This window comes from Strix aluco, chromosome 13 (genome assembly GCF_031877795.1).
Source record: "Strix aluco isolate bStrAlu1 chromosome 13, bStrAlu1.hap1, whole genome shotgun sequence".
NCBI lineage: Eukaryota > Metazoa > Chordata > Aves > Strigiformes > Strigidae > Strix > Strix aluco.
In genome coordinates, this window is record NC_133943.1 from 9333553 (window position 1) to 9910268 (window position 576716).

The 576716-nt window shown below is 42.0% G+C and overlaps 8 protein-coding genes across 20 annotated transcripts; 1 reads left to right on the top strand and 7 right to left on the bottom strand.

Moving 5' to 3' along the window:
• Nucleotides 1-94463: 94463 nt before the first annotated feature.
• On the bottom strand, nucleotides 94464-377765 carry EBF1 (EBF transcription factor 1). Of its 6 annotated transcripts, none has more exons than XM_074838591.1 (17): nucleotides 376812-377765; nucleotides 375254-375410; nucleotides 374840-374903; nucleotides 374536-374591; nucleotides 365315-365388; nucleotides 358198-358266; nucleotides 199863-199944; nucleotides 191829-191946; nucleotides 169346-169476; nucleotides 161460-161586; nucleotides 128314-128402; nucleotides 109328-109393; nucleotides 108555-108732; nucleotides 106817-106996; nucleotides 103146-103340; nucleotides 102706-102774; nucleotides 94464-97645 (listed from the first exon to the last, which is right to left on the bottom strand). In XM_074838591.1, the coding sequence occupies exons 1-16, from the start codon at nucleotides 376943-376945 to the stop codon at nucleotides 102707-102709; spliced, it is 1788 nt and encodes a 595-aa protein (XP_074694692.1). In that variant the 5' UTR covers nucleotides 376946-377765; the 3' UTR covers nucleotides 94464-97645; nucleotide 102706. The 6 variants fall into 6 exon arrangements, with proteins under 6 accessions (XP_074694692.1, XP_074694690.1, XP_074694689.1 ...); XM_074838589.1 differs by having other exon boundaries at nucleotides 191805-191946; XM_074838588.1 differs by having other exon boundaries at nucleotides 169346-169479; nucleotides 191805-191946.
• A 16885-nt stretch (nucleotides 377766-394650) lies between these two features.
• On the bottom strand, nucleotides 394651-440864 carry RNF145 (ring finger protein 145). Its single transcript, XM_074838232.1, has 11 exons — nucleotides 440633-440864; nucleotides 431511-431724; nucleotides 420505-420613; nucleotides 414728-414819; nucleotides 409649-409884; nucleotides 406069-406244; nucleotides 402106-402246; nucleotides 400539-400721; nucleotides 398501-398648; nucleotides 397464-397820; nucleotides 394651-396295 (listed from the first exon to the last, which is right to left on the bottom strand). The coding sequence occupies exons 2-11, from the start codon at nucleotides 431692-431694 to the stop codon at nucleotides 395852-395854; spliced, it is 2070 nt and encodes a 689-aa protein (XP_074694333.1). The 5' UTR covers nucleotides 431695-431724; nucleotides 440633-440864; the 3' UTR covers nucleotides 394651-395851.
• A 6932-nt stretch (nucleotides 440865-447796) lies between these two features.
• UBLCP1 (ubiquitin like domain containing CTD phosphatase 1) lies at nucleotides 447797-460658 on the top strand. 7 transcript variants are annotated; one of them, XM_074838485.1, is made up of 13 exons: nucleotides 447820-447864; nucleotides 448775-448914; nucleotides 450425-450618; nucleotides 451023-451114; nucleotides 451524-451609; nucleotides 451694-451809; nucleotides 452912-453010; nucleotides 453953-453990; nucleotides 456138-456236; nucleotides 456671-456787; nucleotides 458145-458272; nucleotides 459087-459141; nucleotides 459642-460658. In XM_074838485.1, exons 3-13 carry the CDS (start codon nucleotides 450465-450467, stop codon nucleotides 459708-459710), a joined length of 1053 nt encoding a protein of 350 aa, XP_074694586.1. In that variant the 5' UTR covers nucleotides 447820-447864; nucleotides 448775-448914; nucleotides 450425-450464; the 3' UTR covers nucleotides 459711-460658. The 7 variants fall into 7 exon arrangements, with proteins under 7 accessions (XP_074694585.1, XP_074694586.1, XP_074694587.1 ...); XM_074838486.1 differs by having other exon boundaries at nucleotides 450428-450618; XM_074838484.1 differs by lacking the exon at nucleotides 448775-448914 and having other exon boundaries at nucleotides 447797-447864; nucleotides 450428-450618.
• A 15610-nt stretch (nucleotides 460659-476268) lies between these two features.
• LOC141929437 (serine protease inhibitor Kazal-type 6-like) lies at nucleotides 476269-480308 on the bottom strand. The gene is made up of 4 exons (XM_074838857.1): nucleotides 480251-480308; nucleotides 478074-478099; nucleotides 477094-477206; nucleotides 476269-476314 (listed from the first exon to the last, which is right to left on the bottom strand). Exons 1-4 carry the CDS (start codon nucleotides 480306-480308, stop codon nucleotides 476269-476271), a joined length of 243 nt encoding a protein of 80 aa, XP_074694958.1.
• A 3330-nt stretch (nucleotides 480309-483638) lies between these two features.
• On the bottom strand, nucleotides 483639-488166 carry LOC141929322 (double-headed protease inhibitor, submandibular gland-like). Its single transcript, XM_074838614.1, has 8 exons — nucleotides 487863-488166; nucleotides 487356-487378; nucleotides 486667-486791; nucleotides 486366-486411; nucleotides 485322-485449; nucleotides 485138-485183; nucleotides 484307-484425; nucleotides 483639-483818 (listed from the first exon to the last, which is right to left on the bottom strand). The coding sequence occupies exons 1-8, from the start codon at nucleotides 487918-487920 to the stop codon at nucleotides 483773-483775; spliced, it is 591 nt and encodes a 196-aa protein (XP_074694715.1). The 5' UTR covers nucleotides 487921-488166; the 3' UTR covers nucleotides 483639-483772.
• Nucleotides 488167-497366: 9200 nt separating this feature from the next.
• LOC141929326 (ovomucoid-like) lies at nucleotides 497367-502613 on the bottom strand. Of its 2 annotated transcripts, none has more exons than XM_074838622.1 (8): nucleotides 502559-502613; nucleotides 501540-501559; nucleotides 500638-500774; nucleotides 500078-500135; nucleotides 499654-499790; nucleotides 499026-499086; nucleotides 497891-498000; nucleotides 497367-497412 (listed from the first exon to the last, which is right to left on the bottom strand). In XM_074838622.1, exons 1-8 carry the CDS (start codon nucleotides 502611-502613, stop codon nucleotides 497367-497369), a joined length of 624 nt encoding a protein of 207 aa, XP_074694723.1. The 2 variants fall into 2 exon arrangements, with proteins under 2 accessions (XP_074694723.1, XP_074694722.1); XM_074838621.1 differs by having other exon boundaries at nucleotides 497891-498017; nucleotides 499013-499086.
• Nucleotides 502614-515699: 13086 nt separating this feature from the next.
• Nucleotides 515700-527254, bottom strand: LOC141929423 (ovoinhibitor-like). Its single transcript, XM_074838831.1, has 16 exons — nucleotides 527144-527254; nucleotides 526312-526331; nucleotides 525322-525458; nucleotides 525077-525137; nucleotides 524429-524562; nucleotides 523938-523992; nucleotides 522776-522912; nucleotides 522284-522344; nucleotides 521363-521499; nucleotides 520851-520911; nucleotides 518791-518924; nucleotides 518655-518715; nucleotides 517272-517408; nucleotides 516824-516884; nucleotides 516364-516479; nucleotides 515700-515866 (listed from the first exon to the last, which is right to left on the bottom strand). Exons 1-16 carry the CDS (start codon nucleotides 527196-527198, stop codon nucleotides 515812-515814), a joined length of 1422 nt encoding a protein of 473 aa, XP_074694932.1. The 5' UTR covers nucleotides 527199-527254; the 3' UTR covers nucleotides 515700-515811.
• Nucleotides 527255-532993: 5739 nt separating this feature from the next.
• On the bottom strand, nucleotides 532994-547554 carry LOC141929409 (serine protease inhibitor Kazal-type 5-like). Its single transcript, XM_074838806.1, has 12 exons — nucleotides 547428-547554; nucleotides 546850-546916; nucleotides 545052-545179; nucleotides 544828-544879; nucleotides 542389-542519; nucleotides 541708-541789; nucleotides 541146-541213; nucleotides 540181-540274; nucleotides 537600-537727; nucleotides 537170-537233; nucleotides 533981-534033; nucleotides 532994-533533 (listed from the first exon to the last, which is right to left on the bottom strand). Exons 1-11 carry the CDS (start codon nucleotides 547544-547546, stop codon nucleotides 534028-534030), a joined length of 939 nt encoding a protein of 312 aa, XP_074694907.1. The 5' UTR covers nucleotides 547547-547554; the 3' UTR covers nucleotides 532994-533533; nucleotides 533981-534027.
• Between the last annotated feature and the right edge of the window lie 29162 nt (nucleotides 547555-576716).

Below are 576716 nucleotides of genomic sequence, written 5' to 3' on the forward strand. Positions count from 1 at the left end.
TGGAAACTAAACATGTTCTGGCAATATTATGTCTCCAGTTTTGACTTATCTGGCAAGTAGGCTTTTCTAGAGACTATTTAAGAAAATGAATGCTAGGATTTTATCGCTAGTTTACTTTTGCCATCTGATAATGACAATGGTGTTTGGTTATGGGGAACAAAAGTCAGATGAAATAAGACATCCTTGTAATAGCATATGCTGTTCTTCATGGTACTTAAGACACACATGAACAACAATAAAACAACTTTAGGTGAAGGGCCAGTGAATGAGAACACTAGGCTTCATTCTTTTTCCTTCAGAATAAATTCCCCTCTGTCTGCAAGCATCTCATTTGCTGTTTGTACAGAAAGTCCTTTGTTAGTCATTTCTCATTACAGCTATTGATAAGGCTTGTCCAAAAACATGCCAAAGTGCTTTTGTAAGTTAGATATTTTACATCAAGTACCAACAGCTAGTAATCATACAGTGGGTCTCTCTTAAAAACTTTTTCACTGTTGCCTTTTTATTTAGATAACATTGCTGTGATACTTACAGCAAGGGAATAGTATGAATACTTCAGTATGGTGTTTGGTCAGAAAAGCAACCGAGAATGCTTTAACTGTTAGGAAGGAAACTTCACTTTAATTAACATGATTTCAAATATTACTACTTGTATGATATGAATGTCTTGTATTATAAGGACATTTGTTTCAATGAAAATGGTATTGAAGACAGGAACACCTTTTTTCTGTGTTCCTAATATACGGTCACAGTAAAAAAATATGATGAGTGAATAAAATATTTTTTCACATTTATACAGCTTTAAGAAATATGCATGAAAATATTAATAGTTCATTTATATATGTATCATATATATATGCAAAGTAACTTCCCTTCCCCTCTAAGTCTGATCTTTATTGCAAACCTTTGCACATTTGTTTGCAATTTGCAATTTCAGTACTTTCCAGTATTGTCTATCCATTGCTAGTCTAAAATAAGCAGTGATACGGAAAAATGATTGTTGGGAATGGTTATTAGCTATTTCTCATAACGCTAAAGAGTACCAAATGAAATGATTGCACAACAGGCTGTAAACAAACAAAATCTACTTTTTCGCACAATGCATAATTAAATTGTGGAACTCATTGCCATAGGATGTTTTAGATATCTAAAGTTCAAGAAGCAACTAAGCAAGTGAATGGAAGCAAAGGTCTCTAAAGGGCTATTAAATGAGATGACGCAGATGTAGGCTACAGCTCAGGAAGTCCTTAAACCACAAATTGCTTGAAATGGAGAAGATATGGAGAATTTCATACTTACATCATTTCTTATATGCTTTCTCCTAAATGCCCATTACTAGCCATTTCCAAAGACAGGATGTTGCGTTGGATGGGCCTTTGGCATGACCTGGTCCAACCTTTCTTGTATGTGCCTGTGTCCCCTGGGGAGCACAAGAAGGCACATCCTTGAGCTCAGGGAGAGCAGCAGGGTTTTTCATTCAGGTTAGACACAAAGATAATTTTTTCAGGTGTTGATAGTCTAAAAAAATTTCCTTTTAGGCATATAAGAAATCTGTGAGTCTCCCAACTGTCAAGTATGTCAGGCTCTTCTAATTACTTTAAGCTTGACTCTTTGGGGAGAGAAAAATAGAGGATGTTATATATCAGGCTGGAAAACGTCTGCCTTCTTGGGAAAAGCCTCCAACAGTAGTGCGTGTGAACCACGAGTCGAGAAATGTGGTGAGCTGTGCTGTGCTAAGAACAGGAGGAGATGGTGACAACCCAGCTAAATTACTCATTATCTCTGCTCTGGTGGCCATGCTGTGGCATGGAGTCCTTCAGGTCCCAACTAAAGTCAAGTCCCATTTACTCCAAGAGCACATCTGTCTCTAAAAGGTTTCCTTACTTAGAAAAGCTAACCATAGGCTGAAGAAAGAGGTGAGGAAATATGTGATCCTTTTCCTTGCTTTAGAATTTCATTCTGAGGCCCAGAGAAATGAAGTGACTTTAAGGAGTATTGGATTTTTTTGATTTTTCTTAGTTTTTAGGGAACATGAGACATTTTCTTTGGCAGTAGTTGTGATGTAGAGTAATGGAGATGGTATTTGCTTTTATTTTAAAGTAAGACCACATATCTCACTTGAAGAACCAAGATAGGTCTATCAGCCTCCATCTAGTCTATTCTATATTGACTTTAAGGAGATCAGTTGTGGAAAACAAAAAACTTACTCTCCTGAAAATAAAAGTTAAACTTCCCTCATTGGATACAAAGCAAAACAGTTACATTTTCAGCCTCCAGCTGCCAAGGACACCTATGAGCATTTTCCTACCACAGACATTTTGCAGGCAATGTGGAAAACGTGTCACATGCCAAAGGCATTAAAAGAAGGAGCCAATCATGAATAATTCGTTTGGAATTCACTATAATGACATTAGTCATAATGAAACCTAAGCTGGTATTAACATGTGGGTAATAGGTACAGCACTTCCTGAGGAATCACTCTTTATTAGGAGGGAGTATTAAGAAGAGCTTGGAAAAGGGATACTGTTTCTACCATCATGATGCCCTGGTCTAGGGACAGTGGTGTCTGATTGTCTCCAGGAAAATATACAAGCTATGTTGGCTATGATCAGTTATGAGCTCCTCAGCCTTCTGGTTTAAGAAGCAATTGCTTACAAAATGACTATATGGCAGCTGCTTAGACCAGCAGTAGATGTGCCAGTAGAAGCGTTGGTTCAAAAGAATGAGTGATCAGATCATATTTTGATCATATTTCTGTTCCTTTTTTGTTCTTCCAACAAGCTTCCATGCAAATGAGGTGGTTTTGTGTTTGCTTCACAGCTGCTGAGGGAACAGAGGAGCCTGCTGCTGTGTGAGGAGAAAAGAGGGTTGGGTGTTTTGGGCTGGTCTTTGTCTTGGCTGGTCTGCAGGAGGGTAGAGCCTGGGGTCCCCAAAGGGAGGTGAGATGCTGCTCTGGCATGCTGGGTGTTCGCATGCAGTCATTGACAGTGTGAATAATTCACCAGGGAAGGAAAAACCTGTACTGTGTAACTTCAGTAATGAGGTGATCCAGAATCAGTCAAGCCTTTAAGGATGTGCTTATGCTCTGTTGAAAGCCTGTGATGATCAGGTTTGGGTTTTTCCCTAGACTTTGAAATAACTGAGCAGTAGGTGTGTGTTTGGAGTTGAGTGCTCTTGAACAGGGACTGTATAAGGTGTAATCAAAGGCAGAGTCAAAGTAAATAGTTTGCAGGACACTCTAGTTGAAATATGTTTGCATAAAGTTGTTATCAGAGTCAATCCACAGAACAAGATGTGAATGATTCAGAAACAGGTGTAAGGGCTAAGCCATTTAGGTTAAATAATTTGATTTGCTTTAGCCAAGACCATTCTAAATCTCAGCTTTGTCCAGTCATGTTAGACCAGCATGAGCTCTTAGTCCACTGAGAGGGCAGGCTTACAGTAAAATTTTCATCATCCCTTCCTTTGCTGCAATCTGCATACAGTGACCACAGAGCCCTTGCTAGAGATGCCCTGAACTGAGAAAGAAATCTGCTCAGCTAATGAACATCCTGAAAAGTGTAATTATGAGACCTTTGCCTCATGAGGTGGAACTAATTAACCAAAACACTAAAATCACAGTAAAAGTTAAGAATAGTTACCTAATACAATCAACCCCCACAAGGTGTGCAGTTACAATATCACATGTGTAATCATCAGGTGCACCAATGCACATGCTCAGTGGACAAGGCCAGGAGGATGCCACAATGATATGTTGGAGCCTTCTCTGCTGCATATTATTATTTGCGCTTACTGTACACCAAGCAATACAGCTCTATTTCTTCAGTGTAAGAGCTTGCAAAATAAAGGATGGAGGAAAGGGTATTGTTCGTCTTTCCTTTATTTTCTGACACCAGAACTACAGGTCTGAAAAAAACAAAGGGCTTGACATTTACCATTCATAAATTCTGCAGAAACAGAGATCCAGGCTCTGAAGCTGCAGGAGTGAAAGAATACAAAGTTCATCACCTGCTGACACTTGTCTTGAAAGGAGAGTGTCAGAGACAAATCCTGCGGGTTAGGACTGAGTGCCCAAGAGAAGTGTCAGGTTCCAGATCTTTTGCGGCATGAATAAGATAGGTCTTCTATTGTGAGCCTGCAGAGGTGCCGGGACCTGCACATGTCTGGACACAAAAGGGAAAAAGCCTTTTTTTCCTCCTTGAAGATTAAGACTCAGCTGGGCTTGGTAAGGACCCTGCAGTCATCACAAGGCTGTCCCTCAATCCACCCTGTTCAACACATACCCAAGGGCCATCAGCATGAAAGTTAAGCAGGTTTGGGTTTGTTTTATTACGATTTTTTTTTTTTTCTGAAGAGGATCCCATGCTATGGTACCTGTCAGGAGACTGACATCTCCAAGAAGATGATTCTGAGCACTTTGGTGAGATGCCTGCTCTAAATTGCCCACAGATGAGTTTATCCCTGTTTGTTAATCATAGTGGCAACCTAGAGAGACAAGTCTCTTTGAGGTAAGCTATATGTTTTAGGTCTCTAATGACTTCTCCTGATTGACTTTCTATTCACATCAGGAAACTGAACTTGTTTGGAGGTAACAGACACATTCTGGGTGGATTTCCCACTGCTGATGAGACTGAGTGTGTGTGTTCAAGGAACACCCTGACTTCATGCTTGAGGGCTCTCTGTATCAGTAGTACTGATGCTCAGGGGTGGCCAGTGGCTGCTTCCTTCCATGCATCTGCGCAAACACAGAATTTTCCAAGGAGAGCAGAAGAAAATATGTGTATCACTTTTTATCCTAAGCATTGGCCTATGAGCTATGTCAGGCAAACACAGGTGCTTCAGGGAATTCTAGTTCAGGTTATTATGAAGTACTGAGTAATTGCCTATGTTTTACTTTCCTCACCTTCTCAGTTAATGATACAACCTATCTCCTGGGGATTTAAACCTATCAGTGTCAGTAAATCCAGGTAATTCCGATAATGATTTAAAACTTCTGTCTTTCTTTGCATTGTCAGAGTTATGGTATAATCTTTTACTAGATGGTTGTATGATATGGGCAGGGTGTGCTTTGGAAGATGCAGAACCTGGGTGGGGTTTGTTATGGAGTAAGGGCAAATGGGGATTTGGATTTCCTTTCTTCTGAATGCAAAATCATATTTTCATTCCCATGGGAATCTGCTAGAACGTACTCTCTGGTACGTTATTTTGGTTAGCTCAGATTGGACTAAAATGCTCGAGATCCTTACTTATCCATGTAGTTGAAACCTACTACTGATTACAAAAATCATATGTAGCTGAAAACATCTTTAATTTCAGTAACTTTAAACAAATAATTAGTGGTTTAACTGAGCTTCACAACAACTTTTTTAAAATAGGAATGACTTTCCCAATTTTACAGATGTTAATTTGTGGTGTACAGATTATGTGATTTACTGATGGTGACATAGTGAATGTGTAGTAAAGCCAGAAAATGGTTCCAAGACTCCAATGAGGACATGAGCAAGCTGTCTCAGCAGAGAAATATTTGCACCAAAAATAGAGCTCAACCAAACATTATTTTGGTGTTGGTAGGAGATTGTGTTTTATTATATTTGTCACTTTATGGGGAAAACTGTAAGAAAAAGCAACCAAGAACATTATTTTAAAGTCAGATTTTCATTTTGAATTTTGAGAATGCTTATGTTAATATCTTCCCATTTATTCCAGTGATTTTCACCAGTGATTGTTAGAATGAATTTTACTTTGAAAGTTGGAATCTTGTTTTCTTTCTTTCATGCCCGTGATTTCCAGAGACTACACTATTTGTATTTGTTTCTTGTTCAAAATTGCTGCATGCTTTCCTCTGTGTGCTTCAAGAGCTACTGTGTGTCTCCCTGTGACAGATGTTAAAAAAGGTAATTTTAACGTTCTATTAAAGTTCTTCAAATGAAATGTGGTATCTGAAGATAGTGTGGTATACATTTAAGACTAGATACTGTTGAATACCTTTAAGTTTGTGAAAATGGCAGTACAAGCTAGTGTTCTGCGTAGAATATTTCCTCTACACTGGTAGTATTCAGGCTGTCTCCTGCTCCCTTCTAATGCTGTGCTAAACTTCTGGTCTTTTTGGTCCTGGAGATCTGAATTTTGAGATAAGGCAATAGTTAGGGGTTGGCTGTTTGGATTTACTGGGCACTTCAGAGATGGGCTTCCTCCTGTCCTGAGGAAATGCATTAGATGACCCAATTTTTTGTTTTCATTCCCAACTTTCAAGACACTGTCCTTCTGTGTAGTTCAATACATCAGGCAGGTAAAAATTCGGAACTTTCATTCAAATGCATACAAAGTAACCCCTTTTAAGAAAAGTTACTTTGCTAATAAAGAATGTGACAAATCCATGAGGCAATGGCTAGTCATTTTGGGAAGAAAAATTCAGGAGACTCACTCCCCTAAAACGGAGGGATTTCTATTTGTGGAGTGTTACTGTTACTTTTTTAGTGTACCTCTTAAAAGGTGTTTTTTATATTAAGTTGTATATATTGCAGTTGATGCCCTGTAGAATATCTTTTTTTTTTTTTGGTACAATGGTGTATGCTAAGGAGCTGTGCCTTGTAATGCAGCATGGAGTACAAGAATGTATATATCACTTTATACATGTACTTTGGACATCCTCATTTTATTTATACATATCCTTAGAAAAATGACACTTCTGGTGCTGCCAGCTAAGAACTGTTGGATTCCCATACTGAGATTTGAGGAAAAGTACTAAATTATGTAGACACTGCTGAATCCTAGTAGAATTAATAGTGCAAATTCACATGATTTGCATGAGCATGATTAATTTTTCAGTTAATCATCCTGCTTGTTATGCTTACAGATTCCACATGTGCTTTGTATACACCACACAAGCAAACAAAATATACATACGGGAGTGCTACAAAAGCATACATATATGCAGTATGTTTAGGTCTTTGAATGTAATTCCTGAGAAATTTGCTTCAGTGGAAATATCATGGGCAAATACAAAATGTGTGCAGGGGCTGGCTCTAAGCTAATGTGGTCCCAGGTAACTTGTCAACTGCAAGGCAGAACAGTAAAGTTACAAACTTCAGAAGCCATCTTAGGAACTGATAACCATGTGGCAAAGCTGCATTCTTTGGAATATTACCAGAAACAGAGAAAAGTGTGTAAGCATAATCAAGTATTTCCTCTGCTGTGTATTGTATGTTTAATGGACCACACAAGATTTTACCAGAAAATCTTATTTCACAAATGTTTTAAATCCACAAATGCATGGTGATGACATAGCCATAAAATACAGCTTTTAAAAAATCCTCCATCAAGGGGATAGGTTCTCTGATGCGTTATATCAGCAACATTGATTTAAACAATGAAGAATTGATTATAAAATTGGATTCCAAATTGAACTCTGTGAGTAAATCCAGATCTGTGCTCAAACCTCAGTCTGAGCTGAAAGATCTGGGCTGTGTTTGGTTTGGGAAACAGAACCTCTGGTTCTTCGGTGAGGTCCTGCTGCCACTGTTAGAGATGCTGTTTACATAAACTCTGCCTGGATTCATTTTCATTTAATTTTATGAGAAACCAAGTTTGACTGCCTGGTGTGTACAGGATATAGGTATCCTGCCAACACTTAACCATCTTTTGTAACACAAGTAAGTGTTTGTAACACCTTGATGTGGATTTAACTGCTAAATTTAGAAAAATAAATTTCTGTATCAGTGGAGAATGACAGCTCTGAAAGCTTTACATATCTGCTGTTGCAGATACCTTCCCTCTCAGCATTTGCCTTGACAGACCACAGCAAGGGAAGGCATGAAAAGGTCAGAGATGAAAAGACAAAACTACGATGTGCCGATAGCACGTTGCTTTCCAGAGCCGTGGGCTGTCTTGCAGGTGGTAAAATTCCACCAAAACCCAGAGCTTCCTGGCTTCCACTCTTAAGACCACGGCATGTGTGTTTATTGCACAAGTAGTAGCCTGACTTCAGCTCTGGTTCTTGCACTGTTTCTGAAGAAGCTCCTCTCAAAGGTAAAGTCATCAATGTGATTCTCAGGTTCCTCCTGAGCCATGAGCTCCTCCTGTAACCTGTCATCTTTAGATGCAGAGTGCTTCGCCTGTGACAGCTGGCTGCATCAAAACTGCTTGGTGTGACATTTTGCTGCATGAATCAAGTCTCTTAACACTTGGCAGGTGGTGTTTGGTCGCAGTTATGTTTGTTGCACAACTTTTAGTTCACTACATTTAAAATGCCTTCCCTCTTTTCTTTGGGCCAGTGTATTCCCAGCTCCTCTGTGCCTGCCTCTGTTCAAAGAGAAAAGGTAGGAAGTCCTTCAGCTAACATGGTTTGTAGTCATGACCATGATCCCACACTTTGGGTGGGAAACCATTGTTTTGTAGCACTACTAAGGCACAAGTTGCCTTTCTTGGTATCTCAGGGATGACCAGAGGTTGTAGAAATTGGCTTGCCCTATTAGAAAGGGTGGCTCTACTCTTGTGGGGAGCTGTAGGAGGGAGTCTGATCCTGCCAGCCCCTCACTTCAGTGCCTCTCCAATGGGTGCAAGTGACCTTGGCAACCCAGATGAAAATCTAGTAATAAAAAAGTTTTTATTTGCCTCTGCTGGGCTCTGGACCAGTTGGCACGAAGCTCCCCAGAGATCTGCTGTGGTGTGGTATAACCAGTCCTGTGGCAGCCTGGGAAAATCTACCCTTCTGCCTGGGAAGCAGACCAACCCAGTGGAACTTCTGGACTTCTGTGCATCTCCAGGTGTGTGCTGTCACTGCTCTGCCATGCATAGTGCTTTGGTAGCAGTACAAGGCCCTGTCAGTGGTGAAAGGCAGGAATTCATTCCTGACCCCATGAGTCACCCTCCTATGTCATGGAGCATGCGGTTTCATCACCCTTGCCATTATTTTACCTTTCAGCTGAGTAGTTACAGGTACCATTAATCTATAAAATAGATGTAGGCAGACAGGAGGACGTCATGTAAAGTCTGCAGAGACACAGAACCAACAGACACAAAGAAAAAAGAAAAGCCAGCTTGAAAACATGACCCCAACTTTTTACTGTCGTGTGTTCCAGGAAAATGATTTATTGTTGGCATGTACCCATGTCACACTGATACTCAGGACAAAGTAAAAGTCACAGTAGTCACTCAGGCCCTTGCTTCTGTCATTGTATTTTCAGATATTTCAAGGAATGAGGTAATGACTTTAAGATCAAGGTCATTTTCAGCTGCATCAATTATTTCACTTTCTCCTGGCAAAAGCATCTGCATACCTCTGCACAATGCTAACTATCAGGCGAACATTTCACTGGAAAAACCTGCCTGTTCTCAGCCATACAGAGTGCCTGGTTCATACATTAAATTGGTTTAATCATTTAAACTTTTACTATGTAACTTAGAAACTGGTATGCAGCAACACTGCATGTTACCAATTTAATGCACTTAAAACAAATTTAAGTGGGTTCCAATGTACTTAGTCACTGCTATACAAAGGAGAGACCCCATATTTCAAATAACAAGGCTTCAGCAGAGATGACGTTAGTGGTGGGTAATAAGCTGAACTATCTATCAAGATATCAAGTATGAAACAGATGGTGAGAAAAAAAGGTCCAGATACATTTACAAGCCTTTTAACATGCTCACCCATTTAATTCACCGCAAGGTCACAACTTGATGTCTTAGACATGCAATCTCCTCTTCAGCTAGAAACGAAAACAGGGTTTTAAAAAAAGGACTGTTACAGAAGACTTTGTGGGGTTTAGCCAGCATTTCTGGGAAGGGAAAATGGCCCATCGTCAAGCCTTACAGATCTTTGCTTGCCAGCGCTGAGTCTTGAATACATGATTTGTAGACCTGCATCCATTGATTCTTCCAGTGGTTCAGTACATTAGGAGTGATTTGCTGTAATGATTCAGCTCTGAAAAATGCATTCCCTTCCTTTAGGACAATAATTTGGGGGGTTGGGAATATTCTCGGTTGTATCTCTTGTGTTTTTGTGTTCATAAAGGTTTGGGGTTAATCAGTCAAATATTCCTATCTTCTTCCTAATCTGTTAAATGAGTGTAACTCAGTCATGTATCTGAGTGCTTATCAGCTGACCACGAAGGCCATCTCTCTCTTTGATTTGTGGGGTTATCTCTCTTACACCCCATTCTTGAATTCTGACACAATATAACCTGACTATGTACCTACTTTCTCACAGCATAGATTAAAATGTTAAAGAACCTCTAGTAAAAGTTATACTTTTAGTTAAAGCCTTGTTTCTAGTAGCTGGGGAATTGATGTCAGATGGAAAATGATTTCCCAATGGTTTGGTTTTGTAGCAAAAGTCTTCAACTTTTATGTAGATAGTCTTTGAAGTTAGAAATTGTTGTTAGACTATCAAATATTGTTTGAGGTGTCACTCATTTTTTTTTTTTTCCTCTCTTTCTATTATGGGAATGGGATCTTAGCAAAGAATTATTGTGGTAGAAAATTAATGTATGACTGACACTGGAAAGAAAGGTGTTTATGGGACACATTCAAGGGGAATTTTGTGGAACCTAGACCTGTCAATATAATCTCGGTTAAATCTCCAAGTATCTGGTTTCTCACTCAAAGAAGGCAGGGTTAAATCTCCAAAGACATAATACTTGAATATGTCATCCGTGGTGTGGAATATTTTCTAAAATATCTTTCTGCTGGTGTAATTTCATATTGCTGGTTTATCTGAGTCACACCCGTAGTTTGAAACAGGGGGTGTGGCTGCCTTTTGGGCTGCTGTTGGCTCCACCTGCCTAGAAAAATACACTTCCTTTCCCTGTTTTCTGGACAGCTTTGCTGTATGCAATATCTGGCCTCTCACCTCCTGTTTTCTGGCCCTGTACAACTCTTCCACCACCGTTTTTGTCAGAAAGAGAACTGAGCATGGGTCGGACCAATAGGTGGCACACAGGGAGCTCTTAAGTAGGCTGAAAAAAATTATACAAAGAGAAAATGAAAATAATAATAATCCAAATACCATAGAAAAAAATTCAGTTCTGGGTTAGTTGGGTGTTTTCCCATCCTCTGGCTTTGTATTTTTCCTTTGCTTTTGAAATTTCAACCAGGTCTGGCTATCCAAATGAGTCATTAACACTATACTGCCTGTCCAAAAGTGAATATGATCCTTCTGTGCAAATATCTACATGACACAGCTCGTGCCTTAAGTACTTCTCTGTCATGTGCATTGCTTTAGTGTCTCAGGCCAGACACCAAAATCCTGCTCTGCTAGCAAAATCCTCCTGTCCTAAAGAGCTCACCAGGAAAGTATGAAATGAGAAATCAGATGGTACAGGCAGGTGGGAACAGTACAGGGAAAAACTGAGACAGCGGTAATCACCATGGTAGGCCTTAACAGTATTTGGTTTAAACAAGAACAACAACAAAGAACCCTCAAAACTGAGTTTTAGGGGGTTATAAATTACCCTATTGCAGCAAACAGTTGAAGATTTGCAAGCTCTAGGGAACGTCCAGTCACCCTGAAGTCCTACAGAGAATGGTGGTTTGGATTTTTACCAGTGTTTCAAAATATCTTCAACATCTGCAGCCTTCCTAAATAGAGCTGGAGTTTAAAGCAGCACCTCCAGGAACAGAGGGTTCAACGACCTTTTCTTTGACTCCTGTTGGACTCAGATGGCCAGTAAAAAAATGCACAAGCCACTCAGTTACATAAAGGAGATGCAAAAGCCTAAATTCAGACAGGTTAAGTCACGATGGTGAGATATAGAAGCTCTATTAAATATGAAAGAAAATCTGGGTCCAGGTAATACCATCCCCATAGAACCTGAACCACAGATCTTCAAGAGCACTGCTGGAGTTTTCATGCCAGCCTCAGTGAGCCTTCTTGGGAAGGAGTGCAGTCAGGCTCTGTGTATTTTCACATCTCTAAAAGCACAGGAGACAGTCAATAAAAAAGGGATGGCTGTCTTGAGATTACCCCCCCTCCTCTATGTTCTGAAGGCGACAGAACGGAGTGGATAGCGAGCAACCTGCTTGCCTTGGGTGCAGATGGCTTTAATTGTCATTCCCAGATGTTCTGCCTCTTGAAGGTCAAATTCACCTTGTATAAATCGGGCTGGAACCATCCAGAGAAAGCACAGACATTTTATTTGAAAAAATGTAATAAAAGAATGTCCTTCTTTCTTGTTATTTCCTTCCTTGTAAATTTAAAGGGAACAGATTGAGAGGGAGGCCTATCTGGCACAGGTCATGGTAATGGGATATAGAAGCTTTTGTCTGGAAGATGTGTGTTCAAATTCAGCTCTATATCACTGTGGTTAAAATATTGTTATATTTTGGCTGGTGTAGCTCAGCTGTAGGTATTAGTTCAGGATTCTCACTGCCACGTTTGACAGCGTCACATTTTAAACATGGCAATACAAAAGCCATGCTCAAAAAAGAATTGCTAGATGAAGCATTCACTGTATCAGGAAAGTACCTGTGTCATTAAGGCCAGACGTGCAAGGGAACCAATGATGCTTTTGCATAGTCTCTACTTGTTCTGCAGTGGTGTAGGTCACTTTGGTCTCCAAACTGGCATGTTGTGCATCTCTCACAAATGTACCAATCTCCATCCTAAAACTACTTTTGTTGTTCATTTCTCCTTTCTCTCCTACTCCTGTAGGAAGTCTAGTTCATCAACTCACTCCATTGGGCTTGGAAATGTTTTTCTTTTGTCCAGTGTAATTTATTAGCAGACAGACATATATGCACTTGGTTTTGTGTCAATAATGCACAGTGTATTTTTTAAGTGTACTGTAATTAGGTGGAAACATACTGTTATGTCAGACATCACCAGACAGGGCTTTTACACATAGTCTACAAAGCTTTTTTTTTTTTTCTTCAGCGCATGTGTAAGCTTTGACTCTGGGGAGGATGTACTGCAGAGTTATTTTCAGTTATTTAGGCATCTGTAGAGGCAGCTTTGGAAGAAAGACTGTTGAGTGAGCATTAAGATGTTATTTTTCTTGAGCTTGGATTAGAATCAGTTATTGAGACAGGAACCAAACTTAAGATTTAGATGTCCTCAGATGTCTCAAACAACACCAAGAAGGCAGCCAGAATTACTAGATATCTTTTAAATCTCACACAAAACCTATATTTTTCCAAGATGACTGTGTATTCCCATATCGTCTTACTGCAGATACAAAAGAAATGAATTTTTAGGATTGCAGCCTTATCCTTTGATGGTTTCTTTGGGCAATTTTGAAAGAAAGGAATGAAGATTATACCTGTGATATATGTGGATTTTAATGGAGAAACAGCTAGAAGTTCTAAAGGTGATTAATTAAAGGAAAATTAAGATGCCATTAAGCAACTGTTCAGGGCAATTTCACACTGGAAAATTTACAGATTCAAACACAGCACTTTGTAAATATAAGCCATGAGATGAATAGAGAATTTTTATATGTGACATTTATTCCCTTACTTTTCTTGTGGACTGAGATATTTTGCCTCTGTGATCTTAGAAGTTCTGAAATTCCAAATATCTTTGATTCATATTCCCATATTTTATGTTGCAAGCAGAGAGCATTGGAACAAGACATTTGGTGGATAATTCAAGATACTGAGAAAATATATCAAAGATCTCTTGTGCACACCAGGTCCCGTACCGCAAGTGGTGTTCAGGCCCAGAGTAGACATTGTTTGCTGCGTACCAGATCCTAGAGTGCTGCCTGAACCCCGGACTGGGAGAGTAGCATGAAAAGCAATGCAAGTAAATGTTGAAAATCTGGAAGAGACACCAATCTGCAGAAAAAGGGGTTTTATGCAATTTAATGTGCATAGAGATATCTGTATGGAAGTGTAACTGAAACTGGAGCCAAGGTGAGAGTTTAGAGAGACACCTTTGGATGTCTAGCAACTAGGAAAATTGGGGTTTGTTGTTCAAGTACTTGCTGCTTATCCATGTTCCACCCTTGGTCTATTGATTGTGTTGGTGAATGAATATTTGTGTAAGTTATTTGCTGGAAGAGGATGGTTTAGATACTGTTGAAGGTCTAAGTCATGGGTCTGTGCAGTGCGGTGGATACTTGTGAGTGGGGTGAGTGTAGATGTGATTTAGATTAGGGGTTTGGGAAGAAAAAAATGAAAGAAACCCAACTGCTGCCTTACTGCTCTTTTATGCATTCATGAGGTAAACTCTAATTCTTGGGTGGAAGTTCTTGTTCATGCCAGTTTGCCCTCAGAGTAGAGCATTCATCATGGACCCTAGGTTCCTTTTCTCCCTGATCCTTAAATCATATCAGGCAGGCTATGGTCCCCCAGCCTTTATCTGGAGAGATGGTATAAGTAGAAACGTGAGCACATATGGTAATACAGGAGCACTGGGGACTACCTAAATCAGAGTCAGGCAGTCAGTGAGCAGCCACTGCACACCATGGCTCTTGTATTCACTAACACTTTGCAGAGTTGCGCAGGGGACAGGTTTATTCTTAACGCTGCTTGGGTATGTTAATGTCTGTGCTAAGCTTTCATTTCTTTTACGTGTGCTTTCAAACTGCACTGAAAATGAACTTGCAACTTTGAAAATTTTTAAACCACAACCAAACAGACTAGCACAGTAGTCCTGAACATCAACAGATTGGAGTTCACCTTTTTTGCATGGTTCCCATTCCAGGTTAATGTTAGTCCCTAAAGTTCCCCAACATCTTGGCACAATAATGGTGAAGCCACCATGTGGATACTTTAAACAAATACAGAGGAAAAACCAGGATAGAAGGAACTAATAAGTACACAACAAAACTGTTCTGCTCTGCAGTGTGTTTGAGGGGGAGAAAAAAAAAGATATAAAAAATAAAAAACCCAGAAGAAACAGATGTATCTGCCAGAAGTTAAATACACATCTGTTAAGGATGCTCTTCTCATATTTGGGGTCAGAAAAATATGTACAAATGTAGCACCTTGCTGATTGACAGAAAATCCTCAGTTCTGGCACTGAGAATCTTGTTTTCTTGACAGCACTTTGTTTTAAGGCTAGAGGCAGAAAAATGTCTTATGCTTGTCCTTAAACTGGAAGGCCCTTTGTTCAGGATACTTATACCATTTGCAGATAATGATGTGCATTGCAGTTTCAGCTGTCTGCATATGCATTTTTATGTTTTTTTATGACAGCTCTGCGTACTGAACTAAAAGGCCATTTAGAGCTGTCAGGAAGTGACAAGCATTACCCTTTACATTTACAATTCTGTTAGCATGCGTTGTCAGGTGGGCTCACCATTCCACAGACATACGATTTTCTTTGAAACCTATGTATGACTTTAATTTAATACAGCAGTCTCCAAAAAAATAGGAAAAGAAAAAAGAACCTTATTAAGATTTCCTTTTCTATTTATCTACTTTCTTCTTTCATGTAGTTCTTTTTTCCACTCTTCCTTTCTTTTTTACCTTTTTCTTAAGCAAGAAACAAGGAAAGACAAAAGTAGCTGTCTAGCCTGGAATACTGCAGCAAGCTCCTCCATTCCAGCGTGTGATGTTACATAGAAAAGAGTTGATTTTTAGTCCATTGACTTAGGAAAAAAAATGCTACCAGCATATGCTAAATATTGAACTAACTTATGAAAGTAGAAAGATCAGAACGCCTGTAACTTACAATCTTGACATGAACTACAATAAATGTATATAATTTTTTTCTTAGCAATTTAACAATCCAGCTGAGAGCAGTTTCCATGCCTATGGGTTAATTTTGAACACACTCAAAATGAGTTGTCCCCCAGTCTATTTTCTGTTGGTTCACATGCTTTCTAGTAGCTGCAGTATAGCTAACTTTCAAAGATCCTCTCTAGCTTCCAAAAAGTCACTGTCCCCCAACTGCATTTTGAGCAGGAACTGGTTTATTAATAGACTTAACAAGATTCCACCTGAGAAAGGTCCACTCTTGGAAGCACCAACCGTCAGAGCCAGTCTCTCCTTTGCTGAGCGTGCAGTCCAAGTAGATGCACACCCAAAGTAAGGGAGGGAAATAGGGGCACAGAGCTATGAGGAAGGTTCAGCTTTATTCTCAGCTGGAGAGAAAGTGGTTAGGAGCAACCAAATGACAATTAATGCAACAATCTTCGTGTGAACAGATTTTTGGCTGTATTTTTTATATGGTGATGATATGGATATATTATTAAACTGCTGACAGTATGTTCAGTTTCTCACAAGCCCCAGGAGAAGATGCATCCCCAAAGAACTTGTAGTCCAGGCATCAGAAACTCTCTAAATCTCATTCCCTAGATTGCACAGATTGGTGTGATGGGTATTGAGGATTGTGTTTGACTGACTCATACGACTTCAGATCGAGTCATCAGTATTGTGTGGCTGGAAGGACTGGATAATATCAAAAATAACACAAGTATTTTTCACACTAGGGTTTCAGTTTGCCTGAGGGATTTGTCCTGAAGGTTTTTTTGGATGTTATATACAGGCCAACACAAACGGCAGGGTCATTAGCTAAACAAACCCATTTGTTATTGGTAGGTAGTGTGGAGAGACCTGTATGGATGGTTTTGTAGTTCAGGAAGGCATCATTAGAATTAAGGATCAGAGCACAGTGTGCTTTGGAGTAAAATAACACATCTGGCTAAATGCTCAGGCAACTTTGACACTGAATTCCTTTCCTGTCATTGCATAAAGGCAAACCCTAAACATTATTTTTAAGCAGCTGTTTTTATGCATACTAGCTGACACATCTGAATCCATGTTTCTATACTTCCTAAGCTCTTCATCTGTCTTGAATATATGCTACTGACATGTTGCATACCTGGGCAGACACAGACTCACTGAAGTCATCTCTGAATGTAAGCCATCCTCCATTTCTTCTGAGGACCCTCACTTACAATCCCCTAAGGTATTTCATCCTCTTGTAGTTTGTGAGCATGCACATTTATTTGGGAAGTTTAGGTAGGCAACTTGATTCTGATTCACCTGAAGTCAGTGACAGTATCTAAACTTCAGTGGAAGAAATCCAGATCCTTCAGGCTTGGAGAAGGAAAATGACAATAAATATCCAACAGCCTAATTGAGCTAGAGATTGGTGATGTAATATACTGAAAGAAACATTCTGAAGGGGCTGGCATAGAGTGAGAACTGTTATTTTACAATACATCCTCAAAGACACAGGGTCGCAATCTGAACTTCTGCAACACCCTGGAACTGTTGTGCAATTCCCATAGACCTGCAATGAGATCTCCACATGATCTCCTTTGAATGCAGGAGGAAAGAAAGTAGTCCTTTAAAATTTCCTACTCTTATTTTGGTCCCTGCTTGGAAGAAGAGGCAAGAACTCCCTGCACCAGCCTCCCCTGCCTCTGCCTGGGCTGAGACTTGCTGTTCTTAAGAAAAAGGGGAAAATTCCCATGTATTCATTCCATCTCCTCCTTTGTCACTATCTAACATTTTGCCCTAACCTGCAATACTCTGCAGGGACCAATTACATTATTCCAACATAGACATTTTCCATTAACTGCCTTTACAAGGTTTTCTTATTCTCTTCATCGACATTCTGACTTTATATCAAATTTCAGGTCCTTGCAAGTAAAGACGTAGCGTCTGTATGTGCACATAATCCCGTGTCTGCATATAAATGCGTATATTGTAGGCAAATATCTTTACAAGGTATCCTTGAATATGGACCAGATTCCTTCTTTGCAGGTGTCCATTCCTAGAGGCCATGAAGCACTTAATGTTTTTCTTCCTCCTATATTTTCCTGTACATATTCCTACAGCTAATTCTTATACTTTATTTATTGCTTTTCAAGAAGTACTTAGCCTGATCCTTAGCAAAGTTCTGAAGTCATTAAATCTTGACTGTATTCACTACTTTTTACTTTGGAGACTGGAGATTCCCTATTGGTCCTTCCTCTACACACAGTTCTCCAAAACTAGCTCAGAAGTGTGACCTCGAGACACATTTTCAGAAGTACTCCAGTGCCATTCTCCCCTTTCAGTAGAAGCTCCAAGCTTCAGAATAACTTTTTTAATTGTCTCAAGCTTTTGTATCTCAGAAGCAGTTTGGAGTTAAAACATTCCTCCAATACTTTAGTGGATATTTTAATAAGATCTTGAAGATGTGAGCAACTATCATGCAACAGGTCACAGAGGAGTGCGTGAGGCACTGAGCAGCTCCCTCTCTCTCTCTACATGAATATGTATGTGGGGAAGGAAAGGGAAAAGGGGACTGTGAGAATAGCTCTGACATGAGAAGACTCATAAAACCATTATCAGGTTAAGCTGGCTGCAAACTCCAAATGGTTCAGCTCCTTAGGAGTACTGAGGTGCTTAGGCATAACTCAGTAAGTTGTCATATTTTCTTTCCTGTAAGGCGCTTGCATGGTCTAGAGTTGAGAACACCATAGGAGACCCATGATATTTGGACTATAGCAAAGACTCCCTTCACAGAAATGAGAGGAACAAAAGTCTGGTTCAGTGTTGGTGAACTTCACTGCAGCCTCTCTGAAGGTATGACAGGCCCAGGGGGATGTCTACAGATATTTGAACAGTTTCTGATTAGTTTGGATTGCCAAAACCACTTGAGAATAAAGCAGTATTCATCCTGCTTTTGTATGAACCTGCAGAAGTAGGAGGTTCATGTCCTCAGAGGCTTCACAGACTATCAAAGGATAGGGAGAGCGGAAACCCAGGCACAGAGAGCAGATGTGACTTGTCTATAGCTATGCGAGCAGTCAGTAGTAAGGCTAGAAGCAGAGCCTACATCTTGAAACTTCAAGTGCCAAGCCGTTACTCCCTCTTGTCACTCCTGCATATCTATACAACCTTGGGAGACAGACCAGTCATGTGTGTTCATATATTTATCCCCCAAATAGGTGGGATCATATAGTAGAGGTCCTAGAACAAGTTGCATGAGAGCCATCCTGGGGCTGGAAGCAGAGTAACTCCATTCAAAGTGTACTTCAGGCAAGCAGGAGAGCTTGCTCACTTAGATACAGCCCCACATGAGGCTGGTTGTGCCACTTGTGCAGCTGTGGGCTATGTCAAAAGGTGCTCTGGGATACCTAACACTTATGGGGCTCCAGTGACATGGGGATCTCCACTGCCCAGTGTGGACAGGCCTCCTGAGAGCCAGCTGTTTCTTAGATAAGGCTCAGGAGTGAGAGATGCTCCTAGAAGGCTTCACTCAGACCAAACTGAAGTCCCAGAGAGAAAGCCCCAAACTGAAGAGGATCCCCCTCAGTGCTTCCCTTCTTGATTCTTCCTGCTGACACTGCAGCCTGGTGTAGTCCTATGTGTGTGTTTTGCAAGGATGAGGACATCTTCCAAGTAGGAACAAGACTGAAATAATTAACATTTTATGCAAGTTCACTAAAAGCCAGGGTTGTCTTTTATTGCTGACCCACCAAAGAGTCTGGTTAAGGCTTTCTTCAACTGGGCCCTCTGTGACATCTAAACCTATTAAAGATAAGCTGTAATTTTAATTACGTCTCATTTTAACACCCTGTTCAGGGAGGCACCCATAAACTGTCAAATACACACGGAAATAGTGATGATGGCAGTTATAAAGAGGTTATATGATCTTTTCTTTTGGAGACACCAGTTAACTTGCATGAAGTGTGGGGGATTTTTTGCAGCAAATCTGAATTATTCATAGCATCTCTGTGGGATCATAAGAATTGCCACGGTGGATCAGATTGCTTGTCCGTCTAGTTCAGTATCCTGTCTCTCACAGTGAAGAGTACAAGACAAGACATTTCAGAGGAGGATCCAAGAAACCTCAGGGACAGCAGCCATGGGATGACCTGCCTATGGGGAAAATTTCTCCCTCCCTACCTTCCCCTCAGGCAGCTGGTGGGTTGGATATGCCCTGCGGCATGATGGTTTATATCACGTATTCAGATTTAATCCCATTATTTTTATTTGTTATTTGGATTGCAGTAGTTTCTAGAGGAAGTCACCTGGGTCAGGTCCCCTGATTGTAGGCACTGTACAAACACAGGGAAAATGACAGTCCTTGCATAATGCCATTGTAGATGCTCTCATTACCCATATTGCCATCTCTACATATTCATCATTTAAGCTTCCTCTGAAGTTGCTTCAGCAGTTCAGAGAAATTCATCTTGTTATTTCTCTAGGACTCTGTAAGTCCTGAAGTAGTTTGTTAGTTAACTATTCTGATTACAGATTTCCTTATAGAAGTTTGAACAGAAGCAGCAGAGCACCAGTGGTGGAAGTGCATCAGCGTTTCCCAAAGTTTATTAGTCTGAATTAAAGGAGGAGGAGAACACCCGACCTCAAATCCTGTGATGACATTCACTCTGTTCAGGAGCCTCTTTTCTTCTCTCTGTGTGCTGAATTCTAAAGCTGAAGTGATATTTGCTACAGTACTGCCCCTGCCCCCCAGCTCTCCGCTCTCGAGGCAGCGGGATTGTGTTAAGGCATTGAGCTTTGCACTCAATCTTGTTGTTGTTTTGTTTCTCCAACTCCTTTTGCACAAAACTTACAACCTTGTTGTAAAACTACAATTTGACATTTTAACACCATTGTCTAGGAAAAGATAGTTTAGCTTCATTTTAGCTACAGGCGTTGTCCAAGTATTCTGCAAAAGAATCCTAATGGGGGCTCTGAAAATCCGTTAGTAAACTGTCTACAGGTAAAGCTTTCTGAGAAGGCAGCAGCTATACTGCACTGCCAGTTTCTTAAAAGAAAATCACAGTGCAGCACCTTTCCTAAGGGTATGAGCATCTGCTTCCAGAATAGGGATTGAAGTGGACTTTGATCAGATTAATTTTTCTAGTTGGGTTTTGGGGATTTTTTTTTTTTTTTCAATTTACCCAAATACTTCACTTTAATGTAAGACCAAACCACAGAAGCTGAAGTAAACCTGGCTAAACAAAACCCAAAGGACTTGCTCCACTTGGGTTTTTAGCTTTTCAATTAGCTGAAATGCAATTTTTTTAAAAAGGAAGAAACAAACCCTTCATATTTAAGAAATATTGTTTCAAAACCACTAGAAGTTTTTTTAGCAGCTTTCAACCCCTTCTATCTGCAGGTATTTTGCTGGGATTTCTTTTTCAGGGCACTTATTTCTCAAGTGTTTCATCCTGCAGATTTTGGCATTACAGATTTCTGTTTGCTTCCTGTTGCCTCCGTTCAAAGTTATGCAGTTATAAGAGGACGGGATTTTTAAGTTCTGTTGCTTAAATGATATTAGTGCAGAGAGCTGGTGAAGAAATCTCCAGCCTCCTGCCTTCTCACTGTCATTACCTGTCTTGTAAAGGGTGAGTATTTGCAGCCCTTTATTCCATACCTGAATTTCAACTTGGCTATCAAAAGAAAGAAAATAAACTTGAAATTTCAAATCAGAACAAGTAGAAACAAGACACAAAATATTTTAGATATAATCTGTACAGGGAGGGAGGGGGATAGAAAATAGTGATGGACACTTGAAGTCTGAGATGTGAACTCCTACAGTAGCTGTAAAATTTCCTTTCAGAAAAAAAAGGGGAAATGAAAAAATCATTCCTTCAAGCCCAGTGGAGCTTTTTCCCACGTGAAATTTCAGCAGATTCTGAGCATCAAGCGCACAGGCAGCAAATTATTATTTTATAGGTTTACACTTAAATGATGTGTATTTCCACAGCTTGTCAGAGCAATTAGAGTAACAGATAAGATGGCTGAAGACCCCTTGATGTTAAAACAAAAGGTTGGCATGGTGCTCAGAGAGCAACTTTGGAGTGTCTCCTGAGGGACTCTCTTCAGGAGTGTACACGGATGCTCAGGATTGCAGCGCTGGGGCACGGCTTCCCGGGGATAATGTGGTCACGGGAACATGCACTTCTGCTCAATTACTACTCTTTAGGTCAACCTGAATTTAGGCAGAATAATGGCTCAACCTTATTGCACAAAGTGATTATGTCCAGACTCAATTACATGTCATGGCAGCTGGGGCAGCAGGGTAGAGGAAGAATTTGGATTGCCTGATGGGTCTGGTACACTCCGTTTGGGGACAAATATAGTAAAAGCTTTATTTGCTTTAGAAGACTTGCTCCCTGTTTGCATTTATTTCATTTCTGCCTGCTCATTTTCAGGCACTGTTCTATTTATATCCACATCTTTTGGGAAGCAGAAAATTGCTTTACTTGGACCTTTCAATCATGATCTTTTCCATATGGGTTGATCTTTGCAATTTTCCAAGTGCAGGTAACTCCTCCTGCAACAGCCAGAATTTCTGTCTGATGGCATTTTGTTGTAAGGAGAGATCTGAAGGTCTGCTGCAAACAGTGGCCAAGTACGGGCTTCAGTAGTCTCTCTTCTGGTCCTCTGGAAAAACTGATTGGCACACTAAATTTATTATATGGGGTGTTCCTAATGAGTCCCATGATCACAGATTGTCTGGCTGATGTAGAACAGAAATTTCTAAACCGTGATCTAAGAATTAGCACTATTTGTTTGTATGCTGCAGCAGCCTTAGCCCCGGGCTAAATTCAAGGTCCTACTGTGATAAGGGCCAGGCAAACACACTCTGTCAGCCTGATTTGCCCCAAGGATCTGCAGCCTAACAGGAGAAGATGGAGTCAGGGCTGGAGGAAGGTTTGCTGGTGGTCTCGAGAGCACTTGCTGGAGTTCCTCAAAGCTGATTGATCACTTGGTGCTGGCAGGCCTCCTCCTTTCCAGCTGGTAAATGTCATTAAAAGACAGCTATAAATACATTAAATACTTTCCTAATATTACTTTTCCATGTGATCCGCTGCTGCTGTTGCCACAGGGAAGCTGATCAAGAATGTGAGAGGAGGTGATCTCTGCAGCTCTGGAAACGAGGAGAGGGCTGTGCAGCCCAGCCTCTCCATTAAGACGTGATCCACGCGGCACAATAACCTGCGAAGGCAGGAGAGAATTAGTGAAGGAACATTTGTCTGTTGGTTACTACTCATTGATTACTTAAGACAAAAAAAGCTTGGCTCTGGGTCTTTGCTCAGCAAATTATGTCATTCTTGTTCACAAAAGGGAGAGCTTACAGTACAGTTTCTAAATTAAAGCTGGTGTTTCAAAATTAAAAGCAGACAGGGCAGATGTGCCTAGGAGAAATTTATATCCATATCTTTTGGGAATCAGCTAATCGCTCTGCCAGGACTTCAAATCAGCCTTTCCTGTGTAGGACTCAATTGCACCACACCTATACAAGCCACATTGAATAACATGGAATTAAAATGTTACCAGATATTTCCTTAACTTTGCCATGTGAAAAATGAGGGCAAATGTTGATGAAACCCAGAAATTCCAGGGCTCCAACAACATGATTTAATATTACTCAAGATGATTTTACAAAGAAAGAGAGAGTTAAGAGTCCAAGTGATCATCTCTAGCTTAATAGGCAGACATGTAAGATACTAAAAGATTGATTAGAACCATCTGAAACTGGAACATATAGTATTACTGATAATTCCTGCAGAGATATTGCAAGACAGACACATTTATTTTGGATCCCAGGTACATTATAGTCATGCTATATTGTTTTACAGTAAAACTTGGCCAGAGCAGGTCAAAGAAAAAAATCATTCTTTCTTCCCCCAAAACAGCCATTTTATGGAAGGTGCTAAAAATGAGAATCTGTTATCAATTTGCAGAGTTCAGAATGGACTCATTTGCTGTTTCAGTTATTTTTCCCATATTTTCCCCTTTAAGAATAGCCTAATCAAATTCAGAGTTCATTAGTGAATTGGGATATAAGCATGATAAAAATATTAATAAAAAAATCTGAAACATTCACTAAAATAGAACTTTTTAATAAGGTCAAATATATTTGGAAAATGTTTCACTTTCTATAAATGACATGCTATATTCTAAGAAAAAACTGATTTTCTCAAAATCTTACCAAGACCCTTGTCTGAGATGCATTATATATCAATGTATAAGCATGTAAATAAATGTACAGTAAATATCACATAGGTATGCATTTGTTGACTTCTGATGTTAAAATCCTCCTTACTGTAGGTGGCTGCTGGTTGGAAATGGTGGGGGTCTGGACTACCTCATTAGTAGCCTTCGTTACAGAACACAGCATGTCTGATCTGCAACTCCCTGGCAAAGGATGAGGCTTTGCCCCTCTTTTTGAGCATGTACTGCATATACACCCTATGCTAGATTGAAGCACACTTCAGAAATGTTTTAATTTTGTAAAGTATTTTTATTTTTTTTAATATTTTAAAAATTATTCTGACTGTTTTTAAAATCCCTCCTTAAAAGTTGTAGGGTCTTAGCCTCTCTGTTAGGGTGCAAATGACAAAGAAAAGCAGTAATGCATTTTAAACACATCTGAAAGACAGCATAAAATAGATTCTTTATACAGTAAAGATATCCCAGCTTTAAAGGCATTTAGCTCAGATCCTTTCTGGGAATCTCTTCTTTCCAATAATATAAAGTTTGATGAAGTTTCTAGCTCTGCTGTTTCATTAGAATTTGAATTGTAAATCTGTTCCTGCTTCAGGAGTCAGACTAAATAATCCAGCCATGGGCCCCAGGCCAGTGTTAGTGCTGGGAGGGGAAATGTTACTGTTAGCGGATGAAAAAAAGGAACTATTTCTCCTGTGGGCTTTTTTTATTATTTTTATTTTATTTTATTTTTAAATAGCAGCTGTGTGAATCTGCTGATGGGTTTGGAAAGTTGGAAGTGGCCCTTGGGGAATGGGTTTTGTGGGCAGCGTGCAGGTGGAGGGTGGGGGGGTGTGGAGCCATGTGCACTCCCAGCACCCAAAATCACAGGCTGCCATGTAGATGCCATGTTGCTACGCATGCCCCTCTCTGTCACCTCCATCCCTAGATCTGCACTGAGATTTTTGGTACACATGCTCCTTCCTCCAACCCCTGTGCTACCATAGAGCAAGCGGCTGTAATTGAGCTGCCTGGGCCTGGTTACGGCTTCTGGCAGCACATGGTGCCCCAGATGGGGCTTTTCTTGGCAGGGTGAGATCTGGCCCTGCTCCTATTTCTTCTGGGTTGTGCAGCTTCCCCTGAGCAGCCCAGCCTGTACGGAAGCCCCTGCCATCTTTTCAAGGGGTTTGAAAGCACAGGGTGCTGGACCATGCTGGTGATGGTGTGTGTTCAGAGCTGGGACAGCAACCCAGCATGGTTTGTGCTCTTTGGGATGTTGCACACCAGCAGCTCCAGTGTAAGAAGTGTCCGTGCTCCCTTGCAAAAGGTCTCAGGGTGCTGCAGGCAGCGTCACTGGGCTAGTGGAAAGGCAGGGGAAGAACAGGCTCCCTGCTCACTGTGGCCTCAGTGGAGACAGCATGCGGATGTGCTTACGGCATGGGTCACAGGCAGCCTGATCCCACTAGCAGGTGGACCTGCACTTCACTGGCAGCATAGGGAGGTCCATACCAGTGAAGATGCCCAAAAGTCCAGGTCTTCAATCCCAGCAACAGCTCTTCTGTAGGATCAATCTGCTGGTGTTGCTGAAGTATATTCACAGATCGGCAGCTGGTTTGTGTTTGGTTTTGGTTTGTTTTTAAGGGCTTTTCATCACCAGGAGAACTGTCAGTAGGGCTGCTGTGAATGCAGGAGAAGCGCAGTCACCCAGCTTTACAGCGTGAGCTCTGACTGCTTGTGCTGGCAGCAAGACAGGCTTCAGAAGCCACAGCATGCAAACCCCGGGGCTCTGCACCTCCTGTTCCATCCTTTAGTCTAGGAGAGTAGAAACGTCCGACTGAAGTCTGACGGGAAGAATGCACATGCCCTTTGAGCGGGCAACAAAACCCTGCCAAGCCTTGCGGACTTGAGAGGATGCGGGTACAACACAGACAGTGGAGGGGAAAAAAAACCAACTAACACTTCCCAAGCCTCAGTGTGTCTGGAGCACACGAGTGAAACTATGTGGCCAAACTCAACAGGCAGTTTATGTGCTGGTGAGCATGGCGTTGCAAGTTACACTATGGCCCCTCGGCTCTTCCAGTGGCATAGAGTGCTGTCCAGGCAAGGCTGGCTGGGGATACCCAGGGCAGAGCAAATGCCCCTGCCTGAGAGTGCTGTGCCAGCCTGCTCTTGACCTCCACCCTCCAGGAAGATCAGGTGTGACAGTGGTTGGTCACAGCCTGCTCATTCATTACCTGGCAGGCCCGAGGCATGACATAAATCAAAGCAGCCCTGAGGGACCCGTAACTTACATTGGGACTATGGATGTCCCTTGCATGGGCCAAGATGTAGGGAGTTTATAGGCAGTTCAGAGTTTCGTGATCATGTCCTCCATCTCTCAGGGGTTGTGTCCAGAAAGTCGGGTTTGGACAGCAGAAGGGTGATTTTAGACAAGAAAGTCTTCTCCAAGCTCGTAGGACCCTGCTGTTTTCCTAGTCATGTTAGTTGTTTTCTGATAACAATATTATTTGCCATTGGTCTTCTGGGAGTGCCACTGACATCATTAATCAAAACCCCACGCTGCTTACCGGTACCAAAGTATCCATACTGCATCATCAATCATAAATGCAGCGAAGGGTGCACTCTGGATTCTAAAAAGAACGAGCAATAACATAGTGGGGTGAGGGGAGGGAAAGGAAAGAGGCTTAATTATCCAGTGGTCTTTGGTCCATCGCTCACATTGGAAACATCTCTACAGCTCTATTTTGGCTGTATCTCCCTTTTAAATCCTTGTAAACAGCAGTTAAGATAGAAAGCTTCATTCTGCTGCACAGGGTACCCCACTGCTTCTCAAGCTATTATTTTAATAAGGCCTATTTTACAATTAAGGCACCATGGGCCTTAAATTACATATAAAATAAAATGTGGAAATTGAAGCATTAAGCGTGCGGCTGCCGTCGGAGGCTCAGCAGCCTTGCATTAAGCGGCTGCCTGTTCTTAAACAGAGCGACAGAAGGTAGAGGGTTTGTGCTACGAAAGGAGATGAACAATAACAGCCCCTTGCCTCTGGGGAAGGCACTGCCATGGGTTTCGCTCGGGGCTGTGCTTCCCTCCGAACTGGGCTGGGTGGGGTGACCGCAGTGGTGGGTGCTGGCTGGGGACCCTGCAGAGGTGGTTTTTCCCTTTGCCCTTCTCCTCCAGCTCTAAATGAGGTGCCTGGCACAGCCTCATAAAGCCCGACGGTTTCGGTTACGCTTGTTGCCATTGCTGCGGTCCGCTGTGATATGAGGAGCAACTCTCACTCCAGATGGTTGTAAAGGTTAACGAGGAATTTATGCAGAGCTATATACAAATCAGACTGAATCTTCTGGCTGGGAACAACGAGCCACCGACATAAATTCAGTTTTCTGAACATATGTAGCTTGGTCACTAAGGGAAACTGGAGAATGGCAAGCTGCTCTGCAGAACATCACCTCTCGCTGCCGCTGGCGGCAGGGAGGGGACAGCACAGCCCACAGCACAGGAGGGGTCCTGGGGCTTCGGGGCTGCTGCAAAATAGTCATCTCACCTGGAGCCTCGGGACTCGGCCCCAGGTGTGAGAGGCACAGGGACCAGGGGACATGTGGCTTATGTTCCCAGGACCAAAGGAGAGGTTGGTGTTTCATGTGTACCCCTCCACGTGGCGCTGCTCTTGAATCAAAGGAGCCTCTTTCCTCAGGGCAGGATGTGGCCCTTGCATGAAGGGGGAAGGAGCTGGGTCTATGGTTCAGAGCATGAGCTACAGCCATCCACCCCTTACTGATAAAAGGCTCTGGCATCTCCTGCGAGGGAAAGAGAACACAGGAGCCACTTTCTCTTTCTGTGTATGCACAGACCCGTTAGAAAGGTAGCAGCTAGTTGTGCAAAGATAAAATTTTAAAACTTGAAGAGTTTAAATTTCCAGTGAGCACCCAGGAAATGCTGTGTTAATGTTCAGATCTGTGGCAGGTGGGCAAGCCATATCCCCCTGCCAGTCCTTACAAACTGTATCTGCCTCTCCATATACAGAGTGCACAGATGTGCCTGTGCCAGAGGCTCAGGGAACCTCCCTCTGATACCTCTGTAAGGTGGCCCAGGTCCCACATGTCTCTTCTGACCATTTTTTACATTTGCTTCATTAAGTACTTTAGCTTGGGGCATTTGTCTGCTGTTCCACTGTGCCAAAAGCTCTCTCGCTTCTCCCAGAAACAGTGGTCACAATGGCATGGGACTTATGTTTTCATTTATTTGTCTATTTTTGAAGATATAAACAGACCAAAGCAGAATGCAGCAGAGGCAGCTAAAGTTTCCCTGTTGGCTTGTTGCGTTCAGGAGCTGATGAGTTCCTCTGATGAGCTGATGGCATTGGGGACAGGGAAGCCAGCTGGAATTTAACCTCAGGATGGTGTCTCCTCTGTAAGAGCAGGGAAAGGAGAGAGAAGGCTCCTGCTTTGCCTCTTTAGGATTCACCCATGTCATAAAGGTTTTGGCAAACAATCTTCCACTGGATTGATGCACCTCGTGATATGTAATAGGAGATAGTGATGCTTTTTTGTGAATGTTTCTCAAATTTAGTGGAGTATAATTCTTAGTTTTTCTGGGCATTGTAACCCCTTGTCTCAAGTGCTTTATTGTATTAATCTCTTTGCTTACTTAGTCTTAAGGATCTTCTATTTACAATTCTCGCCCTTGCCTTGCATGCAACAGAATGGGGCTGTAAGTACTTTCTTGTGTGGGTCTTTCTGGGGGCACAGGGTATTGGCTTGTTGCTGGCTGGGTCTGCAGGACAGATTGAAACGTGAATTGTTGCTGCTCCGTGCCAGTGGGATGATGGCTGGTGGCTTTACTTATAACTCAGAAGCAATGAAAACATTGAGTGCAAGATTGCCTTCCTGATCTGTTTTGCCTCATGCCATAATATGTATAAGCAGGAATACTCTGAGCCAGTTTTCAAGCCCATGTTCCCAAAACACTGACCTTCTTCACTCACCTTTGGGCTTTTTCAACCTCTCTGCAGTTCCCTGCCAGCTCTTCCTATGCAGCGTTTCTTCCTGCCATACAGTCACCTTGGCATCAAACATCACTGACATGATTATAGATCCAGCGCTGACCATCAGCACAGGAAATAATTTCAATCCCTATGTCTGAGACTGGGAAAAGCCTCCCACGACCACACAAGCTGCTTATTATTGTACAATGCTCTGGGCCACAAACCAGATTCATTAAAGAGCCCAGCTCCACCCTGTCTGGGCTCACAAGGCTTTTTTGGCAGCATCTCTGTCATTTGAAGATGGGCTAGGGGCAGCCTGGAGAAGACTTCCCGCTCTCAGCGAAGCACCTCCAGTGGGAGTCTCTCTCCGAGGAGTCAATGGCTCTGCTCCACAGGTAGCTCTGCTCCCACTTTCTCTGCCACTTTTCTTCTTTTGTATCCAAAGGAAACAACAGACTCCATAAAATATCTGAGAGCCCTGGCTCCCTCCCTTGGAGTGGTAAGCCCAGGCAGATTTCCAGTGACCAGCATTTTCAAGCATACTCCAGTTTACCAGGCTTGAGGCTTGTCACCCAAACAAGACTGAGGCTCTCCTTCTGTAATATTAAAAAAGCAAAAAAATAATCATAAATCCTCCTGGCACTGCTGGCTCACACCACTAAGCTATTCCATGCCAGTCCTATTGTTAAACAGTAAGCATAAGCTTCAATACTGTAATAAAATAGTGCATTTGAAATTTTACAGTTCCCCATTAACCTCCTTTCTCCCTCTCTCCCCCACCTATTACATCATCCCTCTCTCTTCTCCAGCCTGACATTGCTCTGACATAAAACTTGAATCTTCCCCACCTTTCACTTTTCCATTCTTCCCCTTTTTCAGAGCCTTTAGCTGTCACTTGTGCAATAGAATAGCTGAGCTAAAGCAATAAAATGCTGCATACAGTCCCCGAACAGCCTGGGCGATTTTTTAAGACATCCACGCCAAATACCACTGCTCCCCTCGCTTGCGCACACACGTACCCCATCTTGTCCCCAGCCTTGATTCTACCCAGTACATTTATGTGAAAACCAGATTTTTCTCTTTGTGCGTGCACTGTCAGTGAGTCTGAAAACAACCCTGCTTTCACAACTTTTCCTGCCAGGGGAGTGTTTTGTTGTTCTTTCTATTTAGTTGTTCTTTCTGCATGAACTGACAGGCCTTTACTTAGGAATAGGCACCAGACTTTTTATTCCCAAGGACACCCTGTCTGAGGATGCCTTGTGGTCCCTCAGGACCTGGGCAAATGGCAGCTTCATCAAGTGCCATCCAAGTCCATCAGCATGTTGTGCACCAGTTCTCTCCATCCTGCAGTATTCTTCCTCAACACAAAGGTAACCTCCCTGAAATCAGTGAAGGCACCATAGCAGAGGACCTAGGCCAGTATCTGATGGCTGTGATCTCCATGAATTATCTTGTTCCACATGTTCTCTCCTTCTCCCCACTCCTTTAATTTGTCTAATATGAGCCTGGTGTAAGGGTAGGCAGGAGGTAGCACTGAAGCACTGAGCCAAGAGAAGACTTCTCCAGTCCCAGCATAATGATCCAATTGGCCAAACTGAGTGGAAATGTTGCCACTGACTTTGCTGGTCTTTGTGTGATGGGAGTCTTCTTTGCAGTTTCGGCAGCTGAGAAATCTGGGGGAAATAATAGAAATGGGCTATGAGGAACAAAAGTGGTTTTGATTGAATGATGGTCAAGTGGCATTTTTGTGTTCAGAGAACCGTGTGGATGTTCACTGTTTGCAGCTAACAGTACCGCAGGATGGCCCACCTGCATGGCTCAGTTCCACCCTTTTCTTACAGACACAGGACCTGGGATGGTATGGGGAGCAGTTTGCCTTGGGTGCAGGAGTGTGTAATGGGGCAAGGGTGCCCGTGCTGAGCTGCTCCACCGCGAGCTGCCATCAGCCTCCTGCCCTCCTCAGTCAGCCTGGCTACTGTTTCCATGTTATAAAATAAACTCAAACCCTAAAACCAACCTTAGAGTATGTTCTGACACTAACAACAATGAAGAGCTCGTGAAAGTGCTGAAATGAGTCTTTTTCTATTTTGGGGGGGGAGTTGGGGGTTTTGAAGGTTTTGTTTTGTCTTTAACTGTAGTTCTGCTTGGTTGTCTTCTATTTTTTTTGTCAAATAAGAAGAAATTTTTAAACTGCTGCTATTTGAGATTTTTTTGACCTGCATAATAATGTGATTTTCTGATGGTTTTTTGCTTGGAGCTGGGAATATCGAAGACTGGCTGTATTGTGAGCTCTCCCTATTCCTGCTTTTCATACATACACACAGAATCTCACTGATCCTCCAGTGATCTCAAGCCTACCTAGACGGACCGCTCTCTCTAGGGATGTGTCTGCTGCATCCGCCTCAGGCTTTTCCTGAAGAGAGACAACTAATTGGGAAAAATTATGTTGCATTACATGTGGTGGCTCTGTGATGTGGACTCTTGTCTGAGGCCTCCCAAACTCACTGCAAGCTTACAACTCAGTAACACTGTGAGGGCTTGCAAAGCATGGAGCACTGGGGCTCATGTTTGTACTTTCCATCCTGAGGTGGAGGATGTAAAGATTTGGACTGATGGTTCCAATTCTGTTTCAAGATTAATTAATGAATGAGCCCAGTATGTGGGCAAAACTGTTAACACTAGGTCTGACAACGGACATCCAGGCTTTTCAAATGCTCTAGTTGATAGGTTTACTTTTAGAGGCTCAAGGGTCTTATTTACCTTTCAGAGTTTCAGTCTACACACTGTTTTTATTTTGGGTGGAAAAAAGTGCTTTGACATATAGGGTGAACTTAGCTACCTGCATGTTTGTGTTTAGTTTGCTTTCCTTCTGAACCTCCCCAAGGGTGCAGAAAAGAGAGGGGGAGAAGATGGAGGCAGTGACTATCAGATTAATTACAGATGCTGGGTTAACTGCAAAAAATAGCAGAGGAGGAGGAAGTGGGGGAATAAAGTCTGACCTCATCCACTCTTTTCTCTAAAAGAAATCAGCAGGTAGACTGTCACAGAGAGTCTGTGAGCGAGACCCCAGCACTGCTCTGCTGATTTCAGCGGAGGATGCCAGTTCACATGAGCTGAGATTTAACCCACCGTGGTTTCATAGCCTGTAAATATAATTTAAGATGATGGGGGAAGAACCATATGTTTGGGATAGGGGAGAGCTTCCCCCAAACAAACAAATCCTGCGACTATTCTAAAAATAGCAAAACAGGTTACGTGACTCCCCAGTTGCTCTCAATTACATGCCAGGATGATATTTGTCCTCACGTGGAACTTGTCCCACGTCTCTGACCGGTTGTGGCTGAACGAGGGGACATTTCAGTATTTATTTTCTTTCTGTTGATTTCAACCAGATTGCCCATGCTCTGCTTAATGTAGTGCCTGCTGTAGAAGTGGGACGAATATTCAGTCACATTAAAAATAAATCCAGAAATAGCAGCTTATAAATTTGGATTTTTCTCCTATTATTATTTATGGGTGAATCCTGTCAGATGCATAAATGCAATATCTTTGTAGGCCGATGCTGGGATTTATATCAAAGGAGTTCTAACATATACTTCATGTACTCAGCTGCAACTATTATAAGCTATTTCATGTACAGCTAGAGACAAATGATCTCTCCCATGTTTGTCTTAACTTAAAATGCAGTTGGGTTGCTTGAATTCACTTCCAAACCTCCTGTATGGGGGAGGAGGCAGGAGATTTATGCCCCTTTAATATAATCAATTCTAAACATATCTTTAGACAAATAATGTAGAAATCTATGCATCAAAAAACACCTCTATTAATTTCAGGATACACTGTTTTATGCATTTTTTTATATGCATTAAAAAAGGGACTAAATTTTTTAAAAATAAAAGCCCTTACTATGTTAAGAAAGCAAATTCTAACAAGAACATTTTGAAATAAAATCCCAGAAGGCAACAATCCCTCCAACAATTAAACTGGGAGAAGGTCCCCTGAGGGCAGACCAACAAAATTTAGTAAAAATAATTGCTGTGCTGGGTCCTTGCTCTATTTTAGCTGAGTATAAGCAGACACACAAAAAATAACCTACTGAGAGCAAGAACATTCCTACATGAAACAGGCTAACAACAGAGCCATGTAACTACCTGGCCACACCACTCGGCTTTTGCTGGCATGCAGCACAGATTTTTATACTTCAGCCAATATAAAATAACAATCAGGCTATTTACAAGGCTCTGCCAAATATTAACCTTATATCCAATTCTCTTCAAACCTTTCAAAGTCTCTAATGTGAACCATGCAAGTTCCTCGTTACTTGATAATATTCTGTAACTATGATGTTATGAGCTAGTTATATTTTTTAAAAGATGGTGTGTTTATGCAAAGATAATGATGCGGTGCATTTAATGCTGAAAAACTCAACAATTAATTAATTTATAATACCCCTTATTCTTCACCCCCCTCCTCAAAAAAGAATAAAATAAAAGATTAATTTGCTGAAGAAAACAGGTTCATGTTTGCCCTTAAGAGAGAGGACAAAATTACTTTAGCATGTGTACCGTGGTTAAAACAAGTTAGATGCATGCACGTTCACAACCAGGTGAGAGCTTTTGTAAAAGGGAGTTTTGAATGAAGAAAGCACAGAGCTAGCTCTTAAAAACGGAAGGTTACCTCCACAAAACAACATCGGGCATGCAAGGAGCTATCAGGGTTACTAACTGTGAGACAAAGGCTTTGTCTCTGGCTGTGGGTAGCACCATGTAGGAAAAGGAGCACTAGCAGAAGGGCAATGAGAGGAGGTGGAGGCATGGAGCGATCCTTTAGACCTCTCTTCTGTGTCAGACACATGTCCCTGGATTTTTTTTTTGAACCCTTTAATTATTTAAGGTGACTGTTTGTGGGTAGAAATGGGAGAGCAGGGCCATGGGAGACACTTGCCCATCCACTGCAGGGCAGAGTGCTCAGAGGTGATGGGGATGGTGCATGACCTCAGCTGGCCGCACGCTGCCCCAGCAGCTGAAACGCCAGTGCTAGAGCCACGCAGGTGCCCACGCAGCCACCCTGGCCCACCGTGGCCACTCGTGGGCTGATACTGTGCCCTCCCTGTGCTGTCCAAAATGGGGACCCATCACCCTGCAGAGGAAGTGCTTCTTCCCACAGCTCAGAGAGATCTTTCTAATTGGGCTCTTCTTTTCTCTCTAAACATCTGTGAATATCATTTTGGAAATAGGCTGTATTGAATATTAGGTTTCTTATTTTAAAGGGAGCCTTTAAGTCTATTTTTTTTAGACACGTTTTTACCAGCAGTACTTTTAACAATAGGTTACCAGATCCATCACACAATCTGACTAAAAGCCCGTATTTATTTCCCTAATTTTATAAACATTTAATAGGTCCTTATTAAACACATCAGCCAGCATGATTTAATAACACAATCAGTCTAGAAGTTTAAGAAAATTGAAAACAGGATTTGAATGTAATACAGCCACAATTACCGGAGATTATAGGCAATCATTTCCATATGTCTGCAATGGGGAGCTGCTAATCTCTGTTTGCGTGGAGGTGATTTCCTCTGGAACACTTCCCAGCCTTCAACAGCGCTAGTGCTGAACAAATTAGATTTGAAAGTCCCCAATTTTATGACTAAGGTAATATACTCTGTGTATTTAGAGAAACACTGATTTCCTATTTTAACTGGCTTCCAAATGCTGGACAGAGACCTCAGCTTCATTTAGTTTGGCTCTGTCAGGTATATGGTAAAAGAATTTTTTTTAAAGGGTCAGCACATGTATTTTTGGGTGTCTCAGAGATACACCACAAATTCCCTCCATCCATAGGAGGGAAAGAGTTAGCATCATGATTCAGTGACATCATGGCTGAGGAATGCACAGCAATTAGCCCTGCAGTGCTGCTGGCAGCCTATGGCCAGGGGACAAGCAGCTCCCTCCTGCTAAACTTTAGGAGTCCTAACACCTTATTCCCTGACCTACCGCTTATGAGATCCTGAATAGCGTCACTTGTGTTTTGTGGGAATTCATCTGGTAAACTAGGCTTTTTGTGCATGGCCTTGGCTCGGCTTTGGCAGTTACTGTTGAAAATAGGACTGCTGTTGGGAAAGATTTCCTGTGTGGAGCAGCCAGGAGCTGGGCTGGTTTCAACAGGAGCCAGTGACTAGTGGAGATGGGAGAGCTGCAGGGATCTTCTCAGCTGTGAACATGCCAGCCCTTTCGGGCGACATCGGGGTGCCGCCTGACCTGATGGCGTCCAAGGCATTTTTAGAATTTGTTTTGTCACATGATTCAAGTTTATGAAATGTTTATGGCAGATTCATTCATTCAGAACCCAAATAAGAGAGTGAGACAGAAAGGAGATCTGTGCTACCTGGTAACAAGGGAAGAGCAAAGGAACAGCGGATTCCCTGTGGGCATGCACGCATTTGCAAATGGCATCACTCCTTTCACCTTCCAGTTGCTGGACCAAGGCATTGGTGAGCTCCTTGGAGCTTCAATAGAGAGACAGAGACAGGCTGTGCCAGGGAGGGAAGGAAAGGTGCACAGGCAGCTGAATATCTGGTGTTCTTACCTTTTGAGTGTGTATATTTGTGAAGCTTGTGGCATTCTTGTGCTATTACAAAGAGGCTTTCTTCGTGGGATCTGGCCCTGCAGACTGAGAATGTCCCTCCACTATTTCACTAAATCAGAAAGCTGATATTTGTGCGATGGACTAGGAAATGATAAAGCAGATGCCTCCTCTGGAAAGGCTCATTTGTGGCTAGATGATCTCCTTTCTCAACTGAAGGAGGGAAAAGTGGCCCTTAACAGCCCCAAGTCAGGACTTCAGCATATGCTTAACTCCATCATTGTTTAAGAAAGCACTTAAGCACATATCTGATTTAAAACACATGCTTAATTCACCTTGACTTCAATTCATTCAAGGTGCAGAACAACACATGATGTCTGGACACTGACTTTACTAAAAATGACACATGGTCTTTCAGTCGCGCATGTGATTAAGGACTTTCTGAATCAGAGCCCTAATTTGAAAGTTAGGATTTTATTTTACTGGTTTGGATCTTAGCAAGAGTTAGTACACTTGGACTGAAAATCTGAAAAGTTAAAGAAAGACTGTATCTCTGACGCTATTCTTGCTAAAAAACCACAAACCAAAAGACCAACGAAAAACCCACCCAGAATAAAACAACTCATGGTATGGAAATGCACTTTGATTAGGAGTTGGCTTGTGGCAATCGTGAGCAAACTTTTAAGGTGGCCAGAGCTAGCACTGCTCAACTGCAGTGACACTAGGGAAGTAACCAAAGTGAATTTTGCTACCTGTTGTCCCAATATAGCTGCAATGGAAGTTATGAATGCTGAGGTATCAGGGTGACGTATGGCAATAAAACCTGCCATAGACCGACCTTGGACATAACAGCTGACCCAGACTGAAATTCTATATAATGATTTAAAAAAACAGTGACAGGATTAAGTAGATAAAGATATTAGGTGTGTTCTTTTCATTTCCAGATGGCACAGAACAAATGTGAACATATACCATAGTATTCATTTGCAAAGCTTGCTTCTATGATCTGTCTTCAGCTTGGTTAGACCAAAAGGAAAAGAACACATTGGTTCTTGTAATAAAATAAATGTACAATCCCTGCACATTACTGCCTTTGTAGTTGCTTTTACCCTAAAAAAGCCCAGCTCTAGTGCACAGTATATTTTTCATCATAAACTTGCTCGTGTATGCATTCCAGATGGCGTGAAGAAGGGGTTCAGGAATTCTAGTGGCAACCGCTAGTATTACGAAAATAAAGGTAGGGCCCAGTTTTATGATGAACCTTGATCTTAAGGAGTTTATAACTAGACTGGCTCCAAGTTATACTTGGAATACATGGATACATTTATTACATCAGTGGATTCCTTCACCCACTTAAAAAAAATCTGCCTTGTTCTTTTTTGAGTGAAGAGGTTGCTTGAAGTTTTAAGATGTTTCGTGGCCTTCATTCCATGTAAAATAGGAGTTGATTAAAAGGAAGTTGGCAAGACAACAACCCCCAGTATATTGTAATCATTCTCCATTTGGAAACAAAACATTCTCCAACATTCCAACTATCTAGGTTGATTAACTTTGCAAAGCATTATGGTGTACAACCATGCTAACTCATTTTGCTATGTATTTTTGATATGAAATATAACCTTTTTCTTAAAAAGGTCCATTAATAAGAATTTGCATCAATACATAAAAATGTGGCAATTAAGGATGCTAGAGTGGTCTATTAAGTTTAACTTTTATGGGAAAGTTTTTTCCTTTTTTTTGTTTTTAAGTTCTTGCCAACAAGAAATATGAGCTCAACCGAAATAGGTTTTAGGAAGAGGGAGGCAATAGGCCCCCGTTCAGGAAAGGCTTTCAGCACATGCTTATGTTCCATTGCTTTCACTGGGATTTAAGCACATTCTTAATTTATTTGTGAACAGAGTTGAGTTTTTTATGAGGAAATCTTTACAGTGGACACTTTTTTATGATAACATGTTTGAGGCTACAGCCTTGTAAACTGGAATAAGAGTGGCATGGTGTGAGGCAGGAACCTAACCTGGGAGAAAGAAACAGGGACATGAGGCTGGGCATGCCAGAAAACAACACAGGGATGGACTGTCCATCGGGAGTGAAATTGGGCATGTGGCTAGGAGCAAGGACCACCGTGGGTGCAAGTCAACTGTGTTACAGAGGCACTGAAGGTAGAAGTAATTTCTTGTAGCTTTCACTAAAGAAAGTCTACTACAGTTGTCTAGACTATGTATAATCCAGAGGGAACTCGCCCCACCTGAAGGCGATCATGTCACCTTTCTAAGAGGCACTTCAGTTACAACAGGTTGTTTCAGGATATGCTGTTCTCTTTTTCATGATGAAGGGGGAGCCCAGGTGATGGCTCCAGCTGGATGAATCCCATCCCAGGTCTCTGACTTCATGGCTCTTCTGTTTTCATGAAAAAAGGAATCCGTAAAAAAAGTTTATTTACTCCTCCAGCAGTAACTGGAACAGGGTAAGGAATGGCTTTATTTAGTTAATTATTTTTTGTTAAATAATTAAGTACATTATCTTGAACCAACTCCTAACATACCCATGCTACTTAGCACAAAGAAACTAGGAGCTGGTCTGTCTGTCTGCAAAGCTTCCTTGATTTCTGATTTGTCTTCTGGGCTGTGGCTTAAAGACTCAAGCACATCTTGGAGTAAGACACAAGCGGGTGAGCTAAACATGAGGCAGAAGTTTTTTCAGTAAATATCCTGGCTTGTGTTATTTTTTTGCTCTTTGAACTCTAAAAGCAGTTATTTGTCATTTATTTGATATCCCTTGACAATAAACATGATGTCTGTGAAGAACTAGTTACTGATAAGCTATCCAATAAGGTCAAAACATGCAAACAAATGACAGCAACAATAATATAGATGTTAACCACTGCATCCTTCTTTTTTTTTCATAACTTTTTTAGATTGCGTACTACTGTATTTTTGTTGGAAGCATGTGGTACTATTGCTTCTGCAATAATTCATCTTCATGCACAGCAAACAGAAAGGATTTCAGGCATTTTATTTCCTTGTCATCTTCAATAAATGCAAAACGATTTACCTAAAAGAGCAAAATATGAGTACCAAATTTTTAAAAGCTTTTTTTTTTTGTTGTTGTTGTCATTCACAAAGCAAACTGTAACTTTATAAGCAGACAAACAAAAAAAGTTTTTTTCTGCATAACTTATAAGCTCATTTCCTTTGATTCCTGCAAGTGATGTCATGGAGCCCAGCTGTTGTGTTTCTGCAATGATTTCCCTTACTCATGTTTCACCCAGTCATTCCAGGCCCTAATGGAATTACTTTGAGTGAAACCTGTTTTTTTCATGGTTCACCTCCCACATCAGCTGATACCAGGAACTCTTCTCTGGGATGCATGGAGAGTAGGTACATGCAATTAAGTAGATTTTAAAAGAATGTTCTTCTGTTTTGTTTATAATCAACCCCTCACCCCAGTGCAGATCAGCACACTGTGGGTATGAGGGCCAATAAGGGATGGAGACATAAAAATTTGATGCTGTCTGGTTTTTGTATGCTTGGTTTCTCAGTGGAGTCCAGCAGCCTGGACATGCGTGTTGGCTCCCCAGCTGATGCTGGGGAGAGTTAGGTCCCTCCTGTTGATATTTCATGTGATGTAGGGAATTTTAATAACTAGTTTTGACCAGTTTTATTTGCTATTCTTTGCTAATGAAAAACACTATGCACAGGGCTGCTTCTTTATTCCTGCCACCCAGGCACCTCTTTGGACTTTGGGATAGCACTTCCCTTCTGACACAGAGACTTTTCAGCTGGCAAATGTTTTCTTTTTTTAAAAAATGGGCAATGTAGCTATTACCCTTCCATACCACCACCTAAAGGTGACAGCACTCCCTGAGTTAGGGGGAATAACAGTTCAGTGCCCTTTCAGAGTAATTCAGATCCACATGTCTCCTCTCCCAGGAGACTGTCCGGTGCACTCAGGTGCAGAGTTGTCTGATCCAGGGCGTAGCAGATAGGTAGCAAATAACAGGATTATCTGCAGGTAACAGATAACAGGATTAGGGACCTGCAGAGCTGTTGTAGACTTAGTGGTTTTGGAGCTTGAGACATCATTCATGGAAAAATTAGGGTTCTCTGAAATATATAAGCTATGTGTGCTTTTCATGGACCAGTTGCCTGAGCAATACCTAGATTAAATGATTGCGTCCTTTATGTCTTCCATGTCTATCTCTGGCTGATCTGGAGCATGGGCTGTGTGGACTTCTAAGAGCTTAAATTTGTAACATCTTTAGTGTCTTCATGGAGCCATTTTAGATACAACATTCAATTTTGTATGAGGACATGTGTCTGTATAAATATATATGGGAAAGTACCTCATTTTCTTTGCAGTTAGGTTTTTTTAGGCTTTTTACTATTGCTGTTATTCTTTACCTGCTGCTGAGATGTTTTTATTTTGTCATTATTTGTATTCCCATATTGATTGGAGCTGTCAGTGAGGACTGACCTAACACGCCAAAGTGAAGAGACAAAGAGCATGAAGGGCACCACTGGCATGGGGAGATGCAGTGGTAAACCAGCAAGTACAGAAAACCACTTGTGCTTTACCTGTGGTGCCTGTATTGAGGACACAGTTATGTTGTGGTTCCTGCAAAGTCAGGAGGGAGACTGGCAGCTCCAGAGTGACTTAGCCCCATCAAAGACCTGAACTGGAGATGCTTCTCTTTCACCCCATTAGCAACTGTAGTGATTGAGTCTGACCTATGGAGCTCAACCTGCTTTAACATGCTCTTCCATCAACCATTATTCAGTGTGGACCCTTTCAGCCTGCCTTCCTCCCCATTTACTGTGGGGCCTCTGCCCTCCTGCCCTGTTTTGCAAAAAAAAAAAAAATAAAAAAAAATTACTATTAGAAAAAGATGGAGCATGAAGAATTCCAGCCTGAGAGGGGAATGTAAGTGAATTAATCTCTCCTGGTGAGGAGGAAATTATTTTTGTTACTAGCAAAGGTTGTTTTTTCATTGGAATCTTTCTCCCAAAGCTTTCAGGAATCCATCAAAAACCCAACAGCTTAATTTCTGTAGATACAATGTTTCACTTTTTAGTTGCCAAATAACCTCATATATTTAATTTTCCAGATTTTTTAGATGCTTTCAGGAAGTTGTCACAAGAGACCCTCCCTGGATAAATTTCCTCTTCCAAGAAAGCCACTTTAAAAAAAAAAAAATCAGAACAAAGATATTTCAAACAGTTTTGTGCTACGCAGAAACAATGCTGCAGCTAAGCTTTGACTGCCTTTTATTAAACTCAGTCAGAATCTTTCTGGCCCTTTTCATGTGCCGAGGGTGGGGGCCATTGAGCTGCTCTGCTTCAGCTACAGCCTGGCAGCCTGGCCTGGCCTGAGCAGGGACCCAAACTCACCGCTTTTTCAGCTGTGCCTGTCCTCTTCTCCCCCTTTCTTTTTTGTTAAATGGAAGTTGACGTAACAGAAGAGAGGAGCCTGCCAGGAGGGTGTCAGAGTCAGCAATGATCACAATCAGACATTGCAATCAGATTGCTCTACCAACTCCTAGGAAGAAATAACCATCTGTTTCAATGGTTACGGGGGAGGGGGGGAAAGAAAAGGGAAAAAAAAGACAGAGCCACATCCAGGATTTTGCATTGCAAACAGTGCCTCACTGCCTGTCAGGCAGTGTTGAAATAGGATTTGATAGCAGTGCAAGTTCAGGACCTTTTGCACCAGAGGCAAACATCCAGCACTCAGCTAATGTGCAGTAAAATCGGATATGGTGTATATGACAGTTTAAGTAGTTCCATTTTCCTTCTGGGACCCAAGTTGGACAGTAGCCTGGGACATCTATGGAGTGGCCTTAGCCAATCTGGCCAGTGGATTTCCACCCCTTTTTTTGTTCCAAAATATACTGAGAGAAGTCTGTTGCCATAATTGGGACTGGTGTGGTCTGCTGGGGTCAGTGGGGGTCTGCAGTCCCCCCCCCACCTGTCCCCATGCTGCACAATGTGCCTGGCAGTGCCCGCACATTGGCCTCACTGTATGACGTCCTCCAAGCCCAGTAAATATTCCAGGCCACAGAGTGCTACCGTGCATGCAACAAAGGCAAAATTCATTTATTCACTCAAGCAGGTGATGGATAGTCTGTCAATGTTTATACAGTAGACACAAGCCTAATTTTCAGGTATTAGTTGATTAACACTTGAGTCATAGTGTGTGTCCTGTGTCCAGTAATGTGGAACATCAAATGTGTGAAAAAGATTAATAGTGTGCACAGATGTTACTCAGAGGATCAATTTGTCTGGGGTTTGAAGAGGTGGTACCCTGCAGATCAATAGGAAAGGAGAAGATTAGAGTAATATGTTGAAAGAAATCACAGCAGAGTCTATGCATGGCTGGGTTATCTGCTCCAAATACTCAGCTTCTTGTAAAGACTTTCAAAGACTGCAACAAAATGTTAAGCACATTCTCCTGTAAATTTTTTTTGTTTCTTACAGACCTACAGCTTCCCCAAATGGCAAGCCCTTAGCAAGGGACACAAAGCAGCCCTTGTGCGATGGGCTGAGCAGCCCAGGAAAACTTTTCACTGGCATTTTGTATGAAAAACGCTTCCCTATATTATAAATAGCATCAGGCAGGAGGGCAATAGAAATAAATGTTGCTCTGTAAATAAGGGAACTGAAATTGGACAGCAGAAGGGCTCTTTCTGGACAAGCTCAACTTTTCCTAAGTTTTAATGGAGAAATGTTATGGTACCTCTTTTCCCTGCTGTCTCCAAGAGCTGCCCAACAGGAGCTGCATTGCAGCAGAGTATCAGAAGGGCTGGAGCAGGTTCAGGCACTCACACCCCCTGGGCTTCCCACCCCCTGACCTGCCTGCACAGAGAGGCTATAAGCATCAAACATGCTCAGACCAACTTATAGAGAACTCTTTTCTGCAGTGGCAGAACAGTGTCTCTTGAATTTAATATTAATTTTCCATAGCAAAGTGCTCTCACCCCTTCACTCCATGCAGCAGAGGGTTACAAAGCGTCCCAAGTGTGTCACAGCCCCATTTCCCATCACTATGTTACCCAGCCTCTTAGATGAGAGCGCTTTGAGGTCTAGGAGTCTGTGAAAAGTTCCCTGACAGGAGAGGGACAGATCCCTGTTATCTTAAATATCTAAACCATGGCTGGGCAAAGCTCTGGAGAGGACACTCCACCAGACAGCCCCACATCTGCAGGCAGAAGGACACAGTGGCCCCCTTTGTTCTCTCCTCTGTCTTCCTCACCACAGTTGCAAGTGATGTGAAGCTGTAAAGGTCTGAAAGGAGGGAGAAATCGTTTGGGGTTGGTTAACCTGCAGGCAGTGCCAGCCCCATCCCCTGCCCAGCTCGTGCAAGGTGCAGAGGCTGCATCTCCCTTCCGTGGCGTGACGGGATAGCTGCCGAGCGAAGAGCCGCCTGCCTGCGGCTGACTTGTGTGTACTACCAAATAATAGTGCAGAGGTTCTACATATCTGTTTATCTCTGTTATTCAGAAATGGTTCCTTGCCACTGAGATAGAAAGCAGCTTTGGTCAGAAATTTCAGCATATGATGGGAATGTCAGCAGTGTTATGCTCTTTCATATTTTTTTTAAAGTCTGGCTTTCTGCAAACTGACATATTTACATGCTTGCTTTATAACATTGGCATGGGATTTATGAAATCTCCTTAAAATTAATGTCTATTTCTAACAAATTTAAATTAAAAATGACCATACCCACATGAGGAATAGCATAGGAAATTTAATTTAAGGGAAAGCTGGGAATGTGTATATTTCTGTTGCGTATATTTCAGACTATTTCTGTTGCAACCTAATAGCATGTGTGAATGAGTGCCTGATCCTTCAAACACAACCTATGGAGGACTGTACTTATACAAGAAGTTGCTTTGTGAAATTAGCAAGGAAGCTCAGAAAGTAAGAATTACGTTTAATAGCAGATTTTTGCAGGAATCCAAATTCATTTGCCTGGGGGCCCACTCACCCAAAACAGGAGTAAGGAGGGAGGAAAGGAGGGCGAAGAGAGGGACTGAGGGAGGAGGCAAGTGCTGGGCTGCAGACACCAGGAAGAAAGGCAGGCTTAACAACAGGCTGGACAGAAATGCCTTTTTCCTTCCCTGCACCAGGTCCAGGCCAGCCACTTCATGTAATTAGGAGCCCTTCATATATACCCCTGCTTCAAGGAACAACCACAGCTTCCTTGCTGAGGATCGGTGTTAAACTGTTCTGAACCATCATAAAAATAGTATATTCTCATTTTCTCAGCACAGGCAGTAGCAGCTGAGCTTACATGCCCCAGACCAAAGTCCAGAAGCCAGGCTTGGCGATATGTTTCCTGCACAATATATTTATATAGACAGCTAACCCGTCGCTAGTCTGCTGGCAGTTCTGCATTTTCCTTGTAAACTGTTCTTATGTGCTACAACACATCTGGGCATTCTTAATTCTGCCTCTCACTTCATTACCTTTCATAGGAGACTCTGGGTTTACAGCAAAAGAATCAATAGTTTGAAAGTTTTAAAAAGTGCAATATTAAAAATTTAAAAGAAACCAGGAAATCATAGTCTCCATTCAGAGCTGAAAAAAAAACCCAACACAAAAACTTTTTCTTTGAGTAAGGATCAGGGCTCACAATTAATTATCTTTGTACATAGCAGTTTGGGATTTCTTCAGATATTTTACTAAATCTATGTGTGAGCATGCTTGTCTTCTGGAATCCACATTAAGTATACTAAAAGAGTTTAGACACGGCATGGGTTGTTGGCACCATTCATGCGAAGTGGACTCCAGCAATCTGTTGCTATTTACAAGACTGAAAAGAAGGGTTTTGGAGTGGGGGGAGGCAGGGGGTCTGCGGGGCACATCCTGCTGCCCAGCTCTGCCTGTGCAGGCAGGAGCCCCAGCCCAGTGAGGCTGACTTCAGCGGAGGATCAATTCCCTGCTGCAGTATTTCTTTCCCTTGAGCAGATCTAATTGAAATCAGATCTTTGTGCTGCGTTAGGATTCCTCTGGCAGAGCTGGTCTTGGCATTGTTTTCTTTACCATTTTTCCTATTACTGTTAGTACCAATCACCAGAACAAGGCAGCAAGGAACAGAAGAGAAAAGCAACATGCTGTGAAATTGTTGAAATAATTCAAAGGTTTCCACAGGAAACATCATCTCCAAATGCTTGAACACAGCCTCCCAGATATAAATATAGAGCAGGGAAAGAGAGGGAGGGGGTGAAAAGGGAAGAGAGAAAGAGTTTTAGTGATATTAAGAGGCTAAAGCAATCAGAGCAATTTGTAAATTATACAGGCGGTCGTGTTCCCCGTGTAATGCGCTTCGTGTAGTGTCGGAGAAAGAAGCAGATGTCTCGACAGTGCTGAACAGCCTGTTTTAACCTGGGTCTGTGGTCTGCAGCACCCTCCTTGCTTTGTTTTAAGGGGCATCATTAGGCTCTTTCTGTTTTTTTCTTGCAAAGATGAAAGTTTGAAAAATAAAAGTTGATTACTGAATAAAAACATGTTCACTTCAAAGATGACCCTTCAGCACGTGCTGAGAACAGCATCAATAATATCCGTGTATTTATTGATTGATATCTTTCAATCATTCAAGGAAACATTTTGGTTTTAGCAGATGGCATTCTTTCACTATAATCCATTCAAGCTGATAGTAGCTGTATCACTTTGCTATTTATAACACTAAAATATGCTATGTTTTGATATTTTAAAATGAAAAGTCAATTCAATTATTTTAAGAAAAAAAAATCATATTATTTTCTAAGCCTGAATAGGTAGGTTAGATTTCCAAATTAATATTTTGGTTCCTAGATGTAATATGTTTTATTTGTAGAAGTGTATGTTTCAGGAATGGTTAAATAATTCTACATTAAAACGTATTTAATGGAAAATAACTATTCAGTTAATCAGAATTTCTTAGAATCAATGGTTATGCTTTTTGGAGAAAATTTGGGGTTTTTAGAAGAAATGGAACAGCTTTCTGGTTTTGAAACAATCATTATGGAGTTTTTGTAGTTTGGTTGAACAAGAAAGATAAATTCTACACAGGAACATTTTCATGAAAATAATTTTTATTTCATTTTGGCTTCGGTTTTATAATGAGAGGGAGGGGACCTTTCTGTAGCTTAGTGCTTCTGAGAAGCCAAAAATCCCCATGCCATCCGTGGGACTAGTTTACACTTTGGAAATTAGTATTTAGGTCTTTGATGGTAGACATCCAGGTTTGAAGCATTTGCCTTAGGAAGTTGCCTTACAAGAGTAGAAAATCCATCTCTCCCATTGTCTTCTGGAGCTCAGCAATTTCTGGGAGCTCTCAGCACCCCCTCCACAGGCTCTCTTTGTCTGTAAACAAACTTCAGCTCGACTCCCCGCCTCCAGCTCTCTAATCCTTTGCACGAAATCATTACCAGCTACTTGCAATGAACATGCCATTCTTTAGCTCACAATTATTGTTGTCAGCTTCACATAACAGTTCATCTCTTTTCTGCTTAATCAGAAGCATTAGATTTCAGGTATTCATGGAAATGGAGAAGAGTTCTGAGGTTTCCAAATACTTCTTTTAATGAATCTTGTGATATTTTTAACAAAGAGGTCAGAAATACATATTTTCTTCTTTTCTAAATGTTAACAAAATACAGAAAAAGAAAGAAAGAAGGGGTGGGGGGAAGCAAGTTTCCAATGATTTTAGTTTGGTGACTGGATGCCCTTTGTGCATCTGTTCAAGTATTTTGTGGTTTGCATTTACGTCTGTATTTGCCCAATTTACAGCTTAAAAAAAAATCAATAGTAATGTTATATTTTCATGAAACCAGCATTTTTTAACTGAGATCTCATGAGTAAATTAAATTTCATCCAAGCTGGATTACATCCAAGTTGGATTACATTTGCAGGCGATGATCCTGCAAATGCTTATGCACATGAGTATTCCTGCTTAGTTTATGCCTTGGGCTGGGACTAGAGAGACCTGGAACCTAGTTCTAGGTTTGCTACAGCCTCCCTCTTCCCCAAGTCCCTTATTTGCTCTGAATCTCAGTTTCTACTATTTACTAAAAAAAATAAACAAACTGAAAAGATGTGCTAATATTGACAGTTGACTTAATGTTGATGTTGCATATATTTTTCATATATAGTTATGAAATATCACTTGCTTTGGTCATATATGAGCTATGAAATCATAAAATATATCAAATATTACAGTAAAATGGGCCTTATTAGCTACGCTCATCCCAGACTCTCCTGAAAACTAGTCTGTGACAAAAAACCTCCTATTGAGGATTCACTGATTTTCCTCTTATTCTTCAATATCCTGTTGTTTCCACATCCTCCTGCTCCTGGCATAGGCAGACAAATTAAAGTAAACAAGAGCATGGCTAAATCCTTCCATGTGGGGACCCTCTTTTTAGTCTGTACTTCTTTAGGGCTGACAAAATGGAGCTGCCATATTACAAACAAATACTAATAATAGGAATAAATTCCAATGCAAAGCTTTAGAGAAGCAAATGTTATGTCAAAAAAAGAGAACCACTGCAGCAGGTGGACACTACGTACAGAACAAAATTGCCCATGCAGTTGAAAGACGATCTTTGCTGTAGGCAGTTCTCTAGGCTACAACTTAAAGTAGTACCTGAATTAAAAGAGGATCCTAAGCCTTGGAGACATTAAATGTGACTTAATATATTTTTGCGTGTCAGCTGAGCTACTGTAACTGCCTGTGTATCAACTCTGCCTCGACACCTTTCATGCCAGGCTCGGGGAAGTCATACCACCCTGTAACTGCCGTGAGGGGTAAGAGGTCATATACACTGACTGTTGCCATAGCTCAGGTGAGGTATCACAGTTTGTTCTGCCACAGTAATTTGGGCTTGTTCCTGGAACCCTTGTGATCTGTGAAGGTCTCAGAAGTAGCTTGAGGGAAAATGGGGAGAAGGAGGAGATTTACCCATTTGTTTCTTTACAGAAAAATAAAATAGCAGCCTGCCAAGCTATCCTTAAAAAAATGTTGGTGTGTCTGAACGACAAAAATGTCTTAAGAATGATGTTTTTACTTTTTACCTTAGTGTAGGTGATACCACTTGTGGAGCAAGTGAGAAGGGGACCCACTGCAATAGACCCTGTGCAGGCAGGGTAGTAAAAATCCAAATCCCTGAAGAGTTCACAGTCAGCAATGATTAACCAGCCCAAGGGCCTGGAAAGAAGGAATGAAACACGATGCTTAACCCTTCACTGGTCTGGCAACCAGTGTAGTGTGTGGCATGCACCAAATTTCTTTTGAATGTTCATTAAGGTTAGCATGTTCCTTTGCAGTTTGTAATTTTTATTGTGGGTATCTGTGATGCAGCAAACCCTGATCACTTTGCCCCAAAGTGGAATTGAAGTTCATCTGATCAAGCCCAAGTGCTAGGAAGTGAATATAGCAAACAAATAAATAAATACATGCAAAACAGAGACAATGAGATTAATTTTTCTGTTCTTCCCAAATGTCTTATAATATTGCTGTCTTTATGAGAATCAGCTCTGTGAGGTAATACAGTTTATCAGATATCGAACGTTAAGAATACCAAATTATATGCATATATTCCTCACTATAACACCACACATATATATATCTATATAAAATAACTTCTTTTCTATACAAAGCCTCTGCATCCAGTGCATCTTTTTTCAGTGCATTAGATTACTCTTCCTCCTCCCCAAACATCAATGACTTCAAGAAACAGACCTCCCTTCCAATCAATGTATGCACATCCCCTCCTTGAAAGAAGACCATTATCCTATGGTATTTAGGTGAAAAAGCACACGATAGGATCTTAGAGTGGCTGTGGCAAAAAAGATCCACTGTGATTTATGCGAGGTGCATTGGGAGCTGTCTGATGTGAAGTCAGCAGCTGAAGGGCAATGAATAATTCAGCACTATGATCCGTCACATCATCTCTCTTCCCATGTTATTGCTGGTTTTACGTAATTGCAAAGTGAAAAATAAATTGATGTCATAAAGAAAGCTGCATCATTTGTCTGGAAATACACATAAGTTATAGGTACATTTCTGCTGCTTTGTGAGCCCTGTATGATCTTAATGTGTGCAAAATTAAAAATGTGTCTTTATTAACACCTTCTCTAGGGTTAGACGGGTGATCCATGCAGCATGACATCTTTTACGTTGGTGTTAGTAGCCTGCACTGATAGAGAGTGATGTCTCTGAATTGCTTCCTTCAAGCACTCCAGTGTCATCGCCCTTGCTCTGTGCTTCCCTAGCAAAGCTTTAATGTAGACCTGGAACTGAGGCATCTGCCTGTGTCATATGGGAAATTTTGTTTGTCGAACTGCAGACAAAAATAAAGCCGGGTGGAAGGGTTCACCTGCCTCAGGGGGAGATGTGGAAAGAGAAGCTGTATACAACGTTGTATTTTTTTACTCTGTAAATCGGCAATAAAGAACCCAAAAAAAGATAGGATCTGGTCAGTGGGCTCGCTGATTCTGTACAATCCAGCTCAGCTGGTTGGCTAGATATATATACACAGAGATACACATATACACATACATGTCGTGCTTTCATAGTGTTCTTAGTGTTCTTAGGAATTGGTGAACAGAAGAGCCAGTTCAAGGGATGCTTTCCTTGCCTGTAGAGTGGGCTGACATTTTGTGCTGACTTACAAGGTTTAGGTTGTTTGAGAACCTGGAATGCCCCAAAATTCTTGCTTTTGGGGCTGGAAGTTTGGGGTTTGCCCCTTTCAGAGGTAGGTCTGAAAAAAAGTTCAGATCAGGGCCAAAGAGATTGGGACACAGGCTGGGAAAAGATCTGACTTGTTTACAGTTTACTGTGAAGAGTGCATTATCCATCATTGTGTTTAAGTGTGATTTGTGCTCTATGCCTTTCTTGCTGTTATTATTTCATGACTGGAAGAAAAAAACCCAACTTCGATGTATTTCTGCCTTTTAAACTAAATTGTTCCAAAAGATGTCATAACCAGCTCCAGTCTCTGACTCTCCTGTCTCCCTTATAAAGCACAGTCCCTCCTCTGTTCTTGACTTTGTCCTTGCCTTGCTAACGTGTGGCTGATGTGAGCAAATGCTTTTTCTTAGGAAAGTTCTGACTCAACAATGTAAGCTTTTCAAAGGAGAATGAATGCAATCTGTGAACTGAATTGGCAATGCAGGCAGATTAGAAGAAATGCTATGCAATACCCAGATCATGCCATTTTAATATCTAAAGATGATTGCTTTTAGGAAGGAGACAATAGGTTTAGCCTAGAGGTGACAAAACATATTCTTTTTGCCTTTCCTCTTGGTAAACAAACTTCTTTCAGAAATGAAATGAAGCTGTGTTATACAACAGTGATGGAAAGGGGAAGATGTGGCATGGGGGCCATCCTTCAGCTGGTAAGATAATAGGTATTTGCCAACAGGAGCCAGTGGGCTGCAGGGACGTTTTGACACCTTTTGACTTGCAGGGCTTCACATTCTTTAGGTTGTCAAAACTGAAGAACTGTGTAGTTTTGTTTTCATTTGTATTAGTTGTTTTTCTCAAAGGCCAGGTTGGCTGAAAAAATCTTCAGTTTTAGTGTCAAGCATCCCTCAGAAGCAGGTTTTAATAGAGGGCTGGTGAGCAAGAACAGCAGAAGAGGGATGCTGAAACAAGGAAGAGACCTAGAGTAAAGCAGTGTGAGAGGCGATACAGGTTGAAAGAAAATTATTCTGTTAACAGACAAGATCTGCAATTCTTAGCAGTTAGGCAAAACACCTAGTCTGCAAAAGACTAATTTTGAGTTCTCAGCATTTCCAGCAGATCCTGTGAGATCAGACTTTTCCCCAAACCTTCTGTAATTTGTCTCTGTTGTTGTCTTCCAGCCCTGCCTTGGAAAGCAGAGGTTGGTATATCAGACTTGGCTTTCTCACCATTCATACTGATGTTATTCCATCAGTAAAGAAAGAAATGACTCTATTGTATACTCTGTTTTCCACCATCTGAAGTAATGGAGGGCTGGGATAGGCTGATAATGGGAAAATGGGGATAATATAGTTATTATTACTTCTGGATGCTGGGGAAAAAGTCTTGACAGAAGAATTAAGAAAGGGGAGTGTAAAGATCACCAGCTGGACAGTGTAGTAGAGTTTTCTTGTTTAACAAATCCTCAGCATCATATGTGACTACTTGTGATGATCTACAGTATCACCAACCTACATGAACTCATTGTTAACCCAGTTAAAAACCCATGAGACTTGATTAATGTTCACAGGTTTATTATTACTAAAAAACATTCCAATTCTTTGGTTTTGCTTATGGGTTCCAGACCATAAGCACATGCATTTTTAAACCTTTCTCAACCACAGTGACACTGTGAAACATCCTGCACTTCCTTTTTTTTTAAAAAAAAAAAAAAGAAAACCCACAACGAAACCTAATTCATCACAAAGTTATTTAAGTCAAAGAACTGAAGCTCTTTTAGGAAGTGAAAGTTTGCCAGGCTTTCAGTAACATGGTGAAGTTTGGCAGCACTGCAGGAATTTTAGACTTAGTAATTTCTTACCAGAGATAAAATAGGACAGAAAAAGAAAAAGTAGAATTTTACAAGTTCCTTTTTCTCTTATTGCTACTACATCTGGTTTGGCGGCGGGGGGGGGGGGGTGTCCCCCTTGGTTTTTTTCTTTTTTTTTCCTGCTGAGCCTATTATTTTAATGCTGCAGGTGTAGCCCTCCCCACCAGATGATTTTCCCTCTTGTTGAGCCTTAGCCCAAACTCTGCTTCATCCAGTGATCTCAGATCTCTCTTGTGTTTTCATTCTCTCTATGGTCCTTCTGACAGTATTAGCAGGGGACCCTCTTCTAGGTCTTGCACCAATCCCTTCTGACTGCAAAGGCAGCTCTGTCCCACCTTCCCTTGTTGCCTCCTACTTCTAGCCAGTATATCTCCCACTGAAGGACAAAAGGTAAGTGACCACCTTTATTTTCACTGTCTTCAATTACCCTGCACCAAAGCAGTTTTGTTCCTTAACTCCCCCTATGACATAACAAATTGCAGGTCCAAGGCAGAGGTTACTACAGTGGTAAGTAACAGGAATTACTTTCCTAGCTCAAGCAAGAAATTTTTTTTTCCTGGACTCCTGGAAACTTACTGGTAATCAAAGCAAAAACTTGTCCATCTGAGCAACCCTACAATATTTTTCCATGGAAATAAAGAATTGACAAAGCTGTGAAGTAAGAAAAGTTTGTAGCCAGCTTCCAAAGACACTTTTTAAAAATGTAATATTAAAAAAAAAAAAAACAAGTAGCAAAAAACCCACGTACCGGAACATACCCTTTATAATCTCTTTTTAGAAAAAGTACTTTGCTTTTTTGAAAATAAAATCTCAAGCAAATAACAACCTCCTGCTCGCCCCCATACGAGCAATCTTGAGTATTTCAGGGATTGTAAATAATGAGGACTCAGTTATCTTTATGGAGACAATGATGTTGTTCTTGAAAACACTTAACTGGGGTCTTGGTTTTAAGGAGAAATATTCCTCAGTGCATTATTGCTGTGAATTGTAAGTGCTGAGTTTCCAAGTATTTCCAAGCACATGCTTCACATTAAAATGTACGGTTTTCTTCTAATTTCTCATCCATTAATGGATAAACTCTACTGGGGTTTTGAATGCAAAGACATCAGAAAAACACATGGATAATTTATTTTAGTTTATAAGCAAAGTTTTCCTAAAGTCACTTGCATGTACTGTCTTGTAGCTGGTCAGAGAAGGAGTAAATCAGAACTGACACCTGAATTCTATTTTATTATATGTAACTTTAACACTAAGGAACTGTATAATCCAATATGGGACGTAGGTGAGAAGAGTCTAATCCAAACCAGTAGTTGATGTTGTATTCCTTTTTCTGAAGCTTAATTTCTAGCAGTTCCATGAAAAGCTTTGTAGACCCTTTCCTGATGTGGATAATAAGGTCATTTCAAGTGCATGTTACCTAGACTGTGCTCTCTTGGATCTGTTTGGGATGGTGAAAAAAATTTACTTCTATCTGATACTAGAATTGTTTTGCATAAAATATATAGGAGGAGAAAAACCCACAACAATTCAGCAATTGTGTTCTTGCGAGTTTAATTTGGAAAGCAATCATATGTTTCTTATAAAGCCTGTTATAGCTGTTTGGGGAGGGGACTGGGTAAAGGGTCTTGTTTGGTTTTATGCCCAGTTTAGTTTCAGAGAAACACTTTCCTTTCCATTTGGACAAATAACTGCAACACAGAATTGCTGAAACCAGAACACCAGTGAGCTTACCTGGCCTACTGCTTCCAGTTTGGTGTGAGTCACAGGGATAAATAAATACAATTGCAATAATGACAAGTTCAGTATGCCCAGAAAAATCTACCAGCACCAACCATCACTGAATCGGAGCTGGAGGAACGTAGCCTTTCTGCTTTGACAGCATCTGACTGAAGCAGGAACAACAGGAGTTTGGAGTGGAGGCTTTAAGCTGTGACTTTATTGCTTCTGTTGCTGTTAAAATATAGTATTACCACAAATTGTGCAGTCCAGGTTGCTAGCTTTGAGGCTCCAGTCTCAGTCTCCATGTACAGCATTTTCATTGATCCTTATCTAGACAAGCAACTTGTTTTGCTGCTAGGATTATAATCTTCTTTAAGAGAGTGATCAGCACAACCCATGTTCTTTCCTCCAGCGCAAAAATACACGCTAATTAAAAATGTTTCTAGGCAGCTGGCACTGGTGTGTGAGACTAAAAGAAGTTCAGCACTTCTGTGGAGAGGAAAGGGAATCTCAGTAACAGAAGAGTTTATAGTCAATTATTTAAGGTCAACATGAATGCTGCAAGGTTTGGGATTTTTTGTTCAAGTTTCTAATAAGAATCATTTAGAATATGACTCATTCAAGCAAATTCTCTTCCCAGAAAACACAAACCAAATGAAACTGGAGCATTTAATTCAAGCCTGTAATGTGGCATACTAATTAGTCTAGAAAAATTAATTAGTATAAAGAAGAGTAGCATACTGTGGACCAAATTCTTTGGTGACTTCAATTGGAGAAGTGCCTGTATACCTGAGGGCAGTGTTTAGATTGCCCTTTGATCTTAACTTCTGGAGCTCAAGTGCCAAACTTTATTAAAGATTAATTCTTAGAGCCCATTTTTAAAATATGGACAGCCATTCCCAGAGGCAGATGCATCCAGCCTGTGGCTGGGGGAAAGGTGACACTACAGACCTTGCAGAAAGCAGCTTCATAAGGCTGGGGACCTCGGCAGTGCTAAAATGTAGCTCCAGACTCTTTAACCCCTCTTCTTCCAGCAAATAGGCACCTGATTTCTGTTTTCACGAGATGACTAAATGGTGCTGCCCCTTTGTACGTTAAGAAAAAAAGGCAAATCTTGTAAAGGGTTGCCATGTCTTATGTCAGTCATTGCGGACATTTATAGTTAAAGAAAATAGAAGAACATCCCACTGCATACGGGCAACTTCAATATGGCTCTTCAACAGGGATTTGTTAATTGATTTTTTTTTTTTTTTAGTCTCTGTAATTGTTTTACTTTTTTTCCTATTGTTCTAAGATAATATTTTTCTCTCCTCTCCAGCCCCTACATCTCACACCCATCCCTACACCAGGGGCTGCTGACACCCACATGTGACAAATGCAGAATCAGCAGTTTGTGTGGCAGTGCCTTCATGGGGGCAAGAGGCTGTGGTATGGCAGAGTAACTGATAATTTTTTAACCCAGTTTCCTTTCAGACTAATTCTCAGTTGGGTTTGCGGGTTTTAAATCTCTGATATCAGGTAACTGCCTCCCTTCCCTCAAATGCTGCAATAGGCTATTATTTTTTGCTGAATATCAGAAAGAATTATAAATTTGGATATTTATGTCGTGATAAAAATATTTCACTGTATCATTGGCAGAGTATTAAATATAGCCTGGAAATATTTGATGTACATGCTGTCATCACTCTCTGGGTAGTGCTGTTATTCCTGGTTTTCAGATGACAGGTCAGGGAAGCCCACAAACTCACACAGAAATCAGGGGTCAGATGCCTAAGCATTTTACTGGCTCCCTGTCTATATCACTTGTCTACAGGGATGTGGGAAAAGGAGGACTGGTTCCCGGCTGAGAAGGTTTCTCAGTACTTGTCCTGGTGTCTGCTCCCTTGTGCTGGGAGCCCCGTCCCAAGGAAAGCTCTTTGTCATGATCTCAGGGACTTGTGTCCAAGCAACTCTGCTACAGGTGGAGGGCAAAGTTTCTCCTACAATAGGTAGAAAATGATCCATTACCATTTGGTGTGTCTGGCATGGAGATGTCACGTGGCTGAGGCATATGTGAAAATAAATATATTTGGAAATCAAAATAGAGTTTCTCAAGGATTGTATCTGAGTGAATAATGACATTAGTATTGTCTGTGAATAGATGTTTCACTAATGTAAGAGAGTTCCCTTTTTGACCATACGATTTTCTGGTATAAGTATTTTATGTATTTAATAAAGGGAGCTTTATTTGCTTACTTTAGGGATAATGTAATTTGAGCTCATGACTCTTCCCTCTCCAAACAGTGTCAGGTCGAAGTGTTCTGGGTGTTGGTCACCGAGTCCCAGCAGAGTCATGGTTCAAGGGCTTCCCTCTTCTTTTTTGGCAGATAGAGTATTGGATGCTGATCCAACATCGTAGGAGAATGATCCTTTTCTTCCTTCGCATATCTCCTCAGCTGCTGAGCAGCTGAAGAGCTGACAGAATTAAATTACATTGCTGCTGCTGCTATTAACAAAGAGTAAAGAGAAACTGTTACATCTGGCTCCACTTCTTTGCCAGAGTCTTCATTTAATTGTTTTCTAATTTGAAGAAAACCACAAATGACAAGATGAAACTGCTAGAAATGTAAATACAAGAGTCAAATTGCTCTTGTCAGATTTCTAGTTCACAAACCACGGTAATGTGATTCTGCATATCTGACCAATAAATAAGGCTTACAGCAAGTGGATGCTGTTGATTTCTCTTTCCAAATTTGCAGTCCCCGTACTCACACTCACAAAAATGCTTTCATTTGAACAAACATTGAACATGCTGAATCTGAGGATCCAGCCTGACAGCTGCAGACTTCTTCAGTGCATGCTCCAGGACAGCGTTCCTCCTTGGCAGTAAAAGGGGAATCCTGATTGAGCTGGCTGGAAAAGGTTTCATTACTTATTCTCTGCCTGTTTTACAATTATTTCCTCCCTGCCCCCCCCCCCCCCCCCCCTTTTATTCAGGTAATGATGAAATATATTTGAAGAATACAGAAAGTTTCACAGACTGTGGTATGCAGGGTCATCCAATTTCTAAATGCATGATCAAAATTCAGTAGTTATGCTCTTTCCTGAAAAATACAAACAAAATGGTATCACCAGTCAAAGATTTTTCTCTAATAAATTTGCAAAAAATTTGACCCTCAGATAAGAAATTTAGAGTAAAGTATTCCTGAACAGATTGTAGGTGAAGAATAAGGTTGATCATTTGGAAAATCCCTATGAATGGTAAAGTCCAAGTTTACAAATTATTTGTTAGTCAAAAATAAGAAGTTGACAGTTAAAATACAAAAATGCAAACAAAATCTGCAAGCTAATGTTTCTTTTCAAAATGATGTCTGACACTTAGAAACTTACAGTCGTGGTCCTGAGCTCCACTGGACACGTTTACGCAGTCATATAATGAAATCAATCACCACTAAGGGATTCCCTGGCTGAAAGAAATTCCCAGGTAACGTGAGGACCCTTTATTCCTTTACAAATACATTGCAGCCTATCAGCGCTGGCAGTGTCTGGCAGATAGCTGACCCTTTTGTGAGATGTCCCCACTGCAGCTTTGAATGACACAGTTGGCCAAGTTGCTGAAACTCATATATTTCCTTTGAAGCTGCCCCATTGTAGAGGCTAACAACCTTACTGGATTGATCCCTATCTGCAGCACGGGTCAGCTAGCAGGTCGGTTTGAAGGACAGCTCGTTGGGGCTGCAATGTCATGTATGGAGTGTTATCAAAATGCTGCTTTTCCAATCTGTTTGAGTTTGGTTTGTTTGCTGTGGAGTTCTTGCAGCAAAGCTAAACATTACTCGCGACGTGACTTAAACACAGAGCTGCAAGAGAGGAGCAGAGCCCTTGGGGGGGCAGAGAGGAGCGCAGCCAACAAGCACCAGTAGAAAGTGCAGCTGTCACAGAAGAGAGAGAAGTTAAAAAGGGAAGGGGAAAAAAACCCCTTGACTGTCCCTTAGGGGCAGGGGCTGCTGTCGTTCCAAATGCCGACAGCTTTCCAAACCTAAACCAAAGCTATAAAATATGAAATATAATGAACAAAAGTTGGCACCCACCCATGTGTAGCTGTCAACCTAATAAAAACAAAACTATCTGGCAGCTGGCACTTAGGTGCTGGGAGATGCCAGCTCTGGACTCCTGCAGAACAGGTCTTGCCTTTGCTTTCTACTTCTGGGTGTTAGCTATATTTTAAAATGTGCATCAAAAAAAAAAAAAAGACATTATTTTACTAGACCATCTAAGAATCAATCAGAAGTGGGATTCGTGGGGGAAAGGGTGTGACCAGTCTCCCCCTATATCTGTGTTGGGGTAAGTGTAAATTCTTTCTATATTAATAATTAATTCTGGACAATTAAAGGGATGAGTAGGTCAAAGCAGCTGATGATGCCACCCCTACATCTCCATGTAGAGAGTCGGGCTTTACTCTGGATTAAATTTAAACTGAATTGGGTGCCCTCGTGTCCTCATATCCGTGTGGTTTGAAGAGGTCTGAAGGACCAGGCACTGGTTTGGACTTCATGTTCCACAAAAAGTTGGGGCACATTTGGTATTCACCTGGACTAGAGCATGTCATGTAGTTTCCTCCAAAAGGGATCCCATTCATGTGTGGAGGAATTACTCTGTGACTGAAAGCAATGCATGGTATATGGGGATGAGCAACGGATTCACTTCAGAGCTGCACTGCTGCACCAAGCTGACACACTAACATAGACACAATCAGCGTACTGCACAATGCTTTAAGCAAAGAACATTTTTAAGAGCAGAATGTATCATCCGGGAAGCAGTCAGGTTGTGATGCTCTGTTTTTTTAGCCTGTGCTCACTGGGGAGTCTGGTTCCCCAGCTCTGGCTGAGAGGCAGACTGCTTTCCAAGTGAACACTAGCAGAGTAAGGTATCAAGTGTGGGAGGAATCGTGGCAAACCCAGGCCTTTAATTCAAATTTAATCCTAAAATATTACACCTGCTTTGTGCCCCCACACTTCAGGAATAAATAGTTACCTGCAATTGCATTGCAGGCATATTTTTTTTACATTTTCTCTGAAAACTGCTCCTCATTACAAAAGAATTTACCTTGAGTGTGTCTCACTTCTCACAGACAAATTGCTCAGTGGAATCTCCTGTGAATCTCCCCCTCTGTAGGTTAGAAAGTATTTGTTCTTTTTTATGAAGGGCAGCCTCTTGATATTTAGTGCAAACAAACCATCCCTCAGGCACCTGACACTCATGGCAAACAGACAAGTCTTTTGGTAAATGACAGTGCCCCTGTAGAGTGAAGAAAGCTGTTGGTTACAGACATTCAAGGGCAGAGAGTGAAGATTTCCATTGCAGGGATAACACGTTTATGGCTGGGTACAGCCTCCTTTGCTTGTCTGCCAGCAGACTTGACCATACTTTAAGGCTCTGGGACTTTCTCCAGTTTTTAACAAAATAGGTTCCTCCTTAGCTGCTGTGAATTTGTCAGCCATCCCCTCCCAACTTTCACTGGCACTGAACCAATCTATAGCATTAATCTCACTGGCTCATGGAGTTTGATGGTGATAGAGGCAACCTGCTTCCCATAAGAAAGGTTGACTTAATACTGTGTGCTTCAGTTGTATAGATCATCACAATAAAAATAAAACCAATTCTCTATTGAGAGAATTTGAAAGGATCTCCTGTTTCATTGTGTACTACAATATTTGCATTAAAGGCTTCCCAGTTTAAGGGAATTCTGAGAACAGGCACTTACAAATGTAGTGCTCCTCTCTCAGATCTGAAGTGAATGTGGAACCCAAAGAATGGCCATGAATGGTCCTCTCTCCTCTGAAACGCATCCACCATGTGCACATACATACAAGCATATGCATACATGTAATCCTATACAGCTGTTTAGGGGCATTGGCATGGGCTCAGAGGTTTTCATGGCTGAAAGGAAATTTTCATTCAAAATAACCTATGTGAAGACATCATCTGTCATAACCAACCTACTAATGGTTAGTTGCAATGCACATAAATAGGTGTGCTATGTATTGCTTATCTGGCTTTTATGTGTAATTAAGGTTGTTGTAGAAAGATTTGCTTCCAATTCACTTTGCCTGTGGGTCTGCCTAATGTCTGCTGAGATCCCTGCTTTATGTCACTCATTGCAACGGGGAGGCTATTGGAGTTTACTCTTATATATCAATATGCTCTTGTGTCAAGATAATAAAAAAGCAGAAATGGAAGTGTTTGTATAGCGAACATGAAGATCCAAGGGAAGCTATAAGGCCAGCTAATCTGGGTTTAAACAATGGATCTTTTTCACTTACTGGAGTTTTAAATGGTAGACATGTAATTCCTTTTTTCTGACACTAAATATTACCTTAATTTTTCACACAAGGTATGCTGCAAACCCTAGAGAAGGGAATTTAGGCATGGATATCAGATATGAAATGTTGTCAGTGATGGTGACCCACAGCTGGAACCTGTTTCCATGAGATGTGGGAAGCTCTGGTCTCATTTTAGCCATTTAAAAAATTTAAAAATTTAAAATTTAAAAATTTGTGTTCATACTAAGCTAGTTGTCCATTATTCCACAAAGGTTAGCACTGAGAAATGCAACTTCAGAGTCAGTCCAGGCAATCTGTCCTGAGATATGTTGAAATCCTTGCAGAGGTACCTGCTTTTCTCCATGGATTGCTGAAGGAGACTTAATGAGTAATTTAGACTAGATAGTTAACTTCCAGAGCGAAGAATTTAGATTATGTCAGGTTAGTCCTGCCCATAGAGGCTTTCCAAGACATGCTTTCACTGAACCCCTGGCTTCCTGGTTAAGATGCCTGGATCACTGACTGCAAACTGTGGGATGTGCAATACAGGACATCAGGCTGGATAACAGCTTGGATAATAATAATGGTCCCTTCCTTCCTTAAAAATCTCAGATTTGACGGTAGAGCCAGGACTGCAACATGCAGTTTGCATATTCCATTGAAAAAGCCAGAACTGAGCAAGAAGTATGATCCACAGAGGTGCTGTCTGAAGCTGCAGATGCTTTTCCAGATAGGAGATCTGCATATGGGGAGAGCCTGAACAATGGACCATTCAGGATGGTCTCTCTGGGACAGCATGCGGGTTGTTTTGGCTGCAGAAAGAATCTCTTTTGGAGAAGATATTCTTTCCTCACTCTTGACAGAGGAAGACAGACTAATGTCACTAAAACAATGCCTCGGAAAGACCTTCTAGGGAGGTTTCCCTTTAGTCTCATTTGAAATGCTAGAAGACCAGATTTTTTTGTGTTTTTGTTTTAATGATACATTCTTGTAAGGATTCAGTCTGTCATCAGAGGGTGTATGAAATTCCCTCTGACAATTATGGGGGTTCCACCCATAGATCAAAAATGAAAAAAGAAAAAAGAAAAAGAAAGAAAGAAAAGAGGAAGAAAGAAAAGCTCCCTGGCTATCAGCAGCCCAAGCCCCACAGTTGCACTATGCCAAAGGCTGCACAGCATGTAAGTTGTTGTGATCATTCCCATCAGAAAGCAAAATTGTTAGCTAGGAACAACTCAAAAGATTTCGCATGGGTAGCGCTTGCACTCACCCAAATTAGTAGCAGGTGTTCTAGCCTATTGTATGTTAGTTTTGTGGTGGAAAGAAAGTACTGCCAGGTCAGCGATAGAAGGGGTTCATGCCTCCTTCTCACCCCCCCTCCATTCTTCAGCTTCCAATCCACACGGATCCCTGGCTTGGCCATCCTGCATGCTTTCTTGTCATCAGCACCATCAGTAATGGTTTCCTTGCCTCGGGTATGAGTCGGGTTGTGCTCCGTGCCAGAATGCTTTGGAAGGAAATCATTCCAAGTCAGCCTAATGCCATAACAAGCTCTGCAACAGCTGCAGCAGTGATATGCTGGCAAGCTGTGTTGACCTTTTAAAATGAATAAAGAATGACTATTTCCACAGTACATATAACTCTTGTCCCAAACCCTATCTGTGTGCCCAGACAGCACAGGCATGCTGCTGAATTTGCAAGGAAGCATTTTTTATTTTTGCTTTTTTTTAATGTCAAATTTTATCAAAGCATGTAAAATTATTTTACAAAGGTTAATCCTCCGAAGTTTAAAGTCAAAATATCCCATTCTAGAGGGTGTCAAACAGTATCTGAGAGGTTAAGGAATGTTGTAATGATCATACAGTGCACTTGTAACAGGCACAAGAATAAAACCTGGGAACTTTTAGGTCTCAGTTCCCTGTTAATCCAAGCTTTATCCTTTAAAGAAATATGTAATTGAAGAAACAGGGTGTGTATACAGTGATTTTTTTCAGCAGTCTGCAATCTAGAGATTTCCCAAGCCAGAGAATCTGAAACCCAAATCTTGTTTACTAGCCACTTAAAAATTTCCTCCACAGGTTTGCCTTACATCCAACACCTATTGCTGTCCTATAAGCCAGGATGGTGGTCAAATGTTTGGAGATCTTCACTCTAGGTGGTTATCTGGCACGTTCCCTTGGAGAAGAAAGACTGTACTGAAAAACTCCAATTAAAAAAGGTTGTATCATAATTTAGTGGAGACTGACTGGTTTCACAAAGCTCCTGGTTACCTGTCAGCTCACCTAGAGAGATTTCCAAGCCCTACAGCACCCCATCAGGGAGACTGCCCTAGTGTTCAGGTCCATGGGGTACACAGGTTTCATTGCCCTGCAGCAGTCCTTCAGGCTGGGATGCAATATGTCCTTCCACATTTTTAATTTTGAAATTTTGGGAGCTTCCTTTCCAATTAAAAAAAAAAAAAAAGCCAACTACCAAGCTAGCCTTATCATCAGTGAGCTCTCATCAATGATAGCAACCTGAAAGCCCTCCTTCCCACACCACCGGCACTGATTCAGAAATCTGGAAACCCAGCCACTATTTTCTGTTCAATCAGAAGCTTCCTGTATGACCCAAAGAAAAACACATATTTGTGTGCCTCAGTTATCCTTGGCAAAAAAGAGACAACAGCACTTAAGTTCACCAAATCGTGGCAATGAAGATAGTGGGGCACTCCAATTCTAGAGCTGTGTAGAGTTGGACAAATGGCCTAGGTTTGTATGAATTTTAGCCATTTCAGTGATGTTGTAGGAAAAATCATTCTATTAACCCAAAGCATAAGAGACACCAAGCTTATGGGAAAGAAATATGTTTCCGTTAGGGTGCTTTCATATTCCATCTATGTTCAAAAAATGTTGATGAAATATTTACAACTGTATTGTCAGGAATGTGGACTTACTGAAACTGCTATTTTCTTACTGGAAAGAGGGTTAGTTTAACAGTTTTCATCACTAGACAGTTTTTTAAATGTTCCAAATTATCAGAATGCTTTCTTCCAATATTTTCCAAATTAAAAAATAATTTTTTTCTGACTTTTTGAAACAAAAAGTCACTCAATGCCTACAAAAATAGTAATAATTAAATTAAATATTTTAAAACTATTTGAGACAAAATATTTCACTTGGCCTGAACTGCATCTCCCACTCGCAGCAATTGTCATATTAGACTTTCATCTCAATTCAGCATACAACTTTTTTTCTAAACTGTGACAATCTTCATGGACGAAAAAAGTTTTCCCACTCAATGTTAATGTCCTCATAAGAGCACAAAAGCTATTTTTTTATGAAGATGCACTAAAATCAAAGCTGTTGTCAATGAATGATGAAAGTGGGGTTGCTTGTTGAGGTTTCCATAATTCTCTAGGAAAACTCTTATTTTCTACCTCACTCTGTACAGGCAAACAATGTACGCTGGAGACATTGTGGTCCATATGGAGAGGAATGTTGAACCCAAGCCAGATGTTTGTAAACCTTAACTTTGAAATGTGGCACAATACCACAAGCTGTCAAGTTGTGTAAAAGCTTAAGCAAAGACAAAAACAGAACGTAATATTTACCAGATGAGATTTCTCTGTAATCTTGTTGGAATTTTGGGAGTATCCAACTTTCATGGATTTTGAAATGAGCCCTGTATCATTTCTTTTTCTTTTCTCTCTCTCTCTGTCATGAAGAGGGATAAGGAAAAAACCCATGCTAATAAAAAGGAAACATTTTACATGGGCAAACAATGGACTTAGAATGTCCCTGGGCAATTTCAGATGGGTATATATTTCCTTGAAGACTGAATCCCATGGAAGATGCACATTTTTGGCATCATATTTAAAGACTTTTCCTGAAAAAAATAATCTATTTCTGGAACAGTTTACTAAATTGGTAGTAAGTAGGACAATACCATAGTATTAACAACATTTTTCATAATGCCTGAAGTATTGCAGTAACATATGTTAAAACAGCGCAGAGCTATCCAACATATTTTACATCTTTTGCCAAAAATAATTTAATTCATCCATATAAAAAGATGAGTAAAATGTTTCACTACTTGAATCAAAGACATATGACTCAATCCAGAAATGAAATACTAACTCAAGGAGTCTAAGGTGACATTTTTTGCTCTCTGCTGAGAAACTTCTTATCCTTAGTAGTTTTCTGCTTTTAATTTTTGTGAGCCCCCAGTATCTCCAAGGTGCTGTTCTCTACAGCACCAGGCTGGTATCCTATTAGACCTCTTCCCCCGCTAATTAAAAACTAAAGGCCTGTCTCTAGATGTGATCCCAGGGCTTTTTACACTGATCACCTAGCCCAAGAGAAGCTGGACTCTGGCTAACAAGAAGTTGCTGAGACCTCACCTGAAAGCAAGGAATGGGTATATGATGACAGCATTCCCTACCCTACAGAGACATTATTGTCTCTGAGCCTCAAATTAATAGTGTCTGGAGGGGGGGAGCAACCAGTTTCTGCCATGGCTCAGCTGGCAGAAGACCAAGGAGGGATTCTGTCCAGCTGGCATAATTTATTGCAGCCACTGGGCTGTTCAATATCACCCTGGATAGGATTGGCAGGGACTGTGCTGTAGATTCTGGGATTTCTCCAGTGGTTTGACACACCTCCCCGGTACTTACGTTTGCTGTAAGAGACATACATAGCATATATGTTGTGGTGGTGAAGAAAACATTTGTTGAAGGAGTGATTGAATTGGCGCCAGCAGTTCTGTCTTTTTCAAAATATCCTTAAGATCCAAAAATAGCAAATGCACAAATCTGCAAAGAATGATGGGCTATTTTGAGGGTTATGTTGGATCTGGTTCCCAGCATCAAGGAAACAAGAGCAGTGCATTCTGTTGAATCTCTGCTAAAACATAACTGAGAACAGTGATTTGTATCGCTTTATACTCACCAGAGTCATAGAGATTGTTGTTTGTGTTGCTTTGTTTTGCTGTTTGTGCCAACAGCAATTGAATTTAAGGACTTCATTTTCCAGGAAGTCTCCATCCAGCTACTGAATCGGTGTGCGCATCATTTGCATGCTCAAGCAATAGAATGTGAATATACAAGTAGTATTTGTGTGCACAAATCAAGTCATTAGCATGTTGGTTAATCTGCATTGCAAATTGAGCACCAGACTTTCAATATTTGGCTCTCATTAAGGCTATAAGATAGAGGAAAAGAAAGAAATACAGAAATCTTGAGTCTTTCTTTACTGAACATTGTAAAACACAATTATTGACATCTATCCAAGTGTATTTAGTTGCATGGAAAATACAGTTTATGGGTATATATTCATACTAATCTACTTCAGTCAGGCAGAGACCAAAGTTAGATGGCAAAGTTACTTTTAAAGTAAATACAGAAACAAACGTGTCTCCAGGTTGTTTATTCAAAGTACATAAATTAGATACCTGAAATAGCCAGAAATATATGATATGATGACTTGTTTGCTCACCACTGTGTTGAACCAATACTGAACTACAAAAAGCTTGTCAGCTCCCTCCCCCTGCCCCCATCTCCTAGAGCATCAGGATGCTGTAAGATCAACTAACAGCTAAGTAGTTTTTTCAGTACATGACTGTGGGCACAAAGATCTCCCTCATTCTGAGTAAACAGTAGCTTCCATTTTCCCCAGTAGTTGCTGGTTTGAGATTGTAATGAGAGTTCCCACACAGCAACCCCCCAAGTTCCTGGGTAAGATTTCAACTGGAATAGTTTCCTCCTAATGGAGCACAGTCCTTTATTTGAATGTTATTCACTTGATTCCTTTCCTAAAGACCTCACCCAGTGGGACTTCCACAAACAAAATTCTTGCAGGACTGCAGCTTGTGTTTTGCCTGGAAAAATGAGTATTTGCTAAATGATTAGTAAGTCATATGTGATCAACAGGCAGCTCACTTCCTGTATTTTCAGTAAAAACAACTCCTGGAAACTCTCTAATTCTAGGAAAGGATTAGGATCTTCTTTTCTGGTTGTGCTTGATGAACAGATAGGAATTGTCAGATTGGATCAAGGTCACGTACTACCCACTTCAATACCCAGAATCCCAGATATTTTCAGAGGGAACTGAGGAATCCCTGATGTCTGCAGGTGCTGTCCATTTTCTACTGGTGACATCTAAATATCCAGGAGTTAGAAATGGGCATAAAACCCAAACCAAGAACTTCAGCATCCCTTCTGGAAGCTGTGTATTTTAAAAGTGCTTTGTTAGCACTCGTTACCCATTCTTGCTGATGTATGGGTGGAAGTGTCTTTCTTATTAATGAGGAGCCAGAGATAAAGGTCCAAAATTTCTACATTTTGAAAGTGGGCATGCTGCTTTGTATCACTGCTATAGATATGAAGGTGGGAGAGAAATGTTCGAGATCAGTGAGGACTTGAGTGTGATTTACCTTTGAATAAAGGGTTTCATTCATCTCAAGGTGAGCTAATATGGCTTGCGCTTAAAGGATATATAGGACACTGCGGATGGAGAGTGAGGTGGAAGGAATGCTGTACTAATGCCTTTAAAATCACTTTCTAGAAAGTAGATTGTTAATTTAGACTTGTTTTCTTAGCTGCTATTTTTTTAATAGAAGACTGAGACAGAAGAGGCATGAGATGTAATAATTACCCATCAAGACTTGACTTAAAAAAAAAAAGGAAAAACAACAACCTGAAAACAGAAATAGAAGTTGTGAGGAAAGGGGGGAAAATAGGAAATGTAATTCATTTATTCAGTGCTGGTATTAAGGGAAAACCAAGGTTAAAAAGGGAAAAAAAAGTATGTCTTTGCAAAACTCTAATAGATATGCCAGATCCTCTCTTTTGCTTTCAGCAATTGTGGTGCATATTGTTGGCAGTGGTTCAAAGAAATGAAGTGTTCGTTCCCTGGGAATTGTCTTTCACACAAAAAAAGTAATTAGGGGAATAAAAGAATATGATGTATTAGAAAATGGGAACCATAACAAACTACCAAGTAAGCTGCCATGGCTAATTCTTCTTAACATTCTTTTAACCGCTCTCAAACTTGTAACTGCATCCCAAACATTTCACATTTTCTATCTCGTTGAAAAATTCTGTATGGCCCATCTGATGAGGGCAGAGATGTCAAACATCTAAGTGTGTATTGTGTGTCCTAGTGACAAATATGTTCCCTTGGTGTAGGAAAAGGGCCAGAAGGTACAAAGGGAGAGAGAGTAATCTATTTATAACTTTTACAATGCCTTGTAAGAGGAGATCTTGGGAACTCTTCTCCTGGGGTGGCTGATTGTGCTCTCTCTGATGTGGACTCTGCTAAGTATGGGTAGGAATCCTATTACTGACCACTACAAAGGACTGTGTGGTTTAGTTCAGAATATAAAATTCATATTATGAATGCTGTATGGGGGTGGAGGAGGGGAGGGAAGTAATATTAGCCTTCTGAAGAAGAGGAGACTGTCATGAATAATGCAACAGTGGCTCTCCGGGAGTAACACAAATGGATCGGATTTAAGATTCCTTTCCCAGTGATAAGGTCATCCATAGGGATGCTTTACATTTCTGCAGCACTTCCCAGGTACAGGTCTCAAAGCACTATGAAGCCCATAAAGGACTACGATTTCACAGAACCTGAGAGGCTGGCAAGTGTTAATTCACCCCAGGTTCCAATGTGGGAAAAGGGCAGAAGGGCAAAAAGGCAGAGCTGACCACTAAGTTGGCACAGATGGAACCAGCACAGCCCAGCTCTGACCCCTGGTTTGTGCTGTGTTTGGTCTGAGGGTTGTTTGCCCAGCCCTTGTCTCAGTACCAACACAATAGTCTGTGAGGGGCAGATGGAAGTCCATGTCAGTGACTGTCCCACAATAGGGTTTTTGAAAAACTCGAGGACAATTTGATATCTAAAATCAGCCACTGGGTCCTCAGGGGCTATCAGTGCCATTACCAATGATTTTGCATGGCACTGTACAGAGGAGAGCAAAGCTGGATCCTGATGGCATCATCCCAGCCATTTTCAGCATGTACCTGACAGCCCATAGCACTCCTTCCAACAGCCGGTGTTGTACCTACACAGCCAAAGGCCTCCCGGGACAGCCAAGATGTGTCAACCGAGGCATGTGGGCACATTGGGCACAGCCCTGGCTGTGGCCCCAGGACCAGGGCTGAGGAAGACAGGCCACCCCTCCTGAGGGACGAGCACGCTGGGGTGAAGCTGCCCGTCGACCACCGAGCCAGGTTTGGGCACACCTCCTAGTGATGTTATCCTGTATTCCATATCCATTCAGGGTGGATAAAGTAGAAATATCAGACAGAGTCTGTGCACTGCTTCACTGGTATGTGACTTCCACTGCTACCAACACCTTAGAAGTCAATACTGGATAGAGAAAGGACGACTCCCTGGGAGAAACATAACCCCACAGCTCAGAGTCCCATCAGCTGTGTGCCAGTACTGTGGCAGTTGCATGCTGAAGCGCTATTTCTGTGTTTTGGGTAGAGAATAAATTTTTGTTGCTGTTTTTTTCTTTAAACTTGAATTAACAGCAGCAATAATGAAGTAGGAACATATCTTTAGGTTAAAAAATATCCTTGATAATCTCTGCTAATGCCATCTGCAGTAGTTCATAACTTAATGTGAACAAATAGAAGGATATTATCTTCAGACAAGGTTATAACTCGCTTTTTCTTGTGGAGCTGAGTCTATAAGAAGCAAGGCCATTTTACTAAGAATAAGCATTTGACCCAGGAGAGAATTGTAAGTAAACACCGGTAATACAATGTGCTTTAGAAAAACCAGTATTTTTCTGCCCCTTGATCTCACTCAGGCTTAAGCCAATTTTGGCAGGTCCTGCTGTATTAAGTGGTCAGTACCCCATAGTGGTCACACACTGTTTTACTGGAGGTCTGACAGCAGCTATAGGAGAGATAAAATTAACCCTTTGGCATCAATGGCTACAATGGATCTTATTGCCCACAACAGGGAATGCATCAAGAATTTCTAGCTCTCGGCCTCATGGGGTTAATGGCAATCTGTTGCTGATTTCCCTGGACAATCAGAGTAGCAAACACTGGGCTTTTTAATGAGCCCCAGAGGACAATGCTGGCACACAAGGCTGTGAAGATCTGGACAAACCAAGGAAAAGTAAAATGAAAACAAACATGGACGTTTATTTTCCTAACTCACCAGTTGCAAACAAAATTTCATTTAATAAACCATGAAATGATTCACAGAGTTTCTGTATATTATTGTAAGAGCAGCTGGGTAATGTAAAAGTTACTTTCCCTCCTCTTTGTTATGCCGTCCCATATCCAGTTCTCATCCAAACAAAGCTGTATTTATTTATGTGTTAATATATTTATCATCTTACTCTTTACCATGCTTTTCTGAAATTAGGCTAGTTGTGACTTAAGTCATCATCATGTGTAGGATATCCAACACAGAGAAAAAGCAGGGAATCACTGAGGTTGGAAGGGACATCTGGAGGTCTCTGGTCCAGCCCCCCTCTCCCCCTGCTCAAAGCAGAGCCAACTTGGAAATTGCATTAGGTTGCTCATAATAGAGCATGAAGGAAAAGCTTTTTCTGGTCATGGGATGGGGCAGATTTTCTGGTGAACTGATGAGAGAAAACAGTTATCTGAGTTTTAGTTTGCTTTTTTCCCCCATATCTGAAAGAAACTGGAATTTACATAAATGTTTGTCAATTATCCTAAGGGAGAAAAATCAGCATGTATTTCCTATATCAGGAAATTATCCCTACTCAGGGGAACACATAAAAAAGTGCTGAATCTGAGCATGTACTTGAGTCCCACTGTGGTAAACGAGCACATGCTTTGAGTTAATCTCCTACTGAAGTACTTTCCTGATTCAGGATGACATACTGCTTGTGAACAATTTTTCTTGTACACATCCTTGATGCATACATAATGCTTGGTACCTGATTTTTTACTGATGTCCCCTGTTTTGTTTTTGTTCCTTGATTGGATGAATGTAAACTAGTGGAAAGGGCAATAAATCAAGAGAGATTTCAAGATGGCAGAGAAAACTCTGTCACTGTAAATCTGTGAACTAACATGAGATATCTGCAAGACTTTTCTGCCTTTCAGTGAACCAAAAATTCTGTTACATGAATTCAGGGGTTTCACTTGTTCATATGTTAACAGAAGTCATAGCATTTGGTTAAAGCTAGTTTGTAACAAGCTGCTGTCCAGAATGAGTGAATGTCGGCTTTGTCTCACAAGTTTTATAAGGTTGCATTGAATTATGGTAGAACAATTAGTTGCATTCCAGCACGATGAGGTTCTTATTTCTTTCAAAACTTCCTTCACTGCCAAATATGCAAGCACATCCACTTACAACAATACAATTACTATTGCAATTGCTATTAGATTTTTAAAAAATAATTTCTAGACTCTTTCAGCCAGTATCTCCAAAACTTCCCTGTAGGAGAAGATCAATGGGTACATTTGTAACAGCTCTGTGTGCTTGAGAATATGATACTGATCTAATGGTGTGGTGTTACTGAAACCCATTTCTACACATCTGGGCACATGAGATAGAACATGAGATAGTCCTGTACTCCCTTTTTAAACACACGCTGATCCCACTGGACTGAGAAATGAAGCAGAAGGGAATTGGTGCTATGTGGCAAATTCAGATAAGCATCGTGAAGGCAATAACACCTGCAATTTCATGCACAATGGCAAATGAATGACCAATTAGCAAGAGGGACAGTGTAATGTGGCACTATAATTATGCTCATTAATGGCACTGCAGGATTATATCTGCACTCAGTGGTTTCTACCTTTTGGAAGGGAGTAGAACACAGCTGAAATGCACCAACTGAAGAGGATTTTAGTAAGGGTAAAGATAAAAGCAAACTCGGTAGTGGTTTTCAACTTGTAGTCAGTAAACTGATGGAGCTTCATGGACTAAAGACTGGTGAAAGGCAACTGTTATCAGTACGTATGAGCTGCTAGTGGTCTGCAACTCAGAAAAGGGTAGAAGGCTCTTAGCTACTCCATGGACATGGACAAAAGCAGCAGCAAAGGACTTGGCTCCTGTGTGCCAAGTGTTGGATGTGGTGATGCCAGAGCTGGCTCGGCGTGGGTCCAGCCCCAACTCTGGCAGCACAAATAGGTTTCTTTTTAACCAAACAGTTAACAGTCACTTTTGCTACCTCCCTTTGAAACACCTGAGCAAACTCACCAGGCAGGGAGGACCAGATGGACTGGTAGTTTAATCCAGTTTTATACACCTGCAGGAGCTGACTCACAAAAGGCTCTTACCTAATCTTTCTATTTGGCATCACAGCTCACGTTGCTGTTTTAGTGGGAAATAGTGCTGTTCGGCAATGAGAGACCTAATCTGCCTGATGGACAGGGATCAAATGGTGGGCTGGTGACTCCAAAGACTCTCAAGTCTGTGAAGGAGAAGCAGTAACCTTCACAATTCTCAGTCAGCCCAAATGAGAGCAAGAAAAGTTTTCTGGCTCTCCATGTTCACCTTTAATTTAATTTTTAAACATTTAGTAAACACAATTGTAGGGCTTCTCATTAACTTTGGAATCTTATAGTCATAATTTTTGATACACAACATTACTTACCAATTAGCTTGTCTTGTTCGTTTAAATTTCTTCGCTCATATTTTAATGGGAGCTAATGATGCCTTTGTTGACTTATTTAATGTTATGTAAATGTGGCTATAAACTGTGAAGGGTTTAAAGAGCAGCTCTTTTTTTGCTTACTCGTCAGTTTTCAGAGAATGTTTGGCATTCTCACAATCTGCACACATCACCCTGACGAATAGTAGTAACTAAGAAGGCAAATAATAATAATTTTGTAAGATAAGCAGTGAAAAGTATTCAGTGTAAAATTTGATTTCTTCTCTTTACTGATGATTACTCTTCCTTTTTTCTTTTTTGCTTTTTTTTAATGGAGCCTAAGGGGACTTGTGGCAGCTAATCTACTTTATCATGATATTAAGAAACTGTTAAACATAGGTGGATGTTTAGATTCTGCCACGCTCAGGTTGCCAGCTCATGAGGACACCTTGTTTAATTTTGCTTCACAGAACAGAGCCTCTCATGTGTGGTTGTCAGGGAGTTGTAATTCAATGTACACTTCCTGTTAAACTGGGATATGAACACATACATATAGGTAGGTGTATATGGAAAATACACACAAACATATATGGCATACACACACACATTTGTGCAATAGATAAATTTAGTTACCTCTACCAAAAATATATCGTTATTAAAAAAAGCGCTGACTTTTGCACATATCTCTGACATTTAGCCCTCTGGAGAAAGCAATGCAGCTTATTCAATATCTCCTTTCTTCTCTACAACTCAGGACTGCTTCCTTTTGTCTCCTTTCCACCGTGCTTTACTGGCTACCAAAGGTCAGCCAAAGGGGATTCTTAGAAACTGAGAGAGAAGCAGCCAGTGCAGCCTGTATTTGGTTACAATTACACTATTGCATGTAAAAGCTATTCTGATTGCTAATGAGTAGAAGGTGGGGAGCAAGGAGGCTTGTGAAACTCTACAGCGAGGAGTTTGTAACCAATTGAGTACTGGTTTCTCAAATCCGATGATAATGCTTTGAAAGTGTGCTTCAAACATATCGTAGAAAATTTAAATATTTAAATATTCATTTATTCTAATTTCCCTTTTGATAGGTACCAACCACTAGGCATACATTTCAGCAACTATGAAGATCTACAGCACACTGTCTATCAATGTGGATTTTTAGCACAATTCACTGTAAATTAGGGAACGATTTTCAGCTTCTTACCAATGTTTCAGGAACTCCTTTAGTTCGATATTTAGCAATTGGGGGCTGAGAAGGAACACTTCAAACAATGAATGGACAGGTTTTACCTCCTGTTACTGTATAGAACTGTTCTAAAGGTTGGTGAGCATGTGGTTGTTTTTCTCTAGAACAGATGCTATTTTTACCAGTGCGGATTTACACTAACAGGTATAAAAGTACGTTCATCATAAACGCTTAAAAATTTTTCAAGGGATTTGACTTAAAAAAAATGAAAGTTAGCAGATATGACATTCAAATGATCTATACATTTTATATGATACATACAACATCAAAATGCAGTTGAGTTGTGCCCCGCACTATGTTGTCAAGAGTTAAATGTTTCTTACCCTAGTAGTCATCTAATAATGAAAGTAATATTAACATATTGAATTTGGCATGTCATAACTGCTAGAGAAACAAGTTTAGTGCAGGAGATGTCAGTGATATTATAATAATGTTATCTTTGATTACCAGTAAATTGTTTCTTGGATTTTTGCTTTTTTATGACAATTGTCATAAGAATTTTATATGCATTTTCAAACTTCCACACTGCTTTTTGTTAAGGATGTTGTTCTGCTGAGCATTGAAAACATACATCACTTTTTGACTTCCTATGGCAAACAACAAATACATCTGCATATTTTAATAACAGGAATGTGGAAATACATATATGCATTCTTCTCTTTCATTAATTGTCTGGTGCTAGATGAGTTCAAAAGCTCATGTCAAATGCACGGTGGTGCTATTAGTTTCACTGGTATGAAGTTTAACAGCATCCATTTGCAGAAGACACATCACTGGTAGGCTTTGATGCTGAATCCTTTATATGATACCCCAGTGCTATCCATACCAAACATGTTGCAAATTCTAAAATCCTCTCTGGCATAACGAAACTTTCTAAGATGTGTTGTTCTGTTCAAGTTTCTCATGAAAGCAGTAGGAGCTGTGCTGCTATGAAGTTCAGTTCTGTAATTACTGGGAACTATTATCTTGTACCATTCATTGTCTTTTATTTGTATAACGCAGACACAGTGCCAATTGCTGTATGTCATGTGTCTATAGCATAATTCCACTTTCACTTCCTTATAAACCCATTGCTTTCTGGGGTGGCTTTTGTGACTACATCATCAGTGTAAAGTTCTTCAAGGTGTGCAAAAATATCTGAGCAGACTAATGCAGACTGCAAAATGTGAGTGCCTTCTAAAAGGGATGCAATTACAATGAACCATCTATAATTGACATTTCAAACATATTTCTCTCTCTCCTCATTTGTTGTATAATCCAGAAGTTGCTGAGTGTGTGAAGAGTTTTCTTCATAAAACATCTTTCATAATAAGCAGATAATAAATTCTATGGAGGTTAATATTATGATTTCTTGGTCTGAAATCTCATTGAGAAAGGTGAAAGAAGGTATTCTTAGGTATTAGTTCTTGAGGCATATTTATTAATCCCTATGTTTACTGGCAGAAGATATTAGAATTACTGTTTCTTGCTCTCAGATTAAATTCATTCTGCTAGTCTCAGCTGTCCATCAGTCCCTGGCAGAACATTATATAGTTTTGGAAAAAAATGGAGTCCCAGTGCATGGTGAGGGGAAGTCAAGCTTATTTAGCCCACAGTTAAATGGAAAATTATTGGGTCTGTGACTGAACATGCAGATTTCACAAGGTCCCAGAAGTTCACATAAATCCAGATCAGTCCCCAGGCTTTTCAAGCTCGATCTAAAGTGTCTTAATCTCAGGGGTTTTCAAAGTAGAGCAGAAAAACCTTATGAAAACACGGTTCTGTTATCAGACTACTACTAGCTGCTCCTGCTGGGGTTGAAAGTTAGGAAATAACAGATTCATCTGGAATCTTGGTTGGGAGACTAGTATCACTGTATCAAGCTTCTCTTCAAAGAGATGGGTGAATGAGTGCGCAGACAAGGAGTCTGATGACCAAGAAGATGCACACAGATCATAACAAATAGAGATATTGCAGCCTATTTAGGTTACTCACTGGCACTAACCATGCCTTTTGTGCTGAGATCACCTTGTGTGTGCTGTGTAGGTATACCAGCAGTCAGGGAGAGGGAGGGAGAATGTTGTATTTTCTTGCAGGCAGGTAGAGGTGAGGGTAATTTGTAATCACACCCTCAAAGGACAGAGACAGATAAAAAGACTAAAAAAATCCAAAAATTCTGCTGTCAGTACTGAATGAAGCCCTCTTACCATAGCCTCCTTCTTTACTTTTTCCTTCCTTTGTTTATTATACTTCAACACAGAATTCAGTTGTGTAACAATTTACATGAATTAAATTGTGCAAGGATTAGGCACTTGTGCCTTACCAGAGCTAGAAACACCCTGTGGTTTTAAAACGAGTTGTGTTCAGAACATACTAAAAAGCCACTATTCAATCTTACTTCTAATACAGCAAAATGCAGCTGAGATCTGCAACAGGCCAGTACGCTTCAGACCCAGCCCTGCTTAGCCCACTCCATCTGCAGTTGCTGGCAAGTGAAACCAGAGGCCATTAAGAAAGCTAATGTTTAGCCATTTTTGTTGATGGATTCAGCACTAGAACAATATTTTGCAGGGAAGCTGGACAAAAATGCTGTTAGTTCTCATTAGAGATGGAAGAACTTTGTGAAGCTAGAGGTTTTTGCAAATCAATCATATTGCTTTTTAGGTACGCAAACTGAGTCTGACTTCACAAACCATTTTTTTTTCCTGTCATTGAATTCTCAGGGGGCTTCCCCCTCCCCACACCACCGATGATTAATAAAAAGGAAAAAAAAATCCAAATGTTTTTCTAGCTCAGGGGAAACCTATTCCTTGTGTTAGCAACAGTAATGCTCACCCTTTAAAAAAGTAGAACTTGCAGAAAATAGGATCGGCTCTCTCACTGTTTTTTTTTACATCTGTTTTTCTCAATTATGTTTTTAATTCTCTTTCTTTTCTCTTGTGATCACCCTCTGTTCCCAGTTGTGTGCTAGCCCAGCCCTCTCCTTTGCACCCATGCTTTCCTCACTCATAAATAAATTTCCCATTGAGGTTTCCATTTGAGTCCAATTTCTAGTTCCATTTTTTCATACAAAATGAGTTTGTGTGTTTACTAAATCTTATGGGTCGTTAAGTGCCATTGTAATAAGACCTCCGTGGATAATGTACATATTTTCTAGAAGCCCATCATGCTGTTATTATAGCTGAGTACCCAAGCCTCCAGTAAGAGGAAACTCAAGATGCAGGAGAGGGAAGGGGTAAACACCAGACAGATTTACTAGGGGGCTAACAGGCCTTTAGAGCCCATAATACTCCTCATCGTTGCAGTGCTGGCAGCCCCGTACTCCCAGCAGCTTCTCTCTGGCTGCTCAGACCCATCAGCTAAATGCAGCTGACTGGCCCGTGACCAATACATCTGGCACAGAAGTTGCTGGAGCAGAGAAATTGCAGAAAATGCCTCTTTTTCTCCTCTCTCTGGACCCTCCCCTCTAACTTGGCTAAGCATTTCTCCCAGGAGGGAAGCATGCCTGCCCCTAGCATATCATAGGCTGGCTTCATGCCATCCTCTTGGCATGAGCTCTGCATACCTGACCCAAAAGATGAGCGTGTGGGCAGGCTGGAGAGGTGGAGAGGAGTGGACATGCTCTTTCATGATGTGGCAGGATCGTGGCCATGCAGACGAACAGGCCCTTATCTGCTTCCATCAGGGAATAACTCTGTCCACCTTATCACACAAATCTCATATATTCTGCAGTAACCCTTACGCATGGTTGCTCCTGGCATACTGATGCGATAATCATCCTGCGCCATGATGGCATCGAGCACAAATCATCGGATGGGGGGGTTAGAACATGCTTCAGCTTTGCAAAACATGCCGTTAAATATTTATTCTAAGTGTATCTGTACCATTGTGTGATTAAACCTTCTCCATTATTCACAGCAATAGATCCGCTTATCATAATGACGTGCTGTCTTTTGAGTATTAAATAACATCTCCAAGTTACTGTTTGAGTTTTTTTCTCCCTCTTTTAAAAAGTACTGAGCTATAACAGTCTGTTTCTTACTGAATGTGTTGCTGCTCATAAGTGAGCAATCAACATTATCTAAATAAATGAAATATTCTTTGGGGCTCAACAAAACGCTTGTTAGGTTGAAACTAATCTGTAGGAAATGAATGGTGTTTGTTAGTCTTTGAGAACACAGAAGAGATTCAGTTCACGTTAGTATTTCCAATAGTGCCAACATAAATGTGCAAGTCTCTAAGATACAGAGCTTGTTATTGTTATCAGATGAGGGGTGGAAAGGAATGTGGCGTTATGTAATTCAGACTTATTATTTAACATGGAAATCGACAGGCTGCAGGATGCACTCAGAAAATCTAGTTAAAATGTACAGTGGATGCTCTTTAGTGGCAGAAAAAACAACCCTGGACACTGGGGGCTCCCAGGATGCTGCAAACCCAAATTGTTCCACTAAAGTCTGTGGAAGCCACTTGGACTCAGCACCCTTGAAAAATCAGTCCAAAATGTGATTTACTGAGTGGCTGTTCTGTTTCATGTTGTATGTTTTTCATTATTGTTCTTGCAAGTGAAGGCAGGCTGATAGGAGTCACTCTCTTGAGAACCATGAAGAGAGTGTTCTTTGATAGCAAAGCTGGCCTGCACTGCCATGGCCCCAAAACTTTGAGAAAGCTGCACCACTTTCAAACCTCATAATTTTCCAGAGACCACCATGCAGCTTTATCCTAAAACTTTTGATTGAAAACATACAACATCTTTCACACTGCTCCACAGCCCATCTTTGTCCTTTTAAATGCAGCTTGGATCACCACTCACCCACAAAATGCTGTTCTGAAACAGGCAGTGAACCTGCTGGCTTCACTCTCACCTTCCTTCCACCAGTGTGGTGGTTTCTACATTGCTTCATATTTCATGTTCTGTGTTTCTTTTTATGTCCAAAATACCTTAAGACTAACAGGAGACTGTATTTTTGGCCATTCAGAGACCAGATTCCCTGCTAGACTTTTCAAGCAGTAGTGAGAAGAGATGGTCCAGTTCTATGAGTCAGGGGATTGTCTTGCTCGAGAAGAGTCTCCTGTGGGACCTTGGCAAGTCACTTAGCCTGAAATATAAGTATTGGGGAATGTGAGCCAGGTGAGATGCCCTTTGGAGCTGTTGCTTGCCAAGCAGCTAGCAAAGAAGCTGCTTAAATCAGATGTTTAAAGTTAGACTTCTGGAGATGAATCCCACCTTCAGTAGGTGATGGCAGTTGGAGACCTGGACGGGTTTCTGACTGTCTGCTGGGGTGAAAGGATCCATTTTTCATCATCAGCCCCTATGCAGCTCTGAGCTAAGATATTTCGGCTATAAACTTTTAGGTACAAAAGCAATTTGCAACTTAGAGGGGAAAAGACCTGACATTTTAAAGGCAAACTATCAACTAAAATAAAGTGAAAGGATTATTATGTGCATATGAAGGATGGGGAATAAATGAGATATTTGTAAGTGACATATACAGATTGTTCACGGAAAAATGATTGCTATGAGTAACATGAAAATTAGTGTCGTACTGCACTTTGGCATGCTCATGCTTTTGCTTCTATCTTTAGAGCTTGCTTTTATAGTATGACCATCTCAGTAGTGCCTGAAGTTTCTCCTTCTGTTTTTGAGGATACTTCTTTTGGACTTTGACATCATTAAGTTATGCTAGGTAGCATAATTCCTGATACAGAAATCTCAGAACCGACCTGAAACCTTAAAAAGGTTTCTGTTGTTGTGACAAGCCTTAAAATTCAGTTGGCAGAATTTCCTGATGACCAAACAGATCATCATGGACCAAGGCTCCCTTCTTTGGTCCCAGATCTATAATGCTTTAAAATGAACACCGATGTCCAAGCCTGTGCCTTCAAAGCTCTGCAGTATGTGCTCAACATTTAGCAAGGTCTTATTTACCATCAAAGCCAAACTGAAGCATGTCCATGCACACTTTGTAGGGCAAAAAGCCTTCAGGGGTGTCATTACAATCCCAGACTAACAGCTCTCTCATTCCTAGACCATCAGTCTGTCCCTCAAAATAAACATGTAGCATGTTTCTTAAACAGGAGGACCATGCTGGAAAGAGGATGAAAAACCTCAGAGGAGGGCTGTGTGAAAAAGTACAGTTATTAAGAGGACAAAGTCAAAGAAAAATAGAGCTGCATCGTCTCCGAACAGCATGTTTGTGCTAAGAACTTCTAGCACTGTTTAGTTGTGTTTTGCTATCTGCCATTGACTGTCACATTTCACAAGTTAAGAAACATGTTATTTCTTTGTTTACTTTGTCAGTCTTAGATAGTCTCTGGAGGGAAATTATATCACTGTTTCAGTGGAATAGATTTAATTTGTTTGTGTCTTGTTGTCTATAGCATCTATCTAACTACTTATCTCTGAAGTTACCTCTCAGTCAAAGGTTTTCTGTTTTGTTCACATTTTAACAGGAGGGAATTTGCACTTGATTGCTTTGAACACTTTCTAAGTTTGGTCAGCTATCTATGTATTTATTTTTCTGTTCTAGTGAGAGAAAATGGGAATTTAAAATGTATGGAGCCAGCAGAGGTTTAGCTGCGATTTGTTTCTAATGTAGAGGAAAATTGCCCAAGTAATCTTATCCCATTCATACAACTAATATGGCTATGAGGCTCTGATGTGTTGAACAGTAAACACCATGCAACATACCCTTAAGAACTGTGGCTTAAAAGATTTCTTATTTTCCATCACACGGTTCTAGTTTTCGATGAATAAATATCAGGCCCTTGCTTGCATTAATGTCCATGAGAGTTTTCATGGGTTTAAATGGGAGTAATATAAGTTCCTAGTTTATAAGCATATTTTATAAAAATGATAGTTATAATGCATTATGGAGTTAAATGGTACCACCAGGTAGCTATGTGAGGAAAAATATTTCTGATGCAAGCAGGCTACAAAGTGAAACACAGCCAGTTCAGATTGAGAATATATAAACCCACTATCAACATTTGGGCAAGGGATGTCATGCATTCTCCAACAGATGAAGGCTTGAAATCCAGAATAAATTTTTACTATATTCTCCAAAACCCAAAAATTGAGATACCTGTGCAGGGAAATGCTCTGACCTCTGCGATACAGAAGATATTTTAGATTAATATGGCAATTTGTTTGGGTTTAATGTCTATGGGTCAGCTCACTCACACCTTTACCAAGCAACATGATCTTGGAACAAATTTATATATATGTGCATATATATATGGATGCATCAAAATCCCGGGACTAAGATTGGAGAAGATGTAGGAAAACATGGAGGAAAAAAGCATTATATGTTCCATACCAAATCACAGGAAGTCAAATTTTGTCCCATTATCATCATTACTGTAGTTTTCATCTGCTACAGGCTTAAACATTTTAATCTCTTTAATCAAAGTCAGTGTGAAGTACATAAGCTAGGTTTGAATCCAGACTTTGCACAATTTTAGTGTCTCTCTCCTAATCTTCTTTCTTTATCAAAATATCTTGTGACATTTGGCTACCTGACACCAAGCACATTGTTAAGTGGCAATTTAAAACATTGTCTTGCAGGACTGCTATGGATCAAAACTCATACACTGCCTCATTCTTTTGCAATGGTGCAAGAAATTAGTAGTTGGCTAACCTGGGGATTTTTAGGAGGGGTGGTTTTAAGCACTATCCCCACCCTATTTTACAACTATCTTCTGTAAAATTATTCCCTGAATATACAAAATATTAAATGTTGCTCATTCATCTGATGAAATCTACACACTGTTTGACTACAATTCTATTTCTTATATGCCACCTCCCTCCTTTGCCACATCCCCACTGTTCCTTTGAATCTTCTCCAGATCCAGTGGTTGTTGAATTTACATTCTTCTCTGGGCTGTTAATGAGTATATTGATTAATACTGGCTCTGGTATCAATCCCTGTGGGAGACCAATTGATACTTCTCTCTCTTTTGACATAAAACCGTTGATGATAACTCATTGGTTCCTAGCTGTTGGATAGATTTTTGTCTGCCTTATTGTATTATTATGCAGGCTACGCAACTGCAGCTTTCCTACTGAGTTCATGTGTAGCACTAAACTAACAATTTACTAAAAATCCAACTATGTCATGTCTGTCTTAATTAATTAAATTCTCAGTCTAAATGGGCCTGAGCTTCCATTCACAGACCTGTATCACCTATTACATGGTTCCACATAGTCTTCACCATTTCTACCATGCTTCACTTCCACAGAATCACGGGATAATTTATGTTGGAAGGGACCATAAAGGTCATCTGGTCCAAGCCCCTGCTCAAAGTTCTATTAGATCATGTTGATCAGGACTATGTTCAGTCAAGTCTTGAGCACCTCCAGTGGTGAGGATTGCACAAGCTCTCTGGGCACCCTGTTCCCATATTTGATCACTTTCATGGTTAAAAAAAACACCCTTCCTTGTATTTGATATTCCTTCTATTGTTCCACCTTGTGTCCATTGCCTCTTGTCTTATTGCTGTGCACCTCCAAGAGGCATCTGACTCTGTCTTCTCTGTATCAGGCAATTGCAGGCAGCAATACAGGTCCCTCTTCATCTTAAGCACTTGTCTGGGAAAAGACAGCATGGATTCACCAAGTGCAAATCATGCTTGACAAACCTGATCACCTTCTATGACAAAGTAACCTGCTCGGTTGATGTGGGGGGAGCAGTGGACATTGTCTACCTATATTTCCCCAAGTCTTTTGATACAGTTAATTCCCCACAGCCTCATCCTAGAGAAACTGGTGTGTTACGGTCTACACAAGGGGTCCATGCAGTGGATGGGGAAATGGCTGAGAGGCCACACCCAGAGGGTGGTGGTAAATAGCTCTTTTTCAAACCGGCAACCTCTCACAAGTGGGATCCCCCAGGGATCAATATTATGCCCAATGCTGTTTAATATATTCATAAGTGATCTGGATGATGGGATCAAGTGTACCCTGATGAAGTTTGCTGATGATACCAAACTTAGTGGGGAAGTGGACACTCTGGAAGGGAGACCCACACTGCAGGGAGACCTGGATAGGCTGGAAGAGTGGGTTGCCAAGAGCATTATGAAGTTCAGCAAGGACAAGTGTAAGGTTTTGCACCTGGGAAAACATAATCCAGGAGTGCAGCACAGGCTGGGATCTACCTGGCTGGGAAGCAGCTCTGTGGAAAGGGACCTGGGGGTTCTGGTGGGCAACAAACTCAATGTGAGTGAACAGTGTGCTGCAGCAGCAAAGAAAGCCAGTGGGGTACTGGGCTGCATCAACAAGGGCATCTCCAGCAGAGATAAAGAAGTCATTATCCCACTCTACTCAGCACTTGTCAGGCCACACCTGGAATACTGTGTTCAGTTTTGGTCCCCCCTATATAAAAAAGGTGTGGACAGAATGGAGAGAGTCCAGAGGAGGGCCACAAAGATATCAAGGGACTAGGAAGCCTGCCATGTGAGGAAAGGCTGAGAATACTGGATTTGTTCAAACTTGAGAAGAGAAGGCTTAGGGGAGACCTTATCACCATGTTCCATTTAAAGGGTGGCTACAAAGAAGATGGAGACTCCCTTTTTACAAGGAGTCACTTGGAAAAGATGAGGCACAATGGGTACAAGTTAATCCTGGGGAGATTCCAACTGGACACAAGAGGAAAATTTTTCACAATGGAAACAGGATCCACAATCAGCCACTGGAATAATCTCCACAGGGAAGTGGCAGATTCCCTAACATTGGAGACTTTTAAGATTCACCTGGACAGGGTGCTGGGCCATCTTGTCTAGACCCTGCTTTTGCCAGAAAGGTTGAACCAGATGATCCTTGAGGTCCCTTCCAACCTGGCATTCTATGATTCTATGATTCTATTCTCCGGGCTGAGTAAGTTCAGCTCCCTCAGTATCTCAGCTCCAGCACTCAACCAAACTTGGGGCCTCTCTGGGATTTGCTCCAGTATGTCCATGTCTCTGTTATAACTGGCAATCCCAGACTGGACTCAGCACTACAGGTATGGTCTCACAAGTGCCAAACAGAGGGGAGTACATCCCTAGACCTGCTGCCTGCTTTCTTGATAATACAGCCCAGGATGAGGTTGACTTTCTTTGCTACTTCCTAGAGAATTAGCCTGCAGTCTGTATTGTTGCATGAGGCTATTTCATCCCAGATATCAAGACTTTGCATTTGGTTTTGCTGAACTTCATAAGGTTTCTGCTATCTCATTTCTCCAGCCTGTCCAGGTCCCTCTGATGGTCAGTCCTGCCATCTGGCATATCGACCGCTCCCCCCACTCTTTGGTGTCATCTACAAACTTGCTGAGAGTGCATTCCATCCCATCATCAGGTTGTCAATGAAGACATTAAGCAGTATTGGTCCCAGTATTGATCCCTGAGGGATGCTGCTACTTACTGACCATTTTGTCTAGAAGCATGGTAGCTAATTTACCTCTCATGGTGGTAAGAACTAAATGGTATGAGCCAGGCACAGTGGAAGGAGATCCTGCCTCACTGGAAAAAGCCAGGTATTTCAGGGGAGACAAAACTAATGCTCTTTGAAGGGCAGATTCAATATCCAAACAATTTAGTGAATCTGCGATTCTTTAGATTTGGTATTTCATGGCATTATCACATACCAGTTCCATCTCCCAAATTGATGGGCAACAGATACAGCAGAGGCTGTTGCCATTTGTCAAAGGCAGCGTGGACACAGCCCTGGGTTGTCCATGCTAGGGACAAACTTCATATTTCAAGTTTTATGTGGATCCACACACATGAGGACAGTGGGATGGACCCACCAGATCAAAGGACTACCCAAGACATCCACCTTTCCACTGCAAGTGCAAGCTTCCCTCCTGGACCGGTTGCCATATCAAGTACACTCAGCACAGCCTGTGTAAATATTTGCTCACTTTGGAGACTGCGATGTTACTCCTTATCCAACTGTCTTTCTAAGCTATGAGGATGTGGGAAAAGAGCCTTTTCTTAATACCTCTGACACAATAAACATTCATCTCCAGTAACTGAGGCCCTGATTCAGTAGGAACCCTTACTGGGGAGGAGTGCTTAAGCAAATTATATCTCAACGGAATCAATAGGACTTTGGCACATGCTGAATGTTTAAGCACGTGCTGAAGTGTTTACTATTCAGCCCCTCATTTAGTTCCCATTTAATTAAACAGGATCAGATTCTCAACAGAAGTAAATCACTAGAGTTTCTCCCAAAGGAGTTTTCCCAGTTTGCAATAATTGAAGAGTTGATCTAATATCCCAACTCTACTTCTTTTTTTAAACATCTAGGTATCTATCTGTCTGTCTGTCTATCTGCCTAATCTACATTATTTTTACCTCCTAAGTAATAAACTATTCAAAGGAGCGATGCTGTCAGAAGCAGCCCAGAGGGACACAGGTCTCATTAGTTACAAACGAAGTTCTGAGCCTCTGATAAATGAAATTAAACTTTTCTGATATTGTTGTTCAAGTCTAAGTTGATATAAGCATCTCTGCTTCTCCTAATACAGGCAAGGATTTCTTTGGAAGTTTAGTGTTTCCACTCCAGATAAAAGCAAGTCATTTGCTTCTTTCATCATGTCACTACTAATTTCCAAACAGTCAAAGCTGCTGCTAATTTATTTACTGAACACTGAAGCCCTGTTAGCAGGGGCTGCTACTGAAACTGCTTTCTGGCCTTCGGCTTTTGTTTGTTGACAGCCTGATTTCCCAGTAGGCCATTTCCACCTGTGTTTCTGTTGTTTTTAGTGCATGTCTTTCTTTCTTCTTCCCAGTGACTGTCTCCCAAATGGCTCCTGAAGGCTTTTCTCATCTTCCCTCGCTCTCTCATCCCCTTCTCCCTCCCAGCTGCAAGGACTCTCAGCTCTGCTTTCAGTCATTCTGCAGTTAGTGGTTGTCTACACTGCTGAGCTCCCATGGGGCACTAATTTTTGTTTCAAGGACAAGATTCAAAAGAGTTTGCTACACACAGGTTGCAGGGTGCACCTTCAGATGTGCCTTCAAATAGACTTTGGAGATTTGAATATATGAGCTCCTGAAAATCAGTTTTTAAATTGCAAGGGAGGCCTATTAAGTGCTGTAAAAAAATTTTTTTTTGCTTTTCTATTTTAAAAGCTGCATTAAAAAAGTGATTTTTTTTCGTTCCTCTCTCCCATGACATTGGGTGGAAATAGAAATTAGGAGATTGCCATTTCCCTTTAACTTCATGCATATCAAAGGAAGAGAGATGACAGGATAAAATGATCTGGAGACTGGCCAGCATACTCTGTATCTGAAGAAGCTAGTGAAGAAAGATATTGAGATGTTGCAATGGTTTCTTTGCAACAATTCAGTGTGCCAGGAGCTTTAAGTGTGCAAGAAGTGTTCTAAGATGATTTCCATGAACTGAAAAATTTGGAGCCTGCACAGCTTTAAGGATTTATTTATTAAGATATTGTTTTAAATTTGCTACTTAAAATTATCTAGCCTCCTTGTGAGGAGTGAGTGTGTGTACATTTCTTGATATGCACTTCACGTCATATGTAACTTTGGGTTTACACTTACTTTCTCTCAACCCCAGCAACCTGTGTAAATCTTTCTGAGGTCCATTATGAGAGGACTAACAACTAACGTCTGGTATACTCGGCTTCCAAAAATCTCCTTTGCTTGCATGCTAAGTTCAGGTGGGATTTTACAACTTCAGTTTTGCCTGAAGACTTGGTTTCTAATGAGTCCATAAAACTCAAGACACAACTACTTGTCTTCTGACTTAAACTGTAGCTTGGTGTGGATCTTCTGGTTACAATTGCTGCGCCCTTGATTTCTCAAACCAGATGTTTACATCTAGTGGGTCCTTTGGATTCTTTTTCCTCTTTGCCTCAGTTTCTCATTTGCAAAACAGAGGTGGGAAGACTATCCAACCCCAAACAGGCACGGTGAAATTGTTCAGAAACAAATATGTATGGGAAAATTTTCAAAACAGTACTCAAAGCGAAGTTTGAGGAGTGCATAGTAAACCTCCAATGTCCAAAGAAAATCATGTGCTTTGCGAGGAGGTCATGCCTGCAGACAGAACTAGAAGCTAGGCATCCAAGCTATCTGACCTTGAGTAAGTCTCTTAGCTGCTGTGTCTCGCCATTTCCCAATAATATTGCAATAAGACTAATATTTACTTACCTCACAGTCACATAGTCAGAATGAATTAATGTTTATAAAGTACTTGGAAGTCCTTGGATGAATGGTCTCACAGAAGTGCTAAGCAGAGCATGCATTGTAATTTCCTTGTAGATAAATACATATCATTTACATGCATGTACAGAGCTGTTCACACAAGCTTATGCAATGTCTCATCTCAGTGCACTCAGGTTAGCACAGGATATAAGAACAAACCCAACAGTCCTTGACAATTCATGTCATTTTGCTTTGAAATGAGTATATTTTCTTTGAGAACAGAGCTTATCATGTAATCTCCAATGAAAGTTATGTTCTGCCTTTTTAGAGTTGCCATGATGCGAATGTCATTTGTACTCTCCTTCTTTATGAAAGTTAACAGTTATTTAAGAGATCAAAGTTAATTATCACTAAGGAGATCATTTTTACCTATCAACCCACTTTTGTAACCCCACTATCACAAGTAGAAGCTTTATGCTAATCAGTTTTCTAATTTCCATAAATTACTGATAGAATTACTTTTTTTTTCAGCATGAAAGTAGATCTGTTGTTGAAAGCTCTTGAGAGGTAAAGAGACAGAGAGAAAATGAGGTAAGGTGTATTTTCAAGAGTTCACCAGCTGAATGTGGTACCAAGAAAATAAAATCCAAATCATTAGTTTCATCGCATCACAAAACTTGTAGATGCTACAGCTTCCCTGCACTGCAGAAACCTGATGCACACACATTGTTTCAATTTAACATGGTGATAGGAATGGAATTGAACGTGAGGATCACTGTGTGACCCTATTACATGTGAAGTGTCTCTATTAGAGCTGCAAAGACAGCATGCCAGAGGAGCTGAAATGTGTTGATAGAAACAAACAGATATACCTTTTTAAAAGCAGCAGTCAGAACTCTGCAGTGTGATCCAAGCGTGTTCTGCTGGAGAGGGCAAGATAGTCTATCCTAGGGGAAGATGATATTGAGAAAGAAACCCCTTCCACTCCATCACAGCACTTTCTGTATAGTGAGCTTGCCAAATGGAAGCTGCTACTGTGGAAGTTGTTACTGCTATGACTGACAGCTGCTGTAAAATAACCTCAGCTACAGCATGGAAGGAACAATAAGAAATCAAAATGAAACAGATGCGGATATTTTGGGTATCCCCTTGGTCTAAAAGTTGAGTAAAATAATTGCTTAGTAATTAACAAGCTTGTTGCTATGCTGCTCCAGCCTTTTAGACTGATGCTGATGAATTCCAGCATAAATTAAATCATCTCAAATACAGACTCTACAACCTAGAGCTAAAGTTGTATCCATGCATCACTTGAACCACACCATACTTTTGGAGCTTCATGTTGACTTGACAACAGAGCAGTTTATCTTCCAGAGGGTGTCAGCAGATTTCTGCTTGACCACTGCTCTCTAGAGTAAGGAGGGATCTGGGTTGTCCTTTTGATCATACTGAAGTCCCAGTGTCTCTGTCTTTGCCCCTGTATCTGTGGCATTTTCTATGGCATCCCTCTTCAGCTGACTGAAGAGCTCAGCTGTTGGTTTGTCAAGTGCCCGAAGCACTTCCCCTTTCCCCAGCTCCAGGAAGAGACCATCAATGAGGCAAAGCCCAGAGCAACCACGCTCAGTGCCACATCCCCTCTCTCTGTCAGAGGCATCCCGTATCCCTCAGAGCACTCTCTGAGCAGACCTGCAACCCAGATGGGCCTCCAGAGCAGTAAGGGGCACCTGAAAGCACCCCAGGAACAGGAAGGCACAAAGGAAACTAGAAGGACCTTAGCTTCCCACTGGCTGTGAGTTTTTCTGTCACTGCTTAGAGAAAAGCAACACAAAATTATATTCTCTCTTGTTTTTTTATTCTTCCACTTTCACCTCTCCTGCACGCATGCACCTATTTCTCTTCAAACGCATGAGCCACCCCATTGATGTCAGCAGGATTCTTCCGGTGCTTCACGCAAAACTTGCATATGCCTGGATCAACTTGATATTTACAGAAGGCTCCTTTTGAATTGGCTTTTGATTATACACCTGTGTCAGAGAGTTGTTTCTTATTGCATCTGTGGACACCAAGGATCAGCGTGACTTGTTTCCATGTGAGAAAGATGGCAGAAGATTGTAAATATAACCTTTAACTTTACAGACCTTTTTTAACTGTCATGTACTGCATTGAACTGTGTATTTGTGGTTGAAAGGGAACATAAACTATGATGCAGAACACTAAAGGATTTAGAAAACGTAACCTTTGTGCATATGGTTTGGGTTTTATCATCCCATTTATTTATTCTGCTAGATATCTGTAGGATAATATGATCAATGAGTTGGAATCCTTCTTGTTTCTACCAACAACAAATCAAACCATTAATAGGCCAATAAAACCCTGGGATTTGGAGAGAGGGGAGGAGGGGAAGTAATTGCATTGTTCTGATGTTAACGAGGCACATCTATCTTGAAATAACTGATTAAAGCTGGTGTTGACACAAGGCCTTTGCACAGAAAAGCATGGTGCTAACGTACAAACTGTAGTATGGGACCATGAAGTTGCAGTGGCAGCACTGTGTTTGCTTCATGCTCTGTACAAGTGGGATGTGGGAAGCACCTCTGTCAGGGGGGATTTCATCCTTCTTAACCCTTTCTGTACACCACGGTGACAGGCTCACAGCACAGTGGGTCAGGAGCACACAGGGTTCATGGGGCACGTTGTGCAGCTGATAAATAGTTCCAGAGATGCATGATTGCATAATGATAGCCACATTCATTCACCTGCCTATCAAAAGCGATGCATTAAAGTTTGAGCTCTCTTCCCCTGGGTCCACGAAGAGACGTTTGAGTGTTAGCTTATAGTCTTTAACATTCCTCCTAACAGTGGGCTAAGTGCAGTGGGGTTAAACAGAGTCCCTTTTGCTTAGTAATCCATTAGCTAATGGGTGTGTAAGCCCATCAATTTTCTGTTTATTCCCTAACCCCATTAGGGTACACCTGCTGTGCATAAAAAATACACCTGACAAATCAGAGTGATAGTTGAAATAAAATAAATATCAAGTGTTGTTATAGCTGATCCATAGTGTTTAAAGCAGAAAGGGCATAACAGTGATTTGTGAGGGTGGAACAAAATAGCACGTGCTGGCTCACGGTAGCTCAAGCAGGTTGATATAAATCTCCTGTGATCTTGCCAGTTCACCTGTAGACTCCAGCTCCTCTTTCCCCAGCCCCACAAGCCCCTCTGAAGGGCTGGAATTCACCTTCAAACACCATCTCCAAGCGCCTTCCAGAGAGCCACAGCACTGCTAAGTGATAAATTAATTATTTGGGGGAGGGAGGGTGAGAGCTTGCAGGCTGCTCTCCCATGAAGGCAGCCAGAAGCTTCAAATCTGTCTCCGATACCAGGCCATTTGTTTTGTCACTTCATAGGCTTTATTTATTTATTTATCTTACAGCTCGCCTTGTGATTAAAACTGTTGAAACAGCTGTTAGCTGGTAGCAACTTTCGTTGTGCTATTTCCTGATGTCAATCAGGCGACCGTGGGGCTGCAGCGGCGATGGGAGCTGCCCCACGCTGCTCTGCCAGGGCTGGGTGAGAGGCAGCAGCATCCCGGCTGTCCTCGGCCCCGCGAGGGCCCACGGGGGCTGCCCACATCGGGCAGTAACAGTTGCACCAGCCACACACCCCATTGCACAAGTAGAAAATAAGGGAATAACAGCAATGAACCTGTGTGTGCTGGTCTTGGCTGGGAGAGAGTTAATTTTCTTCATAGTAGCTGGTATGGGGCCGTGTTTTGGATTTGTGCAGGAAAGGTGTTGGTAATAGAGGGATGTTTTAGTTATCGCTGAGCTGTGCTTACACAGAGCCAAGGCCTTTTCTGCCTCTCACCCCACCCCACCAGCGAGGGGGCCGGGAGTGCACAGGGAGTTGGGAGGGGGCACAGCCGGGACAGCTGACCCCAACTGACCCAAGGGATATCCCAGCCCACATGGTGTCATGCTCAGCACATAAAGCTGGGGGAAGAAGAAGAAAAGGGGGGACATTCAAGGTGATGGCATTTGTCTTCCCAAGTCACTGTTATGTGTGATGGAGCCCTGATGTCCTGGGGATGGCTGAGCACCTGCCTGCCGATGGGAAGTGGTGAATGAATTCCTTGTTTTGCTTTGCTTGTGTGTGTGGATTTTGTTTTACTTATTAAATTGCCTTTATCTCAACCCACAAGCTGGCTCAGTTTTATTGTTATGATTCTCTCCCCCATCCCACCGGTGGTGGAGTGAGCAAGTGGCCATGTGGGGCTTAGTTGCCAGGTGGGGTTAAACCACAGCACTGTGGAACTCCTTGCCAAAAGCTGTTACTTAAATTAAGAGGCTATCAGAAAATTGCATAAAATGGGGTCTTTATGTTTAAAAAAAGAAAAAAAGCACCATCACCACAGACTGGGGAGGCTGATGACAAGATGAGCAAGGCACTTGGTTCATGGTGTGGAAAACTCCCTGGTGCAAATGAATGGGCTTTGACCAAGCCAGTCTTGGGATTTATGGAGAGGAGTTGGATGCCCTCTGCCATAAAGGTGCTGAGCAGCAGGGTGAGGGTGCTGAACAGCCGGCCTAGGGAGGGCAGATGGAGAACAACATGGGCAGAGGGTGACTAGCAACTGGGATAGCAGAGGATGGAGAAGCCTTGCAGTCTCCATGGTTGGGGAAATGGGCATGGAAAGCCTCTCAAGCTGAGGAAAGCTTAGGACCAGGTTTCTTCTGTTAGGGGCACACAGTCCAACCTCAGGTGTGAAGGAGACCATGACCACAAACATTGCTACTCCTTTGCTGTTGAAGAAAAGAAATGCTGTGCAGGCTTTCTGCAATCACATCAGGCACCTCAGGGCTGGGGGTGCTGGCTGTGACAGGCCTGCTCACGGCTGCTAAATCCACAGTTGAGCAAGCTGAAGAGCTCAGCTTGCATTAAAAAAAAAAAAGAAAAAAAAAAGAGAGAGACAGAGTGAGAAAGAGAGACCAGGTGAACCCATCCTGCAGTGGAGCCAGTGAATTGCCAAAACCCTCAGTTTGGGTAAGGTGGTGGAGGGAGAGTTTGGGAATCTGTCCTGGATTGCCCGAACTCTGTAGATGGCAAGTGCTGCTGATGGGATAAGGAGCAGTGATAAAATGAACAAAACAGATCATTGCTATTGGGTTGTGTTATCCACAGGCTTTGGCATTTTCCAGCCAGATGCTCTCCTCTTCTTCATTCCTGGCCCACTGCTGCTATTATTTTTACAGCATGACTGTTGAGGAGTGTATCATTCATAACATACCTATCACAGAGAGATTCCTTTTTAAATGCGTAGGGAGATAGAGGGCTACAAACCCTGGGAAATCAGCTATGCCTAATATATTATGTAGAAGTTCTGTAATCATTATTGAACTAAAGTGCATTGAGTAAGTGGATAAAATCAGTCCCACTGTAGCATAAGTCTCCAGAGAGCACAGATAAAAATGCCTCGCACTTAAGTAGAAAAAGGTAACAAAATATTTCTAGTCCCAGCAACTGCATTTTCCCCTCTATATAAATAGGGAACCCTCAGGAGAAGGCAATGATGCAGCAGAGGTTGAAGGCAAAGTTAATGGTGGCGAGGTGGGGGAGCGAGGCAGTGCCTGGGGCAGGCTGACGGTGAGCAATGCTCCGTGGAAATGAGGCTGAAGGCAGAGCCCTTCGTGGCAGGGGCAGTGGGCAGGGAGGCAGCAGCGCAGAGGGCAGGACCTGTGCAAAGCTGGAGGGGAGGGTGTGGGTCTGGGAGGGAGCAGAGATGAAAGCTGCAGCACAACAGCCCTCCAGATGAGCCTCTGTTTGTGCTCCCCTTTCCTCTAAAAACTGCAGAAAAGTGAACTTTTATGACAGGGTTCATCCTGGGCCTTGCTTCCCAGAGCTTGTCATGGCTCTCACACAGTTTCCTACCTCAACACACACGCAGGTACACAGACACAGACACAGACACACACACACACACACACACACACACACATCTGCATTTTTGTGCCTCCTGAGCAAAGCTCTGAGCTGAGCTGTCACCTTCTTACAGGGAGCAACTGAGGCATCCTCACTGGCAAATTTATCTTGAGGTTTTTCTCAACCAGATAACTTGTGCCCCTTCAGAGACCACTTGTACATAGCTACAGCCATAATCAGTCCTTGCCTTTCTCATGTGCATGGTCAAGAGCTGCCAGACTGCAGTGAATCAACATGACATGGTGAGTCCCTCTTGTATACCAGCTGCAAACCCACTGAAACCCTTGTAAGGGCTTACAGTATAAGACACATTTTGATATGAATAAATGTGGGAAAATTAGGGACTCATATACTTTACTAACAAAGAAAGAAGTGAACAATTTCATCCCCCTTATACAAAACAGAGTTTGGCTGGACTGGGACATTTAGGACAGAGTTTGCCGTATATTTCAAGAAAGTGTTAGGTGAGCATCTAAATAATATTTTTGGTGGCTATCTTCAAATGTGTATCCACACTAGTGATGAAGTTTGGGTCATTCATTGAAAATAAGGAGAAAAATGAGTGTTAGAGCACTGTATTTGCTGCTCCTGTTGTAGGCCTACACAAAAAAGCCACCTAGAATTGCAGTCCCTGCTGTTAGGCTGTGACCTGGGTAGTCATTGGCATTCGTGTCCTGGAATGACTGTATTGAAGTTTTCTAAGAAGTGTGCTCTTTCACATGACCTGCCAATCATGTTGGAGCAGTGCCATAAGCTCTGTCTAGTTGTATCCTCAAGGGCACCAAGGAGAGGAAGAGAGAACAGGGTTGTGGAGTTGGAGCTATTACTTATTTATCTAAAGTATTGACCTGACCTCCCCTACTGAAATACCAGCATTAGGTGCTGGGGAAAAGGGATGCCAGAACCAGCTCCTTCTGGGAAAGAGAGGAACTGGAGATGTCAAATGAGGCCCAAATCAGGCAGCATCCCAATGAGATAATGGGGGGGGGGGGGCAAGCAGGGAGGTGTCAATGACATGAAGGAGTACAACTGGTGGGTGGGCAAGGAGGCAGCAACCAAATTGACCGACTATCTTGCTGAAGCTCTATGTCAGGCTGCTTCACATCTCTGGGATGTGGCCTTATTGTATGGAGTGGACTTTGAATGTTCACTGGTAGGTTTTTGCACATTTTTATTAGTACAATGGTAATGAAGTGTGTTTGTGAAGGGAGAAATAAAGCAGTGAGTAGAAAGTGATGCTTCTGTAATGTTGCTGTGGATGGAACTAAGCAAGTAAGACAGTCACAGCTCTGAGATGATGAGATGAACAGTCCTCACAGACTCCCCATCTCTCTGAGATATGCAGAAAAGTACAAAGTGAAATGGAATTGGAAAAAAAAAAAAAAAGCCACGGGAATTCTCCATGAAAAGGAGGACAACTTAAATATGACACTAGAAGAGCTTGGATTGCTTAGCACAGCTACATATTTAACAGGAGAGCTAACACAGGTAAGAAGAAATTCAAAAGCACGGTGCTGGTGCAGGACAAAACTGTATGTTTTCTCTGCACTAGAGGAATGGGCTCCAGTCAACCTCCCTAAAAGGGTAATGAGGGCAACTAAACTAAGATGCATTTTTGAAAAAGCTTGGGCAATGTGGCATTTGCTAAAGCTCTTCCAAAAAACTTCTATCCCATGAAACTGTCCCATGAGTCTGGAGCTGAGTTGGGGGCCAGGGACTCTGTGGGAGGCCTCCAACCCATCTTTAGTACAGCAGTGCAGTGTGAATATTTATGAGCGGACTGGAGAACAGGGGGCAGTAAACAGGAAGGAGTTGAGGAAATCAAGTGTGTAACATGAAATATGTCTTCAGCTAACCCATTAAATGGCAGAAGATACACGGGCTATGATGCTAGGCAGAGTTATGTAAATGTTACATGAAGCAGCTGTGGCAAGAGCCTGTGGAGACAGACTGTAAAGGGAATAAGCAAACACACAGACAAGGCCAGGGAATGAACAGTGAAGGTAGCTCATTTTGCCGAGGTTTCTTTAAACTAAATAAAAAAATTAGAGGCACAAGCATACAAAAATACAATCAATCCCACTGCCAGACACAAACTATTCCATCAAAACAACTACTACAGTTGCTGAAAAAATTAAAGAAGCCTCCAGGTTAGAGGGCAGCAATAAGCTATGCCGTTACACACCTCACCCTAAGCCCTCAGGTGTACGTGTGCTCTGTGACAGAAGACACTTCTCTCCCTTTTAGTGTATGAGCCATCATGGGATACGTGTCTCACTGCAGCCGTACCTGAATGAGCACCCTGCAACTGGTCCTCACATGGTTTGGGCTTTGGAGGGTTTTCTTCTGGCATCAAAAAAGCAATTCATCTATTACAGCACTGCCACCCAAGTGACCTCAGCTGATGAACATCACTGGAGCTGACTAGCAGACTCTTCTTCAGCATCCATCTGAACTAGATGCCTGATGGTTCATGCTATCTTACCTGCCCTCAGCTGCGGTGAGAGCTGCCAACAGTCACACCATTTGAAAGAGAACCAGGAGAATTACCTCAGACAGAAGAAACAGATCTTTTGTGCTGACAGAGTAAACACGTTTGGGGTCTGACTTAGCCACCAGCTCTCTTTTCTCTGACAACTACTGGAGTGGATCTGTTAAGAGACATCAAACATTTTACATTGCAAGAAGCCAATTCCAGCTGCTTATGTTTTTAGCAAATCTAATTTTTTCAAGTAAATTTTAATTTAAATTAAACTGCAACCCTGACATCCCTATTCCTATACTGGAAATGCTTGGAGCCTTGTACTAGGTGTGGTGTTTAAAGGTTTTTGATTGTCCCCATACAGGTCTTCTGTATGGCAGCCACTCTTCAGGCCCAGTTAAGTGCCATTATGTCACCCTTCCACATGCCAGAAGTACAGCTCATTATAGTCCTCTCGTGCCAGAGATGTACAGAACGAAATGAAACACCTAGAACCAATTTAGCAGCTGATGATTTGTCATTTAGGAAGGGTAGCAGAATGGAAACCCTTCATAGGAGCCTCCTTCACAGTCAAGTCAAGGGGCTAGTTACAGCTCAACATACTTTGATGCAGTTCCTGGAGCTGGCCTGGAGCAGGTCACTTAAGACCTAGTCCTGGAAGTGTTGCCATTGACTTAAATAATACCAAGATAAAAACTTAGATTTCCCCGGCTCTCTGGCACTGGATCTAATATGCCTTTGCCTTGTACTTTATGATCACTGTATTTAGAGAGACAGCTCTTTGCAACTATGTACCTAAAGCTAGATACGCTCCTGAAATCTGCTAGAAAAATACATTGGCTCTTTAGGCAATCAGTAGACTAAACCACTGGAAATAATAACGATAACAGGATGAACATTCATCATTATGAGTGAGGATCGACTGAAATCCATTAGTGACAGAGGAAGAGGAGTTTTGGTGCACCAGCATTCGCCATGTTTCACTGTGTAATTCCATGAATTTCTGCTTCTCCTTAATTTCAGAAAGACAATTCAGTAGCCTCTGGCTTCTGTATTTTATTTTTTCTCATCTACTAGCTAGCAGAAGCAGAAGAATAAAAACGCAACTAGGAGCTGTATTCACAGACAGGAAGTAACTTTAATTAAATATTGTGAAAGTTGAAAAGTTTTTACAGCTTGAATTTCTGCAAAAAAATTATAACAATCTCTACAGTAGTTAGTTTCTCTAACAATAGAACTGTACAGTGTGTGTGTCTATTCAAAAAGATTTAGATAAGAAGGTGAAAGGTTAGTAGTTTCAGAGATGACTTCATTTTAGCTGCATTCTAGTACAACTGTGAGGAAATAGGCATACTTTATGCAATCCAGTCATTGTGAAGCTTCACCTTGTTAAAACTGAAATCTGAATGTTTCCACTTAAAGCCATATTCTGTAAACAGCTGCATCTTTTACTTTGTAAAAGATAAGTGTGGTGCGGGGGAGATTTTTATAAATTCCCATTCATCAGATCACTGTAAATAGCTGCAACAAAACAAAATTATGCACATTGTCAAAGGATCTTTGGACACTGGCATAGAAGACTACAAACATCGATGGCTAACATTGGTGTCAAAACCGCTATGACTTTGAGTGGAGCTCTACAAGAATAATTGATGGTGTCACTGGACAAAATATGGCTTTAAATTTGATTACATTGTCGTGCTGTTGCTTACTATGTGAATTAGAATAATTGCTTGGAATACAGAGAAGCAATAAACTGATGTCTCTCACATTTTCCAGTTTTCTCTTCTTTTATTTTCTCACCATGAAAAAAAAAAATCCTGTTTTCTTCCCTTCCCCCCAAAGATCACACTGTGACATTCTAGTGAAAACCATTGCAAAATTCATACAGGAAGCATGCACAGTTGCAGCATCGTTGTAAATGATTTCTTGCTCAACTAGAAAAAAGTTATATTGTTTTAAGGTAACAAAACAGTTCTTTTGTGCTTTTCAATTCCTTTTTTTTTTTCTTAGAATGTTAGTGATGATTGACAGTTCTGGTGCACAGTACAATGTACAAGTGAAATGAATATGATTTGCATTGTTAAGGCATCCAATCTGCTGGTTTATATTTATGTGAAAGACAGAGAAATATACAAGCAGACTTAAGAAAGAAAGTATTTTCATTGAGTTCTATGAAGTTTCTCCCCATATTTAATGCACAAAAATGCGTCACTCCAAAGAGGAGAAATCCCATGCATATTAATAGAGTAAAACAGCATTAGTTTTTGTTAAGCCTCAAAAGCAAAGGATACATTTTTTTTAAAATCTACATAACTAAATGCTACAAGAATAATATGCTACTTTTTGCCATATATTGGAAAAAACTTCTTAACTTACAAATAATACAAAAATAGACAATGGCTTTTGGGTGGAAATTAAAAAAAAATGGAAGCATGGTTTTAAACAATACTAAAAAAAACCCTATAAATGAAATGTTTTAAAATCACATTTAAACAGCTAATACAACGGTGAATGACCAAACAAATCAGCACTTTTCACATAGCAAACATACACAATAAAATAAACTTGGTAGGGGACAAAAGCAATGTACAAATTCCAAAGATAAATACATTATTTATATGGATATTTTACAAAATCCCCTTTAAAACAAACAAACAAAAAAACAGAAACAAAAAGCTTTTTTTTTCTTTAATTAATTTTGCAAGTATGTGCAAGCTAAAGGTAGTGAGCTCTTTTTGCAAAATATGCAGTAAAATTCTTTTTTTGTGATATTGAAAAACTGTCTTAAGACATTAAAATGTATAAATAGAACAACAACTTTGGCAAAAAATCACAAAAAATCTACAGTATTTATAACTACATACAAAACACAACAGCAAAGAAAAAATATCAGGTAATGCATCTTCAGAGCTTTGCTGCCTCTTTGACTAATGTTTTTAAGAACACTTCCCAGATAATGATAGCAAAATTTTTGTAAAACAGAAGCTATGGTTTTGATTTGAAACCTTCCTAACAGCCCCACCACCCACCCCCAAAACTCATGTTTTCATTTACTATTCAAAAGCAGTTACCTGTTGCTTAATATATTATGATACAAATTGAGAGGGTCGACTGATATAGGAACAATCCTAGTGGGAGGCTGACGGAAACATGTGCTTTTAGATTGTGAGGATGCAGAACCACAGCTGAGTCTGTTCTCATTCTGCCCCATAAAAACAAATAGGTCAAGGGGAGAGGGGCTACGCTGAAAACACCCCACGCGTGATGGCCGCAGTCGGTGTCATTGGATGGCCACGCGAAATCCAAATGGCATTTTATGCCCAGCTCAGGTGACACTAAACTTCAAGAAGGCCACTCGTTTGGAAGGAGTCTGATGTATAAGCTAAAGAGAGCGCCATGCTCATCACCGCTTCTGCAGTTTTAGCATTCTATCTAGAGGCACTGGATTTTCAGTTCAAGAGGAAATGTGTTTGTTATTTGCATCCTTACCTTCCCTTTCACCAACTTTTCTTGTTGCATTATTTACACAATTATTTAGCCTGAAATTAAAGACAGAGGTTACTAATCCCACCCCTCATCCCGCCCTCATCATCCAAAAATATCAGCTTTCTAGGGAGTGATATCTATTTAATTAGAACATTAAAAATGCATCATATTAGCAAGTCACCACTGGATAAGCAACCTCTATGAGCCGACCCTTAATTAAATGGCCATAATTCTTCTACGAAAAACTAACTGGCACTTCTATTCTGTCCCATACAGACTTGTATGTAAATGACACCACTTCATTTTTCTTTACACAGCTTTACAAAAAAAATATCATAAATTAAAAATGTGGAGTTCCATCTCTAGTGTCCCTTGTGTGATTGTATGATTTATAAAAGACAAATGGTGTTGAGTTAAATCAAGCCTTAAAAAAACACAAAAAACAGAAGGAAATAAAAGCAAGCCCCCACTCCCGCAAAAAAAAAAAAAAAAAAAAAAAAGTGGATTTTTTTATCAACATACAATAAATATATCTCCCAGGTATTTGGGATGGACAACTTGAATCAACACCTTGCAATCGTAGATTGTTAATTTCAGTATTTGCAAGGATGGTGATTTTTGTTTTGTTTAAAAATCCGCAGTTATTGTAAGATTCTTCTTTATTTCTTTTTTATTTTTAAAAAGGCCTGAGTAAAAAGTTCCACTCTGGGACTTGTATCAGATTCTCTCTGAAGCAGAATTCAACCTCTTCATTAGTAAAATTCTTCAAGGCAATTCTTTCACATGGGGGGAACAATCATGCCAGATATAGCTGTCAGAAGGAAAGGGGAGGGGGGTGGGAGAGAGAGAAAGAGAGGGAAAAAAAGTTACTTTTGTGCATTATCAAACAACTTCTTAAATCCTTGGAGTTTTTAAACATTTACTAGCAATGTACTCAGCTGTACTATGAATTAAATTTATATATAAGTATCATCCAGTAGAGACAACCACGTACACAGTAATCATGGGAAGCCTCATTCTGATCAGAAAGTGGTTTGAATTGCAAGTGACTCTGCTGAAATTAGTGATTTTCTTGCAGAAAAAGTGCACTTTCCCTGATATCAGAATCAGACCCCAACTGAATTTTCTGACTTTAGTTTCAAAAATCTCAAAATGCTCAGGAGGCTTAAACCTGACCCAGCCATTGCCACACATTCTATTACGCTTTAAAAAGCAAAGAAGATACTTGCTCCACATATAAGAAAATGGCTGGAGTCCCATAGGCCACCAATGTCACAGACCTGGTAGGGTGTTCGTTGCATTAGGCACACTAACAGTGGTTTGTTCTCCTGTGCCAGTTTTCTCTTATGAGTCCAGGTATTCATAAAAGGACTTAAACTCTCAAATCCAGTTTTCAAGTTGAAATATGTCCTTAACTGGCGGTTTAGCAGACCAGCATCTCATGGTTTTATTACACTTGTAGCAGACATCACCAGCTACACTGAGTTGTATGTTAATGTTAATTTAGAATGTCTTCTCTTTTGTGCTAAGTTGAATCGTCAGTATTTCTTTATTATGCTTCCTAACCTCATTTTCTATGAAACCACCACCTCTCTTAAAGAGGAGACTTTAATTAAAAGTCAACAGGTACAGTCTTCCACCTAGCTTGACTTCCAGCTTGGTCTCCCTCTATTTACCAGGGAGTCTATGCAGATCAGACAAACCAAGTGTCCAAGTGATATACTGTGAGCAAGCACATCATTACAGGAGGTAGTCATGCAAGTTTATGATAAAAACTGTAACAACAACAATGCATTTAGAATACCAGTTGTACGGTTATTTGCCAAAAGGTAGAAAACAGATTCGCCTTCAGGTTGGCGGCACTTCATGGGCACATTATTTAAATGCTAGAACTGCCTGCCATCTCAGACATCTGGACATGTAATTTCTTAAGGAAGAACTCAACCCTGTGACTGGTGCTGATTCATTGTGCTTTAATTACAGCTGCAATTATTTGATAAGAACAGAGCCAAAGTAAAAGACTCACAGATTTGGGGTTGGAGGGGGAGAGGAGGGAAATGTTTTCTCCACAAACACCACCATATGTGCAAGAATTACAAGTCTAATCAGCAAGGGGAGAACAGCTCGAGTAAACTGCACTGATTAAATGAAATAAAATGAGAGGAGAAGGCGAGAATGCAAAACACATCCACATGTTTGGAACAGGCCATCCTCAGAGGTGACATGTTGCAACTATACAGCAGCATTTCAATTCTTGGAATTTATCATTCAGCAATGGTTTTATGTGGAATCACTGTACTGATTGTTTTCGCTCCACATAAGGGCTCTTCAAGGAGCTGAGGATGAGGATAAAAAAGCTAGAAACATGAGTTAAGTTGCTTTAAGCCCTACAGGAAGACTCAAGTGAGTAGCATAGAGGACACCACTGTGTCTTAGATGTTCCTTGCTGAGGTATTTCCTGTCATGGGCTTTTCTGGCTTCACCATGGAGATAATCTGAGGATGCATTTTCATATTATCTCCACAGCTATACCATCTCAAATCATAGGATGAATTCAATATTGTAATTTTTTTTTTAGAATCCTTGCCGATTTAATCAACACTGGGTAAAACAACAGCAGCTTTGTTTAAAAAATATTCTCGAAGGGTTTTATTTCAGCAGTGTCTTAAATAACAAGTTCTGAATCCTCACAATTGGGCTGTCCCCTTGGTACACGTGACTGAAAATGAAGCAAACCCAAGCCAAGCAATGCTCTCACTGTTGTGGTTGCTCCCTACTCTGCTCTTGGGATCCTTACATGCGGGCCAGGGTATGAACCACAGACCTCTATGGCTTCAATAAAATAGATATTGACAGCGATGGATACAGTCAGCCAGACTGTAATTCTTCTGTGGCAGCCCTACAAGGCAGCCACCTGCAGCTAAGGGTGACAGCATAATTTTCCTCATCTGAGTAGATGAAAGGCTCGTGTGGGCATGGACCCGAGACACACGTTTTGTCCCAATTCTCCTTCTAGCTCATTGTATTACATCAAGCAATTTGATTTGTTTCTGTTTCTTACCTGTGAATAACAATTTTTATCCCTATTAGTAAAGCACTTGGAGATTTCTGGATGGCAGTTATTTAGCAGAATATAGGGGTGGGACTGCAGTGCTTGGACATCAGTGTCACACATTACAGTGCAGAGAAAAGCAATACTGACAACAGTGCTCCCTCCTTTACTGTTCAGATAAGCAAGGAGTTGAGCAGATGGGAATGGGTAGATTCTTCCTACATGTGATGAGTGCAACTGAGCAGAGTCAGATGGATAATTAATCCTCTGTGCATACTACTTCAACCTTTTTTGTTCTTTTCAGCCCTTTTGCTTGAAAGATATTACCTATACTTCAAAAAATGTCAAAGTATTATTCTAACAAAAAATTCTCAAGCTAAAAGATTCATCAAAACCAAATATTTCACCAAAAAGTGGTCAAGAATTGCCTCTTTCTTGGAACAGCACAGCTGCCTACCCTGGGTAAGAGCCCAAACAAAGGTGACATAATTGCAGCTCCTCCCTTCATGGCTTAGACATTTCCCTGTAGTTACGTATCAGCCATGCACCTTTTGCCATTGGAAACAAATGGTACAGATGCAGATCTTAGCTCATTTTTTTCAAAGCATTATTGTTTTTGAAGAGCTCTGAAATTCTGAATTAAATTACAAGGCAAATGGCAAATGATATCTTTTCTGCCTAAAAGCTTTGATATTTCCATTCTTTCCAAGTCTTCATTTGTATCACTCTACTTTTATTCTCTAAGTGCTACATCTAGTCATGCAAATTCTCTCAGCTGTAGCATGTTATTGATCATGAAAACAGAGATATCAGTGGGAAACAGTGTAGGTATGAGATCACACCACCTCCAAAAAGGGAGGGCAGAGAGTAGAAAAACTCCCACCACTGGGCATTATTTCTTCTATCATATACTAATTTGTATTTGCTGCTAGCAAATTACAGAAATAATGTATTTTGAGTTTTACAAAATTGCATGGCAAAGAGAACAACAGATAAGCCTCGCTGTTGTTTTAGTGAGTTCTGCTGATATCTAAGCTACAGAAGGAAAGCTTGATTGCTTTCTGATGTATCCAGAAGCCCAAGAGAGATAAGACAGCCTCCTTATACATGGTTGTTTATTTAAGCAATAAGGCACAACAGGCAGTGCATTTCTGAGTGATTATTACAAGCCTCAGGTGGTGTCAGAAGGCATGGGACTAAAAGCTGTGTGTCTTTAACTCACCAAGAAGTTCTGTGACAACCTAGAAATGAACCATCTCTTGGTGTCTCGTTCCTATTATGAAAACTGAATTGCTAAATAAAAATTAGGGGAAACACTCAGATCTGTGTGGTTTCTGGGCATTACAGATCTGGATGTGACATAATGAGGAGGCAATCAGCAAGCCGCAGTTGTGTCCGGTGCTCTCAGCTTGTTCCATAATTGCTTTTCATAACTGAGTATGTGGAATCTGAGAATTCCGTGTCTTGTGAAAGGAAAAACAGTGCCTGAAAAAGCTTTCTCCTGTTACTTGCTTTTTCTCTCCACTTGAAACAGCAAGTTGGGACAAGGTGAAGAGAAGAAAAAAAATTAACATGTTCAAAAGCTTCTAGCAGTCAACTCTTAGCTCCTTTTTTATTTTTTTAATTTGGAGGTGAAACATTTTTAGGTGCTGCTTTTAAAATTTGTGGCATGTTGGCAGTGCCAAATTTTTAAAACACGCAAAGATCAATGTCCTACACACTACAGCTCGTCTGAAAATTTTGTTGTGTTTTATTCCTGACACAGTCTGTATTTATAACAAAGTCCTGACCGAAGGTACCCAAGTTCTGCTTATACGTTCCTAGTACTTTCACAATTTCTGTGTGCATGCGTGTACATCTGCAAGGATTCTTCCTTCCAATTCACCAGTGTAAAATGCGCTGAGGACAATGCTTTCCTTCAGTCACAATAGATCTCAGCTTTTATGAATGAATTCCTTCCACTCTGCCTGCATATAGATTTTTTCTGGCTGTTAATGGTGCCATCAGCATTACGCCTGCAAGCCCGGCGTTTCTCTTTCCAGAGGCCGTAGAGTGACAGGTGGAGTCTGTGGAACTATCCTCCCCCTGCTCTGCACAGCTCCTTCTGAACATGGCTTTAAAAATGACAGATTTTATTCCCTGCTCGATGCTCTTTGGATAATTTGCACAGACACGTGGAAAGGAAAACAGACCTCAGGTCTGGGAGAAGCACAACGCATACCGCAAAATCTTTCCCACCTCTGGCACAGTTGGAGGCAGCTGGCTGCATCTGCTTATGGAAACTCTTCGGTCTAAGCGAGCATGAAAATGTCTCTCTCAGCACACTAATGCGTAGTGAGGTAATTACACAGGAAGGTTTAGGCACAGTGTTGTAAAACAGGCTGAATCAAACAATGAAATGGGCAGTGCTGGTCTTTGCAGCATCCTCAGTTTGACAAGCTTTTGTCTGTCACTCCCTCAGCTTGCATCAATGCTTCAAAATGTATTTAGGTGCTAATGCTGGAATACTTGTAATGAGAGGGGAAGGGATGCAGAAAAGGAGCAGCCCCTTGATACCAACAGTTGAAGAGGCTTTCAAAAAGGCCCTGCGCCATCTATGGAATTAATTGGCACAGAAGTACATTAATCAGTGGAAACTAATGTTTGCCCTGGTATGAGTTAAACTGAAAAATGCTGCTGTTAGTTTGTAATGTGTCTTCTGTTTATGAAAGGCAAAGGTTTGTGCCAAGCTCTGTAACGGTCTATTTGCTCTCAGTAGGATTTCTGCACAAGTGTACTATGACAAAGGAAAAAAAGGAAGGGAAGATTGAGTGACGTACTTCAGGAGAAGGCCAGCCCCTGGAGAGACCCTGCAGTGGAGTACTTGCTAGAGTCCACAAAAGACTGGTCTGATAAAGGACGACAACAGGGAATAAGAGAGGAAAGAAAGAAAAAGGATGGTATTAGTAAGCTGAAATATTACTCGTTTTTATCATAACAGTAGGTCTGTGCTTTAAAAGACACAGCCTCTCAATTCAGCAGTATTAGACGAGTTAGAGATAGGGTGGTTGCCAAACACCTGCATGGTACAAGGTGGGCTGGTGGTGGAGTCCAGTTATGCTTTACAGGAGAAAACTTTAGGACAGAGACCACCAGGGATCCCCCATTGTCCTCTATCCCCTTTGGCATGACAACTCAGTGTCACTTAGAGCCTCTCAAGGCACCGGGAACTCACGGTTTTGAGAGCAGCCATCTGTGCTCCAGACTTGGTTTCACTTACCTTGCAGGCTATTGCCATTGGTGCTGGTGCAGGTGGGAGGAGGAGAAGTTTGCGGTCTCACGACAGGCGCAAAAGCACTCTTCTGTTTCACCGCTGAGACCATGTTGGCTGGTGAGAAGGAGAAAATCCCAGAGGAACTGCTACAGTTTGAGGGGAGGCTAGTGGAGGAGGCCATTGTCGGACTTGATGGCACAACTAGAGGAAAAAAAGACCCCCCAAAAGGCATTCCTTAGTATTAGATAATAAGAAGGCTGCAGAAACAAGAGAATTCTGCTTCCTGGATGCACTGTGTCTAATTTCAAATGGCCAACGTCTTTACTACAGTTAGATTTCTGGTTGTTCACAAACAATCACCATCAATCACCACAGGAAACCCACTTGTTTTGTTTTGTTTTGCAGGTGTTCAGGAGCAGTAATTCTAGGAGCTCTTAAACACTCACTTAATTCTCTGTTACTGCAACTCTTTATTCTTTTTAACTTGGAAAGGTTTGAGTTTTGAACTGGCCTCCAAAACTAGCATTTTAAGCCATGTTTTCCTTGTAGCAAGATGACTCCAGAAAGACCTGTAGGGTTTCAAGAAAACTTGCAGAAGGTGGAGAGTTCTTAGTGGTGACCCAGACAACCTGCTTGTCAAAAGTCAGCAAAAATGGTTGTGTTTCTTTCCTCTCTCAAACCCTGCAAGAACTAGGCTTTAAAAGGAGTTATCCCAAAACCTGCGAATACACACACACACTCACAATCAATCACTCACTCACTCACGGAGGCTGCCCAGCATGAATCAACCAGTGAGGTGGCCACTCTGACAGTTTTTTACTCCTTTGGTCTCCTGGCACTAGTGTTTTCAGTGTCTTTGCACAAAAAAAATGTGTGGATAACTGACAGATATCATGCTTTTTTTTTTATCTCACAGTGGGAGAAACTAATAAATCTTTCTCACAATGGCCACAGACACTTTCCGTGTTATAGCTACTACTACCAAGTCAGTCTCCAGCTTCCCTGTATCCATCAGCTTTGGAAAGCTTCTGCTGTGGGGACTTCCCAGGAATTCTCAGTGACATGAAAAGCAGTCATATGTCTCACAGGACCATTTTATTTATGCACAGGAATGGAATTGACATTTCATATCTCACACGAGATGGATAATTTTGAAAATGAAAGTCTATTTTATAATGGTCAAGACAAATAATTCTCCCAGAGGATCTATGACCAGCGTCTGAACAGTCAATACAGCATTCTCATTCAGAGCCATCGACTGGAATCTCAGCTGGAATAGCTAAGCAATGAAGCCATTCTGGTACACATCAGATGAAGATCTGGCTTTAACTACAAGACTGAATAAAATGAGTCTTCAGTTTTTCTGAATAAGTGTAGACATGAGGCTCTCCTTTTTTTTTTTTTAGGGACTGAACCGATTGTACAAAATGCAAACTTGATACATAGGAGGTTCAGTTTTTAAATAAATATATCTTTAAGCCATTATTTAACTATATAGTGGGATAAATATCTTTGGTTCATATATTTATCATTGAGGTTTAAAGTGAATTTATTTTCACAAAAATAAAGCCAACTATTTTTATATTCAGACAGTACTGCCAGCTTCTCCTCTTATCCAACAAAAACAAGGAAAGGACCAGTAGTAAGATCCCATACTTTCATTCTTGCCCTGTTTAGAAACTGCTTATATACATGAGGGGGCTATGAATAATTACATATTATAGAGTAAAATTCCTATCATCTGGGCTTTGAATTATTATTTTATTTGCATTTATGTAGATAAAAATCACTCTATTTAAGTTCTTATTTGAGAATCTGATATCATATTTGTTAACACTGAGGAAATCAATTAATGGAAATTAAATGTTCAAAGTTTCACAGTCTGACAGATACAATCTTAGTCTGAAGTCACTCTATGTCTGGAAGTACTTGCTAAGGGAGAGCAATCAAAGCACCTAAATTGAATTGCTACTATACAGCAATTAGTTTATTGATTTAATTAAGAATGCCACCTTTTAATTTTCAGGTCATGATTGAAGCATTTTCTGATTCAATGGATTAGGCATTAGCAGAATGACAGATCTACCAAGAAAACCTCCCAAAATATAACTAGAACAGAGAATCAGGGCTGGAAAGTGAAGTGCTATTCTAAAGAGGACTTCGTTCATAAATATGAAATAATATGCTGCTAGGGTATTTTAAATGCATTACTGGCATCTGCTTCCAAAAAGAGATGTCTCATCAATCATGTTATATTATGAATTCAGAGTGCGCAGATTCTGTGACAGTAAATTCAACTTAATAAGTAAGGTACTTTGTAACATTACATGTTACATTATTATTAGAGTACAAAAATAATAACTGGTTAGCAATTCCCAGGTTATAAGTACTAGTTATGTGGGTAAATATTTTCTTCTAAATTTGCAGCAGCTAAGAAGCCTTGGAGGTAATTTTTAAAATCAGAGTTACTATCCCCTTTTTAATTCTGAACTTTAGCAATGCAATTCAAAATAATTCATTACTGATGTTACACCACTAAACATAAGATTTGCTGCGTAAACCTTGTTATGTTCAGCAGTCTGTTCGTCCTGTCCATGCTAGGGTCTCAGACTATAAACCTATTTATGTGACAAGACCTTCTGGCCTGATTTTGCTAGCAGCTTTCTACAAATGTCAGTGGAATCCTTTATGCCACATGAGTAATGTCCGAGGAATTGGGCAGGTCCTATTCATTTAATTTTCTCATGTGAATAGGGACTACTGAGCTGTGTGAGCAGCTGCAGTAGAGGTTCATAGGCCTTTACCAATAGAAATGTATTTATATTTAAACAGGTTACTAAACCTTTCATATCAAAATGCAGAAAGTTAGTCCTACACATAAATATTTCCATAACTGGGACTGTAGACCATAAGCTCTTTACGCCATGGAATATATGATTTGTATGACTTACATCTTTGTGGCAGTCACCATACAGACACTAAAACACAAACTCTAAGAGACATTGTCACATTTTACTGACTAATACTAATCTCTCAGGGAAGTCAATACCTGCTTACAAAGCAAATGGAGTATAAGCAATCAAGATTAGGCCCAATAGTAATTCATAATTTCTATAAAGGTTATGAACATATTATTTACTCAAGGGTCTTGGAAACATCATCATGCAGCTTATGGAAATGTCAGTGTTATTAGAGTAAACTTTTCTGCCCTTCATATCTTACAGCTAGAAAAAACTTTTTCCTGCAGCAAATACCCTTAGCTTCCTTTCATACCCACTGCAGCAAAAAGTTGTGTACTGACACTGACTTCTGAGCCACTCCAATGGACATTAAGTCACTTGTGCCATCCTTGATTTCTAGCAACGTTGAGGACGCCATTTCTTATTTACCAAGTATAAGGTAAGTTATGAAAGTATCAGCCCAAATCATGAGACACATTATTCTTTTTAAGCTCTTGTGAGACTCAATAATTATAATAATAAACAACAGAGAAGAGCATTGCTGGCAATACTAATGTCTTCAAAGTGCTTCAAAGGTCAGTGCCTTGGAGAGGAGAGAAAGGACCAAGCTTTGTTTCAAGTGCTCAAAATAGAAACTAAATATTGAGTATCACAGAAAAGTCACCATCTCCTTCCAATGAAAATGTGCAAAAGACAGAAAAGCCATATAATACTCACTGGCATAGGGAGAATTGGCAGCAGATCCATTCAGGAAGGTTGGAGAACCGCCTAAATTTGACATTCCAGCATTCCCATAGCCATTCATGCTTGTTGTGACAGAGTTATAATTTGTCTGCTGAGGGGTGGTGCTTGGCACATAGCCATGAGGTGACACGCTGCTTGAGTTGCGAGTAAAACCTTTTGTGGGGAGGGAATACATTTAGAAATTGGTATTAGCCTGAGAACAGTTTTCTTACACAAACAGCTACAAGCAAGTAACTGGGCTACCAAGCCAGCAGCCTAGTCCAGCCATGGTGTGCACAGGGAGGGCCAGGACTGACCACCACTACCACCAGGTAACCCAAATTGTGAACCCTCACTGCCTAGGACATTGCTGATGGGACCACAAAGCGGGAAGAGGGAGGCTACAGCCTTCACAGCTCCTCAGGCAACCCCTGCCCTCAAGCAAAGATTACCATTGGGTATGATAGAAACACGCACTCTAAAAGAGCTGTTTGTAGGAAATGGAGTAAACATGACCTACATTTTCAAAGTGGAGTACATACCGACTTAAGGTATGTTAAAAGCATGTGATTGTTACCTCTCTTCTGATGTCGCTCTCACTTAACGCATCTCAGATTAGATGCTCACTGCACACATTGGAAAATGTAGGGTGTATTTCTCAAAGTAGTGGGATATCCTTAGTCTTTTGGCCCTGGTCTGTTCATTATGTTGGTAGAAAATGAGTATCAAATTTGGCACGAGCTAAAATTTGAATCTCTACCTAAATCTGGAAACAACATTTCCAGAAACTCATATCCAAATATCAAAAAATGAAGATTTGTTTCTAGAAGCACAGAAATAGAAAATGCATCTTCACTCCTAGAAGAAAAAAATGCCAAATTTTCTTCCTCCACACAGTACATCTATAAAATATTTTAATCTAAAAATAATTTCTTTTTTTTTTTAGTGTAATGCAAAAGAATTTTGTCTGCCCCTATAGAAAACAGTCTCATTCTAATACTTTCTCATTAAACTGAATTTTTAAATTGGATAATACATAGAGCTGAGCAAAGGAGAGGGGAAAATGCAAAGGGTTTTTACAAAAATGTTCATCACATTTTTTTATTTTTAACTGTAGGAATTAAACCAATATTGATTTTATACAAAGTGAAAAGCACTTTATTTGAAAAATCAGAGAAGCTCTGAAAATGTCTTTGTAAATATTTCTATTTTTTGCTAGTTTCAAAATTTAGGAAAGTCTCAAAGTCTGAAAAAAAATCAGTGCCAATATTATGTCTCTTGAAAAACCAAACCAAACCAAACAGACAAATATTTGAGGGATACTTTTGTGTTATAAAGAAATGCTACACAGGGCCTAGACAGAGAGATCACCGATGTTCAGGAAAATATATAAGCAAGTACTTAACATTAAGTACATGCTCAAGTCGATAGAAATCCTTTTAAAATTAGTGGGATTTAAACACAAATACAAGTGTTATTCTGAGCAGAAGCAAAAGCTATTCAGACGTATACAGAAGCGCTTTTCCCGAATTGAGGGAAAAGTCACTAAAGAAAGCCAAATCTCATGACAGTATTGTGTCATTCAAAGGTTGTGTATGTGTGTGGGATGGAGTCTGTCTAGGCGTGCTCCTAGCCTTCAGTTTTGAACCATCACTCTTTCACTGCTCGGCACGTTTCCCTGACTTTTATCAGAAAAGGTTCATAGAGAGAGGAAGACGAGTCTTCTCCTGACCCTGATTGGTGGCTTGTGAGGCTTCAGAAACATTGACAGCTAGTTGACCACTAAAGGAATTCACTCCCATCATTCCTGCATGGACTGACGTGTTAGCAAGGGCGGGCAGCTGGTTGTGATTGCGGGGAACACTGTAGAGTGCTTCTGCGATGTCTGCTGCTCTTTTCAGGATTATTTCCTAGAGGATAAGAAGAGGAAAAAAGAATAAAAGAGTTAGCAATATGACTCTGACAAACCTTTTCTTACATGCTAAAATGAAACATTTCCCTGACCAAAGGCAAAAACTAGATGCTATTCTTTCTAAACCAGTTGGCTGACTGATAGCTAATGCTCATAAGATTTGCTGCCTTCGTGATACATCCTGACATCTGTGTAAGAGAGTTGGAAGTTTCAGCCCCAGCAGCCACGCTTCTGTATAACAAGACCAACTGGCAGAATGGGGCTGGAGCCCAGGCTTACTCCTCCTTAAAGCTATCTTTAGGGTAAGGTTGAAAAATCACAGGTGGCAAGACACAATGCATATCATTGCCCATATTATGTGCGATTACCTGGTGAGAGTGGGCAAATGCCTCCAGGGTTAATAACATGTTGCTTTTATGAGCACTAAATTCACACCCTTTAAAAAAGAAAACAAGCAAACAAACCCCCAATCCAGATATGACATTGCCCTCTATATTTAGTCTTGTCTCACATTGTACACCTTTAGCCCCTGATCTATCTATACATCTATGAAATAGCCATGTTTTAGAATTGCTGAAGTAGAATGCATTTACCTGGTTATTATGTGGCATACCATAGAGTGCTTCTACTAAATCAGCAGCCCTCTTAAGTATTACTTCCTGTCAATATAAAAACAGATGCATTCCTCTGAGTTCAATAAACTCCTTGTGGGGAAAAACAAATATTAGAATCTTTTATACTCTTCTATTAGTTGCACCATGTTTTCTGTTGGGTTTTTTTTTTTCCTCCCACCAGGTACACCTTAATTGTAACAACTCTCAGCAACCACTGACTGGTGTTAAATCACTAGTTCATCCTATTCACACACACACGCTTAATCAAGTCAAAAGGTGAGAATCATTGGTGCTGCAAAATAAAATACATCACTCAATTGTCTCTACCATCTGCACTATAAACCACTCATCAGTTTATTGCAGAATACAATCCTGAGGTCATTTACTAGATTACTGCAATCAATGTCATTCAGAGCATGTTATGAATCCCTTCAATGTGTTTATTTTTTTCTTAATTGGATACTGCAGGAATTGTGACCTTACCCAGCAGGCCACATTCAAAAGATATCCAATCAGTCCTATGCTACTGGTAATGTAACCTTTCAACTTCTTTAGTTTGTACCCCAATATGGGTCAGGGTAGGATCCATGTACATAAAATGATGCACAAGAAGTAAACACATGTCCCAGTACAGTGCAGTGTTTCCTGGAAAAATTCCCTGCATGGACAGAAGAATTTAAAACAGTCTGGGATTTAGTTCTCCATCTGGGGCAAATTTTCTTTTCTACATTTTCTTATTTGTTCCTTTTCACTTAATATTCCTTAGAGTATTTTAAATTGGCAGTCAAGTAATAATAGCATTTCCTGTGTTCTTACATTTTACAGTGTGGAAAAATCTCTATGAACAATCCTGATAGAAAATGTAAAAATGCATTGCAGAATTAACCCAGAAGACTTTTTTTCTCTTATTCTTTCAAAGCATCTAGCAGATTCCCGATTGCCTGATCAAAACCAGTTGAGACTGTCTGTTGAGTAAAACAACATATTTTTGTAATTCCCAGTCCGTAAGTATTGCTCTAATATACTAACATGATGCTATTCACCACGGCATATTACTGCAGGTAGCTTACAAAAATAGTACAGTTCTAAGGTTTTTACAGTTTTCTACAAAGTTAAACTTTTAAACTTAAAATATTTTACACAATAGCCATATTTTATACCAAAAAGAAACAGTAATGCTCAATTTTCATATACTGTAGACTCTGATCAGAAAATAGAGATATAATTGCATTCATTTTGCTGTCACCATAACCTCTTCAAAAATCCTTGAACAACTCTTCAAATGACAAGCTTTTAGATGCATATTAGCATTTTTTTCAATTTTAAATTCTCTATAATATAAGATAAAATAGTTGTCATACTGCAGTAACTACTTATGACATATATAATGTCCTAAATTTAAAAATGAGATGGAGGATTTTTGTACTCCCAGTAAACATTTAGGCTTGCTTTCTGCTGCACACACCCCTCTCTCAGAACACACATTTAAATTATTTTGCACATATGAAGTGAGATGTAATATATAATTGATGGATTTTTAAATCACTGCATTTGAAACAGATTCAGAGGAGTTAAGTTGCTACAGCCTTCTTCTGGTGTTTTGGTTTGGTTTTTTTCTGTTGTGGCTGTTGTTTTGGGGGTTTTTTTTGTGTAGCTTGACCACAACAGTTAGCAGTATAATCATGAACAGACAGACTACAAATAACATCCAGGTACAATCAATCCTTGTTGCTTTACCAGAATCATCAGAACACTGAGCTGCCCTTTTCGTCTCATACTGAAGACACAAACTAGAGAAGAACAGATATGTTACTGAAAAATGTTATCTTTTTCAAGCCATGATTTTAGGTGGAAAATTACTGCACAGGTGTTTGACTCTGCAAACTATGATTTATTTCACTTCAGTAGAAATTGTTTGCACTATGTATTTCACTGATGGAAAATTAGAATGTGATACAGAGCCCACAAACTGCTTTAGAATATTGTTAACCTAAGCTGTCATTATGCCAAATTACTAAAAAAAGAGAAAGTTTAAATAGTCATTTCTACTCTACCTGACTACTCATAGTTATTTATGTAATGCTGAGCTAAAAACCTTAGAATGCATCTAAAAAGAGATTGAAGACCATGTTAAAAAATGAGGTAATTACATGGACTCTTACAGCCACTCTACCTAATATCAAATACAATCCAGTTCTTAAACATTGGCAGTTCTTTGATACTATATCATTTTGCATGTAAATAAAGCTAATTATCATGATGGTTTATTGAAATATGCTTGACAAGTAGCATTCAATTTTCCTAGCTAGTCAATGGTTATATATTTTTCAACATTTTCAGAGTCTGTAAATTTGAGTTTCAAACTTTCTCTAACAGTATTTTCACACAATAAAAGCATTTTTTGTTTATGACATTTTCAGATCATACAAAGTAGATGTTACACAAAAACTCCTGTGTTGAATAGTGGTATCTTCTACTCCAGAGCTGACGGTAGCTCCTACAGACACAAACTAGCTTTAAAAATGCACAATAAAATGCTACTACAGACATGCTCAAGACATTAACTTCTTGTTTTCTGAATGCATCTTAAACCCTTCGCAGCTCTGCTTAAATTACCATAGAAGCTACTGTTACAACTCCACATACAAAGGAGCCCCAAAAGTCCTCTATAAGTTAGAGCAACAGACCTTGCAAGGTGCTTGGATTGCGGTGACCAGAAAATTGTTCTCACCTCCATGTCATTACGCGCACAGTGAAGCAGCCCCCGAGCATGTTTGTGTTCGGGATCTAATATATTGCCTTTCAATCAGAGCTGAGAGCCACTGAACACATAGACAGAACATGACGAGCAGGTCAGGAAAGCAATAAAGATTTTACAGAGCTGTCCAAGGTGCTAAATTTACTCAATAATGGGTTTGGCACCATAGTGTTAACCTCTCATTTACTACCAGTTTGAGGGACTAAATTGAAGTAGCTGACTTCATTTACCTTGAAATGTATATTTTATGACATTATGTAAGTAGATTGAAAGGGCACTGCAGTTTTAACAATTTAAAGGCTAGAGCATGTTTAAGATGAAGCTCAAATATTTATTGTATATTGCACTTAAACTATATTGTATATTAAAATGCATTGATTAAATTTGTAAAAGGTATTATAAAAAAGGACAGCTAATATAAAAGATCTATGTCTTTTAAAATCCAATTGATACTGCATGCTACCACTGCAATGGTGATAGATAAACAGATAGACAGGTGGACAGAGCAGCAGACAGACATATCAAAAAGTGAATGAAACTCACATTGTATAAAAAGAACTCTCTGCATAAACTCAAGGTCTGTTATTCCAGATATTCTTTTGTTCACAGAAATTTTTCTTTGCCTTCATCTCAGATGCCTAGATTTTCATAGCAGTAAGTGGGCATCATGTAAGGTCCTTCCAATTGAATATGCAAGTGGAAATATTTCCTGAGAGAGACAGAGTTTGACTAAAGCTAATATCTAATTTATGGGGGCATTTGTCAAGAAAGATCCACTCTTCTATTAATGCTAAAAGTATGACAGCTTTTGGTTTAGAATAAAGGACTTTGCAGCATTTAGTTAGAGGTAAAGTAAGCCTTTTTAATTTTATTTTAAAGGAACATCATTTTATTTCTATAAAAATAACAATTGAGCAAATATTGAAAAGAGAAAAGATTACTTTAGTGATTAGATATGATGCATCAGAACTCTGCCCTCCATGCAGCTACACACCACAGATTCAGAGTCTGTTTTTATTCCAAACTGAAGCTGATTTCCTACTGAGGGACTTTTACTTTTTTAATTTTTGAAACAGGAATGCACTTAAACATTTTAATCAAATTTTCCTCCTGAAAATACTAAGGGATGTTTAGATAAGCAAAAGAGGAGGCTGGGTAGTGGACTGCTACAACTTTGCATATTCCAAAATTACTGTAGGAAAGATTATATAAATCATACTGGAATGACCGTGCTTTTGAAGCACAAACACTGAAATGCAGACTGAATCCACTTCTGACAGAACATACCTTGAACCAACATTACAGCAACTTTCCATGTTTTGTTTGTGGCATGCATTCACCTCAGAAGGAATTCATTAAGATCATGAAACTTGCATTTCAAGTTTTATCATGTCAGAAACATTTTGTGTCAAGTTTTATCACAATAAACACATTTTGTGCCAGCTTTAAAAAAGATGGGGTATTTCTTCTGTTGACATCTGCTTATTTGTTATTCAGCAACTAGTGAAAAAAATCCACCCTGTGTCCCAAAAGGGCTGTGAGTGTAGTCAGATAAAGGGTATCTAGAGTTACACTGACTTATTCGGCTTAAGTAACTAAATTAGATAATGTTCAAGGTACTTGTTAAATCTAAATGAATTTTGTCAAGAAGCAGCTGACCACAATATATAATACTCATCAGCCACATATTGTATTATCGAGACCACCAAAGGATTTATGTACTTGTGGAGGGCGTGGGGGGGAAGCTGTTCTAGCACACTCTGAGGCATTTATCTTATGTGTTGTCTAGATATCATATCACCTTCTAATGCTCTTTAGCATTGTAATACAAGAGAGAGCTCATTCATCTTCTGAGAGGGTACTTAGGGATGATGATGTCATTCATACTTCCTTGACTCTTATGTCTGACCTCCTGGCTCTGCCTTCTAACTTCCTACTCTCATGGCTACTTGCAAGAAAAAACCTCTTCTGCAGAGTCAAAATGCTGAACATTAGACTCCAGTTCCCTTCTTCACCTTGGAAAGGTCACATTCTGAAATTTCAATAGTCAAAAATTACAATAATTTGTGTTCAAACTTTTCCTTTGTTTTTCAATGGGTGAATTTATAAATGCGCTAATTAAGGATATGTGTTAGAACTAAGTTTTAAACTTACACTTAAAATTTGTGTATGCATTATATTTTAAAAGATAAAGACAAAATTATGAACACCTGATTCAAGTGTAAAGGCAAAACCAACGTTTTGGTAGAGGGCCATTTAGAAGGATGCCACAGATCTAAAATGTCAGCCATCTAGCTTGGTATACAAGCATTTCAGCCTGTCCAGAACCTGCCATCTCTCCACATCTACACTGAGCACTGCATTATTGTATCATTTTCAGCAACTATAGTTTTATAAAGACTCATAAAAGCCATTCAAAATGTAAAGATTCTCCATTTACTGTAAAACTGAGGGAACTATGCCAGCCTAATGGGGAGTATAAAATAACAGGGCCATTTCACAAAAAAGATATTTGTACTCACACAGAGATGAAAACTTCTCTAGCAAACAAACAACTGAATTGTTTCCATATATTATAATTGAATCATACTGAAGAAGGAAACACCATATAGATATTAGAAAGACAGGAAGGCAAAATGAGAGAGAAAGACAACATACTTCACTTGAGGGATAAAAAAAAGCTTCTGCTTACTGCTGCTTGTAGGATGGAAGTGCACTGAATTCCTGTCACTGAATTTCAATGGCAGTTTCCAGAAAATAAGTCTACAGTGGGAGCTAGAACCTTAGCTTTTCCAAGCCATTGTAGTCTCAATCAGCCTCCACCCAAACTGAAAATCACAGCCTAAATCTACAGCACTAAAAACAGTCATGCATGACCTTACCACCTGCTCCACAATGAGCCAACCTTATAAATAAAATATAGAAAGCCTATATGAGGCAGAAGAAAGAACAAACACTGAAGTGCAAATGCGAGCAGGCATCTAGCCATAAACATTGAGAATTGATGATTAAAACACCTCTTAACCACAAAGGTGATAAATACCTAGTAATAGGGAAAACACACCCTATTCAAAAGTCTGCATTGCAAATACTGCTGACAAAAGAAGGAACAAAATTATGGTGATCACCTGTAAGTCTGTCCTTGCAAGTCTCCCATCTTACCCCTCTTATCCTCCTGTTAATATGGTGTATTTAGATACTAAAAAAAGGTATCAGCCTCCTTTTTTTAATCCACTTCACTCATGCTGCTGGTCTTTATTTCCATAAATGATGGGGACATAACAATGGCAACAGAATTAGTAGCTAGCACAGATGTGTACTTCATCTAGATACAGAGTAGCATGGAATAAACTAGCATTAATATAGCTGCATTGGAATAACTCTTTGAATAAACTGACATTTGAGAGTCTGGATGCTCCCACCGTATTATCATCAACTGAAGCATCTGGCAAGTAATTTGGATGGTTTTGTTGCTAAAAGCTCTGGAGTTCTCTGCTAATGTTAGGTCTTTAAGTCAAAGGGAGAAGAGTGTGTATGTGAAAGCAGATATGCAGAACTGAAATCACTCTGCCAGTGTTTAAATCACCTCTTTTAGGGACTTTATCCAACAGTGATTACATGATCACATTTATGTCCCTTAGATAGCTGTACAACTTTGATTCTCCTAAGTATGTTTACAGTATGTCTTGCCCCAGACCCCTAAGTTTACCAGAAAAAAAACATTTATAGCTACCTGCAGCAACCCTTTAGAGTTGTCAGATTTTAACTCATGAAGCCCATCTACCTTCCATGCACACAGTGCAGGGCTGGCAGGCATGGCTACATTGTACCTTCACATCTATTCTCATCCTACAACACATCAACTGGTAGCTGGTAGAGGTCAGACATATTTGGGACTGACTAGCACTGTCATTAAGAAATAGACGCTATGGTAATTATCTGGCATCTTCTACAGCATTTCCCACAGGTTATCTTGCAAACTCACACTGTGAGGATCTAAGGACAGATCCCCTCAGTTTGAAACAAAGCGAGATCACGAAAGGAAACACATTTTTCATGCTGTATAAAAGGCTGCAGGATTTATCCCAGCATGTAAAGACCAGTTCTTCCGCACATATTTTTCCTTAGTTATGCAATCCCATCTTTCATACTATGATCAGTTTGTCAGAGCCAGTGATTCATTAGAAGACAAAATAAATGAGTTACAAAGTAGATCATGAATGGGTAATTCCACATAAACTCAATGGCTAACAAAAAATTATTCACTGACTTCCTTTACAGAAATTCCTCCATCCCACCAGTTTACAGTGACTCATATAACTCCCATCTATCTAGACAACAAAAAGATTATTCCTGATTTATCCATGAACATACGACCAAATAAACAATAACATTAGATTCTTTTCCTCTATCTGACCTCAAAGGTTTGCCACAATGACCTAAAAGCACATTTTGTACTCTAAATTTTCCGTATGTGCCACAGCTACCTTCAGTCCCTGGGTAAAATATACAGAGACATGCACAAAGCAATCTCAGATAGGAATCTCAGGCATTTCTTTTTGAAAATTTACCCCAAACTATTTGTACCAGCATCTACAGAAGTTTGAAGTAGATGTTCATTATTGAGATTAATGAGCTTTTAGATTTGGGGTTGTTTTTTTGGTTTTGCATATGTCAGATTTTCTGATAGTTCTTCCTCTGCTCTTCATAGTATTAACATTCCTGTTTCTTGAAAAACAGCTGCAGATGAGAGTTGCAAGAAAAAGAAAAAAAAAAAAGGAAAAAAAAAAAAGAGTTATTACTCAAAGTCTTCTCCTGCCCATTTTATACCCATATATTTTTGGAAAACTGTCAAAGTCCCCTTATGGAGAAAGAAGAATGTTTTGAATTATTTGAAGGGTCTGGACTTAAGTAAACTTAAAAAGAATTTGGAAAAATGAACAGAGACACTAAATTCTGAGACCGTCGTTCAAAGATACTGCACAGGCTGTTTTAGAAGCTTTTTTCTGCAGATCATATTATTGTGTCCATTAGAAAAATTCCCTGGAATACTGGGGATTAAAAAAAGACTAAATGTGGCTTGTGATTTTGTGTGTGGCACAATGTAGATATCCAATTATGTATCTGTAAGAGTGAAAAACTTTACTTGGCAAATACACAGGCTGATATCTATTTTCTATCATTTGTATACATAAAGACTTTCCAAAGATAAGTCAAGCTGTATCACTTTTAAATTGTTCTCCCATTAGGTCAAATCTAGAATGTATTGGGTGGCATAATTCACTTGACTGCATTTAAATTTATAGAGATATATGATTATGTCTGGTATTGCAAAGCAAGAATGTCTGCTGAGTTAAATCGGCAGAGTTATCTAGCAATTAAAGTGGAAATTGTACATATGTGTTTTGTCCATTTAATTTTCAGACTTGGTCTTTATTAATGCATTTACCCATACAAATATCTAAGTATGCCAAACTAGCTATTTTCTGTAAAAAACAAGTGTTCACCTATATGCAATTAAAGATCCACTTGCATTTTCTTTTAATGAAGGGGGAAAAAAAACAACAAACCAAACAAAAAAACTCAAACAGCATATCATTAAGATCTGTGAAACTGTCACTTTTCTGGATTGTATGATTCAGGTGGGTAGTAGTTAGAAATTGAGAGTTCAGGTTACTTTTAATAGCAGGAAGAAAACTGAAAAATAAGATGCATTGAAATTCTGACCTACAATGATAGTCCACTACGTTCTGTGGAGAGTGAGTGCATAAAAATGTTGAAATAGAGACTGGAATAACGTTGGTAGATTTTAGTATTACAGTTAAAACACTGCTCAGTCATAACCCCTACAAATGACTACTTTCACTTACATTTTATCATCGGTATAATTAAAAGAAGTCTCTTGAAAGGGGCATTCTCATTACAAAGAAGGACCACTTCAGACCCAATTGAAATGAAAAGACAGACCATAGATTAGGTGTAGATACCAAGTGGTAATTTCTAGGGAAGCATAAAATGCCAAATGTGTAACAACTATATTTTATAACTGTGTTCAAAGGACTTACAGTATTTTATTGTACAAAGAGGCTTTGGCTCAGAAAAACTACTTCAATGAACTGCCTCGTAGCATATATTCTAAAAAATTTTCAACTTTCTTATCAGAAACAAAAGACATTTTGCTCCTGATACTATTCTTTTTAATTTAAAGCCTTAAAAATTCAGCTGAAATTATCCAAAGCAAGTATAAATATTGAATAACCATGTATTTAAGAAATCAAATTTATCCAACTTTTCACAGAGGTAACACTATCTTCCTCTGTAGACCTCCACAATGTAAAATCAGGCACACCATTTTACACAATCTAGGGCTCCTTTTTCAGTGGTGAGTGGAAAGGTTACCATTGTCACTACACCAACATATTTTATGGAAGTGTTTCAAAATTCACCACTGATTTTCCACAATGCATCAATATTTCAGTAACATTTTTGATCATCAAAAACTCTTAGCTCTCATGCTAGTTTAAAGCTGAAAAAATGAAAGAAAATTCAGATTATCAAAATATTGGTATTATTTCTTTCCTATTTATTAAAAAATACTTTTACACACGTTATATTTGTCAGAAGCTTACATTTGGAAAAATTAAGCACCTCTAATCTGTAAATGTTAGGACTTCAAGAGACAAGATGTTATGTCCAGATGAAATTATGACTATAGCATTATTAGTAAAGACACTTAGGACATCCTAAAGAGCAAAATTAACGGAGACAAATTCCAAAATTTCTGCATCTTAGATCTCCCATAATATGTGATCAAAAAATGCGTTACATATATGTGGCACTGCTTTAAAAAATGTTTGTGTTATGTTTTCATTCTCCTCTCAGCAAGCATATAATTTGTCATCTATAGTCACAAATATATCCAAAAAAATTATTTAAAATAAATCCAAAACACATATCTGTGTTTATACAAGTAGCATGAGATTGTATGCTATTGTACTTAGAGGATATTTCAGTCCAGTTGAGTTATATCAACATAAGTTACATGATTGACTTTTATAACAGAAGGAAAAGGTTGTACTCAAACAACTGTTATTGCCTCAATGGAAAAAAAAATCAATGAAAGTAAAATGAACAAGAGATTTTGTCTGAGTTGCAGTTAATACTACTGAAGAGCTATGGATATTAAAAGGTCAACAAATAAATTAGGCCAAGTGTTATGAAATGAATGATTTGGCTTATAATTGTATTGAGTGCAAATTGTTCACTGCCTATTAGACCAGGTAATTTTTAACCATGGTGCCTCAATTACTGTTCCATAAGCAATAATATAGTTGTAAGAGCCACTGGTTCGATCGAGTGACCTATGAGACGCGCCAGGACAGCTGACTTTGCTATGATGGATCACTGAGCCTGATCTCCAAATGGTGCCAAACCTTCCCTTCCCGTGAGGAGATCTCATAAAAGAAACATTACTGCTTGATTCATTTTACCAAAATGTTTGAGTTTTCAAGTGTCAGCAGTTGAGTATAGATTGTGAAGCTCTGTATTTCTTAGAAGAATTACGACAACAGGCATCCTATTGCTTCCAGCACTCTCTGCTAAATGGGATCATGATGATTAGGAGGATGCTTTTTCTGCTACTCAATTGGACTGTGTTGTGAGAAATACACGGCAATCATATTTTACATCACCACGTAAACCACTGCATAACACCTAAAACTAGGCTAGAAATGGAAACTGTAGGTGAGATTATAGACATTACTTCACACTTCTGCAATGCCCTGCATTCAAAGATCTCAAAGCACCATTTTAATGGGAACAAATTAAACTTCACAACATACTTTCTAGGAAAATATTCTCTCTCCCCCATCTTCATCAGAGAGAGCCTTAAAGCATAGCTGTTTGGCGGAAGTCACAATGGTCTATGGTTACAACCAAGGCAAGTTTTGTAGGGTGAGGTAATATCTTTTATTAGACCCACTGATACAGGCAAGAAAAGGTACAGTCAGCACACAGGAAGCAAGGCTTGGGCACCCAAAAGCTTGTCTGGTTTTTTTCCAGTTATATCTGTTAGTCTAATATAAGATATTACCACTCCCTACAAATCCTGCTAGCCTTAAACAGAGAAAAGAAGATAATCTGATATTGCTTTCATGCTATGAGGTAACATACATGGTGCTTCACAAGGAGGAAAGGCAGCAGCTGCGTCTCCCCATTGCTCCTAAGGGCATGCTGTTCCCTGGGAGCCAGGGCTTGAAATACGGCAATAAAGGTCTCACCACACTTCCCACAGGACTGGGCCTTAAAGGCCTGTAACTACGCATATCTGCTCTCTGCCCATATATAAAACAAACTGAAGATGTAAATGCAAATCCTGAATTATCGAGTAATCTGTGCAGAAATGTAAGCCAAAATGTCTTGCTAACAATTTTTTTTTTCTCTTCTGCAATCTTAAAAGCCTAATTAGAATAGATTGTACCACATACAACCAAATCCTGTTTATATTGTCACTCTGCTATATTTTTGATAAATCACTACATTCAAACAGTCTACTGGGAGGGTGATTTTCCATTTCATCTCTCCATTGAGCAAAAAAGCGCCACGTGACTGGAGTCTGAATTTCAATTTCACCAGCATACAGTTGAACTGAATATTATTTGGCACAATACAGTATACAACTGAGCCACTAAATGGCTGATTTACTAAATTATTATTAGATGAGCTCTTGCTGTTCCAAGTGAAAGTGCAGTCACTGTCTCTCTTCATGGTGTGTTCAAATTGTTCTGTGTTTAAATATTCAGCATGAGGCTAATGTGAACTGATGAACTGAGACTACAAACATTCACTTTCAATACAGACAGAGAGACAGAGATGCAACATATCATGTGGCCTGTGGAGGTGAAAATGATTTATATTTAAGGATGCTGCTGCCTACTTCCATTATATAAGATATTCTTAATTAGCTTGGTGTTTGATTCAGGAGTTTGAAAAAGTAGCTAAAAACCAGCTCCAAAACAACTAGTTGTGTGGCTATGGAGGCTTCAGAATCCCAGTGAAGTGGTACTTGAGCCTGGATCTCTGTCAATAAAGTGCATGAGCTGCCACCACAGTTTCATACTTTACTACCTTTTGTATTTGAGTTGCAACTTAAAAGCATCACCTGCAATTCCGACCTCAGCATCAGAAATCCTAGGAAATGCAGAGGACTGACCACAGTGTGTAATTCTATGACTTTCTGAGGTGGGGGAGATGGGAAAAAAAGAATTTTTTTTTTTAAAAAAAGGTTAAAAAAAAAAGAAACAATTTCTTTACTGCCACCTGCTGGAGTTGACAATAACCCTTTGTCATACTAAAAGAACAAGTATCTTCACTTAGAGGACAGTTACGGCAAGCATTTAAAATACTGTGATCCCAGACACTTACAGTAGATTAGAATTTTTTATTGGTGCTGTGTTGCCATAACAACATAAAGACAGCAGATGACTTAAGCTAAGCTTGCAAAGCAAAAGGCTGCTCATCTGGCAGTTAAAATGAATACAGTTCACTTCACAAGTTCCCCATATGGACCCTTAGTGTATGGTAATGAGGATACCATATGGTGGGAGAAAATGCACAGAGAACAATTGTGCTCTACTGGATGAGTGAAGTGAGCAGGAAGTTATGAGGAAACGCAGGAGAGAGATTTGTGCGTGTGCTCTCTAACTCAAGGGTTTCTTTCAGAGGGGGGGTTCTCTCTCTTCTTAATCTTCTTCTTAATATATACATGCATAGAAATGACAAGGAAACATATTGTACATTTTGCAACATCATTCATCATAAACTGTCAGCTGTGTTTGTAAATCAGCTTGGTAAGATCTTATAAATTTGTAATTCTTAAAAGGTAAAAGTGCTAAGTTTTTAGACAAAGTGCAGGAAAATTTAAGCACTTCTGACAAGTAGAAACATTAGTGGTAATCATTTTAAAAATGTTTGCATCTTTCTTGCCTGCATGTTTAGCTGTAAATAATGCTGCAATGAATAAAAGCTTTAAAAAGGGGAGGGGAGGATGAAATGGAATAAATATTTTTTATTTTATTTCATTTCCAAAAGGATAAAAAGTAATACTTGATCAGAACCATACGCATGCAGGATTTTGCTGTAAATGTACATATGCTATACAGTACGCTGTACTAACCAGATCCTAAACCTGGTAAGACAGCTTGCTAAAGGCTGCAAAGTCAATTTTGTACTACACATGCTTCATAAAAGATGAATATAAATGCATTAGTTAGACACGGTGAGCTAAATTAGAAGGTCAGGCAGGGCTGGAAGGGCTGAAATATCACACAACCAATGACTGTAATTACTCTTTTTTTAAGTCTATTAAGTGGTGTTGTTCTATCAAGGCTCAGGGGTATAGGACATGAAGTACAAGATAAAGTAATGTGTATTTATTACTCCCACGGGATCAATTTACTAGATATTTTCAGCTCCATGGAGCAAAATACACAAATGCAGCCTTTGTTACTTTCTTCAAACTGTGGCTTTTTCCTTCGGAGGCTCTGCTCCTCGAAGGGACTGTGTTTACCTGTTTGGTATCTTCCTGCACCCTCAGTTAATTGTATTTTAAAACGATAACAATAATGATACAGGAATAGAGAAATGCAGGGAACCCTGTTACAGGATGTTCAAACAAGTGGTTCAAGTTGCTCAGATGGAATGTGCAGACTAGAAAATCCAATCCCAGTCATGATTTTTACCCCAAGGCAAAGCAGAAATCAGGAATGGAGAAAAGAAGAGAGCTCCTTGTCATCATGTTAGCCTTGATCTATTAAAAGTTTTGTCATAGATTCTAAATTACACCATCTGCTCTAATCATTTGCTGAGTAAATGCTGACCCACTTATAAAGAAAACTCACTGAAATGTGTATGCACACTGTTGACCTTCAGAAAGGAAAGGGCTCCTTGCCAGCCATTTGTATGTGGCTCTGCCCTTCAGCGAGCAGTGTGGCTCTGTCTCTTAGCTCTCTCTCATTTCAGACTCTTTGCATATTCCCAGACATGCCTCTGACATGCACCACCCCATAAGGGTGATACTTTCATAGTATCCTCAGGCATCTTGGTCGTTGTCTTCTCAATAGCTTTGAAACTCTCTCCCTGAATATTTTCAATTGGATAAATTGAAAACCAAACCCAAAAAACCCAACCAAGCCCCTCAACCAACTAAATGTCCAAATTGTTACTAAATGAAAAAAACCCAACTGTTAAGGGTTCAACACCCACCTTAACTCTGATCTCACATTTCTATAAATTTTACAGTACTCTGTAGAAACCACCAAGCACATCCTTGCTATACAGATGAACTGCAGCAGCAACTCTTCCCATGCTCCCCCTTCCTGCCCATACTTAGTATAAAAGTTTTCTAACAACCCTCTTGTTACGCTGGGTGGAAAAAAACCCCAACAAAATATGTGTTTTCTTAGCTGAAAATGACTAACTTCAGTTAAAATACAGTTAGCAGATGGAGATCCATTCTGGAATCTCCATTGGGTCTGTCTGAAGCAGCAAACCTGAGCTGCCTTGTCTTCATTGCTATTTTAACCTGGGCCAACCCACCCGCATTTAGAGACAACCTTTATTTGCAATATAAACAATACCCATGTCACAATGGATAAAGGGCAGATCTGTGGGATTTCATATGGGAAAAGACAACTGCTTTTGCCAGCCGCTGGTTCCTAATAACCACCTGTCTTCTATTAGTGTCCTAAACGAGGAGGTGGGATATGGCTGGGGGGGGTCTAATGACTGACCAGAGAAAAGGAGCTGAAGGGAAGGTGGAGCCTGGTTACGTGAGCTCTCTGCTCAGCAGGGAGGCCCCTGTGTGCTAGAGACAGAGGGAGGCTCCACTCTTTCATCTACATGAAGAGAAACCAGAAGTAAAGGTCCCTTTCAGGAGGGATAAGGGGTCTCCTAGAGAGAGCATTTAAGCAACAGATTGGGAGGGAGAGGACATCAGAACACGGAGGGGGTCAATGCGATGACTTGCTTCTCAAACACAGTGAACAATCTTGCGCTTAATTTAAATACAAGTGATGAGTTGTAAGAGTGCTGAAAATGGCAAATAAATTCTAGGAAATTGCATATAAAGAGGAATCGTTGTTATTAAATCATTTAAGATGGATGTGTTTCAAATCTAGCTCACAGTTGAAACTGTTTTACAGCTGTAGCTGTGGAGTTTTAACAAAATTGCAGAATTGCAACGTATGTGCCAGGGATTTATTTTAAAGATTGTAGGGTAGTTACATCAATGAACCTCAATAGACTCAACGTGTTGTTGTGATCTGAAATCTTTAGTGATTTCCACTGCAGTTACGTACGCAAGAACCAACAGCATGTGTGTATTTGTGTGCACATATGCAAACACATGAGACAGGGAAATGGCACACACACGTGCAGGCTTATTCCCCAGCTCCACAGGCAGGCTTTCTACAGGCTGCTCCTACAGGACAACGATACGATTTCTTAACATTAGCATCATGGTATTTCTTTTCACTTCTCCCCAGAGGTCTCTTGTTTCCTCTGATCTGCCTCCTGCCTGTATTAGAAAGGAAAGACTATACTGCCCAGCACACTCCTGGTACTTGATCTCACTCCAAGCTTTGGGTGCTAATCCCACCACCTCTGTACCACCTGTCTCTCCTCTTGGTGCATGTGTTTTTGCATGTGTGTGTATGTACAGACATGCACATCTGCTAGTGACAACCCTACGCTGGCTGCTTTCCCCAACCTGCTCTGTACAAGAAGGGAACAGGACTCTGGCCCATAGCTGGCTTCATAGCCCAGCTGCCAACATCAGCTCCCACTTTTTTTCTCCAGAAACTATATATTGCATTTCTACTTTAAACACATCTCTACAATAATGGTCAGTCTAACAGTTCAAACACCCTAGTTCCCAGGTGCTCCTGTTCTCCTCACTATGGGAGAACTTTCTCCACTGGAATTTGGCTACTGAAGCACTGGGAGATGGAAAAAAAATCAAAATATGGCTTTTTTCTTTGCCTGCTTCCAGCAGATAGCTGGAACATTTCAAAAAATTAATCCCAAGCATAAACAAAGACCACTTCTGAAAATACTGGTTCTAATCTAGTGGCGATCAAACTTCTCAGATAGCCTCGATGGTTTTAGAAATGCTTGCTGACACAGATGTGGCTCTTAAATCCTCAGCTCTGGAGGGTAGAGCATGTGCTAACACTCACTTGATGGCCTCAACAATTCTCCTTGACTTTGGGGATAAGTCACACAGCAGAATGCTCTTGTTGGTCCATGGGAAGGACTGCATGCCGTTATGAACACAAAAATTATAAACATTTCTGTTTCTCAAAAGATCTCCAATTCTTCAGTAATGTTTCAATGGAATAATGGCCACAAACCCTAGCAGCAATTACAGAAATGTGTTTTGTATTATTTATTTAATGCATAAGCACAAGCTTTTTAATGAACAGAAAGTGATGATGCACTGGCAGGACAACAGGGAAAATGAAGGAAAGGATATTGAAAGCTTTGAGCACTGCTCTCCTCTCTGCTATCTCGCTCTCTGTCTTTCTCACACATTTGCCCTCTCTGCCCACGGTTCCACCGTGGAAGCCATATGGCTTCCAACTCTTCTAAGTAGCCACTGAGAATTGTCTATGGTGGAATACTGCCAAAGTCCTTCCTGGCTTAATGACATGGGGAAGAGCACTGTGCAGTGCTCACCCAGCACAGAGACTCACTGCGTCCTTGATTATGATTCTGGAGCCAGCAAGTGATGCTGGGAATTGAACCATCAGTGCCTCAAATACAGAAGTCGACATGTGCCAACCCCTGCTGCATTCAGCCTCTGTGCATGGCATATTAATGAGTCTTGAACTTGAGGTCCAACCTTCAAGCTTGCACAGAAGGAATTACCCAAAGACAAAAAAAAAAAAAAAAAAAAGAGGTCCCCTTTGTCCTGTTTCTCTCTAACCTTGCATAGTGACACTAGTTTCTTCACTGAGTTTGTTCAGTTCTTAAGCAGCGACTTTTTTTTTTAGGCCATCACATCATACCTCTGCATATGTAACCACAATCTCCCTTGATTTAAACATTTGAAAAAATAGCTTGAAAAGATACTCAGAACAAACACATTAAGCCAAGAGGGTATATGAAGGGACAGATGACTCAGTACTAACCCTTGTTCTCATATCCTATCCATAAATACCTGGTAAATGTTGGAATCAGGATACGGAGCTGGATGCAGCTTTCTTCTGCCTGTTTTTATGTCCCATGACACTAGATAGCAAGAATAATGTTGTTATCTGTGTGATAACAGTCTCATTCTAAATGGGAAAGAGGAGGTTGCTCAGCCTGATGGCTGCATTCCCATGCCAGCACAAAAGAGCATTGCTGGGGACCCCCTCAGTGCCATGGGTGTCAGAAAGGGAGTCCAATGCCTGTGGAATTTGGTGATGCACTACAACCCCCAGCTGCATAACCCAGTTTAGAATTGCTCAGTCTTATTTTACTTGAATTTTCTGATTTAGAGGTAAGCCATGTCCATCTACTAGTCAGCTGGAACACTGGGTTCAGGGAAGTTTTGCAGCGTTTCTTTTGGGCCTCACAAATGCCTGGTGCATAGCGAAGGCTGGTCTCTTATTTTCTGAGAAACAACTTTTTTCCACAAGCACATCTGGCAGCAGAGGCACGATACAGATGAAAGAGCTCCTACAGAAGGATGCTCTCTTTCTTTGGAAAGGGTTGCACCTCTGGAGGGAAATTTGACAGCCTATGAAAGCTGTGTCCTGCTGCAAATCTGTCCAAAAGTCAGAGAAAGGGACAGCTTGTAGAGGGTGAACAGAGCCAATGTAAAATGTAACTCTGCAGGAGAGCATGTTTCTCTGGTGGTAAGCGAGAAGGACAACATATCATCGACCCCAAAACCACAGTCTACAGCCTTCCTAGGCAAAGATAAAAGACTTAACAAGCCTGTAAAAAAATCACATACTGCATTTTATTTCTGCCAAGAAATAAACCAAAGCAAGTTACGGTGTTCTCAGCTTTGAAATGCTTTAGAAATTTAACTAATCAAAGCCTGCAACAATCCCCGATGAAAGCCTACTGACAGCTCAGGAAGCTACAGAAGAAAGGTCACAAGATTTACCCAGTCACAAAGGCTAAGCTGGATGTGCATTATTTGAGGGATCTGGTCTAAGGCATCAAAGCCCAATTTGTTCTATGTCTCAGGTCTGCAAATTCACATCTTCCTTTCCATAAGTCAAAGGCGTTGTTCTTCAAGTACACACACTTTGCCTATTTGACTCCTCCACTCACCCACTAGCAGCTATGATGCTAGAACAGACAAAACACATGGTGGCAACTGGTCACATACAGTGACTCCAGCTCATGCATGCTCAGTGTTCCTGTGGCAAAGAGCAACATTTTTTCAAATACCTCACCTTCTCCAGTATATCACAAAACTCACCACACATTCTCACCGGAGAAAGTACAGTATGGCAAGGTAGCAAGAACAGATGTGAGCGCAGACCCACAGCATTTTCACAGTACAAGACAGAAGTACTAAACACCTATGTGAACTACTCTGTTTCTTCCTCAATTCTTACTTGACAGAAATCAACAAAAAAACCTCCCACTAATTTTGATGGGTGGGAGAAGAATGAACATCAAATTACTTCACAACACATTGCTCTAATTATTTGAGCAATCCTAAAATAAAGCAGTATATAATTATTATTATTTCAAACCAAGACATGGTGCAGCAGCAGTGGACACACATTCCCTGAAGATCCAAGTAACTCGATTTTATCAATGGTGAAGTTCTCAAAATTATAATGACAAGTACTACTGTGATACCAAAATCAAGAAGTGTCATTCTTCTGTGAATAAGCTGCTCAGGTTCCAAAATACCAACCAAAAATGTGTTCTTTGTTAAGTATTTCAGAACACAGAGTAAGATTTGCTTTTAAGAAAGGCAAGAGCTGTTTGAGTTAGCTGTGGCTCAGAAAGTCACAGAAGTCTCATAAGCCTACAAGAAAGTTGCTGATTGGTCTTTATTGGTCATGCCTCTGTTTCAGCTTATCTGGGTTGGGTACCGAACCAGGACCATCACATTTACAGAGTCTTGCCCTTTCAGACAAAAACATGCAGCAACCAGCTTTACCATATTTAATAAAACAATAAACTTTGTGCTGACCTTTGGCAAGCGTTCAGGGTCACCAGGGTGCCGGGGGATAACCTTCTGTAACCTTTGGAAACCATAGTCAATGGTGGGTTCGTTCAGAGCTGAAACAACAACAAACAACATGGTGATGTGATAAATGCATAGCAAGCAGGCTCTGTTGCACTGTAACAATTGGTAATGCATTGCAAGACCAAGGAAGGATCACAGCAAAATCCCCTTTTACTGAAATCAGCACTGACTATGAAGTCTTGGTTCAAATGCTATTTGTGGTTGGGTTTGAGTCTTTGGTTCAAACAGCAATACAAATCTTCCCACCTGAGTTCATAAAACAAGGTTTCTGGAAAATTTGGGGATGTTACATACATCTTTCAAATAGGAAGCAGTTATTATCTCTGAAAGCTGCAATGAAATTAATTTGGTAAATACTTTACACCCCATGTTTCATGTTGTTTTTCCTGCTTTCGTATTATGAGGAAGGACCTTTGTGATTGGAAGCAAAAGAAGTAACTATTAGGCAGTCTCTCTTTTTCCAGATTCTATTGTACGTTTAATATGCTCCATGTGCAATGATCACATATAAGTTTTTTGTGAACTACAGGCATTTGTCTTGGCAGAGGCTTTATTTTTTACTCATCGACACTGACTTCAGTAGCCCGGCTCAGGCTCCAATCAGCACTAAACTGATCCAAAAGACTTAATGAATTTAAAAAAACAAAATCATCTATGCTTTTAGTTCATCTTTCGCCAGTCGTTGTCCAATAAAATGGAGGAGAGAAATAGGGAAGTGGAACACTTTAATCTTCATGAAAATGCTGGTCTGCCTGCATTAATCGAACCTCTGATTGTGCCAAGCCTTTAAGCACATGCTTATATGTAAGCACATACTTAAACTCATTTGCTTTCAGGAAAGCAAATTTGAGCATATTATGTTTTTTGTATGATTGCCTATAATTACAGGGGACTGTACTGAATGACCTTCTAGCTACATTTCCAGTCATATGATCACTTTAAAACTCAGATGTTAGCGAGACTTCAACATGTGCTTAAAATTTCCTAAGTGCTTTGGTGAACTGGAACAACAGTCAAGCATTCTCAAGCATCTCTAAACAACAGCACATCTTGACTCGCCTATGCCAACAGAAATGATGAAATTTTGCACAGCAATTTGCTAGCAATTTTTTTGAGTTGAATGAAAACAAAAATTTCCAATACGGATTTTTATATTTTCAGCCTCTTTTTTTTGGTGGGAAGGAAATCTAATTTTTTTTTTTTTTTCCATTTTGGGTCACTTGAAAGTTTTTCTTATTTTGCCTTAGCTTATTAATAGCAAAATAATTATTTCTCGCACAAGGTCTGCCTACTAAATTATGAATATATCATGCACCTTGATGATGGTTTTATTGTGAACCTTATTATGTGGCTAGAATGATGCTATCTGATTCTTGGAAAGAGATTTAATGTCAAACTATATCTCCCAGTCTCACTTGTGTGAGCGCTCTCATGTGGCTCACTGATGCTTATCCCACAGCAAGTTAAACAGCTCCATCAGTCTGATCAACATGGCACAGTTTGTCCATACTTCCACCTTTTAAGTGAAGAGAACATTTTTTCATAATCCTAATGTCAAAGATCTTTAGCCAGACCACATAATTATCATGAAAGTAACATCTAATCCCTGGTTTGTTTTTAATTAATTGCTGTTCCATAAACAATCACACAAAACAGTCAGTTTTTAAAGAAACTGTTCCATTGAAATTATTATTTTCAAACCACATTTCTACAGCAGATGGTCCTACTGGCAACCAAAGGGTCAGATTTTTATATCCTCCTGGACATTCAGTACATTTAACTCCATAAGTAGGCCCAGTGATGCTACTGCAAATTGAGGCAGAAGGAAGGTGGTGTAGGGGAATCCAGATCTACCCAACAGCAGTGAAACAGAAGTGTGGGGCTGATGGGGGCTGGCCGGAGAGGCACACAGTCCTACAGAAGCTCAACATTTCTCTAATATCAGAAAGGAATCTTCTGAGCATATCCTTAAATTACTGTTACAGTATTATGGTAACACCAGACTAGAAATCTTTCAGGATTTTACTTTCTGGGCTATTGTCAGAAGTTTTTTATTGCCCCAGAGATCATGGCATCCCTCTAGTCTCCTTTGGTTTTTTCATGTATTCCCCTTTGTCAGGAATATCTGAATTCAATCTTTTATTTATATTCAGGTAATTGTATGGAAAGAGTGAGAATAAGGCTATTCCCCTGCTTGTGTCACTTTTGGTTGTTGGATGGTTGGGCCTTTTTTCCACGTTTCCTTTCACACCCTGGCCACATGCTGTCCACTCTGTTGGGTACTTTTGCAGAAAATAACACAGTACCTGGCTTCGTAACCCCCTGGTTTCATTACCTTTGAGTTTCCTTATATGGCTTCTTATCATGGACCCATTTAGTTTAGACCTTCTTCAAATTTTACAGTAAATTAATTTACTGCTATTTATATTTATTATCAAAAATAGCTGTTCTCTGAGAACATTAAAAAAACCCACCTTACAGTTCTGATTTACATTTCTTTTGCAAATATGTTAGAAGATTTTAGCATGGTTCTGTCAAATGTGTTTCTTCTCTAATTCAGTCTAGTTTATGGCCATTTTCCCTTTACATCCTTTGGGAAAGTAGTTACTAAATTCTGCAATATTATAAATGGAGGCCAGTTCTGAAATCCCCCTAGAGATAGCAGTCATTTTCTCATATCTTCCCACACATTCAACACATTTGAAATCCACAGAGTATTTCCTGTGAGTATTTTCTGAACTAAATGACCAAAAAAAAATGTTAATTTTATGGTCCAATCTCACAAGGCATCAAGCATCCTCTGAGAGATAGTGAAAACTTTCTGCTTCAAATAGCTTCAGCTTTACTTTAGTGGTGGGGAGAGGCTGCACACAGCAATTTGCATGATTGGGTCCTAAACTGTAGTTGTCAAATATCACTCATTAGTCTATAACTATTGAACCCTTTCAATCTTAGATAAAATGGAAAAAAGAAATCTTTAGCTGCCTGAACATCTAACCACAGATTGGACAATATCAGCCCTCCATTCTTCAGTGTATTCATAATCCAAGTCAAATGTAATTAGTCATATCTCAAAGAAAAAGCCCTGTTTAAATATTTACCCCCCCTTCAGTGTTAAGGCCACACCAGTTTCTGGGTCAGTAGCTGGCAAAACTCCAAAGAAAAGGTGATATTCTGATCTCCAAGTATTGCAGAAGAGCCAGTGCTCAGGCCACTGTTAGTACAACGTACAAGGTCTGCTATCAGCTTCACGCAAGGTTTTGCCTCTGTCCCCAGTATGTGCGAGCCTGGTCTCTGCCTTCGAAGTCCATTCACAATAATGCATTTCCCAGTGCTCTAATTCAAAGAACATTTTTTTCCCCATGATCGGGGAAAAAAGAATCAATAAGAAATACAAACTCTCTATTTGTGTTCTTGACATCCATACATTAAAAACAAGCTAACACACACTGTACTTAAAATGCATTCCCATTACCCTAAATTTTAAAAGTACTATTGAAAGTACTACTAACTTTAAAAAACTGTACTAAATTCAAATAGGTCCCAAGGCTAATGGAAGCAATTTGTATACCAACCCAAACTGACTGGCCCACTTTTCAAAATACAGGTATGATAATCTTGCGGTTTTAAAAGGACATTTAAATTGAAAGACTGTGAATTTAGTACATAATTATACCAATAGAACCCTTTAACTTGTCAACTTGTAAATCTAAAAGGCTATCAATCATTTCTAAAGAGGAAATAAACCTTAAAATTCTTTGATTGACAGTGCTTACTTTTTATGTGGAAAAAAAAAGGAGTAAAGTGGCCAGAAATCCATTTACAAAAGTACATTGTTTTACATAGGTGAGTAAAAAGCCAATAATTACACCTCCAAAAGACATATAAATCAAAGTAAGTACTTCTCCCTCACTTACATATTTTAAGTTGCAGTAAACTTCAGGTAACTTTTTATTAAAATACTTTTCCAAATGCAAAGCTTATTGAAGCCATTAATAGAGTAGCATTTTCATTTAAGCTAATATAATCATTTTTGCAAATACAAGATTTAAGCCATTTTTCTCCTTCCAAACAATAAACTTTCAGCCTGTCTCTTGTGTGAATTAACTAAAATTACACCCAGGTGTACAAAATCTGTCTATCTATCCTAGTGTATGAGTTAAGGCACAATATTTATTATTCTTACCATTTTATGAATTACTTCTTAAACCCTTGAGGAAGAACTTTCTTTCAAATTAGACTCTAACAGAATAAGCCATGAAGCTCTTTATGCAGCAAGTCTAAAGCCATAACTCATAAAATCTAAGGCTTTTAATCAAGAAAATGCACAATGTCTATGGAAATAAGGATGCGTACATTATATTCATCTTTTCAAAGTCTAACTTATTTTTCAACAGAAATGCTGCTTATGCCTTTGAGAAAAATGTTTCTACCATACATATAATTTCAAATTCTGCACGAATAATTTTAATAACTACATGTAGATAATCCACCATCTTTAAACATCTCTTTCTCTTTTTTTTTTAACTAGTCAGTGGAGGGCTTTTTTCAATATTTCACATAATGAATTCCTACTGTGTCAATAAAGCTTTTGTCGTTAATTGAATGACTGTCTGATGTATCTGAGAGAGGAATTTGTGTCTCTGACCACGCCGCCAACTTACAGCAGAATGATCGACACTTAATATCAGCAATTAGAAGGACCTGTTCAAATATCATATGGAATTCGTAGCTTGGGGTAGTGTAGGAAAACTCTTCACCAAGGAAAACTCATTCAGTGAATGCAGAGAGTAATTGAATTAGACACATTTTAACATTATTATTCAAAGAAAAATAAACACACACTACATAGAAGCATTATGGAAATATTTCAGAACGTAAAACATATCCAGTTAATTTGTTTCCCATGCATTCATGGTTTCATTTATTCCTTTTATTTTTCAGCCCTTGTTTCTTTTTCATTCTGTTTGACCCAAAACCAATGAGAAAGCAGCATTTAGACCTATGAACTTCCCATATGCTTTTCCAGTGTAAAAGGCTGCAAGGAGAGGGAAGGGACTCTAAGGGCTCAGATAACAAAAAACAAAAAAAGGCTGAAGGCTAAAAACAAATTGGCCTCACGTCCACTGGTCTGACCGTCCCTATCCCAGATGAGAAATCTGGTCTTGATCGTTTTAAGTGAAACACCCAGGGAAAGACTGCACATGGGAACTAAATGTCCCACAGTGCTTGCTCTTGTGGTGCACCAGAGTCGCTGGTTTTCTTGGAAACCAGAGTTATTGTGGGGAGAGTTTGAAGAAGGTAAGAATGGCCTGCAGAAACACAGAGCTATAACGGCTTCAGATTATGTCCAGGAGGTTGTGGCTACAACAGTAGAATGGAGGAAGATTCTTTAGACTTTGTCTCTTCACAAATCCATTTTTTAAAAACGTGGCTCTACAACAAAATTAGACACCTAGTGACAACTGTTATGTCAAGAGATGAAGCTCTGGGGTCTACAACACAGTTGTTTTGAGTTTTTTCCTGTCTGATGAGAGAAACTTCAAAACATAAATAGAAGTTGACTCTGTGGCCAAGACACACAAAGTTACCCATCTCAACACCTCATAGCCACAAAAGAGTATGGAGAAATCCATGCAAAAATGTTGCTGCACTGTGACAGCAATGAAGGCCAGGGCAGGAACACATTTAACATGTCTCTCTGTGCCCAGATTAAACCAGGTCAGAACATTTGAACGCACAGAGAATTAATATTTTAAATAAAATCAAGGGCAGCTAGAAAGGTAGACTCTTCAATGGGAACCTTGCAATTTATAGCTAAGGACTTCTTTTCTCCTGGACATTTGCCCTCTTCCTCCGTCAACTCAGATGTCCACCTCTATAATCAGCTCTCTTTCTTTTTAATCTGTACTTCTGTCTGTACTTCCACCCCGCTGAGAAATAGCAGTATGGGGTGCCAAGTGGCAAAACTGCGAGTAGTCACGCAAAATGTTGTGGCTTCCAACTCCCCACTCCTACCGAGCACAGACTCTATGACGAGATGGAAAACAGGAACTCCAGCCTCTTGTAGAGACAAGATGCTGCCAAGCTCTAGGTGATTTCTGCTAGAAGCCCCTGACTCTAACAAAGTAAGACCTTGACTCTGGGAGATAGGGATAGGGCAGGACAGACCATATTAATATCAAACTCCAGGTGCCAAAAGGCCTTGCTAAGGCCCTGCAGTACAGCAATACTAACAATGGATGATATTATAAAGCAACATCTTGACATGGCATGCTGTAAGCAAACCCTACCCAAGAACTCTTATGCATAGGGCCTCTTTTTGCCTGCTCTACAAAGACAGAAAAAAACACACTTCAAAACCCCATCATCAAATGAAAAAAAGTCTGTTTTGCAAATCTCCCTGCAAAGACTATTCCTTTGCTAATTAAAGACCGTTAAATGAAAACATGCAAGCATTTGAGCTATTTGTTGTTGTTGTGAATTTGGCTTGCTTTTTATAAAGTTTCCTTTCCACTGACTTTCCCTGGAGTGTTTATTCCCACAAGCAATGGAAAACGGAAGTGGGTGGGACTAGAAAGGCCCTTCCAGTGCTAACTCAGAATTTCCTTGCTTTTCTGGTCTCAATACTCCCTCACTTAAACATACTCTTGTGCACTGAATTTCCATTTTTAAAATCAAACTCTGACATGAGGTCATTTTTTTAATTAGAAATAGAGATATCTGAAATGTAATTCCTATATTTTATTGCTGTGTAATGCCCAGACACCACGTGCATGTGCCAAGCAATAAGAAAAACGCAGAGCTGAGTCAAATGATAAATCTAACACCTAGAGTTTCCCTAGTGACTGCTCTTTACTTGAACTAAAGATGCAATAGGCCAGCGTTTGAGGCAGCTCCACTGTGTTCATCAGTGTTATTATAAACGTGATAGACAGCGTGATATTTTCTTCCTGATAACAATTTTTCTTCAGCAACTAAGAACCGGAGGAGTTATTCCCTTCCCACCTAGCCCAGTATATGCAGCCAGTGGGGGTGCTGAAGATGCAAGGAATGCATGTCTCGAGCCCAAATTTTTTTATGAAAGTTAAGGAATGAAATTACTAGATCTGTCTAGCAAGAATCATATGTTGGTTTCTCAAAATGCATTAACTCTGAATGTTCACTCTTAGCAACCTGCAATCTGGCTTGGAAAAAAAAAGTCAAACAATTTGTGAGCTTCACAGTTTCTTCTTCCTCTGACTGCGCTGACCTCTTGTCTAATGGGGAAGATTTGGCCTTAAGGGAGTTCTGAAACAGAGTCCAGTTTCAGGCACTGGAATTTAAACATACCAATTTCAGAACAGGCTGGTAGAATTCACTGGGGATATGTATACAGAGGGCCAGAAGGAAATTAATGCATGTTGGTTACTTCATCTAGTCATCTAGGTTAATTGATGCATCTTTGGCAGTCATTATGAAAAGGGAAAGAACATCATTTACACGTGAATATTTTCCTATTTGTCAGACACATTCTGGTAATGCACATGAGCATGCAGCAAAAAATTTACTGAAAATGGCTAGCTCTCAATGGATTACCCCTTCATTTAAATAAATAAATACAGGTACACAAGCACAAAAATGAATAGAAGCCGAGATTTAAAATAATGGTTGCCTAAGGTTAGCTATAAGATCTATTTTTAGGTCTACTTGAAAACATCTAAAAAATAAAGACACTGCATTTATTTTTAAACTGTTGGCTCAGAAACAGATGCAGAGATATAGGATACAGAGTGTAGGAAATACTAAAATGTCACCTCATGTAACTTTTTCTTTCATTTTTTACTATGCATATTTTCAACATTTTTCCTTTGCATGGACTCCTCAAATTCTACAATGTAGGTGCAGACACCTTTAAAATTCTCACAGAGATAATTTTATATAACATACAGGAAGTTGTTTCTTTTTGTCACCCATCACAAACTCCTTTGGGGTAGACAGCATTGAAAACCATTGTTGTAACATGTTGGTATGTAGAAATATTTTCTTTTGAATAATCCCTCTCACTCGTTCACTTTTAACCCTGCTATTTCTCATCTTATTTTCAGATCATTAAAAATATATATATATTATTATCAGGGGATGCATAAATGAAAAACTCAGTATCCCGTCTGAATGCCAAAGCCATTCCTATCAGAAAGCATCTTAGTCTAAATTTGGCTGTTTCTTCTGATGTGCAAGTGCACTATGGTCAGAGCAAAAAGAATCTTCAAGAGGGAAAATTGGAAAAACACCAGCTATCGCATCCAAAAATCTCTGCAGATGAGATTCACAGAGAAATGCAAGTAAAGCTGAATCATAAAAATGAGATGAATTGTGCCTAGCTGTAATGAACACTATAGGTGTGATGTTCTTGGAAGGCACTGACCTCCTGTGAGATTTAATTTAGGTCTTTAATCCCTTCTCCATAACTAAGCTTAAATCCCTTGAGAAAACAATAGTTTCTGAACATCTTTATTTCTAAACATTAGCTTTGATTTGTCTGCATGAAATTGCAATAAGGCTACTCACTCAAAAGCAAAAGGAACATTTTGGCTATATCCTTGATGATGCAGCAAATTGTTTAAAATTAAAACAGGTGGGTTTGTTGTTTGCTAGTTTGTAACATTTAAATAGAAATGTATAATTTGAGAGCTCTCAGTACTCTCTGATTTTAGCAGCAGTTATATCACCTGCTTCTATAATTGTTCAGGGTTTTTTTGCAAAAATTTTGACAATAACTGTTATCAAGGGTAAAAAAAAAAAATCATACCAGCCTGTCTGATAAACATGTTTCCCTGCCCTCACACCCCAGTGAGCACTGTGACACTATACTTTTATCATCTGGTGTGTGCTCAGAATGAGCTTAGAACAGCAATTGCCAGGAATAGGCAGGCGATAAACTGCATTGATTTAACACATCTTGTTTTCAATCATGCTCGGATTTTCTGAGCACGCATTTTTCCTGTACTCCAGCTTGTAGCTTTTATCTGACGAGCTGATCCCTTTTCACTGGAAAATGAAAAGGTCGCACAATAAGACACGGTTTACTGGAACTTGAGCACGCACCAGGGAAAGTATTTTAGATAAATACTGTCAGACATAGTGGAGCTGCATTTCAACAACACAATTGCTAAACAACAATACTTATTACTCTCTAGAACAAGCCTACAAGCAACTTATGGCTCACAGCAGGGGAGATCTCAGAGTTAGGCTCAATAGTTAAAGAAACCTTATTCAAACCGTTTAAAGATGCAGTATTGCTTTTGCCTTACATGCACCAACTAGCCATACCTCAGGACCAAACTAAACACCTCTTCAGTGGCTTTCCTAGGTAATTTATAAATGATGGAAAACCACATCAATGACTTTTCTTTTTCTTTTTTTGGCAGAAAGGTGATAGACTATGTGCTTGATTTAATTTTTCCAATGTGGTACTGGGTGGTGGTAAAAAGAAAATTATCCATATGTGAAAGTAATTTAACTGAAACTAATTAATTAACCAAGGTGAGTTGCTGAGGAGGTCAGTAAACAAGCAAGGAGTAATATGGCATGATCCATCAACCAATGGCCAAGGTACAGTAGGGTCATAACAATAATTCTAATTAATTTTTCCCCTCCCTCTGAAGTGACTGCAATGATCCTGACCAATACAGTACTGGAAGCAAAGTATCTTTCCTTATTCCTTCCACAGGGGCAAAAACAACTTCCAAGTTATTCTTTACTGCACTGATTATACACAAAAAAAAGATCTCACCAAGTAAACAGGGAACCTGACTTAATTTTCCTCCTCAGCCTAAGTGAACTAACATCCATTTCCCCGCAAGGGCTCAGCTGCCAGTTGGCAGCCAAGGAAGGGTGATTGGTTCACTCCAGCTGCAGCCCCCTCTCAGCATTGCCTTCCCATGCTTCACCTCCTTCCACGCTCTGTGTGTACACATGCGCATAAACCGAGTATGCACAGGGTCCTCACCTGCTCACACATCTTGTATTCCGTGCAGCGCCTAAACCTACCAAATCCACCTTGTTTTTTTGCCTACCATCAGTCTTTTGAAAACGAATTCAAAAAAGCAGGCTTCCCATCCACCTCACCCCTTCAGACTTTGGAAGAGACTCATCTTTGTTCAGTGCTTCCCGGTCTGCTCCCCTCTTCCAGCAGCCTTCTTCAGAAGACGGACCCTGTCTTTCATGGACCCAAACAGCCCCCAGACCTCCCCCTGCATTTACAGGTATTTCTGCACCACTGCCAAAAAGCCAGCCCAGCCCCTTCATGAATAACTTGGACTGCAAGTGAGAACGGCGTGTTCAGTAGAGGGATTCCTTCGACACAGGCTATTTGCTCTGGCAGCAGCGGGGACAGCCCCACGGTGTTATCTTGAACGTGTCATGCCCTCCTAGGCTGCTTGTGTACTTACTCTTACGTGGCAAAAATATCACACAGGTGATGTTCGTGGGTGAAAGCAGTCCTTCCTGCCTTTTCTCTTCTCCCTGATATACCATCATTCATCACTTTTGCTTACAATTATATATAGTCCCTCAATCTCTGCAAACAAGGGATGGGGGTAAGAAACTCCAGCCCCTGATCCAATCTGCACTTCTGGAGAAAGCGGCCATGCTTCTCCAGGCAGCTGGTCACTAAGACACAGTCAGCTGCTGACTCAGTTTAGCCAGAAGAGCTAATGAGACACAGTGATACCACCTATTCCTTATGGAAGTTGAAATACAAAGGGAAATCCCAAAAAACAAAGTATCATCCCCACAAACATTCTTCCCATTTGTCAGCAATGTCAGTGCAAAACTGGTGTGAAATATTTATGTTCTCCTTGCTTCTCCTCGATGTGCTTATTAGTCACTTAGGCCCAGCATAAACTCATCTTAAATTCACTTTGTCCAAGATCCTTAACCAGTATAAAGCAGAACCATTCTGTCAATTTTTCTGAAACTTATACTGATACTGGCTGGAAACTTTACTGGCTGGAGCTTAGTTTATATTTTGCATATATACATCAGGTAGCCAAGCCTCTACCCCTAGTCAGATACATCCATCTTTCTCAGCTGTTCTGCTCACATTGTAAGTCTTACAGAAAGAATACGGTAAATATTATTTAAATTACATTTCAAATTATAATTTTAAATAGGCAAGTCACAAGCAAAGTGAGAGACCTCAAGAAAAGTATGAAGCAAAAACCAACTTTGCATGCAAATGCCACTTCACATTCAGCCCCGCGAGTCTATCTGCAGGAGAACTCATACAAGCATCGATTTCTCCCTCTCACCTGGCAAGTTTTTTGCTAGACGAGTAAGTTGAAAATCCGTGCTGCATTTTAGGGTTATCTCATGCAACACAGGCAGAATTCTGATATGTCTTCTTCATTAAGTGCTCATAATCCCAGAAATGAAAGTAACTCATTTCTTCCCAGGGTGCCTGTTAACTGAGAAACTCATCTTAATTGAATGCACAGATCAGTTAACCATCTTCAGATTCGCAAACCATTAGTGCCCCATTTGCACAGCAGCTCTGCTGGCAGGTCTCCTCCCACCACTGTGCTTAGGGGGATCTGAGGTTCAGGAAAGGAGGGGAGGTGCTCCAGGCGACTAGCAAACACCGTCAAGGGTTTAAGGCTCATGACAAAATGAGTGTTCTGGGGCCGAACAGGCCTTTGCGAAATTGTCAGCGCTAGATCACCTTGCAAGTCAATTACAGAGAAATCAACAAATACTGCAGCTCTGGCCCCAAATACGAGTTAAGTAGCCTCCAAACACGCCTACAGAGAGATCACTAATCTGGAATCTGGAGCCTCACAGGCATAACAAACGAGGAAGCAAAAATAATTGCCTATATCACTCCCTTCGCCTCTTGCCTCTCTCCCACCATCACAATTCACCATCTAGAATATACTTGGTAAACCAGTGAAGATGAGTATGGAAATTAAAATATCCCAGGAGCAACTGTTCACCTATAAAGCTGATGCTTCAAAAAGAAACTGAAAGGAGAGGATGTGAGGAACCAGACTGAAACTCACTGTCCTGTTATGATAAGCTTCCAATGTTTCATTTACAACGGGAGTGAACCAACCTTTGTGTCTTCGGTGGTCACTGCTGAGTTCGGGATACACACTTAAACATCTCTGCTGGTTGGTGGCACCCCGAGGCAGTAACCACATCCCTGCACTCATCCACACTCCTGTTCTGAGGCAGCTGAAACTTTTCTGCACTCAAATAGGGCTCACCAAAATTAGCCATTTTCCTTTTGAAAGGATTAAAAAAAATATTTTTTATTGGATTAATTTTTCCTAAACCAGAAATATTATCATTTCCCTAATTTGAGGCTGAAGTAGAACAAACAGATTAAAGACTGCAAGATGATCAGAAAACAGAGTAGAAGATATAACGTTACCATAGACAACCAGAAATGATCTCCCAGGTTTATGATCATGCATTTGTGCTTATTTCCTAATTTTGTAGGTATCATTGGCAGCGTATAGGAAAATTCAGATCCCAGCTCTGAAGATACCAATAAAATACCTTCAGAGTAGCATGGTATTGTCCATTTTCTTTTGTATAAAAGAAATACCTTCCTTCCATCCAGTTCAAAACAAAAACCAAATCCCACTATAATGGATTACATTATTCTGCACAGATTTGTTTCTAGTAGATTTCATAAGAACTGTTGTCATTATGAAAAATTGCCATCAAAATATATGTGTATCGTATTAATATGCCTCAAAGTTCAATACTGACACAAACAGTATCATCAGGTGATAAAAACAAAAATGCTGCAAGTGTGACATGAAAAAAGAGTATTCGAATGTTAAAATCTAATTTAGCAATTTGCAAATTGCCGGTCTAAAAGGAGGAATTTAACATTAATCTTGCTGAAAGTGGCATACTTATCAGTAACTGATTTGTAGCTTTCCAGGCAGTAAGCAATATATATAAATATACTTCTGGGTCCATCAGCAGTATGCAAGAATGCGCTTAAACAGACAAACTCACTAAGGCCCTGAGTGCGCGAAGTATTAAGCACCTGGCTGCCAGAGTTAATTAGTCTGCACAGAGCAATGCACTGAGCTGCTGCTCCTGCTCCAAACCAGCTCCATCACAACTGGCCTGGGGCATCTCTGCTTTCTGCTCTCCTGTGCTGCGTATATGCAACTCAACAGTGAAGGTTTTTCTTCCTTCCCCATGATCCCCGTGCATGCCAAGCCCATCATCTTGGTATCTAACCCCTTGCTGTAAGGACACCTCAGCTCACCAAGGAGGACACAGGGACAGAGATGGGAAGGAGCGGCCTCCTGCACCATTTCACAGCATTGCACACTTAAAAGAGGAGCTACTTGTCTTTTGGCCTGTAATGCATTTAGCTACTGTGCAAAGCAGGCACAAAGGCTATCAGAAACTGGCTCCAAGCAGGGAAGAATTTGCAAAAATGACCAACGTCTTGGGCTTCAGAGAAAATTGCTTTGGTTTTGCACTGAAAAGAGCGTGTTGATGCCTGGCAGCCTTTGTATGTTGCTGGGCTGGCAGTGCCTAGACTTGCAGAACCTGGGGACAGCCAGGGCGGTAGCGACCACACCTTAGATGTCTCTCAAGAAATGAGATTCCCACCAGTGGAGTTTACTCCCTTCGTTGGCATTGATTTTTACATTCTGTGTGGTCTCTTCCCTAACTGAGTGGATGACGCACATTCAGTGGCAAAGTTAGTTATTCAAAATAAATCTTAAGTTGTAGCTGATTGAGTAAAAAATGGACACTGACAAGGTACTGTGTGCTTGCGTAACCGTCTCAAAAAAGGTGCTATTTTTATATCTTTACTTAACAAAGACTTAACAACCTTCTCTTAAATGAAGCCATATAAAAATGTTATGTGTATGTACATGGGTGTGTATAAGTGGTTGTGTGGCTGAAAATGTGTTATTTGCATCTCCTAGCAGATAATTTTGTATATGCTGTAAATCCATCTGTACAAAGGCTCAGGAAGGGGACAATCCTTCCTCCGGCCTGTAGCAAGTGGTAGATTACTGCTGGAGCAGATGCATCCTGGTTCATCATAGCCAAAGCTGGGAAACACACAGCAATGATATTTAAGTCTAGGACTTGCAAACTCATAGATGCTTTCTCCAAATAGCAAAGGGAAATGCAATGTCACTCTTTTCTTCCAAACTTTGCTTGTTGCACAAAACAAAAGTGAATGAGCAAAAGAAAAGAGGCAAAAAATTCCCACAGGGTTCTCCTGCTCTACTCAAGATGCCCCAGACCTGTCATTCCCCTTTGTTCCTTTTTCTTCTGCAATTTGCCCACACCAGCAGCATGACAGACAGACCCCCCTTCAAAAAATACTATTTCAGTAGTTTATCACAAGCATAAAACATGTACTGAAACACATAAAAGGAAACTAAATACATCATCTCCTAGAACAAAACCAGAATAAATACTTTTTTTTTCAACATTCAAATATTCAGAAATTAAATAATTGGAAAGGGAGAGAGGACTAATCCAACTCTGTTTTAAAGCTTGTTATACTGTGAAATACCATATTACTCCACACGCAGCATTCACTTTACTCCAGCTAATCATGTATGATGGACACTGACCCACTGAAGTTTGGTGTTAAGCATCAGATGGCAGAATTCAGTTTCAAGTACTCTTGAAAAAGTACTCAGGGTTGATTATTCTTCCATTTAACTGCTAAGCATGCAAATTGTTATTTATTATTGGTTAGGCTCTTGAATCCCACTGGATTAAAGAACACATTACATGATTTGGTCAGATTTTTTTTTAAGCATTAAAAACTCTGTATTTCAATCAGATTATGGCTGCAGGGCCCTCAAGTTTCAGGGTATTTCCCCAGCAATGAAGGTGTTTTTCCAGTACCAAGAGTGAAGTAACCCTTTTTGTCAGGCACCTATATGCAGTAGGTTTTTTGCCTTGGTATAAGAGCTCTTTCCACGTTATTTGGCATCATACACTGCCTGTAATTTATAGTAGCCCTGCGTTATATCTCTGTTTTAGAGCTGGGGAACAGACACAAAGCCATAAAATTTAGGTACCCATGCCTATTTAAAAATCCCAATTAGCACCTAAACGAACTTTCAGGACTCTAAATATAATTAAAATTCTGACTGTAAGTAACAGACTCAAAATCACTCAAGAAGTCTGAGACTGAAAAAAAGGTTTTCTGCAACAGGATAGCAAGGTACTTCTCACCAGTACAGTGGATCTGCAGTCTGCAGTGTCTGGTAGGTGGCCACTAGTAGCATCCTGCTATCATTCAAGTTTTAGCTGACTAAATATGCGAACAATTACAAGGGACAAGATTCAAAATTTGTTGCTCTGTGCTGTGATGTGCAAGGGTAAAAGAGTCACCTGTTGGGCACAATTTTTCAGTAGTAAACTGCATAGGAAAGGAGCTATGTCTCAAAGATTACCTCCCATTCCAAAGCAAATAAAGTTTTCTAACTTCTCCTTAAGGCACTGATGAGTAAAAATGAGTATCCACCCATCACTGTACAATAGCCTTCAAGTAGAATTTATTCTATTTTAAGTTTTTAAATGTATTTCAATTCTTAATTTATTCCCAGCCATTATGAAATCTTTTGGAGACACATAATGTCCCAGAAAAAATTACATGTAGTGATTGTCATTAACTTCCCATTACAATAACAGTCTTTTTTAACCTGTGGTGTACAAACCTCCAGGACACCAAAAGTCCTGCAACCGTTTCTTGGTGGTCCATGCAAGGGAACTAAGAGAGATGCAAGTCTATTGTCAGCAGGCTTAAAGTCACTGCACAATTCATTGTTCAAGGGTCTGCATTTGTACTGGAAAATATTTAGGTGTCCACAACCCTGAATAATGTTGAAAAGACACAGCAAAAGATGGTTTGTTGGCACAAGCTCTCCTCCCACTGGAAGATTTGCTACATACATTGAGGCACCAGCTTGGAAGACTGTAGATATTTTCTGCTGAATGGGGCCCTTGGAGAGGAAATATTTGATTTACTGCAGAGTTCTCATTTCCCTGAATTGCAAATAAAGTGTAATTTGATTAAATGTAAATGAATCCTACAATACTTTTGGTGGCTTGTCTGAAACAATTGATTGTAATGGGCATCCATCATTTGGCTTGATTTTAATTCAGAGACAAAAAAGGCAAAATGAGAAAACTAAAGCAAGTGCCACTAACATTCTAGAGCTGGAGCAGTCGAGATTTCTGGCGCTGGACTGTCATTTCCATTGTTCTCAGAAAGCAAGCAATGCAGTAGAGGGGAGATGCAACAGCAGAAGAAAAAGCATAATGTGAAACATACATAGGAATACATCTAGAGGAAAATTAAGCTTTTTCACAACAAATTCTGTTAAATCAGCTTGAAGAGCACAATTTGTTAAATTTATTTTAACACTGATATTTTAAAATGAGTAAGGAAGATAAATATTGTTCTGTGTTTCTCACTTAGAAGAAAAGCTTTGTTTTTATAGATGACCCAATTCCTTTTTCACCAAGATAATTTCCAAGTGCATAATACTGGTTTCAGCAGTTCTTGGGGTATGAAATAATAAAAGAGAAGTGAAATTTTTGATAGTGACACAAGCTTGATAAACTTTTGGTGTCACTTTCTTTAAATGTGGAACTACTCCAACCACAGAGATAATTATAGATGACCAGATTGTAACTGCTTTATTGCTTCTTTTTCCTCATAAATTTTAATTTTGGAAAGTTAAGTGAAAAATGTGGTTTCAATTTCCTACAAACTGCACACAATTTGGTTTTAACAAGAAAATAGAAAGAGATGGTACGTTCTTTGGAGTGAATTATGGAGAGGAGTTTGTTTCTTTGTCTTTCAGCATCATCAGAATAACAAAGTACAAAATGCAAAAAAGATGACTGCGGAAAAAAAAAGCAACTGTACAATGTACTAAGAAAAGCACTATGTAATTCTTTATCTAAATAAGCTCCGAGCAATTTAACAAGATAATACAATTGCTCTACCCTTTTCCCCCTCGGTTTTACCAGAGTAGACCTTAAAAAAAAAAAAAAAATCAAGCTGTATACACGTGTTACAGGAAATCTTCTAATAAGAAAATGCTGTGTACATAGCCATCTTGCTCTCTCAGAAGGTATCAGCAATTGTCAAAGTGCCATGCAGAGCAACCCTATTCAGACCATATTAAAAAGGCTTGGATAAATACTTACATAGAACTAACAAAACAAGAGTAGAAATGAAAGCCAACAGAAGAAAAAAACAGTATTTCTTCTGATCAAGTGGTATGTGGGACTCAAATCAGTGTGTGGCTTTACCTACTGTACCCATACCTATAATACACATATTGGGATCTTAAATCATATTAAAGGCTACCCAGCTTTTCTTCAGCAACCAAAGGTCCAACACAGGTTTTAGAGGAGATGGAAGATGTCCTGGAGTAGGTTAAGAGCAGCATAAAGCAAGCGTTAAGAGAGGATCCTGCCAGTGCTGACAGCAGAGAAGTAAGTGGGTTTAGCTCAGGATGTACAGGGAGATGACCCAAGTCCAACCAAGCCTATCAGTCAGCATAGCTATGAAATGGGATGGTGGAGATCGAAATACAAAATGGAGGGTCCACTAAACACTTGCAGTCAGGCAGTCAAGACTTACTGTAAGGACTGTAGGTATCATAATTCTTAGAATAATCCCACGAAACTTTGCAAAGGTTAACAATTAGATTCCTAATAACTAACCTGAAGAGTTTCTTTGACTTTCACCAGGTTGTTTAGCTGCTTCTAAGTAAGGATGTTCTTGAAACTTAAAGGATACCAATTGATTTACACTGGTTTTAGTGAAAATAATAATGAAAGTTAACTAGTAATGTATGTAAATATGGAGCCTTTATCAGTTTCTTTTTAAATGTCTAAAAGTGTGCAGAGCTTCTGAAAAGAAGTAGTAAATAAACAAGTGACACATTTTAATGAATTTTAGTGCAAAAGAAATTTTCATTATGAAAGCGTATGTGAAAAAAATCAATTTCCTTGAAAAAAAATCTGGCACTGTAAGTAGTACTTTGGAAAGAAAAAAAAACAAACAAACAAAAAAACCTTCCATAAAAAGTCAAATTACCAAATTTGTGAAATCTAGAGGGATAAAAGTTATTAGGGAATTACAGCACAAATTTGAGAGAATATCTGTGATGAATTTCATGCAGCTTTAGACTTTATTATACAAATCCCTAGGAAATTTTTTTTGTAAGAAAACTTTCATTGGCCAATAACAGTGTAGGTCTCAAACTGTTTTCTAAAAAAACATGTGTGAACCATGAAACTGCTTAACTGCTCTATTGACACCCCATGCCATAGTCGTTTCCTGTGTTAGTCCTAACACACATTTTTTGTCTGTCCTATGACTGTAATCACCAAAGGCAGAAAAAAACCACAAGCAGTGCCAGGGCCTTAAAAAGATGCTACACCACAGACACCTTGACTCACAAGAAAATAATTCTTTCAGTGAACAGAAAGGCATGGTCCTACCTCTTTCCAGAGGCAAGAGTATGTCTTCAGATTGCAACTGTCCCTTCCTGACTGTAGATGCAAAGAGTGCAAGAGAAGAGAGTTTTCTTCACCCCACGTGTCCCCGCAGAGTCAGAACATACTCCTCAGTCATTTATCATCATGCCATCTCAACCTGCCAGCTTGACAATGATTTTTCCCCCGGGGTTTCTAAACTAGAAATGTTATTTAGGTTACGAAAACAATTGCACGTTTTCTGCTTCCTGAGCCAGCGCAGACCTGCAAGCATGCAAATGAAAGGAATCTTAAACCTTCCAGGGCTGTGGCCAGAGCACACTCCTCAGCCCTCCTTGCCCAGGGAAACACACACTGATGAAGGGAGAACTTGTGCCTGGGAAAGCAGCACATGGTGAGATGCTATGACCATCGTAACCTGTGCTGACTTCGGTATCGACGGTTCAAGAGTCTTACTACAGGGCCTTTCAGTTTACAGAAAGCAATTTTCTTTGGCCTCTATGTCGGCTATAGATTATTTTCCTCCTTTCATTTCTCCTCCCTTCCCCCCATTCCTTGATCAGAAGTGTCTGTTTCACTCTCCCCCTGCCACCCCCCTATGGATTAAAGGGAAAAAAAGGACAAACCTTGCACGCCCAACAATGCTGAGGATCCAGTGCAAATCCTGCAGATCAATGTTAGCTTAAATTTGCAGAAGGCCTGATCTGTTCAGAACTTGCTCATCTGGCCTGGCTCATATTTCTAGATAATGATCATGGGGGATGCAGTAAGTTTGCAGGCACGTACAAAGCAGCTTCCTCACAGAGCAGGATGCACGTTTGTCTTCCAAGTGCTAAAACGTTGCCCTGTTACAGGAGTTCACTAGTTTTTACCTTGCACAATTTCTTACTTCTTAATGCGGGGGGTTTTTTACATAGGTAAATCTTATCTCTGCTCATTATAAAATTCTTGGTGCTAAATTATTTATGCCAAACAATCAAGTGTGATACCTTTGCAGATGTCAGCAGATAAACAGAAATGCAGTGTTGCATGATGGAGTTTAATGCTGTGGAAATGTCGGGGCGCTTATTTTAAAATTCCACTGACCTTTGCTGTGCTTTTTTCAATGTTTGCTTATTGACACAGTAAGGAAATACTGCAATAAGATTAGGAATTTTTATATGTGAATCCTCAAAGTCAATATTTAAGGGAAGCACGTTTCCTCAATTACACCATTTCCGATTACAGGCTATCAAAAGAGACACCACAGAGGTACCATTTATAGAGAACACAGGCAATACATATGATATAGCGAAGAGGGCAAGAGTGAAAAACTCAAGCAAAGCCAAACTACAAGGTTGTCATAAGAGGAGAACAGGAGCACAATGTCTGCATGTTGTTACAGCGGGACATTAAGATATTACAGGTTTGTGGTTATTTTGGGGGTTCCTCTCTTTCCCTGCTGGCAGTTCAGGCTCTGTGGGACCTGTGTAACAAGGCAATAGTGTCTGTGAAATAATGAGCAGGGGAATGCAGTGCTGTTCTTCCATTGCAGTGTTAGGTGCAATGTTGCACACTAAAGCACCGGATCAATACTTCCAGCAGCAAGCCGTTCAATACACCTGAATTATTGCTTCATTTTTCTTCTTATTATAGATGAGTTGTGTTATTATTTTCCCCAAATCGATATTTTACAACCTTTTTTATCCGTTTCTCCATAAATTTTGTGATTACTTTAAACTGGGAATTCCGGTACACTAAATAAGATGCAGTATCTGAGAGGTAGTGAATGTACCAACACGATTTTTTACTCAAGACACTGCTTAAAGGCAGATCCTAATCAATAGCTGAGTAGGAAAATTTTTACATAAGGAAGTTGGAAGCAGCACCACTCTTACAAAATCAAAATTCATGTTTCTAGAAAATATTAGCCACAAAAGACGACTATTTCAGAAGTACAAGGAAAGAGAGGTCTGATGGGCACTTCGCGTGGGAAATTTAATTCCAAACAAATATGCTTTTTACTTCCCCTCTGCTAAAGGGCGACCATAATTCACTGAAATTGTTTCTTACGAAGCAGATAATCCTGTGCACCTTAGAGTGATTTAATTAGCTTCCGTAGCTGTCTCCTGCTAAGTGTTTAAAGCATCTGCAAATCAAATCATGTTAACTCATCTGCTGCACCACTTTCTTTGTTCTATGCATAGGACCTTCCTAATAGCATTAAGAGAAGCATGAGTTTCCCTGGAGAGGGGAGTAGCAAAGTGAGTTAATTACATAGTTATTGTAAAATTGTGTACATTATTCCACAGAACATGCTGGGTAAGTATTAAGGTGCTACACAGAAAATAATGACAATTTTGGGTGATCCCAAGGTCTGCAGTGTTGTAATTCAAAAGGATAATGCAGGTTCCCACTTAAATCGGAGGAATTCTGTTGAATTCCTGCATGTACTCTGCCTGGCCTGGCTGCTAATGGACTGCAGGGTCCTGGCTATTCCCTACACATCGGCTACAATTTCTATCCTCACATTTACTGCAGAATTACAAGATCGAGCAGTAGGAGGTACAGTAATCTCCATTCAACGTTTTATAACACTTTAAAATTTTAAAAGGGAAAATAAAATCCATGGGATTTTCTGCTATAAATTGTATAGATTTCTGCTCATATCCATTTGGTCTAATTAGGCATAGCATCGCAGACCCCTCACAGAGCAAGTCCAGCAGCTTCTTCGGATCTGGGCATCAGCACTACAGTGGGGCAAATAATTCATAACAAACCAGTCCCTCTCAGTAACTGTCCAAAGAGATGCTTTTCTCCAATTAACTTGTTAGCTGAAAGTACTTGTCAAAGAGTTTTTCTGATTAACCTTACCCTTATAGCTAGATCATTAAAGAGTGGACTGTTACAAATTTTTGGTTTAAATTCTCCATTTATAGCATAGGTTCAGAGAGGGCATCACCTCTGTTTGCTGGTTTCGAGTTATGTTTCTTAACAACCAACAGTAAGTTTTACATCCTTTTGTTCACTTTCCATAGTATGCTATGAGTTTTTCTTAAAACGGTCCGTCTCAGCTAACTCACTTGTTCAGACATTCACAGGGAGCAAAACACTACAGGGAAACTGAAGGAAATTCATTGCCCAAAAAACAAATGAATATTCATGGTCCACAGAAATACCCTTATTTCCCAGCTCTAATCAGCATGAACATCTGTGAAAAAAAGTCTAATGGGGGAGATTGGAGAGGGGAGGGGGTCATTTCCATCCTTTCCCTTAGGCTCCAATTTAAAGAAGGTTCATTTATCTTTTTAACAGAACTTGCAAGCAATGCAAGGATGAACAGTTTTGGTGAAGAAACGATGTGCAGACGGGCCTTGTCTTTGGGAAATTTGAACTAAATTCTTCATTCCAGAACAAAAGATACCTAGTGCAGATTCTTGGTCCTGTCCCTGACCTGCCGGACCCGTGCACTGCCCTGAGATCCGCTCTATCAATAACAGAAGCTGACAAAAACACCCAGGGAAAATACAATCTAAGGCAAATACGCGAGGCATGTTTCACTCTCTGCCTTTTAAATAAATGACACGCACATTTCAATGCAAGATTTAAGAGAACTAAAAGTACCTCAAAATTAAAAATCTGTAAGGAAAATACTACTGTTTTTCAGTATGATGGTCGCTTGAAGAGCTATTTTTAGGAACAACAATGTAACGACTGTTTCTACTAGCTGTGCACAACATGCATGTGAACTTTGGGGAGAATTCTTTTTGGAGTGGTGAAACTAGTCAGAGATCTACACTTGGAAAAGATATTTCCCTTGCAGAAGTGACCTTTCAACATGAATTCATGGTTACTTCTGGCAGTAAAATCTTGCCTTTCATTTTTACAAATACAAGCTTGCTGCTAGAACTGCCTGAGCATACAAACTATGTATTTTTATTTGATGTACTGTAGTCTTCTAAGGAAAGTACCTCACCGAAAACTAGGAATAGGATATAAGTTAACAGAAACAAAAACCAAAACAGAGACAGTAAGCACATGTGTTCAGAAACTACCGTGGGACTGTAATACTTGGGGAAATAGTTACTTTCCTACACAGCACCTAGCACATGGAGTCACTGAGGGTGTAATGCTTCTCACCCAGCTTCAGCCCATCTAAGCACTTGCTTAGAGCCCATCTGCAAGAGGACAGAGAGAAGAGTTTCCTCATGGTGATTCACCCACTTCTAAGACGACGTCTGAGATAGTCAAGGGGGTATCATGCCCTAGAGCTCCAAAGGGAGGGTCGCTAGACCTCACTAGATTTCTACCTGTTATTCAGACAAGGTAAAAGAGGACCTCATCATGTTGAAAAGGGATAAAGCCCACCCTGGAAGATGCTGCAGTACTGAAAAGTGACAGCAAGTTTCACAATTATTCATAGACATTACAGGTTTTGCTCTGTAATTTTCACAGATTTAAAATGGAGAGTTTGGCGCCACTTTCTGTTTTAACAAACATGTATTTTTGCTCGATGACTGTTACAACATCTTCATTTCCACATGCATTTTCTGTCCCATGGGGACTTAAAAAAAAAATAACATTCTTAGTTGATTGTGTGGGGTTCTCTTTTTTTTTTTTTTTTAATTAACACTCTGTCTGCTGGGAATGGGGTTTCCTCTTGTTAACCACCAATGCTGACACCTGGCGCTATGCAAGAGCAGTTCAAGTCCACAACTCTTCATGCAAAGAGGTTAACCACAATTTATGCCAACAGGAAAAAGATGAAAAAATCACATTTGGAAGGGAAGGGAGAGGAGGGAAATTAAAGATGAAATAACAGTAGGTATGGCCATGCAAATACCTTAGGGCAAAATGTGCAAGACTGTAGGTCTTCAAGGGTAATTGTCCAAATACAGGCTCTTTACTGTGATACTGAATGGATGGTTCACACCTGTCTCCAAACTGCCATGAACTATCTGGTACTTGGTAGTCTAAGTTCAGCATGGGTATGAAAGAAGTTCGTGCAGCATAGCTGACACACTGCAAAACCAGTCTAATTTACATCATGCTAACATGTTTGTGCACTAATATATTTAATAACTTCTGTCCTACCTTGTGGAATAAAAGATCTGCATATGCTTGGCTTGGCAGAATTAAATAATGATGGTTTTACACTTCCATAATAACTGCAGAGCTCACAACAGACCAATGGCAAGATCCAACAGCAAAACACCTTTCAGTGAAGGTTTTGTAGATATGTACAGACCTCAACCAATTGGACTTGAGATTTTTTTATTTGGCTTGAGGGTTTGTTTTAGGGTTTTTTGGAGGGGGGCAGGGAAGTTGGAAAAATTTTTTTTAAAACTGCAGTAGTATGAATGCTACAGTGTTCTTCCTTAAAATCAGCAACTGGGTGACGATAGGGATCTGCCAGAAGGTCCTAGGGAAGTTTGTTGAGATTGTTTAAACTTTTGTGCAGATTGAATCTTCAAGGAAATTCTGCTTTCGCTAAGACATTAGTCAGCCATTATCATGAAATAAATGTGGACTATTGCCAAATGTCTCAGATATTTAAAACACCATGGTTACAATTCCCTTCCTTTCTGAGTTGCTTGTCTTTCCCTCGTTGACTCCTGTGGTGTCAGCAATACAGTGTCTGTCCAGCCTACAAGGGCATGTCTGCACTGCAGACCACAATATGTTACATACAGAAATACTCAAACTGACTTTATTTAAAGTAACAACGGACACTGCAGTCTGACCAGGAGGCAACTCTGCAGCGTTTTGGGTAAATCTGAGAAGCTGCCAGGATCGAGTCTAGTCATACTGGGACTAAACTGTTTCCAGCATCTCTCTCCAGACACCACGGCAGACCGCATCACTTACGCACTTGATATCTTCATAAATAAGCAGAAGAGCCTGTGTGAGTTCTTGCAAGACAGCAGAAAACTACAAAGAACTTCACACTCCATGCAAGAAATTGCTCTTGCATCCACTGAGATGAAAGGCTGCAAGTACAAGATTTTCCTTTTATCTATATATTAACAAAAAAGCCTGAATCTGTAGACATGGGCTATATTGGGGCACGTCTACTCTGTAGTCATTGCTGTCAGCGAGCTTTATCCAGGCTAGATAAGCATTACTGGCTGCATAGGGATGCTAGTACAAGCGCAAAGCAAACGAGGCTGCCCAAGTCCTACCCCTGGGGAACGATGGCTGCACACCACACTGCTGGTCTGAGCCAGCCGTACAGTGTTCACTTGTGTAACAAAATGCCTAAGCAAAATGAACCCTCACTAACAAGCACCTCAAAGGATTAAGCACATCTTAAGGAGGCTATTTTGCAGGTAGTGCTGTGCAAGAGCGTGCCTCAGGCGGCCGCGCACTACATTCACGTTCTGACTTCCTTGCCAGAGCCGGTGTGCTGTGCGCATGGGCACCTCTGACAGTCTAGCCCACAGCTTGGCCATTTTTCAACAACACGCAGTAAATCCTGCACACAGTTCCAGGCAGAAATCAAAACCTGCTACACCCCATGAGAAGCACAGGAAGGATGAGTTAGGTACATATATACCCGCAAGGCAGCCAGAATTCCCAGCTAACTGTCTATGAAATATTTCATTGGCAACAAGTAGCCAAGGAATCTGCTTTCAAGACCAGCAAAAAGATAGTGCCTTGTCTCTCTTCTCAGGGCACAGGATCAAAATGCATTAAGGTAAGCAGTACAGCCACTGCTGCTACTATATACTGCCCATTTCTGTGGCATTTGTCTAATCTGAATACCCATACATTAAAAAACAAGACAGTGAAGCCCCCTGTAGAAACAGAGCCCAATTCAGGCTTTTTAGTAATTCATCTCAGCTCTCAGTTTTATTGGACATTTTTTTAAAAGAGGGAATAATATCTTATCAACTGACATGAGCTAAAAGGAAAATAAAAAAAGATTAACAATTTCAGTCTGGAATAAGAGAGTTTTGAAGCAAAGGCATGAAAATTTAAAGGTTTTGGGGTGGGGATAAAGAAAAGAATTTACAAGGCTTATTTTGTGAACCCAGAGGGTTAATTTATCATGGAGTAAGTCTGGAACTTGAAAAGCAAAAAATGGTTTATTGGCTTTGAAGGTCAGATAACGATGTTATATCATATTCAATAGGTTAAGGTTCCAAGGGTCTACAGGGTTGCATGACAATTGCAGGAATCCTTATAAAGTCTAGTTTATACCTTTATCGTTAATAGCTTTCTAATCCTTTACCACAAATTTATAGTTTAGAAATGGCAACACATCTTAAAGATTAAAGGTATGTGACAAACAGTTCATGTCCTTTAATAATCAAATCACATAGCTTAGATTGGGGGCTTATCAGGCTTTTTCCTACTCTATGGTTTCATAGGTAGAGAATACTTTATATCCCTATTACATGAATGATGAATGGGACCATTGGTTATGGGCTGTTATTTGCTTGGCTGTAGTCAATATGTTTTCTTTGGACAGGGACTTCAGTGATTTATTTCTCTTTTGGCCTTATCACTTATTAACTCAGGGCAGACAGAAACAGCCAAGGTTGTGAATAAGGACTAGTGCCCATTTAGACTTCTAATATCAGAGAAAATATTCTTTTTAATGATCCAGCTACCCTTTGCTGTGTAGACTCTGATTGCACTTCCCTCTAAGTAGAAAATAAAGGTCATATTTCTTGGAAAGTGTATACATAAAATATGCAAAATAATATGTTTCCTTCACAGCCAGCTTTATTCTGACGGTTGCTGTAATTGCTTTCATTTTGCAGCTGTCCTACAGGTACACTGCACACTTCTAGTGATTGTTTTTTGCAGTGTGTTACGGTGCTGCCAGTGTTTAAGAAATACCAAAGATATGAGGGTTCTGTGTTCCTATTAGCATACAAAAGGGATTTTCCAGTCTACCTCCACCACCTCCTCACTGTCTGGTAACACCCTTTGCCCTGCAATCAATTAGGATTCCTCTCAGCTTCCTTTCCTGAATTTCTGCAAACCAAACCAACCCTAATATTCAACCCTGATAATTGGCCATACTTCACTCCACTGGGCACATCCTAACAAACTTCAAAACAAACACTTTTGTAACAACATTAACCCCCAAGCCCACCACCAAATAATAAAGACTGAAGTTATTTCATCTAGGAAAGCTTGTTCCAAAACATTTGTAACCTTTTTTTTTTTTCCCTAAAAATTTCCAGGTGTTAACACTGACTCAGCAGAGCAACTAAATTAATGGATTGGAACTTAGAAAGGGCCAGGTTCAAGCTAAACTCAAATAGAGATTTCCTGAGTGCAACTTTCCTTTTCAAGGGCAGGTAACACCCAAGATCACATCACTGAGATGGGTGCTTGGAGGTAGAGACTGCACTGATCCCTCCCTTGTTTTCTCATCTGTGTTCTACCTGCAAGTGTCCCAGACTCAGCAGTGGTGCCATGAGGACCCAGTTCTTCAGTGACTACGGCAAACTCCTATGGGAGCAGAAAGCCATGGGCACAGTTTAATTTCTTCAGCCCAACGCACCACTCCAAAGACAGGTCCATCTCTGAGCTCCACACACCATCTGATGCCTCCAGTGTCCCCATGGCAAGGTCCAGTTGGGAAGGAACACTCGGCACAATGAGATGAAGGGGGAAACCCAGTGAACTGTGCATTAGAACATTTTTCAGGTAGCTGTTATGAGGGCTTTTTTGCTTGTTTTTGGAAACATTAATTAAATTCACCAGTAAAAGTCTACATTTACAAAGGATTTAATTTCATTCTTCTTTACTTGATTGTGCTATAGTTAGGATTTACCATCTCTCCTCTGTCCTCTAGTCTCTCTGAGATCAGGAACAGGATTTATATTGAGCATCCAAAGCACAGGGTAACCTGCAGCGCAGTGCTCTCCTGCTTTTAAGAACAGACACCAGCTCTTATTTTAAACTTTATACATTTCTTTGTACTGAGGGATTTTGTTCTGTTCCTCTGTAGCACTCTGTGACTATTTAAGTTTGAGACATCTGATACTTTTTATTCTACCACTGCTATTAATATTTACTAGTGAAAGACAGATAAAAACTGCTGTTAAAAACAAATGGCATTCATTTGCTAGCTACCAGATCTCCTAGCTGGTCACTCTTCTAGAGAAGTGATGTGCTCTATATTTCATTTCAGATTAATGCTCATCATATCTTTGAGGGTTAAGAATTTTATAAACACATCAGGATAAAACCCAAGACGGCATCAGAGATGCTGGCTTTTTTATTTTATTTTTATTGTTTTGTTGATGGTGGCCTTCTCTCCACATTTATACTAATCAGCTATTTAAGTGCTCATGATTTAATAATAAACACACATGACTGAGGCATTGTAAAACTAACGAGGTTCTGTATTACTGATGTTGAGAGTAACTGCCACTAGGTTTTAACATTTCTTGGGAACTAACTGATACACAGCTATGGCCAAGGTTAGCTGGTGTAAGGGTCAAACTCCAGCCCACAGGGATCAAGAAGGGCTCCAGTGGGGCCACAGGAACCTCTTGACAGCCAGTCTGTCTCTTATCACCACTTTTTTTTCTTTTTTTTCTTTTTTTAAATCTACAAACTCCAGAACTCTCCATTCTGAAAACTGATTGCTTCATTGGTTACGTATCTTTTGAACTTTGCATAGTTATTGGTGCCTTCCTGAAAGCAGAAAATTTTCCTAGCAAAGGAATCACTGAAGTCTACCAGGCTGGAAACTTTAGGGACTGGAGATCTCCTTTTAAGTAGTTCCAGTTCTGATCAGATCTGTGTATATGACTTAAACCTCTGCTTCTAGGGCCATGGACTGAAATTTTAAATGGTGACGGGTAGTCTTTAGTCTCTTACTCTTGGAGGTATTTGACTAAAGAAATTCAAAAAGAATAATTCTCAGAAGATGACTACCCATGTGCTTCTGTAAATTAACCCATTTAAAGATAAAAACCTAAAAATGAAGCCACCTAAAACCAAGCCTTTTGAAAATGTTATCCAAATCATCTGTGATCTGCAAGGCTCTTCCTATTTCAGAAGTAAATAAAGGGTGAAATGACGATGGAGCAGGGATTTTTCCACATGAGGTTCGTTCTTCTTTGTAGCAACCAGGGGAATGAAAAGTTCTCTGAGAAGGCCTATGACATTTCAGAGAAAGAGGCAGTTTCCCAGAAATTCTGCAAATATCCTGACCTTCACAGTGCTAGAATTTCTACATCACTCTACACACAACGGCCCAAAATCGTAACGCAAACACTGGTCAGTCTCAGCAGTGCTCCACTCTGACCTACTCAGCCTTCATCACAATTATCCTGGAGGATCAGCGCTCAGCACAGCAAGCCCTGTGTGTCTGCGCTGACCCTACATCGACCCATTCCTGCTAGTAGCACTTCTAGAGATATACCATATCCCACAGCTTATAACAAACCCCGAGTGAACTGGGGGGGACTTGCCTGTTTCTTTAGGTACCCTGTCAGCACACAAATGGTTTAGCCTGCAGCCTCCCTGCAAGACTAATGCAAATGAAAATGGTCCCTAAATTCCAACCTGTAACCAACCATGTAACCAATTTTTTAAAAAAAGGAAGAGTATTTGGGGTACTGCTCAGCCAATAATCTGATTAACCCCATGTTGTATACATAACCTTAGTGACAAAGCTATATACTTCTGGCCCCTATGTAATCATTTGCTCTAGTTTGGGAACAAAAGCACAAAACCTTAAACTAAGCAGGTGGCAGAAGATACAGCATAATGTATTTTTATGGACCTTCCATATGTCCTTTCCAATATGCAGTGAGATAAATTATCCTTTCACTTACATTCATGCAGTCCCACTCAAATCTCACAGTTTAGTACCATGGTAAAATTCATCTGTGAAAATCATGCTGTCCGTGATGCATCCATTTTTTAAAAATTAAACCAAACCAAATTCTCAAAGGCTTGTCCAGGTATCACAAATTTGTGCCAATTCTCACCCCTTATTTAACCATGTATGTCCTGAGTCACCTTGGCAAACTACCTACAGATTTATATCCCGAATGGATTCTTCCTTTATCTCAGTTTCTCCAGTCTTAAAATAATGGTAGTGATACATACATGACTTCTCAGTTGTGACATGAAACTTGATTCATTCAGTGCTCCTCAATACCAGAAGAGACTTACAGATGAAGGGTGCCACAGGGAAATACTGACCAGCTTTTTGGGTATTTCTGTGTGTAATATGGATTTTTCATATTATTCCAAAATGAACACACATGCAAGACGTGTTTAAATTTCTGTATTTCCAATAATGTTCTCTCAGGAATGTCAAAATTAAAATCTAAGAAATAATTGCTCTGTAAGTGCATGCTAATGGCTTGCTTTGCAGATGGAAAATAAAAAAACTTATGTTTTCTTGTAAGCACAGGGTTGACACTGGCTTATTTCTTTCAAAAATACTTACAAAAGCCAGGATTTCTCTGTATATATGTGACCTTGATTCCTAGATGGCACATGGACTACTTGGAGATCGTGTTACTAAGTTATTTGCAGTTAAAGGGGAAAAAAAGGCTAAAATTAATGGGTCACTGGGTATTTTCTTCTGAGAACTTAAGTACTTAACAGTAAGAAAAAAACAGTTTACAGCCAGGTGGCTTGAGGGGATATTTTGTTGAACACTGATTAAAAATAATTTCTTCTAAATGAGACCTGACCACAAAATGGGACCATTAACGAGCCGGGACATTCTCACCAGAAAGGAAACTACGCTTGATCAACTCCTGCACCGCCCACAAACCCCAGGTCTTTTTCTCTCTCTCTCACACACTCTCTTTTATTATTTTTTTTTTCCCTTTTTCTCCTCTCCCATTTTCTTGTTCTTAATAGCAGGGTAAATAAGCAGCAAGTGATGCTGAAATGTTTTCGGCCAAAAACAGAGGCCAAACTCCTCTGAGAAAACATTTGGCCTCTGTGGTTTTGTAATATGTTCCAGAACACTGAGTTCACTGAAGAACATTGTGAAAAACTCCCATCGGCTGGAGTGATGCTGGGGAATGTTACTGTATCCCAACTTCCAATTGGTCCATTTCCTGCAGGCCTTGTTAAAAAAAAAAAAAAAAAAAAAGAAAAAAATAGTGCTATGTGGGAGTTAAAACAAGTTCTCATGGGAAAAATGAATGGCAAGAAATTCTAGCTTTAAAAGAAACAGCTAATCTGCTAGTTTGATTGTTCTTCAAAACTTACAATGAACCAATAATCCTAATTAAAAACACTTGGCCTAGTTCTCTAAAGCATCATAGCTTTTTCTATGCTTCGTTTGTACACACCATAGACTATTAGTTTTTTTCTAGTGCTCACTAACAAAGTGCTGACTTTGTTGGGATGGCTGAGCTAATTTCGTGAACTCAGTGTGAAACCTTAGCTAAACAAAATTGTGGTAATTTTCCTTAATTTGTAAAAGTGATTGGAGTGCAAACAAAATTTTCCTCTTGGGTCAATCCTATAATTTTCAATTAACTAAAACTAATCGGCAGGCGTGTACTGAACCTGCATTTTGTTTAAAGGGCTGGAAGGCACTTCTGAAGGTCAGGATGCATTAATTGTTTTTATTTTTGTTTCATTTAGTCCTTTTTAAAAAGCCACATTTAAGTTCAGGCTGCCTCTAAAAGGAAAATGCAAATTGTGTGAGGTACAATTTCAGTCACAATAGCTTTTCTGTATCTACCGTAACTCCATAAAAGCTGCATAAGTAAGAGAATTGTCCATGGATTGGATCACCTTTGATTTTATCACTGTTTTGTATTTTGTAGCTTTCAGTTATTGAATGAAAAATAATGTGTTTTAAACACTAACCTGAAAAATGCATATATGGAAACACTCTCCCTACTGGGACACCTTATTTCCACATTCAGCCATCTGCTTCTGGGCAGACAGACTAAAGTGCCATCCTCCTTTTTACTGGAAAAGCTAATTAATGATGATCTGAAAAGCAAAACCAAAATGGCTCCAAGCCATTTTTACATTTAAATCGCAAAATGAAGTCTCCAAAAATTTCTTTGCAAAGTTGAGGGGGGCAGGTTTCCTCCCCTTCTTCTTCTGCTGCATGCATACTTGCCATTTCACCAGCCCCAGATGCAGTCACCCCAGTGGCTTGACAACAAGCAGGACAGCACAACTTATTGCAAGAAAGTGAGAAGGGAAAGGATTCATGGTCAAACTGTCCAGAGCTCTGGCTGACACTTTTCATGCACTATACACTGGCAATTTGTACCAGCTGGCAATTTGACCCTTTTTCTTTTGTTCCAACACATTCAAGCCCTAAATAACTTTTTTTAATATGGTGCATTATTGGCCAATATATGAATTTCCCACACACTCTTGAAATCATAATGCTCACAGTAAATAAACACAGCCTCCATAAGTGTCTGCCACTCAGCCAGCAACGATACATGAACACTTTAAGACCCAGTTTAGAGAAACCTAGTGCATAATCGCAACTGGGGGAGAGGGTATTTGAAAAAGACAACAAAGCTTTATAAGGCACCTTGTTCAACTTACTCAGTGTTAAGAAAAATCAAATGAGAGCTTTGCTACCCAGCCGGAACACGGAAGTTTCTCCTCTGCCTTGAGTTCCTGTGTGTACATTCACAGTTGGACGAATATATGGGTCCAGTGTAATTCAGAAAGCCTCATAGCCACAAGTATTTATGCTATATCTTACTCTTAACATTTCAGCGGTGATCACGAATGGGGAAAGGAATCACACTGGATTGTGATGACCCACAGTTCAGGCAAACAGTTACAGAAGCAGTCCTGTCTGCATATGTCGAATGACAAGCGCATAAAAGGACAAGCACATCAAAACCTGGACCAAGCCATTAATTCTTGTAGCATGCATATCTTCCAAGGAATCAATGAAACACATTCTTTTAAAAAGTTAGGCTGCTACTTGATTTATTTCTCAGGCCATTCTTATCACTGCTGAGAATGGTTTAACATTGACAGCACGTGCAATGGCCTAGTGTGTTTTTTTGTTAATAATTCTTCAGGGTAAACCACTCAATTTACCATTCTCAGTGTGGGATGCCACCCCAAAACACACTGCAAGTCACTATGTCTGGAGCATCATCTGGGGTGAAAGCTACTTGAGCCTCCCTGGAAGTCAGAGACAAGTATGTTATGGTGAGATGGGCTGGCAAACAGACTGCTGCTTTGAACACTTGCACCACTTAACGGGCTACATGAGATGGAGATATTTAGCAAGATGCTACTTGGAATGCAGGTTTGTGATTGCACTAGTATGTCTAGCTCTCTGTGCTTGGACTCTTCCTCTGTTTGTTTAAGTACTGGAGTATCTATTTCTCTCCTTCCTCCCCCCCTCCTGGGTAAAGAGATGTCCCATTGCGAGGACAAATAAGCAAACAAAAATCCCACACTGGTATGTTTTCAAATACATCTCTATAGTCATCCTTTTTTGAAAACCAACCTTAAATTGGTACCTTCAATGACGTGCTCAGCAAAAATAATAAAATACAGTACAGCTTTTAATGACGGAAGCAGAAGCCTTAGCAAGTGTGATATATTGCCTGTCCTATTTCTCCACGTTATATGTAGTACTAAAGCATCCTTACCTGTGTAAATGAATCTTCCAGGCGTTCCCTTGCAAAACTGCTTAGACTTGTAGGACAATGTGACTTCTACAACCCCTGGGATATGTCGGGGAGGTGTCTGTACGCGGATGGCATGAGGAGTAATCAGCTAGAGGAAAACATTGAGAAGGGAGAAGAAAGGGGAAAAAAGCACTGTTAGATGCTGAACATTTCTTTAGTAACACTTTCCTCTCAGATCACAGTAAACAAGCTTTGAAACATGTAATTAACCTGTCAATGTTTGAATATAATCTTGATGTAACCCACACAAAAGCCAGTGACTACAATATTTACAAGCATTCTCCTTCTCAGCTGTAACAACATTATTTCTGTTTTCATACATGGCAGGCACTTGCTTCCTAGTACAAGCATTAGCCCTGGTTTAATTCAATAACTTTAGCTTACAGCAGCAGGATGCCTATGTTTGCTCAGACGAACACTGGGGTCATGACAGTGTCATACAAATCTGATTGATAAATGACACGCAGTTACATGTGTGAACACGGCACAGCGCAAGCCCAGGCTGAGATTCACTGCACAGCCCAAGCCCAGGCAGACTTTTAAACGCACTGGTCTTCAGCTGACATCCCTACACTGCAAAAGCACCATGTGCTGCTGTTTCGATTTTCTATTCATTTTGTGGACGTATCACTGATTATTGCAGAAACGCAAAGTTTGGCTTCTGAAGGATGCTGGATCTCTCCTTGCATACGATCAGAGCACTCAAAAGAGATATACCAAATACAACCATCTAACCATCACTTCCAGTCTGCCTTCACTGCAATGACTGACACACATCTGAGAGGGCTCCTGCAGATGTGGATTTACATAGTAATAAGTAGACAAACTTAACTTGCTTGCTATTGGGGCTGGGGATCCTGATCCTCTTACATAAAAGGTTGGAGTGGGTCAGCGCTGCAGTTTCCAGGCTCCAGACCATTTTTGCTCTTTCAGGATTCTGGACTGGATTTAAAACATAGTCCCTGAAGCTAACATTAGAGCCATCTAGGAGTTCACTAATTTATGGTAGGTTAACTCAATTCTCTGCTGCACTTAGAAACTACAACATTGTCCTCCCCATCACTGAAATGTCCTCTTCTCACTCACTATGCTCCCTCAGAAAAGAACAGTAAAAAGAGGTACACAGAAAAGGTGAGATGATTGTGTCCAACAACCAAGATACAGCTCTGGCACATGGATAACTCTTCTTTAACTGACTGTGGCACATTAACACACTTCTAGAGAGGCAAAAAAGACCACGACCATAACCAGCCTTGACAGTGAGCAAAGCCATGGGCATCCTATGCAGACAGTCAACCGCTCTATGCTGGTGGCTGAATTGTGTCCTGGATTAGGGAATACTTTTCAATAGATCTATTTTTTAAAAATATATAAACCTAATTTTATTCTTATTTTTACTAGGAACCAAATATTTCAAAATTGTAGTAAGGTCCTACCAAAAATCAGACTTTCAACTGGTTCTTTGTTTAGGGCACAGGACTGAAAAAGCACAGGAGAGTAATGTCTGTCTGAGAGCCATCTGTGTTACTGAGGGGAAATGCATACATAGTAGGAAGTTCTTCATATTTAAAATAAGAAAATTAATATTAAATCAAGTTGAAGATTAAAACCAAAACTACCATCATCAAATGCTCTAGAAGTTATTCAGATCCATAGAAGTCATAAGTCACATGTCATTTTAGAAATTATCATGTAGGAATTGATGCCTTCTTGTTTGTGAGCTCCAAAGAACATGTTTTCAGGCTCTGCTTTGAAATCACGTGATTTAGAAACTTATTTATTTTTAAAAGAAACCTGCCTTTTTCCTAAATTACTCACTCTATCAACTGGGTAAAAAAAAAAAAAACCCAACCAAACCAGCAAAAACCAAACTTCCAAGGATTGCTTTTACTTAAATTGAGTTGTCTTACAGTTGGGCTGACCAAAGGCTAAAAGTCTAGGCCAATTCTCTACACACCCTCAATAGTCAGTGGAGGCAGAAAGCACTGCCAAATAGCAATTTATTTCCAGTGCTTTAGACACCTCTCATGTTGGGATGAGCTGCTCTCTGGAAGCATCTACCTTTCTGCAGTGAACCAAGATGACAGGTTTAGACTAGATGCTTAACTGTAGGCAGCCAAACATAGCTGAGATAAATCCCATCCTCAAGTGGTTCTAGTTAACTGGGTGAACCGGCAAGATGAGAAAAGTTTCATGACATTTTTAGGGAGAAAGTATTTGTAAAAACAGCCAAGGGTTTTAATAGTAAAGGTTAACATGCTAGTCTTACTACATCAGCATGTGCCTTGCACCCCTCACCCCCATTCTGGCATGAGCTATACAGGCAGCTTCTGGTTGTATCTTTGAATTTCCCAGCATTTACTGGTCTGTCACCACTTTAATGTTCTTTAAACATAATTTGTGGCATTTTCCAATACTCATCTTCCCTGGTTCCCAAGAAATGTCTGACCTATTTATGGTCCATTGTTACAGAGAGCTGGGGAGAGTTAAGCAAGTTTCCTGGTTTGTTCTCCACAAACAGTTTGGTTTTCCTTTGTGCTCTGAAGTAAATAAGTTTAACTGTGTTTAAAACCACAAATATACAATAATGTCGCCCACACATTCCCAAAGGGTGAACATTATGTCTGAAGTCCTATGGTTTAGGATGCTCAGGATATATTTTACTCCTCTCTTCTCTAGAACTAAAGCTTGGGAGGTATACCAGGAGAATACACGTGCCTTTCCCTTTTGCTTTTTTCTCCTTAGCATCTGCCACTGACCACTGTCAGGGATATAGTGCTGAGCTAGAAGGACCTTTGTTCTGGGTCAGCCTTCAGTTCTCATGCACACAGAAAGGAACTGGCTAGCTCAGTTACATACCAGTAGTCCCCTATATTGACATCACAGCAAGAAATTGTCTTTAAGGGACAAAAAATGTCCCCTTGCACTTCAAAATCTGCCCTCTGAATCTCACCTTTGGTCTTGAACTCTGATTCCCCAGTGCTGCCAGGATCTGTGCTAGGGACCAGGACCAGCTCTTCGAATTGCCCTGACTCCATTTTACAATCTGAGAGACCCAATGGGTGCTGCATGGGTCTGGGTACTCAAGGCCCAGCCACGGCAAAAGCAAATTTGCCCCTGACTTCAGTAACTCCAGGATCATGGGATGTTTTCCTGTCTATGCTGTCAACCTGTGGCCTGACCTTGGGAACCCAGTCCACTTTTTCCTAGAATTTTTTCTCCTCTCACACTGACATAGCCTGTACCTTCTTCAAGGCCCAGTCTGTCTCATATTTGCATGTAAGGCATCTGGAAGAGGTGAGCTATTAGCATCAAGGGATATTAAAAGTAAAGACACCGCTTCTGGAAGCCTCTGAGCCCCAGTTGGGAGACTGGTGGAATGTTCTGGGGAAGCATCATGACATGCTCATCCTGTTGTTTTTATAGCCTTCTGTCATTGCTGACCACCAAACACCAAACACTGAGCTAGATGAACCTCCATGTCTGACCCGGTATGGCCATTTGTATGTTCTAACCTCAGGTGGGAACTCTTGGTGCATTAACAGACATCATACCAACCATAGCAATGACATGCCAAGAACTAAGAATTTGTAAATATGAGTTATGTACATTTCTGAACACATTTTTTAAATGTAAATCTTGAACAAGGCATTAACCTGTGATTTGGACATGAACCACCAGCCAGAATCCCAAATCCAGCTTTCTCTTCCATTCCAGCATTTGGCAAATTGAGATCTGGAGCTGGACATAAAACTAGTAACTGGACACTTTCTCCCAAGGGATTTTCAAGTGAATTGGTCTGATACCTGGCAACTGCATTAGCTGTTTGATATAAACTCTTACATATCAGTTGGGACATGCTGTGGATTGCATTAAAACCTGAGCTAGAAATCTTCAGGTCGAAGGGAGGTGCATGTCCTTCAAAATCCAAAACACATTTGGTTTGAGTGTGTACAACAAGCCTCTTTCTGTGGTTTGCCAATATATTCTAGACATTCTTGTGTGATACAGCATCATTTCACACTCTTCAGAGTGCCAGGTTACTTTCTTTTTTTAAAAGTGACATTTTATAAGGAGATGTCATTAATCTGAGTCAGTAGTTTATTTTTGCATGCTTGAGCTCTGGTTTGTGGTTAGGGAAATGGTGACAATCAGTCATAAATTTAACTTGGACTCTGTGAGGAGGACCATTAGTACAGGAGTGAAGAAAAATCCCACCAACTGAAGGTAATGACAGCTTGCAGTGAGAACAGCACCCTTAAGGTACCTATATTTTAAAAAACGACCAGTGACTTTGCATGCCTCAATTCTGGGCATCCAGATGCTGCTTAATAAGCCTTGGTTTTCAAAAAGAGGGTGCCTACTCATTTTTGTAAAGTGAGTCAGACCTCCAAAATAAGCACTCAAAAACAGACTTCCAAAATCAATAATAAACACAAAAAGCAAAATAAAAAACTGTGTCACAGAATTTGATTCAGCAGCATTAAAAAAACAAAACAAAAAACCCAAACCAAACCAAAAAATCATGCTCTTTTTTTGTGCTGTACAAAGGTAAAAAAACTGATGTTTCAGTGCTTCATCTTTTCTTAATATAAAAGAAAAAGAAGTTGTTTCCAGCTGACTCTGTACAGCTAGAGGAATGTTCTTGGCAGGAAAATGTTTGAAGAAATAGTTCATTTTAAGCAAATATTGTGGAATATTTATAAGAAACTAATTTTGTCTTCACAATCGTGTATTTGCCCTGAAACTCGACTCTCGGAGTTTCAGCCCCCCAATAAGAGAGAGAAACAACAGAGGATTTTTATCAACAGTTCAGATTTGGAATATTTGCAACAATGCACAGATCCAGAATACTGGGTAAAAACCTGCAAATAACAACTCCGTCTGTTTGCGGACTGGACAAACAGACAGGCAGAGTCTCTCTGGCAAACAGACTATTTGCTGGGAGTTGTCTGTCCAGATTCAGCATGTGCACATGATATACCAGTGCTGTTTGTTTGTCGGTTATGAAAGTCCCTCGAAAAAAAGGCATTAGATGGCCCATTTTGCTGTATTCTAAAAATATCAAGGGCTTTTAAAGTAATTTTTATAAAGTAATATGAGAGTTAAGGATTAATTGAACCTACTTTCTTAGGGTATCTGCATTTCTGCACAAAATTAATGTGACAAATTAAGTTTTTATTTAGTTCTCCCTGGCTGAGAAAGGTTGTAATTATGTTAGAGTGTTTACAGCTAAAATATATGTTTAAATAATAAATATGTGTTTCAGAAACCATTTTAAACCTCCTTTTTTAACACAGTCAACTCCATTTCAAGCATATAAATATTTCAATTACAAAACTTGAATACATGTAAAATAAATTAAAAATATATTATTTACATTTCAAATTATTTATAACATATGCTGCTTGACAGCAACAAATTCACCCTTAAAATGAACAATCTTTTTTTTTTTGGCTTTTAACTTTGCTTCTGAACTGTGGTAGGATTTATACTTTAAATATCCATGCATTTCAGGTACTTACATGGATTTTGCTATAATAAAATCTGAGTAATAGAGGACCTTTACAATAATTATCTTCACAGCACCTCTCCAAAGAAGGTGACTAATCTTATTACTAGGTTAGAGAAAGGGAATTGAACTTTAAGCAGATTATGTGATTTGCCCAAGGTTCCATCCAATGTCTGTGGCAAACTGATGCTTAATTTAAATATTAGACTTCATCCCCCAAATCACCTGCAATTATAACTGAAAGTGAAGCTAGAAAAATCCATGTGAAAATGCTCTGCAAGACTCAATCTTTTTCTTTAGTTTCTACCTATCTAGTTTTGTTCTGGATTTTCTGCAGCTCAGTTAAAATCATGTTTTCTTTGGATCCATGAAACAAGAGGATGAACTTGAAAATTCTTGAATTCAATGACAAAATAACCTGGCCAGGTTTGCCTAAAACCAGGCCTGACTGGCAACTCAGGATGAACCTGCTCCAGGTTTGAAAAGGTACTGAAATTCAGAAGATCGAGAGTCCAATTCTACACTCTATTAAACTAAAACAAAAACATTCTTCCTGGGTACTGAAAATGCACTAGACAATTTTAGAAGTGGGAAGGCAAAAGAAAGAACTTATTTTGTACTTCATAGGTGGCTAGTATGTGTAATTTAAGTTATTTATAAATCACGATTATTTAGGGATCAGTCAGCTCATGCATTTCTGCACTTGTTTATCATGCTTGCTTTTTTTAGAAATAATTTCTTTTTCCCTATAGGATTTTCTATTGCTCTCATAGGTTATGAAACAGAAGCAATTCTGTAAGGGTCAGACAGTGAAACAGTTTTCACTCAAAGTCAACTTGCAGCCCGTTACAGCATTCACAACAAGAAGACTGACTTTGGTCTGGACCCCCTTTAACATTATTAATTTTACGACAAGGCCTTGCAACCATCAGCAACAATGTTTTGACCAGCACTCACTCTCCTGAGATTAGAAATTGCCAATTAATGGCTTCCACTAATATATAGAATCAAGATTTATTATGAAAGATCCAATTCTGCAGTACCAAAATCAGAGCACTTTCCTCCCAGCCTCTTCACCTTTCCCTGTTAAATGTCTGTAGCCATAATGGCTTCAATCCTAACACACAAAATGCTTACACTGGACCCAGGGGGCACTTTCATGATCACATAAGGGCTTCAGAATAGGGCTCATTTAATATATCTCCTTTTCTGGAATGCCCTTTCATCCACACTTGTCCTCAAGTGGAAGGATGAGAGAGAGAGAGAAAGAGAAGCCCATGAAGGACATTAGAGAATACTCTTCATATGGAAAAAATGCTGCCATATGTGCAATGGAATCAGTAGGGGGAATGTGCTGGATATGAATTAAGCTATAATGTTGATTTAATATTTATAGGATATAAGGCAAAGCATTAGAAGATCCTTACGTCACTGGGTAAGCATTGTGTAGCTATTTTGGAGATGCTGGTTTGTCTGTTAGCATATTTATTTCAGTGTTAAAATAATGAAACTAACAATTTCTTATGAAACCTCCAAAATGTCTTTGGAAAGCCATAAATGCAAAATGTAAACTTTTCCTTGGAGCTGTCTTCTTGTGCCAGTGAAACCAGTGGGAACTCTGCCCTGACTTCTACAGCCCTGCGCACTGGAAGTGACCATTCAGGTGATGCTGCCTGGGTTTTAACTTTCCACGGGCTTTTCAGGAATATCAGACTCCATGTTTAATTATGTGCCAGGAGAAGAAAAGATTTAAGAAACTATGAGGAACCGAAACAGTAAAAAATGGGTAAGAAACAAAAAGAAGGGTTACTGTCAAACTACAGAGGACCCCGCTAGGTATGATGAGTCTGTACTTTTCACTGCGGATACAATACTGTGTATTCAGTTGCTGTTATGAAAATGATACACCAAGCACTTACACTTTAAGGATATGCTATTCAGAGGCACTGAATTTCTGCAATCTCCACCTCATTGAGTTGCAGCTACAAGCAGCCAGTTTCCCTGGAAAGCAGGATCACCTAAACGTTTGTTTCCTGTGGGCCCTTAGCTATTGTAGTGCTAAATGCAGAATTATTCACACAAGCATTTATCCTTTCCTTTTCTTTCAATAAAAGACACTGAGCTAAATTCTGGGTCAGTGAGAGGAGATGTAAATCCCCTGGCTATAATGGATTTCTGCCACAGGTAAATTTGACTAATTATTTTCATAAAACTGAATGAGGAAAGGATTCACATCTCAACATTTGTTGCTGATTTATCATGTGGCATAGAAAAAGGACAGGCTAGCTATAAGCTAGACAAAGCTATTAGACATTACCGTTCAGACAACACCTACCTCACTCCAAACCAGCATGGTGCCGAATATGACCTGTAACCCATCAAAGAAATTGTCTCCTATGATGATGACAGTGGCACCTCCTGTAGTCCATCCTTCACTTGGACTGATGGCTTTGATACATGGTGTAGCTGCTTTTCAACACACATGAAAAAGAGAAGTATTCTGCTGTTAGAACCAGATTTTAATGATAGAAGACTTGAGAAAAATAAAATAAAAGGAGCTTTCATTTTCCCCCCTTACTAACACAAAGATTCCAGCAATCACGTTCTTTCTGGTACATGTGCATGACCTCAAACTATATCTTTGGAAGCATTTTTTCTCAATTAATATCTGTTTGGTTTTGTTATCTGCACCGAAAAAATTAACTTTCTGTTAAGCCTACATTAACAAAAAAATCGCAGCATGCTGGGCAGAGACCAATTGGAAATCATGACAAATCCCTATCTTTATTCTATATGAAATGCACAATACCTGAGTTAATAAAACAATCTCCAGTGAGCTTGCTTTATTGTCCATCATAACCTAAATTCATCAAGGAAACTCCCATAAATATTATGGAAAATACTGGCTAAATAAAAAGGGTGTAACCCTCAGCATTTCTTTAACTATTCTGCAATCAGATCCAGGTTGTTCTAGTATTAAACCACCCTGCCCTGCTTAATGTGTTGGCTGCTACAAAAAAATACAAAACCAAAACCCACAACCCCGTCATCTGGTTACTTCAGTTACGTTGCATTTACTGGATAATTAAGCAGCATGTGCAATGCGTTCTGCCATATTCATAGAGTCTGTCCCTGCTTTCACTAGCCACTTTCTTGGCATCATATGTACTAAGGGCTTCCTGAGAGGATGTTGAAAACTCAAGCGCTGCTCAAAGTAGTAAGCTCAGATCTTGATGTAAGATCTTCTGGCTTAAGACTCTCTAAGCACAAGCATGCTCAACTTTATATATATTGGTGGGATAGGGCAATATAAATATCCACACACTGATTCTCCTCCTCCACAGTACTGGAGTACATCAGAATTTAACTGCGATGAAGCAACAGGAATAACATTACTGTAAAAATAACCTGAATAAGACAAAGAGCCCTGAGTAACTCTCAGTTGTGGAGTCTCAGGGTCATCATACAGGTTGATAAAAAGAAGCAACTCTATCCCAAATGCGACCAACTTCTTGCTAATACAGCATAACGCGAAAATATGACACCACACCATTAGGTAACATTTTAAGTAAAGTGGGTATCGCAACAATTTCATTAGCCACAAAAAACAGATTCCTTAAGGAGCAGCAAAACTCCACCAGTCAAACTCAATGTTGAAAAGAAAGATTCTTTCCTTCAGATATGAACCCAGACCTCAGCAGAGAGAAAACACTGGCTCCACTGAAAACTCATGAAGGGCTGCCATTGCCCACACTGATTCTGCAATGTCAATCAGGTGTCAATCAGCAGGACTTCGTTATGTGCATATACATATATATATATCTGCATATACACTACTTCTTTTAGGGTTGCTGGCATTTGGCTGTGAATTGCTACTTGGTGGAAAGGCTGGCTGAGCTGTTAATTTGGTTTGTAACTGAGTATTTGAAGATATACTCAAGGGAGAACACTCAGGCACTTCATCAGGTAAGGATTTACTAGGAATATAGGGGTGTGAGAGCCATGCACCATCCACAACAACACCCTTGCACCCATGAATTACTTAACGTGGCTGTGTAGTGGCAAAGCCCCTGCCCTACACTCTCCTAATTGTAAAGACAGTAAATTAATTCATTTACAGAAGCCTACTTTAAAATGCTCCAGACATCGAGCACTAGAGACCCTGTGTGTCTTTATGATTATGTAGCAACGTTCTGGTCAGTTGGAGCTAACTGCAAGAGTCAGTGAGGCTGGTGAGAAGCTCCTTCCTCTCAGCCCCTGGGCAGGGCAGGCGGGCGTGGAGCTGGGAAGCAGGAGGGAGCTGGAAAAGAAGCTGTTGAGTCACCCCTAGCAGTGAGTGTTTCTGTGGGCACTGCTACAGACTCACACCACTGGTGATGGAATGCATGCATCGGGAGCAAACAGACCCCGTCCCTACCTACAAAAGGTTGTAAGTGTCAGGCACAAACTTTTCCACTACTTAAGCTGATGGGGATGCCAGCTCCAGTGAAAAACACAAACACAGGCAGAAAAAAATCATTACCCTACTTCAAACTTGGCAGAGCACAGCCATTAACTTTTACATGAGCTAACAAAAGAAACATCCTAACATTACCATCACGAAAATGTAGCGCACACACAGAAGTAACTTCAATATGTTTAATTTGGATTCAAGTTACTTGCATAAAACTGTGCATAAAACCCATTGCAAAGTCCAAAACCAAATGCTTTCCTTTCAGCTGAGCTCACAGCAATAGATTTACAGTGAAAGCAGCTTTTCAAAATGCTATCTAGCCCTTTCATGGAATCAAATTTTTTCATAAATAAAAATTAAAATCACTTCCAAATTACACCCTTTCCAGTATTTCCAGTTGATTGTGGACACACACACCCCACAATAAAACCCGAAGATAATCAGTTTCCCATGTGTCAGAGAATGAGCTACTTTTCTTAAAGACTACAAGCAACATTTTTTTCCTAAATACCAGTGAATAAAAACTGTTTTGAGACCATAAGCCATTAACAGAAAACATATGCAGGCTTCAAAATTATAGATTCAATTCATCTTTAAAATGAATGCAAGATACTGTTCTGCAGTTACAGGTCCCCGCTAAAGGTTTTTCTATTTATCTCACAATGTTCTTTGTGGTACCTACATTGCGCTCAGAAGTGCAAGGTGCTGCACTGTCTGTGCTGCCTCATGTATTCGATTCCGATACTTTATACATGTATGTGCTTAATGTCAAACACATGCCAAGTCCCACGGCAGCCAGGGGGACTTCGAGCAGACACTCAGGTCCTTGTGTTGCCCGGGGGCTGTGGGTTGTTCACTGGGACATTCTTGCCTGAAAAGTCAATGTGACCATTCACATGTGTAATTTTATTTAAATATGTAGCAATTGTTCTGAATCAGTGCCTCACCAAAACTGCTAGCAATAGCCCAGGACATCTCATCTGAGGAGAAGTCAGGACTCGGTGGTTTAATAAGCAGGGCAGGTTGGTACCCTTTGCAGGCACTACCTGAGAAGCAGCAAGAAAGCTGTGCATTCCCGAAAGATTTCAGGGCATTATTTTCCCTTGGGACTAGTCACAAAAGCCAGTGGGACTTCCCTACTTTCCCCACACAGTTTCGCTTATCTTAAAATGCAAGTGTCTGTAAAGACTGGAATGGCTGCACAAAGGTGCTGCCCCACAAGGGAAGCTGCACCCCAAGGAAGCCTGAGGAGACGTGCTGAGGGAGGCATCCAGGCTGCTCCCTGTTTTTGAAGGCACAGAACATGTTTATACAATGACATATTTGCAACAGCCAGCGTCATTTGGGACACTGGTCTTACTAAAACTTTGTACTTCCCAGACCCTTTCCTTGGAGCACCAGGAAGGAGGATGGAAGAACCGAGTCCCATCTGCCAGCATCACCACAGGTAACGTTGGGAGGGGGGTAAGGCAATGACCTCAGCTCTGTTTATGCCCCTGGTACAAACGTCTGGCCAGCTCAGGCCTCAGCTCTTCATACTTCTTCTGTTAATCATTTGGCAACTTTCAAAGCACTGTCTGGAAGGTGTTTACTTCTGTGCAACCCTAGAAAAACAGAACTAGGCAGAATAATCTTTTCATTGGAGACCTTGATTCTTCTACATTTTGTTTTGGTCACAAGAGAAACCAAAATACAGAATATTTTTTTTCAGAATGCAAAGTTCCAGAATCTCTATCTGGAATTAACTATAACACTTGTTAATATTTCCAAGAAAAACAAAATATTTTGTTTCAAAATATTATCACTTCACATGCCCTTCTGTAACACCAAAGCATCATTTCTAAAATGGTGTTTTTAAAGCAAATAGAAAAAAGTTACATAAAATTATGTTTTTCTGTAGAAAAAGAGATTTTAGTTGAAGTCTGAAACTTCACTGATAAAAAAAAAAAATGCAGTGAAGGACTTTAAACCAGTTCTAATAAAGGCAGTGAAGTGTACATGATTGATAACATGAATGGACTTTAAGTCCAGGGAAGAATTATAATCAAAAAGAATAATTACACATTCTTACACATATAAACATTTCTTTTAAATGAACAGCTGGCAGCCAACTACAACCAGAACCAAAAGAGTTTGGTAGCCTAACAAGATTTTAAGACTCTTTGGCGTTAGTATATTACATTCACTGCATGTTTTCAGAACAGTCATTGGACTGAGGAAAACTAAGTATTACCCCTCCAACTGCAGGTACGGACCTTGCAGCTCCTTGCTGAAGGTGATGTGGCCACATCCTCCACCTGCCGAAATGGCCTAACGGTTATGAGTCTTAATGAGCTGCTCTCCTTCTTTGCATAATATCAAGGCAAATCAGTGTTAACATCTGACATGTTTCATTGTGCTGCTCCTGCAGTTGAGTTAACAGATATAGATGTTAGAGGGAGGCACTGCAATCCCAAACTTATTGAAGCCAATGGGAATTTTGCCACTGACTTCAAAGCTAAGGTCTGTATCGATAAATTTTAAGGATTTATGAGCAAAAACCCTAATGATTTTCAAGGGAAACAATGTTCTTTTGAAATCCTCATCTTTTCTCAGAATATACATTGTTAAAATCTTATCACCCTTCATACAAAGGATGGTAGGTACCAACTTCAGCACACGGGTAGCAAAAAGGAAAAGTTTTCCGTTGTGTGCTGTGTGTGTCAGTGTGATCCTGTGTTGCCATACTCCCCTAGCTACTGATATACAGGGGATTTTTCTTCCTTCAAACTGTGACAATAAAATGATTACCCCGCCACAGTTTAGCATAATGGTTCAGAAATGCTCGTGGCATATTGCAGAGTTAAAGTGGAAATTATTAGGTAGCTCTTCTTTGTTATAATAATGATCACTCCACAAATAAAAGCTCTTCTCCCAAAGGTACTGCAAGGCACAAAATGCTAATTCTGAAGATTATGTGTGCGCTTTTATTAAATATTACTATGCCCTGTCTGTTTGAGGGCTTCACTGCTCTGATTGTTTTATGAGTGCCATGTTAATGTCAGCCCCATCTTGCTAGCAGCAGGCACACATTTTAGCTTTTGTATGAGAGTTGATCAAAGGCCGCGTGCTGAGGGAATTGCTGAGAAAACATGGACAAGCGATAAAAATCTAACAGATTAATTGGTTTAAATTTCATTTCAGGGCGTTGAACTTTGGCTCAGGACACTAGTACTACACTACCAGTCAGGGCCTAATTACCACATTTCCAATTTGCTTCTGAATGATGCTTGGACGGGAGAATAATAATGGTTACTAATAATACTAATAACAATAATAATAATAACAAAACAACTGCAATAATGTCTCCTCATAGCTTTTTGTACATGGTTAACAACTAACTTTGTGTGCAGGCAATGCACCAGGAAATCCCTCTCCCCCACATCACCATCCATCAGCCTCCTGAGCATTTCAATCTGCCTCAAATAGCACCTGAAGACAGAAGAAATAGCAGACACCCTCAGGAACATGGAACATCTGAGTTTACAGAATCAATGAGCTACCAATTCAGGACCCTCACAAATACACACTGGACATCTCATATTCTTAATTAGAAATCTGCATTTATAAACAGAGATAGCATTTTATCCTCCAACACAAATGATCTATTCCATTGATAGAAAACAGAGGCCAGAGGAAAAAACGTATTTTCCACAAAGTTTATGGGTGGCCTTGGAATAAGGGTTAATTGAGCTTAGAGGTAAATGTTCATGAGGTGAATTAGTGGGATGCACAGCTATCAGCAGGGCTCTGGGACTGCTTTTATTTAGCTTCTGAAATGTATTTGCTCTATGATTAATATCCAGTTTGTGCTGGTGACTGTAAGAATGACCTCGCCTGCAGTTTTTATCATGAAGCGTGGTTTCATCCCCCATTATTCCATAGATGAGGCTCTGACAACAGTTGCTGCATCACAACAGGAGTTTAAATGATGGGGTATGATTTTATTTTTCTTCTCTTTAAGAGTATTGTGACACGCAAGGAGAGTTGCATAAAGGCAGTTAAAACTGGGACTTCGGAGGAACAGAGAATTTATGTCTCGTCTTAGAGGAAGTACTGAAAATATCTGGAGTTTAATTTAATTTTCCTTTTTTTCTTGGGTAAAACCTAATTCCAGGCTAAATACATAAATGAGCCACAGATTAATCCACAGTTTATGAGTCTGATCCTGCAACCTGTTAAATGTTTTCGCCAAACTACTGTTTCTCAGAATATCAAGACAAATCAGTTTTAAGCACTCAAAACCATGGCTTATTGAAGTTGTGATTCAACAAACCACTTCAGTAAGTGCTTAAACACCCAGCTGAAGAAGTTGCAGAATATTGAACTAGATTTTTTAAGATAGTTGGGCAGTGCTCAGTGCAAAGCTGCCAAGAGCTATGTAACGTATACGAAACTGGGGTTTCCCATTTCAAAAACCACTTAGTTACACGTAGACCACCCTGTCAGTGCAGAGCTCATCCAACCTGACAGAAAAACTAGCAGCAGCAGAGCCGACACACTAATGCCAATATGCTGATTTCAGGAACTGTGCTGCTATGTCTACTCAGTGTTGGAAAGAGTCAAGTGAAGCAGCAACTCAGTGCTAACTTCTACAGCATCTTTATATCATCTGATGTAGATCTTCCCTCAGGTACCTCACAGCTATTGAAATCACGTAGGGTTTGTGACTGAGCAAGGCAGTGCCCAGGAATGGTCTGAGCCTAAATTCCTTTCCCACAGCAATGTGGAACTGCAGGTGTGCAGCACTTGTTGGGATGCTCAAGGCCTTCTTGATCAATATTTTTAGTTTGGCAAGGTATTTTCTCCTTAAAAGGCAAGAAAAACATTACTTCTTCCCTTCTTGAATTACAGACTTACATAGGTGTTATACAGGGGGGAACGGTTATTCCATTCATCGCTCTTTCTTGTGGATTTTCCACCTTAAGCACTTTAGTGGGTCGATTTTATCATGGGGAGAATGAGTTTTTTTTCAAAACAAAATTAAAATTTTTCCAAAATTTGCCAGTTTGCGAGAATGAACTAAATATTGGGGTGGGGTGGTGTGTGTGTGTGTGTGTGTGTGTGTTGAGTTGAGTTGGGCTGGTTTGGTTTGGTTTTTTCCAAAAAATAATATTCTCATTCCTGAGAAGCAGGAGTTGCCATCATTTGCTCACCTACTTTGAGCAGTTTGAAAGGGTGAACCTAAAAAGTTTGTGCGCCCACGCAGTGGTACTGTTCCAGTCTAGTCTGTGGAGGCGTGGCCAGAGCTGTATCCAACAAGCAACTGAAAGCAACTGAACTTTACCAAACCAGCCTGGATGGGAAAAGTCTGCAGGACCAGCCCAAAGGGTTAGTCATAGACACTTCAGGGTAAGGGAACGAGGCAGAGATTTTACATATTGTACTGGAGCATTAAATCTTTGCTCTTAAGTTAAACAATGCATTTGCTGTTTATCTTAGTTCAGTGATGATCTTCCTGCTTTCCTTTTTCATATCGCAGCCTGCTCTCTCTCCTATTCTCTCCTGACAATAAGCAGCTGTTGTGCAGGAAACAGGGTAACAGAGGTTTCCCTCTCGAGGAGATAACTCATGCAGCTTTATGCAACACAGGCACGAGGATGTGATACCCTGCTCCCCCTTCCCAGCTCCCTCCTTTACAGCATCTTGATATTTGGGACTTACCATTTGCAAGCCTGAAAGATTACAACACTCCGCCAAAAATGGCAACCTCCTCCTGGTTCTTCATGACGTCTGCACTGGGTGAAATCACCAAACCAAAAATATATGCGCCGTGCAATCCCTCCAGGTTGGGGGAAGGGAGGGAAGGTTGCCTTTGTTTCTGTTTTCAAGTAGTGAAATTAAAGGTACTGGCTGTGATTTTCTGCCTAACATTTCGAATGCTCAGTTCCCATTAATAGGAACTGAAAATGTAAATTACCTGGCATAATATTCCACCTACAATCAATACTTAAGCCAGTGTTTCTCTTTTATCCTTGCTGATGCCTCAGCTAGCAAAGTTACGTTTCATGGAGTCCTCTGTGTTTCTCTTTCCTTAATGATTTCCAAAGCTCTCAGTTGTTGATCACTGCCTGAAAATGATTGCATGGAAAAAGGAGGCAATCCTGAGTAATGAGAGATGTGTTACAAAAAAAAAATCTGCTGTGTATTTTACTTAAAACATTGCCATAAAAATAATAATTTAGTTATCTCTATATATGCAATTTAGTTATCTCTGTATATGCAAGAAATGCATTTTCATTCATTCTTTTAAACACTTCCACATCACAGAGGAAGTTCTGGGGTTTTTTTGCTTGTTTGTTTTTTAATTAGGAGGTACCCCCTGCTTTCCAAAAATTAATAAAACAGTAAGAGTCCTTAGCATCTCACTGCAATCAGTAAAACTTGACCTCCAAAAGAGACCTGTCATGTTTGTTTGGCAAATCATAAATTCCCCAAGAAAAATGAAGTGTTGCAAAAACAGTTAAAAATTTACTTAAATTCGATATATAGGTTCATTCAAAGCATCTATATATATATAAATAAATAATACATATATTATTCTTGAAAAAAATACGTATGCACTTTCTCTATATATTTTTTAAATATTTTTTTTTAAGAAGCCTAACAATTTTATTGTGAAATTTTTTGACGCACTGTTCTGACTTTTTATTTCAAGGAAATTTCAAGCAGATTTTAAGCTATAATTTTTGCATTCGTTATTTTTGCCCCAAAGTTGGAAGATTTTTGTTTTGAGTCAGCCATGAAGAAACTGTTGTGGGGGGCCTGAGCCAAACGTAGCACTCTGCCTAAACTGATGCAGCTACTCAGCTCCAGCACTGACGGGGTCTCCGTCATCTTGGGCAGCTTGGTTGCACAGGGGATATACACACACTGGGTCAGGAGATGAAACAGTGCATACAAGAATATCGCTCAGAGCCTACCAAATATTGGCAGCGCTTCCAGCTCCACAACTGGGGACAAGTTTGCTCAGACCCAAGCACCAAACCAGTGACTGGTGCAGCGTGCTCTCCTCCCTCAGGGATGCACAGGCACCTTTTGACCCCACACAAGATAAATGCTTTACTATAAGACCCCAAATTATTGCACCTCAATTTCTTCACCTCCTCCTCCATCCCATGGGGTCACTTACAAAGACACAGGAACAGTGTTGCTAAAAGATGGGAAGCCAAAGGCAATAGTATGCAGGGCACTAAGATGTGATATACGCACAGGATTGCACCATTTTATCTGAATGTGGACTTTAAAAGCTTTGTTAGTAAAACAGTGCAAAAATCCTATATGCCTCTCCCATTTCAATTTCAACAGCTTCCTACTGATTTAACTTCCGCTGATGAAGTTACAGAGCCCAGCTAAGCCAATCTGACTATTTTAAAAACAATAGGCTTGTCCAGAAAGGAGACTGCATCTGTTTAAGTGCACTAAAGTTTAAAAATAGTTGCACTGATGCAATTTCTGGGTGAGGATAAAGGCAACCTTGCGAATGGAAGCCCAAAATGTGTAATATAAATCAACCCTAAAAGTTTGTCAAAACAAACATCGCTGCATAGCTCGCATACCCCAAAACCTACTTAATTTATCTGACTGCTCCTTCAGTGCTGCTAACTAAGGTCCTGAACCAGCAAAGCGTTTTATTGGATGGAACCAGTCATTTTCTTAATGTTAACCCTGTGGTTTAGCATTTTGCTGAATCCCAACCTAACAGAAGGGCAGGCGGGTGCTATTTCTAAATTCACATTTTGTTTCACCATCATTCCGGTCTCATTTTGTCCCTTTTATTTTCCACCAGTACCTTAACAAAACTGTAAATCTCTCACAGCAAATCTCTCTAGAGTCAGAACATAGGACTAGATAAAAGCTCCTGAGCCACAGTATCCCATCCCTGCAAGGTGTAAAAAGCTCACAGCAGGGAGTCTTGATGTTCAGATGTACTTTGGTATGTTATGGCCACACTGGCAAGGTTTGGTCGATGATACACAGAAACTATTCTAGATGAAACATAGAGTTCAAGCTAAATCTAAATTCTCACTCTCCCAAACTGAATATTAGTACTAGTTAAACTTTTATAGAATTTTTCACTATTACAAAGAAAACAGACCCCCCCCATATTATATAGCACAACAATCAGAAGTTCACCTGAGATTGATTCTACAGCAAACAAAGAATTTGTTTCATCCTGATAAAAACAAGACCCCCAACTAAAATTAGTTTTTAGCTGAAGTCTCTTTGTTCAGCAGAATCGAGTAAGTCTGCCCACAACAGAGAGCTCACAGTAATCATCTTTCAGAAACAGAACAACCCGCGTAGAAACACAAAGCAGTTGTGGCAGGGACAGGGAGTGCTTGTAATCCAGTTTCTTCAAGGGAAATTCAAGTACCCTAAGAGTTCTTATTCCTCATCTGATTTCTCTCACAAATCACAGGCTGCTCTCTAATGCAATTTTCTGGAGTCTGAGAATCATAAAGTCAAATATGAACAAGTCTAGTGGAAAATCTGTGACGCTAATCTTGGCCTACTATGTATTTTTAACAGGCACTGAATTTGTGCGCCGGATTATCCAGATGGCCATACAGGAATCATCCTGATAGGATTAAACCTTTGTGCTGAACTCTGCTCCATCTGTTCTCGGAGGTTTGCCTATCGCTATCGGAATACGAATGTTCAGCCTATGTCTAGCACCACGACTGAAAGCGCCTGTTTACCACACACACACACACATATGTATATGTGCACACACATATCCTTGAGTACTTGATTAGTAATGTGAGATGAAGTTAGCCTGAAGTTTACCACTAAAGAAACATATTGGTTTTATTATTTGTTTGAAGAACAAAGTACGCAATATCTAAATTCAAACAAAAAAGCATTTTTGTTGTTGTTCTGGGACTTGTTCAATTCATTAAACCATAATACTGCCATAAATTTAGATGAAGGCATGACTAAACATAAAGCAGCAAGGCTCTTCATCTTTGAAATCTATTAGTGTATGAGAATGTATGACACAATCACACTTTGAAGATATCATGGTTAAATACTCCAGATTAAAAACCAGCCAACAACAAAACACATGCGTGCACACGGCATTGGTAGCTGTTATTTGCAGCTCAATCTAGTCACAGGCCAAGAACAAAAAAAAAAAAGTAATAATCAGTCCCAGTAAAAGAAAAGCTTATTCCCATTAATGTTGCTTTCTGCTTTTATTATCTATTAATGACAGTCTTCTGCATTCATTGTTGCAGCCTGCCAGATGCAGCAAAGATCCATATTCATCATGTGCAAAAATTGTGCTCAGGCTGTCTCTGTGACAGGTTACGCAGAGCTGCCAACGGAGAGACCAAGGTCCGATGGATGGCCTCGGGTTTCCAGGCCCTGAGCCAAGGGAAAAGGTAGGGAATCTGGCTCTTCTGTAACAAAAGCACCCCAGTGATCAGAAGGTTTAACTAAATTACTGTCCTGAAATACACTACAAACTAATGACTACCTGGGATGGGAAGGGTGGATAAGAAAAATAAACAGAATAATTCAATTGATATTATTATTATCATTGTTATTATTATTAGGGAGGTTTGATTCAGGAATGCAATATTACACTCAGCCCATGTTTGTGATGGCAGCGGGACAGAAATGGAAGCAGTGTAACCTGAATTGCATTTCAAGCAGAAGCCCTGATTGCGTTGCAGACTGAGAACCCCTTGTCTCTCCTGTGCAGTGTCTTTCAGACTGTTTCCTCCTCTGTTCTTTGTGCTGCTCTGAATGCAGGGTCAAGTACCCCCTCCCAGTCATTTAGGCTTTACTTGCAAAAACACAAGCATAAAAATATATTTATAGTTCATAGTATCTGTCCAGCAATGACACCACATAAAACCAGCACGCTGAAAATCTGAGGAGTGAATACTTTGGACTCAAGCCTACAAATGCTTAGAGAAGTTGTTCTTTCAATGTGTCTGATAAAGTCATGCTATGTTTTTATTTATTTATCTAGAGCAATATTCAGACCACCTACCTAAGGCATTGCAGCATGTAAAAAGTCAGATTCCAGCTCTGGCTGGGTGAGTCAGTCTGCCTAAATTAGGATCCTCTGTCCTCTGTACAATGAGCAGAGATGGGCTGACACCTCTGGCAGCCTGGAGACCCAGGAGTTCCGTGCTGGCTCCTGAAAGTACCAAGGGACCTCAGCGAGGCGATATCATAGGTAGGAAGCAGCCAGAAGCAACCCCATAAAAAATATTTTGCAGCTAATATTGAACAGGCACCTGACTCTGGGCTTTCCAGCAGGCACCTCTGTTCAGACTCAGGACTGAATGAGGAGGCAGCACTCATCGTTGCCTTCAAGGTCACAATCCCAGGAAGGGGATAATTTTCCCCAAAGGGCCCCTAATCAGGGTTGCTTTACTTTTCAGTGTCTCCAAGGGCCAAACCTCATCAGAAATATTTTTTTCTCTCTCTCCATCTCCTCAAAGAGCCCAGGAAGTTGAGCGATGCTCTCACCTGAACATACTGCGGCAAAGCGCTGTGACCTCAAACCCCAACCCACAAACTAAAGCTGCAGCTGGAAAGATGAGCAGCGTTGTGGTCAGGCCTGCAATTTACCTCCGAGCGCTGGCCTTCCCCCTCAGCATGGATCAGGTAACACCAAACCTATGAATTCCATATGCAAGCCCGGGTTTTCAGCAAGCAGCAATGTGAGCTGTCTGTTCAGTCTCCAACAGCAGGGGAGATCCAACCCAAAAGGGACCTCTGTGGGAAGAGCACTTTGCCTTTTCATGGGATAGATACAGAACCTCTGAGAGAGTTGCTACAAAACCATAATGATATGGTATTAACCAAACATAATTAATTTTGAATCTCTTTATATTCCCATTGCTAACAGACACTTCAACAGTAGTACAGTAAAAAGCACACAGGTTTCTGCAGCATTTGGGACCAGATTTTTGGAAGCACCCAGCTATCCAGTGGTTCCAGTAAGCACCTAATGGAATTTTCAAAGTACGTGGCAGACAGACATAGAAATTCTGTAGCCAATGTTTTAAAAATCCCACTAAACACCTATTTGCAGCTTCAGGCACCTTGGTGCTTTGAGAGCTTGGCTTTAGGTCCAAGAATTTCCACAAAGATTGCTTTGGGGTACCTACATTTTTGGGTGACCACTTGACTCACAAAAATGTATGAGAAGCTCAGAAAGTCCTAAACATCCACTTCATGAAGGACAGTATCTTGTTAAGCATCTCACAGTGGCCCTCGTACCTTAACTTGCAGATCTAAATGCTTTAATTACTTTTGAGAAATAAATTTAAATTGCTAAATTTCAGACAAGTTTTTGATAAAACTTTATTTCTGATCTTTTTAATAAACTTCCTAACCCTATTCGCTTTGCTCAATGAGGTCATAAACCAGAACTGCTTATACTACAGTCACTTTCACACTAAAGATTTGTTTTGCCACAAAGAGAACTATAAATTCATGGAATGAAGGTGGGAAGCAGAAAGAACTAATTGTGACACACAAAGCTTTCTGGTTACGCTCAGCAAACAGTTTGGACTAAGATTTTAAAAAACACTTTATGAAGTTGTACTACTGGCTTTAATGAAAGCATGCTTTTTGTAATTGCCATACACTCCTGAAAATCTTGTATTCTGGATTCGGGCCAAACACAAAGCCTGTCTCCATTCCAATATTAATTATTAGTAGTTTATTTTTATTCTTTACCACTAACATTAATAATTTTCAGATGGCATCCCAGATTAGAATAACCGCTCCAAACATCCCACCCTGGTGGGTTCCATTTTCTGCATCAGTTTCTCAGTTTATGCTGTTAAATCATTTCCTCGGATGTGGAGGTGCTTTGTCAAATACTCATTTTGCTTGAGAAACACTTGGTAGGCACCTCACAATGGACAGTAAGGGAGAGACTTGAATGCTCACATCGGTCTTCTCTCCATTCAATGAGAAGACGTGCAGCCTGAGATGCAAAAAATACTGAGTTCATTACTTGTGAAGTTTTCTAATCAGAATATTCTAAATTTTCATCTAAATAAAATTTTCATCTAAATAAAACTTTAATCCTGAGATTGTTAGCACTCAGCTGATTCACAGCTTTGGATATGAAGTGCCATGGGAACAGAGACCTTTCATAATCACCAATTGCTCTGGGGTATTTAAATACTGAGGTGCTTAACATGAAACACTGGGAAGTGTCCAGACACCTGCAAACTGCTGTGAACACCATTCTTTGATAATCATGACCTTTTATGACATCCAGATGAGTTCTCAAAAAATCACTAGTTCTTGGCCTTCATTTACAAACCACAATTCACAAAATCCTTTTCCTTTGTACTCTGCCCAAATCAGCAGGGGACTGGAGTGAAAAAACATCTTTTCCCAACATAAAGGTATCCTATAATTAAAAATCTAAGTTAGAGGAATTCAGAAATAATATTAATGATATTACAATAATATAATGTTTTGTCATTTGCTGGGAAGGTTGGAAAAACAAGGTCTGGCAGAACTTCACTGCCATACGGTGCAGAATCTCTCAAACATTTCTCTAATCCTAATGTCATTCTTCTCCCCTATGATGCCATTGTATTAGTGACACGGTGGCCAGCAAAGCAAATTGAAATGTAATGAATGTTCATTATCTATGAATATTCATTGCCTATTTGAGTGCTACTGAATGTTCTCCTGTACTGGTAGTTGTGAAGTTTCTGCAAAACAGTGTAGGTAAGGTTTTTCTACTTGCGTAACTGTACTCCGATTCCTCTGAGGTCTGAAGAGAAACCTCAAACCTTCAGAAAGTGGTTGGTCTAACTCTCCAGGTAAGAGTCAACTCTCATGGTGGTTGGAGAATTTCCATCTGAACTTTTCTCCCTTATCTGTCTGCTGTAACAAAAGTTTTTTTCACACAAATCTTTGTCAAATTTTAATGACAGTTTTCCCCATGTTTTCTTTTTTTTTGCAATTTTGGGAGCACAGTTCTGAAAGCTCCTCTGGGAAATTCACAAAATGTGCTCTACCTTCATCCAGGTACTATTTTTCCATGAATTCACGACATCCTCATAACAATAGAGAGTAACAACACATCACAGCTTGACATCGTTTAGATATTTTGGGGGAAGGGCTGTTTTATTTTTCATTTATTTGAAAAACATGAAGGGCAGCTGCTCATGGGTAGAAACTGCCACACCTTATCTTTTCAAAATCAAGGTGTCTCCCGCTTCCATTGTAGCATTTTTTCCTTTTTCAATTAGATGTGACACTAGATCCCTGATAAGTGATTGTCAAGCAGGAATCCTTTCTAACTGTGGTAATTGGAGTACCCAAACTTGACTTTTCAGGAGGTATTTCCATGGGCATTATGTAACAGCAATTATTTTTATTAAATACTAGAATACTTTAAATGGTATCTCTTACGTCTCCTGCGACATGGTGGCAGCAGTGTTAGTACACATATGTTATGAAGAAATGTTTAAACAATGAAAAAAAAAATCAGAAACTCAAACCTCCAACTTCATTAAATACCTACAGCCTAATGGCAGAACTGAAATTCTGGAAACTCCTCGCCCAAATCAACCATTAAAAAATCCACCTCCCAGAAAATCACTTAAATCTTGTCTTCATTTAGCCTCAGACTAAAATAAAACTGCTCCATCCAGATATTCTAGGCTTTTGAGTACCTCTCCTTAATGGCCGATTTATGAGCCAGACAAATAGAAGATTTTCTGCTTTCTGTTTGACATGACTAGCTGCAAGAAGGGCAGCTCCACTTACCCACCCACCTACCCACCCAGTTCTTGTGAAATTCTCAGTAATATCCAAAGAGGAAGCAGGGGTCTGCGCCTGCAGCCAGATACTCTGCTCTGGTGAAGATTAAAAAAAAGACATCAGCATAATTCAGTTAACACAGTTTTGGCTACCTAAATGGAAGCTGTAGGAATCTGAGCTCTGCTGTGTTTTGCTAACCTGATGGATCCCAAGATTTTACTCCCAAAGGGACTATTTTGATCACACAGCCTGACATACTGCGTAGCGCCCACCAGAGAACCTCACCCAGCAATTCCTGGGTGAGGAATTACTCAAATTCTTGACCTCCTTCTGACCTGCCGTATACTTTTCAGGAAGATACCATATCCTGGCTTAACTTTTGCAACCTGCAGAGAACCTGCCACTGTTTTGGCAACTTACTTCAATGGTCCCCAGAGTTAAAATCTTGTTGAGATCATACTGGAATCTTTAGCTACAAATTCTCTCAAATGAAGCACCTTAACTTTCTGGCCATGTTTTGTCTCTTCAGAGGGACAAATGCTCTAGCTCCATCTGAGTACACATACTGGACTAATCCAGCCCTGGTGTGCTCACTTATATTAGAAACATACAGTAAGTCCACAGGGCAGTGAAGAGGTTAATATTATACACTCAGTGAGGTCAAGCTCCAAGAACACATAACAAGCCATTATGTAAAAAATTGCCTGAATTTATGAGTCACTGCATTTATGAAGGAACCGATATGAAAAAGACAACTTGGCAAAAGTAAAGAAAATTATTTCCAGCTTGAAGTTTTGCAATCCTTCAGTATATCAAGACTCACTTACTGTTATTACTATCCATGTTGTGCAATGTTCTGAAAGTCACATTTTTTCCCTTGTGTATGCATAGAGATGTCCAACAACCCTAGGTATTCTTCCCTCATAGAAAATAAATTAGAAAGCAGACATAACTCAGCATAACATACAAGATCCCCTCAAGTAGAGTGGTAGAATCCTAGTATTTTTTTTCAATATTTCCCTTCTAAATAATAAATCAAGCCCACTGCATTTCTCTATATGGAATGATATGGTGCAGAAAAAGCTTGTGTGTTTATATTTTTCACATAATCACGAAAACATTCTTAAGTGAAGCACTAAGAAATAACAGGTGCTTCCACCCATAGATGGAACAAGTCAAACATTAGTTTCTTTATTTAAACCTGGCCAGTTTGCGAATGCAGTAGTCCCTAATTTTGATTTAAGAATCTGAACCTATACCATCTAAGGGTAAAATATATCAAGTGTTGAAGATTAACCTTTCTCAACTTGCTAGTATTCTTCACTTCAGTTAGTATTCTGTCTTGTATTTCATCAACTAGCATGGACATATGCAACACCAAGGGATTCAGGTTGAAATGGTTAAAACAGAGCTGGTAGGGGCATCCTCTTCATGACTCTCCACACTGCCAAAAACATAGTGGTTAACGTTGTGGCAAAGCCACTTACAGCACAAGAACCAGGTCACCGAGTCAGATTCCTGAGCATCTTTCAGGAATCATCAACTGATGTGCCCGGCTAAATTCAAGGTATACAATGACTAGAAAACAATGATACTTAAAGGCTGTCAGTCTCAAAAGTTTTATTTTAAAGATCATCCTCTCAAAATAGTTTATAAGGTGGGGAAAAACTTTCCTTTTTTATTAACCTAAATAGAAAATATCTAATCAACTAAGACTCAGCCTAGCAATCATTTTTGTTCTCAAATCTGAAGATTTAGTGGAAAATCTGTGAATGTGCCTACTGTGGTGACTGTGGGCTGTCAGATTGCCCAAGATGGACAGGACTGGCAAGAAAAGCTCTTTAAATGCCCCACTGCTGACGAGAGGAACTACCTGACGTACCCAGCTGAGGCACAGCAACTACTACTCTTCATTTACTGTAGGAGGTTTTGCACCTGCAGACAGCAAATGGTCTGAATCACTCATTACTATCATGAACTGAAACAACATTGTAAAAGCTTGACTGTCTCAGGTACCACAATAGAGCAATCAAATAATCCAGGCACAGATTTATGTATATTTCATATTAAAATAATGGCAGGACACTGCTTTAGAAATCATGGTTGTCTCTGCTTCCACCTGCAAATTCTGGCATCATGTCTTATAATTTGTCCCTTTCTACCCTGCATCTTTCATCTTTTGCTGCTGTTGAACTGACTCAGAATCAAATTGCCAGCAAACCTCACCATCACCTAGTTCTTCAGTGCTCTCCTATGAAGGAGGAAGAGGAGGAAGGAAAAGAAAAAGAACTAAAACTGTCCCTTTAAAAATGCAAGCATTTAAGCTGCTTGTCAATTGTCTTCCTGACAAGGCCACTTGAATGTATTCAGGAATATTTGCATAAATGCTCACAGTGAGTTCACCGTGGCAGCCAGCGCTAATGGTACATAAAGTAATTTAGTCACTTCTCTTAGGCATCCTGTCAGGGTGATAAGCACCCCCTCTTTGCCTTGTTGCATATTAGATCATTAGATAATAAAGTGTTAGAGCATGCAAACTGACAGGGTCTCAGGGACTATCATTTTTCGAGGGCATTGCATTCTGCCAGTGAGGAAAAATAATTGAGAAACTGATGCTGCAATTGGCTTTACATTCTTGTAAAGCCATTCAAAGATTTGGGGGAAAAAAAGAATTTTTACTTTGCAGCGATATGAGAGTTTTAACTGGAAACTTTGCAGACATCTGCAGCAGTGGACTTCATGCTGGTAAACTTGAAAAGGGTTGTTGCAAAGCCTGTCAGATTCGCCCCCTTCCATAAACTAGTCACTTAAATTGCATCAGAAAGATTTTACTTTTAAAATTGACACCCTGAAATGATCTACAAGCTGAAATACATTCTACTGGTTGGGGCCTACTAGCTCTTCAGTATATATCTTACTATATATGTACAATTTAGAAAGGTCAACCACACTGGCTTTCTGGTTTACCATAAATATAAAACAAGTGAGGATCCAACTATTTGTGAATGAAAAAGTGATAATTATTGAAAACCACAGATTACTGTGGCTTACCCTATTTATACCACACAGAGATGTATGAAATAATTGGCCTCTGCCAGCTATTACTTTTGAAAGATAGATATATTTATTTGAAATACAAGCTTCTTAACCCGCTGGTTTCAAGGAGGACAGTGTGTGGATACAAAATCATGATCTAGGTTCCTAGTTATATTCAGAGACAAGCTACGAAAAGGAACTTTCATTTTACTGTCTGACAAGCAAGATATAAATAGAGATGTGTTGGATGTCCCAAAAATAATCCAGGCTACCTGCTAATGAGATGGTAAAACCCAAATGTGGAGACACCAGGCTCCTGAGTGCCTTGGGAGGTAAAGCTTTCTTTCCAGCTTTTTGGCACCCAAAGTCTCTTTTGGGTGTCAAATAAACTGCAACTCCATGTTTAAGAACAGCACATTCCAACACAACCTGGCAAGGAAAAATAAGCTGGATATTGTCTAACTAAACTAGGCAACCAGCACACCTTGCTACATCCCCTCTCCCCTTTCCCCAGTCCTCACACAGCCAGGCATTCATCTCCATTGCAATCAGATATTTTTGTTAAAGAGTGAAACGTCCTGAAAAATACACAGAAATACATTTGGTCAAGGGCATATTATAGTTAGATCCCAGCATTTAAAAACCTACGATCAGAAGTTGCTCACCAGAGCACTAAACCAGAGACAAACTAGCCATGACTACATTAGCTTCCCATTTCACCATTTACAGATACTGTTCAGGCCAATCTGTCCTTGCCCTGAGGGAGGCAGAAAAACTGGAAACAGGAAAGGCAAACAAACTGTCTCTGTTACTTACACTTGAAGATATTATGCAAGATAAAAATTCCAAAAACTGTAGAAAAATAATATACTTCAGGACTCTAAAAGTAACAATTTATTTGAGTGGAGGAAACTCATCTGTTCCAATGGGTCTAAGATTCGTGGTGGTTGCCCAAAATTCAATAGCATTAAGCCCAGTTTGAGACTTTTCCTATCTTTTTTTTTCATTCAGTTAAGTGTTCTAGACATCTAATAATGACATTTAAAACAGTTACCGGATTTTTTTTTTTTTCATTTTATCTTTTTCCTGTACCTTGGACTCAAATGTGCATAGAATTATGGAGAGCTGGATTGAAGAATTTAGGTTAAAAAGAAAGGCTTCACCAAGCCTTTGGGAAGAGTGCAATTTTGTAGTGTGGAGGTGGCTATTCAAAAGTAAGAATTTACTAGTGGTTGCTTTATAAAGTTGCTTGAGAGATGCCTGAGAAAGTAGATTAGAAAAATCACCTTTCCCACAAAATGTACACATGGAGATATTTTGCAGATGTTGATTTTTAATGTGAGCATAGTAACTGGGGTTTGAGTAGATATGCAAGCATAGCATTATCTTTTTTTGTTTCTTTTTGCTAACAGAATCCCTCAGGTAGTAGGAGTGGGAACGATAGCTATAGTACAGATGCTATTACACCATGCATGGGAATAAGAACATTTATGTATGAGAAAGTAAGTATTGCCTTGACCAAAAGCATGCACTGAGAAGACCGCAGTGGGGAGGGGGGAAAAAAAAAAAAAAAAAAAAAAGAAAGATGACATCTACTTTTGTAGGAATACAAGTAAAAAATAGGAGTGTTTTTTTGAAAGCCTAGACTTAATGGAAAGATTGCAAAGTTGAACAGAGAGAAGTTTCCTTTTGTAATGTTCTGCCTTCTGCTAATTAATAAAGACAGAGTTCGTACATTCTTTACAAAAATTCAGCAAAAATTATGACAGTGGTTTGTTTATTAAATTAGGTTGTTGGCAGGATGAAAAAAAAATTCTATAACATGAATTATGGCTGAAAATGGCTCATAGCCTACATAAAAAGTTAGAGCTAAATAAATACAGATGTAAGTTATGTTTATATAATGAGAAACGCTGCTGAGCTAAGAATTTTAGGTTAGTAAGTGTGAACTACAGACCTGATTCTGCAAACACTTATCAATACCCTCAACTTTACTGACACAAGAAGCCTCATTGATCCCAACAGGACCATATGTGCGGATAATCTTAAATATATGCATAAGTGCTTGCAGGACTGATGCCTGAAAGCATGAACAGAATAGAAAGCTATTTCCACAGGAATCCACTGCATAGTAGAAACCCACACATTTGCCCATTTCTCAGTATTAATAATTTCTTTTAACATATCTAGTTAACATTTTTCTGAGTGGCATTCGCTTTCCCAGAGAAAATTTTATCTGGTTTCTTCAAACTCTTTGGAAAAATCTATTTAATTATTCATCAGATCCTTGGCAAATATTTGTGAAACAAACCAGCATAAAGGACTGGTGCCTTCTACACTCAAACTACTTCACTGGAAGCTGAGGGTACACATCTCTTAGAGGGAGCAAGCACCTATTGAATTTAGGATTACAAAATGCTTTGAAGACAAAGAGCTATTCTACCAAGCTGGAACAGGGAGAGGGGAGTGAAATGCCCTCTGTTTTTGTTTTGTTTTTCAGTAGTAGTCATCAACTTTGAGGACAAAGAGCAAAACAAAACATTAATCAAATCCAGATTTTTCAAAGTACATTTGCACTCAACAACTCCCATTTTAAGCACCTACAGTCACCAGCAGCGTTCTCTTCCAGGACCAGCTGATATTACGGAAAAGATTACTGTCCCCCAGGCTGCTTCCAACCATGTGCCTCCATCCCACCCTTGCTGGGGTTTACTGTCCTTTAAGAAAAGCCAAATTGCCTTGCACCATTTCTCCTTCAATCATTTCAGCAAAATAAGCTAGATTGACATAGAATTATTATTTAAACAGTTTAACTCAAATGAACTTCTTTGGAGAGAAGGAGACTAGGGAGCAATCAGACAAACATCTTAGCTGGCATGTCCATGGTGGAGAATAGCCTGCAGCAGGGAGGAAAGACAGGCAGCTATGGCATGCAGGGAAGAGCAGTCTCCTCAGCTGGCACAGCTGGAGCCAGAAGAGAACATCCATCCGTGGCTTGAGTAAGCAGATGGATTTCCAAAAGGGCTCTGCTTTCATTTAGGGTAATTCAAAGGAACAGCTGGATCTCCTAGAGCTCAGCACTCTATAGATAGAAGAAATCCAATCTGAAATTTGGGTGCTGAAAACTTCAGAAAATATGCAACATCCTTTCGATGCACGGTCAAAAATCAAGCCAATTTGGAAAAGATCAGACTCCAATTTTGGGTGCCGAATAGATGCAACCAAAAAAAAAAAACCCAAAAAAACCCAGAAGAAGTCACCACACTTCACAGACACACAGGACAAACTCCGCACCCATGTTTGCTTACTGGTTTGTCATTTCACTACATTTAGGGCTGACCTACTTGAAAAACTCCCCCTTTGGTCTGGAGACCAGTCTCTTTAAAATACCTGGTCCCAAAGGTATAAACTCTTACAGGACAATTTGAAACCAGTTGCCACAGACATAAACCAAATAAATCCACATTTAAAGTAGCAATGCCAACCAAGAAAATGATATGCCTACCATGTTCCAGATAAGAAGGCGTACCTTCCGAGGGATCAAGTCTTCGAGCTCTCCGCCCGTGCTTGGAATTGTTGTGTACAAACATATTGTCCGACACTGCCAACACATGGCCATCAACATTGACTGTTGTAGACACCACAACCTGCAAGCACAAGAGCAAAATGGAGGAAAATTTGGAGATATATATATATATGTTTTTTAAGAAGCACAGAGTGTAATAAACTCAGTTAAATAAATAACAGCTGGGAGCTGTAGAAAATTGCATAGCTATTTCGCATAATAACTGGTGCTTATGCTGTACAAATCTAACAAGAGACGCTATTGATGAGTGGGTCTTTGGCATCGAAAGCTTTTGATGCAGTTTTAAGTCAAATTGCAGAGTTTGTAGCTGCATGGCAGACAGCATGCTGTTAACCATCATTTTAACAAGAGGATCTTTATTAAGTATTTTTTCCCCTATATACAAGGGCAGCTGTGTTTCACCCTAAATTATCCTTCAGTTTCCATGCTGAAGTAGATAGAGCTGTTGACATTGCAAATGAGAATCGATTCAGAATAAAAGAAAACAAAAGTATATTTTGTGAAGTTGTAATGAGAGTTGTTGCATGCCTCCCCCTCCCCCTTTACTACTGCTCTCCCCGCAGTACAGTCACTACAGGTTGTTGGACTTGCCCAAATTTCTCCCGAGCTCTATCTTAGGGAGTACGTATAGGCATGTTTGTGTACACACACACGCTTGACAGTGGGGTCTTGATCTGGAGAACACAACCCTATTCATCCAGCATTAGAATTATTTGTATTTCTCAACTTATCTCAATGTCAACACCTGGGATTTGGTTTGAGGTGAGGGGAGCGACACAGAGAAGCACTGCCTGCAGGCAGGATCCAACATTTCTGCTCCCCAGAGCAGCTCGGGGTGGGAGAGGAGCCAACCCAGTGGGGGCAAACAGGTAGGTTTTGGGTCCAGAGTAGAAGACCCAACTGCTCAGAGGTGTGCAAAGGGACCTGTCAACACTGAGGCTCAGCAGGCACCATCCTATAGGAAATCCCTGTTCAGGCTGAGGGCACCCAAGCCACGAATCATCGTGGAGAAAATGGGGGGATGCATGGGGCAAGTCCCTGGTAGAGATGCAAGCTCATCACACCAGGTTTCCTCCCACTCCACTCAGACCAAGCGACCTCATAGCTTCCCTGTTTTTCATTCAGCCACACCCTCCCACAGTCTTTTCCCGACAAAGTATGGCATTCCCAGGGTTTTACCCCAGTCAAAGATTTGGCCTTCAGCTGGCTGCTGGTTTGCCAGCAGCACAAATTGCCTTCAAGAACTTCAACTAAAACAATAAGAAGAAATGACCTACACTTCTCCTTACATTAAACAGGGAAAGGGATTAAAAACTGAAACCCATAGAGATATGTTTATTCATGCGACCTCTTACAACCAAATATAATAATTGTCTGTTAATTGCAGTTTCAGCTCCCACCTCATGCTTCGACATGTGAAACAGCAATCAGCAGCTCCTGTTTAATCCACCTATTATGTTGACTAATTAACTTTGCTCGACAGTTTATTTCTTCCTCCATTATCAGGCCCTGTCAGCCGCAAGCACACTGCCGCAAAGGGGGACCTCAGCCCTTTTGATTGATCACCGATAGATTGACATGCAGATTAATTTAATTAGAATCACCTCACTTGAGAAATGAAAGACAATGGCAAGGGGGCTAATAGATCTGCTCTTATAATGAGGCAAGCCTCCAGAGCCACGGCAGAGGATTTCTGATTTATTTTGCTGAATTCCCCAGTCGCTCTGAAAGGCTCTCGCTTTAATTGTTCTTGGTTTTGAGAGGCTTTAGCCTCTGAAGAGGTGAAATGCTTTACAAGGATTGGCAAACATTGCTTCAACTCTCTCAGGAAGCTGCTGCCTCTCAAAGTTGGTCAAATGGGGACACTTAAAGGATCGCTTACAACAATTCAATTTCATCACTTGAATTGGATCTAAAAAAAAAGGTAAAGAAAAAATTTTCCACATATTTCTGACCACCAATTAAAATGCTCAAAAATATAAAGTAAGCAAAGCTGCTGAACTACCCACAGCTAATCTGGAAGTCTTTGTCTTTAAAAAGAGGAATACAAAAGAGGATAGTTTACATCTAAAGGATCCTAAAACTGTCCCTCAGAATGGCATTCCAGGCAATAGACTTTTGTGCGTGTTTTAAGTGAAAGATATTAAAATACAGAATAAATGATTCAAGAGCTCTTACAGATGGAAATTTGGGAAAAAGAAAGCACCAAATACTATAGGCAAGTTTTTCTGAAATCAAACTAAGGGGAAAAAAAACCCAAGCCCTATATATAAAATTCCAAAAGGGATTTCAAAAGTAATTTATCCATTGCATTCCTGAGGGATAGAATAAAGTTTATGATATTTTCAATAAAATATGATCTTATAGTAAGTGGCTCAGGGTTTGCAATCTTATTTGTGCACTTGCAACCATTGTAAATTCTTTGCACCTGGGATTTTGAGCCAAATCCTTAGCTGGCATTGCCTGTCACAGCTCCATGATTTATGCCACCTCCTAATCTTCTTCTATGGGTCTCTTTAGATGCCTATGAGAATTAACACTAGTACAATTAATAACAATGGCTACAACATAAAATATTTTCCCCAATCCTGAAACCAAATAGGTACACACAGATTTCCCACTGAAGCTGATCAATCCTGTGCTGAAACCAAAACTTTTGAACGTTTCTAGAAACAGGATTCCAGAAAAATAACAGGTCAAGAGTAATAATAGCAAGGTAGGTCTCAAACCTCAATATAAGTAGCTGTTGCTATACGTGCACCTTTCTAGGGAAAAACTCGAGGAAACAATCCTAGTGAGGTCAGTTTAAATGTGGATTTACTCACACAAATTTCCACACCACCCCCTCCTTCAGGTTTCCGCAACTGTTAATGCAACATATTTTGAATTACTTAACAGTGTCTTCCTACCTACCTCCTGAACAGAGAGTTTGATTTACTACAAAGAGACCACATTGGTGTGGTTCTTCAGTGTCGTTAGCAGAAGAAACTATAAAAGGAATCCCCAAGAGAAACTGTTTCCAGTTTCAGGAAATGCAGAAAAAAAAAGGTGGTTACTCTTATGTATCTGTCTGAAAAAAAATGATTATTCATAGTGCACCTGTAAGAAGCAGCACACGCTTACTGCTCAATTCTTTAAATGCAAAATCTCATTAATACAAGAATACCCAACATACACTGCACTAACAAAATATTAATGCCCCTAATTATTAACAGACAAAAAAATACACCTTGAATATTGTGTGCCACAGTTACATACTTGGAACGCTACAGAGCACTTACATACTTACAAGTTCTACTCATATTTTTAAATCTAAAAAAATACTACACTCTCCTCATTTTGATTTTGAAACGACTGGGATATGTTCAAGTTAAAGCACATGCTAAAACTAATTTGTGGAGAAATCATAAAATTAGGGGGAGGGGAGAGCCAAAGTATATGTGGAATGGGCACTGAGGCATCCTAAAACAGACCATAGCAAGAGGGAAAAGCACACTACAGTTTAATAAATGATTAATGAGGTGCTGACACATTAATGTAAGCACAGGGACAACCAGGCCTGCCAAATCTCAAACCTTTCCAAATTTTGTCAACAAAACACAGTTTTAATTTGGGACAGGCAAACATGGAAAATGATTTTGAGCTTTAGCTTTAGCCCTTCATAGATTTTGAATTTAAATCCTGTATCAACACCAGGGGAGACAGAGGTATGAAAGAAACACATTGGTTTACAACTTTCTTCAATGAAGTTGGCACTATCAACTGCATTAACGTATCATGGCTCTGTGAATTATTCTGCCTGCCATTAAATAGTTCAGTTTGTGAATACTTCGGAGCTTAGTTTAAAAAAAAAAATATTCAGAGACCAGGAGCCTGGAGATCAAGCTATTTATCCACGTTTAGCACTCGGCCTGTTTATTTGTTATAGTACCTCACCTAATACATCAAAATTAAGCATTGCATGACTCCTCATTTTTAACCACAGCCCATTAAGCTTTGCTAACTGATTAAGACATAGCATGTTCCTTGTGCTTTCAATTTCTTCCAATGTATGGTGAGGGAACTGATATTTTTGCGATGTCCCCAACATCCAGTGGCAAAAGCAGAGAAAATCTGATTAAGATGATTTCCAGGTTTGAAGTGTGTCATTAGTGTTAAACCTGTAACTCTAGTGTTTGCTGCTCTTCTGAAAGCTATGCAGAAATGTCTTAAGCAACATCTTTATTTTCATCCCCAGTTGGTAACCTCTTCCTAGGTGTTGACTTCTTTATTCTAGTAACTAAAAATCACTCTCGATTTAAGAAGACACTGAAAAAAGTGCCTAACTTAAAGCACATAAGTACAATACATTCAGTAATTTTGTTCACGTGCTCAAGGACAGGCTGGGCACTTAATTACCTTGTTGAATTGGGCCACATCTCTCACTGTGATTTTTCAGCAGGTTTTTTTTTTGCCTTTCCCTTCTCTGGGGATGGAGCCTTCATGTCCAGATTCCATTATCTGGGATTCATGAAGCATCATCTCTGTCTCTTATGCAAATTTGCAATAAGACACAAGTGGCTTCAATTCAAACATGAGTGGCAGCATCCCATGGAGGGAAACTAGCAGCCTAGGCTGAGGAAGAGGTTGTGGTAACAGAATCAAACAGCGTGGCAATTTCTAAGTGACTTACAAGGTTTTCATAATAAATGAATGTTTGGGGTTTTATGCAGTGACTCAGTCTGAAAAGTTTCCTCTAAATTAAAACTTGACATGTGTCAGTTTGCAAGTAGTTGCACTAAAACAAGAACAACAAGATAACTAGGGCACCTGGGTTTCATTAATTACAATAACATACAAAACTGTTTAGGTTGTATGAATGAGGTTTTTAGTGCTGAAAAATAAAATCTGTGCAGAGTTCACCCATGATACCATCTACTTATTATTATTATTATTACCACTAATTGGGGCACTACAGCCCATCCCATCAAGACTGATGACTTATTGTTATGAAGAATGCAAAACCAGACTGAGCACCTGCTCCACGGCGTTTCTGGAATAAAACGGCAAGGCTGGACAAAGGTGACAATATGTGATATCACCAAATGTTTTGTTCAGTTAGGCTGATGAAACACAGAGACAAAATTATTTTCTCAAGGACAAGCAGGGAGTTTGTAGTACAGTTGAACACTCAACTCAACTGTCTTGAGTCCCTGCATAGTACGTGACTTCTCCTCTCTGACTTATCTGCTAATAGAGACAACAACTAACGTAGCCAGGGCCAGCACTGCTCCAGCACACACCTTTGCTGGCACTCGACACCAATTCAGTTGTCACATGCCTGGACATCTCAGACACGCAGAGAAATGTATGTCCTTCCACGCTCACAACTGCTTTTATGTTAGGCTTATCACACTACTACATTTGCAAGCAAAGTTCAGGATAAGACTTCCTAATTAATTTCTATATGTGAGTCTGAATGAAGCCTCACACACAGGTCACCTGAATCAACACATTCTCTGCCTCTTCCCTGTACTTTCTTAAGTCTCTTACACCATATAATAATCAGACAATTCCCTGCTGCAGGAAAAAAAACCCCAAAACTACTAAGGAAATAAATTTACCGCAGGGCTGGCCCTTAGATAGTGCAAGACTCGTATCCCTGTCTCTTCACTGTTTTTCCCACCAAAACCACAATCTGCATTCTAATAACTCCTAGCAACTTTTGGGGACTGATGAATGAGAGACCATGGCCAAAAAATGGACAAACCTTTGGACAGCTTAACAGTCCAGCACAGGTAGGGGAATGAAGTAAAGAAAGGGAAAGGCTCAAATTTTTTTGTGTAAAAAGCATATACTACTATTTAAAAAGTACCTGGAAATACCTTACTCTCATGGTTTTTAACCAGAACTTTGACATAAGTATTAGAGACCTCGTAAGTCACTGGCAATATTTCAAATGTAGCTGATAGCAAACCCTCTATTGACTTCACAGGGGCCCAGACTTCATTTGGTTCCTACACAACATTGTCTCAAACATCCAGGTGCACCATACCATTGAGATACTATGTGTATGTTTGGTCCTTTACACCCCAAAAAATGATAAATGAAACCTGGACTCTGTAGAAACTCTCTGTTTTAAGAAGGCTATTGCTCAAAGAGTAACAAGTTCAAAATTAAAAAAAAAATAAAATAAAATAACAGAAGCAGCTATTGTAAAACAATAAGCCTGGGTACTTAACAGACTGGTACAAGCTTCAATACCACCCTGTATTATAGTATGAGTGGTTCGCTCGGCTGAAGGTGATGAATTTCTAGAAAATGGTAAGGTCACACTAATTGACATGACCTGTGTAATTAAGCAGTCTCTGTTTACACATGGAAAGCTCAACTGCTGTGAAGCTGGGTTTGTATGACAGAATGTCTTTACAAGTCAAGAGATCAACAACCTTTCCTATGTCCTACCTACTCGCCGACACAGGCTCCTGATTGCTGTTCTGAGAGAACACGCAAAGGCATTACCATATGAAAATCAGCCTCAAGCCTGGACGAGCACAAACCCAGCAGAGTGTACATGTTGCAAAGCAAGCTCTGACAGGCCCCAGGGGTGACTGCTTGGCCTAAATCCCTGTGCTGGTGAGAGTCCTTTTTCTACTTTCTCCTTCAGTGATAATGCCCTCTCGAATCACAGGAGAAACGTAACAGAGGGAGGAGTGTAGGGTGAGAAGCCGAGGGCTCTGCCATGCTAACGCTAGCTCTTACACCGATTAATTTAATCCCTGTGGCCACATCTCCTCAGTTCTGCACTTCTATGCTCAGAGGGGTAAATAACACCCTTCTGCTTTCCAGAATTGTTGCAATTAAGCAGTTCAACAAAAGACATATGTTCTACATATAAATAATATTACCATTTACATAGCATCTAGAAATTTTATTTAAATGCAACAATGCTGGAAAAGAAGGAAACAAGGTCCTGAGCTACTGCAGAAAGCAGCTGTCTTTTGGAGTTGTGTTCTTCCAGAGACCCATGTAGTCTATGGGACAAATCTCCCATTTCTTTCTCAGAACCCTGAGGTGAATCCCCACTGACAGACTCTATCATGTTTTCTACCTGGGCCATATACACTCATCCTATCAAAAGAGAAGGTCCTTTGGCTCTCTAGTCCATATTTTTATTCAGCACATTCTCAGGTAAAGCATTATTGGCACAGTCAAAGGACCACGTCTTCAGTAAAGGGGTTGGAGCAACAATTTCTCAGCACTGCCACCATACCACTCTGCTGCCAGCACTGCGGAAGGCAAGTGCAGACCATCTTCCCAAGGGACAGTGAGGTACTTGATCCGAAAAGTAGTCATGGACATAGGTGTAGCATAAAAAAATGTCCTTAACCACCTGAAGCTGCGTTGATACTATAGTTCCCAAGCCCCACTGTCACATGCTGCAACAGCAGGGAAATACCAGCCCAAAACATCCCAAGAAAGATACAGCCAATGGCAGGTTTTTTTCCAAGTGCCGATTACAGGGATGGCCCTTCATCCCACTGATGCACTTTTATGGGTCTTTAACACTGCTGAAGAATAACTGCTGAAGTGTAGTCACAAGCCTGATTTTATTAATTGCTCTTATATCCTCCTCTGCCCTTTCCAATAAACACGGTGCTCATGTGTTTACATGAAGGCAAATAGTTCCCCAGGTAGAAGGGAATATCTCAGAGCAGGGTAGCCCCATAACCTAAAACAATAGTGAGATCATTTTGATTTTTCCTTTTCACGCTTTCACTTCCCGTGGAGGTGACATTATCTCCAAAAGTTCTCTTGTCCACTGCAAGAAAACCCAACTACTTCCTGCCGATTCTGCTGTGACAAGAAGTCCTCAGGCAATATTCTGTGACCTTATGTTTTTAGCATCTTCCAGTGAATTACTAGGTTAGTTTGGGTCAAAGTACTTCTGTCCCTGACAGCTGCTGATTTTTAAAGGAGGAAGCATGTCCGACTGACCTGGAATCGACGCATGTCTCGAGGGTTTCCTGCATTTTTTAAGCAATTTTGGTTACATTTGAGGAAAAATTTCAAGAAGAACCTGTGGAGAAAGAGAAACGGACATTAACATCTTATGAACAGTTCATAGTAGTACTATGTAACATCTGCACATTTGGTCCAACAAAGGCTTATTTACATTAGTATTCTGAACTCAGAATATCATCCCACTGACCATCCAAAGAGGGAGCAGACCTTACATGGGCCCCAATCCAGCAAAACATGTAAGTACATCCTAAACATTTAAGCATTGAATTAATAGATCTGTTGTGTCAGTCATTAAATTTTGCAGAGTCAGTCCCTCTATCACGCTTAATGGCCAGCCTCACTGTGCCATCTGTAGCAGCAAGGAAGTAAGGGACATATATTTAGTGCAGCAAAAACAGGATAGAAAAATGCCAGCCAAGAAAATTCCCTTATGTATAAGGAAATTTGTTTTACAAGTTTGCTGTCATGTGCAAATTTTCATTTAATACAAAACTACTGAAAATGTTCCATACATTTGAAATCTCCCTTCCACAATTAAACCCAGTTTGTACATAAATTAATGCTCAAATAGTGGTTAGTGGGAGACCAAAACCCTGAGAGGAGAAAGGGGCAAGTCTTGGTTAAAAGACTGACTTCACAGAAAAATGAAATATTTTCAATGCAGTCTATTTCCTGACCATATACAGTTCACTGAAGTAGCTATATGACCCTGACATATATCTCTAAGAAAAGACATTGCATTTTACAAAGCCAAAGAAAAAAGCAAACATTTCACTGAAAATATTTCCTTCAGTGTTATGCATCAGTGGACTGTAAACTCATAAAGACACGTCAATGAATAATAGTGGGTCTCAGATTCCAGGCTTCCTCCTTGTGAGCCAAAGTTTATCAACCTTTTGTCCAAAATAAACTACAGACTAAGGCCTACTAAAGCTCAGCCATGCAAAATTTAATCCTACAGCAAGTTTAAAACCTAGTGCAACCAGACAGAACAGTATTACACTTGCAATATCCATCAGTTGACTAAGCAGAAGCTAATCTGACCTCTTTCCATATCCAAAAGTGGGGCGGGGAATTGTTTGATCCTGTTTTACTTTAAATCAGAAAGTTAACTTTTGCAAGCATCCATCTTTTAGCACCCAAACCGAATGCTAGGTCAGCAGAATTTGCACACACTGACACCAAGGAACTGCAGGGTAAACAGCTTCAGAAAATCCCTTTTTGATGAGCAGCATTCTTTGCCCTGCTCTAGTTGTGATCTCACCCCTCAACAAGGCAAGTTTTGGTGCTTGTTCCTCCATGCCAAGAAAATCATACCAGGCAAATGGCTGCAAGGACAAATTGAAACTACAAGGGACGGTTTTCATTAAAGAAAAGTAAGGTAATGAGGAGGATTATAAAATATGATGCTTGGGATTATCAAGGACTGGATCTCCTGACCCAGGAAGTCCCTTCTAGACCTGTGCTCCTAAATAAGAGCAAGCAATCAACATAAAATAAACAGCCTCCACGCTTAAACAGGGGTTTGGAGACACTGTGTTTGTTTACACTAAAATAAACAGCAGTGTAAGCCATTACGTTTTCTCATCAAGCAGGTTCTGATATTCAATAACAGAAAGTTGGTGCTATTTGTTGTACATGTGTGTGTCTTTTTAAGCCTCTAATGGCCAGCTGTGACAGCCTGACTCAGATTGTGTAGAAGGAGCTGTCAGCACAAATCTTGGCATCTCGAATCCAGACAACTGCTTGCCACCAGGCGAGGGTTTGTACTTGTGCCAGAATGGATTTTGAGAGACAAGCAAATAGGGCATTAATTCCGCCAAAGAAAAACGAAAAGCGGGGAGAGTTCAGGATCTTACACTTCAGATGATGGCTTTCCTGTCAACAGCTCATCATTTAGCTCATGAGCTATGAAGGGCACGGACATCAGATCCCTCTTGCCCTAAGCTGGCCCTGTCATGCGAAATGCTGGCAGGATCCGGAGACCACCCCTCCGCGCGAGATTGCTTGCTGAAATAAAAAGCCCGGCCATCTGTTGGGAGGCAAAGACATCCCTGTCAGCTGGTGCCTATAGCCTCGAACAGGCCCTTATGTGGCAAAACCTCTCAGAGTGACTTACTCTTTGGGGAGAAGCTGGCACTGCCCTGGTTTTGCTGGTGGATGTTTGCCGGCTTCACCAAGCACTGAGCCCAACAGCTGCCTGACTGGTCTGCCGCAGCCCTGGAGCAACACCTCGGTACTGAGAGGAACTGGGACATGGAATAGTTAAAAATATCTGCACTGAAAGGCAGCGTCAGCCATGCAAACAAGGGAAGCTCCTTCCCAGTCTGGCTTTGCATAGCATAATGCCAACAGTGGGGTTGGCGGGTTGACTCAAGGGCCCCAACAGAGATGGCAAGCTCTTCGTCAAGCTCTCCAGGGAAACACTGGGCCTTCAATTCCCTTACAAAGTCTGAGCTCATGTCAGCTCAAAGGCCTGGAAAATCACTATGAAATACAAGAGTTGACTTTTGGGGTCTGCAAACTCTAACGCAAAAATTTTGAAGTCTAACTCCATTTGCACTGTACTATGTCCCCCAAATTCTACAGAAGTTTCACCAAAACAAACTGCAGAAGAAATAAAGCTCATCTATTTAAACCTACCAAAAAACCTTAGGCAAGGAAGCAAGCAAACAAAACTTCCTTTGAATTAAAACAACTCCAGAAAAAATTAACTTAAAAAAATAACAGTATTTTCAGAGGAACTTTCAAGACCCCAAGCTTACACAGCCAAATTCACTTTTTAAGTAAAAAGTCGCCAGTTTACAGAACACATTCTGCCAAGCACCGTATTTTTATTCCACTAAAAGACAAAACAAACTATAGGCTGCACTTTATTTTGGAACACACTAGAGTTGGAGTCCCCCTGGCTACGTGAAAGCATCCCACGCTCATCTAGGCAAGAGCCGGGCGGCTCCCGAGCTGGCACAGCACGCGCCGGCTGACGGTCTCCCCCCGCTTTGGCAGGAAGGCAGATGCGAACAGATTAAGACAAGGGTAGAGTGGAGCAGTTTGATTCACGGGGTTCAGCCTGGTCTCTTGATTCCTGCTTTAAACCGCTTGTTCAGGCGCCCGCTTCACCTCCAGTCCGGTCCTGCCAGCCTTGCTCATTAGCAACACTTCACTCTGCAAATATTTCAGATTTAGATTGACAGGACTGGTCCAGGAGAAGTGCCAACTGAGCTGAGCTCTTTGTAAGCATAAACCTCCATCCCCGTTTGTTTGCATCTAACTTCTTCACAGTGGGTTATTTTTTTCAGTTCTAACTTTCTCCACATTTGGCAGGGCTGTATAGCATTAATACTAACCACAGAGGATATATAGCATTAATACTAACCACTGGGGTCTGAAATTCATTCCCAAGATGAAAAAAATGTGCGAAACACAGGAGTGTTAATAAAATCTTCAACTTTAACTCTCTCTCCAAACTTAAGTGATTGCTGAACATCAGCTCTTCTGCCACACAGGACTCAGTCATCAATTATACTTATTGCTACCATTGAACGTTTATTTTTTTTCATGACTCAAACAAAACATATTTTCTGACTCCCTCCCTGACTACTAACATCCCTGGTGTGAAAAGCATTTGTGCATATGGAGCAGAGAAACAGAAACATGCAAACTTTCACAAAGCACTTGGATTTACTGACTTACATTGCTATTAAATCGTGATTCCATGCTTCCCTCCTTATGCCACAGAGACATGGTTGGAGGGTATGGAAGCACAGTTTTGGAGAAAACCAGTTAATTTTAGATTACATTTAGGTGAGCTAAGATGCAGCTCAGTGCAGGCTGCAAAAACTACTCAAGGATTGAAGTTGCCGAGCAGTTAATCCATACTATAGCACTGGACTACTACAGATCTCTAAGTAACTGCAAGGACCAATGTAGAAATACACCCTTCAGTTAAATACAAACCTCCAGTCTGAGTCAGGCCCCAAATTAACACGAACTTCTGTCTGCTGGGCAGTAGCTCTAACAAATGGGTTATTGGTTCTTCTGGGAGCGTTTTTTCCTTTTCTCACAACTCAATAGAAAATTCCTTTTTTGGAGATGAAGATTTTTTTTCTAACAAAACTGCTGCATTCCCAAAAGATTTTGGTGTCAGCAGGACTGTGCTCTCACCATTGCTCTCTGCTAGTCTGAGCGCCCTGGTTGCCCCTGCTGCCTTCCCATGCTGCTACTTCTGAATCCTGACTCCTACTTCTAAATCCTCGCTCCTACTCCTTCCATCCTCTGACTCCCCTCATTCAGCTAAAGGATCTAGCGAGCATGCTATCAGCTGGAGGTCACTCCACTTGTATGAAATACTCCCTGCCATTCATCGCTGGTCATCTTGTCCATCACACTGCAAACCAACCCTTTGGGTTTGTGAATACCCTCCCCAGCAGCATCGCACTCTTCGTCACTGCTAACTACCACAGTGATTTAAATTAAATAAATACACAGCAGAAATGGAAATACGAGCACTAGAGATGTAAAAGGATTTTGCCCTCTCACTTTTCCTGCCACTACAAATTAATACCAGTGTTTATTAAAAATAAATGAAGGGTTAAATTAAAGAAAGCAAGCCCTGACATGATCTAGGTTGGCTCTTCTGTCACTCCCCTGAAGGAAATTTAAAGGAACTCAAACACAAGGGCTTAGCAGTAGGATTTTCTTGCCATTGCCACAATAAATATGTCTGTGGAAGGAGAAAAAAATAGTTGGAAAGAAGACCTGCTGCATTCCTGATGCTGAAGAAAAGCTTGTTTGTTCCCGATACATTGGAGAAGTTGTTCAAGAACAGTACATCCATGTGAAAATACGACAGTTGTCATGCTGCCAAGGTCAGCCAGACCAGTGGCTATCCAGAAAGTGAGTGCTGGTTATACAACTTAAACCTGGCTAGGGCAAACAAAACTGACAAAATGCACCTTTTCTGAGGTATAAACGCATTTGATAGAAGAGGGCAACTTTAGACTCCTGGATGAAACACAGCAGTAAGTATATGTGGGTTTGCAAAATTAGTAAAACCAAAATACACGGGCTAGTGCAATAATTAGCAACAGTCCATCAGATAAAAGGATTGCATGCCCATTCTGTATGACATACCAATTCAGCAGAGTACTAAATATGTGCATTAATTTAAATACACAAGCAGTACTGATGGAGACAAAGGTACTACTCACATACTTCAGCACCTCACAGAACCAGCTCTGCTGTCAGCAGACCTCCTTTCATTGGTTGTCCTCCAAGGAAAAGAGGATGCTGGGGATGTGATACTACAAATACAGTTGCCTCAAACAGTATCTGGTGGGTATTTTATTTCTTGTGAAAACTTGGAATGTCAAGAAGTACTAAGCCAACATAGGAGACACTTCAGCCACTTCATTTGCTTCTTCAGGGTTTTCTATGCACTTTTCACACACTTTCTCAATCAGTAACTTCTACTGCACCTACAGATAACTAGATCTAGTTAGTAATTTGCCACTAAAATAAAAATACAGAGAAAATGCAGTTTAATGCAATTGTATTTGGAGAAGTAAATAATCAAAATGTAGAAATGTCCCTTTAGAAATTTCAGAAGGACAAAGGTATTTTTTTTGCCTTTCAAGTTGTCTCGTCTAATCAAAACTCCTATTTTACAATGGAAAATTCCCAACTTTTTAAAAATTAAGATAAAATAAAGTATTTATTTTTTTCTTGAACAATAATTTCTTTAATTTTCCAACATTTTTAAGCTTTACTTGAACACTTTTTTATTCCACTTTGCCAGAGAAAAATTGTCAAAATAATGGAATTTCCTACACTATAGAAAATAAAAGCTTAGCCCAGCTCTACTAATAACTGCAGAAAAAGGGGTGGGAAAAATCCTTCGCATTTAAGGTATGAAGATTCCCATTTTCTAACAATTCTATTGTTACAATGTTTTATTTTTGGTTTTGTTTTTTCTTTTTTCCTTGCAGACCTTTTCACATACAACTAACTGGTCTTGTCAGGTACTCTATTGACAAAAGAAAAATTGAGACTTACACTGATATTTACCAACATGAGGTTGTGCATGAAAATCAAATATAGGCATGGGGAAAACCTCCTATTACCCACATGTTCACAGCTGGATTTTACTTGGCTCTTTAGTCAATAAACAGCAGTAGCTACCTTTTGTGGCATTTTTACAACAGGAAATTTATTCTGCAGAAGAGAAATTAAACACCAGATACAGCCATCTAACTCTCTTCTAAACATAACCTTCTTGGGTTGTCAAATATCCTAACTAAGAAAAAAAATCCCAAATCTGCTCTCCCTGGATTCAGTGTTCTCACTGATTTAAAATGGAAGCAGAATCAGACCTGTATTTTGCATTTATAGGATGCTAAACAATTCACTGCGTTAAAACCAAAACAAACCAACAAAAAGCCAAAACCCAAAGCCTGGAAAATTATTTATTTTACTAGAAAATATATATCTTCCTCCTGAACTGCAGAAAATGTCCAAGAAAGGCAACGTGACACAGAGAATAAGCCTCAAGCAGTCAGAGTCTATTGACTGAGATTCTTCAGGCAATGCCATAATAATAGAAACAGAACAGTCTACATTATTTTTGTGAACTTGCTCTGACTCCTGGAGCTAGCATTGCCAGGGTTTGCTGTTATCAATACAGTAAATATTCAGCTCAGCACAGCAAATACCTGAGGAGGCACCCACATAATCACCAAATCAGAAGGTAGGACTGCCCAAAACAGCCTTAAATTACTCATTGCTTGCTTCAGCAAGTGTTCCCAGCCATTTTTCCTCAGGTTTGTGTGTTCTGCACAGTGAAGCACAGCATATCAATTTTTCATTTGCATCTTCTGGACTTCTCTAGCTCTCTGATACTGAGTTATAATGCATCAGAGAAATTTAGAGTAGTTTGGGAAAGCGTGTTTGGCATTTTCTCCCATGAGTGAGTTAGAATCCCAGAGAGACTGTTTTGGTTTCTTCTCCCAGACTTTTAATAAGAAAAGAAAGAGATAACACCACCAAAAAACAACATCACAAAACAGAATTAAAAATAGTCTAGAGGCAGGTTTGAGTGCTCAGTTTTCTGTAATTTAATTTTGCCCCCAGGTCTGACTTTTTAATACTTTTTTTTCTTAAAGTAGTGAAAATCTGAATTTTCTTATATCTCCTTACTTGTGCCCAGCTCCATTATCTAAAATTTTTATTAAATTTGAACTGCAGCTACCTTCCTATCACAAAAAAAAAGTTGAAAGTTTATGCCATCTGTGTACAGAGTATACAGAGCATATTTGGTTTATGACAGGTAGATGCAAGATAACTGAACATACACACATCCTTTACATTATATTGACACAAACAGCACTGTGAGATAAGCAGTGGAGTGCAGGTGCATCCACACCCCACGCACAGCTCCAGTTGTCAGCTTACATAGCACAGCAGCCTCCCGGCTCTGCCTCTCTTTGCATGCTTCAAATCACAGACTGTTCCTGAGGAGCTGAGGGGCCAGGGCTTTAGCTAAAATCGACAGACTTTCCAGCAGGAGAGTGCTTTATTATCGAGTGAGTACAGTCACATAATCAACAGAATTTACACTTATTTATTTAAAACACCAATACATCATCAATTTATTTCAGTTTAACTACTCTTCCCTTCACTCTTTCCCCATTTCACTCCTGTTTCCCCCCTAAAATACTAGGGTATAAAAGTGGGTTAACTATTTTTAATTTCTACTGAACAGACTAGACTTCAGTCACTGAAGAAAAATATAAACCAGCTCTGCAGTCTGTCATAGTTCACACAATGCCATTGAATTAGCAGCCCTCCCAGAGTCATACTTTTGCTACAAGAACCTCTGTTCAGTGTAAGTGATGACAGATAACAGCATTACTGTTATTGTAATATGATATCAGTATTCAGTTGCCTGCTACCTCAAGGTAAACTACTGTAACTTTAGCATGGTTACCAAAAAGCATCAGCAGTATCAAAGTCATAGTATGTCGGAGAGCAGTGTTAATCCAGCCGTCTGAAGCTGTTCTTCTCACAGCACACATAGGACCCTAAAACTTGTCACCTTGAGCTGAGGGTGCTGATGACATATTTCTTTCATCAGCTTACTGAGAAAGTTATAAAGATTCACATGGTAAATATTTCATGTGTGGGAAACACATTTCCCACCTTTCCCTGGATCAGGCACATGTAAATCACTGCATGTAAAATTGGGTACACTCTGCCTGCACACACAATAATTAATGATTCCTCAAATAACCTGACACCAACAATATCCTTAAATAACATTGACGCACCAGTGCTACCATCCAAATCTGCAAAACCCAGAGGGTCGGGCTATTTAAAGGACATGTGTGTGCGGTATACCTTCTGGACAGAGTCAGAGCCTCTAAAGCACTGAGAAAATTTCTGCAGGTGGAGTGCTGCACAAAACCCATCTGAACAGATGTATCCTTGAATGGTTACGCTAGGTATAGACATCATGTTACAACAGTGTTCCCTCCCGAGACCTGGCTCAGAACCTGCTCCATTTTGTTCTCAAGATTTTTTTTTTTAATTATTTTTTTCCTCTGAAGTGGAAGATGTTTAATGTAAAAAAAAGCCAGGAGGTCTGCTTACACTGACATGGAAATTATTTTTGACCAGATTTATATGCAGAACTGATGGCCTGAAGAGAGAGAAATGACAAAGAAAGATGCTGTTAGATTTTTATTTACAATAACCCATAGTGCCAATAATGAATCAAAAGCATATAAGAAATGAAGAAAGTGTTTGTTGAGTTCATTCATGTTTCAAAATCATTAAAAATACACAATCCAAGGAGTTTCCAGCCCCAGAGAAATGTAAGAGAAACTCAGCCCACGTGCTGAAGTGTGTCCATGAGATGCTGACTTAGAAACATGACTGTAAATCTTCTCTTCACACAGTCCTGCTATGAAGATGAGCGGAACTTACCTAACTACAGAGAAATATTTGGAAGCTGTCAACATGGTGAAAGAGTGGTCCCATGCCCTCCTCAGACAACTTATGCTTCAAAAAGCAAATGAACTGTTTGCTTCAAGTATCAGCAGTGAAGGACCTTATCTGGGGTAGAAAAAAACCTAACTTAAAGTTATTAAAAGCTAGCTTTTAATAAACTAAAACCAAAACTAAACTGGGAACTGGTCAGAGTTGGTGATAAAGGACAATCTGACAGAGATTCTGCTGGGAGATTTGATTTTACTTTTTCTAATAACCTTTTTTGGTTCTCTTGGGAAAAAAAAAGCCCAACAGTTAAAAGAAACTAGGAAGGGTTAGTCTAGAATTAGCTGCCCAGAAAAAAATCTATATATATGCAAATGTATATTTGTATTTATACAAGAACAAGCACAAAAATGCTACGGAAGAAAGTCAAGCGCTGCCTTCGGCTCCTGCCCACAAGCTGGACATTCCATCCAGGGGTTCCCATTGTTTCATATTTAAGAGAATAAAGCCCTTGCTTCCTTTACAGCAGGACGCTCTGGCAATGAGGATGGGATCCGGAATATAGCTGCTATTTTGAGTGCTGGAAGGAAGCAAAGAGTTGTTTTGTGGAAAGGCGGAGGCACTTTGTTTGAGCTGTGCATGCGATGGTTGAACAAGAGAAGATATTCCAGGGGTGTTTGAAGGGGATCCTAAAGTTGCTCTAGGTATAAAATGCTGCAGAATTTTTTGTGTGTGTATGGGGAAGCAACCCAGACACTGTAAAATTCATTCTAAGTCACCACAGAAGGGGAAGACTGAAAGAGAAAGGGGAAAGGAGAGTTTTTGATGTGATGGTGAAGAGGATCACGCTATATGTAATGCTGGATATGTCATTAATAAATATTTCATGTGTGCTCTACCTTTAACAGGACATTGAAAGAGCTTAATTAATCTCAGAAATAACGACCTCTTCAGCAGACATGTAGAATCAAATCATGTCTGCTTATATCACAAGTTTTGGATGAAGTACTTCAGAGCTTTTCTTAAAGCAATGGACCTTGAATATGTAGGAAAAATACTCTTGCTGATGCCCTCTTCTGTGCCAGAAAGATGTGGAAAAAGCATTATAGCCTGTAGCTACAAAGTTATCTTTTGCACCCATCTGGAAAGGTGATGCTGCTAACAAGAGTATTTTCTTCTGTCCTTGAAGCCAACCATCCAGTGAGGGTACCAAGCTGAAGAACAATGTCCCAAAACTGGAGTAGAATTCAGATCAGGATACTGGTGACAAGTTATAACTGGAGTAAAGGAAGCACATGAGTTGGCTGTAATAAAATATATTATGCTCGTGCCACTGTGTAGTTAGTTGGTTGGAATTATGAGAAACAGCATATTCAGCATAGAGTTCAATGGACCAAAGACATCATAAGGACAGAGGCACAGCACTGGATACCCTACACAAGGGAGGGGAGCAGGGAACAATGTGCATTATTATCTCTGGAAAGAAGGTGACCTCTGTTAGCAGCTACAGACATCTTCTATGGATGTTAAAACAGTCAAGAGTTGGGATCTCTCCTGTATTTCTGGAGAGAAATATATGTCTGGCTGTGTCACCAAGATGCTTTTCTGTGTGGAAGCATGGATGACACCTGTGATCAATAGGATTCATATCCACAAAGCACAGAACATGATGGTTTACAAAATCTTATATCAGTACTGCATAATTCTTTTTTTTTCTGTATCACTGTAGAGGAGTGAGGAAAGTATCATCGATAGAAACAAGGTTTACAACGAGCAGTTTAGTAACCCTGTCAGGGCAGAAAGGTTCAAGTTCCTGTTCATTTACACCACACCAATGAAAGTCACAATTAATTCAATGGACTAGGAAGTGCTTGCAATTTAACAACCTTCTACTCTTTTATTTTATGTGCTATTGTTGTTTTGAGAACAATTGTGCCGGCAACTGGCAAAGAGCAAAAACTTAAGGTGCCTCACCCTAGCACCTCCCTAGAAAAAAAATAATTCCTCATTAATGTAAACATAACTAACAAATCTCACCCCAAATCTTTCTAACTAGACAGTAGCTTTAAATCATCAAGAACTCTACATGAGTCCTGAACATTGATCATTCTTTTTTCACTCAATTCTGAAGCTCTGACAAAGTTCCACTAAAGACCTAATTGCATAATAATTAACATAAATGTTGAAACACATTACCCTTTTTATAATACATACATACCACTAATGAAAAGGCCGAAATCCTTTAAGATGATTGGCTAAACAGTGCAAACCTAGATGACAAGATCAGGGGCTGATATCAGAGATATTAATATAAACCTAGAGAAAACATGAATTTTCACCTTCTCTAGTGAGTTGAGACTCCAGGCCCAGAGTTAACTAATGCAGGAAATAAAAACACAGCTATATGCCCAAAGGCTTGATGAACCTCACTTGCTGAGCATACAATATCAAGTGTTAAATACCTGCTTAATCTCCAAATAAAACTTAAGAGGGAGTTTGAAGAAATACTGAGCAGTGCCAGTAACAAACTTATCAGCAGACACGTGTTAGGCAACATGCTAAAATACCCTGACATCAACTTGTCAGCAATAACCACCAACTAACAGACAACCCTGACAAAATAATACTGAGGGCTTGATTCAAAATGAAGAGGAAAATACAGTTAAATGTACATTACCTAAACAAGTTGTATGTGACTTTAGTGTCTATTAAATGCAATAACATTACTTCAGGTTCAGAAGTATGAATCATTCTGATTACAACTGAATGACCAAGTTTCTATCCTCAAAGTTTTCTTCCCCTGCAGAATAACTATGACAAGTGCAAAATGATTGCACTGTTCCCATCCCTCCAATGAAGCTTTTCAGCCATCCTGGAGCTGCAGCATTACCCATCTACAGCCAGATTTAGCCTTTGCACCTTCGAGTCCTCCACCAATGTTTCGCACAAAGTTCATGGATATAAAGAGGCAGGTTTGGCTCACTGCATTTAGGAGAGCATGAAGATCCCTTCATCTAAAAGATTCCTTATGCTCAGTACAAGCAACTAACTGAAACTAGCAAGGACACTGAGGAGAAAACTTTCATCCTTGCAGTAAGTGTCTTGGGACTTGTTATGACTACAGGTGGCCAGACACTTGACTTTGTGTCTCTCCTGAAAGACAGCACCTCCAGCAACGCAGTACTCCCTAGTGTGACACCTCTTCAGTAGCATCTAAAAGGGAAGCGTACCTCCTACTGAGTCACCAAACACTGCTTCCCACAGTAGCGAGGCTTTTCCTTAGAGGACTCTTCTTTTAAAATAAAACCCGTCAGTCTAGTGATGCAGTGCCAATAACTCCATGTGCTTTTGCTTTTGTGTATTCTGAAGGCTGCTTTTAAAAAAAATGGGTTTCATTACATAGCGGGTTACAGCCAAGTGACATGTCACAAGTTTTGAACTGATCTAATTTTTTTGCAAATGGACATGGTCTTCTTGATCTCCATCCAGTCACTTAGAAGGCACATTCTAGTGTTCACCTAGATGTCCCTTTCAAGCAACAAATGAATACAGTCTGCATTCTTTGGTAACAGTTTTAAGTTATGTTTTAAATTCCACTTCTAAAGATCACAAAATAATGAAACAAAAATATTCTTTTTCCTTTAATCAGAGGAATCTTTATATTGAATTGTAGGCAATAATGCATTTGAGATACAAAAACCAAGAATGAAAGCGGAGCTGGCAGAACACCCACAGAACTGTCCTGCCTTCATCCTGTAGAGAATCATGTTTTTAAAATGTCCAGGCAGAAAATTTTCTGGAATTTTAAGTATGTTAATAGCTCAAAGTACTGATGACTCCAAGCCAAATCCCCAAATTGGAAAGTTCCTGAGCTCTAGGCAACATTCAGTCTGCAGTTGTAAAAGAGTGAAACAAAAACTCAGGTGGAAACACGCACACCTTTTGTGAAGCTCTAACCTGAGGTTAGCACCTGACCAGAAATAACCAGTTCAGACCCCATCTTGGAGACCTGACCTCAGGACCAAGAAGTCTCTAGAATAAAATGGAAATGTCTTCTTGAAATATGAGAGGCTGGTTTCTCCTGTTGCATTGTCTTTCTCCAAACTATCTCCACCCATTACTTCTTAAAGGACATTGGCAAATGGCACCCCTTAGGCTGTATAAATCTCTGCAGAAGGAATGGCATAATTTTTCTCCCATCACAAACCTTCCAGTCTAGTATTTGACAGCCTAGATCAGGTGCTGTCCAAACATTTATTAAAACATTTTAAATGATGAATATATCCAATTATTACTATTAATGCAGCTAATACTGACTAATGAGGGGGAAACATACTAGCTTGTGTCCCGCAATTCATTACCCCTGCCTTGTCAACAATTCAAAGCCCAAAACCTAATCATCCATACCGGGCCCTGTTATATTTCACACGTCACATTTAATAAGTCACTCAGTGCCTATAAATTAATGTAACATGTCGGCGTTTATGAGTGCGGCTTTGTCGCTGTTAACAAATGATGTGCTGGCCTGGTCTGCTGCAGCTCGGCAGTGACGAATGATGGAGGATGATTTCTCTCCAAACTATAAACTACACACTGGGGACCCCAGCAACACATAGATACACCTACACACGTGGGCACACGTGTGCGCACACATGCACATGCATACTCTGTGTGTATGGAAGTGGCATATAATACAAAGAACGAGCACCTGCATATGCTTTTGTAGGTATACTTCATACATTTTGATGCGGAATACTTTTCAGTCCAGTCATATTTCATCAACATATATCATACCTAATCATACATGCATACATATGAACACTAGATCCATACAGTATTACAGGAATGTATGTACAACTCTTCAGCAAGTTTACCAAAACCACATCTACTGTATGTATCATGTGACAATTTCCCTTGCACTAGTTTAAACCAAGATTACAGAATGATACTACATACAGGTGGGACCAAGCCAGATTTACAATTAGTCTGAACATTTGTAATATTTCCATGCTTAGTGCTTCTGTAGCCAACCACAGCCTGAAACAGAAATGAAACACCATAGACTTGTATTGCAAAATGTGATGCTAAACTGCAGATGACTGGCACAGCACCAACGGTTTCTTTTCATTTTCTTGAGCAAAAATGATTCTTTTTTTAAACAGTATGAATAATATATAACTTAAGAACTTAAAGGCACACAGTACAAGAAGAAAAAATGTACATGTGATATACATGTACTTTTTAACATTCTTCTTCCTATTCTCCTGCAAAAAGTGTAAGCACTGAAAAGTAACAGGGAAAATCAGCATCTTTTTGGTTACTTTGGTTACAGCTGTGGCAGGTTCAGGATTGATGAAAGACATCTGGATCTACATACGGCTGCATTAAGTACTACTATATGCAGTAATAAAACTGCATGTTGCAAATGCACACTGTGGCCAGGAGGGAAGTTGTCACTGGAAGCAGCTTTTATAGAGCTCAACTGGTTTGTCAGCAGCAGAGGAAGAAGACAGATAAGGAAAGAATCTTCAAGACCTGAGCACACAGTCCCTAGGAAAGCTGAATCTTACCAAATCACAGATCAGGACCCCAGTTTTGACTTTGTAACAAAGCTTTCCCAATGGTAATGCCTATTTTACTCTTCCATTCGCTTTTACGTCAATGGTGTATCCTGTGTTACAGCAACAGATTCCTTATGAAACGATACGTATTCAAATACACGCAATAATTTGAAAAGTTTAACTGAGATGTGAACGAATTGGTGACGAGCCCACAGTCAGTCTCGGAGCGATAGATCTGACTGTGAATTTTCTGGGTTCTTTGCCTCTGTTGGGAAATGACAGTCTGTAAAAAAGAAACTTGTGGGAAAGAGTCATGTCTGAGGGTCTGCCAGTATGAAAAAAATGTCAGAAAAAAACCCCTCCAGCGTGTCAAAACATCATCTTCAGATAGTTTACAAATTAAAAGCATCCTTTCCTGGTAAAATACAAATCTTGTTTGCAAATTTTAACTACAGTAAAAAAAAAAGTTAGAAATACATTTAAAAGATTGACATGGAAAAGATAGCATTTTTACTCACAAATTTCCCTTTTGTCTTGAACTATTAACTCACAAATAGCATAGTGATTCTGGTTGTAGATGGTTTTTTCAATCCTGGTTTCAAACCAGAAAACTCTTGAAAGGCCTCTGGACCTGGAGAAAGGTTTCTTGCATAGGTCTAGCAAAAACCCCACAGATGTTTTCCGTGTGACCCCCTGGGGTTCAAGCCACCAAAGCTAAGCCCATCTCTGAGGGAACATCACACTTCTAGCAACACAGCGACACAGGAAGCCCTGCACAGCTATGTTTCACTGAATTTGGGACCAGTTACGGGTACTGAGATTTAAATTTGCCTCTTAGGAACAAACAGCAAAGAACACACGAAGCAATGCTGACACCACCAAGGTCCCCTCTGCCAGCTAGGGCTGGAAGACCTTCCCAAGCCTTCCACTCAGGCAGTGCAGACAGAGATGGGCTTCTCCAGAGGCCAGTTCTGGGCAGGAGCCCAGCCCAAGTGCTCCAAATTGTCTTTGGAAAAAGTTTGTCTTTCCAGAGCCTCTGTGGAGTGTGGCCAGCTTCCCGATTTGAGCTTTTCCACCGTGCTCCAGGGCTAAATTGTGCAAATACCCCCTTGAAAGATGCCTTCTTACAGAATGGGAAATTTTAACCTTTCTATAAATACTGTCTCTGAAATATATATATACTTAAATAGTGTTCAAAACCGTTTAGGTTTCAACCACTGACAAAGGTTTGCTCTTTGCTTCATGTCAGCAACAATGACTCAGTGCTTCCATGTCCTCCTGAAGCAGCAATGCTGAAGAGTGCAGCAAAAAGTCGTATTTAGTTTCCAAAATCAATCCACCCTGGAAGGGCCATCCAATGGTTGAAGTACTAGACCAGAACACAGAAGACCTAGATTCATGTCTCTGCTTGGTATATTTTGTAAGCCTCCAAGTTGCTTTTAGGCTGCTAAAGATGCAATTAAGCTCTCTTGAAAGTCCTACTGCACATTTTACTGCATCTTTAGAAGTCAAAACACCTTTAAAAATCTAGCTTTAAATCTCTCTGTGTCTTCTTTTCCCATCTTTAAAATAGGGATCACGACACTTCCCTAGCACACAGGTACTGTAAGGATAGATAAAGACAAAGACACTTTCTAAAAGGTGTCACACATATCTAGGATTCTCTCATGTATTGTTGGCATAAAAAAAATCTTAGATATCTTTAAAGACTTCTGATATATAAAGGGGGAAACGATGTAGGATTTCATAGACTTTTTTTTAAATGTCTCTAAGAAAATTATTCAGTACAGGCAGTATCAGTGAATGAAGAACACCAATTTGTTTTTCTAGGTCGTGTATGGGGTTTTTTGGCACTTCATACCTTTAGACTAATAGATACGGTAAAATTTTGTTGAAAGGCTTGAGCATTGCTGCTCCTGCACTCTACATAATTGGGCACTACCCCGTGCTGAAGGAAACTGTTTCGGAGTACAGTCTGAGGTCAGCCACGGCGCGGCAGCGTGCAGTGCATAACAGCAAAGGCTAGTTGACCAATTAAAGCTAAGTGATGCCTTGGTGTCCCAGCAGCCTGCCATTTGCACAATGTTAAAGGCAATAAAGACCCTGAAAACCTGGGACCACATTCCAGCCAAGCAACACAGAGACCTCTGATCAGAGAAAATAGGGAAGGGGGAAAAACAAGACTCCCAAGATATCAAATATTTTAACAATTTCACTAAGGAAAATTTATTTTGTAGTTGGCTATTAAAATGTGTGTTACTTTCCCTAAAAGCAATATTGTATTTCCAGCACCTAACTCAGAAATTATATGGTGCAAACCTCCCTCCAAAGTAACTCTGACAATACCTAGGCAAGCAGAAGTTGAGACCATCATTCCCGACCAAAACCAAATTGTTTGAGCAGCTCAGCTGTACAGCACCTCCCATCACTTTTTTTTAAATCCCATTCTCCTCAGTGCCCTTTACCATCTTTAGTCCTTTCAGTCATAACTTTTGTGGGGCAATATTATATTATTTGTATAGAAATCTGACCTACTGGATGCCTCCAGGTACTACTGCAAAAGACAATATGTAAGAACAAATATTTTTTTTTTTTTTTTTCCTTACATACACATTAAGCTCTAAATGGGCAGGAAGAAAAGCAAAAAGTGAGCTGAGTGCTAACAGGAAAGCTTAGTAATGTACGCATGCCACAGCAGTCATGCTTAGCTCTGAAAACTTAGAAAACTCCATGAGAAAGGTGGAGACTTTGCAATAAAGCATTGCTGGGGAAAGCTTTAAAAAAAGGAAAAAAAGTAGAATTACCCTGTTGCAAGGGATTCATGGAATCTCTGAAATCTTGAAGAAAAGAAGAGAAATCTGCATGACAATAACATTGTTTCCTTCTCTGAGGGACCCACAGGTCTCTCAAAATGGTACAGAAAAGAACAGAGCTCTTTTCATTTCAGCCCATTGTATAGAACGGTGAATGTCGCAAGGTTTATTTTATAATGATTTATTATCAAGAAAAATAAGGGCTCAGGCAGAGACATATTTTCTCAAGAATTTATTGTTCACCAAAATGGTTTGTTTTGCAGAAACATTTCTTTTTGCTCTATTTTTTTCTGGCAGTTTGGCTTCATCCTAGAGCTGCCTTCATTCATACTTTGCTTTGAGAGAGGTAAATTTTAATCTTCACCTCTTCTGCTACCTGCTGCTCTCAGACTTCCCCTGAACAGGGATGCTGCATATGTAATCACTGCTAAGCCACCCCCTTTTTCTCCCTGCACCGTACCTCTCTGGGTCCTCCCTTCTGACACGTCAGAGTTCACAGACCTCTGGAGAGCCAAGAAGGGAGCAAAGCACTGCCAATATAAGACTCAGTCCACTGTCACCAGAGACAGAGGCACATGCCTGAATCCCACAGTGAAGATCTCCTTTGCTGAGCTATGCTAGCAAAATCACTGCTGGGGAATATCCAGGTGGCCCGGGAGGACAGGAGCAGCCCAAGTCCATCAGCTGGAGCAGAGGCTGGTGCTGGTGTTTGGGAACTGGTTCCCTGAGGGAAACAGCCAAGAAGAAACTCAGCTGGAAGAACATCCTTCCTAATCCCTGTGTGAGCAATGAAATGAGCTGCACTGAAATGAAGGGCTTTAACCAGCTCTCCTTACCACCTGCCTGTGTGAACTAGCATCTCTACAAAAAGCCTGGCTAGCCATGTTTTGCAAGATCCTGTGCTGTTTCAGTGCCACCAAAGACTTCAGCAGTCTTCCTTTCCTATGTGTTCCTACTGCACTTCCTTATTATAGCAGAAGCACAGTTTATATTCTTTATGTCCTTAGTCCATATAGCCACCAGTTAAGGAAATGCCAATATTCTGTTTTCATAGGGGAGGAAAATAAGCGACTTCACAAGGCCATGCAAAAGTTTTTGGGAAAAGAAGGGAAGGTATTCCAGTACATGGACTGGTACTCTGGCCCTGTTAGTGACTGAATTTCTACTCCAGTAATTATTTCTTCTAATTAGAAAAGCAGAAGGATTAAAAATTTAAAATAAAGTCTACTTCAGCTGCATTTTCCAACTAGAACTAGCACTTGGTTCAGAAAGTAGATAAACCAAAAACTGAACAGGCAAAGAAAACTCAAAGTGCATTGTATGTCCAAGATAAACTGATGCAATTCCACATACTCAGTAAAAAAATAAAGTCAAAAGTAGGTCAGAAAAGCTGACAAAATTAATCACAGAAAAGATGAATAGGAAATTCGATGGAAATAAGATCACTTTTCATGATGAATTCATAGTCAGTGTTTAATTGAGTACAATGAACTTGAAAATACACTCGGTGAATGTCTGCATTAGCTGGACTTCTGAATGTTTGTTAGCAGTTAAGATACACAAACTGATCAATAGTGTAAAACAAAGGAGCTCAGGTATGCATGTGTACTCATACATCACTTCAATAAATTATCCTGGGTGTTACAACTGGGGGAAGGGAGGGGGGTGGATTTAGAACAATCATTTTGGGATCAAGAGCTAAATCATTTCAACCACATCTTGATTTCTTCAAAACTCGGCAGGAATTATGAGGCTTAACAGCATCTCAACAATTAGCATATTATAAATACAAAAATGATATATTAAAGCGAGAGGAGAAAAAGGCCAGCATTTTACACCTACAGTAATATAATTCCACTACTTAATGCAAAGTAACAGGCATTAGAGTGTTTGGGATCCTCTTGTATAGTGTTATCTGTTCTATCAGTAAATGAGACTATGTGAACAGTACAACCTATAAATAATTCAAGGCCTGAGATGGCAATTATAGAACCATGCACAACCAGCATGAATATTTTATGAAGGCTAAAACAGCCCTCAGAATGAATCATGGATAGATGAACACACACACATACACACACACTCAGCTGTTGGCCAAGTATTGCTTCCAGACATGGCTTATATCTGATCCTTAGTACATCTAAAAAGAAATTTCCTGAATACAAAAGTCAGAAGTTACATCTGTATTTTTATATATTAAAAGATATTTAATAAATAAATAAAGTGACTGTAGAAAAATATATTATATTGGTGAGGGAAAATGTTTGTTTCTTTCCAAAGATTCTGGTAGGAATTAGGAATTCTAAACAACTTTTTCCTACACACAAAACATGGTTGACAAAAGCAAACTATGATGTACAAAATAAGGGCCTGCAAGGGCTGTGCAGTACGTTGGTCTGCAAAATCTGCCCCTAAAGAAGGACTTGCCTACATGGAGATATTTACCAGTAGAGATATACTGGTATAACTTCCCATATGGGCACTATTATTGCAGCACAAGAGCATTCACATGGGAGTTACAGCAGTATAACTACTCCAGCATAATTATACGGGTATAATTATGCCAGTAAATTTCCCTGTATTAGCAAGCCCAGAGAAAACCTCCCTGTAAGGAGCACGGCACTGCTGCATCCTGCCCCGCTGCAGAGACAACAGGCCTGCAGCGAAATACAACTCGGAGCAGAGTTCCCCAAATCCTGCTCCCAAGCCAGGGCACTCAGTGGCACATGAGTAAATTAATAACACACTAGCAAAAAAAACCCCTTCTCTTACATGTATATCATGCGCATAGACACAAAGACATGTATGTGCACACATACACACTATTTATACTATATATAAATACACATACATTTATTTATATGAATTTACATTTTAGAACATATGTGTTATAAACACTGTCTGATTAGTCCACAGATCACCTCTTTGAAATGAGGATGTATAATTTCTCCCATTCTCTGACTGGTAAAACTAAAATACACAGTTAAAACACCACCAGCTATTAAAAGAAACTGGGCTGGAACCTGAGTGACCATCAGATAACTCTTCTACGCCAAATATAAACAGATCTTTGATAGCTTGAAGATTTCACATGTGCGAATATAACTGATGCAACTGGTTTTGGGCACGTGGCAGTTTACGCACATGCTTGAGAAATAAAGATTAAGACTGAAAACAGAAAAGTGATGGGGCTAAGGAGGCAGTATCAGATGTTTCTTACCAATCTTAATACATATTTGCCCTTTTTTTTTTAAACTCTAATTGGGTCTTTCATTTGCATCTAAAAAAGGATCTTTTAAGGCTACAATTTAAAACGATGCGTTGCAGACAGCCTGCCGAGTCCTCCTGCAAGGATGTGCCAATGAATAGGGTCATAGTGTCACAGACAGCACAGAGAGCACGAACTCACCCATCTCACTGCCTTTTCCTGCACGACCCCTATAATTTTGTGGGTTTGGCAAACACAAGGGGCAATTGTGTCAGCCAGGGTCAAGCTGCCATTGTGGGGGGTTTGTGGGCAGGATTGGTATCTGAGGGAGAGGGGTTGTGTCATGCTGGGTCAAGATACTGCAATTGTGGGTGCCAATTTGGCAGCTACTAGGTGGGTTGCAGTTGTTTTCCAGGGAGGGAAGAGACGAGAGTACAGGCGGCTCTGGAAGATACAGTTTGAACTGAAGCTGTTTCTAGAAGGTTTGGCACTAAGAAGAAAGTGAAGTTAGTTCAAGGAAGTGGGGAGATTTCAGAGGCACAAAGCATCTGGGAGCTAGAATGGTTTAGGATATCTATAGGGGAAGATTCAGCCTCTAAATGAATCAGCGCCTTCAGCAACCTTTATCGCCATGAGTATAATATCTTACTCAGCAAATAGGTGCATTTTCTCCAGCAGAAGAACCTGGAAAACAACACATCCCTCAGCATGTACACCCATGAGAAACTGGTGTACTGGGGGAGAGGTTTCACAAGTGGGTTTTACAACCTAATTCTGCCTTGTTTGCAACCACGTCCTAACTCAGCCTTTTTTCTCTCACCTGCCTGTGCATTTGGAGATGCTGAATTATGAGTCAAAATTGTAACTTGAGCATGATCAAACTCCTGGTACATATGGATCCAGCAAAGCAGAACTGTGGAGTTTGTTTTTTCTCATTTAAAGGCAGCGAATAAAAAAAAAAAAAAAAATCATGAACAGAAACACATACCTTGAGACCACAAGTCCAAAGGAAATACTCTGCTAATTGCAAGGGTGTATTAAAGTCATGAACTAAGTAAACTAATTTGCTCTTGGCATACTTTCTATACCTCCCAGGTTTCTGTTTAGAACCTCTGTTTAGACATTTCACAATCTAAATCTGGTGAAGTCTGAAAAAGGCCTTCAGAAGAAGGGGGAAAAAAACCCCAGGCAACTGGTGTAATAAGCAGCTTTTGGAATTTGATCTGGCTTTCTATTAATTTGCAATATAGATTTGATTTCCATCTCAAAAAATCTGAATGCTTAATCTTTTATTTTCATTATTTTGACATTTCTGTTTACCTTTTAGAAATGCTATCAGAGGCACAATGTGGCATTGGAAAGCTAAATGCTAACACATGGAGTGCTCTACAACTGCAAAAATTTCTCTCATACTTTTGCAATACCACAGCCAAAATCAACAGTACAAGTTTGATTTTCTTCATCATGAATTGACAGCTTATTTATCTCTAAGGAAGAACTTTCTAAACCCCTTAAGCTTCCAAACAACTGAGGGAGGATTCTGCTGACTATTCAAAAATATTGGTGCCTCAAAATTATAAGCTAAATTATTCAATTCCTTGTGTGTTCCTTCCAAAAGAAAAGAAGTATGCACTATGAATTGCAACAGACTTCATAAAAACAAAATTCAAAAGACTGATCTGCCAAAAAACTTTCTTATTAGCAGGGCATCTTTCATCTGCTATTAAACCTGTGTTTATCCATATCGTGCATAAAGTCCAGCTAAACAGTCGTCATGGTATCAGCTGATCTTGAATACATATAGACCTTCGAACACTTGGTCAAGTCTCATTAAAGTCAAAGTTTAACACGTGCTTCAGTATGTGCAGAACAATGATGGATTTATATTAAATGCTCAGTTGCTTTCTTGAATTACGGCCTTAACCACTTCATACTCCAGTGAAGGTAAACATGATCCTTCTCATAATGCTGGATAATGCCAGTGCTTTAATACAGCAAGAGCACAGGCATTGCCAAATTGCCATTGCCTGCAGCAGAAATAATGGTTTCTGGTGACTGTTAGGCAGAGCGAGCTGGTACGTAAACGCTGCCCCAGAGCCGTACAGGAGAAAACATAACCCTGTCACTGCAGTACCCGACTAAAGCAAACCCGGACTCTGTCAGCCGCTAGCTGTGCATCAGCATCTCCCACAAATGCTGCCTTCCAGTGAGTGAGCTAACTGCTTGTTTGCAGTAGAGACTTTAAATCAATACACGGGAATGAAAGTATCCAGCAATGCTAACAGATCAAGTATTCAAATGTGGAATCCAAGTAACATTTCACTTGCCAGTAAAAAGCCCAATGTAACTCATTCACCCATGAAAAGAGCTGTGTCTGAAGTCATCTTTATTTACAATGTGTTTGTGCCATATGTTTGTTTGGAAAGTGGAGGACGAGTTGGAGTAGGTGACATATCTCATAGCTTGCTTTTCACACACTCCGAATTCAGACTCCAAAGGTTTGAGCCTCACAAGGCAGTTACTGAGGAGCAGAGCAAGGCACACATTTACTTGCACCAAAACTACATAGTGTGTTTGCTGTGAAAGTGGTCTGTTAGCCTGAGCTTGTAAATCAGGAATTCCCCATGCAAAATACTGAGTTACTCTGCTCTAAAACTGGTGTAACACAGAAATCAGTCCATGTGCCACTTTACCTCCACTGTCCAAACTGCAAAGTGGGTATAAAGCAGGAATATGCTGATAGGCTATGAGTTTTTCTGAATGTCAAACTGGTCAAAATTTAGAATTTTTGTTTGACTTAGAAGACTGAAATTTTGAAATTTATTTTCATCTGAAATGAAAATAAAAAACAACATGCTGTGAAAAACTAGAAATTGTACCTGGAATATCAAAATCACCTTATATAAGGCATGATAGAAGTACTCAATATGGTGGGAAATCTGTAATTTCCTCAGACATCCTGCTGTCCACCATGATGTATACCACAGTCAAGTGAAACTTGATAACAGGGAAAAAAAAACCCCAGACTTCAGGTTTTCCTGTTCCAAGCTCTCAGACCACCCTACCCTTGGAGCTAATGGAGAAATCTCAGATAGCAGGAAAGAGCTCACAAGGAAAACATAAAACCGCCAGGAGCAGGAGGTGTCTCCAGCTCTGCCGTACAAAGTATCATATAACATTTTCATCCACTTATTTTTCTAAAGTAAGAGACCCTTTTCCACCACAAACTGCAAGTAAAATATCATACCATATAATTAAATATATGTTCAAACCATGTGTGAATCCATTCGATAAAAAAGCTATTATTGAAAGCACTGTTCCATCCTGAAACTGGTATTTTTGTAAGCAATTGCATCCAAAAGGGATGGCTTGTTTCTAGGTTACTCTGCAGAGTGGCTGTCTCAAGAGAGTTGAAAGAGCAAAGGTAGGTCTTTCCTGTATATCCCTATCAAGATATTAATGGATGTGATGGGAGAAAGCCTGAAGTGATGTCACTGGAGGCAGAGTGCACACAGTGTTATATGGATTCCATAATGGAGCAGGAGAGACGAACCACAAACATGAGAAAGGGAAAATGCTGATGAAAATCAGGTAAAAAATGGCAAAATGGAAACTCAGTTGGAATAGAAGCTTTTGTGAAATGGAATAAATGGACCCAGTTAAGTCCTCACTAAGGGGACACTGACAGTATGAAGGAGCAGAAAAAAACAACAGCATCTGATACTACAAAAGAAGTCTCTACAAGAGACTCCACTGTTCAGAGTGCCCTAAACTCACATGTCCCACTCTGTGATCCTATTCAGAAATACCATCCTGTAGGGCCTTTCTAACGTACTGCAATGCAACACACGTAGCATTTTGGTAAGTCAGCAAAGCAACTCACTTTTGGGGATTGTCACAAAGCAGCAGGAAATGCATCTTGCAGCATAAATGGTCATCCAGCATAGAAAGGAGATTTTGTGTTAAAGTTATACATGCATACACATAAAACCAGCTCCCTGGGGTAAGAGACATTACATAACACCCCCCACTATTTACTAAATGTAATTTCTGTTTTTCTGAAATAAATGAAGACAGGTAACTACTGTAACAGCGGAATCATAATAATGAACTGGCCAACAGATGGCAGCTGAACCAAATCACCTGATTTAAATAAGATCTGCATTCTCTTCAATCGGGCAAGTTTTGCAAACAGATTTAAGTCAACTGCCAGATAAAAATCAAGCAATTTCAGAGTCATGCTTGCTTGTAATGGATTATAACTTTATTATGAATTATGTCTCTGAACCTGCCTGTTTACAAAAACAAACAGTACTACTGTGGCAACTGAAGGGGGGGTAATATCACTCTATTTAATTTTGCTCACCAATGATATCATTCATACAATGAAAATAATGTGCTGTGCATGAATCCAGCTTCTAATGACAGCACTTTGGTGAGAGACTGAGAAAATACAAAGCAGAAACAGAGTCCTCAGGCAGTCAGTGAATATGAATAAAAAAAACACAAGAGAGCTTTCTGGCCTGAGGTTAGAGGCAGAGGTTGGCATTATTTTACATTAGAAACAATTCACATTCAAAACTGTAATTGATAGCAGTGAAGTGTTAGGGAAAAGAGACTGTGGTGTTCAGGCAGGCTGACCTGCCAATCAAACTCAACCTTTCTTTGAATGAATAAAAGCTTCATTGCCCTATTATGTGGATCTGGGCAGGCAGCACTGAAGTACCCTGTTTGTCAAGTTTATGTGCACTGCCCCAAGCTACTCAGACACTCATGCTCAATAATAACTTGAAATCATCAGTGATTTTTGATAGGGTTTCTTTTAAAACATTTAGTGTTAATTTTACTAAGTCCCTGGGACTTAAAGAAACAGGAGGGCAATATTTCCACTCTGTTTTGTACAAAGACTGACAGACAATTGTGCTGCTGCTATAGTTAAGGTAGAGAGAGGCTGTCGGCTGGGGTTTTTTTTAAAACATCTGTGAAACCGTGTAGTCTGAACGCTGCAGGCAACAGCTCCTTATCATTACAGGGAGGAAATGCTTGTCTTGATACTTTTTTTTTTTTTTTTTTTGCCTCTCCTCCAGGCAGGAGAGCTCTTGTAAATAGAACAATTGGCCCTTTGCTAACCATTTGATGGGAGACTTTGGTTTTTCATGATTCCTTTCCTCTCCCAATTGCTGCCAATCCATTATGCCCCTTACAGCACCAAATCCACTGCTGCTCTCATTCTGATGCACTTATGAGCACTGGGGACAACAGAATTATTTGCTGCAATCAAACTGGTCTTTTTATTTGCAAACGGACCACCTTTAGAGGTCTGCCTGTCTGCTGAGAGGTGCAGTGAGTGTTCAGTGCTGAATTTGGCTGACTTGGTTGATGATCTAAACTCCAGGGCGCTGTTTCTATTCTGTTTGAGGAACGCCACCTTTACTCGTGCAAGTCATTAGGAAGCTGATCTTTCAGGCCATAGTAGAGAGGATGGGGAAAGGTCTGTAAGCAGAAGATACACAGGCCTAGGATGTTTAAGAAAGGACCTCACTGCCCTGCTCCACGATTGTCCTGTTTCTTTCCTGTGATCCCCTCCCTGCTGGCACTCTCTCTCAAATGGAAAATGGGTGTCTGGCCACTGTGGAAGACAGGTCTGTGTTTCTGTGCAATGAGAAGTGTTAGATCTCTGCGAGGTCAGGTGACAGGGTTTTGAGGGCTGATTCTGACAACTCTGTTTGAGGAGGGAAGTGCTGAGAGCTCCTCACTCTGAATATGAACATTGACAAATACTCTCCAAGCAGAGGATGTGCTGCTACCTGCACAGCTCACTCCCCATTTTACTTGATTAACTTGTGTGAGAACCACTTGTTCTCACAGCTTCTGCAGTTTCTTTTTACCTCCTAAATCTCCCTATTAGCAAGAATACAAAGCCAGTTTAATTCAGATGCATCCACATTTGAGATTTCTTGTAAAACTGCAACAAAAACTCCTGCTGGGATATTAGTTTGCTCTGTCCAGATATTCTTGTTGATATATAAATATGATAAACTACATATCAATACAAATAAGAGCTCCTCCCAGAGTACAAGAACAAAAATAGTGTCACCATGAGAAAGACGCCCTCCAAAGACAGCTCAATTTCGAAACCTGATTTAGCAAGCAAAGTTTCTGATTACATTCAGCCACTGCTTCTCCAGTTCTCTTCACAAGTGATTGAGGGGAAAAGCTACTTTTCTAAGTGATAACTGAAAGTTGCAGCAACCAAACCAGGCAGTAGTCTGTGGCTAGAAAAGGTAGCAAGGAAACCTTTCTTAAAATGCTTACAAAGCTATTAAAGGAGACAGAGAGAAGAAAATGAAGCGGAAAAGAGGAGTATTCACCTGACTTCTGCCTTTTAAACCACTGTCCCTCTTCGTTGGCCTATTGTCTCCAGGGTTTTAAATATCTTCTAAGCTGTATTTTCAAAGGGGAAGCTCTGTGTACCAGCTAACAGACAAGTTGGTTGAAAATAGATTCATCAAGCTTCAAAGGATTATTGTTTGCAAAGAGATAGTACAAACATTACTATTTCACAGTACAGCTATGACATTATTAACCTACTGTGCAAGGATTTTATTGCCAGATTGGTTCATTTATCAAAAATAAGGGAAATTCAAAGCACCATAAGGAAGCTAACATTTCAGCAGGCTTGGCTTTCACTTAACATCATTAATCTATCTATTTACACAAGAGGCAAAAGTGTTCGTTTAGTGGTGTCTCGCCGTTCAGTGTAAGAGCCTTGATTCAGTTTCTGAGCATCAGTACATCAATACTGCACTTGGCAGCAGAGAACATATTAGTATTTTTGCTATGAATTTTTTTTTACTTGCAGCGTCCCTTCCCTAGCTAAGTGCTGGGAGGAGGATGACAGTTGCTGTATGTGAAGAGTGTGTACGTGCACAAATACAGCTAACACTGGAGAGAAGAAAAAGATATTCAAATACTGCAATATACATGTCATTAAAAGAATGAAAACTTTTATATGTAAGAATTTGTGTCTTCATGTCATGATATCACAAGGTAAAAGCAAAGAGTGTGCTGGGGGAGGAAACACTGAACAATGACTCTTTTTTTGTAAAGAAACTGACGGCAAACATCTCAATAATTCATGAAGAAGCAATTGATTTTTTTGGCTGGAAGGACTGGCTCCTTTCGACTTGTCCTCTCCAGAGGAAAAGCTCATTAACACAGAGGTGTGGGGGGCGGGGTGTGCGTGTGTGCACGTGTGCACATGTATATTCCGTATGTGTGTGCATGTGTTTGTGCACACACTATTTATGTGCATATTTTATTTAACTTTTAGAAATCTCACACAAATGTGATATTATGTTTTTATCTATACAAAGACTAGATATAAATGCACAAATACGCATACACACAATGAAAATACCCTTATGGATTTTCATTACCATATTCAGACTTCCCTATTCCCAAAGACTTTCATGAAGACCCTAAATTATAGCCTTTTAATTGACCCACCTCCAAAGCATGCAGAGTGCTGAGATCCCAAGATGCATATAGTATTTTTGCAATACATTATGGGTCAAATTCATTTCAGGTACAATCCCTTTGCAGTGACTAGTTATATCTTTTGAGAATGTTAGCCCCCAGAGTACAGTGACAGCAATTACCCCGATTTTCCTGCAGGAAACATTACAATATATTTGAACACTACTGAAAGCCCAGGAAAATGTGCTTATAGTCATGGCTCCCTCAGATGCCTAATCGCGGAAATTATAATGTCTCCAGTTCAGCCTACTGGGTTTTGACCCCAATGGTCAAGACATAAGAGGAAGGCTTTGTTTTTGTTTGTTGGGGTTTTTTGATTTTTTTTTTAAACACTCTGCTTTTATCATTGTTTTAAAGATTTTTTTAAGAGCTTTTTCAACTAGCTGGAAATGTAGCATGCAGCACCCAGTACTTTATGACTGGCTTTACTTAATCCCACACATCCAAGGCATACAGAACTTGAACTAAAGATGTGACTTCATCCTCATGCCTGGATACTGTAAGTTCATGCCCTTGCATATCATGCATAGCATACGTTGCAATAGGTTGGTAGAAAAGTGAAGAGATGAAGAACAGTTACTAGCCTTAGACTTGAAGGATATACTCTCTGCATGGTGTACAGGGTATAGGTGGTTATTCTCAGAGAAGAACATGCAATCCACCTGCTATAGTAGTCTGAGCTTCAGCTGTAGCTCATATGGTTAGAAGGTATTCTAGCACCCAGTGATCCATTAACTCTGCAAAACCAATAAATTTACTCCTCTGCCACCCACCATGTCACAGTTTCCTCCCCAGCTTCCCATCTCCTTCCCTTGCTCCCTTTCTTCCCCTCTTCTCATTTCACTCTTGCAGACAGAAAACCCTTTCTGATCAGAGCACTGCAGTGAGTTGGGTGGGTGCAGTGTGACACTACACAGCCCAGATTTTCCATGTCCCTGCAAACAGGATTGTGCCGTACCTATCCACACTACAAACAAAATGTTGACAGCAGCCCACAGTATGGAGCTCTGGGCTGTTCAGTGCTCCTCTCTTCCAAGGCTCCACATACCTGAGACCTATTTCTGGACCAGGATGCCTCAGCTCCCAGCTCACTCTCCACCCACAATGAATTGATTTATACTGGGTTATATTTCCTACACTGGTATGTTGGGGCACAACTACTGCTATACAGAACATACAACAAACCCAAGGGGAAGGTATGGATTATTCCTCCTCTTTCCCATACATGACTGTACCACAGCAAAGGAGAGGGAGCTTCAATATATTTAATACACACTTTTCTGGGCATACACCATTGTCTAGAATTACTTTTAAACAATATCAGGGACCAAACAACAACACTGCCTTGAAAGTTTAAAGTTTAGCAGCATGTTTTAAAACTCAGAAGATGGGAAATTATTTTGGGTTTTGCCGACTATGAATTGCAAACCCAAATGATTAACCTCTCCGCTGGGCTCCCTGTTTCCAGGGGAAACAGCAGAAAGGACGATTTCTATGCTTAAATCTCTAAATCAGATTGCGCAGAGTAGTGCTGGCAGGTGATAGCTGAGCAGAGGATACATCCTTTTGTCATCAAAACCTTACAAATTATTTATTTGATCAGGAAGGAGAGCTGCAAAAGGCATCATATATTGATAGTTACTATTTCAGGGTGGGTTGCCATCCTTTCCAGTTGCTGTAAGAATAAAGGAACAACTCTTAAAATACACTCAACTCTCCATACATTATATTTTTGGTGTGGATGAACATTGAACTTACCACTCAGACCACAAAGCCACTATATCTCTCTGTAATGGATTTGTGCAGCATATGATCCCTTCAGCTGTGCCCCAGAAACCCTGGGCTTGTTTTTTGGCTTTGCCACCAATCTATTGTGTGAGTTTGGGCTAATCACTTTATCCAGTTGTGCCTCTCTCTGTTCTCTTCTTCCCCACTGTTGCCTGTCTTTGACTACTTATGTACAGTAAGGATGGAGAACAGGGACTCGTTTCTACTCTGTATAGAAAATGTTATTTAGTGTCCCGATTTTTGCTAAAGCCATTATATGCATTATATGCTACTTCACAAATAAGTAATAGCAACATACCTATCCATATATCTGTTTATGTACCCCCATTCAATCCCAACTGGCATACTGTGTGTGCATTTTGGGGCCCATCTCCTCAAGGGAACACTTCACAGATACTGAACAGTTTTCATTAGCTGATTTAGGAAGAGTAATCTGAGCCAGCCCCAGCTTCCCATTTGTTCTCCAACACCCATTCAAACTATTGTTTCTATGCTGACTAGCATTACTGAAATTCTCACAAGAATAGCTATTTCACCTCTGTTTCCATGTGATTTTTGTGAGGTTTTCAGCATGCCATTTTTAAAAGGAAGTTGATTTCTGGATTTCATATGGTGTCAGGAAAACCACAAAAGATATAAACTGCAAAGTGAACCCTTTATTCACCACCATACAAGACTGCAAATAGAGAGAAACTAGAATTTCTGTATTTAAAAATATTCTGATTTCACATTCAATCCCATTATTTTGGAGGGAGCTAGTGCTAGAGCACCTTGGGTTGTCACACTCCCAAACCTGACAGATTCAGGGTCCCAAGGAGAAAAAAATTTCAGATCTCAAACAAACACCCTCCAAAAGCAGGGCTTTTCTTGAAGTCATCTGAAGTATAATACCTACAAACATAATGTCTTCTATAAAGGCAGACACTGAGCCAAGTATGTGTCTCAGCAGTGGCCAATACTAGCTATGTGAAAGGAGAAAACAGGAACATGGAAAGTGTATCTGACTGTACTCTCCCAGCTTTCAGCAATGAAAGTTTCAGGGCTTATTGAGCCCAGAGATTGTATCTGAGCCCTCATATTTAATAGCCTTTGTCAGATCTATCCTCCTTGAACTTGTCTCTCTTTGAACTCATTTACAGTTTTGACCTCCACAACATCCTGTTGCAATGGGTTCCACAATTTAATTATGCATTGTGTGAAAAAGTACTTCCTCTGTTTGTGTCAAACCTGATATCGGATCATTTAACGGGGAAATTTTTACTCCTTGTATTGGGAATTGTGAATACTTATTCCATATTCCCTTTGATGATTTCACAGTCTTGATCATATCTTCCTTCACTCATCTCTTCCATCCTAAAGATTCCCAGTCTCTACAATCTCTTCTCATATATGAATCATTCTACAATCCTGAATATCCCTCTTGCTGCCTCTTGCCTGCCTCCTCCCCCCTCCCCCAAAAATCACTACTTCCTTCACTTGTTTGTGTTCTTCTGATTAGGATGCTGGGAAGTGAAAGCTGGAGGAATCATATCAGTAAGTGTTTTGTTCACACAAATCTTTTTATTATCTATTTTTTAAATTTATTTCTGTAAGATTTCATTTTCTAAGTATCAGGATAATGAAATAAATCGTTTTCTTAAAATGTAGTCCCTTCTCTCACACTTGATTCTAACTGCTAGATATTTAAAAAAACCACAAATATAATATTTCAAAAATTACATTATTGCCATTACAGAATTGCCAATGAACAGAAGGATGCTGAGTGAAGGGTAGGTGCACAGAAGACAAGTTCTTGTAAAATGTGGTTTGATAGCCCCTGGAGTCCAGAGTTTATCAAGGAAGGGATTTTACTAATCTTGGTTACTTTCCGTTTCCCTCCTGTAATACAGTAAGTGATGCTCCTTTATTTACTTGTGCTATTTGAATTTGATCCCCTTGATCCCCACCATCTTGACAGCTTGCACTTACTCCCAGTTTTGCATCACGAATAAAGATAATGAGGTTTGTGAGCTACCATGAGCTATTCCACTGTCTTGAGCTACTACTACTGAGAAGAATTTTTAACTATTTGTTCCCGACTGTATTGTCAATAACTATCCCATGCACAGCTCTGTAGATTAGTTCCTTACACAAATAGCTAATTAAAGTTCACCTCTGTAAACATGAAGTTCTTGGCTAATCTCCATTCTTAATTGCTATTTCAAACATATTCTTGACCATTTTGTTGGAGTTGGATCCCTCCACAGAGGGGCTCAAATCCGTTCATTACCTAGTTGCTGCCTTATGTTTAATAACATAGCCAGGGCAGGTAAGGGGATGAACAATGTCCTCGTGAGTGACCTGCATAGTCTACAGTTCATCAGGTGGGGAGATGCTACCCAGCTTGGGCCTGGATGTCACCAATCTCTTCCAAGCAGCACAAAGGAGGAAGGAGAGGCTAAATTTGTCCAAGCATAAGTTTGGTACTGATAACATCTTACCTGGAGCAGAGGGGGAACATCATCCAAGTACCGGCTCTGAGTTAGAGGTCTTTGGCCTACTTCAGAGCCTTGTAGTGAGATTTGTAGTTGTCTCCTAATGTGTCTCTCTGCTTCTTTCTCCAGACTCCAACTTAGTTTTCCTTTTTTTCCTATGAAGACTGTTGTGAGCATTTCCCTGCTGCAGATTTCAGAGCTTGCAGGGTACAGTCACCTGGAGCTCCTTTTTCTGGATTGTGATAAACGACCAACTTCACATCACTTTCACCTTTTAGACTTCAGGGACACAATTTGACTTGTCCAAAGCTTCACCTACTCTCTCCATGACTCGTAAAAGTCCTTCCTGTTTCTTGTTACTGTATCTATAGTAGAAGCATAGCAGTCAATGGCATCTCTCCAGGAGTTTCTTTTGTCAACTGTGAGGGGCAAAGAAGCTTTTCAATACTTTATACCAACCTCTTGGTGTTCTGTCAAGAAATTTCTTGTCATCTATCAGAGAACCCTGCTTTCTCCTTAAAGTTTCTTCTTTTGGATGTGAAATATTTCTGACTGTGGGGGCTCTGGGGCCTCTAGGGGCTCTTCTGAGTAGAAAGTTCCTTTACCAGCTGTGCTTACACAATTTCAAAACTTCCCTCTAGTTCTTTCTGCAGTCTCAGCTGCCACTTTGCAGCCTTCAGGTTTCCTTACTAGTTTTTGAATTCTCTTGTTTATTTCTATTGCCCTTTTTTATGCTTAGTGTATTGATTACATGAGAGCATGCACAAATAATTCCTCTTTGGCTGACAGCAGGGCTTGGAGGCAAACTCTTCAGAGATAACAGTGGGACCTTCCACAGCCTGACTCAAGATTGACTTACAAATGCCTTATCTGGACAGCCACAAGATGGGGACAAAACCCACAGTACCTTCCCTGAATGGGCCATACATTTTTTGCAGGCATTAAACTACTGTGTACCAACTCCTGTTACTCAAGTGTCCCCCTACATTGCACCTTCAAAAATTATCATTTCTTCCAAATATATGTGTGTTCAACATAGCATTATGGCCACTTCATCAGTCTTCAGTCAACTACCCAAATATCCTTCACTTCAAAATAAATCCTCTGCATAATGTCAACATTCAGAAATTAATCTCTCTAATTTCCTCTCACACCAGGCTTTAGTGTGACATAAAGTAGGAAGAGGGCAGGGGAATCTGTGCAACAACAAAACAAAACAAAAAAATATCACAGATAAAACTAAAATTATAGCAAGGATTTTATTACTTGTAACACAAAAGGTTTTCTGTCATCTGCTTTGCCATTGAAGTTCCATGTTTTTTATGCTGTCCGTAAACTTTTGTTTCAAAATTCTGGCAAACTCCAGCCAAAAGCTCTGCATATCCCTTTCCACTCAGTGATATAAGAGTTGTCCCCACCAACTGGAAAACCAAACCCCTACTATCTGACTCAGAGATGGAGGAAAATTTGCCCTCGGGAAAGGAGGGCATTCTGCAACCTGGGAAATGCAAATCACAAGGGACACAGCAGGCAGAAAATTTCAACATAGGGGAGAAGACTGAAATAATAGATTTGTGTTCTCTTGGCAAAGCTGAAGCAGCTGAAAATGTGAACTCGACAAAACAACCCAAAGTAGAGTGGAGAATAAGAAGCAGGAAGGAACAGAAAGAGGACTGACTCCAAAGAGAAAAAGTTCCTCCAGTTTCCAGCAGATCTTTGAAGAGGTGCTACTGAATGAGAAGATAAAAGACTGATCAGAGACCCAGAGCAGGAACCAACAGCTGGGAGAAAATGAATGGATCAGGAAGGAGTACGTGTGATTATTCTGAATGTGGTTAATGGGGGAGAAGAGGTCCTTGAACTTGTCTAGGGTGAGGTCACTATCAGTGACGTTAGCTCTGCAGAGCACTACCATTGTTCTCCCCGAGTCTTCCCCTTTGGACAGTCAAAAGAAAATAACTGTTTTCACCATCATCTTTTTTAATTTCAAGACACGGTGATTCGGCTCCAGCTGTTTCCACACCCTGCTTTACATCTATGGTCCATGTGACCTTTTCTCCCTCCCCCACCCCCAGCCATTTCCTCTCTGAGCTCTTCAGAACAGCTTATACCAAACAATATTTAGCCCTAATTCATTCTTGCTCCATTTGGTTACTTCTCTCAGCTACAAAACACAAAATAGCTGCACTTCCCTGATGAAACAAACACAAAAACCTAACGAAAATATTGGCACTGTTAAATTCTTCTAACGTGCAAGTCAACACTGCCCCAGCCCCCTCTCCCTTATTTTCAATCTCTAGCATATATATTATTAACCACCTTTTTTATTTTGCTGCTTATGAAAGAATACATGGTCGATGTGATCTTGTGTCCCTGGGATTAGGAGTTAAGACATCCCCTATAAATCAGTGTAATCTTTGTAACAGGACATTGTTGCATTGAGCATTCCTGTCTGTATGATGCATTTTCAATTACTCTACATGTTTTCTACTTAGTAAGCCAGCTTAATTCTTCGCTATGTCACAATATTAGAACATGTCCCAGGTTAGAAAAAAGGAGCAATCTTAGAGCTCTTGTAAGTTGTTTAGCCTCTGGCACTTATAAATCCAAAAACACAAGGGAAATCCCTTTTCCTTGCTTGTAATATGCCTTTAGATTTATTACTTAAAGAATCTGTTCACTTAATCCTCGGCTGAGGTCAGGGTTCATCTGCATTCTAATAAAGGTTTTAGTAAGAGTAAGACAAAAAAAAAAAAAAAAAATCAAGGAGATGTATATGCCTGTATAAGAAGCAATGCTGCAGATAAAGCATATTCCCAAGTAAATTCTTCACCAGGAAAGAAAACGAAGCAGAAAAAAAAAAAAAAAAAGGCAGGATGCTTTAAATTACTCTACACAAATCCAGACCATCTATCTTGGGCTGCTCTCTTCGACAGCTTGGCCAGGGTGGGCAGGCAAGGCAGAGGCTAAAGAGCTCTTTAGGGACCAAATTACTGTTTCAAAATGGGCCTGCTGCTCCAAGTATATGACAATATTATCTGAGAAATGTTACAGACATTGTGTGTCCTTCAGAGTTCTGCTAACACATCTCCTGTGATTGGAGGCATGTGTCACTACAAAAAAAAAAAAAAAAACACCACAAACAAGAAAAGAGGTTCGTTATAAATAGACTCAAGGATATCTGGATGTAGAATTAGGAAAATGACCAAAATATGGCTATGAAACTTATTAGCATTTTATGTTGATGATCACGTTTGGATTTCCCAGAAAACTAGAGCACAGATGTTTTATGTTGTTTCTGTCTTTTCAGGGGGGCTTGTTTAATGCATTTGGTTTTGTGTTGGAACAACACAGTGCTACAAATTCCATGAGAGGTACAACGAGAAAGAAAGAAGCAAGATGATGCAGAAGTTATCTTAGCCTGTGTTTCTAAGGATCTGTGTGTGAATGAGCATGTCTGTGTACATCTGTGTGTAATAAAAAAATTTCATTATTGCAAATGAAAGTCTCTCTCTTTTTTGAGGAAAGATCTCAGAAAAATTTATATATAGCCTGGGTCCTAGTGATTCCACTGAAATTCAGACAAATCCAAGTCCACTGAAATCATGGTCATTTCTGTATTCATGGAACAAAGCTACTGTAGGCACAATACACATTCTGCACCTCAACTTTCTGATTTAGGAGAAGAGCTCTGCCCCACACACCTCCCCAAAACCACCCTTCTGCAAAGGTCTTCAGTGATGTCTCTGGGGAGTGGTGCACGACCCTCTGCAGCAGCAAGGGGCAGAGACCTGCTCACTTCACTGCATCCCGTGAGAGGCCATCCAGGTGTCTGATTTTCAGTCACCAGTTCGCACAACTCATGCACTCTGAGCCAACAAGAACCAAAGCCTATAGATTTTGTTCCAAGCCTGAGATACCAGCCTCAAAACACAATGCACTGAGTAGGGTTTGTTTCCAGTAACACAAGCAGATACTCTGCATCAAAGAAGTATTTTAACACAAGCAAATACTCCACACCCAACAATATTTATCAGATCACTTGTGCAAATACTACCAATACAAAATTCACTGGAATTTTGTAGTTTACTGTGAGGTCCTAATCCCTGCCCTGCAGATAAAAGCACCTGCATCTGCGTAGCATTTACAGGATTTCTCCTACTTATCAATCTAGAACTAGAACAGAACCTGCCGCCCTTGGTGCTACAGATATTTCACGAATGAAGAAAATCCAATTGCAACTACCAGCACTGATTGACATAATATTTTTATACAGAATGCTCAAGGTACAAATTCAACCACATGCAGTTTGCCCTTTTTTTTGGAGATGTTACTGCGTGGAGCATCCCTCATCCGTATTATTGTGACACAAAGCGTGGCTTCTGAAGTGGAAGAGAGAAAATATAACATTGCTTCACTTTTCCTAGATCACCTCCTCCAGACTCCAGACCAAGTTTCTATGTAAAGGTAAGAAAACACAAAGTTGAGGGGACAAGAGAATTCCCCTCTCTTCACCAGGTCCTCCACCTGGCCTGGCCCTGCAGGTCCTGGGCCCGCATCCGGCAGCGTGATACTGCATTCAAATTGGAAGTCTTCTGCATCAGTATAAAGAAAGCAATGCAGGAACAGGGAGCTAAGTTATAAGCTTTCCAGGAAAAGGACTGCATTTAATCATGTTTTCTCCAGCACAAGCCTGTTATCTACAATAACAAACAAATCTTACATTCCTGAATTATACCAGGTGAAAGAGCCATTTATTCTTTAGGTTAGGAAAATTGTTAAATCGTCAGAGGGCACCTACTGTGAAATGTTTGCACAGAACTATGTTCAGTCCTGTTTATAAACAGAAGATAAGAGGATTCAGAGGGAAATTTCCACACCATAAGCATCTATTAAGACTACACATTCTGCTGGTATACCATAAGTTCTTATTTTCATTTATTTCTGTCTCCAAGAAAAAAAAAATCAATTTAAAAATAAATAAATAAATCAATCACTCTTCACTGGAGAGGATCTCAGAAATCAGATGCCAAGCCAAGAACACCATTCTCTTCACAGCAGCATGGAGCCCTCAGTTCAACACATGCTGATATTGCAAAGGGCCTTTCCTTCTTTTGAAAAAGTCAGAAATAGAACCCATTTAAGATAACCCATCCCCGAGCTATTTTTTTACAGTTATGGGTACTGAAGGACTGATTTATTTTTTTCTTGATCTTTGATATATGACTAAGCCCATTTCTGTTCTTACACAGATTTATAGAATCATAGAATCGTTTAGGCTGATCAAGTCCAACCATTAACACAGCACTGCCAAGTTCACCACTAAACCATGTCCCTAAGCACCGCATCTACACCTCTTTTAAATACCTCCAGGGATGGTGACTCAACCACTTCCCTGGGCAGCTTGTTCTAATGCTTGACAACCCTTTCAGTGAAAATTTTTTTCCTAATATCCAATCTAAACTTCCCCTGGTACAACCTGAGGCCATTTCCTCTTGTCCTATTTCTTGTTATTTAGGAGACTGACACCCACCTCGCTACAACCTCCTTTCAGGTAGTTGTAGAGAGCAATAAGGTCTCCCCTCAGCCTCCTTTTCTCCAGGCTAAACAACTCCAGTTCCCTCAGCTGTTCCTCACAGGACTTGGGCTCTAGACCCTTCACCAGCTTCGTTGCCCATCTCTGGACAAGCTCCAGCACCTCAATATCTTTCTTGTAGTGAGGAGCCCAAAACTGAACACAGTATTTGAGGTGCAGCTTCACCAGTGCCAGGTACAGAGGGACAATCACTGTCCTATCCTGCTGGCCACACTATTTCTGATACAAGCCAGGATGCTGTTATTGGCCTTCTTGGTCACCAGGGCACACTGCTGGCTCATATTCAGCCGGCTGTTGACCAACACCCCCAAGTCATTTTCAGCCAGGCAGCTTTCCAGTCACTCTTCCCCAAGCCTGTAGCGTTGCGTGGGGTTGTTGTGACACAAATGCAGGACCCGGCACTCAGCCTTGTTGAACCTTATACAACTGGCCTCAGACCATTGCTCCAGCCTGTCCAGATCCCTCTCTAGAGCCTTCCTACCCTCGTGCAGATCAACACTTCTGCCCAACTGGGTGTTGTCTGAAAACTTACTGAGTGTGCACTTGATCCCCTCGTCCAGATCATTGATAAAGATATTAAAGAAAACTGGCCCTAATACTGAGCCCTGGGGAACACCAGTTGTGAGCGGCTGCCCAATGGATTTAACTCCATTCAGCATCACTCTTTGGGCTGTACACCCATCCAAGCCATGAGCAGCCATTTTCTCCAGGAGAATGCTGTGAGAAATGGTATCAAAGGCTTTACTAAAGTCTAGGTAGACAACATCCACAGCCCTTCCCTCATCCACTAAGCAGGTCACCTTGTCATAGAAGGAGATCAAGTTAATCAAGCAGGACCTGCCTTTCACAAACCCGTGCTGACTGAGTCTGATCATCTGGTTGTCCTGTATGTGCCACATGATGGCACTCAAGATGATCTGCTCCATAACCTTTCCTGGCACCAAGGTCAGGCTGACAGGCCTGTAGTTCCCTGGATCCTCCTTCTGGCATTTCTTGTAGATGGGTATCACATTTGCTAACTTACAATCAACTGGGGCCTCCCCAGTTAGCCAGGACTGCTGATAAATGACTGAAAGTGGCTTGGTGAGCACTTCTGCCAGTTCCCCTGGTACCCTTGGGTGGATCCCATCCTGCCCCAGAGACTTCTGTGTGTCTAAGTGGTGCAGCAGGTCACTAACCATTTCCCCTTAGATTATTGGAGGCTTCATTCTGCTCCCTGCCCCTGTCTTCCAGCTCAGGGGGCTGGTACCCAGAGAACAACTGGTCTTACTACTAAAGACTGAGGCAAACAAGGCATTAAGTACCTCAGTCTTTTCTGCATACTTTGTTACTATGTTCCCCAACACATGCAATAAAAGATGGAGATGGTCCTCAGCCCTCCTTTTGTTGCTAATGCATTTATAGAATTATTTTTTTATTGTCTTTTACAGCAGTAGCCAGATTAAGTTCTAGCGTGGCTTTGGCCCTTCTGATTTTCTCCCTGCATAACCTCATGACAACCCCGTACTCCTCCCGAGCTGCCTGCACCTTTTTCCAAAGGTCATAAACTCTCTTTTTTCCTGAGTTCCAGACAAAGCTCTCTCTTCAGCCAGGCTTGTCTTCTTCCCCACCAGTTCATCATTTGGCACATGGGGATGGCCTGCTCCATCATAGCCACCACTTCTGTTCATTTACACTGCAAGATATTAGGAGCAAGAACATCTTTTTCTTGCTCATGTGTGTAGTCCTCACTGGCATACACACAGATTGAGAGCCATTGTATTATGACTAAATCACCTTTCATGAACTGAGTTCTCTTTGCCAACTGGCACTGGGCCTCTCCAGAGCTGTGTAGTGCATGATGAGATGTTCTCAAGTCATTGAGAAAAGGATTAGTTGAAAAATATGGGTTATATTAACACTTTGATATGATTATTAATTCAATTCTCCACCTCTTCGATCAGGTAAACTCTTTACCAATAAGAACATTTCCACTGCATATGAGCAAAGAGTTTTTTGAGGTATTCCTGATTTTCTAGACATAGTTTAAATTACAACTCTTCCTGGGAAGCAAATTATTCCTATTCTGGTGAGAGCTCATGCTCCAATCCTAAAAGGAGCTGACTGCCTTCTGTTGGCTGTCTTTCCCCAACCTCTAAAGGCTTAACTCCAGCCACAAAAGTTAGTGGCTGGAAACCAAAGGCAATCACCCTTCTCCCGATTAAATCCCAAATTGCCATCTAAAGTTCCCCACATTCAGCTTTCCAATCCCCTTATTAGACTATTTTAAAAGCAAAACACAGTGGGGTTCCAACAAAGACCACGTCTCATTGTCACAGGCTTGACTGTCAGTAACTAAAGATGTCACACATGCAGAGTGTGCCCTGTGATGAGCAACCGTGTCAAAGGAGGTTCTCTGTTAAAACACTGATACTTTAAGAGTGGGATTTTCAAAAGCACTCAGCATTCACATAACTGTTCAATGGCAATGCTCCCCAGTTAGGCCAATATTGAACACTTTTGAAAATCCCATCCTACATGTTTACACAGTCTTTTAATCATTTCTGTCCAGGCTGGCAGGCCCTGGGTGCCAGGGAAAGAAGAAAAGGATTTAACAAAGCAGAAATAAAAATAAGGAACAAAATACCTAAGGTACAACAACTCCTTTAATAAAAGGTTGTTGCTTTTAAAGCGTAAAATAATACACATTTTTAACCCAAAAAAGCTAATAGTCGAAAAACATCTGCAAATAAAGCAGTACTCCAACAGTATCAAATAGTCCATTCTGGATACACGTTTAAAGTCAAAGGCTTAATAACCAAACGAAAGAATCCAGAATATCATTAGAAACGAAGACAGTATGTTCTGTAACATCAGAGAGAGCTGATTAAATGGGCAGTTTGTTCTACAATTTGGTCAGTGGCATTTTGGCATTACAGTATAAATGGGTGAGGATTAAGTCATTTCTCAGCTTTCCTTGGCAGAGTCTTTTATTATTTACACTATTTACTTCAGGGAAGTCTTGGCGTATGTCATATTTATCTTGCTGAAAAATGGGCCCATAAATGCATATCACCTCTTGAACAAAGCAAAGCATTGTGATACTAATTTGGTTCATGAAGTATGTAATTCAGCCTCTTTGCACAGGGGCAACATTTGTCTCCTGCTTTATTAAACAACTATAAAACCATTTTTTTTTGACTTGGTACTGAAACAGGCCAGGCCACTGCCACACACACACTGGCCTTCTGGGGGGCTGCCTGCACACAGGAATTGCCATCTTTTAGCATGCACCCACCACCATCAGTGTGAACACAGACAGGCCTGCAAGACCGAAAGGGATGTACAGATCAAGCACTTTCAGCGGTTGGGGATAACAGTGCTGCAAGTCCTCAGCGACAAAGCGAAGAGAAATGCTCTGCTAACCTCTTTTCTTTATTCCCACAACAATCAGCTTTTCCCACCAAAAATTCTCAGCTTACAACAACAGCTCTTGCTGCAAAGAGTTCATTTTGTCAGCCCAGCTAACAAGATCTGGCTCCAGAAGGTTAGGACAAACGGTGAGCACAGAACCTGCTCATTTCAGAGAGATGATCTGGGGGTAACAGCAAGTAGAGCCATGTCACATACTCCCAGAGCACCCACACAGCAAAAACCAAGAGCATTACTTACTGCACCTTCTGGCAAAAATTCCCTCTCCCACCAGCAGAAATGCACAGTATTAACACCCATGGAATCCAAATTGCAGACTCTGGTATTTTACTTTTCAGTAGTCACATCTCTAATGACCACTTCCACCCGTCGAGAGCTCTTTCATGCTTCATTTCAAACTAAGTCCTAAGTGAGATCTTCACTACCCCACCTACAACATATGTGCACCTGGTGATTTATTGCCACCTGCACTATGAAATACATAAAGTGCTGTAAAGGAGCAAGAAACAGAGATGGAGAAGAGGAAACACAAAAAAACAACCTCCAGTTATGCACCTCTTTTTCTAAAGCAGACATCTTACATACAAATGGCTTAGGAGTAATTTGGTACTACAGAGCAACCAAGTATGGGGGAGGGAGGAATGATGTGCGCAGCTTACAAATGCAGAAAATAAATACACATTTTTAGTGAATTGAGAGTGTTTAAAATAATTTCACAGACAAGATTCACTTATCACCACAGGTGGCCTATGTAATAGATGTTTTAGTTGAAGATGCAAAAATTTGGAGTAGCAGAAATTGTTGATTACAAGCAAGAGAGTTTGCACTTAAAATCCTATCAAAACTGATCTTTGTAAGTAAATAATATTAAACTAATCTATTCTCCAGAGGTTATTAAGTGTGTACTCAGAAAATGGCATTGTCACAATGTTAATTACTTTGAGCAAATGGGGTAAGGAGAAAAGGAAATGCTTTCATGAAAGTTTCTGCATTCATCTTCAGAAATACCAAGAGCTGATCATAATAATAAATACCTAGGTTTTAAGTGTTGTTTTCCATGAAAAAGATTATGCAAATACTTACTTTACATATGGGACTATTAGGACTGATATTCTAAGTAAGAGATCAACCAGAAAGAGACAAATAACCCAAAGTGAAGGCGAGAGCTCTGCGTCCCCTCGTTCTCCAAACTGCATCCAACGCACTGTCATGTACCAGCTTAGGACTCACCATCTGGTTTTGTTCTGAGATGCTGTTGGGGCATACGGCATTCCACACGGGAGAAGATTACAGGGTCAAGACCCAAACTACCAACAACCTAGCTCAGGGCCTGCTCCTGATGAGGCAGTCACCTCCCATTAAAAAGAAAGAGAAGAGGCAAGAAATGATGGGAAGAGAGACATTAAAATAAAGCTAAGTGCTTTAGAGTTTTAGAACAAAGATATTGTTTTGATTCCCTTTTATCCACAGCACCTACTCTGTGTAGCTGCCTGAGTGATATTGCTTTTGGGTCCCAGGCCAGCAAAGCAAGCACACAAGAATTACTGAGCGCTGTCTACCATTCTCCTCTTGTACTTTAGCTTGACAGCCCTTTTTCCTTGCTTGATTTGTTCCAAAATTAGGATGTCACACTTTCCTTAGCTGCACTTGAAGATGATAGAATAGCACCTCTCCTTATCCACAAGCCAAAACACATTACAGTAACAATTAACTAAAGCTGTTAGCTATCAGCCTATTTTTCTCATCTTTGTGCTCCATCCTATTTCCCCATTTTCGTTTTATAAAACAAGCATTGTCCTTCAAGCTACCATGTTCTTACCATCATGCTGCCTCATAAGCTTCCTACACTGCCTCCTGTCAATGAATTTATCTTTCTCTTCAACAAAGATTTTTTACAGGTGCTAGCTACCTGGGATTTGTTGCACCCAGCAGGAAAAGGCACATGCTGGCTGATGGTCATCTAAACAACAAAGACAACTGATACTGAAGTATTGTCTGGGAAGATGTGGCACTGCTGGGCAGAGCCTAAAAGATTAACTCATGCACCCAGTCACCTGCAGAAAATTAGAGGACAAAAGCACATATAAAGAAGTGGCATTAAAATGCAATGATGTGTGTGCATATAGGAGAGAAAAAGGCAGTTTTGTCCCACAAAGTTTTAATTGCCATTTGTCTGAAAAACTCATATAACTCAGCCATTAGTTCTAAGTACTACAGCTTTCCTTAACAGAGGAGGACAAAAGCCAGACAACCTCCATGATATCCTTAGCATCAAATACAGTGGCTTCTATTAAAGAATGTGGTTCTGTTTTTTCATCACTGTGTTCCATACATATGGAATATGCCCTGAAATAATGGCAATAATGCTATGAAGAGATGGTTATTTTTATTGTTATTACAACTACAAGAGGAACCAACAACTTCCATTTAACTAGAAGAATATACAATCATAAAGCCACTATCTGAAAAACAAAAGAATTTAAAAGTGCATGGGTGGTTTTATGCCTCACTTGGTCCCCATGGTCTTGTGTAGATCCTATAAGCAAACATCTAATGTAGCAAAACCTGCCATGTACTGCTCAGATGATATTAAGGACAGGTACGTATGACATCCATCTTGCAAAGATAAGAAGCAGTATAAATACACATAGTGGGAAGTGAGAAAATACAGATCTATTATCAATCCATGGTTCAAATCCTGAAACCACTGCACAAACAGAAGATCCAGTCTATGACAGTTTTGCATCTACAGACACTGTATGGGATTAACTTCTATCATATTTACTAATGCAATGGATGCAGATTTTCCCTTTGGATTTTTCTACAAAAAACATAACATGCAGCTATTTCATGCATTTATTTTCAGCTACCAGTAATCAATTGCTTGCTACCAGCTCACAGCAATTACATACAGTGGCCATTATACATGTATGAATATCTTATAGCATGCTTTCAGTATTCTGAACACTAAAAATAATAATAAAGGGATAGAGTTAAACTGACTTAATAAACTTTGTAACAGACTGGAATTAAAACTAGGATTTTTTCACAGAAAAACAGCCATATAATCCTTCCCTAAGAAAAACTTCTTCAGAACGGTGTCTATCCAATGCCAACCAAATCTACGCGCTTTCTTCCATGCATCAATGCCACTTCGTTCAGACTGGCTGGCTTTTTCTGCAGTGACCCCATCTTGCCTTCTGTATTATTTAAAAAGATTTATAGCTGGGTGTCTCGTGTGGTGAAACATGAGCTCTGACCCCCAGGCTTGGAAGTTGTCAGGCAGAAACATTAATATTATGCCACATTAGGAAAGAAAACTCATCAGTAGCAGCAAACCAAATGACAAAGTGAAACATGGTGCTTCTTGTCATAAATGACACTGAACAGTTAAACGTACCCAAAAAGTGGTGCCCTCTAATGTGTCACCTGCTATGTTGCACCAGTGCAACAACCAGTAGTCCAAATCTCAGCTGTTGTGCCTCGGTTGGGGTTGCTACTGCTAAGGGTGACAGAGAAGAACCTACAGTCACTGCAAACAATAGTCAAAATCTCACTGTGTCATGCAAAAACACAAATATAGACAATTCTTGTCAAAAAGAAATTAATGTCTGGATAGTTGGGTGGAGGATGGTGAGATACATAACCTACAAGCAGTGCATTAGGAGTCAGAACTCAGGGATGTGAAACAGCTTCTCCAAAAATGCATTCAAAATATATGCTGGAGCAAGGGACTCTCCTGAGACTCCATCTAGTAACCTTACACCACATGACTCTTCTTTACCAAAATTCTCTACAACACTTACAAAGCCAGCAAAATCATTTCATCAACAAATTATCTGTGTTTCAAGCTAGTGCACTGTCCACAAAACAGCACAAAAACCTAAACCAAGATTTTAGAAAGGGCTGGCTAATTTTAATGACTTGTAAAATCAGTTGTGATTTCATGCTAAAAGTAGGCACAAACAACCTAAACTTCAGGGAATAATCAGATTGCCACACAGGTAAACAGGGATTTTCCTACCCAAATCCCATGGATCCAGCTTTGGTTTGACAGAATGTTTGAAGTAAGCACACACACGTGTAGGTGAGTATCTATAATCTTTTCTCCATTTCCATACACACTGCTGTCAGTAATACATAAGACTATATAGATTCAAGGTCTGAATTAGGAACACAGAATTTTTTGTGTCATAAATGTAGCAACTGAAGATTCAAAATATTATCCCCACAGACATTTTGCTCAGATGTGTGTTTTGCAGACAACCCATTTGTCAATAATTAACCAAAAAATTTGAAATAAATAAGAAATTAAAAGAGAAAAGGAAGAGAAGGGAAGAGGAAAGGGCAGGAGAGAACAGAAAGAGAGGGAAAGGAAAAGGCAAAAGGAGAAACTCTTGCTTTCTGCTTCTTAGCACCGGTCTCAAAAAGTCCTGTGAGCTTGAGCTACCTTGATGAAATTAGAGGAGTAAAGACATATGTTTAATCACTGAGGCAGATACGACTTTTTTAAAACCATGTATTTTATTTATATATGATCTCCTTTTCATAATAAAAAATGTATTAATATGTACTTTCTGACTAATCTCAGCAATACCTGATAATTTTCCTGTATCTTTAAATATTTCTTAGAACAAATGGTCTTGGGTCTTGGCATATAACATGTGCCTGAGTGTATGAGTGTGAAGAAGGTCATGTTCCTCATATGAGAATCTAAATCTGCTTTCTCAGGACCTGATCATTTTATACCCCTCTTTATAATGTACAGAAAACCAAAAGCTGAGCAGGCAAGAGTTTTCTTCAGACATTAATCAGAGAGACTCTAATTGTTAAAGCAAAATGAGGCAGAGGCAGGCATTTTCACCAGCTTCATGTATTGTTTTTGTACCTTACTGAGCTCTTCTAAAATTCTGGCATGCCAGAACAGTTGTAGAGTCCTATCATAATTTGTACCTCTCCTGACACACTGCTAATACCGTAACTTATATGCACCACTAAGCATGGACACAGCCCCTCTTCTTCTGAATGGTCTGCTCACTAGATGCACACAGGCACATACATAATGCAGAAGTCTACTGCATCAAAAGTGGAGTATCAAGAGTATTTCTGGTCTTTATAGGGTGTACTGAATAAAATATCATCTTGGTTGCGAGGCCAAAAACCTGGCTTCTGTAAAAGGTATACATCAGCAATGGCTTACATATTTCTTTCAAAAAACATCTGCTCTTTTAATTAAAAGACTAAGCCAGCTTGTGGCATAGCATGTAAATCCTGGAAGTTCTGGGGTGCAAATTGTGATTGTCTAAGTACAGCTAATTGAAAAAAACCTTTCCATTATAATCAAATTTTACATATTCTACTGACTTTTCAAAAAAAATACACAACCTAAAAAAATTTCTGAAAAGTTTGCCCTAAGTCACACCCATAAATGCAGAGGTGTGGGGCATACAAGATTTTCATTCTCCAAGAAAATGAAAGAACACCAATACCAAATTTTCCTGGCTCATTCCATCTATGCTGCTACACTTGTAGCAGGATACCTACCTTCCACTACTTTCAGAAATTTTATATGCACACCATGCAAATAAAAAGAGCACTACATATAGAGAAGCAGGGGATGAAAAGAAAAATGCATTTGACTTACACAAGAATAAAAGTCTCTATTGCCTTGAGAGAACTGCACATTTAAGCTATGATTTTTTTTTTTTTCCCTGAGTGAACATGGAAATCCACCTCTGGGCTGGAAAGTGTAAAGACCAGGAACAATTTACAAATGCCTTCTAAGTGCAGGGAAAAAACTGGCAGCCAGAGGACAAATGCTAAGATCGTGTGCTTCCCAAGCCTGCAGACTTTCAATTAAATTAAGTTCTAATAATTGTGAATACATTAGCAAATATCAAAGAGTGAAATCAGAATACAAACAGAAAGGAGGGGAGTATTTTCAACAGATCTGTTGTTTGCAAAGCATAGTCAACTGTCTATACAACAACCATGACTATTCAGTTGAAGTTTCACAAATGCTAATCAGGGATAGGGTTTTTCAATGATTTTCAGATCAAATAAATTGAGAACTCCGGAGAAATCTACTACATTTTTAAGGTTTTTTATCTGAAGGGAATGTGTCACACCAGTCTAAAGATTTTTTTTTTTTTGGTCAGGGTATTTCCAAACATGCATGTACAGTCAGGAAATTGGACTTATCATCCAAGAAGGACCCAGCAAACACAAAACTCGAGCAGAGATGACAGTTGCACAATGCTGATGCCATCTCCCTTGTGCATTTAGGAAAGGCAAATAAGGCCTAACAAAACTGATCAGAAAGAGCATTTGGCCTAGGGAACTGTGGATAAGGCCAAGACTGTAAATGTTGCAATAACTGTCTGGGACAGATAAACAGTGCATGCACAGGTCTAAGTTCACAAGGACCAACATGCTGAAATTGCTGATCCTGCAATGAAGTTGCTCTGTATGCATGCTGTAAGCCTACCCTGTTGAACTTGCCACACATGCAGACTGAATGCAGGGAACATGTGCCCTTTACCAAGGAGTGCACAATAGCTGCAAAAATATCAGGAAAAATTACATGGCATATGGATTTTGCATATGGTGAGGCACTTATAAAGTATGACCGCACCCCTGAGTTCAAAGACACTTTGTTTAAGAGCACCTGCTCTCCCAGTAAGTCTCATCCCAAAGCTGAAGGTGCCTCCTCACCCATGGATAGAAAGTCCAGGACACAGATGATGTGGCCACAAAATCTGAGGTTTGTTTAAAGAACCCCAAGTCTGCCACAGGGCAACTGGCCAGCACTGAAGAGTACTTTACATGATGGCCAAACTTCTCCAAAAACAAGGAGTTAAGTCCATACACCGTATTGATAACTTAAAAGCTACCTGCAGTCCCTCAAATGGGTTGCAGTATTTTTTCCATGCCTCTCTCTATCCAGCAACCCCCCTTATCCCTGAAAACACCTCTGTCAGATACCTCACCAATAATAAAGAACTCTTACAAAGACAATACACCCCCTTGTGAGTTTCAGAGTTCATGTAGAAAATCAAAGTTAATAGTTTTTCAATACTATTTTCATTTCCTGCCTGTGATCCCAGTGCAGCAAAGTATTTAAGCATGTGCTTTAAACTTTGTCCTAGAAATGCATTTATGCACATGCTCAAGATGCACTCCTACCTGATGCTTTTCGAGTCCAAAAAGAAGTACAGAAGAAGGGTAACACAGGATAATTAATATTTGCGGTACATATTCCATTCATTTGAATTTCACTTTCCGCTCAAAAAACACACTTGTAATTTCCACACTGCTATTTAGAGTAACTTTCAATCAATATGACAGTTTAAAAAAATGATTTAACGTGATATATAAACAGCCTGAAGCAAATGCATCCAACTAAAATATTTGCAAATAGAAACACCAGATTTTCGTTTCACTCTAGAAAATGAAAGAAACCTGCGTAAAAACAAGTTAAATGAGCAATGCATTTTTCCAAGAAAATTTTTTGTTGTTTTTTTTTTTTTTTTTTAAGATGAATGAGTTAACAGATGTTTTACTAAAATCATTAAGACAACATGGCAATAATTTCTAGGTAAGTTAACTAAACTATCGCTATCTGGATCACGTGATGCATGACAACACAGTTTTCACATTAGGTACAGAAGCAGTTTAACAGTTTGAAAGTCAATCGCGAGTATCCTGTGCACTAGCTTTCATATTCCTAATCTAGAATACCATCAATAAAGGGACAGATATAAATATACCTGCATGTAACTTTAGCAACAGATTTAAGCTAGGTGCTTATTAATATCATGAAGATATGATTCTTAATGATCTGGGAGCACAGCCTTATATAGGTTTGAATAATGACATTGTCTCATTGCATGCATAGTTTTTGCTTTTGTCTCAGACAGGTTCATTTTTCACTGGAGGGGAAAGGTTCATATCGCACGAGGGGGGTAACCAGTTGATGTTACAAGGCTGACGATTAGCCCCCTCGCTGTTCCACATGACACTGGGAAGGACTCCAGCAGGCATCCTTAATGCCTGCTTCAGCATCTTGAAGAAATTAATGAACACAGCTTCGATGGCAAAACATTTCAATCAACCCCAACCAGCTGTGCCTACCATTTTTTTTTTTAAAAATAAAATCATTTAACTATTTATTTAAAAACAGGCTTATCAAAAGTTTCTTCAAAGGATACAAGTTATTTTGGGAGTGAGAGAGGGAGGAATAAAAAGGAAGAAGGACAATGGTGGTTAGTGCCAAAAGATGTGCGATGGCCCCTGTGTTTGTTGAACAAATTAAGCACGTTCTGGTTTTTCACCTGCTGAAGTAGCAGCAGTGCATATGGCCCAGAAGTTAAAAATAAGGAAATATGCATACATTACCATACTTAATGGACGACCCTCTCCATTTAATATGCAAATTTCCTGAAATATTACTGAATGCCGTCTGTTCTAAATGAATAAATTTGAATTGCAATTAGAATAATCCTTTATAATTAATGAAAACTGTCAATTTTGGTTCATAAGTAATTTGATTAACAGGATGATGGGACACTTATCAAGTTCACTGGACTGCTAGGGTATGAGAAAGCTGACAGGGAAAATAAGGTGGTCCAGGCACTTAGGCACCACTGGAATATTATCCTAAATTATTGATAACACAAGCTAATGAACTTCAGAAAGTGAACTCTGCATGCTTTATTTAAAGGGACAGTGCAGTGGGTGATAAGTACTAGTTTGGTCATGATAGCCTTCTCCAAAATACAGTCATGCCATTACCCACTCTCAGAGGGGAAAAAAAAAAAAAAAAAAAAAAAAGATCCACAGGCAACAACACACACCTACTTAAACTTGAAATTTACACTTTCCAGCTGCTTCCAGAGAGGGAAAAAATGTTCACACCATAAATGTAAGAAAGGGACAATGCAAGCCAGGTGGAACACAGTTTATATAATGTACCACAGACACTATTTTATGTTGTATTTCCATTGGTTAAAAAATGGCACTCACTATGCCTGGTTTTCCATCCTTTTTCTTCCTATCATCTACCATGCAACTGGCCAGAATTTATTTTTTTTTAAATATGCTTTTGCTAATTGAAAGCAGGAGAATGTTCATGTATCAGTTTCAGTTTTATAAGAAAAGCAATTTAAAAAAACCAGCCACTACACACCCAAGAAAAACCCCAACTCCGAGGCCATCATTTCCCTCAACTCACGTGTTCACTGACATCAATGCCGTTCTGCCACAAATGGGAAAGATGACTGTAGGCCAAAACTCTGGGCTGATACACAGCTCCCTCTAATTCCATTAACTTCAGGGGTCAGGGAGGATGTAATCCAATGCAAAAGTTGCCCATAATGGCATTTTAAATCAGTACACTCATCAGCACACAGAGGCTGCAATTCTGATAATCTACCTAATGAGCCCAAATGTGAGTAATATAGGTGAACCTTAGTAAAAATATCAAATCCGTGGCTATGTCTGAGGATATTAAGTTTCCCAAATCAATTTAGTTTTTGAATGAAAAGTTCAGCTGGATATGCTATCCTGACACAAAATGGATATGGTCAAATCAGAAGGGTATTTTTTCCTTTTGCCCTCAGTCTGTCTTCTTACAAAGACATTCTTCTGAAAACACACTTGACTCCATATGCATCATTCACCTCTCTTACGGAACTATGTTGTATTTTATATATTGCATATAGCATTTATTGTATGCAATTATTCCATATCACCCTCATGCAGCCAATGGAACAATTCTGAATGCAACTTCAGAGTACGATCTCTTTCCAAACATCCTGATAGAGCACATCCTGGATACACCCACACAGTATAAATGGAATCCAATGCAATCCGGCCTTTTATATTTTGCAAACAACACAAGTTGAAAATAGTGAAATTGCATGCTGAATGAGACTACCCTTCGTCTGAGCACAGGCACAATGCCAGTGGATTCTGGGAGATCATTTGTAGGAGCCTGCTATTGTATAACAAAAGCCAGTGTGTATGAGCAAGGTACGTTTTTAAACCATTACAGCACTGAGAACTCAAAACAGATTTTCAACAAATCACTGAAAGACACTTCTGTGACCTAAGGACTAAATCTCTGCTAAATTTCAGAGTCATACACTCTAATCACCAAGCCACCAGCACTACCTACAGGAAGGCCACAACTTTGAGTAAAATGTATGTATTCACATACTCAAGAACAATACCTCATTTTTTTAATCACACTTTCTGATAATGCTCAGATCTTGCCTAATGCAGAACATTTCAACACAGGAGGTAACATTTGTCAAAAGTACAAGCATCTGGAAAAGGCTTTTTGGAGCTGAAATGCTCCAAACCACAGGTATGACATAGGTAGACATAGGTAGACATTAGAATTTGCAAAGCCAGAAATTAGTTCACTTTACTAACCCTGACCTATATTCCTGTGTAGCTATTTTAGCCTGTTTCAACAAGAAAAGATAGTTACTGCAGCATTGAGCAAAATCAGACATACCCAAACACTTTTGTGCTCAGATCTTGGTACAGTGCTCATCAGTATGGCAAATAAACCACATTACAGAGAAAACAATGCCATAATTGGCCAGTGGGCCAGTTTCCTGTCTTCTTCCCCTGAGGCAATCAGACCTTTTTTTTAGTCTCATTTCCTAAGGAAATGAGGATCTGTGAGATCACATTGTCTGCTCATGAGCTCCTCCCCCTAATAGTTTTAACCCCTTGCCCATTCTCTGCATAAGTGTCCAAAAAAGTAGTTTTGATAATTTTCATGAAAATGCATGCCTTAGCAGAAAAAGAAGCAAGTTCTCCCATGGAAGGAAAGGCAGGTACAACTCAACCAGCCAAGCAGCAAGTGCATCCTTGCACAGCCCAACTGGAAGGGAGCACAGGATATGAGGACCACAGTTAAGGGACAGTTATAAAGGAAGGCAGGAGAGGACTGGATGTTTGCAGCAGAACTTAGGTTCATAGGAAGTTGTGAGAATATTGGAGTGAGGGCTATAAAGGTTATGTCAGTGATCAAAGAGCATTATGGTGACAAGTGGACATGATGAATGGAGTTATTGTGATAAAGGAGCACAGGAAACAATACAAATCTGTAGAAAAACAGGGTTTAGTTTCAGTAGTTCCACTGTTCAGAACAAACTGTTATTTCAACAAAGCTATACTCTTTTTTGTATCTCTGTTTCTAGCTTCCCTTCACTGCTCTTTTAAACTACTTTTTTTTTTTTTCCTTGCTGGTTTCACTGTGGCTATGGAAAAGCATCCTTTACAAGCAGTAAGACACCAGCAGACTTGCATAAAAACCCACTAAATTATCAGTCATGCATTGTAAACATAAGAAAGGTTACATCTATGTCACTGACTTCACTCCTTAATGGGATGTGGAAATTATGTGCAACTCCATCACACCCCTTTTCACTATCTTCCAACTTTCATAAACATTTGGCCCAATCTTCTTAAGAAGAGATGTCCACTAAGAATCCAACAATCATTTTAGGAACTCTAAGGGAGCATTATTACCCCAATTAAGGAACAGGATAAATGAGGCAGTAAGATGCCTCTAACTCACCATGTGACTACAGCAAGACTAATAATACAATGCAAACAGTGAAGTTAAGAAGTCCTGTGACTAGACCACAAGACCATACTTCCCTTTCCCCTAGAAATCTACCATTCTAAAAGCAGGAGATCAGCTAGCATTACCCATTCAGATGTGTAAAGGTTGAACGAGGATTATCCGGGTAAGTAAATATTAGCTTGAACAAAACCACACAAAACCATTGGGAAAATCTTCCACATTCTGAGTTTGCGGTATCTTTTACTACCTAAAACGAAGGTGACTTCTTTATGATTTCATAAGAGCAACGAAGACCCATCTTAATCAAGAAATAATTCAGCTAAAGCACAGCTAAAAGTTCCTAGTACAATCTCTTTTGTTCATTCACGCAACATATGAGAGTTTCATTTAATACAGTTCTAGGTTCTGCAGTGGGGTAAGACTGAACCATCCACTAAACAATTAGCAAGACTGGAGACGTATCTGAAGGAAATGCCAACATGCTGAACAGAAAAATGCCTCTATTTAATTCTCTGTCAAATGAATGGGAAGCATAAGTATTATGTTCTCCTGGTAGAGCTTCAGAATTGTGATGGCAAAGAGCAATCTCCAGCAGGTGAGAAAAAATATCTGTTGGAAAAATAACTGAAGTTTGGAAGTTTTTCCCTTGGGTGATATCAGTAACCATTCTAACAAATAGGACCTATCTATTCTTATTTTATTCCTATTATCATGGCATCCAAGAACCATTATCATTTGCTCTTCTTGGTGGCTAATGCTGAAATAACCATGGCAAGAGGAAACAGAAAATTAAAAAAACCCCAACATAATGCCAATGCAGATTTCAGTGGAATAAACCCTTCTGGATATAGATGTAAATAACAAACTTATTTATTCGTGTTCCTTAAATATTTTTTTTTTCTTCATTGTTTGCTGAGCTAAGAAAATTAAGCATTTTCAAACTGTTGAGGTTGGGAAGGGAAGGTTGAAATAGGGTGAGTGTTATACAAGGCTTTGCCCCAAACAAATGAAAGTCTTTGAGTGAATTATGGTCTGACTAGTTTCTTTTTTAAGACACATCAAGGCATTTCAGTATGTGTCAATAAAAGCCCACCTGGAGGAAGAAATTACAGAGCGCTGGAAAGAACGCCAAGATTACTCAAGTCTTTGTGTTTTCATTTGTTTTAAATCTGTGTGTTGTTAAAGCAAATGTAGAAATCAGCCATATGGGAACTTAGTTTTGGTGCAATATCTTCATCTGTCACCGCATTTGGAAAAAAGTGCACACACAACAAGATCAGTGGCCAGGGAGGGAGGGTGAGAACAGCACACAAGGAAACAATGCTGAACATATGCACAGGATTTCGACCTCGCAGCATGGTGACTAATGATTATTTCATAAATATTGAAGCTGTGATGGATTATTATTACTGCAGGGGTACATTTTTAAAGATCATCTAACAGTTATTGTATAGAAAGGTAGCTCACAACTCTCACTGGGACAACTTGCCCTTCTACGCAGTGTATCTTACCCAAATGAAAACCACACACTATTTTCAATTCAAACCTTAGACCCAATCCATGTAAGACAGGGGCTTAATAGCTTTCCAAACTCTCATTTGGCCTCAGTTATACAACCAGCTGACACTGAAAATAATTAATGCCCTTTAGGACTCGCATCTGCTCCTATGGTTCCATGTCAAGGTTTTTAATTGGGCTATTTTGGCATTTGGAGACAATGGCAAGGTGAAATAACCTTTCTTTAATATTTCTGAGGTCAGAAGTTAGTCCTGCCAAAGGTCATCCTTCAGGTTCACAAATGAGTCATTTGTATCACCTAATGCAATCTGTGACTTGCAAATTGCACTGGGAGATGTTATAGTGCATTAATTAGTCCATGTGGTGAATACTGAATTCATCATTACCAGTGAAGCCTGTGCAGGCGTGCCAATACTCGTTTTGGTGGGTTGCAGTAGCTGATTATATTACATATTCTCCTTCAAACTGTGGCCTTTAATATCAGACCTTGTTTGCTGCTAAAAGCAGAGACAAGGACAAACTGGTACTCTCCCACTGAACAGTGCAATGTAGAAAACTTACATGTCAAGAGTTCCCCGAGTGTGCAAGAAGCCACCTCAGCCCATTCATTTGGCTTCTACTTCACAGATACTGTCATCCAGTACTCCCACAACTGACACCATTGCTGGACTGCACTCAAGTCAGAACACTGGTTGAAACTTTACAAACTGGGCTGTCTTAGTTGTCCTCTGCTCTTTTGAGCCTAAAGAGTAGTTCTGATTTTTTTTAAGTTGACTGGTTGGTTTTCTCCGTAGCTCTGGGGATTACAAGCTTTAAAATCGGACAGGCAAAAACAATAATTAACTGCAATTCTCAAGTGACTGCACATCTACAAGAGTAGGGCCTTTTGGAAAAGCACAATAAAATTGCAAGAGCAGCACTAGCATCTTCCAGTAGGGATCTGGTTATCAGACAAATGTCCCAAGTTTCCCAGGTTTTATTTCCAAAAGCCACGTGGTGCTATCACCTTGCACAGAGCACTGAAAATGAGCTAATGTCTCCAGCAGCTTGGCACAAGGAAGAACCACTCTCCTCAGGCCTGAGAATCTCTCCAGGGGCAGAGGTGGGGCTGCTCTGTCACCCCACAGGCCTGCATGCCACAAATCCTCCCCTGAACTGATGCTCTGTGGCTGGTGCCGTGTTCGCTATGTTCCTCACAGCAGCCTGCCCTGCAGCCGTTCTACATTTTGGGTCCTTTTATGCCCAAAGATAGGTCAGTATCAATCCCAAGCCCACTTTTTAAAAATCAACATTCAGTCAAGCTTCCTTGTTGCAAGAAACCTTGCAGAGAATTTCACCCTAAGTCACAGTCTGATCTTTCAGCTGGTTGGCAGCTATTGCCTATAATGAAGGGATTATTAATTTCTGTTTCAAAGGGATAGGAGATCAGGATATGGACACGGCATGACTGTACCATCTGTGCGGCTGACATATATTGATTCATACCATCTTCCCATCTGTCCTTGACACCACAGAGCATCAGAGGTCACAATCAACTCTTTGCTGGAATTCCCCCAAAAAACAAGTTTTCATCCAGTTCCCTGTCAAAAAAACGCTTCAAACCACTTTTACAGAAAATGGATCACCTCTTCAGTGTATTATGGAAACCTACACATAGCCCACAGTTGGGCCTTCTAAGTACATACCACACAAGAGGTATAATAATCACCAATATTGTCAAACAATGACAAATAGGAGCTTCAATGTCCCTTAATGAAAGACTCAGGCTACAACATTGCTCTTGAAACAATAAGGGGTTGAAGAAGCTATGAAAATTACTAAAGCTCTAAAAAGATTTCCATACATATACTGCACTAGGTACAACAACCAATCAGAGCAGAAGGTTGAGAAATGTGAAGTTTGGTTGCATGTGCCTACGTAAAGGGGTGAGGAAAAAAAGAAAACCTGCAGCTGACTAAATCATGAAATGTATCAGTCTCTGGAGACAACCTAGTTTTGTTTTCATGATAGGTATCATTTTTTTTCCTGTCATCCTATGCAAATTGCTAATAGCTAAGAAATGAAAACTTTTGAAATGGCCATTTCTGGCTTTTGTCAGTTTAAATATTTCATCTGACATAGCCCACAATATAACTGGAAGCACTGTGTGTAATCTAGGCTTAAACAGCATTCATGCGAAACTGTGTTTTCAGTGAGTTACAACTGTCCCAAAACAGCCTTGGGTTAAAACATGTCATGCTTTTTTCTCACTCCAAAGAACTGGCTGAAGAAAATCTAACCAGATTTGAGCAAGCCTGGAATTTTAAAAAGTCTGTGGTAGAAGGAATGGCAATTACACAATGATTTTTTTGTTGTTGCTGTTGTCACAGCAATGACTGCACAAATTAATCCTCAAACTTACACTTAATAACAAAATTTAGTCCTCATGCACTGCTTTCCTCTTTGGGCTATCTTACCAAGCTAATCTAAGTGAAATCACAGAAATTCTCACACCACCGTTATACATTTAAAAATATAGGAAGGCAAGAAGACAACATGATCTGCCTGGGTATCAAACCTGAAGTTGTAAGCCCTGGTTTGATTTATGGCCATGGCTAACACTACTAAGCTCTACTAGTATCAGTTTGTTTATTCAAAGTGTTAACATAGTCTGAAATCTCTCTACTGTTGATGGAGCGAGTAAAAGTCACAGTGAAAGAGCTCTTGCTGGATCCAGCTTGTAGTGCCAACATGGCAACCTATGTGCTCAGACAATAAGAACATGCCCAAAAAGCCATGGATCTGGCCAGCTGCTAACTCTCAGGTGACAACACCACCTTGGCAGGTGCATCTCTACCTTGTTACCCACCCCCATTTGCCAGGATAGCCCATAGCAGCCAAGGACAACTTGACATATTTTACAGCAGCTGCATAAGCTCTCCAGATTTTTTTTTTTTTAAACAACCCAGCCAGCTCCCAAAACTCAAAGATAGCAATGCACCACTGTTGTGGTTTATACCTGATACCTCCCATCTGCATCAGCTGTGCTCACCCAACTGATGAATTTTATGAATTAACTTTTGAACACATCCATCCAAAACAGGTGACAGCACACTGGGGTGTGCTGGCTGCTTGCCCTCACTTTTGTCTGTGCCAGACATCTTCCTTCGCCCCTGCCTTGTGTGTGCAGGGGCTACGCCTAGTGTTTCTGCACACCTCTTTCCCTTCATGGGTCTCCACAGCTCCGCCATGACACGGCCACCTCCTGCATGGATCTCAGGGGCTCGTGAGGCGGCCAGAGGCCACCCTGAAAAACTAAAGGGCTCGCTTGCTTGGGGATAGGGGGCATTTCCGCTTTTAATTCACCAAACAGCACAAAAACAAGGAGCGGGGGGGCAAGGGCAGGAAACAAAAAAAGCAACGCAAGGCGCGGATGAGAATGGGGCTGGCAGCGGCGAGGGGCCGCCACAACATGGCGCCTCAGCCAGGCCCGGCGGAAGGTTCCGGTCCCCGCGGCCAATGGGGCAGCCGCGGCGCGAGGCCGCACTGCGCTGCCACCTGGCGGCCGCCGCCGCGCACTGCGCCCGGCCGCCGCGCCACGCCGGGTCCCCACAGAAAAGCTGGGTTTTGTCACCCCTCCTGCGCCAGCCATCGCGGTTGGAAGGGGTTTATGCTGTCTCGCCGTGCTTCTGGACAAGAGAAAAAGACTATAAATGTGGGCCGTGTGGGCACACCGACTCAGTCAGGGCTTCCTCACCCACATTCAGCCCCTGAGGCCTCAGGGGACCTCACAGCACGAGGCCGAAGGCTGATAATGCGAGATAATGGTATTAATCTGTGGTAAAATATTGCCACATTATTGTTAATCTCTTCATAAATGCATTGAAAACTGGGCACCATCCATTAATAGCTGCCCAGGAGTTGGGATATTAACAGACAAGATTTCTCTACGTTAATTTACTGTGGCCTATTCAGGTGGTAAAAGGATCTAGTCAAGTTGCAATCCAGTTAGCTTAGAAGTACACATACAAAATGAGGCTTTGGGATTTACAGTTTGACTCCCTGCCAACTGTTGAGGTTTCACAATTGTGTTCCTCTTGTGCGCTTTTTTTCCCCCCAAAATCCTTTTTTCCTCTGCTCCCACTGTGGTGTGTGAAAGAGGCATACCAAGAAACAGGGAAAAGTGAAGCCTTGGTCCATCTCCCCTGAAAGCTCTGTGTAATATCAGACACTGTATAAGGCTCTCTACTTGTATTAAACAGAGAACCTATCTAAAATGAAACCTTCTGAAAGTACTAGGTGGTTAAGTACCTTGAAAATTGCGTTTCAAGGGTATATCAGGGGATTTGTCTTTGCTGAAGTGGATGAGAAGCCAGCCCTTTCAAGGTATTTGCTGTAGACATCACAAGAAATCAAAGTCCTGGAGCCTATAGGAGCTAAGACACCATAGTGGCTGATCAGAGCACAGGGATTTACAGTCACAACAGTTACTGACAACGAGTTGTAGGTGCTCTGCAAATCCCCATACTCTGCCTAGCAAACAGTGACTGATAGACAAGCAAAGTACTAGGACTGCCCTGAAGTACAGTGCTAATGAGACTGTCTGAAATTACAGCAAATAAACCAGCCAAATAGCAGAGAAACTATTAAAAGGGGGTAAACACCAAATGGGTCAGCTTCCATTATTTTTCATACCTGTCTGAGTCCATATTATTTCACTTTGTATTTATTTTGCAGTTATTTTACTGAGGTCAGAGAGGGTGATGTGCATCTTGAACAGCCTTCATAACCAAGCAGCAGGAGTATTACTGATCAGCTCAGAGCTCACCTGAAGGGAGAAGCCTGAATATTATTATTACTTACTTTTGTAAATCTGTTATAATGCCAGACAGTTTGGTCTAGCGGTTTGGGTATAGCTTTTACCTGTTCCTATGTTTATTCTGTACTTGCTCTGTTCTACCTCCTTAATGCAAATGAATGTGTTTATATATGTTTTTTAAACAAAATACATGGATAAGTACAGATTTCTGTGAATATGAATTCACTTTACCTTTTCTCTACCTCCAGAGCAATAGGGTGATCCAGGAATCAACTATCACTTATCCCTGTGACTTCCTGTAACCTTCCTGTCTGGGCACAGAAAAGATAACCTCTGCCCCAGAAGGTTCACAGTCTAAAATGCTTTGTCCCATATAACCTCATTGAAGTAACCCTTTCTGCATCTTCCTTCTCCATCTCCTTGCCATGCATGCTTTAAGAAATCATCTGAAATGCTTCCCTACCTTCTTTTTTATTGATTCAAAGGAAAGCAAAGACTTTTCATGGTCAACAAGTGAATGCAGCAGAATCACAGTAACTAGTGCTTGCATCTAGAACAAAACCACCTCCAACATCTCCCTGATTGCTCTAAGCCAAGGAGACATTCCTACAGCATCTCACGAGCACTGCTTCATAAGGCAACAAAATCAGTTGACATACTAGCCACAAGCAGGCTAAGCAACCATAACAATGTTTTGCCTCCCATGCAGACCTTTAAGCAGTTGCAACTGCCAGCAACTAAACCACATAATTCTCTGTTAAATAAGTTACCAGAAAATAAAAATAGATAGAAGCCCCATTACTTAACATATTCATCCCCACATCTGGATGATAAAATATAATTCTTATGGCAAAATATAATTTTTAGGCGCTATGTTCCCTATCTGCAATTACATCAAAATCACATTAATTGAGCTATAACACTGTCAGGCCCAGCAGCTGGGAGGCACATCCATACATTCTAAAGAGGTGGCCATTAATTCAGCACTCCGCAGCGTGGCAATGAAGCTGGGATGTCCGTTCCCCAACGTGATTTACTGTCTTTCAAGCTGCTTAAGTGGGAACCTCTACAAAAAGATTTAAGTTAAGTGACTCTTATGCCGAGCTGGAGCTCATTTATTATTGAATTAAGTTTTCATTTCTTTTAAAGGGAAAGAGAAATATAGTTTTATTTGAAACAAGGTAAAACAGTTCAAAGAAATCAACTATTACAAATCAGGAGGCAAGAATATGTATCTGTGGGCGACAGCAGCATTTTGTTTTTACACTGGTGTAAAGGTAAATTTTAAAAATTATATATATGCTTACAATATAAATGCACATATGTATATGGTTTATGTACGTGTCTGCTTTTAGGTATATGTATGTACATGCATACAGATCTGGAAATATATATAAAATTATAAATGTATGTACAGATTACATGTATCTAATGTATTTATGAGCCTAGATCCTGAAACTAAATATATGCTTAATTTTAAGGCTATATATGCCTGTTATCTTAGCACCTTTTTTCATATTCTAGTACTTCTCTCTTTAAAGAATGTATTTAATCAAGTTCTATTTCAGAAAATATATTGTGTTTTATTTCTTCTTAATAAAAAAAAAAAAGGCTTATACCTGACACTCAAGCACCTTAGTTAAATGAAGTAGGAAGGGTGGGTGTTGTTTGTGTCCTGTACTAAAAACTGGGTCTGAGAAATAGAAATTTATCCTACTCAAGCAGCAGGTACACAATTTCTGCCCTGAAATTAGAACATCAGAACACAGCAATCGATGCAATATTTGGCATCTGTCCTCTAACTACATGAAGGAAATATATCGAGCTAAATTTTCTGCCAGCTTAATTTTATTGAAATTAGTGGAGTTTATCCAACAAAATACTTGGCATCTTGCATTTGATGGGCAAAATGTGTCAGTGCAGGGAAAGGGATTTTGAGGAAAAGCAGTTACTCTGCATGCTTAAATTGGCTAAATAATTCTGAATAAAGTATACTTTCAAAATAAATAATTAAAATTTGCCAGGACCCCCATAATGGTGTCATTTACACTCCAGTCACATGAGTCTGCAGCGCAAGACCCTTTCATAATTAGGAACGTACACTATATAAGCTCCCTCCCTAATTAGCAAATTATGTTGAAAATAGCATCCTGCTAATTAACGGTTATTATGGCATTTCTGAAGCTGAAGCTTTAATTATCACCAACCTAATGATTGTGTACAGAAAAAAACAACTTTTTTTCTTAAATTATCAATAAGGGCAGGAGATTATTATCAGGCGAATCTGCTGACAGCTGATTAATTTGTTTGATGCAAAGTTGCTGTGTGTTTCATATTATTTTATCGGAGTTGCAGGAAAAAGGTACATAATTTGGTTTCATTAGCAACTACTGCTATTTATCACTAGAAGATACCCCCTCCCTTTTTGTTGTTTGTTCAATTCCCTCTGTGTTTTTGCCTGCACCAGCATCAAAGTCAAGAGCAGGAAGTTTTAATTAAGTGACACTAATGAGGTCGTTGAAAATGATACTTCAGCAATTCAGCATGCTGTTAAATGTGTTTATTCTATAATGTCATCAAAGGTGATTGTTTTCCCTTGTAATAGATAAAATTCATTACCATAAGCATTGTACTTTTGAGTGTTAGAGATACAAAATGCGAGTTAGTCAGGTGTGTCTGTCGCACATTTCATCTCATCTACCTCTGTAAATGAATTTGCATCTAAAACTATCCCTTAAAAAGGCAATGTAGCATGAGCTGTAGTTGTAAGGGGGTTTTTGTTCCAAAATAGCTAGCTTTGAGTAACCTACTTGGTTGTGATGATTGTAGCCCTGCTTTTCTGGCTGCCAACCTATTACCAAGTGCATCCCGAAATTCTCTGATTGCAGCCTGTTTTGCAAGTCCTAATCAAACAGTTTGAATGAATCATTTCCAGCTTGCCAAATAACTGTAAACTACTGGTACAATTAATACTATGATTATGCGAATGGAAGAGTAGTTATAGGGCTGAGGTCATGATAGGCTAAGGATCGAGTAAGGCAAGGCATCGTTTGCAAGGAGGGGTTGTAATCTGTTAGACCAACTGAACTAGATGGAAGAAACACACTCTTCTTCGGGTCTGAAGCAGGAGTAGGTATGAGTCTCTGCTGCACTCTTCCTCACTGCGGATTTGGTCACGTAGAAATATTATTTGCTTGGCCCCACATTTGCACAGGAAAAAACCTTAGAGATGTTTTGTGAATAAGTTATGGCTCCTATAAATGCACATACACACAAAAAATACTAGTCCTGCAAGCAGAGCTAACAAATAGATATACTCATGTCTATACAATTTGGCATGAGCAGGGGCTAAAATTCACAAAGGGTCCTAGATCTTCCTTTGGTGGAGATAAGCATTGTTGAATAGACAATGTTTGTATCAATGTAACACCTGGTCTGATCAATCCTCAAGTTGTTTGGTTCCTTGACAAATACATTTATGAATTTAAAAAAATGATACCAATCTTAAGTTCATTTTGCAGAAATATGTTCAAAACAGCAGCTGACTCTCAAGTAGTAATCTCAACATAGTAGTGAAGCAGTAAGCAGACTTAAATGGGCTTCATCTGTCCTAAAGCCTTGCAGTAGGTTAGAGACACAGACATTCAGCTTTACTCAGAATGTAATATAGACCACAGTACTTCCTGGCAACCCGCTTCAACCCCAAAATTTCACTCATATGATTAATAAGGTCAAAATGTTACTTTTCTGCTCTTGTATGCTAAAAAATAAGGAACTAGGTACATGTTAATACTAAGGCCAGTAAAAATATAGCTCGCATTTTCAGTATCTTCTTTTTAAACTACTATAGTTCTAAGATTATGAAGTTTTCCTTATTTAGAATAACAAGAAACTAAAAAAACTAGAGAAATGGGCTCTATGAGAAAAGTCTCCCTTTTCTTCCCTGAAGAATGGAGGCAATAATTTGTTTCAGTTTAAATCAGATTAATTTTTAAAAAAATTCAGTTTGTTTCCAAGAAAAATTTTTTAAAAGTCAGATGAGGCAAAACCAAACAAACTTCAAATTATTCAGAAAGCCAAAGGACCACAAATATTTTGCAGTGGCAAAAGTCCAGTGTTTCCAATAAATAGGATTTGGACACTGCTCAGTTGCTAAGTGAAATACAACATGGCATATGCAGGCTTAATACTGGAAATCTTTACTTACAGTTCAAATTTAGAGCTGGTATTCAAAGCTTTGGTCTCTAGTCAGATCCCATTTTAAACACCTGGCCCGTACTGTATTGCTTTCCATCTGGTAAGAGGGAGAATGGTCTCAAACTTAACCAGCGTAAAGCCACCAAATTCACCTCGTCCTTTGGCCCTACCCTGCAGGGTGACAAAGATGGCCGAGGCCATTTGTGTCTGTCGGTCCGTGTGCAGCCTCTGGACAACTCAAAGAGCACAGCACTCCCTGACATGATATTGCAGAGAGATGCTTCATCCATGATTTGTGCCTTACAGTGCAAAGCCACTCGCTTCTCACAGTCACTACCCCTTGCATTTGCTAACACTGCAACGTGACACATCAGAATATACTGGAGATAAAAGAGTCTCATCCTTCCTTCTTGAAGTCACTGGCAAAACTCCTGTTAATTTCAGTGGGGCAGGACTGGACCTTTAATGAGGAATAAACAGCCCCCAAAGTGATTGTTATAAATAATATTTAGAGTGGCACCATCCAACCATCTCAGTTTGTTTCTAAGACATGAAAAGGATTTTTGAGTTACAGTCAGGAGCAGAGAATTAGAAATTGCCTGAAAACTCACCCACCCACCCCAACGGCAGGAGCTATAAATCATCATTTTGTCCACACAGAGTGAAAAGCAGGAATCGCAGCAAGATGCAGGGAGAGCCGCCCTTCATGTGGACAGCAGGGGACACGTCTGGGTCACGTGACCCTTAACCTTATCTTTATTTTTCCATCAGGCTCTGTGACATTTGTCCTTTTTCATTCAATAAGATGCAGGACTATTTGCCATTTTCAAGTAACCACATTATACAGTATTTCCCATTGACAGACGCGTCCCCTCAGCACAAGGTGCTTTAACTCTTTCTAATAGGTTTCTTCCTGGCTTCTGTTTCCCGAGTGGGATTTTATGTTTTGTTTGCTTTGACAAAAAGAAGAAAGGGAAAAAAAGAAAGAAAGAAACATACCCCCTGGGAAAGTTAACCTCAAAACATAACATTTCTAAAGCAGGATAAACCACTATCGTAACTGCAGAGGACAACATAATTACAAGCAGAAACATAGAAAAACAGATGTACTGAGCAAGCAGTCTTGGCAGTCCAAAGTTAGAAGGTCAATAGGTTGGGTTGCCTAAATTGTATGTTTTTAAAGCAGGCATTAGTTTGTTTCTGCAGATTAGCCACTTCAGGATCTATATTTTGTCCGAAATCACAGACAACTTCTCATCCAAAAATGCAACTTCTCTAGAAACATAAAAGATGACACAAAACTTTATCCCACCTAGTACATAATGCTGGGGAGGAGCTGTGTGTATAAGCTAACAGTTTGCATCTCCAGAAGGTTTCTACCAGCTTCACAAAATGCCATCTCCTAGTCTGTAACCGAAGCTGAGAGCTGCGTTGTGCTGCAGTCTTCTTAAGGAGCTCATCCTGGCATCAGCCATCCATGTGAGAGAGGACATCCCATCCCACCCCTTATCTGCCCTCTGCAGATGGGAGTTATCCTCACGGGGCCAAGCACCTTGATATCTGAGCTCTGACACATTTTTCTTGAGAGCTGGAGGATGTACCCACCTGCTTTTCCCATGATGCTTAAAATTTTCTCACCAGCCCTGCTTATCAGCAGTGCCACTGCCAATTTCAGTAGACTGCAACTACTAAGGAAGGGCTACTCTTCCCATTTTACTATTAAGAAACTGAAGACCAAGGAAGCTTATGTAAAGGAAGGTATCCTGGCAAAGCAGGACTTCCAAGAGGAGTCTCTCAAGTCACTGATCAGCAGCCTTATGGCTCTTGACAACTTTCCTCCCCATCAGACGCGTGTGGCCTCTCTGCACATAAACATTGTTGATGAGCCCAGGCTTCAAGGTAAAGCAGCTCTGCAAAGGGGACAACCCTAGATTCTTAAATTGAAGACAAGATGAAGTATTTCAGGCAAATCCTTTGCTGCATGTTCCAACCAGTCCAAACCACGCCCTTGCTCATGGGTGCTCAGCTGCTCCGTTTCAGGATACTGCTGATAAAAGCAACGAGTACAGTGTTGTATCACAGACACGTTTCAAGGGCATCTCCAAGTCACTTAAGTGTTTTTAAAACTTCGTGATGTAAACTTGCTTACTGTATTAAAGTTACGTGCTCAACCTCTCAAGTAAAGTCTGGAGAAGGGATCCCTCTCTCACAGCACAAAACCTGGTGGAGCAAAGGTGCAGTTGATGTCCACAAACACTCAAGGGAGCTTCATTGTGTCTGAAGGGTTAAGTGCCCTCTAGCCATCACCTTGCTCCCCTCCAGCCCCATCTCTGCTCGCTGCCTCCACCCTACTGAGAAAAGAGAAAAGCACTGCTGTACAGCCTGCACGGTGCAGAGGTGCATTCACCACGGTTAGCTCTTCGCCCACACACAGAGTAACCATGGGTCATGGAGGAGGCAGGATTTCAGCCTGAATGCAAACATGAGATGTCAACCAAGAAAATGCCCCACTGGGGTTTTTTTTTCCCATGTGATTATAGGCACATTCAGATTCTCTGAGAAAAATTACACTCTGTTTAGTCACTGCAGGGAGGAAAGCACCACTGGAGGCAGCGTCACTGGGGTGTCCAAACCACATCTTCAAAGAGGCAGAAGTTTAGTCATTTGTAGCTGACTTCTAGCATATCATTGTGCTCATGTGAGTGGATCCACCTCTGTGGCAAAAATCAGACAAAGAAAGCCAATTCGAGTTCTGTTCTTTCCTTAGCTTATATTTGACACATAGCAATCTCAAATGTGAGCTTACATCATGTACTGTAACAGAAGAGACAATGACAACCATGGGAAGAGCCTTACTACAAATTCTCAGTGCTCATTCTGTACCAATCCATACCTATACCCTCCTGAAAACACCAGATTCGCATTAGCAACAACTGCAAATGATGACACTGAGGTGGATATGGAAGACTAAATACTAAGAGAAGCACAACTGCAGATCATGATATCAGTAACTAGAAGCTTTCTATGGCAGCACTTGATAGCAGCCAGTAAATACATCCCATATATTAAGCACCATGACATTTTCTGAAGGGCGGTTGATGCACATGTGCACCCAGATGTCCCTATCCAGAATGACTGTTGGTATGATGACTTCCAGAGGAACTTCTGAGATGCCAGAAGATCACTGTACTGCTGGTGGACAGCAAATTAAACATGTGATATGGCTACAAAATGATCGGTGAGTTGGAGACAGATGTACAAAAGGCAGCATGCAATGGTCAGATGGCACTGATGGGTGTGCACCCGCAGCACTGTGTTCTCTGGACAGCAAGATTAGACAAGAAATACTGGCAAATTAGAGGGAGATAAGAGAAAAGTGACAAAAATTTTCAAGGATATTCAAGGGAAAAACAGATAAAGTACAGTACCAGATAATCTGCAGACTTGTAAGCATGCATTTATTTTCTGGTGATGCTAATTGAATTTGTAGGCTTCTTTTACAATTAAAAAAATAAAACACAACCATAAAAGTAGCAGTTTCCTGAGAATAGAGGCATCAATATATGAACTCTTAAGCAATGTTGCAGCTGCTAAGAAAAGGTCTCAGAGAAAGACTGTAATACGTTTATCCTTATCATCTCACTGCAGTTCAGTGGTTATGCAGCACTGCGGAGCTGACCCAGCCTGCAGCCCACTCTCAGGATGCACACTGTGGCTACATCCTAGCTGTCTACACTCCTTGTCCCCAGCCATCAGGATTAAAGACCTGTAGGAGCATCCTGCTGCTTCTGCTGCTCCTCCACTTGCTGGTAGGAAATCAATGAGTTTGAGGTTTTATTCTGACAGGCATACAGAACGTATCCATATTATGGACCTAGAGACCCAGGCAGGGCACAGAATTGCCTCACAGTAGAGGCACGGCCCTGCTAAAGTCAGCATGACTGCCAAGAGTCATTCAACATGCTCCAGATGTTCAAAACACAGGTCAGGGACAGATTCATAGGTGATCAGTGCTAGGTTTTCAGCAGCACATTTTACACTGACAAATGGAAGTTTCTCAGTGGTGTCACTTCTTGCAATATTTCTACCAATTTTTCATGCACCTTGGACCCAAAGTAGATCTTTAAAGCAAAAAGAGTACACTCTGCCTAAAAGAGCTATTGGGTCAAGGACTCTAGTCTGAAATGTTTAAAACCTGGACTCCAGTCCTTGATTTTAGGCACAGCAAAGACTAGAACCATGATGATCTGTGCACCAGAGCAGTTTATTACCGCAGAATTGAAATTATTTTCTCATTAAAAAAAAAAAAAGCAAGCTTATTTAAAGCTTGTTTTCCTCCTGAAGTTGAAGAAAATTAAATGAGAAACTTTCACATTTTTGCAGACTGGAATTCTTGGTTTTCAGTCAGCACTATTGAACTTGCCCAGTTGGGTCCAGCCTTTCCAAGGACCTCTGGAACCAACGATTCCTCAATTCCTGTTGCAACTCATGACTTCACTCCCAGAAGCCTACAGTATCAGACATACGCTCAAAAATGCACAGCTCTTAAAAGAATATAGTATCAGGCACGGATGGAGAGCCTCTTTGGAAGTTCAGACCCACCCATCAAAAGAATGCCACAGTTTTACTCCCAGGCCAGACAAATGCAGGGCTGGCTCCCATCTAATTGGTTCGTGTCTTAATTTCCTGTCCCTCATTTTCAAGTTTTATTTTCTCTCAACTTCCTGTCATGTGTTCTCAGCTTGCAAAAGACAGGATGCCATTTGCATTCACAAACTACGAGGAGATTTTTACTGAACTGTAAAAGTTACGTCGTCTGACATTATTTTGACTGTATCGGCACTGGGTTGATATTCAAAGTTAAAGCTTATTATTAAGATGCTGTTTGGCCCTCTCTTACACTTCGTCTCCATCTAGGAAAAGCTCGTCCATAGGCCAGGAATATAGAAACTAATCAGAACACCAAAGGATGGCAACATGAAGAAATTCAAATTACTCTAGATGGGAAAAGTTTTCAAATATGAAACATACGTTATGATGTATTCAGTATCCATGCTTTATTCTTCTTTATTAATTTTTTTCAGACTTTAAGGTCTGCATTGCACTTATACTGTAACCATGCTCCACTTCCACAATTTCCACTCACATTAACTTTACTCTATATAAGACAAAGAAAAAAAAATAGTAATACATTCTATTGATTATCTACCTAATGCAGCTGTGTTACTCGTCCCCATACCTCAGACTCCAGATGTGCTGTATGCAAACAGCACTTGTCCATAATGAGGTGGTTTTAAAAATCATGGAATGTTAAAAGTAAAAACTTGCAGAAGACTTTTCCAATATTAAATAACATGATTTCCAAGGTTTTTTCCTGAACTATAAGGACTAGAAACTCTCTTTTATAAATAAGAATTGGTAACACTGCAACCAAACTTTTGTGATTTAGCAAAAAGTAGATTTCATTTTAAACTGGACATTCAGTACTGATAAAAGGTGTTCTCAGTCACGGAGAGCACCATAAGTAAGAACCTAGCATTTTAAAATAACTCTTGCAAACATGGGTCGTGCTTCAGTGGCTTGAAATGCCTTATTTGTATAATTTCTCCCACTGGGTGAATACAATTTTAAAAAGAGATGAAGCATTGTAATATAAGCTACACACCACCTATATATACCTTGTGCTTGCATGTGGGCATTATAAATATTATCAGCAGCAAAAAAAAGCAGTCCGTGCTTTCCCAAAGGAAGACAACTTTTTTTGTTGTTTCATTCTTTCTTGATCTATTGTTGTGGTTCTCCCTTTGATTGACAGGTGGCATTCTTGTCTTTATGGATGGAGAAGCAAAGCCCTTGATGGTTATCGACATCAGGAAATGTCATGTCTGAATATGTTTCAACAGGACCTTTTTTCCTCTCATTTGCTGCTCCTTCCCCTCACTTAATTTATTATATTTAATGCCATGAAATCTCACAAATATGAATTCATAATCCAAACACTTAATTGCAGTCAGGAACCCAAATCTGGCATTTAATTGCCATTTGGTATTAAAAGTCACATTTGCAACAAAAGTGGCCTTACAAGGTAAGGTTGACCAAGTTCCCTTTTCTTTTGCAACTCCGCAACCAAAGCACCTCTTGGCCTTAAACCTTCAAGACGGTGGCGGAAGCGTGCTATTGAGTGACAGGAGTAGCTCTGTAACCGACACATCATTGTAAATTACGCATCAGGTGTAATTCATTCAGAAACCAGAAGCAAGTGGGTGGAAGTAGTAAAACAGCTCACTTTGCACTCGGCTGACATAAGTGCAACACGAGGGCAATTCGCTCGGATGCGGTGCTCAGTGGCGTTGCACTCAGTCCTTGCAAAAGGGGTTACCACCTCCATGTACATCCAAAATAACTCTGACGCTCCGTCTGCATGAGGCCTGCCTCAGTGTCAGGGCTGAGTGCAGGGACTGAGGGAATCATGCTCTCCTGCAAAGCTTGGCTTGCTGTGGTAGTCTTTACGGTGCTTTATATTGGTGACACTAACCAGTACATGCCATTAGTCCACCTCTCTGCTCCTGCCACAGCACATCAAGTAACATGGACCATCCTTCTTGTCTGGTCCTAAAGACTGTCACTACCCTCTGCACCACGTTATCCCCAGAAAGATTCACTTCTACCCTATACAACATTCCTTTTTTAAAAAACACTGTTCCTTCGTGCTATGCACATGCTTCAGACTACCTCTAACACTTACTCTTCTCTGCCTCTTACACCCTTCCTCTCCTTGCTTTGCCATGTCTGAAATTAATTTGTTATCCTCTATCTCAAGCAGGGATCGTATCTTCTTAGCTGCATTGTAAAGTGCCCAAACAGCATAAAAATTGTATCTTTGGTGATGTCAAATAATAAATAATAACAATAGGGCAGACTGGGAATACTTTGTCTGGGATAATGCATCATTGCTCTCTCTACCGTGACCCTAATTCATCTGCATAAATTTCCACATGTTTTATATGCATTAGGCTAACATTTTGACCACTAACCACAGGGTGAAGAAACGTAACATAGGAACTGGTTTTATGCAGCCAAAAATAGGTGTATCTAAAAAATAAAGAGCTGGAAACTACTCCCCAGAACACATCTGTCTCTTCAAGTGGATCTGTGTCCCATCCCAGGTCGGGAACCCAGAGGCCTGATTGTACTTGTTACTCCATGAATGGCTCACATCTTGCAATAAGCAGACCTTAGCCTAGTGAACTGTCCTTCCTCTGCCACTTTTGCACAGAGCTTCACAGCTAGGTAAATTTTTGGCTATTTTCAAAGTAAAGCTCTGTGTCTTGCTTCTATTTGATGAACAGTGTTTTGGGGTTTAACGTGTCGTGAATGCCTCTCTACTGTGCTCTGAAATAAGGGAGCCAGTTCTTCACACCAGTCATCAGTAGCTGTGGAATCACTAAGGCATCTTGCAAAGTTTAGACTCAGGTTTAATGTTTCATTGAATTGTGTTATCCCACCTGGAGAGCAGATGCTGCAGGTGGTGCTGGTGGTACCTGTCAAAGTTCCTGAGCACAACTGAACTTTCCTCCCCAGCTCATTGCCATATATTTCCCTGACTTTTTTATCCGTATGTTTTCAGGCACGCACAGGCCAAATGCCTCTCCCAGAAGACTGACTAAGGAATACCCAAGTAATGAATTATATTACTTCTGGCCTTCTCTGTCACTGGATTAAATCTCATAAATGCAAAAGAAACATCTAAGAGGAGAAAAGCCTGCCTGTCCTCTTCTTCTACACAGTCTAAACCCAGCCTGGCTGCAGTTACAACAAGTTTTGCTACAGATGCCAGAAGAATCCTCCAAACAGCAGAACAAAGAGCGAGAGAGACCTGAGCCAGCTCTGAAACAATTACATTACTTCAACTGAAGGCATGTTTGGGAAGACAATCACATGCAGGATGCATGAGCATTCCTATTTCTTCGAGTTAAGTACTTCTGTTTTTCCCTCATCTTGTCACTGAATGCATTTCTACTCCTTTATAGCCAGGCAGGCTATAAAATTCAGCATGAGCTTGAAGTGTACTACATGCTAATTTTGTATCGCCCTAATAATGCTCAGATTTACTAGGATCTATTCTCTCACTGATGCATATTTGTAAGTACTATTAACGTTAATGGGAGTTACCAACTAATTAGAAAGCAGAACAAAATCTAGGCTATAGGATGCAAATTAGAGTAGTGCCTATGTCACTTATCTTCCCGCTGAGGAATTACAGAGTAGAGCAAAATCAAGGACAGTGACTCTAAATTCTGTTGACTATTTGCCTTACATTTTGCACCCACGAACCCACAACAAAACAAAGTATTTGAAGGGAAATAGCTAGCCAGGTTATTAAAGTCTATTGCATAATAACAAAATGTCCAAGCTAGTTCTCAAACAGGGAAAAAGATTTGAAAAGTTCTAATCTGGTTTACTTAAACACACTCAGCAAAGAACAGTTGCGAGGTATAGCTAACAATTAATATTTTTAACAAGCTGGTCAAGAGTGTAGCTCCGTGAGTCTGTGTATTAAAAGGACATTGTTAGCACACTGCTTGGCTTTTATGAGGTGAAACAATCCAAACCTACTTCAGTGCATGGAGAGGTTTGGAGAGGTTTTATTTTCATCCTTAAAGTCCAGGGTGGCTTTGGCATAATAAAGGTCATATCTCCTAATCATGGTAATGTTCACACACAGCAATATGAGCTCATTGCAGAGAGCTCCAGCACTCAGAAATCCCCGGTTAGAAGGTGTCACCGATTAAACTATCGCATTTCAAAGGCTTCCATACAGTAAATAGGAAAGAAAAGAAGAAAAGGAACCGTGGCCTTTTGTTATTCAAAAAGCTACGGAGAGCGATAATTAACCCATTTTTGTTGAGAAATCATTTGGACAAAAGTCAAGGGATTGCCACCCTGTCAATTGTTAAGTCTAGATAAGGACATTATATTCCACTGTACAAAGAGTGACTGAAGATAGTGAATAGAAAGTAGGCCACTACTATGACTTTCCCTAGTCCATCGAAAAAGAGGTCTATTTTTTTCTACAAAAGAGGTAGTATAGTAAAAAAATCTCTTCCTACATTAAAAACATAACTACAGTGCTTGTTTTTGCATTTTGTTAAATATTCAAAGGTACCGTGCAATTAGCATGTCATTAATGAATAATTAATTAATGCTAAAACAGCCTTCAGATTTTTTTGCAACTGAATTATTTAAAGAGCAAATATAACAATGGAATGCAGCCCCCCCACCCCCTTAACTCTCTATTTTCATCAGTGCATTGGTTTGTAGATGATGAGGGGTTTATGAACTAAGAGAAAAATCATAGTTTGGAACATGGAAAGATTCCAGTTTCCCTTCCTGTTCCAGTGCCCTCATCCCCTCAAAGGAACCCGAGGACAAGAAGTGATGTGATTCTTATTAGCATCTGCTAGGAATGCATTACTTAAAATATCCGAGATGTGCTTCAGAATACAAGATTTGTACACTTCCTGCAAAAACAAACCCCAAAATGCGTTGAAGATTGGTCCTACCAGCGCTTTGCGGCAGTGTACCCTAAGACTGAGGAAGCGCAGTGTATTTTTGTTAATCATTCGTCACCAGCTCTAATGACAGTTACTGTATTATTAAAATCTACCCCACTATACAGCCAAGAGTTAAAGAGAAAGTAATTTGTTGCCACTTGCAGATATACATCACTAGTAAGACGTTAGTTTATATTTATAAGCTGCACATCTGTGAATCAGTTGGCCTACCCATCTGTTAACTGCACCAGTAAACAGTAAGTCTGTGAGCTGCGTATTCCTACATTCATCACAAATTCTTTCTTTAATTGTATGTTTATGCAACAAACCTCCACTTAAGTGTATTTGAGAATGTTTTGAACAGTGATAATTAGTTTTTATGACTCAATACTACTCTTCCTAACACTGATTCAACACTATTATTTTAAATAGAGACAGCACTTTTCTCTGACAGTGTCAAAAGCAGGTTTTCTCCATGGAGCAGAATTTGTCCCTACAAAGATACTCTGGGAAAACAAATCTCTTCCTAGTGCTCCCAAGCTACCATTACAGTACGCAAATGTGATTCTTCATCTTTTCATAAACTTTTCTTTTAGAAGTTGGTCCCTGAAATAAAATACATGAAGAGTCATCAGCCCAACAGAAAAAATTGTGAAAGAGCTTGGATCACACTGGACTGAATAGCAGGGGGCTAAAATTGTAATTTTGGACACACATTCAGCAAGCTGCAGTACAGTTATTAAGCCATGCCTGTCTTTAAGGTCCTGAGTCAAGGAGACTACTCACCTGTTTAAACATAAAATACCCGCTTACATATACTGCTGATTCCAAGTGCTGTTTCATTTCCAAGCAGATTTGTGCTTGGGTACTTCACCTAATTTCTGTAAACAAAAAGCTAATAGAGAAAAAAAAGAGCCATAAAGTTATACCTCTTACTGTATCTCATTTTACTCAGGAAATATTGCATGCACCTTTTTGCATAATAGGGGATTTTCACAGTGTTTTTTTCTAATGGCTTTACAGTGAAGTTGTGTACAGTATGATGCTCAACTTCATAAAGCATTTAGTTACAGCATTTATTTTGTTTGAGGAACTGAAAGCACACTTATCTACGTATCATTGTGCTGATGCAAATGGCAAAATTTTCCACATGATTAAACATAATTTTCTCAGGGTATTCTGTGTCCAACTGCCTGCTACTCAGTAAATGTTTAGATCAATGCATGGTTGATCCCAAGTCTTGCAAGCCTAAAATCCTTCCATATCTAAATAAACACGTAGGTTTACTTAAGGCCAAAAAAAGGACTTAGGCAGGATCTGGAAAGAATCAGCTGGCTAAAAAAAAAAAAATGCTAATTTTTAAAAAAACACACATATGCTTGCAATAATATTTCAAACAACGGGTTATGTTTATGTGTATCTCTTTATTTACTCCTTACAGGAAAGTGTTTCACTTGGTGACTCTTGGAGAAAACATGCCCACCAGTGAATGACGGTGCTCTGCAGAAATCGCCATTGACTGACAGTAGTGACGCCTGCTGGCACCATCGGCCCCAGTAGCTGCCAGAAGCTCCCCTGTAGTTGGTCTTCAGCCACCAAGCTGCTCACAAGTCCAGCATCTGTTCTTTGCTTAACATGACTGGGAGCCGTATGGACACAGTCCTCCTCACTCATTCCTAGGGGCAGATGCCAGCGTGGTCTTGTGTCACTTCCAAGAGAAAAAGCCCTGACCTACACAGTGGCCATCAGATGAACCAGGATCTTCAAGAACAGCAGGCTTAGCAAACTATGATGATAATTTTTAGAGCATGTGGCAGCCCAGAGAGAGATTTTTCTCAGTAAGTATTGTTGTGATTTCATATGATTATTACAGATGCTGAGAAAAGTCAGATCAAAATAAACTTACTGAGGATACGCAAAAATGAAGAGCACAAAAAGAAGGAATCACCCTGTTCCCATCTCCTGAATCCTTTGCCAGTCCAGCACTTGCAAATCCACCAGCCCCATACACCAACAGTTAAGCTTGGCAGGTCACCGGAGCTCAGCTCTAAAAATCATGCAGTCCCCGGCTTCCCTATGAAACTGATGACAAGGGCATCAAATTGATGCCTCTGCCAGAACTGGCCAGAGTACAAAATCTCATTCCTGAGCAGATGTCAGGTAGGGCGAACATTCAATCTCCACAAGGCTTGGACAAAAATGTAGGACAGCAGCACAGAGGTGAAAGGGGTTTGGTGAAAAGAACAGACCCCAAGTCGCCAGCCAAAATATTTCAAAGCAACTTCTGCTGAGGAGACACAATCAACAATTCCAGCAAGAAAGAATGTCGGCTTCAGCACACACAAAGCGCCTTCCACTAACATCTCCCAAATGGAAAAGATATTATAAACAACATTCACCTCACTCTCCTCCCTCCCTGTCACAGAAATGACCACGATTCTTTACTACATACCTTCAAAAACAGTCCTTTGCAGATGAAAAGAAATAAAATCTAACCTTAAGAAGTACATTCAGAGACCCCCTTTATGCCACCGCTCTGTGTTATGGAAAAATGAAGGTAGAAATCTGTTGAAAAACATTTCCCTGCTGTATTGTGATTGACATCTGACAGTGCTCAGTGGTGTCCTAACTTGGATGAATTTAAATGACAAGCTTTCCTTTATAAGTAACAGAGCTCCTTTTACAATAGAACAGCACGATTACTTCATGGAAAGGAAAAAAAGGAAGAATCAAAGTTTTTCTTCAAATCCCTGGGGGCACCCCTGACCTGTCACCAGGCTACAACCTTCCCTCGTTAATCTATGCAAATCGGATGACTCTAATTTGTGGCACCGATTGCTTTGCCACACCTTTAAATTCAGAGATCAGCTATGGGATGATGCCTACATCACACAGAGTTCAGATCACCTTCATGTTGCCAACATTTTTAATGCCATGACAGATGACTTCCCCACCATTCTGGGACAAGGCAGTCCACGTTGCCCTCCAGACTACTTTTTGATTAACATCGAGACAAAAGCCAGTGGTGTTTTGCCTCTTCGTTTGTGATTAGCAGCATTGCTGCCGTAAGCATTCCTAAGCAAGAACCCCTGGGAAGAGTATCAGATCCCAGGTCAAGGCACAGACTGCCAATATCACGGCTTCGCTAACAGTCACCCAATCGCTTTTACGGACATGAAAAAAAAAAAAAAAAAAAGGTATTCACTGTAATAAGCACTGATTCCAACTGAGAGATATTATGTCAAACTCTAAGGCCTGTTTCAAAACTTTCTCCATTCACGTAACTTAATACATTTTGTAAGCCAAAAAGGGCAATATCACAGAAGATGCTCTATGTTCACCTTCCACGTCACACAAAGGCCACGGAAGCTATTTTGTCTGGGTTTAGTGAGGTATGGGAGTTAAACTTTTTGCTTTAAATTGGGTCCTTGTCAAGGATACACTATATTTTATTTAACCCTAGCCTAACTTATTTTATCCCCAGTTTTATCCCTTTTCTCCTACAAGACTTTTGTCTTCATAGTGCCAAAAAAGAGGAGATTTTAATATATAACACAAAATGCATTACTTATTTCTATTATCTACATATACATGCATATGTATCCATTCAGAAAGTTACTGGAAAGAAAACTTGAAAACCATTTTCCTGAAAACCAAAAAGCACATGGGAGTGTCATTATTAATAAAACATACAAAGAATTTAATACATGGCCTGTGTGATCCATCTATTTAATGCATCTAACAATACACTCTGCGCAATAATCTTATTTGCTTATGCCTTGCAATTTTGACAACATTCAAACCTGTTAACCATTTTTTCAAACAAACACTGAAGGTTGCCAGTTGTGACAGATTTGGACTAATGTTGATGGTAGCATGGGAGTTAGTTAAAGTGATTTGATAAGCTTGTAGCAGCTTGAGGGGCGGCGTCATTCCAAATATGTAAACAACATTGTCAACAACATAGCCCATCAATAAATGCAGCCTCTATCTCACACAGTCATTATTAAAATAAAAAAATAATAATATTGAAAAACAGGAAGGAAGGAAGACAGAAAAGGGAAAAAAGTTTCTTTGTCTGTAGCCACACATCAATGACATATAGCATCAGGGTTCACTGAAACACTGACAAATGTGTCAGGAACACTTGTTTTTAGCATTACTGTATTCTTTACAACTATTAGGAAGCAAGAACAAGGTTATTTTATGCATAGAGGCTAAACATACAGTGACATACTTCACAAGCTCACTCATGCTTTGTATCAGAGCTTTCACTTACTACAGGATTGGCTTATCCCATTCTCCCATGCTGATCCAAGTGATCTCATTACTTACAGAAGAATCCTGGCATACAGGGATCACTTTGCCAACCATCACTTAGATCATCCCAGCAGACTCTATTTTTAAAGAAAAACTCTCATATTTTTCTTCTAATGGCTCTTCTATTAAAAAAAAAAAAAAAAAAAAAAAACAAAAAACTGAAAATAGCTTCCACAGGGATTACAGCCTCTGCCACTGGGGAGGCCAAATGCAATTACAGAGCCAATATTTTTTAACGGCTCCCACTCTGATGGCCAATAAGCAGCTTGGTATTCCCCCGTCTCCATCCCCCAAGCAAATTGCTATATATATCCGCTGGCAGGCTGCCAGAGTCTTTGGAGGCTCTGCACCACAAGCATGCTCAGTGAATCCTGGCCATCTGGTTAGCTGGCTGGATCCCTGCCTCCACGATCTGCATCTTGAGGCAGAACCAGCCCCTGGAGTATCTGGGTATGGGCAAGAACCATTTTAGGGGACAGTCTGCCTGTGCTGATTGACAAGTGACCCATTCCTTTGCTCCATCCTCAAGAGCTTTTACCAGAAAGTGGATCCCAAAGGTCTTTCAGTGTCTTATGACATACAGAAGCCCTTTCCATAAGGTAGGGCTTTCCATAGCAGACCTCAAAAACAGACCTGTACATTAGTGGGGGAAAGTGCTTTAAAACAACAGCTCTCAAAACAAACCTTAAAAGCATCTAGGCCCCTATCCAACAAAACACTTAAATGCTCATGTAGCTCCAGAGAGGGAAGGCAGCTCACCAAATATGCAGATGCTTGATAGCCAGATTCACTTTTCACAGCTCTACCACAGACTCATCCGTAACATCGTACAAGTGATTCAAGCCCTGCCCTGCCATGCTTCGTTTCCTCCAGCTGTAAAACTGGGAAAATCATCCTGAGTTTCATCATTGTGAATGTTGTCTTATATACTGGATGTTTATCCAGTGACCAGATACTGGAGCAATGAATTACAGAGGTGCTTATACATTTAACTATATACATCCAGACTCTTCCTCAAATGCATAGACCACCCCCCACCCACTGAGTAGACCCCTTCAAATTTCATTGAAATTTCCCCTCTAAGTAAAGTTTTGCTGGATCTTTAACTCTCACGGGACATTGAGATATCTTGGATAAAATTGGTTAGGAAAAAAAAAGATAATTTTATCATGCTTTCTCTAATGGGAAATCCTCAAGTTCTGTCAATGTTTAGGATGCTGTGATGTGATGCAAAACTAACTTTAGGGTAATTAGTCCTTTAAAATCAATTCAAGGGGCTTTTCACTAAGGAAACAGACCATACTGGTTTGCCTCGCTTTTTCAGATTCATAAGAAGTCCTTATTATATATTCACATATTAGAGGGAGAGTGATCCTGTGAGGTTTAAGAAATAACAACTTGGGAAAAATTGATTTCCAAAGGTCTGGCTGCAGTGTTGATTAATATTCAGAGAGGAAGATCTAGTAGATAGGGAACTGCCCAGGGATTTAGGAGATACAGAATGTAGAAGAGGATCCCAGCTTAAATACAGACTTCTTTGGAGAATTTGTTTCATCTCCGCTGCAAAATCTCAATATAATAGCACATCACTACTTCAGAAGGGACATAATGCATTAAAATATGTCAGGCAGACTTTATATTAAGGCTGTTTCACCAGTGGTACTCTCACTTTTTCTTTTCCTGATTTGCAGTCTATCCAAACTCCACTGATTTCTAAGTCTCTGCCCAAACTGGTATTAAGGTCACCTTGACAGTGCAACTATAGGATAAAGACATCTGTTAATTCAGAAAGAACATATAGACTACCACTGCCATAAGGGATTGGTGACTCTAAACAAGAATATACATTGGCCTAGGATTGTTCAGGAAAAGCAGAGCTCCACAGTACTGTTTGTCAATCCATAGCTAAAGCAACCTCCCAACAGCAACCACAAGGAGACAAACACACAGTAAAAGCTGTCCATGCAACTAAATAATACTGCCTAACAGTTGCCAAGAACTACCTAAGAACAGGCAAAATTTACCATCACAGACTGGAGCAATAATGCCTATTTCCTGTAATTAAATGATTAGTCCCACTTCCAAGCCAAGACTGCAGCCAAAGCACTCACGTGGCCAGTGAAATTCCAGAGAGCAATCTAAGGGACTCCATGCAGTGACCACTGTGCTTCACCGCGCCCCCAGCACCCCACCACCATGCCTCTGATAGCACAGATGAAGGGCTGCATTTCACAGGAATCCACAGTTAGAAGCCATTGCTGGTACTAGAGGTATTGCTGCGATCCACACATTGAAAAGCATTTCAGTTTAAGCAGTAGTGATTAATTGGCATGAAGCTGGGTTCCTGTCCCTCCCATGGCATCTGAGCAGATCTTACCTTTGAAATAACAAGGGGTTAAGATTTGCCATGAATGTACCACCTACATTTTTAAGGTTATAAAAATGGGATGCTTACACTTTTCCTAACCCCTCACCAATGACCAGACCCATATGTAAATTTCACACAGTAGTATTTAGTAGCATAATTAATCCCTACTTTATGTTATGAGTAATATTTCCTATTCCCGACCCTGCAACGTCCTTTAAGAAGATCCATGTTCCAATTAGACTAGCCCATCGGCACTCTTTTAATGAGCAGATTAATCATTCAGATGGGTACAATGGTGTCATCACAGGTTTTAAATATGATAATCTACATCCTAATGGTGCTGCAAAAGCCTTGGCTCACAGCAAAAAGAAGGTAGGCAAAAATTGGTGACACTTTCTTTTTTGTTCTCTTTCTTTTTCCATATGACATAAGACATGAGCATACTTGGGCAATGCAGAAAGTGCAGTAAGAAGACAGCTCAGAGAGAGGGGCTGCTGAGCAGCTCAATAATTCAGGTGCAATAATTGTTTTGCAAGGACAGAGAGATCCTCTGATCCCTGAAAAACCTTCTGCCATGATGAGGAAAAATTTCAAGTCTGTCTTGTCAGCCTAACACATCAGCTCTGCCCTTACAGCCTTTTCTAAACACTTATTTAAAACACATCCAAAATTTGAGATTGTCATTCAGAAATTCATTTAATTTTAATAAAAATAGAGGTCTTTTCAGATCATGTCCAACTTTACCATTTCCAAAAGGCAGCCTGGATATTTTTAATGCCAAAGAGAATCTATTATATTTATTAAAAAAAAAAAAAAAAAAAAGAAGGAAAAAAAATACTTCCAAACTATATATGTGGGCCTAATTCCATGAAAAAAACCTGGTATAGATACTTCTGTTCAAATGCAATCCATGAAAAGGCTCCTACAGTAATACCACCCTCAAAACTAGAAGTGCCAGGATTATAAAGCCAGTACTGCACTCCATTCCTACTCTCAGTGTGACAGTTAAAAATCTTATGTGCTGCACCACTCCTTAATTGTGGCTTTGTATTCATGGGGCTTGTTTTAGCAACAGGTAGACATTACATCTGCTTTTCCATCTCTTGAGCTTGTCTTAGTAAAACAAGCCCTGCAGAACACCAGCTCCTTTGCAGACACGCAACATTGATTTACACTGTGGTTGATTTTGATGTAGCCAGGAAAGAACCTGCAACTGTCAACTCATCTACAGGTTGCCTTTGAAACCCAGCAAGAAAAGGACAGTGGTGGATACTTGTCTATGAAAAAGCTAACTATAAACCATGATCCAGTTCTGAGGACCATTCTCTTGTGAACAGTCCCCATGAAGTCATGACCAAAGTCTGAGTAACTCTTTCATCACTGTCTGAGGAAGAACTGAGTAAGGGATATAAAATTTGGTCTTATCTCTAATGTACCCACACACAGTCTGTGGCAGAAGGCAACTGTAAATTCTGCCTCAAGATGTCTCAACTTCATTAAAACATGTTTCTGGTACAAAGGAATCTTTATTTCTTATCATTAAAGCAAAATCTCTTCTTCAGCAGCCAAAATCTACTCTCCAAAGTCACTGTCAACAGTGTGATTGTATTTTTCAAACTGCATTTTTCAGCTAATTGTTGTCCAAAGCCTCCTCATTTTACTCAGATATGTAACTGTAGGAATCAGTCAAGCTACTCACTCAATTAAATTGTATCCATCTTGGCCCTTCATCTTTTAGGATCTGATCCAGCTCTCCTTGACTACAAAGACGATTGGATCAGAGCCATTTTGCATAACGTCGGTAGAGGATTAGGTATTTCAGTCAGGTCTTCAGGTGTACTGCCTGAACTCAGTCTGAAATTGCCTGCATCAGATAGCCTGATACAGAAAACTGTTTGCATACAGAAGGAAGCACTGAAATTATAAAGAGCCATCTTGTGCACATGCACTTGCTGGGCTAGGAGACATTATTCTTACTAATGCATCTTTGCTAATGTCCACATCACAAGGATCTTTTTTTATTTTAGTATAATACTAATGTTAGTTGTCCATTATGGTATCTGGAGTCATAATGGGCAAGGAATCCCTACAGTGAAGAAGCCAAAGGAACAACATTCAGAAATAAACTCCTACATTGGTTATGGGAATATTGCTGTGCAAGATTTTCTTATTATTTTTTAAAAAACATTTTTGCAGTGCATTGATTTCTGCTCATTTTGCAAATTCAGGAAAGCGTTCACAAGGCAGCACTTCGGAAAACCAGCTTCAACCATCAGATGGTCCCTGCCATGTTCCTCTTAGAGGCACCCCCTTGTGCTCACCCTGGCTGGCTTTCCTTCAGCCCCCAATTCTGGTAAGCAATGCATTCTTCTGCACCTGACACGAGACTCTGGTTTGGGCTGTCACTCTTTGCTGAGGCTTTAACTCACACTATCTGTGCAACTCTAGAAACCACATCAAATTGCAGTTTTTCCTGATTTTATAGTAATTTGCATAATAGGTCACCGTTAACACACTGTGCTGAAGGAGAAACAGCTCAACTGAAATCTACCTCAAATGTTTCCATTAAAATATGCTCAATTTTTTCCCCTCTATCCTCAGTTCTGTCAGCCCAGGAGTGAATTAAGGAAATACATATGTAAACAACTATAAATAAATGCAAAAAATAATTATAAAATTAGTTCTAGATGCATAATCCAGTGTGATTCATGTTATGTTCCCACCGTGATCCCAGTTCCAGAAGAGTTAATCAACCATAGCAACCTTCTAATCAGAGCAGTGAACTAATGATCCTATTTCTGAGTAATACCAGTCAGATAAGGCTCTCAAAAGGTAGTTAACATCACTTTGGTGGAAAGGCATGACAAGTGCAAGTTCTAGCAGTGGGTAATGCATCATTCATGCCCCCTCTTGTTCTGACATTTTAACGTTATCTTGTTTTACTGTGTCGGCCTAACACTGCCACTGCTGGCAAATTAAACTGTGAACTTACAAAGTGGGTGGCAATAAATACAAATTATGAGAGTTCAAAAGATGTCCCTGGAGGTGTACTGCCAGACATGGAATGTCTCTGGCTTTTCTGTCACATAGCAATAGACAAGACAAAGTGTAGCATGAGCTGAAAAAAAGAATTAACTACATCATGATGAAAAATGAGATGAAAATGAAAAGAAAAAAGAAAAAAACAAATAAAAGGGAGATGTAAAGGCAGGACAGGAATGAACAAAAGAGCATACCCTTGAAATATAAAACATAACTCTATTTTGCCTTGCAGAACGAAAGCTATGTAAATTAAGAATCAACAAATGCCTCTTAGAAATATAGACCAACAATAAAATGTTATCAATGTTATTACAAAAGTAAGCAGCTCCTCCTAAAGAAACTGCCACACAAAACTGGTAGCAGCATGATGTTACAGCAATTGTATCTCTAGCAGAAATTCAGAATATCGCATTGCACTTACCCACACTAACAAATATTTCACATTTTGCATTAACTTAAACACATGGGGCAAAATCCTGCTCTCAGAGGAAAAAGAAAAAAAAAGATTGAGAGAACTGCCTGAGGTGACAAGGAAATCACAAAAAGCCTCCTTGCACAGCCTTATCCCCAGCCTTTTCCATTTTCTGTAGGGAGATAACAGGGGCAGTGGGGCTCCCCCTCGCACCCCCCAGTGCTCTCAGGGGGCTGGTGACCTACTCAGCCCCACAGAGTCAGGACCCAGCTGCACAGTGCATCAGTCGTACTGCAGATTCAGCACAGACAAAACAGAAAAAAGTTAACATTTCTTCCTTCCCTCAGGAAGATAAAACTTTACATGCTATTAATGGGGTCAGAAAAAACCTGATTTTTAATATACCCAAGCCATGAAGCTTATTCAACTTGGTCTAACACCACTAATGAATCTTATAAAACATTTTATCTCCCCCGCCCATGTTCACAAACCACTCACATGAGGCTTGAAAATCACAATAATATCTTCCCAAAGTGCAGATATCACTCACACCATATGCAGCACAACTCTGTTTATTTTTCCCTATAAACCATTGGTTTCATTGAAACTCATTAGCATCACCTGTGTTAATTACACTAGCAAACCAATCAACAGCTCCTTCTTAATTAGGTTTTCTTTATTAAAGCCGGAAATTACCAAGGAGACAAAAGTCAACTGGGGAAATTATGTGAAAAGGAGTGTTTATGCCAAATTACCATACAAAATATAATAAGGAAAGGAAACTCAGTTTGTTTACAGGAATAACAAACAATATTAATTTTCAAGGTCACTGGCACAATTATTAATTACCTGTCTTACATTTTATTGTGATAGTTTAGTCTGCAAAGGTGGGGGTGGCTCATAAAAAAAAAATCCTTCAGAGTGTGGTTGTATTGCATTTCAGCTGCCGTGGTCACTGCCTGTGACGTGCGCAGTGTTTTAGGAAGTTACTTTCATGAACATTTCCCAGATGGGTTGGCATGATGGAAACTCTGTACATAAAAAGCTCCAAGGTTTGAGTACTACCTCCCTTAGAGAGGTCCCATGGGAAGGGAGAATTCAGCCAGTGAAACCTAGGTTGCTCATCCCTGGTGGAAGGCATTTTGGGGTCCAAGAATGTACCGTGAGAAGTGCCACTGCTACAGATCCTAAGACTCCAGAGAGGTGCCATGCCCCCTCCCTTTACATACTAGTTTAAATGACTCCCACAGCTCCAGGGACCAGAACTGGCATGGGCTGAAACAAGCCCCACTCAACACAACTGGGTTTTCTGAGGTTCAGCAGGAAACACCATTAAATCAACCCTTCTGCAGAGGAAATCTGCGGGCATACCCTGCTTCTGCCCCTCCACTGCCAGTAACTGGCTATCAGGCTTCGTTTGTGCTCTGTGGGTCAAGAGCCAGATCCAACAGCATCCTGCTCAGTCTGGTTGGCATTGGGTTGATGCCAAGATGAGGTCAGGGTGCTGGGCCACAGAGTAAGGCTATTACTATGGGAGATTTGCCAGCTGCTTTCTCTTTACATGCCCACCTACCAGAAGAGTCCCCTTTGAGCATTCTTTACCACACTGTATCTTTTCAGGCTTTCCTGTGTGCCTACACACATGCACACAAGTTAGTGCAACTACTCTGTAGCTCCACAGCTCTACCAGGATCCCCAAAGAATCATTAGATGTTACCATCAAAGCAGTCATCTACTGACAAGCCCCCAAACTAGCAACTGTGGTGGAACTTTTCAAGACATGGTGCATCAGGAAAGCATCATGTGCTGATGTTTTGCATCCTCTGAAGCTTCATCCCTCCAGATTAAACACCTTGCAACATACTGATTTTTCAGCTGACCAATATGAAAGTCAATGCTTGAGCTCTGCATTCTTGACCTGACATGTCAAAGGGAACTACTGAAATAAGCCATTCATGAACTGTAGATTATCTGCTGTCAATTCACCTGGAAATCCAGTCTCAGCAACTTATTATTTCAAAGTTACTCACTGTGCTGCACAGCAGTTTAGTTTAGCTTTCTAAAAATGAGATGACTGTTCCCAGCCTTGCACTGTTTGACATGTCTATGACTTTACAGAACTTTATTTTGGTAACTCCTTACTGATTCCATAGAAAGCTCAGATCCTGCATCATCCTCATCACCACACTTTGTCTCCTAAATGGCCATGAACAGGTCCTTTTGAAGTTTACTGCGGTTAGTTCAGGATAACATGCATACCTGCTGCTGTTACATTATGTCAGACATTTTTCTGTTGCTTTATAATCACTTCTACACTATTGCAAAAATATATGTAATTTTTAATTAAATCTTTGTATTCTGTCCTAATATTTTGGTGCATGCATCCTTAGTTAATCACCTATCTGTTCTTGTCAGTCCTGCTAACACTTGAATTTGGGAAGAGTAATTTTCCGTAGTTTTACAAATATCCAACATCCTTGAAAAAAAATAGTCTACTTCTCAGAACAACTTTCCTTTAACCCAGTTATCTATTATACCACCAACATTTCAGTCTGCAATAAGTCCATTTATTAACTGTTCAAATGCACATACCTTAGCTTTATTGCACAGATCTATTACATAATGGCCAATTATCTCATTTCACAGATAGTTGCTTGTAAACTAAGATAATGTGGTTTTCCCATGAATTATTCTTGTATGGATTATGGGTTTTCTGTATTTTTTGTGTGTCTTGATCTTACACTTTGCAGTCCCCTTTATGGCACCACTGGAAGATACAGCAGTCACCAGTGCCAGGACACCTGCGGCATCTGCTGTCTGCTTGTACAGCATCTGGCACACCGGGGCCTCAGTGCTCATCTGGTGTCCCAGGTGTGACCATAGCACAAATATTTAACTTTCTCCAACTTCTTTGCAATGCCACTTCATTCCAGCAAAATTTGGAAGCGTTACAACCTCCTCTCTCCAGCTCTGCAAGGACTTTTTCCAAACTGACATTTCCTTTGATCCTTTCCCTCCATTTCCTCTCTGAAGCAGGTAATAAAGATATGACACAGATTCAAGAGGGCTGGTGAGAGACTGAGTTACCTCCTAGCCTCAGTCAGCTGATGAAGAAAAGAAAAAGGCTTCAGGTCTGACTCTCCAGAAAACCCTGTATAAACCATAATGCTCACATGGAGGAGTGGGGAGTACTGGGAGGGAAGTGACTACCCTGAAGGTGTCTGTAAAATTGAGGACATCTCACACAGTCTTTGGCAGGAGATTTCTCCTCTCCCCACTGCCTGTGGGCATTTCTCCTCAGCTCATCCCAGTCCCTCCTCTGACACACTGACTCTAATGAAAGCAACACCTAGAATCTGCATTCAGATCACGTTTTCTGGTGAACCAGGGTTCAGTCAGATGACATATCTATCCCTGCCTTGATTTTCACCATAGGCTGCTGGAGAAGAGGTAGTCTCCAGTCATTCCCTGAATCGCCGTGCCTTTCAGAGTACAATAACATGGTCTGCATATGCCAAGAAACTGGCTGGAAGAGCCCCCCAGGTGAACATCCGAACTCTGGGAAAGTTGTGGTGGCTCTTTAGGCCTTCTTCACACCCTGCCTTATGAGGGAATAACTTGTCAATACAGAGAAGTCCCTACTCAGCCTCTTCCTCTCAATGAGGGCCAAAAATAATCCAAAAATAATGAGATGCTGCCTATTACGTAACCTGCTGTACCAAGCTCTTGCAAGGTAGGTAATGTCATGCAATATGACAAGGCTGTCTCAGAAAACAGTTATACATCAGCTGCCCTTTAAAATGGACGATTTTAGAAAAGCATATTGCACCCTAAAGGTGGAGTTTCTAATGTGCAGATAGTTTAAGACAGACTATCACATTCTGTTTTAGAAAGAGACAGACATGTGGAAATGTTCATTCCTTTTACGTTAGTTGGGGGGGAAATAGCCCAGAAAAAAATCCCCTGTGCTAGAAATGCATCATGGTTGCAACAATTCCAGAATGAGTATTTAAAAGACAATTTTTTTTAAAAAAGTATATGATTTCCCTGATAAACCATAATGGCTCTTTAGAACCCATCATGGTCTACTATAAAAAAGTCATATTTAAAACACTTTTAAAATATGTTATAAAGAGATTTTTCAAAATGAACATTATTTACCCAGAAGGCCATAATGGTTCTGAAATGTATTTTGTAAATCTGTATTCAGGGACTTTTTTTGTTAAAAAGGAATTTTTTTTGGCCCAAGAGATCTTAAACAGCTTCTATGGAACTATTGGAATTTATTGTTTTAATAGGGCTGAAATGAAGTTTGGAACATGTTATTGCACATACAGCAGCAGTGTTTTTCAGACAAAAATAAGAGGAAACAGGAAAAAAGGAAGTAGAAATGGAAGAAGGAAAGGAAATGGAAGAGGGAGACAAGAAGGGAGACTACCCACACGATTAAGATGCTCAGGCACAGAAGAGCCACAGTCCTGGTAGCAGATGCAGTGAGGAGGAGGTCTAGAATTTCCAGGAAAGAGCGGGGGGAACTATTTCTCAGCTCAAGGGAAAGCACTGCTCCCGCAGACTGCAGTGTTACAACATGCCAGCTCGGAAGGAAATAAATAAAAAGGTTGATTTGGGTGAGCAGGAGCTGCACAGCTGACAGCTACCCCAGGTAAATGCTTGCACAACAGCATCATGAGATTAAATACCAAAGGCTGTTTGAGTCTTGTCCTGTGTGCCCGTTAGGCAAACCCAGCCCACACACTGCTCTGTACTGTGGACTAGTGATGTAACGGGAGAAAGGTGAACAGCCAGCATGAAGGAACACGGCCAGCATCCTGCTCATGCCTGGGCGGAACCATCAGAAGTCACCTCTGACCCACATCAGGTGGATCGGCAGCAAAGGTGGCCTGTGTCAGTGGGTAGGGACTGGTTCATGCTCTTCAGAAACATTCTCTGGTTGATAAAGAACAATTATAAGGACAACACTTCCATGGTGCTTCATATCTTAAAAGCACAGTGCCAGAGACATTAACCGATCCATCTTCAAAGGCAGCCTCCAGCAAACCCTCAAGAGGAAATTATGGAGAAGATAAAGACCCTCAAAGAACAACCAGTTGTGGCTGCAACCACAGCTCAGCCACCAAACCAAATCTAGAGCAATTCTAAAATGCTAGCTGCCATCCTTTTTTTTTCTTAATAGCTGGAATTAAGTATCAGCTAAAAGCTAGCAAACATGGTTTGTACCGTATCATGTAAATATGTCATCAAATCCAACCTCACAATAAGCCTGCTGATACTGCAAAGGGCATTGGTTTCAGTAAACTATTGCAAATGCCTAACACAACACATTTAAACCATTTTAATCTATGTCTAAATAAGATTTAGAAAAACAGGACAGCTCTTGAACTTTTTTATGCAAGCTATGATATCTTCTGAATTAGATATCCATAACTGAGTATAGTAAGAATTTCTGTGCCTTATCCTCTTCTCACACTAGTGCATTGCCACCAGTGAGGAGGAAGTCACCACTGGTGTACACTGGTGGAAATGACTCTGCTAGAGTCACTGCAAATGTGTTTTCACACAAGGCATCCAGCTTATCCTCCCAAGAGAGGGTTTGGTTATACATTACAGGCTGGATGTAGTAGTGAAGGGGTAAGTTTCCCCAGGAGGTGCTAAGCAGAAGGTCAGCCTGTATCATCCATGGTCTCTTCTGGACTTCAGTTCTCTGTGTCTTTGAGTCAGGATGACTGGTGTTAGTGGATGGAGTTTGGAGTGCCCTGCACCTGGAGACCCTCGCTCCTCAGGGAACGGGGGATACATGCCTGCAGAGGGGAGACTTCTTTGGCCAGATGCAGCCTATCTGGCTTAAATTCACAAAAGATAACTTTTGTCACCAGTCTTCCCCATAATGCTTCAAGAGCTTAAAATACACTTTGAGGAAGGTTTCAAACACTTTTTCCCCTCAAATCTGTCTACGCTCATTCACTGTGGATTCCAGAGGGATGACCTGGATTTCCTTCCACACTCTCAAACCAAATTATATCAGTCCCAATTAGGTCATCTGCTGGTTCCACCTGCAGCTCAGGACTGCAAAATTTCTTCCCCTATGTACCTCCCTACAGTTAAGGCTCTGGACAGGGAAGCCTTCTGTGTTAGAATAACTACTATAAAACCATATAATGCAGACTAAAAATACAATTATAATTGCAATGCCAAAAGCAAACCAGTCAATATCTTCAAGATTCTAATAGTTTCAAGCACTATTACCTTAACGGTCTCACATCACAGTACTGATTAAAGAAACATTTTGTCTTTTTATCTGTATTCAATGGAGAGTGTAATCACTGGAGCGTAGAGAGCTAAAACATTTATTAGGAAGTACACATCTCAGGTCAGGTGGCGAAAGTCAATGTTGAAGTGGTAAGCTGCAGTACAGCTCTCAGTCTCATTCACAGACCCCATCCCATCATCTCCTTGGAATCATCTGCTGAGCACGGGACAAGCGCTGGAGCAAGCTGTGCTGCTGCTCCTCTCCTCTGAAAAACGCTTGCGGGAGGATCCCCCTCAGGAGCTTCAACTGGCAGCATTGCTCATGGAAGAGACATTTCTATTCGACTAAGTCAACAAGACCCACACATGGAGATGGGATATATAATTGGCCTCAAATGAGGAAAATGTTGCGGGGGGGGGGGGGGGGGGGGTGTGTTAAAAAGTAAATGAGCAAATCCACCTTTACTGAAAGTAGCGCTGCTCTTCATCTAAAATTAAAAAAAATGAGGCTATGCTCCCGTTCTTGTACTGATAAATTTGTTTTCTCTTTTTGCCTAATTGCTTAACAATAAATCCACACACACTCTATTATCCATAGCCTACTGCAATATTCCTCAGGGCACATGATCAGCAATCAGAAAGCTTGAAAGATGGCCAACATAATCTTAAATATCCCAGTGTATTACCAAATCAGTATTTCAAATTTAGTGGACATACTCAGATATGTTTTCCTCTCTGCGAGAGGCATCATGTAAGTGGCAAACAAGATACAGAAGATCGATTATTTAGCATAATTGCACAATCTAATTGTATGGATTTTAAATGGAACAAGGAGGAGAAAGATTAAAATCATACAGCACAGCAGTATACTTTCACAGAGTGCATGAAATAGATTTTCCCCAATTAGTGGAACAATGGAAATATTTACTGTCAATTCAGTGAAAATATTCTGAAACAAGAGTCAAGCAACATCCAGACCAGCACAGGGCAGGAGCAAATAATTTTATCATTAATGGGGAAAAAAAAAACAAAACAACAAAAAACATTGAAAACTTACACGTTCTGCTCAAAAAGCTGCACTCCTGTGGTGATGCTTCATTTCAGAACCACATTTGGAGACCTTATGAACAGATTGTGCTGACTTCCCAGAACAAAGTAAAACATCCATGTGAATGGATGAATTTTATACCTGCACGTGCCTGTGTCTGTGCGCACACACAAGCGCGTGCCCACTCACAGCCCGGCTCCCGCGCGTTTCGCCATCGGTTGCCAAAAACCGAGCCAGCACAGTACATTCTGCGGATTAACTAGGGGGATGGAAGGAGCTCCCTTGTCTCAAAAATTAAGTGAAAATGCTAACCTTGTCATATTCTCTAGGCAAACAAAGGCAGAGGCAGCGCAGCTCTGCTCAGCCGTACCACGGGTTAACTGGCATTTCTAATACTTTTCACCTAGCCCGGTTTGACAGATGCCTAACCTTCGCTGGGGAGTGGAGACAGCCTGATGGGCCCTGGCCATACAGGGGGAAAATTTTTGATGCTTCCCACTTATGACATGATTGATTTTCTTTCAGCGGCCCTTCACTTTTGGATGTGGCGAAGGCTGCCTGCCCGAGCCCCCGCGCGCCCTGACCTCGACATATGGCCGCTGTGAGGCTGAAAACTGATGACGGCAGAAACCTAAAAAATCAATAGGCCCTGTCAGTCAGTGGGGAGGCAAACGTCTTTTAAAAACCCAATCACGACATGTACTTGCTGCATGGTGCGGATCTACTGCACACTTGAGAACACACTGAATTTCCCGGGGTTTTTATTTATTTTATTTTTTTTTTTAACTTCTGCATTAACACTCTGTTTACCTACTTATTCCTTAACCTTTTGTGCAGGAAGAAAGAGAATGAACCATCTTGTTAAGATGGAATCTCCATGATACTAACAAGAAAAAAAAAAAAAAAAAAAATCCCTGGAAACTCTCTGGGAATAGTATGAAATAAATAAAGAGCACCTTTCTGTTGCCAATATAAACACTGACATCATTATTTTTGACATTATCTGGAAAGAATTTAGATATAAGGAGTTCTGGAGTCTAAAAACATATGAGTATGAAACTGTTTTAATTTTCTTTGCAGGGGGTGAAGTATTGTTTTGGTTTGTTTTGATTTTTTTTAACTTTATTTCTAAAATATGTAAGAAAAAAATTGAATTCACTACTGAATTTATACTTCACAGTTCTTGTCATCCTCTGTGCACACCTAAAAGAGGAAATCATTAGATCCACTAAAATTAGCTGGAGATGCTGGTGCTCTGTAAACTGCACTGGGTCATTTATACCCCACAGGATTGGGCCAACAACATCCAACTTCTCACTTTGCTCTTGCCAGCTCAGAAAACAAAGGCATTTTATAAGAGAGATAAGCAATGTAACATACAATGATTAGATTTCTATATTTTGCCCCAAAACAGTCTTCTAGAACTCTCATGAAAGGAAAACAAATGAAAATCCAACCATGATTAGAAAAATATATATGTTACTGGTGGATAGCACCTGTTATACTTTATCACCTCCAATCAAAAGTGAAAATCCCAAACAAGTAATGCCTCTGAGTGATTTACCTAACCTTGCTGAAATTTTAGAGGGCTAGCCATTATTTGAAAACCATGTCTTCACGCAGGAAAAAAAAAAGAAAACTGAAAGGAGATGTTGGCTGAGAAATCGATGTATTACCAGGATGCATTTTAGAAATCCACCAAAAGTAAGGGAGATTTTAAAGAAATAATAATCGCACAAATAAACAAAATCTAATGCTGAATTCCCAAACCAAGACCAATTAAAGCTTTCTTTATGACTGCAAACCTGACAAGCTTACAATTTCACCCTGTTGCAGTGGTGTGTGTGTGTGTTTTAATGTAATATTAATGAGCCAGGATGGAGGGTCATAAAAAGTGATAGGTTTTTGCGATGGTAAATTATAAATCGGTATTGATTTTTCCCGGCACTAATGCAGCCAGCTTATTGTAAGACACCACAGGCAAAGTGCACTTTATCAGATTAGACTGGAGCCTGGTATCAAATATACATGAGAAAAAGGATGCATTTGTGACTTAGACTAGACTTTTTTTTAATGATACATGAAATTTTTAAGGAAAAAAGTCTCAGAATATTAAGAAATTAAATACCATTTTAAAAGATCTCAGATGGTAGCAAATAGATATTAATGTCACATTAGGGTAATTTGTTTTTACGCTGATGGAATATAGGCTTGTATAGGAATATAGGAATAAGTACATGAACTAAATCCTGCTGATTTAACCATGTGCTTAATCAGTTCAATTCATGATCATCTCAACTGTTCATGATAAAAGAGTTCCTCATTTGCATAACATGCCTGAAGAATCGGGCCCTACATCTGCTTATGACTATATGTAATATCAAGTCACACGTATATACATCTATCCGGAGAGTATTGATTCTGTGGGTGTTACTTTTTACATCCTACACTGTTTTGAAGAAGTTGTTTGTCTTTCCCCTGTTTACATACCACCCCGTCATGCCAGCCAAAGACTATGAAAGAGCTTTTCCTTGTAGTACTTTTATTGCTTAAATGCTGTGAAGCTTTTCTTTCCCTTTCATCTCAAAATGCATTGGGAGTTGGCCACGCAGTAAAACTGGGCGTTATTTTTAAAATCAGCTCTGCTTTTCATCTCCTGACCTTTCCGCAGTCGGGATTTCCTCATTAAAACATTTCAGTGACGTGGATAATTGACAAAAAAAATTGAGAGGGAGAAAGAGAAAACAACAACAACAGTAAAAAGCACTGTTACTTTCTGCAAAGTTGCTCAGGATGGGCAGCAAACCAGCATCACCCTCACTTCACCGGAGGGTAAGGGAAAGGTTTGCACAAAAGCACATCCCTGCATCCCCACGCTCAGTCGGGGGGACTCTGCCATCCCTCGGTGGCAGCACTGCCAGCCAGGCTCAGAAGCCCTTCGCAGCTTCTTCCTCATGGCTCCGGGCTCTTCTGCTGCCAACAGCCCTCCCCTTGCCCCAAACGACCCACTGGCCCCCCGGAGCACAGCTGTCCCCCGCCTTCTGCCACCTCACTGGCCTGAGCAGCTTGTGTGCAAAACTCACTATTTTTCCCCAAAACCATATGTTTATTGACAGTTTGTTAACAAACAGCCCCTGCACAGGCTGCCAGCAAAGGCACGCACTGAACTAAAGTGTGAACTCAAATAAGTAACGGCGGGGGGAGAGCATGGTGTGTTTCAGGAGTATTTTCCGCAGGGAAGGAGGTGTGGGGTCGGAGAGATGGGGACCCCCGGAGGCATCCAAACCCCTTGGGAGGTTTAAACGAAGGAGCAGCAAAGACAGTCCTTCATGTTTCACACAAATAGGCAGGGGCCCAAGGAGCGCCCCCCATGCTGGGTACTGAGGAGGGGGCCCAGTGGGGGCCCACGACCAGCAGTGCGGGGGCACAGAGAGGGTGGGTTCCCCCCCTGCCCACATCCCAGTGCCACCCACCGCCAGAATACCCCCCCGGAGCACCAGTTTGCAGCTTTTTTGTATTTTAGCCACTGAATGGATTGTGCTCTCAAAATGTTTCTGAAACTATTTACCTTTCTATATTTCAATTTTATTATTCTTATAAGCAGACTAAGAAAGAGATGAGAAAGGAGAAGGAGGGGGATGCTGCTTTTCTTTCTATTGCACACATACAAATACTCCCAAACACTCACAAAACATCAAGACCTTGTCCCTTGACCCAGCCAGCCCCTCTTTCTGTGCCCAGCCACACCAACTGCTGCAGATTTCAGCTCACCAGAGCCGACCCCGCAGAGCACAGCTCCCCGACACCAACGATCGAGCCCACAGCAAGTTACAGGATATTATAAAAATACTTATGATTAAAACAACAAAGAAACTCAAACACAAACAGTCTCATTAGCAGATTGCCAGCAACCCTGCTTGTCTTGCACTGATGCATTATATCACAGGATAAAAATTTGAGGCCTGATCTTAACAATCCTTTCTCAGACAAAATTCCTATAAACTTCAATGGAAATTTTGTCCGTCTCAGGACCAACTGGGCTTTCGCCTTGCAACTCTTCATACGCTGAAAGTAATAAGAGGAAACTTTTCTTTTTGACAAGACCTCATCAGGTAAAACCTAATAAAGCTAAAAAGGAAATTAGAAAAATGGAAGGTTATTCCCAGAGCAGTCTGATCCCGCCTTGGCTAAAGCCAATGCTAGAGATGCCTTCAGTCTGATCGAGCCAGATTCCCACTGGCACGTCCACCCAGACACCAACTGTGTAAATCAGCATCGCACCACGGGCACGAGCCGAGGATGTGACAAACCAAGGGGGCTTCACACAGGTCCCACCAAACTGAATGGGATGATAAAACACAGCATCAAAATCTGGTCCAGGGAAAGAAAAGTCCCGTCCGCTGCCTCAGTGCAAACTCGTTGCACTCCCAATCAAAGCGGCACTTTTAAAGTTATTGCTGTAAATGCTATTAAAGTGAAACAAGCCATTTTTAAAATGTATGCTAATTCCACTTTATTAGTGATGCCAAAGTCCTCATTTACATTTTTCATAAAAATTATGCAGAGGTTTTTGCTGCTTTAGGGATAAAACTAATAAACAAATACATAAATTAGTATATTTTAATTAAATGTTATCCCATGAAGTAATACTGTATCCCATTGTCTAAAACAAAAAAAAGAAAACCTAAAAAAGCACCTCTAACTTGAAAATTTGTGTTGTATTAAAATATTAGAACTCATTAAAAACTAATTTGAAAATCGCTTTACCTAACAATCATAAAAATTTTGAATTCTGTATTCTAATATGCGTTATTTGCTTTGGTACAGATTATCACTGCAGCATGCATTACTATTAGAATACACATACTTTAGAGGCATCATAATGCCCCCAGATTCTCCTAGGAAATAACAACACTGAGTACTACCTGCAAATGTATCACCATTTCCACTTTAAATACTGTATTATTTCTGTTCTGTAACTTCACAGACTGTACACAGCATATACAGACCCACAGTGGCACACACGTGAATTTGCTTTTAGGTCCATACATCACATCTGAACATGTGAAAACTATGTATGTATTTTGGGATGGGATATTGGATGCCACTGTTACTTTAAATTGTTTCTCAGAGTACGATAAATGGGACAGTTTAAGCAGCAAGGTGTGGCTGGAGCTGCAGGGGGAAGTCCAACAGGCAGAAAACAATCACTTCTTAATTTAACATTTGAAAGTAGTCTGCAGAAAGAGCTTGAGTATTTAAAAAAAAAAAAAAAGTGCATTAGAACTTATTCACCTCATTAGAAGGTTTTCCATAGCACTGCTTTTCCTCAGAAGGGACAAATAGACCTAGACTCTGCATTTTCATTACCCTCTATCCTCCATTGTAATTTTTTCTAAATGGAAGATTATTGCTTTTCAAGGCAGGTATTTAAATGAGACGAGCACTCTATTTGGCATTTTCACTGAAAAAGCTTTGTCTCCTACTTGGTTATGTTTCCTGAAAATCGAAAGATTAAAAAAAAAAAGAACCAAAAGGAAACATGAGGAGGTTTTGTGTATATAAACGTGCTTTCTGAAAAGGTACAGTCATTTATCGGCCTTCCTGAAAGTGTAATTGACTGTATATTCCTATTAAAACTATCTTACACTATAACTTAAGTCACTCAGGGGCCATACCTTCAGGTATCTGTTTCCAACATCAGTGAGTGATACCGATTGCACAGTGATAGGGAGCAACGGGACAAAGCTAAAGTAATTAAGCAGCAAGCCTGCAGACTACCCATCTTCAGCGCTCCTTGAAGACACATTTAATTACCGCGTGGATGCGACAACACAGAGCAGTACATGCCATTCAGAACAATGGATCTCACTGCATGGGTGGGAGGACTGAGTCTCCCCACCAAGGTTAACCTCTTCAGATGATCCAGAGGAAACTTATACAGAGAAGTATCTAATCTATGGGGAGAAAGACCATGCAAATATGGGGTTTTTCCACTGAACTTAGGGGTTTCTTATCTGCCCCAAAAGAGGAATTTCCTGCAGCTTAAACTCCCTGAATCCTCCTGTTCTAGAGAACATCAGATATTCTCATTGGGGGAATTTGGGTTTCTGGTGGTACAACCAACAAGCGAAAACCTCTAGTGTCCAGTTCCCTGCCAAATAGTAATCAACAAAAGACAAGCAAAAAAGCCATCTCCTGAACTTGCCTGGGCACTTTAAAGGCTTTATAAATATTTTCAAAGTGTTCTTTTTAAACTGGTAAGACTCATAAACTACTGTAAGATTAGTCTTAATGTGGAGAAGTGACTCATCTACAGTGACATCAGAGAGAGCCCAACGTCCTCTCTCACTTTACAGTCCGCCTTATCACCCCCTTGCCTCGCCCCAAGTCTTCCCCATAAATATTTAAACAAGAAGCAAAGTGATATATTATAGATATCATATTCAAAACTGCCTAAGTGATTTGCTTCAATCCAAGATCCATGAAGGTACTTAGATACCTAAACTTTAGATGCTTAACTTTCAAAGCAATGGAAAAAGCAGGCTCTTACAGAGCAACTAAGATCCTCATATTTTTGTGAATCTGGCATTAAGTTACTCACTAACACAGCGTTCAGCATCCAAGCCATCATCTCTGGAGCTGTGAACAGACGGACTAGCAACATCAACTCAGCAGAGGAGGTATAGCTGCCTGGTAAAGCAGTGCTAGAAGACACATAGACAAACTCAGCCCCAAACATCTGATGCTACTAAAAGCCTGCCCCTGTGGTACTGACTCCTGAATTTCCTCTCCCCAAATGCAATGCAGCTGGATCAGCAGCCACACAGCTGTCTGGCATCAGAAACCACCCCCCACAGCTCTTCAGGGTGGAAATCCTGGATCACAGCTCAACACTGCTCCAAACAGTTTTATGTGGAGGAGCTCCCAGGGGATGCACTGCTTCTCACACAGCTACTCCGAGGTGGCCAGGTCCCCCCCAAGCTTTGTGAAGCTTATAGTAAGAGTGAGGATTGCAGATTCTTGCCGGTAATTATGAGTTATCCACCATTTTGTGCACAGATTTCACACTGGCAATCCCCCTTTCTTCTGCCTCCATCTGCATGGCAGGGCTTTGGGGCCATTATCAGAGACAAAGCAAGAAGGAAAAGGCTCTGTCTCTGCCACTGCCACCAACATGTCCACTTTGTCACAGACTTCCTGAGCACTGAGCAAATGCTCGAAGCTAGACATCCAGACCAACAGCCCACTTTTCCCAGGCACAGAGACTCCTACAGCTCTGCTTAAGTACAAGCAGAAGATTCCCAAATATTCTTGCGTGACTGATGTCACTGTAGTGCTACAGCACCATCGACCCCTTCGTTAACAAGTGGGACCTTGTTGTATCACCTCCAGCATCCCCAACAGACAGACACTAATATGACAGATTTCATCTCTATCTGTCTTTGCTGACACTCCACAAGCTAACCAAAACACAAACTTTATATTCACGAAAAATCCCTCTGTTGCATGATAAAGAGAAGTTGCAAAGTCTCATGAGCAACTAATAATGAATGATAAGAGCACTAAGCAGGCAACCTGCGTGGGAGTTTCAGCAAAAAGTCTCCTTCCTTCTTCTCACACCCCACTGACTTCAGTGGGATCATTTGTGCGCTGGGTGCTTGCTAGACCACTGTGTGCTTGTCATCAGCCCCAGACACCAAATCCCAGTGGCAAGGGTTGGCATTGAACCTAGAAAAATGGAGGATTAAACCAGTCTCTCTATCGCAGAATCATTTATGTTAAACTGAGGGTTGTTTTTTTTTTTAAATATCTTTAAGCTTTTTGGACTATGCATCAAAACTGCAGGCTACATCAGCAGAGTCCAATGTCCTTACGTCCTTCTGACTCTAAAACCAAGACACCAGGCTCAAAATGTAAACAGGCAGACACTCCAGCAAAGGGAGCATTTCTCTTGCCATCAGTACGGTGCTGATTTTGTAATCAGTCTGGAAGTTTTATTTTTAACTGCTGTACCAGGGTTTTACAGAGACACAATTGTTCTTTTGAAACCTTGCTAATAGGGCTGATCAGTAATACTATTACTATATACAGAAAAGCAAAGCATAATTAAACTGTACTATGAGAAACTATGAACGAAATATTCTCTCTATAAAAAGCATTTTTAATAAAACGTGTAATGGCTCCAGAAAATGCTCATCATATTCAGAAAAAGAGACTAGTTCTGCCATCAGTGGGTGCTCAAAACCTTCTCATCTCCTCCGGGCCCTCACAGTGTTATTATTCTCCTTTGAGAGAGCGCATCTGGTAAAGTGAAGATGGGGATTTTTCCAAGGTACTTTCATGTTGACCACACACTTTAAAACACTCAGAGCCTCTTCCAAGGAATAAAGTGAGTAGAGCTACTCCTTCAGTGACTCTTAGGTTGATGTGATATCCTACAGACGCATTTAGGTATTCTGTGCAGATTGCCATGATTTATAAATTCACTACCAGGATCAGAAATTCAGCTGTGGATCTCCAAAATTTGCATACATCCCTTGCAAACCATCATTCCTCTAAGCACACTACCTAAAAGCTTATTTACAAAAGCAGTATCGATATAGCATGCACACAAAAGTTACAGCCAACAAGTGAACACAGATTTTTATGGTGTGCAATCAAATGAGGTAAGTCCATCATTTCTCCTTCCTGAGGAGTTTGCTGTTGAGGACCTACTTAAAAACTGATTGTGGTTCCTACTATTCCTTAACATACATAGAAAAAGCCAACTCTGCAAGACAGGATTCTCTGCTGTGAGCAAATTTAATAGCGTGGACTGGTTGGTCAAAAGGCATCAAACAAGCCCTTTTGTCCAGTCTGTAGGCTTTTTGGAGTGACAACTGAGAATGATCTAAATAATCATACTTCCAAATTAACTCTAGGGAGCAAGAAATAAGCTAAAGGAGCCCATCAACATACTGACCAAGCTCTAAAGGTGTTTGAAAGTGATAGGATGCTCTTTTTCCTGAGCCAGAAAATTTGCTTTTGGTTCCTACATGTAATTTTGCCCCATGAACTTTATAAATGTCCTACAGCTTGATCTTCTAAATCTTTCTAAGCATTTAAGAAACTTGTGTGTGTATGGATCAGCTCCTATTCCCGCACCATTTTAACAGCTCAGACCATATCTATATTTTTTTCCCAGTACCACTGTCTAGAGTTACCTGAACAGAATAGTCTTTCCTGCCAATTCAACATTTCTTAGGAGTTTAAAATGCATAAAAAGTTTAAAAGTATTTTTAAAAAGTTCAAAAAGTATTATAACACTTTGCAGACATACTGCACAATTTAAATCCTTTACTAGATTTGGCGTATCTTTCTAGGTACTTCTCTGATCCTCCCCACTGTGCCATGCAAGCACTTCACAGTGATTAGTGGATTTTAACCTCACAACAATGAGGTGAAGGCCCAAAATGGATTAAATGACTTGCCCACGTCCATGCCAGGAGCCTGTAGCAGAGCAGTGAGTCACTGGCAGGACAGTTAAATTCACTGTGCTGTGACCTATCCATAAAAGTAATGTTTCTTGTCACAGAATTAAGATTTTTTTTTCAATTTATATTGGGAGGGGTCAAGAAAGAAATCTTATTATTTAGCACAATTGTAAAAGGTCACAGTCAGTGACCCCAGAAGTTGTAGGGTTTTAAATCAGTAGATTTTAAATCTGTATTTATATACAAAAGAAGTCATCACAGATATAATCCATTTAAAAAACATCCTGTATTTGCCACTGCTGTCTTTCAAAAGAGAGAAGAGGAGAAACAGACAGAATTGTTTTGTTGTCAAGAAAAATACATCTAGCATAAAATGTTAAGGTTGCCAAGAGATGACAGTATTTGGCAGCATCCTAAAATGTTTGTCATTTTAAAAGTATTTATGCTAAGGCAGAAAATAAACTATCCAACATTTTAGTCACTTTAAGTGATTAAAACAAGTCATTAGAATTTCAGTTTAAAATACTCTTAGATAAAATTTTCCCTTACCTAACTAGCCAGTTTTCCTTCTTCACAGAAAAAAACTGCGTGCAGTTTTTTTGCTCTTAAAGCTTGTGTCTTAGCTCTAAGTGTTCTTGCGTGATGTAGGTAAAACAAAATGTGGTAGACTTTGAATATCGTTTTCATTTTCATTGGAAACATTTTCAATTACTACACTGCTGAATAGAAACAACTGGGGAAAAAAGGTTAGGAAAACTTTAAATGCTCACCAAAAATGCAGGAACTTCTCCTTACAAAAATACAAGTAAGTGCATTTAGTTGTCTAAGTTTATGTTCTAAAATGAATTTGGCAAATTTTCCTGATAGCAACTTGCCTTACTTCTATTTATTGTACCGTGTTCAGAGTATTTACAAATGCACATTTCTCATGAAGTTGGAAGTAAATTTGGATCTATTTTTTCATTTTATAAAGACATTGATGTGTTTTTTCTGACATGCCTCATGAACTCAGTCAATCACAAGTCTTTCTTAATGGAAACCACATGTCTGCCCAGAACTGTGTAATTACAATGCTAGGATTCTTGGCACTGCCAGGAAAAGGGGCATTGTCAAACCAATTAGAGTTTATTTATTTACATACCATTTCTGGATGAGAATGTTCTTTCTTTTATGCTGATGCTGAGAAAACATATATTTCATCGAGTAGCTGTAATTTTCGCTAGATACTGTTACATTTTGTAGCAATTACATCTCTAGTTTTCAGTTACTTTGCACGTAAGGAAACTTTCCTTTAAACGAAACAGCTGGGAATAGCATCATGAATTTTATCAGCCCAGTTTTCATTTGTTTCAGATGATGAAGGAGATGTGAGGGCGGCTGTTTCCCTAAGCTCAACAGAGTCAGTATTTCCACCCACTTCCACCCCACTATGAGCTTTTCATTGTACAAGACGCCTTATTTGTACTTTCATTCTCCTGCAGTATTTCCCTTTCTATACCCCTGTAAACTGGTACCTGCAGCCGGCCCTGGCAAAGCACAGCACATCTCAGAAGAAAGAAAGAGCAAGGCTCCAGAAGGTGATCTGCAATGCTGTTCTAAGGTAGATCCCTCTGGACAACACTAAAAAGAAAGTTACATGTCTCAGGAAAGCCAAATACCGCTCAGCTTTGCACTGAGTCCTCCACTGAATCATGCATGCTGCTGCCTGAAGGGGACAAACAACCAGAAGAGGCTATCTGGTGGGAAATGCATTCCAGGGACACCAAAAAAAGGCCAGAGCCTGAATGCTGGTGTACCATGTCTCCCACAGAGCACCCTGCACACTGTAACCTGCTGAGAGCTGCCTCTGCTCTTTCACAAACACCACTCGCGAATTCAGACCTTCTCCCGTGGGCCACTGGAGGCTGCTAAATCGAAGAGAGCGCCTTTCTAAGTGGCTAACATTGTCCTGAATATGATACAACTGCAGCATAAGCATGAAAGGGGAAGAAGGCTGCATAGGTACTGATTATTTATAAGAATAAAAACAGGTATGAAGGGACAAGTTTAAACTAAAAGCTTACTAGACATCTTTCACTTCTTCACGTTGTTCCCATCTGTCTGAGATGCATCGTGTGATTTTCTGGCTAACGCCTTCCCAGGTCTCCATTCCCGCAGTGCCTGAACACCCAGCCGTCCCCAATGTCCCCATTACCCTGGTGAGCTGCAACACCTTCACATTACTAGGGGAGCAGCGGGGAGCACAAAGAGATGTGCCCAGGACCTGGCAGGATGGCCGTGGCAGAGGAGGGGGATTAAACCCAGCTCCCTGCAAGAGCCAGACAGAGTTGTGCCCGGCTGATTTTCAGGGCCCACCCACAGGAGCCATCCGAGGCTCTTCCTAACACAGAACCAGCCCTTTCTGGTTTTACACAAATCTGCTGTGTGCCATAGTCCTAAACAGGGACCCGATGTCAGCCAGCCAAGAAGATCCCCTCCCGTGGCAGAGAATATCGGAGTCTGCCGTGTGACACCGTAAGGTATTTAGTAGCGGAGAGATGTCAGGCTAAAACCCTCCCATCTGGACCAAGCCAGTCCCTGCCGGGATGCTCTCTGGTCACGGGAGGCAGCTCCTACCCCGAGGTTGTGTTATGCCCTTCCACTGAAAACGTAGAGGAAGGGAAACAGCTGTAAAAATCTCCTATTTAAAGCTCCTGAAGCTTCAGAGCCTTCTATGAAATCCCTTGTATGGGATTCTTTCTTTTTTTTTTTATTTGTTTTTAATTGCTGCTCCAACCTTTCATGACTTCCTCGTCTTTGGAAAGTTCCAAAGCATTAAAAGGAAACATTAAGTTCTGACGCCCTCCGACATTATTTTTCAGTTTAATCATTTTTCCCCATTTTCCTCCTCTTTCTCTGTGCTGAGTGAGGGTGGGAAAGAGACAATTAAGGGAAACTCAAAACCCTCAGATGTTTCAAATATGAAAAAGTTTAATAAAACTTTTCCCACACATCGGCAGAGAAGTAGGAGAAACTGTTTTCTTATGAAATTCTCAAAGCAGAAATGACCAAAACATTCCTAGGTTTTGTATTCACCACTCCCTCCCCCATTTTTTTGAGCCAGAAGTCTCTGTTTTATCTTGCATTCATGCTTGTGTGCATGTCTGTGAGAGACAGAGCCCTGCCCTGATGATCTTACAGTTTATAGTGACCAGACAGATGTGGGGTGAGGGCTGAAATGGCAGCACAGAGAGGGGAAATGACTTGCCCAAGGTCATGCAGTGGGGCAATGACTCAAGTGATTTCCAATAACACAGTCATTTCTGTAAAGGCTTTAAAGAAATGGTGTTTGATTCACCGTCCTGCGCTGCTGCTGCAGAGAATAACACAGTCCCAGCAGCTACGGAGGAGTTACGCGGCACTGTGTCAGGCCAAGTCTTTAAGCAAAAATTGGCATTGGTTCAGCTGGGAGGGGAGGAGAGGGGGAATGGATACGTGTGTTTTAAACTACAGAGCCTGAATAAGAGAGGGAGACTCCTGAGATAGGCATTTAGGTAGCTATTTTAAGAGGTGACAGAGGTAACCCACGTCTTCCAGAAAAAGCAAGTGAGGATGAAGATGAGCTGACAGGTTGGGCAGTAGACAAAATACCCTTTTTTTGTTGTGTCACAGCTTTTATTTCTATTGCGGTCCAGGTCCCATGACATCTAACCACTCAGCTTTGGGCATTCACATCCCCCCATCCTCCATAAAACAGGTGGCCCATCACCCTTCCGACACAGCAAAGCAGGGCAGAAAACCTCTTGGTATCAGCAACCCTGTCCCAGGCACACAGGAGAAGGAACCTGGCAGCTTCTCCTTGCTGCAAGCAAACTGCGCAGAAAGAAAAGACAAGAAAAAGGTGCCCACAGGGAGGATTCAGGGCACTCCAAGGAGAGACTGGACTATAATCCAAGTTATGTTTTCATCTCTGCTCTATTTGCAAGGTGCTGTAGCCATTGGTTGAGCTGTCTCTTGGTTGTTGAAGCAAGGTTCATCATCACTTCACCAGGAGATAGGAAAAACCCTGCCACATTTCAAAGCAAAACCATGAAAATGACGCAGTAGCGACTGGATTTCAATGCTAATTTCAAATTACAAAGCACAGGAGCAACTTTCCACATGCATTTTCTGATTCTGCTTTCTATTCCTGTCGAGCTGCAGCCAGAGTTTTGCCAGTGAAAAGTGCTATAAACAGCCCTGGCCTAGCTGAAAAAAGCAATATGCCGTCAGTCTGACATCTACCTCGCTTTTCCGCTCATTGTCAGCACTTTGATTGATGGTGTTGTTCATTAATGTGGGACGATTGTCAGCTTTTCCTGAATAAATATAAAAAGAAACAAAGAAATCCCCACCCTTTTCAAGCCAGAGTGAATTATTTCCTATTTTCCTTTGCTGAATTCAGGCATGTAACAGTACACTGCCCTGAAAATATACTGGAGCTTTAACCACAAAGTAGGAAATTGGACTTCGGATAGAGGAACCAAAACTTTACTTAAGTAGTAGGTACAGTAATTAAATTTTACTATTATTTATTTTCCAAAAGGAAAAAAACCAATGGTATGCCCTAAAGGCTTCTGCTTTAATACAGTACTTCAATTTTGTGCAAAAAGCTAAAAGAAATCTATTTGGTGAAGACTAAAATGACATGTGAAAAGCAGAGGCAATCACAAGCACTGCGAAAGATAGGCAGAGATTCAATTTAGTACAAGGCTGAATCTTAATTCACACTGGGGAGAAGGGGAAAAAGAGATGTGAAAATTCACATACATTTAAAGTATTTAAAAGATGGGTAAGTTTTGCTGGGCCCTCAGTACACCCAAAATACTCCCCATGATATCTTGTCTGCTCAGCAATCTTTGAGGTTTTGTCAAGTTGGACATCCTTGTTGTCTTCTCTGTATTCCCATACACCAACAATTAGAAGAGAGGGAGATGCCATAAAACCCATCCTAAACTCTGTTTTAACATTTGCCATTTTCACTATACATTTTATCTCTGTGAGTTTTCCTTGCGCTGGCACCCTTAGCCTTCTGCTTGATGGAATCTTTCTAATCAGGTCATTGCTTTTATCGTTAGCAATAGGGTCATTGCTCAACATCTTTTTCAAATTGTACATTGCATCAGTGTCTACGAAACACAACAACAACAATTACAAAATCATAACTGGGTGTGGGGGGAAAAAAAGGGGAGAGGAATGTAAATGGGTGACCAATGATTAATTCAGCAAATTATGCTTCTGCACAGATTTGCTTTAGAAGCAACATGCTAACAATAACAATATTCTCCACAAGTGCTACGTTTGTAGAGTTGAATGGCATATTATTTTGAATACCTCTGTAAAGAACAGGAAACTGAGAACTGTGGAAAAACTGGCATTACGCCACCGATTGAAGATTCAATCTGACTGTAATAGAAGGTGATTATTGGGGACTAGCAGGCAGATGATGGATGATTTCCTCCTAAAATGACAGCTCTGCTGTGTATCAGCAATCCTCATACAGCACAAATGTACAGGTCGGCTTTTGTGGCTTTTTAATTCTTACCATTGTGGGAAATGGATTTCAAACCTGTGGCGAGCTATTTCAGGCTGGCAGGGCACATTTGGATTGCTCCTGTCTTTCTCTTTCCCCCTTCTCTTTTTTTTTTTTTTTTTCCCTTTTTGCAAACCTAACGAAAGATGCTCACTGAAGTTTCCCAGCCATTTACCTCAGGCAGGTGGGGAACAAAGAGCAGAACTGCGTGGTCCTGGCTCCAGCAAGCCCCCCACTCCAACCCAGTGGGAGTACACCTGGGAGGGGAGAGCAGGACAAACAGAGCTTCATGGCAGCCTTCCCTCCCTGCCGCTGCCCTCATTCTAGGGTAGTCTGAAAATTAAAATACCCCCCAACTATGTAATACCTTGTTTATCTTCCACCCTTATCTGCTTTGGTGAAAAACAGACACATGGAGTATAATTCATGTGCTAGAATCTGATACCCTGCACAGTGTTTTGTTTCAAAAATACTCATTAGGCTTTCCTAGAGAGTGTGGGCAACCCACTGGCGTGACCAGGGATCAGGATGGCTGCAACACCAACACTCCTTCCATGTTCCACTGCAGACAAAAGGCAGTCCAGAAACTCTAACAAGGTTAGAACAAAAAATATTTTAAGTTCCTTGCATAAAGCTGTAAGCTCTGTACAACCCTTTGTTTTAAAAGACAAGCTAATCAATAACCCCATCTTTTATTGCTGTGCCCTGCCACGTACTCCATTAATGATCACGCAGCACTTTTAGTACATCGTGAAATCATACACAGCAGTTATAGGAAAGGCTGCCTTCGAGGAGGAAAAAGTGCCATCCAACGAAATCCAGGCCTTCAACTCCATGTCACGGTGGCCTGGTGTCTAACGATGCCCTGGCTCCCCGGTCCTCACCGTAAATTAGTATGGACATATGTTCTGGTGTCTGTCAAGACCCAATCCTGACACTCTGCCAGTCCTGCACAAAGGACGAGGTAATCCACAAGAGCAGTAAATTTATCAATCAAATCCTGTAAGTGTCCCTTGCTGATAACACCAGCCCTTTTTCGAATTTAACAAGAAAGCGTGATGCAGCTCAGTAGGACGTCATGGGCATGTTCCACCTACGAAAACACCGTTGTCAATATTTCACAATGTGCTTGCCATTCTCCTGCAGTCAGTCAGATGCTGGACTGTGCTTATTCACTTGCTTTTAAAGATGGGGAGTTTCTACACCAAAGACCAAAAAAACAGCAACTACATACAGCTGGTTAATACTGAGCCTTTTATTTTTTTTAAGTAATAAAAAAATAATCACATTTCAGCCTTTATTTAGGTCTCAGCAATGGGCAGGTAATTAATTGTTAATTTTATATTTGTGTGCAATCTGCATCATTTTTTTGCTTTGTAAATGCAATTAGGGATGATGGAATAAAACAAATAGGCCAAAGATGCTGCATAACAACCATGAATTAAAAACAAAGCATTTTTGCTTCTCTTGTATCACAGGTTGCAGGCACTAACTTTTGCAACAAAACAAAGAATATGTTCTGCTGCTGTTTGGAATCACGGTGTTATTGCACAAAATGATATGCCAATAGAGTAGTAGCTAGTGTTTATAGTAAAGTAGAGCAAACCATTATCAGTATGCGATGTCAATTTAAATTTTACTGGAACAGAAACCTTTTGACCCCTTCCAAACTTGATCCATTACTAGGTTTATACATGAAAGCTTAGGAGAGAATTAAATTAGAAGGAACATCGGAGGAGAACTGTATTTGCATCTATTGCACTTAAGACTGGAGATTAGTTGACCTTTGGAAAAGGGGATTAAAGCAGTTTCACCATCAAGAGAAGACAATCTGTGATCTTAAGGCAATCAGATTGGGAAGGGTAACAACCTCTGAAAGATGAATTGAACTGAGGAAGAATCCATGCTAATTTGCATGGTTTACATGTCACTTACAAATGAATTTTGCAGTGATTTCTGCAAAAGGAATTGTACAGTATTTGAATTATTCCACAGGTCCTTCAGTGCTGGCATGTAAATGTGGAAACTGTGTCCATTTTTACAATCTAATTTTACAATAGATTAACCTCAGAAAGGGTATCAGTAGATAGTAAAGATGCTGTGCAGTGCATGCGCCTGGAACAGCAAAATGCAGTCACAGGGAAGTTTCTTCTTTTTCCATGGAGAAAAATGTCAAGAACAATAATCACCAAATCACAGCGTCGCAGAAGTGCCTGCTCCAAGATAATCCAGGGCCAGGGAACAAATAACACCCAGACTGGTAGAGGGCCTCATATGGGACATAAAATGAGGCTTATCACACAGGTAGCAAGCATATCTTGAAAAATATATGAAGCTGTACACATTTGCTGACAATGTAGTCCTTAGTGAGTGTTGGAGCAGAATTTAAAAAGAAAAGAAAAAGGTGAAATTATGTTCTCTATTAAGTATCATTAGCACTGTGGTTATACAGAGGGAAAGTCTGTTCTTTCCCCAGGTCAGGAAGATACCTGTTAGCTTTATTATCTATGCCATGAGATTTCACAGGAGAGCTCATCAATTAAAACATAATCACATTCTCATTGAAAATTAATGACAAAACCCCCATCCAAGTTGGGCTCTTCCTTACTTTCTAACAACCAGGAAAAATGAGCAGTGAATGCAGATTTCTTCCAACCTTTGTGTATCTCTGCAAAGCTACAGCTCTTCAGACTCCCATGCCATAGGATTGATACCATTTTCTGTCAACTGTATTTTAGGTTTTGGAGTATAATAGGCTCTGAAGTGATCAGTGTCAATACAGTTTCCGGGCAATCATAAGAACCAAGCAATGAGGCCGCTAAATATGATCCCATCAATGCAATAAAGTGACATTACACTCATCATCACACAAATCAAGAAAGAACAGGGGTAAAGAGCGAGAGACATGTAGATCTCTTGGGAATCTTTGCTAAAATAAAATATCCCCATTTTCAGCTATAAAGACACACACAACCAAACATGCTTAGGAAGCCATTTCCCAGCATAAAGCTATTCGTCAGCAGGCTTTTAAGAAATGTGACAGAACTGAGCATTTATAATTTAAAGGGGTATTTTGCATTGTCTTATACACAGGTTGCACCGTTCCATGCCGATAGTTACCACACCTCAAAAATAACATCGATAGTTTGGATGACAATACAGTTTGAAACTTTGCATCATGGAAAACATACATTCTGTCTGTGAAATTTGGGTAGCTTTGTCTAAGGAAGAGAGCAGAATGTATTAGGACTATCCATCTTCTGCACATCTCAAAGCAAGATATGGGTCAGAAAAGCATTTGTTAAATGTATTTTTTCCCCCTGAATGACCAAATGGCCCTTGCATTGGTACCCGAGGGAGTACCCAAACCAAAAAAAGCAGAAGGAGCATAAAAGGAAACATTCATACCTTACAGAGGAAAATACACTTCAGTGAAAAAAAAAAATCTCAGTTTTAACAACAAAAGAGTTTACTTCGTTAAGGATGCTGAGGACGTGCTAATGTAGAAGGTAACATTCCTATGCAAGCTGAACACAGCTGGGAATCAAGTATTTCAGGTTTGTTTAAACTTTTAACCACAGCAGTAATTCTGGTTTGTAAGGAGAAAACTGGCGGAGACACAAGTCACTTGCTGTGCACCTGTGCAAAGAAGATGCAGATCTGGCCATGAGACCCATCTTCTTTGGAAAGCAGCTTGAGTTGTCTCAGTCCAGGACACCACCCTGGACAGAGGGACAAATGCAAGGACAGGTTTCCAAGTGCTCAGGCACGACAGCTACCTCAAGCCTTCAGCCATTCTCAATACTTTCAGTTCCCCACTTTTTCAGAAGAATGTGGCATCCAAAATGCTGAGTTTTTCTCAGGAAAACCTGGGGGCAACTACCTGAAACCTAGCAGAAAAACTAGAGCAGGAATTAACTGACATCTCTAGAGTCACAAGTCAGAGTCCATCTCGTGTCTCATCTGTTGTTCCCTTCCAGCAAGGATTCACTCACTGAAACATCCTGCAGTGAGGGCACAGGCATCAGATTTAAGAAAAAAGTAAATCCTATAATTCACAGACCATTCCAGAACCACCACTTCTTCTATTAAAATGACTCCCATCTTTTTAAAGTGAAATTATTCAGTGCCCCTAACTTCACTCTCAAAAAATTTTAATAGAAAACAGTTAAGAGAAAAATGAGAGGGAAAGGTGTTATTTTAGAAACCTAAAAAGTGATGGCTTTCTCTGTCTATTTATTAAATTGTTCTCTGAATGCTCAGAGAATTCACAAAAAGGCACTCAGTCGTACTTTGCAGTACTGGCCCTACATAAGTTTTACAGCAGCTGCAATCATACGATGAGTCCAGCTCCAGGCCAAACGAACAAATAAATAAAATAAAGATGCACCCCTAGGCTATGTCTGACTTTTCCCATATAACTATCTCCAGGATGCCACCTCTAAAGAACCTCAACGTTTCTTTTATATTCACCTGCAGAAAGCCCCTTCCTCTCCCTTGCATTAAAGATTCAGCCTGCTCACACAGGGACACACAGAAGGGGTCACACACACACATACACTATTTTATCAGTTTACAGCTTGGTAGCACAATGGGCTTAGGCTGACACTTTCAAAGGACCTGGGAACCTCACCCCTTCAGCCTCCTTGGAAAATCACAGCAATGTCCCTAACAATAACAATACACACTTGCTCAGGACCCAAAACCAGTTATTACGCTTGGAAAATAGGCTGGGGAAACCAATTAAAAGCCCAGTTCAGCATCCAGGTAAAGCAGCAGCAGCAGCAAACCCGGGCTCTGTAGGTAGGTTTGCACGTCAGCTTCTTCCCATGGGAAAAAATTATAAATTTTAAGCACTGCCAACTGCCCCTTGTTTGTGGCTGATGGGTCTTAGCTGAGGGACTGGGAGCTGATATGGCAGCTATTTGCAATCCCACACAGCGATGCTTAAGGAGGGAGCTGCAGGGGCTGCTGCCGATCGGGATGGGGAGCTGTGCATGGGCTGGGGCTGAGAACGTCAGCTGGCGTTACACCATCCACACACCTCATTCAAGCCTGCCCCAACTCCTCCTTGCTGCAGCACATGCCAGATTTATATAAGCCAAGGCTGATAAAACAAAATGCTGAGAAGGTATGTGTCTCTGAGGATGGACGGACAGATGGATGTTGGAAACAAAGCTTTTGTGATCTAGATTCCTCACACCAAGAGAAACAGGCAACAATTAGAGTTGCCAAACATGAGCTAAAGGGGGACAGTAATCCATCTTGTATTGCAAAACAGCCATGCCAACTTTCAAATCTGTTTTCCCTCTCTGGCAGCTTATTAATTAAATGCCCTAAATACCAACAAAATCCCTTCTTCTAATATTAATTTGAGACCACCTGGAAGTGCGGGGCCGTTGCTCCCACAAACGAGATTCTCTATTCCTTTCCCTTTCCCTCACCTCCTCTCCACCTCAAGACGCAATGCCCGGGCTTTGCACCCACACACCGTTTCCAGCAGCACCCGACGCCGAGCCCCGGCAGCTGGCGGCACAGCCCCCCCGCGCGCTCCGCAAATCTCTGCCAGAGATCCCTAAGGCTGCGGTTTGAGGCTAAGCACCTAGGAGATCACTTTCACTCCCAATCTGTCAGCCCATCATTCGGGATCAGCTGTGGCCCTCTTGTTAATTGTTCCCAGCTCTGAGCAACCGGGGATGGGAAACAGGCCATCGCTGATACATGACTCCTGGCTCTGGAATGCTCTTTTACCATCAGCCCTTCAGAGACCGAGTTTGTTGAGTTTAAGTCTCAGCTATTTGCCTAAGTCTGATTTTTGGGAGAGACAGAGGTTTGACTGTTGTATTTTATCTGCGGACGGGAGCACATGGGTAGAGAGCTGTCAAAAGTTATGCTTGTTTTAAATGTTGGTGTATAGGGCACACTTACATTAATTTCTGATTAAAAAGGGGGAAAAAGGATTTAGCGTTTCTAAAAAGACAACATGTCTGGATCCACAAGGTAAACTTCCCATGAAAGAACATTCAGTGCCTGAATTTAGACTTTTGCCTGTTATTCCACTGAACATCTGTTGACCATGAAACTTCAGATAACCAACATTAACATATACAGGCTGTTTATTCAAAAAAATAGATTATTCACACAGAATCAGTAAAGCCCTTAAAGAACTATTTTTCTGCTTGGTTTTTTATCCCAGCAACATTTAAAAGGGAAGAAAAGAAACTTTCATAAGCAAGAAACATTTTTTAATGTATGAAAAATGAGACTTTTGGATTAGAAGTGGAATTCCACACAGCATTCAAGATTGCGTTATCAGTTTTGTGGCACCCTATTAATCTGCTACAATAAAATATGGGGGGGTTTTTTTAAAGGGAAATTGTCTTTCAAGAAAGGAAAAGCTAAAGGTCCAACCTTGATAGTAAAGCTTGTGCTTACTGAAAGTAACAGGAAGATCTGTGTCATCTGGCCATCTAATTGAAGAAAGATGCTAAACACAGTGCAGAACCAAGTATAATACACATGATTTCTTTTCTAACTGAGTGTGGAAATGTTTTACAGATTTTTTTCCCTCCTTTCTGTAGGTGTGTGTATGCCTATGTAGACATACATATCTATTTTTTTATAAATATTATTTAGTACTTATATAAAGCTGTCAAAGAGCACTAACAAACCAGCAGGATTCAATTAGCCTGTGCTTTTTAAAAACGGCCCAAAATCACTGAACGCTCCAGCTCCATCCCAGCGAATTTTCCCAGAGCATAATTTCACCCTGTGCTCAAGACAGAACACAGCTTTATAAAAGAAAACCTTAAATATTAATGCGTGTTTTGCTAAGGAAGTGGAAGTCGAATCAACTTCCTGATACCCCGAGTATCTGATTTCTAAAATGGTCTGACGCTGATGGTCGCAGCCCCTCCAGATGTGGGGTGAAGCGGTGCAGCGGAAGCCCAGGTTTGCAGCCCACTGCTGCGTCGGACGCAGAGCTCAGCGGACTGCATCCTCTGATAGTATATTTTTGTTAGCTGGCTGCCCGGAAACCCTCTGCTACTCGATTTGTTTTGTGATCCTGCAAGGGCCTTCCCGGTGCTGATGACAGCCCTGAATTCAAGAGCTTGTTTGCTTTGGTGGGGTTGGGGACCAGCAAATGCCTCGCCATTTAATTTATCCTCTGCAAGAGAGGTATGGGGGGCCTCGTCCTGGAGGATGAAGTCTATTTTGAGAGGTTCGCACTGCAGCCTGTTGTTCACCACATACCAAAATACAATGCCTTTTTGTTACCGATCCCGCCTTCTTTTATTGCTTTGTTTATTGACATTTTCGGTGCAGGACTTTTTAGGAGCATTTCCTCATATGAGGAGCAAATGTCACAAATACCAAAATTTGAGTGTGAGAGAGAGAGAAATCCCAAGAGGACTACTGATTTCATTACCTCCATTTTGGCAAAGAAATTGGAAAGGAAAACTTCTGCATTTTACTTCATTTTGTCTCCTGCCCTCCTTCTACAAAAAAATATTGGGGGACAAACAGAGAAAAAAATGCAACATTTGCTTACTCCATTCCAAAAAAACAAAAACATTTTTAAGACTTGGAGAGCAGAAGAGGTGATGCCCATAAAAAGAAAACAACCAAATAAAAACTGTCCCCTTGCCCCTTCTCCCAGTTTGGAGCTGAAATGCAGGCCACTGCTACAGGGAACAGCTTGTCTGCTCCAGAGAGAATTACCAGTGCCAGTCCTGGCAAATCGGCCCATGTGTCGGACTGAAGAGGAGTGCACACTGTCCTTCTTGACTCCTCACTCAACTGTGCCTTAAATTCCATGTTTTAACTCTTTTTATGTTTACGTTCAACATTACCACGTTTCACGCACACTGCTCGCAGAAGGCTGAGTCCCGGTCTGCAAATATTTTCTCCAACCTCAGTTATACAGAAGTTACTGAACTTTTACTTATGTGGCCTTGTTTTTTTTTTAAAGGACTTAAAACATGTCATTGTCTACCTAAGCATTTCTGATGGCCTTATTGTTCTTTTTATAAAGTGACACTTAATTTGGGAACTCATTAAAAGGGATCACATTCTTCTCCCCATTTTAGCCCACTCCTCAAGCCCTGTAAAGCTGAGGCAGCTGCCGCTGCATATGCTCAGCCACCCATCGCACCAGAACACCCACCATCACAGCGAAAAGCACCACATTTTGGAGTGCACGTGATCTATCCAGGTACTATCCTATCTACCAGACAAATGCTGGGTGTGAATGGGTGGCAGGAAAAGCTGCTGCAAGAAGAACTCAGGGCAAAAAGTTTGACTGCTCACATCTAGTTTTGTTCAGCCCTGTGGAGCGTACAGAAGAAAATTCCTCCCCGTTCCTCCATATCGTTTAACTTTGCAAGATCTGGACCTCTGTGTGTGTAGCTATCCTCCCACCTCACTTCCACAGGCACCTTTCTTTTGCTTGGCAGGAAAGATAGAAATCAGCATAAAAATGCGCTCCATATTCATACGTCTCGCTCCATACTTAGGAGTGAATTCCTCCTCTGGTTTCCAGAACCCCAAAAGAGAAATAGCAACTGCTCTTTCAATAACGCAGGTTGGATTTTGTCACGTTGCAATCTCTAAAAACGACATGGTTCCAGCTGGTTAAAAGTCAATACATGAAATGACACAGCAGTACATGGCATGACAACAGAATCCAATTTAACACAATGTAACATATCAGAAATGTAATTTTTTCCCTTTTCAGATTGGCTGTCTGCTGGCATTTCAAGTATCAAATAGCCAACAAAAATGTTTTTAGATCTGGGAGCTGTTCCATTAGCATTGTCTGCAGCGCTTCGCTCGCCGCTTGCCACAGCGTTCCTGGTACTGGCTACATCAAGCGTATGTGCGTGTGTTTGCTAATATCGGTTTCAATTTCCAGAAGAGAAAGGAAGCCTTTTCCAAACTTTTGTTCTTTTTCATTGCAACATATAAGTAAATCTGTTTAGTATTTTACTTATATGGCTTAAATAGACTAGATTTGAACAAGCTGTTCTTATTCTCAGCTAATAAACTGATTGAAACTGTAGTGAGTGCAGTCCAGAACACACGCATCTACGGAAGTCACTGATTAACAAGATAACATATGAACAAACCACATTTTTCAGATATTTATTCAAGTGCCTTCCTAAAACTATTTAGCATCCAGCATGTGGAAAAATATGGATTTACATGGAACTACAGACGCAGGAAAACAGGCTATTCTTGCTTATCACTAAAGCAGTAAGTAAAATTAGTGAAGTACAATAGAAAATCCACCAGACCGCCAAGCAAAAAGGCTTGTGCTCGTTTACTAAATCCACAGATCAAATAAGGACAAGAACAGTATTTTCAGTCTCCAAATGCACACCCATAGTGAACGGGTAAATCTGCACACACTTACACACAAACACAGCCTGATCTTTGCAGGCTTTTCCTCAGCTCAGCCCTCGCTAACTCAAATGGGGTATTTATTGAACGAAAAATTGAGAGAATGGTACTGTGTATATTTTAGAAGAATTTGGAGTATTTCCTGGACTACTTCATAGAACATCAGAAAGGTGCATTGATTGGCACAACACTTTTAAACATGCGGTCTTAGCAGCATCATTTCAAAACCAGTCTCGTCCGTGGGACCTCACTGGACTTACACCCATGTAAGTGGTGATGGTTTCCAGTGGAGTGAAGAAGACAAAATCCTAGCAATATTCTTAGCCCTGCATAACTGCTTAAAGATGGACTTGCATTCCTTAGACCAAAATAATTATAGTTCTTCTACTGCTCCAAAAATGCACTTTATTAAAAACTCATTAGGCCCCATTCATTTATATTTACCTAATTCTCCTACAAAAGCATTAATCTTTGCACAATTCCTCCAAGCATTTACCAGACAAGTATTTAAAACAAGAGATGTCCTGTGACCATAAATGTCACGTTTATTTGTGTTATATAACTAATTAATATCTCAGACTTCCTGCGTGTATCTGGATAACAGTACTGTAAATATAAATGAAAAATAAGTAATAATTTATGAAATCCGATTTGCATTTTCAAATATAAAATGTGCAAAATCCAACTAATTAGCAAGAGTGAAGGCCAAGGTGTTTCTATAGCAACTATAAAAATGCTTTAAAAATGTTTTATATCAGGCTCATTAATGTTTGTGTTCCTCACTTGTTTTGTGGGTATTCCCTCAGACACAGATTCTGCTTTGCTGTTAAATTCTGATCACCGAGTATCATTTAATGTTTGGTAGAGCTCTGGTACTACTTCTTTATGCTGACATTTCTGTCACAGGCTTAAAAAAATATTTGGTGTGCAGTACAAAAAATTATAATAATAATTACAACAGGATCCTATGGCACAGGAAAAATAACCCAACCAAACTGCCAAAGAACAAAAAATGATGAAAAACAACCCCTGAACTTGTCCTCTTTCTGCCTTCTTCAAATTCACCCTTTTAAATCTGACCTGCTACATGTTGTAGATGGACAGACAGCAAAGTTTTTGACAGCTTCTCCCCCTGGGCCGGTGCCAGTGCTATTCCTAGCTGAGCGCACAGCATCACCCAGCTCAAAGGCCATGCTAAGGAATTCTGATTTTCCCTTCCTAACCCTCCCCTCCCATGCAACTTTCTTGCTTAGTAAATTGAAATCGAGACTCTCATTTCCATCCACGGTGTATACAGCTCCCCGGCAGATTGATTTCTGCAAGAGAGCGAACCGCAGTGCTTAAAAGGTAGCAAGATCTACTGTACCATAGACAGCCTTACTCAGCTGATACCTGCTGGCTGCCGCAGCCTGCGAGAGGTAGAAAGGTGACAAATGTCCTCATAAAGCAGGGAGAGGGTGGACGAGAGCAAGTCATTCTTCTTTGGTTTAATTACTGAAAATCATTTGAAACCTAGAAGCCCATCACTTCTACGCGGGTTATTTGAATGCAAAATAAACTTATGCTGAATGGCATAGAGAGAGGCCACCAAACAGCATTTATTTCCAAGCTGGCTTTAATCAAATGCTAATTCCCAGCCCCTCTGCTGAGTATTAGTAATATTTTATGAAAAAGTACACAACATTAGGTCTAAATTATCAGAAACAATTGAGATATTCTTGAAGTACTGCAGTGTTGACAAAAAAAGCGTGCAGAGTGGCTGCTCTCAGTTGTGGGCATTAATTTCTAATGCCACGTGTGTGATCCCTATAATAGTTTAATACCATTAGACTGCCTTGCAACTTTAAATGGCCTTAATGGACCCTATAGTGTTTTTCAATTATGGATACTGGGAGAGGTCTAGTCCGCTCCCGTTACTGCTGCTAGTTGTAAAATACTTGTATTTTATACACTGAGGGCATTAAAATTAGCGTCTTTAGTTAACTTCCAAACCGGCCCATCCAGGGGGGTGCTCACCAGACTACTACTGCATTTTAAAAAGGGCCTTTTTCTACAGCTCTGTTTCAGTTGGTTACAGCACGAGGAAGAATATTGCAACGCTGAAAAGCATCTGATCTGCATATTACGCTTGCAACAAAGCCCCCATTTCTTCAAAAACTTGTTAACACAAATCTCCTCAAAGGCTTTATTTTGATAGTTCCTGAATGGTGTTGTCACGCAGCTCAATTAAAGGCCGCAGAACCAGCAGCAAAACACGCTTCAGCGGCTGGCGGTGCCGCCGCTCCCCGGCTCCCACCACTTCCCGCAGGATGAGCTCTGAGTGACCAGCTGCTTTCCCAAATTTGACACCAGGCATATGGAGGAAAGTCAGGCCTGGGGGTAACGAGCTGGGGCGAGCTCCAGTGAGCAATCAATTAGGAGCAGCAGCTTTCCCTCCGCACCAAGACCACAGCCATTCCCACCGCCCAGCCGCCACTCCGAGTATTTTGCATGCAATAAAACTTGTGGGGAACCAACTCAAGTGAAACTCTTTAAGATATATGATGAGGATTAGCCGTAAAACACTAATTAAGGATGGGCTGAGGAATTAATGGGAACCTACAAGGCTCTGCATTTTATTTCTCCATCTAAAAGCATTGCTGCTCTCCATTTAATGAAAAGAGAAGTTGACCAAATGGATTTGGGTTTTTTCCCCCCTTTTTTTTTTATTATTATTTTTTCCTTAGCTTGTTTTGTAAGGGCAGGTCATTAAAGAAGGAACACAGCCAGAAAAATCTCTTAGTGAAGGCTCATTACATTTTTCAAGCACAAATAAAGTGTCACTTTAAAAGGAAATCCAGTTACTCTGAAACATTTGTCGCTTTACTTCAGTGCATGTGAAATGAATACAGGGCCAAATGCTGCCCTCAGCTTCTGTAATTTCCTAGCAGCTAGACACTCAGAGACAGCGCTATGTAAAAATATGTACATTGTTTAATTTATTGCAGTACGTTACCATTTTTCTCATGAAAACAAACAAACAAAAAAATTCTAGCAGCTGGTTCCAATACCGCCCACTTTGTTTAAATTTATAGCGAAAACTAGCAGCATCATTAAAAACAAACATATTGCTCCCCTCCAAGCATCCTATAGTGCAGCTCACAGAGAGATGTGTAACTTTTGCAAGAGGTCCAGGAGCCACTGGCCAGCTCAGAGCTCAGATCTGACCCTCCAGTTAGGTTTTCCAGGACAGAAATAACTAGAATTTTAATCATCAAAATAGTTTTCTGGAAAAGCACGTTTTGGATAGAAAAGAACATCTTAACAGAAAATTTTCCATTTGCTGAAATGTTCCAATTTTCTGCTGAAAACTAACAATGAATCCTGTAATTGGGTTTTGGAAGCCAGTGTGCTGGGGGCTGCCCTCCACCGCCTCTCCCTGCCCTGCCGTCCTTCCCTTCCCGCAGTGAGGAGGGGAGGACCGGAGGACGAGAGGACGGATGGAGGAGGGAAAGAAGGGAAGCAAATGAAAACAAACATATTTTTTGTTTTCAGTTCCCTCCTCCAAACTGATAAATGATGTGAACGTTTTCCAATGGTCTTTCAGTTGAGCTATTAATCAGATGTCTTGGAATGAGACAGATCCTCAGGCTCCTTCGTGGAGGAAATAAATACTATCTTTTCCTCATTCTTCCCTACTGAAACTCCCTCCCACTGAACCAATCTCCCTGGGCAAAAGGAAAGAGATGGCTTGCACAAAGTATTATGGGATGGGGACAATATTTTCCTACAGCTGCAAAAATACCCATCATTCTGCAAGGCCCCTGTCCCTGGCAGGGAGATGGCTGTCAGTGGGGACAACCAACGGGCTGTCTGCAGCCTCATGGTCCCAGCAAACTCAGATGACATCCAACCATCGCCTGCCTGCTGGCAAACCCGGCAGCTTAAAAGCCATTTCAAGACTCATTACATCTTTTCTTAGCGTTTCTCAACCCGATGTTTGTCTGCTGGTGGTCTGTAAGTGACTGCGAGATGACTGACAGAGTGTTTGAAGAAAGATAAAAATTATTTGGATGCTTTCGTGGGCATGCTGACGAGCAAACAGAATGGGGAAAAGCAAAAGCAAAGACAAACATTCAAAGTTTGGCTATAAATAAAAACATTTTGACAACAATTCATAGGATGGTCCTTGGACTAATATTTTTTCCAGATAAGACAGGTGGAGCTACAGCTAAAAAGGCTGAAGACCAGTACTTAAAAGGCAAAATAATATGCTCTCAAGCTCTTTACATTGGTTGTAAACAAAACAACAAATCCATGAACCTTTACAATAGAAGGGGTAGCTTGCTGACTGCATTTGCAATAGAAAGCTAGATCACCCCAAGAGCAGCTTGTGAGACCTGCCAGCAATTTTGCTAAAATCAAAATGCCCACTGAGATCACAGCTAAGCATTTTTTGCAGTCCAGTAGCTCTCACCTGCAAATGCTGCTTCAGCCTTAACTTTATACAAAGCAATTCTGATCTCCTTGGAATAACTGAGCTGACAGAAGCCATGCCTAAAGATGAAGGACGGCATGCATGTAAGGACTTGCAAAACTCAGGCTTGACTTATAAAACAGGTAAAATATTCCTAAGGAAGAAACAAAGCTTTAAAATGCCTTCCTTAATAATGTTCTAGCATGACAAAATTAAGATAAATGCTAGAAAATCCTAGAAATATTAAAATGTCGTAAGAACTTCAAGTTGTACCTTTTTCTTTAAAAAAAAAATCACAGATATTAATTACTTTGGAATTCAGATACAAAAAAGCACTGAAGCCCAAATCATCTCAGAGGACAATGTCAAAACATGGCTCATATCTAACTCCAGGTGCTTTGCTCCTGTTCCTGGGATTCTCTTATTTAATTACTTAGCCCATGTATGCATTTATTCACTCATTTGCATCCCTCCATTTATATTTAGAACATTTAGGGGATTCAACTACATGATTTTTTTTTTTCCAAATATCTGTGGGAAATACGGGGATCCAGCTTTGCTATGCAGCATCACGCACTGCGTGGAATTAGCCATATTGCCAGCACAAAAGAAACAACGTGGTATTATCCTGCTTCGGATTTCTCCAACTGCTTTGCTCCCAAGTTATGACTTTAGTTTCCCCCTTGATATGCCATCCTTCATTTATTACAGCATATTTATCCATGTGTGGTTTTTTTTTTATTGTTGGCCTGCTTTTACTTCTTCTTTAACCTTATTAACCCTTGCTAGTATTTGACAGCTTAACACCCTCCATTACTCTGCAACATTCGCTACAAGAACTGACATGGAACTAATAGCAGCCTTTTTATATCCAATCTACAAGGTCACATGAAACTGCCCTTGTCTGAACCCTGCAAGATTTCCTATAGGTGGTTCTCCTTTTCTGTGGATTTTCTACTTAATATGTCTCTACAGGTCTGTCTGAATGTAAAAAATGGAATCAGATTCCTGCTAACTTTAGTTACTGACAATGTACACCTTAGAATAGGAGTAAGTTTTCCCTTTAATGAAAGCTCCCAGTAATGTGATTTGAAACAACTTTGTGATACTCTTTTCAAGCATTATGTATCACTTTTTTAATGGCATACCCACAGATCTTCCATTTGAAGGGACCTTTGATTTTCCCAGCAAAGTGCCAGAATGGCATGGTCACATCCATCCCCTGAACCTCAGCTCTGAGTGTAAGTAGGACATTAAAGCGATAGCATAAGCTTGAGGTGTCTAGCTCAGTTGTTCAGCATGGGTTGATTAAATGTAATTAATATAGGTCTCTGACTTCAAGTGACACCCATCACGCTGCACTGTACAATACCAAGCTGTTGTTTATCCTTATGACTGGATCTGCTGGAGCTTTCCCCCAGCCTGCGTAGCTGACTGCACTAAAATACATTACAAGATTCTTCAAATGCAAAAGGGTGTAGTCAATATACCAGTGCAAAACAACTGAAGTACTGGATGACTTGACCACAGCCAAGAGAGGGAAAACGAACAACTGGGGTAGGATTGCTCAGAAGAGATGCAATAAGAACACGAGTTGCTTCTCTAGGTTTTTCCTAATGGGACCTGAGCAGCAGGAAAGAAAGCACTTTTTTTCATACATTTATCCTTTGCAAGCATGAGAAATTAACTTTTGCTAAATGGAAAAGAGAAGAAAAGAAGATGAGATCTATATAGCTGAGCAAAGAAATACATGGAGGACAAATTGAAATTTAGGAGAATAGGTTTTAACAGCCTTTCTTGCAGATGTAATACCTGCTTAGATTAGTCTACGATTATCTATTTTAAAATTAAAAAAGTCTTTCTTCTGTGCAAATCCATCATCCTTATTATTGCTATTCTAAGTGCAGCAAAGACCCTGGGAACTAAATTCTTCACTTGAAACTTCTTTGGGGAATGGTTCTTAGTTCCTAAGTCCACCATTTCCCCCACCCAGTTTCAATTTAATAGCATCTAGAGTGATAAAGTAGGAAGAGACAGACATCTGGTAGAGCTAACTAGTCATTTGCTGGTTCTGTGAAAGTTTGTGCTTCCCAGTCAGTGTCACATACGAGGAATACAGATGGTCCCAAGTTAGAAAAAAAGAAGTGTTGAAACATACACAAATGTTATGAGGACTTCAAGTGTAAAATGTTAACCAGCTGTGAATGTGACATCTCTAGTTTTACTAAATCTACTGAGATACATCATTACTGCACATGAAATCTATATATTTTCTGTACTGATGGCAATTCCCTGTTCTCCATTTGCTTCTAGTTTTGGGCCAAAACCATCCAGAGGGGAATATTAAAAAGATAAGAGCCCAAAAAGAGAAAGAGAAGTGGTCTCCATTTCTAAGGGTTGTTTATAACTGCCCCAATCATTTCTTGTGTTAGAAGGTGTTTATTTACTGGGCGGAGGGTAGAAGTCACAAACATCTAGAGTTAAAAATAATATATAAATGTTAAAACAAAATCAAAGGGTTACTAATTCACACAAAGTCCTAGAGATTTAGAGTCATCCATTCTATATACAGTTCAGCAATGCATGGAATGCAATAAGACATTTAAACCACAACACAGCAGTGATCTTGCCCTGTTGCTGGCAGTATCAGTTGTTTCCCACACAGGGGCCTAAATCTGACCCTTTTATGAAACTTTTACATTTGCAAAAATAGAACAGTTGGGAAATCTTGGGCACTTCTAGTTAAATTGCAAACAAAATAACCCTCTCTCTGCTGCTGCTTAAGCTCCAGATAATCATCATGTATCAAGACAATTACTTTTTCCTCCATATGAGTTGTTTTGACAGAGCTTTTCAAATGTTATGTACAATGCAACCTAAAAGGAAAAGAGAATGTATGTTCCAGGATGCATTAAAAGTGTACAAGGGGGAGGAGAGACAGGGAAGGAGACAGTTCCCCTCCCTTTTCCTTGGACAAAAGCTCCGAACTGCCACATCTACCTTTGGCATCTCACACCGGTGCGCAGCATCATGATTGACACAGGCCAAAGAAATCACCCGTGAAACAACAGACAGATGCATGGCGACCTGCGCGGGGGAAAAGGAGCTACGGGGAGCCGCTGGCTGCACACCCTGCACGCATGGTACCTTCCCTATCTCGCCTCATCCCATCAAGGGCCTCCTGGGAGAAGGGAAATGGAAAGGATCTTGTATCTCAGGGCAGCGTTGGCAGGGTAGGAGCACTCTGCGGGAAGGTGGGAGTGCTCCTCTCAGCCCTTCCACCCGCTGCTCCACTCTACTCGGCCGTAAAGAGATGCTCCCTCCCCAGGAGCGGGTCGCAGTGAGGCAGGGAGCCAGCTTGGGATTTTTTTTCACGTGTTTGGTTTGGTTTTGCTAGGAGCAGAGCAACACTGGAAGAAAGTCAGATTCCCTGCGTCCCTTCCTAAAATGTAATTGGGAGCAGGGACCAGCCTCTCTCACCCTTGACTGCCAGGAGGCTTTTCTTTTCTATTTTTGTTTGGTTGTGGGGTTTTTTTTCCCACCAGAAAAGGCAGGCAAAACCAAAATGAAGCCCCAGTTTTAATATAAACTTGCAAAATATTATACTTCTTGGGAGAGTTTTATGCCCACCTTAGACAAGCATGGGTGACTTTATAGACCACAGACCCCTGAGTCAGGACCAGGATATCACCACTTTGGAGCTAGTGACGTGCATAAGGACAGGAGAGTTCCTGGAGTGAACAAAATTGGGGGCTTCAGTTGAGACATAAACCTTCTTTCTTCAGAGGATAGAGCTGCTGTTTTAGGATCCTCTTACTAATAGATTGTTTGATTGTTATTATGGACCTTATTATGACATTAGCTTGCTTTAAAATGTTATTTGTATAACTGGCTTTCCAAATGAGACCGTCCAGCTAACGTATTTCTTTCAACATCCACAGCAGAATTATCCTGAGATGCCATCATAAACTTTTTCAAATCATTTTCCTATTCATTTGTACATCCCAGCCAGGAAGTTTTTACCTGAACAAAGGGATGGTAGCTCAGGAAGAAGTGAATTTGTCTTTTCCTATCAGAGATGAAGGATGCATTTCTTAATCCTTCTCTCACTGAAATGGGAGGGCAACATCAAAATGACACCAGTTAACAGCAGAAAAACACATCAGGACATCCCTTAGAGGAATAAATCCCTTTAATATAAACTGGGTGTAAAGCAGTGGTGTACACACATCAGGCAGAATTTGTGTGCCTGAAGTTTAGCCAAAGGCCAAATTTGTGCAGGTATTTAGGCACCTAAAGACAGGGATGAATGCCTGCCAGGGTGCCCTCACCTATAGCAGCCACTTTGGAAGCCACATCAGCCCTACCAGCTGCTAAACCCCTCTCCAAGCTTTGCCCATGGGCTCAGCTCCTGCCAAGAGTTACTGGCTGGACTTAGCACAAGGAATAACCCTCGCTGAATTAAACAGCCCAGCAGGACTCGGCTGTTGCTGATGAGCCCTCGTGAACACCCACCCCTGTGAATACGAAGAGCCCCGTTCTCTGCTCCCCAAGACCACGGTGCCTCTCACAGCCGCTCCTGCCCGCGAGGCAGATAAATTGACTTCCCAGCAGTTCATGGCGCACAGGCACTTTAGCAGGCACTTTATAAATTGAAGGTCCGTATGGATGCAAAATGATCTCTCCCCTGCGGCCGTGTCTTGCTCCAGGTCGGGATCTGTGCCTGGGCACCCCCCACATCCCACAGCGCTGCCTCTTCCCAGCACTGGGGACCCCAGGCACAGTCTGGGACGTACCGCGAGGTCTCCGAGTTGAAGGGACTGAAACGCTGTTAAATACTATCGCTATCACTCCATGCTCAGGACTCAGGAAATCGGCCACCTGGGTAAATGTTAGAGGATCTTGTACATATTATATCCCCATTATTTTCTGACAGACTTTTCCTTCCATTATGTGATACAGGAAAAGAGGTTTAGTATTATAACACCAAGAACATGGGTTTCGAGCTCCTGCTAACTATAAGCCCAGATCCTGGATACAGACACACACAGCTATCAACAAACACAGGGTAGCACTGAGACCACATTAGGTTTTTCCTTTACATTTCATTTAAAAAAACAAAAAAAAAAAAAAAAGGAAAAAAAAAAAGCTTCACATAGTTTCCTCCTCTTGACCTAACACAAATTCCATCAAACTTCAAAAACAATACTTTGGGATGCTGGAGGATGCAGGCCGGAAATTGAGGAAAGACTTTACACAAAGTTAGGAAATCTTTTTTGGAGGGAATACTTCAAGCTACTGAACAATTTTATCTAGATGACTAGATCTTATGGTAAATGAGTATATAATTAAATTTAAGAGCTACGCTATTGTCTTTGAGGTATATCAGCTCATCAACAAAAGAAGGACTGTTTAGCTATGCTAAAAGCGATATGTAAATACCATCCTCTGATAAATAATTGATTATTGCCTTAATGTTTGACAAAGCCATAAAATGCCCTGCAGATTATGTCCAAAACATTTTAAGGTGATGTGAAATCATTTTTATTGTAATGACAGTGAGCTGTCCATGGTTGACTGGTTTAAATTTTATCTTTTCATGTTAGGAAAGGTTTCTGTTTTCTTTGAGAATTTAATTATCAGAGGGTGTTTAATATGATAGGAAGATTTATGGCCTTCAGGAGCTATCCAAAAATAGTGCTATAAAAATGGACTTAGATCCCATCACAAGCAATAAAGCTGTTACGCAGACTTGATGCTTGCAGTGAAAACTCTGCGTATGAATATATTTTACCATCGCGCATAAAAGTTCACTTTGGAGGATTTTGAATTTTGACCCTGCAATGCGACCCAAACTATGGGGTGAGCTAAAAAAAAAAAAAAGCTTCACAAAAGAAAGCCAAGCTATGCTAGTACGGATGCGTTAGTGTTTATCTTGGAAAACGCTCTTCACTATCCATAAATATTTCTTTTAACTTGTTGCCATTAAGATGCAGCAGAGACGAAGTCTTCCAGGAGGAGATAAAAAGAACAACAAAGATACACTCCTATTGTGTAATAATCAGTCCACATTTCAATGAATAAGTAATATTTCTCACAAGCCAAAGTTAGATAGTGGATTTATTTAACCTCTGAGGGTCAGGTAATAAATACTAAGTGAATTATTCAGACCAATGGCTAATCAATACAATTCAGTGATATATTTTTTGTGTTTCATAAAAGGTTGTACACTAAAGGCAGTGAGCAATTATGGAAATTGGGCCCGAGCGGCACTCAATTCTTCTCTTACTTGAAACCCCAGCACCACTACCTTGACAGCAAATCGATTAGTGTGCTAGTGAAGCAGCTCAGCAACCTCTGACCCCTTCCAGCTCTGTCCAACAGCCTGGAGAGTATTTTATATTTATTTTATTGAATTAACCCCCTCTTGCCTGCACACTGTTTTATACATACAGTAATGCTGTAGGAGAAAAACGACAGGCTTCTTTCATTTAAATGCTCCTCTGTAGGTCTGAGTAAGGCAAACCTAACAGACTCCTTTGTTCTAGCTTCGAAACACCAATTTTTGCCACAGCACAGGGTTTTCAAGTCCATCCCAAAACTAACATAATTAACAGGATGCAAAAAATGTCCTAAGTGTACCCCAGACATTGAATCACTCCTATTCATGACTGCCTTTGCGCACAGCTACCAACTTTACACAATGCTCAAGTCACTGTTTTGCACCAAAAATAAAATCTCCTCAATAAAAGTGAGTTAATATTGCTATAGGTATAATATCCTGTTTTACACAGTGTAAGGGAGAACACTAGAGATTAACCGCATTTTCCACCAGGAAATTAAAGCTAACATAAAGTCACATAAAGCGCCTTTTCTGGACATTTAACTCCACAGGCACTACTCCTGTATCCTTTGCCCACCAAAGCCCTGTCTGATCCCAGTGGGAGTTTGTGAATATTCAAAGCAATGCAGGAGAAGACAATTTTAGGTCTAAGACCTTCAGGCTTTTCCTTTGCACCACGCAAAGGGTTCTGCACAGACACTTTTGGCAGTGCCGTGGACCAGAAGCCCTTACCCAGCTCTGGCCACCAAGATGTCAGCTCTCCGTTACCCCCTGCCCAGACTTCCAAGTGGAAATGCAAGTCCTGCAAAGAAAAGCGTCTTCCTTGCCCAACAAGCATTTGCTTAATACCCCAACTGCCTTATGTCCCCTAAATACAGCAACAACAGGCTTTGAAAATGATGCAGCACCTCCTTTTCCAAAAAACTAGCAGAAGCACACAGAAAAGGCGCTGCAACAACTGCCATTTTACCCAGCCTCAAGCACAGGAATAAAACCATGACTTTTTGTGCCTTTAACTGGAGAGACAAGCGCTGCAGCCCAATGGAGGGCCTGACATGATGTATCCTACCCAAAGTACAAGTCTGTTTGCTTTTTGAACACTATCCATAGGAATAAGCAGGAGGTGCAGCTATTTGAATACTCTATATTACATATAACCAATTCCTCTGGTTCGGGGGAATTTATTCCCAATTTACACTAGCATAGTTGAGAGATGATTCAGACCCAAAGTTCCTAAATCAGGTTCCATTACTGTTCCGATACTAAAAAGATTTAAACAACAGGTAAATACTTCAAGACTTGCAAGTATTGCATCCCACTTGTATTATGAGCTAAAAAATATAATACCAAATTGTATGTAAATAATAGGAGAGATTTCTCAGGAGAAATCAATTAAAAAAAAAAAAAGTGAAGACATGATGCTGTTCCCACTGAGGCTAACAGGAACCAGATTACATTTCCACTGTAGCTGGTCTGTTCCACAGCAAACAATGATAATCAAAGAAAAAATGGCATTTAGTAAGAGTCCAGAAGCTCATATGCTCTGTCTACAGGTCATATTCTGTCACTCCAAGGCTGAATAAAGCCTGCATGCATAGCAGGATACATCACTTTTAATAAGACTATTCACAGAAAAAAGGACCACTCAAAGTTCACCACATCTGCCCATAAGCAGATACACAGCCCAGGCTCGAGCAGTGTATTTTATAAAACCCTTATATGCTTTCGTATAACACTGCATTGAGTTCTGAATTATTCTTTTCGTCTCTTTTGCTCTCAGAATACATACAAAAGTGATTACTTCAGTCATTTTTCAATATTACTTTCATTCCTGGAAAATGCATTTTCAAAAGTTATTTATTTTTCACAGCATGTCATGTTGTTATATTATACTAGTTAAAATGAAACCACTGTAGACTTCGGCATGCATTTATGTTTCTCTTCCAATGGTATGATGTAGGATTTTCAGTTTTTATGCTGAATGTATTCTACATATTACATTATCAATCCTTTATCTTAGGTTTGGTGTAGATTTAAAAAACAAGCTGTTAAATCAAGTTACTAAAGTAATTGAGCTATAAAACTGCCTTCTTATTTATAATCACCATTTCCCTCTGAAAAAAGAGTTTTTAAAGATCAGCTGTGGTTTCTGTTGTGCAATTTTTTTAAACAACTTTATGCCACTGATTCCACTTAAAACCTAATTAAAGGAGAAAACGTATGTTTCCTACATAGAGCCAGTGAATCGACTTCATTAGCACGTTGCAGGCTGCAGGCTGGACTGCCCTCACCCCTGGATCCTCTTCCTGGCCCTAGGTGCAAACTGGGGTACAGTCTGGGACTGGGCAGCCCTGGGTCTCTGCTCCCCTCTTATCCCTGCCGCAAAATTCCCCCTAGGAACCTTTTCCAAAGGTTTAGTTCTGTTTGAGTTTCTTAATATCTAATCCTGGGTAATGCTGGAACGCAGAACATTATTTCTGAGTGAAAAAGGGTCTGAAACAGAATTTATTTAAAGATCAGTCCTTTGCCTGCCCAGCTGATAGACAACAGCAACCACCCTGCCACTTCTCAGTGGCAACCGATTCAGTTAAACATAATGAAAATGACTGTTTATCCAGCTGTTTGTCCAAAAAAAATAAAATCCTCTGACTCCATGGGGTGCTACCTAAGCAAAGCATGACGGCGTGGCTGCCCCAGCACAGACTTTCCGGGGGAGGGGACATGGCAGGATCTTGGGGACCCCTTGCCCCCCTGTGGGATCACTGCCCACTGCCCTGCTGGGATAAGTTGCCTTGACCACTGCACCCACTACTCATAAACACAAAACCAGTTGAAAATCCCATGTCCCCGGGCCATGATTTCTTCAGAGCGGGCAAAGAGGAAGAAACGCAGCTGGTTGCATAGGGAAATGCCAGAATTGGGAAATCCAGCCCAAAGGTGGCCCACGGAGGGAGGAGACATGGCGTTAACGGACCAGCGGGAGCTGTGGGATGGTTTTGAGGCCATCAAGGATCCCACATCACTGTGTTATGACACACCTCATAGGCTGCAATCCTGCTCCATGCTTGTGGCCCCCCACCAGCCAAAATCTCTGCATGACCCTGCCGGTCCCTGTGTCACCCCAACACACACAAAGGAGAGAAGGCAGAGCAGCAAGCCTGCCCAAAACCATTGATAAAACGTGGCTGGGCTATAAAGGCTCATCCTCCCAAAAAGCACATTATCAGGCACTAGAGCAGCTGAATACCTTTAGGAAATCCTGCTCTCATTGCGATGTGGCTGAATTAGAGGCAGGAAAAAAAAGGAAAAGCTTAAATATTTAATAAACAGTTCCACAAAAACTCTGAGTGCAGCTCTGAAATGACTATCTGCTCTACACCCACAGAGGTGGCCGGGGAAATGGCTGAGGGCCAGATGACAGGGGACTTTTTTTCTGAAATAGCGCTGGCAGAGGCCTATCAGGAAATCTTTCAGAATTGCTTTAATCTTTCATTTTAGTTTGGTCTCTGGCCACACAAGTGCGTCCAGCCCTCAGAGACCCTGGAGGTCACTATCTGTGAGTTTTTAAAAACAGGAAAGCCATTACAGAAAAATCAGAAGAGCAAGGGAAAAAAGTACTCGCTGTAAATATGTACATTTTTAATACAACAGAATGGTAGTTACATTTTTTGTTCTGCTATTGCTTTTAACTAAAAAGGAAGGGAACCTGGAATGTTATAAACACCTCAGAGTTTTTAGCTCTCTGCCAAAGAATTTATCCATTAAACGCAACATGAACTATAAATCTGAATTTCAGATCCTGCTCACAGCATATGAATCTATTCTCCCCTTTGATATGCATGTGAAGTTCTCATTGACACTAAAGGGAGTTACACGTGCTTATTACGAGAAAACTAGACCTCTCTGTGTGAATATACACTTCTAGACAGACAGCTCTGCTTAAGTTTAAAATAAAAAAAAAAAAAAAAGAAGAAAAAGATACCAGTGGGGGGAAGAAATCCATTATGGGTGTTTTGCAAACAAAAGTACCATTCTGTGCATTTTTGATCAGCAGGCAGCTTTGAAAAAAATAGACATCTACAGAAACATGCATAGGTATGCAATTGCATACACGTACATCGTCCTCCCACCATGCAGGGGTGCATTCAGAGATGTGCATAAGCATGTATGTACTTGCGAGGAAGAGTCTTTGCTCAGTGCCCCCAAGGTTCAGTGCCAGTCCCAGCCTCTGAGCTAGTGTAAATCAGCTCAGGTCCACGACTTCCACTGAACTGCCCAATTTACACCAGCTGAGCGGGTGACACAGGGTCTATGGGAGTGCTGAAAGCCCCAGGTCTCTCCTACGGGGTTTGTGTAAAGTAGCTGCTGCACTGAATGCTAATGGGTACGGGAGCGCAGAGCACTGGTATCGGGGAGTTATTTCTTTTATGGGAACATTTCTTTAGATGTGTATTTCATTTTTTAGCTTGCTGGCTAGAGGTGTTCCCAGGGACAGCAAATAGAGAGGGAGAGTCATGTTAAATTCATAAACACACACTGTAGAAAGTAAGTGAGCATATAAGGATGTGGTGGGTTGACCCTGGCTGGACGCCAGGTGCCCACCAAAGCCACTCTGTCGCTCCCTTCCTCAGCTGGACAGAGGAGGGAAAATATAGTAAAATGGATCGTGGGTTGAGATAAGGACAGGGAGATCACTCACCAGTTACCATCATGGGGAAAACAGGCTCAACTTGGAGAAATTAGTTTAATTTATTACCAATGAAATCAGAGTAGGATAATGACAAATAAACCCAAAACTTAAAAAAACACCTTTCCCCCACCCCTCCCTTCTTCCCAGGCTTAATTTAACTCCTGATTTTCTCTATCTCCTCCCTCTCAGCAGCTCAAGGGGGCAGGGGATGGGGGCTGTGGTCAGTTCATCACACCTTGTCTCTGCCGCTCCTTCCTCCTCAAGGACAGGACTCCTCACACTCTTCCCCTGCTCCAGCGTGGGGTCCCTCCCACGGAAGACAGTCCTCCACGAACTTCTCCAATATGGGTCCTTCCCACAGGCTGCAGCTCTTCACAAACTGCTCCAGCAGGGGTCCCTCCCATGGGGTGCAGTCCCTCAGGAACAGACTGCTCCAGCGTGTCCTTGTGGCAAACCTGTCCAGCATGGGACTCCTCTCTCCATGGGGCCACAGGTCCTGCCAGGGCCCTGCTCCAGAGCAGGGTCACAGCCTCCTTCGGACACATCCACCCGCTCCAACGTGGGGTCCCCCACGGGCTGCAGGTGGGTCTCTGCTCCTCCGTTAACCTCCCTGGGTGCAGGGCACAGCTGCCGCACCACGGGCTGCACCACGGGCTGCAGGGGAAACCCTGCTCTGGTGCTTGGAGCACCTCCTCCCCTCCTTCTTCACTGACCTGGGTGTCTGCAGAGTTGTTTTTCTCACATATTCTCACTCCTCTCTCCAGCTGCAGTTACAGAGATTTTTTTCCCCCCTTCTTAACTCTGTTATCCCAGAGGCGCTACCACCATTGCCGATGGGCTCAGCCTTGGCCAGCGGTGGGTCCACCTTGGAGCCGGCTGGCGTTGGCTCCACTGGACATAGGGGAAGCTTCTAGCAGCTTCTCACAGAAGCCACTCCTGTAGCCCCCCTGCTACCAAAACCTTGTCACACAAACCCAATACAAAGGATAACATATGAGTGCATATATAGTATAGCTGCATTTTTATAGCACAAACGGATCTGTGTGTATCTATATACATGTGTGTCTATGTACATGTGTATCAAAATATTGGCACTTAGAGTAAAACTTATAAATTGCCCAACCAGACCAGGTATCTTCAGCATTTTTTTTTTTTTAATCAAGAGCTTTTACTGAAAATATTAGTAAAGGGTCAATTCTTTTCCATCCACCAAGTGACACTTTTGAATAACTGTGTTATGCACAGCGCCTTAAGAAGACTTATAGGACTGTCACAATATTTAACTACTCATTTTTGCTTGCATGATTGTGGTTGATATGACCACAGAATACTGATCTATCCAAAAGAGAAAAATTATAGAGTGGAACAGTGGGATTTATGAATGAGATATCTTTGGCTGCAAAGCATTCCCATTTATAGCACTCAGCCACCACAAAACTGCTGTGTAATTGGAAGAGAAATTTTTCCCATGTACTGAAGCTATAGTCGAACTGCCAAACAATAAGAGACAGCCTTGTCTGAATTAGAGGAGTCACATACCTGATTCTTCTCCCACTCATTTAGAAACAGACCTTATTTCTCATCTCCACTCCTCTTATGCTGAGACTCGGGGTAGGAAAGATGCATTTTGCGAGTGCTAGAGCAGAAAGCTGATTCCATTTAAGCATCATATCAGAATAAATGTGTGGACATATCAGCAGGACTAGTCAGAACTGCCAATTTTAACTTCCTGAGTATCTGCATGTGAAAACTGTTATTTTCCCAAGGAGGCACATGGGCTTTTGTTATGATTATTTATTTGTATTATAATAGGCCAAGGAAGCCACAGAGAGGGCCTTGTAATATGAGAGGACACACAGACGCAACGCTGCCCCCGGGCACTCGGGAGGCAGAGGGACGCTCCCAGGACGGACTGATGCTCCCAGGACATATGGACAATTGCCCACCCACCGCCTCCAAGTGAAGGAGTCGGGCAAGTCCCCACCATGCTCACGCAGAGCTTGCTGCAAGCCAGGGGCTCTGGGGCTTTACATGGCTCATGATTGCAAAGCCTGACAGGTTAAACCAACCCATTGCTGAGCCCCACAGCACTGCATGGATGGACAGACAGACACACAGAGATGCCCCTTGCCTTGCAGATCCGCGGGGCAGCCCCTGGGGTGCCAGGCAGGCAGATGCCCGTATAGGACCAGCTGCCTGATGAGCCACAACTAAAAGCAGCAGCTTGAGACCACGGACGAAGTAACCATAAAACAAGCACATTCCTTGCCGTAGAAATCAGCAACCTCAGTTCCTCACCTTCACAGGCAATGCCACAGGTCAGAGGCCACCCAGTGGCATGGTCCTGCTGGGAGCACTAGATTGGGCACGTCCCATGGGGACAGCACAGCATCACCCCCTTTGGAGCAAGCAGGATGAGCTGCTTTGCCATCACTCCAAGATGTGACCCCTTTTCTCTTTCCTACCCTCTCCATCGGCCCTTGGGTGGCCTCTACCCTGGGGGCTGCTGGCAGGGAACAGATAACTGTGCCTGGCCAAGCTTTCCCCTCCCTGCCTGACCTCTCTGCCCAGGGCCACTGCAAGTTCCACGACAGCACCCACAACAGCCACATAACAGCACAAAGCATCATTTTTACATATATTTTCGCAAAAGGAAAATTCTCAGACAACCCTTTCCATGAAAACTCCAGGGCGGAAAGCAGCACAGAGTGAAATGTCATCACAAGCTCATGCCGGGAAGCACACGGAAAGCGCTGCGGAGCGGCCCCGCAGTCTTACAGCCCCATTGGAAAGAAGTCAGGAAACGGGTTTACTTGCATGGTTACAACATGATTGCTGCTGGGAACACCTTCCTGTCAAGGTCCCCCTGACCACATCCCTAATCACACACGCTGCCAAGGATGCTCTGCACGACCCTCAGATCACAGCACCACAGGAGATGAAGCACCAGCGGCACCGCTCCCCGGCGAGCAACAGCGCAGCCGGAAGGGAGAGAAACAAACACCTCAATTAATTGACTGTAATGACGGTGGGGAGCACATACCACCCAGAGCAGCCCAGGTGGGGTTCCTCCAGCACAAAGAGTTTTGCACCATACTGCTGAGTCTTCCCAGAGATGCCTCTGGCTGCTTCAGCTCTCAAGTCTGCACTTTTGGGGGACACAGTGGCTTTGGAAGCCAAACTGTGAAGTATTGACCATGGGAATGAAATCTCTGCTCTGGAAATCAGGACCCCCCACAAAACTCAAAGCTTGGTAGCCCAGAAATTCAAGCACCCTGATGAGTTGCTCTGGAAATTCAGGACAACATTTTCTGCCAGTGATCAATAAGAGGGTTCAGAACAGCTTTCTCCAACTGCCAGTATGTTCGGTCAATTTACATTTTCTCTTTTCACATCATCCACAAAGAAAGTCAAAACACCAGAGTACAAATGTAACATAACTTTATGCTTTAACGGGTTTCATAGTTTGTCAAGAGTTCTCTAATCCATTTCAAATGCCCTCTTAACAACAGGATTTCTTTTGCATTTGAACTCCGGGTGATTAAACAACAAGCAGCGGAAAATTAATATGTTAAATTCAAAGCCACAAAAAAATAGATAATCTCATTGTCCAGTGAAAATCCCAGGAATCCTTGAGTTTCCAGGAACAAAAGCTACAACTCACTCAGGCTTAGGTCTTAGCAGAATTAACATTGCTCAATAGCAAGTACTGATTGTGGGGTTTTTTACTAACCTGCAATACAGAACTTGGCTAATACTTAAATAAATAAATAAACCTTATTTATATTTAAAGAAGAAAAAAAATTTGAGAGAGGTCACATGTGTCACAGGAAGCAATGAATGCTATGGATTCAGAACCACATCTGAAAACCTCTTCAAAGTCCCCAGAGATAACCACAGGACGCTTTTCTGAATCCCTGCCCCCAGCCAGGCAAATTATAAATGTGAACAATGACTTCTGTTTTTCTGTTAAAATGCATAGGGTTTATTACTTTGTTGTGGTTTTCCAAAGCACACCTTGCATGCAGAAAACCCGATGCAGGCTCAGGGTGCCAAAGTATTTCCGTCTCCTGGTTAGCAGCACATATCGATACTGTAATGGAGTTTCAAGGACCTGGCCAAGATCCTCTTGACATAATGAAAGGATTTTCCTCCAGGCAATGACACCATGACCAGACCTTACTCATGGCAATACAGTACATGGGCAACGTGGAGGGATGAGGACCTGAAGGAGCTCTGATGCTGGCAGAAGTGATGCCAACTATTTATTTGGAAAAAAAAAAACCCATGACTCCTAAAGAGCTCCTGGAATTTCTGTTTCTAGAGACTCCTCCTTCCTTGGGTCCTAGGCAGTTTTCCCTACCACTGTGCCCCATCAGTCCAGAGGGATTTGGAGGGAAAAAGCAGAGAGAAGGCCACCGATCTCCCTGCCCACAGCAGGATCAGGATGCATTCCCACCATTGGGTTGAGAGGAGCTGGAGATGGGGATTTGCCACTGATGGGAGCAGGGAATCCCATATTCCCTGGGCAGAAGGAAGCAGCGGGACGTAATACATGTCAGGGGCAGGAGCACCTCTCACACATGCAATGCCTGAACAGAAATACACAAACACAGGGCTCAGTCAACCTGCAGACAATTAATATTATCATTGGAGCAGCCTTGTATCTCCTGCTTTGAGCTCAGCTCCGCCATCCATAGCAGCGAGGCACAAAACTGACAGCCAAAGCAATAATGTTCATACATTTACATACATATCCCTTGAATGCCCTATTGATGTCCCTGTGAGAAAGGACTCGGTAAAACACTGCAAATTAATGACATAAGAAGCAAAATACATTCTGCATTGCATGGTTTAAAGAAAAAATAGCCTCAGACAGGGAGACACGAAGTAACAATATAAAGGCAGAATGAAACATTTTGATCTGCTGAGCGCCTTTATAAATATTTGAGTATCATTTATTTATGTTTTCCTTCTTTTCATTGTAAAGCAAGGTTTTCTGACAAAAGCCCTCGTTTGGAGAACACTGTGCTTTATTATTTAACTTCCTAAAAGCAACATCAAAGGTTTGAGTTTAAAGCTTTAAAACAAATGAACTATTTGCAATATTTTAAAGATTTAGAGATGAGAAGAGCAGGAGCTCTCCACAGCTCAGATCTAAAGGCTGTGCTGGGCAAGGAAGACACAACAGCTCTGCCAAACGCTGGGGAACAAAATCCCTGACATCCTCTTGCAAGCACCAGCTGTAGCTTGTGCCCAGGGCTGCCAAGATACTTCAAGTTCAGTCATTGTCCTTCCCACCATTGCGTTTCACCTGCAGTCACCCTGCTCTCCTCTTCCAGCCTTCCCACCATTGTTGTCAGGAGCCGTGCGTGGGTGCTGGGAGTCACCCGAACCACAGGCAGCGGTCCCAAGCAAGGACAGTTTGCATCACTTGCATTACTCAGACACTGATCCATTCCTGTCCTGGCACTACCATGATACAGAGCAGGTGATCCTGCCAGAAGAAAATTAGCCCATGCCAGGTCTGGCACCTGTACGTGTCATGGGAACATGTGGTTGTTACTGGCATTCACAGAGCAGACAATACGACAAATTTCTCCAGCTTTGTAAGGCATTGAAACAAAGTCTGGAAGCTCTGCTGAAAGGAGCTTCCAATGCCACCCTGATGGATCTGGTCCATAAGACAAGGCACAAGAAGGGCAAGAAACTATGTTGTGCCTCCAGCACGCAACCACCTCAGGAAACTTTTCTCCATGGGAGCTCAGTGGGACTGCACCCAGGAGACGGAGCTGTGCACCTACCCCACCTCAGGCTGTCGGAGACCACTTCTCCAGTGAACAGGCTTTGCTCTGCAGTGCAGACTGCCATGCGGAGGAAACCTCTCAAGGTTTCTACGCGTGGAGTCAAACATAACACAGCCCCAAGTGTTCCCATTCCCACTGAAGCCAGACGCTGAGGGACTGAGTAAGTAGCAGATCTGGTCTTCATTTTATAACCCATCCCCTGCCTGCCGCCCTCTAATGCTTAAATCCATTGACGTTAGGGGACTGCTCATATACCACATCTTCCTTCTATCCTTTGTCTGATCCCAGGCTCTTCATGGCCAGGACAGGCTGGTTTGTGCTGCCATCTGCTATCATGTTCAGACCTCAGCATCACTTGTCAACCCTCACAGATAATAAAAGGACAAGAAACAGAATTTGTCCTTTGGTAACACTAGGGACCACAGCTGCAGTGAGGGTAAATCTGCAGAGCCCCACCAGCTTCATATGTACAATAAAAAAGTAAAACCTTCATTAGGTGTTATGCAGTTTGTAGAAAATCCCTAAATAAATTTATTTTGGGAAAAAATCTCTTTAAGAGAACTTTAAGAGAATATTAACTTTCAACACTATGCCAAGACCATTTCCTTACTGGTTTGCTCTGAGACAACCTAGTGTAGGTCCTACAAACTTAAAACCCCTCAAACACAGTTATGGAAATATTAAATTCCACCTAAACTGGCTGAAATTATGCAGGCACCTTTAAAAAAAAAACAGTTTGCGTTTTAAAGCAGAATGGACTCAGCCATCCATTAAATATGACAAGGTCTGCATTTTATTTAGACATTGCCATTAATAATCAAATGATGTATGATTTCCATTCCTGCAGTTCTTCCTTCCCTACACAATCAATTATGCATTTAAGAAAATATTTACTCGATATAAAACTATTCTAATTAAGCATTACTGGTATACTAATATGAGTTTGAACAAATCAGATGATCTCTAAGATGCATGAAAGAATAAGATACTCCACTTCAAAGAGGGATTTGTTCCTGTCTGGCAGGAAAAAAAATCCTTAAAAGTTAAAGCCACACAAGATTCAGTGCAATACTGCAGATACCACCATCCTTTTGACCTAAAGAGGTAAATCCTCCTTGTGAGCGGGTCCTTGGGGCTACTCACATTGCTAAAGCAAATACAACTTGACCCAAGAAAAATCACATGTGAAACTATGTGGATATGAATGTTGACAAGGAGAGGAAAGATCTTCCCAAAGACTCAGACAGTTCCAGGTTGTTCCTGGGTGAAGAACAGGATCCAAAAAATAAATTTAAGAGTGGTGGCAGTGACCAAACTCTCTTGAGTCTGCAAAGATCATTGCTGTTGTGGAGAGCATGAGCTGGAGCTCGGGGCTGCCTTTCATCCCCAGGGTGATGATCAGAAACACCTCTTGAATTCCCCATTACAAACATAATTGCCTGATTCCTGGTTAGCTGGTGCAAAGGGGTCTTACAGTTGGTAGGGAAAACACTCCAGGGCGGCTGAGCTGTGCAGGTCACCTAGCTGTGCCCCAAAGTCCTACCACAAGGAGCAAGCACACAGCATCTACAGCTCTGCTCTGTTCCCAGTGTTCACTGGAAGCCTCAGAAGGCAGAGCATAAATCACAGCAGGCTTAGGAAAACCGCTCCAGCCCATGCCAGGAGAGCAGCACCCTGCCCAGCCGTAAGCGTACAGGGGCCTAATCCTGGCTCACAAAGGTGGCGTTGGAGGTAGGAAGGGAAATGGAGAGAAAGTGGCTGGAGGCCAGAAAGCTGCAGCCAAGGAGATAGCAATTAGGATGCAGAAGCAGCCAGAGATATGGCATCACTGGAGATTTACTGTGCGTACACACCTCCCTCTCTGCTCCCAATGTACTCGCTCTTTCTTTCTGTCCATATACATACAGTAAATCTTCAGTGACTCCTTATCTCCCAGTCTGCTTCTAGATCCTAATTGCTATCTATCTCTGTCTGTCTGCCACTTCCAGGTCTCCCAGACTCTTCTTCTCTTACGGCTCCCAGCCCCCCAGCAGCCTCCCCGATTTTCCCAACCCCTCCTCTTCCTCTGTCTGCAGGCAGGAGATTTCTACATGGCATTTGGCACGGGCAGCCAAAATTTCCCCTTCTCAACTAAACGTTACACCCCAAAACATGCAAGAAAATACTCTCAGCTCTCAGCAGCACAAAGCCACCTGGGCAGGTCAAAGCCACAGGGCTGCAGCACGGGAGGAAGAGCTGGCAGCGGGGGAGCCGAGCCCCACTTCTGCCCCACTGGCCTCTTCCCTTGGCTCCCTGGGCCACCCGACCACCCTCGCTCCTTCCCCGGCCACCAGCCACCGGCTCACACCACCTTCCCAGCCCGGCGCCGCTTGGCCAGGCGGAGGGCACCTTCCGCAAGGCTCAGCATGCCGCCCGCTTGATTTCATTTTTATTTACTACTATTCTTTACTACTATTTATTTATTCATTCCTATTTTTATTTCACTTTGAACATGCCCAGCTGTGTCATCTTGGTTTTGCTGAAAAAGTAAACAAAAAAGCTGCATTCAAATGCAGCCTTTCATTGCATGAATACATTTCCCATCCAACACAGCTCCAGTGCTCCCACCCTGAAATTAAAACTTAAAAAAAAGAAACATCATCACTGTACATCACATCTATTTCCTCCCCCCGATGTTTTCTTTATTTGTGCTATTTATTCTTTTGGAAAAAAAAAACGTATCAAGAGTTTTAATAGCTAAGTTTGCTCTCCGCAAAGCAGGAGGAAAGAAATAAATGTAAATAAAGCTAATTTTATATTCCGTATGGTAACAAACCTGAATGCTTCTGCTTTTCCCTAGCAAAATATCGTGCATGGTTTTACAGTCTATGACACAGAATTGGTCACCAATTTTTTTTTTAAGTACTGAGTTCAGTTTTTGTCTTGTGAAACATAAGTTTAGCGATCTCTAAACCTGAGGCTTTTTGGTTTGTCTCGACAGTAATTATATGGATACTGAGAAAGGGAAGAAGCATTGTACATTCCTTACACCTCGCAATTTTTCCACGCTTCTCCACTCATAACAGAGAAGGAATATTTTCTCTTTTGCAGAGATGACGATCCAAAAGGAAGATACAGAACATACTGTGCAGAAGAAAACATCCCCGAAGAATGCCGTAAACCGCAATGCCAAAGCAGCGTTTGTAATTCTGTCTTTGGCTTTTAGCAAGGGAACAATTAGAGAAGGGGAGAGGAGAGAGCAGAAGAGGAGAGGAAACAGTGAGAGGAGAGAAAAAAGTGAAAAAATATTAAAAAGTGGAAGAGAAAATAAAAGAAAAAATGGAAGAGAAAAAAGTGGAAGAAGTAGAAAAGAAATATAAAGAAAAGAGAGAGATAAAAAAAGAAAAGATCAGAAAGCAAAGAAAAGAAGGAGGAGAGGAGAGGAGAGGAGAGGAGAGGAGAGGAGAGGAGAGGAGAGGAGAGGAGAGGAGAGGAGAGGAGAGGAGAGGAGAGGAGAGGAGAGGAGAGGAGAGGAGAGGAGAGGAGAGGAGAGGAGAGGAGAGGAGAGGAGAGGAGAGGAGAGGAGAGGAGAGGAGAGGAGAGGAGAGGAGAGGAGAGGAGAGGATAAAAGCGAGGGAAAATGAAAGGGGAGAGAGAGAGAAGGAGAAAGAAAAAGAAGAGAAAAAGAAAAGCGAGGGAAAATGAAGGGGGCGAGAGGAGCGCAAGCAGGGCGCGCGCGGCCCCCTCCGCCCCCCCGCCCCGGGCACGCGCTGCCCGGGCCACGCGCCTCGCGCTGCCGCTGCCCCTGGCGACACCCCGGGGCCGGCAGAGCCCCGCCCCTCGCCCCGCGCCCCGCCCCCGCGCCCCGCCCGGCCCTGACCCCGGGGTACCTGCGGCGCCGCTGCTGCGGGGCGGGGGGGGGCACGGCGACACCCCAGACACACACACACACACACACCCCCCACCGGCGTGTGCCCAGCTCCGCCGCCTTCTCCCCAAATCCGCACCCGGCCCGTCTGCGCACCGCCGGCTTGCGCACGCAGCAGGAATTCAGAATAGAGCGAGCTCCTAAATTAGCTTTACCATAAATCTTTTAGGCTCTTAAATAAAGAAATAAATAACATTGCTCCCTTTTGCCTTTTTTTTTTTTTTTTTAACATGCAACTCTTCAGCTTCAAGCCGTTGGGACTTTCCTGACAGTGGTAACAGGAGACCCGTTGAGACTGGATTTTGGTTTTTGGTTGGTGTTTTTGGTTTTGGGGTGGCTTTTTTTTTTTTTTCTCTCAGCAGCAACAAGCTGCTTTCAAACTTTGCGCAAGGGTTTGGGTTTGTTTGTTTCCCTGCTTTCAAATGACATTATGATTTTAATCAAAACGGACTGGTTTCGGGAGAAGGCCAGAGCTGACTGGGACTGGGAGGCAGATCGGTTGGGCGGTTTATAGCAGTTCAGAAGAGGGTTTTGTAAATAAACACAGCTCAGAGGTAGAAAAGCAAATACGGTAGGTGAAATCTTGGCCTCCTCTGAAGGCGATGGCACAGCTCAATGGGGCCAGTATTTTCACATCCACACACAACTTTTCCTCCAGCAAACACAAAACCAACAGAGACGCAGGTAATGGAGAAAACAGCTCCAAATCTGTACTATTATTGCCTGAACAACTTCATGCTGTCAGGGGAGAGCAACAGAAAATACAAGTGATGACTGAGTACAGGGAGCAAACATCCTAATGAGTTTTCTGGCTAACAGAGTCCTCCTGCCACTGCAAGCTCCCCTGAGCACGGGGCAGCATTGTGGCCCCCAAGCTGGTGCAGGAGGGGGCCTCCAAGCAGGGTCACAGCCCCCCTCAGTGCTGACTGAGGCTCCTGCACACTGAAACCTCACAGGAACTGCGGACACAAAGGTTTAGCATTCTGTTATCCAGATACTCACTTGTAAAGCCCAGGGAAAAAAAGTGGAAAATAGGGGAGAACTAGACAAAGTTGCAGGATTGGGCTTTTGGGGCAAATAAGACAGTAAATTCCCCCAAAGCCAGCGTTACCTGAATGAGGGCACCAGAACATGCCCGTGGTCCTCTGGCCGTTGGCGTGGGTCGTGATTTCAGCGAGGAGCCCAAGGCAGAGCCCCCCCAGCACGTACACACAGGCAGCGCCCTGAGCCTCTGCTCTTGCAGGTGCAAAGCCAGAAGCAGCTGCAGCTCCTGTCATGCCACGCAGAGGGACACCTGAGTGACAGAAAGATAAGCTTCTCCCAGGAGGAAGAGATGCACGCTCTTATTAGAAAGTGGAAATTAAAGTCCCTCTACTTGGCTTTAGCCTGTCCCATTTACTTTCCACACCACCTAACTGCACTAAAACACATCGCCAACCCGATGCTGCTGGAGAAAGGGCCAAACCATGAACCCCAAGAGAGCTCACCACATGAACAGCTCGCCAAGGTGAGAGAGGGTTCCCAGAGCAAACCCCAAGCCTGTGGCGGGTCCACTGCGAGGAGGAAAGTGAGGCAAGAACTGCCAAAACTGTGGGCCAGATCCTGCCAGCGTCTCCACAGCGTGGGGAGCTCCAGCAGAGGTGGCCATCCCACTCCTCCTCAAGTCTTTCTGCCGGCCCTTGAGGGCCAAGCAAGCTGAGCTCAAAGATGAGGTCTGGGCTCTGCTGGCAGATGCCTTGAGGACCTCTCAGAGCCAGGGAGACCCCCCCAGACAGGGAGAGCCACCGCATGATGGTTTTCAGTGTCAGAGCCATACTCCATCTACCTTTGCCCCCTCCTTACTACAGCATGGGAGCATCAGATTTAAAAAAAAAAAATTAAAAATCAAAGGGAAAACATTAATAAATAATAATCAAGATCATCTGCAGTTTTAATGATAAGCTATTTAATGAATTATAAAGTACCTATAACTCAAAGTATGAGACTGTACATTGTCAAAACTGGCATTAAAGTGTATGGAGATAATTAAGCAATAATGACCTCCACAGAGGGCTTTTCCTGGGAATTAATGACCAGTCGGGAGGAGCTGATGGCTCAAGGCACAAGCAAGGGCCATTAACCCCAGCTGGTCATTAATACTCAGGAAATGCCCAGCTCTGAGGCCGTTATTGTGAATATATGATAAAATAAAGGGGGGAGCAATTATGAATATCTGAATCTGGGGGCTGCTCTGAGAGGTGATGTTTGCAGGTACTCAGGTTCATGTCCAGCTATCAGCCACCCCCAGTACTCCCAGAACCAGCTGCGCAGCCCCAACACAAACCCACTCGGGACCCCAGCACCAGCATTTGGGGGCTCTGCCAGCACAAACAGAGCCCGCAAGACATCTTTGCAACCAAAAAGAGTAAAAGCAAAACATCCTAACAGCAGTGCAAAAACAGAGGGTTTGTTTCAACCCAAATTTTGCATATTAAATCCTCATGCTATTAGCAGCTCCAGAGCCCAAGTCTCCAGCTTATCTAAGCAGCACATCATGTAAGGTAAGGGACACTTTGGGGACCCCCACAGCCAAACCCAGCCCCTGGTGCAGCCCTGAGCACTGTTTGCAGCAGGAGCCCCCCAGCTCCACCTGAAAGCAAAAGAGCAGGACAGCCTCCTTTAGCCCAAACCTGCAAGCATCTCTCTCCCCAGACTCATCGTGACTTCAGGGGGACTTGGAGGAAGAGGAGTGTCACCTTCTGGTGGGGCAAAACAAAAGCTAATGCAAAGCTGACCCTATACACTGGACTTGCATCCTTCCTGCCATGTGCGGCACCACGGCAGCGAGTTGGCACCAGCCTTGGCCAGGCACTGGAGACCCTCACCGAAGTGTCAAAGCAGAGCCAAATGCCAAATCTCTGCTGTCCCCAGGAGGGCAGGGAAGGATATGGGGGAATGGTCCCCTGGGATAGATGCCCTGATCCACACACACACCCCACACCACACCCCCTGCCACAGTAAACAGAGGGAGGAATTAGCATGAGCTGTTTTGCTGGGGTAATGAAACCCAGCTGCCCACTGCTCCCAGCCCCGTGTTTCTACTGATCTCCCCCGTCCCCCTCTCTGACACCCACTGGGGGTTTCGTACCTCTGGAAGCCCCGAGTCGCCGTTTACATTTTCCCCTGGCTGGGGAAAGAGGGGAGGATGTCCATCCCCCAGCCCCAGCACGGGGAGATGGGAGCACAGTGCCCACCCCCAGCTGCAATTATCCAACCTCGCTCTAAATAAACCCGCTGGGGAGCGAAGGGACTTGGATTTTCCACTACAGCCCCTCTGGTCATTTATTTACCCCGGCGCCGTATTCTTGCACTGAAAAGGCATAAATGTGCTTGGAGGTGACAATCACAGAACATTTTGCCCTGTAGGATCACAGCATATGTAAATTTTCACCTACACAAACAAATCCATGATGGTTGTAAACATTTCCAAATTATTCTCTGTAGCGATTGGTGCTAATCATGGTGTTTGTGAACACACAGCAGCGATGTTTGTTGGCAAAATAAAGGATGTCTAAGTTTCTTACAATCTGGAAAGAAACCTAGAGCAGCTCCTCAGTCACAGCGTTTCTCCTTAACTGTTTACAGTCGATCAGAAGAAAACAATTAAATATCCCACTGGCAATATGGAGTTTCCAACAATTATACGTTAAAAACAGCTATCGCTTAACAGAGGAAAATCACTACATAAGAAAAATTAGTGCTTGTTAGTACATGTAACATTCAGAATCACGAGTAGAATAAAAGCAGCAATGCAGAAACTGTTATCAGCAGAGAGAAAATTATTCAAGTATGCATTTGAGTAATTCTGCATTTTAATTTAACCCTTTGAAACATTAATCAAACCATGGCTAATTATAGGAATTAAGGAATTAAACGATGGAATCTTCTAAAAGATATTATTTAAAAGGCAGTTTATACAATTACTTGTATAGATGTTTGCTTTAAAGAGGGAAACATTTCTACTGTAATGAAAAGGGTCTTAGAAAATTAAATTAACAAGGGGGGACCAGGCTGATATGAAACTAAATTAGCATCAAATGCAAATTACAGGGTACTTAATGGTAGAAACAGGTGCAGAGCAGGTCCCTAAATGAGATAAATGAATAAAACATCCCTCTGCACAAATGTGGAAGCTGACACAAAGTCAATGATATGAATAATTCAGCAGCCTCAACACTGCTGTTGAGGTCAGCTTTCCTTGACCTTTGAAACAGGAAGTAAAATTCTGTCCAAATTTGAGTGACTGGAAATGCAGCACTTATTTGTTGGGGAAAAAAATGGAAAATCCAGATTAATAAAACCAAAAACACAAAACCACAGTATGCGTGTGAGAATGTGTATACATACGTATAAAATGATAAACTGAAACACTGAATAAATGTATCAGCAGAAGAAAACGTGCAGAACTGGAAAACCTCTCAAATGTTAGTCACAGTGGCTGCAGAATATTTGTTTCAGCCTAAAACTCTAAAACATATGTGTGTGTGTGGGGTGGGGGGTGTGTGTGTGATCCATGAGAGTATTTAGGTCATGATATGATCTAAGCATGTTCAGAGCTAAATGGTTTCATCTTTCAAAAAATAATTTAGTTGTGCTAAAGGGGATATTAATAGAGTCAAAGTCATTATATTTCAGGCATTAAAGAAATCAAATCATATAAAAGTAGCTGTTCAAAGCTCAGCAATCAATCATTTTCTTTGCTATAAACTTTTTTCAATAAAGGAACTGGAAGACTTCTAGACCTTTTTACCTAAGTTACTGATTTAGTCACTATTGCATTTCAAACACTAAAAATTCACAATTTTAAATTTAAAGCACTCTAACAACAGCTTGCAGTGAAACACAGGCTGTGTGCAAGTGTGCATGAGTGTGAGAAAGTAGAAATTATTAAAAAGATAGAAATCTTGAGCAGCTGCCTTAAATCCAGTGGAATATCTCCAAATTTACATCCTCATAACTAAATGAAGAAGATTTCTGCAACTTTCCCTGTTACAAAATAACTCAGCTAAAAGCATAGGTCATATAATTTCTGACTAGACGTATGGTCCTAATTTCGAATTGAATTTGGCACTAAAACAGATTAATAAGAACTAATTTCTCCAAGCTGGAAAGAAAGGAAGAACATCATCCCTGCAGCTTGTCTTCTAGGGCAACAAAAGATGTAAGATAACAGAAGTTATCTCTGCTTTTTCTTTTGTTGTATTAATCTCTTGTTACCTGCTTACCTGTCATCCGCAGAACATGTGTCTTATATAACGTTATCAAGTATTGGGGGGTTAATTTTATTTTCTAGGCTTTAGGCAGGTGAAGCCCAGGAATGGGACTGCAGGGTACACCTCTGCCTCAATAAAGTTTCATGAGGAGTTAAAGCAAGCTCTGGCAGCAGCCACCCTGAAGATGCATATTAATTAGATAAAAATCAGCTCCGATATTGCATAATCCCATGTGGAAAACCAAGCGCCGGTAATTTGGGGGTTGAGTTCACGACTCTGCTCAGCGTCGGGTTTGTGTGCAAAGTGGCTCCCTCCAAACGCCAGCTCTGAGAACCCAGCTGGTTCTCATTTCCAAACAACCAGTTTCTCTATCCCCAAGTGCTAAAGAAAATAATCCCAGCAATCCATGACTACACGCTTTCACAGGGACAGCAGTGAGAATTTGATTGTAGAGATAATTAAAGTCATTCCTGAAACTTCCAAGGAAAAGAAGTTGGGGGGAGGAGGGGGACCAACAGGGACAACGATGCTCGTGTTTAAATTGAACTAAGCAACTGGTTTGGCTTGGAGAAGGTGGGGGGGACACACTACTTTTGGGGAATTTGTTTTCCTGAAAATTCTCTCTCCTGCACTGTAATAGTTACAATATTTGCAAAGAAAATGTAATAGACTGTGGCAAGTAGGAAGATTAGAGTGAGGTTTGGAGCCTGGATGTTCCTAATTTGGCAAGAGCATCCAGCGGGAAATGCTTTTGCATTCTGGTAAACTTGAATAAAATTATGTACAGCCACTTCGATTAGAAGGGTTTAAAGGGAAATGATACCATAAAAGCCATAAAACCAACTGCTATCTGCTTCAAACACTGAAAACATCTTTTTAAAATTAATGTTTCCTGCAGCCCTGCCATGAGTTAGGTCTGAAATAATTTTAATATTAACAACACTCAAGAGCAGGTCAATCTAGAGCCAGTCACACAACTGGATTAGTCTTCTACATCTTTCCAAAACAGTGGAGTAATTTACACCACTCCAGCTGGTGTAAATCAGCAGGGTGTCCCTGGCATCAGGAGAGCTGTGAGGCTCTGCCTGCACTGAAAAATAATCATAATGCTGATGATTAAAAGAAAAAAAAAACACACACAAAAAACGCCTTGCTCCCAACAAAGCTAAATTGTACAACCCCCATGTCACACGTCTGCTCTGACCCTCATCGTCCTGGAATCAGTGTGAAATTCAGAGATGGAGAGAAAGAGTTTAAAGCACTTGTAATCTCTCCGTCTGCACTATCTGCCTTGAGCAGGAAGGAGGGATCCGCTCAATGAGAGCTATTCAGGGCCTCTCAATTAACCTGATTAGTTCAGCACGCTGCTCTCATGAATGACACCTTATCTTGGAAATGAAGGAAAAAAAACTTACTTCCTTCTGGAGATACAGGCAGCCCCTAAAGCCAGAGCGGTGGCGCCCATCAGGGCCAGCTCCCCCATCTCCCTGGGGAGCTGCTTTTGGGGTGGCAGGGCCAAGCAGCCCAGGTGGCCCAAGCGGGGAGGGGGTTCCCCTCTTTCAGAGCCAACCAGGCACATGATGGGATTTTCTGCCATGGTTAACCCTTCCAGCACTGCGCAGAGCCCGGCTGTGACGCTGCCTGCAGGTAAGAGGTAGAGCAGCCAAGGGGGCGAACCCCCCCGGGAACGCTGCCTCGTTTAAGTGTGTTGTAGTCTGGAACTTGTTTCATATGTGACAGATTAATGAGCGATAACTGGGTTACCATGGCAAAAAGCATTCCCAAAATTCTCTTTTGTTTCCCCGAGAACAGTCTCCTTTTTTTTTCTTTTTGTTTTTTTCAAATCATGCCACTTTACAATAACACAAATATTAACTAACAGTATGTTATTCTTTCAAGTGCGGATGGCTGCGAATGTCAACAAGGCTGACTGTTACACACAAACTCCAGGAATTAATCAGAGAAAATAGGTGTCTCAATTACAATTATAATAGTGAAAACTCAAATTTATGAATGCCCATCCAACTTTGAAAGCATTTATTAGAAAAACTCTGATGACTTTGAAAGTATTAATGCATTAATGATGCATTAGGGCATGATGTATTAATGTTCTTGTAATTTCTGACAAATTAAGTTACCATTGTCACAGCGGGGCAAACCTTCAGAAAAAAAAAGTTCCTCTCTCCTGCCACGCAGTATACAACAGACAATTCGTGTACACATAATGGGGTTTAGCAAGAAGTTTTCCTCCTACACCACAGTACAGTTTATTCTGTTTTTCACAATGCCAGAGCTATTACAGAGCTCACTGTGCTTTTTTAAAAAAAAAAAAAAAAAAGGTAGATGTAGCCTAGGGATTGTCTTCCCTAAACAGCTCTCTGGGGTAGAGACTCTCTCACCACGCCGCTGTACATCCCTCACTCAGCAACACTCAAAGCCCCGCAGCCCCACGGAGCCCAGAGACCGCTGGAGCCCAGTAACATCAGACCACAGTTCCAATGGGCCCAAGACCCAGAGATGAGAACAGCACCGAGTTTTACAGAGCTGCTTTTAGCACATAAGCAGCCCCCAGCCTGAGGAACAAATTCTGCCCTAGACCCCAGAAGAGTCCAGGATTACACAGGGCACTCCTTTGTAATGCAGCAGGACTCCCTCATTTTTCTTTAAAAAGGGCCAAATCCTGATCCTAGCTGTGGGACAGCTACCACAAAATATGTGCAGGTCCTTTCCTTCTCCTGCCTGCATAACCCCCAGCAAGATGTGCGATGGGACATGCTCCCGTCTGCAGCTGGATCCCGGCTCTTGCGGGACTGTGCAAGTGATGCAGAGGCACAGGAGCAGACTGGAGGAGATGCTACCATCAGATCTTAATAGCTCTGAGTGTGGCTAATTTTCTTCTTCTTTTAGAGCAAAGAACTTTGTAATGAATACAGAATACATTTCTCCTCTTCTTGTGTCATCCTTCTACAAAATCTGAACTAGGTAAAGTGGTTTTTAACATCCACTTATCAAAGTGACTTAACATCTGGGAAGTCAGCCAATGGTTATGTAGTGATGCAGATGCCAAAAAATCCAACTGAAAGATTATATTCAGGGAGATTACAGAGACGACCTGACTCAACTGGGTGGAAGCGGATGGTTATCCTGGTCAGGAAAGCTTGAGAGTCTCCCTGCAAAATCATGGAGAATATTAAGGAAAATGATTATGTTTTAAACAGCTTCCTTTTAACCCATTGGAGGCACGGGCTGTATCCTGTACCAATAACTTTTTCCAAAGGCAAATTGTGGCATCAACAGATGAACAGTTTGGCAAAGTCCAAAAGAAGATGAACAGAAAATTATTTTCTGTCTCTGACAGTCATAGAGACAATACTAACAAGAGGAAGATCATTTTTTTTATTGCTAGACACTCACAGTGGGATATCAATTCTTCCTAACACTTATTTATATAAAATTTGTCCTTTCCTGGGTCACTATCATGTCACTTGGGGGGTGTCTCTTTTTTTTTTTTTTTTCAATTAATCTTTGAAAAAATGACCTAAACATTCAGCTAATTGAATGATGCGATTAGCTGAAACAGTTTGCAACTCTGATTAGAAAGTCAAGGTGACAGGAGAGCTGAGAAAATCCAAGTGTACAGCAAGCCTTTAGGACCCTGGCACCATGCCACTGTAGCGTCACCTTTTTTTTTTAACCCCATTTTTCATCTTTTTCTAGCCCGGCATGGCACTGGAAGAGTTAAAGAAAACAATAAAAGAACAACTGAGTGTACAGGGTAGGATTTACTGGCATTTACTTTTAATCTATGGTCCTTTGCTCTGTGGCTTATCAGCCCTATGTCAGCCCTTTTTCCTCCTTTATATTTCATGAGGGGACCCACATGCTGGTACTGAGAGACAGAGCCCAAGTGTCTGTAAGCTTTTTGTCAGGTAAAAAAAGAAGAAAAAGGAAAGGAACAAGAGGAAAAGCAAAGCTAAGAGGCATCTATTAGATGTCACTAGGCTTTTGTATTCATGTCAATGATTCAGGATTAGAGTATTTGAAATAATCTTATTGAGAGAACTCAAAAGCCCCACAGAGGGAAAGCCTGCTCAGTAGCATATGGCAGAGCAGCGGACAATATCTTATTAAGGATGTGTTAGCTAACACCATTACTTTTTATATTACATTACTGAACTATTGTGCCTCAGCCGGTTAGCGAGATGGCATAGTTGTGGAATGCCACTTTGGAAATTACCGCGTTGTTACAAAACTGGAGAGATTTGGCCAGGCGGCCAGGCCCAGCCTGGTGCGGGGGGGACAGCAGTGGTGATGCTGCTCCCTCACCCCCCCCGGACCGCTGGGCAGGGGAACCCGCACTTCACCAGTAAAGGCGAAAACGGTGTCCCCGGGCTGGTGGCCACTCTGCTCTCGCCGTGTGTGACACCACCCAGTGCCCACCCACCCTTCCCCACCTCGCTCCCCCCTCAAATTCGAGTCACTGCCTTGCAGGTCTGGCAGGCTCACCGCTGCAGGGAAAAACAGTGAGTATAGAGGGCAGCTTCTGCTATATCTCCAACAAAAAATCCCAGACTATTGCCAAACTCAGCTTCTTGTCAGATGAAGGGAATTTAATTTTGTTATAGTGAATGCTGTTAGTCTAAAAATCTTTCTTTGCTCTTGGACAAAAGCTTGTAATTGGAGAAATAGCTCTTTTTAAAGTTATCTTCATCTGCCTACACCTTTAGAGGCAGCAAGAAACCAAAGACAAAACAGTACTGTTCATAGCATTTCAATGATTGCAGTGAAAGGCTCTATATCTGGGTCACCTTACTACTGTCCAGTATATAATTTCAGTGACTTGAAATAAAGCCTTTTAATAACTAATTTCATATAATTCACATACTAACAGCACCAGAAAATTTGTTTTCACATTTCCTATTTCCAAACACTATTTTTAAAAAGTGGGTAGAAAATTATTCGTTCTGCTTTAAAAAAAGCCTCTAAAATACTGTCCTTAGCAAAAAAAGTAAACACTCATTTGATACAGTAATATATTCTGATCACAAACTACCTATGCAGAGTTGCTAATGTGACACACTGGGAACTTTGTATGGCTTTTCTGTACTTTTCCAGAACTGTTACAGAAAAAAACCCATGATGCTACAGGGAAAGAGAAAAATTCATACCAGTATTTACCACTACTACTACAGAGACTTGCTGCTCTCTGAGGACAGCGTTAAACCCATTTCTAGGAAGTTATCTCAGTATGATTTACACAGAAACCTACAATTGTTTCTTACTTTCTTTTAACTTTATTCATTAGATGTTGTATTAAAATTATATGCCTCCAGCACACAGAAGTGAATTTGAATTTAGCACAGTTATTTTTGTAGATGTGGCCAATTACTTATAATAATACATTTTGGTGGCTAGAACATGCAAACATTTATGACTACTCAGAGGAAGAAAACTACTCATACACCTCAGCTTCTGCAGAATAAGGCTTGGGTTATGTTTTTACTAAATAAACGCTGGGACAGAGCTAAGATACATTTTTCATGTTCAGAACAATTTTAGCTAATCTGCATTAAAACTGAGGATGATCTTTGCAAATACATTTTCCTATCACTCTTATTCATGTGTGCATTCCCACTGTGACAGCAAATATGGAAATAAATCAGGTGTTGAGATGGGACAGGAAATTTATCCACACCAGAAACTGTGTGTATATATATATATTCATATGAGAAAAAGCCAGTATTTTTTAAAAAAAAAAAAAATCCCCACTCTTGAGAAAAACTGGCACTGAGCTGCATGGAGCTGGGTAGCCCACTGCGCTGAGCACATCCTCCCTGCAGGACACGCTTTGAAGTAGGAGTTCCTATTAAGAAATCGATAGGTATGAATAGCACATTTGAAGTTTTGTGACCAGAACAAAAGGGACAGATCACCCTGCCAGGCCCTGGGCTCCCCTTGGGACCAACCCGGTGCACTTGGAGCTTTCTTGATGCTGCAGGAGGTCACTGCAGAGGCAGCCAAACTTCTTAAAGCACCTCTAAGCTCGGATACCCAAATCCTGCCATCTGAATGGAGAAGCAGAGTAATCCACCAGGTCTCAGTTAGGCCTTGGAGTGCTCCTCTGCACAAGCAAACCCATAAGGTCTTCAGGATGGACTTAGACAAACCAGTGCAGTCTCCTAAAATTGTTGACCCTTGCTGACCAAGACTGAGATCTTCAGAAAGAGCCCAAGGCACTTACCAACCTGCTGGCAGCCGCAGCTCTGAAAGCAGTAGGTGCAGAGCTGCTCAGCCCAGGCTCGCCATCCACCCAAGGCAGAGCAGAGCTATATGGACACGGACACACTGACCTTGGGGTCTTGGGGCAGCAGGTCCAGCACATCCCCTGTGTTCACTCAAATCACTTTTCTGGTCTGACAGCACAACTGGCCAAGCTCCAAAGGGCTGTGTGAGCACTAAAGATGACAGTCAAATGCCAAAAGCAATAGAGTGGACTGGTCTTCAGTCTCCCTTATCCCCAGGACATTCAATACAAGCCTAAGTTTTTTATTCTCCATAGAAAAATCTCAATCTCAATTTTCAAACTGCATCAGGAGAACCACGTCTCTTCAAGAATGGGATCATCTACCTACCTAGAGACTACACAGCATCTAGCACAATGAGCCTTCTTTGCGATAGGAGCCTCTGTTACATCACCATGATATTAAATAGTAATAATCAGGCATAAGATCACAGTGAAATAAAGCCCAAAACACTAGCTGCAGATTCAAAAGGCATCACTGGGAGAAGCAAGTAACTATTAGAGTAGTGTGAAATGTTTGCAGTGAAACCCAAAACCACATAAAACATGCCTGGTTTGGGGTTTTATAACAAACTGAAAACTCAGAACAGGTTTGCTGAGAAAATCACAAACCTCCTGAGTGAAGCTGAGACCAAATTAAGGTTTTGCATAATAGTTTTGAGATTATACAAAAATTCTTGGAGGCAGAGGATAGAGAAATCAAACAAACAATAAGCAGAAGCTGGTTTGACCCTGACCAAGTTCACTCAACCCCAAGAGCAAAGTAAATCAATTTTGAAGCAGCAATATGTGCCAACCCCAATAGGCTGAAACCAAGAGATTTTTAAAAGAGTCCTTGCAAAGTTACCCCCAGCTCTACTGATTTCATCACCAGAAAGAGGACGGACACCGCATGCATGAGGAGCGTTGGTAGAGGGGCAAGCATTTATGTCTGAATCTGTGTGAAAAGCATCTACTGATCAGAGTCTCCCATTTATCTCACAACAGCTCCAAATGCCTTTGGTTGCCTAAGTCATGTGGGAAATGTTTTGGGTAATGCTTCTCAGCTGCATCAATCACAACCAAATCCTCAAGGATGTGTGTTTCAGTCCCTCCCCTCTCAGAAATGTATGGGTTCACAGGCTCTGGGAGCTCGTGTGAAATGCTCGAGGCCAACTTCTGCCGGTCTGAACACACTGCTTAGAGGCCCAGAGGATTTAGGCAGCACAGTCTTAAAAGACAGCCTGGGAGACACCTCTGCAGTGCTGGGGGTAGTCCTCTGTCACCCGGTTTCTGCTCCCTGGACTCCCTCCCTGCTGGATCAGTAATTCCCGTCTGGCTCTGGAAGGGGCACAGCAATGAGGTGGGCACTTTCCAGTACAAGACTCAAGAGAACAGCCAAATATTCAGGCTCAGGAGCATTTCTCACCCATGTCTTGAGATCTATCAGAGCATGCCATGCCTGCCTTCCTGCATGCAAAACCCACCCAAGGACCCTGGACAGATGGGACCTGCAGCCTCCTGCAGCCCCATCCCCAGTGTGGGCAAGGGGGAAGCAGGACACCAGCACACACACCTTCCCCTGACCCCACACAGCCAGGTTCAGGTACTGCATATGGCTGGGAGGGACTAAGGATGTGACCAGGACAGGGCAGGAACTAGGACTCCTGCAAAGGAACCACTGCTAAAGCGCCTGGCATCTTCTGCCACTTTGCTGTGACACCAGTGCTATGACGAGCCCACATCCCTGTAGTCTGGCTGAGGATCAGCTGCGGCACTGATCCCATCCCCTGCAGCAAAGCAATCCTTGGCAGCTCCCTCCCAAACAAACCCCACCTCATCCTCTCGCCAGCACCTCTCCGAAGCCTGCCTCCTCTGCCAGCCCGCCTGCATCTCCATCACCCTCCCTCCAGGCATGGAAAGCTACTGCAAAATGCATTAATCGCCACACCTGCCTAACAAGTGTATTTGTGGGGAGGATGCAGCGAGTGTGATACAGTCCTCTGTGTCATTTTTCCACCTGCCTGGTATTTAGGATGAAAAGATGATCAGGCCCGTAAAATACAATCCACTACGTGATGACTTGTAAAGCGGTAAAACGGAGACATTGAAAGTCATTCACGCCTCTTTTCATGTCATTGCACAGTGAAATCCTACCCACAAACATAAAATTTTTCAGGTTAAAGGCTGAAAGATTTCAAAAACATATGTAGGTAAGTTGGCTCCCTCCATAGCCGTGGCAGCTGGGAGTGCTGGGGACAGACTACAGAGAGCCCGGCCGAGCATCCCGTACAGCAGGTGTCGAAAGCACACAGGCCTTTCAAACACTGGTAGCAGGTCGTGCATTAAAATGTACCTTGGTGTCATCTGATAATAAAGTGTAAAAAATATTACAGCCTTCAATCCATGAGTCCTCACCCCTGCTCCACGGACAAGAGCTCTGATTGCACTGGAAATGCATAAGCCGCCTCTTCAAAGCCAGGAAGAGCCTCATTCCTCAGAAATTGCATCCGAAGCAGCACGTGAAGAACTTCTATATATTGCCAGACAAGGGCCAGAAGAGACCCTGGTCATCCCCATGCTGACCTGCCACCTAAGGGCACAGCCTCACGCAGGGGGGGAGCTCCAGCACAAAGCCCGTGGACTTACACCGCAGCAAAGTTTCTCTATCCAAAAGATAGACGGCGGCGAGATTTCTGAACTAGGCCTCATCTGTATTGGTAAATCTCAGCAAAGTCAACTTCAGGTCACTGTCATCAGCCTGCTCAAGCACTCTGGGAAGAAGCAAAATTTGGGATGAACCAGCAACTGCCAAGCAGGCTGTTCTCAGCCCTTTTTCCATGCAGTGTCACAAGCTGGAGGTATATGGTATAGATCCTAAATGCTGAGATTTTTTCTGCCGCTATATTTGGGATTGCAGTGGTTATTCCTATTCTATCAGTCAGTAGGACTCCTGTTTACTGGATGCAGCCATAAAAGGTAAAGAAGCCCCAGCAGGCATGGGTAACACCATTAAATATCAGTCCTGACAATGGTAAATTGGGTTTAAAAGTTTGGAACAGAATGCTGAGAGAGGAGCCTCTTTCCTGAACCGAGGAATAATATAAAGCCCCACTTTCTCCCCTATGTGACTTTTGTCATTATCATCTTTTCTGATTCTTACAAAGCAAACCTAATTAGGAAGCTCTCTCATTAGTCTTCCAGAAAAATTAGCACAGCTTATGCTAATTACTCCTGTAAAATTTAATAAACTCGTTGAAATGGGAATAGTCTAATGAGGTTTTATTTATTGAACTAAGATAACTGTAAGGAAAAAGGTTAGGACACCAGGATATCCAAAGTGGTAATAAAACTACGATTTATTCAATTTCTTCTCAAGAATTTTATTGCAAACCTTTTAAATTCAAATATGAGTTACAATTTGAAAGTTAAATCAATCTAGAATTTAATTTAATAACAGGAAGTGCTCTGTGTTTTCTTAAAGTGTGATTACAATACAGCCCTGCCACTGCATTCGTAGGAGGAATTGTGCGTTTGTATTGTGACAATAATACCCCTTTTAAAATGAGTTCCTGTTCATCGGATCTTCACCTCAACACGTGTAACTGGATTAGTGATAAAATATACAGGCTATGCTAAGAAGATGATTCAGACACACACAGGTTTCCAAGAAACTTCCTTGAAATGACTGCTCTATAAGCATAATACATTTATTTTGTTCTCCAGAGAAAATTTAGATCACTATATAAGCATAAATTTCTTTAGGTCCCTTTCACTGCTGTATCTGCTGATACTATAATAGAGCAAAATGTAAAGCAATTTTGTAAAGGATAAAGTCATATCCTGTTTCAAACACAACTACAGACCCTTTTTAAACCCCACATTTTGATTAAATAAAAATATATGATTTACTTCTCATATACATCTAGGGTTTGAAAAAGAACACAACACATCTAACTTTGAAGTTGCCAAACAGCCTCTTCACCAAGTTCACTAAACCACCACAAAGACGGACTGCTCTCTACCCCAAGTTTCTCTAGCCTCATCAAAGAGAATTAATCAATCCAAAATAGTATTTCAGCATGTAAGAAGAGGATAGCATTTCCATGTAAGTACATATGTCAAAAATCCCATGGATAGATTCTACGTTAAACTCTATGTTAGGTCAGAGTCTGTGGATTCACAGTATTTGATGCAAGAGTTAGATTAAATCCATAGGCAAGACTTTATCAGAGCGTAAGGCATGTGGGAGTGCTTTAGCCCAAATGGTAAATGAATTCTCTAAGCTCACATGCAAATAAAAAATAGCTAAATATGGTTTTGCATATCAATTGACATAATAGTTAAAAATTGTGCGCATGGAGAAGTGACAATGGAGTACGACTAAACACATGTTCTGACTTGTGCAGGCATTTTAATGTTAGAACAATTTTAAAGGAGTCGTTTTAAGGTAAAAAGGCTCCATATAGATCACTTCATCCTTTCCAAACCAAAAGGGGGAAAAAAAATGAATAGGATAAATGTCACGAGAAACATCACTAAAGCCACTAACTGTATAAAGCACATACTTATTTGGCCTAAATTGTTTGAACTAGCCCCAGCCAAGAAAAGGTTTTAAGTACCCTACTGGGACAGATGCGAAGCGGCAACAATAGAAGCCACACTAATGCAATCCAGGTAACCCAATCCTGTTTCAAAAACACAGGGAGGGCTAATTACAGTACTGCTGAGTCAAATTTCTTATACCATTGCAACCCACAGGAACAGGTCAAAATCAAATGTTATTCAAACCACAGTCATATCAACCTTCTGTATCAAAGTCACAATTTAAAACCAAGGGAAGAACTTAAAAGCTTAACCCATTCACAAGCCAAGCATGATTCAGTATGGGTGGTGAGGTAGGGTTTGTATTATCATCTTTAAATTATGTTTAGCTTGCACTTTAAAAATAATCTGCAGAATTGGTACCTTTTGCATCAATTTACGTAAAGACTGGTAAATTGATCACTGCTAGGAAGCTAAATCTGTTTTTTTTTCATGTAACTGTTCTCCGCATTTCGCAGGAAGCATGTAACAGACAGCATCTCTGGCTTTCATAATTTAAAATGATTTGCAACTAGCAGTTTTGCATACTAGATAGTTAAACAAAATATTTCCGTAAACCCGCCATTAGCATCTTAACATCTCACTTTCCAGTACAATGAAAAATTCATGTGAATTTTGTAGCTTTCATGTTGCTCAAAATGCCACTCTTAGCACCATGTTTATAGTGTTCAACTCTGCAGCATGCTTATAAAACACATCTCTGTACAGATTTCACTGTGGGGTTTTTTCCCCCCCACTTTCCCTGTTACTACCTAATGCTCACAGAAGATGAAAATCTGCCCGGTTAAAATAGATCAAGATACCTTCTGAGACTTAAACATTCTCAGGATTACTTATTATAGCCAATCAAAACATCTGCTATGAACTTCCAGTATATGCACTTTCTTACCAAATTCAAACAAGAACCGTAAATCTGGGAGTCTGGATGAGCACAATGCCAGGCAAGGCTCTGCCACATCCCTGGACTGCTCTCTGCATGTGGCACCCAATACATCAAACCCTCCTCGCCTTCTTTCATAAAATGGATGCACTGGCACAGAAGATACTTTAAACTTAACGTAGCAAACATTAACTCAGACAATAATGCAAGGAGAAGCACGCTATTCTATGCTCTTGCCCTATATGTATAGGTAGTTTCCCTTCAGGGTCCCTCCCTTCACAGATTGGTGTGAGGGTATTGCTTTCCGCAGCTGATGACAGACACTTTCAGTACTTCATGGCCATTTAACTCTTCTAGAGTAATGCTGCATAATAACCTGGTTATCACACGTGGCTTTATACAATGAGTTTGGACAATTAAAATGTAAAAATGACTATTTGGCTACCATTTTGCATAATTTGCAAGCACAGAAACTACACGTGGCTCGGAACAACTAAAATAGATGTATCATACTACAGTGATTTAGTCGGTGCTGTCAGATTAGCAATATGGATCTGTTTAAAAACACAATAATTAAGACAGGCAAAAATGAATTAATCAACTGACAATACAGTCAAAATAGTATTCCAACCAAAGAAAACAAGAGGAGGAAAAAAGCCTTACTTTGCAGATCTATTTTTTTAACTGTTTTTATGCATAAATAAAAACCTTAAAATGTAGATGGATTGCATCCAACAGAACTACTGTAGCTAAAAGTGATAATGATTCAAACATTTTTCAAATAAAAGTTAAATATTTATAAGCACCCAACCACATTTCATAAATCACAAACTATTATTATTTTATTCCTGAAGCTTCCCTGGCACAGCATGTGAATTGAGCCACAGAAAGTCAGAAAGAAAAATCTCCTCTTTATGCACATGAATCAGTTACAAGAAGCGGAGCCCTCCAAAGAGCAGGTCGCTCCGTTATCCTCCATATGGCCCTTCCGTGGCAATCGCAATTGCAAAGCACAACTAATTCGGTATCAAAAACAAAATTTCATCCGTATATACTCCTAATTCTTCCCCATTAGCAACACAGGGCAGGTGTTTCATTATAATGAGGAGGGGGAGAAAAAAAATGGAAGGAAACAATAGCAGTCCTTACCTGTCAATTATCACTGGATCTGATGGAGTCTCATTTCTGTTGCCACAGCTTTTCTTGTCACAACAGCGGCTACAGAGCAAAAGTGAAAGGATTTAGTGCGACCATTACACTGTAAAATCATCATTACGAACATGGTAGGTTCAAATTGCCGGCTAGAGTTACCGCTCGGTCCCTGCCTGGAAATCAGTCAAATGTAGTGGGTCACATATGGGTTAATTACTATGTTTAACTTCTTGCACAGCTGGTTAGCAACGGAAAATATAAAAAGAGAGGGGTTTTGCCCCTTTCACAAATAATAATTCAAGGATCACCCAAAACAGGGAGACCTGCTTATTTGTAGCCTCTTTTCCATAGGGTTTAACAGTTGTCCCACATACACTCACACACAAAATAAGGCAGCTTTTTCCCCGCTGAGCCTGGTTTTTGCATTTGCTTAACACTTATGTGACACGTCCACAAGATATTCCTGCTTCTACACAGAACCGAATTCTCAGCTACTGGGAAACCTCCCCCCATGTCCAAAAGCACAATTATTCTCCCTCTAAGAAACACTGTTGTTAATGGGGGAGCTAAAATGCAAGCGCCATCGGCAGCAGCTTTTTTATGCTCGAGCGTGCCTGTTTCCCCAAGTTTTCTGAGCATGTTAATGATCTCTAATGCCATGGAGAGCACAGCTCCGGCGGCTGGTGCCCTGCGTCAGGTCAGATACAAAGCAGGCATGTGAAATATAAGCTCCGTCTCCCAAAGCACTGCTCCATCGCTGACCTCGAGGCTGGGATTCTTTTGAACTAAGGTGGCTCATTGTTTCCTAAGAGAAGTTAAATTGTTGTTTGTGATGATTCCTTGTCAGGGGTTATTGTCCATTAGGAACCATAAATGTATTGCAGGTAAGCTCACAGGCAATATATACGTTTCTGCTTAGGATGGAAATCCCTCTTGGTGCATCTAGAGCTACAGCTGAGCAATGTGGAGGCTGCCCTGTTCTCCCCAGCAGCGCATCTAAGCCCATGAGACCAAGTCACAGCTATGTAGGTGAGCAAAGCCTCAGGCTTTCACCCACCCACCCACCCACACCAGGACAAAACACCCATCTAGCAAGGAAAGCTCCTGTTTATTGGCGTCCCTTAACAGAAAATCCCCCACTGAAATCAAGGCTCCAAGGAATTAAAAAAAATATCAAGAAGCTTCTGGTCTTCCCAAGCCCTCCTTGGTGTCCAAGGACCTGCTGGATGAAGCCTGGGCAGCTCCTGTGGGGTGAAGGGCTGCAGGGACCCCATCCCATGGTGGCACCAAGTGGACAGGCAGTGACGACCACCCCTTTTGCTCTCCCTGGCCAGACCCGAGTGCATCTCTCCATTCAGTAAACTTTCTGGTAAACCTCAACCACACGCAACCAAATCTTTGGAAACCACCAAGCTTGTTCCAAAGGGCATCCTGGGGACCTGCGCATCACCCTTATTTCAGCAGCCAACTTTGGGTGGCTGGCAGGAGCGACCACTGCTCTCCCTCCCACTCAAATGAACTATTTTCTTTTCCCCAGAAGGTGGAAGAACATCAGGGCAGGAAGAAGCCCTCAGAAGTGCCACGCTATATAAATAGCCCTGTTGGGAGTATGACAAAGGTTCTCTTGTGTTGCTGAACAATAGAGTGAATAATATACAGTTACCCACCAAGATTAGCAATAAAGCAACTAACCACACTAAAGATAACAAAAAAAAAGGGGGCCTTTTACAAAAACAGCCTGTTTAAACATGGTTTAAAAAAAAAAAATTTTGTTTTCAAAGAGAGGAAAATACATAATTCTTTTCACCGCAAAAAGCTTCAAGGCAACTATTCAGGGCTGAAACTTTTCACAGTTAACACATGTGCGGTATCTTCATTTCGGTGGAAGTTACATTGTTTGGGATTGCCAAAAAAAACTGCTTAATTTTACAGCACAATACCACAATTGATCCACCAGAAAATGCAAGAGCCTTGGCACCCAGAAAGTATTAAAATTTAGGAAGGAATAAAATATGCTGTAGGTAAATAGTCATGTGGACATTCAGGGGGCTTTTTTGCCTATAAAAGGACTTGTCATTGGAGTGCAGCTAGAATGTGTGGGGTGAGAAAATTTACCCACAAACAAGGCAATAAAAACTGCTAATCATTTTTAAATGATTAAAATGTAATTAGAAACAGAGTTGGCACAAGTTAAGACAATGCAGTTCTTGTGACTAAAGCAAATCAGGGCTAGTCCTGACATTCTCACAGCAGACTGGAGGGACAGAAATTGCCACACTTACTCAGGCGAGCAAAGGTTCCCAGGCTCCCAGCCCGAGATGGGCAGATACCACCATCCACACACCACCAGGCTCGGAGGCCGGCACCTTCCCGGGGAGCAAACCCAGCGGGAGAGGCGGCCGCGGGGGCCCGGAGACGGGGACGCCTCGGTCTCACCTCCTGCCGCGAGCGGGTTGGAGTCAGGCACTGGCCGACGGGGACAACCAGGCTTCGAGAGTGGGGGAAACACCACGTTGCTGATTGGGTGGCCCCCTCGTTTGGATAGGTCTTCCCAAGAGTGCACCCCAATAATCCTGAGTAATACTAAGAGACCTCACTCCTTGCACCACAATTTGAGGGTGATGTGGAAGAGGTACATGCCTGGCACATCCCACCGTCTGGTGGCTCTGTGGCACGAAAGGAGACCCCAAATGTTCTTTCATGTTCTAGATAATTATTTTTTAAGCCTTGGCTTGCCTTTTGCATTTCTTTCCCGTAACAGCAGAATCCGAGGCCTCATCTACCCTAGTTTTTCTATGCAGAGAATTAAAACATCACGCAAATCCTGAGTTTGAGACCTGGTTGCGTGGCACAAGAAGTGCTTTTAATTCAACTTGCCTGGAAAGCTTTGGCTTTTAGTGCCTACTTAACACTTGAAAATAAATTCCTAAATATTCAGCACCCTTTCTCCTTTCCCTGAAGGAATTTAAAAATTCCCAGGAGCTTCTGCAAGTCACCCAGAAGCCCCCCAGCTCCCAGCAAGGCTCTGTGAAGCGCAGGGAGAGGCGCCGAGCACTGGCTTCTTGCATCCAGGAGGGCAAGGACTCGTCCTCACTGTCCATCCATGCTGCCTCTCCCCAAGCAGAGCAAGGACCCACAGCTCAGGCACAACGCCACGTTGGCCCACAGAAAAAACCTACAAAAATTGATTTGTTTGGGGGTTTGCTTGTTTTTAAAACAAGTAGTCCTTAATAGTAATGCAGCCTCTTGCCATCAGAACGTCCTCCAGCTCCTGCACTCCATCTCTGCGTACCCCAGGCTTCCCCCCCACCTGACTGCCATCCTCAGGTCTCATCCCTACACCTCATCCTGCCCCTTCGCAGGCCTCCCCATCCCCTGGCCACCACCACTTCCAGATTTTGTTGCTGCCTTTGTCCTCGCCCCAACCCTCTGGAGACCTGCTGCCCTCCTGCCTTCTTGCTCCATACCTTCCTCTTCCCCTTCCCTTCCCTGCGACGAAGCATCTCTACCCCACACTGCCCGACCCCGCTGCGGATGCACAGGAGATGGTCCCCTCGCCCCAATGTCTGGCACTCCCAAATCCTCCCGTCCCCACCCTGGCGTGGCGGCCAGGAGCATCGCTCGCGAGAGGAGCCTTGCTTTGTGTATCTGTGCACTCGGGCTTTCTGCGGGGACAATGAACAATGAGAAATTACGGGGCGATGGCACGTGGCCAGCGCAAATGCGACTTTCCGATCATTTAGCTGCCAGGCTCTAACAAGTCGTTAGCGAGTCCGTGTGGGAGATGTTGCAGAGACTCCCAGCGAGGTGGATTTCATCCCGCAGACGATGTGGTCAGGACAACCCCTGCCCCAAACAGGCTCCTCACCCTGAAGCGTGGAGGTACGGGAGCTTCTCGCCAAAACAGCTGTAAGATTTTATTTTACACAGACAAAAACCATATTTTACTCCAACCTCATTCTCAGAAATCACTGAACCATTTTAGCTGAAACTTTCCAAAGAAAGTCAGCCTGAGGCTGACACCCTGCAAAGGACATTTCAGCCAGAACAGTTTAAGTTTGGCAAAGCTGTAAGCCACTGAAGGTTTCATAATGGAAATTGTTGAGGCAATATTAACTATAGATGTCCCTCCCCATGCTGCCTACAATACTAATAAATTCCACTGAGGCTGTGAATTCTCCCCAGCTATTAACATTTTCGCCAACAGTGTAGATTTTTATATTTGACAAAACACAATGAAATCCTTTGAAATAAACAGCCACCTGAAGCAAACCACAGCCCCACTTTCCTACCACAACTAGGACTCTCCTATACATTTGAATTCTTTGTCTTATCCGTGCCATAGTTGCAGTATACTATAAATACCCAGCTTTGTCACATAAATGCAAAGTTTTATTGTGCAGTTAGCCTTGATAGAAAGCACTGCTGAAAGTTGTTTAGAAATTAAATATCTAAAACAAGCTATTTTAAAATACAGAGCCCTCACTATTTCATGTCTGAAATGAAGAAATTTCATCTTAGGGAGAGCAAGCTGTCTTTCACACCATATGGCTAATGGTAGTGCATAGCAATTAGCTGAGCTGATTAATGGGGAACAGACTCTAATTTTATGCTTATAATTGAGGCTGCATTTGCACCCCTGGTGCAAATTCAGCACATCCCAACTTCCACTTACAACAGGCAAGAAATCAAGAGAAACAGAATGGTGTGGAGAGATATTTTTTTTCTCCCTTCTAGACCCCTAAAGAGCATCAGATTTGCAATTTAAAAGAGTGTTAGCAGCACAATAGATGACAGATTTGTGCAATAGGGTCAAGCGGCCTAGTAAACAAACAGCACCCTCTTACACATGTATAGGCAGAAAAGGAAATGGGTAATATCTAATATGAGCTGTAAGAAATTTGAATATGTCTCCCCCACCCTGTCAGGCACACAACATTTGCCTACTGTGGTCAGATACTATTTTTTTTTGCTACCCCTCCACCTTATGGTTATGAAACACAAAGCAAGGACTAGCAGTAAACAAATAGAAGGAGAAGAATAAAGCTCCTGATCCAGTGAATTTTAAGAACAAAGAAAGTGTAAAGTGCTTTAATAAAGGGAAAGACTGCACGTCTTTCCACATCCCCAGAACGGAAATAATTTTATCTCAGTCAAAGTATATTGAACGGCTGTAAATCTTTGATGCAGGTATTTGATCTTCTGGTTAAAACTCAGCCCTCTATATAAAGTTTCAATTTACTTCTTACTCTTTAAACTTCTGAAGTATTTGTAAGAAAATTAATGCCTTAAAGTAGGTGATTCTTACTCTGGCACGGATGGCTCAGTGAGTGGCAGGCAGATGTAATTCCTACCTCATAACCTTGCTGTTTAAGAATCAGGAGGGCACATCACCCAGGACTAACAGCAGATTCAGACCCTGACGCTGCAGGCACTTGAGCATGTGCTTAATTTTACTCATGTGAACAGTCCCACTGTTTTACTGGTCTATTACAGGAGAAAAGCAAAGCATGCACTTCAGCCTTATCAGGTCAGGGGCCTCCTTTAATATTTCCATGAATTGTTCCTAGCTAGGTATCTAGTGTGAAAGTGGTGCTAATTGGGCCAATGAATTTTAGGGCAATTATGAGTTGTCAGCACGACTGGGTTGCCATTTGGAAAGGGAGAAGTGGCCGGGAGAAGAGGCCGGGAGTCCTCAGCAAAGCAATGCTGCAGCTCCCAACGACAGCAGAAGCTCAGGCACCTCTTGGAGATACCCGTCTGCTCTGATCGTTCTTGGGCCTGTAATGGGTAATCTTTGGTTTCCTGGAAGAAGCCAAACCTACTAAATGAAGCAGCCTAGAAAAATACACATGAAAACTAAAATTCCCCCAAATCTGCAAGGAAGAATTTGGGGAGCTGCATGGGGTTTCACCCAGGCTGGCAAAGCAAGGAGAGCAGCTCTGTCTCTGCCAGCATCTCAGCCCTCCAGCAGGATTTTATCAGGGAGGAACTGCCGTGGAGGACAAAACATGCAGATCACCAAGAATGAAAAGAAATTTTTTTCAAATCAACCAACAGAGAAGTTTCCATCTGAATATTTTGTCTAAAACTCTCCCCCACCAGGAAACCGTCATCCAAGTTTGTTCTCTTAGAAGTGGGTACTAGTTTCTACCCTCAAGTTACCCCTTTTTAGTAAATGTGTTTTGTAAAAGTTACAACGCATGCAATGGCATTTTTACAGTCTTAAAACAACTGATTGTAACAATAAGCTTATGCAAGAATTGCCTCGTCTTCCACCAGGCAATTATTTTCTGCCATCGAATAACATGTAACAAATTATTTTTACAGACATGCAAAAAACACCCACTAACTTTAATGAGACTGCAAGGTCAAGCTCTCCTAGGTGTCGGAGGGGTCTGCGAGAAGATGCTGCCTTCTCTGCAGTAAAAAGGAAGTAGAAGAGGCTTCACCTATTTCAATCAGCTAGAAAAGAGAAGGAAGCAGCTGCAGAAGTACCATCTTTGGGAGAAAAGATATTTGACTGTCCTGAATTTAAGTGACCAACCCCAGGCAGGCATGTTCAGGGGAAGAGAGCACAGGGCAGAGCCAAATCTGCACAGGGAAGTTTAAAGAAAATCAACAAGAAGACATATTTTGCATGGATGAGTATCACCTGCTCTGCTCCAGTCGAGCAGGGACCTTGTGTGAGCAGCAACCAGGACAAAACAGGCCTCTTGACCTCAAGTCTTAATGCACACCCAGGAAAAAAAAAGAAAAATTACTATTTTGTCATCTTACTGAGGAGGCTTTCTTGGGAATTGGGGACAGAGACGGTTATTGCTAGAAGACTATAATTGACTGTTAATTTTGGTGAGGAGACCTTTTGTGGGCTATGGTGTCTAAATGAAAACCAGTAGCGTTCTGTTAAGAATAACTCTTTATAAATAATTGAAAACTAGTGTGATGACTGAGACCTTGCTGCTAATTACACGCACTGAACTGTGTTATTTTGGGATTGTTTAATGCAAGAAAGATAAATTTAAGTCCGAAAATAGCTGCAGGTTCAACCTAGATTTTGAGAGACACGTTCATCTTCTCATCACTAATTAACTGGAAGCGGGGTATTTCTTACCTGCACATTATTTCATGCGTGAGCAGAACTCGGCACATTTCTGGGTTCTTGTCTTGGCCTTCATATACTATCGCCTAGAAACAAAACACATTTTCAGCTGTTTTAGCAAGTTGAGTTTGGAGAAAATAAAAACACAACACAGTAACTGAAGGCGCAGCTGGAGTTGCAAGCCAAGTCACAAGCTAAAGAGACTGTGTCTCCCCCAAACCTGCTCCAAGACTTGCAGTTGGAAAACAGCACAAGCTGAGTACAGCTAAATTCCCTTCTCCCTGTTGCACATCTCTCAAGCAGTGTGTAGGACGGGTTTTTTTAGTAGTCAAGACAACCACAGTTTTCTTTTAAAATCAGAATAGAATATAAATCTAATAGCATTAAAAGAAAAAACAGCAAGGCTTGGCATACTTTGGGTCCTATTCATTAAAAAAAAAGAAAAGAGAGAGCTCATATATTTTTAATTACAAAAGCTGCACAGCCCAGGAATTTTCCTGGTAGCTCCCAAGAAAGCGCCTGGGCCTGATTCTCTCCTTGACCCTCATGATCCACCACTTTCCAGAGAGAACTCTGGAGTTCCAGGGATATAAATAAGTGAGAAGCAGGCCCTACCAGAGCAGAGGATACCAAAACAAACAGAGGATCAACCAGCTTGAGAAATTTGACTCTGAGAGAACACGGGGAGAATCCTTTAAGTTAAAACTGTGGAAAGACAGTGTATTCACATTTCAAGAAGAGTCTGTGTTTGCAGTGCTCCCACCAGCAGATCCAGCGGCCACGGTGAGGGATCAGCATTACACACGAACTAGGTTAGTGCTCACCGCCCGCTCAGTACAGGGTTTCCATCTGATCAGGACAGAGTTGTTTTCTAACCACCCCTAGTCCCAGGCACCAGCCCCCCAGCAGCAAAACAAGAGTGAAAATAAGTTGCCTTTTCAAAAGCATCTTTTGATAGCGCTGAGGATCCTAAATCTTTTAGGGTGCCACTCCAGAGCTGGGATCAATGGTTAGAGCCCCAGCCTTGGAAGGACGACCACTCCTGCATCTGAGCATCAGCTCTACCCTTGACCTTGGTGTGACCTTTTCAGTCTCTAAAATACAGACTTAAAAAGAAGAAATTGGGGAACAAACTCTGCAGATAAAATAACATCTGATACGAGTATCCTAAAGCTAACAATAAAATAGTGTCGTGGTCTGAAAATAAAAAACAAAAGTATGCTATATAAACGAAATACATTTTATAGAATGAGACCACTTTGAAATGGAAGTGTGGAAAATATTGAGAAAAAATAAGTTATCTTAATATACGATGAAGTAAGATCATATGAACTGCTTTCCCAGTCCTTACAAATATAACCCACGAAGGATAAGAGGTGCTGTGCCTGCAGAGGGGACAACGGATCTCAGGACACACAAATCTGAAGAAGCATGAACTGATTTTTAACACCATTTTAACAGTAATATGGAATATTAATATTATGCATTATAAAATTATTTAATTATTACATAAATAATATCAGGAATGGGGCTGTTTTATCTTTGCTAGCTTTAATTTTTTCATTTTGGTTTTGCTATGTGCATTCCCCTAAAACCCGAGAGCCAGTGGGGGGTTTTTTTGCTGATAAGATAAAACAGGCCGCTGGTGTCATTGCAACTAACAGGTACAGAGTTTCACCTGACTTCTGCCCCGTCATTCCCACCAGCGAGGCGCAAAACCTGCGAACGCAGCACTTGTATAAAGGGTACATGAAAGTGGTCACAGGACACATGCAAGGTCCCCACAGCACAGACACCAGCAAACCCCCCTAACCCCAGCTGGGACCCCACGTCCCGCTCAGCTGCTGGCCCACACCTTGAGGTACTTCCACACCAGTGCCCAAGAGAGCTACAGATGGTTTGCAGGAAGCTTTTGAAGATGGCACTGCAGTCATCCATGTGTTACATCAGGAGGTGGGACAGATTCAGAAGATCCTCATTTCCACGCGTTAAAGGGGAAGATGGGCAGAAGCTTCTTCCAGCCAAAACCAGGGAATCAAAGTAACCCGCTGACACCCGATGGGGTCAGTCAGCAGGGACATTGCAAAGACTCTAGAAAACCCCAAATCAGGTTCTACCTGGCAGTGGAACAGGCCGGGCAAGGGGGAAGCTCACAGCAATTTTTGAATTTAATCAATAATTAAAAAATAATCTGCCTCAGAGTGCAGAGTGTGGGGGTAAAGAGCAGCTCTACCCCTGAGGCCTTTAGTGGAGACAAACACCTCCAGTCCCTGTTCACCTCTAGACAATCCCAGCATGACATGGGGGAAATAGAGCCTGAGAGAGGACTGCTGGACTTGGCTCATTCTTCTTAAGACTTTCAAACCTTAAAATAAATTTACCCAGTACGAGTTATCTTCTTGCCAGTGAAGCCAAGGAAGCGCTAGAAATGACAAACCAGAACACAAAATTTACTTTCTTTTTTTTCCCCCTCCCCTTTTTCTTCCTCTTCTCTTCCTGCTGCTCTGCTTACTTAACCTCCAGGTACCCGCTTAAATAACTCAACTAAATAGCAATAATGAACGGGCAGAGTCAACACTGTGGTACATAATCACCTTGTCTGTTGTGTTTAGCATCAGTGATCCCTTCTTTGCGTGCATGACATTCTTCTGCCTTCTTCTACATTAAGGATTTGCTTTTCACTTTATTTGCATTTAATTACCAATGTTGTACCATGCACATTTTGTTTTCTCCGCATTAAGTGCAGATACTCCAGTATATCCTATTCCTGCAGGAATTTCTAGGAAATCCTAGGAATCAGGAGGAATTGCTGAATTCATTTTTGAGCAACTCATCCCCAACTCCCATTCCTATGTCCCAATTTGCTTGTGCAAACGGGTGTGTAAAGCACCAACTGTTTACTTCCATGAATGGCTGCCCCAGAGCATTACAGATACTCCACCGTCTTGCAAACTGCGCTGCTTTAAAGCATTAATTCTGCAATTAGTTTCAAAAAGGAAACAGGAACTGCTAAAGTTTCAGATCGTTATAGCTGCCAGAAGTATTTTTACAGGAAGGGTCTACAATATTACTGTTGTGAAAATTTTTAACCGTAAGATTTAAAAAGTTACTCTTTTAACAAAAAATCTGAAATATTTTTTCAATTATTATTTTTTAAGGGTCAGGCTTTAAAACAGGGTGATTGTGGCAGGATTCCTTGTTGCCCTAACATCGTTGTGATTTTGCAAATAGGGATCACATCAATGAGAGATAAAGTGAAAGTTACAGTGTATAAACTTAGACCACAGCAGAGCTAAAAATAAGCCTGCAAATACACATCAGGGTTGCACAACAAAACACCAGCAAAGGAAATGCAAAATTATAGACTTTGGGTTTTTTCTTTTTGTTTACTTCATGTAGTTTTAACTCATTGTTATTTCATAAGCATTTCAAAATAGCTTTTCTTCTCCTGAACAACTTAAATATTTCCCCACAAAATTCATCTTCTATTTTGTAAGCCATTACTCATGCAAGTAACCTTTCTACAAGAAATCCCAGTAACGATCACTTGTGCACAGATTTCAAAATCAGCCCCTGAAAAACTAGTATCAAAATATAAGACTTCCTCACTTCCATTTAAATAAAAGCTGCATAAAAAGTTAAATCAAATGCAATTCACTGCTTGCCAGCAAATAAAAATTACTAAACTGCACACACCACAGTCATTTCTAGACGATATGTGCCTCAAACAATTCACCTAAACCTTTCAGTGACACAGTTCATAAAAATAAATAAATAAATAAACAAACAAATAAAGAGGGGGGGGGTGCCAATATAAAAGTCAAGACTACATTTCTCATTTAATCCATTTTTTCCCCAGTAAAGATGGCAGGAAAAAGCAGTAAAAGAGTCAACGAATAAGTTGGAAAAATATAGAGCCAGATTCTGTCCTTAACTATTCCTGAATAAACCCAGATCTATGCTGGTACAACTGAGGGCAGAATCGTCTCGTGGTGTCAGCTTGCCAGTCAAGCAATCCTGCTTTCTGAACTGGACGAAAAATAATCTTGAAGGAATGAGATCATGGTCATTATATTATTCAGTTATGTCATGGCCTTGATTTTAAAAGAGTAAGAGAAGAAAAATCAACATGCATCTAAATCCACTCGCTTTCAAATTCCTCATCTGTTTCACAAAACAAACTATCTCCTTTATTGAAATAAAAGAGGAAGAAAAACTCATTAAAATGAGGGTCTTTTTGAAAACAGAACTAAAATGATTTGGAATGACGTATACAGCCATACACACAGAGAGAAAATAAAATCCTGGCCCCACCGAATTCAATAGGAGCTTTGCAATTGACTTCAGATGGGCCAGAATTTCACCCAGAGAGGATTAGGCTTGTATCCACTATATATCTACACGGAAAATACTGTGAATTACATTTATTTGGCTTCGAATACTTAACCCTTAATTACCCGAGTTTTTACCCCTTCCTCAGGCAAAATTTCAACTCATCCCAGTGCGGTTTATCCCGGACAAGTAGCAGAGCGCTGGGTCCCAGGGCGAGGACGGTTAGCTCTTGCTGTGTCTCTCAATGCACAATTCAGAAGCATCTAATTATTTTATCCAGTCTCCCTCTGCCTTTGATACACAGCCTGCTTATCGACACATTCACACAAATTAAATAAATTTATCTCTCCTAATATGTTCATTTTTAATGGTTTTCAAACATTCACATGGAAACAGCTCTAGCGTAAATATCCCAGAACAAATGGCTGTATATTATACAGGAGGGAGCAGTTGGGCTGCCAGACTGGGAATGCACCAGGCCATCTGGCTCAGGCAGTCTCTCCAAAATCCTCAGCTTTGTTTTCACCCTCAGACTCCAAACAACACATTTTCCACTGTGATGAGTTTACATTTTCCCAAACACAGGTCCTGATCATGCATGCAAATTCCAAACTTCTCCATTCCTCTCTGTACAAGAAAATTAAAATCACCTGCGCTTCTGACATCTCACCAAAGGCACAAGAAAGCTGCTAAAATCTGGCGCAATGTAAACTTTCCCCGTCACAGGGGTTAGGTTTTGTTTTATGTTTGTGTGAAATTTCCCCGAGTCTGCTGAGGCTCCTCTGAACTTATTGATAACATTTTTTTTTCCCATGCATGGAGCTGCCAGAGAAGGGCCATGCTACACACAGAATAGAGAGCTGATCAAATATCTGCAGACATCAGAGAATGATAGAGAAGTCAGCAGAAAAACCATTTGCATCCAGAGTTAAAGCACTGAAAAAAAGCAAAATGTAAACAAAGTCTAAGGCTGAAGGAAAGATTTTTGACTCATGAGGACTCTCAGCAATAGACAATAGCCATCGTGCAAAACTTATGATTTTTAAGATGCCTGAGCCATATTAGCATCCGTTATATCTTATGGATGAGAACGGGCTGAAGGAAAAATGGGTGGGGAACAAGTATTTCAGATTTATTTCCTCCATCTTTCCTAATAGTGAAATATCTCAACTTTATGAAAATACAGCTGAAGAAATAGAAGGCATCTCTTCTCCGTAAATACATTAAAATCCTTAGACTTGCCTAAAAACTCCGGTTTTATTAGAGCAGACATATTTCACATTTTGCAGGCAATTTCAAAATGCATCATTGTTAGAGCCAGACCTACTGCGGTAGGAGCTGCTGCTTTACGGAAAGCAACAGCTATAAAGTTTGGGATCCTACAGGGTTTTGAACGCATTAGGAATGTGATCCCGACATAAAATGAGGTGCCAAGATAACATAAAAGAAAATTTAATTAAGCCAGTATTGACGCCGAATGTTGTTATCCTAACTGAAAAGAACTTCTCCGCAACATAAACCATTTGTGCATAGTATTTACAATTTTTAAATGACAGGGACGCATTTTGGAAACGTAGCGAGACCCCTCAAAGGCATGTAATTCCCATCTCACCCAACACTTCTCGGGGGCTACCACCAAAGGCCAAGCACATTATCCCAAATATAACTCAAAATGATGCACTTTGAGACCAATCCTGCCTGGGTTTCCCATTCGGAAGTCCCACAGCCCAGGCTACCAAGGAGCACGCGTGCAGTAAAAGCTCACGTTTTGGGGCAGCGCATGCATAGTTCACACCTACACCCCAGATCTGCCCTGGGGTGTAGTTCACAACAAAATTCTTGGTTACTTCAGCAACGGCACTCTCCAGCCCCGCTTCCCATACTGCATCACAGCTGATAGAGAACACGCACACGCGCACCAGGACACACAGATCCCCGTATTCCACCTATGACAGGACTCTTGCCATGAATTTCTTAGTTGGACGCAGCCTCACAAACAAATCCCTGACTTACTCAGATCAAGAACTCTATAGGAGTAGGAACATCTACTATTTATTACATACACAGCATCCAGCATAGCAAAGCCCTGCCTGTCTACCTGCTGATATAGAGCATGCTGCTAATGGGACATTTAGGTTAAATCTATGAGTAGCAATCCTACATACAGATATCTAAGTCTGATTTGCAGAGTGGATTTTATTTTATCTTACCTAACTTAATAATCCACAACTGTACAAAACCTTGCAATTTATAACTGTGAGACAAAGAGAATACATTTAAATCTGATGTGTTTTTTAAAAAAATTATTTAATACAAAAAAGAGCCACAGATACTTTCCTGTATGATCTGGGGAACCTAACTCATTCAAGCTTTGCTTCTGTGGGATTTTTAATTTGCCACCAGAAACCTCAGAGTAGCTGTAATTTCAGTCTGGGAATTCACAATTATTGAGTGTGTGAATGTGCGTGTGTGAGTATTGAGAAGATACTTGCCAGCTGAAACATGTACGCTTCTGCAACAGTTTCATTTGAAAGTAATCATTTCATTATCCAATTTGTTCTGAACGTCATGCATTAAAATACTACACCTTCAAGTAGACTGACAATATATATTTAACTTTCATTAAAAATTAAAGCATTTTCAGACAGTCTTTGCAATATTTAATTACAGTTTGATGATTTGAAAGTTACTTGAGAATCTTCTATGTAATTCACTGTTGTAAAATATAAATGATATATTCAACATTTGGGTGGGCTTCTGTCATGTGTCGTACTTCGCTTCCTAATACGCATGCAGGAACTGAAGCCATCGCAACTCTGAAATAATTTCACTTTAAAAAAGAAAGAATTAAAAAAGAGGAGGAGGGAGAATTTAGCCCCCGGTCCCCCCAAAAAAGTCAGAGCGACACATGCCACAGATTTGACATGACAATGCCCTATTTTTCATAAGCAATTAGAGTCATGCCTAAAGAAATTATATTCATGAAATTAATACGTAAGCAAACATGTTTGCGTCTAAAATAGCCTTTCGCTCACCGTTTTCTAATCTAAGTTCAGAGAACTTTTGTTCTTAAATCCTCACTTCTCAACTTCACTGCACATTCCCCAAAATCTGTAATTTGCACTAACTTTGTTTTTGTAAGACTTCCTGAAATCAGATTTTTTTTTTTATTCTTCTTTATTGTGAATGTGCTTTAAAGCTACATGGTAGGTTTTACAAATAAACTGTATCTCGGGGTTTCTTTTCCCCTTTCTCTCCAAAGACCCTCTGATGACTTGATAATAATGAGAGACCAAGAGGTCAAACAGTGCCTTAGGATGAACTCTTCATATGCAAGATGCCTTTGTTAAGAAAATTATTTTGAATCCGCTGCTCTACATGAGTTCAGGGCTCTGTTTTCAACAGGATTATGAACAGAGGCTTTTGCATTTCCGTAATGATAGGAAAGCTATTTAAAGATAATATTTATTGATAGTCTCTCTCATATGGTCTACAGTGAAACACATAAGCTCCAAAAGGACTAAAAAGAGTTCATATATCAGGAAGATTTTGTTACTTTTAACACAAACTAACCAATCTGTGCCTGAAAACCAAGGAATGACAGCAAATGCTTTCCAAGATTTGTTATGAAGGAGGGTATGTTGCTGCTGTTTTAATTCCTGCAGGGAATGGGCTCTGTTTGGAAGTCTATAGTTTAACAGAGTTCAGATGCATAGTGGATTCTCTAGTAAAATTCATCCGAGTTCCTTTTTTCTTTTTTTTTTTTTTTTTCTGTTGAAAGTCTTCAATAGCAGGAAAGGATGTTTTGGGACCATCAAAGAGAGTTTTCTAAAACAAACTCAGCCCTTAGAGCTTTATGTTTTGCTGTAGAAAAGAAACCCAAATACAAGCCAAGAGTTTTTTCCCTACAGACAACATACAGAGACTGACTTTTCCTATCGGTACAAAAAAAAGCTTGATGTTTTCCTAAATAAAATTTAAGAATTTTCTTTAACAAGTAAAACAGATTAAGAGGAAAAAAACATATCTTAAGGATAAAAAGGCTTAAAAGCAATCCCAACTACTGAGAAGAAACGTATTATAAGAGAAAAATATTCTGACAGGAGCAGAGGAAAAAGCTAGAGGAACAAATTTTTTAAAAAGAGAGAATCGATTTGTTCAGCTAGTCCCTTTGTAAAAATACTGTTTTCATACAGGAAAGTATTTATTACAGGTAGGCACGCACGCTATTGCTCTGTTTAGGAAGCTGAAGAGCAAACTCAAAATTAGGCTTAATCCCTTGACAAGGTCTGCTGCCCGACAGCCCTCCCCGAAGCCCGACCCCGAGCTCGCCGCTCCCCGCGCCGCGTTTCGGGGGGCTTTTCCGACCGTGTGCCACGATCCGACCGCTGCAGCGGGAGCCCCGGGACCCGGCAGCAGCGCGACTTCACCCGGGACAGACCCAGCCCCGCGCCTGAGCCGCGGCGTGCGGTGGCCCGGCGGAGGCCGGAGGGTAATTCTGACTAATTAAGCGGCAAACCCAGCCCCAGCCCGGACTAGGGCGGCGGGAGGGGTCCCCTGTATTTTTCGGAGCTCCCAAGCCCGGCGGCGGGCAGGGTCCCGCGGGGACCCTCCGCGCAGCCCCGACGCCGGGGTCGGTCCCCGCGGCTCGGCGCCGCAGCCCCCACCGCTGCGCGGGGACCGGCCGCGGGTGCGGAGCGGGGAGCGCGGCCGTGCCCCGCGGGAGGCGGCAGCCCCTTCCCCGCCGGGGCTGAGCCGCTCCGCTGAGCCGCGGGGGCGGGTTTCGCCTCCGCGGGCCGCCCCGCCGCGCTCCCGGGGGCCGCCCCGACGGCTGCCACCCCCGCGCACACCCCCCTCCGCAACACCCCCACCCCCTTCCGCGGGCGTCCCGCAGCACCTACCTGCTTGGTCATGGAGTCGATGAGTCGGACGTAGAAATCCTGCTCCGTCCTGATCCCTGAAACAAGGCAGAGGTGTGAGGAGCGGGGCCGGCCGGCGGCAGCGCGCCGGGTCCCCCCCGCCGGGGCCGCCCGTGTCCCGGCTGCGCCCAGGCACCGAGCGCAGGGATGCGCGGAGCGGAGGGGAACCGGGGCAGCGGGTCCCCGGCCTCTGGTGGGCTTCCCAGCCGAGGAGGCGACGGGAGGGCAGCCGGCGGCGGCGGGGGGGGGGGTGGTGGGGCTGACACCGGGGGCTCTCAGCCCTTACCATTGCTGTAGAGCAGCTGGAGGCGGTAGTGGATCCCGTTGTTGGTCTTTTCGCTGTTGGCTTCCTAGAGTCAAAGAGGACACGGGAGGCCGGAGGAAAAAGACAAAAAAAAAAATGTGTGTATATATATATATATATATATATATATATATATATATGAAGTTTCTCCATCACTCGCACGCCGGGTACCTCCGGGGCTGGACGGGGCATCTCTCAGCCCCCTCCTCTGCCCCGGGAACAGCGAGGGATGAGGGGAGACCCCCTCCCTGGCTGCCCCCCGGGACGGGTGAAGGGTAAAGCGCCCGGGAGGCGGCGGTGGCTCCCGGGACGAGCCGGTGCCGCAGCCCTGGGGGAGCGAAGCGGGAAGGACCCGGGAGAGGCGGCCGAGCCCCCGCGGGGCGCCGGGCTACTCACCTTCTCCTTCTCCACGAAGCCCACGAAGGCGGTGCGCTCGATCTCCACGGGCTGCCCCTGCCGGTCGTACAGAGCCAGGACGAAGTGGAAAAAGTTGGACTTTCTCAGGTTGGAAGGAGGCTGCTTCTCGAAGTGAGCCCGGGCCAGACCCACTCCGCTGGGACCAGAAAGACGCGGGTTAGCGGCAGCCCCGACGACGCGGCCTCAACACCCCCCACACACTCTCCCCCCCCCGCCCCTCAGCCGGCTCCCGGGCCCGTGCCCTCCCCGCCGGGACCCGGCCGGGCTCCCCCGGGGCTGAGCATCCCCCGAGTCGCCCCGGGGCTCTTCCCTCCGGGCCAGGGCAAAGCCGTGCTCAAGGGCGGCCACGCCGAAACCCCGCGGAGCCGGGAGCGCGGCACAGACCCGACCCCATCCCGCCCTGCGGTGAGCCCCAAAGCCCCAAGCAGCTCCCCCCGCCCCCCCCCACTCCCACCCCGGCACCCACCAGCCCTCCCCGGGGGCCGTGCCCGCTCGCAGCCGGCCCTGCATGGCGGGGGAGCCGCGCTCAGCCCCGCCGGCGCGTTGCCCCGCGAAGCGGCATTGGTCCTGCCACTTCTCAAAGTCGGCTCCGAGCTGTCACCCGAGCGCCCATGTGCCTTATCTTTCAGTTTCAGTCCTGGCAGCCTTTCCTCCCCTCGCCGGAGTGGTGGGTAAACACCGCGACGGCAGCCGAGGAGACAACTTGAAATATTTCAGGGTTGTCCCTGCAGAAACTTTCCCTTCCTTAGAGGGCTCCAAAGGGAGGGGTGCGGGGCGAGGTGGGAGACACCAGGAGATGTCAACATTAAACTTCTTAGCTGATGCCGGCTCCTGGGCTCAGGCTGCGAATCCGGCTTCAGGGGATTGTTTTGTTTGGGTTTTTTTTTCGCGGGGAAGAGGACGGGGAGAAGGAGAAATAAGAGAGAAAGCGAGGCTGGGCGCAGCTTCACCAAATCCACCTCCTGTTTGAAGGGATTTCTTTTAAAAAAAAAAATCTAAGATAAGTGGCAGTGGTTTTACAAAGGGGCTTCGAATTAAATTTCTCCTCGAGAAAGCTTTGCAAAACTCCCTGCTTATCGGAGGAGGAGAAGGGAGGCTGCTGATTCTGACGAGGATAAGAAAGCGAGGTAGAGAAATATATTTTGGATACATCCGTGCACAACTCGCTGCTTATCGGAGGAGGAAAGTGTCATTTGGAGATCTTAAGACTAAATCAGCAGCAAACAGAGTTTTGAAAACTCCTTCCTCCGCGCGAATACAAGGGGCTAGAGAGATTAAAACCCACCTATTCCTACCTAGCGAAACTCGCCGCTTCCGTTTATTATTATTATTATTATTTAATAAAAAGTCATTCCTACGGGACAAGAGGGATAAATATTTAACTGGCGACATTTACGCGAAACTCACTGCTGTTAGCAGAGCTCCAGAGCCGGCTTTTTGTTGGTGCAGGGGGAAAGGCGCTGCCCGCGGGGAGCAGCGCTGCAGGCGACGTACGCCCCGGGGCGCGGAGCGGGGCGCGGGCGCGGAGCCTGCCTACCTCTGAGCGGCCGTGCTGGCGTCCAGGACGCCGGCTCCCTGCATCCAGGTCCGCACCGCGTTCATCCCCGCGCCGAGGGGCTCTTCCTTCATGCTGCTCCCACTCCGCTGGATGCTTTCCTGAATCCCAAACATGAATCAGAAACAACAGCGCAAATCTTCCTTCTTTACTCAAAAAAAAAAAAAAAAAAAAAAGTGATGAAATCGCCAGGCGGACTGTTATATATGGGGTTTTTTTCTCTCTTTCTTTTTTCTCTCTCTGCAGCTGATCTCTGGAATCAAAGCAAGTCAGAGAAAGCAAACACAGGCACGCACATTAAAAAAAAAAAAATCCAGAGGCAATCAGAGCCCGGTTTTGTTGCTGCTGTTTGCTGCGTGTGCAGTTTGTTTGGGTGCTTGAAGGGGCTGGCAGGGTGCTGGGGGTTGGTTGCAGCGCTCGCAAGCCGGAGGAGTACTTGAAGTCCCTTTTGTATGAAGACACCCCTCGGATGGCAGCAGGCAAAAAAAAAAAAAAAAAAAAAAATCTCAGATGGCAGTTTAAGAAACAATAGGACGAACGGGAGCTGCGGCAGGCTCTGCTACATCAAGTGTCATTTTCCAGTGACAAGAGAGGCAAGTTTCCCCCCCCCTTTTTCCCCCCTCTCTCTTTTCTTTCTTTCTTTTCTCCCTCTTTCTTCTCCTCTCCTCTCCCAGCCGAAGCGCTCTCTCCTCCCTCCTTCAGCCGCGCAGGAAGCGAGTTGCCGGAGCCGGGCGCACGCCGGGAAGGGAGCGAGCGGGGCGCACCCGCGGCGCGGACGGACGGACGGACGGAGGGAGACCCTGGGGCTCCCAGTGCCCGCGCCCCCTCCCTCTCCCGCAGCGCCGGGGCGGACTCGCCGTCTCTCCCTTTGGGAGCCACTTTGACTGTCCCCGCCGCCGAACACGAGCCCCGCAGCCCCGGCGGGCGGGGGGCGGGGCCGCCGCCGCCACGCCCCCTCATTTGCATCGCGTCACCTCTTCCCCCGCCCTGCGCCCGCGCCGCCGCCGCCAATGGCCGCCCGCGAGGCGCCGCCGCGGGGGCGAGACCACACCCCGTCATTAGCATAGCCCCGCCCAGACGCCCCGCTCCGGGCCGGGGGGGGGGGGGGAAGTTGCCCCGAAGCCCCCCCCGGGGTGGGGGCGGGGGGGGGGCATTAACACAAACACCATCACGCCTTTGTTCATCAACGAGGCGCTGCTCGCCGGGATAACCGGGGGGGGGCACGGACACTCCCCCCGGAGGGGCACCCCGCTCCCCGCACCGACACCCCCTCCCCAGCGCCCGGCGCCGCGCTCCCGGCTCCCGCACTGCCGGCGGGGACAAGCGACAGCGCTAATTGCGAGGGTGGCAGAGCCCCCCCTCACCTCCACCCGGGACCGCCCCCCCGGGGCTGCCCCTGGGCCCGGCTGCCCAAAGCCCGGGGTGCCCCGCCGGCCGTGCCCCCTGCCCGAGCCCGCATCCCGCAGCGGGGCTATTCCCCGCGCAAACGCCGCTGGAAACACGCGTGGGGAGCCCCGGTCCCGCCAACTTCCCCGCTGCAAATCCCTAAATCCCCGCCGAACCCCCAGCGCTCGCCCCGGGTCCTGCCCCGTTCCCGCGCAGCGGTGCGCTGCTTTGCGGCAGAAACACACGATTTCCGAACAGGACACTTCACGGAGAAAGTCCATTTTTTTTTTTTTTCTAGGAAGTCCGATTTTTTTTCTAGGGAAAAAATACTACTAATAAAACCAATTCCCGCGCTCGCTGAGGAAGCGCTGGGCTGGCTGCGCGGCGGCGGAGCGGGCGCAGTTTCCGCACCTCTGCGCGGGCTCCCCGACCTGCCGCCCGTCGGTCTCCCGGCCTCAACCCCCATCTTTCCCAGCGCGCAACTCCCGCACGGTTGCCGCGCCGCTCCCCTGCGCCCCGGGATCTGGCCCCCGCCTCCCCCCCGGGCTCTTGCCGCGGAAGGGAGGGGGCTGCGCGGGTGATGCCTCCCCAAACACAGGCTTGCAGCGTTTGCACACAGAAATAAAACAAACCCTGGTGCGTCCCGGCAAGCCGGGCTACTCGCCCTCCACGCGGCGATGTCACATCGCGGAGACTCGAAGGGGACCCCCCGACCCCGAGTTGGGGAGGGTAACCCGAAAGTGTCGGGGTTATGTCTGAATTGCTCCCCTGCTCCTCCACCCACGACCCCCCCGCCCCGAGGTGCGGGAGATGCTGCCCTGGGAGCGGCGGGGAGGGCGGGGCGGGCGGCTGCTCCCGCGGCTGCTGTCCGCCCCTTCCAGGGGCTGCGCGGAGCCCCGCGGAGGGCAGCGGAGCCCACCAACTCCCCATCCCGAGCGCAGCTAAGGGCCCTGGCCCGGCGAACAGGCAGCCCAGGTACAACAAGCTATAAGCACCGGTATAGAGCTCCATAGGCACCCTAAGGCAGCCTGACAACTCTCTAGGACCCTCTTCCAGCCCCCTTCCATCACTCTGTGGGGACAGGCTAAAGCTCGGCCGGAGAACTCTGTCTCCCTGGCAGGCTCAGCCCGCTGCCAGCACCCCCCTGGCAACGAGAAACTGCTCCCGACCCTCGGCTCTGGGTGAGTCCGCACACAAAACATCCCCATCCAGCGTACGCCACGCTCTCACGCAGGAACCGTTACAGAGGGCAAGTTTTCACATTCCCCGCAGATGATATTTGAATCTTCACATAATCCTACTGTGTCACATCTCGGGGACATGTGGAGGAACACAGACATACAGCCATACATGAATATTTACGCCATAGGTATTGCATAGGAGTAGTTTGGCCCCTGCAGCGCTCTGGCTTATTGGTCGTCTTCAGGCTGCTGCTGTATCACTCGTATCATATCCAGCCTAAATGCCTCCGTGGTGAGATACATTTTGCAATTAAGAGCTATTTGCACCTGCACTGATTGCTCCTTTCCCAGGGCAGGGATCTGCCCAGGGAGGAATAATGCATTTGAATCAATATACCGAGCAGTTGGCAGATTTTGCCCTTCAAATCTGTTCAGGGGATCAGGGGACCGTTTCCATGCCTTTTCCCGGATGCTGAAGGGAACAGCATCCCAGCAGCAGTCTGAGGGCACCTCCACCGGGCAGGGACAGCCAGCCACGACAATAAAAGTGACAAGTTCTCCGCTATTTTCCTCCTTGTACACACACACGTGTGTGCCTCTGTGGCTAACACACAGGCAAAGCTCCTGGAGGCTCCTGCTGAGGGCTGGGGAGATGCCCCACCCGGGGCTTACGGGTAATCTCAAAGCCACTAACTAATTGCTGCAAGGATGAAAGAGTTAAACACTGGCTCGACCCCCACAGGAGAAGTGTGAAAGAAAAGCAGAGCTGAAACAAGGAGGGGGTGAGAAAGTCAGGACTTGGGGGGGGGGGGGGGGGGGGGGGGGGGAGAAAAGCAAAAAGAAGGAAAAAAAAGAGCTGGCAGCAGGCAAGGAGACTTCTGTGCTCCATCCACACCGCAGAGGCCAACCTTAGTGCACCAGGGTTTTTATTTTAAAGAATTCCCAGTTGCCTTTAGCACTCACGTTCTCCACACCACCTGGGTCTGGTCTCTGGACCAAGGCCACCGCACTCGGGCGACTGCCACAGCGGAGCCGCTCTGCGCGCGCACCGCTGTCATGCCGGCTGGGAGGCCGGGACGTATTCATGTGGCAAGCTGGGTTTGTCCTTTCCTCGGCATGGCAAACTGAGCTGGAGGACACAGGGGAGTCCTTGGTGGGCTGGCCGGGACTTGGCATTTAACTGTTTTGCTGCAGAGGGAAACTCAGGCACACGGCAGTGAGGCTTCTCTATGAGCCCAAGTTAAATGCTCCCAACATACAGCGCCGAATAAAACACACACGGATTTGCAGGCTGCGATTTGCTCCCAGGGGTGAGTAAACGCTTCGCTCCCAAAGCGAGTGAGAGCCGCACGGTTGAGCTGTGGGTTTTACCCCAGCAACACAAACCCATGAGCTGCAACTTCATAGCGCAGGCAAGAGCAGCTTACAAACAGGACCAGGACATGGTCACAGTGTCCCCAGTCGTGACAGATAGCAGGGATGCAGCAACGCCGGGATCCAAATGCCAGTGGAAAGGAAAAGAGGAGGAAAGAGCATTGGCTTGCTCAACCAATATAGGAAAAAACAGGGCTCCTGGGGAACAACTGGTTTTGAGGCCTTTGAACAAGGGGGCCGTGGAAGGAGGCTTCGCTCCAGAGGACAAACACAACCCCTGTGAGGCTGGAGACAGAGGTCCCAGAGCTCAGGAATCTTCTGCGTGGGGAAAGGCCTCTCCCCTGCCCTGACGCGGTTTCCAAGTGGGCTCAAGGCCCCTCTCGCCTCTGACCTGGAGTTTATCCAGGACAACTCCCTCCTGCTGCCTCCAGTCCCCGCTCCCTCTGCCTTGGGCTGCCAGCACAGGGGGGACAGTCAGGCCCCACTTCCCTCTGCCCAGACCCCAAGGGTGGGAAGAAGAGGTTGGAAACGGGAATTTCTACGAGAAAATCCTTCTGCTCCCTCCTCCCTGACCTTTGCAGCTGGATGAGGCACCCCCAAAGGGACTGTGCTCCTTCCTGCCCTTCTCAGAAGGCAGCAGATGAACAACAGATTCGTGCGGATGGGGGGAAAGGAAAAAGCAGCCTCTCCTCTCAAGGTGGGACGGAAAGCAGAGCACTCGGGGTCTGAGCACGTACCTGCGCTTTCTGCTGGTGCAGAGGTGGAAGGGACTTGAGGGTTTGGGAACAGTTCACTCGTATCCTCCCCAGCAAAGATGTTTTTCATGAGTATTTTCCTTATAGCCAACAGGCTCCTGTTTTGATCCAAAGACTTTCCATCCACAGATAAATCCATTGTCCGCCCTGGCAGATGATAACACTGTTCAGCTACTTGGGGTGTTGTATTCGCCCTACCTGGCTTGCTCCTGTGGAGATGGAGAAGAGGAGAAAAAGGCTCAGAGGACTGAGGATTGGGATATGATGCTCTGCCTGCCCTGTTCAGGAGGCAGGAGCCTGGATGCCTCTGGGACCAGACAGAGGGTCTGTCCACAGCACAATGATGGCAGAACCCCACTTTTACCCTAGCTGCCATGAAGAAGCAACCCAGATGGAAACGTTTCATCCAGGAGCTTTCCTCCTCATGCCTCCCCTGCACCTTGGGGACTGGAGCTGGGGACCCCCGAGTTGCCCCCCGCTGGGATGGGGTGTTGGGGCTCCCCCGCCGGGCGGGGGGGAGGCTGCCAGTCCTGGGGCAGGCTTAACTCCTGGGGGTCAGAAGCAGCGGGGTGCTGAAGGAAGCATTTGCCCGCCAGGCCTGAAAGGGGTGGGGGGGGAAGGGGGGGGACGCACCTCGGGGTGCCTGGGGGCGCGAGGGGTGCGGGACCCCGGGGCAGGAGGGTTGCCAGGCGGCAGAGAGAGTCCGACGGGGCGAATCCTCTCCCGGGGACCCGTCGGAAGAAGGACGGGACGGGAAGATACGCCCCCTCCCAGAGCTCAGCCCCCCCCTTACCGCCCGGGGCAGAAGCTCCCCCGGCAACTCTTCGGGGTGGGGGGGGCGGGGGCGAGCAGAGCTATGGCATTACGTCGGGGTGAGCCCGCACGGGGCTGCACGGCGGGGGACAGGGAAGAGGGGAGAGAGGAGGGCACCCCCCTCCCCTCTCACGGGCCGGGCCGAGGGGAAGGGGGGGGGAGCCCCCCCCATTCCCCCCCTCCCGCAGCGGGGCCGAGCGCCCCCCCCCCGGGGGGGGGGCGGGGGCGGTGCCGGTGCCGCCGCGCCGCGTGGTCACGGCGCCACCTGGCGGCAGCGCGGGGACGCTGCTGCCGCCGGTACCGCGGCCGCGGGGACGCGCCTCGGGGGGCGGAGGGAAGGGAGGGGGGTACGGAGGGAGAGAGCTGCTCGCACAGCCCCCCCATCCCCGCATCCCAGCCCCCGTCCGTCCCATGGGGTTCCCGCGTCCCCACATCCACAGCGATATATGCTGAGCCCAGACGGCGCGGAGGTACCCGCCTGGGGTGGGGAGGGGGTGCTGTGGGGAACCCCAAACACTCGGGGTGCTCACGGAGCCTGTAGTGCTGTTGTTCGTGGGCAAGGGCACGGGGTCTCGCCCCGCCGCTGGCAGCCGTCGGAGGATTGTTGCTGTCCTGGGGTAAACAGGGCTGCAGGTGCAGCTGCCCACCCCTGACTTGCCAGTGCCTCCAGGCCTAACGCCCCGGGGGACCTTCCTGGCAGCCCCACTCCTGCCAAAAGGGCAAACCGTCCCTACAGAGGGATAACACCCTCTGCTTTCACAGCTAAGAGCAGATGAAATCTGTTTCTTTAGTATATCGGTAGAAATTGCACTATGCCAAAGATGAAGAGCTGCAGATTTCTGTTCCCGACTGTACTCGCACAAGCCTGCAATACGTTTAAGGCTAGCTTGTATTTATTTGTTTATTCTGGCAGCCACTGGACAGATTATGGTTATTTTATCACACAAAATCTTGCTATGATTTTTACATTGTCAGTTCAGCAAAGCATATAATCAACTGCTATTGGCTTCAGGGAGATGTAAGTACATGTCTCCCATTTAAGAGGAAAGGGAGAAACTCAGAGGCATGCACTCCCTCCCTCTGAGAGGATGAGTTTAAGCATATTACATGGAATGGATTTAAACATCTACTAAAGTTGTCACACGCTTTGCTGAATCAAGACTGAATATTATCAGAAGTATTTAAGTGACTTAAGAATCTGCATCTCCTTTTAAACACATAAACTCTGAGGACTTTGCATGTTGGGATTTCGACTTCAGAGGTGCACAAGTTCTCTTGAGGGGAATCTCAGGCTCTTTCTTCAAATAGGGGAGCAATAAGAGAGACACATAACTGGCTGGGTTGGCAAGTGTTATGTTCTCTATGTCTAGGACCTGACTGCTCAGGATTTGGCTGCTCTTTTTGTGCTGACCGTTTTGAAACCTATTTTCTCTGGCATTCATGTTAGCATCAGAAGGTCTTATGATTTCAACAGAAGCAGAACTAAGTTCTTCATCTGGGCTCAGACATTTTGCCTGGAGCTGGAGACACACCTTTGACCAGTGAGATTTTGCCAGAACACAGCATAGAAGTGCTTTGGTTGCAATGAAATTTAAGATGCAAAGAGATACTCACTTTTATAAGTACTTTCCAGTGCCTTGGACAACTTGAAGTTCAAGTCCCTGGTTTTGCATGATCCAGAAGAGGGATTTCTTTGTTTTTATCTTTATCCAGTATCTGTGTGACTCAAGGCAAAGACATCCACCCCGACTTCTCACATCCCTTCTCAGGACCTTTTCTCAAAAATATTCAACCTGTGTGAAAAAGTAATAAAGGTTCTGGTAAGGAGACAACCAGACAATGCTCGTTATATGGGAAGGAAGCACCACACATTAGGAACTCTGGGTTATCCCATGTTAGTTAGAAAGTCTGTACCTGTTTTAAAGTCTGCATTTCAGCAGAGCTAAAGTGTGCTTAAACACTCTCCTGAACAGAAATTTTTTGGAAGTTGTTGTTCACTATCTAGCATTTTTGCAGGGAACGAGAGACATCGTGGTCCTTACTCAAGCACAACTCACACTGACTTGCATAGGAAAAGGGTAGCCTGTCTGAGCAGGCATCTGTATGTGTGTTCCATATGCACACACATTCATTATGGATGATATACAAATGCTGCTCATGCTGCCCGAGCAGATTGTTATGGTAAGGCTCACATCCCACCGATCTCACCGTAGGGCTTAGGAAGCGTTCAGAAGCCTCCCAAAATGCGTTACAAACAATGTATGGAGAAACTACTTCCTCCAGCACTGAAACAGAGTCATTGTCATGGTGTGATGAAGGAACTGTTGAACAGACACAGCAACAACACTGGAGCTGGATTTTAGCCAGGGTATTTCAAGCAACTTGTAAAAAGTTCACTGATTCTTTAATGACTCCACCTGGTTAGAGCAGGACCTCTGGTTTATGTGCCTTCCAGAAGATATGTTGCAAGGGAAGTGTGTCTTAGATGATATGAATCAAACCGGTTCCTCTAACATCATGTTGGTCTGGAATAGCTGTTGACCTGATGGAGTGTTAATGGGAACATTTATTTGTTTCTTTATCACTACAAAGATGTCATATATACTTACCCTGCTGCTGCCACTGTTCCCAAAGGGCTGTCAGCACAAGAGCCATTATAACATGACTGCCGGAGGTAATTTTTTTCCCCCCCTCACATTATTTCTTCAAATGATTCTGTAAAGAGAGAAAGAACTTGGATACAAAAATTGCTGGTAAGAGAACAGTGCAGTGTGACGTGAGCCAAAGAAGCTTTTCTAAACGCCTGTCAGTCTGCGCTTTTATTGCTTACAGAGCGCAACACACACGCACCCGGATCCGTCTTGGCATAGGCGCGTGTGCTGCGCCTGGCACAGTGAGGATGGGATTTGCCACCGGGTCTCTTCCAGTTCATGGAAACAAACGGGTGAAGTTTGCACGGCACTGAGGGACCGCGCAACTGCCCTGAGTGGAGGGGCTGCATTCAGGTGATATGCCCCATATCTTTGAATTTCTTCATATTTCTGGCTTACGTGAAGACTTTAACATGGAGTGTTTTGGTAACACAGTCATTAGTAAACAGAAATTAGGGAGAAACCAAATGTCTTTACCTGTGGAAAAAAAAAAAAAATCCCATCGCATTTCATTTGTGTTACGCAATGACTTGACAGTTTAAGGAAATTGCTAATGGGACCTTTTACTGCTAGGTCACTGGTTCAAACCTGGCTCTGTCAGTAATGACCAAGAGTATCTGATGAATGCTTGATGACGTGAGATTAAAATATGAGTCTCAATCCATTTATCAGTAGAAAAACCCTTCAACAACTTGAGCCCCTTAAAGCTAATCCTGATAGAAAAGACTGCAAGGCTGGAGCACGAACAAGCCCTCCTCAGCCCTACAGTAGATCAAGGTCAGGATGGGGGCATGCAGATGGAAAAGCTTACAGCAGTGATGTCTGGGCAGAACCTTTCTGTGCATAAACAAATCTACTAGTTAATACACTAAAATACACCAGTAACATCACAGTACGAGAGAGCCAGATCCGGTATTGTTCTCAGAGGGAAAATGATCGTGGCGTAGGGGGGGAAGATGCAAACATTAGGAAATCCAGGATCAAGAACTGGTTTATACTAGTGCCAAACTCAGAAATTCACAATTTTGCAAGCTGAAAAGTTCTGTTTGAATTTCTCAATATTGTAACACTACCATAAAGTTGAAACTCAAATGTCAAGGTAAGGGTTAGGGAATTAGTAAATATCCTTTTACTTTCGTTGAGTTTTTTGGTTTTGTTTGTTGTTTTGTTTTGGTTTGGTTTTTTTTCTGAGATCAACAGAAAAATTAATTATTGCCTAATTCAGTACTTCTCAAACTGTCCTTTGCTCGCAAAAAGCATCTCTGGCAGAATTTGGCAGCTGCTGACAGGCAGAGACCAAGGGCTGATGTCTGAGCAAGAAACAGCCGCCGGCCCTTCGGAGCCCAGCCTGCCTCCAAATTAGCGCCAGCGCCAGGTGCACGCGCTAGACGTGGTCTGTAACACACATGTGCAAGGTCCAGTTTAGCAACGTTTCCAGGACCTGCTCTGCACCCTCCTGAAGTCCCTTCAGTGCTTCTCCTTCAGGACTCAACCTAGAGACCCAGAAAAACAGGGGGACCACTGAGAAAGGCAGGGGGGTGTCTGCCACGGGCGCTGGCATCATCCAGGAGTCCACGCTGCATGCTCCCAAAATAAAGTGATGGGAAAGACTCGAGTCCCTTGTAAACTCACCAAGTGCTTGCAGAGCATTTACCAGTCCTTTAGAGTAAAATTAAAAAAGCGTGAGGGCCATCTGGCGGGAGCAGGGAGGGGGTTTGACTTTACCTCATTGTTCTCCGCGTTTTTGCTATGGGCTAAATCCAGCTGTGGAGAGCGCTGGCTGGATGCTGAGAAATTGGGGAGCACTGGAGGGGCCGTGATGGTATCACTTACCTTGGTAACACGCCTTGCACCTCAAAACATCCTTTTTAAGGGAATTGCATCTGTGATGATGGTGTCACCACCTAAATGTAACACGCTTCTGCCAAGTCCTTCTGTGTCAGTGGTGGAGGCAGCTGCTGGGGCCAGGGGCTGGTGCGCGGGGGTGCGCTGTACCTGCAAAAACACCCGAGCACTGACTGCAGCACAAACACCTGCCAAGGATGGGAAGTCTGGTGCTGCTGGCAGGGAAAGGCTCCTCCACACTGTTTACAGGGCCAGAACAGGAATTTTTCTGCCCAGTAAAGCTCAGCACTGACTCACTGAAACCAGCAGCGTTTACCTGACCCCTGGAAATCCTGAGGGACTGGGACTCAGCCTTCTCTGCCCACCATTTCAGCAGGTACAGTGCATGCTAGATGGGAGTGCTGGAGTTACAGATCCCAAACTGCAGCCTGAAAACAGCACCCCAACAAGTGTAACAAACAGGAACAGAACTTACAGTAACCTTTTTCAGGGTGTACAAAAATGATCTGTCCCTCTTGCTTGCATTTGGTTTTGATATCTGGAAATAGAAATTTTATTCATCACACTTAAGCATCATTTATCAGAGAAAACAAACTTACTGCCTCAGCGGAATCCAGAGCATTAACCACTACCTGACATCTTCCTGCAAAGGAAAAAGTATCAGTGCCACCCAGGAATAACGTGAACTGCTACCAGTAGCCCTGATCCTGTTCTATGTGTGCTAGTGCTCACTTCATGCACTGCACAGTCTTCTTGGGCCATAGACTCTGCAAACAGTGAAGCCTGTGCTTTACACTGTGCCAGAACAAGGCTTCACACCTTAATATTTGGGGTAGTTGTTTTTTGAACGCAGTACCTTCCAGGTGGAAAATTAAAAATTAAGGCAAAACAATTTTTTTTTTTCATTATTCCAGGAGTCTTAGACACGCTAGGAAAGTGCAGGACAAACACTGGCCATGCAAAAAGCAGCGAGGTGCTGGACGGTGGGTCTGGCAGACCCACAGCATCTGTATGGCACAAATAACCCGCACAAAACACACTCAGAAAACATCTTATCTTATACAACACTCCTGTTGAGCTCTGCAAGGTGCACTCCCCCAAATCCCATCCCACCAGTTTCCCAGCTGCTGCTTCAGAATGAATTGAAATCCAGAGTTAAAAAGGCTGCTATGACCCTCCAACTACATCACTTTGCTTCAGCAGTCTCCAAGGATTTGGAGTTGCAAGGATAAAGAATTATATTTCAATTCTAATTTTAATTTTGAAAGTTTTCCCCAGCTACATAAAATTTTATACAGAAGACGCTGTTCCTGTGCATCTTTACACTTTGAGATTTGATCCATATTGATCCGCACACACTTCTAGGATCTTTTAAGGCTGCAGAAATGACAATTTCCACACTAGTTACAAAATAATTACCCATAATAATTTAATAATGAGCTTTCCCTTTAAATTATTAACATAGGTAACCAAGAAAATTGTCAATTTTAACAAGTTTAAATTCAAATGATAAATGCCAAATCTGTGTTAAATGAGACCAGCAAATTAGCAATTAAAATATTTATGCAAGAAGGCAAAAGATATTGTATTCAAGGAGCTGAAGAGCAGTCTCCCATTGGAGTATTTGACAATGGCCTGTGTTTGCATATCTCAGCTTTAAAACCCTGTGCAAAGGGAAGAGGAAAAAATATCTAAACCCATAATTGAAGCTGGACAGTGTTGATTGGCGCCCAGTGGGATTTCACCAGAATCCAAGCAATTCTCAGAATACCCTTGGGTTATATTGAGCAGAAATCCTGACCCCAATCAAATTATTTCTATCATATAAATCTTTATCTGTGGGAAGCTCCAAAAAAAGGGAATTGCTTCATGGCACCTAATTGCTTTGTCACTGAGAATGGAGTGGACTATGCTGTCTGGTTTTTAAGAAAAGGGGGGGGAAGCTTAAGAAAAGGGGGTTCTTGAAGCTGAAAGAAAAATACCCTTGTCAGAGCAGATCTCTGATCCCCTGTAAATGTAAATCCCGTTTTTCCCAGCAAACTTTGCAGACGAACCGTTAGCAGAGCATCAGCATGGCAGGGAACTGCTCGGATTTCATTATGAATTCAACCGTGGAATAATTTTTTTTAATTATTATTTTTCCCCCTGTAAAACTCCCCGGGTTCTATTTAAATTTGCAAAACCCCAATGAAAGGCACCCCCCGGTGCTGTGCCCCCCCCCCCCACCCCCCCCGCCGGCTCCCGTCCGCGGAGCGGCACTGCCCCGCCGTGGCCACCGCGGGGGCTGCCAGCCCCGGCCCCGGCTTCTCCCCGGGCTTTCACCCCCTTCCCAACCTCCCGTTTCCTCTTGCCTCCATCCTCTTCATCCTGGTCATCTGTGTCACTGAAAAGGAGACAAGTGAGCCCTCTGGAAAGCAACGCCGGGCTTTTGGGAAGTTTGTAGTCCCACTGCACGGGACCCTGACGGGTGATCTAAGCACGGGGCTTAATTTCATCCAGATGTTTATGCAAGGGTCAGAACACCTTCAGGAGATGTATTTCAGGGTTGGATCCTCAGGAGTGAAGCACAGGTTTAGTGCTGGTTTTCTACCCAGGGAAAAGTTTGATCCCACAGTCTGGTAGAGCCATTGTTTCAAAAAATATTCATATATCCATATGTAAAAGCAAAGGGATGTCTTAACAAGTAGGTTATATTGCATAAAGTCAGACAAAAGTTAAATAATTCAAAAATTAAGATTGCCTCTGAATCTAGAGGGAGCGATTCAGGACCCATCAGTGCACAGCCAGGCCCAGCTAATAAAACCCCACGAGGGTAAGACTTGTGTTTTCTGTTGAGATTACAGCAGCCCACCAGCAGCACCTCACCCCAGGCCTAGTGCCTGCCTCCAGGGTCAGGCAGCTTTCAGGACTCATTTTATATTCCTTGTCCACACCAAGGGAAAAAGGTACCCTGTAGCTTCCTTTAGTTCTCCTCTTCAGCTCCACACCTTTAGGAAAAAATGGGGACCTGGAAGTCACCAGAGACACCTTAAATGCAACTCTGCTCCAGTGAGAAATGGCTGTGCAGGCCCAGTTTTTGTGAAAATGCCTCCAACCGCTTCAGTCAATCCTCACTGCCACGTATTACAGCTGGACACAGGAACGGGCACAGACCAGAGCCCCCAGCTGCACCCACCGAGCTCAACAAGGAGCTGAAATGCTTGGTTGCATCTTCTGCAGTACTTAAGATTAATATCTAAGCACATCAAAGCATAATGAAGAATTTGAGCAATATTTAACAGTTGGGTTTGAGGCTTTCCCGCTGATTGTTTCCCACCACCTGTGCAAACGAAGATCATTACCAGCCTTTTTTCCAGCAAGGTGACCAGATCAGCTATACCCAAAGCACAACCATAGCAGGTTACAATTTTTCATTTTTCTTCACGTATCAACACACTCTCTAACATGGAAGGTCTTTGAGAAATTAATTTCCATCTGAAAACAAACAAGGGCTGAAACAGTTTACAGAGGAACCCATCTTTCAAGGACATTTTCTTTCAAATTGCACAATGTGGCTCTTAGCAAGGAAAATAAATAAAACTTAATCCCTCTGCATTCCAGCTGGCATTTTTTCCCCAAGCTAGAAGCAAACAATCAATTTAAAGAAAACTCAGACTACGGTCAATTAAGGAACTGTATGTCATTTCATTTACAAATACCAGATACCTATTCAATTGATTATTTTTATGCAATTAAGTCAGTTTTACATTTTAAATTCCTAAGAATTAAGTCATTATCCACATCGCAGTCCTGGGCTTTTCACATCTGTTGCTGCAGAATTCTGCAGATCATCTGGTCTTTGGCTATTGTATTAGCTCAGAGAGTTTCAGCTACCAGATTTATTTAAGGATGTGGATTATAAGCCTCCAGGAAATGGCAACGGCTGGGAAAATTTGTGTCTAGTTACTTGTAACACACAGAAATCTCTTTTTCTTTTTTCTTTTTTTTTAAATTTGGGTTGGTTGCTTCTGCATATAAACTGTTTTTCTTTTACGTATTTTCTCTTTAACCAGGATGGTCATCTTTAGGTTTATGTGCATGCCAGAGATGCTCTCTTAGCAGTTTCATACACTCCAAGTTGTAGAGAGATCACCAAGTTTTGCAGGCTTTTTCTCTAAAAGACAGTGTTTGTTTTCAAGAGAATAATCAATAACTTAGAGCCACAGAATACATTTGCTGAGCGGTTTATCAACTGAAACATAACTTCCTTTATGAAAACAGATGGAATTTCCCTGGCCAGAGTCCCCACGTCGGCACTAGGTGTTCCCAGGCACAGCCGTCCAGTGCCGCAGCGCCGAACCACACCAAGGAGAGAAGTCACTGCGCCTCTAGCCTTGGACTCTAGCAGGGTGCTAGCAAGTGAAATAGCCATAGTTAAAAGAAACAGGCATTGTCAAAGAGAAAACTGGTATCTTTGGGGTGTGGGGGAGTGAACTGTGATCCTTAATGTGATCGAACACGCATATCACAAAAAACAGGGACCAGTTAATTTCTGAACTCAGTATTGTAACACTAAAGAGTTTAAAACTGAGTTTGCCGACAGCTTTGTAAGTGCAAGCAAAGCCAAAGACATTGGTAGGGAAATGTATTTGTAGATCTTTCCCACAAATGTTTTTGTGGGGTGACATCACAGGCAGGACTTAGAATAAGCAATCCTTACAGGACAGACTTAGCTAGTATGCAACAGCTCCAGACACTGCAGAGACTGGGAAATAGAGCTGGAAAATTATTTAAAGGTCTCTTCATACAAATTTAACACACAGGAAGAAAAAGAAGCCAACACCAATCCACTAGTCACCTCCCCAGCCCTCCTCAGAGCAGCAGAAGCCAGCAGTGGTCCATGGTCTTTCCTTGTTGGGAACTTCCAACCCAGCGATTACCGCGCCGTGCTGTGCCGTGCGCTTCAAACCAAGCGGGCCTCCTGCTGTTGGCTCTCCTGAGCTGAACAAATCCCAGCAACATCAGTTTCACTCTAATTTGGTTACTTTCATTCTGAACACAACTCGCTTCCCAAAAACATAACATGCTTTGAACAGACAGTTCTCTTTCCCAAGCATGGTTGGTTTGTTTTGGTTTCTTTTTTTTTTTTTTTTTAGACACTGATATCAACCTTCTTGTGTATCTTATTTGCTAGAGACAATTTGAATTTTGAACCAACTGAAATCAAACTCCTTAATGTCCCCTGCCAGTTAGGAAAAGTTTTACAAGTTTGTTCTCAGAAATTCAGATAGTTTAGCTCAAACTCTGGTCTCCTTTAGGAAAAGGATTGAGGTAACTTAGAAACTTAATTTAAAATGAATTAGGAAAGAAGGGAACTTGGAAGGAAGAGGTTTTCCCACACTAGAAAACCTTGTGCATTTCAAGAACTCTCTGCCTTGGCATAAAGTGCTTTGCTAGAAACAAGGAAGGAAATAGATTCTTCTGCTGCAAAATAGCTAAAAGCCAGGGGAGCTGAGAGCAGTGCAATTCAAACTCAGGTTTTCAACTCAAAGTCCTAGCCACAGACTCGTTTGCTCTTTTCATGGAGTCATCTCACCTTGTGTAAATACATTTCCCTGAGCCCAGAGCAATGGACTCCATAAATCAGCAGCACTGGGATACCCGATAGGATTGACTAGACATACACCATCACACCATGTGATCAGCACTCCCTTTTCCAACAAAAAAACAACCAACCATAAAATTTCCAACTGTTCCCATTATATCACCTAGCTGGAAGCATCTTTTTGAGTCCAAATGTTTGTCAATCACACCACCATCAGAAGGGGTCCGCATGAAGATGATTTCAAGTCTCAGCCAGCATATACCCTGATCATAAACACTCAAAAAGCATTTCTTTTCCCCATTTACTCATGCACAGCTGCAGAGAAAATCAACTCAAAGCAAGCCATGTCCAAGAGGGAGTTCTGCACTAGGCAAAGCTCAGAGGTCAGGAGCGTTCACCCAGGTGCTCTACAGAGCACCGAGACACAAGGTTCATTTCATTCCTTACCTTCCTGCTCCCCCATGGCAGCCTATCCCCTTTTTCTCCTGTCCCCCTTCAAGTTACGCAGTTTATTTCTTCTGCAAGTTTTAATTTGGCAAGTTTTGGCAGTTCTCACTTCATCCCTGCACTTCCTGACTTGTAATAAGCCTGCCTGGCTTATCAGTATTTCTTTCCCACCCACCCCCATTCCTTGCAGGCTTATTTTTAAGTTCCTTCTAGAGCTAGCTGTCCCTAGTTTTTCAGAAAAAGGTATTCTGTCAGCATTTTTGAGTTGGAAGAAGCAAACAAAAATGAAGCAAAAATGAACACATACACACCCACACCCCCTCCTCGAACTTTCTAGTCCAACTGATTTTACTAACCTGTTACCTCTGCCCTGTGAACCCTGCAGTTATGTACACACTCCACCTCAGCTTGCTCTCTACAAACAACTCTTTGTAATGGTGTTGGCACCTCATGAAGGTAACTTCCATCTTTCAAGAAAAGCCCTGTTCCTATGAACTCTCCACGCTAGCAGCCTCTCCCTTCTCTCCTCTCCCTCTTGAAAATACCTTTCTTACAGTAAAAAAATGTGCATCAGAGCTGTTCTTATCTCATTGTGCTCCTCTTGCCAGGCTGTAGCGCTCTGCTAAGGTTGCCTGAGCCCCCACATCTTTGAGCACCTTCTCCAGCACAGAATAGTTGCTTTTGGTTCGCTCCAGCAGGAATCTTGCAGAAGAGTTTCTCCTGAAAGACAGCACACACCTTCCTAGTCCGTCAGGCTCCTTTCCAGTGCCACATCCACACTTCTGACCTGCAGTCCTGGCAGACAGCGCGGTTGTTGAATCTGTTGTGGGCCTGTAGATTCTTAATGAGCTGTCTCTCCAGGCACACTTAACCTCTTACCGACGTTGGTGTAAATTCATAGTCCTCTCCTCCAGCTTTTGCGTTACCAATTAGCTGTGAATAATTTAGGGTAGAAATTAAAAGGTTCATTGCCAAGAAAGAAGTCAGGCTGACAAACAGCTTCTTGGCATAAACAGTGAAGGCAAACCTTGGTTTTTGTTACTTTTTCAACACCACTTCCTATATTTATCAAAGTGATGATGTGACATACTGTGTGGGATAGCAACGAACTGGAGTTGATGACCCCCGTGACTCCCTCCTGCCCTTGTGTGAATACTGTAGACGAGCACAAGTTCCCCTGCTCCCTTGTGTTCACCCCGAGGTATCTGCAGAGCAGTCACAACCCCTCCAACCTTCGTTTCACAGGACTGACCAAGCTCTTCTCTCCTGCTCCCGTGCGCCTGGGGTACCGCTTGCTCCCTACTCTGGAAGTGAGGTGATCTTGCACAAAGGAAAAAACCTCCCACCACTGGTGTGAGGAACTTCTGAGGTCATTTTTCCACACCCAGGGGCAGCAAGCAGGGTTTCACAGAGCATCCTTCAAGAACGTATTCTGTGAATTGAGGGAGAGTCTTTGTTTCACAATGCTAAACAGCACTCTGTGACAGTGCTGCTCAGAAATTCTCCATTTCCTAACTCCACAGACTTTTAAGTGTGGCTAGAATGGTAACAGTCTAAATTATGCAGTGCCTCAGTGTTTTGCTGTTGTTCTGTACTGGCAGGTGACAAGGACCAGGGGAGGCCAGGAGGTACCACAACACACAGCATCGAAATGGAAATGTGGGAAGAGAGTGTGCTTCAAAAGTTCCACTGATCTCCAAGGGGAACAGAGCTACTACTGCAGAAGAGCATCTCAACACATACTTAATTAGTAGAATTGCAGTACAAGAATCACATAACCAGGTGTAAAAATCTTCAAATGTAATTTATTAAGACATTCAGCTATGTCTGTCAGTCTACATCCAAATTTACTACTAAAAATAAAATAGTATCACATTTCACATTAGGAATACCGACTTTGAAAAACACTTGAGTCAAGCCTATCGTATAAATAAGTGACTAATTTCTCTTCATATCAAAATTCACATAAAAAAATTGCCTGCCCCCTACTCCCACCTATTTCCCCACCCCAGTTCTACTTGAAGCCATGATGCATGTAAAAATTTAGGTATGGACATGTCCTTGTCAAAGAAAAAAGGTGCAAACCTATTAACAGCTTTAAAAGTGGCATTTGCGGAGTCTGATCATACACAATAATGTACTCATTCCCAAAGTGCAAATATCGCCAGAGTTTAATACTGTTTTAATTCAGCTGCAAGAATTAAACATTACACAGCACAGTACTGCAAGGCCTTTATCTGTGCCCTAAAACTCATCCCACTTTCCTCCTGCACATGGGGTAGCAGAGGTCAAAGTGTTCATTAGAGCTTTAGTTTACTTCATGCAGCCCAGACTGTGCCCATTATTAGCAAAAGTTTCATATACATCAAAATATTGAAGACTCCGTCATAAAAGTCAAGAGTCACTATAGATTACATGAATTCAAATGCAATTGCCCCACCAAGAACACCCAAAGCATACACATGACGTATTAAGAGTGCTTCCATCTTCTAGTACAATCACTGCTGTTATATCTTTGATTTTTGCTTACGTGCCATAAAAAAATTTTGTCAGCAAAGCTGCACCTCAGTCAGAGACCAGCAACTCACTGCATTTAACACCTCTCAGGTACCCTGGGACATGGCTGTATGCGATACCCTCTTCCTGACTGTAACACGAGCTAAAGTTCTGTACGTCTGTCTACACAACCTCTTACGCACCTCTTGTTCCTCTTATCCCTCACGTACACCTTGAAAACACTCTTTCACTGCAATTTACTTCCAGACATCCTTCCTATGCCCACAGTTCAGAGAGCTTCTGGAGTCATTTCTACTACATCTCACTGGAGTTACCACTATCAAGCAGCCCACAAAAATCAGCATGGGAGATTATATTTTGACCAGCATTAATAGCTAAACTTCTTTCACAGCTGTGGAAGGATTGGTTTTCTTCTGAGTCAAACTTGGATCTCTGAAATGTGTTTGTTCCCACATCATCCTTTGTCACCTCAGAGCTGGACACAGACCCTTGGATCCCGAGCGGGGCACCCCTCTGGGGATGCAGTTAGTTCTGCAGCACAAGCTGCTCCCTGGCTGGCCTCACAGGGGCTGGTGTCACTGTCCGTGCTCTGAGCGCCCTCCGTCTGGGCAGAGGCCTCCAGGCTGTCCTGTCCCTCAGCAGCCTGTCCATCGCTCTTGCCTGGGCTGTCTTTCACATTTGGGCCGTTGTCCTGTTCGACACCAGGGGGCTCGGCTGCATCTCCAGGTCTGGTATTTTGCTCTGCACTAGGATTTGGCTGTTGAACCGGCTCCGGTCCCAGTCCCGGTAGCTGTGAAGGGCTCTTAAGTTGGCAGTGGCACAGAGGGCAGGTTTCTTGCACATACAGCCACTTCTTAAGACAACCCGCATGAAAAAAATGGCTACATGGTGTGATTACAGCAGTTTTCATATCCTGAAAGACACAAAAAAAGAAAGATCATATTATTTGCAGTCCCATTCCTCTGCTCTCACCCCATATACCTAGTAGGTCCACTAGCCACAGAGGAGATAGAGGTAGTCCACAGGCAAGCAAGAGAATGTTTCTTCCTTCATACCAACAAGCCTCCATATTCAAATACACACACAATTCAAACACAGGCCAGGTCTGGCTGTTTGTATTACAAGGATTAGAAATTAGGCAAAAAGCTTCATTTTATAAAGCATTATTACACTTAAATAGAAGCTTTTGTAGGCTGAGTCACAGGATTAATTAGCTTAAGAAACAATTGTGCAAGTCAAAACCAGCACACTTACAGACACAACCTGTAACAACAGCAAACCAGAAAAGAAGCAGCACCCTAACTCTGTCAGCCAAGACCCACGTATTACTAGGTCTGGTGTTTCAAACACTGTCATTCAATCTGGCACCGGTAGTTTTACTCTTCAAAGAGCTTGGACCAAGTTTGGAATCAATTCAAAACTCTATGAACTGCACACTAGTAATCTTAGGGTGGTTCTTTCACTGTCATACGTAACTACAATTTCTATCCAAGAGAAAGAGACTTTGGAGCTAGAGGGGTGATAAAGATATTACTTTCAGCATTGATTTCTAAGGTCCTTACATCTGCTAGCTTACATTAGAAAGACACTTAACCTTTTGATAATTAGGTTTCTGTTATAAAACTGACATTGCACATGAAGTTCAAGTCGCTATGTCTACAGAGACTGAGCTGCTTCTATGGAGTAATAACAAATCAGCTACTGAGTACACATTGTCCTTCAGTAACAAAATCTTCCACTAATGAAGAAAGGGCACATTTGCTGTTACTACTGAGACCAGCTCAACTCACACACAAGAGGTTTCAAAGAAGCTCAAGGACACAGTTTGTTGCATAACTGGAGAAAAAAGAATGAAAGCTTAAACACATCCAAACTGTATCTTTATTCATAAAAACTATCTCAGTGCCAGCACTCCAGATCAATTTACACAAAGCAGAGAACTGGGTAATTCAAGTAGCTCATTGAGCACAATATTACACATTAAACATGATTCAATTAACTTACCTTCCTAGTTGCAGACTGAACCTGACAGTCTAGAGGTATTTAAGTTCAAGACAATCTTTTGACACTTCCATTCTTACCTGGTAGCAGATAGCACAGATATCATTGTGTTGCTCCAGCTGCTCTTTTGTGGCAACGGGCAGTGACTTGATCTTATTCACAGCATCTCTGCGAAGAAGGAAACTTTTCCACCCTAGTTGGGCCCGCAACCACACATTGTAATAGGAGTGAATGAAGATGATCACAGAACCCATCACAGTCCATTCACCAAAGATCGTTTCCGAGACACCATATGCCACCACACAGAGAGCGACCAGGAATTCCAGCAGCCGGTATGTGCCATTTACGTAATAGATCACATCATCCATATTTTCCACTGGTTCTTTTCTGAACTCCTCCACCATAAACAAAACATAAATGAAGAGTGTCCCAAGCACCTGTAACACAGTGCAAGACCGTGAGCTCAGCATTCAGTTCTGAACTGGAGCTAAGTCATTCAGCATTGTCCACCAAGCTCTGTACACACAACACTCCCAAATCAAACAGGGCAGAAGCCCCAAAGTAGTAAAATTGTTGCTGAACTTCAAGACAAACAAAAGTCACTCTTTCTTACAAAGCATTTAAGCTTGTTGCCTAGTACCTCCCCTTCTGTACTCTCAGAATATAGCTGAGTTGATTAAACAAAAGTGCTGAGCAGCATGAGGGGGGATTTCATAAATTTAATAATAAAAAAGGCAAGTTATAACAAATAGTACAAAACATTTCCTGTATTTACACTATTTGTTTTGAACATCAAATTGCTTTCAAAGAGCCACAGCTAAGTAACAATGCATAAATGAGTGGTCTGGAAAAAACCCTTTTTACTGTGACAGTCATGCCTTCAAAAGCCTTCTGGCTTTACAATTTGAAACAGACTTCCATTCACCTATGTTCTCAGCCCACCCCGAGGAGCTCCTTAGCCTCAGATACAGGATAAAGAAAGAGATTTTATATCATATCTTGTACTTCTGCCCTTCTGTTGTCCCTGTTCTTTTCTCATCATGTATTTCCCCCCCTAGAGCAACAGCATCACAGCAAATGCAGGGCTTCACAGTTACTACAGGGCTAACATTCTTACCTGAAGAGAGGTTAGAATACTGCTGGAGATAATGATCAACAGCCAGAAATCCATGTGGAAAAACTGACAAATCATGTAGGCCATGTACGCGGGGAACACGAGTAAGAACAAACAGAGGCTGACTGCTCGGAAGTGCTTCCACAGACTCCTGCAAACAACACAATAGGTTTTTATTTTTCAAGTCAGATTTGAGTGTCAGAATAAGAGTAGGCTGACTGTTGGACGTAGGCACGTTAGATGTTTCCTCAAGGCTTTAACTTGTTGAAAGGAGTTTCTATTTTACTTGGCTATAGCCTCATTCCCAGCATGTATGCCTGCAATATATACGGTACGAAAAGTTCCCTCTTGTCTGACCTTTGCTGTTTTCAATACAAAGACAAAGATTATAGGCAAAAAATTCACCTACAGTAGTTGTCATAATGGGTCAAGTCAGTGGTTAGTCAAATTAAGTACCTTAGATACTGAAGGCTTCAGATGGAAGTCCATTAAAATAAAGAAAAACATTAAATATGCATGTGATTTTGTACACTTCTCTATATAAACAGTGCTTCCAAATGATATATTTATTACAACTCCTTTATGTCTTTTTTGCTAATATGCATAGAGCAAAGGTATTCCCTTTCATCACCAGATTTAACCCTGCTGTCTTTATTCCCCAATTCAGGGATCACAAAAGAAGAAATGTAGTGGGACTTGAACATTCATCTCTGCCAGTTCTTACTCTGCTCCTATCATCTACTTCTTCCTAATCTCCTCCCAAACCTAAACACACCATCAATCTTTTTACACCCACCCATTTGTGAAGGCTTTCAGAGTATCTTCAGTAATTTACTACACTACCTCTACATGTTCCTCAGGTTATACTTTAATCTCATTTAGCTCTGGAAATGGGGTACAGAAAAAGTCAAAGTACTGGGGGGACAGGACAGCAGCAGAAATGGGCTAATTGAATACAGCCTGAAGAAACATCAGAACACTACTGTGAAGTCTGCAATTCTGTGTCTGTGGGTGAGGAAGAAAGGGAGAGCTGAAGTGGAATTTACCTTGATCCTAGTTGATTTAGAACTGTCTGGGAAATTTAGCAGAAGAGAGTTAAAACACTATCACCACAGACTGCTTGTTTAAAGTGGGCAGATGCTCATATTCTGGCTCTACTGCCTTTCCCTCTGTTACTATATTGGAAGTTAACATTGCTGCAGGCAGAACACGCTGGCTACAAGTAGCCTCTAAGCTAAACAAACTCTCTACACATAAATAAACCTTCTCTTATTTCCTCACTTACAGGTTACAGAAAGGGAAAAGACACAAGCAATTAACAAAGATACAAACAGATTAATATCAGAACACCAGATACAGCTCTTCAAAACACAAATTAACAAGCCCACATGATCAGAACATCTGGTGCACTAACGCAAGCCTTCCACCACTTATTTTCCGCCAGTAAACCCTACCGTTTTGGGATCACAGCCTCACAAAAAAGTAGGTTTTACAATATCTAACACAAGGCCCCTAGAAATTTCCCATCCTCAATAGCTAAGACCACTGCATTAGAGGGAAACCTATCCAACTGCAGAGGAGGTTAAGCAAAACCATTTTGCAAATCCACACAATGGAGTGTGGGTGGGGAGAGCACAGGCACTGGAGTCCTGGATTTGCTTAACTGAGACCACCGTGCACTGACATTCTTGCTGGGGAGAAAAACCACTGAATAGTGTAACAGTCAGAGCAGGCAGCCAGCCGCTGCAGAACAGCATGGTCTTGCACAGGCTGGATGGACGCAGTCCTGAGCAGGAGCAGGTGACCGAAGTCAGCTCTGTTTGCCAGCAGACAGCATGGTGAAAAGTATTACTGTGCCCTTGAGGGAGCAGGACAGAGAGGAAAAAAACTAGAGAATTTAGACTAGAAATCTGCATACAGAAAAGAAAAGACAGGGTAACTTTACAAGCTACTAAAAGTCCAAATCAGGCCATCAATTACTAGTTTATCACCTCCTAAACCAGCATTGAGTAACTTCCAGTTTAGAAAACCAGTCTCTTACTTGTCCCTTGAGGCTCCCAATGCCAAGACAATGGGATCAGCAATTTCCAGCATGGACTGAAGTATGGATGCCACCACAATGAAAAGAATAATACTGAGCAGGAACGCCCGATGCACAACTTGGAGCTCAATCAAACCTGTCTGCACAGCCAGGATCAGGAGTGTGACTCCTTCAGTCATTCCCCTGCAGATCAACACAGTCAAAAGAACAATCATATCTTTCTGTGTGTCAATGTTGGTTCAAAAATACATCTAGAAACACCAGGAAATAAGCTGTCACAACTCTTCAAATGTCACTGGTTTTAGCTTTTACTGATGTCCCTGCTAAGGCTTTAGCCAGAGGGGAATGTTTTCAGAAACACTGAAGCACTGGGGGTTAGGAACTACCAGATTTCAAACCCTGCTCCTGACTAGCAGTGTGTGGGCTACATCCAGCCCAGCAGACACCACCCAGCGACAGAGCCCCCCCCCAACCCCAGCACAAAGCATTTTAAAGACCCAGGTTGTGTCTTAAGCGGAAGAACCCCCCAGCCTCAGTGTTGCATACACAAGCCTGAAGCAGCCCTGCTATGTCTACACCTGGGCACTCGTCAGCCTCATCCCGAGATCACCATGAGGGTCCTCTCAAGCCCTTACGCTTCCCCATCACCACCCTCCTGCCTGTCCTCTGGCCCTGGGGAAGCATCCTTGACTCAACACCCCACCCGGTGCCCAGTTTAAGCAAATCAGCAGTTGAGCTGTTTTTTCAGTTTTTCAAATTTTTCAGTTTATTCTCTCTGTGCCTATACCAAATACAGCTGTCCACTTCCTTTTGGCTTGGAACCTCAGACTGAATTTAATACCTCCGAGGACCACAATTTAGCACCAGTATTTGATGCAGTTAAAGTACAGATCACCCAGCATCACATGCTTCCCCAAAAGATGCTTTTACGTACACTACTGCTGGGCAACCTGATTTATACAATTTTTGCTTCCACATCTTGGAATCCAAAATGTAAAACATTCTTTTGCATATGTTCTGGACTTTATCTATAGAGTTAAGGGCTGGAATAACTGAGAAAAGTAGTGTCGTACCTAGGATCCCAATTTCATATTAGATAAGTTTGGACAAGCATTAAGAAAAGACAGTCTCTATATTTTGGCTATTTCCCGTAGTAATTCACAGGCAATCCATACAACTGTGTTTTAAGCCTCATAGATTAGTAATGTTTCACACATGACTACAGGGTAAATGAGGAAATTGAAATATGAAGTGTTTATATTATCCAAGCATGTGAGAATTTTCCAGTGACTCATGAAAATGAAAGCACTAAGACAATCAAACTGTGCAATTATAAATCCCTACTAACAGCCCAGAATTTGTTACAGAAATGAACCATCTCCCAGGAAGTCTGTGACAAGCTGTATTTTCACCTCATATCCTTCCAATGCACAGACTGGCACACAAAAAGCCTTTCAAGGATACCCAAAAGTTCATAAATCAAAAACTGCAATGCAACCCATATATTTCTATATAAATTCCTTTTTGTCTGCTTCTTTTTAGACCCTAGGCACAACCAGACACGTACCTGTTCATGGCAGGATCATTCATGAATGCTCGATAACCCTGCAAGTAAAACTTGCAGAGAGTCAGAACTCCCAAAGCGACAAAAGAGACTGTGAAGACCAAGCCCAGCAGTGAGTATGGAGTACTACAGCATTCGGCAATACTGTAAGGAGAGAGGGAAAAGAAACAAAAAGAAAAGGTCCATCAATTGAAAGCAATGTGATGAGCTCTCCCCTTGTCCTGTTAACTGTGTAAACTGGGTTTAAAGCAAAGTTGCATTGGTTTAATGAAAATATTAAAAGCTCTACATCGCCATGAAATCCTCCTATAAGAAGAAAAAGAAGGGACGTATTCTGTTACTACTTTGTTTAAACTGGACAGATGCTCATATCTTTCCCGAGTTCTTCATCTCAGCTTCACCTCAGCTCCCCAGCTGGTGAGGCCATCAGGCCGGAGCTAGGGCTGTGCTGGGGTATTTCTCTCTCCAGTCCCTCTCCTGCGCTGTGCCACACGGTGGCACTGTCCTGCTTGCGTAGGGTTTTCATAACCAAAAGTCAATTTGACAGTCACAATGCGCCCAGGTTACATGCTGAAATTTCAGCCAGCTACCAGAAACAGTTAAAGCAGATGGATTCACTACAGCACTTTCCACCCAGATCCACAATAGTGCAAACAAACATCAAACTGATAAATACTACTGGGAGTCTGGGGGCTTTCTGGTAGCGTTCACATCAGGCTCAGGTGGGCAACAGCTGTTTTTCAAATAGCTAAGCCAGAAACAGCAGAAAAAGACAGTGAATAATATTCTCCCTCAGCAGGTTTCTTCCTCTCTTTTGCTACAGCAGTGAAGTCCCAAAAATTGAGACCCCCGGAATACATTTGACGATGCTGAGAATAGCTGCATTACTTCAGCTCCCTCACCTTCTGATGATCCTGGCACTGCAATATTTGGAGCAGCCTAAACCTCAGAGCATACTTTAGCCTCTGAAACATGGCTGCCAGAACGAGTGCAGTGCAGTGCACCCACATGCCCCAACACTAGGTAAAGAACCAGCTGTCAGCCAGGGATTACACATCTGGAAATCCTCACATACATAATCCAAGGTAATACACTGACACCACCATTAATTTAAAAAAAAAAAAAACAACAAACAAACTTTTGTTGTTCACCAGGATAGCAGTCTTGTGAGACAAATTACAGGGGTCAAAAACATGCCATGGTAATTAACTGACTGAAGAGTGAACTGGTCCAGTGCTCTGACAAGAGCTTTGAGGAAGCATATGCTTCGTAAACAAAGCTCGTCCAAGAGACATTTACTTTGTCTCTTTTAATGATTACTGTAACCAAAATCTCCTTTGAAAGCAATCCACAGCAGAAAATGTTGATGTGTTTACATATACTATTTGCAGTGCTTCTGGTAAGCCTTCAAACTCTGCCTGTTTACCAAATCGAGCAAGGCTGAAAAAGCTTGTAAATGTTCCTGGCTGGTCAAGGCAGTGAGAAAATGCAGTATTTAAAGCAGCTATTTCTGTAGGATATTTGAGAAACTCTAAGTTTTGCTTCAAAATAAATTATCAGAAATCAGGAGTCCTGGCTTCTCTGCCCAATGCTCAATCCTTTTTTGTTAGAGTAATTTTATTACCCTTCTTAAACTTATTTCCAGACGATCTACTATGCAAAGGTCCCAGAGGAGCTTAAGAGCTCAAAAGAGAAGCTCTCAGTGTTATGTTTACGTGTAAAGCATAAATTTATAAGTTGTCCCAAAGAGCTGAACTCTTCAAGGCTTCTCAAAAATCACAGCAGTTACATCTTCATGGAAAAGACTGAGAGGAACAGGAAGGACAATGAAAGGTAGAGTGCAGTTTTTTTAACAGAAAATATGCAAGCAAGAGCTTTCCAGTTTGGGAAGCACAGACCTATGCCACTCTCTTAATTTTAAAGAAACATACAGAACTGTTTGGTCTTATATTTTTTTCCCCCAATACATGAATTGAGGCCATTGAATGAAACTATATGGATTTAAACAATCAAAATAGATTTTTCATCAGACAGACCAAGTTAAGCTGTGAAACTCCTTGCCTCAGGATCTTTCAAATGACACAAGCGTACACAGTTTCAAGGGCAGAAAGCACAAACTGATGGAAGAGAAGTCTTCTGAGGGTTACTGAATACATATTAACCATATCCAGCTAATGCAGCATGGCTGCCAAAGTTGGATGTGAGACTCGGTAAGTACTAAGCAGCGTCCTGCTTGTCATGTTATGGGTGGGTGTCTTACCAGGCACCCATTTATGGCCACTGCTGGAAATTGGATCCTAGGCTAGATCAATACCTGGTCTGACCCAGTACAGCCACTCTGACATTCTTATGAAAAATCAGAGGCAGCTGTTCTGCACACCCCAATTGCTCTCACCTGAATTCCAGCTACACTATTTTAAGCAATCATTACACTTAAAGGGCACAGATGCAGAATTCACTCACTTTCATGGAAAAGCACATCTTTTCTTCTTGTTAAACAGCCAGCACTACATTATTAACTGGCCTCACAAGCTATTTCAGCTCCCTTCTAAGGGGTAAGAGGCTGTTAGTGGTACTAAGGTGAATAAGCGTTTATTAATTTTCTACTGTGATAGAGCTGAGAACACTGAGGACATCTGCATAGTTTTTCTGTATTTTTCCAACTGCAGGAAGAACATCAGAGATCAATTGGTATTCACTGACTCAGATCAAGCCAATGCAAGCCTGCAAAGCAAGTTCCCTGTTTTCCCATGATTAGAGGAAGTCTAACAATTTGGTGTAGGAATAAACTAAACTTATTTACTAGGAAAAGGATAGCTTCCCCCACCTCTGCTAACTGCAGTACTCTATTGTAACAAAACTAAAATTGCAGCAGAGATGAACAGGAGGAAAAACTTCAGACACCAATGGTTTTGTTAACAACCAGGTAACACAGTCAGTGCTTTTACGTAATGCAGTGTGACACTGTAAGCAATCTTAATACTACATGTAATAAAATCCCTGGCATGTCTCCTTAAAGTTAATGAATTTTGACAGCACACACTATGGCACGATATACACACTAAAAGGGGCAAGAAAAGGCTAAGCAATTAGGAAGTCTGATTGGAAAACTGTAGTGATGAGCAAGTTACTCAAACCAGTTGCTACCCAAACAGAACTAAAGATGATTGGTCTCTAAAGAATATGTCCTACGTTACTGTGTGTTTAGACAACTATTACTTCTTTTCTCCCCGTCCCACTATTACACTATGTAATTTGCCTAACCCACCTTCTGCAACACACCCAGTTCCTCTCTGCCCTTTCGTGTGCTCTAATTTCTCGTTCAACAGCACCCAAAGGCAAGGTAGGGTCCAGCCAGAAGAATCACTCAAATGCTGCCCTTCTCTCAGTAAGAGCACTAACGTGAGCCTCTCTCCTTTACCCTACAACCAGTTTTTACAAAGCTTTTGGGAATTTGGTATCTATAAGACCTTTATACCTCTGCCAAATTAACCACTGTGCTCAAAGGTTTCTTTGGGAGTTAGCTACTTCAGCTGCTTGGATGAACTCAAGAATGTGTCCCACACCAGAATGAAGAAACAAGACATAAAGGGCTCAGAAAGCAACACAATCATGAATATCAGTTGGACTGAACTTCAGCTGAAATATCTCAGACTTAAAACCAATTTGTATCCTGAACACTTCTGGACCAAAACTCTAATTATAGCTATTCCCTCAAAGGAATATTTTGCTTTCTTTGGGAACTCTTCCACAGTTCTACTAATGCTGTCTGTTCTGAACAGGATCCATGCCTCTGAAGGACAAGCTTAACAGGGTTTACATACATAGTCACTATGATAAGGACAAATACTTGTCGTGTATCCAAATGCAATAAAGCCAATCTACATATCTAGTCTCTGAAAGAGCATACACATTTCAGAAGATAGTCAAAACAGAAAACCAACTATTTGCGGACTAGTTAATTACCTTGTCAAGAAGAGGAAGAGGAGTCTCTCTCTTGAGGCAGGCTGGTCCCGTGTACTGAAATAGGAATAGATCTGAAGAGCAAATAAGACAAGCCAAAACACCATGAAAAGAACTGGGACAACCAGCTGGTTCCACAGAGACATCCCCAAAGCCAGGAGACCATACACCTCCACCACCTGGGCAAGACAGAAAAATGCAGTTTGTTACTGGTTCACGGCACCTGTGATTTGATAACAAAAGGATAAACAATATAGCCACAAGGAAGCTATGGATAATTCACACGGCATTAGCCATCCCAAAGGAAAAGAGGAGATACATCAAACTACAGTTTGACAAAGAGAGAGCCCAGGTTCAGCAGTGACATATTACTACTGTCTGTCTTGAAGCAGGGACAAGTACCTGACTGCGCAGCAAATTATCAGACCAGCTGAATGTCCCTTCCTATGAATAACTGGCTCAGAGCTGCTGACTGCAGCCCGCTCACAACCAGAGGGGCGAGGACATGTGCCTCTCGTTCACGCACAACCCTCTAAGCCCTTTTTGCCCAGCTTAAGTCACTTGTTGCTTTCTCTGTAGCTACTGTCAAATCACTGCATACACTAGATACTGAAATGTGAATCTCATCACTTCAGCACAGTAAATTTGCTTCGCTGACCTGTTTTTAAGGAAAAACTTAATACTTGAACATAAAATGTCTGAGGTATCTCAAAAAGAACATGTACCAAGCTTCTGACTGCTCCTAATCCACCAAGTGTTTTGAAATTCATGCTTAAGAGTTATTTCAGAAGACTCCGAAGCTCAAATTACTTCTTTTGTATTGTAAAGACTAAGTTACAATGCAGCCATTTCCAAGAAGCTGAAACTTCATGTAGCTGGACTTCTGCATTAACAAAAGGTCAAAAGGAAATCACTCATAACTACTATTTCCTCATCATCTGCTTCCCACAATGAGATACAATCATAATGGCTAACAAATTTTAGCAGAGTGCTAAAAAAAGCTGTCTACTTAGTCTTTCATGACAAACATGAGGGATATTACATTCATGGGACCTGCTGCAGTATGTACTGTGGCTGATGGACAAGCAATGTGCTGCTGGCAGGGACAGGGTGCCAAGCTCCTGCTTTTAGCTCTGCAGACAGACTTGTGAAGGAAGTGCATCTGTCCTCAGGAGAGCCCCTTGGCTTCTCCCTTGGCCTGGCACCAATGCAAGTAATCCTATGCAGCTCCTGGCAGAGTGCTCCACCACATCGGAAAAGGGTCATGCTACGCTCATAATGTGGATTCATAACCATGAGGTATTACTGGCATCTTCTGCTGCAAGTAGGCTGCCACGGTTGTGGACCTGCTTTTAAGTTATACCATTAGCCACAGTCTCAAATACGCAAACACACAAACACCTGCCTTGGCCCACCTGCTACAGCTGTCTCAGGAAACACTCCTGGTGTTTTAATGTCCCAATATTCACTAAGTTTTACCACTGATTATCAAAACAGTAATCAAATCTAGCCTGAAATAGTAGTAAACTCACAAACACCAGGATCAAGGCATCACTGAAAACTAGCAACAGTAACAGAAATACAAGTAGGAAAGTATTCAACACAAAATGGTAATAGCTTCCTCTGGAATAAGCATACTAAGCTTGATTTCTTGATTTGTAGAGGAGTTTCAACCTGTCATATGAACATGCTATGAGCCAATGTTTTTTTTTTCTGTTCTGTTTCAGGAACATAAGTAAAGAGCAGCAAGCTCTTTAAAAACTTTTAAAAAAATCCCGTTTTCCTATATTTCCTATCAATACAATGTAAAAGCCACTCACAACTTTTCATTCCAACCCACTCTCTACCATATGCATTTAGAAAAGCAGCATCCAACACTCTATTATAAAGTTTCTGCCATTTTCTCTGTATTTCCAAGGAAAAAAAATTTATGCCCTCTACATAAAAAGTCAGGAGTACAATCAGTGTCCAAAGGCCACGTACAGGGAATACAGTGTTGTAAACACAAGGAAGAAGTAATACAGACTGGCATGCAACGATCTGAAATACTGGGAGTGGTGAGGGGGGGATGAGGAGACCTGTGTAACAGCTATATTTAGAATACAATTCTGACAAAAAAAAAATCGTCAAGAAATAACTATTTCCCCTCTCACCCCGGAATGTATTTGTATTAAAACTTTCTTAAGATGTTGAAGTGTTTTAAACATAAGTCTAATAAAAGCCAGATACATGACTCTCAAATCCGAATCCAGTCTGAATTTGACTTTAGGAAGCTAAACTCTGCATCTGTTTCATGCACGTGGAAAATGGACATGCTGGTTCCAACCTGCTGCAAGTCTTCAAGCTGTACAAAGCTGTTTTATCCCAAACGTTACTACTCTAAGTAAGCAGCAAGCATGATTTTCCTACTCTCACTGAAAAACAAGGATACTGAAGCTTTGCCAGTTAGCTCCTGAATTAGTTTTTAATCAGCAAATCTACAAGCTAGTTATGGATGAGGATCAAATCATGCTAGGTGCAGTGCAAGCACAGAAGGATAATCCTGCTCCAAAGACCAATTACATACAAAATAAATAACCAGACAGTTATGATCAACATGACAGGCTGAGACCTTGGCACACCAGACACCTACTGCTGCCAAGTTTTTGTTTGTGTATGACAGATATGACAGCAAAGAAAAGCTTTAAAGAGGGCTTTGAAAGAGCTTAAGTTACTTTTCAGAACAGCTTCTGGACTGAAGAGCAGAAGGCAGAAAACCAGTGGCTTGGTTTGAAAAAAATACAGAAAGTGGTGAGAGCTGAAATAACAGGTCAGCTGAAAAGTCAAGCAAGCATCAATCTTTTTATATTGAAATACACAAAAGGATGCATATACACATCTATTTTATTTTTATATAAAAAACGTGAGGTGTGATGTTTCTCTATCACTAACAAAGTGGCTTTTCAACTAAATATATACCAGGTGTCAAAGCATTAACAAAACAGATACATCAGATCAGTTCTTTCTGTTTCTGATAACTCCTCTGTTAGAAGTCTCAGCAATGCTGCTGTTCTAAAGAAAATACTACTGGCTTTACAAATCACTGTCTGCAAGTTACAAATCACTCAGTGATTATTACAGCCAAAAATCAGCTTTAGTGTTATTCCCAATTTAACACAACTGTAATTACAAATGTTTTTCATACAGAACGCATTTCTTGTAATGAATACCTACTACAACTCATGCATGGGGTTCACCTCGCTCACTTAATGAGGCTGTAAATAAATTTCATTCTGCCACAATCTTGTCTTTTAACCTGGATTTGGGAAGGACTAAGCAAGGTCCAAGCAAAGAGAGATGCTGAGCTGGCCAGCAGCACAATTCAGGCTAATGTCTTAACTGCTCACCCATACAAATTATAAGCTACCATAAATTAAAGAAAGAAGATTCTATGGATAGGAACACATTTGATTTGCTAAAAAAGCATGAGTTAACACACACAGTTGCACAAAAGACAGCCAAAGTATTTTTTTATTTCTTTCCTGCAAAAAAGGCTCAGGCCAAGGAAAATAAAATTGTTACGTTTGCTCGTTCGCTGTCTTACCTGGACAAGCTCTCTGTATGCAGATTTCGCTAAGTTATAAGGCACCAGAAGATTTGATGCCAGAAAGTAGAGAACTTCCAAACCAGTGAAAATCATGGCAAATTTGTTGATGACGACAATGGTTTCCAAAGGGACCAGGCAAAGTCGCGCCAGCAGAGGGAGCATGTGAGCAGAGAAAAGCCAGATCTGTTTTGTTTTCATGACGCAGGAGCAGAGTGTACATACCACCAGCTGACCTGAAAACGCGACACAGTATTTCATAATCAAGCTGATTATCCCCTTCAGGAAAAAACGTATTTTAATACGTTATCTTTTCATAACACAGTTATCAACATCCAGCATGTTATGACAGTTCTAACTGGGACATATCTGTTATGAAACCAGGCTCCTCCATGTCTTTTGCTGGGTCACAAAAGTTACAGTTTTCAACCTACGCTAAGTGCGCATGCTTTCACTTTACAGATTAGTAAACTGTAAACCCAAAACACATGCAGAATCGTACTCAGATTAATATGAAGTCCTCAGAATAAATCATGCAGGGGATAACCCAACAGGCATCCCTCTTTTTCCTTAACATCCCCAGCTCAACTTAAATCCCATCACTACCTGTATACACAGCAGCAGCTTTTCTGAAGCCCAGCTATACTACTGTTTCATCTCGATCTACACAAAAAAAGTAATCAGAGATTCCAAATGGCTTTTACAGCAACAGTATTTATACTGTCAAGAGGAATTACTGGCCAAGAACAGCAACAGGAGAACAGCCAGGTCAGCAGCTGAGACTTCAATAATTTCATAATGCCCTGAGGCAGTTGCTCAAAATTATCACTGAAGCTTGCAAGTGACAGATAATTAACATCTAAATTCTCTTTAACAGTTGGCAGGGACACAAGCACGAGCACATCTCTCCCACACACACAGAGATTTGGAGGGTGGTGTTTCTACAGCAGACCACTTCTGTATAAATGCTCCCATTAGAGTTACTGGAAGTTGTACCCTTCATCTCAGAGGAAATGTAATGGGGTGAAATGCACATTGCCTGGATAAGAACAACTCTCACTCATCATTTTGCAGTCAGGAAAGAAAGTTCATTGAGTATTATTTAAAAGCAGAATCTTGTTCACCACCTATGGTAGCTTACATCCAAAAGCCACAATAAGTGGTACTAAACCCAAGTGCTTTGTTTTGGAGCTACCTCCACTAATGTTTGCATTTCACAACTCTGCCCGAAACCAGGAGTTAGCCTTAGCATTAACGTCTCTAGGTCAGCACTAACTCCCTGTGTTCACCTAAGTTTACTGACCTTGTAAGCCCTCCTGGATGGGTTGGGGAGGGAAGTTGCAAGAGGAGAAATAGCAGCACCAGGGTTTTGCTTTCATTCTGCTTAGCTTCCATACCTAGGAAAGGACTTCTGCTTTCAAAATAACTGCAACTGAGCTGAAACCAATCTCTAATCTCTACAACTTAAGCACACAAAGTTCTTGCTCCTTCACACTGTCCTCTTTCAAGTTTAAGTCCTACTATCAATTTGCTAGATGTATTTTTGAATTAGCAGGTGTCTTTTCAGAACGAGCACCCTTGCTCTCAGCAAGACACTATCAGCATTCTGGGTTTTACAAGCCTCAGAGAAAGTTACTCTACTCATCTTTTTAGAAGTTCAACAGACTCCAGCTCTGAAGCATTCTCCCTCTGCTTTGTTGTTCTCTGCCCACACACACGTTGCTACAACCCTATTTAAGATACCACCAGCACACTGCTGTGCTGTAATATTCAGGAGCCTGGCACAGTCAGCTTGCGAGGATTTCTGCGACTCATGGTAACTAAGGCAACCCAGCTTCACACACAAAGGGATACAAATATCAGCGTCCAATATGTTCTTCAGGATTTAGTAAAGAGTGTCATCATCTGAAATAAAATATTGCAACAACATCACATTAAACAATCAGCACTCTTTGGGATGACTCTGGAGCTCTCCAATCATGCGATAGGACCTCCGAGTTCAGTCTCATCTCATGCAACAGCAAAACCTGTTTTCCTCCAACAGCGATGTCCCGAGTATGCTGGTCATGCCTGCTAAACTCTCTGACCCTCCCACCTTTTTAATTGAAACACCAAAAGTTACTTGTCATGGGAAGGAGAGGAACCATCAAAGGAAATACATGAAGCACTTTCTTTGGAGGCCCCAATCTCCTTCCTGAAGTCTGCACCTTGTCAATTCTCAACCCTTTCAGGAAGGGCCTGACATGTCTCCAATGGAGCTTTTAGTGACTGGTACTTCTCATTTTAAACTGGTGTAGCAGCACCTTAGCTCAGGACAGAATCTCTCTCTGCAGTAAACCATAGTTTAATTCCAAGTGGACACCATCAGTCATCACACATAACATAGCAGGATCAGTCAGAAAAAACTAGTTTGTACCTCATTATCAAACCATTAAAAGATTTTAACACTCTAGCTATCTGCTAAAACTAGCAAATCCAGCTGAATGTTTGCACTCTGTAAACTCAAATGCCAGGGACTGAAAACTGCCAGACACACCTAAGGAACCCGACAGCTGGAATCCTCCTGCAGGACACCAGGCTCCTCTGCTGGGGAATGAGGCAATAAGGAAGAAATCTATTGCCTTCAGTTCCCGCCCATTCTTTTCCCTTCCCAAAACCTCCACAAATACATTAAACATTGCTGACAAGTAGCCAAAGCCTCCCAGCTTGTAAGCGAATGGAAAATGTGCAACAAGAAAGCCTGTGTGGTACAGCCACTGCTCAAGCCACTTTGAGTAGGGAAGTGTCTTTATTTCATTCCCAATTTTAAAAAGCTGACATTAACAAATTCCCCGGCTACATCATTAACTGTTATTCAAAAAACAGGCTCTCAAAGTTAATATATAATACCATTACAGCGCACTAAGAAAAACCAAGTTTTCATGGTAGCATCACTTCCAAAACCATGCAGCTTCGTCATGTTCACAGCTGACATGGTCACAAAGTGGCACACTCATCCAAGGGGCAGTCTTCAAAGATATTTATTTCTTCCATCCAGCACTTAGGAACTAGTAGTAACCCTAGTCAAAGTCATCAGACTGAATTAGATACAGGGGAAGAAATGACTATGAGAGCCCATTCAAAAAGCACTAATGAATAAAAGCATTAACAAAGATTAAATCTGTGAACCAGCTGGCATACTGTACATCATCCCCTTAATTCTGACCAGAACTTTTAGGAACTAGAGCTGTATCAGTGGCACCATTATTCCCGCATGCACCTGCCTCAGTGTCTTTGCAACAGTGCTTCAGCACAACACTGGCAGAACATGTAAGAAGATGGAGCAGAGCACCTGTCTATTCATTTTGCTGTGAAGATGACACAGTTCAGTACAGTCCTGAGACATGGCAGATTGCACTGGATAAACACCTTTGTATGTAACAAATCTGAGAAAGTATTTCATGTTCATACAAGATACTGTCAAGCCTTTCACAGGTCTTCCCCAAAGATGACCACCTGTCATCAACCCTAAAATTACACTTTCAAGTTGGCTTTAAAAGAACAGAGGAAATTAATAATGGGGATAATTAAGTATGTTAAAGTACATACATTTGCTAGTACAGTCAAGCACCTACTTATGAAAAACAATTACAATAAGAGGAGCCTTTAGTCTGACACTCAGTACAACCAAAACTGTATTGATTAAAACCAGTATTATCTTTTTCTCACTTATTTTTAATCCATACTAAAAGCTGGATGAAGCATAATAGGTTTGACTCTCAGTTTAGTTTGTCTAAATGTTACTGAATGACACAATGCCTCCTGATCTCTTCCTGCCCAGGCCTGCCTGCTGCTTTGTGAAGCTCTCTGAGGGATTCTGCTTTATCATGGGACCCTGCATTGCACCTGAGGGATTCAAAGGACTAATTACATTTTCTTACAGAAACACACTAAAGGCTTTAGTTGTACTTTGGTGTTATTTGACAAGACAGCAAAATATAACATATCTAGAAATTCACAAGAGAGAACAAATGATCTCTAAAGAAGATTTCCTTTCCTTGAAAAATACCAGTGCTATTTCTATAAAAAAATATATTAAAAGAAAAGACAAATGCCACATTTGAAAGTAAAGATGCAGGCAAACAGATGTATATATTTTGGTAGACCTAACATACTGTAAAGAAGTAAACCCATTTATATCTGCCAGTAGCAGCTGCAAGTAAACAGAAAGCAGCTCAGTTTTGCCAACAGTACATGGCTGACTAAATCTGTCAATAATCTGATGAAAACCATAGATCTTAGTGAAAGGAATTAAGGAAGATTTTTCTTTCAAGCTTGTCTCAGGCTTAATTTTAAAATACACATGGTGCATGCGTATTCCAATATCCTCTCAGTAGAACATATGGTATGGCATAGCAGCCTTAACGCTGAATTTATTCTCTTCTGGTCAAAGTTCAAAGGGTAAGGGAACAGTCTAGAATGTCCAGTTCTTCAGGATTTATTTGGGATTTTTAGGTAGAGAAGTCATCTCTGCCATTAATGAAACACAATTTAAATGTAGTTTTGACTTGTTACTTATTAACTCTTTAATCAGAAATATCCATTAAAAAACAAGTAGCCTGCAGCCCCATGCACACACCCACAAACCTATTTCAACTGTTGTTTTTTCTGTAAGAGCATGATGGTGTTCATTATAAGGCCAATAAAGAATAAAAACTTGTACAACACTTTCATTGACAAAAGCACTACAAATATGTGTTACTATTGAAATTTCTACAGTACATTCCACCTAAAGATTATTATAGACAATCCAGTTCTTCTGAATCAGACTGCAAGTCTGAGAAGAACACAGGGGCAGAGCATGACAAACAGACCTAGAAAATACTTCAAAGCTGCAAGTATAGGAATATTGGTAAATCAGTGGCATAGAAAAAGCCAGGCAGAATACACCTAGCCTCCCATTCCTCCTGCATATTAATAAGAATCACAGCTACTAAAAGTGCTAAGAGATTTGAAACCAAGAGGTAAAACGTGCATAGGTTTCAATAAAGAGAATCAGGCAGAGCTCTCTCCTGCATCACAAACATTTAAAGCACTTACCTACTAAAGCAGTCATGAAACGATTCATAGAGAGAGGTTCCAAGTACATTGGCCCTTCATATCCTGATTCCAATTCGCTCCTCACATAATCCCTGAAAAAAACCCCCACAAACTATTAAGATCCATCTGATAAGACAAGAAGCAATTTATTAATTCCACACATATGTAGCTTCAGTGTATGTCACAGTCAATTAACTAAATTACAAAAAGCAATATTAACACTACTGTTAGAGCAGCCTCACTGATGTAAGGATCTAACTGAGGCATGACTTAAGCAAGAGAAGTATTATCTGTAATTAGACTCACTGGCATAGCTGTAAAAATCCTTTGGGACATCCAAGCTGTTCTTCAGAGCATGGCCTGAAACTGCTTATTGACAAAGCCTCTTAAGCACCATTCCATTTTTAAGTATCCTTATAAAGTGTTCTTCCTAATAATAATATTTCTCCCCACCAGCTCCATGTGAAAAAAAAAAACAACACTGAGAGCTTGACAGAGAGGTCTTCCAATTGAATGCTTATAGTATTTTGCACCTAACAATCTCTTTCCATTGAATTAAAAAATAGGTATGAAGGAAAAGTGACAGTCACGGACTAGTCAGGAACAGAGTTGCTTCATAATCCTTTTATCCAACATGATTTAAAAGTTTAGCTCTATCCTGGGAAACTTGGAGGACCACATACCCTCAAACTGATAGATCGCTATTGACAGACACAGTATGAAAGCCTGAAAATCTGACAGGATATTTGTAATTTCTCTCAGAAAATGTTGGCTAGGAGGGTGGGCTCACACAACTGAAGAAAAAGGTAAAAACCTGAGGAGACTGGGCATTTTTCTGCTGTTGGTGATCATCCATCAGCTCTGCATTCAAGCAGGCTAACGTATGTAACAGCAATATAACTCAAATATGAACATCACACTAAGAGCATTTTGCACTTTCAGAAGGTGATCCTGGAACAGCACAGCAGTAATTCTCCAATGGCTCCTTAATCCCCTGCCATGAGACAGCAGGCAGTACTCATAACCCTTTGCATCCAGATCTCCAGCTGCTTTTTCTGCCTTCTGTGACCCTTCCCTTCTCCACTCCTGGGACGGCTGCTGCTCCACCCTTATCAGGACACTACCAACTCTGCCACCAGCAGCACAACCAAGCCTGTGCTTGTATCTGGCTGATACTCTCTGGTCATTCATGTCTAGCTGCATCACATCCCAGGAATGCCAGGCAGACAGACTTGATCTGACCCCGCATGGAACTAGCTGAGTCTGTTTGCTTGAGGTGTATGGCACTTCATTTATTACCTACTTATTTATATCGGTGAGGCAAACTACACTTGCTGGAAACAGATACAGTCAAAGCAAAGCAAACTACTGGAAACCACAACCAATACAAGAATTGCTCTTTTTGTTTCAGCGCAGAAAAATATGCAATATTGGAAGCATTCACTTCTCCCCACAAATGTGGAAATATACCCTTGTTCTAGTATTAGCTTGCTACCCCAAGCTAAGGTATTCACATTTTCATTTGCAAAAAATCTCTGGAATTCAAGACATAAATCTCAAAGTACTAAAACAAACACTTCAAAGCCTGTTCTTCATAGCTGACAACCCTGCCTACTCACTGCAGTTTTTCAAGTGTCATAGTATATGCGAGGTATGTTGAAATGGGTTCTTTAGACTGTAACCTACAATTAAAAACACATGAGGATTGAAAAGGCACCTAAGACAACTGATTCTAGATAGAATTTCCCCCTTGTTATCAAGGTATAGCTAAGCACAAGGTTTTCTTCCAACATCCATACGGATGTAGTAGTCTTTGGGACAAAGTTGGGTGTTTTATTTATTTCATATGAACCTGCAGAAGGCACTTTCTGAAACCAGCAACACAAACAGGATAATCCATCAGAGTTACAAAGGGAGGAAAAAATAACACCATTTGCAACATGCTGAAGATGGCTTTTTGTATTAGCAACGCCATGCTCCATCCTCAAATATAGGGTGAAAACACCAGCTATTTCTAAACTGCTAGAAGGAAAGCAGTGAAGACATCAAGTTTCTTCTGTATCTGTTAGGAAACAGGTTACAAAATCATCCAGGATACCACTGTAGCAAGACAACCTTACACAACTTAGCTAAGACATACCAACAAAGCTGCACTTACAGTTGCTTCTTCAACACCAAGAACATGCCTGGAGATGACCCAAATTCCTTCAAGCTACATTTCTTGCCATTGTCTATCTGATTCAGTCATCTTCACAGAAGTCTGTACTTGGCTTAATTCTTTAAGTAACTGTCATTAATTGAGTTTTAGGCCTACCAGCTTGGAAAAGCGATGCTTTAAGATCTCTTAATTTTTTTAAACAGCATTTGTAGATGATGTCTGAATAAGGAAAGTCAAAGCAATGATTCTCTTATTACTAGTACAAACACAAGGATCTTTTGGCACAGACACCAATCAGAAGATGACTCGAACAGCTGCAGTGCCATACAAGATGCTGAGAAGAGCAAGTGCCTGCACTCAATTTTGATCAATTAAAGCTGTATTAAGCTGCAGCTTTTACATTTGAGAATTGTTCACTTTACTGCAGCAATGTAAGAAAACAAGAATGCTAAAAATCATTATTTACTAGTTAATTGAATGATTGAAACTACATTATTACTTTAGAAAATTAGGATATAAAAATAAAGCTTAGATCAGACTGCCTGCTGTTCATTCTGTAGATGCATTACCAGCTTCATTTAATCAAGCTGCTGGACTGTTAACATATACTCACGGACATCCGTGACTAACATTGCTCTAAAAAGGTAAAGAGATACAGTGCTTCACACATGACCATTTTTTTGTTACTGAAAGTGCAGAAAGGTCTTCTGTTATTAAAAATATGCTTTGTAATTGACTGACATAAGGCACAGTGGTTATCTGATCTAATTGACTCATATTGCTGACATTTACTTTGGCTGATTAATCTCTGTCATCAACATCAAACACACACTCTCATAGGTTTTAAATGTCTACAGAAACCTTAAAATTAAGTGTATTTTAAGATTATCCATAAGAAACAGTTCAGTTGCTCTCCCCCCCAGTCTTTTCATTCTAGGCTCTGCAAGGTTCAACACTTGGAATACAATCATAACAACATTGCAAAACACGAAATAAGATAATGATGTAGATTCAATTTTTTAGCATTAGCAGTGTGTTTAATTGCATCGTTTCTTTCTGCAAAACTGTAGCATTTATTTTCCTGAATTTTATTGCTGGAAATGGGGAAAAGAAATGTGATCCTTTTAAGCAAGACAGTTGTGCAGCTACATATAAAATAAAACCAGCATTCATTCTCCTTGTCAGAAGCAGCAGGATTTTGTCTTTTAAAGCTGACTTCTCCTTTTTCCATAAACAGATGGTGTATTATCTCCACCAAAAATGCCAGGTTAACATGCTACATACAAATGTAGCATCTTCTTGGATTCTCCAAGTGTTCACAAACATTAGCTAATCAATCTTTACACATTAAGGTAATTCTCAGTCTTGCAGATAAGGAAACAAACACGTAAATTAGGTGACTTGTCAAGGTCACATAGACATGGAAGTCTGAAGTCAGAGCTTAACTATAAAATTCAGATCTTATTCCCAGACTTGCAGCTGAACCGCAAGCTATTTCTGGTGTGGAAAAAAAGCACTGAAAGCTGAAGTCTTTCAACAGCTCAGAATTTCCAGGACACTGCAGAGTCACAAGTGCCAGCTGATTCTGGTCTTGTTCTATAATTTGCATTAACTAAACTGGCCTCAATATGAGACCTCTTCATCTGTCTTAAATAGCATCCCAACTGGTAGTGCATGCAAGCAATTCACTGGAAGTTTTCAGCTCTACGCAGAATTATTAACAAAAACCACTCAGGAACAGTTTGCACATGTGACTACTGTATGCCTTGTTATGATCAGTCTGCTAAATAGAAACATCAGTTGGAATTGGATAGCTTTGGCAATAAAAGGAATAGCTCCACTAATATTCTATTTGTGTGTTACACTTTACTATTTTCAATATGAAAACTAATGGGATTCAAAAATTCTTTTGAAAAGCTAATGCAAGTGTCACTCCCCACATTATACAAAGGCGGCTGCTGAGAACGCCTTGCACAGTGCTTCCTTCCAAACCAAGTCAGTCTTTTATCTAGGGAATGGCTAAGCTCACTCAAAAGTGTTAGCAACTACATTTGCTTTGCAAAACAGCTAGGGAATACTGCTGGACTATTTGAATCCAAGACATCGTTTAATTAAATATTTTTTTTTGTGCCGGTTGATGCAAGATTTAATTAAAGTCTTTATTAACTCACTCCAGAAGCATCAAATAGGGAAAGCTTAGTATGAATATGACAAGCAATAGTTATCCAACATGTTTCAATGAAGCCTCTAAAGTCTCAAAGCTCACAAAGCAATAGAAGTCACAATTCACATTACATAGAAACACAAACAAAAGAGGTATTAAAATCAAACACAGTCCTATCCCTTAATGTATCAATCAAAATCCATATCAACTCCCTTTCTTTTAAAAAATTTAAAGACCCAGAACAGCATAAAGATCTCTAGCTGTAAATGTTCTGGACCAAAGCCCAGTATCTGATGGGTTTTTGTTACTAGCTTTATTTCAACACAAGTTCTTAAATAATGTTTAGGTTGCTTTTTCTAATAAGTAAGCCTTCAACTCCATAAGAAACATCCACAAACTCTACCTATAAAAACGCAGGACTCCCCTGAGAATGATAAAAAACCCTCTTTCCTTCCTACCCAGGCAAGAAGAGACCATAATTCCTCTCTTGCACCCTCATCCATTCAGGAAATCATTAACTGCAACTCTGACAGCCACAACAGCAACATGTCAAGTCACCACAAAACCTTCATTAACACTCCCCTGAACCGCAACATACCGAATAAGAGATATTCCAGCAAATGCTTCGGAACAACAATTTTGATGCAGAAATAACAAACCTATCACTTCACTTAAATCAATCAAAAGCACATTTTTAAATGTTTCACATCAGCAGGCACCAAAATAAGTCAGGCTCAAGTCCATGTTTTCAAAACTTCCCATGTCAAGCCATTAATGTGGTGGCACTCTCCTTGGTTCCAATTAAACGTCTTGTCAGTCTGAGAGTTTACACTGGCTTTCAACAGATTTCGTTGGAGCCAAACAAATGAAGATTGTTGACTTTGTCTTGTCCAACTCAGAGTTCTTCAGCCTCCTGCTCTGCATTTTAGATCCAAACCACCTGTCTTTATTTTAATTGTAAAATATACTACACAAAGATGAATTTAAGAATAAATTCCACTATTACTTTACTTTTACCACCTTCCATATCACAACTTGCTCTCATCCTAGATGCCAGGAAACTAAAAGTAACATCCTGTCTGCTTTGTAAAATGCTCCACTGTTGAAAGCATGTTAGTTGAGCAACTGAGTAACTCAGATTACTACATCAGAGGCCACATTTAGTCTTGTGGTAAGTACTTTCTCTCCTCAGATTAGTGGACATTACACTCCACAGAAAAGTAGCTGGAAATTCCTTTTAAGTCAATGAAAATACACCAGAACTACTGGACTGCATATTTAATTCCATACACTTTTTCAAGACAAAGAACAGCAAGATATATTTAGGTGTCTAGCACAGAAAAAAAAGGCCTCCACAAAAGCAGACCTATCCCATTTATATAAGATACTAACAAAATACCAGTTATTTTTCTAATTCCCAAACCAAGCTAACAGAAAGAATCCATTTATTCTTACCTGGAAATTTGGTGTCCAGCATAAAGCAGCAGTGCAGTCAAAAAGTATAGGTAAAGCTGAACCAGGTGTTGCCTTGGCAAAGTTAAGAGCACAACACTTAAGATGTAACCTGTAACAAAAAGCAGAAGTTGAATTTCAAAAAATGCTATCTAAACCCAAATTTCTTATAATATGAATTAACATTCAAGTTATTCAGACCTCTGTAACTCTTTGTTTTCATTTGGTTTTAAAATTCATGTACCTACATTTTCCTCTCATCAAAACACAAAGCACACAAAAAACCTGCCACTTTTTCTTTTTTCTCCCCATGAACAGAAATAGCTCTACCAGCTTCTGTAAGATTACATCTAGATGTCAAGGAGTGGACTTAATCCACAGTATTTTAACAAGACTTAATTAACATAACCTAAGCAACAAAGGGAAAAGAGGCCTACGTCTCCCTCATCTTCCAAGTGAAAGCAAGTTTCAGTATAGCAGGAAAAAAAGCCTATCCATCCAACAAACTCAAGTCAATTGATGTAAAAAATCCTTTTCTTCAAGCGAAGAGCACACAGAACACTTTTCTGCGCTAATTAGAATTACACATTTTAATTCTTCCATTGTATCTTCATGGTTTAAACACACTTTGCATGCCCGTAATTTGAGATGGGGACACACAGACTGTTCTCCATACCAGTAATATTAAAGCACATTCAAGCTATCAGTGTTGCATAAATCAAGGACAAGGCTTGGCACAGCCTAGGATTTGCAGGCATTTACACCGGCAGTTCCTTCACCTCTTGTTAGCATTTAGCAAGACTGTGGAAAAAGACCCAATGCAGATACAGCTTTACTCTCAAGACCACAGCCTGGCTGCTCAGCAGCCTCTCCAACAAGCAGAACACTGATCCTTTTTTTCATACCTGCTCTCATTAGGATACTTAAATAAAGTAGTACTTTGAAGTCCATTTCACAACTGGGTGGCACATGCCCATCCTCTTCTCCTTCCACAACACGCTCCGCAGGTCAAAAACCCAGCACATGGTGCCCTTACTAATCTTTATTTCCAAGCTCTCCATCACAATGCAGTGCACTCATGGTCTTTCTGAAGGTCAACTTAAGTGCCTGGCACTGAAATCCATTTAGGAAAAAAACCCAACAACTTCCCTGCAGCTAAGAACAAAACACTATAGAAGAATTTATCCTGACACTTACAGCTATACCAGTCACATTACATTTAAAGTTTCATCCATCTATTCAGCAACACTGGGCACGCCTTTTTAACCGAGTTAATTTATACTGCGAGTTTTTTAAAAATACTTAAGAAAATAATGTAACTCTAAATTAAGCACTCATAAGCAGCGAGACAAACGGCTACTATAAAACAGCTTGGGAACACAATATGTTCCAATATTTGAAAAAGATACAATTTCAGAGTCAGTCAGTATTTATGTAGAAGTACTTCACAACTACTTAATATCTGCCACCTTCAATAAGCCATCTCTAAAATTCTACCAATAGTTATGTCTTCAGGAAGTTAACTTGCAACATGCTCCTAGAAAAGGTGCACAGTACGCCAAGCAAAGATCAATTCAGATACGAGAGAGAACAGGAGTGATGATAGATAGACAAAGCCTATTTACTCACCCTTTTTTTAAAAATACAAATATACAATGTATGTATTTAACATTAAAGATAATTTTTACTTTCATAAAGTAGTTGTGACAAGTTGCACATGAGGATGTGCCTTTTCAAAAACTGAAATAATTGATAGTTACTTTGATTAAAATGAAGACACCATGACTAGTTTCTGTACAGCATCCATTTGATCATTTACAAAAATGATCAGGGGCTGGAGCACCTCCCCTGTGAGGACAGGCTGAGAGAGTTGGGGGTGTTCAACCTGGAGAAGAGAAGGATCTGGGAAGACCTTGCTGCCTTTTGGTACTTAAAGGGGGCTACAGGAAAGATAGGGACAGACTTTTTAATATGGCCAGTAGCAACAGGACAAGAGGTAATGGTTTTAAACTAAAAGAGGGTAGATTCAGACTAGATGTAAGGAAGAAATTTTTTATTATGAGGGTGGTGAAACACTGGAATATATTAACCAGAGAGGTGATAGATGCTGCATTCCTGGAAACATTCAAGGCCAGGTTGGATGGGGCTCTGAGCAACCTGATCTGGTTGAAGATGTCCCTGTTCATTGCAGGGGGGTTGGACTAGGTGATCTTTAAAGGTCCCTTCCAACCCAAAGCATTCTATGATTCTACAACTTTTATTTTTAAACTTTTTAAACAGGCCTGAAACTCAGAACTACAACAGTTTCGTTCTAGCAACTGTTAAATACAGAAGAACATGCTTCAAGTTAATACAACACAGCAGACGTTCTACATCAATTTCCTTAGCAAACACCTGTATTTATGGAATTCACCTTCTCTGTTCACCACCTTCCTTCTACCAAATACACAAAGGACAAGAGCAGGAACTCCTCAGCAGAATCTCCATGAAGACATTTAACTAGTTTGCACCATACCACAGCATCATGAGCCAGCTCCAGCAGCTCTCACACCATCTGCAGACATTCTTAGCACCTCATCTCTGCTGTATTCGCCACCTTCCCTTGATTGCTTAGTCAGGGACAATTCTCTCTGCCGAACAACCCACGTGGCACAGCCATGTATCATTCCTGCACTTGAGTCGAATCTCTCTAAACCCTTCCTTCTCACTGTAGCCTGTGACTCACCTTCAGGTGGAGAACTAAGTGGAGTTTATTATGCAGTCTTTTATTCCTCCATTACTCTATAAATAGTCTAAGAATACCTGTTTACTCTATCTGCATTTAAGCTCTGCCATCTCCTTTACCTTATTCTACCACATGAAAGTCTGCTCCTTGGCCACGTGACGATGTACTGGAGTGGTGCTAGGATAATTTCTGTAAAAGGAAGACATTTTAGAGTGCAGTAACTGCACTCCGACACAGCCATGTTACATAGGAGTATTTTAGAAGTGACTGAAGTTCATTCTTCCCTACATGATCACAACCTTAACTAAAATATAGCAGGACACATTGAACGAGTGAAAAAAATGTCCAAATACAAATCAAAACGTGAGAAGATTACTATCACATTTGTGCCTTTTCAACAGAGGGCTTCCAAACAGCACAGATGCTTACAACACTGCACAGGGAAGCAGCACGAGACAGTCAAGGTTACTGCAGAAGCCTGAGAAATGAACTCCACTGCTCATGAGTTTGGGGTGGAATTTAAATGTTCACTTTGAAGCAGCCGTTTGCTCTAATTGTTAAATTTTGAAGAGGGGGAGAGCAAGAGAAGTTTAAAGTAGTTCCCTTTCACTCTTATTTACAATTCCCGCTTGTGACTTGATAAGAGAGAGATTTCAACACACTTCATACTGCAATATTTGCATTTTTGCTGCAGAGGCCCTATTCCCAAAGTGGTACCAACCACATTTTTATTGACAATGCCTCAGCCAAAAAAAAAAAACCAAAAGGCAAATAATTCATTACCAAACTGTCTCATTGCAGAAGAAAAGGAAGACAAGCTCAAATTCAGACACTAGTAGCAATATTCTATTCCCTTTGTTCATGTCTGGCCAAATGATGTAATTAACGTAGGGCATAAACGAGATTCTACTTCAGAAAAAAGGACCAGGAAATTAAATTTCTCACAGCAGCTTTCTCATCTAAATCATTATATTCCGTTTTCATTTGCACCTCCTCTGTCAGAAGAAAACATGATGTTGAGAACATATACCCCTTTGGAAAGATTCTCCACACATGGGATTTACAGTTTGAGAAACATTCATTTTACTGGGTAACCTTTAGACAGTTATAGTAGGGTTAACGGTAACTAACACCAACTTTCATCCAAAGCTTTCTGAGCTCTACATCTGCAATGAGCACTCCCCTCCCTTGATCTAGGCCCTGCACGCTATTTTCACCCTTGGGACTTGATGCATTGTCCTTTCTAACTCACCAAGTACATTTCTGTTTAAGTGTAAGCAGCAGGGTCAGTGAAGCCCAATTCCTGCTCTGGTAAAGAAACCATTCTAAGACATGTTAAAAAAAAAGATAATGACAAAAGAGAATAAACTGAATAAACTTTCCTGAACACAGTAGTACTGCCCTAGTGCTAGGCCACCGAGAAACAGAATTGCACCTTCAGGCTTCCAGCTTTAAGGAGCACTATAGAATACCCATTTCACCAACCTTACAAATACACAGACCCACCACTCGGTACCTATTCAGGAGCCCAAGGAAGCAGAGCACTTCTACTGCCTCTGTTGCAAGACAGTACAGATTTAGGCCCCACTGGAGAAAATAAACTGTGAAAACAATAATAAGCAGAAAAGCTAAGTTAAACATTGCTAGACAAGAACACATGTATTCACTAGCTCATGACCTCATGTACAACTCGTTGATTCAGCTAGATGAAAACCTCTCACTGTGCAATGCTCATTGTTACAGTAAGCAGCAGCTCACTGATTGCCTTTCAGCAATCTCTATCTGTGTACCACCAAGGTGTTTCCCAGCTTCTCTCACCGGATATTACCTCTTTGCCGACTCAGGTGTCTAAGTTTTACTGACATGCTGCATACAATGGAGGCTTCTGGAGTACTATCAAAGTTGCAAGCCATCCTCTTTATGAAACATTTTAGTGCTCATTTGCATGATTACAGATCCCTTGTGTCCACTTCACATTATTACTCAAAGTTTCCTGCAGGTTTAGTCTAAAAATGACAACTTTGCACATGAAAGAGTTTGTAACATTTCTTAATAAAACCACACCATCTCTTGGAATGCCAGAAAGTAACAGCACAATTGCTTGGATTCTACCAGGAAATTAATTGGGGGGACCCTAACTTCCCACTCACCCATATCCTATGAGGGTAAAAGCTGTGAAGCAACAAGTCGTAAGCCACACAATATCAAAACTCCTGTCTGTCACAACTCAATGCAGGATCACTGCAGTACTGAGTTAGTGATTTCATTTCAGCCTAACCCTTGACTGTCCTCATTTCATTTTTTTCAGACAACTATCTGGCCACAACATGAAAGTGCCAATACCACAGGACAGACTTCTGAAACACTTTATTTGATATGGCAGAAGCATTATAATGACAATTGGCACCTTTATTTTCAGTGTGTCTAATTCTCAGGATAACAAGTCACCAGACTGGTTACACAACAGTTTACACTAACAAACTGTCTATGCCTAAATCATCTCAAGCGGATGATTTTTCAAAGATATATTTTAAAGCTCACTGCAGTTAAAGACATGATGCCAAAGTTACCAGGAAGATTCTGTGGGCTCTTCACTGGAGGCTAGCTCAAGCCCAGAAGGAACCCTAACAGCCACTTATTTTTAAGTCAGATAAAAGGAGAGACAAAAAGCCCTTGTACATCCTTAATTCTTATTAAGCATCCTTTGAAAGATAACTCAGCCAAATGGGGTCTTCTGAATTGACTGGGACAGCTATGCTGTCCTGAGGGTGAGACTAGTTCTTCATCTGCTCTGTTACAAAAGGCAAAGACATAGAGAACCTCTGCCACCACACAGAATGACCCCTCCTGCATCAGAGGCGGCTCCAACACATGGCTCATGCAAAATTCACTCCACTGAAATCAAACCAGAAGCCAAGCCATTCAGAGAGCACTTAATGCCAAAATCCCTGTCAGTCTCAAGCAGCCACTGAGGCACCAGTACTACCACCACAAAGGGTAGCTGTCATCTAGCCTGTCTCACCACCACATTGTAAGTGCAGGGGGCTTTAAGGTGTACTGCATTTTTGGGGAGTGATGTTTTTGCATGGCAATGCCAAGGCATGCCTCTTCCTCACCCTCCCACTCAGCCAGATCTGCCCAAACAAATGTTATTCACTCCATGAAGTACTGTACTTTCAACTAATGTGGCAAATATTTTGCCCTTCAGAAAATGTTGAAAAATTAGTTCTAAACTGAGAAAACACACATCTAAACATACTTGCACACAAGAAAATTAGTATTTACCCAGTCACGGCACAGTGCAACTATAAACAGAGATCAGAAATCCTGTTATCAACATCTGCACATCTCAGTGAAAATAATGCCAACAAAACAATTTACTCATTACTGGGGCACTGCCATCAGTTTCAACAGCTGTTTCTTGAATTTCAAATGCCTAACAGATTGGGCACTCTAAGTATAAATAACCCAAGAACTGAGTTCCTTACAGAGATTTGCAGTATTGTCTGAACAAATAAAACGGACTTCTGACTCTAGTTCTGCCATATGATTCAGAGGCTGTTTCTGTAATACATCATACCTAATAATCAGAATTCTGGGACTAATTATAACCACAGAGAACCTGAAGAGTACTGGAAAAGAACGCAGACGTGGAACTGTAAAAATAAACAGTCACAATGTATTCTAAATTATGAACACGAATTGCCATGTTGTCATAAGAATGGTACTCAGATTGAACCTCAAAATTGTAAGTGTCTCCTTTCAAGCAAGCTGCTATTGGTTTTTTGGTTGTTGGGTTTGGGGTTTTTTTTGGGGAGGTGTTTGAGGGGTTTTTTTAACAAAGAGTGATGTAGGTTGCTAAAGAGATACCAGCTTTATACAGAAAAGTTACCTGAAAGTATCCATGTGCTGAGAAAGCTGCTTAGTAAAAGCCTACGACACTAAGGAAGCAGTATAGGAACGAGCAGTCTCTAGAGCTGGAAGGAGAAAAAAGGATATGCTATATTTTGAGCGCAGCACACTCTCTACCCTCTTCTGTGTCTACCAACTGCAGCATAGACTTCATTTTATCCAAGAGTCTATGAAGACATAGCAAGTTGTTTTTTTAAGAAATAAAGACCAAGTCCATGTCATAAAACTGCATTTGGTTAAAAATAGCTACATTTTAAAATAGTAACACTCAGAAAATAGTCCTACTACCCATTTATCTAAATGCTGCTGGCAGGAGGGAGACAGAAGGCACAGGACAGCAAACCCAGAGATGCTGAATCTGAGCAGCACCTCATCTTTGTATGCATTAACTGCCACATTTAGACATGCATCCTCTTCTCACAATTTTGGAAAATTTGTTCCTGGAATGAGCCAACTGCTTCCTTCTTCTCACACTGAAGCTTCACATGACACTTCTTACTGTGTTTGTATCACAGTACTGTATCCTTCCTCTTAAGAGAAAAGGCACCACAAAAAAGCAATCCAAATAAAAGATTTTCTAATAAATGCACAATACGTTAAAGAAAAGTGGGCAGACCAAAGTAGAGAGGAATCAGCGAATACACCACAGCAGTAAGTTCATAAGGTTTCTCCTCAATCAAACCCTGTTTAAAAGCAGCATTCATATCAAGTAGTTCACACATACCAGGTGAGGTGACGGAGCGATTTAAGGTATAAACCACATTGTTTAAGAAACTGTGATTACAAACAGGGTTGTGAAAGATGACACACCTTCCACCTATTCCAAGCATTTAAATAGTTTCCTTACTGTTTTCCCCGAGAATTTATTTTTTTTTATAATGACAAAGAATATAGTTTAAGATAGAAGACGGCTCTTATTTTTATTCTTAGGTAAGAAAACACTATGTATTTAGTGCTATTCTGTGACTCTAGCATGACAATGACTTGAATGCCAAGTTTGACTATGATTACAGGTTAAGTTCATGACTTTCCTCTTCCCATCTAGCTCAAGAGTATTTACCAGTTAGCACAAATAGCATTGCTTTGTCCTTCACAGGAGAAAAATTATGTGGTTTCAACTGTTTCCACCTCATCAAAAGAGAAGTGACTGCCTTCTCGGAGCTACTCTACAATGCAGAAGAAAACACTGAGTCTGGCAGTAGCAGAGGTTAGTCTACCCTACACAGAAGTTTGACATAAAAGCCATTGTAGCTAGTACAGACCTTTCCTGAAGGAGAGGCTACTTTTAATTTATACAAAATTATTTTAATGAAATCTTAATGAAACCACATTATACCTATAGCAGTTGTGGGCAAAAAAGTTGGTTTGCTTTCTAAGCTTCTTTCCCTCCAGATCCTTCCACCTGGCAACGGACACCACACCAACTGACAGAATTGTATCTGGTAAACACTGCACACAAATTTATCACATGCTAATCTTCAGCCAGACTATCTCAATGGGTTACCAAAAAAATTAAACAGGATGACTTGGAGCATTTGGGTGAGTCCTGGGACAGTAGTGCTTATTGACAAGATACTCCTACACGCTTCAGGAAGACCTACAGAATGCACTTTCATTCACAGGCCACATTTGCAAGTAAGGCTTATAATTCAGGATTTTTCAACACTCTTAAAACAGGCCTTTTACACCTGCCGAAACAGTAACCACAGTGCCATCTCACAGATAAAAGTTCATAAACAAAATTACTTTGCAATTTTTCCTGTATGAAATTAATCTGTTTACATTCAGCAATTCTAACCAGAAATTTATCTCTGCTGTTTGCATTGCTTTATGTATATTTAGCTAAATTTCATGCAGTTGAACTTGCGGTTGACTGGTTATCAGAACTATTTTCCTTCACTAAAGCAGATAAGGGCTGTTTCATGAAAAGATATGAAAGGGAAAAATCAAAGGACAAATTGCATCCAAGAGTCTTTTATTACATTCCCAGTACTGATAACTGGAACGTGAATCCCACTGTAACATGTATCACTTGATCAAAAACAACTGGCATTTCACACTTTAATTCAAACACATGGAAGAAAATAAGTGCATTTAAGCAGAAAAGATATTCCTGGTAACCCCAGTTCTGAGCAAATTTCAAACTTCAAATCCTTATTTCCAGGAAAAGGTTCACAATATCTAGATTGGTAGAGTTTATTGATTTTGATGGGTCTCTAACCATATCATTCCTTGAGCATCTGTCCAAGATAGATGCACCCAATTTCCTAAGCTGCTAGAAGCGCTTCTATGATACGGTATCTCACACTGCCTATATAAGAAATTCAGCGATTGTTTAATGTTGCAAAGCAGCCACAGCATTTGTTGATACTGTGTCTCCTAACTGCAAATGCGAACAGAGGATTTTTTCCTAAATAAAACAGATTAGCATGTTGAAACATATCCACAGTACATTGTTATTTAAATTACACGCTGGCAGTTAATTTCCTCCAACATATCTTCAAAGACGCTTAATTTCCCAAACTGGTGGAAAGGTGCTTTGTTTTCCTTACAAATCCAATTTATATATTTTGATACATCATTTTAATTAAGGTTATATTGTAAAGTGATGCAATTAAATCTATATAAAATCTTGTGTAGGCACGCAAATTGATTTAGCCCAGCCTCACACTGACACAGCTTAAAAAAAAAACAACCAAGGAATTGAAACAAATCAACATTATTTGAAAAGTACTAGCAAAGTTTTGCCACTAAAAACCATCTGAAAATCTTATAAAGCAAGCAACTTGTTTGATGATCTAGAAGCTGCTCTTGATCACCAACTACCAGTTGGAGCAGTAAAAGTACACTCAATATTGTAAAAGCCCTCCTGAGTGATTGTGCTCCAACACAAAAGCACCACTTGTATGAGGAGCATAAAGTCAGAATCCACTGGTTTAGTACTAAAATAGCATCCAGGTGAGAAATACTTTGGTGACAATACCTACTCTCTGTAGCACTTCTTATTGGTTTATCTCAACATACTTAAGCAAGAACAAGGTTATCAAATGACTATAAAGAGGGGCTATGTCACAGCTGGAAATTACCCACTGACATCTTGATAGCCTACTGCACAACTGTTAGTCATGCATTAGAAACTGATCTGATAAACTAATTCCTAAAAGGTACTTGTGTGCATACATGTGCATGAAAAAGCCAGCTGTAGTTATGTGCCACCGTGGTCCTGTGTCACATTCACCAGCAACAAACAAGTACTCTCTCCCACAAATGTACGAAAAAGGCATAGAATTGTAACACCAGCTTTTTGCACTACAAGTACATTGTCATCCCAGCATGAGCATAGTGGAGCCATAAGAAAGCAAGCCACATGTGTTTTTAATGGCAGTAAATAATTTCCAGACAACAGACATTTAATAGATTAAAAAAAGAAAAGTCACATGCCCACACTTACAGAGTCAGAATTAAAACCTGGACAAGCTACTTCAAAAAACCCCCGTGCTATAACTACTTAACTAAAGGGTGTTTCCTTTAGCCAACCGCAACACACCTTTATCCTCCAAAGTCATCTATAAGGAAGAAACATCGCAGAGTAGGAGAATTATATGCTAGCCATTCCTCTCCAAGCTAGGCAGTACTCAGGTAGATCAACCTCAACAGCCTGGATCCAGTCCCTCATTAACTCCATGTGCAGTCACTAGATGAATCACATACCCACCTGAAGAGCAGGTCCCAGAACATCAATCCTTTCATCTCCTAAAAACAGATGTCTGGCATTTCAGAGCTAGACTTGCAGGCCAAGATTCAAACCTCAGCTCCCTGAGCTGTGTTAGTAATTTTGTCCATTTATCTGCAACACAAGGACTTTTTACCTAATCTAATCCACTCACAGCATATATACGGTTCATAAGGTTATAAACCAAAGAGCCATGTCCATGCAGCAGTGAGAGGTAACCTTCTGGTGCTGTGGTCACAGTCCAGACTAGGAAACCTTTTCCCTAGTCTCTTGTTTAATGCCAATGATGTGCTACAGTACTTCTCGTCTGCACAGCATTTCACAGCAGCTTTCTCATCAATCAGACACAGGCCAAAGTCACTGTGCTATTCTTTCAGGGTATCAACTGTGTTTTCAGACACCAGGTTTACTCTATTTACATATCAAGACTAAATAACAAAGTTCAGTAGAAGACCCTAGACAGGATCTGTTTACTGCTAACACAACCAGTCCCTTAAGCAGAAGCGTAATAAATATATTATTGCACTATTTGTTGTAATCAATATATTATCATGCTATTACCAATTTCTTAGAATTCTTGTAGCAAGCAAAACGGTATTTATTACAGTAGTGTTTTCTCTTAAATACATGTACACTTACCCACATAATGCATATTAAGGGCCAAGTACTTGTACTGGAAGAGAGGGTTGTTGTGCAGGCTACTTCTTTGGATCTGCTGGAAGAATGAGCTGACATCCCATCTGTACAAGACATCCAACAGCATGATGCTTGGGACCCTTAGGGCCACATTTAATACTGCCTCCAACTTCTCCTTTGCGGCCATTCTCTTCCCTTTCTGTGAATTGGCAGCAGACTGTAAATAGCACAAGACAGAGAAAGGTAATCGGATCAATCTCACTGTACAAACAGCTATTACGCTTTGTGATCATATGAATGGGGCTTCTTGTGTGGCCACAAATGACTGAATCAATCAACTGAGTTAAATTCAAATCCAGACAGGACAGCTATTTTTGCTATATGAAGGTCAATTTGCTAGCAATTTTTCCATGGTGATACAGTAAAATGGGGAAAGGGCAGAGGGGGCAGGTTAACGACATAAAATTGGTCAAAAGGTGTGTGCCGAGTAAACCTTCATTCTTATTTGCATTAAGTTAGGATCCAAGATCCCAGCCAAATGACCCCAATGTACTAGGTACTACATAAACATTAACATGATAAGCTTTAGAAAGCAAACACCAACACAATTCAGATACTGTCTCCACTTAGCTTAACACTATTTCTATGCCTCTCAAACGAAATAGCCACCAACTAAAATAGTTCTTAAAACATTTTAGATTCACTTCCTCAATGAAAACTGAAATAATTTTCCAATATCTAAGATTTTAAAAAATCATTTATAGCATTCATTAACATCTACAAATCTATATATTTATGGAATGAGAGCTGTGCGTTTTGAAGATTAGAACCAATAAGCCAACTATTCTACTCATTTTAATGCCATTCACCGCAAGGAATCATACAAAAGACCATATCCTCGCTCCAGGGTACTAGAAGGTAATTTAATTTTGGAGCTTGTGATCAGAGAAGATGGATGATGTAAGACAATGAAGGGCACTTTTTTTTTTTTTTAAACAGGAAAAAAAAATGCTGGTCCACAACAGCATCTCAAAAGAGATTTTAAAGAGCAAAAGGATCAGGTTCCACAATGTGTCAGAGCACTGCCTTCAGCTGAGACTGACAGTTGCTCCTAAGTGAAATGTGCTGTTTTTACCACATGCCACCTGCCCACCCTAGGAACAGCATTCAGCCCAGGCTGTATTTGTGAGCCACCAATTATATATACTGTATTAGAAAACTGCAGTTGAAGTATTCAAGGACAAGGTAGGGACGATCCAGCAAGTTTTTAATCCACAAGCAGCCATTCAAACAAGTAAAACCAATCACCTGCAGCACAATCAGTCCCCAGATAAGGTCAGATTTAAGAAAAGGCTCCCAAACCCTATTACTAGGGCAACAATTGGAAAGAATTGCATTCTGACCACAGAAACAGGAAAATCTGCACTTGGAACTGCCCCTTTAAAGTAAAAGTTTTACAGGACTTCATTCATATTGTCCTTGTGTAAGTTTTAAAAGCTTTTGCAGTTGTGCAAGTTTTATACTATCAAGCCAACATGGAAGTACAGCATGAAATGAAACCATGTTCATATACAGACACCAAAAAAAAAAAAAATCTTCCTTCTTTTATAAGAACACACACACAATCCTCATGTGAGGTTTTATTTGTCTTGCCATGGTCAAGATGCTACCACAACCTGTTCACGTGCACACCTAAAGCTACACTAATACTTGTATGATGACAAAATTAATTCATCTTAAGCAGTCAGGACAGATCAAAACTGAGGTTTGGCTCAGTAAGCCACAGGGTACAGGGCTGCTGCTTGTCGTCATCTAGCCCACAGTTTTAACTGTTCGAGTTATGTAAATACAGGCACTTTTTACAGAGCTCTTACAACAGCTCTACAAACCCCAAAGACAGTATATCCTTCCCCTCGCACAGGAAGCGCCTCCCCGCTACATCGGGCATCCCACACAATACCAGCATTTCACAATGCTTCCCAGAATGAATTAAAAGGTCAGCCAGAAGACTACAAATATTTAGAATGAGCAGCCAAAACCATTGCCCAAGCAGCTACTACAGAATACTAGCGTTCAACATTTAGTGTGAATAAAAGATGGAGGTTAAACGTATATGGTATCATACAAACAAAAGTTGGAAGCTATACAGATTGCAGACAAAGAGTTTTGCCAGGCTGCATACTGAAATACAAGCCTATGCTTAGCACGCAGCTTAAATAATTCATATCAAAACATTTTAAATGTCCTGGAATTTAAAAAAAAAAATCTTTGGTTTTGCTAGATTCACAAACAAACTCTGAAAGTAAGCTGCCTCCTGGTTTTTTTGCTAGGTTACTTTTCCAAGCAGATCAGAGCTCAGGGGTGGGTGGGAACTGACTTACAGGTTTTCACTCGGTCATAAAAATAGCCATGTAAAGTGACAACAAGCACCTGATTTCAAATTACATTATCATAACTGTCAAACCTTTTCCAGTCATCAACAACCATCAAACATGTAGGACAAGAAGGAAATTTTCACTTGAACTTTCACTTTGTTTACTGGAAATGCAGAAGTCCATGGACTTCTAATACTGAAAGTTAACTGAGGTTCAGAATATCCAAATTAAGCTGAAAAATTTTGCCTCCCAAATTCGCACACGCATATCTGAGAACATAGAAGAACTGAAAAGTGCAGCATTTCTATTTCTAGGAAAACAATCCTCATTTCAAACCCTGTTAAAACAGAAGCAAAACAAACTTTGAAAACCACATTATGTTGTAATGGATAGGCTATGAGAAGCAACCACTGCAACTCTGCAGCATATTCTGCCACTGACTGACAAAGCATCCAATACTAATAAGAAACCCTCTAAAATTAACTCCGCTAGAAATGCGGATGTGTTAAATAAAGCCTCAGTTGTAATTGCTGCCAAGTTCTAACAGAACGTAATACAGGCAAGCAACAAAGTCCATTGCTCTAAGCTCGTTATATTGTAGAGAGCTCTCACAATACATTATTTTGATTGGTGTAAAAACAAACAAAAAGCAGAAAAGCACCACAACATTAAACCTCTAAAACCTTTAGATAAATGATGATGACAAGAGTTGCTGGATGCTCAGATGTTAGGAAAAAATAGGTCACTGTTGTACATAGCCAAAAAACGGACTTAAGAACAGGACTGGGAAGCCACTAGTTTGTGTATCAACACTTTTTTCCCATGATTTCAAATATCTCCCTGTTCCAAATCAGAAGGAAAAGAACAGTCTTACGAAGAACTTCAGACTTCACATCCTAAGTGAGCGCAAGCAGTTGTGCTATTTGACTAAAATCACCTTTAAAAAATTTCCCATCGTAACTGATTGAGGTTCATGGAAACACCTTTGTTTTCTAACAACACAGTACTTTTCAAAAATTCCTCCCTTGCCTGACATAGTCATTTTATCAAAAGCATATTCCTGGTTAGTTTTAAAGAAAACATTAGAATTAGCAAAACACAAGTAAAAAAACCTAAAAAAACCCCCACTCTATCTCAAGTCTGTCCCAGCTCATTCCATTAGCACAACAGATCAGCAGTGAACTCAGAAAAAACCCTCAAAGATAACACACATTTTCCCTTTAATAGAATCTTCTTTCTGAGGTTTTGTCATCACATAAAATTTTACCATTTAAGTTGAAGCTGTGAATTATGCCACTTAAACCAGTGTAACTGTTGTTTATGCACTAACATAAATATAAATCTATCACATCACAGGCAGAAAATACTCACTGGTAAAGCAGTACAAGAGGCCGCACAAAATCTGCATCCATTTATTCAAGCAGGTGCAAAATTACATTAACAGTAGAGTTTCTACATTTAGAAAAGCATTAATTGCATAGTTACTTAATAGTTACAGAAATACACTGGAATATCTGCAAATTTAAGAGTTATTCCAATACTACTGCCACCAAAAATCACCACAGAAAGTTACAGTGGTTCCAGTCAGGACGAGAACTTCAAAACCACACTTGATCCTGCAACATTCAGCCCAACGTGTGAACAAGATGCTCATTCTCCTACAGGATTACAACCTAAAATAAAGTACGTGGTAGAACTGACTAGAAACTAAGAGACAGTTTTAACTTCTGTTCCTCACATTTATGAAATTCTAGTTACTTTGGATACGTCCATTAACAAGTAGACTCTGACCTGTAGTCTAGTTTCCACTGCAAATTATTTTTCAGTGATACATTCTGAAACTAAAAACATCACCAGGAAAAGCTTTTATTTTCCTATAGGGTAAACTTTGCTAGATAGATCTTGAAGAGGGGAAAAAGAAAAAAAATAAACCCAAAACAAAATATACAACTCCTATCTGTAACTATAAAAAAGCCGAGTGTCACAGTCCAAATACTAAGATCAGACCCATCAGCTGGGTTGTATTCACACACTCCCCAGAACCCCTGCTTCTATGTGCCTGTCTTGTTCTTGGGAGCAGAAAGAAAGGAATTTGAAGTACAGAGGAATCCCATTCTTCAGAGACTGAGATCTTATATCATCAGTTTAGGAGGGAGAAAACAGAAGAAAAGGGAAGGAACAGGACAAAAAGGTTTAACAGATACGCACTTAAGAAAAGAATTTCCCTGTATGAGTCTGTAGGAAAAAAACCCCCTACAACTCCAGAGAGTATGTGAGTCACCGATCCATCAAAACAGCTCTTTCCCATGCAGTCAGCAGCAAGGAAAGCAAAAGATGTCTTGCTCCCATACAATTTAAATTGGCTAACAAGGACAGCACTCAAAAATTTCTGCTGAGAAGGGCAGATACAGTGAGTGTACCAAGTGTACTAATGAAGCAGTGAAACACTGCGGACATGTACAGTAACACTGTCATTAGGATCCAGTCAGCATTTCCAATAATACTCAGTTTTTGTAGTTCACTAGAGCAGTTCAGTAATTTCAAGTAATAAACAGAGTATTTAGCCTTCAATTTAAAAGTTTGGAGAGAATCGGTCGGCAAACAGACTACTCGATCTTGCTATGTGTAAGTTAACAAGAATAAACAAATTTTTTTCTCCTTTTTTTCCCCATCTGGTCTAACAATATGGATTGCTGTAGAGCTGCTGAGGTAGCGTGACTGGAGAACTGTTACTTCTATCTAGAAAACAAATTAATTCCTAAATTCCTACTCACCCAAGACTCATTCAGTTGTGAACTGAGGTTAATCATTCCAAACAAACATAACATACTTCGCAAAAAACAACTTTTACTGCAAAACAAATCAGGTCAACCTCTTATCTGTTCACAGGGACTTAAGTCAACATGCATTTGCATTAAAGGCATATTAAAAATGGAGAAAACCAACTAGAGACAGTTAACTGTATGGAAGAAAAAAAAATTACATTTCCAACTTTCATTAATTCTAGCAAATTCTATATGAGGGAGAAGAAAACCAATTCAGGAAACGAGGATACATATCACAGAGCTGTGAAGTTAAAAGTTTTCTTTAAAGATTTATTTCTGGCGTACATTGATAGCCTATGAGCAGTTCCAGTGCCCTGTCAATTATATAGCAAGTGTATTATTTATAGGCACCCTGTAAAACATCTTGTGTCTTTTATTTTTCATAATGAGCAGGTAAGACCATGGAACTGAACTGAGGGACTAATGTACGTTAACAAAGGTTAACAAATCCACCAGGTATGCAGCAAAATCTTTCTGTGGATTCTACAGGATCGGCACTCTGCCTGCATATGATCAGTTCAAATCCAGTCACATTTAGAGGGGCTGCTTGTTTTTTAGATCACAGATTTGCTGAGTTCAGTTAGGCACTTGAACAACAGGAATCTAGTTCATTAAAATAAAAATGTAACTATTAATATCTTTAAGTAAAACCTTCAGAAAAAAAAAAAGTCTAGATTGAATCAACAAACTGAACTGCTCTGAGGTCCTTTTTGACTCTACAGTTTCTTGCCAGTCCAAGGTTTGGTTTATTAACTAGTTATTCAGCATTTTTTTTTGCCATCACAGCCACGTTTGCAAGCCTACACCTACAAGCCTGCCTAACCACATTTGTATCAGCACATTCTGAGAAAATCTGGGCAGCAATCCCAAAGCGCCTCTGCAGAGGATAGAATACCCAGAGGACCTGCACACAGAGCATTAATGACAGCCCAAGATGATCCAGTCTGTGACAACCCACCTCAGAGAGCTGGATCACAGGAAGACCAGTCACACAAGTAAAGCTGGCATACCCCATCAACCTCACAAAAAACCTGCAACCCAAATGTGTTACCAGGATGAAGTTACATGACAGGATGAAATATATTTCATCCTCCATAGCTGCTCATTTAGTTTTTAGCCATTTCAGATACAGAGGCAGCCTACGTTTAGAACCTGCAATGCCAATAACTAGTTACCTGACTGGCAAGAAGTTAAAATATAAAATAAGACTTTCAAGATTTGTCTAGGTCAATACTGATATACTTTCCATGGCTGCTGCTGCCTTAGCTATTTGAGTCATGTAAATGAAGAGCATCAGCTTCCAGGCCTGTGACATAGGCAGCTTAGCTTCCTGCAGTACCAGACTCACGCAACAGAAAGATCCAACAAATGGTGAAAATACTTAGAAAAGTCCCTTTTAAAACATGTTCAAACTCAAGACATGCAACCAAAAAATCTTTCCAGAAAAACTCCACGAGGTGAAGTATCCACTTCTGCATATTCCTTTCAAGTACGCAACTAATTACAAAGCAGCAGGGCTTCTCTAAAATGAAAGGAAACGCTATAAAAGTAAAGGCAGGGAAACTGGCACAAAGGTCTGAATCGTACTGAAGGCACTAATCATGAACATGCACTTAAAAAGCAAAATGATGGCGAACTGTCCACTCTATAACCACATCAAACATTGCCAGGTGTATCTGGAGCTAAAAAAGGATTCAGAAAGAGTAAATCACCACACAAAGTGTACCAGAGGACTGAAAGAGAAGCTATTCGCATGTCTGTGAAGGGGAGGAAACCAACTTAAGTTTAGCAAACAGCTTAGAGAATGTTTTTGAGAGTGCAACATGAAACACTAAGCAGGCTTACACAGTTTTCCATGACACACCCATTCGTTCACATCTTATTGGCATGATGTGCCTTTCTGCATCTGCCCCATGGACTCCAGCTGCTGAACCCGAGATACTAATCTTTCCATCATCTCCAAAGGAAGAAATTCCCCAATATTCCTTCCAACGTGTGTTGCTCGGTTCCTATCTCCATCAGAACTTGGTTGCTCTAACATCAGTAGCTCCCCGTAAGACTGATAGAAACAAGGTGAATGAATCCTGTGTTTTGGACAAGCAGCAGCTTTATTTATGTCGCTCTGTAAGATTCCTGACAATTCTCCTACATAACCGTGGTCACAAAGACAACTATTTCCTAATGCTACTGAGTTTAGGAATTAATTAAATCCTTTCAGGACACTATGGCTCAGAAAAACAGCGGCTGATTACCACAGTTATTAAAACTAACTAGAAACAAAAAGATACAGTTTCTCATGCACAGGCAGCTCCTTATTTAAGATAACTGGCAAAAATAAACCAAGGTTACAGATAAACCAAAGCTACAGGATGCAATAGCTTAACAGTGCTCACCTTAAAAAAAATTTTTTTTTCAGTATTTAAATCTATCTTCATTAACCTACAAACAAAAATGATCAAAGATGGTAATTAAAAATTATTTCCTTCTTCCCCTCGCAAGTTTGATCTCTAGGGGTGCATTACACACCCAACAAACCCTAACACAAATACAACTAAAAGTAGCCAAGCCCCAAATCCACTAAGCAAGTTAACAGAAAACTCTTGTATTAAAAATTTCTGAAGAAACAAATACAGCAACACCTACAGACTTAAAAAGCAAGCATTTTCCAATGAGATCACAAATGGGTAATATTTGTGAGTCAAACATGTTACAGAAATCTTTTTCACTGGTAAACAAAAGGTATTTTTTGCCTATAACATCTACTATTCTCCCTTGTTTACTGATACTTACATGCATTAAACAAAAAACCCCACCCTTCTTTCACTTTTATTCTCCCAATCACTTTATTTATGCAGCAGGTCCCCTGCACACACCCCCAAAAAGGTAGCCCAGCCAAAAGATAAGAATCCCTCTAAGAGCGACCATCTGTCACAAGTGTACTTAGTACACAGAACTACTCTCGATGACAGAAAAAAATGGAAAATTCTCATCACAAACCTTATTTTAAAAGACTACAGAAGGTCTCCAAAAATCGACTAACATGACATAAGTAGGAAAGATAGAAAAAGCCCTGTTCTTCACGGAGAGACTGCTTCTTACATAAGCATTACCACATGCTTCAGGGCCCGTCTCCAGGGGGGGAACGGCCGGGCCTCCCCTCTTCCCACCTGAACCCAGGCACACGGCGCAGCTCCGTGTCACTCGTAAAGGCGTGCGGCGTCCGGCCACCGGAAAAAAGGGGGTTATTTACAGCCGGCTGCGGAAACCAGAAGGTAAAGCCAGACCCCACAGAGGGAGGGGAGCACCGTAAGCTCCACAGCGAAGCCAGCACCTCGGTCACGACCGCAGCACGGAGCAGCTCGTCCTCTGGGCCCGAGTCAAGCTCCACCGCCGGGCTGCGCACACGTACGCGTACATGCAGGCGTGCAAACTCTACGACCCCCCCTTCACGCAGACTCCCCGACCGGCGACTTATTTCCGTCCAGCCGCCCGCCAGGCGAAACTCTCGCGTTCATCCCCGGCGCTGCAGAAAGCCCCTCGCACCCTCCCCCGGGCCCCGCGCGGCTCCGCCGCTTCTGAACTCCAGTAACCCCCTGCAAAGCCCACGGCGAGCCAGCGCCGGCGGAGGGAGGGGGGAGAGGAGGGGGAGGAGGAGGGAGGGGAGGAGGGGGGCGCTGCGCACCGGGAAGGTCGGGGAAGCCCCGGCACACAAACGCGCACGCACGGCCCCGCACACGCGGGGAAGCAGCGGGGGGCGTGGGAGGGCGACCCCGGCCCGGGCGCGCGCAACCGGCGGGGGCGGCGCGCGCCCGCTGCACGCGCGCGGGTCGGGGTAGGCGGCGGGGGGAAGCGCCTCGGCCCCTGCGACGGCCTGAGGGGCGCGGGAGGGGCACGCGCGTGACTGAGGCGGCGGGTGGGAAATCACCTGGGCCGGCGGGGTCGCCGCCGCCGCCTCCTCCTCCTCCTCTTCCTCCTCTTGCTCCTGCTCCCCGGTGGCGCGGCGGGGCTCCGCGCCTCACAGCGACGGCGGCGGCTCCTCGGTGCCCGGCGGCGGCAGAGCGGCTCCTCGAGGCACCATGGCCGCGCCGCCCCGCCTCAGGGAGCCGACACCCCACGGCCCCACAGACGGGCGGCCATGGCCCCGCTGCCTGCGCGCGCGCGCCGCCCCGCTCGGCGCATGCGCCCGCCCCGCCCGCAGCACCGCCCCGCGCGCCGAGCCTGGGGACCGCTACCGCCACCCGCGCGCGGGGCAGCGCGCGCGCGGGAAGTCGCACGCCCGCGGGGCGGCTCCCCCCTCCTCACCCCCGCGCGCTGCTCTCGGCTGCAAGCGCGCGCGGGGGCGGGCGAGCAGAACGCGCTTTTTGGGTGGCAAAGCGCGGTTTTGGGCGTTGGAATTTGTCTGGGGAGGCTGCGCGCCGCGGAGAGGGCTCCCTGCCTGCCCGCCGGGGCTCCAGCCTTAACGCCGGGGGAGCGCGGCGTCGGCCGCCCTCTCGCCACGCTGCTCCCCTTCCCCGTCCCGGAAAAGGCGGAGGTTTGGATTCCGATGGGAGACCAGGGTTTTCGTTTTGGTTTGGTTTTGGGTCCTCCCGGGACGTGAAGGACTCGTCAGGGCAGCTGCGAGTCTGAAAGATGAGTCACAAGAGCCGCTCAGCAAAATGTGAGGTAGTGTCTGGGCAGATGTTTAAAAGGCAGCTCAGCTCTCTTAATAATACTGGTGGAACACAAAACGCTGTATTAATTTCAGATACTAAAGTTGACTCTTTTTTCCAGTGAGGTACTGCAAAATCCATAGTCACCTTTGTTGTGAGATCAAACAGAAAAATAGCAGACTTTTTGTTCTTCTGCATTGTCATTTTTAAGCTTTTTCAGTTCCCTCACAGCCCTTGCATGAAAAGGCTCACTAGTATTTACTCGTTCTGTAAAGGTTGCGTGGCCCGGGCCTAGCATGCACTCTTAAGTGCTAAGGAAAAAATGTGATCTAAGAGGAGTAATGGTTTTTGCCATAACGTTTGAAAAATTAGCAAAGCCACGTTGTCTGGGACATGAAAAAACGTTGCTGCAGCAAGGAATGAGGGAATACACTGAACTGGAAAATCCTGTAGTTCACAAGGGTTGGGCTAGCCAACTTAATAATTGCTTTTTTCCTTCCATCTCTAATGGACTGGAGCATTCACAAATGTAGGTATTAACAATGCGTAGTCGCAACACAGTGTCTTTAACTCGAAGTAGAGAGATTAAAATAAGGGGTTTGAGTGTCTGTCCACATTCTGCTTTGCAAAATTACCCTGTCTGAGCACGCAAAGGTTTTCAAAACACCTGAAGCAAAAGGCTGTCTGAACGTTGTGTTAACTTTTATCAAAGCTGTGTAGGGCTCTGCCCTGCTGCACACTCAGGTGTTAACAGTGGACCTGTCCTCTCCCAAACGCGCCCCGCACACAGCAGGAGACCAAACAGCACAACTGACGGGGCTCTCCCAGACGGAAGCCTTTGTTCAGGCACCACAGAGGAGCTCAGCTTAAGGTACAATTTTTCACAATCTTCAGATTTTAATGCTATTTAAAAAATAACAGGCTTTTTTTATTGTAAAGCTTTTAGTTTAGAGCTATCAGTTTGTGCAAGGATTCCTAAAGTCAGTAATTCTCTTTAGAAAGAACAAATATGCACGTCCAGCCAAACTGAGGACATGCATATACATGTGGTTATTACTCAGAAGCACTTTGTGCTCTGGTCAGGCCTGCAAGGTTTATTCTGCACAGGGCTTCGCTGAGCCACTGAGTTTCTCTCCTGAGCAGTTAAGTTTCCTCCTTTATCACTTAACAGGCCCCTGCATGACAAGTTTTTGCAGCTCCTGTTTTATGCATCTTTTTATTAATCACACCACTATCACCTAATTCTTTTGTTGTAGCTGGGGTAAACACATTGCTCCAAACCATGGACTGCTGCAGAGAACATGGGAAAAAAATGGCTTCACCCGCCTCCAGCCACCCCTTTGTTCTGCCTGGCTCAGCCTGCTCCCTACTGCGTCATGGTTCACTAATACTTGCCGGTACCCCACTTCTTATCAGAAGTAGGAGCCCACTGTCATATAAGGCATAAGAATTTCAGCCTCATTTCTAGGGCCTGCTTGTCTTCTCATGCCGTACATGGAAAAAAAATCATGAATCACTTCTTTTCTGTTCATTGTGGGCTTGGTTCGATGCTGACTGAGGCCAGGGGTGATGGTGCAGGATCTGTAAGTCCTATCGCCTGTCTTCAGTGCTGCTTCAGAGAAAAAAGAGCAAGCTGCAGAGAGACATCTATATATTCACAACCGTAGACAGGTATTTATAGGAGATGGAGTGGAATTCTCTATTATTTTTTTAAAGTAATTATATCGAGAAAGTATTGTAGCAAATCACCAAAGTTCTCACTGCAGTTTGCAAGCAAACAATAGGAACTGAAACCCACCTTTATTTCATTCTATCATCTCTCAGCATTTAATTCTGAAAGTGTGCTACCTGACAAGAGGACAGGTTTTCTAATGGACAGATCAGGCATGTGGCATTACCACTGTCTTGTCAGGCATGTCTTTTTAAAAGCACCTGAACTTTCTGCTTCATTTCTCTGGAATTTTTAAAGCCTTTCCTCCATTTGACACTGGGTGGCTAAGAATTCTGAATCCAATGATTGTTTATCTCTCATTATTAACAGAGGCATTTGGATTCCAAACTTTCAGTGATCAGCAACTAAGGACTGAAGGGGGCCACTATGGTGACATCTCATTAAAACTTTCAAAAGACCTTCACAGAGTTCAGATAATGTGGAAGCTTGTTTTGTCCACGCGGATGGACAAATGCCAGCACCCCAAACTGCTTACAAAGAAAATCCCTTATAAGAATTCTCAAGAGCAGCAAAATATGCTGACATGGAAGGACATTGCATGCCTAAGGTGGACAATAACATGGGCAGTTTTATTTGAAGCTTTTTACAAGCCATTGTTTCAAAAAATATTCATATATCCATATGTAAAAGCAAAGGGATGTCTTAACAAGTAGGTTATATTGCATAAAGTCAGACAAAAGTTAAATAATTCAAAAATTAAGATTGCCTGTGAAGCCTAATTTAGTGCCTCACGTGTGTGCCTTATAATACTGATGGCAGCCAGCCCCCAAAGCATTTGTGTTCTCTTGCAATTTTATCCCATTCACTAAACGAAGGAACAAATAAACTTTAATTCCTGCAGAAACACATACCCAGACACAGGAGCTGGGAGCATTACGGGGTCCCACAATAGCAAGAGCCAGTGCATCTCTTTCTCTGATTTACCTACTCTCACTCATCTCAGGAATTCCCCTGTTCTTCCCTATCTGTGACCCTATTTTGTGAATTTCTCCCCATTACTTAGCTTCTCATCGACCCTCATTTTTCCTCTCATTCTGACTGCTTTTCAGAGCTCTTCCTAGCAATTTGGCTAGTTCCATTTTCTCACTTTCATATTTATTTTCACTCTCTGCAGGAAAACACTTCTGCAGTATGTCTGATAATTATGTATCTCAGATGACTACCTCTATTTTTACCACTTTCCTAACTCTGGAGAGCACTGACTCCAAACAGATAAACAGCTGCTGCAATTTACAACCTACCTAAAGGAAAGCCATACCAATGTCTGTGTTGAGAAGCTAGAGAGCTGGGTGGTGATGTAAGGAAAGTGATGAATCAGGTTTTGTTCAGCAAACAAAAGCATCACAGTTCCCTCCCAAGATCCCTTGCCAGTGGGGCATAATCTAGAATACAAAGAATCGAAGTAAATAAAATAAAAATAATTGGGCTGAATAGTGGCAGAAGAATAACAGTTGCATTCAGAAAGTGGAGAATCATATGGTATACTGGTACAAGCCTCTAGTATTTATAGCATTTCACAGTGCCAACATTAATTAGATAATCCTGAAAAAACTCCTGTAAGGGAACTATAGAAATATTATTCTAACCTCCATCCTACTGATAAGGAAGCTGAGACAGAGACTTACTGTATTAGCGATAACTTGAAAATGTGTTTCATTTCAAACTTGAGACACTTCCATGTCTCCAGCTGAGCTGCCAGCCTCTAAAGCACACCACATTATTAAGCACTGGAAATTAAGCTCTCGGTGTTTTGCCTGGAGTCACGCAGTGACTCAGAATCAGAGCTTGCATTCAAATGCTACATTTCTAGGGCACAGTGCTGCCAGTGTCCAGTACATCACGCTGTGTTGTGTTACACTGAAGTGCTCACGACCAGCACAGGAGGCTCGCACACACATCTGCACTGGGCTGGAGCCGCTTGGATGGTGCAGACGTGAAGAGCTTGACGTCCTCAGGCATCATTGCTTCTACCGCCTGCTTAGAACAAATTGTAGACCAGAGAAAAGGGACTGGGGAAAACTAATAAAGTATTGTAGGAAATAGCAAAAAGAGTCAAGAGGAGAAACCAAAAAAATCTAAAACAGATTAAAATACACTGGTACCAAGCTGTATTGTAAGGATTCTTCTATTCCTAGTGGAGAATGTGGGCTCTCTCTAGATTTTTTCCTAAATGGGTTCAATTTAGAAGTGGGGTAGGGAGACTGGTGCATATTCAAATGAGTTTTCCGAACCAAAAAGCAATTTGGAAGGAAAAAAAAAAGTTGCAAAACCTTGAAATCTGGGATGTTGGCCCATCTGCATCCCATTAACATCTGCACTGACTTTCCACCATTAAAGTCACTGAATGTCACAAATATTTAGCATCTCAGCCCTGCAGTGTCATCACCTTTTGCTTTCTATCTCCTTAGATTACATAGAGATGTGATCTAAAGATGTGATCTAATCTTTCTCTTAATTCTCAGAGCAACCTTTTGAGCTTTCCACACAACTTTCAGCTTTAAATGATGATTTTAAAGGATTCTCACCTAGCATCCCCCAGAGTTGCTAGCGGGAATTTTGCTTTTATATGCAGCATGAACAGCAATTTAGGAGATGAGCTCCTAGGCTTCAGTAGTTATGCACAGGAGCGTATTCCTCAAAATGCTCAGAAATGCTTGCTGTGAACATGAGGTACTGGAAGGGAGCCAGCAGGCATCAATTTGACATGCAGTAACATTTTTTATTTCACCCTGGAGCATCCTAGGGTGTAGTGCACATCAAGGTGAAAGGCATCGTGCATTTGCTTTAAAATTTCCCCACTGCTTTTCCCTCCTCCTTGCTCTGCTAGTGTACTACGGCGTAAACCCAGAGTACCACCACAAAACAAACTCCTCAGTACAAAGACAAGATTATGCTGTTTGGGCTCTGAATTGTCTTAGTCAAATTACCACTTTGCACTTATTAATGTTAGGATTGAGCACCACCATGCGTTTTCACAGCTAAGTAAAAGGACATATTTATTTGTGCCACATGGATGTTGTCAGGATCACAGCATTTTTCAACAGTGCCTAGCGCAAGGATGTCCTAGTCATAGCTCAGGATACTAAAACACCAGTATCATACCAGAATTAAATATGCATAAATACTTTTTTATATTACTCCTCAACCAGAAAAAAAAAAAAAAAAGCCAAAGCCCTACTCCTGTTCAAGAGAACTTTTTAAAAGGCAACCAGAAAATAATAAAAAATATTTTTAAAAGCTTACAGAGAAATGATCACACTATATATCATTTTCGTAGCCTGAATTTTTAAACAGGCCTGGAGGGTGCATAGTTTTATGACAGGGTGTGATTTTAATTACTAGTTGCAGCTTTGGAAGCTTTCCAGCACTACTGTAATGCGCTGCCTCTGCGCAGAGGAGAGCCGTGTGTCATTACAGAGAAAAGCAAACTCTTCATGACTGGGATACATATAGAACAACTGGTTTTCCATGGATTTATGTGCAGTCAGAAGCTAAACTCGACATGAACAGTCACTACAATAGTCTCCCATTTGTACCACCCTTTTGGAAACCGAAGTGCTTATACGCTAAAACCTGAATATAGAACAGAATTCAAACTACATATCCAGGCAGGAAATACATTAAGCTCATATCCACTCAGGAAAGAAATCAGGTTTCTACAGAGTTTTTGTTTATACTGCACGTCTTCAGAGATTTACTTACACTAGGAATGGCTCTTAAAAGCAACCGTTCTGAAGAAACTTGTACTTGGTGCACAGCTGCTGACCTCTGCTCTTTTGTTCCCTTCCCTATTTATCAGCAAACAAAAAAGGGAGAGAAAAATTATCTAACTTCTCTACAGAGCAAGACCTAAGGGAGGTCTGAAACTTTCACTTTCTCAAATTTAAGTTCTCCAAGGGGAACTTAAATCTATCATCTCCACTTTATTTCACATATGTAAAAATCCTGACTTTACCACAGAACAGGTTTTTTTTCCTTCAAACTACTTCTGCAAAGCAGAATACCTGAGTGCAAAAAGCCATCTTGGTGCAAAATACATTTTTTCTTCTACATCTGTTGTCCATGCACAAAACCGCTGCAGCTGAAGCCAGTTCCCAAGAATCCCAACAGCAGCGGACAAGCGACCCTTGCCTCCACAGACACAAAAAGATAATAATAGGCATTGCCTGTCAAGAGTCAGCTTAGAAACTAAGGAAGGTTTGAGTGAGGATGCCTGGGTAGAGAGCAATCTCCTTTCAGGATTAATAATGGAAAACTGACATTTTTGTAGCAATAGTTGCCTCTACTGGCCTCCCCGGGGCCCCCGCTGAGCTCCGGTGGGGCTCCAGCGCAGGGCAGCCTCCCCGCCGCCGATGAGGGGAGCGCGGGGTGCGGGCACGGCCCTTGCTCCGCGGCTGCCGGGGATTTTACCTCACAAAACCGCGATTCCCTGCGTGAACCCGACAGGAGGAGCCCCGAGGAGCTCTCCTCAGGCGGGCACACGGAGAAACAGCTTTCTTCTCGTTAAAAGAAGGTGAAACCTCTCCCTCGCCCCACAGCCTGACCGGTGCAAGAACAGGCAGGACCGCCCCGCCCGGGGATGACCGCTCCGGCGGGGAGCCAGAGCCCGAAGCGGCCCCGCCGGCCCCTCGCTCCCGCCGAGCGGGACCCCGCGTACATCCGGGCGGCGGCGGCCGCCGCGCGCTGCCTCCCGCCCCCCCCCCCCCCGCTTCCGGCGGGCGCCAATTCCGCTTCCGGTGCGGCGGATCCCGGGCCGGTGCCGGTTCCGTTGCCAGGGTGAGGGGCCGCATCGCGCTGCCGGGGGGCAGGGGGGTGGGGAGTGGATCGGTGGCGCCGCTGTCACCCGGTGGGTTTCGGGGGGCGCCGCCGTGCCCCCGATCACCGGGGCAGCGCGGTGGGTCTGGGCCCGGGGCCGGGCCCGTCCGTGTGCGGCGGAGGCCGGGCTTTACCGGGCCGGGGTGATGCAGGGCCGGTCGCGGGGCTGGGGGGGAGGGCCCGAGGCGCCTGTTTCGGGCGGGTCGGTGCCCCCCTTACGTCTGCGGGGCGGGAGCGGCTCCCCAGGCCCGGGGCCGGCAGCACCGTGCGGGCTCTCCCCGCCCGCCTGGCCCGGTGTCGCGGCCGGGACAGCCCCGGCAGGGAACGGGGGGACAAGCGGACCGCGGCGTCTGTTCCTGCGGCTGCGGGGACGCGCATGCGGTTGTGGCGGACACAGAGCAGCTTCTGTTGGAAAGCCCGTGCCTCCACCTGTTGCGGTGTAGTGGAAAGTGCTGCGGTCCTGCCTGCAGAGTCGTGCACCTTCTGTGCTTTGGGGGGTTTATGTTGCTCAGTGAAACTTAAAGGTGCGGATGTCTCTCTTCCGTATCTTCACAGAAAAGAGGTGTAATGCGACAATTTAACTACAACACTACTTTCTCCGACCCAGTGACCTTCCAACCTATAGGCTCTTGGTGGTCCAAGGGGCTTGTAAAGGCTCTGAAGCTGTAATTAGCCAAATCAGGCTTCATTTCAGTAAACTTCCCTTTTGAATGGCGTCCAGCCCCGATGATAGAAACTTTGAAAATCCCTGTATCTCCTTCTGCTCCTAATCTGTTTTCCTGTAATCATTGATTCTGGTGTCCACACAGTCCCCTTAGCATTTTGGCATTAAATAAAGTTGTCTTATTTCTGATAACATTCATCTCGACAGGACTGTAATTCAGTAAGGATAGACGATTGGTCAAGTGCTCAACTTTGGAGGGATGATCTTTTCAATTTAGCACTGGACAGAGACTTGAGAAGTTTTCTTACAGTTCTTACCTTATGCATTTTCTTGCAGAACTATTTGAGGTGAGAAAACAGACAATAAACTCTTCTTTCTGTAAACTTAGTCTAACATTTATGAACAGGGATAATTTATGATAATGACCCTATGTATCAACATTGCTTGATGCTGTGCAGCCTTAACCACAGTTGAATTTCTTAGGGCCTCTAAGAGCCCTTTTTTACAGGATAATACTAGATCCCTATCTGATTTGGGGGCATTTGGAAAAAAAAAAAAAAAAGAAAAAAGATATTTTTTTTCTGTGATACTAGTTTTCCTCTTCAATTTGTTTTCAGGGCTTTTAGAGGGAATAGTGTGGAGGTGTGGCTTGTAGTGTCCTCAGCAAGCAGGTTGTAGCTAGCCCTCTGTTTCTCATCTGGTCTGAGCTTGGTGGGTATGCCTGTTTGTTTCTTATAGGCTACATTGTATAAATGAGAATAATTTTGTCTGAGAGCAGATAATCTCTGAGAATACAATGCCAGAGAGGAAGAGGAATCAGATTTAGATTCTGAGATTTTTCAGAATTGCCAGACCTGTATTTCTTGGTGTAATGTATTTCTTGAAGGTGGATAGCCTATTTTTTTCATAGGTCTGCTCTCTCTTCTTTTTGAATATCTTTTGAAGACAATCTGACCATTAGTGGTACAAAGACCTTCTCTGCATCACCTGACAGCCTGTAACAGCCTTTCATACCTTTCTATCTCCTTGATTCTCTGTTTCCAGGCCTTAACAGAAAAAAACACGTTCTTCTCCCTTCCACATAAAGCTAAAAATCTTGTTTCTCTGCTGTGTTTAATGTAGGACTAAACTGTTAAATACAATTTGTATAAGTGATGCTGTGTAAATTAAAGATAGTATAATTATGGTTGTTTTGTCAGCACTGCAATGAAAGTACAGTTCTTACAGTGTAATTGCACTGTGTAGGTGTCTATTTTGGCTTTGTTTTCAAACTCTTACTTTGATATTGCTACAGTAAGACGTGACCTGGGGTGTGTATTACTGCGGGTAACGCACAGTGAAAGTGATTAGAGAAATCCAATGCTAAAAATGAAGTGTTGGGTTCAGAACTATTTTTATGGTTTTATGTTTTAGGTATTTCCTACTTGCTGTTTTGTTGTTACATATGTAAAGGTATCCAGGGCTGGTTTGGTTGCATAATTATTGCAGAGGACATTTCTGAGATTTGAAATTACTTTTATGATACTGCAGTGCTCTGCCTGGGTGCTGGTTGTGCAGTGAACAGGCTGTACCTGCACGGAACACACAGCAAATGAGCATCTACTGGAGTAAACGGTGAATGTGACATTGCTAAATACACTGAAGTGGAACTCAGAGGCCCAGTTTTAGCACTGTTCTTTCTCCTGTAGTTTACACATTTTATCAACATGTTTATCATCTGTTCATGCAAAACAAAGAGCTCTTTGATGTACAATATAATAAGAAATCAAAAATAGTTTAAACAGACTGTAGCGTTTGTCTTCTGAAAAGAGTAATTCTATTTCCTCCTTACGTGATCATTGTATTTCCCTCCCGCAGCAGATTTTTCAGAAAATAATACTGAACATATGCTTCAAGGATGTCTCTCTCTCTCATAATAAAATGGGGTGGACAGGAGTATACAATAACCTCGCTATCAGAAGAAGACACAGTGTTGGATCTGAAGCAGTCTCTTAAAGGCCTTACTGGAGTGTTACCAGAGCGTCAGAAACTACTTGGACTTAAAATGAAGGGTAACTATTCATATTTGTTATGTTGTGGATGTGCCTGAAATGTTTATGGACAAACATCCCCTAAACCTAGCCAGGATGGGTGTACTAACAGGGCATCTACCTCCCAGACCTAGCTTTTGAATGAACATAGAAATTTTATACATCGATGGATATTGTGTATTATTGATACATCTACCTGGTCATTTTTTAATGGCTGACATGGAAGTGTGGCAAACATGCATTAAAAAAAGTTAAATTGCTGCTTGGCAGACAAGCAATGTATCTGTATAGGAGGAGGATGATAATACAGCTTGGGGTATTCTGGTGTTTGATGGGTAGCTGATTTCAATTAAGCATGAAATGTATTGACAGTTTTCTAAAATCTCTCAGTGGCATTAAAAAAAAATTATCTGCTTGTATTATAGGCAAACCTGCAGATGATGATGTTAAGCTTGGAGCTCTCAAGTTGAAACCAAATACTAAAATTATGATGATGGGCACTCGTGAAGAGAGTTTGGTAAATACTTTACTTGTTTTTTAGCTTAAATAGGAAAAGATGCTTATATATATGTCTCCTTATTACAATTTTAGATTTTGAATATTCATTTGAAAATAGTAGTACAGTAGATTTTTGTTGGTGTTTATTTCTCTATGTAAAGTAAGCTTTCCTGCAGAACTCTGATAGCAGTGTATTCACTAGTCATGTGTTGTTCTGGACTTGGAGTACAAACCTATTTTGATATTCACTGACTTCTCAAATCTGAACAATCATCAGCATACTTTAGTAATTCTTTCCACTAGTAAAGTGAAATAATTTTGGTTAAATAGTTTTTTTTTTTCTCCTGTAACGTGCAGCAACAGAAACTTGATATCCATTGTTATTTTCCTTCAGTGATCCTAGTTATCTTTTATTATTCTTTCTCTAGGAAGATGTCCTTGGGCCACCTCCTGATAATGATGATGTTGTCAATGACTTTGATATTGAAGAGGAAGTTGTGGAAGTAGAAAACAGGTTAGGAGTTTTAGCTATTTAAAAACAGTCCTGTTATTGAATATACATTTTAATTAACTGTGACTTTTTTCACTGTTACATTAGGGAAGAAAATCTACTAAAAATTTCCCGCAGAGTTAAAGAATACAAAGTGGAAATTCTGAATCCTCCTAGAGAAGGAAAAAAGCTGCTGGTGCTAGATGTTGATTATACACTATTTGGTGAGATTTTATGCAACTTGTGGTTTTTGTTTAAGAGGTCAGTTTATTTGCCAGTTCACGTTTCCTGATTTTTGCTTTACAAATTTACTTCAGTAACTTTGGTACGTGTTGTACTATATAACTTCTGCTTTGTAATATTTTGGGGTCTTCTGCTCATATTTTAAAAAGCATTGGGCTTAAGTGTTGCATATTGTTGATTTTAGTGCAGCAACTATTTACTTCCTGCAAGAAGACATGAAAAAGTAGCAATTTAGTATTTTATCCAAATAATCTTTCTCTTGACCAACTTGGATCTCAGACATCACAGTGGCAGAGCAAGATATTGTAAAATAATAATCTCAGTCTGTACCTGACTGACTCCACTTTTGGAGGCGTGGGAGAATAGCTTCAAGTTTTATTTCCAGATTGTTCCTAAACATGCACAAAAACGTGTTTTACTTGGATATTCTGTCAGACTGGTTTTTTTGGAAGACAATTTTCCTTCTTAGTTTTCCGTGATGTAGGTGTGTCATGGCAGCTTGACTATAAGCAGTAAATAATAGCTTGCCTTATTCCTTTTCCTTAGCTTTTTTTTTTTTTTCCATGAGATTTGTTTACAATCTGAGATGAAAGTTCAGCCTATTACTGAGTTTAGAATTTTTGTTCAGAGGTTGTCTGCTAGCAGAATTTGACAGCAGTTTTCTAATTGGAACAGGCAACATTTGCATGTCTGAAATAAGCTTGATATACGTTCACAAAATTTGACCAGGTTTGAACGAATCAGTTTCACATCTGAGCTGTTACAAATTTGCTAAGGTGCACAGATAAACTATTTGGCCTGACTCTTCAAAGATATTCAGACCCACAGATCTCTGATTTAATTATTAGCTAAGCCCTCAAATACCTGTAAGGATCAATAGATAAATATCCCCTCTGCATCTTCTCTCCACCTTTAAAATGGGAATGGTAGTTTGCTATGAATTTATTCATGATTTTGAAGTGCCTCAGTGCCTCCCTCATGAAAACTCTTCAGGTGTCTGGGTAAATAGGAAAGTCGGACTGAACTTCAATAACTTAACTTGAACTTCAATAATGAACTGCTCCTCTCTCATATTCTTTTTAGACCACAGATCATGTGCCGAAACTGGGGTAGAACTGATGAGGCCATACCTTCATGAATTCCTGACGTCTGCATATGAGGATTATGATATTGTAATTTGGTGTAAGTTTTATACTTAATACCTAAGACTTTGTTGTAAATTGTCATTCCGAGCAGAGACTCCAGGTGGGAGGTTTTTATATAGCTTTTTAGTGTGAATCACAAGATCTAAAACAATACATTCAGCAGGAATGTTCACACAGCTATTAGAGCTATTTTAGAAAAACAGTAATTCTTACATTGCTCATATGAATGGGTCTAATCACAGTATTAAAGCTCAACATCACTTTACTACTCTGTGTTACTCTGTACAAACAAACGTTTGAAGTAACAAAATTGTATAATTCACATTCAGACACCCTTTGATGGCTATCTTTACAAATAATCTCAATCCAGACAATAAGTAACGAACTGCCAAATGAAGCAGATTCTCCTGTCTGCAGGGATGGTTGATCATTTGCCCTTGCATGCTGTTTTACTTCCTGTCCAACAGCTGGAGAACAGACTTTAGCCAGTGCAGAATTTAAACCATATTAAAATTGTGCTACAGATTTAGTTTTCATAGTCTGGAAGAATGTTTCCACATATTTTACATCAGTGGGCAATGTTGACACTTTGTCTTTTCCAGGTATTCTTATCATTGCTTCCAGGAGAAAAACTTGCAAAGGCAGCATGGTTCCTCAAAGCAGGTGTAGCCCACTTGTTATGGTCCTGCAGACTGTAGTTCAATAACAGCTGATCTAGAAAATGGTTTAAATGTGTGCACTGCTCTATCTAGCTGTTCATTTGAAAAGCAAGCTTTTCCAAATAGAAATAGACTTCCATGAAGAAAGACTCTTCAAGGCAGGGAACCCTAAAAGCTGTAAGAGGGGTGGATCTTTCTGAAATGAAATTTTGTATAAAAATTTGGTATGTTAAGGGAACAGTTTCTTGGCTTGTTTCTTTTTGCCTGTCAGTGACGTATTTTGGTAAAGTATTCTTTCTGTTTTCTCCCTTTTGTTTCAGCTGCTACTAATATGAAGTGGATTGAAGCTAAAATGAAAGTAAGTTGTTCTGACTATTTCTAGTCTGGCTGACTGTTCATATAGTTGGACTCACGCTCAGCGTTATAGAGAGGGTTAGCAACTGCAGAAGTTGTATGAATCAAATCTAAGATTTTTAAATCTTCATATTCACTTTAAATTATCTTTGTCACAAAACTAGATTAAATCTAATTTTAGAATTCCACATGAACTACCAGCAGTAGGTACGAAATTTAGAAGAACTAAACACAAGTCAGTACCTGCTGAAACTTAGATTAGTCACGCAGCCTTCACGGTTGCTTTCATCTTACCTCTAAGAGTTCTAGTCTTTAAGTGTAATGCCATTTTTTCTTAAAAGGAGCAAACAGATGTGGCATGCTGGAGTAGGTTATCAAGAGGAAGCTCTTTTCATATTTATCTTGTACCTCTTGCAGCTGTGTGGTTCTGTTGCTTCCTCTGCCTTATTAAAACATCTGTAAGAGCTCTTCTTTCAATCCAAGTTTCTTCTGTACAGAAAACAGGCAACCAGCCAGTTTGGCACAGCTGACCTAGTGGTAAACATATTTACAGTCAGGCTTAGCTGTAAATCTAACGAGCTTACTAAGAATTGCTGTATGTTTGGTTGGTGGGTTATATTTTTAATGCTTATAAATCAAAGCTTGTTTCCTTTTCAGAGAAAACTTCTCCAAATTTAAGCGTTTGTATCTCCATTCTTTGTTATAGACTAACCATTTTTTTAGGTTTTTAACAGACCAAAGCACATTTTCCAGTGTTCACTTCCTCAAAATAATGAATTGCTACAATTTTTCTAAACAAACAAAAATTCCTCAGAGTGATCTCAGAAATGAGAATCTTTAATCAGAACTATGAAGTGGAATTAGTGCAAGTAAAATCAGTGTTGAACCTTGCAAACATTGCACTTCTTGTGGCAGTGTTATATCTCTATTTATGTTGTGTCTGTCAGTGTAGTGCTAGGACTTAATCTTGTGGAAAATTATTGTTCAAAACTGGGTTGTTTCCCCTGCACTGGCCACCTCTCTACATTTCTAGGTTGCCCTCCCAGCCCTTTCTTATGTTACTGAACCACAACCTTTCTATACCTACTCCAGGATCTTGATCAACTGAGATTCCTACCACTAGATGCCAACTGCTGTTTCTCCTTAAACTGATAGCACCCAGGTGCTTACTTCTAAAAGCTTCACTTCTTGTCAGGGAACAACGATTCCAGCAATACTTGGCATTAAAGTTTTTGTTTGAAACTACAAAGCAAGAACAGCATTAAAAAGAAGGGAGTATCAGATAACCAAGTTTAATCTCTCATTTACTATCTATTTATGCCTGGAATTCAAATGGTCTAGCACAGCTAGTTATTTCAGTGTAACAGATCACTGACCCAGGTAGGTAGCGCTTTTCATTTGCAAGACTTACTTTTTCATATAAAAGCAAATCAGTTAAGTGTGGCTGGATATTTTCAAGAGAGCTGTTGCAGTGGATATTTTCTCCTTGTTACATAGCTTTGCATGTTACTGCTGTTGCACGCAGCAGAAATTGTCAGCAATGTCTCTGTTATAATGCGTCAGCAGATTTTATTATTACTTTTCAGCTTTGGAAAGGATTGGAAATGGAAATGCTCCTCTCTCGTTCAATCAAAGTTTTTTTTTATTTCTAAAAAGGATGTTTTTCTTGGACATGTGTAGGAGGAAACAGTAATAATGAGCTGTTACTGTATATTTCATCTTGGATTGGCCTGTGATTTGTTGTAACTTACTGGAAGGAACAAATAGCAGACAGTACACAGTTGCTATCCTTGCCATAGATACTGAGTAAAGTTGAGGCATGTAGAACTTGTGAAAGATTAGTGTTAAGGTATTGGCAGGACCTCTCTGTATTTTGCCTTTTCTGCAAAGTTGCTTTGATTTTACGCTGACATCAGTTAAGTTTCTGATAGTAAACACTGCAAAAAAAAATTTCTCTTAGCTTTTTTTCCTCTTGGAAGAATGGTATACTTTTGTGATTGAGATCAAAAAAAAATTAAACCCCCCCAGATGTCTTATTTCTAGTGTGTCTCTGGTAATTCACAGCAGCTCACCCTTTCGACAATCGTAGTTTCAGTTGTACAGCAGTAACACTGTCATAATTAGCTTTAATAATAAACCTTTGTGGTGCAGGAGCTTGGAGTGAGTACCAATGCAAACTACAAGATAACTTTCATGTTGGACAGTGCTGCCATGATAACGGTGCACACTCCTAGAAGAGGACTAATAGATGTAAGTACTTATTTTTTCCCCGATCTTTTTCTACATTCAACTGACATGTTATACCCCTTTGAAATATTCAACAATCAAGTTGTGCTAGAGTTTTCATGCAAGAAATCTGTAAGAATCTTAGAAGCATAGATTTTTTTTGTTTTCGTACTGAAATTTTCTATTAATGTTTTGACTAGTACATTTGGATGACACTGCTTTCAAATCAAATAATAGAGATCTGTTGCAAGAAAATTTAATACCAACAGGAAGGTTTTCTTTAGTGGGAGGGGTATTTAGTATGTTGTATTATTTTACATCTCTTCCCTTATTAAAGCTCAACTACCTGCTCGTTTTTCAGCTAAAGAATACAAGTGTCCATTGGACTCAAGTTCCTATAAACTGGTAGTTTCATCTCCTGATTTACTTCACTTACCTTTTATGTGTTATTTTTGCAGGTGAAGCCTCTTGGTGTTATCTGGGGAAAATTTTCAGAATATTACAGCAAAAAAAATACTATTATGTTTGATGATATTGGCCGAAACTTCCTAATGAATCCACAGAACGGACTCAAGGTAATTTTAACTGGAATTTTAACTTATTACTACTCTTTTTTATACTTCAGGTTTCACTTTCTCATACTTCTTTGCTGTATCGTAGAGAAAGGCTATTCTTAACTAGCAAAGATTTTATTGTATTTTATTTAGATTGACATTTGTCTGGACTAATATTTCTGTAATAGTAGTATTAAATAAGCTTTGTTTCACTATTGTGTTTTTGAGAGACTACCAAAATCAATGAAATTATGATTTCTGCTTAAATTATACCTGCAAGCCAGAATCAAGCTGGACATTGCTGACAGGCACCACTGAAATATATGATGTTCAATCTCAAGAGTGGTTATATTCAGGAAATAAAATAACAAGTGGCTGTACTTCATGGTAGCATGCCAGTGTAATAGCAAGCATTCTGTTCTGGGAAATAATTAATACCTTGAGCTATTTTGATTGCAGAACAGCAAATATTTCATTCTATAAAATTGTCAGCCACTTTGGGCTCCATTGTCAGTGCTGGTTCTGAATAAGTAGAATGCAACTTAAATTTGTACTTATATATGATGGTACAGCAGCATGGAGAACCCTCAATTATTTTTTTTAAAAAAAAAGATGTTTTCAAAAGCAAAAATCCAAGATGATGTTTATTTGAAAGCATCTATGACCTGAGGAGGATAGCAACTGATGAGATCTAGCAAGATGATGTTAATTGGAACTGTATAGTATTAGGAGAATCAGGAACAGCAAATATCTTGCTGGGAGAGGATTATCCAGCGAGCTCCCTGTATCTCAGATTTGAAAGATGTTTGTCAAACTGTTGTTAAAAGAGCTGCAGACAAGAACGTTGAATCACTAAAACAAAGCACAGGTATAATGCATTCCAGGCTAAAAGCAGTTGTCAGATAAACTTTATTTCTGACATCTCTTTTCACAGAAGCTATGATTGTAGTCAAATGCTTTTTGTTGAGAAAAAGCATCTGGTTCCAGTGATGCCACACAACTCAAAGCAGAGCTGAAAACCCCTTATTTCTCCTACAAAAGTATCTGTGAAATCATATTGGAAAAGGTGGCAGTCCATTCCAGATCATTTTATCATTCTGTCTGACTAGGAAGGGAAGGCTCAAATTGGTTGAAGACAAAACAATTTCTTCCTGATGGGTAGGCAACACAAAAATCCTGCAGTCCAGTTTGCATGAACAACAAGACAAATTGCACACGGCCACAAATGGAAAACGTTTTTCTTCCTCTTACCTAAGAGGAGTTATAACTTAGCATAGTACTGAACATATCTTTTAATTAGGTGGTAAGTGATAGAGAATCAGACGTGGTTTTCTTACTTTGAGCAAATGGTTATACCCAGTTTATTTATTTTGTATAGATAAGGCCTTTTATGAAAGCACATTTAAATCGGGATAAAGACAAGGAGCTTCTAAAGCTCACTCAATACCTCAAAGAAATAGCAAAATTAGATGACTTTTTGGAGCTGAATCACAAACATTGGGAAAGGTAAGAACAAAGTCAAAATTCTTTCTTCCTTTTGTCTCTGACCCCACTGTGTTTTGCTTGAGGTTGTCTGTGCAAAGACTGAAAACAAATGAGCTGATGAACTTTGACATCAGTTACAGTTATGAAGGTCCTTTAGTTTAAGTAGAATTTTAATAAGGCTATAGTGTTTGGGCTGCTTCCCTAAAATGATAAGATTTTGACAGAATGGACTTTGTTTTCACACTTCTCCAGTATTCAGGTCCGCCAGTTGTTTTCAGTTAAGTAATTACACTTCCTAAAGGGAAAAAAAAAATTGAAGGAACGTGGTCCCTGGAGATCTGTCTCTTTTCATCCCTACGAAGTTAGGGTGTCAGTTCAGATCTCGGGTCTTTTGTTACAAGGCAGCTTTTCTGGTGGTTAGTTCAGAGTTTTGGGGTGTTACAGTGTGGTTCTCAGGCACTATCCAGGTTGTGTGGTATTATGGTATTCATTAGCTCTGAAACACAAATGACTGTGTTATGAACAGGAGTTTTCCAAATACTTAGGGCACCAGTTAGCATCCTTATTCTTTCTAGAGAATTAGCTGAAGTGTCTGAGCAGAGTTCTTAATGGTTTTATGCAACAACCTGAAGTTTCAATATATGTGAAAAAAAGTGTGCACAATATGCTATTTGAAAAACACTCATTCAGTGCTTAAAAGAACAGCCTTGCAAACTTGATACAATTTTCTTGTTTCTGATTAGAACAGAAATTCAAATGTTAAAACTTTAAAAGCAGTGAAATTCTTTGGATATTTCACACCATCGGTTAAATTAATTGAATTTTTTTTTTCTAGAGTATTTGCAAAGACCTCAATGTCACCACGTAGCCAGATTGCTTCAGCTGTAGTGGTAAGAGAGCTATGAGATCAGAAAACAGGCATTTTGGAGTAACTCAGATTCTCTAAAGAAGGTAGTGGAGGGCTGTTCTTTTCAGGTTATGCTGGATGACTGTTCATTAAAGTCTTTAATTTATTTGAAGGAGTGACATATCTAATGGGCCTTTTTATCTTGAAGGATATAATAGCTACTTTTCCAACTGATGTAGTTTTCAACTTCTTAGAATAAAACATGTTTCCATTTCCTTTCTCCCTTTTGTTTAAAAGACTAATAGAGTCTAACTAAAAACATGACTTTGAATTACTGTAAAATAACCTACCATGGAATTGAAAGAATGTTGAAATCAAATAAAACCATAAGTAATATTGATCACATTCCTAATTTTTGGTTATCAAAAAGAGGATTGCTAACAAAAAAAGAAATCAGATTTATACTTTGTGTTTATAAAAGGTACTGCATATATTTGTGCCTACCTTTTATTTTGTGAAAAACTGTACTTTTGTTTCTTTCAGGTATCTTTCAAAGAAGCAAGGACAATAACGCTAATAAAATTGTGTGGCACTGAACTGAAGGGAACATAACTAAGATCATTGGACTTTTCCTTGCTTTTATGCTAGAGTATGATAGTGCTGGACACTGGATCCAATGCCAGAATGACTGCTATACTTGGTCTTCCAGTTGGTTGGTTGTGGGTTTTTTTAAAAGATCACAGCAATAAGCTCAAAGTGGGAGAAACAAGTTACTTTTTCTTGCATTCAGTTCTGGTGTTACTACTTAAAAATACTTTCCTCTCCTTTGCTGCAGAAGTACAACCATAACCATTAAAGACCAAAACCATTCTGAAACTAGAAAAAAAATATTTAGACCAAAAAAGTTGAGTAAGGAGCCAACCTTGGCAGTGTATGAATTGTATAAGCCCTCTATTCCCTCCATCTTTAGAAACAGTCTCCCTCTCCCATTCCAGTATTTAAGTCTATAAATTACAAGTTGTCTTAAGTTTGGTATGTATTAGTATGTCAGTGTTTCTCTGTGCAAGACAGTAAGATGGGAAAGTACCACCTCTGTGGCCAATTTACCCCGGTGTGTGAACTTGTACTATAAAGCAGTGTTAACTGGAAAACAAAAGATTGAAGTTTGAGGGAGAGAAACCCACTCTTACGTGGTAAGTGAAAAGCAGTCTGCCTGAAAATTTCTCATGTCAGATGAAGGGTTTAAACCTCAGATGGGAAAGTCACATTCCTAACAAAGCATGAACAAAACCCTTGTTCTCTTCTAGCTAAATCTTGTCAAAGTGCAAACACTGTGTTTAAAGACAATATTCAGCCATACTGTTCTTAAAATATCATTTACTTGCGCTGCTTATGCCTGCACTATAGAAGTGTGATGTGACTGCTGTCTGGCATTACCAACACTTGTGCATTATGCAGTTCATGTATTTGAAAGAAGACTGACCCTTTCAAATAAAAATGGTATATATTGTTCTTAAGGAACTATAGCAGTTGTGTAAATAATAAATACCTTTTTCAGAATTTGTGTCCTGTACTGTCTTAAATATCTAGTTTGCATAATAGAGAAGCTATTGATAATCATAATTTTGGGGTTTTTGAGGTGTTTCTTTGGACTCCGGAGGCAGCGATTTTTGCATCAGTAGTTAAGAAAGAGACTGGTATGTGCTGCTGCAGATTAGGGCAGTGGTGTCGAATAGTGAAGCACACATAGCTGCCTGGGAAAGGAACCTTGACAGCAAATGTCAGAACAGCAGACACAAATGAGCTGTTAAGATGAGCATGTTAGGCTCCGGCTCAATGACTTGTCAGAAAATATACAGTTTCTTATCCGCTGCTCTTTGTGGTTTAGTGCCAACCCAAGCTGTGTTTTCAACTAGTAAACCAGAAACCTGATGTATAAAAATCTTTGGTTTAAGTAATTATAGAGGGTGAATTTCTGAAGGTTTGTCTCCTAGAGCTGGTTTCTGAACTAGAAGGCTGACTCGGTCACATACGTACAGTGCAGGTACAGTCCCCAAGGTTAGAACTGATCCTTTACCTAGAAAGGCTTCAGTAGCATAGATACGGGAATATGGGACTGGTACATGGTGTACAAGAATACCTTTCAATTTAAACAATTGAAAGAAGTCAAGGCATTGCACTTGAATCACCTATAGATTTTAGTATGTTAGCCAGATACAGAAACTGAACCAAGGGGATGTATTTAAACACACACCCATATCTTTTTTTCCCTCAAAGCTGGCATACTAACAGAAGTTTTATGATGAACAAGTGATACTCCTTTCTTTTGCTTTATATAAAGAACATTTAAAAAAAAAAAAAAATCAAGATTTTTTTTTTTTTTTTTTCCTTTCAGTGACACTGGGATTTCATCCCAGAATTTCAGAGTATTTGCTGATCTGAAGTAGATGTGCACTCCCCTTTCAAATATTTTATAAGCTGAGTTGGAATATGTGAGGGTGTGATCTCAATGTGATGGTAACACATAGCTGTTGCTGACAAGTCATTATGTCTTATGACTAATGTTGTTTCCCTTACGTTTTATGTTTGAAGACTAGTTTTGCAATTTGAATTTTTTTTTCCTGCAAAAGCAGCCTGTGTATTTTACTGGCTATCTTCTAAAAATGCTGCAATGATTTACTTGGCTCTGAGACATGGTTGAGATTTATAAAATCACGAAGCTGTGGATAAGGCAAGCACAAAACTGATCTTCACCAAATCCCACAATACTAGAATGAGGGGTCACTCATACAAATACAACAGTGGCTTAAAATTTTTAAGAGCACCAGGTAGCAACCTCCTGGAATTTGTTGCTATGGTTTGTTGTGGAGACAGGTGACATCAGCAGGTTCAGAAAGGAGTTAGATAACTTCAGGAAGCAGTCCATAGTCAGATGCTAAAGGCAATAGGCTAGGAAGATCTAATATCTTTAATCAAGAATGGCAGGTGCTGAGGGAGATGAGAGTGGGTCACACACAGCATCATGCCTGCATGCTCCCCTTTAACCACTGCTGGGTGGAACTGGCCAAAGCAGCACAGCTCTTGTGTTTGTACTACGTGATTCTTCTGGGCTATATATACAATATGATTCTCTTCCAAACTGCCAGAATTTAGTATAACTGGAAGGGATAAATGGCTACTTTTCTGCTTAGCCCCAAAACAACGTATTTATTGCTCATAAGTTCAGAGGAAAACACCTCTGCAGATTGTTTCTCCTTTTTGATAGGGAAGGCAGTTTTGACCTACTTGTATTTCCAAAGTGTAGTTAAGCCTTGAGAATAACTATCAACAGCAAAGTTTAAAGCCTTGTTCCCTGCTAACATTTAGTTTCCTTTTAGATTATATTGAGGTCCCTGAGAAGTATTTGATCAATGGCTTTCCCAATCTCTGTTAAAATAAATAGGATTAAAGCATAATCAAAGAGAGGGAGCAAGTGGCTTAATTATCGAGTTCATAATTTACTGTTCTACAAAACTCTGGAGAAGCATTAAATGGAGTCTGAAATACTCCAAATATTTTCATGTGTCAGATACTGTACTGGGCTCCCAGTACATGTCAAGCATTTTGTATGATGTTCTGTCTGATTATTCATACCAAAAGAGACAGTCCATTTAAAAATGAAGTTATTTCTGTAAGCTCTGGGTATCTGACAACTCTAATGCTTCACTGTGGCATGAATGCTCATCACTGGAGGTACACGGAATGACAGCTGAAGCCAGGAACTGAACTGCAAATTCAGCTCCACAAATCCTGCTGCATGACTGCAAAATCTACAGCTAGTTGCCAATTTTTATTCCTGACTTGACATTCAACTGACAGCAACTGGATGCCAAAGGGTTTAAGACAATTTTCCACTCTGTCTGTTCAGGATGTATTTAAGACTGATGTGAGAAGTGCTGAGTACTTTCTACCAATAAGATGAAGCCTAGATAAAAACTGTTTCAGAGGGTAAAGAACAGTACACAGTTCTCCTGATTCATTAAAGCTGTTTAAAACAAGAAGTGCTGGATGAAGAGGTGTCAGAGGGCAGAATCCTCTGACATGTCACTACTGACATCGCAGCAGTCATGGCAGGTGCTAGCAGGTATTAGCATGGGCTTTGGCTGGGGGATTAATGGAGAAAGATTTCAGTGAAAAGGAAATGTTGAGAGATAATAACAGGACTAGAAGAGAAAAATACTGATCTATCCTGGAGAAGACAAGGTACATCTTTCAAGTGTTATGAGTTTCTTGTGTAAGCAATATTAGCAATATCTTGTGACAGCCATGAGTTACCAGAGTACTATACCGACATCTGTGCTTTGAAAGGGCTCCTCACTAATCAGGACATGTTTTAGGTATAAGTGACTCAAAAGATTCAAGGTCTGGAAGAACTGCCTCCTGGCGAGAGATGAACAATTTGTGTTTGGTTAGGTTTTCCTAGAGAATGGTGAAAAATGGCTCTGATTCCTTACAGTGCTAAATTTGACTCTCCTGACTTTATCTGCTGGACCACACTACTTTAGACCTTTATTTCCCAGCCCAGCTGTATAATCCCCCATTATCTTTTAGATCCTTGATAATTACATGAGGCCTCAACCTCAGAATTCATGTATCAGCCCTTTTCTGATGGTGTTATAATAGAGGATTTCAAAGTGAACTATTTATATACTGATGAGCTTTCTCATACATCCCTGAGCTTCATTATTTATGCTTATTTATGAAGTTTGCTCGTCTCTGGAGATCCTTTGATGCTGCTGTGATATTGTGAGCACTTGGATGCTTATTTAGTTCTCAGGATTCCGTGCAGAGCTTGGCATGTTTCCTTGCCACACACAGACACATACAATGCCATGCCATTAATTTCTATGTCTCTCCTAGCAAATAGTTCTCCCACCAATTCATTTTCTGTTAAGAAATAATGGGTACGAGTCAAAGGGAGCTTGTTCTCAAATTGCATAATGCTCTTGCACTATGGGTGGGGTGGTGGGCAAAGAGAAGTGCATCATTAACACTTGAAAGTTTTTTCCTTTCAACCGTCTAGTTGGAATTGCACACCCACTCTGCTCACACCACACCATTTTTCAAGGTGTTTATATATTAGAAAAGAGCAGCTCTTATCATTTTCACCATGGCAGGAGCCAGGGTGGCTGCAGCCCCTGCGTGCAAGGGGACAGGGTGATCACTGTTGCTGAGTGATATCCCCTCCTTCCCTTGCAACACCCCCAAAGATTTTGACTCTGGTGTTTTGAAACACTAAGGTTATTGCGTCAGACTTTTATTGACTAAATATCTTCACCTGTGGTGTTAAAGCATTTGGTATTTAACAGTGAGAGCCTTGTTCTTCACTATTTACACTACTCTTGAGAGGAAGGCAAGTCAAACTCCGGATCAGAGCATCAAAGAAGTCATAGTTCAACATAAATGCTGGAGCCAAACATCTCAACCTTCAGATTTGATTGGGATTTTCATCTCCAGCAGTCTGAGCTAATACTTTGTTCTACTTGCTGCAAGATCAATCCCTGGATTTTGAGTTGGATCTGCCATGCTTCTTCCTGAAGACAGACCACAGAGCCAGACAGCTGGGCATGAGTGGCTGATTCACAGGCTATTCAGAGAAGTTGTTTAAATTGCTTCACATTGGAGAGAAATGTGCACAGATGAAAAAAAAATTGAACAAGCTCAGCTTTGATACCCAGAGTTATGTTTCTGAGCATGTTCTCAAAGTAATATTGCGGTTAAAAAAACCTCCTTCCCCTCTTTGGGTTTTTTTTTTTCAGTGCTCTATAATTTTTCCCTCATTTCTTAAAAATTTCTTGGTGTGAATGTATATCACATCTCTCAATTTGTGCTTTATTGGCACAGTGGACTCAATGCTCCATAGGAGGCTGTGTGCTGTGGTATTGTAATGGCTGAGTGCTTTGATGAGCTTTGTACTCTATTGAGGTGTTACAAGGCAAGAGCTCCATTGGTAAGCATCGAACTTTATTCCTCAGGTGTTTTCCCCTAGTTTGGGTCATACTGGAAGAACAAATGGTGGCATGGAAAGAATAATGTAAATAATTTAAATTCTAGTAAAACTTCCTAAGACACCCTGATTCCTAAGGCAAGTTGAGATGGCTCTAGAACTGTATTTTGCAAGACTTAATAATTCCTTACCCCGCTTTCTATATTCAGTTCACATTTCATGACATACATGAGTATGTGACATTTGTGAGTAGTGAAACTGCAAGCACCAGTTTAGTAGGTGAGCATGAGCAGAATTTCAAGCACATGCTTAAAGTGCAACTGATGCCAGTGTGACTTTTGGGTCCCTCTGCTGTCCTAATGATGGATATTCCTTGAATCAGGACCAAAACGAGCACATTTTTGGAAAAGGTAAGTGTATTAAACTGCCTCAGAGATGAAAATGATAAAGTGATGTGGGTTTTTTTTTAATCTGGTTAGTCCCTTACAGATGTGACTAGACATAAGAGGTATGTTGTAAAGCCTTTTTCTATAACAAAGGGTAACGTTAAATCTAAATAATTTGTGTCTGACACTTGAGAAGAAAAATTCTGAGCTTCAGATACAGGTGGGCTTGTAATTACTTCTGAGGAATATCCCCACCCCCACAAATAGTAAATTAGTTGAGATGAACACATTCAGAAGCTATTAAACTACTTTGTTTTGAATTTAGTGAGAAGCTGCAGCTGGAAGAAAGCAGGCAAATAATTGAAAATTCTGATTTCTTCGAACAGAATCAAAATATTGCATTTTGTATGTGCATTTCTACTTTCAAGTAGTCCTAAATTTTAAGAATTTAAGTAACCTAAAGTGAACTTTTCCATTAAGCAGATATGATTGGTTTGGTTGGTTCACTGAAAAATAGCAGACAACCCCCTGAGAAGATACTTACTTTAGAGAGACCAAAACTGAGTAAATTTAGGTAGATTTAGTTCTGAAACTAGTAAACTATATATGATTTTATGAAACTGAAATGCACCCATGCAGCATTGAAATGGTGCTGTTGCCACTAATAAAACTGACTTCATAGTTTGTCACTCAGTCATTACAGCAATCCCCGACCAAGGTATACACGTTTGTTGTTTTTAAACTTAGAGATGCTATGAAATAGTTGTCCAGTTAAACTTACATCACCAATGCAGAACCATTCGTTACTCTCCGATGCATGGAAAGACGTGTCGAAGTGCATACGCCAAGAGCCCCACAGCTCGGTGCTGGTCCAGAAGCCTCAGCTGGGTGCAGGGAACCCAATTGCACAGCTGGGGGTCAGAGATAGGGTGACTTAGGGAGAGACCAGCAGCAAAAAATGCTCATCTGCGTTTCTGCTCACCCTACACTTAACCCAGCACATTGCATGCAGAGGTTGTGGGCAGCCAGCAAGATGAAAACATCAAAATGAGCAGTAGATCTTGTGAGATTAACATATAAAATCCCTTAATGGATATGTAGGTAACAGATAATTACAGACCCAGAGAGCATGACTCAGTCAACTACAGGGCACAATTCCAGAAACCATGAAAGGAAAAAAGTCACAGTATTAGCTCCAAAGGAACTTGAATCAAGCTAGTGACCAGCACCATTACTATGTAATCAGACTATTCAGGCAGTAAAGCAGGGCAAATGGAGACATATGGACAGAGTTTCCAGGACTAGTTGATCTTTCACAAGAATCAGTTGAGCTTTACACCCTGCTCCTGCCTTGCCTTTCCAGGGGGTTGAGCAGAAGCCTTGGGCCAGGCATGGCACAAGCACTGTAGCAAAGTGCTAAAGGCTGGGATAGAAAACAAACAGGAGCTTTTAAGCTAAAGCTTCTGCCAGAGCCAATTAACATGCAACGGCTGGATTGCACCAGCTTTACAGGGGCAGGAGAGAGCACAGAGTGACCTTATCTTACCTAGCAGAGACAGCACTGGGCAGGGTGTTCACACAGCCAAAGTATCAAACAGTCTCTCCAGCCCTACAAGGACCTAGCAGCAAGTGTATTTGCCCAAACCATTCCTTGTCCCATGGATCAGTGCAGTTTCTCCTGTTCCCAAGTCACAATGAAACATGGGCACATGTTTCAGCAGAGCAAGGCTGGAGGGCTATCTGCAGGTCCGTGCTGTCCTGCTTCCCCTCAGCCCCTGCTCCAGGGATGCAGTAACTGGGCAGAGGGGCCCATACCCACAGTCACGTCCTAGAGCAGAGTGCCATGGACACCCATCTCCCCATGACCATCATGTCTGCTTTCATCTCCACGTCTAGTGTCTGAGATGTTCTCCTATTGCTAGAGAAAGGCCACAGCCACAAAATCCCTAGGGCTGATCTTCAGGAAGGCTTCTGCTCATTTTGAGTCTCAGTGCTGGGTGCAGCCACTCACCTTTAACCTACAACACAGAAGATCCAGCAAAACCCTTTGGGGTCACCACTGCCTGGGAGGACATAGAGCCTCCAACTGTCCCAAGAAGCCCAGCTTTCCTGCTTGCTGGCACAGTGCTTTACATCTAGGCGACTCCTCTACCCCAGACAACCTCCCATTGACCCCGTACCTGTCCCTAAACCACACATTCCCTCTTTTTGAAGAGGAATCCCCCACAGTTCTCCGGTTCTCTCATCTCCATTGCCTTTGCAGCAGCAACACTCAGTGTCGGAGCCATAACACAGTAGGGGAGCTCAAGAGCTTTTCACTTCATTCTCATTAACAAAGTACCTTCACCAAGGACTATTCATTTGCTAAGAGCAGGGGTTAAGGCTCGTCTCTAATTACACCTTGTCATGCCTCCTGTCTCAACCCCATGAATCTGCTTTCAAGGGGAGGCGAAGTTTGACTGGTCAAAGCTGAATGAACTGTATACAAGTTGGTTCAGCTAACCTCCACTGCCCCACAAGACTCAGCTTACTGAATTTAACTTTATGCGAGAAGTATCAAGGTTCCCCAATCTATCTGGGTAGTAGAAGTGTTTTCACATTTTCTATAACATGAAGGTATGTGAAGCTGTGCCACTGCTTTCCTCTCCAGGTTTAGATTTTCCACCCCAAGGGTTATCTTTACATGCACATAAACAAGCTCTCCCCCCCATGGCGTGTGTGGCTTTATCTGCTCCTTACGTTCTCCTTTATTCCTGTCCTACATCGACTTCCATTTTCCAGAAAGGGAAAAGGAAGTTTATTAATACTTCCTCCATAACATATTTTCCCACAAGATCACCATAAAAATCAAATCAAGAAGCAGGACATGGGCTGCATGTTACAAGTCATTAACCATTTTTCTCTTTGCTGTAGAAGCTCCCTGCCACCCCCACCTATTCTTTCTGTGATAGCAATAGGAGCACAACTCCCCAAAAGCCACCCCAGCTGTGCTGCTGTTTCTTTACCAGGGGAGCTCTGCAGTGTCTGTTGGGGGCGGGGGGGAGCTGCAGCAGAGTCCTAGTTTTAAAAACCTGCCAGATACAGCTATTGTTATAGTGAAGTCAACGATAAAACTCTGGCATTACAAGTCCTGGTGTAACCAGCCGTAGCTAGCACAGTCCCAGGTAAAGGGCAGGGTCACCCCGCTGCCCCTCACAGCCTGCCCACGAGGGCTGGAAAGCTCCCAGCTCTTCAGCACTGTTCAAGTACCAACTGCCCCTGCTGACCTTGACTCAATACCTCCCCACATACCCAGGGACAGAGTCCCATATCCAGGCAGGAAGAACAGGAGCTACCTTCTCTCACTGACTCTCGAGATAGCTACTTTATTGCCTGCTGTCACATTTCCAAATAAACGTGACTGACACCCCTACAGCTCCAGGATGAGCTCCCCACAGACACCCACAGCCCTCTTGCAAAAGTGTGACTGCGGTCTGTGTGTGGATGGGATGTGAATGGTTTCCTCTGCCACCACCCCGGTCTCCCTGCCCTTCTCTGTAGATGCCCATCTGATGCCTTATGCTGCATACTCAGAAACAGACACCATTCCCCAGGGCACAGCACAGCATTGGGGCTGGCAATAAGTTATCACAACAGGCTAAATTTTTGGAGCAGTAAGCAAATATTCATGCACCTGAAATTTCATGTTACAAACAGGCTGTGAGTAGTAGCTGCACCTCAAGGGGTGTGGGTGAGGGTGGCAGATTTTGGTCAAACAGGGAGGAACAAACACATGCACCTGCAAAAGCCCCCGTTTTAATTTGTGAGGATTTCTTTCCCACCCAAAAAGCCAAAGAGGAGGTAGCACCTGTTATGTCAAAGACCCCTACACTCCCTGCCAGGATGCAGAGCTGTCTCTCAAGGCAGGGATGATGCCAACAGGAGGGCTGCAACATTAGCACAACCGGAGGAGCAGAGCCCTGCGGAGGCTGTTATCAGAGCTTGGCAGGAGGATCAAATTTTTGTTGCAGCACCTGTGACATCCACCAGGCTCCTGGAACTACCAGGGGAATGTTTGCATGACATGACCCAGGGCGAATCAGACCTGCAAACAAAACAGGGCCTGGGATATAGTCCACTGGAAATGTTTGTCCCCTGCAATACAACATCATGCTGACATTTCAAACAAGTTTGTTTTTCTAGCTTAGAGTTTTCTCAGCCTTCTCCTTGAATCATGATTTGACCTCATATTAGAGGGGCTTTAACTATATAAATATGTATTTATTTTTAAGGAAGGTAGAAGTTTAAGTCTCACCTAATCACTACACTTCAGGAGCTGGGGCTTTACAAAAAGCGTTATTCCCTTTGCTATAGAGGCTCTCTGCCACCCCGCCTCACCTCCCCAACCCCTTCTTTCTGTGATAGCCTGGTGTCAGAAGCACTCACAACTGAACTGCACTGAATAGACACGGTACCACCGCTGACACCACCCGGTCTGTGGCAGCACCCAGTGTCCGTCGTTGGTACTGCGCTCCCCCCCCCCCCGCCTCCATCTCTCCGCAACTTGCTCACAAGAGAAGCATCATCACCATCCTGCCAAACCTTAGAGAGACAACGCCAAGGCCTGGACCATTCCAGAGGATTAGCAGGACCTGGACAGACCACCAAGACACAACAGCAAAGAGCAGAGCACCCTCAGTAGCAGGAGGTCCTCTGAAACCCTGATAGGGCAGAGGGGGCTTGCACCAGCTCTGCGGCTGTGCCATGCATCGCTGCTTCGCCTACAAGGGTTGGCAATGGCTTACTCCTTTGTCACAGCGTTAACAGAGGGGAAGAGTTTCACAGAGGCAGAGTCCAAGTCTCAGCTGGGTTCAGTGAAAAGTGAAGCAAGTGTGTCATGCCTGGAGTCCCAGCACTGATGCTAGATCTCAATATTTGCATCTAGCAAGAGCGTAACTGAAAAGCTCTCCCCAAATCCTGGAGGTACAAAGCCCAGCTCATCTCAGCTGCATTTCTCTGCCCCCAGATTTCTTTCTCCAGGGTCTGAGGAGAGGTGAACAGTGCCCTGGGGAAGACAGCAGTCTGAGGAGTCTCAGGCCAAGGAAGTCATTGATTAGAGCTATTTTTTATCCATTATATGAAGGGAACATGCTGAGACTGCACCCTGTGCCTGAGAGATGACGGGCCCTGCAGGAGCACAGGCAACTTGTTCAGAGCACCCCGACCCAACAGCAGTCTCAGGACGGGAGGAGAACAGATGCCAGGAGGGAGAGCAAAGGCACAAGTAACAAAGAGAAACAATTTACTAGGACAGCTCACAATGCCAGCACAGATCTCCATCATTCCGTCATCCGTCATTCACTGCAAGACCAGCTGTTGGTCTCAGCAAAAATAGGCCAATACAGACACCCATCCTGAACCGAGGATGGGTGCTGCAATCTGAGGAACTTTCGAGTGAGGGTGAATAACTTTGTCACCGTTTGTGCACGGCTCCGCTGTGGGCACCCCTAATTTTAAGCAAAATTTCAGCCGGTAACATCAGCTCTGTGGCCGGTCACACGTCTGCGGAGCATGAGGACCACAGGAAGGCATTTTGCTCCTGCTAGTGGAGCTGACTCGCTCCCAGAGGCTGGCACAAAGAGGACTTTAGGGCCCCTCTCCAAAACGAGCCTGTCCAGCAAGATCCGAGCATCGTCCCCCGCCAGAGCGGGCCCTGCTCCCCCGTGTCCCTCCCGGCGCGTGCCCAGCTGTCACCAGAGGGAGCCCGACGCCCGGGAACGGGCCACGGCGACACCACCACCCCCCTAAACCCCTCCTAGCTCCTTTTGAATGGGTCATCATCATTATCAGACACAATTGGAGCCCCCACTTGTCGGTTGCAACTGTGAATAAGGGTTGAGGGCATGTCTAGAAAGGGAGGGTGACAGGAAGGTGCATTTATTTACAGGGCAGGGCCCGGGGAAGCTGATGGTTTTATCACAGGTGACTCCACAAATTCACCCTCCCAAAGAAAAGCATGACATGCTTTGGGAAGAAGGCCAGAAGCGTCAGAGCCAGCCCTTGTCACGATACTGACATTTCTGTTCACTCCCAATTAATTGAGCAATTTTTAGCTCAGAAAGGGAAGCACTGTATTACACAGCACCACCACTTTTCCACATCCCTGGGAAACCATCACTGCACAAGCTGGGTACTAGCTCCAACCCTGCTACAAGCACTGAAGCTGTTGCTCAGGGCCAGCCTCAAGGTGGTCAGGGCATCCTCCAGGCCCAGCAGAAGCTCAGTTTTGACCATATCTTTCAAGTCCCAGTTGAGGCTCTGCAAAAGCCCTACTCCCTCCAGAGACCCGAGGAGCTGACCTTATTGAAGCTCTTGTCTCTCGCTATCCCACGGGTGCCAAAGCCAAAGAGGTGCCTTGAAGCACCATCTCATTCCTGGAGCTTTAAAACAAGCAACTCTTTATGTGGCAACCACCTTTCTATAGGGATATATCTTATGCCTCCCCCATTATTCCTTTACGTATTGTGGTAACCCTTGTCTTCCACATGCTTCCCCAGCATTTTTAGAGCAGCCTTATAAGACACCAACCACAATTACTGCTGCTATGTCTGTGAAAATCTCCTAAACTACACTGCTTAGTTCAGGGGGGGAACCCCACCAACCCAAAAAACCCCCAAACAAACACCAAAACTCCCACACCACAAAGCAAACTCCTCACCTTGTCTTTGCTCTGGAGTTGGTAAAAACAGCCAAATATTTCCCCTGGACTCCTATTTAAGTCCTTCAGCTGTGATGGGGATGGGGGGAATTGTTGGCTGATTCCCAGCATCTGGGAGCTGTTTCACCCCAGAGCAGGCTCAGCTGCTCTCTAATCCTTAAAGGACCCAATACACACTGGCACCCTCCTGCCGCTCCCTGCAACTGTCACCATCCCCATCTTTTCAGTCCCCTGCAATACTCCTACAGTTCTCCCAACTACTGCCTGAACAATCCCTTTCCTTATCCCCATAGCTCAGCCTTCCCTCCTGTATTCAGTTTTTGGCTCCACCTCAATACAAGAAAGACATTGGAAAAATGAAGTTCAGCAAAAAGCCACCAAGAGAGATGGGGGCTGGAGCATTTGCTCTGCGAGAAGAGGCAGAGGGAGGTGGGCTTCTTCAGCCTGCTGAGGAGGCGGCTTCAGGGGGATGTAAGAGCAGGCTGCCAGTTAACAAGCAGGTTAGTGAGCAGACAGAGTCAGGCTCCTCATGGTGGTGCATGGCTTGGAGACGAGACAGTTGAAAGAAAAGAAGTTGAAACTGGGTACAAGGAAAAATTTCTTTACCATGATGACAGTCAAACCCTGGGACAGGTAGCCTAGGGACATTGTGCATCTTCCACCCTTGTAGGTTTTCAATGCTACACTGGATAAAGCCCTGAGCAATCTGATAGGACCTCAGAACTGACCCTGCCATGAGCAGGAGGTTTGGACCAAAGTCCCTTGCAACCTGATCCAGCCTGCCTTCTCTTAGGGAAAAGAGGGTGAACCGAAATGATAGCCAAATCCAGAGCTTCCTCCCCAGCTGGGCTGTGGAAAGCCTGCAGTCAGCACCACCACCCTAGGATCATCCCATGGCAGCTAGAAAAGCCTTGTCAAACGCTGTGAATGTCAAGGTAAAAAAAGTAGGACAAAGGACTCAACTGAGTTGCGACAGTGACACGTGCCTGCACTGGGGGAGGAGGAGGAAGCGGTGGAGCACACAAGTTAAATGGGCCAGGAGCCTGGACACAATAATCTATCAGCTGCATCACCAGCAGAGTGAAGCTGTGAGATGGAAATACATCCTTCCCCTCTACCATGTGCACAGCCCAGTCACGGGAGGGTGCTCAGCTGTGAGAAACAGCTTTCTTTCAGTAAGAGCAACCATGCACAAATTAAATTTTTCCATTATTTTAACTGCTGAGGGGGACGGAGTGAGATACAGGGAACACAGGGCCCTCATTCTGCTGGAAGGGGCAGGTCTTGGCAGCAGCTGAGATGCTGGGGCAGCTCCCACCCTAGCCTCTGCCCCTTCCTCCCCAGGGAGAGAAGAAGCTGTGAAGATGTTCATGTTATCTAACAGAGGAGAGATCTCAAATGTATCATGACTCACTCACCTTTCAAAGCTGACAAAAAAAACCCAAACTCAAAACCCAACACAACTTAAAAGATGGAGGAAAGAAATAGAAGAAAAAATAGTGGCTGAAGGTTTGGTTTCTGGTTTGGTATGCGTCCGGGAAGGCAGCCAGATGCAGATGGGAGTACAGGCTGGACAGCCTGTGGCCACTGCTGCACTCCTACCCTGTCACTGGCATCCATCAGCCTGCTGGGAAGGGGAGGGAGGACAGCACTCTGAAACTGAGAGCGAGCGGAACTGGCACCACCAAAACATCGCTGCCATCTCTGTTAACCAGAGCAATGTGCCTGCTCAGCCAGAAGGATGGACCTTGACAGAAGCCTTTCACTTGGTGTAGCACTGTCTCTCTTGACCTCTCCTGGGGAGGAAGTTTTGGGAAGTTTCCCCAACTGGGAGAAATAATTTCCTCAATGGAGATGACTCCCATTCTCCACTTTCCTGGCACAGGTGGAGGAGATGGTAGTTGGGTCTGTAGAGGTACAGAGGTGTTTTTATTTGCTACTTGCACTGAAAGAGCAAAATACAGGATGGTTATCAAACAGTGAATTCTTGCAGTTTCTGTTCTCTTGTGATCTGCCCTTGTTATCTCAGCTTCCAGATTAAAAAGGATTAGATACGGGCATATGCTGTGAGATTTTTGAAGTCACTGAGGGCCGTCTCAAGCATAAAGATGTCCCATACTCCCCCTCTCATTAAAATGTTGCTTTCCATCTTAAAAACGAGGGTTTTTTGCTCCTGTGCTCTGAATATGGTGCTGGTCCAGAACCACACAATGTAATAGAATCATTGCAGGGTAACTCAGGCAGGAGAGGACATGTGGAGGTCATCCTGCTCCAAGCAGGATGATTGATGAGGAAGGTCCTCGCACTTTCCCAACATGTCCTTTGTGACCACTTGTACTTGTGCAGGAGGTGCTTCTTGCTCCCCTCAATCTTGTCCATGTTCTGGATGTCTTGCTGTTGAGTTTACTAATGTAACATCTGAATTTGAAACCAAACAAATGTGCTTCCCCTGGTTGTACAACCTGGAACACAGAGAGGGTTAGTCTGCTTCCAGGAAGAGGTGGCAGATTTTGCAAGAATCCAGTAGGCTGGGATGGGAAAAACATCAGGATCAAAGACAGTTGGTCCAAGGGAAGCTCCAAACCAGCCAACGCTGAGTTTTGTCTGTGTGGTTCAGCCGCTGGCTGGCTGCCACCTGCACGCTGCCTGTAAAGTTACCAAATGACAAAGGATTTGCCAGAATTGGCATCACAAAAGTGAATTACCAGACGAGAAGCCAGCATTAGGTGTGCTGAGTGCATTGCTAAGGCCTCTCTTTTTAGGCATCGCGCCTCAGTTGAGTTCAAAGCATGGATTGTGGCATGATAGGCAGACACTCAAGCTCTGTCCAAACAAGGTCCAGAGGTTTAGATGCTCAGCATTTAGGTGCTTGCAAAATATGTTGACCCCTGAGGCTCATGATAAAATCTAAAGCTCCCTTTGAAAGTTAAGTGTTTAAAATGAAGGAGCTGGTGTCCCATTGATCTGCTGCCAATGTTTTAACAAGGGGATGCCACAAGTATTTCCCTGTGTGAATTTTGCACAGTGAATGGGGAGAGACTATATAACTCATTTTCTCATGTTTGCACAAAGAAGAATTTTCCAGCCAGCATCAAGAAAAGAGAGGGCAGCATCGTGAAAAGTAAAGAAAGGAATAAAGTCTATGTGCATTAGAAATCGTAAATAAATACAAATACTTATGCCTAGAAAATCAAGGTCTGTGTATGATTCAGTGAGAGTTTATCCTAGAGGTGGGGAGAGGAAGCCCACAGCTCTTCTCCTCCAGGGATTTTTCTTTTTTAAATTATTGACACTTTATACAATCTGCTGCTCTTCTAAATATAATTTTATTAGCATGAGAAGCCACTTGGCAGCAGAAAACTAATGCTGGTGAGTTCACAGTTTTCAAGACAAAGCGTTCTCTTAGAAGGAAGAAGAAAGAGACTGATTTGGAAAGAAGAGCCTTGCAGCTTCTGCCTAAAACCAGCCTCCACCTGCCATCTTCTTGTTGCGGGCTTAAATGGAGCAATATTCCCTAGCCTCAGCTTGTTTGTCTCTGGTTTCCAAAGGAGATGAGGCATATGCAGTCACGCTGTTCACCAGCTCTCCTGTCACCCTCCCACAATAACCTCTGAGAGAGGAAGGAACATGTCTACGGAGGCTGGGTAAAGAATAAAGGCGCACGCAGTCACCCACCCCCCGGGATGGGGAGAGTTGGGCAGGAGCCCATGGGCAGTTGTGCTGCTTGGCTGCCCAGCAAGTGTGTGCCAATTTGTCAGGCAGGACGGGACAGAAGAGCTATGGCTGCAGGGGACAGGAGGACAAAGCCCATAGGAGCCGTGGGAATCTCTGCTCCGACACAGGGAGCACCTTGCTTCCCAGGAGGAGGGTGATGTAACAGCACAGCATAGGGAAGCCATGCATTAGGCTCTAGCACGGCTGTATCAAAGCGCTTTTCTGGGTATTATGGAAAAAGGAATCCAGCCAAAGAATCATGCTGAGTTTTATTTTATTGAGCAGAGGCGGCGGAGATGAGGGCAAGCTGCTCCCGTGTCCATGCGCAGGCATCTGCAGCCGTTGCTGACGGGGGCTCAGCTGTTGCTGTTTGGTGACAGTGAGGACTCAGCATTTGCCCAGGTGCTTCAATCTTATTTTCCCTCCACTTCTCCTGTAAAGGGAGCAAGACAGACTTAGGCAAAGCAATGTTTGACAGACACAGAAGCATGGGACAAGGAGTTTATCTGTCCGAATACAACCGTTTGCCTGACTCATGCTAGCATACCATGGTCCCTCACAGGGAACATCAAGCCATTTTCTCCTCTCCTTGCTATTCTCCGATTTCCCCTAGGATAAGGCAGCCCCGAGTGCACACCAAATGTTAAGGACTGCTAAGGAGAAACTGATGTTTTGCAAGCACATTCAGCCCAGGGGTGCTGGCTCCTATTGGATCTCCTTTAAAAGATGGCAGAGCTCAGGCAAAGGAGAAACTCGGGCTTTTCCTCTGAGATTTTGTGTCTTGTTCCACAAAGTCCATTCAGACTTTTCAGGAATAACTTGGCACAGCTCAGCTCCCGCATTCCTCCAGACACTTCTCAGTATCCACAAGTGTGGGCAGTGAGAGTTGCAGCCTGTGGCATATAGTGGGAAATGTGCATCAATTTAGTGTGTGCAGAAGGTACAGGCAGGATGCAATTGCCTCCCAGGCCCCGTGCTGCCTTTCGGCATGGCAACCAGCAGCATGCAAAGCCTAGAAATGAATTAAAATTAACTTGCATTCACACAGCTCCATTCCAAGGAGGAAATATTCCACTTGGCACGATTCAGGGGCTGGTCCATACAAGAGGAGCAGCCTGGATGCAGGGTCTCCCCTCCATGAAGAACGTCGTTACATACATGAAAACGAAGACAACTCTTTCTGTTATTTCGATCCCCTCTGCTTTCACTTACAGCACTGCCTTGCAGAAGGCACACTTATTTCCATACGTGATGCCATCCGTGCCGCAGTGAGGGTTGGACTCCCTCGTGCAGTACACGTTTCTGTTTATAAACTCTCTACAAATCTGCAAAAGGAACAAAAAAAAAAACAACCACCTTTCAGGAATCTCATACTCTTTCATTCACTTTCCAAATTGGATACAAGGTCACTGATATAATGCTTTTTCTGACAAGAGGACTAAAGTGGCAGTGATGACACTGTCTATTTACTGAAAGAAAAAGCCCTCTCAGAAATGAGCAGAAGCAGTGTTTCAGGGAAATCTTTGCCCCATGTTTGAGGAGAGAAACTGTGGTCATCTGGGAAAAGTCTTGATCTCCCAAAGACAGGAGTGGATTAGCCTAGGCATGTGGGAGAAGAGTCAGCATTGATGCTCTTTCAGGCATTTGGCGCCAAGTTAACTCACTGCTGCATGGCTTCATGCATCTTGCGAAACTGTGCACTCAGCCTGGTGCTTGCAGAGCTTTCTGCCTTCCCAGAGGAAGGAGGAGAAAGCCACAGTCTGTGAGGAAATAAAAACGGTGTCCAGGAAATGTACAGGTATTTTGTGTCTGGACAAGTCCCAGTGATGGACCTTGTTTGGGGGATAAAACACTCTCAGGAGTCCATTTGTTTCTTGAGAAGATTGGACAGTGGAGCAAAGTGGATAAAAGTGGTGCTGCATACAAACACAACCCTGTGCAAGCACTCTAGACCTAACCATGGGAAGCAGTTGCTAAACCAACCATCTATTTCCCTGGTCTACTTGCTGATGTGGCCACACATAACATCCCCTGCACAACGGTGAACTCCCCAAAGCGCTGGGACTTCTTGGAAGGACCTACCTGCTCGCAGCAGACAATAAAAACTGTTTACCACGCACCAAGATCTTGGTTACAAAACCACGCCTCTAGAAAATGCAGATTCAGTAAGAAGAGGAAACAGCTGCACTAACCTCTTCAATGTCTTGACCTGCTACATCTGGAATAAAAGAAACCAAAAAAAAAGCAAACAGAGATTTTACATGTCAGCATTATTTTCTGATAGAAGCTGAACTAAAGTCACAAACCCTTTATGCAAACCACAGTGAAACACACCAGGTTTTCCTACTCCTTCATCCTGTGCGGCGGAGGAGGGGGCAGGAAATACATTATCTAAATTGCTTTTCAGTATTTTGCTTTTTTGAAAAATGTTACTAAAATACCATGTAATCAGTCACTCAGCTGCTAACTGCACCTCAGACACATAACCCAATCTCCTGGAAGGCAGCCACTCCCGGAGAAGCGAGCTGCCATATCGGATCTGGAGCCACGCTCAACAGAGATTTTAAAGCAATATTGACTTTTAAGGCTTTTAGGCTCCTGCACCTCTGAACAATGAAAATGGCTGATACTGCTAACAAGAGTGTACCATGGAGAAGGAGAAGACCCTGTGGTCAGCTTTACAGCCATCCTCAGCACAGCACAGCCCAGACATGCTCCCAGAACAAGTTCATTCCGGGCGAGATACAAAGAGATGTCATGGGGTGATACAGAGCAGAACAGGCAGTGCCGGTCAGTAAGAGCGCAAAAATACCCGCTGTAACCACAGGGTCTGATCTTGAAGCTAATCAGTCCATCCTCTTAATATTTCTTTACTGCAAAGACTGCAGTCAGGCGCACAGGTTGAGTCATAACTACGGGACAAGACAACCCTGTGACGTCTCTAAGGGGGAGCCTGACACTCAAGGGTGGGTTGAATGCAAATTTGCAGAATATGGGTCACAACACTGTAGGACAAATACCCAGCATCTCACAGGGCAGCGATGCAACAGAGGTTCGGGTGCGAGGCTGTACCTGCTGGGTTAGTGGCGTCACTACCAGCCGTGATGCTGCCCAGGTGGCTCTGGGCAGGAGGGGACCTGGGACAGGAGATGGGACGACCTGGTCCTACACTCGGGCCCCCACACATTGGAAATCCCACCCAACCCTCAGTCAGCCAGACCATCATCCATCAACTCACCCTACTCCTTCTGCCAGTTGTATTGCCCTTCGGTGTTTTAGCCCTGGCGCTGGTGTATTTATCATGTCCTCGGGTTAAGCTAGGCTGCCCTAATTGTAAAGTCACTGTTATGGCTATCTGCATATTATTTACAAAATAGCTCATTAGGAAGTTTTTATAAATATTACATGCGGCTACAGAAGACTTTGTGATGAAGTCTCTTGACATCTGTTTATTTTATAGGAGATCACAGAGTTTGCTGCTACTCTGCCTGGCCTTGGAAGGAAGCTTCACCACTCTGACGGAACCCAGTCCCAATTAAGACTCAATTAGAGACAGATGAATATTTCATAAAGAATAATGTGTACGAAGTAATTTCACCTCTTTTTCCATGCACAGCTTGCAATTTTCTCAAGTGAATTCTTTATTCAAATTATTCACAGAAAAACAAGTATAAGTAATTCTTGTTCTGCACATTCTTCAATAACTGTCACCACAAACCTTGCAGAGCTGGGTCAGCTGGACACAAGCAATTGATAACACTGATGTGACCTATATGTTCGCAAATCATCACTCAGCTTCCCCAGATCATCAGAGAGATGTGTAAATCTCCAGATAAATAAATGCTGGATCTTTTTAATTTGCCCTCTTTGTTCTGGCTCCTTGAGGACATCTGAATTTAATTTTCAAGCTTTTCTCTGCAACATAAACGAAAGCTGAAACTTTCATCTAATTACATTTCCACATCTCCAAGGAAAACACCAAATACCAAGATGCTTAGGATCAAAACGAGAGCTGATGACCCTGAGGTGAGCGAGTTTCTTCTCTAACTGGTTCAGCAAAACTCTCCAGTGAACATTTCTACCAAAAATTCATAATTACACTCTGCTTTGGTACATTTGCTGAAAGAGCCACTTAGAATTTGCTAGCTCTGTCTCCCAGTGACACCTCCACTGCGTTATTCACTGCGGAGGCATAAGAGGAGTGGAAATATGTCATATGAGTGAGCAAGTCCCGCAGATATTTTCTACTTGCTCAGCTTTATCTTCAAGCCTGTCATCCGGTGATCAAGGCTCTCCGAAGTTTGCTGTTGTCAGGAAAGGTTTTGGGTTGTTTTTTTTTTTTCCCTAGGCTAGGGAGAAGATCACTTACCCGAGAAGAAAGAGAGCAGCAGCAGGCTGAGAAGCACTAAGGCACCTGTTGCCTTCATGCTGCAGGTAACTCTTTAGTCCAAGCCAAGCGATCTGTGCGGGAGGTGTCGTCTCAGCACCGGAGCCCACAGTGTGCACACAGACCTGCCTTTCTGTGTATTTATGCGTCCAACCGTAGCTGTGCTCATTCCCCACCTTAATTGTGAGAACTTCTCCACTTTGTTTCTAAAGCCATTATTGGTCCTGGCCACGTTTATGGTGCTTTAGGAATGCTGCCCTGTCCACATCAAACCTAGAAAGGGCTAATTACATGAGTGATAGACGGGCTTGTAATATTTTTTTTTTTTTCTAAATAGTCACAGGATTCTCACAAGGGTGAATTTTCAAAGCGGTGATTCATCGGGGAAGCTGGTAATTTTCATTCTCTGGGCCCTCGCTGAATGCCAGCTCCGAGGCTTTGAGTGCAGCGTGATGACACTCACTAGACGTTACGAAATAAATCACAGCATGAGAATGTGTTGTCTGTGAAACCAATTATACGTTGTTCCCTGGCTATTTTTGAGGATGGTTCTAAATTTGTTGGGTTGGGGTGGAGAAGCACTCCGATGTGACACGCTCTCATAGCTGTGTGCACAGTCCCAGATAGGACTGCTGACTCTCCTCCCTGAACTATTTAAACTCTAGCTGTCAATGTTTTCCAGTTTTTCACATTCACAAACATATGTTAGGGCTCCGCTCCCACAGTAAGTGGCAACGAAGGGAATTTGATGGGCAACTGGGAGACCTGAGCTCTATTTCCAGCTGAGTCTGTGAAAGGATTTGTGTTCAGCTGCACCATTTGCAAAATATCTGTTCAGATAAGAATAAGCTTAAAATTTTAGCATGCTTTCCTAAGGAGACAAGGCTTAGGAGAACAATTTGTATAAATATATCTATTTATTAGTTCCCCCAGAAGATTTTGAATCTGCAACTAATTCCAACCAAATCTGATGTAGGAGCAAAAAAAATTAAAAATAATAAATCCATTTTTATTCGTTTTTCTAGCAACAAAAGAAAGATGCTACTAACATCCTCAGTTAGCAAAGGAGAGAGTTTCTGCAGGAAAGCAATGTTATGAGTGCCCTACATCTGGGGAAGCATTAGAGTTTGCAGCTTGCTAGACATCTTAAAATCCACACAGCAGAGAAACTGTGACTGACAGGTGAATTCTCAGATGTCTATTAAGGGTGAGCTCACGCTGCAACCTCTCATATAATTTAGTTATCAAGTCAGTCAGCCACAGTGCCGTTCAAAACCACGCTTAGTTCTGCCACTCACAGCACTACTTGTTTGCCTTTTCTGGTTTCATACGTCACTGCTCACGACCACAGCCTTAATGCCTCCGTCCTTTATCTACCCAAACGTTTCGGTTGCTGCAGCATAACCGACTGGCTAAAGCCTTAGCAAACGTACCACAGGGACCAATCCCTTCCGGGCTGAGGAGAGGAAGAGACTAAATTACCAACCAGGTGATTATCGTTATTACCCCTTTCCACTTTATAACATCTGAAACAGGCCACTTGCTAGACTAGGTGAGGGAATTCTTCTGTCCTTCTGACTTCTCTGAGAATCAGGGTTAGAAGAAGGGCATCTAGACCTTGCTTTGCAGTCTAAGGGGTATAGTTGGACAGATTCTTGCTGGTGTCAAGCCAAGTACTTACCTGTGCTGGGCCAGTCTTTAGTCTTGTGTGATACAAACCTTTCCGTCTTCTAAAGAGTTCTTGCTTAGAGGCTCGCAAGGCATCTAGGATACAGCCATAGACCCAGTACTTGCCATTTTCCCTCCCTTTCCCTGCAGGTGAGCAGCTCTTTGGGCTTTTCCAAAACCTTCTGAGCTTCTAAACAAGTATCTGGCTTCCTCAGGCAGAAACTATCACTGCCAAGGAGGCTCACCGTAGGATTTTGCTGTTGAAGACAATGTCCTGCTATGGCCAAAACTCCGCTAGTCTGTGGCCACTCTATAAACCTCTTGGCCAACAAGAAATTACAGCAGAATTCTGTCCTGTGTTGTCAGGTCTCTGTTCACATCCACTAGCTACTTAGTTTGTTTCTTAATTATTCTTCACACACACACACACAAGCAGGTAAGCAGTGAGGACTCTCATGACTGTCCAGTTTGTCTTTTCTTAAGAGCAGGCACAAAGGCATGATGTGATTTATATTGCCTGTACTAACAGGAAAAAACCTGAAAATAAGAGGTTCCATCCCTCTTCCTAAGACAAAGCACTGCTCTGTGCTAGTACTAGGGGAAGAACAAGCCTCTTACCTTCTGGGGGGAAGCACCTACAAAATTCTCGGTCAATAAATTATTTACTTTAAGAAACAAGACCCAAAGAAAAGCCTTGGAAGTCACAGATTTTGTCCTAAATATCAGCCTTGGCAGCAGATACTCTTGCTACATAACAAGAGAATGGGAGGTGGGGAAAGGAGGAGGAAGGGACTGTGTGAGCTGTGGCACTTGGGACTTTTTGCCTGTGCTGTTTGCGTATTAACTCTTTGACTCACCCAAAAAGATGGCACATCATCACGAACATTCATATATATTATTGTTCCTCCAATGCACTCCTTAGGCTCCCACAAAGATGTTATCTCCATACCTTTTTCCCAAGATAGAAAGCATCTTGAAGCTACCAGCACATCTTCTAGCCCTTCTTTCCTGGGGTTAGAAAATCCAAGACCTTTTTCTGAAGGGTCCCCTGTCCTACCTCTGCCTCAAACACCCCAGGTAAAACTTTTCAGATCTCTTCTCCAAAAAGCTGAAAGCCTGAGCCCAGTCTAATTTCTCCTCAGGTTCTCATTAGACTCATTACAGCCTTGCCCAGCTTGCTGCAATTTTCTGCTGATCAACAGTCTCGATGGACACACCCTTCAAGGAAGCAGCAGTTCCTAATTTTCTTTCCTATGAGATAGCCTCCTCCCTTTGCCATAAGCCTCCTTTTTATAATGCACTGCCAAACCTGCCCCTTGCCCAGGGGTGACCAGGCAGGGCTTTCTGACCAGGGCCACCTTTCTTTTTCACACTTCCTCAGGGCCATCCCCCCATGCCAGGGCCCCTAAAAGGACCAGTTCTTCCAAGACTCAGTGCTGTTACAAAGGCAAATCCATTTACACTCTATAAGACACCAAAATTAGGAAAGTGGCAGTATTTTATAGCAGCTTGGTTTCTCTTCTGATGGTCTCGTATGGAGTGACATATTCTTGTGAGGGCTTGGGCTGGTGTGTGATGAGTGTTACACTTTACTGTGGTTTATTTCACAACTTCTCCTGCCTGAGAGATAACCTAAAAGTCTGAAGACCATTACCCCTGCCCTGAAAAAAAAAAAACCTATCAAAAACCAGTACATGGCAAAGAGAGTGGCTGAGTTTAATTTATTGATCAATCAAAGCAGAGACCAATGTGCAACAGTCAAGGGAGCAGGGAAGAGTGTGTTTGATTGCAGGATCTGTAAGGGAAAAGTCAGGGCGAAGGGTATGGCTCCAGCGCTCAGCATTCGCCATGGCGTTTGAGGAGCAGAGTTCCCCGGCTAAACCTGAAGAGAAAGAGGGAGACTGAAATTACAGACGTGGATCTCAGTTTTATAGTCTAAATTTACCCAAATAAGACAATGTTCTTGTGCTCTCCAAGTTATAATGTACTTCACTTAATGTTTCACCTCTTTCCTGATTCCCTAGGTTACATGCTTTCTCACATTAAAGAGATTTGGGGCAAACCCCGTAATTTTGGACACCTCCTACGGTCACAGTTTAAAACACTGTGTCAGAGAAGGAGTCAGCAAGCTATGAGCTTGCAAACAGGGATCTGGATTTAACTGCAAGGGAAGGAGAAGACTTGCTTCGGCTTAAAATCTGCAGTGCCTGGGGAGTGACAGAGGAGTGAGCGTCGGGAGAGGAACATGGAGCAGGGACGGATTTACCACGTGGCTAACAGGAGCTCTGGGGCTTCCACACCAGCTGCCACCACTGCATGTGTGTGCTGGCTCCTCTGGTTTCATGGCTACGCAGTGAGCTCCATACTTACGAAACTGCATTGCAGAACTGGCACTTATTTCCATAAGTTCTGCCGTCAGAGCCGCAAAGGGGGTCATACTCGGCAGTGCAGATGAGATTGTTACCCTTGTGTTCACTGCAGTCAATCTCCTAATAATGAAACAACACATTTTAAAGCTTTTGTTCCCTGTATTTTCCTACGTGAATGATTTATGTTTATTTAATGTTTATGACATGGCAAAGTATAAAAGCACTTTTCAGGTGCAAGGCTCTGTTGTTCTAAGTAACTCTGCAAACTCCAAGGTAGAGAACGTGCTTTCCTGGAGCAGCCTGAAGTGGACAGAAGGCAGGTGCAAAGAAAAAAAAAGTAATAAATGCTATTATAAATAGCGAAATGACCATGCTGACATTTCCAGGCTGGCCCTCCCACTGGTTGCTCTGGTTCAGCAGGCTAGCAGAGGCCAGGTCACAGAAAGTGGATGGTCATAAGCCACACCGCAGAAAGTACTCCCACCCAAGGAACTGCCACTACTGATAGTGCTGGTAGTTTATGACCTTCCTGCTCTCCTGCAGAAGGGCTGAGGCAGCCTCTCTTGCTCAGCTGCTTTCCCAGTAAACGAAGGTCTCAGCACCCGGTGACTGCTGTGGTCCCAGGTCAGAGCAGGGACTGCGTATCTGAGTGATGGATTTGGTTTAATACCCTTTGACCCTGGCATACTTTAACTATTTTCCTCAAATCCTGTTTCCAGGCCAAATGCACCAGGACAGTTCAGGCATTTCTATTATTTAGTTATGATTCAGTAAATCTGTGTTTTAAAAGGTATTGTAACAGCAGTTAAGAGTGCAGGTTTCTGCACTTTACCTCGAAGCATTCTCCAATGTAGCGCAGGTTTACGTCCACTCCATTCCTTTGGGAAGAAAGAAAGTTGGGAATGAATGACCACAGTGCAGCTGCTTCACGAGTCAAACTACCTCGTTACTCTCTAAATACCAACACGAGCACCTACTGATCCAGAAACCCCCCCACGACCCAGCCCCTCACTTACGCCACAGCATTGCAGAAGTTGCAGCGGTTTGTGTAGGTAACTCCATTGGTGCCACAGATGGGCATGTACTCCAGGGTGCAGGGAGTCTCATGACCATTGCGGGCTTTCAGGTGGCCGGTACAGTCAAGCTGAAACAGTCACAGAACAACATTTTAATCTCTGCTCCCCTTTACATTAGTCCTGTGTAATGGAGCATGGTTCAAGAGACATCTCCTCCTCTCCCCAGGACTGGAAGGGGAGAGGATCTTCCAGCCCCAGCATGGTGGAGTTGAAGGAGAACAAACAGTTGAAATCCTGTACATTGGTAGAGCATGATCCTGGAGTATCTGTTTTTTCCTGTCCTGAAGTGGGCTTCATCCCTATCGTATTAGGGATTTTCACCATGAATGCCACCGTGAAGGATCTTTGCCTAAAATGCTTTATGCGGCAGCAACTTTTGCTGCAAAATATCAGTGCCACTTGAAAATAGAGTTTATACTCACCCCGGTGTTTCTGCTGTACGCTGAGTGTACAGAAATGGAAGTTGTTGTATCATGTTAAATTGCACAGCCAGAGTGTTTCTTTACTTTCTCTCTCTAAACTAAAAATAGAGATACTTCTCCACTTCACGGTGGCTCCATGTATTGATAAACAAACTTTATGGTAAACGTTCTGACAGAATCGCTTTTTCTGTTACAAAATTACTTTTTAGTCAAAATCCAAACTTCCTCTGGGGATTTCTTAGCTTCAACAAGCCTCTAAGTCTAAAGAGAAGTGTTTTGATAATGCTGAAGCATTACTGAAATCAAAAGTTTCCATTCTTAAGTCTAGCGTTATACACAAGATAACATTTTAAAACTCACCAATTTTATCTATTCAAACAAAATTTAAAATAAATTCTTGCAAATCTGAAAAATCTTCATTTTAATTTCATTTCTGACAGTTTGAAATTGTACGTTTTTAATACAGAATTAATCCTAGGCAAGGTTTCTGTCTAGCTCTCTGCCATCATTTCACCCACCACTGCTCAGTGCAGCAGGAGAAGGAACCGATCTCAGACCGTACCTTAACACATCTTCCATCGTGCTTCTTGTCGATGGCTCGGTTAAGGCTAGGGGGAAAGAGAGAGGAGGAAAGGAAGGATTAATCTCTTCATACCATGTAGTCATCTCACTCATTAAGTCTCTCCATCATAAAGCCCCAGTAATTAATCAGATTCAGGAGCTTTGACACGGAAGATCACAGGCATTAGGGAAGACAGAAACTTATGAAAAATCTAGTCCACCCCACAATTAGTCACAACCCCAAAGGCTTTTGTCTGCTGCTTGAACTGGCATTGTAAGTAATCAGGAGACCTTATACTCACAAGATTTCTCTGCAGAGGGAGCACTCGTTGGGGTAGGTCACATCATCGGTCCCGCAGACGGGTTCGTAGTTGCGGGGACAGGCAAGCTGCATTTTCGCAGACAACCGGTACATGCCGCAGGAGGCCTGTTAAAGAGGACTCGTCATTTCTCCAAGTGGGGAGAAGGGTGCGCTTGTGCTAATCACGTTTTCACTGCGTAGGGAGACTACTGTTGGTCGTTTTTTTTCTCTATCATTCCTCCATGGTGAAGAAGAGGGAACAAAATACACTGTGTTTCTGACAGCATACAAAAGCACCTTACTGCTATTAAGACTTTCAGTACTTTTGGCAAGAATTGCAGGCAAAAATGATCGTTCTTGGGGGACTCAAGACAGGGAAGATATTTAGGCAGTTATTCAATAGTTCTATAGATTTTCTGCTGGCACTCCTTGCTGTGCTGACTCTCACTCTACATTATTAATCGCTGACTTTTTTGTCATCAACATGGTAAGTTATCTTTCTCTGATAAAGGTATTTTCTTATTTTGGGGAAAAGAGGTGGTTTAATACTTAGGGGCCCTTTTCCTTCCTTTCTCACTCACTCTTCTTTTTTTTGCTCCCTCAAGATTTCCCTGGGATAAAGTGTGAGTATGAATTATTCATCTAGACTGAGAAATCAAGACCAAATGACAAAGAAGATCTACTACTCACCCGTTGTCGAGCAATAACAATATCTACAAAAAAACAGAGATTATAAAATATAAAAACTGTACAACGTCCTTGACTAAAATTCCTTCAGAATCATCAATTTCCCAACAGAGTAACCAAAAATACACTTTCTCATTACTGAGAAGTGATTGTTTTCCCAAATGTCTTATCTACTCTAAGTAAACAAGAAATTATATACTAAGATTTAAAAAATCAATTATTCATGAAACCAGAAATTTTGACTCACTAAAGAAGAAATAGGACATAAACTTTTCTCTGTTTGCAGCACTATTATCCCCACTAAGGCTCATAAGCTTAAATCAGACAAATGCATCCTACCGATCTATAGTATTTATCTGCACAATGATAAAGTTCTTTAAAAGAGAGCCCATGTATTACTAAATCATCACATCTCCAAAAGGCTGAACTCTCCTTTAGGATGTATATATATAAAGTGAAAGGTTCAGGACGACTAGAGATGTTAGCATAGACTGTACAAAAACAACTTACCAGAAAGGCAGCTGAGAAGCACAAGCCCAAGAAGGGCAGCACTTTGTGTTGTCTTCATAGTAGAGACGGTTGTATAGTCTGCTACTTGCAAATATGTTACTGATGAGTCCAGTAGATGGTTCTCAGCCTTCTCTCTCCACACTATATATATACATCTCCCTGGCCTTATGAAGTAATCCCAGAAAGTAATTATTTGCTCTGTAAACTAAGAAAATTGTATTGATTATTGAGTTGAGCTCTAAAGAATACTTGTTTGTTAGAGAGATGCCCAGAAGAATTAAACAAAAATGTGAGCTACACCCAGCTTGTTAACAAAGGCGCCCTGCTGTACAATGAGTGATTTGTACTTTCCAAACAAGAGCACTGTCTCAATACTAGATGTTGTGAAATTACGTATGGAAGTTGGTAAAGCAAAAAAAGCCCATTTGTTGAAAGTGTTTAAACTTGCGCGCACCATACTACATACACTAGACAGTATTTGGGCTCCCAGAGATTTGTATGGTACACCAGAGTGGGGGGACAGCAGCATGGGACACTCTAAGCTTTTAGAGACACAAAATTTGGGGTTTGGCAGGCATCAGTGTACTTTAAAGATGCTGAGGGCTCAATGAATCTCTCCACACTCTCTCCTGTATTTTCCTGGTACACTGGATTTCTCACCAACAGGAAGAAAACAGTCATGACATCAGGAAAACATTGCCTAAAACTTCAGAAGTTTATAAGACATTTCTATGTAGGAGCACGAGTTATTAATCTGTTAGCAATGGGTATGAGTCTGATTAAGAAATTATGAGAATGGGTAGCCTTAAATCTGGACTGGGATAATGTTTCCTCTTAATGGCAAGTAAGTGGTATTAGGTGCAGGTGAAATGGGCTTCTTAATACCAAAGACATTCAAGAAAAATTTGCAGCAGCTGCAAACAGAATGTGAGTACTTAGGCTCCCCCCTTCTCCCTCTATTATGTGGCATTAAATTTCGAGTGTCAGCTGGAAGTCATGTTTTAGGGTAGATAAGTGAAGAATAATGTGCTAGGCTCTGTTAAGTGGTTCAACTCTCACAAGTATATGGAAAAACAAATAAGAAATATTGCATAAAACAATATATTTTTGATTTAAGGTAGCCATGGAAGGAAGTGAGGGATGGAACACGTTTGTGCTTTAGAAGAAGCTTGATTCATACACGTGGCTTAAAGTCAGACTGAGTTTTAAATAGAAAATCCCAATTGTTTTTCTTATTATCCTGGGAGATGTTCAAGTCTTGGCATGGGCAGATAAATCATAAAAATGTAGCCGTAAGTGCAAGGGAACTGTAGTCACAGAATAGAGTTTGCAGGTTTTGGCCTCTTCATATCAATGAAATAATTTTCCTGAAAAATAAATGAGTAATGCTATTTAGATCTTATTCACAAATATCAGAAGTCGAAGGGTTCCTTTGAAAGCTGTTTCTGTTGTATTCTTAGCATCCTGAGTGACTTGACTTTCAGATTGCTTGAACTGATTGTGAGCATATTTGGAAGGGAAGCAGTAATCACAGAAGCATTAATACTGATTATTCTCCAGGGACAAGAATGCCGAAGCCTGAAAACAAGGCTTGCTCAGAACTTGCACCAGCCTCCGGCGGAGACGTCACTTGGTGGCTCTGCGGTGGTTAGCGAGGCTACAGGAACGTAGTCTGCCTCCTCTTCAGCCCTGCAACCCGAGTTCCTCCATATCCACCCACTGATCTGAGATCCCCGGTTACCAGAATCTGTGCTGCTTCTCCAGTTGCCCCTCCTGCCAGGCTGAAATCATGCTGGTGGCTCAGGAGCTGTCGTGAATGACAGGGTATCTGCTAGGGACAGCATTGTTCTCAGGTTTGGCCAACACCTGCCCTTTGATTAATTAGATCCGCTGGGGAGATCACCCTCTGATCCATGTGCTGCTTCTGAGAGTCAGGGTAGCCAGCCAGGACTGCTCCAAAAGCAGCTCTTTTCCTCCAGTAATCCCTGCCACTTCACAGGGCAGCAGGGAGGAAAAGAGAAGAAAGGAAAGAGTCTTGCTGCAGGGTCTATGAGAAAAGATGGGAGATAATTGGTAGCAGACAGGGCAGGACAGTGAGAGCTGTTGGGCTAGGTGTGACGTGGGATTGCACAAGGAGCTCCATTAATAAGAAACAGAGGGAATGGGACAGAAGTAATTGCGGGGTGGCAGATGGGTTGAAAACAGGTGTTAGGAGCAGTCAAAAACAACTATCTCCATGCTTTTGGAAGAGTGAGCTTTGGGAAATGTCATACATCTGTTGCAAATGGGAAGGGCAAAGTGAACTCACCTGCCAAAACCACTCTGTGATATTCAAGAGTATTATGATGATGGGCTCAGTAAAGTGACTTTGGGCATAGGGTTATTTTAACATTTCTACAGATGTGAGACCCATATAAAGGTTTAAATAAAACTCTTCCTGATATTTCAAGTTGTTAGAAGGCAAACATTCAAGAAGGTTATGGCCACATGAATGAGATAAACATTGGTAGTCATATGATGGATCCTCTTGTACTAAGGTACATTTCCAATAACTCTGGAAATTCTACCCAGTTTCTAATCCAGCATTATTTCTTCCCATAACAGTGATATCTTCCTGGGAATCTTTTCCTCTGGTCTTGAGACTCCCTATCTCAAGCAAGTCCTAATTTCCACGACCTACAAAATTCTTCTTTTATGTTCCCTGCTTTAGTCTAAAACTTGTCACAGGCTTCATCTGGCTACCGAAAGAAATTATACTTCTTAATTTTTTTGAAAAATAGAAAAGATGGCTGTGTGCATGCAAGACCACACGTTGTTATTTCAGCAGCGGTATCATTGTCCTTGCTCCCGTATCCTGCTGTCACACACCATACCGTGATCAAGAATAAAGTGGTACTATGCTCCAGTCTATGCTACTGTAGGCACAAACGCAAAATGCCTTTGAGTAGCATGTGGCACACCGCAAGAGCTCCCGAAACAGGTTGTTGTTCCCAGATCTCTGCACACGGGGGCAGAACTGGATCTTCTATGAGAATATGAATTCAATTTACAGCAAGCAAAGCCCCTGCTCTAAGCCGCACTCATCTAATATTTCTCCTTGTAGTTCAGCTATCTGATTGCTGCCTGCATATCTCCAGTCTTTTAAGCATAGATGATATCACAGGCAAGAGTGTCTGGAATAATTTGACTGTCTGGGAGCTGCATACTAAGAGCAAAAGGCTGAGGATCTGCCCTGCACATCCCAATCCCTCAGTGAATCTCAGCTCTGCCTTGCTACAATAGCTCTGACACAGCCAGCCCCAAAAACGTCTCCAAGTAATTTTCTTTTAAAACATAATTTTATTTTTCTCTGCATCAAGGAACTACATAGTAACAAACCGTTTATCCTGAATGAAGCCTCAGAGAGAAACTGCATTAACAGAAAGGTCTAGACTGGCCTGAGGTATATTTTGGCCAGCAACAAGTAGAACAATACACTAAAACAGAAGCATTGATATAAAATAGAGCAGAACAAAATAACTACATGCAATGTGTTAATCAGGTTGTGGGGTAATTGAATGGCATTTCCTAAATTGACAAACATCAGATAATGACATAAAGTGCTGAGGTACTGCTTGAAGAATTGTACCATAAAATACCTCGGCAGGCAGACAATGTTTCCTGCCTTGAATTTCCTGGAGGGAGAGTTAGATTAGTAATGGTGAGAGGATTTTGTGTTGTTGTGGCAGGATTTTATTGAGCAGCAACAAAAAAAAATTATTTCCAATGAGGTGCCTGTAGAAGCGGACTGTATTCCTCTCCATCCTGAGGAGCAGCCCCCCTGGGACAGGGGGTCTGGGGTGCCGCTGGGGTCCTGCTCTGCCCTTGGTTATTCCTGAGTAATGCTGCATAACTCCGCATCAGGGTGGAGGATTTGTCCCCGTTCATTTTTACTCACAGTTTCCCCTCAATTGCCTGGTGGATTTTCCTGTTTAGCAGACATGGCCCCTGGAAGATGCCCTCCGAGGACCACTGGGATCTTGAGTGCAATCGGGAGCTCCACTTGTCTCCAAGGCATCATGGCTTCTGGGGGCCATCCTCATCCTCTCTGCTGCTCCCCAGGAAAGAATATAAAGTGCTGGAGCTGGTGTTTTCTTACCCTCAACTCCCTTGCTCAGTGGAGGGGACAAGAAGGAGCATGAAGACCCTGAGCCACACACCCCTGGCACTACCTCCCAGAGCCTCAATTTGTCTTGGTCCTAAGAAATTGCATCTGGCATTGAAATGCCTTCCTGCACACAGACCTCCCTCTCACAGGAGGGGCATTCCAGCCCCAGGAAGGGACTTGGCACTGAATGGTTGCACAAAGTCATGTCTTTTGGAAATAAATTGTCTCCCTTCAGAGAGCTGCTGTCTCCAGTCTCTGGAAAGTGACACATTGTCACTTAAGATCATTAACTATTTGACTGTGAGACTGCTGCCTGTACAGCATGCCACACTGCCAGTGTTTCACTGTTAATGAATAATAAATAAACGCTATGACTCTGAGCCCTTCCTTTCATCAGCCGAGATTTCCAGAGGCCGAAGAATCTCAAAGGATCCTCTACAAGCGACAGTCAACGTAATTACCTACAAGCAGCAGCTAAGTGGTGGGTGAGGTGCAGAACCAGGCTGCAGTGGCAACTGCTAGCAGTCCTCCAAACACCAGGTCTGTTAGGACTGGCTGCCCACTGGTTTTCTGCAATACCCAGCAGCAACGAATGTTGCAAACACAAACGTGGGCAGCCAGGTATCTGCCTGCCCAGAGAAAACATCCTGTCCCATTGCTTTGGGAAGCAGAGCAGATCATGAAAGGGCTTCTCTCACCTAAAGGTGGGTTTCCAACCCTGCTTGCAAAGGGAAGAGGTGCAGCTGGGAAACTGCCCTTCTTCACCACTTCTCTTGTGGGCATAGGAAATTGGGGCTACCCTGGAAACTGAAACAGGGGTGAGCAGCTCCTGGTGCCAGCAAGACCCTCTGTGCCTCCAGGGCTTTTGCAGAGCAGCCACAAAACACAACCCCCCATTGCACCAATCTTGGGTCTGTCTCTAATTATGTGTAGGTTCAGGTTTGCTTGGGGCCTCTTCATGCTGCTGAAGTCTACCATACAGTAATGCAGGGGTGAGGCAGAGGTTAGGAAGGCAGACAGTTCCTCTCACCCAAGCAGAGTGTCTGTCCAAGATGGCCTTAGTGGAATAAATCGATTGGAGCATTGCACCAGGATGTATCTCCAGACCTGATTTTCTTTTGGAAAGCTGGATGAAGTCAGATGTCTTCAAGATGTACCCATTGCCTTTGGGGCTGGGGTTGATTTCTTTGTAGATCAGAACAATGTATTCCCTCTCCCTGTAATTTGCCCGTTCATACCCGCACCCCAGGATTGTTGCAGTGATGAAATCATGCAACATCTTAGGTAAAACCAGAAAGAGACATATTATTAAAGCAAGACATAAATGCTGATGCCTTTTTTTATTAAGCAGAGATTTCAAGATTCATCAGGAGCTTTCAAGGTTCAGGACAAGGCTTTAGGGGAGCATCTGCCATGGGGAACATGGCCAGGGAGGATTCTTCTTTCTCAGCTGAAGCCTACTGAGAAGTTAACACTCCCGAAGATATGTCAAGCGAAGAGTTTGATGGCTTCTCCTGTGGAGAAAGAAATCAATACCTCAGAGACAGAACATCTGGGCTTTTACTGTTTGTCTCTTCCTCTGGTGAAGAATGTATCGTAGAGGAACTTAAACAAAACAGAAAACTTCTGAACGCTATTGCAGCTATTTCCTTTTATTACCAACATTCAAAGACAAGATAAAGACTTAATTTAAAGGAAGAACAAATAGTCTGTACAAAATAGACTTTGTTTGCTGGAAGAAAGCTCTTCAGCAAATTACTTAAGAGGGAAAAGAAGAACTCTATTAAATGTTACATCTTTATACCTGAAAGAAAGGAATTCCTGGCAAATTCTCCCAATAAAACACTGACCCTTGCTAGTAAGAGAACAGGTAAACACAAAATAAAAGAACTTTACTTCTCCAACCAGTCTTTAAGACTGATTAATTTGTTTAAGCTGAGTTAGTTCACCATTAGTGAAGAGATTTATTTTCATACATACAGGAATGCATTGCAGAATGAGCATTTATTGGCATATGTTATGCCATCGGACCCGCAGTGTGGGATGTACTCCATAGTACAGATGTCTGTAGGTACCATGTAGTCACTGCAGTAGACCTGTAACTAGATGCAATGTATGTTCACAAAAAAGCTCTCAACAACACATATGTAAGAAAGGTGACATTAGGAGACCCCACACACACCCTGAGCTCCCCCCAATACCGGCCAGCAGCAGATGCTGAGAAAAAGCACAGGGGCAGGGCAAGAACATGGTGATACATTGCCTCCAGCAATGTAGAGCCTGGGTAGCCATCGTAAATGTTGCTGCAGTGACTTTAACAATAACTTGGACATGAACTGAATACTGCACTACTTGTTGAAACTATCATCAGAAGAAAATGGCAATTTCACCCAATAATATCTGTGGCAAATATTATTCGGACAGCTGGATGACTCAGGATTTTCAAATGCTCGATCACAATGTGATTAGTAAGGATTTATATGGAAACTGCTTTAAGGAAAGAAATGATAGAAAATAGAAAGATACGTCCCTTACCTGCAGTGCATCAGTATCTGGAAAAAAGAAAAAAAGAAGGAAATATGATACAAACGCAATTCATGAGTTCTGTTAGAGTTAAAAAAACTGTGAATGCATGCCCGGCATTCTTTCAATTCAGTGTTTGTTAGCAACTTTCAATTCAGTGCTTGTTAGCAAATAACTTCTTAGACAAAATGATTTTCAGGCAAAATTTGGTGCCATATTGTATGTTTGCAACATTGATTTTATAGTATGATTTGTTTAATGAGGGTTACAGCCATGATGGAAAGGGGTGTACAAAAGGAAAGAAGAAAAATGCATTTTCCATGGCTCAAAGGATAGCAGGACATGTACTCAAAGCTAAGCAAGTTATTGAGGCAAACAGGTCATAAAGCTGGCACGTGCACAGAGGTAGTGTCTTGTACGCATTGCCACAATAGCTCTTAAATAAGAGGAGTATTTAGTGAGATGTAACTTTTATAAAGCTTCTACAACTGTTCAGACTCTCAAATTACATCTCGGTTCGGGATGACTGCAAGAAATGTTTGCTTTCATTCAGTAAAATAATTTGTGTTTCTGCAACATTTCAGAGGTTAAATACTGGATGTCTGAGTCTCCGGGTTGTACCACGTACATGTCACTTCTTTCATTATGCATAAACTAGCACTGAGAGTAGAACTGTTCCCACAGTTGTTCTTACCCACTCAGTTCTGTTGCTAAAATATTACCCCATAAGTGATAGTCTTTGATGTCAAGTCTTTTCAACACTATCTTTCTAGGAGTAAATAAGTCCTTGTAGAACGAAGCTCTTTCCAGTCTGAGGATGTTTTTGTGGTTTTAAAGACAGCCAGCGCTTACTCAAAGGCAGAGCAGGAGGCAGTAAAACTACTCACCTGGGATGCAGCAAAGGGCTAGAGCAAGGAGCAGCAACACGCCTGCCGTCTTCATGGTGGCTGAAGCGTCTGCAAGCAGCAGAGCCTGTGTGTTGCTCAGTAAACGTAGCCTTAATTCTGCCCTCAGGTGGTAACCATGCTTATATGTATGTGCATGTTTGTTTGTTTGTGTGTGCTTGTGTGCATTCATATTTCGCTTATCCACCCTTATTCTGAAGTAACATTCCGGGTCTTCTGTTGGGGTGGCAGTCTTGACAGAGGTAAGCCATGCTGCAAGCCAGGAAGAATGCTACTTCATCAACAGCAGTCGCAAGTTTAGACATGTTAGACACACCTTCTGTGTCATTATTTCAAGTGAAATATGTGACAAGTTCCTTCTGAAGGACAATAGAAAATTTCTGCGGGCAAACGAGCAACTGTAGAAACCTAAGCGGCAACAGTAGAAACCTAAGCAGCAACTGCTGTCGGATTTTCTCTGTGTGCACCTATCAGTGCTTATTTACATACATGAGCAAAATGTTGAATGAACCACTTCCAGAGTTGAAAGTCTCTACTTTTATTTTCGTGATTCATCCCAGTAAAGCATCATTAATTCATAGTGAAACCAGGAAAGCAGTGAACTGTGAAGGGAAGCAAGAGGGTGTCCCAGACACTGAAGAAGTCCTTAGACTGGACAAGAGATGGGCATATGCAAAGAATTTACAATTGTTATTTCCCCTAAAAGCCATTAGCATTATGGGTTAGATTAGCAGTAATGGACTGATAGTCTGATGATGACAGAACAGTGTGAGACCCTAGCCTGGATCCTAGAAAAGTTGAACCCAATCGTTGCTTCAGCCATTTTTCCATCTCAACATAAATCCTTTGTTTTACCACCAAAGCATGGCTTTTTTGGACAACCTCATTCCATCAAGAAAATCAAGCATCCCCCTCCCTTCGGCTCCCAGAAGAAATGCATATGGGAGATACTACTTTTTAGAAGGGATATGCTCAATTTATTTATGTTTCTCTCGTGTGGATCAAAAAAACACCAATTCAACACTCCAACAGAGGACAAGAGCAAAATAAATTTCATGGACAATATGCCAATGAAAGGTCACACTCTCAAAAAACAGAAGGATACTTTGTCCTTGGATTGTGAAACACTGCTGAAATACTCCTTGGACTGGCAGAGTATTATGTTATTAAAGACTAAGAGAGAAGACAGCTAGGCAGGAGTAAGAACCATCCCTAGGAGGGCATTTATCGTAAAACACTCAGAGATTGTTAAAGGACAATTTCAAGATGAAGAAAATCTAGAAATAAGTCATTTGGAGGATCTAGACAAATAGGCAGGGCCCACTCATGTGTCTGAAAAATATGGGCTTTGCTAACAGACTGCCCTTGCAGAGTGCTACGCTTCAGGTGAGGACTGTGCTCAGGAGCCCAGGGATCAGCACTGGGTGCAGACACCACCACAGCCTGAGCAGGTTCTGCTGATGACACCTACACCTGGAAAATGCACCAGAAATACCTTAGGAGAGATCAGCTAGTGTCATTGCCTCCGAGCAGTATTTCAGCCCTTTACAATGTCAAACGTCTAAAAGGGTCTGAACACTAGTGTAGGCTATCATTTATGTACAAAGTCACACAGCTCTGAGGTTTATGCATCTGTATTTACTTTTCTGTCTTTTATGAGAGGGAGGGGAGCAAGATGTTGTTCTTGTTATATCCCAGAACTATGAGCACGTAACCCGTTCAGCCTGGCACCATCAGTCAACAAATCAGAAGAAAATGTTTCATGAGACAACACATGAAACAAGACAAAGAAATGTTGCTGATGTAGTTTATTGAGAAAGAAAATCAGGAGTGAGCTGAGTTCCCCAGAGGATTAGATGAACTGAGGTGAGATCTTTAGTTGGGATTTGCCAGTGGGGATCCTGTGGTGAATTCTCTCAGCACTGATATTCAGCATTTTCCAAAATGGCTTAAAGTGAGAGTCTCATTGCTGTCCCTGAAAGCAAGGAGAGGAAAAAATGGATTAGACACAGAGTGCTGCCTGCTGTAATCTCTCCTTTTGCTTGACTTCTAGAGAAGGCGTCAGATAGGATCCTGCCACAGAGCCAAAGAACTTGCAGACTGAGAGTCCCTTTAGGTATTTGATTATTAAGAGATGAGTGAAATTATTTAACCCATTCTTAAGACTGAAATATTTTGGAGGAAAGTATAATGAAACTTCAAATTTAATTTTCTTTGCAACATGCAAGAAAAATTCCATTGAGGTTAACGGTCTTCAAACCGCTCACACTAACCAGACATCGCTCTTTGTATTCTCTAATAAAAAAAACCTGAATGGTCGGCACAAAGGCTGGCATTCTGTCCCAGCCCAAATCCCTAATCAGTGCTGGTCAGCAAACAAGAAAGTGGCAACTGTGAACTTGTGCCTACAGAAGGCAACTGATAACGTGAATGTGATCTATGTTTCTACGTACACAACTGCATTGCAGAAGTTACACTTATTGCTGTATGTTTTGCTGTCAGAGCCACAGAGAGGCATAGACTCAAGCGAGCAGACAGGTTTAGGGTAGTCACTGCAGTGAATCTGGAAAGAAAAAATATCTAATCTGAAGGATATGAAGGAGTCAATAGCAGAAGGGCTTGAACCCCTAGCTACAGCTGCAGTGCTAATGATAATGATCTAACTAAAAGTAATTAACTTCCTTGCACAATCTGATATAAACTGAGGTGTCAGTTTCTCCTATGCCAGAAGAATTTAGTAATATAAAAATAGATCATAATTTCCTGTTTGAAGAGATGTATATCATAACCTGACCACAGCATTTCTAAGCAGCAGCAGTTCACTCGGTGAACGTGCCATTCCCGTGATCACATTGCACTGTGTTCCCAACCTGGCCAGGAAATTAAATGGAAAAACACTGGTGTCTGGAGAAGTGTAGGTGCTGATGCCTGTATAAAGGTCCGGTGTCTCTCCTACAGTCTTAAAACAGGAAGATCAGCAGATACTGTGAGAGTGGGGTTTTGTTTCTTTGTGCAATGGGTGCTATGCTTGCTGAGAAGTATCGTAGTGCAAAAAACCTATATGGGTCCAGGAAGAGGCTGAGGAATTTCATGGAGAAGAAATCTATCAAGGCTTACTGACTACACAGAAACCGCACCTAGCTGAGGTCCATCACTTGAAAATAGCTGGAGGCTGGAAGAGTAGAAGTCCCATGCACACTCACTCTACTCTTACTCTCTCCTACAGGATCCTTAAGACCCCTGTGCTAAGAGCAGGCTCTGCATCAAGCCATCATGTGCTTGATGGATCATTGGTCTGACCCCAAAAGCCATGCTCTGTTCTTATTCTCAGTTCTGCCCCGATGGATTATTTCTGATACTACTCTTTTACTGATCCCTTCTTGTGCAACCACCCTCTTCCTTTTCTGACGTTAGCGCAGATAATGTGTATTATATGTGAAGAAAGCAAAATCTTCCCTGTGCTGAAGCACAGCAGCAGTTACACTCCTGTAGCACACTGCTGGTCTGGGGGCTGCTGCAGACACTGGCAGTGCTTCCCCTGACATCAGAGGGACTGAAACATGGTCTCTCATCACGTAGTTCACTTACTGTAGCAATTTCCTTCTTACATTCACCATCGTACTTCTTGCCAACACCAGCTCCAGGCTCTCTGGGAAGGGAAGAGACCCATGTTAGGGAACTCTGTGAGCAACCTGCTCTGCTGAACCCCACATCCCAGCAACGCAGATCAGTCCCAGGTACAACGTAGGGGATACAAGAGACATCCAGCTTAGGTTGTGTCCACATGGCTCTAGATACCAGCTCCGGTGGTGACACAGCCTGCCAGAATGCATGATGCGAAGGACAAGGGAGGGTCCAGGGTATTAGCATGAATGAGGAGCTAGGTTGTGTGACACTGTAGATGCACCTTAGGTTAGTTGCTGTCCTCTGCAAGGCAGCATCTCCCACACAGACCCTTTTAACTTAGTTAAGAGAAGCATGCTCTCCTGTGTTAGATCCCCACCCAGCCCTCTACTTCTCTCTCTAGATCAAAGGCACAGTTTTCCTTCTAATCACAAAGGAAAACAGGGTCTAGTTACCAGAGAAAGAAGAGGTTCAAAGTCCAAGCACCTTACAGAGAAGACCTTGGTAGAAGTATATTCAGAAGATATAGAAGTATATTCAGAAGAGCAGCTGTTAGGAGTGCTAAGCACTCATTACCCCTCGCAGTACTCACGGGTTACGGGCACACAGCAGGCACTCATTGTCGTAGGTGACCCCGTCGGTACCACAGACGGGGCTGAGGTCTTTGCTGCAGAGCAACACCACTTTGCCTTCCTCATTTGTTGTGTTGGGATATTTACTGCAGTCCACCTGTTGAGGGAACACACAACAAAGCACTGGTGAAGGCTTACTTATAGGAAGCAAGTAGATATGGTGAGTGTGTCTGTCTGGACACCTATGATATCACCACAAGCAAAATACTTTTTTGTGTGTCACTATGACGACAGTTCACTTGAAGATGACCAATGCAAGATTCTGACATCTCATATGTCCTATTATTTAGTGTTTGAATTATTTATTGGGGGAGTCAGCAAGAAGCTTTGGCCACTCAGAAGCAGGACGTGCCCCTTGGCCAAGGGCAAAATGGTTTCACTTACAGGAACAACTTCCTTGCATTCTCCATCGTGGTCTTTGCTGACATTGGTTCCATATTCTCTAGAGAGGGAAAGACAAATGTTAGGAAGTTCAGCAAAGACATCCTAGGTGCTGGAAATATGTAACTAATACAAGGGAAAGCTGACTTTTTATCAGTTAGGCTTATATATATTTTTTGAGAAGGTAGCGCCATCCTCCCTGACCAGCTAGCACTGAGTGGCTGACAGGGATGTAAAGACCCTGAGAGCTTTAGGACCATTTGGGGCAGTTCAGAGCAGAGCAACTCTCCATCCTTTTGCTCTGCTTTGCTGTGATGAGATATGCCCTAGGGGCTGTCATCTAGCTGATCCTTGAGCTGGAGAATTAAAAACTGAATAAATTACACCAGCAAAGGAGACACATGGTGACTAAAGTGATGTCTAGGCAACAGAGTGCCACAGAGTGATATACAAGCTCTTTTTGAAGGAATTGACACAAGTGACATATGACAGATCACTGTTGAAAAGTGGTGCTGCCAGGAGCCCTAAGCATTGCTGCCTGAGATCTCCTATGCAGTACGTACCGGTTGTTGGCACAGAGCAGGCACTCATTGCTGTAAGTGACTCCATCAGTACCGCAGATGGGGCTGAGGATCTTGGTGCAGACCAACACCTCTTTGCCTTCCTCATTTGTAGCGTTGGGATACGTACTACAGTCCACCTGTCAAAGGAATGTACAGCAACAGGGTGAAGAGGACATTTTACATTCACAACCCTGATTTTGCATGAAACAGTGACCAGATACAACCCGCAGTGGGTTTTTCACTACTACAGCACAAACTTGTGCTTGTGGGTCAATCTGGTAACAGGTGAATCCTTCCTGCAGAGACCTCCCCATGCAGCAGGAAAGGAGAGGGCTGTAGCTGTGCAGCGCCCCAGATGGGGTATATCAGTAGTGGTCTCTCATGCTCACTTGGCATCATTTTGCAAAGGCTATTTGTTGGTCCCTCATTGTTATATTCTTGTGGCCTCTCCAGTGCACTTCTGTTATTACTCTTTCATTCTCAACATGCTTTTTACAGAGGAGCAAGACTAATGACCTGGTGTGTGGAAGCTGGAGTATCTCCTAGTATTTTATTCTTGAAATAGGTTGTCTTTGGGTAGGTTCTGATACCACAGTCTATTGCTATCAGTTTAGAGCCAGTCATATATGACCAGCTTAAATCTTAGACTAGTTTAAAGTTACTAAAAAATTAATTAATCCAAAAATTTTCTATCATTACTACTACTACAACAGTATTAACATACAGCATAGATGTAGAGCCAGGAACAGTATCATTTAAGGTTTTACACTGTAGAAACTGATTACAATGACACTAATTTCATGCTAGGTGCAAAACAGCTAAGCATCTACAGGCCTGAAGTTTTTCCTCATTCCTGAAGCCACACACCTGAGAAAAGAGGCAAAAAGAAATCTTCCACTCACCTCAACCCCAAAAGCAGCATCTGGAAAAGAAAAGAGGCAGAAAGTGTGAAACAAAGCCAATGTGATAAGACCTCAGTTAAAGTTGGAAATCTGGATGTAAAATTCCTATATTCAGCACCACACTGAATGATTTCCAGCAATCGGTTTCCTGAATGAAACAAGCTATGTATGATTTTTTTTTTTCTATGTTGATAAGTATAATAGCATTGCTTATTCCTGGCTGTGATGAAACATGTTTTTGAATAGCTTTATTCTTTTTTATTTTGAGATAGGTAGACTTATTAATTGAAAATAGAATAGCTTTTCCTTCCTTATCTTTTTACACATCCATTTTGACCCTAAAAAGCTGCTATTACATATCTGAAAAAAAAACTGAGTCAATACAGATAAATGCAAATGCAAATAGTCACCTACAGGATAAGCAAATACATACAGCATCTGTTGTCAGGAATATGCATTTTAAAGAAGCTGAGTGTAAAAAAAACATTGTCTTTGACTTTGTAAATTCATCAGATGTAAATATGCAGCGAGAACATCAGACACCGGCTTGTTTTCATCTCTTGTTTCTCCATTAGCAGCAAAAGTACTGCAGGAAAGTTGCCAGGCTCCTGCAAAGAACTTGCTTGTGCCATTACAATATTTCATGACTAGTTACTAGAGGTCTGAACACCTCGTTACGGCCTGGTTTCAAGTATTTATCCATTTGCTGTAATTGTACAACAAGAATTGTAAGCAGCATAACGGTGTTAAAACAACAGTGTAAAAAGTGTAACAGCACCAGTTACCAGCACAGAGCTCTGCTTGCAGTTATTTGTGTTTATGACAGACAACCAGCTACAGCAGTGATCCATTTAAGACTGTCCTGAAATTTGCTCTTGCATCTCATGTGATGCCAACAATCAGATGCAGCCTAGCTCTTTTAGGAGAAGATTTTCTCTCTTTGAAGCCACTATCTTATCCTTTTAAAGACAGCCAGGACTCGGACATGAAGCCTCTGCGGCACCTTGAAATTTACTCACCTGGGAAGCAGCAAAACGCAAAGGAGAGGAGCACAAAAACACCTGCCGTGGTCATGGTGGAAGTATTTCTTGAGTCTGCAGGCTGCCGGCTCCTGCTCTGCTCATGAGATGGTCTCTCCGAGGCCAGCTGCAAATATATACAAATGCAACGTCTAAACTGTTCAACTGTAACATAAAACAACCAGCAGAATCTGTCACCAGTACAATGAGGCTGGTAATATTTATTGAGGTCTTGACTTTCAGGTAATGGTCTGCATCAGCTCAGCAATTGATTTTGGCTGGACATCTGGTTAACAGCTTGAGACAAGTATCACATGTTCTCAGTGGTCAAAACCAAACAAACAGCCTTTTAGACAAAAGAAACCTCTTTAGGATTCTGGTAGAAACATAAGGAGCACAAATATCGAGGGGAGTAAATGGCAGGTCCTTCATTCATCTCTGCAGAGCAGCATCTCCCATCAGGGAGCAGCTTAGGCAGAGCATGCAGCATTACCCTGCTTGCAGATCAGGCTAAGAGTCTCTGCTTTCCTTTCTAGTTTTGGGTTGGGTTTTTTCCACGTTCCCAGATATTCACCACTAGGTATGAATACAGCTCAGGCCTGGCTTTACCATCAGCAGAACTGGTTAAGCCTTGTCAGGTGAGTCTGACAGAACTGTGTCTAACCTGTGAAGCTAATGGTATTTAGCACTGGTTTGATAAAACCCACCTCCTGGGTATAGAAGAGTTCAGTAGAAGACTTGAAAGCAGATTAAAATTCTGTCAAATACCACTAAAAATGTCACTTGAACCTTATCAGCAGGGAGCACCTATTTACAGACCCAGTCACAATTAAACAGGCTGACCGATTCAAAGTGTTCTGCCAAGCTATCTTAAGAACAAAAGACACCGAAGGTTTGGGAACCTATTTACATAGCACCAACTACGCTTGAAAGTACAGTAGGTCCTTTCCCCCTACAGATATTTTAGAAAATCATACTTAAAATATAGAGCCTGTCCCAATTTTCCTGTCTGTCTTGCACCTCCAGCCTTTGTGCCATCTCCAAATTGCTCCTTCCTAGGAGGAGGTCTGGACCTCTGCTGGTTTAGTAGGTGTAATTTTGCGGGAGTAGCTTCTGCCTTTAACCCAAGTTTCTCACCATGATCCTTTTCACAGGTCTGAAATGGGAAGCATACCTGCGTCTTTTTGGTCATCGGAGCTAAGCATTGTGCTTAGGATAGACTTCAAAACTGTGGGAGCTGCAGAGCAAAAGAAGCTTTATGGGTGCTCCCTTGCACAAACAAGGCACCACTCATTAATCAAATGAAATTCAGCTGAAATCATTGAAGGTTAGTCCAAGCCATTGTGTTGGTGTCTGATACATCACAGTGGTCTAAAGGGTATACTTGGATCCTTAAATGTATAAATTTTATAGTGCATGGAATCACCTTACTGGGCACTGGCATGTTATGAAGGCCACAGCATGGCTGTGTGGATATATAGGTTACATTTTCACCTAAAAGAGATGGGTTTCTTCACAGGGAGAAGCATTAAAATAATTATGCTGCTGGGTTTGGTTCTATAAATTACAGGGAGCATACATGAATATTTTAGATAGATATGGCACATCTTCAAGATGTATTGCCCAAATGTGCCTTGTGGATGGCATCTCTGGAAGCCAAATACTTCTCCCAGAGCACGTACAGGAGCACACTGAGGCTGCTGTCATATGCCGTGCTAGTTGCCTTCATCAATTCACCCGTACAGTCTCTGGGAGGGAGGTACATCTTTCTGGGTCAAATATGAACTTTGTCACTGCCTTCTCCAGCCAGGCAGTGAGACCTTTGTGAATCATCCTCACCAGCCTTCCCAGCCCCAAACAGGCAGCTTTTGACATGTTGCCTCCTGCCTGGTGCCCACATGCTGCTGCCCCAGGCTACTCCCTGCCTTGGATGATGTTGTCCTCTAGGCAGGACCAACCTATCTCCTGATGGGTGGAGAGCACCGTCCTGCCAAAGGCTGGCATGTGTTGCCTGTACACACCAAAGAAAAATTTTCCACTGCAACTGCCGGGTTCAGCACCGGGTCTGGCACTTACTGGCTCCAAGCAACCCAGATTTCCTCCAACCATCACAACACTCATCCGACGTTCAGCAGATCCATTCCTTCCCTCTTTTACCTACAGACACTTCTAAGGAGACTCAAGCCTGTGACAATTAAGTGCTGACTGGGGAACACCAGTCTCCCCTGAGCTGCTCAGGTACCTGCTCCAGGAAAGCCACAGAAGTGACACCCAGGTATCTTCAGGTTTCAGACTCATGCACAGCCTCCCCACCTGGGGTTACAGCTCCAGATTATCCTGCCTCTGATAACAGTGTGGAAAAATTCCACAGCTGGCTAAGCTCATGCAGTAGGACAGGTTGCTCAGTTGTTAGCTACTCATGGAAGAACAGTTAGAAAGAGGATTTGGTCTGCAATCCTGCCACTGATCTCATGCTGTAATCCACTTCATTACGATCTTCTAATCCTCAAAGTCAGAGGCAGCGTATGGCTAATGACCATTTGGCCTTGTGTGTGCAGAAGCCAGCACAAGGGCAAAGATCCACAAGTAAGAAAATACAGTGCCACATGTTATGGTCCTGAGCACCAGAGGGTCTGCAGGCTGACACCAGGGCAGGATCTGGCCATTATGCAACATCCTCTCTCACTTACCCAAGGAATTTCTTCTTTAATATTTCCCACTACAGTTTTTGCCAGTATTGATTTCATATTCTCTGGAAGAATCAAAACTGATGCTGGGAAATTTTCTTATCAGATATGGGACTCCTCAGCATAAGTTAATACACTGATAAATGAATGACAAACTATTTAATACACTTTTCCAAACATTCCTGGGTTTTGTCACATTATTTATTTCCAAAATAGCTGTTGTAAAAGTGGGAAATAACAATAATTAGTTGTAGCTCTTTCATGAAATTTCCTCTAATCACTCCAAAATGCCTGCTAAATACAATTCAGACTGCAGTTTCCATCTTTGTCTTTCTCTTGGCCACAGTGTGGCCAATAACTATTTGTACTGAGCCACACACCTGGAGAAACTGATAGAGAATAAATGGAAGATCTGCCTCTCACCTAGTGCCCGAAGGCACCATTTGAACTAAGCAATAAGCAAACAACGTCACTGATATGATTTAAACGTATCAATATGAAAACATATCCATGTGTTTATGAACTTATTAAATAGAGTTTGATTCAGGTAATGCCAGTGAATATTTTCCTGAACTAATAAGACCATGTGCAGAACTTTGTACCCTGCAGGTGAAGGCTAACATGGTTTCACATTACTTATGCAATGAATTAAATGTACTTGGCCACACCGCAAGGACAGATGTTGACACATGGGAATGAGTCCAGCAGAGGCCACCAGGCTGGTCAGGGGTTGGGGCACAGGGCATTTGGGGTAACCTGTGGGAGCTGGGCTTCTTCAGCCTGGAGAAGAGATGGCTACAGGGGATCACATTGTTATCAGGTCCCTGATGGCGTTTATAGAGAAGACAGAGCCAGAGTCTTCTCAGAGCTGTACGGCAAAGGGATCAAATTCTGACCAAATAGCAGGAATTATTCTTTGCCACGAGGGTGATCAAGCAGTGCCACAGGAACCAGAGAGGCCGTGCACATCCTTCCTCAGTGATACTTAAAACCCAGCTGAGCGACGAAGGCCTTGAGCACCCTGAGCTGACTTTGGCCTTGCTTTGAGCAGGGGTTGGGCTAGAGACCTCTAGAGAGCTCTTCCAACCTGAGTTATTTGATGTATATGGTACTTACATAACGCTCTCTCCTATGGATAGTTTTCATTAATGAAGGAACATAATACTTCTCAATGACCCAGGAGAGCAGTCTCAGAGTTTTCCTACAATCTTTGCTAAAGGGCCACACGTAAGTGGTACAAATTGCTCTCAGTACATTTTTATGGGGGATGGCCAGTAAAATGCACAACAAAAAGAGTATATAGTAATCATTGCTAAAAATCACACTAAACTATTCAAATTTGAGAACGTCATTAGCTCTCAAAGATTTCAGTCTCTCCACTTCTGCAACAGCTCATGTCCTCACCATCACAACACTTCCCCAGAAGAGCATCAGCATTTGAACCTACAGTAAAGTTATCTGTGCCACAGAAAATCAGTTGTCACTGCTGTGCTGCAGCCTGGACCAGGCACAGGTCTCAGTAGAATCAACTCTGAGGACATACATTCACTTCTCACCTCACCAGCTCCAGCTCTGGGCAGTTTCTGGATGACGAGGACGTCAGGTCAAGGGTTCCATTACATAGGGCGAGAATTACTCATGTGAAAGCAGGAACATGCTAGAACAAGCAGCAGAAAAAGGAGGCACTAAACAGTAGAACATTTGGCTGCACAACAGCCCAGGCTATCACTCTTTGAAGTGAACATACTGCAGAGAAGGTGGTTTGGAGGTAATGCAGGAGATGTTATCCTGCAGCTAGTCAGAGGAAAAGGAAATCATTGGCTTAATCAGTTTTCCTGACACTTCAGTGATCTCAGCTGTGCATCACTGGGGGCTCCTTTCATCTTTGCCACAGTCCAGGCAGGAACAATGAGGAGGTGGCTGTAGGGAAGTAGCAGCTGACCTGGGATCGACATTGTTCATGGCTGCCTGACAGGAGAAAGTCAATTTGGCAACTTCACTGCTAAGGTTGGGAAAGTCTCCTTCAGGAGCTGGGGTCAGGAGAAAATCTTCCAAAGGTAAGGGGAAAAAAAAAAAAAAATCAGTAGATTCTTATCTGCAAGGAGACATTATTTATAGCTCAATGTACAGTTAAAATAGAATGAATAAGCATGTTCTGCCATGAAAGCAAATTGCTTTGAGGTTATATAAACCAGGGGAATAGTTGAACACGTCTCCAAAGGACAGCAGATGAGGCATTTTCAAGCTACCAGTCATCTAGCAGCATGCACGTCATCAGAACAGCACACGGCAGGGGGAATGTGGCTGTGTCCCTTAGATATCAGACAGCTATGCAAGCCAGAAGAGTGCCGTTGCCAAGAGAGGCTTATAGGCAGAAGTAAGATATTTTAATTGACTAACTAGCAGGGCTAGGAAAAGTTATTCAGTATGGTTGGGATGAGAAGTTGCTGCATGCTACTGGGGGCAAAAAGGAACAGGAAGGCCTCAAGGAAAATTGCTTGATCCCTGGACAGCTGCATTCGAGAGCTTGTTTACAGAGGGCTAAGCATCCTGAATGCAACTGCAATATGAAGGCTATGGTAAGGCTGGCTGGGGAGACAGGTTACAGCCTCCTGTGAAACACAGGGATCATCTCTTCACAGTGAGCTGCCAAGTCTCATTAATTTATCATAGGAACATGCCTTCAGTGCTCGTTCCCCTCAGTTGTGTTCCATAAGATTGACAGACATGGCTATAGACCACAAAGCGTTCTTGACAAGAGGGTAATTAACCTTCGATGTTTACATCTCCCTCCTCTTGGTAAGTAACACACCAAGTTTGTGCGTTTTGGGGAGGGCTGGCTGTAAAAAAGGGATAGTTTCCTTTTATGCTCTTGATCAGAGGTCAGGAGGATCAGAATAATGATTTTTCTGAGGTCTATTGTAGTAGTGAGGAAGAATTTCCTTGAGTAAATGGCCAAAGCCTTGGACTCAGGGGTCTTGGACGAGCCCCAGATCTGTGAATGAGATCACCATCAACCTGCAGCTCCACAGCCCTTTGGGCCAGGATCTGGGACCTGCCTCATTGCAAGCTCAGGACAGGGTGACCTGAGGCTCTGCCCAACTTGAGGGAGCTAGAGGTGTGGAAGTTTATACACAGGTATAGGAGAGAGAAACTATTCTAAAGAAATTTCTAAGCTAAATAAACCTTTCAAGAGTGTGTGCCCCTGCACAAACCCCATATAGGAGGAAGCAACCAGGAGTCCAAAGCAGCTGTTCCTGGAGGTGCCAGTCCATTGCCGCCTCAGTATCCTGGAGGCATTGCTCTGCCTATTAACTGCCCCAAGAAACATCAGTGTATCACATTCCCAGGCAAAGTTTTCTTTCCATGTGAAACCACAGGATGAGGCAATGCAGAACAGGAGCAAGTAGAGCATCAAACAGAAACACGGTCCCATGCCTCACCTTTTCAGCCAAAAAACTAGCAAAAATTCACATGAGAAACAATGTTTGGAAAAGACAAATGAAGGTGGTTGCTTTCATTTATGGGAAGAAAACCAGGAACCTCTGGGATTTGGGATGAATGATGGTTTGCTTTTTAGGGAAGATCTTGTAACTAAAGCAGCAACAAGGGATTTTCTTTCTGAGGGATAGGGTGCAATAGGCTAAGAATGAAAATCCACTGCTCTCCCTAGTGGGAAAGAAAAGGAGAATAAGGTGAGAGACAGGATGCATCATGGTGCTATGACTTGAACCCTTGGCTGGAATAGAAGGAATCGGATGGAAAGAATTTCTGTAGCTGAAGGACTATTAGCATCATAACCACTGAACACTTCTTCCTTCATTATTAAGATCAAAAGAAAGGGCAATAATTTCCTTTATTCTGCAGAGCTGAGTTTTAAGGAGACCACTGGCTGATTCTTTGCAGCTGGAAATGGGTGAAGCACCATTGGTACTGACAGAAAGGAGCATGCTGCTGAACTACAGGATTTGACTATTTCACAGACATTGAGGTAGATAGCAGGACTTCTACCATCTCTAAACTATTACACTAGCAGAGTAATGCAGTTTTTTACTTAATATGTTAGTATATGCATGACAACTGCTATGTTGTACATGATCATATGGCCCCTACATCCCCTGGCTTGGGCATTGTGCCCCATTTGCAACTTGACAAAAATTCTTCTCTCAGGAGAGCTGAATGCACTGATATCTGCAAAGGTTTTGTGTGTCTCCTTTTCTGCTCTTGAAACAGGTCATGTTGCACTTACTTGATGCTGTCAGTGAAGGTTGTTTGTGCATGCTTGCATAGCAAAGAAATATTTCTGCTACTTGTCTCATATTTTGCATCTTTTTGCCATCCTTCTCTTCATAGATTTGAATGCAGCCTGTGGAGAATAGCGATATTAGAAAGCTAGCGTTAAATCACTGCCAAATAAAATGTCAACAGAAGGTATATGCATCACTTACGTCCAATCGTACACTGCCTGCTCAGCATACGGCTGACATTATTTGGGATGCTGCCACAGAGAGCAATGGGAGTTCAGGCTGCTTCTTGGTTTGCCTTCCTTCTTAGTCACTGGGATGACTGCTGTTCCCAAGTCCCTGGGTGTCCCACGTTCTCTGCAGAAGGGAAAGTCTGCCATTAGAGACTCAGTATGACCATTTTCCCAAAGGGGGACGGGTGCTGGGCATGTAAATAAAACTCCCAAATGATACAAGTGAAGTAGAGTTCATCTGAGTTAACCACCAACAAGGAAGTGGTTTTACTGTCTCTGACTAATTATAATCCTATCAGTCAACAAACCTATGCCATCTGAATATGCTGCATCATTTGGATTTCCACTGTGGCTATTTTCTTCAGCTGTTTTCTTTTCTCTGTTAAATCTTCACGATTTCCCCTCAAGCACAAACAGCAAGTGAAGAGGGACGAAAGGAGGATAAATTGGAAAAGCACAGGGAGAGGCCAGGGATTAGGGGACTGTCACTCAGAAAGCATGTTCTTTCCATCAGACTGACACATTATAGGCAGAGATCCCACATTCATTGGTGTAAGTGAAACCATCTGTGCCATAGATCTGCTCTGGAATTGGCCAGGGGGCCCTGACTGGCCATCCTCAGCCATGCCCCTGGGGCGTGTGCTATAGCAAAGCTTTAAAGAGAACAGAGAAAAAGAGTTTAAAGCAATAAATTTCCAAACATTCCTCATTCTTCAGGGGTCTAGAATTAAATTAAGGTTTTACTTCCATGAATGAAAAACAGGCAGGATGCGATGCACTATGTGAACGCTCTTTGTTTGCAAATTCATAAGTATGTTTAAACTTATGGGGCTGCACCTCAGCTGGTGAAAATCTGGAAAACCCTCCTGGGCTGAGTGGATGTCTGCCAGCTGGAGACAGGCTCCCTTCCGCTACTGCTTTCTGCTTTTTTCATATCTACTCGTTGATCAGCAGAGAGCACACAGCCAGAGCCACGCAACCAGAGCATGGCAAAGAATCAAATAAAATTGTATCAAACATTAAATTACAACAAGAGAATGAACATTCTGGAGTGAGAACATACTGATGGATGAAATGGGTGGATACCAGGATTATATTCCCTTAAATATAAAGGTCTGAGGAAATTTTTTCAGTTCCCAAACTATTTTCTTTGCTAACAGCCAGTTAAATAGACCTGTGTGACTGATACAATGAGTTTGTATAATTACTTCTAGATTTCTTTTTTTTTTTTTTTTGAGGAACACATTGCTATAAAAGTGGTAAAAAAATCATTTAAATGTTCTTCTGAAAAGAGAAGAGTTTTAAAAATCAGTAGAATGAGCCTTCTTACTCTCAACCACCCATCAAGAGAGACAGAGTAGGCCCATCCACGTGCCTCTCTAGCAAATACAGCACATGAAAAAAAACTAAAACAAGGCAAATTATCAGCAGACGTAATTTTGAAAGGTATAGATTGTAAAGTGTTTGAATGAAGTTTAGGTACACACGCTATCAAGGAAAGTTGTGGGGTTTTTTTTCGAGTCACAGATGGGTGAGTGCTGATAAATGGTGAAAAAAAAATCTTTTGGCTCAGTATGAAAAGACTAAGTATTGTTTTCTAAAAGCCACTTATCAATCAAGATTTAAATGATTTACCTCATTCTTCCTCCTCTTCTTGTTGTAAGAAAAATGACTGTAGACTCAGAAAACATCGATAAGGCTGTAAAGATAAGTTAGACAAACAAGGAAGGAGAGAGGACATTTATATTTTTAAAATATTGCCTCTGCGATATGTACTGGTGCATTTACAGGTCACGAATCCTGAGGCTGGACTGTCATCAGTGTGAAATATGTCGAAGTTCGTCAGCCCTTGGTGCGGCTTGAGAGCTCAGTCCCCGCTCTCCAGAGCCAGAGAGCTGCAGCAGTGGCTGCAAAGCAGAGCGTGGAGCTGGACCAGCTGTGTTCCAGCAGTAAATTTTAGATGCCTGATGTTGCAGTCATAACAGGCACTGGAAAATCAGTTTTTTCTTCACTGCATCCTTGACTGAGGGTGTAAGGCTGCACCCGCAACTATTTCTGTTCATGGCAAGAGTGCGAAAATAAGAGTGCACTGAAGCAAGACTAAATCCATGTTTGCATCTGGTCCTTTTAGCGCCTCTTTCCAAGTTAAAAAACAGGCTTTCCTAGCATGACAGTTGAATGTTTTTTGAGCGTAACCTGACCATTTTGAAGCTGCTCAGGCTTTTGCCCAAGGTGAGTAAGAAAGTCAGCCTCAGGGCCCTGCAGCATTATGCACCTGAGAAATGATGGAGCGGTAGGATGAGCAGCACCAAAGAGTCTGTCACCCTCACAATGGAGATGGTTACTGAATATATTTGCAGCCTGGCGAGCACTGAGCTCATGACGTGATGTCTTGGTGTTCCCCAGCACAGTAATCTCTATCTATCCATCTATCCAGCCATTCTTCTATCTGTGGCCAAGCAGGCACCCAGCTCAGTCAACCATACCTTAAAAACAACTTTCAAGTCTCTTGGTGACAATTCAAAGCTGGTATTGTTCTACCTCTTTCCTAAGCCACAAAAATTCAATGCTTCCTCTTGAATGTGCTCGTCTTTGCCTGACCATTGCTTTCTCATCAACATAAAGTAGAAAGAAATCATCTCATTAACACACGCTCAGTAAGTAACCCTGGAACAGCTGAAAAACAACTCCAAGGCACAGAAGACAGCTCTGTCCCTGAGAAGGCAGCTGCCCTACTTTTACAGAGTTATATTGCTTCATAAAACACCCCCCTAAGCCTAGGGGATATTTAAATTCCAATGTCTTTCCCATTTTATGGCCCAGTTTTAGTGATTTATTCCATTATGTACTTTTACATGAAACCTACTGGTAAACACTGAATGGAAAACTCTGTCTAATGACCACTTTGGCTTCTTCCCTGGATTGCCCTGACTTAATCTCAACTTTGTGCCTCCTTGAGTTCATGTTTGCCTTTGGTGTCATCAGACAATGAGCTCTGCACAGGCGGCTTTGGCACAGCTGTGCCCAGCTAATGTCATTCAGTTGGATCTTGGCAGTTTTACTGCAAAGGCTTGCGACAGCCAGCGGTCAGACCTAAGTCAAAGTGAAAGTCTGCCAAAGTCCACAAAAAAATTGTTCAGGTCTTATCCCTGAGGATAACCAAGTAACACTTAAAGACTAAAGCAGCATGTTCTACAAGAACACCTTAAAAGAAAATGGCAAAAGGTTATACAAACCAAAGGAGCGTTTACATTAGGACGCAGACCCAAGAAAAGTACAATAAGCTATTGTTAGTTACAAATCATCTTGAAAAGTACATGCCAGCCACGGACACTAATGGCACAGAGGTACTACGGCCTCATTCCCTGATACAATGCTCACAGTATCTCCAAGTCAGGAACATTTGCCTTCAGCCTATTCTTCTAGCCTGACAATTCAAAGAGTGACTTTCCAAACTGATCCAAATAATTGTGTTATTCTCTGGTAAACTACAATGGGACATTGAATCAAGGAGGTGCTAGCGTAGTCCAGAAGAAATCTTTTAACCCTGAAATATTGGACTTGTAATAGTTTTGGTGATCTGGTGTGGAGCTAGTGGTAGTGGCTGTACCTATGTTGCCCACAGATGAAGGATAGTCCCTAGGTCCCCTACCTCCCTGCCGTCCATGCGGACAACAAAGTGACAGCACTTGTATCACCAGGTCCTGAGCTCTTTGACCTCAAAAAAAGTAGACAAAACATGACTATCAAGCAGAATTGCTTTCCTATGACTTGTTATATATTCAATTAAAACTGTGAACAGTGAACAATGAGAAGTCATCACAGTTCAGCAAAGCTCCTGCTGATTGGAAAAAGGCAAATATAACCCCCATTTTTAAAAAGGGAAATAAAGGGGACCCAGGGAACTACAGGCCAATCAGTGTCACCTCTGTGCCTGGCGAGATCATGGAGCATATTCTCCTGGAAACTATGCTAGGGCACATGGAAAAGAAGGAGGCAATTGGTGATAGCCAACGTGGCTCACTAAGGGCAAATTGTGCCTAATTAATTTGGTGGCCTTCTACAACAGGATTACAGCGCTGGTGGATAAGGGAAGAGCAATGGACATCATCTACCTGGAGTTGTGCAAAGCACTTGACACTGTCCCACACAACATCCTTGTCTCTAAATTGGAGAGACATGGGTTTGATGGATGGACCACTCGGGGGATAAGGAATTGGCTGGATGGTCACACTCAAAGAGTTGTGGTCAACAGCTTGATGTCCAAGTGAAGACCAGTGATGGGTGGCATTCCTCAGGGGTCGGTACTGGGACCAGCACTGTTTAACATCTTTGTTGGAGACATGGACAGAGGGATCAAGTACGTCCTCAGCAAGTTTGCTGATAACACCAAGCTGTGTGGTGCGGTCAACGTGCTGGAGGGAAGGGATGTGGCATCCAGAGGGACCTGGACAGGCTTGAGAGGTGTAACCATGTGAACCTCATGAAGTTCAACAAGACCAAGTGCAAAGTCCTGCACATGTGTCAGGGCAATCCCAAGCACAAATACAGGCTGGGCGATGAGTGGATTGAGAACAGCCCTGAGGAGAAGGACTTGGGGGTATTAGTGAACAGAAAACTGACTATGAGCCAGCAATGTGTGCTCGCAGCCCAGAAAGCCAACCGTGACCTGGGCTGCATCAAGAGAAGTGTGACCAGCAGGTCGAGGGAGGGGATTCTCCCCCTCTACGCGGCTCTTGTGAGACCCCAACCTGCAGTGCTGTGTCCAGCTCTGGGGCCCCCCAACATCAGGACATGGGCCTGCTCGAGCGGGTCCAGAGGAGGCCACAAAGATGATCAGGGGGCTGGAGCAGGCTGAGAGAGTTGGGGATGTTCAGCCTGGAGAAGAGAAGGCTCTGGGGAGACCTTACAGCAGCCTTCCAGTATGGGGAGGGACTCTTTATCAGGGAGTGTAGTAATAGGGTGAGGGGTAAAGGTTTTAAACTGAAAGAGGGTAGACTGAGATTAGATATAAGGAAGAAATTCTTTCCTGTGAGGGTGGTGAGGCACTGGAACAGGTTGCCCAGAAAAGTTGTGGATGCCCCCTCCTTGGAAGTGTTCAAGGCCAGGTTGGATGGGGCTTTGAGCAACCTGGTCTAGTGGAAGGCGTCTGGGCCCGTAGCAGGGGGCTTGGAACTAGATGATCTTTATGGTCACTTCCAACCCAAAGCATTCTACAATTCTGTGATCCTTTTCCTACTCAAATGGCTTTAGAAGGCAGGCAGCCGCAGTGATGTACCAGGGCTGTCCCCCACCCCAGGGGTGATTTCTGCTCACCAGTCCTGGAGATATTCTGTTGCATTAATAAATGAAGATATTTCATGAGTAGACACTTCTGTTGTCTGTGACCCTGGAAAGAGCTTGACATTCTCCTCCTGTAGATTATATCCTATAAGAGCACTCTACACTGAGGACAAATTCAGTGGGGACAGGCTAGGATCACCTTTCCTGACAGCAGCTGCTGCCTCTTAACTCTTCCATGGGACAGGCTGCACAGGCAGTGGGAACCAGGACCTCTTGGCTAGGCAGCCAGTTTCCCTTTCTAGCCCACAGAAAAAAAGCGTTCTTCTTGAGAGCAAACTACCACTTACATCCTAGACATTGTCCTGTGGAGGAGTTAGACCATGCCCTTGAGGTGAATGTCTCCCTGCACTGACTATAAAGATGGAGTCCGTGATCAGGTCGTACAAAGACATTAATGGGTAGATGAGACTAATACTGACAAGGAGACTCTGAGAAGTAAGGAAGTGCCTGGGAGCTCCAAGGGGAGGCCAGGCCTTCATCAGAGCAGGGATGGCACCGACACGTGGCAAGAAAAGATTTACCCACATTGTCTAGTAGAGCAGAACAACAGAAAAATACATATGCACCACTAGAAGTACCGTGTCAGGGAGGAGAAGGGGCAAAAGGGATGAGGTGTGGTACCGAGACAGAGAAATGTTGCCAAGAGAGTTTATTGAACAAGTGCTTCAGGGGCTAAGGAAATGAGACAAACTGAAGGAAAGTTGCTGGGGAAGATCAGCCCATGGGGAAGTCACATGCAAGGCAGCTCATCTTCCTGGGCATTCAGTGATACTCATGAGGTTGAGAGTCCTTCTGCTTTTCCTGGTGAGAAAAGGAGAGAGAAAGATTAGACACAGCATATTCAGTACTGAAGCCCTGTTCCTCACTTCACTGGCCCAAGTGTTGGCTTAGTGTTGACTGGAGACAAAGAACAGTCTCAAAAGCCCAAATACTCCCTTTCATTATTACCATAAAGGAAAGATGAAAGATTTCACACATTTGATACAATCCATTTGGTTTGGTGAACTACTTTCCACATGCCCTAACGAACCTGTGGGACAGATTACATGCTGGTGAAAATGAGTAAAACATCTCTGAAGTTAACAAACAGGAGACCACGTACAGATCACAGAAACATGTCCTTTGCATTTTCCCTTAAAATGCAAAAAAAAAATCTGCTTGCAGAAGTCACGGTGCACCAGAAATGTCCAGTATATGCCCATAAGCATTTAATCAAAAACACATTATGAAAACAGCTCTGCATCTGTAGTAGCTACAGGAATTGCTCATGAAAGGAAGGGGTTTACTTTTGTACGTACACATAAGCATTGCAGAAGAGACATCTGTTGCCGTATGTTGTGCCATCAGAGCCGCAGTGGGGCGAATATTCCATGCTGCATATAGAAGAGGGTTCTTGAAAGTCCTTGCAAAGATCCTGCACACAGAAGATAGACATGAGTGTCTCTGCCTGAGAGCAAACCATGGCCGCCCAGCATAAGGAATGACACCGCACTGAGACATGAAACTGACTGTAACATCATAACAACCAACTCAAAGTTTGTTCCTGGTGGCAGATGTGACCTTGTACTGTTTCTGCTCACTGTCACAGAGCAATGCCATGGATGTTGGCTGGTTTATGACCAGTGTGAAATTCCCAAGGGATCTCCTCAGGTCTGCACACCACCACCCCCCCAATTTGTAACCCAGAGCAGAGGACAGTCCCCCATGAGTGTCACAGACACTGAACCTTACTCTTTGTTCCCATCATTTCCCACTCACTTTTGCAGCATTTTCTTCACAGCGTCCATTGCTTCTTTTGCCAAGATTGGTCCGATGTTCCCTAGAGGAAGGAGAGACCGTTGTTAGCCGCAACCTTCCCCATTACAACCGCAGTGCAAAACCAAACCTCACTCCCACATAGTGCACGGGAGATTTTTAGATAAACTAGCTCAGCATTGCCTGCACCGCACTAACAAGAACATGCCCCTATGGACCAGGCACATGTCTTTTAGAATAACACTCTCCCCAGTTGATGCATCCCTCTTTGAGGGGCTCTGGGGTCAAATGCTCTTGTCAAACACGAACCAAGGCAAGCAGGAAAACGGGGGCTGATAGACAGGACCCCTCCAGCACACGAGTTTCAGAAAGCACCCTTGCACATTACTCAGCCCTAACAGATCCAACCACCACCACTGTAAATCCCCCAGGGAGAAAAATGAGTACTTACAGATTGTGGGCACACAGCACACACTCACTAGCGTAAGTGACACCATCGGTACCGCAGACAGGATCGTAGATCATCGTGCAGATCATCGTCTGTCTGCCATCCTTCATCACGTTAGTCTGGTACTGGCTGCAGTCAAGCTGGGGAACAAAAACAGCAAAAGCTCTGGCACAGGCTCTGCTGAGCAAGGGCGCCCAGAAATAACCCCCCATGTTTATGCCTCTGCCTTTTAGGATCTGCCATAGGACAAATTATGGTTATGTACTAACTCATTCTTCATGGAAAAATAAAATTTCCTTTCACAGCCTTATGCTGGAGAAGACTTAATCAAGGCTTGAAGGCAGACATTACTCATTCAGCTTTGTATTTATCATGATGCCCCCATACCTTACTGATATTACAAAATGCAGCTCAAAAACAATCTTCAAATCAAAATGGCATGATTTGTGCACTTCCTGCAAGAGGGCCGACTGTGACCAAGGTGTTTTTCATGGCCCACAAGAATGGAGGGGAGATGTGCTGACGGGCCTTTTGTTGCAATAGGACAGCTCCGAGTGTTGAAATCTGCCAGCAGGACTGACAGCAGTTGAAGCTGATTTACACCAGTTGAAGAACTGGCCTTGTGTTTTAGCACTCCCAGTTTCTCCAGTGTGGAATCTTCCTCCCTGATTTATGTATCTCACCCAGTCTGAGCACAGAGCGTACTCAGGAAACAAAGGAATGACATTTCATAGTTTGTATAGAAATGAAATATCTGACTCGGGATGCTGACTCTTTCAAACACATGCTAATGAGATGGCTTTGTTCTTCTATTCCCCAGTGAGTGTAAATAGTTTAGAGCTGGCCAAATATAGTTAATCTGGTATTTTTACAAGATTCTTTGTTAGTATATATTAGATTACATTGCATTTACAAAAAAACCAGAGAGGGGTTTGAATCCCCTGCTACATTAGATATCAGCATTCAAAACACAGGCAATTTTCTAATCTTTGCAGAACATCCTTTTGTAAAATGGAAGCATCCAGGAGGCACTGGGTACCCTGGGTCCTCTGCGTCCCCTTCCCATATTACCAAAACAGACTGCTAAGTTTCTGCAGCAGCTATGATAGAATGCTGTGGGAAAGGGATTTCTTCTTATAAAGTCTTAAACCATTTATACCACCTGTCTCATAACTCATTCTTCACCTCTCCTCTCCTCTTTCTTTTCCTGACTGCCAGCAGGAAATGGACAAGGTTCCTACTGCCAGGAGGGGGATACTCACCCGCAGAAAGAAGGACAGCACAAGCTGTGGCCCCCAGTGCAGGCTACACCACCAAAACCAACCACCATTTATACAAGCAATCAGCACCAGCTCAAGTTCTTATTTTTCTTTAGATTTCACTTACTTGGGGAACTTCCTCTATGCACCTTCCATCATGCCTCTTGGCAACACTGGTTCCAAATTCGCTGGAAGAGAAAGCAGAGTTAAAAATACTCAACAAGTAACTGCTGAGCAATTGAGGGGTGACCTCCAGGGCTTACACATTATGGGCGCACAGCACACAGTCATTGCTGTAGGTGACACCATCTGTCCCACAGATCTCGCGCAGGATGAAGGGGCAGGCTGCGATGGCTTCACCAGTTTTGGTATTGGTCAGGTATGCGCTGCAGTCAACCTGGGGAGATACGGTAACAGTGCTGGGTCAGCTGCTGGGCGGTGGAAGAGTGCCTCATCTGCAGTCTCTCCACTCTAACCCTCCAGATTTTAAAGGTTTCTGCCAGAGGAAAATTAAAATCATAGAATCATCTAGGCTGGAAAAGACCTTGAAGATCACCTAGTCCAACCATTAACGTCACACTGGCAGTTCCCAACTACAGCATACCCCTAAGCACTAAGTCAACTTTACTCTTAAACACCTCCAGGGATGGGGACTCCACCACCGCCCTGGGCAGCCCATTCCAACGCCTAACAACCCGTTCTGTAAAGAACTACTTCCTAATATCCAGTCTAAACCTTCCCTGGCGCAATTTGAGGCCATTCCCTCTTGTCCTATCCCTTGTTACTTGGTTGAAGAGACTCATCCCCAGCTCTCTGCAACCTCCTGTCAGGTAGTTGTAGAGGGCGATGAGGTCTCCCCTCAGCCTCCTCTTCTCCAGACTAAACACCCCCAGTTCCCTCAGCCGCTCCTCGTACGACATGTGCTCCAGACCCTTCACCAGCTCTGTTGCCCTTCTCTGGACACGCTCGAGTAATTCAATGTCCTTTTTGTAGTGAGGGGCCCAAAACTGAACACAGTAATCGAGGTGTGGCCTCACCAGTGCCGAGTACAGGGGCAAGATCCCTTCCCTGTCCCTGCTGGCCACGCTATTTCTGATGCAAGCCAGAATGCCATTGGCCTTCGTGGCCACCTGGGCACACTGCTGGCTCATTATCAATCCCCCCCAGGTCCCTCTCTGCCTGGCAGCTCTCCAGCCACTCCTCCCCAAGCCTGGAGCGCTGCTGGGGGTTGTTGTGGCCAAAGTGCAGAAAAGTTTAGAGGTTCTTTAAGTTTAGTCTTTCATTAGAAATGAAATAATTGCAGTTGGGATTGGTATTGTCTACTAACAGAGGGAAGAAAGGAACAGCTGGCCAAAAAGATTCTTTTCCTAGAGTAGTACCTATGCAAGTTGTAAAACAAGCATTTAACCCAAGGAATCTGATTTAAAGTGTTTGACGTTAAGTCCAGCTTGACATAGGTAGCGAAATCCAAGATTTTGTTTCAGCTTTTTCAAAAAAGCAGCAAGAACGTTTCACCAGCTGTTGTTGCAAAAATATTTACAACATATAAAATCTAACAGTTTAAATGTTTGAGGATAAACAGACAAACACCTATTGGGAGTCAGTCTGCAATAACTAAGCATCACTGACACTTCACTGTCATTTCCCATAGTTTCCCCAGTGCAGTGTCTATTACCCCTCTTTCCCACGTGGTCCAGGAGCAAATTAAAGCAAAACCAGCAATTTAACAATGTGTCTTTACTACAGAAAATATATTGTGGTCCCCCAGGATGCATGAAATTATTTTTGGTGCTTTAGAGCTGCTCTGCATAAGCAGAATAAATGTGCTGAGTTATTATCAGCGCATATTGTTACTGTGCAGGATAATAAAGCTATTTTTGTATGCATACCTGAGAGCAGATTTTTCCTGGCTGACCAGAGTATGAGAATTTTTTAACATGCCTATCTAGTGCAGTGGAAATCCTAGCACTGAATGAATACACAGACATCTAACACAGCCTTCTGTCTTCCTCTCCTACTGTGTTAAAATGGGCTACATGGTTCTTGGGCTGCCTCTGATGATTTTGGTTCAGAGATCTGCAGGACTGGGACATTTTGTTTCTGAAGACCCCTCCTGTTCCCATTTGTTGTTGCCCTCATGCACAGCACATTGACAGCAGCCGCTGTGAGCAGCTAGGGAGAAGCACAGCACCAGCATGAGTCCCATCCATCACCCCTCCATGCACCCAGGAGCACAGTGGTTACACCGAGCCCAGACAGGGTCTTCCTGGAGACTGGACAGAGAGTAGGAGATGGCGCTTATTTTATAACCAGTTACACTTACAGGAGTACTTTCCTCCTTGCATCTTCCCTCATGGCTTTTCTTAACGTGAGTCCCGTGTTCTCTGAAAGGGAGAGGTTGGTGTTAGCATGCTCACTGGCTAAGCCCTGTGACACCCAGGTGCCACAGAAAGCAAACCAAATACAGAGACAATATACATGATAAAGGAGGCATCTGATTGCCTAATGAACCAGTTTCTCCCATTCATTAGCAAGCATAATCCTAAGTGGTAACAGACTTATCAGGTCTCCTCAGTGTGTGCTATGCAGCAGCCCCATCTTTCCTCTGTCCAAATACCACAGCCCTCAGTGTGCTCAGATTGAGAGTTGACTCTCCCACAGCTCCCCTGAGGAGCACAAACAGAGCATCAGGGAACAAAAATCAAGGTGACAGGAACTTCAGGAGGTTGAAATAGAAACAGAGACATATAGATATGTTGGTATCAAAAGAAAAGTTGTCAGGAGCACTAACTATGGCTAGTCACTTCAAAAGGGAGTCCTATGTACAGTACTTACAGGTTATGGGCACAGATGCTACATTCGTTGTCATAAGTAAATCCGTCTGTGCCACAAACTGGGAGCAGGATCCTTGGACAGGGTATCCTGGATTTGCCACCCTTCATCACTCTTGCTGGGTATTGACTGCAATCGATCTACAAAAAGCAGAAATGTCAAACCTGGGGAAGTCCTTGTTCTCCAAGAAAAACCCCAACGTAACCTCCTGCCATGGCTTTTATTCCGGGATGCTGAGACAACACTAGTGCTACATCTCAGTTCTCTCAAAACCAGGCTGAGTCAGTTCTGCACAAATCCTCTCATGCACAGAGGGAACTGCACAGTTTGTGAGATGCCAGATCACTAGGGTCAGTAGCTAGGTCAATCCCAAATGCAAGATACGCCAGAAAAGCAAAAAACAGATAAAACATAATCCCCTTTTCATTCTGCAGTATAGATATACACAAAACACCAAAATCATGAAGGAATTTGGATTTTGCTGACAATGCATTTGAAGAGCATCCTCAAAGGAAGATCTAAGCCCAAACTGACCGACTTCCACATTGATGTGTTGGCATGTCCTAGACACCAGCTCTAGAAATTCTCAACTGATACACTCAGATCAAAACTTCAGGTGTGCTCCATACACCAGAATATATCCCCACCCCAAAGGTTGGTGTAGGTGTGAATTCATAATGAAAACTCTGTGCCTAGCTCCTATGCAGCCCATTTGCCAGGGCTGTGCGGGCAAGGAGGGCCTGAGGACACCTGCCCCAGGACAGATGGATTTTCTAGGAATCCTCAACACAAGGGGCTGACAAGACTTAATAGACATGTGGAGAAAGCCAGGCTTCAGGCCAGCTCACTTTCAGAGTAGATGTAGCTTCAGGGAACCTTTCAGTTGATACAGGAGGAGAAATATGCCTTATATTGAATACTTACCTCAGAAGTCTCTGGTCTGCATTTTCCCCTATGCTTCTTGTTAACATGGGTCCTCTGTTGTCTGGAAGAGAGAAACACTAAAGTCAAGGAACTAAATACTTAACCTCTTGGTCACAGTCACATGCAAAATGAAGCAAACCATGGCTTCAGACTCTATAAGAGTGTATCAGAATAGCTACATTACATTACGCATTAACAAGATCATCACATCTTCTCATAACATGCAATTTATAACAATATTCTGAATTATTCCTTCCTCTGCTCAGTCGCTGCCCAGCCCACAGACTAACCCAAGGAGCTGCCACCTGACTCTTGAAGGTTTCGCCTCATGAGCACAAAGAAGGTATCAGAAGGAAACTCAAGGTAAATCCAAACCCAATCCAGTTTCTAAAAGACTCGAAGACATAGGCATAAGCAGAAATGCAGAAGGATGGTTCTCAGGACTGCAAACCATTGCTGGCTACTTAGGAGTACTCTGTGTATGGCACTTACCCATTGTGGGCACAGATCCCACATTCATTATCATATGTAACACCATCTGTGCCACAAACTGGATCCAGGTTCCTTGGACAGGATACTAATACTTTGCCATCTTCAGCAGTTACTGTTGGGTACTTACTGCAGTCAATCTGTCAAGATAAGGAGAATTAGCTCTGGTGGAGCCCTTGCTATGCGAGAAAAGTCGATGCAAAACCTTTTCATCCTCTATGTCAGCCTCCATTTTTTCTGCAACAGGACAAAGCTCTGATACACTGAAGCTAAGTCTTCAATCAGAAATGAGCTTTCTGAATATTATCCTAGTTCTCTAGGAGTCAAGAAAAAGGACTATCTTGGAGAAGGGATCCTTGAGACAGAAGAACATGTACAAAATTTTGGGCCCGTTCTCATAAAAAAAAAAAAAAGGAGTCTTGAATTTAGTTGGAAATACTTTTCACTAGCTGGAAATCTGACTAATACTGTTTTGGTTTGTGTTGGTTTTCTCCCCACTTCTCCAGCTCTGTGATTACTTATTATTTCAAATTCCCTGTAGTTAAGCACAGGATTTGAAAGGATAGAAGAAAAAATGGTTATCTATCAGTCAGAGAACGGACTTTCTACATCACAGAATTTTGATGCTGAAATATAGAAGCTTCTCTTCCTGAGGCACCAGACTGTTGGCCTCATACAAATATACAATGAACTGTACTCTGTAAATATGTATGCTTAGTGCTCTGTGTCTGTGAAAGCAACCAGCATGGGAGTTTTGAATCCCTACTGCAAAGGGTGGAAACACTTGTGATCTCCAGAGAGAAAACTGCCAACCTGGACAGCACGTTGGCAAGTGAAATCTTGGGCCTCCCCTTCCCCTGAGCACAAAAGCCAACTGAGTGTGTTGGGAAGCAAGTTCTGCAGCACTGGCTCACTGCAGCTTCTCATTTCATATCCATCTCCTTTCTCCTTCGTTGGTTTGGTGTCATATGCATGGGGTGACCCTCTCTTTGAAGCAAGGAGGATGCAAAATCCACCCTTGCTGTGCAGAAAAACAAAGCATGGACTGGAAACCTTGTAAGCCTTTTCATATGGTCCTCTTACAGTTTCCTAGGGGAATCTGTGGGGTTCTCAGGATTCTATTAACAGCCCTAAGAGATCGATTTTTAATTTCTATTGCACTTACAATCTCCTGCTTGCACTCTCCATCATATATTTTGCTAACATTGGCGTCATGTTCCCTGAAAGAAATAAATGCTTTGGTTAGGAAGCCTTGAGAATAACTTTTCCCATTACACTCTAGGTACTGCACCAAGAAAGCAAGGTCCCACCCGCCTTGAGGGACACTACAACTGCTTGACTTGTCTGAATGCACCCCACAGATGGTAGCAGCAAATGCACAGTATTTCTGTATCACATGATAATTAAGTGTTAGGAGTAATTAGGTGTTATAAATAACACGTTAATCTGTTCATGGCTCTGCTCTGGGTTGTCCTCTGATTTGTTTGTTTGTGATTCCCCTCATGAGCATAGACAGAAAATGGGGAAGAAAACCCAGGCTGGCTAGAGAGACCTACAGAGACCTGCCTTAAGAAAGACTAGTGTTTTACAGAAGTGCTGCTGAGAGCCTTAACTATTGTTAATTATCCAGAAGGATGTTCTATGCAGAAGACTTACGCATTGTAAGCACAGAGCCCACATTCATTGTCATAAGTGAAGCCATCTGAGCCACAGACCGGTTTTAGTATCCTTGGGCATGCTACCAGGACATGGTCATCTACCACAGTTCTTCTATACCTACTGCAATCGATCTGTAAAAATAACAGGAATAAAGAAAAAAAAAACCCACATTTTCAGTATAAATATATGACACTCCTATGTAGCTTGTTTACTGTCCCTCAGCCTTTGGGGACAAATCAAACTAATTCCACTATCAAAAGTGGAAGCCAGAGTCAGTTCTGTGGGAATTCTGTCCTGCTTAAAAAAAAAAAAAAAAAGGCATAGCAAGAAGACTGTGGATTTTGTGAGCTCCTTCATAAGACTCTGCTGGAGCTATCCAGGTGGTGAGATCCAACCTTCAGACAACACAATTTTTTCATTTTATTCCCAATTACACAGGCTAGAAGTAGAAAATTGCAGGGAATTAGAAAAGTGCGGAGACATGGTACCAGGTAGACCCAAAAAACTGTCTCATCTTTAGTTATCATCAGATTTTAATCCCCTTTCAGCTGTGCAGACCAGCTGTGCACGTTCTGTTTTCCTCAAGTGGTGTTTGAACTGTCCCCTTTTACAGCCAACTGAAGTCTTCCACGGATTTTGTCTTACCATGACAGGTTTCGGCTCGCATTCTCCATCATGTGCCTTCTCCACACTGGTCCTGTGTTGCCTAGAAGAAAGCAGACCTGTGTCAGGAATCGCAGAGAGCAGCATCACCTCGAGGCTGACAGTGTCAGCACCCAGCTGCTAACTCACATGCTTCTCTGCCCAGTCCATCTTTGGGGGATGAAGCTACCACCCTTACCTGGAGCCCCTGTCCCTGCAGCTTCTGCTGGGCTTCCAGCAATACTCACTTGTTGTAGAAGCAGATCCCACACTCATTGCTGTATGTGGTGCCGTCGGTGCCACAGACTGGTTTCAAGTCCCTCGGGCAAGCTACCCAGACTGTCCCATCCTTGCCAATGCCACTGGAATACAGGCTGCAATCAACCTGTGAAAGCAGCACAGAATCAGCCCCAGTGTTGGCTCCCTCATGGAAAGAAACCCCCATGCAGCCTCCCACCACTGCAAGCACAGTGCCTGGAGCTCCTACCAGGAGGTAAATTACAGGTATTATTTTGAATCTGCTCAGGCAGTTAGGAGGAGCGAATCATCTCTACAGAAGTTTCTGATTCTGCTTTCCTGCTGGGGTCCAGGGGAAGCACGACACAGAGGAAGGATTGCTGTGCGTGAGACAATGCCTAATGAAGGCAGCCGGTAATTGGGAGCTCGGCTGTACACCAAAGCCCCTTAGCTCAAAATCTGATCATTTCAAATCATGCTGCAGTCTCTGGTGAGTTACAGGAGTCTCGTAACTGCGTGGGAAGAACCTGCAGATAAATCCGCTGCACAGACCCTGCTGTTTTCCTCTCTATGACATAGGTATAGGAAACCTATGCAAGGAACACAGTTCTGCAGGTCTTACTGTATAGAAAAAAATTATCAGAATCACGGTCTTTGATGCTTTCAAGCATATAATCTTAAAACACTATTCCTCACGAGGAGGTAATCTACTGCCTTTGGCTTAGAGTAACTAAATTATGTCTAAGAGTTAATATAATAGGATTGTATAATTATGTTTCACTTTCTTCACTTTATTTAATGAACTGAAAATATTGTAAAAAAATGGGGGACTTTTACTTTCTCGTGAAATTGGCAATATCATTCAATCACACACTGGCAAATATTGTTTGAACAGCTAAGCTTTCATTAGATTTAATCCACTTGCTCATCAGGTAATTACATACTGTTTCTACTTTACCAGAAACCTGGAATAGAACAGAATAAATAGATCTGTAGCTCACCTCAACTCCAAAGGCAATACCTGAAAGAAAAAAATGGAGACAGAAAAGAAAAAAAAAATTATTAATATGCAGAGAAGATAAATGTCAATCTTTTCATGAAACTGTTAAATTCAGTGATTGTTGTTGACCAGTTTATTTGGTTTAGGAAAATATGGAGTTTTACATTATGCCAATAAATGGTCATAGGATGTATTAGAAGCTACTAAATAAAGTTTAATTGCACTTTTGAGGGGAGATAAAACAGGGGAGAGTGCATACATTAATCCATCCCTAAGATGTTACAGGGAAGCGATACAGGCACTTTCAATTCAGTACTCCTGGATCTTAACATCTTCTAAGAGACTTTATATTTGACTTTCAACAGTTTGGACATGTGTGTTTAAGATGACTGCTGACCACTGACACTGTTCATCTCCAAACACATCCTTCTCAGTTACCAGGAACAGCACAGTAAACTTACAGAGCAATCCTAGAGGTTAAAGTTTGCATTTATATTGTTCACATGGGTAACGATGTGACTCTAATGATTTCTAACAGTTTTATTTTGCCCTGATACACAGTGCTCCCATGTGCAAGCTCCTGCCCTGCACTAGGACTGCTCCTTCAGCGGTTTGCTCCTACAAACCAAGAAGATGAAAACAGTCACTTTTACAAGGTTTGCTGAAATCTCAGTCTTGAAGTCTAATTTTTTTGCTACGCTCTCTCAGGAAGAACATTTCTTCATGGAATAAGGCTCTCCTCCACATTACAAGACCCAAATACTTTTACCAAAATGAAAAGTCAACTCTGATTCAGCTAGATCAATCTCTGCAATATCCCAAGAAATACTCACCTAAGGAGCAGCAAAGGGCTAGAGCCGCCTTCACGAAAACCCCTGTTACCTTCATGGCAGTCAGAGGTCCCGCTCCAGTGCAGTCTGCTAGCTCTCTGTGCAGGAGAGGAAGATTGCAGGTAGGAGCAGGAATATATAGCATGCCACGATATCAAGTGGTCCCACCTTATTAGGTAATGTTCCAAGTCTGTCATCAACAATCAAAGCCAAAAATATATTTACCCAGCTCTAGATTTCTAGGTAATTATTGACACAGGTTTGTATGCCAGGAAGGGGCCTTTCGCCTGGCTTGAGGGACGTGGAGCATGCCAGGACCCCTCTCCTCCCGGATGGATCTGACCCAGCCCTGGGCTGTCCCTTGCATGGCTGCAGCACGTTTTAGGCTCACATCTACCCTGCAACTGGCTAAATGCAATTAGATCTTTCTTTTCCTCCTTTGTAGTTTTCAACTGGGCTGCCAGCTGATAGCCGAAACCCTCGTTATTTAACCTCGGAGCATGATTTTGTACTCTCCACTGCTGTATTTCATCCCAGTTTGAGTCCAGGCAATTTCAGCCCAGAAGGTCACCCTGCGCTCTGTGGGAGAAATTCTGCTCTTCTGTTTTAAAAAACTCAGCAGTGCCCCACTCCAGGTGCCAACTTTTTCTGTACTACAACAAGGAGTGAAAATATTAAGTTTGGTTCTAAAATCCATCTTTTTGACTGTTCACTGGTAACTCCCATGGTACCCTCTGCTCATCTGCTACCATCTTCCCCACGGGCAGTTCCTGACCCACCCCACCAAGCCTAAGTGATACCATCCCACAGGGCAGCAGACAAAGTGCTTTTGATGTCTGCACAGACTAGATGTACTCTATTTCCTTTATCTAGGAAGTCAGCCAACTCTGCAAAGATTGATATTAGCCTACACATGGTTTCCTTCCTGAAAATTCACTATGTACGTTATTTCTTTACACTTTATATCTTTAGTTTTCTTCAAATTTCTCCTGAAGGTTTGCCCACTATTAAGGTAACAGAACTTGGATTGGTCCTGAAGGCTTTTTTTGTCCTTTATGTAAAGAGTTTTTTGGCAATTCTTTGCATTGTTCTCAATCCCCGTCTTCTCAGTTGGGATCCTAAATTCTCCAAACTTCTCACTAACTTTTAATCTTTCAAATTCTGTACTTGGTAATCAAAATCCTTACTTGCAGATCTATTTTTGACATAATTTAAACAGAGTGAGCTTGTGTTGAATCATCCCAGTTTTATTTTCTAAGGGAAGGATATCTCCAACATCTTTCTCACTTGAAAAGCAAATCCACAACAACACGATTTTGGGGATTACCTAATGGAAAATTCTATTTGCTTTCATATCCATGATCTCTGATAATATTAGTAGTTTGCAGTGTGCATCTGCAAAGCTAAAGTCTCCCCAAATGCCAGCATTTACAGCTACATTAATCTCTAGTGACATTAGAGAGATCTCTATTCACATACCTTGTTTTCATTTCCTTCCACCTGATATTCAGCCCCAGATGTCTCCTGCCCTGTCCCTTATCTCAGTTCCATGAAGTGTCAAGGACTCCAGACCTTTGGACCAATGCAGGCCTCAGCTACAAGGACCTCAGTTCACCATGATTACAGTATCCATCTCTCAGGGCTCATTCCAGCCAAGACTACCATCAATTAATGCTTCCTGGCAGAGGAAAATGTATCTTGACAACTTAATTGCCAGTCTCTGTGAAAGCTGTCATGGTCAAGCAAATTCCTGCCAATGTCCACAGAGATGACACCTGAATCTTATAAGAAAGGAGATATTATTTGCAAACCAAATCTGCAGTTAAAATAGATTGACTCAGCATGTTCTGTCAAGACCAAAGTAATTCTCTTCCAACTAAGTTATTAGATTTGGGGAGTAGTTTGCAATAGGAGACAGATTAAAGGGACAGAACAGCAAACACCTGTCAAGGATCTGGGGAAGGAATTGGGATCTAGAAATCACCACCACTGCTATAGCACGTCTGCTGTCCCCCACCCCAGCCGAGACACCTAGTGCTCCACTTTGGGCTCCTGCCCTGTGCACAAGATCCATGCTGTGACCTTACAAGCGAGCTGCGTGCTTCACAGAGAGCAATTCAGCAAAGCTTTTTCCACCAGCTGTTTTTCTGACACGACAGAGCCTTTCAGGACCAGAGCAGAAGGTACATCCCACCCAGGCTGGACAGAGAGCTGCAGGAGAGGGACACCTTTGGTTATCCCCATGTGTTTACACCCTCGTGTTTGTGCAATCCTCACTTGCAGTCCTACTGTGTTGATGTCTACCTGTTTATTTTCCCTTCACTGGGCATGCCAGGAGAGGGAGGCTCTGCAAAGTGCACCTGGCCAAGCAGCCCTGGACATGAGCACTCTGCTCCTTTCTTCTGCTGCCTCTCCAGGTTACCTCTAGTGCCAGCTGTGAATCATCTGTCACCATTTCTATAGAATTTCACTGAGACAGGCCAAGAAAGTAAGCAACCCCTTTGAAGCCAGAAGGCAGTAAAGCCAACTCACCTGTTTTTCAGAAATACATGTAGAAATTGTCCATGCTTCCCATCCACAATCCAAGTGTGTGATTGTCGCTACACCTAACACTAAATTGCTTCTTTTGGGACCTTCAGTGTCAAGGATCTGGATTGTACTTAATGAGTATTGCATTTATATCTTACTATTTTCAGTGAACAATTTGAGCGGAGTTGCTCATACCTTCACACAGGGGAAAGAATTGCAAGTTCTTGTGTTGCAGTCCCAGTGGGAGGGCTGGGCAGCTGAAGGGCTCCTGCAGCAGACTGGACCAGGGAGATCCCACAGAAACGGCCAGGACAAGAGCTCCCTGTAGTAGGGATACCCTTGCAGGAAAAGACAGATGTGCTAACAGATGCCAAAGAGAAACCCTAAAGAGAGGAAAGAGAGAAGCCCATTCAGCAGTCCCAAGGTTTATCCCAGACAGGCCATGGAGCAGAAGTTGTGATAATCGAGGCAAATAATGCTGAAACTCAAAGGTACCCATACACAGCAGTTTCTAAGTGGGATTGGGTGTCACAGAGATGTAGAGAGAACTAGAAAAGAGCACTCTGCGACAGACTCAGAGGGGCTTCAGTGCACAAATGGCATCAGGCTCTCCATGTCACAGCTCGCTCAGTTCTTGAAGAAGCAAATGCCCCTAAACTGCAAGATTTCTGATACCGTCTGCAGCAGCAGACTGTGAGAGGTCCCCTGGCCAGACCACGCCATGCTGCCTTGTAGGGGTTCTCCCTCCATGGTGGCTGCAAGAGCAGCAGGGAGGCAGTGGGCAGAGCTACCAGGCTCCAAACGGACAGACTGCAGAGGATTGAGAAACACCACGGTGAGTTCAAGGTCTGCTGAGGCATCTGCCAGAGTCAACAGTCCTCACTATATAGCAAGAGCAGCATTTGCACGTCCTGAAGAATTGCATAAGTACCTGACACCTTTTATGGAAAAAAAGCATGAGACTCAAGCTCTCTGCAGAGAGTAGTTTAGCTCAAAACCCAACTGTGTTGAGAGACCTGGAGACCAAAGCTGTCAATTCATAATGCCAGTTTTGCAAAACCTCAGAAACTGCTGTGAACCACATGGAGTCTGTGGATATTGGCAAGAGACACCCTTAATAAAGTGTAATTTACAGCAAACCGAAGAATCACCAGAGTGCTGGTACCTTTCCAGTTTTGTAGAGTACTGTTTTGGCCTCATTACTGTGTTAGAGGGCAACAAAAAGGGTGACCAAGAGCAAATATAAAAAAGAAAGAGTAATAAATCCCCAATACCTCTCAAGCCCTTGCCATCTTCTCCCCAGGAAGCTCACAGCAATAACGCATGGCATGGCTCACGCAGAGTCCCACCGGAGCTCCGCCGCACACAGCAGTGCTCAGGACGGACATCATCAGTGAGCCCTCGGAGTCACCTGCAAAAAAGGGTGGAAAGCAAAAAAGGACTGACCGGGCAGGGTGCTGAGAGCAGAAAGGAGTTACCATTGCTACCTCTAGTAGGGCTGATAACAACAGCACAGGCAGTTTTAGCAAGTCACTGTCCTGCACCTTCTCGGCAGACAGGTTTGGAATCTGATTAATGATCCCTTATTGCCAGCTGTGATTTTTATGGATGATAATTTCTGCTGGCAGCAGGAGGCATTCAGAAGGTGCTCAAATACTGAGAGAAGAGGTTACTAGGGCACAGTCTTCATCAATTCATTGCTTTTGGAGCTCGGTTAATGCCGGTTTTATGGGTGATTATTTCAAAACCTAAATACTTGAAATCACTACAGCTCATAACAGCTTTCAAGTGCACTGATTTTCATTTGCAAGAATTTATTTTAAGCCACAAATTGTGCACTGTTTTTATGAAATCATGTAGATGTCCCTGCACATTATTTTAGCTGGAATCAGTGAGCAGACATCATCAGAGAACATTTTTACTGTCTGACATTCATCATTCCCAGGCTCCATAAATAATGTTCACTTGTTTCATCACAGTCCAAAGGCAGACAAATTTGCATCCCGCAAAACAGCTAACCAGGACCAAACTGGTGACATTCACCCTGCATGACTGCACTTCATGAGGGGATTTTCCACATAGAAATAGGCAGTAATAATTTATTTCTAAATCATAGTGTTTGCTCACGTTAAAAATCAGCATACAAAATATTAACAGCTACTCATGTCAGAGTCTGCTGATAATAAAACCCGATTTTATTATCAGCAGAAATAAAATGTGATGCATGCGTAAGCATTTTGAGTTTAAAATCAATTCTCATTAACTGCAGTAGAAAAAAAGGATTTGATAACTTAATTGAAAGAAAATCTGTGTCTTTGGTAGGAGTGAAATTAATTGGTATTAGGTAAAATCCTGCCAAAAATCTGAAAGAAAGTCACTCCAGCCTTATCTGCAACAGAAAGTGTTTACAGATCAGGTCACAGCTAAAATGGACTCAAACACTGTGTGTGTTCACTCAAGGTCTTCTGGAAATGTCCTGCAATAGAGTTTATTCAAATAAAGAACATATTTGCTTTAAGTAACAGCTATAAAAGAAAGTACAGGAAGTGCGTGCAAACTGCCAGCAGATTTCTGTTAACCCACCACCACAGTCTCCCGCTCTGTAAATCCCACCCCATTCTCAGATGCATTGCCCCTGATGAGCCAGGGGAGCCCTTAGCTCAAAGACCTGGCTTTATCTTAAAACAGTTTTAGACTATAAATGAATTGTAATTGATTTACAGACAGTTTTATCTCAAAACAATGATACTTTTCCTTAAACACCTTAAGCCATTACAACACTATGGAACTTCTCACTTCTCCATCTCCCCTAGCACCAGGACCCCTCCCTGCAGGAGATGGCTCCTGAGATGGGCACTGGCTGAGCCCTTGTGCCCACAGGGCCTTGTCTGGTGAAGGAAGTTCAGGCCAAGGCAGAAGGGTGACCCAGAAGAGCGTGGTGAAGGTTCATGGGCCATCTCATGGAGGTTCTGCTTGGCCAGCACTACCTCAAGGGTGCCATCAGTACTTCTGCCCTCTCAGAGCAAGAAATACTGCTGGCCAAATTCAGACCTCCAGACCCGAGACACCTTCCCGGCTGTGCCCCCAACTCCAGCTTCAGTGGGGCAGGGCTCAGCACACCATCTAACGTGATCCAGGGTGTATCTACTTCCCACAGCTGCTCAAAACAAAGTGGTCTGGATTTCCTGGTGCCTCAGAAGGGGAGTCTGGAAGAGGACGCTTACTGCAACAGCTAAACCATCAGCCCAACACACGGGGTGCTTTAAAACCAATTTGCCTCTGTGGGTTTCCAATGTAAACCAATTAAGTCTCAAAACAACCCTCTGAGGTAGGTAAATATCTTTTAATGTCCATTTTACAGGCAAGAGAAAAGGGCTTAAAGGGCAATGAAGTGATTGACCCAAGACCCCACGACGAGTCAGAGAGAACCTGACCCCTGGTCCCTTCTCACAAAACCCCAGATCACGTTCTTCCTCCTCAGGTCCAATATCTTCACCAGATATTTACAGCAGCTGGTGCACCCCAGGGCCCTCTGCACTTGCGTATTGCCTAAGGGGCACGCTGTGTAAAGCTGGAATGGGGACTCGTTTGTCCCTCCCACAAGGCATAGTGAAGAAAAGTGACATGAAGCTGCTGAGTTATCTTTATTGTAGAAGCACGCTAAGACACAGCAAGGCAGCAGAGACCGTAACGGCACACGTGGGGCAGACCTGGGAAGACACCACTGAGTCCCCACAGCCCTTCGCCCTCCACCTGAGCAAGCACAGGCCCCGTTCACTGCAGAAGGGGATGAAGGCAGCTCTGGCAGTCCCGGGGACTCGGCAGCTCCCCTGGTGCTCAACATCAACTCTTCCTTTACGTGCCCTAGGGAGACATGGGGGAGACAGTTTATTACTGTAGTTCCCAGAAGGCAAAGGGACCTGAAACGACCATGAGGAAACCTCAAAGCGGGGATGGTCCCATGCTCTGTAGGGGCTCTGTGCCACCCCTGTCTCCCTGCAACGGGGGAGAGCAGCACACTGCTCTGCCAGCATCCTCCCCGCTCTGCAGGGACAGCTTGGCTGAAAAAACAGAGATGGGAAAAGGAATGGGCAGAGCCCAACATCAGGGGCACTAGAACATTTGCACATTTCCATGGGCTCAGCCCCACCATCCCCTGGCTGCAGCGAGAAGGAAAAGCATGCTGCAGAGTCCTTTACCCCAGCCCTGCAGTCTGTCCAAGCAAGGCTGGACACTCCAACCCTTGTGAAATGCAACCTCCAGAGCACAGGCTGGCCGAGAGCAGGTAAATCACTGCCCCTCTCTCTGTACCTTTGGTCACAGCTGATCCCTGGTGTTCACTGGCAGTCTGAACTCCATTACTTCTGGAAAGAAAGAGCAAAAAATAAGTCCATCCCCAAGCATGACCACTGCTGCGTGACACTTGCTGAGCATTAGTATCAGTGTGACAGCCCCTCCAGCCAGCTCAGCAGCCACACGAAACCACTGCAGCAGAGCCTGGCACCGGGGCAGGCAGGTTGGGTTGCTGCCAGCCTAGGAAAACAAGACTAGTTTCAGCCTGAAGCTAGGTGCTTTCCACACCTAATAACTAACTGGGAAAGGTTCTGCTTTTTCCTCCTTCCACCACCATAAAAAGAAGCATGATAAAATAAAGAGCCTTGTAATAAAACCAGGACTTGCCCATTGCAAACCTGGGAATTGTCTCTTTGTTAAGAAACAGGTTTTAAAGAAAGGAGAAGCTGGATATTCCCTTTTTTCCCTGACTAACATGGGCAGACTGATAACTACCACATGGATGATTTGTGGAAAAACCTTTGAACAAGTAAAGGAACTGTGAGATATGCAGCATTAAATGTGAAATGTGCTGGGAAGAACCACAATTAATTCATCCATATGACACAGCACCACAGCCAGCTAGCTTACCAAAAAAGATATCTAAATCCAGGACTCAGACCTACATTTATCTTTAGTAAAGCAGAACAGGATCAAATGAATTTGGTTACAGCACAGAGGCACAGACCTCCCAGGGAAGGTGGTGAGCTCAAATGCTGGCCAGCCTGAGGCCCCAGGGACAGGCTCTCTGCAGCAAGATTTTCCACCACAGCAGTGCATAGATACACTCTTTAGTGTCAGATCTCTCTCAAACCACACTGCTCCCATCCCTCCCTGACAGCAATCTGGTCACCAGGCAGGGAGAGCTGCCAGAAACACCTGGATATTCAGTCGAATCTTTGCAGGCAGGAGTGAATGCAGACACTGAGCTGCAAAGGGATGAGGCAGCTTGGACACATTTAGTCAGGCAACCCAGCACCCTCCATGGATAATTTCAAAATACAACTCAAGGAAATATTACATTTTTGGGTAACAATTTCTTATCTTCCTCCAAAGCTTAAAGAGAGACCTTTGCATTTCCATTCTGCACATTGCAACTGTCTAAAACCACTTCTGATGCCAAATGCACTACTGGAGCTGGTTTTGTCTGAGCTTTAGTAGCATATATTGAGTGTCTGGATCTTCACTAGAAAGAATTCATTATACTGCAAGTGACCATGAATTTCAGTGCTGACAATAACATTGCTCTGTACGTTGTTCATAAGCTTCCATAAATTTCCAGTCTCATTCTTCGGGTGACATAATATACATAAATAAAGACTAAATCATTGTGCGTGGGGGTTTATGTTTGGCTTTTTTTGCCCCAGGGAAAAAGCTTATCGCTTTTCCTTTTAATTGGATCCAACTCTCCTTGGAATACTTAACATCGCTACAAGCTGTCTGACTTTCAGTAAATGGCATATTCCTCTAATTGCAAAGGCTTGAGAGCTGTAACAGCTTGGTAAAACACAAAACAGTAAGGAATTTCAGACCAGGCACAGTTTTGTGGGAATCCTCTCTATTTTTCAGTTGCCGTGGTATACCCAATCTCATCTGTCTTGGGCAGTGTGAGCACAGTCACCAACAGGATTGAGTAGTGCCTGGTCTCCCTGTACCCCCAGAATACTCAAGCCAACAGTGGCTCCATCACACTAAAGGTCAGGACACGAAGACCTCGAAGTATGATCACAAGCAAAATTATTTCTCTCTGCCCTACAATTTCTTCAACTTTTGCTTTAAAGTTGAGAGCACTCTGCTGCTTTACAGAAGAGGGGAAGAGGAGCCAGGATGTTTACTTTTTAATGTTTTGGGGATCTGGTGGGATCCTGGCACTGAGCAGAGGAAGGCATGGCATGACGCTATGGCATGATAGCTATCCTGTGGGAAAGTTTTTCATTGCCTACGAACACATTGATACCAAATTCATATTCAGAAGCCAAAGTTCCCATCCAAATCTTTATAGAACTTCTCTTTGGCTGGTTCAATATTTTGATTCTCTCCAGGTTTGGAGTAGGAACAAATGTCAATATTTCCCTGGGGACGAATATTCATTTTCTCAAGAGTTCATGCCAATACAGAGGACAGTCCTCCCTGTATGCTCCAGGGCATCCCACGCACTCAAGAGACACAAATTGGGAGACCCTGGCCGCAAATCAAAGTGCTGGAGACTGCCAAGCTTCCACTGGTGGAAAGACAAAGCACAACTGAGAAATGTTTAACTCATCTGCTACATGGAATCGCAAAAATATTAAAGCTCAAGACCTTTCCCAAAAGTATGCCACCTAGTGAATCATTTTCATTTCCCAACCATCTCCCTAGATATTATTTGGGAAATGAGCCCTTTGTGGTTTACACAGTTCTGGTCTTTCTGGCCTCACCAAAGTCCCAGGAGGAAAGCCAGATGTTTTCCCAGACATGTCACTCTCTTACCATACAGCCAAGATAAAACACAGAGATTATGCCCAGGTTATATATTAAATCCAAATCTGAACCTCTGTCCAAGTCAATCCAAGTCAAACATCTGGACTATGAGCACCCCACTCCTGGAGCTCTAATAATCCTGCCACAGATGCAGGGGCCAGGCTGGCTCCCCAGCATGCACTTGGAGTGAGAGATGGGATGCTACACACAGCCAAGAGGCACTTTGGGTGGCCATTTTCTCCACCTCTCAGCAACATCCCACCCAGGGGGAAAAAAAAAATAAATAAATAAAAGAGGAGATAAGGGGGTCCAATACTCCTCTTCCCTCCCAGCCTGCAGTACAACCGAGCCCTCCCAACCTGCAGGACTCCCTGAGCTGACCCTAACAGTTCCAGAGCATGCTGCACCACGTGGCTAAAGAGCAGCTGCAGAGCATGGTTTTAATTAACCCATTAGTTCAGTTAACTTGTAATTTGATTAATCTGTTAGCTAACCTGCCTGCAGGGTCAAGGTGTTGACCCCCAGCTATTGCTGAAGAGCACTGCAGGGCAGCTGGTGACTACCTGCTACCTACTTCTCATATTTCACTCTGCATTGTGGCTGCCTGGATCAGGCCCCCACAAACTGAGATGGTGCCAACAGGGGAATTTCACAAGGGGAAGGGAAAAGACTGATGTTTCCCCAGCCCAGCCGTGGCATGCCGCTTACCACTTCAGGGGCAGGCTTTCGGCATTCACCTCGATAGTTTACCGTGATGTAGTTTGAAGCTCTCCTGCAAAGGGAGGACAAGACATTGCTTATTATTCACTTGCAATGCCACAGCTCTCTGCCATCGGCATGACAGTCCTCTGTGGACTCCTTAATACTTTGATGCTACTTCCAGTATGATGGCATTTATTATTCCCCAAACAATCTTATGATTGGGCAGAAAGGGAATAGGGGACTCTGGAAACTTGTGTATCTTAATTAGCTGTCATCAGATTAATCTCAGGCATTTTGATCTATGTTTGCTTAACAGCAAGGCACCAAGGACACACTTGATAGTGAGTCATGATATATCAAAACAAACACTGTGCTGCAAAAGACACTCGGGAATGGTGGATGGCCCTGTATTACTGAAATCTCTCCGCCTACTCACATGGCAGCTGAACACAAGTCACATTCATTTTTGTATGTTTTCCCATCAGTGCCACAGACTGGTTGTGAGGATTTGCTGCAGAAAATCCTTCCACCCTTTACCCCGTGCAGAATTCGATCACAGTCCAGCTGAAGAGAGAAAGAAATCACATTTGGTGCTAGTTCACTTGTGAGACCCTCCTTTATGTGACTTAAAAGCACTCACAGACCAAGCCTTGCCATGGAATCCTTCTGCCCTGCAACACATCCACCACACCTCCCGTAAGGCCAGGCTTGTAAAGAGATAGTGTCTCTTGTTGGACTGGCCAGCCAAGCTTCTAGGGACAGAGCCCTCCCTGCCCCACTGCCAGGCACAGACCCACTCATCCGATCCACCTCGGCACCTTGGTCCAGGGCAGGTTTATTTCTCTCATTGGGGATCTACAAGAAGGTGAAAACTTCTGCTACCTGTCCTTAGTCCTCCTTATCAGGGCTTTGATGCAGTTTCATCTCCGAGAATGAAGATGAAACCCATTGGCCAAAATTAAGAAAAAAGCTCTACAGCAGACTCCCGCTGCCCGAGGGCGGTGCGACACGCAGCACAACTTCTGACACCCACTGAGTTAAGAGACACAAGCATATATGAGCAGCTATGACTAATTAAGGGTGCCCTCTTGTTTCCTCTCAAGCATGACAACAGGAACATTTAGACACAGCTTTCCTACAAACCACACGTGGCACAACCAGGACAAACTCACAGCACAAGGAGTGGTCTTTGGGGACCCCAAAAAGCCTCTCACACTAAGGTCTCCACCCTATAAGCACACCAGGGTGGGGGGGATGTTTGCAGAGTCATAGCAAATTTCAAACGGCAGAGGTCAGAGATACCACAGCCTGTTCCCTGGCACACACACAGCCCCTTCTTCAGCCTGGCCCCCACTTCTGCTCTAGGTGTTGAAAAAAGACCAAGACAAAGGAGTGACTAATGAATTCCCATCCCCTTCTCCAAGCGCTGCAAAACACATTGCAGTGACTGCAAATGGTGCAATCAGAGGAGAGCTGCAGCTGGGATGCAGAGAACGTTTCTGGAGATGCAGCATTTAGCACAAAATGATGGTTTATCAACAGCACTACGGGACAGGAAACACCATAGGGAAGGAAAGTTTCACGCCAGGTGGCACGAGGGGTTCGGTGACATTGGGGTGCTGTGATAGCACCCGCTGGTTTAACATCATTTACTAATTTCATTAATGTGTTGCTTCCTCCCTCATCTCGGTAATTACCGATGACGTGAAAGCAGACAACCCTGACCTTTGCAATTCTCTGCTAGATGCCTTCCTATGTGCCAGCTGCTGCTGCCTGCAGTGAGAGCCGTGTGCCTGCATTACTGCCCAGGGCAGGCAGCCACCCCCCCCACCCCAGCAGCCCCACATGTCACAGGTCCCAGCAGCCAGTGCCACCACACCTTTGGCTCTGGGAAATTGCCTGTGACAAAACCCACGGGTGGCCCTGGAAAGAGGAGAGGAGCAGATTTGCTCCCTGAATCACCTCTAGTCAGTCAGGCTCGTCAGCATCCACTCCCCCTCCGGAGCTACCAGGAAATACCACTAAGCCCTGAAGCAGACTGGTGTTATTACACTTAATGCTTCCTCTGGAATGCATCAAAACTGCCTTACCTGAACCACCTACTGGGATTTTTAACTCAAATACCCCTTTTCTAAAAGTGGTCAGTGACAGAGGCTTCAGAGAGAGCTGAAGCAGTTTGCAGTAAGGTCCCTCCAGCTCCATAGAAACACATTTCCTATCCCTTCCAAAATGTTATTTAAATTACTGTATGCAAATGCTAGAGGGACTAAAACATCAGGTCATTTTTTTTTAATCATCCTAGCTCTTGACAACACCCCATGACAGTGAGATCCACAGTTCAGTCACCTTTTTTATCATAACTTATTTTCTCTTATTAGTTTCATATTTTCCACTTTTAGCTCTATTGAAACTATTGCATTTTCCTTTCATGGAGACAAGGGAGAACAGACACCCCCATCTTCCTCCCACATTATTCCATACACAGTCATCATCTATCACTCAGTGTTTCCCCCTTTAGCACTCCCTCCCCCTGTCAACCTTGTCCTCATCCCCTGGTCAGCTCCATCACCCTGCTCTGGCCATGGCCTTTAACTCAGCACCTTCTCAACATATGGGGGGTGGAACTCCTCACCCACTTTGGCTACATGTGGGGCAGGCATCCAGCCTGAGCTCAAGACCAGCACCCCCACAGCTGATGTACTTCCATAAGGAGCCAAGCCCATGAGCAAAACTGGCTTAGGAGGGTCCCATATGAGCACATCCAGCCCTACTCCCCTTCCTTCTGCTTCAGTGCCAGGTGATACAGGGGCTAGCATCAGGGTACAGATGCTTTCAGTCATTCAAACCCTTCCAAGGACATGGGGCTGAGTGAGAATATTTAGGGCCACAGCAAGAACAGGAGCAGCTGCTGGGAAAGGAGTTGGTGGGGGCTCAGCACTGGCAGAGGAGCACCCCATGAGAGAGGTCCCCATTTCTGCCCAAACAGCTGCCATCCAAGATGCAGAAGGTAGGTTTACCAGCTGGTAGGCATCGGTGTCATCTCTGCTCTGTGCCTTGCGGCCAGGTGCTGGGTTGCAGTTCCTACCGCTCTGAGCCACATTTCCTTGTGGGCTGGCAGGGAGAGAGAGGGGAGAGGCAGATCATCATACCACCCCTCCTGAACAGGGGGAGCACAGTGCACACCCACCCTCCCCGCAGACCCCCACAGCTCTCAGGGAGCTGCTTGCACTATGGCATCCACCAACCCACTGGGACAGGAGAGGGTGAGAAGCCCCCCAGCCACATGTTAACAGGCAGCCAACAGCAGGACAAACCTTGCCTTGTGCACAGCACAAGTGCATCACCACCCCCCAGGGCTCTGCATCCGTGTGTCTGATAGCATCACTTGGTGGATGGGGAGACAAAGGGATTGCACCAGCAAAAAGCAAGAAGTATCAGAGCTCCCCAGAAAAGGCGCTGAAAAAACATCAGCCAAGTCCTGCTCAGGTCCAGCAGCTATAAAACAAACAGGAGTGCCTGACCAGTGCCCAGAAAGTAGTGCACCAAACACTGCTTCCAAGCTAGCAGGTCAGGATGAGCCAGGGCCAAGGCAGACACATGTGCCCTGTCAGGAGGCAGGGTTTGCTGGACAAAGGTGTCCTGAGATGGATTGTGAGCACAGCAATCACTGATGCTTCATACACAGGAAAGTCAAGGCCAAAAAGGAGCAAGGGTTGCATGACAAACGTCCTCACTCTGTGTCTTTTTGCCATCACCAGCTTAGCCAGTGGGGAGAAGTGCTGTACTGAGCACCAAACACCACAATGTTCAATTCTCCATCCCAGATAGTGCTACCTGTGTGCCACTGAAGCATTCCTGCTCCAATTAACATCCTAACCACCCCTAGAAAAAAACACGTAGATGGAAGGGGGCAGAAACGAGTGCCAGGGCTTGTGGGGTCGTCGAGGGGACAGGCTACAATCCCAGCTGCTGCTCAACTCACCCTCTGCTCGACGAGAAGGGACGTCTCTCATTCACCCCCTGCCGTGACCCTGAACCACCGCAGCTCTTCTGCAAAAGAGGCAGGGTCATGTTCAACAACCATAGAAACAACTTTTATACAACTAGAGAAGCAGCAAAGCTAAAGCAGCTCCCGCCCTTCCCCCTCCTCCTCCCAGACCCAGAGAATTATGGGGCTGTTCTTAGAGAAGCAGGTTTGATGCTTGCTTCATACCCACCAAATGTTATTATCCGAGGGCTTACAGGATTGTGGGGAGTCTGAACCTGCCCTTTATCTCTCATATAGCATCACACCACCAGGGAAGTGAGAGGGACTGTTCTGTCAGGTCCAAACGTGCCCACTTTGTATGTTCATACACAGGTCCATCCCACAAATGACTGAGGCTTTGCAATGCAACCTGCTTCTCCCCCATCGTTAGCTGGCTCCAGCATCCCAAGCACCATGCTTACCCCAGGCTCACCACGGGCAGTCCCTGGCCATCAGGATCCCAGACTCTCACCAGCCCCTTTCTCTGAGCTCAGGGCAACTCCAAGCTCCATCTCACCTGGTTTGTACTCTTTGAAGCAAGCGGTTTGTTGCGCTGGGCAGTTCCACCAGACTGACCTCCTCTTTGGGCTTCTTTTTTGCTGGAAGAAGGGGAGAGGAGGAAAAGGGAGTGCTATGGCAGCGCAAGTGCCGCTGGCACTCAGGGCTGCCATGTAAGCCAGCATCATGCCATTAGGCACCACCTTCCCATCCGCAGTCCCTGTTCTTGGTGCTCCTGTTACTAATTCCCACCCCTAAGCCTTCTCCCTTCTCCTCACCATTCCCACTGTACGCTACATCCTGGATCCAGGTGGCTGCTTTCATATCAGGGCTGCTTCTGCATATGCTCTATGGGAGTAGAGAGAGAGCATCTGGAAGGCAAAGTACATGCATGGGAAACTCCTCAGGAGCTGCCCACACCCAACAGTCCCCTGGGAAAGGGGTTGCTCTCTATCAAACTTGCTTCTCCTCCTCTACTCCACGCTGCTTCTCACCTGCCCCTGGGCCCTTTGCGCTGAAAGGGAAGTGGGAAGAGTGGCAATGGCCGGAGCCCTACTGCCAGAGCATCTCTTGGAGGGCCACTGGGATTCAGGACTCTCCCCCAGGCATCGCCCAGATGCAGCTCCACAGGCAGAAGCTGCAGTTTTGCAGCCGGAGGTTTCCCTCTTTGCTGTTGTTGCTCAGAGGAAGCTGTACTCACAACTTCTCAGCGCACATGAGACATTTGTTGGTGTGCTGCTTGCCAGAGGAATCCCGAACAGGGTCATTCTCCCTTGTGCAGGACAGTCGTCCACCAGCTTCAAACTGGGAGCGATACTCACTGCAGTCATCCTGTGGAAGGAGGGCAGCAGTTAGGGTACCCTGTCCTCTTTGCCTTATTGATCTGATTCTTAGAAACTTGGGGTTTCCTGCAAGGAAAGCACTGAACCATCACAAACACATCACAGGAGAGCCTGGGTATGAGCAAGAGAAGAGGGTGTGCAGTACCAGACGCTTAGTATATAAGCAGAGGACTGAGTCAGAAAATTACGGATCCTTCTGCCTGCACAGCACGTGTTGGGAGTTTTCTAGTATGGTCTGACTAATTATCATTCTCCCTGTTCTCCAAAGCATGCCAGTGATGTGACCGATACAGTAATGAACTCCCTCCCACTTCTCTCAACATCCTTCATACACAGCTACAGCCTTTTCCCAGGTTGCAGCTCAGATAATAATTTCATTTACAAAGTCAGTAGTATCTCCAAAACCAACCACACTTTGGGACATGTCGATCAAGAAGCAACAGTTAAAACATAAAAGCACAATGCAAACATACTTAATACTCCATGAGCAGTGGAAGGTTGTTTGGAGAGTGGATGATTAATTTGTTCCCTGTTCAAAATTGCTGTACAGAAACCTGTTATGCAACATGGATGTAAACATTCAATCCCCATAATTTCAACTATTTCAGACACTGCAATAGCCAATTCCAAGCAGCAAATACAGAGAATAAGTAACTGGATCCCTCTTACCCTTTATTTTTTACAAATAGTTTTTAACACTTGACATTTTCTGCCCATTTATAGGAGTTTTGACTAGCTTGCATTAAGGTCCTTAACAGGTCACTGGCCTCATCCTTTGCTTCGCTCAGAAGTTTCCAGCACCTCATCCTCTCTGTTAGGGGAGGATTTCCCCAGCATTGTGTCCTGCATCCCATCCGGGGCACCTCAGCCTCTGGATCCTCAGCTTTGCTACTGGACTAACATTGGCAAAACACTCAGAGTACAAAGCCCCGCATTTCTCTAGAGCCAGACTAGCCATGGGTAGGAGAGACACGATCTGCACAGGACGAGCCTGCACCTGCTGTGGCCAGCAGCCACATTGCATTGCTCCCACCAGAAATAAATGTCACACCCCACTTCAGAGGGGCTCCCCAAGAGCCTCACTGCTTCTCCCCAACACCAGTGTGCACTCACACCCCCGTGCAGTTCAGGCAATGCTTCCCTCCCTGACAAGCCCAGGAAAGCAATCCCAGACCCTCTGTACCTTGTTCCCTGGGACCAGCCCAACTCAGCACCCTGATCCTCCAGAGACAGATCTGCCTTCCCCTAATTAACCCCTCTCAAACAGTCTCCCTTTGAACTAGCATTTCTGGAGCTCTGTTAGCTTCCCGGCCTCTGCTGCAGAAACCTCGCTGAGTACATACAAGACTTGCATTTGCCTTTTTCATGGCCTGTCACATCCCTGACCCACTAATAAATGCAGGGCTTTCTAATCCTTTGTCACTTCTAACCGACAAGCAGGAATTCTTGTTAATCACTGACTGTGTGATCTTGCGCTGTTATTACATTTTATCTTGTTTCTATTACTCCAGGCCTCAGCGCTATCCAATTAGTCCTGAGTGATCTGCTGATCCTCTTCTGCTGCCTCCTAACTTTGCCATCAGCAAATTTCACTTACGCTTCCATTTTTTTGTGCCAAAGTCATTAGGAAAAGCACTGAAAGAGGATTATCCCCAAGACTGAGGCTTAAGGGGACCACATCAGTTCCTACCATAGCAGAAATTGAAAGGTAAGTGTTGGAAAATGATTTTTTTTTTCCCCCTTACAGAGCTGCTTTTGCCAGCAAAGCATCAGTGTGACAGTGGCTGCAGGATGACAGGGCGCAGGGGGTGAATGGCAGCTCTGTGAGAACAAAGTTTCCAAGAAGAAAAGCTATAACTGAGCCACAGGTCCATGGAGATAGCGCAGGGCTGAGCTCTCCTCCCAGAATACAGTGGTATCTTGAGCTTTGCAGAGTTCAGATTTAGAGCTTTTCACCCAGATTTTTCTTTTCACCTAATTAGCACCCTCAGCAGCACTGACTTCTCCACCCTTGAGCCAGGTTTCAGGACAGCACAGCACACCTGGTTTCTCACTCTGATGGGATTTGGCTGTCCCTAGATCCACAGGTCAGTGGGATAGACTGTAACATTCAGGCACAAATAGTTCACTTGAGGGATTCAAGAGCATGAGCAAGAAATAAGGAGGGAAAGGAAAGTGGATCTCAAAATTAAATCAGCGGAGACAGAGCAACTGAGTAGAATAATGTTGCCTTCTCTCTATCTTGGGTGAAAATCCAATAAAGTTTTATATTGACCTGCCTAATACTTTAATCTCACCTTATCTTTTCCTTGTCTGTTTTTAGATAACTTCCGCTCATTCTCTCTTTTGCTGGAAGAGAAGCAAGATGAGAAAGTGAATACCACAGTGCTCCAGGGAGCGGGAGATTTTCCCTGTCATCGGCTGCAGGAGGGGCAAGTGATCCCATACGCTGTCATCAGCAGCCGGGTCACTCCAGCAGCCGCTTTCTCAACAGAAAAGGCGTTTTTTTTCCTCTACTCACAACTTCTCTGCACACATGATGCACTTATTGCTGTGTTGTTTCCCAGAGGAATCCCGGACAGGGTCATTTTCTCTGGTGCAGGAAAGTTTCCCTTTCTTAAACAGATCCCGAAACTCTCGGCATTCATCCTATGGAAATGCCAAAAACACGGGTTGACACAGGTATGCTGGCAGAGGGATGCATCTCCCACAAATCCACAAAGGATTATCCACCCAATGAATTACATTTCAAACACTGTTTTGTTTCCTTGCGGCATAAGTCAGTGGAAAACTATAGTTTGCCTGATATGTTCTCTTAAACTATAGCATGCAATATAAAACAAATAGGTCAGTATGTTTAGATGAGCAGATTTGTCTTTTGCACCCAGGGTAGCTTTATTTCTATTTCTAATAGGTAAGACATGCAAGAGCCTGCCTAAAGGACTGAGGTTTTTCTCTAAGTATAAAAGCTACAATTTCTCAGTGAATTTTGAATGAGGAAGTCAATTTTCCCATCTCTCATGAGAGAACACGCTACCAAGAATTCTAAAAATCCATGCACAGTAAAAAAAATGAAGCTGCAGGCATGAAAATAATCCTTGCACACCTCACATTTCCAGGTATGCTAGAGTAAGAGGTGGGCATTTTTACCTTTCACTTAACATGACGTTATGCGTTAATCGACTCAAAGCACTCTATTTCACAAAAGGCTTTTGTCACAAAACCTGCTTAAGCATTTCAACCCGGTCTTTACTTTCCTCTGAACAGATTTCCTATAACTTTCAGGGCACGCAAGCAGGTTTGTAGCATAAGAAACACATGCTACATATGAAGTCTTTAGGTTCTTTTATGCAGCACTTTTAAGGTTATCTGTCATGTGATCTGTAATACATTTTTTCCCCCTCCCTTTGTGTAGAGGAGATGGTTTGATAACTTATCCCAGCTTTGCAGATAGGGAAGTCAAGCCTAGAAAATTACTTGCCAAAAGCCAGACAGAAAATCTATGGTTGAACAAAGAAATTCAGTGTAGGTCTCTTCCTGACACTGTGAAACTGTCCTTCTGCCTCAGGACCACACTTTGGCAAGTCAGGTGTTTAAAAAAGATATCCTTTAGGACAGCTGTGCTTTACAAAACCTTTAAATTGCCCAGACACACAAGAGCTACCCTGCTTAACCAGATGTAAAAAAAAAAAATAAATCACTGCAACCAAGACTATCTGATGGAAACCAATTCACTCCTATCTAGAATAAAAAACCCAAGGCTCAAAAAGACAACTCCCTCCACATAAAGACCTGCTATCTAAAAAAACATCTATGGGTAAAAGAAACCAGCCAGGTGCATCAACAAGATAAACAAGGGACAATTAGAATCTGCCTGCTCCCACACCCTGCCCTAGTCAGAGCTCACATGCACCATCACTGCTATTAATTATTTGTCAGATGCCAATGGCATGCCTTATAAACAGGCAGGTATCCTCCTTAGACTATACTCTGGGTCAGGCACAGACCATATTAATTGCCCGATAGGGACTAGATTGCCTGGGAGGAGTTGCAAGAAGTTTTGGTTTCTTTTATGCTCACGGATGGCACAAAGCCTCACGCTCCTTCAGACCCTTTTCCCGAGGCAGAGCATGTTTGCCCTCCTCCCACTGCAGGCACATTGCTGGGCCTTTCCCCATCAGCCAAGCCAGCGTTTCCCACGCCACAGACAAGGAAATGCACTCGGCAAGTGGGTCAGAGGCAGAAGACACGATGCCACCTCAACACCCTGCTCCCCATGTGCCGATAAAACTGGCTTCCGTAGCGATGTTTCACCTCACCTCTCCCAAGGAATTCACGTTCCTGTTCGCCTCTCCACCACTCCCTTTGTTGTTTGAGTCTCTTTCCCTGCAAGAAAGGGAGGCGTGAGTGGCAGAGCAGTGTGCAGTCCTCAGACTAAAACCAAAATAGCTGGTGATTAAAGGCCCATCCTGCCAACCCCACCTCCCCATTGCGCAAGGCAGCAGGACAGACCAGCGCCGGGGCTCCAGCTCAGTGAGACATGCCCAGGGTGTTCAGCATCTTTGCACTGGGGGCATTTTGCCATCCTTTCTCTCTGCCTAACATCCAGGTGTTTCCATCCTATTAAACACCACCTATGGAAACAAGGAACTCAATCCCTGTCTGTTTTCACCCTGGATTTGCTCCACGCACCCTGTGGTGTGTGTCCCCATCCCCATGTGATGAGCTAGAGGGAACTGCTGGGTTCACAAGCTTGCTGAAGAGCTACTAACTGGTCTGTCTGGCCCAGGACTATGATTTTACAACACAAAGCCTCCTGAGATGGCTATGGGAGGAGAGGACATGCTGCAGATAGGGAAGATGGTTGCTGGAGCCAGCATGGGCAGCCAATACTCACATCAGCCTTTGGCACATCAGGCACTTGTTGAGGTCTGCTTTGCCATCTGGGCTGCTGACGGGCTCTTTGTTGGTAGGACAGGAAAACTTCCCACTGCGCAGAAGTGACCAAATTTTCATGCACTCATTCTGAAAAGCACAGAGGAGGACAGTCAGCAGAAACTCCCTCAGAGGCCATCAAGATCCCGAGAACAGTTTGTTCAAATTTAAGCTTTTCTGGGTGGGCTACGTGCTCTTGACAGCAATAGTCTGTTCACACCAAGCCTGAGGCTACCACACCCCTCAACCCCACCCCTCACCACACATCACGTGTGGTACAGGCTGCACCCAGAGCCCCGCTCGTGGCTCCTGAGGCAGAAAAGACGAGAAAGTTCAAAACCCGTTGCAAGGGCCATTATTCATCGGAAAAGGAATACATATTTAATTTGCATACAGCTGCAAATTGCTACCCGCTGCAGGGAAGGACTCTGTTATAAAGTTAGTCAAGAGCGGAGAATGTAGCCCTAGAAGTGCCAGTGGGATGCAAGAGTAATGAATCGACCAGAGTGACTGAAGAGCAATTCAGGTGCAAGACTGAAGCACAGAAAAGTACAGTCCTCTTAGGAAGCAAAGCAGTAATATTGTGTAATGCTGCAGCAACCAATTGTCTCTTCTGCTGGCTAACTGAAATGCAGACTAGGGAGAATCAATGAACCATTAAGTTATTTTTGGCTACTATGTTTTCCAAAAGGGTCTTTATTAAGAAGAGGCAAGCTTTTTTTGATTAAAACATGAACGGAGCTGACTTCTCAGTCATTGAATCAAATAATTTTCCAAGGCTCAAAGGACTTGCCTTAATTCTTTTAATTATCAAACTCAGGAATTATCAGAAGCAGGGGTTTCTGCTGGATCAGAAGCAAAATTCTGAAATATCATTAGAAATATAATTCACGCCATTTCTAACTTCATCTCATGAGATTTCCAGCCCAGAGCTGTTCAGATACGTGCTCAGCATAGCACACCAAACATACACTGTCAGTAGAGCCATTGCTGTATTACAAAAGTATAGTCTGTAAACACAGAGAAATACATTGCTTTTGCCACTGAAAAAGCATTATGACATCTAAGTATAGTCCGTCTAAATGACTTTGCTCAGAGCATGCATTAAGCAGTGTAGTTGGCAAAACAAAAGGAGAATCAGAATAGAAAAGGTTGGACTTGCCTTAATCGAAGCTTGGCTGGCAACATCTGCGACAGAAAAACCAACAATGAAACCATACAAAATCTTTGAAGGGAAATTTTAAATCAAAAGCATTTAATTAAAATACTTGATGCAGTTTCCTAATCCACCAAAATACCTCTAGATAAAAGCTAATCCAATGCATTATTGTACACTGATAGAAAGGACTGGGCATTAGAGACTTTCTGGAACATTGCACTTTTTGTCATTCAAATGCAAAGGCAAATCCATTTTTCGCATCTTTGTGTCCCCTTTCACTGTGTTACTTTTCCCACGTTTAAAATCCAAGTTCCAAGGATGGTTTAGTAACTGTTTCTCTATTCTACCCCACTGCCTTGGTAGTTGTACCAACCTTACCAAAGTATTTTTTACTTTCTTCATCTTCACTTAAAATTGGGGTACCAGAGCTAGGCCGTATCATTGTCCAGAACTTCAAATTCTTTTTCAAGGCCCATTCCATTTGCAGTACTTCACATAAATTACCAAATTAATAATTAGTCAACCGATACATGCTTCTTTCTACTAAGCCACTTAGAGCTAGTATAGTAAGTTTCATCCTTTTGTGTTGCATCATCAGTGGCATCACAGGGAACCATCAAGAAATCCTCTCTTAGCTCTTTTTCAATAGAAATAGGCACTAAAGTGAAAGACCACCGCATAAAGTCTAAACTCCTGCCGAAGTCTGTCTATTGTAACCATATAAAAATTCATTCCTTAGTAACTGTTGACAAGAAATTCTTATTTTTCTGATTTTACCAAAAATTGTATTACACTTTTGTTCAAAGTCAAGCTTTTTATACAAAAATTCAGTCTGGTTGGAAACTTGCATTCCTCCACTTAGACATCTGGGCGTTTGGGTTTTTTGTTTGTTCTTAAACTGTTAACTCTACTAAAAATAGATACTTTTACCTATCAGTAGAACTTCACCATTTTCACATGCAAGAGAAAAAGCCATTATCAAGAATGTGTTATATCAAATCAATACAAGTAGTACAGTAAGAAAAATTATGGCCTTCTCATTATATCACTATATTTTTTAAAGAACAAGGGCTCTCTAATCCTCTATCAGTGTCTTTACGGGAACTCCCAGGCTCTGTCCTCTGCCAGTCCCAGATTTCAGCACGGAGAACATCAGAAGTTACTAACCTGAGAAGAAGCAGAAAAATGCCAGAGCAAGGACCACCGAGGCACCTTCTATTTTCATGGTGAGGGTGGCAGCTGTTTGCCTGTGTTGACTCTATTAGTGCATTGCTCAATGAAACCCAAAGAAAGGGCTCAGGTCAGATCACGTATATATAGATGACCAGATCCCCCGCCTTCATTATGACATAATCTTCCCAAGAACCATCATTAGTTGCAAAAACCAGTTTGATGACAGTAGTTCTAAACTCTAATGATCCCATTAACACAATTAATTTCCATAAGGATGGGGCATATTTGAGTCACTCCCTGCATTTTGTCAAGGTAAGAAAATTATAAATAGATCATTTTGGTTTCCCCACACAGGCAGAAGAATTCTTGCCATCTTTAGGGTGGTTCATAAGACAGAGGTACCCCAGTAGCACACCACTAATACCCTTTCATATCTCAAAAAAATAGCTGAAAGGGTTTTATTTTAATAACTTGGCTCCAGGAGAGACAAGAGGAGGGCCAGGTCGCCCAAGACCTCTGGAAATCAGTCTGCTTTTATTAAAGCACCTCAGTATGAACCTAAATAGTAAGCATTCAGGCAAGGTTGAAAAACAAGTTTGAGGCCTTGATGAAATTCTTTGAGTTTGATGCCACAGTTCAGATAGCAGCTGTGCTAATGAGAAAACCATACTGCTGAATCCTCATCCCTTCCCTGTCTATCCCTGTTGTCTTCAGAAAAAATTGCAGTGTTATTAGTGAAAACCTTTCCTCAGCCCACGTGGGACCTGGCAAACCATATAGATACTGCTCTTCAAGCAGATCAGTGCTCACAGAGATGTGTTTTTCTTGATGCTAAAGGGTCCAGCAAAGTAGCCCTGCTCAGGTCTCTCCTGAAGAAGAGATAAAAAATGAAGGTTGTCATCCTGTGCAGCATTTCCCAAGAGACTCAACAGAGGAAAATAAAGATGACATCAAAGTTTTGGAATGTGATTTATGTGGAAAGAAGATGCGTGCTTTGTTCTCCAGTAAAAAGAGGAGAATTTGGAGAGAAAAGTCATTTGCAAGGTTTGAAACAGGTGGATAAATGAGAGTGTCAAGCAGCCCAGAGCAATGAGGGGCTTGAGCACAGGCAAGCAGGCTGCAGCTGTGCAGAGAGGCAGGTCAGCACCATCTGAGGAAGAAAACATACTTCTGCCTGACATATTTGTTTGGCCAGACAGGCCAACACAGCTCCATATAAATCTTTGTAATAAATTGCCGCCACATGTTTCTCAGATCGGAATAGTTGTTAGTGTTCACAAGTGGAGCCAAAGCCAACTAAGTAGAGTCCTAATTTGGTGTGTGGTCATCCCTAACATTTCTTTTCAACTCAAACTGAAATCATGTGCAGGTTCACAGTGGAGAGTTTGGAATAGAGAAGTAAACTGCCTGAGATCATACAGATGGTTCGTGACAGATCTGAAGAGCTATGTGTTGCCCTGAATCATAATTTCTGTATGTGTATTTGGTCATGGAATTAGAGGGGAGGCCAACAGGAAGAGAAGAAAACTAACCTGATATAGCATGTCTCAGTAAATCCTTGGGAGATATTAGAAAAGATCCAGAATAGAAAAAGCAAAACAAAAAGTGTATGGTAGTTTAAAAGTAGATAGAGCTGGAAATCTATTTGAAGAACAAAACCAAAAGAGATTCTTTGTTACTGAGGTGTCTTCCCATGAGTCAGCCATGAGGTGATAGAGTTTGGGGAGGGAGGTGGATTTTTGAAGGGGTTTTGTTTTTAAAATTTTCTTTTCCTCCAAAAGCTCTATTTCTCTAGAGAAGTGAAACAATTCCTTGATTTAAGACAGCTAGATGACCACCCTGTTCCTGAAGGAAGTACAGTGGGTACCAGACCCAGTCAGACTGGTCAGGCGAGAGCAGCTCCCAGCCTGGCTGTGTAGACAGAGTCAAGGTAGAGGAGAGAGAGACCCCGGACCTGATCCCAGATGGGTCCCTGTGACCACCACATCTCTCCCATCATCCCACCACTGCAGCACCCTGTCCACCAGCTATACCCACACCGACCTCTGGGAGAAGGTTGGAATGACCCAAACAACCAGAACCATGTTCACTAAACCTATTAAAAAAAAAAAAAAAGAGAGAAGGATTTCCCTCCCAATTACTACTGCATAACCACAACCTCCTAACAAAACAGTTGTGGTATGAAATGTGATGTCAGGGGATGGGGAGAACCCTGCAGAGCCATATGGTTTGAAGGATTTGCTCCTGTGTGCTTGAGTTACAAAAGGAAACCTGAGCAGAATAATGAGGGATGACAGCAAGTGTGTATTAAACATAAATCTTGTCTGACTCACTTGATTGCCTTTATTGATGGATTTACACAATAAAGTCTCAATCCTGCACTGGAATCCAGACAGCCCGTTAATTTCCATAGGAGTTTGTATTGCAGGATCAGATCTGTAGGAGAGATGATCCTGATGCTTTAGCAATGGGTTTAGTACTGCACCTTGCTACTCTTAATTTAAAAATGATGACAAACAGCTGAAGAGCAATATGCCACTGAGAAAAGCAGCCGAGAGCAAGAAGATATATTACAAAGACTCTTTTGTTGATGTCTCAGTTAAAATTTTGGAAAAGTAAACAGCATATAATGATGTTATGCCTGGTAGGACAGCTCTCACTGTGTCCTTTCCACCACCTTCTCCTAGAAAAACAGGATAAAAATAATCATGGAGGAGCAACTAGGAAAATGCAAGGGGAAATGGGAGCATAACATGAAATTTAGGCAAACTCTTGTCAGGGGGAAACCCAAGAGGTTGTGAGGAGTCCTAGGGACAAAGTCCTACAGCCCCAGACCTGGGCCAGCACCATGGTAGGCAGGGCACAGCCACAGGGGACATTCACCTCTTCCCTTGTCAGGGGCCTGAGGAGAATGTGGAAGGGAGCCAATGAGCAGCCAAATGATTCACACCCCTATTAGTGATGAACAAGCTTACACTCCCTTTCCTATAACAATTCTCCCATTTTCTGAAGTTCCCACATTTCACTCCTTCACAGGCTGTGCCTGCACAGGAATGTATCTATAGATAAAAAATATATATAAAAATAATTAAGATGCCTTGTCCACTCAGAAAATTGTTTTTCTTCCCTTTAGTGACATGTTTTGCATATGGGATCACCACCTTTCTAATGAGTTTAGCATCACCTAGGGATGTTTTCATAAAGGGAAAGCTTCCTGGCAGTATAACTGGTTAAGGTTTTTTGTTTGTTGGGTTTTGTCTGTTTGGGTGGTTTGGTTTGGAAGGGGGGAGCAGGTCAGGGTTTGCTTGGGGTTTGGGGTTTTTTTTTGGTTGGTGGTCAGGGTTTTTTAAACTATCTCTGCTTTGGTAGCTCTTCATTGTTTGACTGCCAGTCTCCAGCCCAAGCAGCGCTAAGGGTGCCCTCAATGCTTGAGAATGTGCGCTGTGCAGCTCCATTTTCACCCCAGAGCAAGGAAATGCTTTGACTCAGGTCTCCAAAGCCACCACAGCAGGACAAAATGAGCTCTGATAAGGATCTGCAGCCCATGTTTCACCTACTTTGGCATTGCTGCCAGGGACAGTCCCCTTCACAGCACTATTAGTCTTTCTTTTTTTCCCCCCACTGGAAAACTTGCATCTCTGCAATCAGTGCTGTGGCTTTGGTGTCATCAACATTACTCTCAGTAAGCAAAGGGGACTTAACATCACTGCTGGGTCCTTAGACCAGACTGGAAAAGCAACACATGCTTGGGTCTGTGCTGCCAACACTGCTCGCTCTTCCTCCTGAGTGCCAGCCAAGCTCACACCACCATAACCTTCACAGCCTCACAGGTCCCAGCATATGCTCTCAGGTGGTTTGTGCTCTGTCATCTCTCCAGGTTCCCTGTTCACACCAGCACAGGCAGCCTTCAAGACTAGGTCACATCCCCTGCTCTCCTCCTCCAGGGAAGTGAACTCCTGTAACATCACTAGGAAAACTGCATCCCACCTATAAAACCACGGACATGCCTATATTCCCATCATCGTTGTCCTTTTTTTGTCCTGATTGACACACTTTTTACCTCCCTGCCATCTCTCTTCCCCTTCAGAGGAACCCCATCAGTACCACTGCTTAACACTTAATTTCTCTGAAATATTTAAACTTCTCTGTTTTCCAACCAACCACTACACCCCTCTCACAACCCAGAGATCCTCTGCGCTAAAAGAGAAGAGGCATAGTTGTTTGGCATATTTAACAAAGGAAACCCAGAGTAGGTGGCATTTTGCTTCACAGCCAAAGCAGAGTCCAGAGCTCTCAATTTCAGCAGTGTTTCATGAATTACACCTCCAAAGTGAGGCATTTCAAAATGCAGGGACTTCAAAGACACTTACCCATTTTTAATCAGTCTCTCAGCATTATTAACACTTCAGGTTCAGAGCAAGCAGCCCCTTGCAGCTCACTTCAGGCTCATCTGCAGCTGTCAAATAAGAAATATCAAGGGAAGATTATTGTGCTGCCATGCTAACATTGCAAGCTAACATAGCCTTTGGGGCTGCATCTGCATAAGCGTTGCCCACAGAGGTGGTCTGTTCTTCACATCTTGCCTAGTGCCTTGGAAAAGGACTCATCTCTGCTGTCAACCACCACATGAAGATGGCTTTCTCCCCCCCAGAGACACCCAGTTATGCACCCACCCTGGGCTAGACTCTGCTGCAAGAAGAGCTATGAGTCTCACCCATCTCAGCACAACTTGGGAGACACCTCATCCTCACACATCCCATGCAAGAACAAGGTTGATGACACTGGACAAAGCTCTTCTGCTTTCATGCACTTTTGTGACCAAAACCCAGTTCCCAGTTGCTGATCAGCCAACAAGCCAGTCAGCCCCAAGCTAATGGAAATGAGTTTGAATTTCTGGACTGCGATAACCACATCTCAGAGCTCCTCTATTCGTACCTACTGCTGCTGCAGCTCTCAGGTGAGTGCTGCCCAGATCTCCAGGGAAACAAGTCTTGGTCATCCTGAAATCCCGACGTCACTGCAGCTACCCAAGGTCTACACCATGGTCCTTTCCCTTCAGCCAGGATGAGCTTCTTGAGCCCAGAGCAAAGCTCCAACAGTCTGGCTCAGTGAAAAGCCTGTCCCAAACGGCTGCTCATTTCCCATCGTTGTGCTGGGTATGCAACCCAGCTCAGCAGCACAGCAGTTGACTTCACTCCACCAGGCTGCATCGCTGCAAATGCAAATTCAGCATCGGAGTGTGTTAACTCTCAGCATCCTGGAACACTATTCCCTCTCTGGTAGCTCACCAAGGAGGGTGAACTGCTAGAGGCCAGGAGAGGAATGACAGGAATTTCCTGATTTCATCCACCTCTGACGATGAGATGCACAGCGAGTCCTGTGCAACTTAAGAGCACGTGGAGCCTCAGCAAAAAACATTTCAGAAACATGTCCAGAGCATGACAACAAGCTTTACTGAAGAATAAAACACACTTAAAAAAAGTCTGTGTCAAGTGGACTTACTGTATCAGAAGGAAAGAAAGTGGATAAACTTAATTTGCATCAGTTACTTTGCAAATCTCTGTGCACCAAGAGCATCTAACAACTTCCCCTAAATCCAACATCTACTGCATCCTCCTATGGACCCAGTGTCTCATGGGTCATGCCCTTCCCTGTCACCAGGTTTCCTTTCCTGCCCAAATCCACCTTTTAGCTCTGACCCAAAAGTCACAAAAAGCATCTTGGGTTATGAACTGTCTTGCATGCCATTTGTACATCCCCCAGCACAGAAAGGTCCTGGGTCTCCTTGTCAAGTCTGCAATGCAATGGCAGCAATTTCCAGCACTCTGCTTGAACCAGAGTCTGGACCTCGTCTTTGCAACCCTTCCCAGGCCATGAGCCACCATGACATGTGGCTGAGTGTCCTGGACAGGCCTTTATCACTGCTGACTTAGCTTGACAGTGCCAGGGAGGAGGGGGAAATGAATCAGGAAATGAGCAACAGCAAGAGGTGTATATCCAAAAGGCAGGGATGAGGCCAACTTTGGATGATCACAGTAATAGCATGTAACACATGCCATCTTCAAAGGACTAATGAATCCCTACAAGGTTCCCCTGTTATTATTTGCATTTCACAGATGGATACCTTAAGATGCAGAAGGCTGCATTATCCTCTGGGTCACACCTATTTCAGTCCATTCATCCCTGGTCTTATATTAGAACTCATCCCTGTGGTGAGAGAGATCCTCCCACAAGGCAAAACAACAATGCTATCTCTCACTCAGGCCTGGTACAGGAATCACTACTATCAGCTATGGTCTGGCTTGCATGGCACACCGGCCGGACTGGTTCTATTGATCTCTTCTGGCCTTGAAAACTGATCACTTCTTCCCTCCCATCAGGCTGAACGGTACAAGAAGCTCTCCCTTCCTGCTAGATTGGATTTTTTATATATATACTTAGTTTTTTCTGGATGTGAAATATAAGACAGAGGAATCCAGAGAGATGCATCCAAGTGTCTAACACACCATCCAGTGTCATTCCACCCACCAGTCTCAGTCTGCCTGTGGAAAGGTCCCACCTTCCAGCCAGGAGCCTCCCCGCAGCTCAACAACTTTTGTTCGCAGAAGAATGAAGCTGCCCTGGGAAACTGCGCTCACTGGGAGAGCAAAATTGCTCCCCAAGCTATAACCAATGCCATGTGGGGTTGGGGATGCTGGAACCAGTCTCTGCATTCAGAGGGAGATCCAGCTTCGAAGCAACGAGCTCTCCCCGCCAACTCTGGGGAAGCAGCTTGCCATTCCTACTGTCAACGCTTTCCAGGGCAGTATTTGCTCACTGAAAATTGTTAGGCTGGAGATGGCTGGAGTTGGGTTTTGATCTACAAGGCCTCAGCAACTAACATCTGCACAGTGAAAAGATTTCTCATGGCAGAGCACCATGACATCCCACAGAGCTGCAAAGGACTTGCAGCCTCGGAAGGCCACCAAGATCTCTGCTTTGATGGGCCTTACCAGAGCTAGCTGATTTCACCTCAGTTAACAGTATTTGTAGCTTAGATAAGGGTAATCAAAATCTCATCATTCAGGGCGTAAACTGATCGCCTGCAGGGGTTAGAAAGGAATTTTACTTCATGTGCAGCATTGCATAACCACCCAAATTCATTGTGGGTATTTTCCAGCCTCTGCTGAGCACCAGCCGTGGGCCACAGCTAGAAGCGAAGCATGGCACACCGGCTGAAAAGCCAGAGTCATCATGCAAAAAAACACAGCCCCATTGTTTGGGAACAAAGTAGAAATTTTTCTGACTCTGGCTTCAACTCACACATGGAAATAAAAGACAATGACTGTCACTGGGCTACTGAAACAGCAGAATTTCAACAGAGGAAGAAAAATCTGTCCTGAGATTATTTTCTTGTGGACAGCTAGAAAAGTGCCTGGAGAGTCCATAAGCACAATGCACTAAGGATTACAAAGCACAAAATGACCCATTTGAGTAACACTGCCCCATCCTGTGCTGCCAGCTGGACCCTTTAAGTGCTGCTCCAATGAGGGGTGCCAACAACCTGCCCTCCAGTGAGGACTGAACCCTTCCATGTCACCCAACAACCCTCATCACCAGCCATCCCCACCTGAACAACAAGGGACAAGAACATAATGTTTTTCTCTCTGCAAAATTATTATTTATGTTTTATCAGTAGCAAGGATTCTATAGTGTCAGAATTGGCCGCAGGGTGTGGTGGCCTAAGTGTCAGTACCCATCGCTGCAGTAACAGCAGGAGGCAAAAAACACACTCCATGTGGGTGTTGGTTGGTCTTAGATTATAGTATCACCACACCCCACTCTGCTAATTGCACTATGAAACTCTGATCTCTACCCTATCCCACAGCCAGCCTGACGGCAGGTACCTTCAGCCGTGCATGTGATCCCTCAAGGCACCAGCCGTTCCTCTGGAGGAACCTGTGGGAAGGTTGGATCCCAAATTTCTTTGCTCTGTAGAAGGTAACTGAGAATAAGTTATTTCTGTGCACATATCTGAAAGAAGACCACAGCGTCATTACTAGACGCATCTGTTGCCATGGACTGTGACCAGAACTGCAAGCCAGTGGAGATAATTTTCAAAGAAAACTACAAACTTTTCACTAAAAAGAAATAAGCAGCTATAACAGAAAGTAGAGTTTTGCATGAGAGCTATGGATTTTCCATACTCTTCCATTTCTCCTTCCATATCCCCCAAATTTAGGAGAGAGCATACAATTGACATGAACATTTGCATCTGGTCAGAACTCCCTGTTTTTAAACTGAAAGCCACGGAATATCTTCAAGGCACCCATAACTTACTTTTCAGCCATTGTACCACCTTTCCCCAAAGTGCTGATGACGTGGCAGTACTGGGGAAAGGGGAGACTTGTCCCTTTATGTGAGATATAAAAAGGTTTAAACACCTTTCTATGGGAAGGAGAGGCATGCTGTCAAATAGCATCATTACCTTCAATAGCATCACTCTAGTTGCTGAAGGAGTAGTTCAGCCTTATCAAAGATAATGGCACAGCCCTTGATGCTTCAGAGGAGAGAGGAGCCACCAGAAATGCATCAGGATTTTGGGGAAACGCTTTAGGTCTAATACACTTAAAGAAACCGTCTCCATTCAGTCCTCACAGCTCAGCTGTCTCCACTCACACACCAAAACCCAAGTTTCGTGCAGACATTCAATGTGTAACCCTGGAGTCTGCTCCTCCACACTGTGGTCAAATACTCCAGGGTGCAAGTCTGCAGTCAAATTCCTTGCAAGTTTGTACCTGATTTTCAACTAATGTGTTTGCTACTGAAAATAATCCCTGTGCTCTGGCAGGAGCATTTGCTAGGCCATTTCTGGCAACAGTACTAGGACACCATGACAAATTCCAGCTAGCATGGCTTCCCTTATGCACAAACATGAGACTTCTGACATTAGTGTCCCACGGCAAAGCCCTCTTTAGTGTCTGACACCAAGACTTGTCTACACAATACCATCTGGCCAGATACCAGCAACTGCTCATGCTGAGTGTAGAAAAGGTTGCTCTGGCTGTGCTTTAAACTGCACAAAGGCTGAAGAAATACCCCATGAAGCATCTGTCCACGTGGCCAGAGAGTTGGGGCACACCAAGCCCAGGAAGACATGCTCCAAGTCCTGCCCACCCTACGGGTTCAGCCTGCCTCTGGACCGCTGTACAGGTGTGAATCATCCTTCCCAAAAGGAGGGCTAAACACTCACTGATCAGTGATCCGCTGAGCTAATGGCACCTTCTAGCATCTCCAGCAGACATGGCTGACTGCCATGGCAATCCTGGTCTTTTTTTCAGCTTTTCTTCTGGAAGAGAGGAGTGAACATTCTTCCTCCTCCACATCACCAAGGACTACACCTACACTGTTGTCTCCCCTTTTTATTTCTACACTTCTCCAGCCTCCCACTTGCCCTCCATCAAAAAGGGGGAAAGAAATTTCCCAAGGAGTTGTGGGTCTTTTGGGCTCTTTCATCCTGTTTGGTGTTGTCTGAAGCATTCCCTCAGCCACTGCAAAACCTCAGAGTCCTTTTGTCTGCTTCTCAAGCACAGGCACTTCATGGGAGTTCAGCACACATTTAACCCAACCTGTTTCCCCAAGGACTGCTACAAATCATGCCTTTTCCATAGGCACTCATACACACTCAGAGCTCTGTTATCCCTGCAGCAGGAACATGCTCACCGTGGGAAGTCTTGAGGTTTACGTGGTTACATTTAACTACCTGTGGCTTTTCGCTTGCATTTAATAACACCATTTCACACAACACACTACCCTATGCACCCATATCCAACTTAATAAGCATCCCATTGCAGGCAGGTCACCAGCCTAATGGTGGAGCAGATCAGCTAACGAATGCCTAATGACAGCAGTGGGAAGCAATGTGTTCCCCAACAGTGATTGATTAGCAAATTGGCTAGTGGGAGTGACATGCAGCAGACACCACCAGCATCCCAGAGCTGAAACAAGGTCAGGGAAAGACCAAATCAGTGCGCTTTTTTTTTTCTAGGAACATCTAGATCACAGCCTGGCCCTTTTCTCCACCAGTCAGTGCCTGGCAGAAGGATAAAACCAATAAAACATCACATAGGCAGTGTGGGGCAAAGGAGCCCAGCTCTCAAGGGTGTTCATCTTGTTCTAAAACATCCAATATCATGGCTGAACACTTCAAGTGTTTGTCTTGCACCATCATGGACAAACAGCAAAATTGTCTTTCCTGATGGACTGATGGGATCTCCCAGCCTGTGGTCCCTTTCCAGGGCTGGGGTCATATTAATTATCTGTTTCCCAACTGAAAATAAAGCCATAATCTAAAGTTTGGTTTGCAGGAAAGGAGCCTTCCAAATAGGATTGGATAAAGCTTGCATTTGCATCTCTTGTGAGAGGTAGTCATGGAGCTGAGGATGCCACATACCGGCTGTTGTGTGTGAACACATCCGTACAAACATGGATACACTTTATGTGCAGTGTGAACAAAAAGGAGACCTCCCCTTTGCAGCATTGAAACCGAGAGCCCAGTGACAGAGCGAGCCCTGGGGCTGGGAAGCAGCAACTGAGCTGCTCCCTCAGGAATTCCCCCTTCATTTCAGTGAGTCTGTGCTTGTAGCAAGGTAGGTGTTGGGGTTTAACCCCAGACAGTAACTAAGCACCACAAAAGCTGCTTGCTCTCTCCTCCCTGTCCCTGTAGGAGGGGGGGAGGAGTATCAAAAAGAAGTAAAACTCACAGATCAAGAACAATTTAATAACTAAACTAAAATATAATTACAATAATAACAAATATTATAATAATAATAATGAAAAAGAATAGAACAAAAAAAATTAAAACCCAAGAAGAGACAAGTGATGCACAATGCAATTGCTTACCACCTGCTGACTGATGCCCAAGCAGTGACCTGCCCCTCCCAGCCAACTCCCCCTAGTTTATATGCTGAGCACGACATCCCATGGTATAGAATATCCCTTTGGCTAGTTCAGGTCAGCTGTCCCACCCATGCTCCCTCCCAGCTTCTTATGCACCTGCTTGCTGGCAGAGCATGGGAAACTAAAATATCCTTAACTTAGGATAAAAGCACTACTTAACAACAATTAAAACATGAGTGTGTTATCAACATTATCCTCATACCAAATCCAAAATACAGCACTGTACCAGCTACTAGGAAGATGATCAACTCTATGCCAGACAAAACCAGGACAGTAGGTCTCCTGCATTTGCAGAGTCCTCTTCCTTTCTCTCCCTTCTGAATCTGTTACAGATACACTTGATCTGTTGCTGCCTGTCCTACCATCCAGCTGCCTTTACTGCAGAGGTTCATCCTTGTCTGAGTTACTGCCTGTCCATCCATCACTGGCTCAGGACCAGATGCAGCACACAACCCTATCAGTGTCCCAATGCTATTTTCTTCTTGCATTCATTGCCGTACATGTTTGGTCCCATGGGCTGTTTGCCTGGTGTGCTGACTTCAGGAGACATGCTTTGAGTTGTTAATCACAGTCGTTGGAGATGCGGTGGAGCCTGCTTCCAAAGATGCAGGACAGATACACCCATGATTCACTCTGGCATTAACACTGCGCTACCTCCATGGAACACAGAAGTGGAAAGGACCTCCTGGGTCATCAAGTTCATCTGCCTGTTGTCACTAGTAACCACATCACTAGGAGATGTTTGATTGGCCTATCACAGCTAATGGGCTCCCCAATCTGGCAGAGGAATAACAGGATCTAAAGGCTAGAAGCCACAACTAGGCAACGTCAGGCTGAAAACAAGGGGTGACCATTTAACGGTGCCTGGGTCTGTGCAGGGGAAGAGCAGTCCAGAGCAACAAATTTTCAGACTAGTATGAATATTTTGCCAAGACAATTTTATCCTGTGGCCTTCTGCCCAAATCCATGAGTCTCTGAACTGCTGCTACAGGGTTTGAGAGGTAACAAAGAAAAGCAGTTTTCATCAGCTGTGTAATAATACATTTACTGGGAAGTTTTTTTTAAGGAATTGCACCTGGGAGACATCCAGAGGAATCCACAAGCTGAAAGATAAAAAAAATATCACTGCTCTGACTGAAACAAGAATTAACTCAAAACAACCTTCTGGCTACAGCTAACTGGTTTAAATTCCACCCTAATAGCTACACCCATCACCAGTTTTACAAAAGTAAGCAGTTAAATGGAATTTATTATTTGTTTTCAAGGTATGGCATCAAATCAAGAAATACCATATCCACATGCCCTAGGCTTTTTCCCCACATGCTTTTGAAGATGCTCTCCTAGAGATTAGCCTGACATCTAAGATAATTAAAATATCTTCAGGATGGAGATTTAATTAATAATAAGCAAATAAGCCTCTCATTTACTAGGAAACCTGGACAACTTTCGTTGTAATATTTTCTCCTAACTGAACATGTATACACTGCACCATGGTTATAGTGCTGCTAGTACCCACTTTCAGTTCACTATCAATTCCAAAAAAAAAAGTTGAGGGGAGTTAAAAAATTTCAGGCCAAATAAGATGTTTCACTTCATTCTTGTGTTTTCCTATACTCCACATTTCATGTAAAATCAAAATATCTCACTTTTAAAGGATGCAAATCACTGCAATGATGACTGCAAGTCACTGAAACATCCCAGAGACATTCAAATGAACACTTTCATTGCACAGGGTTATGTTTCAGGCTTGTTTAGCTGATGTGATTTAGTGGAATTGTCCAGAAGCCACAGCACATTCTACACAAGAGATCCTGAGTTTGTGGTGAGAATGTGATGGAGGGGATTTTGAATCACTAAGTGACAGGACATGAATTCACCTTGCTACTGAGCCACAGGACAAACAGTTAAGTTGTGCTCAGGAATGGAAGACATCTCTATAGCTTCTTGCTGGATATTTGTAGGACCTCTCAAAAAGCCTTGAAAAGGTGCAAAAATCCTATAAAAAGAAAAAAAGTTAAGTATTTACACCCTGTTACAGTACCGTTCAAGGGAATAAACTACTCAGTCCATCCCTGTTTAGTGGATGTCCGAAGACCCTTTTTAGATGATCATGCCATTTAGTCTATCTTAATGGGATCACAAGGCCTGAGCAGAGGATCCACGCTGAGGATTTGAGCTGCATTAGACTTGTTGCACATACATGAGCAAAAAGCTGTCCAGCTGTGTATGATGGCTGGTCACAGGCAGATCACTCAGGTTGTCACGTTGTGAAGAGTACCCGTGGGCCTCAGAGACAAAGTGCCAAGTCTTGCAGAAAGAACAGCCAAACTGAAAGTCTCCTGGTACCAGAGAGATAGCAGTGATACATTCAAGAACACCATGGAGCACTCATACAGACCAGCAGCTCCAAAGAAACTGTCTGAGAGAAGTGCATTCTTTCATACTAAGGATATTCCTCTGAAAACAATGAATTCTGCCAATAGAATGAAAAAGGTCAGTGCAATGGAAACAGACAACTGAGGACCAGAACATCAATTGCCTGCTGGATGCTAACAGGGTGGTCTCACATCTGGACTGCCCCCTACTCTGAGCTGAGGCAGAGCTCATGGTGTGGTCCACATGGTCACCACCAATGCAAGATGGAGAGAACAATCTTGAAGGCAAGATTTAGCTAGTAGCTACCAGGCTAAAGGCCAGGACCAACTCAGTAACATGCTCAGAAATGCTTCCCCTAGTGCTCTATAATGAAATCCAGAGTCACTGCAAGGTTCAGAGTATAGTACCTTGAAGACAGACTTTAATAGGTAGAGCTTATACAGTAAAGATCCAAGTACTAAATCCAAATGAAAATGGATCAAGGCTACTGGCACATAAAGGTCTTTTAAACTAAATATTGTGGGAAAGCCAATAGTTTGACAAGACATATGGTTTGGGAAAATGCAGTCTCCAGTGGAGAAGTCATGAAATTTTTTTTTCCTTGAATAAAAGGATAGGAGAGAAGCCAAAAACAGTCATGGAGGGAACAGCAGACTGCAGCCCCAGCAGACATCCCTCTCAGGCCTGCAGAGAGAGAGAGAACAGAACAAGACACCATGTATGCATTTCTATCCAAGCACCAACGATCTAAAAAGGTGAGTGAACAGCAGTGCCCTGGTTTCAGACAGGGCTATTAACATAACCAGCACCTCAGAAACCTGGTGGAGGGAAGATAAACAGCAGGACATGGTAATAAGTGGGTACAAATTATACAGGAATGAGAGTAGGTTGTGCGGGTGGGGGAGCAGAGCATCAAGGAGCTGGGCATTAAGGCATACATTAGGGAGAGCTTATCAAAGAGCACAACCAAGTTAACTGTATCAACAAGTGCCACAGAGTCTGTAGGATTACAGGCCCATGCCTAGACATTATAGTATTGGAGTTACTCCATCATCTACCCATTCAGAACAGGGCAACAACTGCAAAACCTTAAGGGAGATGAGTGAGGCTGTGGTGGATATAAGAGGATACAAGCACAGACAATGGAAGATGTCCATCTCCCTGTACAGATGGGGTAACTGACGGAAGGGAAGATGTCTACGTTTAAGATGGGAAGTTACTGCTCCCTCCAGCAGCAATTAATGACCTCTGAAGCAGAGCGCCTCTTCTTCAGCACATCCTGAGCAGCACCCAGGAACTAGCAGCTTTTATTCCAAGTATATTGCCAGTGGCTCTTTGCACTTTAAAACTGACAATCTTGACGGTAGGCTTGACAACCTGCTACTGTAAGTTTAACTTGAAGAGGGAGCTGCCTAAAAGCACAGACACTTGTTCAAATAAAATTTAAAAGGAAAAGCCAGTAAGGAAAAGCACACCCAGGAGGTGGGAAGACCATTTGAAGAAGTCATTAGAGTAAGTATGCATCTCTTAAGGGTAAAAAATTTAGAATAAAAGCTAGCATGCTTAACAAAGTGGGACAATAAACAGTAAAATGAGGCTTTCTAAGAAGCAGCACTGTCCAAATAATGAAAGTGTAAAAATCAAAGTTGAAAATGTAAAATCTGCAACCATGCCAAAATACACTGAAGATTCTGAGCAGAATTTTTCAAGTCACAGGCACTAATAACAAAAGACATCGAAGAGTCCATGATCACCAGGCTAAGGGAGCCTCCAAGGAAGATAACACCATAGTAGAGAAGCCAAATTAACTCTTATTCACAATAAACGGATAAATCCCAATAACACAGAGCCACAGTCAGAGATTAAACCCTGCCAGCAGCACTGAAGTGGCTCAATCACCCAGCTCAAGCTCCATACTGCACTTTTGGGGGAAGTGACTAACTGAGGAAGACTCATCACAGGTTTTGAGGAAACAAGTCCTGTCTCATCAGTCCATTTTGGGCTCTCAAGTGTTTCCCAAGTGCGGGCAAGAAATAGCACCGCTTGACACAATGAACTTTTGTTTCTAATGAAACAATTTCAAGATCTCTCCTCTAAAGGCTTCTGAAGAATGTAAAGTGCCATAAAGGAGCAGCTTCTTTGAGTTAAAAACAGTTAAAATGAAAACAGTAATAAGAGGTCAGCTCTCCCAGTGGAGGTGAGACCCAACAAGAATCTCTGCAGCTCAGCTTTTTATAAATGACTCTGAAAATACGATTAGCAAAGGGACTAATGGAATGATTCAGAAGAGTTCAAAGCTTCAAGTCAACTGAGAGAAAAGCATAAGTCACTCATGACACAGTGGCTGGACAAGAAAGCAGCAGACAAATTTCAGTATTGAAAAATGTAGACAGGGGAAAAAGCTAGCTATACTATACCTGCATATTACAGCTCCACATTAGCAATCACTGTCATGGGGTGTATTATGGAGACGTTGTGGGTAAGGTCACAAATAAATGTCACTTCATTGTTGAGCAGCAATCAGAGAGGTTTAGCACCTGTTAGGAACTGTCAAGAAACAGAGAGAATAAAACAAATTATTTCTATCATGCTGCTGTATGACTGCTGGATCTGCTCAGCTGCATCATTCTGCACAGTTGTTGCACCGTGGCCACCTTCATCATCATCACAACAGGGATGTAGGGAGCTAGACAGGCCACAGAGAGGAGCAGAAATAGGAAGAGCTTTTATCTAAACTCACAGCAACTCCTATGGTGGAAAACAGGCTACAGAACAGGGTATGGTTATGACAGAGTCCACAAAATCAGGAGTGACCTAGAGAAAACGAACAGTAGATGTTGTCCAGGATTACTCACAGCACTAGAATTAAGGGATACTAAATAAATTATCATATAGTAGGTTTAAACAAACAAAAGGAAGTTGTTTTTTTTCCCCTCCTCATACAATCTAATTACATTGTGGAACTCATCGCCCCAGGATGTTGTGGATGCCAAACACATCAAGGGAGTCAAAAGTCAATTAAACAAATTTATGGACTGGTCCATCAGTGGCTATTAAACATGATGATGGAGATGCAGCCTCTGGCTGGCAAGTCCCTAAGCCACATGAAGCTTTATCACAGGAAGAATTACTTTGTGCTTGCCCTGTTTATTCCCCTCAGCATCCACAGCTGACCATGGTCAGATCCAGGAGTTATCCCAAGCTGGTGCAGGCTCTCAGAGTGGATGTGGTCATTCTCTGATCTCAGCTCATGCCAGTTCTGGTCTAGAGATCTGGACTGCCTCTTTGTCCCTGTCCTGAAGTGACACTAAACCTTCTGAAAACAGGATGAATTGCCAACATCTTGGGCTAAAATTTTGAGCTTTAAACCTCAGGAGATTCCTAGGACATGAAATCCAAAATCACACCCAGATGTCAGTCCTTTGTTTGGATGTCATGATTTATATTCTGAGTGACACTTCCTCTTCTGTCTCCCTAACAATGACAAAACAAAGAGCTATAAACAAATCCTGGCTCCAGATGTTCTTTTGCCCTCATTAGCGACCAGCTTGGCTAATGCTATTTCATCAGCCCTTTGTTTCAGGGTGGCAAGCCAACATCAGCAAGTCAAGGACACTTTGATGGGCTCCCCCCCCTTGGGATGTGACAAATTCCCAGGACACTCCTGCCCAACACTCACCACAATAACAAGCATGGGGCTGAATTACTGCCCTTGACAACGTTTGGTACGTGGAAGAACTTGTGCTTGCTAATTACCACGATTGCTCCATAAAAAATCCCCCTCAGGCAGCCGCGTGCAATCCTGGTGAGCCACAGCCCTGCCCCTCGGCAACCCGCTGCAGCAGCCCAGGTGGAGACTACATTTCCTCTCTTTGAAGAGCCTCCCCAGCGTTGGAGGTGTCCTACCCACTCAACAGATCTATTCCTAGACATATCAGTTTCTATTTATTTTCCCACTGACTTACGCTGGTGCAGAGCAACAAGGTTGAGAATCGGTCAGACCAGACGCAAAAATAGGCTACAAAACAAAGATATTCCTCTTCCTTTGAAGCCTACTATCCATTATTTTTGATAAGAGATGCAGCAGATTTATTTCCCTGTTTTGAGCATTCCTAAGCCTCTTTACTAAGCCTGGCAGCAAGAACCTCAAAGCAGATGCCAAACCCTGCAATCTTTTTATGTGTGGTAGAAATAAACCCTGTGCCTGGGAGAGCCGAACCCTGACATCCGTGAGAGCCACTGATGGACTGGCACTCAGGAGCCAAAGCAGAGCCAGCAGCAGGGTCTCTTCTCCCTGCAGAGATCTAACAACCACATGTTCTGCTTTCATGTGAGTTCCAGCCTCATTCTTGCACCAAGGTTGGAAAGAGATACACAGATCTGACCCCACAGCTCCTCAGATCTCCCCATGCCAGGTCTCCACAGGGAGATTTGGGCAGTTTCCTCCCTACAAAGGATCCTTTACACTTCCTCCTCCTGCGATTTCACTTCTACCTTTAGGCACTTCATGAATTGAAGCGTGGAGCCCAAAGAAACCCTTCTAAAAGGGCAACACAGCTCCCGAAGCCACCCATGCTTCCAGATAAACATGGGCCAAGCTAATGAGGTCCTTTTGGCCCGCTGGCTGCCTTGAACTGATGAAGTCAAACTACATGAGTCACACCACCACAGCCTAATCCCCAGTACCAGAGTAATTGCAGACATTTTGAACCAGAACAAGCTGCAAGGGCAGAGGGAAGCTAATCATAAAAGAAATAAATCAAGGGAAAAATACTTGACACTTCATTTTTGGCAGGGAGGGGCTGATCAACTTTTACTGTGGAGGAATAAGGAGGAGTGAGAGAGGGAAGATCCACTTTCACTTCACTCCCAGGATGCCCAAGGACTTTCACATCCCTGCACAGAGAACAGCTGCTGTAAGTCTTTACATCTCAATGATAGATTCCTCGTTTAAAAATAAATCAGTGCAGCCTGGGATGCATGCCAACACATTTCCCCCAGTTTTCCTACGTCCTACATTTTAAAGGCAGCTGATAAGCTCCATCCTTGCTGATCCCTCATCCTTCCTTTAATAACTCCCCATGTTCCCATTAAAACCAGTTCATTGACCTCCTCACCTTTACATTTCCAGAGCTGCAGCCCTTGCTCTGGCTGCTCTTGTTCAGTTTTGCATCATATTGTGTTAGTGCTTCAACAGCACCAGCAATCTTTGAAGTTCTTTTGGTAATTTCTCCCACAGGTGTCACCACTGAACCCTTTGTGCACCAGGTCTGAAAAACCACCTCTACTGAGTTTCTACATCTCAAAAAATACAGGCAAATTAATAGTTCAGCACCAGTTGGAACCAACACTGTTATTCTTCACATATTGATCTTGACCTTCAGGTTGATATTGTTCCCTAAAACTTACAAAAAGGGACCCAAGGTTTGCAAACAAGGTGCTCAAACACGCCATGTTGTGCAACATGCAGGCTATCAAACCTGGGATCTCATTACACCCTCTGCCTCCCACTCCAGGTTGTGTTCCCTTGTTACATCTTGTTTCAAATTAGACTGAAAGCTCGTCATGCCAGCGGCAGTGGCTCCCTGTGGCACCACCACAGCAAACAGGATTAATAAGCAAGACTAAAGGCATCTCAGAAGCATCAAAAACCAAAACAAAAACCAAAGAGATGTTGGAAAGTCCATGCCCCTGCCCTGAATAAAGAACAACTCTCAAGATGCTTGAATAACTTCAGGACATCCGTGAACTTGACTTCTCTATCATGAGTTTCGTTTTTCACTTCTAACCTCAGCACTTCACAAATTAAATGATCCTGAGTGAAAAGATGCTTTGCACAGTCTGAGTTTTTTTATGTTCTGTTTCATCAGCATAGCTCAAAGATTTAACTAGTCCATTCAAACTGGGTCATTTATGTTGTAGACAACAGGGCACAATCAGCAAGCAGGGGATATAAGGATTTTGGTGGCAAGAAAATAAGCAACCTGTCCTTTGTCAGCAGACTGCTCTGTCCTAGCCCAGGATCTCATACCCCCCAAAGCATGGTTTTGCCATTGCCTTACTCCCCTGACTTCCATTTTTAGCACTTACCTTTAGAATTAAGCTACCCCTTCCACGAAAACAGCTGGTTGGGGAGGTGATATCTGATCAGCTTTCCACCTAATTGCACCCTGAGTCCCAGGTGCTGCCCTTCCATTAGGTCAAAGACCTGCTATTTACATAACTGGCCATCACCTCCTAGGGGCTTTACACCAACAATCATTTTTCCAATAGCCTGGAGGGGCTGACCTGGAAGTATTGTCTGTTGTTTATCAGCTGGGCTATGGAGAAAAGAGAGATTTGCCACTGGCCACCAAATGAGTCAGTGGTTAGGGTAAGACACTCTTCACCTTCCCTGGAGCTAAGCCTGGGGTTCAGTCCACTGTCCTCCATCATCTCCTGAAACTTACACTCATCCACTGCTGAGGTGCGCAATAACAGCACTGAGGTTTGGGAGGTGAGGGAGAGCTTACATTGCACAACTATTTCACCCTGCTGCAGCAGAGACAGTTTCATCCCTCTTCACTGGACATGACTTCTGTAACAAGAAGCTTTCCACGACAGAAATTCCCAGCCCAAAAAAGGATAATTCTAATAGTTCAGGTGCACAACAGCAGATCAGATATCGCTGCTCCTCAGGAGGCCTTAACTCCTTTCTCCCCCTGCTCACCCTCCTTAAGAGTATCATCTCTGCAGGTCCACCTCCCCCAGGCCTAGCACATAACCACTGGATTTTGCTTCTACAGGACCTGCAGACAGCAAAAATAAAGTCCAGGGAGTGGTTCTGGTGATTTTCTCCAAGTAGGCATCATGGGACTGGCACTGCTGGTTTCAGAGCAGCATATCCTTGGACAGCATTGCTGTCGCTGGCACCACAGACCTCCAGAGAAGATGGTGCATACAAAGGGAACATGGAGGGCCCACACAGGTGAGCACAAATTCACAGAAGACAGCACCACTGGAAAGCAGAGCTGTCATTCCGTAGGAAATCCCCGAACAAACAAGATTAGTTTTGCTCTTTTAATCATCCTCCATCTAACTGGTGCTCAGGACAAGGACTGACAGGCAAAACTACACTGCTCCTCTTACCTTTTGCTTACAGCAGCAGTTACAAAGAGCCACAAATGAGACCACCATATTTGCATGCCATGTACCTTGGCATTTCAGCTTTCCTGCTGGAAGAAAGGTTTCCTCTGTCTGGGTGGGGTAGGGCTGTCCAGGAACAAACCCCTTTTCTACAGAAAAGGAGGAAGAAGTTAGTTATCTCCTGCCTCATCCCAGAGCTTTGGAGTGAAGGCACTTAGGGCAACTGCAAACAAGTGCTCAGCAGCACTGCAGTGATGTGGTTTAAGCAAAAATACTTTCCTGAGCATGGAGCTAGGCAGGCCTCAGGCAGTAATGGGCACATGATGAATAATAAACCCATCTGAAGCAACAAGCATGAGTCAACCCAGATGAAGAGTTCCTCATAGTTCCCCCCTCCCCACCGCCTTTGGCTGTTCCTTGGAAAACCCATATGCATTATGAGGGTGTCCATAAAACAAACATTTGGCTGCTTTCTTGAAGAAACCTTGGAGAGCCCAAAACTGTCTGTGTGGGCTGAGTCCTCAGCAGGGTACAGTAACCAAAGCAAAAAGAACCCTCCTCAGGGCCTGCTATAGCATTTGGGATGGGGGAAGTAGAGCAGAAATCTTTGTAGAAAAGCTATTTACATCTGTTTGACCCTTGTAAAACAGGTCCCCAGGCTCTTGCTCACTTGACAGGCTGAAGCAGCAGTTTGATCCTTCCCAGGGGAAAGGAGTGGTGCAGAGCAGCCACAGGTAACCACCAAGTGGTGTACACAGCCTGTGCCAAGGAACGGGTGCAGGCAGAGCAGTCCCACTCTGTGGGAGGCAGGAGGGGGACCACAGCAGGCTCCCTGCAAGGACCAGGGTGCTGTCTGCAGTGCTGCCTCTTGGGTCACAGTCCCATGTTTGCAGGAGAAGCTAATGAAAGTGAAAGATACCTGCACCCTCCTCCAGACTCCACCTTGGCACCCCAGCCTTCACCGACAGGCTGGTCCTCCCTAGGAGGTTACTCATCTTCTCCCACTCAAATCTCTTGATCTGTTTGCCAAAGCCCAGCCTGCTCCAGGAGGGTCTGGCTGCCCAGATACCGCTAATTACTGCAGGGCTGCAGCTCAACTCTGGACTACCACAGTGCCAGGTGAGCTCTAGATCTGGTCTTCCCTTGCTTTGTCCTTAATGTCCATTAGAGTTCCACAAGTTCACCCACCTCAGCACCACACACTGGTCCCAGACCCTGGAAAGTCAATCCCATGAGGTACAGAGAAGAGAGATCCCATGTACTAAGACCAAGAGAGTCCAAGACAAACACTTCTGTTGTTGCTGAAATGAGTGTGGATGCACAGAAGTGACCAAGCCATCCAGCAGTCAGGCACAGCTCTGAGCAGCTGCTGCTGGGGGTTTGAAGCCAGGCTCACACAGCTCACTGCCCCAGCCTGCCTCCACATTTGCTATCCCAGCCTTCCTTACCCAGAGGCCAGCACCATCTCCAGTTCTTCCTGCATCACAAGAGGGACAAAACCAGAAGGACTGTGGAGGTGGTCTGCTTGCTAGGGAGCAAGAACGGTGGAGAAATGGGATGACAGAAGCCAGATTTGCATTGTCCTATATCCAGCAGTCCAGCAGCAACTTTGTGCCATGGGAGGTGGACAACAGGGTCCACAACAGGTAGCAGATAAATGCTGACTCACGTCCACATGCTCTGTCTTTCCATAAGGAAAGTTTCAAGTCCGGTCTCATTCAGGACAGCACTGGGTGTGACAGCCAGCTCTGCTGCTGGCTTCTGTCACTATTCCTCATCCTGAAGGATAAAGACTTGCCCTGTCCACTATATCAGGAAGAGAGAAAATCGGTTTTGACCCCCTCTTCTTCCACTGTGAATGCCCTGCAGTACATGGACAATGCAGCACAATGCATGGCATACAGAGGGCTTGTCCTAAGGGCTGGCACCCAGACCCCAGGAGTGCTCTGCCCCAAACCCAGAGCATTGGCCACCCCATGGCAGCTCCCCTTTCCCTGGGGACAGGACATCCCATTGTGGCCGGGGCTCCCCCCAGCAGGCACCCAACACCATAAGCAGCCAAGCAAACACTGCCTCCTCCTCCAGCCTATTGAGCAACTGTCAGTGGGTGGACACACACCCAGGCTAAACACAGCTCCAGTACCACCGCCCCCACTCGCCATGGCTTATACCCAGATCGCCAACCACATTCTTGCTTTTGGGTGCACTAGTTCTCACGCTCCTCCCCAGCAGGGAGCCTGCGTTGCTCAACCCCACTCTAGCTCTTGTTTCCCCTACGCTGAACCCGGAACCAGATTTCACTCATCATAAAACGTGCCAGCCCTTCTTGCCCACACAGCTCTGTCCCAACGACAGGGAGGATGCGATGCTGTCACCACCACAGTAAGAGCTGGCCTGCACTCTACCACTTGGGCTGCAGTATGGCAAACTGTCCCTGCGAGCAGGGGTGCAGGCCCAGGACTTAATTGGGAGGGAAAAGTCTTGGTGTTGCAATTGCCATTCTCTCTAATCCCTGTGTTTGTCTGCCTCTGAGCACAGGTCAACCCGTGAGGCGCCTGACGTCTGAAAGACGGAGGGTTTAAGGCTCACAATGCCTCCTCAGCACAGCCTTTACCTCCACATGACACATCTAGCTTTTGCAATCCACGTTAGCACTCATCTGCCCTATTTCAACTTCAAAGCACTTCACAAACATTAACCAATTAATCTCTCACCACCCTCAGAGGGAGGTGAGCATCTTTATTTTTATCCGTTTCTCTATCAGTGAGAAGTGGAGAGTTAAGTGCCTCTCCCAAGGCCATGCCTAGCTGACTCCCAGCTGACTGCACTTGACTCCAAGCCCCAGACATACACGGTACACTTCGGACAGCAGGAATGCTACAGAAACAGTCACAGCCACCTAAGCAGAGCTGTCACCAAGCACTTTTGATCCGTGCCCCATATGACTTGGCTTCTTGAGCATTTTCTGTCAATGACCTGGAAGGAAAATTATCCAAGACAAGCAAAACAGAGCAGGCCACCGACACACAAGCTGTAGAGCCAGGGGCACACAAGCAATAAGAGTTTTTAACAGTCCCATAAAAAGTTCTACATCTTGCAATAAAAAGCAGAGGCCAGTGGGGATGGTACCAGATTATGGGGACAAACTTTGACACGACTGAAGCTAGACAGACAGCCAAAACACAACATGAGCTACTGGCAATGCTTAGCTTTTGCTAAAAACTGGGGCAGAATGTCCCAGCTCATTCTGCACTTGAAATCACACTTATTCCCTCCAACTTGGGCAGAGTTTGCTTTAGGGAACCCCACAACCCTCTGAGGAACTAGTAATGGCAGGTAGCTGGAAAGGGAGCTGGCCTTTAACTGGGAGACTGCAGGAAGTCAGTATGTGTCACACCAGCATGGTAGCAGCTCACTCAGGTGGGACAGATGTCACCAGGTGTGATGCTCCCCCTCAGCTATCCTTGACATCAGTCAGGACTCAAACACTGCCAGCAAGCAGCACAGCACACATGTTCAGCAGGTCCATCATGTATCTCCAAGGTGTGACCAGCCAAAAAAGTATTTTGTCACCCAAAATTACTGTTTCTCTGTTGAAGACATGGGCTGCACTCCTTCACCCAGCAGGCAGGTGGTCAGAGCTCCCATGCAAGGGCATCCAGGTGCGCTCAGGAGGGAAGGAAGCACCTTGGTCCCTCACAGCCCTGAGAGGACAGGGGGCTGTGGAGAGGGAAAGCAGGGTACACACGTGCACAAGGAGGGGTTGCACACCAGACTCCACCATCAGGGATGGCTGCATTTATTATAACTTTTTCATGGATGAAACTAGTCACGCAGGAGAAGGGACTGCCCGAGCTACAGGAGCACTCCCACTCTTGCTGTGACACCCTGGGACAGACCAGGCAGGGCTGGGAGGTTTCTCCCTGCTCCCTTTCACTTCAGCAGCAATTTCTGTCCCCAGGGTTCCTTGGAGCATGACAAGTGAAAGTCTCTCTGCTTTTGCAACTCCACTGACCCAGAGTGGGACTCCTGCTCCTCCTCCACTGCTCCTGTGGCAGGGAGAACCCACAATTGCAGGATTTACAAGGAAGCACTGGTTCATTTTTCTCATCATTTCCAATGGCTGTGGCTCAGTGCTAACTGCTGACAATTATGCATTACCATTCATCCTGAGGTCCCAAATTGCTCACTAAACCCTGTGAAGATGCAGGGATCCCAAAGCCTTTTGGATAGAGAGGGGCAGCCTTTAAACAACACTCTGCAATGTCAGATCAATACTGGAAAGACCTGAAATCAGTCCAGCATCTTGCTGAAGTGGCAGGAGAATTTCAAGCAGATGAAATGCAATTCTCCAACTGCAGTTATTAGAGGCGGCAGGGGTAGAAGCCTTACTTCTATTACAGATACGATACCATCCCAAGGGAAGGCTTTTCTTAGCATCAAGAATCACTCTGAATAAGTGTTTAAAATAGTACATATAATGTGCCTTAAATTTATTGCTAAGCACAGTCCTTAAGTCACAGTAGCACCTTAAAAAGCTAGATTTGCCCACCTGTGCATGGGGCATCACATCTGCACCTACAACGTGGCTGCAAACATGCCCTGGGGAGGAGAGGCAGAGGTGTGGCTCCCCCAGGTCCCGCTCCCGCAGGAGCACCCCAAGGTGCAGGGAGAGCATGGGGCCGGCTCGCAGCAGACAGTGCCACCTGCTGACACCCAATCCCCAGCCCATCCTTCCCACTGGGGCCCCTGTGCACCCTCCCAGCTCATCAGTTATATCTCACGTGCTAGTCGGACCCCAAAAGCAGCAGTAATTCTGTGTAGTATCCTTGGCTGCTCGTTCGGCCATTCCCCCTTTCCATGTGCTTGTGTGGGACAGACACTGAGCTGCTGGATGCCCCATCATCTGGTCATGACCATCAGTGTAGCATGGAATTTGACACCACATACCAAGACTGTTCTTCAAGGCAAGGAGGAAAAGACAGGTACCTGCACTGGGATATAGCAAGGAACAGTTTCTGCATATGCTTTTGTCTTTCTTCCCAGCTGAAAACCGTTTTCTTGGATATCTTTCTTGAGCATTGCCATCATCTATTCCCCCTGAACTTCTCACCACTTTTCCGGGCACAGAGAGGAGCCCAAGCTGCTTAGATACACCTTGGGAATGAGCAGAAAGGCCACTCCACCTGATTCATACACTATTAGGTTTGCATTTGGATACTGCAAATGCACTGTATGCCCACATGCCTAAAATGCCTTAGATAATGGTTGTGGGGTTTAGCTTGACCCTGCAGTGATGTAACATCCTCACAAAACCCCTATGAACTCCTCCAGGCAGCATTTACAGCATGGCCCAAACCAGAATCAAAGCATGGAGCAAAGCGACCAAGCTCAGCAGGACTCAGGGCACCTCAAGGACTGGGAAGGCCCTTGACATTCACTACAAGAAGTTTCTTAATGGATGGGTGGATTCTTTATCATGTTCCCAAGTTTATAAGCCTTTAACTTGCTCTTCTTTTAGTTAGAAGTGGTTGGAAGGTGGAATCCTCCCCAAGAAATACACTTCCTAAGCCATTTTCAATCCCAAATTTACTTTTCCATTCACTGGTCATCAAGATCCTTAGCTCATTAACTTTTGTCTTCTTTGAGAAATGAAGGAGAAGCCAAAGGATTCACTAGGACAGATATTTAAGCCGGCTTACAAAATGAAGTTCAAATTAAAGGGAAAATCTCCAGAAATAAGAGCGTTGGCATATTCTTTGTGTATGAACTACCATTATTACTGATTATTTACCCTGCAGCAGTCACTACAAGCCCTACTGCCATTGTGCCAGGTACTAGATAATATGCACATGTTAAAAGGCAATATTCTTTTCTATAGAAACTGTAAAGAGAGAAAAGACAAAAGACAAGAAAGCATCGTTCTCATCTGGAAGCAAAACCAGAAATTAATTGAGTAACCTAAGTTATACAATGAATGGCAATACTGAGCTGTGCACACTAATTTGTGTATAAAACATGCTTATTAGACATATTAAAGGCCATAGGACGCTGCTATCAGTCTGTATAAACAGCACCAGCCTGCACTACTCAATTCTCGCTTATAAAGCATACCCCCCAAATCTTCCCTCCTCCTGCCCTGCCTTCCCCTTACAAACACTCTAATTTTAGAACTAATTAAATTAAACCTCTGACTCACCTCAGATTTCTGATTTAGGCTTACATGATCTTTGCCACAAGACCTTTCTGTGCTGTTATTTGGCAGCACTCCCCCAAACACACCCGAGACTGCCTCTTCCACAGCCTAGCGACGATCACCAGCTCACAGGAACATGCACAGGGCAAGAGCTAAAAACCAAGGAACTCTGGCCAAAAAAATCAACCACCACCTTATACATCCATGGCCTGTTTGCACATTGACAGCAGCACTGCACTGCCCTGACTCCATGGGAGGGCTGCCCTAGCGTTTAATTAACATGC

What these genes read in the sequence shown, in the direction of transcription:
- EBF1 (XM_074838588.1), bottom strand. Translation starts at nt 376,945, where the DNA reads ATGTTTGGGATTCAGGAAAGCATCCAGCGGAGTGGGAGCAGCATGAAG. An exon ending in GCCTTCTTATCTGGAACATG is followed by an intron (nt 169,480 to 191,804) that starts GTAGGCATATCA and finishes TGTGTTGAAAAG; the next exon opens with CAGCTACACCATGTATCAAA. An exon ending in TGCCAATTCTCCCTATGCCA is followed by an intron (nt 103,341 to 106,816) that starts GTGAGTATTATA and finishes TTTTTCCTCTAG; the next exon opens with TTGTGCCATCAAGTCCGACA.
- RNF145 (XM_074838232.1), bottom strand. Translation starts at nt 431,694, where the DNA reads ATGGCCGCAAAGGAGAAGTTGGAGGCAGTATTAAATGTGGCCCTAAGG. An exon ending in TTTCATGACTGCTTTAGTAG is followed by an intron (nt 409,885 to 414,727) that starts GTAAGTGCTTTA and finishes TCGCGTTTTCAG; the next exon opens with GTCAGCTGGTGGTATGTACA. An exon ending in CTCTTCCTCTTCTTGACAAG is followed by an intron (nt 402,247 to 406,068) that starts GTAATTAACTAG and finishes CTCTCCTTACAG; the next exon opens with TATTGCCGAATGCTGTAGTA.
- UBLCP1 (XM_074838484.1), top strand. Translation starts at nt 450,465, where the DNA reads ATGTCTCTCTCTCTCATAATAAAATGGGGTGGACAGGAGTATACAATA. An exon ending in GTTGTGGAAGTAGAAAACAG is followed by an intron (nt 451,610 to 451,693) that starts GTTAGGAGTTTT and finishes CTGTTACATTAG; the next exon opens with GGAAGAAAATCTACTAAAAA. An exon ending in ATCCACAGAACGGACTCAAG is followed by an intron (nt 456,788 to 458,144) that starts GTAATTTTAACT and finishes TATTTTGTATAG; the next exon opens with ATAAGGCCTTTTATGAAAGC.
- LOC141929437 (XM_074838857.1), bottom strand. Translation starts at nt 480,308, where the DNA reads ATGAAGGCAACAGGTGCCTTAGTGCTTCTCAGCCTGCTGCTGCTCTCT. An exon ending in GCTGCTCTCTTTCTTCTCGG is followed by an intron (nt 478,100 to 480,250) that starts GTAAGTGATCTT and finishes CTTTTATTCCAG; the next exon opens with ATGTAGCAGGTCAAGACATT. An exon ending in GCCTTCTGCAAGGCAGTGCT is followed by an intron (nt 476,315 to 477,093) that starts GTAAGTGAAAGC and finishes CTCCCTTTACAG; the next exon opens with GAGAAGTGGAGGGAAAATAA.
- LOC141929322 (XM_074838614.1), bottom strand. Translation starts at nt 487,920, where the DNA reads ATGAAGACAACACAAAGTGCTGCCCTTCTTGGGCTTGTGCTTCTCAGC. An exon ending in TCCCTCTGCAGAGAAATCTT is followed by an intron (nt 486,412 to 486,666) that starts GTGAGTATAAGG and finishes CTTTCCCCCTAG; the next exon opens with CCTTAACCGAGCCATCGACA. An exon ending in ACATTGGAGAATGCTTCGAG is followed by an intron (nt 484,426 to 485,137) that starts GTAAAGTGCAGA and finishes TTTCATTATTAG; the next exon opens with GAGATTGACTGCAGTGAACA.
- LOC141929326 (XM_074838621.1), bottom strand. Translation starts at nt 502,613, where the DNA reads ATGACCACGGCAGGTGTTTTTGTGCTCCTCTCCTTTGCGTTTTGCTGC. An exon ending in AATGCAAGGAAGTTGTTCCT is followed by an intron (nt 499,791 to 500,077) that starts GTAAGTGAAACC and finishes TTCCCTCAACAG; the next exon opens with GTGGACTGCAGTAAATATCC. An exon ending in AACTTCTGCAATGCAGTTGT is followed by an intron (nt 497,413 to 497,890) that starts GTACGTAGAAAC and finishes CCTTGCTTTCAG; the next exon opens with GGACAGCAATGAGACTCTCA.
- LOC141929423 (XM_074838831.1), bottom strand. Translation starts at nt 527,198, where the DNA reads ATGAAGGTAACAGGGGTTTTCGTGAAGGCGGCTCTAGCCCTTTGCTGC. An exon ending in GGGATCTGCTTCTACAACAA is followed by an intron (nt 525,138 to 525,321) that starts GTGAGTATTGCT and finishes GCTTTCTTCTAG; the next exon opens with GCAACACAGGACCAGTGTGG. An exon ending in GAGAGTGCAAGCAGGAGATT is followed by an intron (nt 522,913 to 523,937) that starts GTAAGTGCAATA and finishes TTATCTTGACAG; the next exon opens with ATTGACTGCAGTAAGTACCC.
- LOC141929409 (XM_074838806.1), bottom strand. Translation starts at nt 547,546, where the DNA reads ATGAAAATTTGGTCACTTCTGCGCAGTGGGAAGTTTTCCTGTCCTACC. An exon ending in CTGATGTGCCAAAGGCTGAT is followed by an intron (nt 546,917 to 547,427) that starts GTGAGTATTGGC and finishes CCTTTCTTGCAG; the next exon opens with GGAAAGAGACTCAAACAACA. An exon ending in ATCATGTGTGCAGAGAAGTT is followed by an intron (nt 544,880 to 545,051) that starts GTGAGTAGAGGA and finishes CTTCTCTTCCAG; the next exon opens with CAAAAGAGAGAATGAGCGGA.